Below are 576716 nucleotides of genomic sequence, written 5' to 3'. Positions count from 1 at the left end.
TTACAGATTACCTGTCTTAACTTTCTGCCATAAATTATTGTCTAAATTTATTCTTGATTGAAAAGTCAAAATTAACAGCCATTATCACCTTCCTGCTTAAATATTACACTCACTCAGCACCTAAATATTATGCTCAACTGGCTACTACACCTTGAGTGCGTAGCGCATAAAAACATAGTTTTCAAGGTGTGTCCACTTTGTGTAACAACCTTGTTAGTTCACAGGTTTATTGTACACTACTACAGATAATGCTTATGGATCTCCATATTGAATCCTTCTCAGATCCTTGAATGAGGTCCTCAGTCATGGGATTTTTTTTAGTAGGTCTTTGCCTGTTCCTTCATATTCCTGCAAAACTTGCATTTCCTTGACATTGTTCTCTAAAGTTACATGAGTTGTAATTTTCAGTTTTCTAATGCATAAGAAATATCAAAAGATGAAAACTCAGCTCCAGTGGTGCCAACTTTTAAAGATGCTGGCCTGTTGATGTATCCATCACCTTTACCAGTAGATGATAAAAGTTTCTACAAGCTTTTATCTACAGCAAATGTTCCGAATCAGTTGCTAACACAGCTTTCTAGGTTTCTGCATGCCTTTGGTTACATAGCATACCTTTAATCTGTTGTGGACAAATATGATCAACGAAAGAAAGTGTGATGAGGAAATGAATGAACTAATTTTTCACATCAGGTTTGTCAGATTCTCTGGATCTTTTTTCTCTGGGAACAGTGACAGGATCCGAGGGAACGGCATGGAGCTGGGACAGGGGAGGGTCAGGCTGGGTGCTAGGGAAAGGTTCTTCAGTGAGAGGGCGTTTGGGCACTGGGACAGGCTCCCCAGGGAAGTAGTCATGGTACCAAGCCTGCTGGAGTTCAAGTAGCATTTAGACAACATTCTGACACATGATCGGATTTTGGATTTATCCTGTATGGAGCCAGATGTTGGACCCAATGATCCTTGTGGGTCCCTTTCAGTTCAGGATATTCTATGATGCTATGACATAATGTTTCCCAACATTACCTTGAAGGCATCCCGTGTCTTCTTTGAGGATTCTGGACAACTTCGAGTTGTTTCAGGCTCCAGAATTAGCACTTTGACTTTCACAGAAAATAACAGAAGACAGTTAGCAGCTGAAAGCATGTTTTTAATGCGGTATGTGAAAACTGACAGCACCTTCACAGCACAGTAACACTGTACTTTGGTGATGGAATTAGGTTCTTGAAACCTTAGGCCAGTGATAGCTAGGCAGAGGAGAATGTTGGAGAAAGGTAAAATTCCAGAGAGTTTTACAGAAATACATTTAGGTTTTCCTCTTTTTTTTCTTTTTTTTTTTTTTTTTTTAATTTCCTTCAAGTGTACGTTGTGCATCATGTTACAAATAAGCCATGGAAAAATGAATGAAATAATAATTAATAATTACTAAAATTAATAATCATTAAAAATTAAAATATAAGGAATAATCACACTAACCTAATTAATATTTACACAATAAGTTAACTGTTAATATGAAAAAATTTAAGAGATTTCCAATAATATCTCCCTTGTAAATGAGTAGGAAAAGCAATTAAATTAGCAATCTCTAGGGAATAATATGAACATTCATTTAAGGGAGAAAATCTAGGCGTTCAAGACACACTTCAGTTTTCAAAAATAGAATAATTATATCCTTCATGTTGATAGATTTCTTCTGCTAGAGATATTTTTCCTTTCTTGCTACGTAAAGAAATAAGCTGAATTTAAGATTTTACCATAGCGGTTCATGCCATTAAATGGAGTCTAAGAATTGCTTAAATTCACGTAATATTTGGAGTTTACAAGCAAATATTGACTATATTTCTCAATAAGCAACTTAGTAGTCTAGAGAAATTTGTAGAATTAAAATACAGGAATTTGAATACAAGAATTTAACAGCTAATTTAATTGCTGCAAAACGTTCAGGTGACTCGGTTTCTATCTACAGAGGGATCATCCATCCTTGATAAAAAGACTGTTGAGCAGCTTATGCCCTGATGAACAGGAATAGTGCGTCGCAGGGATTCCTCAGAGATCATCTGTCTCTTTATTCAATGGCCCCAGGAACTCATGATGTTCAACCTATCCTTCTAATTTTCCTATGAATCTGATCCATTGAATAAGGGAGATTTTACATGGACTAAGAAGTTTGTTTAGTGTTGAATGTCTTTGGATCTTTGATCTGAATTTAAGCTGTGCCTTATTACTGTTTTCCTTGCTAACAGGCCATTGGTATGACCAACAGCAGCAAAGGAACAGCTAGAACGTTTTTACACTGATGCAGAAGAAAGAAAATGAAGCAAGTTATTTATATATTTCTGTAATATATATGTAAATAACATATATATATATGACACATATATGTGTCATTTATATATACATATATATTTATATACATATATATAACATATATGCATATGTTATAATATATATATATATATAAAAATAATAACACATATATATAACATAACGTATTACCTGTGGTCTTCTGAACAGAAAAGATTGTATGCATACTGTGGCCCAGATCTGCCAACTTTCTGCATCTGCCCCAGCAAGCACAACTACAGGCACAACCAGAATGTGCTCTGAGGCGTATGCAGACCACGTGTATACACAGGGTGGATTGGCATGTCCCTAGAAACACAAGCATAGGTTTTCACACTAAAGAGATTACCTGCAAAGCACTCGCGCCAACATAAGATGAGTGGGAAAGAAAGCATACGTGTCTCTAAAGGCTCATGAGAGTATGTGTTTCTCCAGAGCAGTGTTACATTTGCCTATTTAGAGAAGAAGAGAGAGTCCCCCATCTCACCTCCCCCCCTCCCCCCCCCAAAAAAAAAAAGAGTTTCAGCAATGCTCCACAGTAATACCTAGATACTCATAATGAGAGTTTGGCTGGACAAGGGGCTGATTCTTACCAATGGAAACAAAGTCTTCTGAAAATAGAGACATGTTTGGTGGCACATATTCTACTATAGTATTTGTTTAATGTGCCCTGACTTCTTTTAAAAAACTTGCTTTAAACAAGTCATTCTCCATGCTGATCCAGTCCTTCATCTTTTCATCTTTATGTTTAGAGAGCTGATAAAGTTCTAGCCTGGGGCAAGTACTATCACAGTTATTATGATATGTTTGTGTTCCACAGCAAAATGCTCACCTGCAAGTTTTCAACAATTTACTTGAGTATTATTTTTCCTGTGGAGTCCTACTTAATTGTTTTGATGCAGTTGACAAACATCAATTATACTTGGTATGGGCATCTTCTTTTGTAGATGTGATAATGTATCTTCTTATCTTCCATGGGAAAAACATACGTGTGTCTGTGTGTAGATCTATCTCCATTTTTCTCCATATTCTGAAAAACCTGTGTAAAATGTCTTGACATTTTCCCATTTTCCACCAGAAAATAAAAGCAATACCAAAAAAAAAAAAAAAAAAAAAAAAAAAAACCTTTGGGATGAGTTCATGCCTGGAATGTTTCAGAAAAAAAAAAAAAATCACAGAAGATTATATTTCAAAAGGGAGTGATGAATAATGGAAAGTATGAACTGCGAAGTTCTATTATATCAGTTGTATTTAGGTTAACCACATTTAGTTTTTTTAAGCTCATAAATCTTTAAGAAATGCTAGTCACATGACAGACTTATTTGTAAATTTACATAATGCCCTGAAGGAGCCATGGATTGTTGCATTCTGTGGTGACTCATGAGCATCTCTGGTTCAGGCTGCCAGGACGGAGAAAGCAAGCTGAGCAGTGTGATCTTGTATGAACTGTGATTGAATTTCCAGCAGAGTTATCCTCAGGGCAATCCACTGCATTTTTAAACTCACTGTGATATGAAAACTAAAAAGAGCATGATGTAAAGCAGACTTTAAGTTTTGAAGGTAAAGGTTTTTTTCATTCTGTTAAAACTGAAAATTACACAGTAAAAGCATATACATACAGGTGTATCTTATATCTTAGAATTAGTTGTCCACTATATTCCAATTAGTTATTCCCCCAAAAGCATACAAAAAGGCTTTCAGACAATACATTCTTTTAATTAATAAAAATACTACTACTACTTAATTTCACTTCCAAAGTCAAGAACCACTGACTTGACTCAATAGTTCTCATTCTGTAAATATTAGTAAACGTGCATACATGCTACACTTTAGTATAACGTATGCATTTTGAAATTGTATTCCTTGTTCTAAGTCAATGTAAAAATAAGCCTGCAGTTAACTGAAAAGCCCTGTCAAGAGATGCTGTCTATTTTTTAATTCCACTGACAAAACAAACAGATTTAAGATATATTTAACTGAAGTCTTATCAATGATTAAATATATCATGAGTGACAACATATGGTAGTAGACCAATTAAAAAATAGTTACTTGGGTTCCTGTTTATCTGTCAAGAGGACTGATTTATCCGCTGTCCACAAATGAACATCAGAAGCAACCTAATGACATTTTAATAGAAGGAAGCTTGACAAAATACTCACAGATGGTATTCTGGGTAATGATCCAGACAGCAACAATCTCTGTAATGACTTATGGTATCTATTTACCTGGCCTCAAACAAAGGGGGGGAAAAAGCTAAAATGATTCAATTGGCCTAGGCTGATCTGGCACTGTAAACGTTTAAATCACTGAAGCAGCCCATTCGTTTCTGCAGCGGGAGAAAACATGAAATTGATTAAAACAGCATAAATACAGCAGGAAAATCTTCCTCCTCCGCAGCCAGTTTGGGAATGGAAACATACCTAGTTCTCATGGTCCATTTGTTTTTCTGTTGTTGCTCTGGTCAGTTCTGGTGAAATTATGTCTTTTAAAGCAAAAGGGTCTCACAGCATCAAGGGGCCACTCCTAGCATGCCTCTTCTCAAGGAGTGGCGATCTGCTTTCAGAACAAGGAAAATGAGAGTAATGGAGGTTTTATGGTGTTATGAAGGACTGTTGGGTGCCCTTAAAATCTGCCTTTTTCTTTATATTGATATGGACCATGATACTGAGCTTACGATGACTGTTTTTTCCCCTTTCTTTTACAACTGAAGTCCAAACAGCTGCCATAAACCACAAGGAGCATATCTCCTGTTTTTTTTCACTATTAAAAAAAAAAAAAATAGTTCTAAAACCTGAAGAAAATTATTTGTACCATATAAAGTTCTGTTTCAGATACTCTAAGGTCCATAGAAGGTACAAGTAAATGGAAATGGAGGTCTCCTGGAGATTTTCATAAATAACTAAACATATAATGGAAAACTCTTACAACAAATAACAAAAAGCTACTCCCACTGGAATGGAAAAGGTCTGTTGAACTTTCTCTCCCAGACTCAACCATTGTCATACTTCTACTGTTGAAAGAAGCACTGGGAAAACTTGTTGAACTACTGCTTCATAGACATCGGTCCCAATAATAAATAGGATAGTTGAACTTCCAATCAGCTCAGCATCAGTGTCATGCAGTATGAATAAAGGGGTCAATGCAATCTGCTCAAGAGGAACTAGGTGTGATGCTGGACAGTTTGCCATGGTATTGTACAACAGAGAAGCATCATTATACTGAGGTATACAGGTGTTGGTGACAGGCAAGACTAATATCCTGAGGTAACAGTTATGATTTTTGCATCCAGCCCTGCTGTTTTCAAACTATTCTATGGTGGAGCCGTACTTCTGGCTTTTCAAGTACTTTTAGATGCTCTGGAAGCATTTGTGGCAAAGTGGCGCTGTTTTCTTTCAGATGTGTTCAGTATTTAGGTGAATTGCTGTGGACAGTTTTAGTACTGTGAACTGTTGAGCCCCACACAGTGCCATTCAGTTAGTCTGTAAAGATCTGCAAGGCTCACTAGAGAGAACATTTGCAGCTGGTACAAATCTGCTGTTCCTTCCCTAGTGACAGCAGCTACAAGACTCTCTTCTTGTGAAGCAAGTGCTTTACATTTACAAGCACAGTTCACCAATTTCTGGTTTGGAGGGACTGATCTAATTTCCTGAGAGTCTCTGTGCAAACCTCAGAAAGATTTGCCTCATAAGACATCTGGCCGGGTCTAGTGTATGGCACTCCCAGTGCTCAGACCTTCACCCTGTGCAAGATTGGAATGTTGGCTTTACAAGTTTTTACTAACTGCTGACAGACATGGGGAGAGAGGAGCTCTGGTAGCCAGGGTTAGATTAAAATCTGTATGTTCACTCCCTCCATTCTGGAGGAAGCTAAATACATGTTTGTGCTGTTATTGCCTGCCCAGAAACCCAGTGTTTATCTCTTTAGGCTGGCACGTGGAAAACAATCTGTGAGAACAAACCTGTGTGCAGATAATCAGTGATACACTGAGGTTACCAAAGTTAACAGAACAAAATGCTGTGTCCTCCCATACTTAACCTGACCTTCTGACATCTAGCAGCCTTTTAAAAGTACTCATACTTGAAGTGAAGTCCTCTGCTAATCTGTAGCCTTGACTCCACAAAACCTAAGGCTGTGATGGGAAAATCGTCACCAAGAGTATTACAGGGTAAGAAGAACAAGAGGTGGGAAGTCAGGTGCAGGAAGGATATAAGGAAAAATGAAATGTGTTAAAGGACATCAAAGGCTGATTAGTTCCCAAAGATAATGCTTTGGAGAAAACTTCCCCTTCTATTACCTGCACACTTAAACTATCGCTAAATCACCAATTGCTGAACTTTTTTTAAAGTTAAAGCAAAGACTACTTATATATGAAGATACAAGAAATACTGATTTTAAAAGCGGGTGTTTGTTTTTTCCTGCTTGCTAACTCTTCTTTAATTCTACATACTAGGCAACATCTTAGCAGGAACTAAAATGTTCAAAGTATTCATACATTTGATATATATGACCTAGAATGAATGTTCCCTCTCAAGTGACAGAGTGAGGCTTGCAAATTTTTAAGGCCATAATGAATTGAACAGGATGCTCAGTCAAGGTGTTTCCAAAATGTCACACATTAGCTCGTCAAGGTACATTTAAGCCAGTGGATTAATTAACATGAACATTAGAAGCACACTGGAATAATGACAGTCAATTAATCAGACTACTTTAGCTGAATTTGATATTTATCTGTGATCAAAGTCTTTAAATACTTAGGTCCTTTGTTTGACACTAGTGTTTGGGACATGTTCAATACGCCTCAGGAATTCCCTTCTTGAAAGAGAAAGTTCAATACGCCTCAGGAATTCCCTTCTTGAAAGAGAAAGTAAGATCTCAAGCAGTAATCAACCCCATTGAGATACTGCTCTATAATACTCTATAAATACAACCCTTCACCCCCACCCCCTTCTACCATGGGCACCATTCAAGCCAGAAATATATATATATATATATATTCTTACAACTTTGGGGGAGTACAAATTTCTGTCAGAGTCTAATTTTTGGTAACAAGTTGTATATTAATGATCTTATTATTCTAATTAAACTGTTATTTCATCACATCTCTCCTTACCTGTCTATATAGATGTCAAATATGAAGCAAACCCTGAATGGTGTTTTTATACTTCCAGGTTATTGAGTTAATTCCTTATAGCAATAATTAATATAAAGGTCATAATCTGGCCAGATTAAAGGAATATTCACACAAATCAAAATCCTCCTTGAAGTACTTTTGATGGTCATTTTCGCAACCTGAACTGGAGATTGAATCTAAAGAGTGTTATTTGTTTGGTTGTTCCAAAGGCACATCTACCATACCGTAATGAACATTTCTGCTTAGAACACTGACGTAACTTTTTCAGTGGCTTTCCTTTTGGCAATTTGGTATTTCCTTTCTTACCTATATTCTGAAGTAGTTTTCAGATAATATGGTCCTTTAAAACTCAGAGGAACACAGGATGACAAAGAGAAAAAAAAATTCTAAATACAACTAAATCATGAAGTTAGCTTGTTTCAGAAGTTGCTTTTGAATTTTTCTTACCTGTAAGAGCTATTCAGCCATGCTTTTAATTTTAATACATTTAAATAATGTCTGCAGTTAATTTTTTATTTTTATATTTTTTTTACATGTTCATTGAAATGGGAGCTGCATGTACAATAGTTGCATTCACAAGCAATTTGTCCAGGTTTTGTGTGCTATGTATGATGTAGTATGTTTTCTTCAAGCGTATACTTTTTTTGGAAACAGTTATTCTGTGCAGACTCAACTGATGTCCTATTAGTTCAGTTTCTCTCCCTTTTCTTTCTTAAAAGTTGAGCAGCAGTCACATACTAAATAAGGAAAACGTAAGTCTTAACATTTATAAAGGGGTTTGCTTGCATTGCTTATGATCAAATCAGAGTGGCATAGGCTATGCCATTAAGTTTTCCTGGTCTATTGTCAAGATTCCATTGCACATTAATAACCAATGTTAGAATAAAAAGGCACAGAAGAGATATATTTTACTTTATATTTTATTATAATAGAAGGGGAAAAAAAACATCTAAAAAGCACATTTCATGGAGCACCATATTGTAACAAAATTTTGCTGGCTCTCCTACAAAGTGTATTTTGACATTTAAACAATGACACACACGTAATCAGTACACACAGGCATCTACACCCCAGCAAACTCATTAACAACTCCAAAGAGAACCCCTTTCTAAATACAGAAACACTAAGGTGCACAGAAGAATGCCAGTGTGAGGGCATCTGAACACCAACTGAGTTAATTACTCTTTTGTTAGCGCTCTTCATAAACACACAAGCATTCATGTCTCACCCCACCCTTCTTCTTTGAAGCCTCCAGACTGGGTCCCTAGCTCACTGAATGTGTATCCAGCACTGACATGGTGTAGAGTTGAACAAAACTGGCCAATATTCCCTACCTGATACCTCTTATTGCTTTGGTTATAGTACTGAATGAAAGTCATAAAAACCTTTAAACCTACACTCCACACCACAGAAAAGCCACTTTCACACATACAGAAACATAACCTCCATCCCCATGCATACCTGAATGAATCACTGATACATTTTTGAGAAGCTCTGTGAGTTTTCCCACCAAGATCACCTTCATAAAAATGACTGCATTTTCAAAGTGTTCAGACAGTTGTTCAACAATATATTTTGGAATATATTTCCTTCTTTTAAAGGATAGGGCATGTTTTCCTGCTGCCTTAAATTTATGTCATTGTCTACATAAGCAACAGCAAAATGCTATCGTTTCCATCTGTACAAAAAGTTTTACATTCATTTTATACAGTGCTAAATAATGATGCTAAGCACAGAACAATGTAGAATGATAGCCCAGAATAACTATTTACCTTGCTCAAAATGAGAAAGTACTGGAAGCTTCCCATACTAATGCTGAGGCACAGTACTGGAGTCTCTATTATGTACACAAGCTTTCCAGAACACTTTCAGGCACCTATTTTGTGAGCTGTTGCTCGATATGTATGTCACACTGAAGCACCTCAAGTAATATGGTTTAGTGCCCTCAAACAGTGAGAGTAAGAGACAAAAGCGGACCTAGCCTCATAGTAGATTAGACCAACTGTGAAACACAACGCTAGCAAGATAGTAAAATTTCTACCTGGACCCAAAACAACCCAGTTATATGATAATTTCAGGTGTCTGACATACTTCCACTTCTTACATTAACTAGAGACAATGTATGAAGCTTAATTTAAAACCTTGCCTCTAAAATGTTTAAATTTTGTCAACAAAAAATTGAAGAGCTTGGATGTATGTCATCCACTTACAGAAGATATTTTTTGCTTTAAGCCTATTTCTTTTTCAAAACATTTCCCCTTCTTTCTCACTGCAAATTTTCTGGGGAAATTTGAAGATTTACAAAACTTATTTTTGTCTTGATAGTCAGGCTGAACCATCTTTAAATTTTGGGCAAGGTAAGGCATTCATTCTGCCAAGAAATAAATTAAGTTATTGTGTATTTTTTCTTGTGGAAAATCCTTGTGGATTTCCCATTTAGAGCAGCCAGTTTTATAATTCCTTTATATTGTGTGATGAACAGGCATCTATGAATAACAAGGTACTGCACTAAGACAAAGTAATGGAAATCCAAAAGGAGGGAGAAAATGGACTTGAAAAATAACCGTGACTTTAGATATACAAAGGGCTATTAACTAAATGAATTACTAACTCAGATTTCCTCCTCTGAGCTAAAGGTATGTTTCAACAGCTGTGCTAAACATTTTGTTAGCATTTGGTAAATCCCAGATAAAACAGTTGAGACTTCATCTGTATGATGGAGAAAGAGAAAGAAAGCATAGTAGTTTAAGCTTTACAATGGATATGGAGTTGCTATGGATTTATGAAGTTTCAAATGACTAAGAATAGAATATAATAAGGAAAAGATGCTGTACTGGGTATACCAATGCATATTTTCAGTTGGACTAATGTCCACAGCTTTACTCACCTGAATAAAAGGAGAGTATAGAAAACAGAAGAGATTCAGAGACAGGCACAGAATATGGACCTGTATAAGAATGTGAATTATTGTTTTGGCTTAAGAAACAATAGCTATGTAAATTTCTATGTAGAATATAGCACTGATATACAGAAGAAAAACTGGAATCATTCCTGCTTGTACTGCTTTAGCGTACAAGAGGAAGAGATGAGAATGCCATCTGAGCAGCCAATTCAAATCTGAAAACAAATGTTTTTCTGTTTTAATTTGTTTTTAAACATTTTTTTTTTAATTATTATTTTAGAATTCACCACCTCAAGAAATATTTAGGTCTCACACTTCTGGATCAGCATCTCATAGGGATGAAACATTAGTGATCACATTAGACAAGATAGAAATAGCAAGGGCTGAAAAAAATTAAAATTCAGAAGAAATTATTGCACCTTCCCCTGAAGTATCCTATACAGTCAGAGGCAGGACACTGGATTAAATAAACTACATAATTTGGCTATGTTACTGGTTTTACAATAATAGATTTAAAATTTTTGGTTATATATCCCAGTTAGTCATGAAAAAGTATAGCAAACTTTCATACTGAGCAATGAGTTATAGTAACATGAATGGAAGGACATATAGTAACATTAATGAATGGAAGGACAGAATGGTGATTATTATTGGCCTTAGACACCATTTATGCATATATGTATGTATACAATATTCACATATATGTATACATACATAAGCACACACATTTTCTGAGAAACAGGGATCAACAGAAGGCCTGATTAAACCCCTCTTCTGACAGACTTTACCAGACATAAGTGCACTTGTGTATGCTTAACAGTGTGCAAAGGAAAATATGAGAAGAAAGAGAAATATGAACTTGAATATGATAGAAATCACTCATGTTACTGTCATTATTTTAGATCTGTGCTTGAAAATACATTTCCAAATATCTTGTATATTGGCTAACTTGACCAACAGCCAAGAAAAAAAAATAAGGGGACATCTTGAAAATTAAAATATTTATGTATGCATTTTCTGTTCTTCCCTGTGTTAGTACTAATATGTCATTTTCTTGATAACTGGCAGGATGAGAAAGTAAAAGAGCTGATTTGATTTTTGCCACTTACCCCGTTTATTTGTTTCATGTTTCTGCCAAAGTTGAGAAAAAACTTGGATAGTCCATTTCCTCTTATGGGTTTTCACTCTCAGCTCTATCAGTTTAACTCATTGTAAACATGCCCTTTCATCAGGCTTGATTATATTATTTTTGTTTTAAAAATATCTAAATTTAATGTCTACTCTGAATTGACAGCATCTCTTTAAAGATACTTTAAATAATTCCTCAAACCCATTCTTATGAAAATTCTGTCATCTTTTACACTTATTCATGTTGATTCACACTATTTGTCCTCCCTGTTTCTCTGAGAAGGCTGTTGAGAACAGGAGTGAAACACAGACTATCATCTCATCCAACAGCAGAAGTGCAACTCATAAATTCTGAGGCTGCAAATCACTTAACTTTCAGCTAAACTAAGCTAGCTGAATCTATAAACTATATGTGGGTCATCTAAGACAGCAAAAATCAGCATGACTACATTTGACAAAGTAAATAACAGGATAGGTTTCCATTTCAGTGAGGTAATGTATGTTGTGTATAAGTTTCCCCATCGCCAAAATACATCTGTATGGTCGTTAACTCAAATAAAAAATAAAAACAAAAGAAAGAGAAATAAGTTACTTTTTAAAAGCTAAAAATGAAATTACATTTAAGCCTATTGCTAGACAGAAAGAGATCAGGGTGGGAGGGGAAGGGGGGAGGAGGGAAGAGGGAGGAAAACCAGAGAATATTGATAAACACGCTTCTGTAAGAACCGAGAGATGGCATCAGGAGAGTTTTGTCTCATGATACCACTTCTAAATGGTTCTCACTGTGTTGTTACAAATAGTCCAAGTTTTTCAGTTTTTGAGGTGGATCGTATAGGGTTTATTTGATCACCTTTCTCTTTTTTGGTACGACTTCAAAGATTTTAACATTTTTCTTGGCAGGCACAGGCCTACCTACTGGATGCAAATATGTAGATGGAATTACATAGTTAATATGCTGTGCAGAGGTGTCCATAGAGAGTACAAATACCAGCATACAATGTTTCATCTTGATCTGAGCAGCCATCTGCATGCATGATGCATTGCATGGTGGTTCCTGTAGTCTCTGAACAAGAAAATCTCTACCAGGAGGGGAGGCTTGCCACACTCAACTGCATTTCTATGCAAAGTAATTGCAAGCCCCTGGCTTCTCCAAAGTTGCTTGCATTGGCCACAGGAGGGTAAAGAAGCGTTTCTGATGAAATGCACGGTATTGCCTTTCCATAGATTGTCTTCCAGGCAGCAGAGCTTCCAGCTCACCCCAGGGCCGACACTTCATGAGATGGATTCTTCTGGGAGACAGCTCTTTCTTATCTCACCACTCTTCCTGCTCAACTGCAGCACCTTTTCGCAGGAGCCTCTTCACCTGTCCCATAGGGAGCGCAAGAGTGGGATATTTTTCTTCATACGATAATGTTTCTGTGGAGTTAGTTCTTTATTTTTTTTTAGTTTTCTTTTCCTAGTTAATGTTCATTTGACCTTTTTATCAAATGTGTTCTCCTGCAATGATCTGAAAAACCTTATTCAAACTAGCATGTTTTCATTTGTGTTTTGTTTTTGTTTTTTTCCCTTTTACATCACCTTAAAGGGACACACCTGTTGACGCATCTTCTTTCGGAAATGGATTTCATCTTTTGCTGAAGTTTTGTTCCAACCAAAGCCGAACCTCCTGCAGATTGTAGAAAAAGGGGCCTTTGCCTCCTAGATAGGCAATTTTTTGTCTCTGCACAATGCATACTCGCTCAAATGAAACCCCATAGGCCACATTGGCATTGTTGTCCATGCAATCAGCCACCACCTGACACTGAGGTGGCAAGGAGAAGCGCTCTAGGAGCTGGTGAGCAGCTGCGCATCGATCTTCCTGGTTTCTGTGTTTCTTAACTTCAAATGAAGAAGGAGAGATTCCAGGGGCAGCCCAGCCATCTGATGGGTGAGCCTCATCAATGTAGACCAACAGAAAGTCAGCCACACCAGAGAACTCTTCCACCAGCTTGCTGAAGGCCGACAGCTGGCTTGTGAATGGTGGTCAGGTAGCTGAACCGAAGTTAACCACCAGTGGCCGCTCAGAGTCGGCAAAATCCAGAAGGTGGCATTTGGTTCCACACTTGCCACCAACATTCTTCCAGCTGCTACTGCTGCCATCGCTGCCCTTGGCTATGTGGATTACACTGGAGTTTGGGGCTTCTCCTCCCAATTTGACCTGACAGCAGAACAAATGAAAATATAGCAAGTTAGTGTGACTTGCTTGTCCAGTATCCTTTATGATTACTGTATTCAAATCAATAGTTACCTGTTCAAATACAAACTGCCCACATGGACACTAGCATTGGGATTCTAGATAGAGCAAATCATCAATAACAGTAGCCTCAAAAAGTTCATCCTGTCCAACCCCACTCACAGAGCAGGGGAATGTGGCCTTCCTGATAGGTATACTACAGCATTAGGGTTACAAAAGTGGTTCCAAAACCTGTCTTATCCTGTCCACCACACACGTGGTCCTGTCAGCCTTATGTATTTGCAGACTCTAAATTGCTTTCAGGCAATTTCAGGCAATTTACTTTCCATTTCTTCTCTCTCTTTTTTTTTTTTTTTTCTGTGGCAGTTACTTCCTATGTCTCATAAGCTACACCTGTTTATGCATTCCAGATGTTTGCTTTTCACAAAACATCATAACTGTTTTGGTAAAACTATAGGCCAGGACTAGGAGTTGATTAGGAGTTAGCTAGTGAGCAGTTATAATGCCTAAATCCTATTTTCAGCCTTTCTAGTTGTTCCGCATCATGGCTTTGTGTACTTCACCAGTCCAAACTGAATCTGTCACTTTGCACTTGGCCAGCATCTCACATTTCCAAACCATTTTTCCAATTCTTCAAAATCATTCTGCATTGTATTCCTGACCTTCAAAACACATGCAGTGCCTCTCAATTGTGAGAGGTTTGCAGATTCCATGTATATATTCTCTTCCATCCTGCAGTCCAGTGATGAAAATACTCAAGTACTAAACACAAGAGAGATCCCTGCAGACAGCCACTCAGTACATCATTCTGTGGACCATTAATGACTGTGCTCCTCAAAGCGTTTTCTAACCACTTTGCTGTACTTTGATTAGAGTGACACATTTCCTTCCAATGGAATTCTTCTCTGTAAGACTGAGACAAAAGCAGCAAAAAAAAGGAGAAACTTTATAAGATAGCTGAAGTATGATGAAATAAAAGTTAACTGTTCTCAGATCTAATCCCTGGATCTAACTCAGATCCAACAGGCAATTATGGAAAAGTCATTTTGCTTGACTGTTTCAATTTCCCTTCCTACAGAATGAAGGGAGAATATATACATCTCACAGAGGGGACTGCCAGAATAAGGTGGAGCCTGCAGAGGGCTCCAAGATCCTTAGCTGATAACTGCTATAGAACCACAAAATATTACTACATAAGACAATTAGTTTTAATGAGCTCTGCCACAGCAATTCCTATGTATCTGCCTTTAACATCAAGCTCTAGTAGAACTATGCAATTATCCCTTTATATTTCTCAAACTCTTTCTCTCTCTGTCTCCTGTCTATTTGATTATGTTCAAAAGTGTTGCTTTGATGGACACTTACAGGGCCAAATTCTGAATTCCTTCATATTTCATCCATTTCTTTCTCAAGCTACACTACAAATGAAGCCGATAGAAGTGAATAATTAATTATAACCGTGTAAAAAGTGAATAAATTACTGATTTTGGGGTGAATTTTTAATCTACATTTCATGCTAGGGTATTCTGATTAGTCAGATACAGTAAGAAGATATATTAATAGCTGTATAGTTAACTGATGCGATTGCTGCTGCACACATTTCTAGAGACAAGTATATTGTATATGTTGGATCTTCCACTTCCCCCCAGAAACCTGACTGCCCTGAACAAATCTATAGTTATCATCACTCAGCATTAGTTCATCAGAACATCCATAGAAACGGAGTCTAACTAAAGTAGATTTTGTAAGACCCTCTCCTTAAAGATGCCAGATTTCAGACTTGCATGAGAAGGTCTCACAGCATGTTGACACAGGACATAAACATAATTTCAGCTATTTTCTGTTGGGCACATTGAGACAAAACATGGTGCCCTTCACTCAGAGAACAGCAAGAGAGAGAACCACAAAAAGAAAGACCAACAGAGACCCATGAATCTCTCCAGGCTGAGCACACAGTGATGGCATCACTGAAAGCAACAAAGCTGTAATGACAGGCAAGGGGAGCAAGTGCTGCCCCAGGAAACCACCGCCTTCCATGGCCCCTGTAAACCTGCATCTGCAGCATGTGTTATCTGCTAGAGCCCTGGTAACAGTTTAAAAAAAAAAAATGAAAGAAAGGAAGAAAGAGAGAGAGAAAGAGGAGGGAGGAAGGGAGGAAAGAAAAGTCTCATGCTCATTTACCTTTGAAAGGAAGCAAGGTTTGAAATAGCTGAGGTCAGGATCTGCTGGGAGTGTGGTCTTTCCATTGAACTCAAGGAAGGAAAAATACTGTATTCTTGTTATTGAGAAGAAATTACGTCTCGCTAGAGAGGCAGGCTCAGAGACTCAGGGTATAGTGTTTGTGCATGTTACAAGATATTCACCTTGTATCATTTAAGAGGTGCTGCTGCACGCCACCTACTCCTTTACAGGTAGTAGGTACTCTTCTGCAGAGCTGTTGAACATCTCATTTTTGTCTGCCATTCTATGCAGTAAGACAGGAAAAGCAGAAGTAAGGTAAAGGTCAAGATATGAGCAAGAAACACAGAGGTCATGATCATCTGTAGCTGATATAATCATCCTGAGGGCTGCATTTAATCCAAAACTAGCTAGACAACTCCAGAGATTTAAATTGGTAACTTGCAAAAAAAGGCACATCCCAAAAAACCCAACACCTGCACATCTGCACAAACACTAGGTGTCCCCCCCCCCCGTACCCAGAAAGCTTAACTGTTCTTGCACTACCAAGTGATTGCTTTTTTAGAGCTGAGTTGCCCAAAATATGTCTTTTGGGCAAAGCCTGACATGTAAGCATCTGTGCTGCACCCACTCACTGGATGAATAATGGACCTCAGTATTTAGGAGCATGTGCTCAACCAGTCAAGGAAAAGAAGTAATCGCATGTGATTTATCTCATAAATCACAATTAAGCAACACGCTTCGGATTCCTGATATTTGCTGGCACTGTTCAGAGAAGAAAAATAAAGGTAAAAAGGACAGGACTAAAAAAATAAGAACAATGAACAGGAGTTGCTCAGGTGACAAGAAATGTCTGAGCAGCTGTTCCCCTGACATTTCTGGCTTTATTTAACAGCAGTATTATGCCTGAAAATACTCTAACCAACAATAAAATCTTTAATTGTGAAACCACAGTCTGCTTCTTGAACATCTTTATGCAGAAAGAGGCTAAATATCGTAAGTTCCTCATTACCAACTCTTTCCTCGGATCTACCAAATGTTTCTTTTCCTAGGCAAGTTTGCAAACCCTGAAAGAACAGACTAACAAATGCACTCCCATTGAACACCAGCATGAGAATGCCTTTCAAGTACTATTTTCACACTGATACCAATGGTGGCAATGCATTCATTTCACTATTCTCCAATGACGCAAGTTTGTATTCTCTCGTACTTCTTATTGACCAAAAAACGGATGGATTTAAGAAATAAAGTACAACTACGTCCAATGTCACCTTATAGCAGTTTCTCTTTATTTCCCACAGCCACAAAGTAAGTCTCATGGCCGCAGGTTACCTATCACGTTAATTTTTGTCTCTAGGAGTGCTTGTGTTGTATTTTTTTTCCCCTCTTAATGAGACATCCTTGCCAAGAGGGCATTCACAAGGCATTTTCTGCTCTTGCAGAGGAGTAATTAGGTCGGTGCCTTGTTCCATGCCAGTGTCAGGCACTCCAAAAAGCCGCCCTGCCCAGTCGTTAATGCTTAAACATAAGCAGCGGCATCTCTACTAATTGGTCTTGATGAAGCGCTGACGTTCCCAAAGGGACTCTTTATTTCACCAGGCTCGGGAACCGATTGACACAGGATGACAATATCATCCTTGCTGATCATCTGCATTGTGGGCCTTGGCTGTCTTCTTTGTTGTTATTTATTGAAAGAAAAAATAGCTCTTGGAAAAGAAAATCAACACACACAAACACACACACAAAAAAATGCATTCAGCCAAACCACTTTTGAAATCTTACACAAAGGCAGGCAAAATATATGTTCTGAGAAACAAACCAGCAGAATTTCCCTCACACGCAATCCAGTATTTCTATAATCACGTACTTGTGTGTGTGTGGAGATTTGGGCGTTCAGCCGCCAGCCTTCTGGGCAGCAGGCTGAGGTGGAAACCAAACAAGGTAGGCCAACCACGTGTGCGAGCCAGCCCAGCCATCAGCAAGAGCAAGAGCCAGCCTGGCAATAAAGCACCAGCTTGCATCGTTTGAGTGAATTCTGCATCAGCTTGACAGCCTTGGTACTGCATCTCCTCCTCTGAGTCTGCACACAGAGCAAAAAGGGAGCAGGGCTGCTGATGTTTTAGCATGCAGACTGCAAAACAGAGGAGACTCAGGAGTGGGAAAGAAAGCCCTATTCATAAACTACGGGCTAGAAATAGCGCATACTGCTAACTTTGTACATGCTACATGAGGATGAGGAAAAGTCCCATGGACAAAACATCGCCTTCTCATTTACCTTTTCTTTTTTGTTGCTTTGCTTTTATCAGGTTTAGTATAACCCTCCTGGGATCCAGTGCACTGAAATATAGCTTTTCATTCCCTGCATGAGAGATTTTCAAACAGTTTGGCAGACCCATCAGGCTGTGTCAACCCCCTAAAGAAAATAGGTGTTGCCAGACAATTAGCAGTCTGTGATATTAGCTATTTAAATGCAGACATGCTGTGATCGGGACAGGAGTCCAGCAGTTCGTTATGAACTGAGTCCCTGGAGCTTTTTGCTCCTTTACAAATTCCGTGCTTTTCTTTGATTTGATTCCATTCAGCTAAACATAGCCTGCAAACAGCCTGATATTTCTCAGTGCTTCATCCAAATCATAATCAGACTCTGGCTACAGAAGTGTACATATTATTATTTTTGTTTTCTCTTTTTATACGTCCCAGTGTTGTGCAGTGGATAAAAATTACAGGAGGCTCTTCTTAGGAGTAGTGTACAGGAATGGGAACTCTTCATTTATCATGTGGAGATGGCAGTTTGCTTTAAGAAACTCAAGTACCCGAATTGGAGGGCAGAGATTGGAATTTGCTAGAGTTCTTCCAGAGTCCAGAGTCTTTATTTAGGATCAGGTGTGTGAAGCTGAGGAAGGGAAGTGGGAGACAAATTAAAAGGTCACAGTCCAGATAAAAATAACTAGTCATATGCTGCCCTCTTTATTTAAAAACTGACAGTCCCACAAATGACCATGCAAGGCAGAAGGAAAATATAAAGGAGCCTTTTGCCTTGCACTCTTATAAAGAAAAAGGACAATTTTAGTTCCTCTGATCTACATGGAGCCTGTAGAAACATTTCTTATAGCTCATGATCCCCTAAAGATGGGAGCATGGCCTATGACATTGTGGCTTTTGGGACACCATGACCTGCAGGACGCTGGCTACCCCCACGAACCCTACCTATAGATGCCAGAGGCCTTCACCAGTCTCTATTAACTACCAGCTCCTGGGTAATGGACATTTGAGGCACACCTGAAAGTAGTCTGAAGGACTATTTATTCTTTTTCCTCAGCTTTAGTACTGTGTAAATTCACAGTGCTGTTTTGCTTTGTTTTGTTTGGTTTTTGTTTTTGTTTTTTTTTTGGAGAGGCAGGGCAGGGATGCAAGGACTGGGTGCAATCCTTTTCCTGGATGGTACACATTAGCTAGTTTTCATGTGGCTATTACAGCCAAAGGGGGGTCTCACAAGGGTTTCATAAAAAGGTAAGCAGTCCTTTCCATTGGTTCAAGAGGGGTTTTTTCCTACATAAGAGTGAAAACAGAAGACTGCACAGAGAAAGTGCAGAAGAAATGTAAATCCTCAAAATGAAATGGGCATGTTGAGACCCCATCAAGAACTGGAGTCACCATATTATTTTTCCTACTCTGTCTGCCTTGAATGTTTGAACTGTAAGCTCCTTGGGAAAAACTGTCTGCTGATCTTGTTTAGGACATTGCCTAGCACAATGGGTTCCTGATCTAGGTTGGTCCCCAGACAGTGCTATAACAAACATGATTATATATTAATAAAAATGACAATGTTTTAATAATAATGCCAATGACAAGCCCAAATCCTGTTGAATTTATGTTCCAAACACTGCAGGAAAGGTTTTAATTGTGGTTTTGTTTTGGGCTTTTTTTTCATTTCTTTCATGATTGTTTTTATTTGAAAATGTCAATGAAAACAATTCTGCTAACTCTGAACTTTGTAAAACCAATGAAAGCTTTTAATAACACACAATGTCTAGCTCTAAACCCTGAAACTATGTAGCATTCTCTCTGATCTTTAAAGGATGTCACCAAAAAGCAGAGAGATACTGGACAAAGAGCAAGTAAAGCATGGTGGTTTTCTATTACCTTCATATACTGCTTTGTGACAACATTGCATAGCACACACTTAATATCTCAAAAGATGACAGTTTTCCTCCTTTGCGTGATGATTTTTACTTTTAAGTATAAATGTGCCTATTAGGCAGGCAGAAGTAGCCAAAGGCAAAACGAGTGTGCATCCCTGCAGTGTCAGGAAGATCTCGCTGGGCGTTACTGAACCACTCTACTTGCTGCTGAGCCCAGAAGTAAGCCCAGGCTCTTAAGCTGGGACCCTGTGCCGGACCTTTCCTCTCTGCTGGGCTTGTCATGCCAAAGCTTGCTGCTGTCCCATTACAAAGACAGCCAAAAGCTGTACAACTACATGCACACACCCATTACCATGCCCCTGTGGAAATTCCAGCATCCTTCTGAGGACTGTAATGCACATCTACACACGTGTCTATGCACATGTGCTTTGTATGCCCACAGGTGGACTGCTCAGCATTTGGCTGCATCAGAAAGATGACATTGAAAAAAATACCTGGCATAGATCTTTCCCAAAGAAGCACACTAGGTTAGAGAAGAGGGAGGATTTCCTCTAGGGTAGTCTTACAGATCTGTGCAGGGAGCCAGGAGCAGAAACTGTGCTGCCAAAACACAAAGCTCATATCTGGCACTGAAAATTGCCAGATAAGGCCTTACCACTGGGTGCTGATATGGAAAAACATTTTTGTACCCATTTTAAAAGCATCTTAGGATAACAACTTCTCACCTTTGAAATCCTAGAAATTGGTCTCTGTACTAAATGAAGCATGGAGCTCACGGTGTGGGGGTGGGGGAGAATCTTTTCAAATGAAATACAATACTTCTTCAAAACCTCTCTAGCTTTTTCACTTTTTCTCTGGATTTCTGCAAGATACATGACATGTTCAACATCCATGTTGAGACGCTTCACTGCATTCATATAGAGGGCCTATATAGAGCATGCAGAAGCCATACTAATATCCTGCCCAAAATCTCTTTTGTTTATAATCTCTTATTGGTGGTGTCCATGCATTCAATCTACACATAAATGTGTGTTTATACAAATACAGAGAAATGAGAGTGGACTGACTCTTTAAAGAGCAAATTACGTATGCCTGTGTGTGTATTTTTGCATTTATACACATACATTTATATACATATATATAGACAGATACACACATGTGTATGTAACTGTATACATACAAAAACATATGAATGTGTAAATACCTACACACATATACATACATGCTTTGCTCTTCAGGAATCAATCCACTTGTTTCTGTAGATAAACAGAGCACAGCAGTAAATTAGAAAAATAACACCTAAATAAAACAGTTGCACTCTTCCACTTATATAAAGTTACTGTAGCTTGTCTACTAGCTCTATTTATGTCTTATGACAATTAGTCTGGTCCTAAAGACACCCTTGTTGAAGATTTGCTTGCCTCTTGGGAAAGAGTAGGAGGAAGATGTTCCTTACATTATAAATATGGTGCAGTGTAGACAATACCAACACTGAGTGTGACAGATAATGAACTCAAAGCTAAGGAAGTAAAAAGAAACATATTAATCTATGATAAAATTTACATATGAAAATAAACAAGATACCAGTCATTTTGATTCCAGTACAACAATAAAATGTGGAGAAAACAAATATAAAATCAGCCAATAAAAGAGAATACAGAAAGTACATACATCAGACTGTGCATTGCTTATCCACTGAGGATATTAAAATCTTCAACAGTTGCTAGGTAATCTTGCATATGAAATTAGTGCCTTAACAAAAAAGTCATGTGCAGCAACACTTAGTAACAACAAAAAGCAGAACAAAAGGAAGTTGAAATCTGGGTAAAACAGTTAAAAAATTCTAGAAGGGAAAGTGCAGCAGAATAACTTATTTCAAATATACTCTACTTTAGCTATTCCCAGATCATCTCTTGTACACACTTGTCTTGCAATAAAATTCCCTCAATTCTGGAACTGTCTGTGTGCTGTCAAGGCAGAGCTCTTTTCTTGGGATAAATTCACATTTAATCTAGAACCTAGTATTTACCCACTGAGTTTTTCTGGAATGGCTTCCAGTAAATTTTCCTGTGAATATAAATAGTACTTGAAGTACTTTTATGTAAAACTCTGTGAAACGTACTAAAAAGAGTTCTGTGTAAGTGACAAAACATTGTACAACCAAGAATAGTTACTGCTCTGGATACAGTCTTCTGCTAACTGGCAAAGCTTCTGCTAAACTTTGGTCTGCCTCAACCATCTTCAATATTGCTATTCTAGCTGAAAAATGGTGATTATCTCATAAATGCTCCTAAATTGAATGAGCTTAAGCACCTGCCTAAGTACTTGACTACTACCTGACTTTATTTAGAAAACTGGAGAAATAAGCAATCACGGTTATGATATAGACTGCATTTTGTATTGCTATTCAGTATCCTGATTCCATACAGTATTTTCATTTCCTACCTTCACTAACTGGCTAAGATTAAGATATGACAACTGGATGGTCCCATTTAGGAAAGGCTATTTTTGAGGAATAGGATATTTTGTAGGACAACATTTAATACATTTCACTATTTTCTCATGTTCTTTAAACTCTTATGCTACAACACAGTGTATATTTGATTGTTTTTTTCAATTCTACCAGTAGTTTTCCAGCTGAACACTTTTTTTCTCTCTCCTCTATTGTCAATATAATGACTCTCCTCCTTCTGCTATTACTCCTCAGCTTACTTGTCATCTCTATAGTTTGATCTCTACCATTTATCTACCTCTCTGACAATAACGGTTTTCCAATAATCTTCTAGCCTTATGGTCCACAATTCTATAAAGAAAAAAGCCAAATAATTGTTGGTCAATTACTTTTGTCTTGAGGTTGGCAGGAATAGATTATTTCCCTTTTTTGTAACAAGGTGAGAAAAATCTGGTTATGTTTTTATGATTTTTTCTGCTGAGTCCACTGAGGCCCAGAATTTATTCTAAGGACTGTAGAGCTTAATTGACTTGAATAACCTAGGTCATTTACTGGTGATAAGGAAGACACCTAAATTCAAGTTATGTGTTTCATTGCAAACACCAAAACTAACACAGAAACAGCCTACCTGTATCTTCTGCAGCTGATATCAACAGTACTAAGGGAAATGTAAAGTTTGACTTTAGAAAGTACAGAATGGCATGTACCTTCTTTATTTTAAATGATTTTATATTATCCAAGTAAAATAAGATTGAAGAAAACCCATGGATGTGTGGCTCCCTATAGCTCTATACCTTCTCTAGAACCTGGGCTGTATACAGGTTAAGATTTTGGGAAGCGGAAATTTGGCTGTTTCTGAGCTGTGCTACTGACTTCCACTGGAGTCTTGACCAAGTCATGCATTAACTGTCCTGTCTTGCCTGGTCTGTAAAACTGGAACAATAACGTTCACTGGCCCATTTAACGAGGCCACTGAAAAATTTACTTAATGCCTGTGAAGAGACCAAAACCAGAAACTAAAAGGGTTAGGAGCATAGTGAGTTTCAGTATTCATCATTACTTCATTTGGGTAGCCAGCTGGCTGATTCCTAGGGTGGCAATAAGAGGTTGACCCATTTGGCAAAGACTACTGTTATTTATATTTGTCTTATACTGAAAATTAATGTCTCCGTGGCTTTGGTTTCAGGCTAAGCAGCTTGTATTCCACATCACAAAGCCAGCAATCACCACCACCAGCTCTTCAGGTCTCTAGGTAAGAGCAAATTACAAAAGCCATTGAGGTGAGGTGAAAGGGATCTGAAGGGGAGGGGGGGTAATGTGACACAAAAAGAAATATTTCAGAAGACACAGAGCTATCATTTGGATAGGATCCCTATGACTTCATGACATCACATGAGGTATGTTAAATTAGATGGTCTAAATAAGACAACACATTAACAGACTAAGCACTGTTTTGGAAGCCACAGGGCTCTGAATCCAGCTCTTCTACTTACTAACTGGGTGGCCTGTAAAAGAAATTTCATCTTTTTGGGTCCACCTTTTCAATCTATAAAAGGGAACTATAACTACCTCCTGAGACCTGGGCAGCACCACTGGGTAATGTTTGTACATAACTTAAAAGGAAAAAAAAAAAAAGTACATGTTGCATAACTGCTATTAGCATTATTAAGTTAAATCACCAGGCAGCTGTCCCTCAGCTAGTCTAGTTCATTTTTAATCTCTGACATGTCCCTCTGTCACTGCTTTCATGAGGAAAAAAAGGCTCACTGTTTCACTCCATGCAGTTTTACTACTAGATGGATGCTTCCTCCAATCTAAAAATTATTATATGAGTAAGAGAAAATGCCAGTGCAATGACAAAGGTTCATTTTTATCCTTTACGCTAATTAAAACAATTCTATCTGTGTCGCGTAGATAACATCTGTGTATCTAGAGCTCTGTCTCAAGATGCAGGCTGCATAATCTCTGAGGATCTCAGGTGGCAAACAAACGACAACTTTAAGAGCAGTGAGAGCATCGTGTAATTATTGTTACACGAAGAGCCTGAAGTACTTTATGAACATGGTTATTCCTACCGGTGGGGAAACCGAGGCACGGCTGTAAAGTGGCTCGGCCGTGGCTACAACACAGAGTGCGAGTAATAGAGCAGAGCCGGCAGCTCTCCAGTCTCCCCAACTCTTAGCCCCCCTCTCCCACCCAGCTGAGCTTGGAAGAGGAGACACCGCGCTGCGTACACGCTCATCCCCTTCCTTTCCTTCCCTTCCTTCCCTTCCCCTCCGCGGCGGCGCCACGGCCAGCCCCCAGCGCTCGCCCACCCGCCGGGGCCGTTCCGGGGCCGGGGCCGTGCCGGTGCCCGGCACCCACCTGCTTGTAGGCGTCCAGGAGGAAGCTGTTCCAGACGCAGCGCAGCCCCTCCGAGGTGAGCATCCTCCGCCACTCGCCGCGCGCAGCCTTGGAGCGGCTCAGGAACAGCACCATGTGCTTCAGGAGGATCACAGAGTCATAGAGCGCAAGGAAGAGGCAATTGGAGAAAAAGACCGGCAAGATCTGAAGCGTGATCAGCAAATCCACACTTAGCAGACCCATCTTCCCCGCTGCTTCTCTTCTGCCGGATGACTTCAGCTCCCTTTTTTGCCCTGTGCCCTCATTTAGAAAAGTAAAGTAAAAAGCATTTTAAAAGCCTCTTTGCCCCCTCTCTGTCTCTCTCTTTCTTTAAAACGAGCAGAGATGGTTAAATACGAGCAGCCTGGTTAAAAGCGTAACTGCATGATACTCATTCAACTCGGAGCTGCCTGTTTCTCAAAAAGTAAGAAGTTAACAGAAATTCTTCCCTTAACCAGGAGACTTTCTGATTTTGTTGAAGAGAGAGGCAGCTGTGTTTCCAGTTCCCTGCAGTTACAAAATTTAAGCTGAGATTGTTAATTGTTAACTTTCCTGCACTATCCCATTGTTTCTCAGCTATTTAAGCACTGAGCAGACCTCTCATTCCTGTGTCAGGAAAACTAGCTACCAGGTGCAACAATACATTTTTTTAAAAAGGTTTATGTACATAAACTTTCTGTTCCTCCCTCCTTCCCTCCCTCCTTCTCTCTTTCCCTCCCTCCCTCTCTGTTCCTGCCTTCCTCCTCTCTCCCTCTCTCTTGCTATCTGCCTATGGTGCAAAGTGCTTTCCCCTCTGGAGTCCCAGCTTGCTTCCCTGAAGCCTTTTATACATTCCCTGGCTAATTGCTGCAATAGAGAAATGAAACCCTAATCTTAGTAAAGATCTTGACGTCAATGTAAAAGAGGGCTTTACTTTGGCCAGGACTGCAGTGAATAGAAAAGTGAAATTCTCAAAACTTTTTTTTTTTTTTTTTTTTTTTTTTTTTTAAGAGAGGAGAAAAAAGAGAGAGACAGCAAGGGTGGAACTTTGCTTTGCTTTGAAAAGGAAGAAGAAAAAAAAACAATACGCTTCTGACTGCTCTTAAGAAATGCTTTCAAATTTTGGAAAAGGTATTTTCATATGACGTGGAAGGTGACACAGCAACGCAGGCTTCTGTTGTGGATGTTTTTTTTCTCATGGCTGTTTTTTTTCTTTGCCCTTTTGTCTTTTCCGGGAAGGTGTGTGAGGTGATGCATCCCAAGAAAGGGCACATTTATGTACATTTTCCTCCCACCTCCTTTAGGTACAACGTGTATAGTGTTTAAATATCTTTTGTTGTCTTCTAGGTACTTAAAGAAACGTAAGTAAACACCCAGCACTGACTTCATTTACTGATGTGTAAGAGAAGAAGATAAGAAAGAGAGAGAAAGGAGCTTTTGAAGGACTTGGAGTTTTTAAGCTGAATTACTCTTCTTAAAAATAACATTACATCTTTAGATGTTGTTAATCAGTTGAACTTCAAGGACTGTAGTATTCCCCTATAATAACAATTTACATCCACTTGTCAAATAAGAACAAATAATTTTTGTTTAAAAGTTTATCTAAAAAAAAGTTTGCCCTGGCAGATCCACATGTGCTTTAACAACCATAAGCCTTCCTTGCAGCCCCATAGCACCATGCTGAAGGTTTTTGTTCATTTACTTATCTTTTTCAGCTTCCCCCCCGCCCCCCCCAATTTCAGTCCTCTTTCCAGATGATTTTTTCTTCATAGAGAAGACTTAAAAAAAAAAAAAAAAAAAAGTTCTAGCTTGCCTAGGGTAAATATTTATTTCATGTTGCAGACATCCATAATTTTGTTTTTGAGTGGATGCCTTCCCTAGGTGCTTATGTGGGCTCTCTCCACCAGGTGCATTTCATTCCCACAGGGGCCAGCATGATATCTAACCTCTGTCATCCAACATCCCTGATGAGTAGTTCAAGTTTCCTTCATTAACATGTCTCTTAGTCTTTGTCAGTCATCACCATCCTTCCACTGCTAGCAACTGCAAAAGTTAAAACACCATCAATCTTCTCTATTCTTGGGTCTTTTACTTTCATATGTTGTAATATCACTTGGGCTGCCACTACATAAGGATGCATACCTCTAGAAAGGCACCCCATGTCTTGTCTTGGGTTCACCAAAGAAAAGTTTGTTTAGGAGTGACAGTACCAGGCATTTGCAAAAGGTTTCACCCAGACAGGATAACTTCCAGCAAGTGTTTACTCAGAAAAATAACTTTAAAAGGTTATGCACATTAAACCACTGACCTTTTGCATTACTAGCATAAACAAAAAAAGGAATTGAGTTTCTTTCTCAAACTATAACAACTTTTAAGTCAAAATGTTGGTGATGACTATGTTCTGTTGCCATAGATAGGATTGCAACCTCACAGATTTGGCTTTATTACTAAAACTTGCAAAAACATGTTATAAGCAGTCATTTATATATCCCCACACATGGATGAGTCAGTGTGCTCTTGTCATGTGAGTACAACACAGGAACAAGGGTCCCCTGAGCTGCTAAACTAGCTTACTGCCTGACCTCAGGCAAGCATACGTAATCACTTGATTACAAGCACTCATAAACCTCGATTATTCTTCTGTAGATCCACCACTAAAACATACATGATCCTGTCTGTGAAGATCTCCTTTCTTTATTTTGGGAAGGTTTGTTAAAAGGCAGGCTTGGGGATTGTTGATGATGATGCCAGATGAATCATCAGCCATTGTTTCTGAGAACAGTTTGCAAACAGCACTGAGGACAGTCCAGCTCAGGCTCTTCCTGTTCCCTAGAGGTAAAGTCAGGCAAGAACCTATGCTGGGAACACAATGTATTCTGGGTTCCTGTGAAACAACTGCCCCTACCCGCAGAGTGCTTCGTGGGTGAAGAGGTTGTTTGTAAGACAGCTGGAGACCAGACAGCTATGAAGCTTTGAAGTGCATCGGAAGCTGAGCAGGAAGCTCACGGAACACTAGTGTGAGGTGCTATTTCATATTTGCTCTATTAACCTTCCTTGCCTGTAAGGCAGATTTATGACTAAATAAAGATGCAAAAAGACACTTCTTTTTGCCACTGCTGTCTTAAGAAGCAGTCTGTCCCTGCAGGACACAAGCACTGCTTCTCAGCTTGATGGAGTATGGCAGACCTCAACAGAGAATGAAACCTTAATCCCTGCTTCTTATAACTGTTATCACTCCTCTCCTTCTGAAACAACTCATCACTGTGCTTATTTCTCTCAGACACCAAAAATACAGGGTAAACCACTTTGCATCTCTTTTGAAAGACAAGAGGTTATCTGTAGCAAACGTTCAGTGGTGAAGTCAACAGTCTCTTGCTATTTCCCTGCAGAACTTCTTGAAGGAAGGAAGAAATGCTAGATCTTTCAGATCTAGAGGCATTGAGAGAGCTTTTGCTCTCTTGAAGGAAAACTGGATCCATTTGATATGCGAGGAAGAATTAGGCAGTGATAAAGATAACGCATGGAAGAACTGAGATAGGTTTCATTTAAAGCTTCTTTCAGTTACCTGCTCTGCCATACCTTCCTATATTATTTGGGCACAGCCCTACAATGTACCTCAGTTCTCCATCAGCAAAAGAAAATACAAGTCCTCCCATAATCTAAGGAGTAGTCAGGGTCAGTAATGGGAAATTAAACATATCATCCATAATTTGTCAAGGTGGAATGAGTAAAGCCAACAGCATTAAAGCATTCACTGTTACTAGACCTTGTATGTGGCTAAAGTCAACAGTATCGGTATAGATGTTCATATTCTGTAATGTTTATAGAAATCAGTGCCATCAAAACCATATCCATGCATAGCTTCATGTTTCTTCCCAGTTTCAACCACAGTAGCGTGAAGATTAGGACGCGGGCAGCTAGTAAGTTTGTTTACTGCGACTCTCTTGATAACTGTGCAAGGACACAGGAAATCTGAGGTGGAGCTACTCCTGCTCAGGCCACTTTCTCTGATCTCATTTTATAAAAGAACTACATGAACTTTCTGCATCTCAGATAGTGTATTTAACAGTCTTCACTTGGTTGTGTAGTTCTTCATGTGTTTATATCTGAACTACCTGTTTAAGATTCCACAGAACTCAGTCCTGCCATATCTAGGAACTTAAATGCAAGACCCTAAACTCCAGAACAAGCAGACTGGATTGATATTTTAATTACTCATTCTTTTTTCTTGGACTAAACAAGACCATTTTAAATGCAGTTACTCTTTGCAGCACAGCTGGAAAAGGGTACATGGTGACAGGCAAGCAAAAGGCTGCTGCTCCAGTCCTGCTCCCAGGAGGTTCATGGGAGAAATCATCCCGAAGGATTCCACATAACCTGTGTGCCTGCCTTGCTGCTTCCCACTGCTTTCACTGCCAAAATCAAAGAATGAAGCTTTTTGTTTGAGGGCTAGTTAGTGTGTCCATGAGCTTATCCCTGGAGAATTGTGCAGCTGCAGAGTGATATGGCTTGAGATGGGGAGGAGATAGTTTAGCTTAGCCATATCTTTGCCTCCCTGGCCCTGGGCAAAATTTATTAGAGCCAAACAAGAATTTGTCCCTCTTATAAAACTGCACTTTCTCCTTTGCCAAAAGAGAAAAATCTCCCATGTCTCAGTAACAATTCCCTCACTTAAAATGTCTTGAGATGTTGATTGACTGAATATCTATTTCTATTTTATTGTTTTTATTAGGATCAGTAAAGTATTTTCTTAAAGAAATAATGTCTCCAATTAAAAATGGAATTTTACAAGCAAGCCACAGTGATACCTGGACGGATTATCCATGGTGTGGAGTCTCCAGGCCCTGCCTTCCTCCGTCACTCCCGGCTGCAGCACTACGTCCGAATGGAACAACGTTCATCCCACTGGCACCCAGCCCCATTCTGCCTGCTTAAAGCTGCCTCTGTTCTCTACAGCAATCTATTTATCCGTCTTCAAAAGGTGAGTGCACTAAATATATCTCTACTGCCTAATTTATTTATCTTTTTTATCAGCCTTGGTTTTGTTTTATTTGTGTTATTCTGCCACTGCCATTTTGCTGCATAACTGCAGGTTTAAAAAAGGTGCTGATATAACAGCCCAGAAGACCCGATGCCTCTAGCTTATCTGAAGTGGGACTGAGTACAGGTAGTGAGAATGCAAACTACCCACACAGAGCAGCTCACCGTGACAATTTGGAGGGGAGCCCTCGGAGCAGGAAAAAGAAGACAGTCTCACTGCCCACTCAGTCCACAAGTCAGCACTACAAATGGAAGTCATTCCATTCAAGAGATCCCAGACTAAGGCAGTATTCAAGTGAATTGAGGAAGAAAAAGGCTTTATAACTGGATACCTCTGGATAAGGAAGGAAAAAACAGAGTATCTTAAGAAATTGCAAGCTATACACAGATTCTGGGTATAACTCTGGCTGTCTGACAGTCAAACCACTATGGTTCAAAAAGACAGAAGTGCACGAGAACTGGGACTGCTGATGCCTCTGCGAAACCTGTTCTGTAGACTTCAAAGCTGTCAGTCTGGCACCTTCTGAGAGACTGCATTCACTGTATGACAGCAAAGTGAAATAATTGACTTGTGGGTGTGGGTGTGTAATAGTGACAACTTTGAGGACTGAAAAATTCCCCACATCCCTTGGCTAATGAACCCCAAATTTCTATGCAAAACAAAAATAATCTCTGTGTTTCAATAAACTACAGTGAACAAACCTGATGCTAAAACACACCTGGCTGAGTCAGACTTAATTTTGGAACAAAACAAAACACCCTACCCACCCTAAAAGATAAGGTAGTTCCTCTTAAGAAAAACAGGAAAGCTGATTTATGAATAAGAACAATCAGAAGACTTCATCACAAATGAAATCAATCAGCACAAATACTCTGATCATTGCACAAGAGGAAGAAAAAGGACTTAAATGTATTGAACATGAGAACAGAACAACTTCATCTCCTTGAAGATTCTTTAAATCACCCCCCAAACTCCTGAGAGATGCTGGGATTAGGATTGGAAGTCTTCCACTCATGTGACTCTCCAGCTGAAGGATATGTATAGAAGGGTCTCATATGGCTCTCCATAAATTATGGTGGTAATGTATTCCTAAATTCCTTTAGAAACGTATTTCTAAAGCACCATAGACTACAATTTTAGTAACATCTCTGTAGGACTTTCTAATCAGTTTTCTAACCAATTTAGGGTAAACTCAGAGTTCTAGGAAAGTCCTCTAGCCCCAGCATTCTCATCTGAGAAGGGGCCATTTCCTTTTTTCCTGCTAAGCTATTGACACTTTTCTGCACCATGTTCCTCTGCAGAGCTCCTCCTAATCCAGTGTGTTTCAGGAGAACTAAATCAGTGCGTGCTCCTGTCATTCTTGTCCCATGTTTGTATGTGAACTTTAATTGCTGATGATAGCTCTACACAGCTCAAGTTTTCCATCTCCCTCTTTCATATCCTGAGGCATTTTAAAGTTCCACCCTCCATGGATAATTTTCTGTGCAGGAATGGAGGTAGAAATGTTGAAATACCATAATAAAGATTCTTCTTCTTTTATTTCCAGTTCAGTCAGAAACAGAAATTGCCAAGAATTGTATTTTCTTGAACTTGAATCCCATTCTCCAATCCCCAACCCTTTCTTCCCAAACCAAAAAAATCAGAAAGTTCAGGCCTTGTTTGTATTGAGATCAGAGGATGCCAATCTATATCAGAAGATAACCAGCCAGTAGAATAAGTTGGTCACAGTACCTCCTTATGGAAGGTCTAACATAAAAATTGCTTTGCTTCAGGAGTGAATGGAATGTTCCACTTGCTGGGCTGTCTGGAACACACAAAAAATTAAAAGCTTTACAATAGCAGCAGTTTGCCTTTTTGAGAGAACAGCTCCTTTTCAAGAGGAGTAACTTAGGTGAGTAAATTTAGAAACTGGATGCTCCGAGTATTAATCTAAATCCAGGAAGTGTGGGTTCTGAAGTGGAAGTCATTAGCAGTCTGTTATTTTATGTTCATCCTGTTCAGAATTTGATATTGAAGTGATACTATCTCCATCTTTTTCTTCAGTTTAACATACCATTAAAAATAATTAACTAAATTTGCTGGCTTAAAAACATACAAACAGTGTGGTCTATTATCAGTTTGACCTGGTCAATACTATAAATGCAAGCAACAAACTTTCCAGAATACCATTCCCATTCTGAGGTCAGTATCAGCTGCCCATCTCCTAGACTTCTTAGTCTGTAAACCAGATCTTTAACCCTGTTACACATTTAATATCTCACAAACTACCACCCTAGCAACTTTACACACCCCTTTGTCCATTTCACACACACACACACACACACACACACACACACACACACACACCAGTCTTGCCAGGCAGGAATGTGGTGGAATGACTGTCACAGTTGATAGCCATGAGCATTTCTCATTTTCAGCTGCATCTCAGCTAAATACAATTCAAACTTTTTTTTTGGTTGGTTGGTTTTGTGGGTTGCATTTGTTTGCCTGTTTCTTTGAATGGGATTCAAATTCCCAGCCTAGCTTTGTGTCTTTTTTGTCTGATACTCTAGCATTGTCATTTTCATTCCATTTATAAATTGTGAGTTTGCAGATGAAATATTTGTATTTGCATCCTTGGGAACAAATAGCTAGACTTTCTCATCTGCGGCAGTAAGGAGTTCATAGGTGCTTCACTTTCCTAATGAAGGACAAGTTACAACTTATATCAAAAGATAAAAGTCCAAGGCTTCATTTTTCACTTGAGCATTTTCAGTATTCATGACAGAAACTATGGATCTTTGAATTAAACCATTTTACAGTGGTCCAAAGCTCATTGTAAACTACTTTTATGTTTCCTTTCAGGCCATTTAAAGGCTGTTTCTTTAATTAACTCATTCAGTTTCCCACATTTTTTATTAAAAACTGTTAAACGTACATGGGACATATTTGCACAACAATGTTCCAAGTCTGCCCTAGCCCCAGGGCTCTAGCTTTTTCCTAAGTTGCTCAGAACATCTGCTCATGGTCTCTCCTCTGTACCCCCACCCAACCACCCTCATTTTCCTTTAGTTGGAAGAACTGCCTACACAGAACATTTTCTTTATTGCATTATAAACAGATAATTCTATCATCCTGAAACAATCTAGATAATAATGCAAGAAGCATTCACAGTGTTTCCCATAGTGAGATGTCAAATATATACAAAGTTGTGTTTTTTGTTTTTGTTTTTGTTTTTTCCTTAGAGTACTTTCCAGACCTCTGGTGACATGAAATTGAGGAAAATATTTGAAATCAGTCATTGCTCTAAAAATATTCCTTTCTTTTCAATAATATTTCATTTTTACATGGAACACTCATCACGTTTCTCAGCACTCCTCACATTTCTGAACTGTATTTCCATGGATAATATGGTGCTACAGGGGATACTAACTGAAAAATATGAACAACAGAATTATGTACTGTGAGATATAAGCATAGTTTGTCTTCTACTCTCCTGGCACATGTTTCAAGCTCATTCAGACTGTAGCTTTATTCACACCTTTGCTTTGAGCCAGTGAAATTTAACTTCTTCATTCTGAATTTGAGGTATTTTTAAATTGATTTTAACCCCATTACCCTATTTTACACAGAAATTATTTAGAACCAGGAAGCCTTGTAGAACTGCAGTTCTTTCAGTGTTCAATTTCTACATGGTCAGAACTGTGTGACAATCTGCACTATCCAGCAACCTGTTCCATCTATTTGCTCCCACAGTTCCCACATTAGGATCATGATTCATGCCCTTTATGGTCTATGCATTAAAATAGTAAATATGGTGTTTAGGTTATATAATAAACTGTACTAAGCGTTGTGTTACTAGATATTATTGACTATCCCTGCCTTGAAGGGGTTCAATTTAAATAGAAAAGGCTAAAGGAAAGAATTGGAGAAAGGGGTGGAATCCCATAGGAACTCAGCAATTTGCATAGTCATATTTTAGGTCAGAGGTTGGACTTGATGATCTTGAGGTCTCTTCCAACCTAGAAATTCTGTGATTTTGTGATAGCAGCAAGGACTTGAATTTGGGGTTCTATGGTTATTTTATCTCCATCAACCTCTCTACCCATCTTATTAAGTCTAAGAATCATTTAAACCAGAAACAAGTAGAAAAATAATGTTTGATCATTGTGTCTTTATTCAATTGATGCTGCCACAATCAGTGTTGGTCAAAGATAGGGGAAAAAATAAAGATCTTAATGATTTAAAATTAAAGTAGCCCAGAAAATCAACCGTATAAAGTAGGATAATCTGATGAGCATATCTGAGAAACAAACAAAAAAAAAAAAGCCCAAAACTTTGTCTTAAAGAGAAGTTTAGCATGGGTACAGGGTTTAGGTGTTGGGGTTTTTTGTTGTTGGTTTTTCACTTCACCATGTCCTTTGCTCTGAATAGGTATGGTTTGCTGTTTAAAGTTGCATAAATACCTGTTGTTTGCTCAGTTATGCTACCTTCCTAACCTTAAGAAGCAAAAAGTTTCCAAGCAGCTAGCCTCCTCTTGGGAAAGGTAGAGTCATTATACATGATGAAAGCTGCTTGTTCAGACGTTCAGTATGACAGGCCATTTCAATAACAGCAGTGAGCACGTACCCAAGAACATTAGTCTTCATTTTCTCCTAACAAAATTTTAACAGGCATATGAAAGGAAACAGATTCAGAAAGATAAATATAATTCCCTTTATATCATAAGAATCCTGTTGGAGGTGGAAATAAGTGAGTTTAGACAGAATAGTAGATAAAGAGTCAAAAAATCTGTCCCCATTCATCAAGCAACTTGCTATGTGCTTTTAAATAAGCCACTGAAAACCTCTGCCAAGGCTTCCATATACATATATACATGTAAGATACATATATATATTTACCTAAAGAGTTATAGCAAACACAGGTTTTCATGAAACTTAAGTGAGCTTTTTAAATTTTTTTTTTTTTTTTTTTTTATTTTCAGAGCAAAGATGCTTTATAGTATAAGTAAAATATTACTAACAACAGTAATAAGAATAACACAGCCAAGATGTAAATGCCATTCACGTGTGAGGTTTGATTATAGGAATATCTTGAGCTATTTCTTGTGATTTATCTAGGCAATAGCCTATTATTCCCTTATACTCAAAATACCAAGGAACCTATCAAGATTCTATGTGATTTTCTTTACCAAGTTTTATTACAAGTGAATAAAAGGCCCTCATCTTCACAGCATACAGGTAGGACTAACATTGTTAATTCAAGGGAAAAAAAAAAAAGACTATATCCAATCTGTTGCAATGTATTTAAAAAAAAAACAAAAAACAAAAAACTCTGAGAGCTGAAGTATTGTACTGCCCAGTATGCCACAAAAAATAATGAAAGAAATTCCTTCTGGTACAACCAAACCAAAAGATGACTAAGAGTTAGGCAAGTATTATGGTAGACTACATAACGTTGTGCAGCATTTACTTTAGGGATATACAATTTCCACTGCCACTATCATCATCTGATCCTGCTTTTATTATTAATTCAAATTATTTGCTTATATAAAACTCTTTTAAATCAAAACATCAAGAGAGTGTATGTATATACAATTATAAAAAGATAGGTCTATAGACACATTTAGAGTTACACTTTTATATTTACTAATATACCTATACTAGAGGAAATTTGGCAGAGCGTGTGTTTTCAGAAACTAGCAGAGCTCTAATTTCACAGAAAAGAAGTTAAAGTTGCACCTACTCTAAACAAAATCAGATATTTTTTCTACAACTCCCTCAAAATACCTTCTGAAATACCGAAGTATACACACACCTGATTTTAAGCAAGGATTCTTCACTCCAGCATAAAAGTTTCAAAAACATTGCTTTTCAAGTACGACTGATATCTTGCACTTGTACATAGATCAATTTACTATAACAGTGATGTGAAGTGCTCCATCCTTGAAACGCATATGCACAGGGGTTATGGAAGTATCTGGCAAGAAGGACCTTCCACTTTTGACTGTCAACTTGCTTACATGTATATATCTACGATGACTGACACCAGCATAGGTTTGGTGTGAGGTTATCATTTTCCAAGGGCGTATCAGTTTACATGCATGGTGTGTAACATTTATGAGTGTAAAGAGAACAAATCATTTTTATGTGCCCATGCTTGCAAACAACAGGATCATGATCCAGTTCAGCATGGCAACTCAATTGATTCAGTTGGTACTCATGCAATATCATCACTGTTGTATTCATCAGCAGTATTAATTTACCGTGGCTTAATAAAATAAATAAATAAATAAATAAAAAAGTCAAAGCATTTTCTAATGTCTATTTTCCTTGAGAACTGAGGAGCTTAGCTGCTAAGTCATAGCTAGTTTTATGGGATACGTAAAAGATAATAATGAGGTGAATAATAACAACAGCTCTTAGCACTTACGCAGCTCTGTGTACTTTCAATGTGCTGTACAAATACTAAATAATTCATTTTAATTAAAAAGGCCTTGAAAAGATTAAAGGACCCTTGAAATAAGTACGAAGTTCTGTTCATTACCTCAACAGCAGAAAGACCTGGCTCCAAATACCTTTACGTTTCAAAATGATGGAGAAACTAACACTGCAACCTAAGCTTTGGGAAAAACAATGCTTAACCACGTGGAATAAGCTTTTGGAAATCAGTGAAGCTACTTGCATGAGTAAAAGCTGTAAGACCAAATCCTATAATGTTTTGTCCCCACTTTTTCTTTATTCTAAGATTTCAGCCTTTCTATGTACCAGGGAAAAAGTCTCTCTGACTTCACGAGGAGCAGTCCCTTAGAAATTTTTATATGCTTTTTAAGAAAGCCTTTGATTATCTTGAGTTGCTCCATTTCACAAGTGAGCTGTGGTGTTCATATCTATCACAGCTATAAAATTATCTATTAATTTTTTGTGCAAAACCACACCTTTATATTTCTAAGAACAAGGCTTGATCTCAGCACTCCTGCCACCTGTCATGGAGAAAAAATGCTGCAGTTCCTATCAGAGGTCTCTGTTTTGCTCCTTATAAGAAGGAGATTGCCAGTAAAAGGGCTCGAACACCACACACTACACCAACTGACTTCCACATCCTTATTCTACTTGTTTCTCGTTTTATTTTTGTTTGTTTTTGTTTTTCTACTTTGCTCACATTAGGTAGGAGCTGCTCCTCTAGAGTGACAGTTGCACACCAGTTGCAGCTGCTGTTCTCCCTGTTATACTGGCCAAAACGTCAAGGCTGCATGCAGCGAGCAAGCATTTCCTTCAGCTTCTTATCACTGCTAAATGCCATGCAACCTGATGTACAGATTTTCAGCCTCTCTTCCCCTAAGAATTTCTATCCTTCTCTCTTCTGATTCACTTTCTCCATCCTAAGAGGTCTACATGTACTTGTGATACATCTCTTGATTTTGATTTTCATTTTTGAGCATACTAAATTTTGTTCCTTATAACATTAACACCCCTCCCAACATTTTTTACAGTGCAAAAATAATTTTGTACTTAATTGGTCCATTCAGTGCAATATTAAGCTCAGCCAGTCACTGCTACTTCAGTTGAGAGAAGGAAAATATCCTTCTGCCTATCAAAATCCATTGGTCCTCCTAACAACTTTCAGCAATCCATTCCATAAACATTTTAGCTAAATTTATATAAAACATCCTTTCTGTTTCAGCAGTATATGCTGCTTCATATTGTGCTTCCAGAGGTCACTCCCTGAGACCATAACATGCCTACAGCAAGCAGTCTGTAAGTGCGTAAAACCAAAGTCCTGATTTCTGGTCACTCTCAGCAGACTCGTATAAGAATGAAAAAGGCATCGCATCTCACATCAAAGATCTTATAAACATCTCAGCAGAAAAGATAGGGAAGTGTTCCACTTGTGTAAGTTCTTTGTAGAAGGAGGTACAGGAGAAAAAGGTAAGGTATGGATTAGAGGGACAACACATAACAGTAGAGAAACAGTTGCATCAGAAATAATCAGCAATTCCGGATTACTTTGGAAGCTAAGATATGTAATTTATGAGTTTGGGTAAAACTGGGTAAGGGGATTTGGAGCAACTGACATCATCTACCTAGTCCTGTGTAAAGCATTTGATACTATCCTGCACAACAGCTTTGTCTCTAAATTGAAGAGACATGGAATTGATGGATTGATCACTTGGTGGATAAGGTGGATAAAAGTTGCAATCAATTATATGATGTCCAGGTAGAGACCATTGGGAAGTGGTGTCCCTCAGGGGTCTGTGTTGGAACCAGTATCATTTAACACAGTGGTTGGTGACAATCACAGTGGGATTGAGTGCACCCTCAGGAATTTTGTGGATGACACCAAGCTGTGTACAGTTGACACAGTGGAGGGAAGGGATGCCATCCAGAGGAACCTTGACAGGCTTGAGAGCTGGGCCTGTGTGAACCTCATACACTTCAACAAGGCCAAGTACAAGGTCCTGCATGAGTCAGGCACTCTTGAGGACCAACACAGACTAGGTGGAGAATGGCTTGAGAGCAGCCCTGAGCAGAAGGACTTGGGAGTACTGGTGGACGAAGAGCTCCACACAAGCTGACAAGGTGGACTTGCATCAAAAAAAATGTGACCAGCAGGTCAAGGGAGGGGATTCTCCCCCCTCTACTCTGCTCTCACAAGCCCCACCCTGAATGCAGAGTACTGCATTCAGCTCTGGGGCCCACAGCTTAAGGAAGACATGAACTTGTTGCAGTGAGCCTAGAGGAGGGCCACAAGGATGATCAGAGAGCTGGAACACCTCTCCTGTGAAGAGAGGCTGAGAGAATTCAAGTTGTTCAGCCTAGGGAACTGAAGGCTTCAGGGAGACCTTATAGCAGCCTTGTAGTATCTAAAGAGGGCCTACACAAAAGCTGGGGAAGGACTCTGTCAGGGATTGTAGTGATAGGACAAGGAGTAACAGTTTCAAACTGAAAGAAAATAGGTAAGATTAGATATTAAAAGAAAATTCTTCACTCAGAGGGTGGTGAAGCACTGGAACAGGTTGCCCAGACAAACTGTGGATGCCATATCCCTGGAGGTGTTCAAAGCCAGGTTAGATAGGGCTCTGGGCAACCTGGTCTAGTGGAAAATGTCCCTTCCCATGGCAGGGGGGTTAGAATTCGATGGTATTTAAAGTCCCTTCCAACACAAACCATTCTATGTGAAGAATTAATCTATGTACATTTAGGAGTAGTTTTCAAATGTCCACAGCCTAAATAAGAATCTACCACTCAGGATGTCAATTCTGCCTATTCTAGCACATGCAAAATGCCAGAATACTGAGCTTGATCATTAAGACAGTATTTTTGGAGGGTCAAAGCTCAAGCTCTGGAAAACAAGTTTTAAACAAGATAAAGATTTATCTTTTTTGTTTGATTGTTTTTGTTTTTTGTTTTTTTCTTTTTTAAACAAGAAAAATAATGGGAGTGAGAAAAGGTCAAAATGGGAGATGCTCACGTACTTTATGCTTTCTGATTTTTTGTACCTTAGTGATACTTAATATATTGATAATTCTAAGACACTTTCCAATTACAGCATTTCAGGCCATGAATTGTTTTGGGGGTAGCGAGTAAATTAAAGCTGTGTCTTCTGGATGTATGAAGTTCAGCCATGGTTCACAGTCACAGTGAGTGACTGTATTTTCCAAAGCATCCTATGCAATGTGATAACATGAGCTTCTATCAGCCAGCATTAAGGTATAACAAAACATCACTATGGATGTTATTTCTGAGAGGCAATGATAATTCACTAGTATGTGCACAGATTACCAAGAACAGGTGCATAATGCTGATTCCACTCATTTGTATTAATAAGTGTGTAAGCAAGAACTATTAGGGTATTCTATCTTATCACATTAATTAATTAGAGTGAATTGAGTTAAGGAACCAACTAGCAACTAGTTAAAAATTAATGAGGGGCCATGCAATAAAAACTAATCCTTTATTTCAGCAGGCAAGCAGAAATACACTTTTCCTCGTAAAATCCAAGGCCCATACCTTTTCTGTTGCAGTAGCTGGGTGAATTCAGTATGCCAGGAAGGCATTGCTGTCCCATGTTTCTCTCAAGGTTTTAAACATATTTGAAGGTATGAAAAAAACAACAAACCTCCAATTTCAGGTTCTCTAGACAGTTAAAAATACGTAAGGAACTGATAAGCATTCCAGAAGAGCACAGCTAGACTAACAAACCTGGCTTCATGCATTTCATTTTCCTGTGGTTGTGTTTTAATGCTGGTAAGCAGCTAAGCACCTTACAGCCACTCATTTGCTCATTCTACCTCTCATCCCCAGCTGGATGGGGGGAAAGAAATTTGGAAGGGCAAAGGTTAGAATGCTCATGGGTTGAAATAAAGACAGTTTAATAAGAATGGGGGATAGGGGGAGAACACACACACACAACAGAAGAGGGCGGAGGGGAGTAAGAGTGATGCAGAACACAATTGCTTGACACAAACTGACCAATACCCAGTTGCAGCCCTCCAGGCAGCTCTCCTCAGTCTTATGTTTAAGCACGATGTTGTATGGTACAGAATATTCTTTTGGTCACTTTGGGTTAGCTCTCCTGACCATGTCCCCTCCCAGCTTCTTGTGCATCCCCAGCCTATTCACTAGCAGGCAGCTTGAGAAACAGGGAAGCCCTTGACTCTGTGTAAGCACCACTCAGCAGCAACTAAATCATCCATGTGTTATCAGCACTGTTATCCTTACAAATTCTTAATATACAAGCTACCATGAAGAAAATTAAATCTATTCCAACCAAACCAGGACACCCACTTGCATTACGCAGATAAATCCCTCAAATGCTCTAGAACATAAGAGGGTCAGCTCAAACTGTTCCAGGTAACAACATTACAAAGTGAGTCACCTCCTCTTGATGACTTCTTTTTTTGCTAGTAAATTTAAACCGCATTTTTGAGTTACTGTCATATATTATTACTTCCAAATAATGCATGTAACATACTGCTTTAGTAACATGTGTCCCTTTGTGTTGCAATGTCTGAATCACAGATATTTGCCTCCACAGGCAGAGACCTGTGCAGTCCACTTTTATGCCAAAATAGGCTTGATCTCTACAATTATTCTGAAGAGATAGTCTCAACTGGTAGAAGTTTCAAGGTATGTGACTTCTGCCACTTCTCTCATGCAGAGTATTTGACAAACCAACAACTTCTAGAGTTCAAAAGGCTTCCAATCTCTATATTTTCTTCTCAAAAGGTCACTCCACTGACCTTAGTTTTGCTGAGGAATGCAAAGTATGGCAGTTAGCTTTCCCCACTGTGCTTAGACAGTTCAGTTACCTACAGAGAGCTGTGCAGAATCAAAGAGTGATGGAGGTTAACCAAGACCCTCAGAGGTCCAAGGCCCCCTGCTCAAATCAGGGTCAGCTAGAGTAGGGCATTACCCAGTCAGATTTTGAGTATTTCCATGATGGAGACTCCACAACCTCTCAGTGCAACCTGTTCTGGTATTTGACCACCTTTCCAGTTAAGCAGCTTTTTTTTTTTTTCCCCCCTATTCAGCTAAAATGTACTTTCCAGTGTTTGCTTGTTCCTATTGTCTCACCACTGGGCAACACTGATAAGATTCTGACTTTATCATCTTTATCACCCTGCCTCACTCTCCCCCCCCCCATCAGACATTATACATGAACCTCCTGAGCCTTCTCCTCTGCAAGCTGAACAGTCCAGCTCTCTCAGCCTGTCCTCATATGAGATGCTCCAGTACCTTAATCAACTTCTTGGTCCCTCACTAGACTCACTCCAGGAGGTCCATGCTTCTCATGTGTCCAGCGCTGGGATCCCTGCACTGGACACAAGTAGACCCCAGGTATGGTCTCAGCAGTGCTGTGTAGAGGGAAAGTATCACCTCCCTTGTTCTGCTGGCACTGCTCTCCCTCATGCAGACTAAGAGGCTGTTAGCCTTCTTTGCTGCAAAGGCACACTGCTGGATCATGTTCAACTTTGTCTCCATCAGGACCCTCAGGTCCCTTTCTTCCAAGCTGATTTGCAGACAGCCGCCAGCATATACTGGTGCCTGTGGTTATTCCTTCTCTGTTGCAGGACTTAGCATTTCCCATTGTTGAACATCACAAGATTCCTGCAGGCACATTTCTCCAGCCTGTTGATGTGTCTCTGAATGTCAGTACAACCATCTGGTGCTTCACCCCTCCCGAATCATCCTTTGGGCACCAAATATGCATCGGACCAAGCAAGTCTGTAATTCGAATTCAGCTAAATTATTTCTGAAGTCAGTCTCAGTTTGGCCCAGTTTGTGTTGTTGTTAGCACAAAGTGATCATGATAAGGCTTTGACAGCTGTGACAGGCCTTGCAATGCCTATACTGAGGAGAGGGTCTACACTGGTAAAGATGAATCTTACTCATATAATGGGATATGTAGTTTATTTTTTAACTCAGAAAATCAAAATCTCTCTCCTAAAATCACACAGAAAAGGAGGAAAAAAAAAAAAAAAAACAACTTTTTTTTCAGTACAGTAAAACCAGGAAACTAGGAAAATAATGCGCACTGATCATCGGCTTAGTTTGTGACTGTCAGTAAGTCTCTCATCTTCACGTCTTCCATTTGACACAAACATGAAAGCTGATGAGAGATAATAATCTTAGTGGAAAACTGGCAGTGCAAAGTTGATTCTCTTGTAGATTTAAAATCTCATTCCCTGAGCATACTACCACCCTGATCCATATCCTCAATTCCTGCTAGAAGTTATCAAGTAGTTTTCTCAAAGTTTTTCTTTTTTTTTTTCCTTTTTTTTTTTTTTGACAGCAAAGTTTTCTTCAATACAGGTGATTCATATTAAAAAGCCATCTGCCTTTACTACTCAGCTCACTTAAGCAATGAGTTAGTTCTACATGATGTAGTTTTTTGTTCCCGCTATGCCATGGAAGAAGTGTAATGTATTGGTACCTTGGCAGCAAGGGTGACAGTGGTAGGCCGAGGGATTTATGACCAAATGCATCCTACTGTACAAACACCTGAGAGAGAATCAGGTAGATTAAGGCTGCTAAAGGGCAACTGTAGAACAGCATAGCATGATTCATATGAGAGGTTTTCCACAAAAAGAAAAAAAGAATAAAAAGCAAAAATTACAAGTTACCCACAACACCAGAAAAACCTTATGATTCATGGTAAAGAGAATGACTCAACTTTTTCACCTCTTCACAATCTAAAAGATTAATTATTTCTGAGTTACTTTAAATCTGAACAGTCGTAATTTTGTTATGAATCACCAACACTATTTCCTGTATGATACTAACTTTTTCTTGGAAGGCATTCATCCAGATACCGCACAGGCTCAACCCTGTTTAGTCTTTCAGATGAAACAGTAAATTATCTAGGATGGCATAATAAAAAAAAATAAAATACATTGTACTCATATGATGAAATGGTTCAGAGACAACAGACACCTGATTCTGGTCAGGGTGAATTTCTTTGTGAAATAAAAATTTCCATAGTATAAAAATAACAACTAACAAAAGAGTACAGAGAATGTTATACTCCAAGGTCCTCATTTATATTACATATTATAGAAACATACTTCTTGGTTACATAGTCACAGTATGTGACCGAGCACTTGAGGAGTATTCTGTATTACAGGATTTTCCCGTAACTGAGCCAGGCTATGTATTATCTCTCATCAGCTTTCTTCCAGTGAGTTTGTTATTTCAGAATTAAAAAAAAAAAAAAAAAAAAAAAAAACCAGCTCTCAGTCTGAGCTCAAACAGACTACAAATCCCAAACAAATTTACAGGAGGCAACATCAGAATACTGGCAGAGAAACTCTAGAGCTTCTTTTTTGACCAATATTATCAAAAGAGAGCCAACTGGAGAGCCAGAGCAAGTAGGTATGTACATAGGGCTGCTGTAAATATGAAGTATGTCCAGAGTTCACTAGGAACTACTAGTAAGGAGTCTACAGCCTGCCTCAGAAGCATTCTTTCATAAGCATAACAATGAAGAGCAGTTATTTCAGTCTCATTCTGCCACAGAGTCCACTCAGTACATCCTTGATAGCCCTTTTAGTTGTGACCCACTGGAGTAAAACTTCCTATTGCAAGATCACGGAAGAACCTCCTGAGTGCCACCCATTGTCATTTTTTAGACAATAACAACAGCAACTGACAGCCACAGCTTCATTTCTTGGCAAGGTAGTATCACAGCTTCCAAGCTTTCTCACTGGAAACACCCCTTTGGACTAACAGTACACTGGTAGCTCTGAATTTCACTTCTGCAACTGAATTTCCAGTTGTTTCCTGACTTCTTGTATCACTGCCATAACCCTATAGTTTGGAATCAGTAAGTTCAGGAGTTTGTCTCCAAGTGTTCAAGGTCATAAACTAAGCAAGATCTGATAAACACTAAACAGAAGTCTGAAACCACACTGAAACCACACTTACTTCGTAAGGAAAATAAAGATCCTGGAGTACACTGATGAAAAGGTGAAGTTATAATAACACAGGAAGATTCTAAATCTTCACCTGGCTGATATAACTGTGCCCTCTATCAGCATGCCACAGTCTCTGGATGGGGTGATTCTAGAAAGCCTTTCTATATTTTTGATTTGTTTGTGGACAGGTAACTGATGTTCAGACCTCAAAAGTCTGCCATGGCACTTGGAAAAATAAATAATCCGGAAATCTGTCCATATTAGAAAACAGCACTCTAAAACCAGCCAGGTGTCTTCTTGGCACAGAAGCTCTTTCATGATAAAAATCAAACTGAAATATTTGGGTGGGTTGGTTTTTTTCCATTTTGTTTTTAATAAGTCAGTATGATTGTAAGCCAAGATTAAAAGAGTGAGAAAGAGCTGAAGTATTCTACCCAGCTTCACAGCACCTGCAGGCTATGCCAGCTACAATACCTTTCATCACCGTACTATGTCCCATTGCAAGGAATAAAAACAAAAAAATCTTTTTGGCAAAAGTGGCTGAGGCACTAAGGAGAAAATGAGTAGATTATAGGAAAATTTAAAAAAAAAAATCCATGGTGAAAAAAACAACCTGCAGCTGACACCATCTGCTGTAAAAGAGCAGAGCCATAGAACATAATAAAAATATTTGGAGTAATTGAATAATTGCCATCCATAGACAATGTCTGTTTTCTTGTACTGTGCAGAAACACTGGCTTTTCTTTAAACACTCATGCTTCTACATAGGGCAGGCAAGCCAGGCATTGATCACACAGGCTAAGAGATACCACTTAAATATGGAAAAACATATAACGATCGTGTTTATGGGAGGTCTTCCTGTTTATCTGGGAATTAGGAACAGTAGACTTTTAGGGGAAAGAGAACTCTGTATGCTGAGTATATTATTTCTACTGACTCAAGACAATCTATGCTGATGAATCATTTTGAACAAATAAAGTGGTCAGAAGAGGGATAACCAAAACACATGATGAATGACACTGATGGATGCAGTGTGATCTAGTTATTGCAAGAAACTGGGACCCAAGAGGTAAGGTCTCATCCTGGCCTTAACAGGCTTTAGCTTGCATTTTACTGTGGGCTTCCTGTTGTTAGTTTTTTGCCCCCCCTATTCATTTACTTAAATTTCCAATGTGAAAAAGTGGAAGATTACTTCAGATAAACTATTGGATTTATTTTTTAAAAATCACATTTATAGGAAGACTTTCACTATAACTCTGCCTCCTGTTCCTCCCTCATCTCTGGAGCTGCACTAAGGAATTTTCATTTTTGCCACTGACACTGAGATTCTTCTGCCTTTATCTAGTGGGGCAGATCTTAACATCTAATTTCTCTTTACTACCAAGCCCAGCGTTTGTGCAGCACCTAACACAAAAGGAGAGCTCATCCAGTACAAGAGCTGCCACTGCGATCTCCACCTGAACAATAATGTGTCTCCATGTGAGTCAGCAATCACTTGTACAGTTTAAACTTTCATAATTTTCACTGCATTTATTTCTTCAGATTCAACTGAAATGCTTGAGATTTGACTGACAGTCAAGATATATTTATATTGTGAGAAAGGGCCTCTTCTTGTTATTGCATATACACCAGTACATGCTTCTAATTTATATGTCTGTTTAAAAGACTAAAAGTCTTTTTGATGTGAACAACAATCATCACTTCAATGAACATTATTAATTTCTTGTTTTCAGCATAATTGAATTTATTTAAATTAAATCACTTGCATATGCACCAGGAAGATTTAAAAGAATTTTTGCAGTGGTAAAAAGCACAGGGAAAATAGAGAGAACAAGAAAAAACACACATGCATGCAGAGGAAATAAGCTTTGGGGCATTGTCCCTTTCCTGTCTAGGCAATTCATCATGATTTTGTGAGATTGCACAAAGAGATAGCACCCTTCAGCCTGCCAAGTTCTAAATTATTATACTTTATCATTATTTTTTTTTTTTCACGTGCCCAATTCCGACACAAGTGTGAGTGAGACTCAAAGCATGTGTATATACACATACATGTATAAACACAAATACACACATATATACATGCACACATGTTATTTGTAGGATTAGTCATGGTTGCATCACTGTAGTACTGGAGCTACTGAAAAATTAAGTCTCTTCACCCACATGCAGCGGGCCACAGTTGTAAATCTTAGCCTACTAAAATTAGAAAGTCTAAAGTATCAGCTGAAGGGGGCCTGTAGCAAGAACAGATTTCTGGAGGCCCACTCAAGTGCTCTGATAGTGAGGCTGTTCAAGGGAAAGAAGTAAAAAAGAAAAGAAGGGTTATGTTGCAGTACAGCTTCAAAGAGCTAAAGCAAGGGCCACAGTGTTCAACACTTTGGGAAAGTTGAGACTAAAGATTCAGTCTTTAGAATGAATAAGATTTTTCTAAGAGCTTGTTCATCATTCATAGAAAGAATGATTTCTTGTAATGAATGTGAGCATACACAAAACAGCAGATCCACAGCTGCTGACAATTTTCATAGTTTCATATGACTTCGGTGGAGTCAGGCCAACATACATCAGCCAAGGATCTATCCTGCGCTGCATTCATATAGTGGTTGCTCATATGTTAAAAACCAACCAGCACTCCTGTGCTAGAGAAGAAACTTCATTCTGGATTGAGAAAGGTCCAATTTCTCCATCTCCAATGCAGTAGAAGATCAGGCCAGAGCTGAACTGGGATCCAGCACCTGTGAACTTAATTTTGATCTTCACACAGAGACTATGTCCTGTTGGAAAGTTGCACAGACACACTGTGTCACAAGTCCAGTCCTTAAAACTGGGATAATCACACTTCTCTTATCAAGGTACTGGAAATCTATGCATTTTTAATGAACACAGTTACTAAGGACACAGGGACAACACTAGCACCTGGAGAAGCTCTTTAGCAGCGGTATTCTTACAGATCTAAACTTCTACTCACAGAAAATAACAAGTGTATTTGGAAATGCAATGAAAAACAGCCACAGCATGCAGGTACCTTCCTTGTCCTCCTCACTCTCCCCAAGATCTTTATAACATGCTATACAAACACACTCTTCTGTTATCAGCCCCTCATACGTTAGAAGTCTCCCACAGCAATTAATGTTTCAACAATACTGTGTGGGTGAATGAAATTCCAGCACCCACAGGAACTCACTCAAGGCTTACTTTTGTACCATTATATGAAAGAAAAATCTCTGAAGGAAAAAAAAAAAAAAAAAAAAAAAACTATGTCTAATACCATTTAAAAATATTACACTTACCCATATTCTTCAGGTTATCAGGGCATATCTGGTATTACAGCTTGCTGCCTATTGAGGGAGTCCATTACTGAAGTTTCTGAAATAAAGATGAGACACGCTAAAATTCATACTTGAACTTCTTGAACTTTACTGAGGGGGATCCCACTGAGGGGAGGAGGATGGGAACAAGGACAGGCAGAATACCTATTTTAAATAAAATAAAACTGCTTTTTTTTTTTTTTTTAATTCTGAAATAATAAACTCACTGGAAGAAAGAAACAACTGCATCTCTCCCTCTCCATCTGAACAGCACAGGTGATCAAAGTAAACCAACTGCCTAAGACAGATCACCTTTACTAAAGGAGAGTGTGGTCCCTACTTTCTCTGAGGAAATCAGTTTTTATTCTAGAATTGAAAACACCTGGCTAGTTTTTGCACCAGTTGTTTCCATGCATTTACCCTACTGAGCATTTTCAATGAATTCATTGGTATACCTACTTCCCATTCACTGAGTAGCCAGACTGAAATAGAAAATCATGACTTTCACTGAAATGGAGTCAAAATGTAATATACAATTCTCAGCCAAATTTGAGAAAATTGTATTGTTCCTCATTAGCATTTAGAAACTAATTTCATAAACAGTGGCCAATTAATTTTTAAACTACCACCATGAAGCAATACTGTTGTGTTATGTAATGAACTAGATGATCTTTAAGGTCCCTTCCAACCCAAGATGCTCTATGATTCTATGGTTCTATGACAAGGTGGACATTGACACAGAGGAATTAAAGCTCAGAGACTTGATGGCTCTGATCAGGAATCTATTAAGAAATGAAGCAGATGAGGAATCTCTTAAGGCACTCTGACTTCTCCTTGCTTCCACCTCTTGCCCTTAAATTAGCTACAGAGGTGTTCTGTTTTCCTGACCCACGTCAATTATTTGTTTCTGTCTTTGTTCTTAAGATTGTACCTACAATTTTCAGAGGCAAGAGACCAAAGCAGTGTGAATTTATGTTCTTGCTTTCACTTATTTATGTATTTGTTCATTGTGTTATCTAAAGAATCCCCATGCAAAGGAAAATACAGGTCTGCCTAAAGAGCTAACCACACAACAGACAAAATTAAGCAGCACAGTTGCCAGCATACACATCTATTACATTTACAAATCTTTGTGTATACAGTTACCTTTAACTGTGTCCGCTGACTAAGGTCTTGTACACAGCAAAAGACAAATATGGAAGAATTGTGGTATTGTGGTCTTTTGGCTCAGTCAGAAAGCACATCCCACATGGTAGTGTAGAAGTAGGTGAATAAAAGGTTGAGTGAAAATGCGCAAACAAGTCAGGCAGGGGTGACTTGACAACAAAATGGGGTGCAAACAGAAAACAGTTTGCAGTGGTTGTCTGAGCTCTGTGGCCATCTTCCTCAACACCAGCTACAGCTGCCCTGACTGTAAAAGACTTAAATCAAGAAATGCCCTGAAGGCAAAGACAAATCTTGATTTTTATGCAGCTGTGAGAAAGAAGAAAACAAGTGGTGATTTTGTCAAAAAGCAACAGGAGGGAAAGACATAAATAGCAATATTCTGGCCCGTATGGAAGGATGGCATTTGAGTATGGTGGAAGAGTGGAGGAAGGTAACATTACTAATATTTTTGACCTAACATTAACATTATTGACATTATTGACCTAACTGGCAAGTTTTAATTCTGTAGCCAAATCTTTAAAAACATCTGAGACCAAAAACAATAAGGATGTACTGGACTCCAGGTGCTCAGGAATGACTTTTGTTATAAAGCCATCCCTTTTTTGTCAAAGAAGTTGTTGTTAGGACATCTTTGCTCAGCCTAAAAGACCTGTGGTGTCCCTGCAGCCATGCACCCAGCTGAGAAGAATGATTTGCAGTGAAATGCAGGCAGAATACGCAGGGAGACCTCGCAGGGCAGAGTATAATCCACAGTGTGTAGTTTTGTAGTGTAAGCTGCAGAGGACAGACCCTTTCAGTCTGTTCTTGCCTTCAAAACTCCTGGGGTTCCCTGGCAACACTGTCTACATTTGTTCTCGATATAGGTAGCCTGCATATATATAGCTCCATGGAATATTCCCAGCAGTAATAACTAATTTCCCAAGGGGGGTTCGTGGCATCACATGTCAGTTTGACTTCAGCTGAATTATTCACGTGTCAGAAGTTAAACACATGTAGAGTAGTGTCTGCAGGAACTGGGCCCAAGTGAATACCTCTGTGTAGAAAAAAAAAAAAAAAAAATCTATTTGCAGCTCTCCTACACCCATATGATAGGATATACACTCCACTGCAAGTACCACTGTCCCCCTTTTATTGCCAAAAAAAAAAAAAAATCTCTTCCAGTTTATTATGAGTACACTGTTCATTGTGAAAGGGAGCATAGCTGCTTTGTGGAAGGAAGCTATTTGTTCAGATTGTACCTGAGGGAAGCTGGAAAACATTTGAGATTTTTTCCCCCCTCAAAAATGTGATGTTCACAGAAGGTACTAAGGTCTTTTCTTATCTGCAGAAAAATTCTAGATTTTCATGTTGCCACAACTCTCTACCCCACCCCCAAAACTGCTTTGTAAAAACATTCTTATTCAGGCCTATGTTTACAAGATGTTGAAATATTTGTTATAAAATTAAAATTTCCAAACGATAATGGGTTCTCCCTTATAAGAAAAGAATCCTAAAATAGTGAAGACAAGAATGAAAGCAAAAATCTGTGTATGTTAAGTTATCTTAGTACATTTGCCAAAACTGCAAATGAGAAAAAAAAAAAAAAAAATAGAGGCACAGCTGATCTCATATGAGTACCCATCCTCTGCTTATCTTAGGGGGCGGAATTCTATTAGCTGGCAATCCAGAAGCTGTTTCCATACTTTTCCAGTACAAAGAGGGAGCAACCTTAAAGGTAGAAAACAAAAAATATAGAATATATGAAATATTTCTGCTTAACTCAGTCAGCCCTTTCAGCCTGTCACCATGGGTGGACATGGAGAAGGTAGCAACAGCACCGAAAAGGTTGCCCTTGCTTGGCAAGGGATAGTATTGCCAAAGTCAAGGACAGCACCGAACAAACTCAGGAGATCTATTTCTGGCCTGAAAAGTAAACAAGTCCCAAGCCCAAAGCATGTGCCCTTGTGCCGTGCATGTTCATTTATCACAGTAGAGAAAGTAAAGTATTTAATAAATCCAATAATGCTGTTCTAGATTTTGCTGTTACTCTCCCCACTTCCTATCATCTCCCTATTTTCCTTACTTGGATCACCTTCAAAAACGTACCCTGGTCCTGCCTAAAGCATGGCCTGCTTCAGCTGTAGCCATTGCTCTCCCAGAGAGCCACTGTTCACCACCCTTTGTCTGCTGAGGTAATTTTGTGGAGACATCTGGGGATTTTCTCTCTCTAGTAGATTTATTCACAGGCCTCTTCTAAACACTGAAAAATTGCTGATGTAAAGTCAAACTATTTCCTATTCTTGCACTTGCTCAGTCATCTCCCTTTGTGCCAAAATCAACGTTATGGATAGACACAAATTTTGCTTATAGTTCTGTTGGCTCTCTCCAAGTCTGTCTGTAGTCACTTCGGACTCTCCGTGGAGATAATCACTTCCTTCACAAAATCATTGGACAGTTCTGGATTTGATTGTTATCACAGAAAAATCTTACTAATATACTGATATTTTTATTATTTATGTATTTTCAGTGTTGAATTTATTTTCAGCATGAATAGGAACACTTGCATGTAAGATAGATGACCAAGACACAAAATAAGATGACTGCTTTCCATAAATTTTGTTGGGCTTGGCAGAAGGCACAGCTGTGACTGTAAATTTATGGGTTACATTCTATTGTCTCATAAAATACTTAAAAAAATATATCTCATTTTTTGTGCACATTTATTTTCGGCTATGATAGCTTAAATATTACCAGGTTCTGTAGAAGAAAAAAAAAATCCTCAAAGGAAACTATGGTTCTTGGATATGACTGAAGCTGAATGGAGAAGAGGAATTTAATTTTGTGGAAATTTCCAGGTTTTGATACTTGCTTTGACACAACATGAAACAAAGCCCTTCAAAAAGAAAAAGAAGAGAGAGGAAAAGAGAGAACACTAAAACTTTCTAGGATGCTGGAGAATTTAATTGAGGTTTGTGATTGGAATCAGGCTCTGCATACTGAGTTATCAACTGCTCTGCAACGACGTTTCATCTTCACTAAAAACTCCATTCTAGACTTACTACAGTGTCCTAACAAAATTAAAACTGGAAGTAGAAAAATTCTGCAAAAGGCTTTTATTACAACAAATAAATTACTCAAAGTTATTTCTTCAACAGTGCACAAAATGTCTCCATTTATTAATTTTTCAAAACTGTGTATGATTTCTAGATAATGCATCAGAATTACATCAGAATTGCATCAGAAATACAATGAAGCCACCATTAATAGTTTCCCCTGAATATTCCATGTTCCAAAAGTTACAACACACAGGAGATGCATCCTAACTCACATCTTGATCTTTTTGGTATGTCAATGAGCTGTGCTGACAGACTTGACTTGAATCCAACTCTTTAAAGTCTGCCGTGCCTGTTCATTCTTATCTGGGTTACTATTGACCATGAGACAAAGTTCACCATTCAGCCTTTTTAGAAACAACCTTTTGAAAGTACAAGATATTTTGAGAAGCAAACAGATGAAATGAATGAAGTGGCATGAATGGTAATTGGCAGTGCATACATGTTTCAGAGGGTGCTGCAGAGGGAGGGGCAGAGACTACAGTTCTGTTTTGCAGGGACCATGGTGACCACGAACCCCACAAAACTGCCCACTGAATTTGTGGATACCTGTCAAGATGGATAGTCTGCTCTGGGTTAACTTCATGTAAGTGTTTCATACTGAATAGGAAAAGCTCGGTCAGCATGACATGGAGATTTATCTGTCTGTCTCAGTAAGAACAGCTGTGGCTTGGTGCAGGCACAGAGCTGGACAAATATCCAAAAGAGCTACAATGTCTTCTGCTCTGTCACTGAACACAACAAGATGCTGCTCAGTAGAAGTTTCTCTGATGATCTGGAAGGGAAGCACAGATTCATGCCAAAAAGAAATCTGCTGACCTGACACAGGGACTGTTTTCCCGCTCTGATCTTATAAGTACACAGGCGAGCAAGTATTAAATGTGCAGGAGCTCCATGATGTCTCCTCAGGAATTGTTCTCAGTTGTTCTCATTGATTAACAATGCTTCATTTGGCAAATGTCATATCAGTAAGTAGAAAGGCTTTTGTTCCTTTATGCTTCTGTCCTTATTTCTTAACCTGTCTTACTTCACACTTTATGTAAATTCAGCAATGACTTCTTTGGATTCTTCCCTCAGCCCATTCTCTGACCTTCCCAAAGGCTATCTCCACCTGAGGGCTGTCAAAGTTTTCTGACAGCACAATCCACACACCAGACTGCCTTTTCCTTGAAGTTCTTGGAAAGTTTCTATTTTCTACCCAACTCACAAATACCAACTCCCATCAGTATTGTAATACCATGCCTCTTTTTGTAGCACACGCTGCTATCCCTAATCTCCAACTTGTGGGGTTTTGCCTACTTTTTAAATGTCTAGCTTTTAGGTTAGGGAAAGTGTTTTAGTCTTGCTCTTGGACGGTTTCAAGCTCACAGTTGATACTTAGCAAAACAGAAATAACAGTCTGCATTTTTATTGTATTATTGTAGGAAGAATGTGCACAAAAGGTCAGACTCTATTGCCCCACATCTTAGCTGAAGTTGTCAGCTGCCATAGGTTTGCAGAAGCCAGAATCAGTCCCACCCAGGGACGGTCTCCTTTCCCTGGTAGTGGTTCACACCGAGTTTCAGCCAGAACTCCATCCTGGGGCAGAGAAGCGTCTTTCTTTGAGTATTTCAGCACTTCCTCTTCTGTCTGGAACTTCTAAAGCATCATAAAGAAGGAATGTATTAGTGGCTGTGAAAGCTGACTGAAGCTTTTTACGTAAAGAATGACTTGGTGTGAATAACTATATCTGTTACTTTCCTTACAGCTTAGGTTATTGGAAGATGTGGCTACATGATACCTCATGAACTGGACACTAATTCCTATTAAATCTACCGGGGGGAAAATAAATAAATAAATAAATGTGCCCCAGATGAAACCCTAGGACTCATAAAATGATGAAAATATCCTTTCTACTTTTTTTAAGATTTTTTTTTTTTTTTTAATGATGAAGTTACATATTTTTCAACTGATCGTGTTTTTTGAGAACTGATACACAAAGGCTGGATGTTTGGAACTGGCAAAGGTATACAGAGTAGAGAGTAAGTAGCATTTTTGGGAGATATACAGTGATATATAGTAGGCCTCCATATTGCCATGGTCTACATACATGTACCTGTATATCAAGCATCCACTTTTGCATTAGAATGCTAAGTATCTCTCCATGTACATATTAAAACTCTGACAACACACTTATGTGCACTTGGGCTAATCTTGATATATTTATTTTCTATAAGACAGGTGCCCACATAATGGATACTTTATTTATATTTTTATTGAAGAAATATTATTGCTGCCCTAGGAAGCATTTGAAATACAGAACGCTGGGAAAGTGTGATGTAGAAATAGTAGTACTTGTTTGCCATTTTCTGAAATTCTTCTTACAGCCACAATTGTAGAGGCAAGACCCTAAGCTAGCTGGACTTTTGGTTTTATCAACTATTGTTATTGTTATGTACATAAACAGAATTATATTTTATGCAGAAGAAACATTCTCAGAAACAAGGCAAGTTGCAAAAATTAAGAAGTCATACGGTTAGCACTTAAACAAATCCAGCCCTTACAGGAGGTACCATTAGAATGCTCAGTGCAAAAGTATCAGTGGTTGTAAATGGTTACACCAGTAGAGCGAAATACTAGAAGGACTTGGATCTACAGGATTCAGTTAAACAGGTATTAAGCTAACAATATTTTATTTGTTGTTTAAAATGTTGTCATTGTGTATCTATATAGCATAATATGGAGGAGGGTGAATGGTTTCCTTTGTATTTCTCTTGAGCAGCACAGCCCAGAGTATTTAGCTCACACTTTGAGAATTGCTGCAGCTGTGTCAGATTCAGATTTTCTGAGAATGCTAAAAGGCAAATAAATGAGATTACACATGAAGAGGACCGTCAGTTTTTTCCAGTTCCTTGGGGTATTTACAACTTGTTTCAGAAGACAGAGGATTAGCTTTCCCTTTATGCCTTCGAAAACTTAATTCACCTAAGGAAACCAACTGTTCATCTGGACCTAATTTGAGTCACTAGATATGATGGTAGTTTGTATAAGTGGAGATAATCAGACCTTCTCATGTGTTGGATTCTGGTCGGCTTGCACAGTCTATTTCAATAACAGTATTAAGCTTAGCTCTATAGTTCCCTGACCTTTCTTTGCAGAGTGTTCACAGGGATGAATAAAGAACACATAAAGGGTTTATGGTAACGGTACTTGTGGCAAATACTACAGGGTAAAGCAGCAGGAAATATTCCCTTGTTTCACCCTCCTGTTGCATATTCCTCTAGCAGCCAGCTCAAGTGAGGTCATGCAATCTGCTGACCAGCTGGCTTTCCCACATAAAGTTTCCTTTAGAAAGTATCATTTAGACTCATGCCAGCTGCTGCTGTCATTACTTTTCTACAGTCATTGAAATGCTGAAATGAAATGCTTTGACTGAAGTCCAAAAGCAAGACTGTTAATTCAAAAGTACTTGATTTTGATTAGAGTATATAACTGCTTGACAAATACATTCATAAATTCAGAGGTAGAATTGCAGAACTTCAAACACCAACAATAGCTAAGAATTTTTAAATACCATTACAAACACTGCTGTTCTGTATTTGTTAACCTAAATACTGGAAGATGTTGTTAAGGAATGTCATGTCTGCTACTGGGATTATGTGAAGATTAATTTCATGTTTAAATGTAAGCAAATATATTCATCTTTACCATCTCTTCAATTTTAAAAATTCTGTTAAAGAATAGTCTGTCTCTTGCAAATGGAACTCTTCTATTTTACATATACCTTTTATATTCTTCACTCACAAAATGACGCTAATAATATAACACTGAAAATACATTCCAATACACAATTAGGGGAGAGTTTACACCCTGTTCATCTGAACTCCATAATATCTAGATGATTATAAACATATATTTTTCTTTCATTAGGCAACAAGAGTTCATAGCATCTCCCAGTACAATTTCATATTAGTATCAAATTCAAGCATATACATATCTTGCATATGAAAGATGTACTTTATTAACGATCACCAAATGTCAAAAGGAAAAAAGCTTAGCTGATGGCTCTCATGAGGATGACAAATCTACCCACATAAATCACCGACTGACTGATCTTATTTTTTCTAAGGAGAATATTGCTTTGATTATGTATAACTTCCTGTGGAAAGCATAAAGCTGTGGCACTTAATAGTGATATTTATGGCAGCACAGTGCAGACTTAAAATCATCTTAGTGACTGTTTTCAGTAGCCAGTTGCCAAAGATTTGACTTCAATGTAATTAGGCTTTATTCTGTTTTTATATTTATTTTCATTTACACATCTATCAAGTCAGTGATCAGGAACAGATTAGTGAGACAATATCAGCATACTGTATCCATATGGCAGGAACAGGATGAAAGAGAGAGAAACATATTGAAGACAGATAATTCAGATCTGGATTAACATTAAGCTTCAGACCTGAACCTGAAGTTCAGATTTGTGCTGGAACCTAACTCTAGAGATCTTACCCCGCAGTACCAAAAATCTCACAGGCCAAATGAGTAAGTTTCAGCTCACAGCTAAAAGAAAATCACAAACTCCTTAATATCTTCACTTTGATACACCAGGCATCTAATTTCTAATAACCTGCATTACACTGCAGAATTAATGAGTTACATCAATTTATGCCAGTATGAAAAACTGTATCCCTTCAATTTCAACTGAATTCAATCTGAAAGAAACATATGAGAGAAGGTTGGATCTCAACTGATTAGGCTAGAACTAAAATGCCATTCTGTCTCATTTTCCCGCCTCTTCCTGCACTTGGAAGAGGCGGGAAATTCCTTTTTCCAAATTCTACTTGAGGAGCCTGCCCTTAAAAATTCCCCTGAAATACAGACAATGAGATTACAAGAACCTCATGTATCCCCTTCACATCCCAGAACAGGCCTCAGAAGTTGCCATTTGTTGTCATTTACTTTCAGCTGAAAACACTGGCTTTTTCCTTGCCCCTTTCTCTCTCTGGACAATTTTAGCTCTCTAGCTATGTTGTTTAACTTACTAAAGTGTTTGTTTGGGGCAGTACTTGAAATGAAAGACATTATAGAACTTAACATTCTATAGTATTGCCTCATACTTCTCTGAATAGATAATATCGTTGACACAAATGGCTGAACAAAACAAAACAAAACAAAAAAAAGCCATGAGAACTGAAGATGTGTGGGCACTGAAATATTTCAAGAATTGAATAATGCTTTCCTTTATCTCTTAAGTCTGACAGATGACAATGTTTCTTGAATGCTTCAGGACTGAATGATGGAGAAGATGAAAAAGCCATTTAAGAAATGCCTTTCTTATTCCAAATCCTTTACTTCACATTTCAACAGTATGCCCGAGTTGGATATAATGTTTCTTTCACTTATGGCAATGCATAATCCACAGAAATGGTACTGGTCACAATTCAGTCCCATCCTCCCCCTCTCCAAGTAATGATTGTACGTTTAAACCAGTCTTTGGGAAGAGTGATCTCTAGGAAATGTTATTTTATTGTAACTTCTAACAGTGGATTTCAATGATATTAGTAATCGGAGAAGGCTGTGGTTTTTCTCAGGATGGGGAAATCTCCAGTGTTTCTAGTAGCCAAAAATCTTCAGACTTCTAGGAAATGTCCAGACTCCTTTAACTGTGCAAAGGGCCAGAAAATGAAATTCATCATTGAACGAAGCCAACAAGATTTTGCTCACAACAGAGAACAGTTTACCAGTGTAAGCTGCTCTCTTAATTTTGAAGAAGCCTAGGAAATAATAAGATAAGCATTTTTCTTATATTTGTTTATTTCAGCCCTTGTCCTCTCAGGTGTGGTCCGTGTCTACTTATGGCAAGAACAACCCAGGAATTCAGTGGCTGTCTGCACTGCCCCATACCCAGTTGGCCCTGGGGCCAACTTGCAACATGAGCCAAGGGCTGAAGGGGATGGTCTTGTCCTCACTTAGTGAGGATACACAGAACAGCAGCTGAAATGAAACACAAAATGGCAGTTTATCTGCTGAAAGTGCAGCAACAATGGCTGGGGAACAATCCTTGGTGATGCCTCAAAATAAGGTCTCCAACCTCTCTATCAAATTCAAAAACTGTTTTTTGTTTGTTTGTTGTTGGTGTTTTTTAGCATTCCGGTTCTAGCCAAAGATATAACAATGCCATGTGCAATGACATGCAAATTCACCAAGATCTATCCAGAGTGAAGGACTTCGGATTAATGAAAAAGTCCTTTCAGTACTTAAAGGGGACTTACAAAAAAGCAATATTCTACATCCGCAGATAGTGATAGGACAAAGGGAGATGTTTTTAAACTAAAAGAGGGCAGATTTAGATTAGACATTAGGAACAACTTCTTTACTCAGAGGGTGGTGAGGTACTGGAACAAATTGCCCAGAGAAGCTGTGGATGCCCCATCTCTGGAAGTGTTCAAGGCCAGGCTGGATTGGCCTTAGAGCAACCTGGTCTTGTGCAAGGTTTCCCTGCCCACGGCAGAGGGATTGGAACTAGATTGTCTTTCAGATCCCTTCCAACCCAAGCCATTTTATGATTCTATGAAAATCTCATATTTTGTAAGTATAGTGTTTGCCTGAACCACACTGAAACCAGCATCTTCTTTGTTTTTTCACTGTAACACAGGCAAATTTTAAGATTAAGGAAAGTAAAATTAAAAAATTACCTGCATTTCAATTTTTGACCAGGCATATTTTGCCCTTTATGGGTCACTTGCTATACTCTAAGCAGATCTTCCACATAAAAAATATTACATAAGCTATGAATGATACAAGATACTTTAAGAATCCACCTTCTGTTTGGCTAAGACCTTAATTTCCTAACACTCTACAATATATCTCAAGGAGATATCTATTTCATGATATCATATTTTATAAAAGTGGCAGCACTACATTTGCAAGAGTTGCATGCAAAGGCAGATCACCTTGCTTCAGAAGCCTTGTGAAAACACCTATTTTTCCTTTGCAGTGCAGCGTGTAGCAGGGACATAGTGAGTCAAGAAAGTTTCCTTTCTAATAAAATTGAAGCTTCATATGGAAAATTACCACATGAACAAATGAGACCTTAGTAGAACGATCTCAGAGAACTCAGGGAAATTGCCTATCCTATACGTAAAGACAAATGACTAAACTCGATAGTATAAATATAGTTTTTTTATGACCCAAACTGTAAAGAGTTTAAATTCCTTAAAAATGTGTGGGTAAAACCTATTTTTAAACAAAGACATCTCTAAATTTTTTTCAAAAATAATTTAGATGCTGTTGCAGTTCCTTACTACATGTGGTCAGTTTGAAGCAGACCAAACTTTGTTCTAATATGACCATGAACATTGCTGACTCCTTAAAAACAACGATTACAGTGATCATGTCTGACGTTTCAGCAGCATCAGCAGAATTTGTAAGAAATACAGTGCTTTTATTTAAGGGACAATTTGTCCCCAAGAGGGACATATTTTGTATTTAGGCAGGGGCTTATAAAATAGCAAATCTAACACCTTTTTTTTTCTGCCTCCATGCCTAGCTCCACAACAAGAAGCCATGAAGAGACTCTGCTGTGGGATGGAGGAGACCATGCCTACAGCCTGTGCTTGAGTGGTGACAAAGGTCTACATAGAAGATCTAGGATGCCTTTTCCAAAACTTCCAGTGTTGTCAGTCTTGGCTCCACAGTAGGAGCCTGAGCCCCTTTCCAGCAGAGTGGTGAAGTCCAGTCAGGCTGCAGACCTGGAGTGCACAGCCTTACCCTGGAAAGGTTCCTGCAGCTCCCTGAGCAAGAGCTGCAGACGCTGGAATCTGCAGGCGGCTGGAGCCAGACACTGCCTGGCAGTGTTACATCTGGCCAGGTTCAGAATCCAGGTCAGGTTCAAATTCTCTGAAAGTTTGTTAAATCTGAGACATTTTGGACAAGACACTCAAGACTCAACAAAAAGGCATTTTTAAATGAAATTCTTTCACTGTGCAATTCACAACAAATACTAACTGTGAGTTAGCTCATTATGTAAACAGCAAAGTGTTGAATTTTGGCTGCCTTCAATACCTCTACTCTACTGCACTTTTCTAACCAGAATATCAGTGTCTAGTATGATTTTAATTAAGCTTCTTTCTCTTGATACTTATGTGAGTGTTATCACACTGTCTGATTTTTTTTACAGTCACTGTTAAATGTTATTCCCCACAAAGCCCTTAACATAAGAAAAATAAGTCCATTTTGAAGCCCAAGGATAAAACACCAGATGTAAATACAGGCTTATTTGTGGATGCACCAAAATATGAACTTAATTTTTGGAGTCCTCATTCTTACCATCTATGCTGACCTTAGAACCTCTGTCTCCATCTTTTTCCCTTCACTCCAGCATTACAGTCTCAACTCCACAATTTCATCTTTCAGCTGCATGTATTTAATTATGAGTCACTATCCCAAAAGAAGAACAAAGTGATTACACTTCCATGTGAATTTGCAGAATGTTAATCTGGTTATAGATACACAAATGAAAATAATGTATGAGCATATAAATAGAAAACAAAACCTTTATTGTGGCTTCTTTCAAAGTCTGGAACGCATCTCAGAAGACAAGAAGGAAACCAAGAACAGTCTTGATTCCAGCTGATAAATGTTTGTTCTCTAAAGGTTTTAATCCATGGCAGAGAAGGACAATGAATCATGTCCAACATCAGTGGCTAAATCTATTAATTCAATTTTTATTTTAGGAATAAGAATACTCCAGCAAAATTCATCTAAAAATGAGCTGTAGAGGTGTTTAACTAATCAGCATATAAATAAAAATAGCTAGGAATTATCAGTGTTAAGTGTTGAAATATTTTGAGAATTTCTCTGGTCCTTGATATCATTATTTTCCCTTAACTGTGGTTGGGTTTAGTTGATGTTTGTTTGTTTGTTTTTTAATTTCCATTAGCTGAATGTGGATTTTGAAATAGGCTCACTTAGAAATATATAAACTACATTCTCAGACCTTCTTCTCTTCCCTTGCATTACACAATGTTTCCCTAGTGAATAATGAATCCCCGCAAGGGACTTTCCAGACCCATTTTCTGTGATTGTGTCCAGCTATTCTGTGCCCCAGATAAGCAATATGTCCACAAAATGGAAAAAAAAGTCTTTCCATTCTTAGTTTGTGAGAAGAGGTAAATAGGACTTCTAGAAGGAAAATAAATAAATAAATAAATAATAATAATAATAATAATAATAATAATAATAATAATAATAATAATATAAAAGTAAGACTTAGCAGAATGGCACAGATATGGGATATAACTTCATAGGTACCTGCACTTTCATAGTTTTGATCAGTTTAATTCTTTATTCTATTCACCCAGGGCCTCTGGGGAGATACGTATATCATTGTCACAGGCAAAAAGTGACAATTTTAAGGAGCTTCAGTACCATCCCTCTAGAGCAACCATCATAGTTCCTCTTGCCTTTAGTGCAGGTACAACACTGAGAAGCAGAACTTTTTGTTCTAGGAAAGGAAGGTCTACAGCAAGCTCTAATCCTGTTTTTGTGGCATCACAACAGTATCCAGAGCAACTAAATGTGATCTGGTACAGAAAGGAATGTGACTTCAAGTGCCAGCAGATGATGGATGACTGAGGAGCAAAAATCCTGTTGTCATGCAAATACCCCCAGCAATGGCATATGCATGAGGCAGATTAAATACACACATCTGACATATGCACAGAAAAAAAAAAAAAGAAGGAAAAAAAAAATTGCTTTTGGAAAGTTTCATTTCTGCCTCAGAATATGTTTTAGTCACCACAGCAAAACACTTTGATGGACAGAGAAAGCCAAAGATAGGTGACCACAACAACAGAGTCCCCACGGCACCTCCATTGGTCACTGACTGGATGTTCGTTTAAAAAGGCAGTGAGAAGTATATAAACGATTACATCAGTTTTTTGCATTTTTCATTATATTTTCAGAGTTTACTTATTATCTGTGTTGAATTAACCATATAGATGAGAAAACAAGGATAAAACCAGAGCCTGGAGTACAGTAAACTGCTTAGAAGTTGGCCTTGGGACTTTGGATTCAGGAAAGTTCTTTTCCCAGACCCACCTCAGATTTGTCTTAAGAGTATGACAAAGACCTTTTTGTTGTGTCTCTACAATACCTAGCACAATGGGTCCCTGATCCATGACTGGAGCCTCTAGGCATTGCCACAGTACAAACAAATAACAATAGCTAGCGGCCAAAGACATTGCTGAGAATTGCTTAGTAGGCAAGCAAGCTTCTTATAGATGTGTGTGCTCTGAGCACTTATTCAGTTCACACAGCCTGGGGCTTCAGAACATTCTTTGTTGAAAAAAAGCAACTGCTGGAAATATTCCCTTGACCCTGAATAGAGGCCTAGAAGGTGGAAGATATTAGAGCCACTTTTTGTGTATCAGAACCCTGAAATGGTCTTCAAGGAAGTGAGTTCAGTGTGTGTTTAACCAAGGAATGCTCCAATACTGTCATAGCCATTACATAAAACACCCATACTTTGAGCAAACACATAGTACAATATCTTTACACGACACATCTACCTATTCGTATAGTGCATAAATAGATATGAATGGAAAAAAAAAATTTGCTGGTTCTGGCACTGGGCTGGTACACTGAAGATTTGCAGCTGATTTCTGGCTCTGGCACAGATATTAGCATGCCCTTTGGCAATTCAGTTAACATATCTTTCTTTTCCTCCTTAAACCAACAGGAAAACAAGAATACTTTTCCTACCTCAGAGGCATCATGAAGATTCCCAAACACCACTAAACATTCAGATGTTGCCGAGATGAGGCCAAAAAAAGCAGAAACCTAGACAGGTCCATCCCTGAATTTTGGGATGAGAACTAAATCTGAGAAAAATGATTCTCAGATTGCATTGTGTCTACTGCATTTTTTCTCCTAAATACAGATGGGGCTGGCTTTCAGAGTATTACATGATTTCAGTTCCATAGATTTTTGCCATTCTTCACTAGTTAGAAAACAGTGCTAGTTTTAATGAATTACACACATTGTGTGCAAGTTAAGCGATAGTCTCAACTTCTGAAAAATACAGCTGTCTTTCTGTGCGTAGATCCATGCCTGCAGAGAGAACATCCTATTTACTCTTTCCTGATCATCAGATATATCACACACCAATCCTAACATAAGTGTCTTAGTTAACTTACACAAGTAGAGCCCCATTCTGGAGTGCCAATCCAGACAGGATGCAATTACACTCTGGTTCTTGCATTTCCATTTTTTCCAGTTTTTAACAAGACGAAAGTCCTGTCTTGACATTAGATTTTACACCATGACTCTAGTTTATTTCTATCTAGAACAAAGTTTCTAGAAAGTCAATATATTTTGTCAGATCAACTAGCAGACAAGCTTTCAGGAAAAAACATTCCCTAAGCTTTTTTTTATTCTTTCACATTGAGGACTTGATCTGACTCAGTCATTTCTCACAGGCAAGAAAGACCTTTAAAGAAAACCATTCCACGTTCCTACAACTGCCACCCTGCTGAGCCCAAAACCGAAAACATGTCAAATATCATTTTACCATCTTAGAGCTGGAGAAATACAGAAAGGCAAATTGCCCAGCCTGCCTTATGCCACACAAAGTCAGCTGTAGGATGGGATTTCATTGTCTTGACCAAGAAGTTCCTCATGTAAAAAGCTGTGAGCCTTACTCATCCTGTTTTCTCACACACCAATAATTTCTTTAAGGTGTATGGATATACATTTTTTTTTCTTGCCTTCTCTACCAGAAGAGACACTAAAGATACAATTCTTTTCCCAACTTTTAGCTGTTTTCCCACCCACCCAGCTGTTTTTCCTGTCTCACATTTAGTTCTTTCACAACAGAGAGCACTATTATCTGACATGACTGATTTCCTTTGGGTATCTTGCCCCTGTACCTCTGTCCTTCAGATTCTGTGGAAACCAATTCAGGTATTTGCTGAAAGATCACTCAGGAGACAGGGTACTCAAAGAACCTGCTTATCAGCTGGGTTACATAAAACTGCAGCTGTGATGGTAGGAATGAGAACTTGCAATGATTTTCCTGTTACATACAGGGGGCTGCCTCGCTGGGTAGCAGAAACCTTTAATACTTCTGCCTTCTAGCAGTATTTCTGTCTCTCAAACCAGAGGGAAGAGATAAAAAAGAATGGAGGAAAAAAAAAAAAAAAAAAAAAAAAAGGCAAGAGTCCAACCTGTCTCTTCTATGTCTTCCATATAGATATATGAATAACAACAGGCACACAATGCAGACATTTGAAAGGTGGGTTAGGGTGTAAAAGTGCCTTTAGGACTTTAAAAGACACAGCACCATTAATGATTTTTTCAAAGTCAGACCCAATTACAACTGTTTACAGAGCCCTTTCTATCTCCCTCAGAGACTTTGGCTTAATTCCCATCATTTCCGGGACCAGTCCCAATTATGCCAGTGACCACAGCAATCTGACTGCTTAATGCAATTCCATGGCAAGGACAGGGAACTCCCAGAAACAAGAAAGGGCTTGATTTGCTCTGCGCTGTACCTGGAAACAGCTCTCAAAGCAACACATTATGCCAAATAACTATGCCACAGAGTAGCCAACTGATTTGTGCAATTCTAGATTAAAACAAAGACTATGCCTTATCTTTTCTTTTTGAAAAGCATTTTTTTTTCCGGGTAAAAATTGTTGGCAAAGTTTCTCCTTGGTTGAAATTTCAGAGCTCTGTAATCTTTGTTCTAGTATTTCCATGAACACAATGTAAAAAATCATTTCAAATGTGGAGTACTGGGGGAAATAGGTGGTAAGGGTGAAGGAGGATTAGCAGGTTAAACTTACAAAGTACTCCTGCATACCTGGGAAAACTTCAGTTCTTAGAAAAACCCTATGATATCCCAGGTCTGACCTGTCTTAGCAAGTATGTTTACTCACAGTGTCAAAAAAAAAAAAAAAAAAAAAAAAGCGTTTGAAGTGCACTGCAAGGTGATTTATTGACTTGCTTCATACCATCATTTAAGTTTATATCAACACTCAGATAAGTACTATATTATTCACTTTTTGCCTTGGATGATCTCCTCTGCTATTCAAGATTGTTATGAGCTTTTTTGTCATTTATAGAGTACCATAAGTTATTCACAACCAAGGAAAAAATACAGGGCAAAACAGAAACTCTCTCTTGAGAAAACAATTGAGGGGCATGCGCAAGTACAATGCAGTTCAGTTAGCACAGAGCAAACACAGTGGCATGTGATCACTGTAGAAGGAATGCTCTGTGGAACAGACAGCATTTCAGGAGGGCTTAGTCAGAGCAAAGTGAGGTGAGATTTGTAAGAAATAACATTTCTAGTAAACCCTTTGGCAAACTCTGAACAAAAGACACTTCGAGGGACTAGGTTACGTGGAAACCAATCACTGGCTAAAATTATCCAAAATATGTGCAAGGTGGCAGGAAAGTAATTTTAGCTTTTTTTGCAACATGTAAGAGGAGCAAAAAGGTCCTTGAGGACATAGGGTGACTATGGGAACTTTTAACAGTTTTCAGGTCTTCTAATCAAGTTAAAGAATTGTCATGTTAAACAATGATGCTTTTCAGATGGGAAAAAAATGGGCTTTGCTAGTTGTCATAGCATTAACCCTTCTTCCAAATGTTGTTAGATTTCTGAAGTTCTTTATGATTTATCTTACTTGGCACAGCATTTCTGGAAAGCTGTATCACTATCACTAATGTGGTCAGGGCTTTGTGGTCAATTGCAACATCTTAAAATTTAGTGTAATCACAGCTCTGATTTTATTCATCTTGAATGCTGATAAGATATAAATGAATGAGAAGGCAGAATCTGATATTATCTTCTCTGCCATAACTATGTCCTGAGGAAGCTTTAAACTGTAACTGTAGTATGCTTTCCTTTGTTTTCCTTTCCACTGTTTCTTCTGGTTGTTAAGTCCCATTTTACTTGCTCAGCACTCCCCTCTTCCTGTTTTCACCCTCTCTCCAACACCCAGAAGACAAAAACCTGCACAAATTCTAAGTCTGGCCATTATAAAATGGTTCAGTCTGCCTAGCCCAGGAGACATGAATTTCTTGGAAGGCTAGGCCTTAAAGGCCTAATGCTTAAACAATTAATCTTTTTTTTTTTTTTTTTTCATTTTCCTTTTTCGGAGATGAGGAAATCCTCTGAAGGACCCTAATCCAACTAAACACTTAAGTAGGTGCCCTACTTTAAACATGAGCCTCCTTTGTTGAGTGGAACAAACAAGTGGAGCTGAGAGTATACTTTAAGGCCACAAAGGAAAACTGAACGATCAGGCAGGAATAAGATACAACATTCCAACTCCTAATTGCATGAATATTCATTTACTGCCAGATTTTACATTTTATTTGATATTAAACAGCACTGAAAAGATAATGTACATCTAATAATTTTCTGTTAGTTGTTGGATGTAGGTGGACTAGGCCTCACGGAAACCCAAGAAGGACAAAGCCTGTCATTCTTTGATGAATTGTCACCCTTTTCCAAAGATAAACTATAGTTTGTATAGGAGAGTTCTGGTAGGCAAAGGAGTATCATCATCACCGTAATCAGCAGCATCAGTGGAAAGAATATTGCTGGGATACTGAACTGACACAGCCTAATGCGCAGTGCTGCCCGTTTGGATACCACATGGACTTGTGCTTTCCCCAGTTATACAATATGTGGCCAAATAATTTATTGCAAGGAAACTGTTTGAGACAGAAAAGTACAGATGCCCCTTCCAACAACTGTAGACAAATGGGATACTTTTCCACTCTGCACATGTTCCTGAACAAGAATAAAGCTCTTCATGTTTTAATACTCTCCCTGAGAGATTGCCTGGGATTGGTAAATCTTATTTTTTCTACTTTCTCCACTTTTTTATTTTTGTAATTTTCTTTCCTGTTCTTCTCTCCATACCCAGGCTTTCCTTCTCTTTCTACTCTTCTTTTCCATCACTCCTTTTTGCTTCAGTTAAAACCAAAGAAATATACATCTCCTTTCTTCAATTTGAGTTCTCGCATGCTTCTGCTGTTATTAGGACACTGTCATTAAACTTCTCTGTGTCTAGAGGTTCCTATGGCTAAGGCAACATTCATATGCCTCCACAGCTGCAAGGACAAGTACTTCAAAGAAATCTAACTGGGAAAAACTAACAAAGAGGAGATGCATCTTTCTAACTCAAAGGCAATGATAGTTAGCTTACATACTGATATTAGGAGTGTGGATTCCTTCACATATCTTCTATTCCTTAGCTAGTATCATAAAATTGAGGCTATTTCTTTTATCTGTAGCTGTGTTTAATGATTTGTTTTGTTTTAGTTTTCCCTAGGTCACAATGCTTAGGGATATTTACTCCTATCATCTCCTGTTCATTGTTGTGGTGCTATTTTATCTGGTCTCCTAAGAAGAAAAACCTTTCCATATCATGCTGCTACTGCCTACCTGTCTGCCCTCTCTCTCCCAGTAACTTCTGTAATCTGTTTATTTATTACATGCAAAACCAACCACAGATTGGAGGTTTCTGAAATAGGATATTTCCGTGTATTTTGTGAAAAAACAGCAGCTAGAGAGATGGAAGACACAAGCTAAGGCTACCTGAAGGGAAGGTTACCCCGTGTGCATCATAGCTATGAGCTCTGCTTGATGTGCCAGGATGGCACACCAATCCACACAGCAAGCCAGCCAGCACAGCTAGCCAACCCACACGCTAGCTGACCAGCATAGCTAACCAAATAGCACAGCTCGCCAACTTGCAAAGATAGCCAACCCGCAAAGCGAGACAAACCACGTAGCCAGCCAACCCACACAACTAGCTGACCTGCACATGTACATCCTCAAAGCAACCTCAGAAGATGCTGCTTCTTGCCTCGCCTGCAAAGAGGGTAGTGTGCAATGACTTGGCAGGTTGGGAGAGACTGGCACATACCACAGGAGCTGACTACGAACCTGGCCAACTGCTGTCTGTAGTCTTCACCAAGTATGGAAGGAGCAAAAACTAAAAAGAGCCTGACACATCACATTTAGGTGCTTAAAATTATGTGGGGCAAGCCCAAGCCTATATGTGTAATTCATTGCATCATTTGTTTTGTAAATATATATAGTGCATTTTGTCTTTCCTCTTGCTGGAAGCTCGTTCAGCCATGAATTTGCAGTGTGTATGTTGCACATGTACATAGCTCAGAGTTTTTGTATCTGTGCTTCAGGTGGTCATGTTCATTTCTATCTGCATTTCTGCTTTGCAGAAGCTTTCATGAATCTGTCAGTGGCCAGTCCATGTGACTGATGAAAGACCAGACCTAGCCTGTTTTTGGTATTTCAGGTCACAGATATGAAAATTTATTTAGAAGATTAGAAGACCAGTTCTCACATTAATTCACCTTCATAAATGAAACCCTGAGGCAACAGAAGACAAAAAAAAAAAAAAAAAAAAAAAAAAAAGCAATGGGTCACTTCAGGTTTAAGCAACTATTAAGATATTCTATTTATTCTTCAAACCCTCATACATACGGTGAAACTTGTTTTTCATGTACGCTGTAGAATTTGTATTGTGTACGTTGGTAGACTTTTTTTTAGTTCCTGGTAATGGGGAATCTGTGTTATTTGCACATTGCAAAACTTGTTCCGCAGGTATGTTGTGAAATTTTATTGGGCGTTTTACAGTTTGTGATTCATGTCATGTAAATGTTGTTCAGCTCAGCTTTGTATTTTACTGATGAGTACTGCATGAATGTGATTTGTTGTTTGATTTTCCTGGGATGCAAGGATAACACTGCTGTTAAAAAGTCAACACTAACTCGTATTTTCCACTGACCCTGTAAGAGTTTTTAAGGCACAAACTATATCTTTTGGTATTCTTTAGCATTTAATATGATAGCACCTAAGCCTGGGTTGTCTTAATTCAGTGCTTATGCAATAAAAGTTACTAGAAAGAGAATTCCCACTTGCTGTTATGAGAAAAATATATTTATTTTTGAAACTATAAATGCAGTCACCCCAGTAATTGTCTGAGATTACCAGATGTTTTGAATGGGCAGTAACTGTTGTTTGTGGATTTGGCACAACAAATCGATGTGCATATAGTCCAAACTATCTGAGTACATATAGTCCAAGAATATGTATGGAAAAAGATACCATCAAATTCAGTAACTGCTGTCAAGAATTATCACAGAATCACAGAATTTCTAGGTTGGAAGAGACCTCAAGATCATCGAGTCCAACCTCTGACCTAACACTAACAGTCCCCACTAAACCATATCCCTAAGCTCTACATCTAAACGTCTTTTGAAGACTTCCAGGGATGGTGACTCCACCACCTCCCTGGGCAGCCCGTTCCAGTGCCTAACAACCCTTTCAGTAAAGAAATTCCTCCTAACATCTAACCTAAAACTCAATTATCAATGCAAGTAAAAGCATCTGTTCCTCTCCATGTTTATTTTTCAGACCAAATCATGCCAGTCAACTCCAGGCCTCCCCTGCTCCCTTTATATTCATAACAAAAATGGTCATGTTTACTTACTAAAGAAAATTTAGATCTTTTTGTATCTGAGGGTGAAATACGCCTAGGTACAGTAGGAACCATTAAACTGTCTAGAGGAATTCACTACATGAATTAAACCTATTGAAACCCTTTACTTGATGTTGACTCTGTCTCTATGTGTAAAGCAGAATGAGACCTGCCTTTACACAAGGCATGATGTATGACCTGTCCCTTTTTTCTGCAATCCCAAGCAAGTCTAAGTTCTAGGTAATTAAAGTCTCTTACCTTTATTTAAAATTGTCGCACATCCATTATTTTGAGTTAAGTGATGTCAGTGGTTGAATTAGCAGTCATATCAATTTCATAGGCTGCTATACCTCTAATCAAAGTATACCAGCCTGAATATAATTAATGTCTTTCCCTTCTTCTCACTGCTTCGTTTGAAGTAATGTGCTTGTAACACAGCCATTTTACCATTCTCACTCAAACCACAGCCCGTTATTGTTAGTATCTGGACCACTGCACAAATGCAAACTACTGCAGCTATTTCTCATGTCTGTAATGGATTCTACATTTGTTGATCCCACCTAGAGCCAAACAGGAGCACCAAAGTACCCCAGGAAATGCTTTATTTTAGTATATTTGGGCATACACCTATCCTTAAGTTTAAGAGCACCAAGCTGTGTGGAAAAGGACAAAAGCTATTGTGTTCTGCTTTATGAAAATCATCTTGGATTTCCTTGAGACTTATCTACTGCTGTGATAGTAACAAAAAGTTAATTTACGTGGGGAGGGTGGGGGGGAAAGGTATGTCTCAACTGGCTAACTGGCTTCCCTTCCAGAAATTAAAATGTACTTTATCTTAGAGAAAGCAGTTTTCTTCTAATAAATCTCACTGGAAAAAAAAATAAAAAATAAAAAATCAAAGAAGGTCCAAAGGAGGGTGGTCTTCGCTGAGCATTTAGAGAAGTACTGAGGTCTGGACCTTTACTCAGGAAAGCTCACCATTCACCAGCAAAAGGGAGGGAAGAATGACCACTACCTAAAAGCAATAATTTGAATAAATTAACCTGTCTATTTCATGACTTCAGAAAGCTAACTGCAGAATGTTCTTGTCTTCTATCACCAGCCTTTGAATTTCCACTCCTATTGAAGCAGTGGCTGCCAGCCACTCGCCAAGGAGCCTCGTGCTGTCCTAGGCTATGCCAGCTCACAGCAGGCAGGAAGCCATGCTGGGCTGCCTGAAACATGACTGCTTCAGGTCAGTAGGTATTTGACTTGCATATACCTGAAGGAATGTGCACAGCATTATAATCACCCCTCTCCAGTAAGACTTGACTGTTTTTCTTTCCTCCACATGCACACATTCCAACAGGGACGTAACTTGTCAACCTTTTCCTCAGTATGCACGTAAGATCTGCTGCCAATACGTGCAAGTTGATAAGTGAGTTACTGGCAGAAACTGTTATTTCTGTATCACATAGTCACATATACATACACATGTACATATTGAAGAGAAACTTAAGCAGATGAATTGCAATATTTTGTCATGATCCCTTTAACATACCTCAAGCAATTTCACAGGCAGCACAAAAACTTTGTAGTTATCTTCAAAATGCTCTCCTTGAGTTCAGGCAGACCTGTAGATAGTGCTGTGCTTCACTAGATGTGTGTGCCACCACTGGATAATGTAGCTTACATACCCTCAGATGTTAGACTAACCTGAAGTTTGACCAGTCGAAGTATGAACTGGTTTAACTCTGCAGGCTTTGGCTGAAGGAACACCACTTTTTTTTTTTTCCTTTTAATGAAGGATGATACTAAGAAAGGAGGAAAAAAATCAACTCCCTAAAAGCAAATGTTTAATCAAATGCAGCTTGTTATGAAATTCATTTTGCCTGAAAACCTCAGCTTGTTGAAACTGAAATTCTTCTTAAAAGTAGAACAGCTTCAACAAAAGCTTCCTTCCAGGATAGCAACTCTAATCAAAACCAGCGATTGGATAAGCCCAAAATAGGTACCTGGCTGATGGGCAGTGCTTTTAGACAGCACAAGCGAGATTTGGACTCAGTCCCTTTTCTGTCTGACTCTGATCAAACACTTGAATGTCACTCTGACATACACACTAGTTTGTCCCACTTGCTGGAATACTAGTTATTTTATGAGTATTGTCTTCTATTCTTGTTTTCTCTAAAATGGAGCATATTTTTCTGGTATTGGTGAGAAATAAATATAGAAACTTTCTATGGCAATTATTCTGTCTTTTTTTCTGAATAGGACCATGTTTTAAGCATAGACTTCAACAGAAGAATCTATTGTTTAGTTTCAACAGAAGAAACTATTGTTTAGTCAGCAAATGGATAATTATCTTCTAATTAATCAAACTGATCTTTAATCTGAAGAGGATTTGCTTTAGAATAGAAAAGTGTTGGGAAATAAAGTCAACTTCCTCCCTGCACAAAGTTCTATGTTTTTCTCAAATTGAACCAGAAATAATTCATTTTGAAAGTTCAGAAATGGCTGGTGAACTCTTGTTTCTTCCAGCTCTTCTATGTTGTGTCTGCACTTCTGGGTTCCAGATAAATCTGGAAGCAAATGTGAAAAAATGGTCTCATGGCATTTTGGCAGGAACCTCTGGAAACCTCACAAAACAGCTTTTTCCAGACTCAAAGCTGATTTTAAAACAGCATTACTTCAGCTATTTTAGAAATACATTCTTTCTCTCAGAAAGCTGAATGTTTCATGTGCCAATAGGCAAGATTAAAAACTATCCTTATTAAAAAAAAAAAAAAAGGCATAAAAGAATCATGAAAAAAAATGAAAAATCTGAGGAGACAAATGAGAAGCCACAGTGTCACATCTCAGCCTAGCTCAATACTGAGGATATTTTGATAAAGAACTAGAATTTACTTTGTAGTCTTATTCTGAGTGTGAATCTAAATTAAAACTAAAATTCTAATCCCACCCCCAAAAGAATTAATTTATTGATCTGTGTATAACATACAGATTGCCAGTAAACATACAAGCTTTAGTTGCTGACAGTCCAAAAATATACTCAGGTTGAATCTATACTTTCACATGTAAGAACAGCTTCAAAAGCAAATTATATACCAAAGAGATTACTTCCCACGGTAAGGGTTACTTTGCAGGGTAAGGGTATATACCAAAGAGATTACTTCCCAGTGTAAGGCGTTTTTAGGTGAAAATAATGGGCCATGAACTTCAAAGTGGAAAGAGTGTTTATGTAGCCATAGAAGTCTTCTAACACAAAGCTGATACAAGAGGGCCTCAAATTCCACTCTCTGCCCACTGCCTACAGTGGATGTTTGTAGTTCCTGGGATGGGGAATAAAGGCAAGTAAAATATAGCCTATTTCCTCATGAATCTGCCAGGTGATCTAAGCAAATCATTTATGCTCTCTGTGCCTCACACTCCCATGTGTATGTTCAGCATAACAATATAAACATACACATTTTTAGGGATTTCAGCTCTACCTTGACGTAAATGTTGGAATTCCGTATATTCTTGCATCAAAAAGCCATAAGCATGTGGCCCACACACTATTAATTTCAGTAAATGAAGATATGAATCTGCAAAATACATTTTGATATGTAGACTGCCTTGCATTTCCACTGATTTCAATATTATCTGTTATCATTGCCTCAGCAAAAACAGCTGGTGAAATCACAGCTTTGTTGAAGACAAGGAGAGTTTGGTCTGGCTCAGTGCTTAATGAACATCATGTTCTGGTGAGATCTGATCATTTTTTTCCAAAAAAATTTCCACCACTTTTTTTCTGGGTATTTAAACACATAAAGATTGATTTGTCCCTGCTTCTTCCAGGGTGCCTATGTGTTATGCAATGGTGACACCAATCAATATCAAAGTCCTGCTCTGTGCCACTGACCATTCATTCTTTCACTATGTTTACACAAAAATTCAACCACAGAATGCCTGAACAGGAGGAAACCATTTGCATATCCCTAGCAAAAGATTGCACATGGCACCTCTTCAGTGCAGTACCACAGTTCATTTCACATGGTCACTTCAGACAAAACTGTTCCATAGCAAAATCACTGCAGTGCCACAAGACCCAACACACTGATCTCTAACTTCAGGTAATGCTGGGGAGCAGACCTCCTTCCAACTTCTTACAAATGTGCAAAAGCAAGAGCCTTCCTGAGCTATATGTTAGTAAATAAGAAAACTTCAGTTATAACCAGTCTTCACTGGAAATTAAGTAGCTTCAATTTTTTAAGCAGTGCAAAATAATTTCACTGCCAATTTTCAGGAGCTCAGGTGTCAGCTAAGATTATGAGATTTACATACAAACCTTTGAACCAGTTTTCAAGAAACAGTATTAGAGAACCATGTTCACTTGATGAAACATTCAGAACAAACCCCTTAAGGAAAAACAATACAAGGTCATCCAAGCCTTTATAGCTTTGGGGAGGAAATGCATATATTTGTGAGAAAATGCAGAGGAGTGACATAAAAGCATATCTGTTCACATATATAGCATGCAGAGGGTTATACATGGCTATATGTACCAATAGGCTGACATGAAGGCCCATAGAGGATGTATCTCAAAATGCACCGGAGATAGGCTGCAGAAAGATCTCAAGGACCCTTATAATCAATAATCCATTAAGCAGATGCAGTGGCTACAACTTGCTGAAGCAAGTTGCTGAAATTATTATTCACACTGAAAGCTCACTTAACTATAATCTATTATGTGCAGAGTTTGCAGAAAAGGTAGAGGTGCCTGGATAAAACAGTTACTCTTAAATTCTATACAGGCATTTTAACTTTTTAATTTCCATAGCCAAAACATCACACATGCTATATGAACAACAAAAAAAAAAAACACACATGTACACAGATGTGAGGACACAATTCTCATCCAAGAAAAAAAGGTAAAGTTATTCACCCTCCTCATAGGCAGATAAACATGTTTGTGCTTTAACCTCTTGCTGTGTCTAGGAAAAGAGAACCGCTAATCTAAAGTGCAGGGCTGAGAGATGACTCCCTGGTGCCCTAGAAAAGACAGAAGGCTCTCTTCTCTCTTGCAAGCACACTAGTAAATGGTTTCTGTCCCTTCCAGGCCAGTATATGGTCTTCTTTTCTTAGTGGGATAAAATGGCAGAGGATTCTTTTCTACCTGAGTGACACTGGGGTTGTCCCTACTCATTCCCTCATCCCAAAATTATTTACTGTCTAGCTTCTGCATTTCACCTTTCCTACCGGCATCCAAGTCAGGCTCTTCCCACAGATGAACCCTTAAGTGATGCAACAAGGCTCTGACATGAAGCAACACAAACATTTAGTTAATCTTTCTATTTTACTATATCTTAAGCCTGCCTGAACCACCAGTGACAACCCTGTGTAACCATTTCCCTCTCCCTTCTCTCTTCATTCTGAATTGCTGTCAAGACTTCCTGATGCCCTTTTGCAAGTAGAAGAGGATAAATGTAAACAAAATATCCTAAAGTAATGAATCTCTTAAAAAAAAAATCTTCTCAGACTGGGTTGCAGCAGAGCTGCTGGCTGCAACTACTTTCACTCACAGCCCATGATGAGCCAAGGCTCTAAAGCTGGGGTGTGGAGGGAGGAGAGTGCGCTGCAAGGGATCTCTGCAGCCTAATTCCTTGCCCGGGACAAGCAGTGACAGCTGCCACGTGCCTGCCTGATTTTCAGGTGTACAAAGCATGATCAGGAGGCACACTTGGTCAGAAGGAAAAATAAAATAAAAATTTGGCTACTTCTTGTGTCCACAGAGCAGAATGGAGTATGAGGACTTTGTTCCTAACCTCTGGGTCAGTATCCATTGGTGGCCTGGGCTGAAGCACTTCAGTTAAATTCTCAGATTTTTTTTCATACAAACTGCTTTAAGGCACTTGCAAATGAAGAGGTTTGTTGTGTTGATCTAGCCAATGAATCTGGAATTGGTTTTGTACTAAGATACAGTTTGTACCTCTCAGGACTCTCTGTGTTTTTCAAACATTGCTTCCTCAGTGACACAGTAGTTGTGTTTTTAAAATCTTTTTTTTTTTTTTTCTTCCCCTAAACAAAAGACAGAAGCTTGAATTCTGTGATAATCACATGACTCCAGCAGCTGGGGCCCTTGGCTCTGGAGTTCGTGATTTAATCCACCTCTGCATGGTGATTTTTATGGGAACTGTCTTCATGGCTAGCACTCAGTCCTTAATAAAATAGACAGAACATTTTCTCATTAGAGCACATTCCTTCAGAGAAACTGTGGGAGGAAAGACATTAACAGAAGATTGTGTATCCAGAACCAATTAAGGCAATATCCTAAATTATTTAAATCATAGGGCTCTTTGCCATTAACATGAATGGAACCAGGATGCCAGTCCAACTTTCCATTGCATTTTTCCTTTTCTGTCCTCTTAAAGCAAGTATCTGCATCAGAATATCCTTCTAGAGGTGTACTGGACTTTTTCATGTTGAAAGAGGTCCAGTGAGCTATATAGACTGCATAAGTCATGTACACAATATAGGTCTGAGGTTCTTTGAATCTGTTTTAAAGCTCTTACATATATCTGTCTCGTTGATGTGTATCTTCTTGGTAAACATCTAAAAATTTAAAATCACATCAGTCCCTGCTTTACCCACCATAGGGGAAGAACTTTGCAGCTGTTTAGCTGCACACAGCACAACCTAAAGGTCTCTGACCCATGAGCATACTACACAGGACTGGGTCTTTGTGCTGGGTCTTTTCAGGTCACCAGAACGTGCTGACCCGTATGGCTCTGGCCAGCCTGCTGGTGCCAGCACTCCTACTCACACAAGAAGTGCCATGAAAATGTTGGTTACCACAAATGGTCAGGACTTTGGTTTTGTACTTCATTCCAGGTTCACCAGAATCTCAGAGCAGCTTAGGTCTCAGAGGTTCCTACAGAAAAACTTTTTCCTGTGGCTGGTGAAAGCAAGAAACTGTGGTGTGTGCCCCACTTGCTGATTGTTTATAAGGTTATAAAAATTGGCAGATAGAAAAATGTCAATAGGTGTGTCTACCATTCGGACCTCATCATCCATGACTATTTTGGTCCATTTGAGTTGTTCTTCCAATTCTGGGAGTAGCTTTGAAGTAAGGACACTCCTAAATGACCCTATTTTTGTTCTACACTAAAACTGTGTTGTGTCAGGTAATTTGTACCCTTCTAGCCCGTCATTACAAATCCTTTACAACATAACTTTCCTCAGTTATAAAGTCTGTAAATAGTTTTGAGATTTTCTTCATAAAATATTTTCCTACCACGTATGTGCTTTAGCAAGCGACTCTGCATTTTAGTAGTTTGTCTCCAGGCTTCATACTCTGTAATGGCATACATCACTTTCTCATCATCTGCTTGCCTGTTCTACTACTCAGCCACACATCAGAATTTGCAACAGGGTTCTTATTCCATGTAAGAACTTCCAGTATATTTTTAATGTAATTACTTAACATTTTAACATATGCTCTCTATTTTAATAACACAAATTTTAAACCCAAAACTATGTTTGGAAAGGCAGCTGTCTATTGAGTAGCAGAGGAGGCTTTATAATTGTTTTTTCTATTACCCGTTTTATTAGAGTGAGTGACTTAACATCAGATGAACTAAACTGAGTGATAGACATGGGTGATAGTATTTGGGTGGTCTTCAAAAAACACATTTACATTGGCTTAGGTTATCAAGGAAAAGCAACTCAGCTTTTCCCAAATAATGTGTCTTTTCAAAATGTCACAAGTGAGGAACTCCACAGCTTGCATAGATAGTAAATGGTTCACGAAAACTGGTGTTTCATTTGGCAGCTAAAAAGATGAAGGCAAAATGGGAAACTCTCACAAAGAAAGAAGCACCTAATTCTACTGACACCACGTTATAGCTTTTTAGCTATGAACGATTTCTGTTCAGGAGTAATCAAAGTGGAGCTGGTAACTACCACCAAATTCACCATAAGAAGCACTAATAGAAGAAAATACCTTTCAGGAATCTAGATTTACCCTAAAGTCTATTATAGTCTTTTCACAGTCTTGTCAAGGACTGCTTCCCTCTATCTAGATACAATAACATTTCTTCAAGTTTACCTAAGGAACCTGATATCTGGGACGAAAAGAATAGACTGTAAACAGTAATATATAAATAATATTTACAAAATTTCAGTGGAATAGTGTCTGAGTCATCTATGAGTAGTAAGCATTGTTTTAGAAATCTCAGCTGTTTAGAAAAATCAACAAAGAAGTTAAGGAAAATCAAAAAAATATTTTTTCTCCGTTTAGGTGGGGTAAAAGCATTCGTGATGAGTTACCTTCTGATAGATTTAAGATATAGAATCTTGAATGTTACATTCTGCCCTTGTTTGTATTTTTGGCATAGACATAAAAAAAAAAGCACAAAATAGACACAAAGCCCATAACATTCCATCTGCAATCTCAAACTAAATAGAAGAAACCCAAAATACCATGTCTTCACTGGCTACCATAAAGCAGCTAATAAGAAGGCAGGTCTGCTCCCACACAGCATAGTAGTGGCATTCCCCTTGACTCCCGTGGAAAAAGATCAGGGCTAATATACTCCAGGAATTCAGAGAAATTACTTGGAACAAGACCTCCCATGTCAGGAGCTCATTAACTGTTCTTAGTCCTAAATGAACTAGGCATTTCAGTAACATTCTTCCCTTCTACTCTCATTAAATCTTGTAACACTGCTGGTAATATTTCCTTCAGAGCTGATGAACTCTCTTTACAATCATTTACTAAATTGTGTGCCACCATCTTTAAGAGCAATGTAATGTTTGTCACTCTCAAACTGACTTTTCATCGAAGACATTTCCTAAAATGTGTATTTTTGAAATTTGTCCTTGACTTGCCATTACACATTTCATTAGGGAAGTGTTTGATTGGCTCCAGATGCATGTGATAAAACTCCATGTGTATAATAACATTTTTATTTAACTTCTGTGACTTTCACAGGTTTGGCTCTGAGAGAACGTAGTTGACACTGTAGTTACCTTAGATAGTGCTGCTTAAATTGTCATTCACAGGCCATAGAAGGGTATGGGACACTCTCACCTCACCAGCAGCATGATTTATTTCATTTTTAGGAGGATAATAGTCTAATAAGCCATAAGTCTAGCCTCTAAATTTGGGGACCCACTGAAGTCTAATGCCAGATCATCTATATGTTGCTTACAGATTCCTCTATATACCATACTCTGCTGCTGTTTTTAGCATTTGTCTGTATTCCAGCTGCACAAATGATAAAAGATTGCTGCTGTGCAGAGACAAGAAAAGGCACAGGAGCTGCACAAGATCAGTGCTGAACTAAGCACATGTTCCTGTTTTTACAGGCAGCAGTTCGTGGTTTCAAAACAGGTCAAGGAGGGAACATAGAGCTCGCTCTCTCATGGTCCAGGACACTGTGCCAGGGAGCCCGGGTCCCCTCCAGGGGTGTTTTTTCTCCCCATGTTCTCCACTCTGAGATTGGTCAGAAGGGGTCCATGACAGCACAGAGTTAAGCTTCAGTCAGTGGGACCCACCAGCTCCTGTGCCAGGGCTGAACCCCAGAGCTGCCTCATCAAACAAGGCCTGGCTGCAAGGCCTGGAAGGAGGGGTGTAGGCCACATCCCAGCAGCCTTCACTTTTGCTAAACCTGTCTGGAATTACAGGTGGATTTTTTGAGTCTCAGGAGTTGCTCTGTGACAGTTTGCAGCTTCAGTTCAGATAGTTGCATCTGGGAACACTGAAGTTGGCCAGATTTCCAGTCAAACTTTTTTTTTTTTTTTTTTTTTTTTTACTTTTTAGTTTATTACACAGAGGATATACATGGTTATCGTGTTTCTTGTGGGTTTTTGTTTTCCTCCCCACTCCATAAAAAATATTTTATTATTTCATATTCCAAAAGATGCCTAAATGTCTGCAAATTGAGAAGAGTAATCTTCAAAACATGATATAAGAACTTACTTTTATTTCTTTGACTCAGAAAAAAGAATATAGCTCTGGCTTACGCTCAAACCATAAATATGTTTCTTTCAATAAAGGATTTATAGGACTTACACTGAACACTTCTTGAAGTTGCAGATACTTACAGAAATCTACACATAGTTCTTGTAGGGCATATTATTTAACAGTGATTGTGCTACACAACTTCTGACATGGACAGGCTGTCTTTTGTCTATTTTACTTTTTAAATAAATGAAAGTGTATGAAGTATGGAAAGGAGCACTAGGGATACGCATAAGACCCAGAGCCTTCAGGAACCAGGCCTGTTGACATGGGAGACACAGGTATCAGTGTCTCCGCCTGGCTAGGCAGAGTGCAACTGATGAGGTCCTGCCTTGCCCAGTGACTGTACAAGGTGATGCAGCACTTGGGCAATATGGCAGGAAGCAGAACACCAGGCAGGTCCTGGAAAAGTGAGCAGCAAAAAATCAAGCAGTATCAGCATACTGGCTGCAATCTAAACTGACAGCTCAAGAGAATCAAACTGAACTTGCCCAAGCACAGACTACAGAGCACAAAAGCCACAAAGGAATAGTGCTTGGTGATGTGCAAACACACACAACTATCCCTCCCTGGGAGCCAACAGAGAAAGTAAGACAGAAAACATATTTCAGGCCTATCCAGGAGATGCTGACAATTTCAACTATAAATAAATAAAACAGAGTGCTTAGAGAAAATGTTTCAAAAAGGAACTGAAAAAACAATGATACTGCTGTTGTATATATTATTTACACCTATAGGGCTTCTGGTCTGGCCTTATCTCAGCTGTAACTCATGTCAAGAGAGCACGTGCCTTATATGACTGTTTGCCCTCACATTCCTAGCAAATTCCAAACTCCTGCAAGATGAAGAGCAGTCTGGGCATGGCAGAAACACAGGACTGGATCTACATTTGTAAAACATGCAGGGCTATTTTGCTGTGAAATATATTAATTCACTAAATGGTGAATGAGTAAATAATGTAAAACATGGTCTTGAATCATTTTTCTTTGTTCCCTTCAGAATGAAGTTTGCTCTAATTTGGATACCTTCCTGAGATATTAAGCAATAAAGAAGACCCCTAAGCCATTGCATACCAATGTATTTATCCTCCTCAACTAAATCAGCCGTTATGAGCATTTGTCTGTAGGACGGGTAATGATGTAGAAAAAGTCAAAAGTAATATTGAAAGAAAGGGAAGAACTGTCAACTGTAGCATAGCTGATAAAGTTACATTCAGGAAACCTTTTCAGGTGCTTAGAGGAGCCAAGGATGTGCTCTGATGCATTCTAATACATAGCAGAGACCTATTTTATAGTCTAATCAAATTTGATGGAGTTATTCAGCTTAGTTTGAGCCAGACACAATAGGATATCTCATGGAAAGCAGCATCTGGCTCAATATGATAGAACTCCCACCATAAAAAAAATAAATAAATAATAATTTAATGAATGGCCACCACTTCCAGAGGAGCTTAAATTACATAAGTGGATTAAGGCACATTTAAACCTGTTAGTGCACCAGTCCTGAAACATTATTGCAAAATGGCTGAAGAGTCTGCAACCTACAGCTTTGCAGATGCCAGATATACTGGGTTTTCATAATCTCAATGTATCATTTGTCATCTGGACCACAAGGTGCCTCTGGCAGGGAGATCTTGTGCTGAAAGGACTAAGCCAGTGGCCAACAATAAGAGGACAGCCAGAGACAGAGGCCTTGTAGGTCACTTTGCATGCAGAATAGTATGAAATGGTCTTCATAAAGAGTGGGCCAGACTATCAGCTGATGTAGACCAGCACAGCTCCACTGACATCAGCTGAAGCCTTTCCACGTTTATGCCCTGTGAGAAAACAGTCCTCCATTTCTTCAGATTCTTAAAAAATACTTTGTTCTTCACTGCAGTTCATCAGTCTCTGCTGAGATCATCACTAACACTTTTTACCCCACCACTGCAGATTTCAAAGCATTTTTAAAGAGAAAGATCATAAACCACTATCAACTTTTTTAAAAAGTAGACTGAGGCATGGGTAGATCAGATGACGTGGTCTAACAGAAACCAACCTCACATCTGAGGACAAACCTCATGATAATATTGCTATAAGAATGCAACAGTACTTCTATTAGGTTGTCCATGTCTAGATCTAACCTGGTTATTGAATGTACCCCTCACAAGGGCTGTAAGCTATATGCATGAATGTTTTCTTTGCCAAAACCAGCAGCTGGCTGTTGTACACTTCATTCTTTCCCTAAATATGACTGGATTTAGGAGCTCACAAGTGGTCTCCTAGGCCTGCAGTTTAGACTTCAGTGACCAACTTCCCAACCACCTGTTCTGCATTGCTGCCTTATTTTGCATATGTAGGTTGCATAAATACTGAACTTCCTCCCAGCTCCAACTTGAGCTCTAAAAGTGCTTTACAACCCATGAAGGCTAATCATACCTCACATCTAGTCAGACACATAAAGGATATATTGGCAATATAGAATGTCTCATGAACAGCTTCTTTAAATGAATTTAGGGAAAAGATTGGAAGAGAGAAACAAAGCAAACTTTCCTGCAAAAGAAAAAATGTGTATTCTTCTGGGACAGTACAAATGTGACAAAGGAAAAAAGACAAAGAAGATGAAGCAGTTTCATTAAACATGCTATTGCCATTGCTTCTGCTATGAAACAAGTATCACAGCTCTTTTATTACCACCTTGTCACTGGCTTTGCTTTTCTCCCATAGTGTTTTCCTTCAACCAATAGTTTCAGCTACACCTACATTTTTAAATGTGTATTAACACCATTTATCTGGACTTAAGTTAACAGCTCTTGCTGAGTCATATGGTCAAATAAAAAAGCCAAAACAAAAACCGTGTTATGTCCAGTCACTCTTTTATGTCGTGACTGAGTTCAGCAAAGGGGCAGAGAGAAAAAATATGAGGGACAGAAAGTTCCAGGAAAACTTTCAAACTTGTAATTATTTTATCCTTAGAAGTCTGAGGGGTAAATGTATTTATTCTCATTCTGGCACTGTTTTGCATCAAAAAAAGTTGTGCTTAGGGAACAGAATTTGAGAAATTCAATACAAAGTGAAAAAGATCCTTCCCTCATCAACATGTTCTTGGAATGTGTAAATTCACATCTCTTGAACTCAGAGCAAGAAAATAATTTTGTGACCAGTTATCTCAGCATAAATAACAACTGTAACATCTATAAGGTACTCTGAGATTTCTAGGATTTAGAACAGGCTGAGATGTACATATGGCTAAAGACAACATCTCCATTTACATAAAAAGGGAAACAAAAATATTGGGGAATGGGTGTAAATATGGAACAGCTCTCATGTGTAAGAGGGTTAGAGTTTGACTGCATCTCCTTAAGGAATCTAAGCAGACCACAAGGTTGGCCCCCAGATCGGATCTCTGAAAGAACAAGTCTCCAATACAAGCATTCAGATGGAGAGAATTACTTTGGGGGGGCCGTTTTGTCACATCTTGCCTCCCATCCACACCTCTACCCAGGCACTGCAACTGTTGGTGTTTGCAAAACCTTTTTATGACCCATCTTTGCCTCTCCATACCCAAATCTGAGCTATGTGGAGACAGAGTTAGACAAGAGCAGTAAGACTACAGTAGGAATGTGCATTTTGCAAACAATCGACTAGGGAATCTAAATGAATAGCTCTTACCACTCAACAATTCTTACTTCTTTCTCTATGCAAAAATGCTCATGTATGAGCTTACTTAATGAAAAGAAAAAAAAAAGCATATGTGAAATACCAAATGAAGGGGGCAAAGGAGAAACTTTTCCTGATTGATAACACAGTCAGTTGTTCAATGTGCTGTTTCAGATCTATTCTGAAGTACTTAAAACAGATTTCCATGAAGAAAACACTCATGCCACCAGCTTCTGTAATTCTGCATGTTAAGGGAGGGTTAATAACTGCTCATAAATTGTTGTTTCAGCAAATCACCAAAGATCAGTGATGAAATCCAGTTCTGTGTTCTAAAGAAGCCACAACTCTGAACTGTGGACCAGAGGCACGGAGAAGTGACATGGGTGCTGCCTTTCTCTGAAGCCTCAGGCATTCAGAATGAGCTTGATGGATCATTGTTTGAAATTTCACAATCTCTGGTATTGAGTAAGATGCAGAAGTGTGTGGGGGGGGGGGGAAGGTGGATAGAAGAGACAGCATTCATTCTTTTTTCATGCCTTTGTCACAGATGAGTGGACATATGGGAAGAAAAGATGAAAAGATGATACTGAGCTTATAGGAGAGGCAAATGTACCCTATAAATCTCTGAATTGCTGGTCATTCAAAGGAGAAAGAAAAATGAAAAGTTCTAATTTAATCTTAAATCCTCTGTATGAAGATGGACTAACAACTACAAAATATAGCCATCAGCAGCAGTTTGGCGTCTCTAACTTTGGGGATTTCATCACTTTAACAACTCATCATGGACTCTGATATAATCTTGCAATAGAGAGAATGAAGAGTGAAAACATTTACTCTCTAATCCTCTGTTTTCAGGATCTCACCCAAGAGAGAACAAAATTTAAAAATATGAGATGAAAATAAAAATTCTCTTCCAATTCCTCTTTAGATGTGAATTTTCTCTTCATTCCAATGCACCTTTGCTTGCTGGATGGAAATCCTTCCATACAGTTTCCAACACTAGAACAGCTAAGACTGATTGTTTTTCTAGCTCTTCAGCAGACTAAGGATGGGACATCTTGTGATTTCTCTCAAGTGTGAAATCTGCAGCACAATTAAAATCTGCTGCTGCTCTTTTTTGTTTGTTTGTTTTAAAGACAAAAAAACAAACACAAGAAAACATGGTCAGGTTTAGGTCCTCAAAAAAGCATCTACAATCAGTCTAAATGCAGTATAGTCTCTTCCAAAAGTATATTTATATATATATATATTTATAATAACACATATATTTATAATAACACAGCTGAGTTTGCTAGCATTGCTACTTCTACTTTAAGCAGTTTTCCTTTTACAGCCTTTTGAATAGCAAGAGTTGGCATTTCTGCTTTGTGAGAATAAAACTGCAGTGTCAGCACTCTATGTCATGTTGAGACCTCTTTGCAGCTGATCAACCACAGGTACTCTTGCTGTGGGCAAGAGCAATTCCCTGAGAGGGAGAAAAAAAAAAAAAAAAATGGTTGTGAGATTGTGAGAAACACTAACACCACTAATCATCTGGATGAATGCAGTCTTGGAAATGGGTGTGTGAAAAAGGATAACAGGGATCCCCTTATTTGGTCTTCCTGATGATTATATAACTTGAAATGTGTCCATTTAGAGCTCTGTGCTCAACAATTCTCACCACACATGCACATTTTCCTGAGGTAAAAGAGATGTACAGGGATGAAAACAGTCTGTGTCATGTTTCTCCTCTGCTTCTGTCAACATGAATCTGCAAAGAGTTATCCTTCACACCCATTTGCTGCATGCTCTTGGAAGTGAGTAAGCATTTCCACAGGCAAAGCAGCTTTTGTACTCCTTCATTTTAAAATGGCTGTAACCTATTCTTACAGCACCAGGAAGAGCCAATCTAAAGGCTACCGGAAAGGAGTAGTTAGTGGATTCACCTTGAGTTAAGTGGGTTTACAGGGGAAGTCCTGTAGAGCTCTTCCCAGTTGGTATCTGCTCTGGAATCCTGTTCCCTCTATACCTCACCATTGCTTGTAGTATTGTCTGTGCTCCTGACTGCCTTTAGACATATCAGGTCCAGTTTTCTTAACTCAAGTAATCATAAAAGCATTTTCTTTAATATTACCTTATCTCTAAGTTAAACATGTATCTGCCCATATACCTCAGTGCTTCACAGGATTCTTTACAACTCTTAGGAAGTAATTTTGTAGGTACTGATTTCAGTTTCATATGACTTGTTTGTGATTCATAAATCTTTTGATCCAGTGAAATGTTCTTGTTTGGATGTCATGCTTCAGGGCTGAATTCAGCTTAGAATCTGCAGTATATATAAACCTGAGACAGAAAAGACCTATTTTGTTCCATCTGCTTATCTTACTACCAAAGCTGAGTCATGCTCCATGGCAGATTTACTATTAACTGCTCATCTTATATTAGAGCCAAAAGTCTCTCTCAGACTTGGGGTTTTACTGTGTCATGTACCACACAAGCAGATGGACAGGGAGGGACAAAAAAGCAATAATCTGTACTCTAGCACTGTCCTTGTCTTTCTTCTCTCAATAATAGTGAAAAGCACTTCTGGTTCAGATATGGAATCTCTTTCCCCTGCCTTCCCAGAACCAAATTCAGAAATTTGTTATTACTGGAGGGCAGATTCTAGAATAGAAGCTGATATTGCCAGGGCGGAGGCTAACAGGCCTCTGCATCACTGAAAAAAAAAAAAAAAAAAAAAAAAAAAAATGGAGCTTGTCTGCAAGAAAAAGAGGTAACAAAATGACAACTAAGAAGTAATCTCCTGCAGAGAAAACAGTTTTGTAGATAAATAAGCACCGCAGTGCCAAGATGCTTCAAAGACATAGATTATAGAACATCACAAAGGTTAAGTGATGATGATGCTATCCTATCATTCAGCATCACTAAGTATTTGCCATGAGTTGTACTTTTAGGACTTGGATTCAATTTATACATGCTGCGCTTTTATTCTGCATGGTGTGTTTAACTTTGAGGATTCTATATCCTAGAGAGCTATCAGAGAAATAACAGCTGAAATCAGAGTTCTTTACACAAAGAGAGACTTTGCAAGCAAAATGTTTTCCAAGAGAAACAGCTACTGGAAAGAAGAATTAACTAAAGAACTAGATTAAGGCAGATAATGCAGGAAAAAATATCAAATTTCTGACTTGAATTTGGCATGCTACTTTCTTCTAAAAGTTTACTCATTCTCAGTGGAGAGTTAATGTCTTCTTAGCCAACATTCTTACCAAATGCATCTAAAAACTCCTTCCCTGACCCACTCCTAACAGGAACATATGTAACACCATGTTTCTGCTCCAACATTTAAAATTAATTTAATTTGGAGTCAGTTATACTACTTGCACTCTGGCAAAGTCCGCACAAAATCACAAAGGTCCCTTCCAGCAAAGGTAGCTAGTTAAACTGAAAATGACTGAGAAACTGGGGACGAAGCAGAACATTCAAACAGCTTTCTCCTCATTGTCACACTACCGAATATGAATGCCAGAAGATAGATGAGATGTAATAAGAAAAAAATATATATAATAATAATAATAATAATAAAAACACAATGAAAGTGAGAAAAACAAAGAGAGGAAAAGTTCACAAAATGGAAAGATACGTATGGGAAATAGACACAGTGGAAACAGATGTTGATATATAACATCGTCTCATCGTGATTCAACTGACTAAACCTCACTAGAGGTCATGCAGCGTAGGAAGAGGTTTCATTTTCATTTGGAGAAAGATAAATGTCACCACTCAAACAAACTAGCTGCAGGAACCTTTCCTGTCTGAGTTGCTTTTGCCAACTCATGTTTAAAAAGAAGCCTGGCTCTACTAGTGAGGCCTGGATCACATTTAAGGGTGGGACCTGAAACCCTTGTCTTCTTTTTAGTGGAGACTTAAGTTATGGTTGTTTGGGACTTTTCTTTTTCATCCTAAGCCTTTCCCAGTGCTGAGTAGGGTTCTAACAGACCTACAGCAACACCAAATAATCTAAGAAGTGCTGGTTTCTCCCACAAACTCAGGGCTTCCTATGTTCAGCAGTAACAACTGCACAGCTCATCTCCCCATCTCAATACCTGCATAGCATTTACCAACTAGGCAAGCAAGTCTTCTGCATGTGAGGAGGTTGAAAAGGCCAAACTTGGTGACAGATCTGAGGCAGTAGGTACCACAGCCTCACTGAGGAGTGATGGAAGATGTGCCTATGGAACAGGGCTCTTAAGCAATGGGCAGAAAACCAGAGCAGACTAGATGAGGCTGCTACAAGATTTCCTCAAGTGAAAATTCTCACAGCTTTAACTGACTCCAGAAATTTTCACCTGTTGTTTTAGGCAAGCCTTCTGACCATGTAGTCCTTGCATACAGCTGCAACTTTATCCACGTACATTCAGCATACCCTGGAAAGATAATGGCAACTATCTTCTGTAGGATATCTTTTAGCTCTGGTTCTTGCATCATCTTCAGTAAATAAATCAGGGAGGATCTAGTTGCATGTGTTTTGGAAAGAGGATAAACAGTAGAATTTTATTCTGGAACAGTCAAGTAAACATACTTTAATTTTGAAAAAGTAAAATTATGCAACAATTCTGTAGTGTGACCTTAAACAAATACTAAATTTAAAATTATTTGACAAAATTAAACAGACAGTGATTCCAAACTCCAAAGCATATGCTGATCTGGAAAAGGCAAAAATATAAAGAACTACAAAACTACTACCTTTGTTGTTTGTTTTCACCTTTTACTCCTCTGTAAACACTTTAGGACAAATTTTACTTTCTGTGTCACACTGAAATCATGCCAGGTGGAAACACAATAAGCCAGGCCCAAATAAAATAATATAAAATATAAGGAATGTAATTTCACCATAAAAATAATTTATTTTTTACAGCTACTGTTTCAGGAGGACTTCAGGAAGTGACATTACAGATTCTCTTAGAACATATTCAGTGGTAACAGCCCAGTTTTATCCTTAAGTACATTCCTGTAAGTCTAGTGCAATTCTACCAGTTTCAGAGCAGTTACATGAAATATACATTGGAAAATTGAATTTGCCTTAATATTTTTAGAAATGTAAAGAAAGATGTAAATTGATGTGATGCTTCTCTCCTTCCTCTCCTTGGCATATCCAGTGCAAAGATATACAACCACTTAGGTGCACATTTCTGACCTAGCATTTCTGAATCAAATAAAGCCCTGAGTGAAGACTGAGTTCTGCACCACATTAACATAACTTGTGTGCACCTGGGAGTATCAGTAGATTGATCTCTTATCTACCCTTGTGAGCTTGTATTGCTATACTGGGTGCAATCTACTTACCAATCTGCAATTAACATCACTCACATAGCACTAAGACAATCACTAAGCACTAAGGAGAGGCCAGAATAATTTAGAGGGTCTTACTTGAAAATTCTTTGTTCAGCCTTATGCAGGGCTATTACCACCTGCATGATTAGGACCAAATGCATTGCTCTAGGTGATGTTAATACAGTGACTATAAACCTCATGGCAGTCTACAGCTTCCTCATGAGGGGGAGTGGAGGGGCAGGCACTGATCTCTTCTATCTGGTGACCAGCAATAGGACCCAAGGGAATGGAGTCAAGCTGCAACAGTGGAGGTTCAGACTGGATATCAGGAAAAGGTTCTGCACCAAAAGGGTGGTTATGCACTGGAACAGGCTCCCCACGGATGGAGTCATGACACCAAGCCTGTCAGAGCTTAAGAAGCATTTGAACTGTGCTCTCAGTCATATGGTCTGAATTCTGATTTTTGGATAGACCTGTGTGATTGGGTAGACATTAGAGAAAATGTTCGACCTTTAGAGTGTGTTTGTTGTTGTTGTTTTCCCCCAGAGGAAAGGTGAAGCCAGGAAAATATATTTAGACCATGCTATTAAAGGAGATATTAATACCTGAAGAGGAAAATATGGCTCTCTTGTACAACTTACATTTATGCCATAGATGTCCCCACTCAGTGGGGAACATATATAACAGCAGTGTAAAAAGAAAGTTATAAATACATGTATGTGTAAGACAAGTCCCAGGGGAAATGATGAGTGTTGAAGACTGTGTGCTATGTGTTGGTTGAGGATGTGGGGGAAATGTAAATTACTTGGAAATTGACTAAGCAAGAGGTAGCTAACAAAAAAGTAAAAATAAATAAATAAATAAATGATTTTTTAAAATGACTTTTGTCCAGATAAGGTCAATAAAATGTAAATGAAAAGTAAATCATTTCTGTGAGAAAGTACATTGTATGTCCATTCTGCAGCTATTAGCAGCAAAATGGGAAGCAAAATGACAGTTCCTTGGAATTTCCAAGGGTATTCCATGGAAAACTGAAGTAACACCATAAGATTAGACAACATAAAAGATGATGCACTGGAATATATGTGTTTACTGTAATTGTTTCTCCAACAGGAGGCCCTTATCACAAATTGAAAAGCTAATTCTATCCTGATAAAATGAATGCCATCCATATTGGTCTTAATGACTTTTCCATACAACAAACAGCAAGGAAAGAAGAAAGTAATAGAATCATTAAGGTTGGAAAAGACCTCCAAGATCATCTGGTCCGACCATCCCCCTACTACCAATGTCACCCACTAAACCATGTCTCTAAACACCACATCCAACCTTTCCTTGAACACCCCCAGGGATGGTAATGCCACCACTTCCCTGGGCAACTCGTTCCAATGCCTGACCACTCTTTCTGAGAAGAAGTATCTCCTAATTTCTAACCAAAACAGCCCCTGCAAGCAGGGAAGACTTTGAAAGAGACACTTCAAAGAGAGAGGAATTACCTTGCTGAGATCTCAGGAAGAAATGTGCTAATGTGCTTCTCCCTTCATTTTTTCCCTTTCACTTTAAAAATGAATACATTACGATATAAAAGAGAATTCCTAACTAAAACGCTCATACTGCAGTGGCTATTTTCATTCATCTATTGGCAACTGAAATATTAGTATTAAACATAAAAATGAGGAAGTATTGCATGGGTAAGAAGAAAGATTAATAAAGTTAACAAGCTCTAACAAGAGCCACAAGTCAAAATTAAAGCCAGATTTCTTACTGAGCTTTCTAAAGGAAGAAATATCTTGGGTTATATGAATATAGGGATTATTTTTTGATTTGTTTCTAAAGTCAACTTTGATATTGTATGTGACAATTTTTTATTATTATTTCATGTCAAGTATGCGTTAATATATAGTACATTTACTGACAAAAGTAATCATAATATACCAAGTCAAATTCTTTTGCTGAATTTAGTCCAGGAGAATAAGAAACAAATGCAGTTCTGAGAGGGTAACTGGAGTTGAATTATAACAATAGAATAATAAAGCAGAGAGTATCCAAGAGCAAAGCCCCACCAGAAGAAAAAAAAAAAAAAAAAAAAAAAAAAAAAAAAAGGAAGAAACCAGATTAAAAGTTCATATAACAATAAATGTCTATAGTATGATGAGCCAAATTCATCTCTAGAGTTTCATGAGTGTTGAATTTGGCTTTAAGTAGGATTCTTATTTATGGGGAATTCAGACGATGGGAAAGAATCATTACACAATACCATTTCAATGAAAACTAACGTCATTCGAAATCAAAGTGGGAGTTCAGAAAGTTATCTGAATCATATAAGCCATCCTAATCCAAATATTCATTTTTGTTGGATTCAGGAGTAGAATAGTTTTCTTCTTTTCGTAATGATGGACACGCACATGTCTACTTGGCTGATTGTTTCTGTAAAAATGCCTTAGGAGCAACAAGTCACCCAAAGAAGATTTCTATCCTCTGGGTATTCATGTGCCTCATAGAAGTACTCCAGCAGTGTACAGGGAATGGAAATGTCTTCTAGGTTATTTGGTGCTGTTACGCTAAGTTATACTTCCAAAGTATTGGTCTGTTAAGGTACATGTATGCTTACCTCCGTATGTGTATGTATATGAACACGTGTTTTTCTGTCTCCTGCTCCTCCACCTCTCACAGAAGAAACTAGTAGCATGATACTTCTGGATCACTGTAAAGTTATTTTTTGGTTGGAGCCAGAATACAAGCAAGAAGTACCATAAACATAGTTAAATAGTTAAACAGTTTGTAAACTTGCTAGCACTCAGACTCTCTCTTTTGTGTTGATACAAGCAACAAGACCTGGCACTCCTAGGTGATACTGTATAGTATAGTATGAGTATCACCTAGTATAGTATGTATGTGTGTATATATATATATATAGTAGGTGATACTGATACATATTTAGAAGGAATACTTGCCACACGTGTTCTGAAGTTTTAGGATTGGATTGACATGTCAAAGAATGCTAATTTACCTGAAAATCTACAAGCAAAGTTTATAGCCTTAGAGTCACTGACTTTTTCATCAGAAGGGAAAAAAACTGTACTAGAAATTCAGACTGTTACTGGGTAATCATGGCCGGTTGTAGACAGCATGTAGTAGATGAAGACCAGAGGCTTAAGCATTTAATGATGTTCTATTAAATTTTTTAGTTACTCTACCCTGAGTACTTCACCCAGTACTCAGGCAAGGAAAGTTTTGATGTTGAGGAAAGCAGTATTCATCCCCACCAGAACTTTGTAACTCTTGGTAAATATCTTTCAATGTAATTTTCTCCCTGAACTAAGTGCAGGTGGTGCACATGCTAGCAGCCACCCAACACAATGGATGAGGACAGACAGAACACTTGCACTGCAGGGAGCTTTAACAGGGGACCCCACTATCTAAAAAGCATTGGAGCAACCATTGCATGTAACCAAGGCCATTTTTTGCTCACTTAATCAAAGAATTGGAAGAAAATCAACAATGGGAAAACAGAATGGGAAAAAAAAAAAAAAAAAAAAAAAAACTCTCTCCCTTAGAGGAGATTCCCTGTTTGGATGTGCAGAAGACGACTGTGGACAGGCCCTTTCAGCAGCAGCTTGTGTGTCCTACCCCAAACTTCCAATATGCTGGCTCCTTGTCTCTTGCCTGGAAGTATTCCCAGCCCAGAGACAGACATCCCCATATCACGTGATCCCTTTTATTCCCACTAGTAAGACTGTTTCAGTCTTGGTGGAGTCAGATTTTCCTCAGAGTTTCCATTCAGATGAGAGAGAGAGAGAGAGAACTTGCAGCCACCACAGTACTCACAGCCATTAGTCCTGGCCAGCTGCAGTAAATCCTGCCCTATTCAGTCAGCTTATTACTGGAATAAAATATCAACTTCATTTTATCACTCTCTTTGCTCCTCAAGTGTATAATTACAAGTCAACTGTGGGTCACACCGTTTCCATAACACCAAAGAACAGAGAGACTGATAAGAGCCAGCAGAACAACTTGCACTGATTTTAATGGGATTTGCCTCAAACCTTTAACAGCTAGCACACTGGCAAAGTTGTTGCAGGTCGCAGGGTTCACAGAAGGAGAAAACAGGAGACTGTCTGCATCTTGGACATTATTTAGGAAGCCATTTGCCTCTCAGTACCCACCAGAAACATGGAGGCATCAGTAACTCGGTACATTATGAAGCTGTAGAAAGGCTTTATTTATACAAATTTTGTGGGACTCATAGAAATAGCACTGATGAGGAATAAGAACTGAAAGAAGGGTCTCTCTATTTCCACCTTTCACTCAAGTGTGACATTAACTTCTAAAACAACAATGCAGTCACACTTCATCTTTATTAAAGGCCTCAGACCTTTTTGGTGAGCATAAGCTTTAAAAGACAAAAACAAACAAAAAAAACCCCTCTAACAGTCATAATAGGCAGTGAAGTTGTCAGAGAGTCTGCTGTCCGTATCACATCATCTAAAAACATTAGAGAGGGACCCCTCAGCCATCCAGAAACAGTCAGACAACTAGCAGCTAGTATGTCAGCAACAGGATGAATTATGGTTTGTGTGATATATTTGTTAGACATTGATATAGAATTCATTTTAAACACATGTATAAGAATTTTAAACCAGAGCAGTGATTTGATTTTCCCAGCGACAGCTTTAAGACTAGATAACAGCAAATTGCAGTAGAAATAAGTTGGGATCTAAAATGAGCTGCTTCGTTGAAGTTCATGCCTTGTGCTAGTCTATATGCACATGTTTTCAAATGAGTAAACTAATCCTCTTTTATTGTCTGTTATTCCCTAGTGCCTCCTGAAACCAGTATTTAATTTACACGTTGTGTTCCTGGTATCTAGTATGGTTTTCAAGTTCTTGAGAAAAGTTCTCTGCTCCAGTTCTCCACATTACATCACATTCCAAACATTTAAAAATAATAATTTTAAAACAGGAAGTTGAAGGTGCAATCTTTTTGCTGGCTTGACCACAAATAAAAATGAAAAAGTATTGGAAAATCATGCTTTTCACCAAGCCATGGAAAACAGATGAAGGTCAAATCACAGCTATCATAGCTGGAAATTCTTTCAGACATCCTGCAAAGGCATTACATGATTAAATGTTGTGGTTGCTGGCTGTTTTTCACTCTGGAAAGAGATGTGACCAGACCCGGGTATACATGAACAGGAAAAGGAATATAGTTCCGCACTTGCATTCAGTTATCCGTAATACATTCACATGGTCTTACATGAGATTTCAGAGCATATTTAAGCCAAAGCAATAGAGCACTGATGCTGAAAGTAAGAATTCTACCTTTTTTTCTCCCTATGGACACTAGCATGGTGCCATCCCCTCCCTTGTCTTTTCTCTAGAGCTTTTCTGAGGTTTTACAGAGGTTTTCCATTCTGTGATTGGGAAGTATATACAATTTTTTTCACTTTTCTTCCCTTTAGTTTCAGGAGTTTCTCATGGAATCTCACCCTACTTGTGTTTTTCTTTGCAAATACATCCATCCTGTAATTTTCTTCAATGCTTTCCGCTCCATGATCCTCCTGCTGGTTATAGGCAGGTTACATAAAACCCCTGGTGCCAGTCTGACAGTGGGAAAACTGACACACAAAACTGAAGAGCCTTGGAGCACAGCTGACAACCAACCTTGCAGACAGACTTTGTGAGGCAGCTCTGGTGGCCAAACTCCCATTCATCCAAGAAAAACAAAATAATCTCACCTTCAATGTATACATTCACTCGAGATATTTGATGCTTGGCTGGAAGAGCCACACCCAGACATACTCAGATATCACAAGGGTATCTGTTACAAGGCCCTCTGTAAGGAGCAGTGCCTTCAGGACACTACCACACAGGGAAATCAATTTCATTTCACGGTGTCAGGAACATTCCAGCTGCAAGACTAGGTTTATTTGCTTATTTTCACAACTCACACAAAGGAAATCCATGAAATTCTGCATTGGAGGGAAATCTTTCCCAAGATCTAGTTACAAAAAGAAACTCTCCAGACTGTGTGTGGCCTCATTCTCAGCTGTGCCATTGTTCATTAGATGTAACTAAGGAGGAGGCTGAGGATGAGGTCCATAAAAAGCCAATGCATTTCTCTTATCCTGGGGCCAGTTCTTTGCCAGCCCAGCCCTTCCATAGATGAAAGCACTCCAAGAGCTGCTCTAATCTATACCAGCTGCTTCGCCAAAGCCTGATGTTGGTTGGGAATTGCTGCAGCACAATCCAGCCAGGTTCCCTTCCCTCCGCTGCCATAATCTCCTGCAGGAACGCATAATGTAGGAAGATGATATGTAACAGGGAGCTGCACACAGAAAAGATTGCTCTCCCAAGGCAACCTGACCTCTTCCTAACAAAGCAGCAATGAAAAGGGAATGAAAGAGAGACCAGCCCCAGCTCCAACAATCCTCTGTGCATATCAGATGTATTTATTGTTACCAATGGCTCCAGCTTACACCATTCTCTCAGAAGTCTGCAGAATGGCCCCTTGGGGTTAACAAGAACACACTCTATGAAAAATGATCATAAATCTTTTAAACTCTGCAGTCCTCTAGGGATTTGATGTGCTGAGGATCTCGGGACTTAGGAGAGTCATGAGTTCACAGCATGATAAAATTTTAAGTGTATGCTAGCTTAGCAAATGGAAATGGTCAAGTGTATTTCAAAACTCTTTTTGAACTGTTGCTGTGAGATATTCCAGCTCTGCAACTCAAATATCATCTTGGAAGTAGGGGGACAGGGAAGGGATGGGCACACAGAAAGAAGTTAAAAGTCTCTCCAATAAGAATTCAAAAGAATTTAAAAGTATAGGGACAGTAAAGCCATAAGCGGCCAGTTAGCAGAGCAAGTCTGCAAATCCACCTAGCATTCAGGATTTGTGCCTTACTGTCCCTCCAGTCTATAACATCAGTTTGGTACCAAACATGTTAAGTGAAAAGAAAAAACAAGAGAGTCCCAAACACTATGCAGTAGAAGAAAATTGATATTTCTCTTATTTAATAGTTTACACGTGCAGAAAAAGGATAATTCTGAAGCAGTGAATTTAGCCTTTCAGCAAATCCTGACTAAAAAAAAAAAAAAAAAAAAAAAAAAAAAAAAAAGTGGCAATAATTTATATGTATATATAGCTTTTCCAATGAAATTAAATTTTCACAAGAAGCATTCTTTAGTGTTAGCATTTTCTGTGTTTTTCCTCAAAATACATTTTCCTGACACTTAAAAAATTCAATAAATCTTTTTGATGAAAAAGTGTTCATCTTCAAACCTTTAAGAACTTGACAAAAAAAAATTAAATTCAAGCTTGCCTTTTCCAGTTTCTTTAGTTTTGATGTTAAAATTTTTTTTCACATAAAATGAAGAAATAATATATTTTTAAAATTATTTTGGTGGAATTACTTTATTCATAAAAAATCATAAAATGCCTTAATGGCAAATAATCTTCCCTTCACCTTCCTTCTAAAGGGTGAGAAATTAGAAAGAAGGGAAATTGAACTAAATTTGTAGCAGAGTCAGGATGAGAGCTCCATGCCTAGCATGGCTCCTGATATCAGCTGTTCTCCCTGGCGTGGGGGGAAGGAACTATTTCATACTTAAATACGAATTCTGGGCCTTAAGTACATTTATGGATATCTTACAGTCCAGGTTAATGCTTGCTAATTAAAGTAGGGCTTTTTAGCTCAACTTTTTTTTTCTTTTTTTTTTTTTTTTTTCCTGGGACCCTTATTCTACAGTAGGAATGGCATTTAAGTGAGATCTGCTTTTTAAAATATATCCACAAGCTGTTCTGCTGTTTTCCAAGCCAAACAGAATGTCAATGGGCTCTGTGTTTTCAGTGATGTCAGAAAACACAGTGGCAACACTGCAGAGCAGTGTGAGGATCTTTGCACACCAGCTCCCAGGTCAGAGCCATGCACCACGGGCACATAGCAACAGCCCAAACTCCCATTACTTCAAGACATTTGCACCGTCACATTCCTGGTGTGTTTGGTATATAGCATTAAGATGTATTTTGCTTTATTATTAGAGCATCGCCAATGTAACCTTGCCTAAATACTTATCATTGGCATTTTATTCCCAGTGCCTCCTCTACAAGGTGCAAGAGCATTCCTGGAATTGCGTCTGCACACTCTCTGCCAGATGGTTTCAAATCACACAGAAGCACTTTCAGTTCCGTTACACACAGGATAAAATGTAATGCAGTAGCTAAGAAGTTACTGCTTGGCTTTCTCTTAACACTCTGTAAGGCTTGCACAGAATTTGAAAAGTGTCTGACTGGGTTTAAGACATGACTTTTAAGATTTTAAGTTTTTAAGATTAGAATGGTAATGGATCGCCACTGAACGCTATGCTAGGGTGTTTTCTGGGTTTGGTCACAAACGGAATGTACCTACTACTGCTGTGTATGCAGCAAGTTCTGATTATCCAAGGTCAGAGAGTGAAACCAAGTGGAGAGGTACTGAAAGCATGATGAGATATACTGGAATTAGGAGGAAATACTGTTTTAAATGCATGTGCTAACTACCAAGGCAACTACAATGAGCTAAGCGTAAGTCACATCTTTGATAAAGTAAGTGCCCAAGTGAATCCCATTTAACATATTTCTCATCCATCTTCTCCAAACTCTATTGAAAAGATACAAATACAGATTGGTTGGAAATGTATGAGGCTGGCTGTATTTTGTGAGTAGCTTTAAAGAAACTTACTTGATGTAGAAAATTAAACCATTCCTTGTTCCTTATAGGCAATACCCTGAAGCAAAAGAACACCATGAGTCCTGGCCAAGATCCTTAACTGTTAACACAAACTCCATTCATACATTTAAAAATCAGTGCAAGGGCAAAAGCATGATAAAAAGGCTGAAATGTGAAATGCCAAACTTTCTGCTTTAATTATTCAGATCTAGATCTTGGGCTGTGGCCAAGAAGCATTTTGTAATGCTCAGGAAGGGGGATTGGAGTGGATATGTACATATGGCTTTAAAATCATGGCTTGCCCCTAGAGTATATCACAGCAGCCAAGAGACTGTTCTAATTAACACCTGCTACTAATAGTTCCAAAGGGTAATTCTGACATCTAAGTATCTCAAAGCAAAAAAATAAATCTGTTTTTCTTGCATCAACAGTTGTAAAGGAAGAAGAACCGAATTTCCTTTGCTATTCTTGCTGTGAGGGGAAAAGATATCTTCCAATATGTGGAAGAAATTTGTTAAAGGAAGTTTTGAGACAAGAGAATGTCACCAAATACCTTTTCCAGAACTGGAAAAATCAGACCTTCAATGTGCTTTGCTGTACATCATGAATATAATTGTAAAACCTTTTACTCTTAGTCAGCTTCTTCAAATGTTCCCATCTTTGCCAGAGGGATTCCTTTGTGGAGACAGAAGAAGGAGTATAAATTTTTCTTCAGAGAATATTTTTAGCTGAAATATGAAAGGGTTTGTTTTTATTCTAATTCAAATGAAATTGATAAACCCATTTGAGAAAAGCTGCTTGAATTTTGTTGTGGTAAGAACAGGAATGGAAAGCATCTTTTTCACAAGTAATCCAGATCTCCCAGTTGCTCTAGAATAAGTTCCTCAGTTTCCTATGCTGCACTTTAAGTCATGAGCATCAAGCTGACTCTCAGCAGCTAAATACTTCATAAATGAAAGAATGGAAGAGGAAAACTAGACATATTAAAGGAAATAAAGTATGTAACTCAAACTGCTTGAAGTAACAAACACCAACTTGGTTTTAGCCATATTGAGAAAATGAAACTCATGCCAATTTTCAAAGATTGTTTTTTAATTATTGTCTGTAATTAATTGGGTATTAGAACCACCTTCAGTTTTCCTCCAGAAGTGAGAATTTTTTAGCACCTCCCTATAATGGAACTGGGTGAATTCTGCTCAAGAATGGCCTTGATCAAATACTTTCCTCAATAAAAAGCATCTTAAATTATAAATTTACTGCTGCAATGATTAGATACAAGTGTGCTAGCTTAAAACAAATACAGCATGCATTTAGGGTCAGAGCTCATAGCCACCAAGCTGTAGACAAAAATATTTTCACTTCACACTCTTAATGCCCCTAGTCCTTCTCTCTCCCCACAGCATTCTTTCAGTGGTCTCTTAATCTCTCACTACTTAATATCTGGCAAGAAAATCTGAGCAAAGGACAAGGTAAGAGTTGGAAAGTCATGTGGCTTCAGGTCATAGTATGTTGAGGGGCTTCTAATGATTAACTGGTCTCAGCGGTTCTCCATCTACTGACCTCCCGCACCCTCAGCAATATTACTTGGAGAATTTTAAATGAGAAATTTCAAGCATTGTAAAAAAAAAAAAAAAAAAAAAAAAAAGAATATAGAAAATTAATTACAAAACTAGAGTGCACTATTATGTTCCTGCGGACATTTATCTAATGACCAAATTTATCCATGTATAAACAAATTTATACAGAGGTACAAATGCTTCAAAAATCTAATGCAACTCTGGTAAACCACTTTCAAAAGTCATGAAATTCCAATGGGAAGGTTAGTTACATTTGCATCTGTATTATTTTCAGTGAAATTTTTAACATAATCCTAGCCTCTTTGTCTATTCTAAAGAATATATATATAAAGTGTTTAAACTTTCATCTCTTAAACTAAGGCTAATTATGCCACTTAAGCAAGTACGAGACCGTGAAGGATTTCAAATCATTTTTTCACATTTTGAGTCTCTTAAAATATTTTGATATCCCTCTAGCTTTAATTATTATTGTTGTTGTTGTAAGGGCAGTCAGATGCAAGCTGTGTAGAATGGTTGTGGTAAAGACCTCAGATTTAGGAAACTTCTGACTAAGAATCTTATTTTTTCCCATTTTAACATTTATTAAATCTGCTTCTCTGAACATGCTTCACCCTAGATGAATTTGAACAGAATAAAGAAAACAAACAAAAAGCCCTAAGGAAAACAATAAAAATAAAACTGAATATATTGAACTATTCTGCAAGAATAACTAGTCCTTATAGTACATCCAGAAACCTGTCAGAACTGAACACTCCTGGCTCACACATTGCACGAGCAGGATGCATTTAAAATTTAAGGATATACTTCTAAACATACTATTAATATTGAGATAATTCAGAGTACTTAAAGAACTTTAGATTTGGATCAAAATAATACACAGCATATGAAAGGAAGAGGGAAAGAAGGATAAAATTACATGTGGATAGTGAAGATACAAAGATGAACAAGAAGGAAAAAAAATACTGTGAAGCAGTTTTTACTTCACTACACCTATACTATGCTTATCTGTTTAGAGCCATTTCCCTACTACAAAGGTAGGTGTGTCTGCATGCAAGGGGGGGCTCCTCTAGTATGCATGGGTACACCAGACTGGTTCCTCCTGCTGCTACACATGTAGCAACACCTAAGCCATAAGCAAAACCAAGATAGATTAAAGTTGTACTACATTCAGTGTTCTTAAATTACCAGTAATTTGAGCTATCCTTAACATTTTTAAAGGGTTGCTAAGAAAAAAAAAAAATAATAATAATAAATAAATAAATAAAAAGGCAACCAAGGAAAAAAAAACCTGCAACAAGTTTCTTGTTTTTCATACCTCAGCTTGTATGTGAATCAATGTCATCACAACTTCTCATTTTTCTCTGAGATCAATTCTCTTTGCTGAGAAGAACCATCCTTCCACTAGGGATATACTCCTATTTGTAATGGAGTGTACACAAAACTAAGGAATGAGGGTGATAAAATAAAGACAATTTGAAAGATTAAGAGCATTCAGCTGTACTGCCAGAGGGGGAGATTATCTGCTTAGTGCCACACCCCAGCTGTACTAATTAGAAGTGAGGATAAGGTGGGAGAGACCAACCCTCCCAAGATGAGTCCAGATTCTGTTTCATAATGACTTCCTTAAACATATTCTATTCTATGGAGTTTAAAAAGAACTGTTTAAATGGTCTCAAATAAATTGACTCAGTGAATGTCAACCTAAGGGAGTGAAGTTTTATTTATTCACAGAACATGTATAGTGCAGAAAGCTGAAAGGAAAGCTTCCCCCACAGACTCTTACCATTGTTCCTTGCCCTGGAAGAACGATGGATACTTTGAGAGATAAGAAGCACAATCATATTAGAAATATAAGGAATAAATGCACTTATAGTGTATATCATCATCACCACCATCTCTCAAAATCATCATCCACCATTCATATAGCCTGGATTGGTGTTTGTACCTTCTTTTCAGAGCACTGGCATCGCTTCCTCTTCTTAAAGCAGGATACTGCATTCGGTGGAGCAGGGGTCTGGTCCTTCTGTCTTCTGAGTCTGCTGACCAGGTTGTAACTGTCGTGTGATCTTGATGGATTACAGCTGAACAGGAGGAATCCCCAGTAGTCACAAGCTCATTTTCCAACAGTGGCAGACGATGGTTAAACTTGCACCCAGTCAAACCAAGACACTGAGGAGAATGCCTCATGAAAAAGTGTTCTTTCATTTGAAATTACTTCTTTGAAAGATTATGCATATGGTGACCTGATACAATTTATCAGAATCTGATCAGAAAACTATTGTTCCTCTGTGCTCTTTCTTCTAATTATTGCATTCATTTTCCCTTCTTTCAAATTGTTTTGTAAAGTCTTCGGAGAAGGGACCGTTATTTACATATCCATAAAGTATTTACAGCTTGTCATATTTAGAACACATATTTTTATAATTTCATTTTTCCAGCATTTATTCCAATTGTCTTATTTGTATAATAAATGAAAAAAAAAAAAAACTGATTAAGTGAAATTAGGAAGGAAGTAACAAGACTCTTTTTGTATGGGAGAAGAATAGAAACTGAAAGGAATCAAATAAAATCAAACACAAACTATTCATAAACATGCACAGCCTTTCAAAAGACTTCATACTGTGTCCTTTCTCTGGGAAAATTTTCTAGACTCTGAACTTCAATGCATATGAAATATTGGTGCCTATATGCCCTCTGGGGTCTCTCTGTAGTACAACAGCTTTATCTAACCAGAAGATCAGATTGACTAAATCAGATAAAATTTTCAACTGATAATAATGCAGCTTAAGATATTCCCAACTCTACCACTTATTTCTAGCCAGCTGTGTAGTATACCGTCACTGGTGTTGGCACAACTATTTGTGGTATCACACCTTAAGATGAATTAGGGAAATGATCCTGCTTCAAAACAACCCAGCAGAAAAGAAGGGTGTTTTTCAGCCCTTGGTCCAGTTTACCACATGGTTCCACAAAGACTTGTGCCAGCAAAACTGAGAGGAAAGTGCCAATGATAGTGACGAAGTAGGGCAGTGGGTGCTTTGGTTCTTGTCCCATAGGACATGGCCTTCTGTAATGAACTGAGCTTTTTAGAGACTTATTTTAACATTTGGACAGCACTCAAGTTTCAATGGGAGCAACCACTGAGCTTTTTTAAGCACCTGGAAGCAGCAGACAAATGATGCAACACATTTTCCTGATAGACAGCAATGGACAAGACTAAATATTAGTCTTTTCTGTTGGGAGCTCATCCAAAGAGCAAGCAGCAAAATGCCTTCCAACTCATGGTAGTTATGTCAGAAAATTTATTCTGTGTCTTCATTTTGTTTACTCAGTACTCCCTTTTTTTCCTTTTAGGAGTTTCTATATCATACCATATATATCATACCATATATATCGTGTCCACTGTCTATCTAATCCAGAAGACTTGTGTCAGATGTCACAGAATAAAAACAACACCCTCATGTTTTGCACTTCAGAAGCTGTTTTATTATTCTCCAGACTCTTTAAAGTTTTAAGACTACAGAACTGTCCCTCACCCACTTCCAACCCTCATATTATCAATGATCTTCAGTATGCAGAATAGTACAGCCATTAGTACAGCTTCTGAAATGACAATGGGAAAGGGAATCCACCCGGTTTCATTCTGAACATTATGTCAGTTCCTGCTAAACTAGTTCACTGGAAAACCATGACACAAGGAAAAACTGCAAAGGTGAAAGGATTTCACACAGGGAAAGCTTATCTTATCTCCATTGCTCTTCCAAATCTTGTACAAGGTTCCAGGAAGTATTGATTCTTTATTTATTTTTACATTACTGGAATAGATTCAAAAGAGACTAGTATTCTGAACACTGAAAGAGGTGAAGGTCTTATCTTTTATCTGGGAAAAGCTGGAACATCTCAAAATTTCACAGTACTCGTTTTCACGAGTACTTACTTTCACGAGGCCATGATCATATTTAACAAACTTGGGGTCTGGTATGAAATCATCATGAAGTACGCAGTAGAGAAAGATATTTTTTAGGTTTAGGGCAAGGAAATAAAGGAAAAAACACTGAATATGCAATACTATGTCAATGGGTATTGTAAAATTATTTTTTGTTCTTCTTCTGACTTGAAGATAAGCATCTTATAAATGGTATTACAGCTACAAATGCAGAATACTAAGGTTGATAGCACATAAAATGTTGTAAGAAGTCTACAAAATCAGGAACAAACTATAATCAAAAAGAAAAGAAAAAGCTTCTGAGATGTATATTTAAAGTTGCAAACAAAAAACCCCACCCAAAACTATCTCAGTTGGCTTCCTTACAAAATAAACTCCATTTCACAATTGACTAATCATTTTAAAGTTACTGTATCAATTAGGAATCAATATCAAGAAGTATAGCTGTAGTGTCTTTTTTTTTTTTCTTCTAAAACTGGAAATACATCTCCAATATGCTCCATTCTACCTGAAGTACCTCATTTTTTCTCTTCCATCTTCTTTCAACATTACAGATCCCTGTGCTGCAAAGGCACAGATGGCACAAGCAGCAAGGGTTTAAATATAGCTCTCTATATCAGAGAGAGCTGTATCAAAGCTTCCTATTCTTTCCTGCACTGTATTCTACGCCCCCTAATCTTCAGTGGGGCTCAAGGCGAAGATTTGTTGATCCAAGACTGAACAACTGATCCAAGGCATCTTAAAATGTTCTCTACTAAAATTCAAAGTTTATTGTATAAACAGCATTTATAATAGCACATAACTCCAAAGCTCTTTATTTATTTTTAATGAAATAATTTTAAAAATAGAGCTACATTGCATATTATTTATACCAAAAATGAACAGAAATGTACATACAGAACTACTGTACATAATAATAATAATAATAAAAATTTTTATTTCCTGGAGATTTCTGTTTCTACTTCCTGGAGAAATAGATTGTGAAAGTCAAAATGTATCCAGATAGCTTCTTCTGTTAGAAAGAAAAGAAGGAAACTAAAAATAAAAAGAAACCACACATACTGAAAGCTGAATATGCTGAGAATTCATAACACCAATAACCTAAGTGTCAACATATTATAAGTACTTACTATAACAACAGACAGCACATGTGAAGCAACATGCTAGAGGTTACAAAGAAATCAATGCCTGAGCTAAGAGTAGAAGCCAAGTATTCTTTTCTGCACCTTTCTTTTAAATCATTATATTGCATAGCCATATTTATGAAACAGTTCTGCATTAATACATCTCCAGATAAGCAATTGTCAGCATCTGACCTTTTAAAATGAACCATAGTTTAACATATTAAAGAAGTGTTTTTCAGTTCCATTAAGAAAAAAAAAAAAATCATTAAATAGTGAACATATTGGTATTTTCTTCTTGGTATTGTCCTGGGTCTTTCTTCCTTAAAATATGGATTTAGCAGAATAAAGTCCTGTTTCTTCCCCATACATCCACAAATTTTGCTGTTTTCTTTCTCAAGAGAAACCCCGCACATCCCAGTTCTATCTCTTATATTTCCTGCATTTATTCCTTTTCCTCCACAACTGCCTCCTGAAGCAATCAGTCAAATGCTTGAGAAAGAAGCAGACTCCTTTGAAAGCCATTGGCAGTGATCTCTCTGTTTTTATTTTCTTTTCTTTATAGTTAATTTGTAATATTATTTAAGCCACTGTGTTAGTGAAAATGCTGACTTGCTAATGGGACTAAGATCACCCTAGCAATAGCACTTATAATAAGAGCAAGAGAGATCCATCTGCTGTTTTGGCTGTGTGACAGTCCTGAACTCTAAAGATCTGAGTTCAATTTTCTGCTCTACAGCAAACATCCTGTACGCCTTTTAACAAAATTTCATGACCATCATGCATTGGTGAAGGATAGGTAATGCTCTCTTGCTCTTGTACAGCCATGCCAAGTGACTCCATCACAAGAAGTACACTCCCTTCCTCTGCACCCCTTTTTTCTTTGCTACATTCTGTTCTACAGCCACCATTATCAGCATCCTCCCATAGCTTGGAATGGCCACTATTTACTGGATTCTCAGGAAAAACTAGTACCACACATAGAGAAAGACTGAAAAAGGTCTAGAAGAAAGGCAGCCTGACTAAAAAGCAGGATAAAGTCAGATTCTAAAGCAAGAAAACACTTCATAAAACTCAAGTGTTGGCATGTTAAGTGAAAAAAATCACAGTAAGATGGGCCAAAAAAAAAAAAAAAAAAAGCATGGGAAGGAACTTGCAAAAGATGTAAGAAACTAATAATGAGCCATCGAAAACTGCAGTTCACCCCAAAGTTCTAAGGGAACTCAGGATGAAATAGAGAAGTGCTAATTGTAGAATAAAGCTTCTTGTCTAAAATTTCTTTAGTACTAGAACAAGGAGCCTATTTTTTTCAGAAATTCCAGACAGATGCAAGGAAGACCTAATCAATGAGCTACACAACACTCTGGGCAAGTTAGTGGAAAGTATTCTGAAAAATATAGTGAACATATGGATAAAGATGAATAGGGAAAAGTCAACATGATTTGTTTGTTTGTTTTCTTTAAAGAAAAATTGTGCCTCACAAATTTATTTAGTTTCTCTGAAAAAGCAATTAACTATGTGGACACAGAATATCCCTTTGATATGGTCTACTTGCATTTCCAAACTGCATCCAGTAATGTTCTTCAACCAAAGACTCTTAAATAAACTAAACAATATGGGAAGGTCCTTGGATTGGTAAAGAATTGTTTAGAAGATCGGAAACAGAGCTGAAGAATAAAAAGACAATGACATCCCATAGGACTCTGTGCTGGGACCTAAGCTTCTCAGCATTTTCAGAACTGAATTAAAGGGGAGAGAATACTGAGGTGACAAAGAATAGTGATGACACTAAACTATTTAAGGCAATGAAGAAGAGAGACAGTTTCAGAAAAGCCTCATGTTAATGAGTGACTTGGCAAAGAAAGAGCAGATGAAATTCAGATTAGATAAATGCACGTGGGAAAAAAACAACCTGAACTTTACATACAAACTGTTGCTTTGGGCTGACTATTACCAAGCAGGATGATAATCTTGAGGTTTTATTAAGTAGTTCAATTAAAACACAATTTTAATATTTTGTAACAGTCAATAAAGCATGTGGAATATTAGAAATTATGAGGACAGGACTATTCCACTGTATAACTCCTTGATGCATTGGTATCTTGAAAATTGTGAGTCAGTCTTATACTTGTTTCCCTAAAGAAATAAGGTAGAATTGGAAAAGATATCAAAATAAAAGGACATGTATTACTGAAAATAGGGAGCACAAACCAGGAAGACTGAAATCATAGAATCACAGAAAATCCTGAGGTTAAACCATATATCTAAGATCACTGTCGAAAGACTTCTCAAACATTGACACACTTGGGTTGTCCCTTCCCAGGTTCAGAATTCAGCACTTGCTCTTATTAAACTTCATATTGTGTCTCTACTATGCAGAGAGCATGAGCTGACCAGCACCAGCATCACCTACCTGGCTTCATGAACATCCCTGTCTCAAAGATCCTGCTGCAATAAGGCTCAGGCCATGTGAGGGAACCACTGCTCCACTAACCATTCACTTCATGACCAGTTCTGGTCTACATCAGTTCTGCTTCTTTTCCTAGTAAGCGAGCCCTGGTGGAATTTGGACACTAGGTTAGATGGATCTTTGGTCTGACTTAGCATGACCTTTCTCACATTCACTACTATCTGCTTTTCTAACTTCAGTCTCCTCCTCACCTTATTCCTCTGTACCCTATTTCTCACAGCCTCCTTGAGGTGCTGCTGTGCTTGACACACTCCTATTGGCCATGTCTCTGCAGGCAGGAATGGCTAAAAGTAGCTGAAGATGTTTTGAGTAGAAGTTGTAGGACAGTGCACAAGGACATTTCTCAGGTCACTGTCTGGGCAGTGGCAGCAATAATTATGACTCTCTATCCTTTTCCAAAGAGATATCTAGTATCAGACTTCTGCTAGCATATTTATAGCAGGCCTTTACTAGCATATACAGAGAGAAAATCAGAAAGGCTAAAGCCCAGCGTGAGCTCAAACCAGCCACCGTGGTAAAAGATAACAAAAAATGTTTTTACAAATATATTAAGGGTAAGAGGAGGGCCAAGGAGAATCTCCATCCTTTACTGGACGCCGAAGGTAACATGACTACTGAGGATAAGGAAGGCTGAGGTTCTCAATGCCTTGACAGATGTTGCAATAAAAATAAAGTCTGTTAGTCATGGCCATTTACAGTCTTGATATTCCGTCCTTCTACAAACTGGATCTGGATAGGATCCTTCAAATCCTATTCTGCTGTTCTTAATAGCATTCTGGGATGGGGCAGCAAAATAAATGATCTGGAAGCAGGTTTAAGGCCAAAACAAGAAAGAACTTTTCCCTCAACACGCTGTTAAAAAGACGAATTCATTGCTACATGATATAAGCCCTAAATAAACAAAAAGGTTCCAGAGGTAGACTATTGGAAAGTAGGTCTACTATAATGACTAAAACTCAGTGCTCTGGATGCAGTTTCTAAACAACTGCTTGAGGGAAACTGAATATAGAGTTCACTCAATACTTTCTAAGAATCTTCTGCTGGACAGTATCACAGGCTGGTAAGTTGGATGGATCACCAGTTAGACACAAAAGGGCTGCTCATGTGTTCTTACACTGGCATTTCTGTAATTGACTGATGTCTTTAACTCCATTTCAGTGGGGAAAGGAGGTGAAGGATGGATTCACTAGTAAAGTAACCTTTGGTAGAACACAGTTTGAGATTGATGCCATTATAAATGTCAGTCATTAATGTTTATTAGACTGGGCACTCCTAGCATACAGAGCAGTTAAGTTGACAGATTCATGCTGAGTTTGGTAATATCTGCAAGGTAAAGGTGAAAGCAAAGAAGCTTAGATTACTTTAGCAAAAAAAAAAAAAAAAAAAAAAAAAAAACTGACTGCATTAGTAAGTAAATCTGTTTCTTAGTTAAAAGACCCCAAAGTTCCAAATCTGGACACATTATTTATACTTTTTCTCCTAATGTTTAAAACCACACTAAACATTTTTTCCTTTTGCTATGTATTAGGAAAAATAACTAATAGCTATTAATACATTAGTATATTAGTATTTAGCATTTAGACTGACTGGTACAACCTCCTGAGGTCTCTGCCACTACCAAGATTCACTGTATTCATGGCATAACAGAGATCTTTGCAAGGACAGTACTGCACTACAGAGGTTATAGCCTAGGAAGGAACGTAGTGTACAGAAGAGAAGGTAGTGAAGCAGCCAGATAAAATATTTTTGTGAACTTCGTATTTAAACAGGCAATTATTCCCACTGGGGCAGGTGTGCGCTATTGCTCCCAGTGAATATTCAGGAAGAAATGAATAGAGTGGATGCTAATCACTCCTGTCAAGCTCTGGATAAGCATCAATAGCATCTCAGGTAAGCAATATTAAAGGCATTTGCTAAATCTATGATTATAAATCTAACTCATCAGTGAACACAATCTGATCGCTCCCTGAAGAATACATAATTGTGTGTACGTATAACTCACATGTCACTGGAGATCCTACACCACATCTGAAAGGAGAGTGAAAGCTTCAACACAGAGAGAAGCTGGAAATTTTTGTTAGCATCAGGAGATGGCTCTTCATTATGGAAGCCAAAGGAAACCCAGAAAAAAGAACCCAAAGGAAATTGGCATCTTGCCTCTTAGATGGAAGGCATTCAAAAATAAACTTCACACAATGGCTCTAACACCTCCCTAGTGATTTTTACCAGCCAAGAAACAATTTGCATTCACAGCTCAAAATCGTGCCCGCAGCTCTAAAATGTCAGTATGGAGCACTGGCTAATGCTAAAGCAAAGATGACAACAGTATTTGCCTCCACAGGACTGAACTCTGCAACAATGGAAGCAGACAGTGTGGTCTGATTTCCAGCATCTTATGGACTCCTTTCCATTACAGAGTGTAAAACAATGCAAATTAAATACAAAGCTCGTAAGCAGGATCTGTTCTAACAGCTACACTGTAAAAACTGTTTTTGGCTTCAGAATTTCATTTCTGTTGTGTGCTTAGGTAGTATTACAGGGTAATGGAGGTTGGCCTATTGAGGGAAAAGAAACTGTAATTTCATTTAAAGTTTTCCCACACAAAGAACAATGAAAAAATGGAGGTTGTTCTCCACATTCTTACTTTTTAAAAATAATGTAGCTGGAGATCAAAAGCTCTGATATCAGTTTCTTCTGTAGAATACGAGCAAATGTATCGAGATTCTGCCATACAGATGTTAATCTCTTGAAATCTCCGATTTTTTAGTTTTTCTGTTTTACAGTTACAGTTGAAGAATTTTCTTTTTCCTATCTTGAAGTAGATTGTACTTTTATAATACTATATAAGATACTTAGGAAAAGTTTTGCATAGAATATAAAATATGAGAAGTTTTTTGCAGTTTGTGGAAGGGTCAGCAAAATCAGTGACCGTTATCAAATGTGTTAGTAGCTCTACAGATACAAACTTGCTGCTTTTCAGTAAAATTTGCTTAGGCATGACCACTGGTGACAAGAACAGCTCTAGTTCCCAACTTTGTACTGAAAATATGCCTTTAACCACAACTAGTTAAAAGTTTGGACAGGTCCTTCAACTTTTGGTGGAGTTTTGTTAAAGAAAGAAAAAAAAAAAAAAAAAAGTAAAAATACCTGAAGTGAAATGTATCATATTTTAACCAATAACTGACTGAGGAACTTCTGAAAACACATAAATAAATAAATGAATAAAAATCCTCATTCCAGTTTTCATTAACTACATACTTGGAAGGTATTTATGTACAAATATCATAAACTAAATTATGTTCGACATTTGATGTCAGCAGTGAGGTCAGAACACATTTTCAATTCACGTTCAATGGAGAAATTACTCAAGGTTAAAGTAATATTGGAAGTCTTTCTTTTCTGTATCTGCAGATACAAAGTAAAGCTTTTAATATTTTTTGTGAACATGAATTAGCATCATTCTTATGAACTGTAAATGGCAGTTTAGCTCTTTAAAAGAAGTAAAATGTCAGGTGCTTCCTCAGCAGTAACCACTAATCCCCAAAGGCATCAGGGGACTGCAAAGACATTGTTACTTCAGACAGTGGACAGAAAACTAGTTGGTCCTTCTCCTTGTCAGTCATCTCATTTCAATATAAAGAGATTTATTCCTGATCATCACCCCATTTCATGGCACAAAAATTAAATTAAATAGCATTGAAACATGTACTATTAACAGCGTTTATAGCATTTGATGTCCTTTCAGATTGGGTAGGTCTGCCAGGTCTCCCCATAGATATAATAATGAATTAAATTTTCATCAAAGTCCAACTTTTGGATATTTTTTCAATATCCAACAAATATATTCAACATTATTTACAGATACAGAACATAGTTTGAGGCAGTACAATGACTATGAGCAATGTCAAGGAAATCCTCCACACTCAATTAGATGAGACATGAAAAAGACTGCCAGTTCACTGTTACATGAAAAAGAACAAAAGCAGTGGTATAGAAGTTTCTATATGAATGTTAGAAATCATAAAATTTAAATACAGAAACTGGTACACCTTCTCCACCCGCCGCCCCCCTAAAAAAAGAAAAGTCACAGAAAATATAGCCAGCTTAGGGATATGGTTTAGTGGGGACTGTTAGTGTTAGGTTAGAGGTTGGACTCGATGATCTTGAGGTCTCTTCCAACCTAGAAATTCTGTGATTCTGTGATATCCAAATATTGGTGAAAGAGAGACAATCCTCTTGGGACATTGTAATATCAGGATACAAAACACCCAAGGAAAACAGCAATAAGCTGTGTTGGTAATATAATATTATTGTATGTTAAAGAAATTTTGAAGTAAAAAAAAATGAAAGAGGTAAACCACTTCAAGAAATAACACAGAATCCCTACCAGCTGAGATTCCAAATCAGTATGAAACTATAGTATTGCACATACTTTACTGATTCAGATGGTGATGCTTACTTCAATACAGTTATTTGCAAGGCTAACTGTAGATTTCAACGAGCTCCATGTAAATAGAATGGACATCACACTGGAATACGACACCGGTCCTATATTTTGAAGTACAATCAACAAATGGTTAATGGGGTGGACAATTATGGATCCCATGACAAAAACAGCCCTTGACCTGTTGCTGAGTGTTGCTCAGGACCAGGTTTAAAAACTTTACAATTAAAGAATTGTGGCATTGACTTTAACATGATTAGAAAACCAACAAACATCTCAAGAAACAACAAAGTTGCATTCGCCTTCAAAAATGAGAAATAGATTAAAATGAGAATATATCCTTTAAAAATAGGTCCAAGAAACAACTGAGAGACTTAAATCCTTTAAAGCAGTATGGTGTCTGTCTAAAGCTGCCCTACTAGATGCACGTGGTGAATGTACACTACATATTAAGAAAACTTACAAAGAAATAGAATAATACCAATATGGCTAGCTAGAAATACGAGACATAATTAGTAATTTCAGAAAACTGGAGTTGTATTCAAAACTAATAAACAAATAAATAATATATCATTAGCGCTTATGAGTTAACTTTAAAAATACTATGATTCTACTGTTCAAAAGCACCGTGCTTCAGAGTTGAACTTCAGAAACATATTTCCTAAAGATTTTTTTTTTTTTGAATTTCCAAAAAGATTTTTTTTTTTTTAATAGATCAGAATTAGGAAGCCTGTCAGAACCTTTAGGGATGAGAGATGATCTGTACAAAACAAACAAACAAACCGTCAAACTCTGAAAAAAATAATACCATAAGTAAAGATGCTAAATGAATACTTTTCATATGTGCCCACTATGGAAGACTTCTGGAATATTCCCATGAAGGAATCTACCTTAACCCAGAGCCCAGAGCCCTGCTTGAAATTTAAACAACTATAGTAAATACTGTAGGACGAATAACAAACTGAAAAATTACCAGTCACCAGGATCAATAGTGTCCTAAAAAAATTTTTTAATAAAATAACACTCTTGTGTAACCTCTGTTACACTGTAGCTTAATACAGTTTGGGTACCTAAGGATGGGAAGGTGACATGTTTGAAGCCAATTTAAAAAAAAAAAAAAAATCCAGTGGAGAACTGGAAGAGTATGGATCAGTAAAGGATGTATTGATAGGATCTGTAACAGAGAATAGAACTGATGGAAACTTGGATAAATCTGATATCCTAGGTAAACACTAGGATAGCTTTCGTAAAGGAAATTGCAGCTAACAACCTTGTTGAAGTTCTTTGAAGAAATTACTAAGCACATGGATAAAGGAGATCTGACTTTACTTGGATTTCTTGGCTCACAAAGACAAACAGAATAGCGCAGAGATTTCCATGGCAGTAAATGCAAAGTTCCTAGTCCTAGATCACATGCTAAAGGACAGATACATTCAGAGGTCCCAGGAATCCTCCCTCTCAGATGGCACATGGAATGACAAGGAAGCATATCAAATACACCCCTCAAAGAGACAGGACTTCCCAGCTCCTGCTAGTTATTAAAAGAAAGAATATCAAATGGGTATGTTCTCTTCCTTTACTTCCAACATCTCAAAATCTTTTGTTCGTTGTCCATCCTCCAGCTGTTAGGCATAACCCCATCTGCATCAATCCCTCAATTAACTTAATCCTTTGTCCTCTTAAAAAGCAGTTGTAGATGCAATGTATTTTATTTGTAGGCGGAAGTGGAGAGCCTTCAGAGTTCTCTGCAGTATTCAGAAAACCTTCCTACAAAACAAAAATTCACTTGAACAGACATATTTTAGAAATATAATAACTTTCCCTCCAAATTCTAGCAAAGGTTGGAGCAAAGCTGAACTGACACTGTTTGGGTATCCTGCCTGTTACAGATCAAGCTCTAGGGATAATACATGTTCCTTTACCCACCATGTGCAAAAGCCAGCAGTCTGAAAAGCTGTTTCGCTGCTCCTTAAAGACATGCCTCTTTTACCTATTCAACTGCTGTCCATGGAGCCAAAATTCTTGGGGTGGCACTTAGAAGTTGCCTACTTCACGGGTGCTTTGGTTTGCTCTCCACAAGGAATAGGACCAGAAAAATCCAGCATTAAAGATCTGTCTGGGAAAGAGTTAATATCTCAGTAACACATAGTTGCTAACACAAGATGATTTAAAGAAGAGTGTGGATCTGAAAAGAACACAGTTTCACAGAGAGAAGCATTCAGCTTTCATTCTAAGGACTCTGGTGTTTTGCTTTAATAACAAAACCATTGTTCTGTTTCTCATCGAAACCAGCAAAACTATATTTGCCCAATATTGTATTCATCTAGATGAGCTCAGCTTTAAGATGCTTGAAAAATTCTTGTATTTAAATGCAATTCTGACCATTAAAGACCAGGTAAAATCAGCTGGCAAAGATACAGCACAGTATGAGTACAAGCAGGATGCTCTCACCATCTGTCAGGCTCTGAATGTCATATTTATTCCCCAGATGCTTTGGGGCATTGTGAGGGCACTTCTGTGCCAAAGACTTAGCAGGAATTTTATTCTGTTGCTTAGCTGGCTGGCTGATTTTCTTATTACTGCTCCCTTCAGATGACTGTTTTTGATTTAAACCATATGTAGAATTTTTTTCATCCACCTTCAAGCTCCTCCTCAAAACTAACGACTCCATATTGCAAACAAACCTGGCATTTAGAGAATCATAGAATCATCTAGGTTGGAAAAGACCTTCAGGACCAAGTCCGACCATCAACATGACTTACCAATTCTCATCGCTAAACCATATTCCATAGTGCAATGTCTACACATTTCTTGAATATCTCTAGTGATAAGGACTCCACCACTTCCGTGGGCAGCCTGTTCCAATGCTTAGCCACACTCTCAGTGAAAAATTTCTTCCTGACATGTAATCTAAACCTTTTCTGGCACAACTTGAAGTTGTTTCCTTGCACTTGCCACCATAGGAAAGAGAGAGACCTCCTCACTGCAACCTCCTTTCAGTTAGTTGTACAAAGTGAGGAGGTATCCTCTCAAGCTCCCCTTCCCAGTTCCCTCAGTCACCCCTTATAAGTCTAGTTTTCTAATCCTTTCACCAGGGATTTTGTTGCTCTTAACTGCACATGCTTGAGCAACTGAATATCCTTCTTGTGGTGAGGGGCCCAAAACTGAACGTAATATTTAAGATATGGTCTCACCGATGTTGCATGCTAAGTGAAAATCACTTTCGTAGTCCTGCTGGCCACACTATTTCTGATATGAGCCAGAATACTATTGACATTCTTGGCCTCCTAGGCACACTGCTGACTCATGTTCAGCTGTCAACCAGCACTCCCACATCCTTTACTGACAGACAACTGCCCAGCCACTCTTCCCCAAGCCTGTACCACCGCATGGGGCTGTTATGCCCCAGGTGCAGCACTTAGCATTTAGCCTTGTTGAGTGCCATACAGTTTCACAGGGCCCATTGATCTAGTTTGTCCAGTTCCAGTTCCCTCTGCAAAGCTTTCTACCCTCAAGCTGATCAACACTCCTGCCTAACCTGGTTTCATCTGCAAACTTACCAAGGGTGCACTCAATCCCCTTATCAAGATCATTGACAAATATGTTAAACAAAACTGGCCCCAGTACTGAGCCTGGGGGAACACCACTTGTGACCAGCCACCAAACAATTTTCACTCCATTCACAGCGAACCTTTGGGCCCAGACAGCCAGCCAGATTTTACCCAGAAAGCAGCACATCTGTCCAAGCCACGAGCAGCCAGTTTCTTCAGAAGGCTGTGGGAAATATTATCAAATGCCTTGCTAAAGTCCAAGTAAACAACATCCATGGCCTTTCCCTTGTCCACTAAATGGATCTTCTTATCATAGAAGGGGATCAGACTAGTCAGGACTTTCATAAACCCATGTTGACTGGGTCTGATCATTTGGTTGTCCAATATATGCCATGTGGTGGCATTCGTGATTATTTGTATTACAGGATAAATGTCAAACAGTATTGATAACAATATTTAGAATACCTCAAGCTATACATAAAGTTGAAGTTTTACTGCTTTCATGTGAAGGCCTCTAAAGACCAATAACTAATTCTGCAAACTGAGTCACTCATGTTAATGAATTATCCATTATTATAGGTATAAGCTTGTTAAAGCTGTAAATTTGTTTTTACAGGGTTTATATATATATATGTAAACCAAAAACATAAAAATAATGAGTATACTAATATTATTGAACAACTTGCAAGAATTGGAACTCTGGTATGTCTGAATTAAAAAAGACTTCAAGTTCCAGCATTGTAAAGTTTTAGCACGGCCAAAACTTGAAAAGAGCTGAGAGTCTTGTAATTTGGTGGTATCTTCCAGTCTGTAGCATGAAATATTACTTGAATTTCATCTTACTGTTGTGGGACCTACAAAATCTTGCCTACATGATCAAAGATGGGACCCAGTATTGTAGATCCTGCACATAAGCATTGCCAGTGGTTCCATACCTATGAGAATGAAGACTGGAGATTGCAAAGTTCCTTAAAGTCACAAGAAAAGGGGATATAGTCAAGAAAAAGGAGAATCCCAGTTGATTTTTCTTCTTGACATTGATGGAAATTTTGCAATTTAAGTACAAGGGGCTGGGACACTAAGCCAATGTAGGTATACCACCATTGTAAGTACAAGGGGCTTGTACTGGGACAGGATTTCACCCATGGTCTGTATTAAGCAGACAGAAACTGAACTTTGATTCTTTGATGACTTGCCTTTATTTCTATTGCAGAGGGTTAAGTTAGGTGATGCCTCATTTCTAATTACTTTTGCTTACAAGTAGAAGTTCTACTTTTTATCTAGATCTGTGAGACTTCTCTTCCTTTTTACATATGTCAATAATTTTTCAGTATTTCAGTAATGAACGAGTGGGTGTTTAAAATGTTGGCCAACAGAGCTACCTTAATAAAGAAGTCACATAAAAGTACAAGCTCAAGCACAGTTTGAATTAAGCACATCAGGTTTTGTTCACTCAACTGGAAAACTAACATTTGCTCAGCTTGGCAACACTTTGTGTTTACTGGTGTCTGAACGTAATGTACAGATCTCTCCAGCACGGTGTTTGTTCAGTACCTGTGCAATCATCCATTGCTATGTTAGAGTAAGTTGACAAATTTCCAAAGGTATTTGGTCTTCCCAAAGAAAATGATTTTTTAAATCTTTAATGCTTGGAAGAATTCTGTTTTCTTCTGTTTCATATTTTCAGCTGTGCAAATTGGTATGCTTCTATTGTTGAAGAAGTTTTGACCCAGTCTCATTTTTTATTTAATGTGTGCCATTTAAGATGAACAATTCAATTAATACAAGTTGAACTACTTTTACCAACAACTCAATAGCTGTGGGCAAGTCTCTTCTACCAAGTCTATCCTACAAGAGAAATTCAGACAAGCCTTAAGTTAGCCTACTTGAAAGGAAGTCCTGCTGTGGAAGTACAGACCTCAAGACAAGCTATATATCCTGGATAAACTGAAAGTCAGACCATTCAGGCTAGCAAAGCATTGTCTTTTTCTTTTACTTATAGTAAATCTGAAAAAGCCTAGCTTGCTTCAGGAGCATGAGAGGTGTTTTAATATGTACAACAGTGCAGTTTTCATTCCCAGGGACAATTTGGGTTATTTCTCACAAATCTTTCCATGAGCAGCCTGCAAATTATATTGACCTAGTAGTCATAAACTTGCATTATCACTTACTTGTTAACCAGTAAACAAAATGATGTTTGCAGTATTTCTTTATATCTCAACCTAATTGCCCTCTCACCTTTTTAGGAAGGCAAATAAAGATTACAGAATCATAATGGTTGAAGTTGGAAGTGACCTCTGGATGTCATCTTGTCCAATTCCTCTTTGATATCATCATTTCCATCTATAAATACCTCTCCAGGAGTTGCCAACTGGCTATTATTTCCTCAGAAAACAAAACAGCTACTAGATCTACTGCATAAATTTACGACAATTTATGCATGCAGAGCTGCCATTGTTCTTAGGTGATCGTGTTGAATTTCTCTGGTGGCAACTCATCCTTCCACATCCTCTGTCTTCCCTCATTTAGCATCATTTTCTTGCTCTGATTTTGATGAATTTTGTTTTCATAGTCTCCTTAACCGGTCTTGTGCTGCCCTCTCTCTCCTACAGTTCTGCTGCTTACAAGTCTCTGACTCTCCCCATTCCTTCTGTTGTGTTTTATACAGGTTCCCAAATGGATTCCTCAGTACTCGATAGCTTTATCCTGGTTGCTGGACTTTCATTCATCCATTCTTCCCACTGTTAACTTTGACTCCTGCTTTCACTGAGCAACAGCTTGAGAACAGAAGAGTCCTTTGGTTTTGGCAGCAGCACTCTAGCCTCTCCATACAGAGACAGAAAAGCAGATGAGACTAACTGTATTGAATGAATTATGAGAAGAGCAAGAATAGAATATGATCCAGTCAAAACCAGTAACAACTTCATTTGAGAAGTCATTCCCTAAGCTTTTTTAGGAACACTTAGACTACAAGAAAGAAATATAAAGCACTGGCCTTTTTTCTTCTGTAAGTACATTGCTTAATTTGTCATAAGATCCAAATGATACTGTCTTACCCTGTAAAATAATCCAAAACTTTAATGGAAAATACTAGGCATAACTCTAGTTGTGGTAATAGAAACTGAGTATGATCATCCAGTGCAATAAAAGAAGTATGACCACAGAATTGTTACAAGCAGATAAGGAATAGAGAAACGGATTGTGTTACGATCTCAACATACACACCATCAAACGTTCAATGCTCATTATTTTCACTCGGAGAGTTTGCAACCGAATAGCGCCTAATATCTGTGAGGATGAAAGTGGTTTTCCAGAAAAAGTTTCAACAGAGCAATTTTACACAATACAGGAGCAGAATCAAAGCAGCTTGCTCTGAGACTCCTACGCCTCAGCTGTCTGCTTTTCAGGGATTTAAGTCAGCCTAGGTTCATTTTGGTTACTTAGAATGAAAGGGGTCATGAATATGGTTTGAAGTAGCCTGAAGGCCCAGCTCTTGTTTCTGGTAGTCTGGGGTTGCTGTGCATTTGACATGCTGGAGTGAAACTGCTAATTTAGTTTCTACTATACAGAGCCTTGTTTTTATGAAAAAATAATAATAATAATAATAACTGTAATAATATGTAACAAGTTTTAATTTCTAGCAAGTTGTACTGACATTACTTTGAGCAGTGGACTTCTAAATAAGTTTGTGTTCAATTATAACTGTTCTGAAGGCAAATACCTATCTTCTCTCAAACTTAGTATTTAGACACTCAAACATGCACATCTAGAACAAAATTTTAAAAGAACCTTTTGTAACTCTAACAGCAATACTGAAACTCTGAGATTTTATTTTTAAAGTCTGGTGCAAAACAACTGGCTGTTTTTGTTTTGTTTTGTTTTTTAGTTTTGATCACCCACAGAAAAGTGAGAGGTAATAATGCTAATTAGCATCTTGTTAAATCATCATCCCTTAGCTCTGATACTCTGTCTTTCACACACTCCAAAGTCTTCTATTTCCCAGTAGCATGGAATATTTCTCGTCATTCATCCTCAAATGAGAGTTCACTCTGAGGCACATGAGGCAATTTCTATATGAATACAGAAAAAGTCAAAGCTACACTTAGCAGCAACTGCTCCACTTCCACAGTCTCTGTGGAAACAAAGTTCAGCTGGAAGCACTGTGGAAAAGGCAATGCAATCATCATGGTATTTTAAATTACTCACAATATTGTGTAACCCAATTAGGTTATGATACGTCTGAAAAGAAATGTTTTTATAAGGCACTACTTTAAAGACAAATGTGGATAAGAAAGGCTTTATGCAAGATAAAGATCATAATTGGAACTATCAGTGAATCTCTGCTTTTGTGTTTTCAAACTAGTGTAAATTGTATTCCTCCTTGCTTTTTTTTTTTTTTTTTTTTTCAGGATATGTGCCAATGGAAAGTCTGATCAACTCTGAAAAACAAATAGCTTTGTGTGGCTGTTAGTGATATTCACTGGCCAGTTTTTAAGAAAGGTTTGTGAAATTTTGGGAGCTGAAAGGTAACCATTATTTTTTAAAAGTTCTAATTAAGATGTCAGACTGGGCAATATTTAGAATCCCGTGTAATTTGATTGTGTTGGCCTATTTAGATAAATTGCTTTGGAAAGACAAATAAACCAGCTACTTAAAATGTCCAAGAGGCTCAGGCTTCATTCCAGTGTTTCAAGAAATGACTGAAGCAACAGCCTTTTGTAACTAACAGCCAATCCAATGATAGACATCCAAGTGTCAAAGTCTGATACAAAGAATGATACAAGTGCCTGGATCACCGTCACTAATAGAATAAACAGTACACAGTGTTATTTAAGCACAACTGCTCAGTTTTTTTCCTCTTTGAACTACAGACCTTTGGAGACTTGCATTAAAGGAAATGAACACCCGAAGTTTGAAACATCTGAAGCTGAGACAGCGTCCTACGTAAACCCCTGGGATTATTTGGGTTTGTTTAGTTAGTGTGATTTCCGCTCAGTAGATGTACTAAATCTGCATGACAAACCCAGGATTTAGGACATATTAATACTGTGCTGTCAGTAACCTGAGACTCACACTCTAAAATTCAGTGCTATCCTTGAAAATTCAAAATAGATTCTGGCCCATTAATACATGTATATAGCTTATCTGCTCACACCACAGTGAACTTTACACTCTCTGTTGTCTTTTCCTTTTATCAGCAGTGAATGTCAAGAATAGAAAAGGTTAGAGAAGTGTGTTTGATTTCCAGAGGAAGCAACTTAATTCTTTCTTGTCCTTGTATCCATTGTTATAGCGTATGTTTGGGCATGGACAGCTCTCCCAGGAGGAGGCTGATGATCTCCCTGGCAGTCTATCCCAAGGGCACATTTTTGGTGCTGTCAGAGTAGTCTTTTTTCCCTGATCACTGGTTTTATCTGCTGCTCCTATGCTCCTATGCAATGGGCAACATTAAAGTGAGAGGTAGTGTTCTGGCTTTGGGATTTTTGTGCCGTTTTCCTTGTACAGCGTATCTCATGTGACACAACCACGGCTCAGTTTCAGGGGCTTAGAAGGGGAATTGTGAAGCTGCCAGAACAGATGGAACAAAACTTTCCCTTCGAGCTGGGGGCATGGAGAACACAGTAGTGCTCTGTGACACTTTGGCATAGCAGCAGGAGCACTCTGCAGCCCAGGTCCGCTTCCTGTTCCCAGGCTGCATTGTGGATTATGCTCTGAACTCCCTCCAGTGTATGGGGACACCCAACTACACTCATGCCAGGCAGCACCAAGGAGGATAAGAAAGGTATTTTCTCTTACTTGGGCAGACCCTCGTTGTTCCTTTGACATTTTTGTTGTTAAAGGGGGACAGAACATTTCCCTAGCCGGAAGGCAAACAAGGCACAGAAACAATTTTGCATGTCTTTGAAGCTAATGTACCTGCTCTAACACCGCCTAGAGACTCCATTGGGAGGGATAACACACCCTATTTCTATTCCCCTTATTTGCATCTGAGTCTCTAGGGCTTAATGAAACAAAGTTATATTAAAATTTAACCTGCTGCTCTTCTCCTTTCTTTGAAGATAACAGGAAGAGTAGGCCACTAGGATCTGAGAAAGTTATTACAACCATTAATTGGATGCTGGTACCTGAAGTACTAAATCAACACAACTTCCAATTCATTAATCAGGTTTAAAGCAGCAAGAACAGAGTGTTATGGCACAAAAACAAACTAATCCCAAAGCCTTGAGGAATGGCAGTTCACGTGACAGGCATATATAGGAGTTCCCAGCCAGGGCAGCAGGCAAATTATGTGAAACTTTAGATACAGGGTAGGCCCTGGCATACCCAACTTCCTCAGCTTGTTATTTTATATAATTAAAATTAAATTCTTCAGATTTCTTTTCTTTCCTTAAATAGCAAAGAAGACTGGGAGCAGGAATGATGTTTTCTGACAGCTGTAACCAATCACAGACTCGTGCCTTTTGAAGTACTGTTTTCCTTCCATTACTTTTGCATTTAATTTCAAAGTCTTCCTGTGTTGATTTACTCCCTACTTCCCTAATTCACATCTAATTCTCCTCTGTGCTTGGCATGGATGTGCCCCACAATTGCTCATTTACATGGACCCAAAATTAGTAATGCAAAATTTTTAAAGTTTCTGCAAGCCTCTTGCCATTTCTTTAAAAAATAAAATAAAATTGAAAAATGAATGGTAGAAAGATATATTACAGTTTCTGGTGAAAAATAGAAGTGCCACTGCAGTCTTTCTCTTTGCTTAGCATGCCTACTAACAAAGGCAACTTGTTATACTAGTTAATGTCATTGTTAGTGCAGATAAATAACTTTACCCATGAATACTGTAAGATTACTGCAGTCTTACAGCTACAGCAAGGAGACTTGGGACCAGTACTCTTCCTGGTTTAGCCACAAGTTTGCATCTTTTCTTTGGCCAAGACACTTCATATATGTGAAAATTAAGCCAAAAGTTAAAAATGGATATCCCTCCTTACCTACCACATGAGAAAAAAGAGGGCAGAGTTAATTACTGCTTTAACACGTAGGAAAAAAAGCTGAAGAAACACTATGAATAGTAAAATACTTTGCAGAAGTACCAGCTCACCGGAGTTACTCGTAATAAGCCAGGGCCAATTTTTAGAAAATTATTGTTGCGCATAATACTAATTATTTTATTTATCAACCATCTTCGTGCATCCTCAGTATTTCACATGCAACATTAAAAGTATAATAAATAATAATTAAAATTTCATCAAACACACAATAGAGAAGACAAGCAAACACTAAACAGAGTAATAGAGCATTGAAAAGTAGGCTTTTACATCTCATCCCCTGTGTAGCTTCCAGCACCATGCTGGGACATTGTTTCGGTACTGACACAGATGGAAGAGCAACCCCTGTTGAGTCACCCACATCAGTCCTTCTGGCACCACAGAGGATACTGCTGTCAGCACTGACTTGAGTAAAGAACAGCTCCTCCCTACAACACCCTCTCAGCTGCCCATAGCATAGATGCTGCTAGCAGCAGGCCAAGACTCTGGTGGTCATAGCAATTGTTAAGGAAAAACACTCCTATACTCCACAAAACAATGGACGTCACCCAGAATTACCAACTTGGAAAAAAACTTGCACTCTTCAGGGTCAGACAAGATGAAAACACTTCCAGACAGGCAGGGATCAGAAGTGATTTAAGAGCCCAGTTATACACAGCAGTGGTTGCGATTTTGCAGATTAAGTTTTGTGTATGCTTGAACGGAATGTGTTATAGGTTTACCTGCACAGAGAAACATCTCACAAAGGGAAATTCTTTCCACTTTACAGCAGTCTGCTGAGATCCCACGATGATTACATGGGCTTTGAATATCAGTATAAAACAACTGAATATAAAACATCAATTATCTACTGCTTCATAAAAAGATACAGTTGCAGTCACATACCTGACTAGTCTAGGCCATTCATCCCCACCTTCGTGCAGAAAAGCCACCTTGAAGATAACGGTTTTGCTGGGTTCCAAATGTCTTCTGTCCATTTGTTCCGTTCCAGCTTCTAAAACAGTTAGTCTCATTTGTTTTATTAGCTGACCTTATCTGTTCAGCACAGCAGCCCCTGTTTCTCAGTAAAAAGAGAAAAAAAAGAAAAAAAAGATGCTTTCTCAAGAAGACTGAGATGTCTCAAAGCAACAGGTCCTCCATCAGAGGTCATGGGATGTCTGGTTCATATGTTGTCTTTCAAGTGCTGCCGAATAAAGCCAGAAGGGTCTAACCTCCTTCTACTAACTAATTACTCTATTAAAATCTCATCCTTGTTAAAAAATCCCCATCCAGATAGGATCCTTACTGCTGAAGCACTTCTAATATCAAGCAGCAACCACAGAGGCTGACCAGGAAACATATAACTTGTATATTTTATTTTCTATGTTAATTTTAGAAGAGCAAATTTTAGGATACAAGAAGGATCTTCAGAAGAAAAAAAAATCTATTTTACTCTGTTAAGAATTATATCTTTTGAATTAGAGACTTGCAAAATGCAAGGGTGACAACACCCACACTGCATGGTCAAGCAGCAAAGCTCTGCTGAAGAATCTTATGGATGTTATAAATTGATACAGATTCAAAATGTTTCAGCACAAATTCATGGAAGAAAGAAGAAACCCTGAGGCTGTTATTAAATATAAAGTTATCACCACTGGTTCAGGAACTCCATGAAACAAAAATTGTTGGTTGCTAGGAAAATACCCTGAAAAAAAACGCTCATGATGTATTTGCACAGTCCTCGGTATTGTTCCTTGATATCCTGAGACAGGATTCTAGAGTAGATGAAAGTTTTGCTTAAAATTGTACCACTGTTCTTGTGGTTTACATTCCTGAGAGAGTATTTATTGCTTTATTTTGCATTCAGGTACTTTTTCTTTCTAACAGAGTGTTTAAAATCTTGAGTGGTTTGCTCCAAGCTCAGTTCTTGCCAATAAACGTATGATGAAAGTTGGATAAATCAGGGGTTACTGCCAGCAAGTGCCAAGAGAAGCCATAGCATGATGGCACAAGCAGGCAGTGATTGAACACATGGAATAGCTAGAATCAGTTACCATCATGAATCTAACGAGAAAGAATCCAAAAAGAGCTGGGATATGTAACATTCCCTGGGTTACCCAGAAACTTCCCTGCCAGAGGGATCACGTGAACATTAAGTAATAATGTGAACGTTAAGTAATGACGTGACAGAAAGAAGAAAAAAAAAAAAAAAAAAAAAAAAACAAAAAACTCTAATCAACTTGTGAAAGAAGAAAAAAATCTCTAATCAACTTGTGATTAGTTAATTGACTGCTGGTGGAAGAAGAGTAGCTGGCTCCACCAAGGTCAGAGGCTGCAGCTGAGAACAGGAGGCAGGGAATAGAACTGGGGGACAGATTAGAATGGCTAACAAATAACAAACAGGAATGAGAGAATGAACAGACACAGACAGGCACACACCAGTTGAGCTGGAGACTTTGGTACTGACACCCTGATGTAAAAGGGTAATTAGCAGTGCAGGAGTTCACCTGCTCTGAAAGGAGATGGAATTTTGAAGAGCGTGAAGAGACAGCATGATGGGGCCCAGACACAACCAGGGATGTCGTGTGGACCACTGTGAACCCTCAGCTTAGGGCCAATTCCCCCCTCAAAGACTATGAAGGTTTGAAGCAGGGGAAAAAAAAAAAAAAAAAAAAAAAAAAAAAAAACTGTCAGAACACAGATTAGAATAACTATCCTTTCTAAAAATAATTAATAATATTAATTAAAAAAAAAAAAAAACTTAAATTCTTTAAGTAATACAGTGTAAGATTGATAGTGTCTACAAACAAATTTCTTCCTGCCCACAAATGAGTCCATTTTTTTAGGCATGGTCTCAGACCAGCATCATGGCAATTTTCTGAGCTGCAGCAAATGCTGCACAGTCCGTCCTTCTAAGTCCCCAGAAATGTTTATTTCCATCACCTCTTCAGCTTGGCAGTGTCTGTTCCCTGCTTCTCTCTGCAACATCCTACTTTCGCCTTTTGCTGAGCTCTCCCTCTCCGAAAACCCCACCCCATGTTCATGAAAACTCCCTGAGCGCATTCACTTACTCCTTGGGGAGAAGTCTTCCTGCCTTTTCCGAAGGTTCCTGACCCCATCAGTCTCTTTTTAAAGAAGCATGTCATATAAACTCAAACAAACAAAGCAAATATGACCCATTGCACAAGGATTACAAGACAAAAAGCTTTGGGAAATAGAAAGTTGCATGTGCCCTGAGGTAAGATCAACAGATGAAATGCCAAGAGAGCAACTCTCAGGAACTCTGAAAAGATGACCCAAAACCTAGCCATAAAATCTGAAAAACTATTCTCCTAACTTGATTTATGTTGGTGAGATTTATTTTATCTGTATTTGGTGGATGTCCTAATGTTTTTTATCCAACAATTTCTACCACAAAATGGAACTTACATGAGGCCAAAAGGAAAAACACTGCTTTTCTAGACAGGGTGGATGTGGGTTGAAATTTTGGGAACAACTCTAGTAAAGCCAGATTTAGTTTGTTCTGTCTCTATTGCTGATGTTGGTTGCAGCAGTCCGTGCTAAGTGCTGCAGTATGTTTTATCATTGCCTTTTGGAAGTCATCACAAAATTGACATTTAACTGATTTGTACATTGCTCCAGAGTAATTCTCAGATCCCAAGATAAAAACCAAATTTTAATTTTCAGCATTGCTTATTGTTCTCATTTCACATCTCCCAGGAACCTTTTGTAGACCCAGTCTTGTACTCTGGTTTAGTTCCTAACTGAATTTGAGGCACCAGGAGGTAGACAGGGGCAGGTCAGGAAGAAATACCACTTCATACTTCAGTGGCTTCCTCAATCACAAAACAAGCATAAGGTGAGATCCACACCATTGACCTACAGCTAGATGGAGCATCTGGAAGATAAGTGCATTTTCCTGACACCACCCCTGAAATATTAGCGAAGCCAATTGGCCCATTCTTTATATCAACCCACCTTCCTTATTCATTGAAAAATCTTGTGTGAGCTGTAATGCAGTGTGCAAGTGTGTCAGAGATACTGACCTGGCTTCATATGTATCCTGTCCGTGGTGAACATTGAAGCTTCATTTTTCAGGTGGTCTTTTCCAGACAAAATTTGTTGGTTTTCAGTTCTACCTAATGATCACATGTTATTAACGTATTCAAAAGGAGACTAGAATAAATTTCTTGTTTTTAATTGGTAAAGAGGCCTGCAGGTTATTTGTCTGCTATCAGAGCTGTGTTGTCGGAGGACAGATCTCAGGCTGAAGCCTCCATTAGCAGCTGTAGCCTGGTTCCTCCTTCAGAGGCAAAGAAGATAGATCTCATTACTGTAGGACAGTTTATGAGGCCAGTACATAATTCCACAGACCAGGCACACAAGAATGCCCCAATTAAAGCTGATCTCCATCCAAAACTGCCAGCAGTTTTGACTACCTTCCTTCCATGCCTATTGCCAACAGGGACAATTCTATAACCCATTCTTTAGTACAGGTGAGCTGAAACAAACTAATACAAAGCTTGGCTACCCATGTCTACTTCTGAAAGTTAAGACAGCTGTAATAAGATTTCTTCTCTTTGTGGCATTTAACACAATGGGAGACAGGAGTTAGGCCAGTTCCTAAGAGATACAATAATGCAAACACTCTATCGGATGTTCCTGGCCTTTCTTTTCTTTCTTTTTTCCCTTGTAGATCCTATACTACTTATTATTCTTTTTGTAACTATTTATTCTTATAAAGTGCCATCAAAATTACAACATGTTCTTCCTGGAGTAACTGTGACTTCAACTAACAAGTGCCCTTAAAAAACATTTTAAAGTGTAACATAACTGCTTTGCTCTGAATATGTTCATTAGAAGCTGCAGTTGGAAATAAGGAACACTCTAGTTGATTTGTACATGCCTGAGACATCCACTGGAAATGAACACCACAAAGAAATTGATAAAAGCACAGTAAATATGCCATATTTAAGAAATTGCAGTGTATATACCTTGTATATACAGCCACATGCAACACCCGCAGCTCCTTCTCCATAATGGTACTACTGCAAGACCATATAATTTATATATAAGCAATATGATTAAAAATGTGGACCAAAACACATAATGACAGATTTTATTATAGATTATACATGTAACATAGATATAATACCATTATAGTTTTATAACCAAATCAATAGCCCTGTGCACCAGAAATCAGCTCTGAGAGACAAAAAAAAAATTACATACCTATGTCAGGTATAGAGAGTGTAGGATAGGACAGGTCTAAGTTCATACCATTCAGATTCTCTATTTCCCTGCCCCTATCACTTTAGACTACTCTATCCTTCCTCCCAGAGAAAACAGGAGTGCATAAAATACAACATTGATACAAAAAAAGAATTCCATATCTCAGTGAAGTGCTAAACGGTAGACAAAAAGTATGTAGCAAATTAAACCGGAATTTGGCAAGAGGTTCCAGGTTAAATCTTGGATGCTAGTGAAGACTGTAAATAATCTCAGCTGGGAGTTATTCTAGCTCAATACCCTTTAGGCCAACCCACCCCTAGAACCCCATAAAATTAGCAGTGGGGTAGCAGGAGCTGGAGCCAAAAATTACTTTTTAAAATCCCATTACAAGATACCATTAGTTAATGTCAGTTACAAATTGTTCATTTGAAATACCATCTTGAATGCAAGAAAGTGTTTAAAACATATTGCTGTAAAACAGCATCTCTCTGCTCCAATAACATCTAAGATAGTCACAGTAAAATTTGTCCTTGATGCTGTTGCTGTGGTGTCTGTGACTACTCCTATGGCTTTATTGCTTGTGTGTATGAAAACTTGTAAATTCATGATTTCAGTTGACGTCACTACAGGACACCATCAAGTAACAACTCCTTTGTCAACCTTACTGACTTTAGTTTTTCAGGTAACACTAGAATTTACCTACTGATGATAGAGAAAAAAATTGTCTGAGAAGAGATGCTTGCCATAAAAACAAAACAAAACACAACTACCAAAAAAAAGCAAAAAACAAAAAACACCTGCAGATCACATGACTATATAAAAGACAAGCAAAAACTCTTAACTGCAAGAGGAAAGGGAATGCATAATTGAGGAGAACTGAATTAATAAAGTAATTACAGGGTTTCAACGAGTGATTTCTCCTGATATAAAGAAAGTGTAGTTTGGCCGTCAGTCAGTCAGTCATGAGAAACCAGAATGAGAAAATATCTTCATATGGAACAATGCAATGTGTATGCAAAATAATGTAATGCATATCATCTTAGTTTTGGTTTTACTTTGTATTTGAAAATATAATGCAAGACTTTGCTATGTTTCCATAGAAATTTAGATCTATAGAACTTTTCAGCAACAATGATTTTTTTTCCCCATTAAATACTGTAATAGCTCAATCATTTTGAAAGTTTAAATGCATCCAGTCCAATTGATTTCAGTGATCTTTTGTTTAAGGCAGTAAAGGACTTACCATGGAATCCAGAAGAAACACTCATGGAGAGAACCCACCTGATTTAAGTGCCTATGCATTGAAAGTATCTGAGTATGTTTGTTTCCCTTTTTCTCTCCGAATGGAGATCTAGTGAACATTGTTAGTGCAGGTGGCTGCAATTCATTTGATCAAGCCTTAAGTATTTCCTTTGGGGCTAGATGAATCATGCCATAGGTCCTGGGTACTCTGCTGACTGCAAAGGTAGGTTTGTTTAAACAGAGGCATGTATTCTGTACAAACCCAAGTTTAGTCAAATGAATCCTTTTCACGCTTGGTAAGAGGTTTGTCCCATTCAAGGACACCTCTGAAAAAACATGGTGATTCATGGCCAATGTAAACACCTACTCCTATTGTAAGACTACATGTTGCCAAATTCATTTTTGTACCATAATGACAAATAAATCTTTTATCTAAATAAATGTTTATCTAACAAATGTTTTAAACACACCCTTCTAAAGAAAAATATTGTCTCACCTCAAAACTACCATCTTAGTTTTTAAGCAAATCTTACAATAGACAAAAGAAAACACAGATCAAAAATCCAGGAGCATTTTGTTGGTATCAGAAGCAGGCTAAAACCAAAATCAAACAAATTAAATCCATATCAAGCATATAGATTTCACCAAAACAAACAAACAAACAAAAAAAACACAATTACATAAAACAGGTTTTTACATGAATTTGGCAGTGTTATGTAAATGAATACAGATGCTATGTGCTGCTTGGAAAAATAATTTATTTTGTTAGCTTACAAAAATGACATTTCATGTTACACTTAAATTATGAGCAAAGCTAGCAACTTTGAACCTGCAAAGGCACTAACAGTCTCCTGAGATGCAATAAACATTTGAGATCTTGCTTTCAGAAACAGCTTGGTGTAAGTCCAAGTCAGCAAATAGTAATAAAGATTGATATTTTTGTTATTATCTCATTGGCTAACATTTTACATTCAGAAAAGTAGGTACAAATGTTGATGTTAAATTAACATATGAACTTTCTTGGTAGAGCCATAACCAAACTTATACATAAACATACCTGCAGATCTTATGTCAAGCCATCAATTTACAGCAGCATACTCAAAGCACAATATAAGGCTTTCTTATACTTTGAAATGTAATCCACATGATCTCACCACTTAGTATTCTGCCTGGTACTTGATTTAAAGTGAGATTTGATTCTCGCTGCATGTTGATATAAATTAGGCATAGGCATACTGTTAGTGCAGCCATACAACAATAAAACTGGTATGCTGATGTGACATGAGTCAGACCTCATGCATGTAACCAAGCACTGCAAACTTCACAGGCTGACAAGGACCCATGCTTAAGAATAACATAGCAAGAAAATTCTCCTTTTATACTTCCGCAATGATTTGTTCCTAAATACATGAGAGGTGTTCTGAAAATGTGAATTGTAGATTTAGTTGTACATGCATCCATGCAATTCACAAAAATAATAGCCAAGCAGTAGTTTTATTCTTTATGTAGTTCTTAGCACAGCTGAGATGATTTTTTTTCCATCCTAAAAGATGGTAGCTAATGGAAAAAAATAAAAATAAAAAAATGAAAACATCTTGGAAAGCAACCTGGTATCACAGCTATCATATAGCCAAATGTTGAAAGACTTGCTGCAAAAGTTAGAGAATATCTGAAAAACAGACAAAATTGTTTTTATTTCAGAAGTCTCATTTTTCAAAATAAATAAATGAAGGTCTAGCAATAAAGTTGCTCTTTAGATGTAAGATATAATTAGTTTCTGCCTACAAATATGAAAATTTTAACTTTAGGTATTTTTTGAAGTACTGTTTTTTGTTGAAAACCTGATGTGAAACAAAACACGTAGCGGTGAGTGTTGTGAAATATAGCTGATACATCTTAAAGAGATGAACTATCCCTCCTTTAAGGTTTAATTATTATTTTGAAAAAGCTGTGGTATCCCACATTAACAACAAACATTTTTCTGAATTTCTCAAATTTCATAATTTTATATTAAAGCCATTTAGAAGTACAGTGGTTTTCATTATATAATTTATTTTTAGTCTTCTTGAAAAATAATAGTACTTTAGTACAAGAGCCCAATTGAACCCCAAATCTTATTTCTGAGATTTTATTTTTTTTTTTTGAGAAAAATTCTTATTTAAAGAAAAGCGATAGTGTGTAATTATTCCAAATACTTACAGTCTGCTAAGAAGATATTTTCATAAGATGGATTTTTTTAGTATGTATTTGTTTGCTCACTGGACCAACACATATAGTGGACTTGGAGACCTCCAAAATGCAGTGAAATATAGGTTGAGAATATTTTTCCTTCTTTCTTCAAGCTCATCATGAAATGCTAACTCCAGTGATATTAGCAAGAAGGCCTCTGCTAACTTCAATGAGATCTGGATTTCGATGCACAAAGGATTAGTTTTCTTTTAGGCCAATAAAGTTTTACAGTGTATGATCATAAATGTTTACGCATGTCTATGACTATAAGATATATAATTATGTGAACACGACTATACTTGATGTCTACACAGCTATTGCAAGTCTCAACACACCTTTACACTTTGGAAATCAAATATGGAAGAAACTGGTTACTTCAGCAATGTCAGATTCACTAAGCTGCCTTTCTATTATATTTTTGAGGGATGAAAAATAACCGTATGTTTCTACAGACACACAGAAACAAATCTATGAGACAGAATAAATAGGATGTATATTTAACAAAGAAAAGACAGACACACATTTTTTCACACAGATGTTCCTAATACTCTGCTGAGAGTTGAATGTATATAGGAATGTGGTCAGGTAGCCGTTTTTTTTATTAAATCAGGAGCTAGACTCCTTGCTGAACTACTAGCAAAAGTCTTTCAGGGACTTTATGTCAGGAAATAATTGTTTGCCAAGGAATTTCATTCCATTAGGCCTATTTCCATTACATTAACAGATAGGAGGTTTAGAGGTATCTGACCTTTCTGACATTATACCAGTACAGAGCATCCTGCAAACATCTAACTCAGTGGAATTCCAAGATGTTGTGCAGTCACTTTACAACATACTGCAGCAGCAACACTAGGATGTGTGGACTAGGAAATGCAATGTAACATGTCCACTGTCACATGTGTTGGATGCCTGGGCAACCTGAGCTTAAGAATTTCCCAGCTGAAATGCCAAATCACAAGATTCATTTTGTTTCACTTTTAGAATACTAAATGTGAAAAGCATTGTTTAATTTGAATTAAATAAAAACAAAAGATCTGAATGAAAATTACTCAAAATTAACTTAATTAGGAGAGCTTGTTATGTGGTATTGGGATCAGCTGCTTTTTTATTCATCTCTAAACTAAACAGGAACTGGCAGCATAAAATGATAAAATATTCCAGAACCCCAAAATGACTTTTTTTTTTTTCCTCACATACTCCCAGGGGAAAACAAACAAACAATACCAAAAAAAAAGCATTTGCTAATAAGCAAATTTATAAATTTCAGCTTCAAAAGTGAATCACCTTCAAAAACAGTGTTACACAGCATGAACGCTCTTACATTACCTACTGTCTAAATGCCTATTTGTCACTTTTTTCCAGTGCACTGCATATAAGAGAATTGCACAAAGTATAATCAAGTCTAAGACAATGTGAGTCTCTTACAGTAAAAGATGATATGAGATGGGACTGATGCCTGTTGAGTAATATATTCAGGGGCTAGAAAGGTAGTCTATAAAAGGCAGTAACTACAATTTAAGAAAGTACTTGCATTCTGGAAAAACAAAGTGTTTCTTGACTGAGACATTATTTCCTGCTTTCACAAAGATATTTTTATTTTACAAGAAAAATCCACTCAAAAAAAAAAAAAAAACAACCAACTTTTCTGATCAGTGCTTCATTAACATACGGATCTCTAATCATACAGTGGACAGCATGCTAACAGATCCAAATTCCATGGCTGGAGAGCCTACTGATGCATCTCGCACTATGGATTCTGCGGTTTTTAGCTTTATGACTTCACCAGAGACCTCTCTGGTGAAGACAAAACAAACAACTCCATGGTTTCTGATGGATTTACTGACATTCTCTTAGTCAAAACATACAACAAAAATTCTGCCAGCTACACGATGTCTTCATGGTTGCAGCTGTTTGGATGAGATTGTGTTGTCAGTGCTGGACCTGGCTGCGAAGGCCTCGCTAAAAATGGTGCACTCACTTAGCTGCATATACAAAATAGGTTATTCCACAGATGCAAACTGTTCTCTTGGCCAACAGTAAAACACAGCTCATCTTCATCATTTTCCACAGTAAGTCCAAAACTGGGTCACTGGTGGTTTCTGTGAATAGCCTAATGCCAGTACATAAATTAGGCTGACTTCCCAGTTTAATGCTTACTTAACAATGTGCGTGACACAGAAATCCACATTTGCAGAATGATACTGTGTGATCTCCTTTAGCAAACTTTAGTATTGCTTCTCAAAAATATTTTAGATATCAGCAACTGTTTCTACTGAGGGTACTGAGGGTCAGTAATAATACTGACATACTGAAGAAAAATTCTTTGTAATATGAGAGTTTGTGGTTCTACACTGTACTTAGGCAGATCTGCACTAGTCTGTAGGCCTTTTTAGGCCTTTTTTTTCTGCCTGGAATTAATAATATTTCAGGATTACCACAGTAATGTTTATCTTCCGCTATTTTCCACTACAGACTGATAGTAAAATGAATGATAACATTTAGAAAAATCTCAACAAACCTAGTAAGACAAATTTGCTTTTGCCCGTGGGATAAACTCTAAAATTAGACTTGTGATCTGATAATAGTTTACCAAGTAAGCTTTATTCTGGCAAACAAGTAAGAGTGGCAGAATTTACAGGAAAAAAGATGTTATAGACAACAAGTGCCTTCATAATTACTGTAATTCCCTGAGCATATGAACTACCAAACTGTTAATGTGGAGTAAGTGCAGAAATTATGATATGTATTCTGACATGTAGATGACAGACGAGAAAAACAGTCCAAGATAAAAATAATTCTGGTCTGACAACATATAAAAATAAAACAAAGGAAAAATTCCTGTACTTATTCAAGCAAAACACCAACTAAGGAGCCATTTGCCTAAATAAAGATAGCAGAATTAATCTTAATAGAGGTTTATTTATACAGTTTCTGTACTTAAATATAATATTTTAATGAAAGCATGTTATAATCAGGTTCCAAGATTATTTAGTTTGAAATAGTACCACACAGATGCTTAAATAAAATGATGAAAAATTTAAAAATATGTCACTGCATATTTTCTGAAGGCATATGATATTTCAGATTTTACCACTATTATGGCAAGAAAAAAAAGGCTCATTCCTACAGGCTAAGTAATGGCAGATTTGCAACTTCAGCTTTGGAAACACGACTGCTATTGTTGTTAGTACAAATGATAAATGCTGGAAGTTGCTTTATTTTAACCACAGTAACCTCTTTCATTTTTGTTGTCAACATTCCCAGAGGCATTATGTTCAGATTTTTGAAAGACCAAGGTTATCAGATTCTGCCCTGCTGTACTTCTGTATACACTACTAATATGTTTTTCAGATTTAAAATCTAATTTAGTTCTTTACATAGTAAAGAAATAAAACTCCTAACAGCTCCTAATGCTTACAGTAAGAGGTTGACATGAGTTGAGCTAGAGTGGAAAATATTTTGATATGTAAAGAAAATAATTCATCCGAGATGGGATCTTACTTAAAGATTGCTTTTATATAGATGCAGATACCAGTGCTAAAGCAGTTCTTAAATTAAAACACCAAGAACAAGTGTTCTGAAATTTAAATCATAAGCTGCTTCCCATTCCTTGTATTACTAGGTTTTCTCTATATGCAACCCCAGATACTGACCTGCAGCTCTCACTAACTTCAGTATCAATTACTTCTGTGGGGTAGGGCTTAAAGACATATAAATTTGTTAGTAATGCAGTTTTAGAGAACCATGGTAAAATTTCAGTGTAACATGTAGTCTACAGAAGTCTAAGAATGAATGAATTCTGAATATTATAGGTATGAGAATGTATTCAGGTCTTAAACTACAGATTTGCAGCAATAAAAATGGTATCTGTATTACAAAAATACACAGTTCTTTACTGTAATAGCATTTTTATTCATGAAAAGTCCATTCGGTGCTATACAGTGTAGATGCCATGCCTTGTAAGCCAGAGATGAACTGATATGCAAATTCCTTAGCTCAAACAAATGGACTTTAGAAAATATAAGAATAGTATTTCCTTTGTTCTAAGGAATTTTATCTTCTTTATTGATATTGGTGAGATAGCTGAAACAGGACTAGTAATGTGGCTGAGGTCTAATTATTTAAGGAGTACTTTCACCATCACTGAACGTTGGCTTCTCTGAAAATTTTGAGACATGTAAGAAAAATGCTTTGTTTTATATCATAATTTAGTCCTGCTCCACTTCACTCCACAAGGGACAAACACTGCCTCCTTCTACTTTTATTTTGAAGTTTTTTCTTAGGATAACAATTACATAATAAAAATAAATTCTTTTAAATATTTAGCAATTATCTTCTCAAAAGTACTTAAAAATAAGCACTTTTAAGTCTGCTGTACATCATTAAAAAACTGAAAGACATTACAAAATGTAAAGTTTACTGTAGTGATAATTATTTGATGCATTTCTGAAAGCCTTATATTGAACCACTGTATTCCAGGACAGCATTAAAAACATAGATGCCTTCTATTAGCTTGTCATATCCATTAATTAGTACATATATACAAAGTTACATCATTTACTAAATACTGACTGGAATAAAAATCAAACACCAATTTAGTTGGGGTTACCCCATGTTTTCATTATTGAAAATTACTGTTTTAGGCAAAAACAAAGGAACAGGTTAACATCAATTCTGATAACCAGAAAGGACAATAATTTTTTAAGATATGAAATATACTATATGCTTTATACAAAAATGATCTGGTTTTCTACTTTAAAAAACTGCAACTGGTCAGAGGAATATTATTTCAGCCCAATATGGAAAAAATATTATTTCTTAAACCACAAAGGGACAGTTTCATATAATGTCATGAATGGAACTTTAGCCTTCAGTAAAAAGGAAACAAAATTCCTTCATAATATGAACCTCTATCAAAGGTGGAAGAGAGGCAAATATTACATGATATCTGGATTGCCAGGCCAAGAGGATAAATTTAAGAAACAATTTCCTGGCTTTGGAAACTATAAGCTTCCTCATTAAAAATTCCTCTTTTTGTGTGTGTGCGTGTGTGCCTGTGTGTTTGTGTGGTTTGGTTTCTTCCCTTCTATTCCTTTTAGAAAATTTTAAAAAGGAAAGAAAACTCTACTGTAAACCCAGTCACACAGCCACAGGCAAATATACTAAGCACTGAACATACTGAATTTATTCACCTAGCAGTCATTTCTGTCCTGCCTTGTTAAAAAATGGTTTAATACTTTATGCAGTAGTGAGGGAGTGCAGAATGCTTATCCGTAGTTGTCAAATGCTACAAAGTAGTAGTGATATTAGTAGTTTTAAGAAAAAAATTCAGATTTCTGAGTTACAAGTGAGGAAAGAATGTATAAATACATAAAATGGTAAGAGCAATGAATATCCAGATTTTTTACAAATTACTTAAGGAAAAGAGAGGATGATATTTTTCATATTGCTTCTCATCTGAGACTCTTAGACCACCATTCATTTACCAACAGGTGCTTTAGTTCAAAATCTATTTCAGCTTCAGTAAAGTGGGTTGGGCATACACTTAATTCATCAGCAATCCATGCATCAGACTCATTTGAACATGATGTAATTTGAGAGCATGATTTACTGTTGTATAGTATATTTTAATATTACCTTTCTATATTTTTAGCCATATTTTTAGGTGCCATAAAGTCTGCAAGCTGGTGACATTTTATTTTGCAATTTTCTAATATTTCACCAAACCAGTTAAAATATTTTAAACACTCTATTTCCACCTGTGCTCTGATCTAATTAAAAAAAAAAGAATAAATTACAAATGTTGGATACACTTAAAGTAAGTTTAGTTTATGGTAACTTTGGCCTGAGCTAAGCACTGCTTCATGACTTCCACACTCTTTGTTGACCATGACACAAACAGGTTTCTGTTTGTCTTGCCTTCTCCAAAATAGATTATTTGTTTTTATTTTTGTCCTGGCCTTGTCATTGCTGTTGAGATCAGAAAAGATGGATGTGCCTGTTTTGCTTTCCTGACCTTCTGAATTAACAGATGTGCCAGAAGTCTGCAAAAAGCCAATGCCAGCACTACAATGCATAGCATTATACACATACAGAAGGTAAAAAAAATGTTTTAAACTATGATAGAAAAAAAAAAGTTGTATAGAAAAAAAAAAAAGCAAAATTACTTCAAAATTTTCTTGTCCAATTTTAGTGTTCCCAGCAAGAAGTTCTGTTTGAAACAGGCTGAATACATATACATTCTGTCTGTCAAGTGGGACTTCAGAAACTTAAAAAGATAAAAAGATCCTATTTTCAGGTGGCACATAATGACCTGAGCATCTACAGTGCTAAAAAATATACTGTTTCAGAGAAACACTTCTTAAGTATGAAAAAGCATACAAACCAGAATTGTTGTAATGGTGTTCATGTCGCTACAGTACTCTGATAGATTTGGCAGGGATTTTTAAGGCACATCAGTAGTGATTCAACCAGAAGCACTGAGGAAGGGTAATAAAACCAGGACCATCAGAAACACTAGCATTTCTTCTGACAGCAAAAGATTCTGCTGCAATGTGCTGTTTGAGATCACAGTAATGCAGAATTGTACCTTATCTGTTTAAAATAGAGACATCCAAATGAATGCAATGGTACAGTATCGTATTTTCATGACATTTTAAATTCAGTATGATGTCTCTTCTAATAGAGTAGAAAACAGAATAAATAAGTGATCGTTAAACATTGTTATTAAAATTTGCACAGCCACATGGCAGTGCCCTTCAATGTGCTTCATACAGATGGGTGAAATGCTGGTGTTGTTAAATGCTTCACCATAGGCTCCACAAGGTCAGATTTGCCAAATCTATTCTGATCAGAAGAATAGCACTAAAGAGTGACACAAGTGACATATGCTGAACCTGAAATCATCATATCAAGTTCCACTGATTTTGAGGAAATTTCTTTTTGTTCAATATTTATTGCTTTTTCCTTAAATGATTGTTGCAAATTGAAGAACCTGAAATCATAAATGTGTCTATACAACAGTGCATAATGACTCTTTTAATAAATATCAAGACAAAGTAATTTCTGAATATTTTTTTTGATTATTAATAGTATTATTAAATCTTATCAAAAACAAATATCCACACTATTCCTGTGTAGGGGTAAATACGCTCATAGCAAAGATTAACATCACAGTTCTTTCATTTCATAATATTTAAGGGATACAATAAAATCAGTTTAGGACTGCAGAAACAAATGCAAGAGGATACCATAGTCCCCAAAAAACTTTGGTGCACAAGTTACATAAATTATAACAGGAGCCCATTAGACTTGTTCTTGGGGCTCTTCCACTTAATGGTTTGGCAATTGCTCAGTCATTAAGGGTATATCCTCCTACAGCAGATGAAATTACTACTGCTCAAAAAGAGTGAAAGTGGGATGGAATTTACCACAGAGAAAGCTTTTGCATTTTTGTACAATGTTCTACTGCTTCCCTCTTTCTGCTTGCAGCTTCATTTCATTGACAGCAACATTAATGGAATCTTCCTTGGTGGCACTTGTATCAAAAGGAACCATTCTTTTCAAATGTGCTAAAAATAAGAGTCAGACAAAAAAGGTAATTAAGCATCTTTAGAAAAACACATTCTGGTGTCTGAGCATGTATATGTTTATTCGAAATATGTTTCATGATGTAATATTATCCTTTACAAGCAATAATATGATATTAATAAATATTCAATATTAATAATGGTATGAATTAAGAAACAGATTTATTTTTCTAGAGGAACGTAATTTAATGCTATTTTCAATAATAGAATAAAGCTGGGTTGGAACAGACCTTAAAGATCACCTTGATCCAACCACCCTGCCATGGTCCCACCAGAGCAGGTTGCTCAAAGCCCCATCCAGCCTGGCCTTGGACATTTCCATGGATGGGGCATCCACAACTTATCTGGGCAACCTGTTCCAGTGCCTCACCACCTTCATACTAAAGAATTTCTTCATAATACCTGATCTAAATGTACCCTCTTAGTTTAAAAGCTGTTACCCCATGTCCTATCACTCCACTCTCTGACAAAGAGTCCCTCCCCAGCTTTCCTGTAGGCCTCCTCTAGGCACTGGAAGGCCACTGGAAGGTCTCCCTGGAGCCTTCTCTTCTAAAGGCTGAACAGTCCCAACTCCTGTAGTCTGCCTTCATAGGAGAGGTTGCTCTAGCCAGAGCCAGAGAAACAAACTTTTGTATTTTCTGAAATTCAATAATTTCACTAACATCTAATTTTCTAGCATTTTTGTTTAAATAAAGCAAGACAAACCACTCAGAAAATTCCTGAGGAAATACCTTATTCAATAGCATAGAATAAAGTAAACTAGTGACATTGCATAGGTGCTCACAGGATGCCATACCATGTAGATATATATATTTTTACAGCTGGGTGAATAGACAATGCTTACTTTTAAATACGATACGTTGTATCAAAACCTGGACAATATGAATTGATGTATCATCTTATCATAAAATGCCGGAGGAAAAGATTCCAAATATCCAAACAACAATCAATTATTAGAAAAAAGCAGAAATTAAGGGGGAGAAAGTAGATATCTATTTCTACAATATACCATTCTTCCGTTATGTTATAAGAATGTAAGAAAAGTGGTTCTTCTTGATTCTTTATTATAAATACCAGGATTGCTATTTCTGAATACTCCCATAAAACCATAGCTGTATATAACCAAAAGTTAGTTATTTAATAGGAAGCAAGTTTATAGTCCTTATAGTTTAATTAGGAGGAGTCGTATGCTTCCACGTCCAGGAAGAAAATAACACCATTGTGCCCCGGACATTAGTAAAACAACGAGTAAACATTTTTCATGGTAGTTTTCAGTATTTGTTTGGAACTATACTACTGTATGCTCTTTCAACAGTACCTCCTGTGATCAGTATTCAAAGTAAAGAAAAAAGAAAAATCATATACAAAATTAATTACTACTCTAAATGAATTTGCATTTTGCAGTTTCCAGTTATTCCAGGTTCTTACCATTGTGCAACACTGGAAGGTTTTGTTCTAGAATGGCGTCTTACAGTATTATGACATTATGTCTTCTTAATTTTAATTAAGTTACTTAGTTATAAATGTCAATTCAAATTGTCTTAAGAGCTTATGAAAAAGTATACATAGAGGGATAAAGAGAGACATCAGCATACATTGCAGGAGTTAATTGTCATGACAATAAAAATCAACATTTACAGCAACTTGTTTTTATTCAGCCATGATATCATTCCTACTATACACCATGTTTAAACAAGAGTGTTGTTTATCACCAGGTCCAAAGGGTCAGAGAAGACTGTGATCCTAGATACAGAAGTTGGGAAAACTGGTGGCTATTTTCTTTTCCATAAAGTCATAGCTTATGAAGCCCTGGAACATAAATTCCCAACAACACCAGAAAGCCAGAAAGCCATATGGCTGCTGGGAAAAGATCCATGTTAAAACCTTGAAGTGATGAACTGTACGAAGAGAGAGAGGAACCAATTCACAAAGCTCATGTAAAGCATCTGTAACTCTTGGGACCTTTGTGCTGTAAAACTGAAGAAAAGCACAGTGGCCATGAAAAACAATTTCTGAGTGTTATTCTTTAGATAACAACAAATAGTAAAATTTTATACTAACCATTTGATCTGATAATAACGTAGACTGCAAACCATATCTAATGAACAATTCCTTGTATAAATTATAATATGTCAGTTAAATATCATGCTTTCTAAGAACTTCTTCTATAAACATGAAGACCAGACATAAAACAGAGTACTAATTACTTTTCCTTTCACCTGTGTGCTGATTGGAAACTTTATGTTAAATGGATGCAGACTGTCTTTTCTCTTAATTATTCTTTCATATTTTCTCCCCTTTCTTCAACCAATTTAGAACTTAAATCTCAGGTTTCCCCTGAGATTTAAAGTACATTAAATGCATCTGCTCTCTCCAAGTTATATGAGACAAATTGGGAAGAGACTTCCTAATACTACCTATTGACTCTATAATCTGTGAGGTTTTATGAGTCTAAGAGAGATCACAAAGGCTTGCAAACTGCTCTGAAAATTGAATTAAAAAAAAAAAACAAAAAAAACTTTTCTGTTTCTGAAGAAGTAAGGAGATGAATTAGTCACAGCAAATAGGTGATGACACTTACAGGTAGATTTATTAAAAGCTACAGGAGGTTAGAAGCAAAAGACCTCAAATTAGACTTCATTGTCAAAGCCTCAAATTATAACTAATTAATATCATCACTGAAATTAAAAGTTCATGGAATTTACGTGACTAAGATGAGTGAAGCAGCTGATTTTATCATTTGCTGCTCAGTGCCAGTTACAAGAAAAGCTTCTTGTGACATTAATACTGCTGCAGAACCTTCACTGAAGAACTATTGCAACAACTTTAAAATACACTTTAAAATTTGAATGGTGGAGTACAGGGTCAGCATAAAACATTCAGTCACTAACCAATGTCTATAGATTAATTCAAATGCCTTAAGGTATCACAAACATCCACAAAGGGATTCAAAAGATGTGATGGGACTTATGGGAAACCTATGCCTTCCTGCAAAGACAGCTAGATGGATATACCAGGACTTATAAAATACATGAGATATCTTCAACAGGCACCTGACTTGCTCTCCTACTTACAAATTTAGCACAACAAATATACAATAGCACTTAGGTGAAAAGAATGATCAAAGTGAGAAATTAAAAACCTTTATCCTATCACAGTCAAATACATGTAAAATCAGAAATAGAAAAAAAATATCTTAAGACTACTTCTTGTTTTAGCCTCAGAAAATCTGACAAATGGATTTGTAATAGAATGCAATTAAGGAACTAAAACTCCAAAGATTTTTATTGTTTTTTTTTTGTTTGTTTTGTTTTGTTTTTTTACAACCAGTTTCTTTCCCTTAAAAATGAATAGGAAAAAGTAAAAAACAAACACCTTTCTCAGCACAACTCTAGGATTTGGAAAATATTGGAAAATATGAAATACGTGTATGAACATCTGCTTCATTTGTGATGTGGAAAATACCTTCCTGAAAGTTTTAGACAAGAAAAAAGTCCCTTAGCCGTGACTAAATGCTGTTTCAAACAAAGCATTCCTCAAATGCTTAAGGCTTTGCAAATATTTCAGAACGATCAATATTGAATCGCTACTGTCTTTCATTCATCCCTTATTTTTTTACCTCTGGAAAGCTAAGTGTTGGCAAAAACGTCTCCCAGTTGAATTACAGAAAAAAATGGTTTGTCAGATTGGTATTCTGGTTCCCCACACACAAACTCTACTGTACCTCGGCCTCTCCTCTTTCTTCCCACAAATTAGAAATATTAGAAAATATCTCTTTCAAGGGCTTGTTCAGTTTATGTCTTTTTTAAGAATGCCCATCAAGTACTGCAACATTAAGAGGACAGAGTTTGATAAGAGCATCATTTCTACAGGAATAAAAGAGAATGATTCATATTTACTACCACTACTCAGAATAAGCTACTGAAATAAATGAAAGTTTTAATCCTACTATCAGGCTCCTAACATAGCATTAAATCCAACTAATGCTATAAAAGCAATGTGTGTAATTGTGATTACTCTTAATGTTTAAAAGAAAATAATATTTAACCAAAATAATAGTAATGAATTGACTACATACACTTCAGTGTTCAACCCAAAGAAACATTCCTGTTCCTGATAATAATAATAATAATCTTTCCTGTATCAAGGAAGCCCCTATGAAAGGTATTATATTTTTATGCAAACAGCAATGTTTCAGTTTCAAAACTATAATCCACCAACATTATGTTGCTCCTTTGTGAGGCTGATCACACCTTTAGCATTTATAAGTCACCGTATTTCATAGAATCATAGAATCATTCAGGTTGGAAAAGACCTCTAAGATATCTAGAAAAGACTATCAAAGATCATCTTTAACTAGTCCACCAATTTATTCTATCAAATTCAGTGCATTTTGCTGGTATTAAAAACAGAATAGAATGGCTTCAGTTGAAATGGAAATTATTTTCCATTATTCGATTTATCTCATTAACTGATCAGCTATATAAAAATCAAGTCTACTTTTCTAACACCACTATTCCACAATCGCCTCATTTGACCGCATTAGAAAAAACATTGCAAGGACATGATAGCACATTATCGGGGAACTTTATCCAGCAAGTTTTTGCAGCGGGTTTACAGAATCAGGGAGTCACTGAGGTAGAATGGACCTCTTGGTGATCATAGAATGGCTTGGGTTGGAAGGGACCTTAAATCTAATTCCACCTACCCTGCTATGGGCAGGGATGCCACCCACTAGATCAGGTTGCCCAGGGCCTCATCCAACATGACCTTGAACACTTTCAGGGATGGGGCAACCAAAGCTTCTTTGGGCAACCTGTTCCAGTGTCTCACCATCTGAATTAAGAATTTCCTCCTAACCTCTAATCTAAATCTCCTTTCTTTAATTTAAAACCATTCCCCTTTGTCCTATTGTTATCTGATTTGGCAAAAAGTCACTCTCTATCTTTTTTAAAAGCCCCCTTTAAGTACTAAAAAGTCACAATGAGGTCACCCTAGAGCCTCCTCTTCTTCAGGCTGAACAGCCCCAGCTTCTCAGCCTTTCTTTGTAGGAAAGGTGCTCCAGCCCCTTGATTATCTTCATGGTCCTCCTCTGGACCTATTCTAACAGTCCAACTTGCCTTTAAGGTATGGTTTGTATTTTTTTTTCTATACCCACACCAGGCTGAGCTGTAGACATTGACAGGGATGATATTAAGGAAAATGGAAAAACAACTCTGAGTTGGAGGGAAACTGTTCCTGAAGTACAGAAGAGACTGAGGCTTTCACTCATATGCTTTGTTGCTATTTTTATTATGTAGCATACTCCGCAAAAAGATACTAATCACAACCTACAGATTTTGAGAGGAAAAGAAACCAATTAGTTTTAACCTCATCAGATCAACTCAAGATTTATTGCTGATAATTAGTAGTGTACAGTGGTGTACTCATTCCAAGACAAAGAGGTTTGAAAGTGCAGTGAAGCTTGAAATAGGACTTTCTATGACATAGAACGTAACTGGTTGATTCACAAGGTTGCCAGAGTGCAAACTAGTTATTCTGAAAATAAATGGAAGGTGATATCTTTCTGAAGAAAAGTTTTTCATATCCATGTGCTGATATCTGGTGTGCTGAAAAAAAAATATTCAAGAAATTTTTCCTAAGTCATTACTGACACTCACGGAAGGGTGTTCCTTTACTTGAGAAAGATCTAGTATGTCCTATCTTTTAGTGAGCAGTTCCTATCTGTATCAGAGATCCTGTAACCTTTTATGACCAAGTCATATGTACACTAAGGGATGGAAAGAATAGTTAAAAACAAATTTTGAAGTACAAGCAGAATTAGTGAATTCAACTCTTACTGTTAAGCTGCTTCAAAAACATAAGATTAACCAGTACAAATGAAAGATGTGGGAAAGAACTTTTTGGATGAGGATGTGTCTTTGGAACCTGAAAAGATACACAACTTACATGTGTATGATTGTTCATGCAGAGATTCAGAAAACAAGTGCCAAGTGCAGCCCATTTCTTTGGGCTAGGCTTGGATGACAAACAGAAAATATTTTATTACCCAGTTAAAAAAAAAAGTATCACTGTGATGTAAAGTATTTCTTAAACAAAGACACCCATCTGGTATCTAATACTCAAGTACAGCAGGCCAGCAGGCCTCTTAAGATGGTTCTAGCAGTTTTTGTCAAAAAGTAGAATGTCTTGCTCTTTCAAGTAAAACAGCGTTAAAAGAGGAAATACATTACTTGTGATTTTTTTTTCCTCTGAAACAATACTTACAACCTGATTCTGAGAGCAGTGAGGTGGACAAAAAACTGTTTTGAGTTCGCCAACTAGAAGAGGGAGCAGCGACTTGTATATCAGAAATGTCAGCATCCATTTTGACATCCTATGGAAGCCAAATAAAAATAAATAAACTTCTTTATATTAAACAGCTGTAATCTTTAACAAAATGCACACAGTAATACATGGGTATATGCTGTGATTTCACACATCCTGGAAAATACCGTTTTGAATTCTCAGACTAAGTATTGCAGTTAGGATCAAATTAATTTGCTCATGAATTTCATGCCTGCTCCATCACTACAAAATCTTAGCACAAACTGCTTTGCCTTGAGAAGAGCATTGGGAGTACTGCAAGTCTTTGTTACTATAATAAGTTGCAAGAACATTCTCTTCTCTATTTACATAACATCCACAGTGCAGGGCATATTGGCATGGCAAACATCAGGAAATAATGAATTTTTCATCAATGAACTGTCTACATTAATTTACTGAAGTTCAACAAGTAAGTAATAACAAAACTTAAACATTTTGCCCACCACTGAAGAAACTAACTTCATTGATTTTTCATAACAAAATACCTCAAGATGTTTTTTTCATTATTTTCTTTTAGCCATTGAATGTAGTTTGAATCACAATATTAGTATTTACATCTAGACCCATACAACATAGCTTTTTGGTAAGCAAAGTCGTTTGGTTTATAAGCTAGAAAAAGAAGATAATTTTAAAAATGCTATTTAAACAAAAATCTCTGTAAATCTTTATCAACAATATAGCAAGCAGTCCACAGTTCCATTATCTTCCAAAATAAGATTAAAAGCTTGGCTTGGTATCCAAATTACTCAGTTTCTTGAAATGAGAAGACATAATAATGCACAAATGCATCAGTACATAAAACATGCCATTTTGCTACTGAATTCTTATCATAAACACCCTTGGAGAATTTTGGTAAAACATCTTGCAATTTATTATCATTCTGATACTAAGATTTGAAAACCAAACAGAAAACAAAATAAAAATTCAACATTAATTTAGAGATACAATGAGCTTTTGTCCCATCGATGAAGAGGGATTTACTTCTATTTAGACTAATGGGAATTATACATATTAATCCCCTTATGTGCTGATGAGAGACTTAATACCTAAAATGTACATAATACAATAACAACTTCAAAAGAATAAAAAAAAAAAGTTAGTATTTTCATTCTGCTTCCAGAAATGCTATGTTAGAGAAAAGATTTTTTTTTTAAAAAAAAAAAAAAAAGAGAAAAGAAAAAATGGCACTTCTACCAGCATCCACAATACACAATGCCTTTCTCATTACAGAAATTTCAACTTTCATAACGTACCTTAGCTCACATATTTTATTTACTTTTAGGTATGTTTGACTAGATCATAGAATGGTTTATGTTGGAACGGACCTTCAATATCACCTAGTTCCAATCCCCTGCCATTGGCAGGGACACCTCCCACTAGATCAGGTTGCCGAGGGCCCCATCCAATCTTGTCTTGAACACCTCCAGGGATGTGGCATGCACAGCTTCTCTGGGCAGCCTGTGCCAGTGCATCACCACACTCTGAGTAAACAACACGTTCCTAATGTCTAATCTAAATTTACCCTTTTTTAGTTTAAAGCCATTCCCCCTTGATAGTTGTTGGTCAGATGTTTGTAGCAGGGAAACTGTCCTAAAATATTTAAGTCTATCAATTGTAATGTTTATCTTTAGGTTTCTTCTCACTTTTTTTTTTCATTTTGCTTTATTTGGTATTCTCTATTACTTATTTTATTATTATTGTTTGTGTTTACCTTCTTTTTCCCCAATTTCTTCTTTAGCTACTATCCTTTCTTTGTTGAAAATCACTGTCAGCCTCTGGCCCCCATTATTAGAGGAAATATTACATTTTAACCTATACAAATAGCAATTAAGATTTTCCCAGGCTTCTAAGCAAAAGGTATTTCTCATGGACTCCTGACAAGGCTAAAGCGAACTGGAAAGACTGAGGGGGGACAAAACAAATCATAAGGAAGACTAATAACTGTTTTAAGGAGAACTTTCACGTTGATTTCATTTTTGCTCCTTAAAACGAAAGAGGCTAAGACATGGGATTAGTTAATATCTGTCTGAGATTAGTGCTTGCAAGCAAGCTGAATGAAGTGTGCTACAAGAAAGGTTAGGAAGAAATCGCATCTGATGAGAAAGTTTAACAATTTTGGATAAATTAGTTGTAGAATTAATGTAAAGTATTTTACAAAAACTCCTTTTCTTAACACATCTATTTTCTTATCTACCAAACATATTGTCAGCTTTATACAGCAGAAGCACTACATTGTGTATAGAGCACGAAACAAAACCATCAGAAAGAACGAACTTTGATGTCCTTGACTATACACTTCTACCAATCAACTTTAGAGACTCTTTACTGACAAATCATCAACATTTTAAAAATATGAAACAACAATGCAGTTAGTTCCAAGGGAGGGTAAGAAAGGCAAGCATTAAAAAGGGATTTTTTAGACTAAGCCAGCCTGATCACTGAAATCAGATTAGCACCCGTCTGTTACTTGTTTTTGAACATTCTGTTCTATTTGTAACAGCTGTGACAGCAAAGAAGACTGTATGTCATGCAAAAACCCAATTAGGCCTGACTAAAAGAAAGCCATTAAATGCTCCCTCTTGTCTAAAGAAAGAGGAAATATTGTTTTGAAATCAGCCTTTTACGGATTCTGAACACAGAGTTCAAATCACACGATTTGTAAGCTCAGTCAGCTTAGTGCAATATTATATTCTAACTCTCAGCTGATTACATTCCACTTAGATTTTTCAATATTTTCCAAATTTCAGTGGCTACTGAATTAGTAAGTCTTGTGTGAAGGCAAAACAAATTCCAGAAATTGAAGATTATCAGTAGCAATAGTCTGAAAGTGAATCTGCCCTGTTTCTTCCTTTCCTACTGAAGAACAACATGGCTATCTCAAGTAGCTCAATACCTTCTTACAGCAGCAACTTAATAAGCTAAAATGCACTGTCTTCGTTTTACCTTTTCTAGTTTTTAGAAGACCTAAGGTAAGTAGGTCAACATTTCACAGATCAAATACTGCTGCTGAGGTGGGGAACACAAACAGCTTGAAGTTTTTTGAAAATGGTGCTTGATCCTAGATTTTGAGCTCAGCTGCTTAGAGACGCACCTGAAAATACATTGCCAATGAATCTTGATTCATTGCAGTAGCAGAAACACTAGCACAATTCTTCAGTTCTGGTCATTTATTTGAATCACTGCCTAGTTCTGTAGCATAAGAAAATGTAGTTGTCCTAAAGTAAGGTGCTATCATAACGACACGCAGTAATATGAAGTAATGTGATAAGGAACAAGCTAATATGAACAGAAAGAAAGCATGTTAACAACTGGAAAGGTGGACTTTTTCCAGGCAATGGTTCTAAATTAAGAGCCCTTGATTTGTATTTCAGGGAGTTAGGAAATTAAGCTTAACCCTGCTATTAGTCAGATGAGTGACGTTTTGCAAATCACTTCTCTGTTTGCCTCAGTTTTGTTTATGTATGAAATGGACATGATCATTTGTAAAGAATGCAAAAATGAACTAGTGAAAAATCATTACATGCAATCTAAAAAATTAATATTCCCTTTAATGCTGGAAACAGATTTCAGTATTTACCTTCTATGTGAAAGGACAAGGGAAAAGAGAACAAACCAAGCCAAAAATTTCCATAGAAGAAATTTGACAAAGCAGTAGCATAAGTAAACACTAGAGTATAGTAAGACACAGGATAGCTTTTCCATGGATTTTTTAAGATTTTTTTGGGGGGGGGAATTTTCACTTGGTAATGAAGACACTTCTGTCACCAAATTTTACACCGGCCATAGTAGCTACATAAAACTCTGCCATTCCAGAACAAAGAAACATTCATGTAAGACTTAGTCTGTGTTAATACTACGAGATAATATTACTTTAAGTAAGCTCAGACTGCTGAGTGAAAGTAATCACAAAACAAAAGTGGAATACACACACATACCTTGAATTGTTGGATTCTTTGTTTTGAATCTTCCAGCTGCTGCTGCAGAGAACTCACAATTTCTTTATACTTTGTATACCTTTCCTCAATCTTTTCCCTTCGGCAGTGAGACTCCTAAAAACGTATTGAAACGTTTAAATGATTTTGTAATGTGAAAAACGGTTAGTAAATGTTGGCTGGCTATGATACCTGATATACAGGTATCACCCAGAGTTTTCCATACAGCAATGAACAAATGAATCACGAACTTTTAGAGGCCGAAATACAGGGCTCATATGAAAGCATGATGTTCTGTACAGAAGAACAGAATGTTAAAATGATGTTAAAATGAATGCACATTAAAATGTGAACATTTTAATGCCTCATCCTTAACTGGTAAATGATATCTTGTAACTCTTTCTAAAATTTATTATTAACATAGCTTCTAACAAAGAATTGTATAATGGAAAAAAATTAATTGCAATTCTTCAGAAACAGATGTTTCAAGAAAAAAGTCCAAGGATATGGACTAAAGCAATATTTCAGAACAAGAAAACATAATGCTTCTCACAAGCAGCTAAGGATTCACTTGAATGAATACAGCTACCCCACAACTTGTGAGGCATTTTCAGATGAAGATTTACTTTGTTTCCTTACACTTCCAATGGAAAAAAAAAAAAAATGAAACAGCTTGCTAACTCTGGAAAGCCAAGAATGGCTTTGAAATACTTCATTCATGCATACCACTTCAGAATAAAATATGCTAGATATGTATCATACTACCATAGGACATTGTTATATAGCTTTTTAACAGGCTCTAGAACATTTTTCCTATTGTACAAAATATTCCAATGCATTACTTCAAATAGAATTAATGGAAGTTCAAAACTGACATAATTCTCACAACTAAGGTATAAAGCCTACTTTCCTTGAATAATAAATGTATAAATGATAAATTACTTACTAAACAACATACACTTGTTGGCAGGGTCTCATGTTAAGAAAGCAGTTTTTAGAAAACTTAAAAGTTTATGGGAGAGGAACAGAGTTCAATTTAAAACAGAGAATTTGGGTTTCATTCTCATAAATGCTGGCTAAGTGAAAACTAAGGCAAACTAGAAAATGACAACATAATTTCATAGTAACTTCAAGTAAAGAGTGAAACTGTGAAGGAGATCGTAGGAACTTCACATTCACGCTTCTGCCTAGCTTAGAGCAGAATTTTTCCTACAGCAAAGCAGAACCATCAGAAACAGAAGACAAATGTCAACCTCTTCTGGGGATACTTGGAAACATGAAATTGAAGTTATACCATATTGAAGTTTACACCATATTGAATATATATATATATGAATATATAATTGAAGTTATACCAATTGAAGTTTATTTTTACACCATAAAACAAGGTCTGAATCTGCTCGGTCTTAACACATGACCTCATGCAAGAACATTTTGAATAAACAATGCTCCAAACAAATGTTTTGAAAGGTTTGTGAATATATGAGGAGGAGAAACTCTGCACAGCAAATGAAATGCAAAATGTTATGTTTTTATCTATGATTTAATACTGATTTAAAATTTATTTTGTCCAATGAGAACCCAAATTCTCTTTTAGTAAACTACTGACTTCATTCATGGGAAGCAATGATAATGCAGTGGTTAAGCCACTCAGCCACTACCTAATTTAAGACTATATGACAGTACCTCACTGCTACTGTCAATAAGTTCCACTGACAGTGATACTAAGAGAGCAGATCTGACATTTGTAAACAAAAATTATGTTTAAAAATGATAATTAAAAAAAGCATCTGTAAAGCTCATCTATTTTCACTCATTACTTTAAATGCTGAAAAAACTGGTAGAATTTATTTTATTACAGTATTTTGAATGTTAAACAATTAATATCAGAATTCAACACTCAACACACATACTCTGAGTTAGGCCCTGACTTTTTACACTCAATGCTCAATGTTTGCTTACCATATGGAACACCCCAGCAGTGGTACTAACTAGGACTAAATTAATGACATCAATAAAGCTATATTAACAACAACAACAAAGTCTTACTGTATGTTTTTGTCATATGTAATTTTATATATCTAATTAACTCATTTATCTATACATATGGGGGAGACATTAATTAACCAAAATAATTTAGAACTATTGAAAAAGAGTTAAGTAAAATATTTCTCACTCCAGTATCTTTGAAATCTTCTAACAGGCTTAGTTTCTCAGGAACAGACTCCAGATGGTCTAAAGCAACTCGAGTACTCTAATGAAGAGAACACAAGAGAAAACATCAAAACAAACAAACAAACAAAAAAAAAAGAAAGAAAAGAAGAAATCGAAGCGTCATACAGTTTTTCCTCATACGGTTGAAGTTTCATGCCTTTGATCATTCTTATGTCTGATACACCATCAATTTAGAAGCAATCATGTTGTCTGTCTTGTTGCATGTTTCTTCCTAAAAATTCCTAACATTGTTTTTAAGGTTGTAAGAAATACACTTCCTATTAAAAATGAAGATCAAGTTTCAGACCAAATGGGATTCATTTGCACCTCACAAAACTGAACCTCAAACCAATACTCAGGCCCAATAGACCAAATGGGCTAGCGAACATGAGACAGTGATTTCTCTGCTTCTCCAATTATTTAGTTTAATTAGGAAAAAACCTGTACTGGCAGACAATGATATTAGGATCTATTCCTATAAAACAATCACCTGGTTAACAATTAACAATTACCTTGCTCTCATCCCACTGCTAAATTCTTTCTGCACTGGGAATGGAAGAAAACTGGAGAAAAAACAGATATACTCCTGGCTTATCTTACTTAAGATGAAGTTTCAAATATGGCTCTTTTTTTCTGAATAACTTCTGCTCTTCACACAACGTACAATGAAGCAGGAAAACATTCCAGTCAATGGTGCTTGAAGAATAAGAACATTGTCACCACAGGTAAGAGGAAAGAATTTTGACAGATGGTTGACCAAGAAGCTCTTGAAACTGGCTGCTTTGAGAGGAATAGTATGTGGAGAGCGTAAAAAATGAAGGAAAAAGGATTGCCCAGCAAGGATATTTTACATTTGAGGAAACAGAGGAAGAGTTGTCAAAAGTGAAACAGAGTAAAACAAAGATGCCTTAGTCATTTAGTGAGAACAAGAAAATAGAAATGAGAATAGAATAGAAATGTGGAAAATAAGGTGGAGATAATCTAGGTATAACGCTAAAACACACAGAGCTTTTCTTTTATACTAAAGCATTAATTTCATTAGATTTAAAATCTTAATTTTAAAAATAGTACAGGAATTATGTAAGACTGCATATACAGAGATATGCCTGGAAGACAAGTAAACCACTTCCTGCTGTGGGAAGCACTGAGGACACTCAGTACGAACAAGTCCTTAATTGCAAGGTTGACATCTGATGATGACAAATACTGACAAAATCCTGTAATGACAGGAAGGTGCATACTTGGGCTGATCTCCAGAGAAGAAAGTAGGCCCAATCAGTTTTGCAAAATTCAGTCAGAACTAATAGTTTATTAACTTGTAACAAGAAAATAGTGCATTCTGTCTCAACAGCTGCATGAGGTGTTAGTAGATTTTGCATTTGGCTAGCTGTAGTTAGACCAAACTAAAATTTATCATCATAAGAAATCTTGTATTTTAATGTGCAATTTAATTTGCTATCAAGCCTTTTATATATATATATTTATATATATATATATATATTTATATATATATATATATAAATAAAAACTTACAAAAATCATCTACAAAGATTTATTAGGAGAAAAGTATTATTTTTCCTGTAACATATATGGTTGTTTACCAGAAAAGAATTATAGAACTTGCAGATATACATTAATAATGAATGTATAAAATGGATTCTTCTTCATATTTCCAGCGTGCAGTCAGGCAGGAGGCCTACATATAGTGTTTACAGTGTTTTTCACAGATTATAGCATAGAATTTTTTATAGCTATAAAATACATTTTTTTTTTCCAAATGTTACTATACTTCTCAACTTCAAAATACAATTGCCTAGAGGTATCTATCACTCACTAATGTTTCCCTCTTCTAAGTATCAACCATTTCACGTTTACCACAGTAAAGCAGTAGTCATTCATATTTCATGCTTCATTTACAGTGGCCTTATGTTCATCAAAGCATTGATTTTCCACTACATTAATTTATGATGAATTGTAATGTTTGCTGCTTCTTTCCTGAGTAGCCCCTGGTCTGCATGCATGCTTCTAAGGCTGAGAAATATATGAGAGACAATAGACTCTAAGCAATCAAATCTACATCTGGTCTCATTAAATGCAAACTTAACTATATGTGGGTCAAAATATTGATTCACAACATTCAGCAGTCATCCTGCTATCATACAGATACATGCCCATCAAGTTTTTGATTCTGAAGAGCAAAAACTCTCCCACCCCTTCAGAAATAAACTCCTTCCTCACAGGAAACAATACAAGAATTGTAACAAAACACCACCTCTTTTCTTGGTCCAGCACCAAATTAAACTATAACTACTTTAAGCTTATGGTATATATTACCTAACACATTTGCTGAAGGAGTGAACTGCTGGAAAACAGACATTTGAGATGTCATAAAGAATTGAAATAAAGTTGTAGGGGACACAAGACAAATTTAACATCGTGGCTTCTCATGATGCTATAAAGTATATTCAAGTTATAGCAGTTTTCCAACTACAAAGATTTATTTTTTTTTTAAAAAAGACCTGTAATCTGTTCTCATCATAAAAGGAACTCAGGTCCTAAGTGTATGCCCACACCTTAAGCCATCCCATTTGCCAATTCTTTCTGTAAATTCCAGTGACAAGACCTCATATCAACACACACTGTAAATGAAGGAAGGTGCTCATCATTTCTAATCTCCAAGTATCTCCTAAACATATCCTATCTATGTCACATACTACTTGTGAAAAATTTTAGCTGTGCCTTAGCTTGTGTCGTTTAAAGCTATTGTTACGTTATTGAATGTTCTTGAAAGCAGAAGACCAACCTTTGGGTTATATGCATACTCAGTCCTTAGTTTCTGCGTCTTATCAAAAAGCATGTGGATAAGGGTTGATATAGGCTTCTTGGATTTCTGATAGTTTTTTTGGCTTCATGAAATGTAATCCTAACTTCACACACAAAATGACGGTTTCTGAGCTAACAATTACTGAGCAGGAATGAGATCATGAGGTAAACAACATGCAGTTCCAAGAATCTGCTAATTCAGTGCTCAATAAAAATTAGAAAATGTCCTCACACAGGACATAATTAGGAAAGGAAAAAACCAAGCCAGAGAACACAACTACTCAGAAGTATGACTCCACAGCAAGTTTGCATCTTGCCTACTGAGTGCAGCAGTGGGAAGCTCATATGAAGAGGAACAGTTAGAATGGGGAAAGCTCAGAGAAGGGCAAGAAGATCAACCAAAGCCATGGAATGCTTCTTTCACATGAGGAATGACTAAATACAATCATTCAATGAAGCAGGACTCTTCAGAAAAGACAACAGATGCCTGAGGGGAGAAATGACCAATTTGCTTAAAATCACAAGTCACACGGTTTAAGCAGAATTCGGGTCAGTTCATGAATGAGAAACCTCAGGAAAGGATTCCAAATGCATAGAAACTACATCTCCATCCGGAAGTCTCTGAGCTTTGAATGGCTGGAATCTGACCAAATGAATGAATAGGAAACAAAACATTTGCCTATCCTGTAACATACACTCTTCCTTAAGCTTTATATTTGGGTCATTGTTGTAATTTGGTTGCTATTACATTCTAAAATTGTCTTAAGTTTTCTGAGCAGTTTGTGAAGTGATTTGAATAGGACAATATACACTAGTATATTCAGAGACAGAAATGTATTCTCTTTTCATAAAACCAACCAAGAAAATTGTGGTGATGTACAAAAAAAAATAAAAAGCAAAAGTTCCCTAGGGAAACGTCAATAAAGAAGAAGGAAGGAAAATAGTATGTTGAAAAATGTGAGGGAAAGATGATGGAAAAGCTTTTAGCTGCCCCACAGAAATTGGTCTGGTAATTTAGTGAAATGCACAGCAACCTCTACAACATGGATCAAATGCCACGCTTGTATCATTAATGACTACACTCTATTCTATTAAGAGAGATGGATTTAGACACACAAGATAAAATGTGAAAAAGGATGTTGGAAGCACCTGACACAGAGGGCATTTAAGTACTGTTAACTTTTTTCCAAGAAACAGGAAAGCTATATGCCATAATGCATACAAATAATCCTAAAGAGAGCAATCGCATCTGTCTGCTCGTTATTTAACAGGGAACAGAAGGTACTGATGGAACTGATAAGAGGAAGAAACACCAATCGTACTGAGTAAAGCTGTATTCATAGTATTTTACTTAACAGCAGACTCCTCCATAGAGTGAGTGCTATTAATCTTCATGTTTTTAAAATAAAGACGATTTACTTTGAAAAAGGGTGTTCTATGTTTTCTGAGAATGATAAAACAAATTACTCATTTTCAACGACTTCATATGAACACTTTGATGTTCAGACTGCATCTGAACAGTTAATCCTCCTATATTGATGTATTCTTGTTGATAGACAGTTTCACACTATCTCAAGGGACAGATCTAAATCGAGATCACATACACATTTTTTAGTCTTGAAGCTTCAATGCTAAATTCACAGAAATCAAAGCAGGTTTGTGTATAGTTCTCTTAAATTTTGTCTTTATATTCAATAGACTGAAAACACATAAAACAGAAACCAAACTTCACTGACTTTCACATATGGTGCTCTTTTCTGAGGTAGGTAAAAACAAATGGCTATCTGTATAGCACAGACATTTTTGAAAATTAGAGCTGACTTAAGTAACCATTAGCTAATCTCCAAAGAATATCCATAAAAAGATTAAATGCAACTATAATTTTAACTGACTGCAATGCATTTCATCAGGGAGTTACACATAATTCAGATGAAGGATGTAATCTTAAAGGTGACCTATGATGACATTTTTAAATTGACTTAGCATGTTGAATACCTAAATAGCAAGAATAGGATGTATCCAGCATTTTTAAAGGTATCTTTGCTTTCCTTGTTAATCTCTGCAGAACTATGCATTGTCAGCTTCCATCTCCAGAACTAGATTGATGTATGATAAGCTCTTCTTTTAACAGTGAGCGGTTCTATTTAAGAGGCCTGAGTTTCTTTGTTGACCTTCATATACCAGGCAAATTCCACTCTCAATGGGACATTCTGGGACCTAGTACATCTTCCATATGGAGGAAACTTTAAGAGAAAACAATATAAATATTGTATATCATTATATTCCGCTTACACCGCTTCTCAATTATAGCATTGTTTTGATGATTTCATCACATTAAGAAATCAATTTACATTTATGAAATAAACAATACATATAAATCTGAGTTATACAATATACAAGTTCAATTGACTTTTATTAAACAATATTGTTTCATTGACGTTCAAGCTAGTAAGATTTTTTTAAGCAACTATTGCACTTGTACTAATGAAAAACAGTAAACCTTTGTTAACAAAGCATTGCAAATGTCAAACTAACTGAACTTTTAATTCAGGCTCCAGATGAGTCTGAATGGGTGGAGAACCCATAGGGTGGAGAACATTTTAATTAATAGAGTTTCATGGATACTTAAAATTCAGTGACATGGACCGTCTCTTTTCTCACAACGTTATCACTTAACATCCCATCCCCATAGTAACTACAGAATTGTTTATATGGAAAAATATTAGATAAGTATTTCACAATTTTTCAGTTGATGCACATATGCATCAAACAACTTTTTGTTGTTTGAGCTGGAAATGTGGAGGAGGTAGTAAAGTCTTCTGGCAAGACAGCTCTCTGTAAATCATCAGCTAGAGCTCTTAGTGCTACTGGGGTACACAGAACTAAATTTTAAGAATCTGTTCTTTATCATTTACTAAGATTTTGATCAAAGATATCCAGAAATAATCACAGGATATTAAAAGAAATATAACATATGAGGCAGAGCGCATAATACAAAGTTAGTGGGCACAGATTTGTAAAAAGTATAAAGACTTCCTTGTCATTCATAATGCTAACATCAAATTTCTGAAGCTTTTCAGGCTCAAAATCTTTATATGTAATTTACATTAACTTTTTTTTTGTACACTAACAGTATTTCATTAAGCCTTTCAGAAAACATTACCAAAATTAATTCACAGTCTCCATGAACAAAAAATATTGTTTACATTTATAGCTGAAAAAAATTTGAATGCAAAGAGAAGTGATTTAACCAAGGTTTCAGAACAAATTAGTGTCAGAGTAGGAAAAAAAATAGGAATTTAACTTATAGATTTCCCCACTATAACCAAAACCTGCATGACGTTGAAAAAGTAAAAACCACTATAGTAGCATTAATAGTTCTAATTTCGGTGTTTCTATGGTTATAATTTGACAGAATATAAAATTTAAATCTAAAATGAAGGACTTTGCAGAGCATTAGAAACATTCTAGTAAACAAGACAATTTGTTGTCAAACATCTTTAACTTTTGTGATAAATTGAGAAAATGCATGCTATAGCACATGTATCTTTATCTTATCACACTATAAGCATCCTATATTCTGTGAAAGAATTCATAGATGCACCCTCCCTCGACGAAAAGGTCAATATTTTTAAGTGGAAGAAACAGGATTCCTCTTTAAAATTACACTTATATGCATATATATTCACACTACATTAAAAAAAATCTTTAGTGATGACCACTGTGTATTAATATTTCTAGGTAAACTAAGAAATAACTTACGATATCTAAAAAATATAGTCTCTTGTAATAAAGATTTATACTGAGATTTCTACTTTCTCTATCAGAAAACCAGGATTATTTTGGCTTATCAAAATCTGGCAAAAATGTTCAATATTTGCAACTTGTTGAACATGTTATACTATCTTCACAATACCAAAAGGAGCTTTCTGCCTAGAGAATCTAAGGGTTGTGTTAGGAGGAGCATTGCCAGCAGGTCAAAGGATGAGATGGAATGGGAGTCACTTAGGTTGGAGAAGACCTTCAAAATCAGCAAATTCAACCATCACCTGACCTATTCAGTCCCATCACTAAACAATGTCGTTTAGTGCCATGTTCACACACCTCTTAAATAAAGGCGTTGATCCTTCCCCTATACTGAGGGCTGTTAAGACACATCTGCAGTGCTGGGTCCAGTTTTGGGCTTCCCAGAACAAAAGAGACATGGACATACTGAAGAGAGTCCAACGAAGAGCAACTAACCTTGTTTAAAGGACTGAGCCGAGAGAACTGGGATTGTTCAGGCTGGAGAAGAGAAGGATCAGAAGGAATCCCATCAATGTGTATAAATACCTGATGGGAGTATGTAAAGAAGACAAAATCAGGCTCTCTTCAGTGGTGTTCAGTGATAGGACAAGAGGCAATGGGCATAAACTGAAACACTGGGGGTTTCATCTGGACATCAAGAAATGCTTTCTCACTGCAGACACTACACTGCTGCTGCAGTACACTGCTGCTGCAGACAGCAGCAAGGAAGAAGAGGAAGGTGAGTGCCAGGAGAAAAAAAAAAAAAAAAAAAAAAAAAAACACCTGGCTATGAGTGCTATCAGGCAGCAAAAGTTACTTGGTGGAAGTGAGTAGGAGAAGGAATTGGGGAACTTTGGGAACATTCTCTACCCCCAGCAAAAGGAAGTGACACACTGGCTCACTGATGAAAGGAAAGGAAAGGGAGAGGCAGGCAGGATGGAGGATCTCAGAATGCTGCTCCTCTCCCAGGCGTTTGTATAAGATCAAAGTGCTGCTGTGTCCTAGGAGGACCAGAAGGCCTTTGATGTAATGGTAGTCTTGGCAAGACACAACAGAAGCAAACCGAGAACAGAAGAAAGTATTAACTCTTAGATTTAAAATGTCTTAAACATCCATGCATGCAAAGTGTGACAACCATGAAATAGTTCCAAGAGCAAATTGTACAGTGTGCTTATTGATGGAAGGCACATTGAGAGAGAGAGAGAAAAGAAAAAAGAAAGAGAGCCCTAGTGTGAAGAGAGTCAGGCAGTCCATAATCTCTTTGGAAATGCATTGGGGACAGCCAGCCTTCCTGCTCTTCCTTTAAAATGGGTGATAAATCAGAAAACTGATGCAACGATGAGCCTGCTACTACAGTAGAAGAATCTGGTAGCTTTCACATTGCTGAGTGTGTCCAAACAAAGTTGCTTTACTGGTATTCAAAACCTTATTTTCATGAATATAAAACATAAGTTAAACCAAAACACACAACTGTTCATACTGAAAAGGAAATTTATATTAAAAAAACAATATTGAAGAATACTTAGAACATTACTGGAGTTACCCTAAATTTATGACTTTGTAATAAAAAGCTGAATAATGTCCATAAAAGTCTGATCCAAATAGTTTATGCAAGTGGTATCCTCAGTTTTGGGTTCTCTACCAAAAATGCAAGCTGTCTTACTGATCAAATACATAATGCATATGTTCACTGGAATAACTGCTTGGTTTCAAATTCAATTTCCCAGTGTTTTTAGTACTACTACGCAGAAGAATCGGACTTGCAGTTTATTCTCACATATTCCCACAAGACTCTGATGTAGAAACCCACTGAAGTCAAAAGCACCACACAGTAGCAGTGTGTTAACTATGAGGAGTAGATACATTTCCCATTGCAGCTACACCTGAGAACACAATACAGACTTTTTTTCCAGTAAAATCATACAGCTTTATATGTAAATAAAATAGGACTAAATTCTATATGTAAGAATGAAGCTACACCCAAGAAGATACACTTTACTAAATTACACTTTACCTGTAGAGAAATCATACTAATTCTTGCAAAATATCAGACTACATAACTGATTACTACAGTAATCAGGAAAATTACTCATTAATAGCTATGTAATATTTAAATGCAATGAATGGAACAGTACTTTAAAAATCTGAACAAGTGAGTTGTTCAGATTTTTAAATCACAAGTGATTTGCCTGGCATAATAAAGGAACTTTACAGCAAAAGTAAAATCAGTGCCTTGGGAGCATTCAACAGCCTTAGGGACAACCATATGTTTCTTGCCTGAAGTCTCAGTGTTTAACATTGCACATCATCCTATGTCAGCAATAATGAAAGAATTGATTGACTTCAAGTTCTAGGATCTAGTATTAAAAACCTGCTCTCAGATGTTACCTCTCAGTTTGCAATATGAAAATGATATTTTACTGATAATAATCCTCTACCTCTTCTATCTGAACAATAACTTGAAACAAACAAACAAAAATATCAGGAAGATTTAGTACTAAATAGAGGAGATTAAAAGTATAAAAAAAGAAGAAAGACTTCAGAAAAAAATAGAAACAAACATCATCACTGAACACACATTGGATTTGCATGAAATTTTGTTATTTGCAAGCAATTACCCTCTGCCTGTGCCAAAACTGGGCTTTAGGAGCAGAAAGCGCATGGCATTTGCAGGCAGCTTGACTCATGGTTCGTGAGAAATGGATGGCAGTGGATACATGCCTGACTAGTTGTCATGTAAGCAAACCATGATTAAGAGATGCTTCTGAACAGAACTAATGTCCTGGCAACAATTTACATTCACACAGCACTATGCAAAGTGCCAGGCCTCTGACTTTGAGCATTAATTCCCTATTCCAACAAGGCAGGAGTTCCAACACTGCACTCTGATTTACAAAGGGCCTCTTATGTGTGAATGCAAGTTGTTTGTTTGTTGTTGTTTGTTTGTTTGTTTGTTTTTACCATATTCAATACATTTCAAATACATTTTTGAAATCCAAAGCAGTTTTCAAAGACAACAGTTATCAGGGAGGATGAAATAATTAGCACAAGCAAATTTTAGAAGTCTCTTTGCAGACTTACATTGTCTCAGTACTGGTATCTTTACGTGAAATTTTCTGAGTTTCCAATAAAAAGAAACTATAGTTCTTATATATACTATTATATGATGTCTTATTGGAGCTGTCTATAAAAGAAAAAAAAAAGCAGACCCATCCCATCTAGTCCACCTGGTAGACTTCCTAGCTTGAGTCATGCGGATAATCGATCCAGCTGCATTCATGGCACGTACATACATTAAGGCTTTTGTCCTTCAAATTCATTATCTTAAAATGATATTCCTCCATGCTTTTGGTTCCAGTGGTAATGTGGGCACTGACTCTGTCTGCACATCCAGTGAAATGTACACACAAGTCACTGGAGTGATTATATCTATCACATATACCTCAACTATTTGGCAAATAGTTTAATTTCTCAACTATGTTGAAGAAAAACATCCTCAGTATGGCTCAAATCTACCACATTTCTCTTCCTAGGGATGTGGACTGAACTATACAGAAAAATACAACCTTACATTTCATTTGATATAGCTATTGCTCATAAAGCAGTGAAAACACTGTAGCGAAGCCTCCATTGGAAGGTGCAATATAAAATTACTATGCGTCTTCATTTTCTTAAAATTACAGTTAAAAACGCAGATGGCACCTTTTTTTTTAAAAAAAAAGAAAAGTACATAAAAATCACATTTTTGATAATCAGTAATCTCATTGTGATTGGTTTGAAAAAGAATTTAAGAAACTTACCATTTCTAAGGACATAATTCGCTCCTACAAATAAAATACAAGTTGTGGTTAGAAAGTAAAGAATATAAATGCAACATATGGTAAAAAAACATGATTTCTTTTTTAATTTTTTTTTTTGCAGTTTGTATGATGTGGAATGATTTTGTTAAAATGTCACTTAAAAGGAACTGGACCTCTGGACCCACTTATCAAACTAACTCACTTTGAAATTTGTTCTGAAGAAAAGTAATAGAAACATCCTAGAAACTAAGAAAGAAAGAACTTTAAAAAAATACTTACTCCAATGTTTTTTTAAATAGTACTGTTAGACCTTCAATATTGTTGATTTTACTCATGTATCCCAAAGTTTGCCTTCCCTTTTTGATGATCTGTATCTCTAAATCTAGCATACTTTGGAGTTTATGTCATGTTAGCAACTGTTTTAGTTATCTTTTAGGCATTTATTTAGAAAACTAAAATATAAATTCCATAGCATTATTCTGCTGTCCAGAAATAGCTCTGAAGAACAACTAACGTCATCTCGTTATTAATAAAACAATGGCTAACGTCAGACAGAAATAAAATGCAAGTAAAATAAACTTGTGTCAGTTTTAATTCAGCACAAAATACAGGAAACATAGAACTTGTATATATTTTAACATTCAGTTTTCCGTTTTAAAGTATCTTTAAGAAAAATATTGAGCTAGTAAAATCAAGATAATGTACTCTGGCACTATGTCCTGACTGGACATAGTATTTTAAGGAATTTGAGAAAACGTACATTTAAGTGTTTAGCTGAGCCCACCTGACCATTCAGACAAGAATTTTTACTTTGCTCACATATTATCTTTTTGAATGTGTGGGTTTGTTTGTTTGTTTTCTCCTCGTTTCTGGTTAGATTAAGCTAAGAATCCTTACACTTTTTCCTGTTCTCTTCCTCCCTAACAGGTAAAAATGACTGTAATAATCTGGATTTATTCTAGCAACATCCAAAGAAAAAATCCTGAACTGGCTTCACTAATTTGGAAACATTTTCTTAGACCAATGGAAGAAATTGAGAGCCAGAAGCAGCTCCTGTTTGCAAGAATGTGAAAGTAATTTTCTTTTCTTAAGCCTAGCTGAAAATGAGCTACAAAGACTCTTCAAGAGTTATTACTGTCTCAGAAGACTGTAAAAGAATGGTTATGTTCACTAAATGAACGAGCATGTAAAACCAACATTTACATATTGTGTATTTACTTATTTGTATAAAACCAGTATCACTTGGAGTACTGAAAAGCTAACTTTTATTCATGTAATCTTTCGAAGAAAACACACAGTTCACCCTAGTGAAATGTTTAACGTTCATTCATTGAATGATGTCTGGGGTACAAATGATTTTAGTTTTCAGCATCATACAGAAGTCTTGCCTTTGATTACAACAATAAACCATGGGCAGAAAGAGTGAGAAAACATACTGTAGGAAAAACAACTGTAGTACGTGAGGATGAAAAATATAGAGCAGTGTCTGGAAAAGACTGATTAGTTTTGAAAATGTGCTAAAAATAACAAGCAAGACTGTTCAGGAAAATATGTATGAGGAAATATATAAAGGGAAAATAGCAATGCACACACAAACAAGTTTGATGGAAATCTAGTACACTATTAAAATACAACTGTTTAAAAAAAATGCTGACATTTTGCCAGTAAAATGTGGATCTTATAGATTTAGACTTATAAAGTCTTAAAGACTTATAGCGGATCACTATACCGGCTGGTACTGGAACTACATGGACACTGACATTAGTGTGTCACTAATTCCAAAGTAGATGAAAATGGTTTGCAGTTGTTTTCACAGAGAACATACACGCAGTTGAATATTCCTATTATCATGCACAGTATGCTATTTTCAATAAAGCCATCTTTTGTACCATAGAACAGTTTTCACAAAAAGGCAGGTGAAAACATTCAGAGGCTTTATCTTCCAATGAGGTAAGAAAAGAAGTGAGGTTATATTCTTGGAGTGGGCATGGAAAAGTACATAGAAAATGTTCCCGACTCCTCACAAGCTAAATATTATAAGATTATTCATGAGTGCACATATAACAACAGAGTAAACATATGTGTAATGAGAACATAGATACTGTCTAGAATATATCTAAGAGTTTGTGTTACAACAATACAAACTCTCTCATAAATTTGTGTATAACAGAAATTCTAGGGGGAAAAAAAAAAAAAAAAAACATGAAAGAAATTGAAGATGCAAAACCAAGAGTACAGTGATGTCACCCAAAGCATCAGTCTCCTAGCTCCTAAAAAGCCCTGTATCAAAGACCAGCACATATTACATATAGGTTCCATCTCTACCACATAGTATAAGATAACAGTCAGGTCATGCAGTCCAACATATTACCTAAGCAGAGGAAGACATTAAAACTATATGCCCAATATTTCCCTGAAAAATCTTCATAAAATTGCTCTTTTCTCTCTGTTAACTGTTGGCATTGCAGAAGCAATGATTTTACTCACCTATATCTGAAAGAGGAATACCAGTTATTTTCTGAATCTTTGTTTGGGTAACTGTAAACACATCACATCCAAAAAGGGCAATTTCCATTGAGGGCAAAATAAAATCTATTTAGTTAGAACCTATTAGGCCTCATTTGAATTATTTTAACAAAAGGTAATGTTTGCCTCCCTTCAAAAAATGAGCAAATGAAAAATACATTAAAACACACATCCCTAGCTCTTGCTACTTGATGAGAAAGAACCTCAAAGTATCTCCACAGTCACCATTTCTCCACACCAAACATGGATTTCTGATAGATTTCCTTTCTTGTCTGGCTTTTCTAAAACTATAGTTGGCATTCATGGCTCAAGTGTCAAGAAATAACTCCCTCAACCATGATAACCTGGCTGCTTTCAATCATCTGCCCACAGTCTAAAACACAGGCTTTCTGCCCACCTATTTCCTGAATGTGCTTTATACATACATTCTATTTAGATGCAAAGAAAATGCATTAAAGATCGACTTAATACACACAATTCTCTGTACGTATACGATGCTTATTAAAACAGGACCCCGGGAACTGTAGACAAAAAGTTTACAACAATTAACATCACCTGTTGTCTATTGAACCAAGGACTTACTGAGCAGGCCCTAACACCCAAGAAATCATATTCAAGGCCTTAGGGATAAAGAGTACTATTTTATAGGCTAGTGGTCATTAATGAGAAATAATTAAGTTATAGCAATCTACTTCAATGAAAGCATTCATACATCAGCCAGCCATATATATACTTTGCTGAACTGGGGCTCAGAAGAAACAAATGCTCCATGTCACCTGGTTAAAAAGGGTGCGAGTTTTGGCTCTATGAAATGTCACAGTTAAAGAAACTCTCACCTTCCTCTTACTTCCTATGCTTTATATATTGAGATGCAACAGCACGGGGATGTTCAGTTGCAACTACATGAGCTGTTTTTAACACCTATTTTCTAGCAAAGTTTTATATATTCAGCCACTGAAAGATTAGAATAAAACATTACAATAACAGAGCAAGAACAGAGCATCCCAAACTGGGACCATTTTGAAACATATGGACCATAGTGGACAAGTATTATCTAGAAAAGTAATTGATGTTCTTGCTGAGTACTTCAACTGTGAAAGTACATGCATTTGAAGACGTAAAAAAAAAATAAATAAAAAACAAGCTATCAAGCACTTGAATACAAATACAGCAGTCAGAGCAGTACAAGTCACACTCTTACACAGAACGGTCAGTTAGGGAACGGCATAGAGCAATCCAATCAGGAACTGGACAGACCTTCAGAAATACGCACCAGTACATACACACACATATATATATATGTGCACACAAAACACTAATTTGACACAACTTTTCTCCTGTATAATATTATTCCTCATTCAGTCAGAAGGAACATCATTAGAACAATTTGTCAACTATGGTGCTTCACAGGAAAGCAGATACTGAATTTCTTCACATGAAAGGAGATCTTTTTACATTGATGTAACTAGATATGCACCTGTGTAAACTGCTTGCGCAGACAAGCTCTCAGCCTTGTTGAACTTGAGCTGCCAGAAAGCTAGGCCAAGATTTTTGTTTGAACAGGAAACAGCTGGATTGGTGTGTTGTGTAATTTTTGAGTCTTGCAACTTGTCTCTTCTTACTGGATCAAACTGTTTCTACACTAACTGTTTGATACTTCTAGCCCTCAAAATGCATTATATTTACTATATGAGCAGAGTCAACATACCTTCAAACAAACTTCTTACGGTCAAAAATCAAGGTAAACAAAATTACTTTTTGACCTAACAGCTTTAGTGTCATCAATTGCCTCATAAATGTTCTGCTTCCACTACAGTTACAGAATCCTGTTCCACTGATATATTATTCTTGCTGTATCTATGCTTTTTTATATGCATGTTGGGCATTACTTGCTGTGATTTTTTGTTTAAAATTTCTTTTTTTCACTCTGTATTCTAAAGAATACAGGCACTACCATCATAACTTCCCAAACTTCAATATTTAGACATTCCAGCTTGGTTTTGTGTTCCTAGCCATTTTCATTTCAAAGGAGCACATGTTTTCTTTGACTGTAATGCTTAAATAATATTCCAGAGCTGAGTCTAAGGTAACGCTCACATTCTAAGCACAACTGTAAAGGGCTTAACACAAGCAGATTTACTGCTGGATACCATACAATGAGGATTTACTTACGTCGTATCAAGTCCTAGCATATATCAGCTGGTCCTTTCTTCCTCAGGATGGTGATGATGGTGATGACATTTAACATTTCAGAAATTTGAAGCACTTACTTCAAATCTTTTTCATTTTTTTCCCAAGATACAGAAGAACGCAACATACGCCAGAAAATCTATCACAACCAATGAAGTAGAATTTAAAGCATCTCTGCAGTTCTGAACGCAGATTTACACTGCCTCTATTCCCATACAGTGAAGCCAGCAGTAAGACATAAGACAAAAACTTCAGTATATACTGTGACTTGAAAGAAGCATTGTTTTCACTAAAGGGCTAGATTTATTGACTCATTGGAGAATGCTAACTACTTTAATCTTCTCTAATGTGCAACTTAATCAATGGGCAGAAACTCAACATTGAGTCTTATTAGCTATCAAGTCTGCATTTGGCTGCATATATTTCCAAAGCTGAATTCAAGACACAAGTGAGTTCAGAAATTTGTAATGCTGTAATACAATTTAATAATTTCAGGGGTAACAAAAAGTGTAGCTAGTTAATAATACAGAAAGTATACCTGGAGAGCTCCCATTTCTTCCTCTCTTCTGAGTGTCTTCTCTAATAGCTCTGTAAAATGAAAAATGGAACAAGTAAATTCACCTTCTTGCCTTGTAGCCTCACAGGAAAAATACTGTGCCAAATAGTCTGAGTTTTTTTTTTATTTTACAGCTTGCACAACTTTCTTTTTGACATAATTAAATTAATTGATTAAATGTGTAAGTGATACAATTGTTTCCAAGCATAGACTCTTGAGGACATTAAGTCAAAAGACAACAGATTTGATTCAGTTATTACAGGACAAACTTCCTTATGCTTAAATCAATACTTAAGTGTGGTTTTAGATTTGAATGAAAGAAAGAAGCAAAGAGATTCACTCTGAAAATTGACTAAAACAGCAATACATCCTAAAAGCAATGCAATTATTTATCAACATTTACTCTAGACTGCTTAAAGTTAAAACCCAACGGAGAGCAGAAAAAAAAAACATCAACCTGCTGCAGGCTTATTACTACTTTAACTATCAGAAAGTTTCTTAAGATCTTTGCATGAAACAAGCACTGCTGTAAACTAAGCCAGTGACTGAATCAAGATGTGCTGCAGTTTCCCAGCAATTAGGACAGTTATGACATTACAAAATTGCCTGAACAAGCCTCAGAGGACTGAATTCTGACTGTTAATTCCTTCAGCACAATACAGCTAACTGAAAGTATTTGTGTACACCTAAGAAATAATGACTGAAAATTAATACATATACTTATCAAAGACAAACTCAAATGATGTACAATAAATGCTGCTTTGAATATTCTACCAACAAGAATTTGCCTTCTTCAAATTTTCTCCTTTTTATCCCTTCTTCTATTTTACTTAGCTTATCTTTACTTTTCATTCTCCTTTCTCATTATGACGCCTCCTCTTGAGCTCCCCTAACCTGTTACTTTTATTCCCATACCTCATTCTCCATTTCTGACTACACACAGGTTACCTGGGACTTGGTTTTGGACATTAGTCCTTTAAAAGGAATAAAGATAACATACACAAATTTTTAATTATTTCATTCACAAGCATAGATATTGACTTGCTGTTCTTCCTTCCTAGTTTCTATGCAGTTTTTTTCAATTCCTTTCTTTAATAAAATAACTGTTTCTTCACTTTCTTTTGGCATGTTCATATGTTTCTGTATTATCCTTTTGTATGCTTTTCAGTACAATGATTCAACTGCCATGTAAATTACTGTAGCCAAATGTGCTGCCATCACCATTAGTTACTAAGAGATTTGGGTTAGGAAAGTGGCCTCCTTGAATGTTTTCCTTGGGTATACTCCAGTATTGTAATTGACTTGGTACAAATTAGTATTGTAGTACTAACTTTAATAAAAAAAAGTGAGGAGGGAGGACTAAATCTATGAGAAAGGGATGGGAAATGGAAGATTCTTCCCTGCATTCCATCTGACCAAAAAAAAAAAAAAAAAAAAAAGATTTCTATACTCAATATTGGCTTATTTTAATTATAATGCAACACTTGACATTCCATTGTACTGACATTACTGTTCTACGTGAAAAGGATGTTATTAAAAGGTTCTTTTCAAAGAAGTTTTATAAATGTAATGCAAACTGAACTAATTTCTACTCTAAATTTGAAAGTTCTGCATCTGAAAGTAGCGATCTCCAGAATTAATTTTCTTTACTATACCACTGCCGAAATTGGCTGCCCTGCAGGAGGCTTCACAAAACTTTACCCCAGAAGAGTATGTAATTATTGAAGTGATGTTATTTAAATGATAACATATTCATACTATACAGACTTGCCCTCTATGACCATGTATTTAAGAACCAAGTTCTGTACCAAAACTGATGATTCTGCTTAACATTTCATCTAAGAAAGCAAAGCTGAAGCAAAAGAAAAAGAAAAAAGGAGCAATACATATTATACAGCTTTACAAAAAAGTCCACTAAAAATGCAGCACATTGAATCATTCTTTTAAATATGGCTATTCATCATGACAGAATATATTTGCCTACTTGATCTAAAAAAATCATTATTTGATAAAACATTATCAAATAATGATATGTTTTGATAATGTTTTTCATCTGCTGTATTTAAATGTGCAAACATATTTAAAATATTCATTGCCAAACAAATAACATTACAATGACATATAGAGAATGCATCATGTCTATAATATAACAAAGATGGTCACTGGCCCTAGTGAAGGCTCCTTCCATTCATCCAGCGAACAGTCTCTTGAGTTCCTCTAACTATACCTTTCTTCTTAAAGGAAGTTGCAGTGTGCCATGAGTTTCTGCATCTATCAACAATCCCACTATGACCATCTTTTAAGGTCTAACGTAACCACAGGGTTCTTGTTTTTTTTTGTAAGCAATATATCTTCATTTTCATGGAGCACAGAACACATCAATCTATAGATTGTCTAGAAGAATCAGCAATAATGAAAAAGCATTACAAAGGCAGCGTCAGGCACCGATGGTTCTTTTCAAAATATGACTCATATACATGGAAAAAGACAAGAGAAATTACTTTTACAAATAAAGGTATTAATCAACATATTTCCCTTTTTTATTTTTAGCTCACTGAGAAACACATAATCCTATAATGAGCAATAAGCTAAAACCAGTCAAAAATCAAATATGTTTCAGTTGTTTTAGTAACACTTAAAATCAAGAGCTAATTCAGGATATTGTATGAAAAATTAGGGATCATACTTCTGTGTAGTTTTACAAAAAGTATTAAAAATGGTTAAAAAACAAACCATCTAAGGTTTATATCACATTTAGCTTATGAACACCAGTAAGCACAGCTGAATTCCTTGATGTTATACCACAGCATTTAAGATTTATCTGATCAAAATTCCAGGAAATACACAGGTTACAATTTAAAACATTTCATCATAACTTTAAATACACGATGAAAAAAACTAATTGTAAAATGTTAAAAAGTAGCTCAGCTCCTTTACCTCTATGCTGAGAGCAAGAAGCTGGGAAACAAGACATTGACTCTGTACAACCTGGAGCAACTTCCTAAAAATCTGAATCAAAAATCAGGGATTTATTTCAGAAAGGAGACTGAACTGCCTTCATTCATTATTAAGTAGTAGGGACTGGTTTTAAACACTGCATGACCTCACATTTTAAGAAACCAAAGACAGTGATTAACTGCATTCTGCTTCATATTCTCTGTGAAGATTAAAGTGTCAGAGAAAAGTTAAAAAACAGATAAACACCACAACAGATTATAATTTGGTATCCGTAAATTCCTAACTTGTCCTAGCAAAAGCAAATGCCCAAATACAGATGTGTACACAGAATTAGTTCTTACAGTCACAGGTATCTAGTTGTAGAGTCCAAGGACTCTAAAACATATACAAAAACAAAACAAAACAAAACAAAACAAAAAAAAACAGAAAAACAGAAAAGTTGACATTTGCACTTCAATTCAGTACCCCATACATAGCTAAGATACCGTAAACTATGCAAGTTTGCAAGTTATTTGCATGCTGAAAGCGCATTAGACACAGGACTCTTACCCCTCTTAAATAGCTACAGATTACACAGGAAACTGTACGTCAAATCATACAACACTAAATATCTGTCTGTGGGCCACTGGGGTTGGCAGAATAGCTGCCTAAGCTCCGCTGACTGTAGATCTCGACTGACTGTAACAGGAATTCAGCCAACTAGTTTAACGTAGCCACCAACACATAGATGCCAATTTCAAAATGAGTCCCACCACTAACTTCCCTTAGTCAAATTTATCTCTAATGCAATACCAATAGGAATTATTATATTGGGAATATACTAATACTCTTGATTGGTTTTCTGTTCTTCCACCTGTAAAATGGAAAAAATGTAGTTAGCTACCTTACACCTAGTAATGAAACTACAATTATATTTGCAAGTTATTTATTTTTCAAAGAAAACGTTAAGTATTATTAGCTAACTGCAGATTTAAAAGAACATAACTGCATATTTAAATTGGGGTCAGTCAATGAGCAAGGCTGCTATGCAGGCGCTGCATAACCATGGCACTCAAAGGAAGTGCAATCTCAATACTTCTACTATGTGGTGTTAAAACAAGAAATCCAGGCTATTACCAGAGAATAACAGCAGTTTGGAGAAAAGCATCAACATATTTATCTCATCATGCTAAAACCCATTCTTTTCCAAGACACAAGTCAGGAATTTCAGTTATACATTAGTAAAATTATTTTGGTTTCCCCAGGTTTGCAATCTTGGAAATTTGTTTTTTATGTTGTATGCTGATGATTTTATCCTTAAATTTACTTTGATCGAAATTTGTTGTAGATTTATTTCAAGTCTTCCATATCGTTCTGACCTCAAATATACATGCTATGGCCTTCAATCATCATATGGATATATTGCCCAGAAAGCCGCTGAACAGATACTGCAGCATTTTTGTAGATGCACAAGGCAGCCAAGCAGGTTTCCATAAAGTGTGAGGGAATTTTCAAGCAGCTGAACAAACCAGTTTCTCCCAGCTATAAATTACTTATCTCGTATATGCCTGCAGAGCAAAGTTGAATCATGTATTATGCTACTAACGAATTAAGGCCCTATTTTGGGGGGATGAATTAAGCTGTTTCTAAATGAATCATTTTAAGCTAAATGTTTCACAATGCATACGCTCATGGCTATCCCAACCAGATAGGTACAGTGTTTTGCACTGTACCTATGTTGGCATGGTTTTGGTGAATGGCTTCACCGTATCCTGACACAGGTCCAGAAACACTGGATACTAGAAGATGATTCAGTGAGTCTGGACCTTTGTACAGTTATGCTGGACACTACAAATAACCCAAGCATTATATACAACTGAGACAAAAAAACAGTATTGGGACGTGCTTTGAACAACTAATTGAAATTGTGCTTGCCATGCATCCAAATCATTAAGAGAATTTCTATATATTTTATCTTAGAAGAGCTCTAGAGAAATAGGTATTTCTTAGAAACTTAATTTTCACTAGTGTAGAAAAAGACTGATAAATTATCAATAGAAGCACATTTATAATGACCCCAAGCAAGATATTTTTCAAAGTGTGAAATTATAATTTGGACATAAAATACTGAATATTTCTATCCTGCTACTTTCATCCTTACCATATGCATAGGTTTAGAACACAGAAAAGAAAGTAAATATTAACTTAAAAGGAAAACTGAATGAAAATCACTTAAACTCCTACTAGATTGTCTGTATCCCCTGACTACAGGCTGTGCAGTCTTCAGATCATAAATTACTTTAGCATGCCTGCAGCACATATTACAGTAATAATAAATTTAAAAATATATTCCTTACACTGTAAATGAATTTACAACAACTTTTCCAACTGCACGCTGTTCATGAACATAAAGATTTTTTGCTATACTAATCCCCTTTTGTTAATGCATGTTCTTTTAAACATTAAAATTTATAAAAACATTGAAGTGATGAACAAAAAACAGTGAAATATTTTTCAACTCGTGAAAGAAAATAAAGCAGGGAGAAACCTCAAAAAAGTATTTTCAAGTTATTTCCTCTGGAATTACATTCAGTTGGTTAATGTTTGTCATGGCCAAACTCAATGGTCACTGTGGGTTTTTTTGTTTGTTTTTTATTTGTAGCTCTGCCAAACTTAAAAATTCTCAAATGATTTTTAATACTCATTACAGCTTACTTGTTTAATTTTTTATATTAGTATTGAGCACCTTACACAATCTTTAAAGATTGTAATTTGGTTACTACCACTGCAATCACTGCAGTGCTCATCACCAACAAGAGTAAATCAGCTGTTTATCTGAATCTAAATCAATAGCTTCCTTACCTCCAACCTCAAAGGAGTACCATTTTTAAAAATGTGATTTGATTTTGCTGAATTCTTTGCCTCAACAAGCTCTTAAACTCTAGCAATATATTAGCTGCTGTAGTCTTTAGTAAGTAACATAATATCCGGAAAGGTATTTAGTTTACACAAACTTTTTTGTTGTTGTTTTAAACAAATTCAGTTTTGTGAAACCTTTTTGGTATACACTATTATTTTCACTATGAAATGTGAAAACAGGTCCTTAAATCTACAGTGGTGTGTTTGTTCACATGAACTCATGATCATAACACAGAAAAGAAAAAAAGGCATCTGAAGCTGAGAAAGAAGTTTAGTGTTCAGATTCCCCACAAAAGAGACTTACTGCTATGCAGAAAATTGTATGCGTTGTGCTTTCTTTCCACTCCCTGAGGCTTAGAAAAATATTTCCCTATCTTCACAGAGCTGATGTGAGACTTTCAATACACTGAAATCCATGCAAAAGATATCATTATCACTGTAAAAGGTGATAACAGAGCAATCATTTTGTCTTAGCAATTGCCTAACTTATCAGCTGAGGAAGATGTTAAACTACATTGACTGCAGTTATTTTGGACCATATTCATTCTAAAATGAGAGCTAGTGCAGAAGGCGCAAAAGGGAGGACTGTGAACAGGAATACACATATATATGTATATGTGTTCATCTTAAAGAACAGCTGTAGGTAAGCAAATTTTGCATGACTTTTCTGTAGCAACAGATAAGCTGCAGAGGATTCCAAGCAGCACCTGAGGGACCTTAGTATCTTAGTTAAATAATGACTGAAGAAAAACTTAAAGAAAGCATCACTTCCTAGATACTTCACTATGCTTTAGTAAGAAACTCTTGAAATGTGTTGACATTTTTCCACTGACGTGGCAAAATCAGAGGGCTAACCCAGAAGTGAAAAATAAAAAGGTTGTCTTATTCTCAAAGACCATTATGAAAATGTGATCAAAGCTTAGAATAATGGCGGTCTCCATGCATCAGTGGTCTCCAAAGTGGGGTACACACGTCAGCTGGGTGTACCATTGACAAATACAAAATATTTTAAGTGTTTACTTCAACTTTATCTCATCTCTTTTTAATTTTTGTTTTGTGTATGTTTTATAACATTTATTAGTACAGCAATACCTATATATAATGAGATACATGAGAGTGCATTACAGACTTTCCTGTTTCATCTGCTGTAGAATGATACCACCAGAGCTTTTTCTTATCTGAAGCCTTCATAAAATCATAGGCCTACTGACACAGAAAACAACAATGGGCTAATATTATCTTTAGATATCTATTTAATGACATGGCATTTTAGTCATATATATATATATATATATATATATATTTCCCAATAAAATGTTTTTTTAGCAGAAAAAATAAATTGTCTAAAAACAACAATTAGAGATGTTAAGGATAGCAGAATGAAACAAAACCTGAAGAAATACACAAAAAAATAGATTCAGTAAAGCAAAAGTTTATCACAAATGCATCACTTCTGCCATGATAATTAAAAGAGGACACAATATACACAGCTGCCAAAATTAACTTTGTATCAAAGCTGTTTAACTAGTATCTTGGTTGGCTGTTTTGAAAACAGTTTAGAGTTCCAGGATGTCGTTTCCCAATTACAAATTAAAATCTACTTATGAAAAATACATCCATAAATCTGCAGTAAACAGGTTACTGAAGATTAAAACACAAGTCATACAATCATTGGTTGAACCTATCCTCAAATCAATGATATAAAACATATAAAACATGCAGTAATAATTGTGAACCACTCCCATCACAGGACATGCTTCTTGGATTGTACAAATTTAGATCCAAATTTAGATCCACCAACAATTGTTGTAGTAACCTAATAAGGATGCCAGTGAATAAAGAAATCAGAAATCTACAGTGCCAGTGTCACGTTATTTTCCATTTAACACACTCAAGGTGGTAAAATTGAACATAGCAGGAAAAATCAATACTGCTAGTGCTCGTGCCCTTCTCTGATGTGAGCATTAGCTTAGAGCATTGTCCTGTAACCTCACTTCAACACTTTTTATCAACAAAAAATCCAAATCTGAAACATTATGGTAAAATTCTGGACTATGTTTTTTTTAATCACAAGTAAAAAGGCAGTTTTGTTTGTTTGTTTTAAGTGTAAGATGAACTTTCTTCATGGGAAACAAAATTCTTAGCACCATTAACTGCAGTAATTAACATACTATTTAAATTTCAGTACCAGGGAATACAGGTGGTACTTCATCTTGCTTATTGTCAAAGATACATAATCCATAAGAGAACACACATTAACACACATACATACATACATTTGAAAAGAAACATGATTTGGAGTAAGCTGCAATGCTTTTCTTCTCACTATCTACTGAAAAACATAAAAATATAAAAGTAGAGACTACAACTCTTCCTTTTATTATCCTTAGGTTGACATGTATTGATCACAGTCACAGAAGTTCCTTTTCACTTAAAACTATGCAGATCTTCTCATGAAGAAAAAGCAAGATTAAGAACACTAAAAAGAAAGATAATTGAGGGAGACTAAGAAAGTCATTGAAGTCAACTGAATTTAGACTTATTTTGACATTCGAGAAACTTAAAAAGACAACATAAGTCACCTTGAAAATGTCAAAGTGGGGAAAAATCTGCTTCATTTACTTTTTGCAACCATCTACCAGAAGATTGTGAAGGTTAGGTGAAGATGCTGTAAATCAAGTTAGTAAATAGTTGTTAGAGACCATACTGATATTATCAACTCTACAAAAGGCTAATAAATAGCTGCTTTTTCCTCTACAAGTTTACAGAATCTGACAGTATGTGAGAAGTAGAATTTCCACAAAATGATGAAATGAAAAAGATCAGTCAACATAACCACCAGAACTTCAAGAAAACTCCCTATCTTTATATTTCATTTTGGTATCTTGAACAGCATCAACCAAAATGATTTCAAGCTTCTTCTTGAGCAGGTATAGATGCTCATTTTAAAACAGATTTTATCACAAGTTGTATACAATTCTATCATCTGTCCTGGGGTAAATATGATCTTCCATATACCACAGACGGGTCCAGTGCAAGGGATGTAAATAAACATATGTCAGCCTTTCCATACTGCATACTCTTGTTGACTTGTGAGTAATTCAATTTTAAGTAGATGCAGATACCACTTCCTTGCTGAATTACTGCCATTATTTTGTGAATTTTATTTTGTGAATATTATCAATGCTTCTAAAGCCTCAATGCCAGTGTTTCATTGATGACTTGACTTGATTCTACCCTTTAGAACAGAAGCTAGTGAAATCCCAGCTGACGTGCTGGTACTAAATGCACCAGTTCCAGAAGATGTGGTCAGGTCACATCATACACTGCATTTGCATGTATGCAGGTATGGAGGTCTTCTTGTTCCCTGCTTCTGCACATGTACTGCTCTGGCTTGCTTTGTCCTGGCTCTAATGGTCACTGAACCTTCAACAGGGACAACTGAGTTTATTACAATGGGAATAGTCTGTAATGGCAAAAAACACAAATAGCCCTACATCGTTAAGGATGAGGAAAAAAAATGGTTACAGAGGGGTCCAATGATGAGAAGACAAAAAGAAAAAAAAAAAAAAAAAAAAAGGAAGGACTAAAAACCACCAATGGGAGTGATAAGGAAGCAAGAATTTAGCCTTTTGTCTGCAATAAGAAATTAAATAGCTCAGCTAAATGTGAAACTATAGTCTGACCCACTAACTCCTGATGTAGTGGAGGGTATCTCTGCCCATGGCAGTGGGGTTAGAACTACACAACCTTTAAGGTCCCTTCCAAGCCAAACCATTCTATGATTCCAACTCATCATTATTTTGGATTTGAGTATGTGCGCTGTAATCAAACTTCTGGATACAGTGCAGAGCTATCCAGCCTAACTGATCAAGGGCTTCCCTATTCCCCCCATTCCCTTCGCACTTTTGATTAGAAAACATATTGAATATACTGGGGGGCAGGGGAGGGGAATCATTACATAAAACAAAATACAATAAGAAATGTTCTCAAATTCAGGTCTCCAGAACAGTTGATATTTTAAACAGAAAATATAGATGAACATCCTGTTTTGTTATTGCATACAATATAGAATTGAATTTTTACAATTCTCTCGTAAATGGAGAAACATTTCCTTTCTGCTGAAATAAAACCTCCCAGAAGTACAGAGAAAGAAATTGAAACTTAATTTGTTTTCATTCACCAAGTGCAAGTGTGAAAAGATAATTTGTCATTTCTTGTTTTAGAAAATTATGTTGATATGTTTATGGGCATAGTGGCTACATAAAAATTATGGTATGGCATATATAAATGACAAAACAGGAAATTGAATGCCACTTTCTTGACAGAGATCTCTGACTTAATATCCTATGTTTTTCTTTTTCTCATGTTTATTATCCCAAACATATTTATGCATATCAGCAAATTTCCTTTTGGCTACATCTGAAAGACAGCTGTGTATCTTAATACCCAAAAGTACGGAGAACTGATCTTGGACCTAAAAACTAAGGACAAGCCAAAGATTAAGAATAACAAATTTTCTGAAGCAGCTTGTACAACTCATTCAAACTGTAGTAACTGGGAAAACTGAGGAAGGCTATCAGCTGCAACATGGAAAGCTTTTCTAGCAAAGGACACTTGTTACCTGAGCTGAACAATTGTTTGGAGCTTAGAATTGTATTTTTAAGTAGTCCATTTGAAGATCAGAGCAAAACAAGCCCTGCAACATTTTCAGCAAAGAACAGCAGGAAAGATAGGAGGCTGAAAGGTGCTAGTCTTAACTTTGTTTCCCTACCTATCTCAGGAAAAAAAAAGGGATCTTTCAGCTGCTTGGGCACGTTAATAAACAGCCAAAAGTAAAGCATACAAAAAAAAAGTTAGCTTTGTGGGATTCAGTCCTTGATAAATACTATAAGAAAGCTTTTAATTCTACCTGGTTGCCTGATACATCACTAAGACCCAAAGATCCTCTAAGAAAACACTTCAAACAAACATATGCACACAGAGGCCACCATGTCTCATCACAATACATACAACTTCCAAAAATTCACATTAGTTCCTACTAATTAGATAGCTATTAGCAACCACAGTTAATACAACAAGCAGTTATGTCAACTATCTGTCAACTTGTGCTTTAGAGAAAGAAACTGTAATTGTTTATCCCATTCTCCCACCACTGCATAATTTCTACAGGTAGACAGATATTCAATTAACATTTAGCAAAGAAGTGATAAACAGTTCATCACAATCCCACAAAAAAAAAAAAAAGCCAATATAAATGGAAGAACGCACTGTATAACCTACACACCTAATTCTTGTACCTATTCACAACATAGTTACAGTATGTCTGTTAAATCCCACCAAAATGCTGGAATTAACTGAATTTTGCAAAGCTGATAAAATGTTTGATATTCATTTATGACAAAGGCCTCTTAAAACACACTTCATAAAGTATATTGACAAACAGAAACCTAGAAAGTGACTTTAATAGCAGGGGCATCATCCCCTAGATTAGAAATGAATTCTCAACAGTATCAGGAAAGGAGGGAAACAGAGAGAGACACCAAGCAAATATGAAGTGTTCTCCACTGGGTATCTCCTTAAAGTGTGCAACTTATTACACATACATTAAAATATGCAACTTATTACACATACATTAAAATATGCATTTATCTGCTCTTGCCAACTGAGAACTATCTATAGGAAGCTAGTCTCTGAAAATGTGTACTCAGTATTGAAAAGTCATACTATTTTCATACCCCTTAGCAATCTTAATAAACTGCTAAATTTGTCTTTCCTCATGTTTTTTATGTTGTGTAAGATAAAATACAGTAACAAAACATTAAAAATCCTGAGCCTAAAAGTAAAGGTTTGCAATAATGTTTTGCACTGTGATTCTATTATTTCAACAACTGGACAATTTACATAAGTTAAAATGATATGCTTACTACCAGAACTTGAGTGAAGATCAAAGTTTTACTGGGTAGTTTATAAAGTGAGCAATGAAGGTCACTTCATTAGTATACGCTTTTCAGAAAACTAGTAAAATTTTCATTAGCTAGAACAGATTAGCTAACTCCAAATCAAAAGGATCCGAACACACAGGGTAAGAAGCATGCATATAAAGGGCAAAGCTAATGACAGTTCAGTAAGGTGTTATATGTCCATAGCTTTTACAGAAGTATTTATTTGTCTCCAATACCTTTTGTATTTATTTGTGAAGTCTTTAGTAATGCATTAAGAAATGATCCAGCTCTCAAAAAAAGAGCATTTAAAAATCACATTGCTGTGGGTATTGAACACCATATAGAATTCTGCTAATAGCTGCCCAAAGGGTATCTGTAATTTTGACATCCTCATTTAAAAGGGAGAGCACATTGCAGTCAATAGCTGTGTGAGCCAACTGCAGATCAAGATTCTCTTCCCAGAACAGCTCTACCAGGGAGTTTATTTCAGACTTGTAATTCAAACTTCTATGAGTTATGAAACTTGAGAAAAAATATGGTTCTAAACTTTTTCAGAAAACAAGAAAACAAACAAAACAAAGTTGGCTTTGCTTTTCAGAAACCGTATTGTGCCTCTTACCCAAGAGACTGTATCCTTTTCTGTGGATTCCTAGCATAATTTCATGTTGATGTGACATTACATTTTTGCTGCCAGCATACTTATTTCAAAATGTCTTTCATGCAACATAAGAAACAGTTATTTTTTTCTGTATGACACAACAAACAATGAAAATAAGATACAAATCATCATAGACAACGTTTAGTTTCAAAACAATCTTGGAATTTAATTGTGCTATATATATCTGACTATATGAAATTTTTTGACAGCCTCTTTTCCAGCCCTATTCTTTACTCACAGCATTTCATAGTGCAGCACATAACTGGGCTTTTCCTAAACACATTTGACCCTCAAAGTTCATTTCTCTTCATTTCTTCCCAAGAACTAACTTTATCAATTACTAAGATTTTTTCCCACTGAATAATGACTATTTTTTATTAATGTCTGTCTTATAGCTGCCTTTATGTGTATTTTAGCAAACTTAGGCTGAAGGACAACGGTATCAGAACTTTTTCTGGAACAAAATCAGCTTCTGTCAGGTCTTCTTTGCTATGCTGAGAAAGTGCAAAGATGATTTTAAAGCCATTTACTTAACTGAAGAAAACAAACATTTTCTTTTACAGGCCTCAGATCAAGAGCAAGGCTCGTGAGAAAGAATAATGTGAGATATGCAACCTGAAGCCCATCCACACATGCAGTACATCACAAGAGTACAGAACATATGCAACCAAGTTTAATGTATGAAAAACCTGATACAGCTTTGTCCCGACTCAGCAACTTAGAATTGCACATTGTCATATCAGTGATTCAGATGAAGTAAGAAGCTACACAACTTTTGATGACCACACATTTCTTATGCAGCTCAGTAAATGTGCCCCAGTTACAGCTAGTAACAGTGTCTGTAAACTGACTATAATTGGTGGCCTTTCTTCTAAACCCAGGTGCAACAAGAGTGGTTCCTGGATCTGTCCAGTACCATAATGGTACAACTCATGTAAATTAGATTAATAGAAGCCAGCAAATCAAAGTGCACTATTTGATTCATAAATTAATCAATAAAAAGAAACCAAAAGGAGTAAGTTTCAAAAACTAGACAAGTAGCAGAAAATAAAATGTGCATCAAATTATACCTTACTTCCACAGAGTACATTTTGAAGAAATATGAAACTACAAATTTGTGAAGTAAAAATATTTGTGAAGTAAATTTGTGAAGTAAAAAAAAATATGTTAGGTCAGTGTATGAAAAATTCATAAGCATATTACTGAATGACCTGTACAGACATGCCAACGATTCTCAAACACAGTGAGGATGAAAAATTTTCAGCATTATACAATAATAATAGTGGTTTTATTGTAAATGATTCTATAGAAATCATAATTTCCTTCCATACAACAAGCATAATATGTTGATTACAGCAAGACTTCGTATGAATTATTTTTATTTAATCAAGATATTTTAGAAAGTAGAATCCAAAATGTTTTAAGACCACATCAGAATAAGCATTCATGTTGCACTGTAAACATACTAAATTAAAAAACATGGTCATTCTTCTCACAATGAAAACATCTATTATGTCAGAAGTCAGTCTGAAGATGTTATGCTATATACACACTACAGGATAGAAAGGATAGAAAAATTTAGAATTTCTAGAAGGATAGCAAAATTTGGTATCTACAAAACTATTTCAAATTTGAAAGTTAGAAATAGTCCAGGCTTAAAGGTCAGATCTTAATTCTATGCTGTTGTTTATTTTCTAGCAGCACATTTCACTGTAATACATACAACATCCACAGTACCTCATTAAACCAGTTCTGTGTGCATAAATCTCATTGTGCAACAATGAAGAATTGAAAAATACAGTATCTCCACCTTTTAAGTAGAGAAACACACAGAATATTTATATTCCACTCCTACTTAAGAATCAGCTTTAATAATAAAACATAACCCAGCATAATCCCTTTAGTGTTCTTGAAATGCATCAGCTCAACAGCCTTGGAAAAGGAAGTCCCTTCTTTGTCCAAAACAAGGACGACGTAAAGCTACGCGATGCAAACTTCCTCCAAGTTCCATCTCACATCTCATGCCTTGACAGAAGAAAAATAAGTTCACAATCTAAAGAATCTAAGTCCTTTGTCAATTTAAACAGGCTCCTTGTAAAAGTAGCAGTAGAACTGAGTAGGGAACTCAGTAGTAGAACTGAGTAGGGAAACTGTGGATCACCAAACATCTAAGATCACAACAGAACCCACTTTCTTCCTTAGCCTGATTTGGACAAGAATTAAATGACTGGAAAGACAATAAGACTTTGGTCAAAGACTACCCTCTGACAGCTGGAATCTAATCCCACTACTAATCCCACTACATTTCTCCTAGATATGCATTTGCTAATGTATCCTTAGATGTGTTCAAGGAAAAATTGAAAGACAGAGACCTACATGAAGCTACTCAGTTTCACAGTTCTTCATGCAATTAATGCTTGTGTTGACTGACAGAATCAGACTGATATAGCAATTCAGTAATGGAGTACACATTTTCTGAAATAAATTACCTACTTTATTTTTTCTCATGTAAATTCAGCATTAAATTTACTTTATTGCTTTAGAAGCAAAAAAAAAAAGTACAGTTAGAATTTTTCCTTCAAAATTCTTTGAACCTTGGAATTAGCCTTTCAGACTATTTTCAATTCTAAACAATCTCTGAACAGAAGAAATTTATAAGGAATGAGATTCTAAAGGGGGCAAAAATACAGACACAAGAAAACTAATTAAACTGATGTCACTTTTCAGCATGGATTAAATCTTTATGAATGCCTCAAAAGATAAGGAAAGTCAATATAAGAAAACAAGACAGACATGAAAAAATATATAAATGTATTACGTATGATATATTTATTTAAAACTATACTTTTCAATTGAATTTTATTCAAAATAATCAGCATGATCTTTGGATCTTAGGTTTTCACCTTTATTTGATACTACTTCAGATATCCAACATAAAAAGGACATGGACCTGTCAGAGCAAGTCCATAGGAGGGCCATGAAGATGATCCAAGGGCTGGAGCACCTCTTCTTTGAAGAGAGGCTAAGAGAGTTTGAGTTACCTTATAGTAGCCTTCCAGTACCTAATGGGGCCTACAGGAAAGCTGGGGAAAGACAGTTTCAGGGAGCTTCAGCTATCAGGGAGTGTAGTGACAGGACAAGGGTTAACAGTTCTAAACTAAAAGAGTTTAGATTAGATACTAGGAAGAAATTCTTCCTGGAACAGGTTTCCCAGAGAAGTTGTGGATGCCCCATTCCTGGATGTGTTCAAGGACAGCTTTGATGGGGCTTTGATGGGACTTCCACCTGGTCTAGTGGAAGTTTATTGGAGAGGTGTATAATCTCCATGGCAGGGGAGTTGGAACTAAGTGTTCTTTAATGTCACCCAAGCCATTCTACCATTCCCTGATCTCACCACTAGGCCTTTGCTAAAAACTGTAAAGCATACTTTTATTGACAGCATCTTTAGAGTGTACTATTTTGAGGGAGAGTGCTTCCACTCAAGGCCTCTGGAAAACACTGCTGCTTGAGCCAAAAGCCACCATAGTGCCTTCTCAAGAAGTGAACCACAATTCAGCTGGTTTTTTTGTTTGTTTGTTTTTTCAAACTAGACAGTCGATTGTGCACGATACTGCCTCCTTGACATTGTCCTATGTCAAAATGGAGATAAAAGAAACATTCTGAACTCAGCTTCCTTGAAAGTCACGGCATTTTTTAACCAGAGAGCCAAATGGGAGCCAAAATATGATGAAGAAAGTGTTTGAAGGGCATAATAATAATAATAACTGAACAGCAAGTGCTACTGCTCTTGATAGCATACATTACTACCAAGGGACAAAAGTTTGTGAAGAAGAGAAAGTTTCTGTTACACATTTTAAAACAGTTACATCTTCACTTTCTGATTCTGAAATTATTTTTTTTTAATGGTCATTTTATAATCCGCATTCTACGCAAGATAGTGTTAATTTTCCTTTTAGCTCTTCTCTAATTAAAAATATGCTCCATGAATTCTAAGTGCATTACAGTAAAATAAAAGGGGTTCATTAGGGTCTTTTGTTTGATATAGATTCTTGCAAGATGGCATACTCTCTGGTCATTTTACTTTGCAAATGCAGGCATTTCTCCTTATGTACACCATTTAACCATTCTTTTCAGAAAATGCTATTCTTAGAGCTTCAGAACAATCAACAAAGTAGCATTTTATGGACAAAAAGTTTGATTAACATCAGAGAAGCGTTATATTTAGGCTGCTGAATTATGTGCAACATATGTTGATGAAGTATGTATGAATGACTGAAGTGCATACATCTTTCAAAGAGTGCATTTTCTTGGGTTTGTACTTCATTTACCTTTCTGTATCTGAATTTACTAGCCATACTTAAAACAAACAACACAATCAATATAATTTTGAAATAATGATTAACATGATTAATAATTTTTCATTTTAAATGTTTTCTGTTGAACAGAGATTAAGATACTGGTAGTATATAACATTGCCCAAAGATGCTGGTGAAACATTGGAAAATGAGGACTGTAATATAAAAATGTTTATTTAAATAAAATTCTCTTAAGTAGAAAGATGGTCTAGAATTAAGAAATTAGACTGAGAAATAGGATACACAGCTTTATCCTCAGTTCTCCTTTCCTTTTCTTATATAACCAGAAGCAAGCACATTATCTTTATGACTGAGATGTTGTGCCAGTCTAGCAAGAAAACAGTATCTTACAGCAACAATGTGTTAAATAACAGTGTTTAATAATCAGAATCACAGAATCACAGCATTTCTAGGTTGGAAGAGACCTCAAGATCATCGAGTCCAACCTCTGACCTAACACAAGTCCTCCACTAAACCATATCACTAAGCTAAACCATATCACTAAGCTAAATCAGTAAACAGACTTTGTTATAATATAGGCAAAAGTATGCAAACCATGTACAAGACTATGTTATCACCTAATATTAATGCTGATAACACACCCAGACAAGAAAAATACTGTGACTCTTTGTCCCCCAGTGAAAAACAGTTTAAATATAGTTTAAATATAAGTGCCCATTACTACAAGTGGAGTTTAAATGAATAATTGAGACACACTATTTCAAAATAAACACTTTATAGATTTTTGTTGAAATCATTGATACTATATGAACTACACAGTTAATTTGGTTCCCTTACTTGGCTCAAAAGCCAAAATCCTTAAAATTGCTTTTAATTCAAGTTTTAAATGCTTTACAGATTTTGTAAAGTACAGTTCCCACTTTGTAAAAACTAAAACCAAGGAGACTTAGTCAAAACAGTAAAGGAAAAAAGCTGAATTTCAGATACAGCTCACTGTTACCTTGAAGTTACTAATCAGAGTTCATTAAATTGATTAGAATACAGCACTTTATCATATTTAAACCATTAGATGGAAAACAATGCAAATTAAACACTTAGTTGTATTATATTAAAAAAAAAAAAAAACACAGCAGCTTGTTTTCCCTTTTATGAGGATTCACTTTTAATGTCTATTCTGTAATCAAAACTATTTTGTTGTTTACAGTCAACAGTAAGAGAAGGCTTTACTGGTGACTAAAGCTCTTCTCAAAGGAATTTCTTGGTACTGAAATAGAACTGAAACTTCAGTTCTCTGAACACAATGTCATTAATACTAACTTTATTTCCTAAAGAGTTTTAAATAGCATGTCGTCTGAAAACAAAAGCTGTTGAACATATCAATGAACTACACTGAACTACAGGACTTTTCTTACACTAAAAATCTTAGATGCTCAGCAAGTTTCTTTTCATTTCTGCTCAAATCTGCAACATGATTCACCTGTCTTTTAGATGAAAATGACATGACTATGGCAATAGGTGGGAGGACCGCAGAACCCTTGGTTCAGATTCATTTCCTGTAATATAGTGTATTATTTAATTAAAACAAGCATCTTATCATATAGCAGTTTTCTGGGAATGTTATTTCTACCTAATGAAGACTGAGTGACATATAGCATATTTCAATTATGTAACTTTCAGGAAGTTATTCAAGCAAGTTTGAAAGCACCTGTATTTCTTTTTCAATAGTTGTAAATCAGTGATACTTGTTATATTATTTCTTCAGTACTGAAGAGTATGACCTGAAAACCTGATAAAGCCTTCCAGAATAACACGATTTCGAATCAAGCTGTACAGCTGCTTACAAGATTCTATTTTTCATGTAATGTTAAAGCAGCATTACTGTATCCCTGTGATGATACACACTCTTATGCCATCAATTCAACAGCTGGAGGGGTAAAAAACACAATATAGTAGTTCTTAGAACACCAACTCTTTAGCCTAGCTTAAAGAAAGAATAATTCACAACAGGAAAAAGAGAGGATTAAATAATATATTCTACCTATTTAATATGCATTAAATCCACATTCCAGGTTACTTTTGTTAATTTTGATTTAGGTTCCAGTACGTATAAGTAAAATTAAGAGGTAAAACTAATGATTTTAGCATCTTTATGTCCATTACAAACTCAGCAATTTAATATTTAAAGGACACATCATGCTTCTTAAACTATAAATCTGTACATGAGTTTCAAACAAGCATTTAAAGTATGTGATTGAGAAATAAAAAATCAAAAGTAGTCTTAAAACATCTCAGCTACAGTTTGATCCCATGTCTTACCTTCATTTTTTCACAATGGCAGCCATATTTTTATGATTGCATAAAAACATAATGGCAAATAAAAACAGTTGCATAAAATATTGTATTGTTACAGCAGTGGATATCCAGACTGTTATTTGCAGATTTTCAATATAAAGAAACACAGAATAAGATTTCCAAATGATTTAGGTTTACTTCCATTCCTCTAAGACTCTGAATGCAGGTTCATTTTGGCAAAGTTTAAAATAACTTAGAAGTCCTCCCTCCTCCTTCCCCCATCACATTAAAAAAAACAAACATTATTTAAAGGGCAAGAACACTATTAAGAAAAAATTACTTATTTGAATAGCAATTATATTTCAAGTTAATGCATTTTCAAGCTCACCATAAAAAATATGGAGAGTTTCTCTGGAATCCTTCTGATTCTTTCCTTTATGAATGCTTAAAAAGACTTTTCTTTACTTGATGGTACCATTCACCAGTCAATAAGGAATAACATTAAAACACTGTGATGTTTCTTGTTGCCACAGAAAAAAATGTGTAGTCATACAACGACAATATGAGATAACAAGGAAAAAAATAAAACAAATGGGAAAGAAACAAGACTGAAAACAAGGTTAAAAGGTAAATAAACAGTATATGCACTTCACTATTAAAAAATAATAGTTCATAAGAGAAGTATTTTGCAGTATTTTTATTTTCACTGATACTCTACTATTTTCTACTTTTATTTTTCTCATCTTAAGCAACAGAGATTGCTCATTGTCAATGTATTTGCACTGAACTGACTGCATGCATACAGACTCTATTTTGAACTGCTTATACTTTCTGCTTTAGTGTTCCTGGTTTAAACAAAAATTGGACTTACTGGCTTCTAAAAGGCAATAATAATAATTTGTAGGACAAAATTTCATCCAAGCAAAGCTTTATCTAAATTTGGAATCTGCTTTAAGATAACAGCATCTATGAATCTCCATCTTCCACAGTGGTTAAATCAGAAATCATCCTGACTGGACATATATAAATAAATAAATAAATGCAATCCCAAAACATTAAAATGGATGCTTTGCTTCAGAGACCATTTAAATTATTCAAAGTCACTGTAAATAAAAGTCACCTAATCTTCACAGTTGATGAAACTATTGGGTAACTGTATGATTAACACAGATAACAGTGCCACTTACAAGCAGCCAAAAATGTAAGTCTCTTCTGAAATCCTATTTTCTATGCTCCAATCTAAGACAATGCATAGAAAAAAATAATTCTTCTGATTCTGGTCTATAGTGAATGTAATTAGAATGAAAACAGAATGAATGATAAACATAATGCATAAAGCATAACACCTGAATTGTCTGGTATAGTTTTATGCATGTGACAAAACCATGCAACATAAATCTATCCAAATTCAGGACTACAATCATTATACTTCTAAGGCCTAACTTAATAAGCATCATTTGGATCAGAGCAATTCTAAAAATTCAGTAATTTGGATGTGAATATAGATTGTACATGCTAAAAAGTCATACAGAATATGCCTGACACCACCTGGGACATTATGTAGAAGAGAGTTTGCAGAATATTTATACTACATCTTTGTGATAAATTGCATCAGTATAAGGTCTGTGCATTAGAGCAATTCACCAGCTCTACTTACATCACTATTGCTTCACCAACTTTATAAAAAAAAAAAAATAGATAGAGCCTTGCCAACCACATCAGGCCTCATTTTGCCAAACAATGTCTCTTCGTTAGATTCGTAAATACATGTCTTTATTGAGTAACAGTGTATTATTCTGAAACAAAAGAATTATGCAAACAGAATAATAATTTTCTTTTTCCTATGCCATACCTAAATTCTATATATTTCAATACGTTCCAAGATAGATTTTCTTGGAAGGATTGTGTTCCACAATTTCTTTATATCATTTATACCTCTTTATATCTTTCCTCTCTGTACTCATTCCCATAGTATACATGAGCCTTAACGTAACACGAAAATAGTACTACTGTATGAAGTTAAATATTTAAGTGTTATATCTGTTACCTAAAATCACATACTCTTAACACCTTTAAATAAACAGTTATGCCAACATTACATTACCCATAACATTTTAAAGGGAATTAGGCAATAACAGAAAAGGATCGCTGCAGCTTAGCGTTGCTTTTTCTTTTAATCGGCAATTTGAACAACACTATGCATACAGGATTAGCTGTTATCAGACTAAATTTGAGATTACATATATAAATACTCCAGCGCATTGACAAATATGGATAAAGTTAGTGAAATCTCACACAGCAAAGATAGCAAGATCACAAAAGAACATAGAGAAAGCTATTCATCTGAGCTAGGGCTAGCAAAATACATTGCTAAAAACATTCATAATCAGAAATTAAGAATTTCAGACAAACAAAATGAGAATAAATTACAATTGTGTATACATAAATAACAGTTGAGAAGGAGTGAATGAAGATGGTGAAACACTTAAGGGGTTTGGGTATGTTTTCCAAGAATGCTGATGTTCTGCTCTTGATGAACACACAGAACGAATACATTCTTTTGACTAAACCAACCAGTAACTGAAGCAGATCTAAGTCTGTAAAACCAATGGATGCTCCAAGGTTCAAATATCAGCTCTAACCAGTTTGGTATGTTAAGCCTTTCACACTACCTAAGCTAGTTAGATCACATAAATTTTGGTAAATAAAATAAATTTGGGTCAGGTTTTGGGTGTGATTCATGAAGACAGCATTTTTCCTACCTACAAACATTTCTCTGTAATAACAATAAGGCCCTTGTAGTTTGAACTAATTTTGAAACAGTTGTAAGAACACCTCCCCATACTCACTCATCCCACAAGTCAAATGAAAGTTAGATAGGAAAACAGAATGTATATATTGTCTTTCCTCAGACATTGTCAACTTTGTTAAAATACCTAATACCTAGTGCAATGCTCTTAAAAATGAATTTGAAGTGAGTTTGAACTCCTAATCAAGAAGAGAAAACTAAGAGAATTTAATTTTTATCCAATTACTCATTTACTCATTGAAATCATGTTAGGTGGAATGCTCGATAAATAACTTTAGTGAACTGTATTCCAAGGGCAAACCCACTAACTTGAAAACAGTACCATATCACCTTCAGTTCTTAGGTATTCAGAAATATTGCTGGTCCTCTGAATTTCTCAGCTCTCCAAGACGGTATGATCATCAAGACAGGAGGACAACCAAAGCCAATCTCAATACATCATCACAGAGCTACGGAACTTATGGTACCCAGCAAACACTCTTGAGTTTCTATACTACATTATTGTATTTTCCTTCATTTATTATTTTCCTTTTCAGGAATCTTGCTTTTATTTGTCAGGATTATAATATTTAGACGGTCAGTTTAAATAATAGCGATTCTATACAGAATCATTGAATGGTTTGGATTGGAAGGGACCTTAAAGATCATCAAGTTCCAATCACCCCTGCCATGGGCAGGAGTACCTTCCACTAGACCAGGTTGCTCACCATGACCCAGCAATGTGCACTTGCAGCCCAGAAAGCCAACCATACCCTGGGCTGCATCAAAAGAAGTATGGCGAGCATGCCAAGGGAGGGATTCTCCCCTTCTCTTGTGAAACCCCACTTAGAATAATGTGTTCAGCTCTGGGGTCCTCAGCATAACAAGGACATAGAAGTATTAGAATTAGTCCAGAGGAGGGCCAAGAGAACGATCAAAGGGCCAGTGCACCTATCCTATGAGGACAGGCTGAGGGAGTTGGTGGTTCAGCTTGGAGAAGAGAAAGCTCCAGGCAAGACTTCATTGCAGCCTTCCAGTACCTAAAGAGGGCCACCAAAAGCCTAAAATCAAGAAAGCTCCTAGGTATTTACATATGTTTTAGTGAAGAAAGGAAAAGGCAAAAGACTATGTATTTAAAATAGTTTTAACAGACTTATTATTTGTAAAACTTCCTGAAACATGTTTGTCAATACAGCAGTTTAAATAATCATCCTACCTACTGTATGTCCACAATAAATCTCTTTTTATTTCCCATGAAATCAAACACAAACAAGCTGTAATACAAGATCCATAGAATGACAAATCAACAAATTATTTTTTCAAGTACACAATTTGTCTTGTTTTTATAATTTTTGATTTAAATTCGTTAAGTATTTTTAGACTACACAAAGTACTCAGACAAGTGTTTTGTGTTACGCTGTTAGTAGAGGCATTCAACCACATCCACGAATATTCACAGAGTTGGTCTTATAAACTTTTCATCTAAAATTGAAATCATTCCAAATGCAGAAGAGAATAGTTTTACCCATTTGCACAAAATATGACTGAAAATCCATTTTATTAAGATGTACTGTCAACTATACTTTGGTATTCAAAATGAAAAGAGTGGGATGCCTTCTTAACAATTAGAGAAAATCCATTCTGCCTTCATTTGCTTTATTCCTGCATATGGGATTTACCCATAATATTACCACTAATTGTCTTTATTCTGTAAGAATGATTTCATCCATTATTTTATCTTCAAATAACAAAAGTCAAACAACATCCTGTCTCCTTCATTTGGATTCTCTATCACTGTTGCATTGTTTTCTCCTTTCAGCTTAACATCTTTTCTACGCTATTAGTCATGTTCTCCTTTTCCTTTGGGAAAAATAGCTTTTCCAATTTTCTTTTCCAAGCCACTTATACATTTTACTATCAACAAGTTTACAGTCTATTTGTTGCATCACAGTTAAAACCTGGGCTTTTATGTAAGAGTATTTGCCATTTAAATAGCCATTATATAAAGGGAAAGAAAATTATAAACATTTAAATGCATCACTTTATGAATAAATTCAAAGTTGGTATAAATAACAGTACAAAGAAATTATAAATTTAAGTTCCTTCTTTGGCACCAGGTAAAAGCAATTAAGCGATCCCAGGATCCACTTTCTCTGTGTATCAACAAAGCCAACAAATCTTCTAAGCCTCCAAGTTTTATTATCATATTCCTTAATCTCTATAATAAGCTAACTGATGAAGAAAAGTGAGTACACAGAGATCTGTAAAACAGATAATATAATAACCCATTCACTAACTACCCATCTGACTCTCAGAGGTGCACATTCATTAATTTAATTTATAGTTCTTATATTTAATTATTTCCTACACAACCCATGTAGCAAGGGAAGGCTATACAGGCTATGTACTATGACATGCTGTCTTCCGCTACAATTATCAACTAGTTGGTAACTACTAGCTGTCTTATCAAATGAAAGAAATACCAGGATGCTGGGCTTTGATTACCTGTAGTAAATCTCTGTCATTTTATTTCCATGTTTCTAATTATTCATTCTATAAAAGTTTGTTCTAAAGCCTTGAATACTATGAAGAGTGGAGGACCCACAACTGGAATGTTTGTGATACCAGAGCATCTAAAGCTAAATAAATTCATTACTACAAGGCAAAAAGTAAGAATTTTTTTAAAAATCATTTAGGAATACTTTTAAGTGAACAATGCAAGGGGTATGTTTTGCGAAAATCTATCAATAGTAGTCATAGCTAGTTAGTTCATCTGATCCCTCCTCAATTCAGACTTGATTAGCAGTTTCTGGGTCATCACACCCTTTCAGCTGGACCACCGTATTGGTAATGCTTTGTAAGAGTAGAAGTTAACTATAGCAACATATGCGGCTACTTAAAACTAAAGCCTTTGATTGTTGCTCCAAGTATATCAGCTGGTATTCCTGGTTCCCAATACTTTTATCGTTGGTTGCTAACCTCATATTGGCTGTAAAGCTAATACTGGGCTGCAGGGTCTGCATCCTGTGACCTTTCAGAAGACTCCTACTTCTTATACTGTATTTGTTGGAATTTTAAAGCATATTTACTGTTTTGTGTTACATAGGAAACTAATGACTATGTAACCACATTTTAAAAAGCATCACTTCCTTTTTCTTAGATACTTATAACCAGCATCTGCCTACAGAAGTAAACTGAAAAGACCATCTTTTACTTAGAATTACAAAAATTGTCACATCAAGTAATGTGCAAATGTGCGTGTACTTGTGCATATTTGTAGGGAACAAATGAATGCTCTTTATAAATAGAAGGCATAAGATTATATACTATCTTTGGTGCTCATTGAATAGATTAATTTTCACCACTCTTCTCCATATAATATTTAGCCATAACTTTGCCTATAGCTTGAAATTAAAATGCAGGCTGACAATTTTTGAAAGTCTGAACCAGATCAGATACAATAGAATTAAAAACTAAGTTTTGCTTTATTTTTCTACGGACTTAAAAATGGCGCATAAGGCCTCAGGGAGATCATCTTAGCAGATAATTACTCACTATTCATATATCAGGGTCTTGGTGCTATCATTTTAATAAAATGAAGGATAATAATAGAAATGTTCAAGCCTGAAAGATCAAAGTATGTTCTCTTTCAATGTTCTTTATAAGTGGAGGTAGAAAATCCTGACGGGATCTTGCTGTTCTTGTAAAACAAATAATCTGTATTGTTCTACGAAATATTTACGATAACACTTTGCTTTTATTTGTTATTGCTAATGTTGTTTTGTTATTGTTTTACTTTTGTTACAATATTTCACAAAACATTTTTAATAATAAAGTCAGCTACCAGAAGCTATAACTAAACTTAAAAGCTTTCTCTCATCTTATCGGAGTCTACATCAAATCTAAATATAAAATGACTAACCAAACAATTAAAATATAGTACTTACTCTGTCTGACAATAATTGGCCCATAATTATCAGTACTGAGTCTTGAATGAAAGCCAGAACAAAGTTTTTAAAGAAAACATATGAAAAGAATACCTTATAGGTAATGTGTTCTGCTAAAACTGAGGGAATAGAATCGAATGAAAGATTTATTCAGGTATAGAATAGGTATAAATCTTGAGGTATTCAAATACTAGTCTAAAATATTGCACGAAGACACAAAACAGATAAGTCAGTCCTATTTATAGACTATATCAATTCATAAGGCATGTTAATAGTTCTCAAGGTTTATCTACATGATAATTTTCAGTAGAAATACTTTATTCTCCTGAATAGGTCAGGTTAGCTCCAGCCATTTATAGATGTCAAAATACAGTCTTCTCACCATGTAGCGCTTCATTTGTCAGGCTTAGTTAGATCCTCTATCAAAAATTTGTATGAAAGAGGTGGAACCAAAGAATCTACTTCAATATGGAAATTATGATGACTACATCATTCATTTTAATTAGATCCAAAGCTTGTCTTACTCCATTTGACAACACAGAAGAAACGATTGGAAAAAAATTCTTTGTACATATGATGTAAGCAAAAGAGAGTAACTGCACAGGACTATGAAGTGCTTTGGGCTCTTTCGTTTTGACAGATAAAAGCAGAATTACCAGTGCTGCCTCAAAAGTTTCTCTAACTTCTCCCTAGGTCATGGAATGTCTCAGGCAGTACAACTGAAAAATAACTGCTGCATCCACTGCCCATGTTACATTGTGTTATTCAGCCTGTACCGGGTTGAAATGCAGTTGTTGACCAAAAAATGTAACAAATGGAAAACAAACAAAAAGCAATTGTTATCTTGGTTATCACTAGCAAATCACCAAATCAGAGTTTGTAATAATTAGTTGATAAAATACATCCGAATGCATAGGAATTATAACTATTATTTTTTTAAATTGTTCTTTCATTAACAAAAGGGAAGCAGTAACATACCTCTCTTCTCTCTGTGAACTTCTTCCAAAAGTTGTTCTTGCTTTTTTATCTGTTTAAAGAGAGACTGATGTTCAGACTCCTTCATCTGTGTAAAGTGCTTAAGCTGTTCGCGGCTCTGCAATAAGTAGCATCGCAGCTTTTTTTCCTTACTTTCTCTCTCCTTCACCTCCTCACACAGCCACTGAAGTTTAGTCTACATTAAAAAATTAGGACAATAAAAGAATTCTAATAAAAATATTAGGACATAAATGTTAATCTATTAAATTACCTTTGGAATTACAGCTTATTTATTTATAGCCATTACTGCATAATAATAATAAAAGGGAACATTAGGATATATTACAAGGATATATCTTGAGCCTTCAAGAATCTCTAAAGAGATATATTTTGGCTGATAACTATGTGAAGATGAAATACACAGATTTTATTTTTTTAATCAGGAGCAAGAATATGCTGGTGTGGGTAAGGAAATTCAAATTTAATTAGGGTATGTATATAGACACAAAGAGGTACTCCCTCCTTTCCCATCCACATTAAAAATTAAGTGACATCAATCCTTTAAGGTCAGCAAAAGACAACATTTAAGGTTCATATAGAGGAAAAAGAAAAGAGAGCTTATAGATACTATAGATGATGGATAGTCAGAGAGAATCTAAAAGCAATAGAAGAGAACACCATGTACAGATACATAAATGACCCAACTGTTTGATCAGAAAAGAGCAAACTTAAATAATATATTGCTCTGGATGAAGAAGGATATAAAGTTATCCTTATCTTTTACCTGTAGGACTTAAGACACAAAAAAATGAGACATGTTCTTCTCTCTGGCAACCAGCAAATATTTCATGGGAATGGCATGAAACTGCAACTAAGGAGGTTCAGACCAAATACTGGGAAAAAGTTCTTCACTGAGAGGGTGGCTGGACACTGGAACAGCCACGCCAGCAAGTCTGATGGAGCTCAAGAAGTGTTTGGACAACACTCTCAGATACATGGTTTGATTTTTGGGTGATACTGGTTGGAGCCAGGAGCTGGACTTTATCCTTGTGAGTCCCTTCCAACACAGGATATTTTATTATTCTATTATATTCAAATTATTAACTATAGACCTACATTACTTTCTTTCCATACTAGGAAACAAATTTTCCCCCTAAATGTTTTCAAATTCATGCAACTTTAAAATATATATAACAGATCTGAACAGTACAAGACAGTAGGGGAGATTCAGCGTGCAGTCACATGGACTATGTACTCCAGAAAAGCATGGCAGTCAGAAGCATCATGAATAGTGATGCACATTCTCCCTTTAAAATGTTATGCCTAAAAGGACTTGCAAGATCTATACAATTTTTATGAACAGGGAGAGGGTATAAGGCACAGAAGATGGAAATGGGCAGGATCATTAGCACTATCAACTGGATGAGATGCTAATTTATCATCAGAGGACTTGAGAGACCAAGTCACCACTGAAAGAACTCAAACATTTACTTCTTCATCTGTGAAACTGGGTGCTTATTGTGTAACCTTTATTCAAAATGTTCTCACTCTCTTTCTTGCTGACTAAATTTCTGTTACCATCAAAGAATCAATCAAATTAACCAAGACAGAAAAAAGGGTAATGGTTGGAATTTCAAATCTCATACATAGAGTAGACGGGGTGTATCAGGATCCGTTCAAAAAAGTTAACATCTCCTGTAGTTAATGACTGGCTCTTCTCTGGTACCTCCGTTTCCATGTTGTATTTACATTCTAAATATTTCAAAAGTCCCAGAATGTACCATGTTATATTAACTCCTGCTGGGAAGATGTTTTGCTCTTTGTCAGATTCAGCCACTTAATAAAACAGTAGGGATAGTCAAACAAAACTCAGAATTTGAGGACAGAGAAGCAATGACTAGCATGATATTGATGTATAAGTGCTGGTTATAAGCTACAGGCAACAATTATTTGATTTGAAGTCAAACTGATTGACCTTCCTATTTCAGTAAAAGCCTATAGGTTTGAAAGTGCTCAGCAATGTAAATTTGTTAATTGGTTGGATGAAATGTTGATCAGTAGAAAAGAAATCTTCCTTCTGTCTTGGATAAACATTATTTTTAGAATATACAAAAATACAGTAATAATAATAAAATATACTGTCATCTCTAATTTCTATCCTGATTTTAGCAGTGAAATATTTACACAATTTCTTTTTGATACAAAGGACTTTTTTCTGTATATCAAAAAGGGGGAGGGCACAGGGCAGGGGAACAGTTTAAGAAGAATGAGGAAAAAGACAAAACCTGCAGAAATTCTAAAGGCAACCCCAACCTGAGTAAGAGGAAATGTACAAGTAGTATGGTGAAAAGTAACACAGCAAACATTTTGAAAGTATGGGTATCCCATAAAGACAAAGTCCTTTTTTTCACTTGTTCTGCTTGCAAATCTCACACTGAAACTTAGGAATCCTGCCAGGAACTGATATACTATATCTTAAATTCATCACCAATTCATATGTCTTTAAAATACATGAAGAATCTTTCCAAAGAATGAGTTGCAGCTTCCTGATTTCAAATATTAGTTCTAAAAAAGGCACTGTAGAACATTAAGTATCTAACAGCTCTAATCCCCTTTTTTTGTAATGTAACATACCACAAACAACAGAGCATCTTATAGCTGATGTTCCCACACCTGCTGTCACAGTAAGTACTGAATCTGAAACACCTGTTGTCGAGAATAAGCCTTTACCACAAATTCTTCGTATAATCTCTGCAGATATACAGAATGAGATTCCTCCATAATGAATTGCAATTATCATGCTGGGATATTATAAAGATGGGATTTTCTTCTGTAATTTTTACAGTGCACTTCTATATTTCAAAAAGCCAGAAATTTGTATCAAAATCATCCTCATGTTCATAAACGTGAAGAAATTAGTGAACTTTCTGAAAGGCTAAATAATCCTTTTTTTTTTTTTTTTTTTTTTGACCAGAACTTCATATTATTTCTCTAAACAGTAGTAAACCTAGAACTTTCAAAGATTCTTAATTTAGACTTGATTTCACTTAAAGAACATAATGGAGACAAAAGGCATCAGAAAAAAAAAAAGGTTAACTATGCCATGGATCAAGAGCTGTCATAACTGCAGAAGGGAGCATCTCTCCTCCCCAGCTAAACTATTTAAATTAATCTCTTTAAAGCTGCAGGTTTGGGTACTGCAAAAGTACAGCACTTTTCTAAAGTGGTAGATGTTATAGCCTCAGTGCACAAGCAGTATTCCCTCACACAAACTGTGAAATTTCTACAGCACTATTAATATACCCTACAGTTCATAACCCTTCTTCAGTGGAAGCACGCAATGCTAGAAACATTATGAAAAATGCAGGGACCAAACTGTATACTTAACACTAAAGTTCAGAAGTCACATCTCAAAAATATTTGTATGTGAAGCAAGTTTGTTCCTTCTACAGATTGTAGTAACTGAGAGAAAAATCAAAAGACTGAAGAAAACCAACTCTTGAAAAGGGACCATTTGTAAATACTTCTAAATACAGAAGTATTTGAAAAAGTGAGAACAACAATTATACTAAAGAAAGAAAAAGCAGTACCAAGGCCATTATTATTAAATACAAATTTTGTCACTCCTTGGACGTGATGTAAACAATTTCACTTTTAGAAATTTAGGAGAAAATCAAAAGATTTTAGGTTCTGAATACCTATCAGCAGTTGCAATAACCCAGAAATACAAATGTGGTTAACTATTACAGCAAGATATTCCCAGATTCATATTGTATTTTATTTATTTATAATGAATACTTTCACTGCTTATTTCAACCAAGCAAAGAAAGGGTGACACGAAGTTTTTCATTCATTCTAGACTTTCCTATGGCAGCTAAAGAAACTTACATGATAAATTCATGGAAATAATTATTAGTTGTACTTTAAAAGGTCTTTTAATATGTCATTGTCACTTTTTAAAATAATGAAAATGCTTTCTGCATAACATTTCTTTTTTGGTTCATTTTATCTTTGTTATTTATACTGGCAATCTCTCTTGGTCTACAAGTCTTAGACTATACATGAACAGTAACCTCATGGTTCTTACATGGAAACAGTTGCAACTTTTCCTTAAGTTAGTTCTCCTGTGGCATTCTACATGAAGCAAAAATTTTTGTGTATTCCACCAAGCTTAGTCTTTTTAAAAGGTACTGGAAGTGAGTCTCTGTGCATGTACTGGGGTTTAAGGAGGGAAGCAGCAAAATGAAAAACAATAGCTTTAAGTCATCATTTCTGAGAAGTCTTGAAGCATGTATGCACCTGCATTATAGAATTCAGAAGTTTTAAGCAACTGTGGAAGGATCATTTTCCAGAAATCCAATCTAATAATCTTTAGATTTAATAAAAAACAGCCTTATTTCAAATTATTACTTGCCTTATTATATATAATCCTGTAGGAGAAACATAACCAGCTGACTACATTCTCATGTTTTTCTTGTCTCAAAATAATTTATACAGTGGGAAATTCAGATCTAAAGGCTACCACTGCAGATTCTTCAATGCATTATTTTTTTTGGTATAATTGCTATTTATTTGGCTATAGAGATATTTATTTCTTGTTGATAGGAAAATCTATAAAATAATTTTATCAGTTCAAATAGCCTGATATTATCGTTAACTGCTTCCAAAGGAATTATTTTGTTGTTTTTTTTTTCCCCTTTAACTATCTTTTCAAACACACTTTCTACTGAATGATTATGAATGTTGGATATTACATTACTCAGTAAGATTTCAAAAGACTTGACTATTACCTTTGTTTCTGCAAACCAGCGATGAGGATCATTCAGCACCGTTGGTATAAGTGATATTGCCTATGGAGTAGTGAAGGAGAAAGAAATATGCATAAAAAAGGGTATTAGAAACAAAAAGGAGAAACACTTTCCAGCTTACTGAAAAATTGTCAACTAAATATTCTCTGCTAAAAAAACAGTTGAGAAATCATATCTGTAAAATGGTTTAATAGAACTGTAACTATAAATTAGCCACAATTAAAAGCAAAATATACAAATTCATTGACTTCTTTTTGTATCAAGGTGTATAGTCTCAGTCTGAATCTGTGTGTTCTTTTTTTTGAAAACATTATATTTCCAAATAGCACAATCAGACTCTGCTTTAAAATGCCTGCTTCTCAAGAAAAGGCCAACTTCACAGCAATTTAATTGTATAAACCAAACAGTATAAACCAAAAGTAGCATAACCAATTGTTAGTCATTGAATTGTCACCAGTATATCTACAGAAATGCTATGTGCAGCATGGTAAATGACTGGTCACAAAGTGAAAAAGGGCAAACCGCAAAAATCTTAAAATATTTATGTTTCACAGTGGTGGCCTTTGTGTTTTCATGAAGAAGAAATCACTTGCTTGGAATATTTCATAGGTGTTAAAAGAAAAAATACAAATTTCACTAAGTTGATAAAAAGAGAAGAAACTTGCACCGGCACGCTTCATTAATATTGCAAACAACAAGAAAACGTGATATGCCTTTTTTCTGCAAACTGAATGGTGTTAAACATCTCCAAAAGGTACTGTTATATGCTTTCTATATTATTTACTAAAAAAGTGGTGATAATGGATTTTTTTCATTGTTGTAGTTGGTAGATAAGGGAAAAAATGTCTTATACACATCTCTCACAATTGAAACCTATTTAAAATGAAGTTGACTATTAACCTTATGTCTAGCTCATCCTTTATCTTATCTAGCCTTATCTCATGATTACTTTGTGCCTTCCTCTAATTTAAATAGGAATTTTTTTTTGTTTGGTTGTTGGGTTTGTTTGGTTGTTTTTAGGCTTTTTCCCCCAATTTTTTTAGCACATTTTGAAATTCAGTGTGTATTTCTGTATGTTTTGGACCAGGGCTGATAATTTTTTTTATAAGCATATTTCTTTAACAGGTATTTACAAGGGCTTTATTAAACACCAAGACCAAAAACCTAAGCAGTACCAATTGATTACAGACTTCCATGTTTTATAAGAAAATTATTGCTACAGAAAGACACAGCTGAAAAAAAGAAAGATTTATTAGGCATGTTGACCACAAACAAAGCAATGCATAACCACAAGTTGTGACTTCTATGGCAGCAAACATGATTCTTTGCCACAACATTCAAACAAGGCAGTATACAGTCCATAGTTTAAGCATTACTGGTGTAGTTATTCCAAGTGTAAGGTTTCTTATAACAAGAATACTGGTTGGGAAAGTAAATCTGAGAAGTATATGTAGAATTATTTGTATTCTTTGTTTAGAACACCAGTATATGGTGATTTTAAAAAATCCTGTTTATTTTAATTCAGGGAAGATTAAACCAGGTCTTTATGTCACAAGCGTTTATCCACTCCTTGACTGCTCACCTCAGTTGCAGTGGCAACTCCTTATAGTACTGAAACATGGACAATAACTAAGTACTGGGGAGAAGAACAATACAACAAAGGGAATTTCTTACCTTTTTTTTTTTTCTTTTCCTAATTTATTTTTCAGACCAGACACCACAAAGCTGTGAAACATTTCTATTCACATGTCTAGTCAAAAATTCAATTTCAAATCTTTTAAGTTTGCCAATATGGCAAATAGGGCATATAAAAGGCAATAACGAAACTAGATAAATTATGAGAATTATGAAAACAGAAACAGCAAAGCTTTATCCAGAAAACAAAAACTCTGCAGGAGGTGGGAAGCAAGTCCAAAAAGGCATGGTTTGATGTTCAAGAATATATCAGATCACAAAGGCTTAGTAAGTAACAACAGATCTGTAAGGACACAGAGGAGGAAGCTTGTTTGTCAACTAAAAAGATAAACTTAAGATAGAAAACAAAAAAATATTAAAAAAGATAATGGATTTTCAGTATCAATGCAGAAAAGTGTCTATTTCAAAGGCAGTCCAGCCAAGTGACCAAGGACACCAGATTAGAAAGCATGCACTGATTAAATGGCAAGAGAAGAATGGGGTAATCCGAGTGAGTGCTCACAAAAAGATTTGCAAAAGAACACAGTAATGAGCAATACATGGACAGATCTTCACAGTATCTCATTCTAGTAACCTGTACCTACATCAGCTAAATATCCCTAATCCTACTGCCCCTAAATTATCTATACCAAATGAGTGACATGTAATAACAGCACACATAAATTCTGCTACAATCACCCACTAAGAAAACAACAAAATCTGCAGCATACTTAAAAGCTTAGAATTACTTTGAATTTCTCCATGGAGTCCCGAGAAAAAATTTCACAAGCAGCATCAATTTCACTTCCTATCATGGTGAGAATGGATTTCTGTTCCATTTCTAAATGATGCAGCTGATCCTTAAACTGCAGTCTGGCCTCATCCATTCTTCTCAAATGATCTTCTTCATAACTGATCTGTTTATTCTGCAGTCAAAGGGGAAAAAAAAGCAGGAAAAAAATCCACAAATTACTGCATTCATACCATAACATGCATAAATAGCAATGTATCTTTTAATTTTATAATCACACTATACTCAGGCACTGAGTTCAGTTCTTTGCCATGGAATATAATACATTCTCATAGTACACAAAATCATCTATTAATTTTTCCTATTCACCTGGAAGTCTCCTAGTTGTAAAGAAACCACACCAAATCCAAACCCAACAATCACAGAGCTCTATTTCAGAGTCAAAACTAGACATTCTCTCATGAAACTTTTTTTCACGAGTAGAAAAAGAGCCCACAAGAAATACTCCTTTCATTTCCTAGCCTTAATACTCCTTTTGACACTAAGGTCACGACCCTAATACACCTTTTCATTTCCTGAACATTTCTCACATCCCCTTCTGACAACCCACACTCAACACAAAGAAACAGAACTCATTGCTATTACTTTATCTGCATTTACTTAGGCTTCTTTGCTTAAAAATGATTCTGTGCTTAAAAGCTTCTCCATCGTTTTTCACCTTAAATATAAAAGACCACCTCTGTCTAAAAGATGTATTTTTCTAATAAGACAGAAGTTGGAACTAGTTTTCAACTGACTGCAAAAGACTACGTGCACTTCTACAGACACATTTCCTTAACAATAAATATTATAGTGCTAAAATCCCAACCTAGACAAAACACATTTTAAATTTAAGTATTTTCTATTAGCCTGAAAAGTTGAGCTTTTAAAGCACTTCCTGTTAGTCTAATAAAAGCAAGCTAATAGAAAGGCCAGATTTCATATTCATGTCCTGTAAGTCTTGGATGCACTATTTGAAAATTCTATGAAAATACTTATTGTAATAATAGAAAAGTAATACAGTCTTTTGAATTCATAGGAAAATGTAATTTGAAAAAATAAAATTCAATACTGATCCTAAATATTAGCAGAAAAAGGAAAATGCAGGAAGTTGGAATATTACAGTAATTCAATTAAACTTCTGTCCCAAGATTTTTTAATCCATAGGTATTTCAGTAGCAAACTATGAAAATAATAATTTATGCAACAGGTTTTGTACCCTGAATAGTTCTACCTAAACACTACATTAAATTTTGGGAATATAGTTATCACAACCGAAGAGTTGATGCAGCTAATAATACTAATGTACAGCAAAACCAGCAGCCTTCCTCGCTGTTTTTAAAGGCTTTTAAACAGCATTTCAGTATATAAATTAATCTAGTCAAAACCAGCATTTAATTCAGCATGTTATCAATAAATTTAAAAAGTCTGATATCCTTCTTACACAAGAAGGAAAAATTGGCAGGGAGCTAACTACATAATGTCAAGAGGTTTTTATTCCATTCTTTCAAAAAAGAAGAAAACATTTTTTTCTCAGGGCCAATATTCAGAGTAAAGAGTCATTATAGGCTGAAGATAGAAGAAATATGACAAAAGGAGTTAACAGCATTTTGGAATAATCCCTTTACCTAAACTATATTCAAAATGAACTTCTTAGATTTTAAACTAAACTTCTATGTGAGGTTTGTACATTTCATTTATAGTAACAAAATATGAATTGAAAATTAAATTGGAAAACCTGAACAAACATAAGGGATCTCCAATATCAATAGGTAAGTGTTACCAGATTTAAATAGTTTGGAACTATTAACCTAATGAAACTGACAACAATCCAGTGGCCTATGTGCAATGGATAAATAAAACTCTTGTGTCATGTTAAGATAAATACTTATATCACAGAATTTAATGCCACACGGATGAAAAAATAGTAATCTGACATAGAAGAATAAGAAGCAGATAGAGGCTCCATTAAAAAAAAATTAATGAGGATATAGTGCAAAAAATATGTATATGTAAGCAGTTTCCTGCAGGATGCTTTTTTTTTTTTTTAATGTTTTCTTGAATTTTAATTTAGGAAATGAACATAAAACTATCAAAGATGAGAAATAATCAATGCTGTCTTAATATGAATTAATCAAATACTGACAGCTGCTTTATACTGGAGAAGGTAAAACTTCATCCATGCACAGAAATACTCATCTGAAATCACAACACTGCAGAAAAAAATTAAGATATAAAAATTGCACAAGGTAAAATGCACTTGCGTTAAGAAAAACATTAAAAAGCAATGTTGTAGAACCAATCATGGAAACAAACAAACAAAAAAAAAGAACTGAAGAAAGCAGTAAAAGGAGTTACAACATATAATGACTTCAGCAACTTTTAATTTATCACTCGATTTATTAAAAAACAAAAGCTGACAATTGCAGATAGTGAAACTGCAAATTTGTATTTGATAGTAATTAATAATAAGAACATTAAGCAACAAGAATGGCTTGTAGAGATCACTGATTTCTAGAAATATAATGCCAGTATAAGAGAATAATGTATGTTTCCCTAAAAGCTTGCTGTGTTTAAAATATACAAGCAGTAAATAATTTTTATCAAGATATTTAGAATTTATTTTACAGTGATTATCTTGCCTATCTAATTCAAATTTGCTCTAAATTATTTGTAACTTACCTGCAACTCCAGAGAACGTGAAGAAAACTGGAAGAACTTAAGTATTTTTTAGTTGCCCATGTTAGAAGCATATAGGAATGTACATGTAGTACCTATATTCCTACTCTGATAAATCATTGATATAACTCACTGATAGATAATATCAGTGTATCCCTGGAGGGATACCATTCATGACTCAACCAAATCACTTCTGCCTTGTTTGATTTGTGTGGAAACTTTGTACTACAGTATGACTGCATATATTCTTTAATGTGTATATGTATTCTTTGCATTTTAGATTCATCGCCTAATTCTTTAGTTCACAGTGTTAGATATTTATCCTAAAGTTTAAATAAAGTTCAGAGACTGATGAATTACGTTTACCTTTTTCTCCAGTTCTTGTTTTACAAACTCATATTTTCGCCTGAGTTTTATATTTTCTTCTTCACTTTGGGTTAATTCTTCTGTCAATTTATCACATTCAATTTTTATCTTCTCCAGTTGTCGACACTGAGTCTTGACTGTGCTTTTCTCTTCTACAAGTTCCATCTGATGGTAACAGATGAACAGATGACAAAGTCACTACTATATGGGTTATTTTAAAATCTTCACAGACATTAAAGCTTCAAAACCACAGAACATGATCATGGATTATTAATTATCTTTAATTTTTTACATTTAAGTTATATTAAGTGCAATCACTTATCTGAACATGGAAAACGTGTATCACAAAATTTGAAGATAATGATCAACTCAAGAACACATAATGAAATTAAAATTGTACACTGTGACTTAATATCACTTATTATTTGTTATTATTATGATTTATTAGTGCTGACACAGAAGTTAAATGATACGGACTTTCCCTTTAAAGTGTAGAGCTTTCCCACATTTTACTTATAATGAACATTTAGCTGCAAAACCAGATCAATCAGCTTAGAAGAATGTTGATGTTTGCCAGGTATGTTGTAAATTTCTGCAAGACACTGCAGTACCATAGAGCTATTTAAAAGCAGTAAATAGAAATCTCAGATTCTGCATTTCAACTCTGCTACACTCATCAGCTGACATCACCTTAAAAAGTTCAGTATTTATGCAACTTTTCCATTACTGAAATAATTTGGAATCAGAAACTCCAAAACTCATTTCATTGCAAGACCTAGTATGAAATTTATATCTGCGGGGAAATAACTTTAAAGATTTTGTTATTTTTTCATTTCTAGATTGTGTGAATTTAACTCTATTTATGCAGATACTACAGGTAAGAATGAAAAAAAAAAAAAAAAAAAGAACTTCTAAGGGTCCTAAGAGCCCTAAGTAGTTAAGTGAACAAAATATATTGGTTTTCTGTGGAAAACACAATGAGACCTCTCTTTCTAATTAAGAGGTTTGCTGCTCATTCAACTTAGTAAAACTGAGTTAAACTGACAGATCTGAGAATTCTCCAGAATAATTGCAAAATACAAAAAAGTAAACAAAGCTAAGAAGAAAATTGTACGCATAAGATCATTATCCAAAACCAGCTTCGTATAAGGTGAATTGCAGGATGCAGTTACACACAAATATAAACTTCCAAAGCAAATTCCTTCTTGAGGAAAATCAAAAATTCTGTTCTTCTGATTAGACTATAAGTAAGACTATACATATACATTTTATGGTGAAGAAGTATAAGAAAAGTTTTACAAGTTAATTTAGACTTAGGACACAAATACAAGCCTGCAGTGCTTAAAATATTTTCTGTGAGTATGTTTATAAAATCCTCTTTTCAGTTCCTACTAAAGATAACCATATAAAAAAAATATATACAGATGGAAACAATCCAAGAAACAGATTCCTCCTGTACATCATCTTTGAGACATGACGTTGAAAAATAATTGTTATTAATTTCTAATATGGACAAGGCAATTGTGAACATAATTGAATTGATCTAGATTTAAACCAATTTCCACTTCTGGTTATTTTCAGGAAAAATAAAACTACACCCACTTGTTGAATTTTAGAAAAGTTAATTCAAAAAGAAAGACATTTATATACAATTTTATACGTACCTCTACATAATCATTCATTAAAGACATAACTTGAAATTGCTGTCAGCCATGAGTAAATTTTATATTTCCTTATTCTAAAAATACATGGATGTTTTTAAAAGTAAATGAGGGCAGGTAGTAAAATTAGGGGACAGATTCACGGCTTCTGAATGCACAGTGTTTGGGAACTACTAAGCAAACTACTTCATTTTCTCTACCTAGTTTACCTATCATTTTGAAAAAATTATAGAGACTGTGCTTCCAGTAGAGGTCCTAACAGAAAGAGAAGTAAAAACTTTAGCACCAGAATCTCAGTACTCAGACTGAGATCTGAGATCAGTAAGATCCTTCTCAATACTGACATCTCATACAAAATGCTGAGTGCTTCTCCAGTTCTACAGCAACATGCAATATCCCTATGCTACTGTCCCATTACATAAAAATACTTAACTACCCTATTTTTTTCTTATATTTTTCTGCCTTTCTTGCAGAAGAGGCAAGAGAGTGAAGAAGTATAATGGATCAAAAGGCACTTTCAACATCAAAATTCCTTCTCTAATTCAGATTAGGCTTTGAGTCTTAAGAAATGTGTTCAATTTGCCCTTACCCCTACTACATGCCTCCCAACTGACTTTTATATTTTAGACTTTGCCATTAACAACCTTTGGACAGGGTTATGTATATTTTTTCACAAAGACAGTTACAAGGGTCAGACAAGGCTGACCTGTAAATAAAGTCAAGATTACCTGATTAACAGACAGTTGCTCACTGGGCACAAAAAAAAGATAAAACTTTCTTTTAAATTTCCGTAAACTCTAATCCCAAAACCATAGTATTTAAATATACTTTGATAACTCACATAAAAAAATTTACCTTAACTTGGAAGACAAATCTATTCATAAAACTTAAACCCAGTTTGAATTGTGAAACAGAGAAACAGGAGGAGGGCATACAGGTTTATAAACGTGCAGTCTTCCCATCATCCAATGGTGTTGTTGGCATTTTGGTTACTAGTGTTGTCCAAAGCTTGCCAGAGGGATGGTATTTGCAATGAAATGATGAGTTCAGACAAAAAGAAAGTCACCTGCACAATATATTCTTAACAGATTTTCCCAGGGATGAATATGTCCAGATATTTCATTGTTCTTACAATGTTTGAATCAAGACACTATTTTGAATTATCATTGTGTACTTCCAAAAAAATAAAGTAGTCTACCCAAGTTATCTTAAAAAATTCATTTCCCTTAATCCCTCCACTCCTCTGCTTCAGAGAGATGAAGCTGTAAAAAAAATGCATGTAGATTAAGGATTCTGGTTAAGTCACAACTCTGTAAATGAAACAAGGAAGTGAATTCTCTAAAGATTCTGTTTAGCTACAACAACCAGTATCAATATTGAGGTCCATGCTATAAGACTGACTTTTCCTTCTAAGGGGAACACATAGTCACAATCAACTCATTTTTTGATTACTACCATCTAGAACATATTCCCCTTCTCTACACTTGACATTAAACGTAGAGTCTTAATTGCAATTTCATTGTCAAAGAAAAAAATCATATTTGGATAGATCACCTAAATAACAATACTAGACACATCACAAATTAAGTCCCTAAAATGTTAAGCATTGCTGTCAAAATATTTTTTAATGATCCTTCTACTAACAGCTACCTAGATTTTTTTTACTGCTATCTTCATTAAATGCAGTACTTATGAATTATTATCAATTATATTATGATTGATATAATAACTAACCATCCTTTTCTAAGTAACATTAATTCATAATTGCCAAGATGCAGAAAATACACATTTTTAGTGACTCTGCATATTTGTGTGAAAAGAAATAGACTTGTTTATATTACCAATGATGAAGTACACCATGAATCACTGAAGTTTTGATTAAGGATATTATAACTTTTTATGGTTAAATTGGCAGAATTTTGATATGAGCAAATTTTAATTAAAAAATATCTGATGGGACTGAGGTGGAAAGTGCATTTATACTGCTTCTGAAGCACATTCAAATTATGTTGGTAATTTACAGCCTGTCTGGAAAACTACTGCCTCCACTAATATGTCCTAATAATAATTTGTATATTCATAAAAAATACTATCTTACATATATATTTAATCATGTAATCAAACTGCTTCAATAACAGTGCAATGTTTAGCTTATACACAAGTTTTCATACGACTGTTGACAATTAACTGTGCTATGTAGAGTATCCATTTCAACTTAACTTCTTCAATTCTCTTTAGACCACTTAAGACACTGAAATATATGTTTTCTTTCCAATGCAATAGCCTTGAATCAGTAGCAAAGGATGTGAGCTGAAGACATTAACTTGTTTCTTAATGAATAAAATGTTTTAGTTTCATAATTTACTGCACATGTAGCCACTTCCTTGAGGAATTAGAAATTCTAAAAAGCCTTCAAAATAGAACGAGCTACAAAAATTAATCTTAATGAGACATATTATCACTGTTCACGTTCTGAAAATTCTTCCAGGTACAACAGCGTTATGCAATTTAAACATTTACAAAAATGTACTATCCCTGACATAATACAAGTTCTATAGTAGAACCATGAAAATAACTTGTTAAAATAGTAGTTCAAAAAGAAAGGATCAAATGACGTTAAAACTACAGCCTTACACATCTCCTCCTGTTCTGATCACTGACATACCTACTATCATTACTTCCATACTAATGGTTTTTTCCCTTAAACTATTATGAGATTACATTTTCAACCATTAATTTTAAACTTTTATGATGACCTGAAATAAAGTGTGTGTGTATGTGTGTGTGTGCATGTGTGTGTTAAACGTTTTACAACCCATAGTTCATTACTTTCATCACTCTATAGAAAGAAAATAGCTTACTTTTGGAATTATTCAGAATAAGTACCTTTAGCATTCTAATCTGAGCATCTGCATCATCCTTTTCTTGTTTAAGGAGTTTCATGAGCTCTTGAATGTTTCGTTCGTGCTTGATTTTAACATTCTGTAACTCTGATCGAAGATCTGCTAACTCCTGTTGGTGAACCTCTCTTTCCATCTTCAACTGCCTGTTAGCTGAAGTCATCTCTTCATGCTTAGAGTCCTGTTGTTTCTGGAAATCTGAGAGGCTTTTATGTAGTTCTTTTTTGACTTTCTCTTCTTCTGCTATTCTATTTGTTAGTTCCACACGTATGGCACTCAGATTTTTTATATCTGCTTGCATTTCTAAGAGTCTTTCCTGGTCTTTTTCATGAATTGAGTTACTAGTTGCAAGTTCTTGCTCCAAGTGTTCCTTCTCAGCTTGCATTTGATTTTGTAGACAGACTTGCTTTTTCAATTCATCCTCCAATTTATTTACAGTACCTTGAAATTCTTTAATCTCTTCTTCAAGGCACAACTGTTGCGATTTCATTTCATTCAGTTTTACTTCTTTGCAATGAAGTTGTTCTTCCTGCTGGGCCCTCTTTGTAAGTACATCATTCAGCTCTTTCCGAAGGTTTTCTATTTGGTGTATAGCAGAGAGAAGTTGACTTCTGAGGTCATCCTTTTCTTTGAGGATCTAGGAAATACAAAAAATAAATCCAATGCCACCTAAAGTAATTAAAGAAAATTGTTGGAAACTAACATCTAAGGAACATGTAGGCTACTCAGTTCTGCAAAAACGCAATTCAAATTGCTTCTAATGAGTTCAGTTACTCAGTGTATTAAATTTAGGTGCAGAACATTTGTGATCTCAAAGTATACCTGTCCTTAAATGACTAAGATGCCTAAGCAGGGATGCTTTAGGTTAATACCCAGTTTCTCTCATCCTCTTGTCTGACTGAGATAGTCTTATTTGCAAATTTTTCAAGTAGCAGTATGGAACAAGAAAGACAATACAGTAACGAAGAACAACATAATGAAAACTACTGGCCATATATACCTTACTTATAGTAAGGTATATATGTAGGTCCATTGTATAGCCTGGCTTGTTTTGCTTATTTTCTAAAATATTACATAATATTCTATTGCCTTTAAACTCTGAAACTACACTCTGAAGAAGTATCAATAGTAGTTGAAAACCAAGTTCAAATGAAAGATAAGGAATTAAGACCTTAAAATGAAAAACAGACACATTTAATAAAAACACTGCTGTTTTCCTGAACAGCTTAATGGTGTGAGGTTTTGTGTCCTCCCCCCTCCCACCCCCAACATTGATATCTCAGGTTTAAAAAAAATCTAGAAAATACTTGGATGGAAATATTTCACACTGCAAGTGCATGTGTTACTAAATCATAGAATCATACAAGTTTAACAGAATGTGGTATTCTATGATTCTGTTGCACTCACCAGTCCTGATTCTTACTTATCTCAATTTACCACGTAATTTTTTAAACACTGTCTACAGTACGTTTACCAGAAGTAACACAATTGCTACTACAGGAAAAAAAAAAAAAAAGGGGTTACAAGATCTTCCTGATGCATCAGCCACTGCTATATAAAAATATATTTAAAAGAAAAATTATTTATAAAACTAAATGATAAGGTTACAAATAAGAGTCAATCTTACCTGATTATTCTTGTCCATCAGTTCATTGATAGTTTCATTTTGTTTTTCCACCTCATAATCTAGTTTCTTACATTTCAACTTCCATTGTCGGATGGCTTCCTGTGCTCTCACCTTCAAATCTTCTCTTTTTTTCTCAGTCTCTAGCCTGAGTGCCTCTGAATGCCTGAATTCAGTGAGGTATCGTTCTGCTTCCTTGGTACTCTCTTCAACTTGTTGAGCTAACTCAGCCGAATGGAGTTCAGTTTGCCTACGTCCATTCTCACATGCCTTGTAGCAACTCTGTATTTCCTTTAGCTGGTCTAGCATTTTTTGCTGTTGCTTCTCCCTGTTTTCCAGGTCAGATGTTAACACCTAGAATCATCATAGCAAAGTATGAAAATTTCAACCGTAAAGATATACAGTATGAAATCTTATTAAACTACATACAGCAATGCTTACATCACTTTTCTATCTAAAATATGAAGAGAGTAAAAGATCTCTGACTATCATGTTAGCACACAGAATCTCCCGCTCTGAGATGGTAAAGAATTTCACCACTGGATATAAAATACATCAACATTAGCAAATACGCAGGAGGGGAAAAAAAAAAACTTTGACATGAATATACACATATAAATGTGAATTTTAAGGTTTTATTTTTACTATTAACAAAAATAAGTTTGATCTTTTCTATCAGGTTGCCCTTCATTCAGAAAAGATAAGCAAGCATGGACCCAAAGCAGTTGATGTAAGCTGAAAAATCACAGCATACCAACTTTTCATGAAGCCTTCCCTACAAAATAAGGGGGGATATAGAAAGAGCAGGTCTCCACACCGTTTACTTTCATATTTCATAACAGGAGTCCCAAATTTACCTGTACTTTTGAATTCCTATTGTGACATATGATATCTATATGTATATCCGTATGTTAACCTGCATACAGTTGTCAAAATTCTGTTTGATCTATAAGGGTATTTAAAACATTAAATAAACAACTTTTCAGATACAGGCTGTCATAAGAAAAGGAAAAAACACCTTTTATTAAACTATATTTATAGTTTAATATAATCACAGAATCTTTAGGCTGGAAAAGACCTCCTAAGATCATGGGGTCCAACCATTAACCTAGCACTGCCAAGCCTACCGCTAAACCATGTGATCAGGTTACCAATAATTTTCCAAAACCTCCCTCCAGATGTGGTGCATATGTTTATTCACGCTCTGGGAACAGACATAAACAAGCACTATTTGTTGGAGGTGGTTTTGCTTCAGCATCTATAGTAACACACCTCAAACTTTACTGTCTATATATGCCACTTAAAAGTCAATAAAAAAAAGGACAGGTTGTGGTCCGGCCTTTTGGTTCCTTGGAAAACCCCAACACAATGTCAGTTTCTAGTCATTCATTGAAAAAAAGGAGAAGGATTGGTGGCAAGCACATTTTTAGATAATACTTCTCATAGAACAGTTACAGGTAAGTAATGTCTTTGACATTTGTCGTTATCTGTCTGCACACATCAATGCTGATTTGAAGCAACCCTCTACTGCAACAAACATCTCTAAATCCAAAAAATCCTTATGAAAGATAGGGCTTGACTGAATTACTTAATTTGCATGTCCCCCTACGTGCTTAGAAACGGATATAGAGGAAGATATATTGTTGCCTATAGCTTTGTGCCCTAAGCTAATTTTAATGCCAGAATTATCCTACATGAGTTAATTTGAACGTATTAATAGCTTTCTAGCAGTGTCTAATGTTTTCTCAAGGAATAATGCATTTTTTTCTATCCTTAAGCCAAAGTATTTAAAAGTAGTTAAATAAAAATATTTTTAATTCACACTTATTTCAAAAATTAAGATGTAAAATTCTGAGTTAAGGTTAAAACATACCATCAGATCTCCAAAATAAATACCAAATATACCATGTTTTTAAAATTGACAAGCCAAGAGCAAAAGCACCATCTTCAAACTCCGATAGTTCAGTAACAAATGGCTACATTGGTACTTTAACATCCATACCATCATTTAATGAAAACTGTCCCATAAGATGGTTCTGATTGGAAATAACAATCAAAAGGGCCAGTAGAGCATACCTTGCTAAAGACGATACCCCTTTCAGACAAACACTGCTCAGAAAATGATTACCACTTTTTTTGTGGAACTATACTACCAGCAAACAGCATATGGTTAATACAACGCATCTAAAGTCCCATTAAACAAGCTAAACTACTACGAAATTTTAAAAGCCTAATTTTGATTTTATGGGAACGAAGATTGTTTTGATAGTAAGGAGTGATTATGTAAATTACTGTTGTCATTGGAAGAACATTGTTCTTGGCAGTGGTAACCTGTGAAAGCATGACCATACAGTTTCAATTCATAAGCATGACATTATAACCTTGGCTTTTAGTTGTAAAGGTTGTTTAGAAAGAAATGAAAAGTAGTTGATAATTAAGCTGGATACATAGCATCACATTTTTGAATTTCAGTGTATTTTCAAAAACCATTAGATTTCATATATAGAATTCAGAGTGCTGTAGCACCTCTCCTATGAAAAAAGGCTGAGAGAGCTGGGGATGTTCAGCCCAAAAAAGAGAAGGCTCCGGGGAGACCTCATTGCAACTTTTCAATAATAAAAGGGGATTTGTAAAAAAGATGGAGAGCAACTTTTTACATGGGCAGACAGTGATAGGAAAAGGGGAAATGGTTTTAACATAAAAGAGGGGAGATTTAGATTAGAGGTTAGGAGGACATTCTTCTCTCAGAGGGTGGTGAGGCACTGGAACAGGTTCCCCAGAGAAGCTGTGGATGCCCCATCCCTGGAGGTGTTCAAGGCCAGGTTGGATGGCAACTTCAGCAACCTGATCTAACGTGTGGCATACCTGCCCATGGCAGGGGGCTTGGAACAAGACGATATTTAAGGTCCTTTCCAACCCAAGCCATTCTATGTTTTATTTTTTGTTAATAAATAGCATTTGCCTATTTTTCATAAGTTTGTCAAGTTCTTCAGTCCTGAAAGACATCCATTTTCACTACAAATACAAAAACTATCTTACATAGAAGATTTATATCTATATCCTACTGTGGAAGCACACACGGTCAGTCTCAACTATTCTCAACTATTAATAACTGGAGTAAATAGGTAGCCTCTACTTCCCATCATGTTTAATATTTGTATAAAAACATCTGTAGGAGTCTCATTCCTCAGTTCCCCTTTATCCTTTCTGTCCTCAGTTTTATTTCAGCCTTTGTTGCAGGGACATGAATACAATACATCACAAAATGCTGTCCTTAGTATAAGGCACAGAGCTTGAGTATTTGCTTTGCACAGCTGGTTTTGTGAACATTCTATGGCAGCTGTGGCCAGAGCAGTACTAAGTTCAGCACAGCCTGAAACCCAGATAATGGCTAGTTCAAAAACTTTGAGGACATTCTGGTATTATAATCAAGTGTGACACCATAGGATTTTCTTGCTGTGTTTTTGTTTGTTTAGAAGGTTGGATTTTATTTGTTGTTGGTGGTGTTGTTGTACTGAGGGTGAAATACTGCATTATCTGTAGGAAAGAAGCTGTCCTATGATACCACAACATCCAGAAGCTAAAGAAATTAATCCTTCAGAGCTGTGGGATTTGAAGGAACTGGTCAAAGAGAGGGGAAAAAAAAAAAATCAGCCCTTACCACAGACCACACCTTAACATAACTCCCGGGTAGATTTAGATTTTCAATGCCCATAGACCTATTTGAACTAGAGAAGTTACAATTATAGATCTCAGTTTCCACCTTTACTTTAGTAATATAAGGTTTAGAAGGTTTAGCTCTTGAAGTCAGCAGGCTCATGTCCAAAGGAAGATGTTTGAAAATATCCTTGACTTGTGTTACTGAGGCCTCGACAATGCATCAGCATCACAGTCATGTGTACATAGTGACAGGGGTTATACCAGGCATGGCCATCTGCCTGAGCCTCGCAGACTGCCTTTTTACTAGAGCATAAAAAGTTGGCAGTTTTGATATAGCTGCCTTATAGGCTGTATCAAATTTTCACATTCCTGTCCTTATCTTACCCTTGTAGGTAATTTAGAAATTAAATATTTTAAAAATTTCCACAAGACAGAAATATAAAGATGTGATTTGTTTATTTTTCACCCAGCTTTCTCTCTTGTTTATGACTGCAGTGAACAAGACAGATCATCTAAGAGAAAGGACAACAAATATCAGGAGGTTGCACTTACTAGAGAAAAAAAAAACAAAACACATTCCTTGGACATCTGAGTTTCTCTTCCAAGAAGTAAATTACTAATTCTGTGATCAACAAAAACTTCTAGACAGATGAGAAATGCTGCCTTTATGGAATAAGACCTCATATTCCAAGGAGTACCCAGTATTTTTGATGGCTCAAGGTTGTTCAACAGGCGACCTCAGTGCTCTGAATGTAATAGAAGCATGACCATGTTCCACAACATGTATGGAGGTTCTCCTGACAGGAGAAGCCCATGGTATTTAGGACTGTTGCTTGTTAAATGTGTTCTGAGGATCTGTACAGGCGTGTTGTTTATGGTTTGCTTCTAAGTGTTTTCAGCATTGCTCTTACTATAGAAAAAACTGATTTGGGCACATTGCTGCTTCTCTATCCTTACACAAAACAATTCTGGGTCCCAATTTTTATAAGTTGACTAAATTTATTTCTGCATTTTCATTTTTCTACTGTTTACAGAAGCAAGGGGAAAGTATTACAATATTCATGTTAACACATTTGCCACCAAAATAATATCAAATAACCTCCCGCCAGCATTAATATCTGAGGATTTTTATAAAAGGGAATTATTTCCCTGGAATACTTAAAAATTCGTTACATTTAATTAATTGATCCTGAGGATACAGCAAGTTAATGCTCTAGAGATCTGAATGCAAGTATTATTTTCAAAACTGATGAAACTTTGTCATCCCTCAGACTGCAGAACCACCACGAACGCTTCAGTTGACAGACTCCGTCTAGAGATTATTCAGAACAAAGGTGATCAACAAACTCAGAGACAGATGCAATATTTGCCCTGAGTAAAACAGTTGTGCTTAGTAGTTCTAATTTACTATATAGCCAACATCCAAATATATAACCCATCTATCAACTTTCACAAGAAATTGGAGGCAGCAGAGAAAAAGATCAACATTTTCCAGTTAGAACTAGTTATTTATCCAAAATGTAAACTAATCATCATAGACTCTAAACACATGATTACTCAGTTCAGATTTCCAGTCCCTAGCTTGACTACATATATTGTATTTTTGACCTGCATTTTCAACAATTCATTTAAAAATAATCACCACAAACTGCAAAAGAAATTCTACTCTAGATACAGAAAATAAATCACATCACATACTCAGTGTAACATTCCTTAAAGCTTTCATGAACACTGAAAATACAATTAAGGATCATTCATTTCATACAATTTGCCATAATCCAAGGTAATGCCTTAAATGAGTTATGTGCAAACATTCTATAATGATAATACAATAAACCACATTTCACCTCAACCACACTAATTATGTTGATCACCTAAAGTAGATCCGTATGTAGTGTTCTCTTTTTCTGTAACGGGTCTCAGCAGTACAGTCACCAGTTTCTAACATTATGTAATCATACCTAATTATTTCCCTTACCATTTTTTTTTATTTTTATTTTTTTTTACTGAATACAGTGCTCAAATATTTCTTCACAATCTGATCTGCATCTCTTACGAACCATAATGTATCTAACCATGAAGAATCATTGATTCTGGAGGTTTAGATCTTTTACACAAACACAAGTTCTATGAATTGAAAAATCAAAGATGTATATGGTCAATCAGTCAAGAAATGTATTCTTTCAGTAAAAGGTATATTGTACAAAATCAACTGGTTAAAGAGGTACTTTTTCCATACATTCCCCAAGCATGAACTGCTACTGGTTCTTGATCGCTAATAGTCTATATAAAGATACAGCTGAAACATCTTAAATTTTTAGGTTGATTTGTGATTTTGAATAGATTTTTAAAAGTACATATGCTAGTCACTTTTAATAAAGTTTTTGTAGCACTACTTCAAAGTTTAAAAAACATTTGATATAGCAATACAGGCTAGTCTATGCCAAAGATATGGATTTGTCATAATTTGTGAGAATTTCTGTTTAAGTTTATAAAAGTGGGTTATGGTTATTGGTTTCAGGTATCTTAGTTGACCTGTAAAATTAAAATAATTGGCTAATAGTGTCATCTTCAGTGAAAGAAAAGCCATAAAATAAATTTTAATAAGGCTAAGAATTTAAATCAACCTTTAGAAGATTAGAAGATTTCTATTATTTATGTCTAATTAAACAAATCTCTCCCTCAGAAAATTTGAAATATTTTTAACAAACTGACTGCCTGCTGTTACACTCTACTGGACAATACTGTAAGACCCCATTGACCTAATTAGAATCTAATTAGAATTAGAGAAATCTTCAGTAAATCATTATTTCACAAGCATAAAGAGTCCATATAAGCTTATGGATAAACTGGCTTATTGTATCTTTACAATTTTCATACACTGTTTACTTCTTATCTATAATAGTCAAGTTAGACCAATTTCTCTGTTAGTTCCATATAGAAAAATATGTTTAAAATAATGACATACATTTCCAAGTTCTTACAGAAGCATCCTCAGGTACACTATGATAATTGAAATTAAAATTTTCTCTATTAAATTTAAAAAACTAAAGATTGAACTCACTTCTAAACATGAGATTATGATCACATTCTTAAGCTTTCTCATCCAGTCCATTTTATATCATATTCTGATTTTATGGTGACAAGGACTAAGTGTACAGCACAACTCAAATTCTTTAAAACAATGACATTTTAATAAATCAAAAGAAATTTCTAATATCACATGTACACCAGAGTCACATCCTCCCCACTAACCAAAGATAAGTTACACTCAATTCAAACATGACTAGTCTGATTCCCAGTTGGAAGTAACTATCTGATAGGAGCAGCTGTTAGAACGGACTTGACAAAATGTTTTGTTAGTACATAAGTTTAGAAATTCACATCCTTGTATTCCTTGATGTTTCATTAAAAGAAAAAAACCTAGCTATTTTCCTGTTGCTGCCTCTGTAGGAGAATGGCAGTGGGAAGCAGATAAGAAGTACAAAGTATTTTCTGTTGAGATAATCAGGGAAGTCAGATTTCTAACTTGCAGCAATGACAATGACCCTGGCTAGCCCTCTTCCATCAGTATTTTCACAGAGCAGGAAATTAGTATTAGAACATCATTCGGACCCTTAAAAAAGCATGTTTTACAAACAGAAGTTAAAAGATGTTTTTCCGGTTTTTTGTATCCTACTAACTCCCCCCACCCAAGTAACTGGAATTTCTCAGACCATACAAAAATTAAAAAATAAAAATAAAAACAAAAACAAATTTAAAAAAAATATATAAAAATCAAATTTAAAAAAAAAACAGCATGCTTCACATTAGTCTAGAGATATATTGGTCAGCCAGAACATAAATGCTAAGGGGCATCAGAAATGCATTCTGATTGCTGTTTTCTCTTGAGGGCAGCCTAGATCTTCTGAAAGCCTTTTTAACAGCCAACTTACATAAAGTATGTAAGAACTTATTTTGAGACTAAATTTTTTTTCCAAACACAACTTGAGGTATTTGATTTAAATTAGCACAAAAGTTGACAACAGAACGGTGGAAAACCAGCCAAGAGTAAACTGAACAGTGTAGGCCTGTAAATCTATGATAACACACAAAAGTAGCTCATCACTTTTGAATTTCCAAAGTGATACAATGTTATTTCAAAGAGCAGTACCTTCATTAGAAAAATATACACAAAATACAAAACCTCTGGGTTACTAAATACCTCAATACAATAAACCTTATGTGGTCAACTAATGAAATCCCTCATTGGGTTCTGAAACACATCTGTTAAGGGATTTCACTACAATAACTAATCTAGACAGGAAGCAAAACCACAGAAATGTCCTGTCTTAAAAAGGCTGCCACCTCTTACATCTTAATTAACGTTTAATTTAAAAGTCTCCCAACTGAAATTCCAGTGACATAGACACTGTTATTCTTTGTACAAAGAACAAGAGAGCCATTTGGGTTGAAAGGGGACCTTTAAAGATCACCTAGCTTAAACACCCCTGTACTCATCCCTAGGCAGGGACACCTTCCACTAGATCAGGTTGTTCAAATTCTTATTCAACCTGACCTTGAACATTCCCCTTGAGGAGCATCCATCCTGGACAACCTGTTCCAGGTATCTAACCATCCTCACAGTAAAGAATTTCTTCCTAATGTCTAATCAAAATCTACCCTCTTTCTTTAAAATCATTAACCCTTGTTCTATCACTACACATCCTGATAAAGAGACTCTCCCCATCTTGAAAGAGTAGTTCCCCTTTATGTATTGGAAGGCTGCAATAAGGTTTCCATAGAACTTTCTCTTCTCTAGACTAAATAACTCTAACTCTTAGCTTCTCTTCACATAGAAGATGTGCTCCAGCCCTCTGATCATTTTTGTGGCCCTCCTCTGGTCTCGCTCCAACAAGTCCGTGTCTCTCGTGTGTTGGAGGCCTAAGAGCTGTATGCAGTACTCCATATGGGGTTTCATGACTGCAGAGCAGAGGAGGAAAACTACCTCCCTTGACTTGCTGATCACACTTGATGCAGCCCAGGATATATATGATTTCTAGGCTTCAAACACACATTGTCAGCTCATCCACCAGTACCCCCAAGTCTTCTGTAGGACTGTTTTAAATTCATTTATCACCCAGGCTGTATCTGTGCTTAGGATTGCCTCAACCAAGTTACAGGACCATGCACTTGGCCTTGTTGAAGTGCATGAGTCTCACAAGGGCCCATCTCTCGAGCCTAGTCCCAATGCAGACCCTTGAGGGACATCGCTCATCACTGGTCTCCAACATGGACACGTTGACCACAATTCTTTGGATGTGGTCATCTAGGCAATTCCTTGTCCAGCAAATGGTCCATCCATCATATCCATGTCCCTACAACTTAGAGGAAAGGACATTGTGGTGGACCGTATCAAATCAGAGTCACAGAATGGTTTCAGTTGGAAGGGACCTTTAAAGATCATCTAATTCCAAACCCCCTGACATGTGAAAGGATACCTTCCACTAAATCAGGCTGTGAAAGTCCCCACTCAACCTGGCCTTGAACACTTCCAGGGAGGGGGTACCCACAACCCCTCTGGACAACCTGTTCCAGTATCTAACCACCCCCACACATTGTATGTGTTTGCCATAAATAAGTATGCTAATAATTATTACTATCATTGCATCACATCTAATAGTGAAAAAATAGAAGTTACAAACTGTTTTTGTTACTGTACTTCAACATTTCATAGAACAAGGAATTCCAGTTTGTTTGAAATTACTATTGATAGAATGGGGGCTAAGCAAATAAAAACTAACTTATAAAACTAATTCCACAAACCACTATTAATGGCAACTGATGACAAAATCAGATCACCTTTTATTTGGACATCATAAAATGACAAACAATACAAACAAATAATAAAATAATACAATACATGAATTCAGGGGCAACAATAAATACTTTATTTCTTTGGTTTATTAAAGAGATGGGAGAAAAAAAAATCTGCAAGCTCAGATCACCTTTCAATGTTATTCATAGAATAAACTCAATAGAGCATGACAGTCACTCAATTTTAAAGGTTGCTTCCTAATCTGGTATATCACATATCTTAAAGATATGGGAAACAACTTACAAAGAAAACTTACCTCTATGTGTGTTACAAGCTGTGCCTTCTCCTTGTCCTTACGCTCTATGCATTTCTTTAACTCTTCCACCTCTGACATTACTGCATTATGATTCAGCTTTGCTTTAAGCTCCAAAATATATTTCTCCAGTTCTTGCTTTTCTTTCTCATATCTTTCAGCAACTATAAAACAGTAGGAACAGAACAATATGCCCAGCAGAAATACGGAAAATTACTTTTTTCACTCATTTCTCTTTTGGCAATTTTCTTCTTTACATGCGACTATTATACAGCTATTGATTTTATTTGAAGTGTGAAAAATGGCTATAGTTATATCATAACCTTCCACTGAATAAGACAGTATTTTTGGGGCTTATTATTATCCAGTTATTTTAGGGTTTCCTCCCATATCCCCCCTGCCTTTTACTGGAGAAAAAAAAAAAAAAAAAGAAGAAACTACTGGGGAAGTTCAGGTGCAAATGAAAATTTTCCACAAATTTCAAGGCCAAGATTTTATCCCATCAGTGTGACTTCCAAGTCAGGAGGTGTTACTATCTGTGAATTATATGTTTCAATACTACAAAAGACATTCCTGATGAGAATAAGCTGTAAATATCCTCAGCCAGAAATTCAAAGGTTAGTAGTTGTTTATGGCTAAAGGAGGCCAAAAAAAAAAAAATCAGTCTGTATTCTTTGCATGCATCTTTGAAGAACGAGAAATAATGCAGTAAGGAAAAACAATTGCTTTAATTTTCATTTCTTGTGTGTGTGTCTCTTAATAACTCCAAGTACATATTTTTTCTTGCTTTTACACAGGACTTCTTACAAAACAAATGGAAAAATAAAATATGCTTTCAAGACAAGCTAAACAAGAAAAACAGTTACAAATAAATTTCCTTTTAAGCAGATACACTAACATCCAAGTGACTGAACAGAAGCTATTAAAATGACTATCCTGTATTAAAACTCTGAACATAAGCCACATACCATTTTCCAGGACTCTGTATGAGATTTGTTAAAAAAGGGAGTCAAAGTCCTGTTTTAATAATCAAGATAATTCAATAGCTGAAGTCATTAACCAAACCAATTAAACAATTAAACCACGAAGACACTGTACTAGTGCTACTCAAGATAATAGAGGAATACTGACTCCATTTCCTTCTTAATGAGGAGAAAGACAAAAAAAGACATTCTCCAATGCATTTTGATTACATTTTGAAAAGTTTAAATACAGATAGATATCTAATAATATAGTCCTCACTAAAGCTATAATTTAATTCACAACTACATGTTGAAATTTTTAAATGAATTTTTCTTCTAAGTATCATGGCTCCATCTCCAAAATTCTCAAACTGCAATTAGAAGCCCTGGACTGAATCATACTAGATTGTATTTATAAATACTCTGGAATATGCTGTTACTCATTAGAAATTCTACCAGAAGTTCAGCAGCTTGTCTATAACCAGCTACATAATGGACTTGTTATGATTTTCAAGATGACAGGATTTAAACTGCAAATGGACTGAAAAGTACAATTTCAGAAGAATAGTGTAAATATATAAATAGAACTAGAAATAGTGTAAACATACCATCCACTTTCCTTTAATTTTCTGTAATACACTTCATTTGTTTTAACCACAGAAATCAAGGTATTTCATCCTAAATTTTAACTGTCATTTATATTTATTTGTTAAATACTCAGTCGCCAGTACTTATTAACTTAAAGCTGAGAACTTCATCAGCTGTTTTAGTTGAAACAGTAAAGGAACTGGAACTTCGATGACAGAATTAAGGTCCAGGTCAACTAATTTGTAGGCATCTAGTGCAAAATTTGAGAGCTGTACCTGTTCTAATTCTCCTTTCATCTTCTTGCACATCCTGGGAGCTCTGGCGGTGCATAGCAACACGTGAAATTTGATGTTGCAACTCTACACGATCTTCTTCTGCTCTCAAAAGTTGCGAACGAAGATCTTCAATCTGAAACACGTGTAGAAGTATCAAATGTTTAACAAAAAATAAGAGTGAAGGAGTAAATAAGATATTTTTATTAAATTGTAAAAGAAAAAAAGGGACTGTACAAGCAATATTTAGAAATTTCAAGAGTGCTGCGGATCATAAACGATAGACAAATGACATAGTTCCTAGTTATTGGCCAGAAAGTGTTTATTCAAATCAAAAGGAATGATTTTAGTCTTTTAGGTTGATCATGGCTGAGCATCAATTTCTTTAGAAAAAAGTAATACCATTTTATGTGTTTCAGTTGACTTTCTACACTGTTAGTGAAGATATCTATATAAAAAGTAATATACTTTATGTAAATTCTGCTCATTAAATATACATTATTGATATTCTCAAGAAACATACAGGGGGTTACATATTTATTTTTTATTATATATAGTCTAATGCTTGCAACAATGACATTGCATATGGGAAAATAAAGGAAACAGACATGATTTAGCATGAATTGAAGGAAAATAACTAGTATTACCCATATGTGTTACAATATGTATGTCATGCACAATGAGTTAAATTCAAAACAGTAATATAGCCATCTCAATTTTTTTCTAAATGCACAAGTGAAACAACTATTTCTAACAGATAAGTACAAATTGTTCCTTCCCTACCTATCTCAATACATGTATTCTTCTTCAGCTCCTCTGAAAGAAGGATGGGCTAGAGACATTTAGGAAAAAGGACATTTTTCTAATGCTATAATCCAGGTTCCTTCATCTTCTAAATTCAGCCATATGTGCATTAGTAGGTATTGTTTAGAATACATTTTTGATTGCTTTCCCAATGTTTGTCTCCCCCTCATATGCACACAATACATCTATGTCACTGGTTTATCTGAAGTTATGCAATTTGTACAATAATTACTAATACAGAAGTTGTTTTTAAGCATACCCTGAAGGGTAGTTACAAATAATGTGTTTATGTATGTAAGAAGCACCATAACTGCTACTACTGTTCTTATTAATACATGAACATATATGCAAGAAAGTTTGGAAAAGAGAAAAAGTATCAAGAGCAATCAGTCTCAGTCTCTTTTAGACTCAAACCTTTTTCTCTGTATCTCCTTCCCAAAGCAATGTTATCAAAATATGAGAAAGGAAGATTAATCAAAAAGACTATGACATAGGCAAATACAAAAGCTTTACGATTTCCACCACCCCAAAGCAGTTACCTGATGCAAAAGAGCTTCTCTACTGCCTTCTGAATGATTCAACTTTTTCCGGGACTGCTCCAATTCTTGCTCAAGCTTTCATTACAGAAAAATTATGAAGAAAATTGAAGTATGCATCAATAGAAAAAAATATACCTTACCTAGTTACTTCTGGTGCAAATTAATCAGTGTAAGCAGCTACTTAAATTAAGATATAATATTCACCATATTTCAATTTGTCCAAAACTCTAAAGCAAGCTTTCACTTGTACTGAATCTCTGCTATATTTATTTAAATTAGACGATGAAAATGTAACTTAGTCTATAATTTTTATATACTTTTCTATAACACGTGAAGATAAAGTGGTGTATATATTCAAAACAAAACAAAAAAGCATGAAAGCAACTTTTTACTAGGTTAAAAAAATAAAATAAACTTTTAAAAATTGTTCCAAGGTTTGTGCCATGCATTCAAATTCAGATAAAAATTGAGAATGAGTTCACATTTGAAGCCTTTGTTACACAGTTCATTCATAAAAATGTTAAAATTGACACTTATTGGTACAAGTGGTAAGTAGTAAATTGTTTCTCCATGTTGTTCAAAAAGATATTACAATTATTCTGGAATCAAGATGACTGAAAAATTGACGTGTCAGGACTTTCAGACAATTAGAATTTTCCCCAAAATATAATATCAAGGGAATTTAAAAGCATGTAAACAGAAGTAGTCAAACTGATTACCATTTCCAAAAACAAAAAAAGTTATGAAATATTTTGTGAGTTCTGCCACAAATAGCTCAAAGATTGCAAAGATGCACATAGAAATGAAAATAGTTTTGAAAGCGGAAATTGTTATTGCAGAGATAACATCCTTTTTGTGATTACTAAGAGGCTGGCAAACAGGCAAAATAAATAGGACTAGAAGTAATGGAATGAAGAGGGTAACAATACATAGATTGTTTAGAATAAAAGCTTTAGCATAGACTTTGGAAGCATTGACAAAAAGGTTAAGCTAAGTGGACAAAAAAAGCCAGCAAAAGTGCAACATTGCACTAGCAATCTGCAGGGACAGAAATATAATGAATTTTGTTTCCTACAAACAGGATGAAAGCAATATGTCAACAGATAGGTCAGTAAAAAGAGCACTTAATATTCACCAGGTTTCAAAATAACAAAATATGCATTAACTGCTGGGACGAAGAAAAGCTGTACCTTTGAGCTGCCGTAAATACATGACAGCAAACTGCATCTGTTTGTCTTTTCAACAACAAATCAAAAAAGAAATCAAGGATAATCTACAAGTTATAAATTTATTTATCTGGCAGGATGGAGTACTTTTTAGAAGAAACACAATGAAACTAAAAAGCTTTGTAGGAAAGACAAGTTCAATATAGTTGCATTCACTGTGTGACTGATACAACAAAAACCACCAAGTCATCTTAAAGATGAAAGAAAGTTCTATCCCACTGCTTTCTCTGAAAGAGGAAGCATATACTACAACATATAACATACATTTAAATAAAAAAAATAAAATTAAGACTTACTCGTTTCTTTTCACTTTCATATTTCTCGAGTTTACTTTTCATGAGCTCTTCTGTTTCAGCTGCTTTAGCATCTCGTTTCTTTAAAGCCTTTAAAGTGAAAAATATAATGTGAACTTCATTACAGAAGTTACAGAAGTCTTCCTTATAAGTATGTTAAAAGAAAACAATCTACTCACACGTATAAGAAGAGATCTAGACAAGTGCTTTCTGACTTTGTCTAATATTTCTAGGTGAAGCCAATGTACATTGTTATGAAAAGATAAATATAAGTCCATGCATAAACACACCCATGCACAGAACTGGGCCAAATACAAAGTCAAAATTAGCATTAACATCCTTCCGATGTATAGATTCACAGATGCTCAAGACTGACCCTAAACATTGTGAGATGAAGGACTGAAAAGCTGAAGAGAATCCCTACAGATAAACTGTGAACATCTCAGATAAGGAGAATATATTCTCTAACATAAAATATGCAGTCACATGTAATACAACATACTGCAGTAAGGAAAACACTACTATAAAGTTGTGTTAGAAGCCAAAAAAAGGAAGTTAATTTTATCTGAATCTTGACAAATGCTTAGATGTGCATTGTTAAGACAGGATTAACTGAAACATTCCTGATCTAAAGCTACTGCCACTGTCATGCCTTACTTCAAAAATAAATAAATAAACCAACCAACCACAGGGACTTTTCCTGTCCCTTTCTGACTGAAGAGTCTAAAACCAGCTATATACATTTTCTAAAGCATCTCATACAGTTGCCTTGAACACCAATTTTGAAACCTCTTCCTTCTTTAAACCAACATTTTTTGCTGAGCATATACCATAACTTGAAAAGGAATGCAGCAGATATCAAAGATATTAATGACACATGAGATTTGCAACCTAAATAACCCAAGCTTGGGCATCCCAAGCCATAACGATGCCATTGGCTTATCATACATAGCAGGTAGAAACACAAGACGACATCACTAGCTATGCTGACATAATTTACTCTGAATTTGAGAAATTGTGTCAAACATTTCTTTGCTGTCAACATCACCAAGCAGTTTTCACACTAGCATTTCATTCACACTTTCATTAGAGATCTTCAGACCTTTGATTTTCATCCAGTATCACATAGCATAAGTACACCTGGCCTTTCCACCATTACTTGGTGAAACTGCAACCAAACAACAAAAACACATAGCCCGTCCAGAACAAAATGCCTTTTTTCCAGTCTGTTCTTTCTGAGCAGCAATTTATTTTCATTTTATAGGAGTATATCCTTAAACAGATACCTCTGAAACTCTTCCCTGTCATTAGTACAATATCATTCAATTTTTTAACATTTTCTCTTCACTGAAAACTAAGGAAGGTTTTCACTTGATCAAAAGTTCAACTGTAGAAGTTTTGCTTTTATAAGTAACTTTGTGGAGAAAAATAAATGGATGTCTATACAGCCTTATATCCTCATCTCATAAAACATAAGGGTTTCAGTATATTTTGGCTTCCTCTCCTGCCTGAACAGTTTATACTAGAAACTGAGATTGTGGAAGCTATTTATTATAACTATGCCACTGAAAATATTATGCTACATAAAGAATTAGGCTTTCGTCTTACTGATTCATAATCAGATACTGCAAGACTGTAACATATTTAAGGTATTTCTCTAACTACTCAGTACAGATTCAAAATCTATCTTAACCTATATAACTCAACACTGCACACAAACTGGATGCACCCATTTCACTCAAAAAGACTCTATGAAGAAGCCCCCCCCCCCCCAAAAAAAAAAAAAAAGCTAAGCTATAGGGGTAAAAAACAAACAAACCCAAGATCAACACTTCAGCTAATGTCATTACTGCACACAAAATCATTGTTTTAAGTAATTAGAGGTACTAGTTCGCTCTACTAGGGATGTATATATACACTAACTGCAATTCAGCTTCATTTTTCAGCAGAATTAGAAGCTTTGTTATAAAAAGTCAACCGTATGCCAACCTTATTTTTGGTACTGAATTAGTAATTAATTGTAAAATATACATATATATATATATGTATTATCATATGCAGATTTTGCTATGGAAGTCAGCATAAAGAAATTTAAATTCAGTTTAAGGAAAATTAAGCTTTAACTGAGTTGGAATTAGAAACACTAGGAAAAATTTCAAAGATGTCCCTACTGAAGGCAAAAAGTTTGTCTCACTACCAGCAGTACATCCAAATTCATTGAATAAACCACAGAAATCAATGTCATTTCAACTTACCAGGATCACTGAATGATATTTAGACTATTAAGTATAAATAACATCAAATAAAAAGGCAGTCTTTCATATCATGGACACTAAGCAAATGACATTCATTTCTATTTTCTGTATATAGTTTTAAAAGCCCATAACAATTTCATTAATAAAACAGCTCATATAGCAGTTAAAATACTATAAAAAGAATGTGGTTTTACAATAACATTAAATATATCAAACATGTACTGCTTCAACTGTAAAATACAAGTTTTTCCACTAGGTGCTAGATAGGCCATCAGTTAAGCAATCAATATGTCATTAAGAAACAAATATTTGGTCATCTATTTGGTCATCTGGAACTGGACAAGCAGTAGATCTTAATAATGGTTCAGAAATTACATAGGTAAAAGTTTAAGTTTGCCCTCCTTGTTGTGTTCCCTTTTAAATAATTATTAACTGGCTTCTGTCACTCTTCTTTTTCTCCATTAAAGATTTGTCTGTGAAAGGACTCTATTGGGAAAGGAAGGGTAAAAATAAAAATGCCACGTAAAGAGTCAACTGATCTTATTTCATTTGTTATTTCCATAGACTGGGGGAGTCAAAGGGTCAAAAATGGGAACTAGGAACTGCTGTACTCATCATCCCAAACCAATACACTCCTGCCTGATGGCTTCCAAAAAGCAGGCAGGCATGGCTCAGGGGACCTCTACCTAGAAACACTGAAGCACCAAAGAATGGAAACTGGTCTATAGTCCTGTAGATTCTCCCATCAAGATCCTCTTCTTGAAGACACTAATATCCAGGCTGCCCAGCAGATGGCTGACAAGGAGTTTGTGTAACTTGGTGAAGCCCTGGAGGCAGCAGGCAGGTTGGAGGCCACAAGAAAGCAGAGAACATGCACATGGAGACATCTTCATAGTGTGATTTCAGGATGGGCCAGCTAGATATTCTACGTCCTGCTCAGACAGTTAGAAACAGACTATCATCTCTGACAGGCTAGACAAACTTATGATTTGACCCAGGGGAGCAATTCTTAAGGTGTTTTTACAGACTTTACTAGCACAAAATAGAATCAGAATATCAATATACATGGTGTACCCCAGCTCACTTTACCTCATCAAACTTCCTAATTTTAATAAGAAAATCATTTATTCCCTATTCTGTAGAACTTTTCCTCTTATATACGGAGAAAACTGTGCAGAGACCTCTGTAACGAAAGTTCTCAATCATTTGCAACATACAAAAATAACTTTTACCGATATTTGAGCCTACTAACTTCTTAGCTTTTTGTTGTTCACATAAAGATAGATTTGAAGGTAGTGCACAGACCACAAATAGAAATCTTTTTCAAAGTGAGACTGATCATTGAAAATGATTGATACTAACTGAAAAATGCAAAAAGATCAACCTTGAGCCATGTTTTAAAATAAAACAAAAATGTACCTCATCCTAATCTGATTTTTTTCTCTAACCTGCTACATTAGCAGTCCATGTTACTGCTTCCTTAAATGCACTGCATTTAAAGACAGACTGCCTAGATAATTCAGTGACATATGTACGAAACCTGCTTGTGTTCTAATGCAGAGATGCAAGCCAGACAAACTACAATTAAAACAAAACCCACTAGCCATAGTTGGCATAACACAGAGTCAAGAGGCCAGTATCAATGATGCATTAAAACATCCAGATGTCTCAGAGCACAGATCAAGTTTATGTTTGTCTAAAAGGATCACAGAGAAGGTCATGCAAAAAGAGAATTTTTCAATAACATTTTTGACCAGTCTACCCCACCCTCTGTTTAAAGTTTGCCAGCATCTTGCACTTCACAGTAAGTACGTGCAGTGAGAGGCAAAGAGATCTAAGTATCCAGTTGCACTAGGAAATGAATAAGTTATTAGCTTAAGACATACTCATAGTCACTGCCTTAATACAGCCAGTGTGTTCAAAAATGTTTTATAAATATGATACTGTTCAGCTAAAGTGAGCAAAGCACGAACACTACCTCATTTTACCAAAATCCAGAAAGCCAAGCATAGGAATTATTGAAGCCATCCAGGACACTCTTTGCATATAAAAGCTGTTTAAAGGCTGCTTTTTTAAGAATTATATTTGTTTTAGAAAATGGAAGCATATATGCAAACAAACAGTACAAAGTGGATGGTATCTTTATATTCAAAACAAAGCACTGAAGAATCTCAAAGTAATCTTAATTTAGACAACAAATGTATTTTGTTTAAGTGATCCATATATACATCTCAGTGGTACTGACAAGATGAACATATTTGTTCTCCTTTCAAAACAGAAGATTTTCTATCAGGGAAACATAGAAGAAAGTTAAGATGCATGACTTGCACTAATTTAAGATTTTCTTTATAAATAGCATTTAAGCACACCTAGAATACACATCAACTCAAGATACAAAAATGCAGTGGAAAATTTGCATCTGCCTACACACAGCACATATTGAATGCAGATTCAAAAATACACAGATTTAGATACTAAAGATGCAAAAACTATATGCCAAGCTTTCTTTATAGTCAGTTTATAACCAGATATCATCTTGGTTAATGATCAGACCATGATGATGATGATGATGATGATAATGAAATAAAATTTAAAAGTTTGCACATCAAGAGAAAAGCAAAGACAAATCAGACAAAGAGAAAAAGAAACACATGTATCATCATGTTCAGTTACATCCTGAGAATATATAATTAAATAACTGAGATTTAGGAAGATGACTCTTAAGGTGGTAAAATACTGACAAGTAGTGGTCAGTTATGGACACTGCACTTTCCCTAGAGATAAGGACTCTTAACTTTTAAGTATCACAAGATTTCTTAATTAAAACAACTGCTGATCAAATCCAAAACTTAAATTTGATTTTGTTGGGTTTGAAATGTAATAACAGGAAAGCTAATGAAAAAAATGTTTCATTAAATAGCCACAAATGCTTTAAATAGCATTTCTTTGTAAATTATCCAGGCCATATTGAATGACAGGATTTCAGAACTCAGTCCAAACCCTATCCTCCTTCCAGTAATGTTACTTGGGAAGAATCTTGGAGAAATAAAAAAGGACAGAAAGAGACTTTAATAGAGCATTAAATCCACGCAATGGTCACCACAAGACTGAGGCCACTGACAGAGTTAACAGTCCATCTAACTCGTAATTCAAAGTACAAAGGGCAAGAAACAGAATAACAAGGTAAAAACCTCCTTTTTACAATGGTGTAGAGACATGCTTCACACAAATAACTTCAGTAAAATATTTAGCTATTTGCTTTATTCTCACTAGGGTATATGCAAAAGTACACACAACAATGCGAGTTCAATCCTATTAAACTGTTTCTAACAATATAGTGATTAACAACATTCAGTTCTCAAGCAACTGCTCACACATTTACATGGCTGAATACATGCACCGTTATGAGTGGGGACCAAAAACATTCCAAGACCACCACTATCCAGGTTAGTGTTATTATTGAAGATGAACACGATTAAAAATGTTAGGACAATGAAACCTAAATTGTTACCACCACCTCCAAGCCTTCTTCCAGTGGACCAGAACAGATCTTTACTATTGAGTTTACTGGCTTGGGTTCCATGTTTTATCCCTAAATGCATTCATGTTTCATTAGTGAAGAACATTCCTCACTTATTTGGAAAGCACCTTGGCTGCTTGGTTCTAATACTCCTGATAATTCAGGCCAAATGGAAGGCAGAAGAGGTACAGCTGCTCAAAAGGTCAAGCTGCAGAAGAAGCTAGGGAGCAAGCCTCACCCTGTGTGGATTGTGTTTATTAAGAATATTTTCACCTACAATGTCCCCCTAGGAATCTGAGTGAGTACAGAGTCATATTAATGCAAAAAAAAAAGTGAAGAGATCTACATTATTAAGTAGCTGATCCTCGATATTCTGTACATCCTGTGAGAGGTCAAAGGAATGCACTAATGAGACTTGCAAACTTGAGAAGAGCATCTGCAATAGCTGAGTTTCAAAGAAGTATCAAATGACAAATGTCACAATAAGAGAGAAAATCAGCAACATCTATTGTGTTAAGTTGCTGTTCTTAATGTACAATGAAGTCTAACAAATGCACGGTGTAAAGCAGTCAAGAAATAAGTAAATTTCTACACTGGATTCTCTGAGAACCTCTGGTCTTGAAACTTGTCTATCAAGCAATCTTTGTGGTAAATGCTACTGTTAAGTAATGGGTAATAAGTAAGAAAAAGGTAAAATGACAACATATATTACACACAAAAATCTAACATTTCTTACAAGGAATTTTTGTTGTTGTTGCTGAATAGTTACCTTGTAAGCTGTAAGCTTTGCAAAGACTGCCTATTTAAATATAGGATATATAAAAATTGTGAGAAATAGCGTAAACTGAGAAGATCTCTAATGGTAAATGTAATATTTCTATAATACAGAGAAATAGACAAACACCTTAGCACAATACGTCAAACAATTACACTGATGCAAGCAATGAACAAATTCACAAAAAGTCAGCTAGTATTCAACTTAAATACATTGTTGACAACCTTATAAAACTATTCATAAATTTTAAATGCTTCATAGTAACAAGTTATATTATTCATTTTATTTAGTTTGCCATACTGAATCTATTCATCTGTATCACTGCACTCAAAGAAAAAAATTAAATAGTCCAAAAATACAGCTCAAGAACTCAAATTCTTCACCTGTTTTATTGCTACCATTTTTTCCTCTGCTTGTTTTAAATTCAAGATTAGACCAGTTCTAAACCTTTTGTATCCTTAGAAACTCTCATATTCCTATTTCTTGTATAATTTACTTTCAATAGCAAAAGTAAATTTCTTAACAAAACTCTCACACAAATATCTCTTGGGATGGTAGTACACAGAGGCAACATATACAGAATTCCTATTATTTTGTTCTCAAAAAGAGTGTTTTCCAAAAGGTAAGGCCTAACATGGTCTAATTTGCTCTTCTTTCAAATAACGTTTGTGCCAGTTACCAAAAAGGTCTAAATCAGTATCATGATTCAGAGCAGCACCACAAATAACAGAGACTACTTGTTATTATCTGGTCATCAACTCAAGAAGAAGTGGGTTGGATACAATTAAAAGAACCTGCCAAAAATATGAGCACTTTTGCCAGTTTGACAGGTACAGGGTCAAAAACACAGCAAGATCCTAATTTAATTATACATATACAGGAAGTTTTCATTTGCATACCTCTTGTAATTGAATAGACATCTGTCCCAGTTGGTCCTGGCGCCTTTCTACAAGCTGTCTTTCAGCATGCATTTCTTGTTCTATCTCCTGAAGTCTTCTTTCTACCCGGGCTGACACCTTCAAAAGGAAAAACAACCTGCAGGAAGTTAGGGCGCATTTTTACCACATACTGAGAAATTTATTTTACCACATACTGAAAAATGGAGAAAACAGTAAAAAGTATGGGACAGAAAGAAAGAAAAACAAAACAACATGTATTTTGTGAAGATTTAGAATGGTATAGAAAATAACCAGATTTATAGCACTGAGTACTCAAGCAAGGAAATGACCTGCTATTTTGTTAGCAATATCTTCCTTTACATCTATGATATTTTTCTTTACAGTGGTGGTTCTGATCAAGTGCTAAATATATCAAGTTTGGTACAGGCTAAGCTGAGGCTGCAATACAGAAATCCTAGCTTCTCTGCCACTGGTCTGGTTAATCTCTGGAGAGTCACTTCCTTCACATCTCCTGTCTAAAACAGACCACCATTCACCTCCTTCATACTCAGAAATCCGTGACTGACAAGTATGAGAATGACTGTAATAGCACAAAATAGTTACATGAATAAGACTTTTCCCCAATATTTTTTTCAAATTGTATTCAAACTAATATAACTAACACCAGTCAATTGTTAAAGCAATCTGGATTACAGGTACAATAATTCAACTTTAAACTACACCCAGAACTACTTTATTTTTGCATTTCAAGCTACTAGCAGAGAGCACCCTCTTGTGGGCAGCAAATTAAATTTACATCGTTGAAGTTACAGACGAGCAAGGAAAATACTTATGTATTAGTATCCTCCCTACTTCAAAACTAACAGCTTTAAGGAGTCACTAGAAAGCAGTATTACCAAATTACCAAACAGTATCTAGATAAAACAAAGATTTAAGAGACTTGTACAACTATGAGTTTCTGATGTGTGTGGAGGGGAGCAAGTTCTCATATCTACTTTCACCAATAAGCGAGCTTTTACTAGGATATATGCATGTGTATGGATATAGAATTTTAACAGGAACAACACAGTTGTGTAGCAACAGATACATAATTATGGACACATTCATACTTCATGAATATCATAAAACATTAGGTTTAAAAGAATGAAACAGTCATTTTGTCTTTATAACAAGAAGTGGTGCTTTGAAAAGGTTTCTTGTTTGCACAGCCAGATGAGCAGTCAGCTCACAACTTGGAATTTTCTATTTTCTCTTAAAACCATCATGAGATGTTAAAAAAATGTACTTCATCAAATCATGTTCTTTCATGTAAGTTATGAACGCTCTGCAGCCATAACTAATTACTGTAAACTAATGCATAAAAATAACGATCATGTCACAACACATGCATTTCTATTGTGAAAACTACTACTTATTGTTACTTCTAATAATTCACAGAATACAGCTAACAATGATTCTATCTAACAGTAACAAAAAATAACACTATCATTAAACTTGTTGCATCTCTGCAGAAAATTAGGGAATGACTGTCACAGTTGTCATTTGTGTACTTTAAATACACCTGAAATAAAGTTGTGGTTTATGTTTTAAAAAAATCTGAAATGAAGTATTAGGCTATTTAGTATTTAAAAAATACATATGTTGGTAGTATAAGGAATTAAAGGTAGTGGGGAAGTCAGCGTTATGGAAAGAAAGCAACATGGCATTTAGGAGGCTAGTATGGTGACGAAGCTTAACATCGGAAAAACATAGGAGTTCTTGTACAAAGATTTACATAGCTAGGATACAACATAAGTTTTTGTAGGGTTGCACAAGTAGTCAGGGAGGAGACTAGGCAAAGAAGGCAGAGAGCACAGAAGTCCACAGCAGATCAGGTTTATTATGTTGTATCTTGTAATAGTGCAAAAGAACCAAGTACTATAATTAGCAACTTCCTCTGCATTCTCTGTGACAGCTGCTATGTCACATTCATGTCCTAGCCATGCTTAGTAATAAGACTTTCTGGAATGCAGTAAACTTACCTTTTCTGTTTTGGAATATTTAGCACCACCACAATACCACAAACTGGGTCACCTATCACCATATTTTCCAAACTAATTATCATTTACGCTATGGAACAGCTGAAGTCCAAGCACAGGTCCCTCCAGATCCAACACCAATCTTTTTATGTGTTTCTACGCTGGAACTTTCCAGAAGCCTCTCTGGTAAAAACGGATGCAAAACAAGGAACAGATTCTGCCTCCCATCTTCTCCACAGGTGTTTTCTTTTCTGAACATCGTTTCTCATTTAATCATATTTTCTCCTAGTGACACTATGGCATTAAACAGGGTTTATCAGTGTGTGTAACTTTGGAACCTCTTCATCAAACAATTTTTAACCTACCTTACTCCATTTTTATATTTAGCTGATGAAGTTTATCTAACCTTTCCACTTCTATCATTTGGCTATAACTTCTGGAAGGACTTCCTTTTACCTTGTATAGTTCCATCAGGTATCTTTTGATTTCCTCCAGATCTTCTAATGCATTAAAGTCCTTACTGTAGTATATTCCAATTTCTTCTACATTGTCTTGAACTATTTTACCTTCCTCATTGCCCAACATTATTCAAATAAGCTTCCTCATTTTTGTGCAACTCCCTTCTAGAAATCAGATGTTATTGTAAAAAGCTTACTTTTTTTTTTTTTTTTTTTTTTTTTTTTTGCTCTGGTAGGGGTGCCAAGCTTATGTTTGTTGTTTTGGTGATTGTTACAAAGTGAGTCTTTCATAGATTAAAAGCCACACACAGGGCTTGGTTTATAACAAATAACTGCTTTTATTCTGGAATAGTTCATGTTTATTTGCTCTACAAAGTAGTTAACATGCTACCTAAAAATGTAGTTCCCCCCCAACACGACAGTTACCCATCTACAGTGGTTTAGACATTATCTTCCATGAGAACTGTGTTTCCTGATTTTGTAGCCTCTCTGATCTTCCTTGGATTGTCACAGAACCTGTGACATGCAACAAGAGCGATAACAACAAAAGGAAGATTAGAAGCAGTAGGCAAGTAAGCAGTAAGTTGTATATGAAGAAGAGACTAAAATTCACTTCTCTTCCTCTATCCTAAATGACCCATATTCAGGACAACATTCCTACCTGAACAATACACATCTTGTCCCCAGATTAAAAGCCGTAGTGCAGACAAGTGATTCACTGAAGTACAGTAACAAGGAACATGGAGGTTCTACATAATGACATGAAATGCTAAATTATTGCATTCAGTGCATATTAGAACATGATTGAAGGATGTATTTTCAGCAACACAGCCTACCTGAACAATAATCATGACACTAGGAGCTCTATCTCTGTGTTAGGTTTATCAAATAGCAGCAAAATCTATGAAAATGGATTAGGCTACCAAAAAAAGTTCTCCTACCACCAATTAAGCAAAAAGAAAAGAATGTCCTGTTTAAAACCAGGGTGACATTTAAGTCGTAGCTAAATTTAATTCTGCAGAAGATGCTGGATGCCTAATTTACAAAAAGCAGTATCCTACTTCTTAAATTTCTCCCCCATTTTTCAGCTTTCCACTGTTTTTTCTGGCTGAAATCTATTTCAATAGACCTTTGTTGCTTTTGTTATTATCTATTTTATTGTCAATGCAGACTTGAAGCAGAAGTCATAAAAACACAGAAATGACAAAGTACTTTGATAGATTTCACTCTGAATATTGAGTTAAACATTCCCCTCATGGCAAACACTAATGCATGAAATGCATTTTACAACAGTCACCTTTGCAAGGCCAAAAATCTCTATGTCAGGTCCTCTGAGGGACAGTTACTTATCTAAAAGTAACTGTGTCTCTCTGGGACGTCTTAACCACATGAACTCCATGTGAGATTTGTTTTACTTGACATCTCTGTCTTTTTCCACAGACATAACCTACACTAACCTTCCAACAGCACCATCTCAACTATGCATCTACTTACTTTGAACAACTCTGTGCTTTGCAGCAGTTGCTTTCTATGTTGTTTGGGATGAGCCTTTATATGAGGAGATGGCAACAAAATATCCAAGAGGGATACCTTATATAAACAACGTAAATAAACATGTTTTCAGTTGTTTATAGGTCTTTATGGACATCCTCTATAGCTGTTTGAACTAATGTATAGTTCAAACATACAAATTTGTTTCAAGAAAAAAAATCTCAGAACATATCCCAAGGTTTCCATTAGTGTTAAAGAACAGATGTATAGGATATTGTCTCTTAGAAGCATCTTAGAGAATACTGTAAGAGGAGAACATAGAATTACGAGTTCCATCATCTATTGAGCCATTTCTAGATAAAAATAAGAGATTTTGATACAGCAGAAGTTGTAGAGTCTGCTGCCTTTTTACCAAAGCTGTACATAGATTCTCAAGTATATGGTCACAAGGAATGGTTGATTTGAAAGAGACATCCAGCTAAGCCTCACCACCTCAGCCATCTTTTTTTTTTTTTTATGCTAAACTGGAAAAGGCTTCCATTAAAGTTAACATTGATGTGCATTGATTGTGTGTGTTGGGTCTGTCTGAGCTGGAGTCACCTTTTCCCTGCAGCAGCCCACAGAGTGCTGTGCTCTGCACTCATAGCTGGAACAGCACTGATATCACTCCAGTGTTGTGTCTATTGCTGCATAGTGCTGGCACAGCATCAGGACTCCTTCCAAGCCCCCAAGAGCCAGCAGGCTGGGGGTGGGCAAGTGATGGGGAGGGGACATTGCCGGGGCAGCTGACCTAAACCAACCAAAGGGATATTCCGTAACACCTGATGTCACACTCAGCAATAAAAGGGGGAGCTCTCGTGGGGGACGGGGCTGTTCCTCCTGAACAACCACTACGCGTTTTGAGACCCTGCTTCCCAGGACATGGCTGAACATCACTCGTTGATGGGAAGTAGAGAATAATTTTTTTCCCTCTCTCTGTGCTTCCATGCAGACTGATTGTTTCTTTTGTTTCTTTTTTTCCTCCCCATTCCCTTTCCATTTAATTAAACCTTCCTCATCTCAAACCTCGAGTTCTCTGTGTTGTATTTTCTCCCCCTTCCTCGTTGAGGAGAAGGGAAGTGAGAGAGCAGTTGTGGTGGAGCTCTGCTGCCCACCTGAGTAAAACCACCATATTGTGTTGTGTGACTCTCTAATATAGGGGGAAAAAAGCACTCAGCTTCAACATCAAAAAGGCTCTCAAATCATAAACCTCTAATAAATAAATTCTAAGCAAGTAACTCAGACGGACTGTATCGAAGAGACCTTGGACATTTATTATCACATTTATGTAGTTTATATATAAGCAGTTTTCATACAGTACTGACCATTCTGAACAGTACAGCTGTAAGAATGGGTTACAAGTCCCTACAGAAATGAAGGCTTAAGGACACTAAGCTGAAACACATGTTCCTGCTACAAACTCATTCTGTCAAATTATCAAGATTTCAAATCGACAACTTACAGTCAAAACCCCTAAAATAGAATGCAAATAAAAAGATGGTAACATTGAAGATGATAAACAACCTCTCTGAAGTGAAGTAATAAAGACATGGAGGAAATAAGTTCCTGCACAACTTTTCATAAGTTACAAGAATAAAAGTGTTTCTTCCTACACAACTCAGGCAGCCAGACTCATCAGTGTAACAATAAATCATTAGGCTTTGAACAATGGAAAGAGTATCCAAACCCAGTTTTGGAGTGCAGAGGTAAAGCAATCAGCTCTAGCCTACTACTGCTAGCCTTTTCAAATGAGGTGGAATTGCACAGCTATGAGTGTCAATGCATGTCAGAATTCTTCAGCCTGAGAAGGGTAATCCTATGAAGAACCTTTTAATAATCTCCTCCAATGAAAATTAGACATGGAAAAGCAGATTTAAAAAAGAAATAGAGTAAATAAAAATAATAAAAACACACCACATGTGGCAGCTCCTCCCACAGTATGTAATCTATCTGTAGAAATTTCTAAAGGATGAGAAGATAAAAATATACAAGGTATAGCAAAGACTGGACAAGTTTAAAAAAAGTGCACAAATCCACAGAGATTACTAAGTACAAAAACTAGAGAAGTACCACTTGCACATCAAGAAATTCACAACTAATAAGTAAAGTAGTATCGTACAGAACTATCATTAGATGCATTTGTATCCTAGTATTGTTCCCTAGACATTTACTTTTTGATCTTCCATCATATAGGGCTAGGTCTCTCCTCTCTGCATAACCCTTCTGCAAACTGAAAAACAGCAATTGCTTTAACCTTCCAGAGAGGTATCTAAATGAATGACCTGCCTTCTCCATCCTCCACCCTTCTGGTTTTCCCTCCATTTTGCCCATGTTCTTCCTACAGTTAATAAACAGCAATGAGTAGAACATTCCTGTTGAAGTCGTATTAGTCCTACCCAGGAAAACCATGTGACTGCAGCCAACTGCAGAAATCGTATCTTCATTAAAAGTGTTTCATTAAACATTTCAGCTTTCAAAGCTTTATGGGAGGATAGTTTCTCTCACAAATAGAAGACTTTTTTTAACGGCAAGGGGAATATCAAAGAAGAATACTGAAGGCTTCTTTGTTACAGTTCTCTCATCTTTTGCTTGTCTCAGAATAAAATTGTAGCAACCAATTTCAAATCTTGAAATCCTGCTATAGGAGGTCACAAACCAAAACTAGTTATTTCTTTCATTTATGTAAAGACAGTGGTTGCCAGCATTCCAGAGGATTGAGGAGGAAGGTTTGTTTCTCTCATTCAACAGCACAGAACAGTTGTGGTGTAGACAGCTGCAGCAGCTGTTTTCTTGTGAACTGTCCTGCTTAAAACTTAGAGCTTGCTAATTTCCTGGTGCATCAGAGGAAAAAAAAAAGTGTATGAGAAGCAGGACACAACACTCATAGGGAGCTGCAAGCATCAAAGAATTCCTTACCATATAAACAGTGCTAACATTCTAACAAGGACAGCCTGTTAAATTCTTCTACAACAGCTGAAGAGGAAAGTCATCTTCCACTGATGGATTCTATCATGTTAAGTGTATAACTGGTCTTGAGATCACAGCCTCTTGAATCCCTCTCTTATTTCATTTACAGTCAGGAATTTACACAAGTACAATTAATAAGTCTGTTGGTGCCAAGAAGCAGCCCTTGCCAACAATACTGATATCAGTGACACATGTATCACTAAAGCTCTTGCCAGGTCCTTTAGTACCAATTCATGCAATTTTAGGGAAGGATGATCCACCTAGGAGAAAATAACACTTGCTCTGAGATGTTAGCATGGCTACTGATGTCACATTAGCATTTACATAAAGCATAGACTCAAGTCTTCAAGTCAAGGACTATCTACAGGATTTTTACCTCCTAACCAGATTTTCAGCTTCCCTTGTGCCTACAGCAATACTGCTTTGACTTGCGTCTCAAGAGCTCATCTCGTCCATATTTGAGTGATATAGACTAGAGTATCTCCTTCCAGCAGATGCAAGAGGCAAAAAGTAAGAGACTTCATCATGGCTGCGCTTCCTCCTTTGATTTGTCAGAGCCTCCAGATAAAATTATAGCCACAAGAGACATTTCCCTTTCAAAAGGCTTCACAGATAAGGACTGAAAAGGACAGGGAGAGAAGGAGGAAGAGGAATCAATATTATTACTCAGATTCCATGGTTATCATGGAAGTTCTTCAACATGGCAAAAACTAACTTGTATATTTCAAAAGCTATCTGTTCACACCAATGTTCAAAGTTAAACAACAGTTTTCTCTAAAAACATGATTTCTCAGAGAGAAATTCACTATATACATATTTGTAAAACATTCACTTTCAGTTTAAACAAGCACCTGAGATACAGGCACTTGTTTTGCTGATTTCATTATGGAAGGGTAACAATCACCAATCCTAACCTAGATAGAATCCTGTTCAGATATACACCAATACATAGTACTAATTACCAAAACATACATTATACTAGTAACCCATATCCTGTTTAGACCATTAAATAGAAATCTTTTCATGTTATTCACACTCACCGTTTCTTGTCTTTGGGACTCAGTAAGCTTTTCAGACAATTCTGCTAGAGTTTTTCTCATTTCTGCATCAGTCCTTCACAGAAAAATACAGGTAAGATTTATATTCTGCAGTGCAAAAACTAAATATCAACTATGATAATTTTAAGCAGCAACAATTTCATGGATTTTTAGGTTACTCTGAGTCATTCTACGGTTTCTAAAACCCTAGCATAATTAGAGACCAGCCTCAAGTGGAAAATTCATTATAGAAAGCATTTCCATTCCTCTAGTGAAGACATCATAGCATCTAGGTAGAAAGACTAGGTATCAGGTCAACAAGTACAAAATTATGAACATGTCAGCACAATCCTTTTGAATAGGACTAGTTCTTACTAGGAATTAGAAGACTAATTCCTGTTACTGTGATTAGACAAAGCACCATATGTTGAGACAGCACATACTTAAAAAAAAAAAAAATTATGGCCTGCATAAGAGCTTATCCTCAATAGACTCCAGTATCAAGAAAAATAAAGGAAATAAAGTTTTAGTAAAAGAAATTCCCAAGTTCCTGTCTTTTTGTCCACGTATAAAAAGAGGGAGGTAGCCACATATACTATAAAAATCAATGTGTGTGCATCATTTATACATATAAACATTGGATGAGATTATGGGTAATAAACCTTTCATAGTACTGGTTTCACCTGTACCACTCTCCAACATTTTGTTTTAATACAAAAGAACACAGGAAATTAAGAATTATTTATTCACATGGAAGTTATATTCTGTTTATACCGGTTTCTTCTTGAAAGCTCCCGACTGATGTCATCTCCTAGACGAACTTGTTCACTACTGAGATCTCGAAGAGACTGGTGGAAAGAATGCAGCTGTAAATTAAAGTACAGAAATTACGCCAAATTTTAAGGATGCTTTTATCTGTGATATTCCAAAAATACATATATACACGCTTTTAAAAAGAAAATATTAAATGAAGTGCAGCAGATTATTTTTATCTGGAAAATAACAAAATTGCATGAATTGAAGAGCAGCCTGGATGAAGCCTGTATGCTTCTGTTTCTATCAGCTCTTCACAAAACTTGCTCATCCAGTTTAATTTCCAGTACATGATTTGCTAAAACAAGTTTCCCGACTATATTTTTTCTATCCTTCAGAGCTTATTCATTTCAGTTACTTTACGTTGTACCATCTTTTTAATTTAATACAAGATAAATTGAAATATCTGAACAGGTGGCATCAGGACAAACTAAATAAATACTAGTATGAATGAGACAAAGTTCTGCTCAGCTACATAAACTACTATAGAAGCATAGCATGTAAAATTGCAAGTGACCAAGCAGAACACTACAATGTTTTCAGAAACTTCCAAAGCACTGAGGAATTTTATTTTACTTTGCCCAAGATTTCTATATACTACCTTAGAAAGGTTTTTTCCAGAGTTGGAAAAAAAAAAAACAAACACCATTTTCCTCAATAAAATGTCACATTTAGATTCCTGTTTCCCTTAGTTAGCAGACCAGTTTATAGTCATTATAAACTACATAGTTTATAATGACTTAACATTATAGTCATATAATGTGTATAATAACATTACAGTCATTATAGTAAAAGCTTTTAAGAGAGAGAATAGAAAGGTAAAGGTAATTCCACCCTTCAAGGGAGGAAAAAAAAAAGCAACAGTTCAAGCACCAGAGTGCTGTAAACAGCTCAGTGGTTAGGGCCACCGTTTGGGAAAACCTTCACTTATAACATCTCCTTGGTCTATATGCAAGACTTTAAACTGAATCTTCCACAGCCCAGCTGATTGCCCTCAATATTCAGGCACAGACATCAGCCTCTCTCCTGTGTGACAGACCAGAAATTTCAGCCTGGCCTAGGAGGCTTTGACAAACACAATACATTTTCAGAATGCATCAGTTTGAGAAGGACGAAGATTCAAATGTGTCAAAAATCCATTTCGCTAGAAAATTACCTTCGCCAGAAGCAGTCAGAACAGAAGAAAGGGGCTGTGGTTATATAAATAAGAAAGAGCTGAAGCTTTATTTTTTATTTGAGTAGTGCTACTCTATCTCTGCCCCAATTTCTGCCTATGGTCATAACAAATGGCTATTTCTAGAGAGTTCAACATTCCTCAAAGCACTGTAGTGTTTTGTGGGTTTTTTTGTTTTGTTTGTTTTTTATAAAATAGCTGATGATCCAGTAAAGCTGTATTCACTCAATGAAAAGCGAGGATAAGGAATAAACTAGCAGTCATCATAAAAATAAGAAAAAAAAAATATTTATTTACACCTTCACTTAATATAAAACATTAAAGTAGTTAATTCATATTTTCTGAAGAGTCTGCAGGTAGACATGACTGGAGAGGTCTGAAAATCAACCATGCTATACACGTCCTCTCACACCCACAACAATTGCCTGAAGTACTGAGTTAAATTATCCTACTCACAGGTCAGATTTAGAATTAAAATGAAGAACTAGCTGACTACAGATCAGTTCAGACTAGACTGAAGTGAATGGCAAAAGCAGTAAGATCCAGTGCTATTAGCTAAAGAAGAGCAATCCCCTCTATAGCTACACCAGGTTTCAGCATATGCATAATGCTAATTAAATATTCAGATATTATTTCTGTCTCCTATGTTGCCCAAAAAGTTACAGAAATCATTTTCATAACTTTTGACATCACTATCATCTGTACCTTTTTATCTATAAAGATAAATTTGTATGAAACTTTTTGACACTCATAGATACGATAGATGACTGTCATGAAACATGGCACAGAACATTGAAAGGACACTTCACAGCTGTAAAATTCTTAGTTTTATCATTTGATTTAACATTTAAGAGCCTGGTAACCACGTAATGCTTGTGTAGGGAAATAGCTTCCCATTAGTGATCTTACCTGGTCCAAATTGTCTGCCTCATTGACGAATCGAACACTTGCAGATCTAGATCTTCGATGTCTACTGTCCTGTGAGTCTCCATAATCCCTGAGAGGAGAAGTAGGCAGGAAGTGGCGGTTCCCTTTATAAAAGAAATAAATAAGAAAGACAAAGCTTTGTACAGGAAACGTTTAATTTTACTTTGAGAAAAGCTCATGTTTGATCTTGCCAATATGAAATACATTATAGACAAAAGAATTACTAAAGTTACTTAAAATGCATGGACATACAGTTGAAATATTTTTGAATATTTAGATATATGAGATGGGCAAGAAAGAGAAGAAGCTTTCCTTTGCTTCTCCAAGAATTAGGTAGACTTTTTTATTCAAATTTTATTTGCCCAAGCAATGTTTTTTCCTCTATTTGGATCTACTGCAGTTTCAAACTATGCCACAGATTTTACATCAGAAAAAAACAGAAAACTTTAAGAAGTTTTCTACTAAAATATATTAAATGCTACTTCTGGAAAGAATATTCCTCTCAAATACACCTTTCCCACCCTCCAAAATAATGAAATTTAAGAGATGTAGAAGAAAAAAAACCCTACTTTTCTGTATATTATACATTGGTTTAGTTTTTTTTCCTTTTCCACTAAGCCTTATACAATTTTACCTACATACCAAAACCTTATGCATTTAAAATTCATGTTTTCATTTTGCTGTGAAGCAAGCTTCAGAAACTGCAAAACATTTTGGATTTGACTTACAATTACCTACAAATCATGAAGGGGGTAAGACAGTTTTCATGTATCAATGTTTCATTTGATCTCTTGAGATATCAGCAGGAAAAAAAAAAAACAAAACATGCAATGGAAATCATTTACCTAATAAACAACTGCTTAACTTAATGCAGGTCTCACAGATTTCTAAACTGAATTTCTTTGAAACAATCCATGATATATCCTCATGCCAATATCTTTATACATTTTTATTTTCAATTTCCTCATTCAATATAATATCAATATGACATAATTTAAGTACACTCAAGCACCTCAAGTATTTTACCTGAAACTGCTTCTCCATCCAGATCACTAGGGTACAAGCTTGAGAGAGAAGCACTTCTCATTCCAGAGCTTCGGTTTAATCTTTGACTCCTTAACTGACCTATAGACTGTTCCAGCGTTTCTTTTAACTGCGAAGAAATTACATTTTACTGAAATATGAACCCAGCCACATATGAAAACACATATGCAAGATATTTTTCAGAAAAAATGGTCATTAAGAAAATCAGAGCCCTTTTTTAGCCTAGTGCCATTATGGATTAATAACAGCTTTTCTTATTTATCTCATACTATACTAACATACTATAATATAAACTGGTTTATAAGCTCCAAATAGAAGAGTAATAAAGCTACAAAAAATGCTAGTTTAATTATATAACAAACTACTATAGTTTGTTTTAGACTGTTCAAATAAATATGAAAAGTTTCTGTTCATGTCTTCTTAACTCTTGATATATTCTGCACATCACTTCTAAGTTTTCAGCTATGAATGCTATTAGGTAAAAAAAAAAAAAAGATTTAAGAAGTTAAGATAAACTGAAAGTTGCTCACAGTTGCTATTGCTTCCGTTTGTTCCTTGTTGTATTCTCTGTATTGTCCTAGTAAATGGTCAACATGTCTCAGATTTCTGTTGGTATCCTTAAAAAAAAGTTTGAGGAAGAAAAGTCAAAATAGAAACTTCCAACAGCTGTCTTTACTATTCTTCATTTATAAAATGAAGAATATACATATATGTTATATATATATATATATATTATATATATATATAGTATTATATAATATATATATGTTATAAAACACTTATAAAACAAGTATTTTTTCTGAAGGGACTTAGCATTCCAGAATTCCAAATCCTAGTCAAGTAGACAGAATCTGAAGATGTACAGTGCAGCTAAAGGAACAAAACTGAACACTACATATGCAAGCGAGGACTCAGGTTCAGACAAAAAGCATATACATTTTCAACCATTCTCCAGCAAAATATTTTTATCCAAAGATCTTACAGTACTTAATTCTATTTTGTGGGCAGGTAAACCAAGAAATGGCAAGTTTTTGAAGATGAGCATATTGAGCAAAGGTAAGGAAGTTCACCAAGCAGGCAACAGAAAACAGAGCTACAGCAGATATTCTAAAGACACCCATTAAAACATTCACCTCAAGAAAAAATTAAGAAATTATTAAGGCTGTTAGGTGACATCCCTCTGACAGCAGGAAATGGGCCTCTTAAATAGGATTTACGAGGAAAAAACTGGCCATGTTAACATGCTCTCCAAAAGCCACTGCAAGATTATTCAGCCCTCAAGACTACATTTGTCTGTGCCATGTACAGCATTTGTCACAGCCTGTAACAAACCACAAAAGCTATACAATAATGGAAAGGACTGCCTGGTTAAAGATGACCAAGTCAAAACATACTTATTGCATTCTTTACTGTGGAACACCTTGACCAAGTTCCATCATTTAGTTTATATAGCACAGTTTCTTAGCAGCTCAAGGCACCTTAAACCAGACTGTGACAGTCCTACCCTTCCCTTCAACATAATTATTCCTCCTCCTCCTCTATACAAGCACTCCTGTGACCAGATGAAGAACAGGATCAGGTAGCAGATCTGCTAAAAAGCAGTACAAAATAAGCAATTAGCTTAAAATCAGATTCTTAGAAGAGCAGCTAGAAAGAGATTAGACAAGAACAGGACAATTCTGAAGAGTGCCTTTTAAAAAAATATTGTCAGCTTACATTCTTATTACCTCATCTCTTTCTAGCTTAATGATCATTTTCCAGACAAAAAGTTCTCAAATATAAATTAACCATTGAATATGCATTTTTCTCTTCTCACGGTGTGTATATATATAGGCCAAACAATAATTAAACACAAGTGATAATGCACAAGCCCTTTAAGTCCTCAGAACTATCAGCTAGAACAGATATTCTCACCATACAGGTTATTTTTTGTTTTTTTATTTTTCTTCCACTCTGAAGAATGTTAATGACTTTTGAAGTGACAAATGGTGTCAAGGGAGCAAAACGTCTCCTCCCATACGCAAAACAGTTTCAGAAGCCTTGTCTGCTGCCTCCACTGAAGAAGCAGGAAGCAGATGAACGCTCTCCTACTCAGGGATGAATCCATTACAAGTTTACACACACTGCTTCTCACTATGCTGTGCCACATCTAGAAATTATTTCAGTTGTAAGCTCTATTATGAGAAATAGAGTACCTACATATTTAGTTAGAACTTAGAAATTTTATACAGTACAAGACAGTTAAGAGAGGGCTGGAGTTTTCTACTACAAAATTCAATGCCTCTTCTGACAATCCGAAAAGGTTAATTTTGCATTACTCATTTCACTAGTTTTATAAACACCATTGCCAAACACTTTATTGTTTCTAAGAATATTCTATTACATTTTCATACAGTTGTTATCTCAGACCACAGCAAGCCACCTACTTTCAGCTCAGAGGCAATATGATCAGTTTCATAAACCCTTTAGGTTTGCACAGAAAGCAACATTTCCCAGCACTACAGTATTTTGCCAAACTTCAGAAGTGGAAACTAGACTCTATTTTACATATTCTAAATATACTTTAAACTGTATTTTGTAAGCTACCTGTAAAGTGCTTGCTAAAGTATGTATCTTCTCTGTAACTTCTTCAGCACCATCGTTCCGAGTTCTGTTGAGGGATGCCCTCAAAGGTGGCCGCCTTCTTATTCGACTCCTAAGAAAGTCATCTGAATCACTGGATGAGTGTGCCATTAGTATCTTGAAACCTAGGTAGGAAGACCAGAAAAGGTAACAAAAGCTAAAGCCTGATTGTTACTGAACAGATTCAACTTGCACAACATTGCCAAAGCAAAACTACTCAGACTACTGCATTAGAATCGTATCACAGAACGGCTTGGGTTGGAAGACACCTTGAAGACCATCCAGTTCCAACCCCCCTGCCATGGGCAGGGATGCCACCCACTAGGTCAGGTTGCCCAGGGCCTCGTCCAGCCTGGCCTTGAACACTTGCAGAGATCAGGCATCCACAACTTCTCTGGGCAACATGTTCCCACGCCTCACCACCCTCTAAGTGAAGAATTTCCTCCTATCTTCTTATCTAAATTTCCCCTCTTCTACTTTAAAACCATTCTGCCTTGTCCTCTTATTATCTGCCCAAGCAAAAAGTCGCTCTCCATCTTTTTCATAAGCCCCCTTTAAGTATTGAAAAGCTGCCATAAGGTCGCCCCTGGGTCTTTTCCAGGCTGAACAGGCCCAGCTCTCTAAACCTTTCTTCACAAGAGAGGTGTTTTTCATTCATTAGCAGGATGTACTTTTGAAGCAGGATGTACTTTTGGAGCTGATCTACCAACTGTTCCTCAGTTATTATGCTTGTACACACCACGAAGCAGTGGCCAGGATGCAAGAAGCAGAGCCCATTAGGACAGAATTAAACTAATAGATGCACCCTCATCACAGCCAGGTGTTCAGTACCCAGGCTAAGACCATAGCCCAAAACAAATTCTCTCTGAAAAACATACAGTGAAGACATCAGGAGAGCAGAGAAAAATGGATGATGAAGCCCTCAGGAGGCAAGGCAGTTGGACTCAATGATCTTTGTAGGTCCCTTCCAAATGAGCTATTGTGTTTTTATCCTAGCAGAACCATTCTGTTCTAGCAGAATATAATTTCCTCCTTGCCTCACACTAATTTCTAAGCTATATTCAGACCAGCTGGGCTCAACTAGGACCGTAACTCCAAATAACTAATTGTGGGAAGCAAGTTGTCCTGGTTTCAGTTAGAACAGAATTAATTTTCTTCCTAGTAGCTGGTGGAATGCTGTGTTTTGGCTTAGGATGAGAAGAGTGCTGATAACACCCCGATGTTTTAATTGTTGCAGAGCAGTGCTTACACCAAGCCTTTTGCTCTGTCCTGCCAACAGGCAGACTGGGGGTGCAGTAAGAGCTGGGAGGGGACAGACCCAGGACAGGTGACCCAAACTAGCCAAAGGGGTATTCCATACCATCTGACGTCATGCTAAACAATATATAGGGGTGGCTAGCCGGGGGGAGGGGGCCGGACTGCTCGGGGTTAGGCTGGGCATTGGTCAGCGGGTGGTGAGCAATTGCATTGTGCATCACTTGTTTGTACATATTATTAGTAGTGGTACTATTATCACCATTGTATTATTATTATTATTTTATTATTATTGTTATTATTATTTTCTTGTCTTATCAAACTGTCTTTATCTCAACTCACGGGCTTCACTTTCCATTTCTCCCCCCCCATCCCAGAGAGGGAGGGGGAGGGTGAGCGAACGGCTGCGTGGTGTTTAGCTGCCGGCCGGGTTAAACCACGACACAAGTCTAAGAACCAGTATATTTAAGGACTTTAGGAGAACTGGAGATACTAAAGAAGAAGGAAATGCAGTGTCACTAAAAGAAGGCAAAGGAAAGAAAATCCACTTGAAGTTAGATGGAACTTTTTTCCTCAAACTATTATGCACTGCAGCACTTTGCCTAGAGGCCACGAAATCACTGTCAATAAGATTGGTGTTGACCATGTATATTTGGAGAGAAAGTCTGAATCTACTTTGGGGAAAAGGAAATAGGCCAGCAAAATTTTGAATTCCTTTTGGTCCTGTAGCAGACAAAAAATAAATAAAGCCGTAGTAAAGGTATCATTCTTCTAACCATTAATGCAGAAGTTTAACTCCCCTCCTCATCTAAGGAGGGGGAGTGAGAGAGTGGTTGTGGTGTTTAGCTGCCTAGCACAGTAAAACCACCACACACAGTGGAACTAGATTCAATTGCTATAATATATTTTATATATGTGCCACTCAACGTTTTTCCAGAGTTGTATACTGCATTTTTATGATGTAAATTTCTGTCTGTCAGACTTGTACAGAAACCTTGTTGACATGAAAGAGTAAATCAACATAATCAGTTTGTGCTCAAGTACACCAATATTCCTTACACCTGTTTTCTGAAATGATGAATTTATCACATCCTCCCTGCCCTTATCTCACTAAAGCCTGTTCTTCCTGCCTATATCAGCATTCACTGCTCCAGAACTTCTCACTCCAATCAGCTGAAATGAAGCCTAAATGTGGCTGAGGAAGCACAAACATTGCACACTAGCAAAAAGGTAACATGGAGTGTTTTAAAGGGCAGAGGAAAAGAAAATAAATTAAACACTGGTACCAAAGCAACATGTAATAATTTTCATTTTTACTATGTCTTGCTAATCATGATAACAAGTTTTATTTTCCTTGTCAGTCTTTACTGGAACTTCACGTGGGTATCAGTGAGATCCCCATTCTAGGGCACAAACCAGAAGTATCACTGATAAGCATGAAATGATACTTCTCCTGAACAGATCTGGCATCACCTGTTCTAGAGTAATTTTTAAGTTCTCCTATAACAACACTGTCAGTTCTCTGGGCTTAAACATCTCTTCCTGTTCTCATCCGCCATGCACAAGAAGCAGCACAAGCACTCAAAACCCAATAAACAACAGCTTCAACAAACAGCTTCCTCAAAGCTTAACAAAGGTTCTCAGTTTCAAAGCATTTTTGGAAGATATTTTTAAGACACCAAGCAAAGGAGAGAAGGAATTAGTGGTCACACTAACAATGAAGCACAAGATCAGTCCCATCACGTATCGGGAATCCAACCCTGAGACATTAATCCATGTGAATCCAGCCTTTACCTGTTCATGTACCTATGCACCAGCATATTTTGCCTGACCCATCACACCTACAGGTGAAACACCAAATGGTTGATGGTCTGTGCCTGTCATATTTTTTCTCAACTACAAAGTCATAATAAAAGTTGTTTTGGCAAATTAGATTCTTTAAAACCACAGTAATAGTTTCACAGGAAGCAAATTCTCTTTTCCTCCCAAACCATGCAGAAAAGCATAGGCTGGATCTACTCTATATGTAGAATATTGCACAGCAGTACCCCATGAGACTTAGAAAAGCAGACTTAACATTATGCAATTCATACGGCTTGTCTGCTTTGAACTCTTATTTCCACCATGTCACATTTCCTTCTAGATCCACAAGCCCCCAAATAACATCATTTACAACATTACCAGTTTCACATTAGTAAAAATGTGCTTTTTAAGTATACCTTAGTAGATAGAGAAATGAAATACACATCAGAACACTGAAGTGGTCAGAAGTGTTTTAACCCATTTCAAGATGAAATGCTATAAGCCAGCAGAATACCAAAGGGCAGTTATTGCAACTCAGCTGATGGGAACTACATCCTTAAAAATTTCCCAAACTCAAAAGCAACCAAGTCTCTGAACACAATGCTACATGTACCTCTAGGTAGATGAATATGGCAACTCATGTCAGAGGAAAGATAGGCACTGATAAAAAGACAATGAAAAACAATAGTTGACTGATGCACTCAAAACATAATTCTGAGAAGCATCTCAATCATAAGAAAAGCACAGAAAAGCTATGACACTGTAGGAAAAATAAAAATAAAGACGGAAATGAAGATTTACAGCAGAAGATATTGATGTTTATTTTCAGCTGGCCAAAAATAGCTCATTAAGGCACTGGTCAAAGTAGAAAAGACAGGCTAGTGAGTGAAGGAAACAGAAAAAATGTTATACACAAGGACACTTGCAGAAAACTTTCCATTTACGGTTGAGCAGAATTCCTCTTTGCTCCTGCGGGCAACTTAAGAGGAACTGTAGGCACTTTTAAGTTGGAGAAGTCTCACTTCACATAAAGTGACATCCTCATTTTAAAAGGAACTGCAGAAGTTTCATTTTAGATTAAAAAAAAAAATCATACAGAAGAAGAAGTTTGTAGAAATATACTGCATGAGCGTTTGCTGTAATTTAAAACTAACAAACAAAAAGGAGTATTATCACTTTTCCTAAACTGCTAAACCGATTTTAGCACACAATCATAAAGCCTACCTGACTGAGAATTACTGGTTGCCTTTTTTTGTTTTTTATTGTTACTTTGAGTCCACCTAGACAGATTAAAACATCTTTTGCACCAAGGAAAACGTCAACGCTCAGCATCCGCCTTCCCTGTTGGAACACAGGCGTTTCAGTTTCGTGAGGACTTTCCTGATAAGAGCAAGCACGAAGGCAGCTGACAGTCTCCACAGCAACTTCTCCAGCTCAAGTGAGGAAAAGACGAACTCAGTACACAGAGCCTGATCAGTTCTCAAGGGGTTTTATTTGTTTATCTCCACACACGCTACTCCATCGCTAGGAAACTGTGGCTAAAGCCGCGTTTGGAGCCTTATCGCTAAGGCTGAGCTTAACAAAAAAAAAAAAAAAACTATGGCCATTGCAGAAGGGAACAGGACAGCCCCCTCCATTCAGCACTTCTCGAGCCACGAGCAGCTTGCAGGCGGCAGGCAGGCCACACACACCACGGCCGCATCCCCACCGCTGCACGCACCCTGCAGGCACGGCCCCTGCCCGACCCACAGCCGGGCACAGAGGGCGACCCCTCCGCACCACGCGCCCAGGTACCGCCGTGCCAGCCCCCCCGCGCCGTGCGCCCACCTACCCCCAACCCTACAGCCCACCCCAGCCCCGAGGGACCCCCTGGGGCTCCCTTCCCTTCCCTTTATCCCTCCCCTCCCGCCGCAGCCCCCCGCCCTCCCCAGGCGCGCAGCCCCCGCCCCGCAGCACCCCCCCCCCTCCCCTCCCCTCACCTCGCCGCTATGGCAACTTGAACTAGCCGCCTTGCCACCGGCGGCCGCAGCCGCCTTCCGGGAGCTCGGGCACTCCCGCAAGGCTCCATGGGATGTGTAGTCATGCGCCCGGTGTCGGCCATGGAGGAGGCATAGCGGAGGACTTCAGTTCCCAAGAGGCTTTGCGGCGCGGCCGGCAGAGCCGACCGGCGGGTGGCTGCAGGGGTGGTGACTGAAGGCCGACCCCGCCCTGCCCGCCGGCCGTTGGCACTTCAGAGGCCGCGGCGCAGAGGCGAGGGCGGAGGGCAGGGCGGGGCCCTTTACAGGCCGTGACTGGTGTTTATAAAGGCTTGTAAAAGATACATCTTTACAAAATGCACGTTAACGTTTACAAACATTGACATTTGCCAAAGATGACAGTGAAATAAACAAGAAGCGCTGAAACCAGAGCTGTTGCCCTGTCAAAGCAGGCGTGTGTGCCACACGCCGCGGGCGTGAGGGGACTGACGCCTGGCTGATCCACCTCAAACAGCACGCGTTTGTGGCAAGGATGATACCTCTGTTCTTCTCCCACAGCTTTTCCTAACTTGTTGCTTTCTGCCAGGTAGCTCCCTGGTCATGAATGTTTTATCTACCACCAGTGTGTGCAGTAACAATGAGCAAAAACAGATTACCGTGCTGAAAAGCCTTAAAGAGAGAAAAGTGAAAGAGTGTTTTGAATGATCACAGGAAACATTGACTGTGTCTCTGAAACTTGGACGGAGCTTGCAACAGTCCTAAAGTCTTAAAATTTGTTTGCAAGTCACCTGTAAGCGAGCATTCAAGCCCAAGGTACATATGATTTTAAACCAACGTATGTCCATGCTGCCTTTGGCATCCACTCCAAGGAGCTTCCCCAAGCCTCTAAGCACAGTCATAAAGTGTGGCTGATATCCATACCGGCTAGCGTCGTTCCTGACTTGCAGGGCTGTTTGTTGGCTCCCCCACAAGCCTCTAATGCAGCAGGCAGGACTGCATGCTGTACAGTTACAGCACACTGCAGGAATGAGACAGGCCCCACACACTGGCAGCATCCACCAACAGCCCTGGCAATTGCTGCTGGCCCCTGCTGCTGCAACTTTGATACCTGAGCTGAAGGCAGGTGAGTTACTCTGGGATATAGAACAGAAATGAGATGGCATAACTCACGTCACTGTGAGCTGAAGCATTAGTGAATAATTAGTGAAGAAATGTCATCCCTGGCTTTCAGCACATGACCATTGCCAAGGCTTTTGCTCAGCAAACTGCAGCGTGGTCAAGTTGTGCTGGCAGGCCTAAATACAGGGCAAGAGTCAGAGCTTCTGCTTCTCATCTCATCTCATGAGGCTACATATAGAGGTCTCTGAGGAACATGCCCTGAAACTTCCCAAGCTTTCTGAAAGCTTTCCTATCCTACCACCTTTGCACCTGGCAGTGGGCTTGCTCCTTCATAGTCTTCTGGAATTCATCCATATGCATATTTACTTTCCTGACTCAGTAGTCTCTCAGGCAATCACAGAGTGGTTGAAGGGGTAAGGAGTGTGTCCTGGATGTGGCTGGAGCCAGGAACTAATTTTAAGATATCTGTAGAGGAGAAAAATAATACAATGAATTATTTGTTTGCTTTTGTAATAAAGATATTAAATCTAAGTGCATAGGATTGCTACAGAATTTCTCTTCAATTTAGAGTATGTGTGAGAAATCAATGATTTACCTACATTGTTAATCTACTGTACCAGACATATTTCCAAGGAAGTTGTTTAACTTTTCAAGCACAGAACACTTTCATGTTATATGAAATCAAAAACTGTACTCTGTTATCTAAGGCACTGAGTTGCAACAGTCACTTGACAATGATTGCTTTTAGAGAGGCCAGCATTTTCCTTTTTTTTCCCTAAGGCTAGTGCTGCTTGTTTAACGTCGTTGTACCTCTTGACTCATAAACTTAAGAATGAGCATCCATTTTTAATAAAAGGGAAGATTATTATAAACCATCACATTGCTATATATAAAAATATATGTACAGGGAGTCTCAGGACACAGACCTCAAGAATGGAAAATCCAGGAAAAAAGAAAAAGAAAAAGAAAAAGAAAAAGAAAAAGAAAAAGAAAAAGAAAAAGAAAAAGAAAAAGAAAAAGAAAAAGAAAAAGAAAGAAAAAAGATGAAAGAAAGAAAGAAAGAAAGAAAGAAAGAAAGAAAGAAAGAAAGAAAGAAAGAAAGAAAGAAAGAAAGAAAGAAAGAAGGAAAGAAGGAAAGAAGGAAAGAAAGGAAAGAAAGAGAGAAGGAAAGAAAGAAAGAAAGAACTAACCATTTGTTTATAATTTTGTTGTTGTTGTTAGGCTTAAGTTGAATTTTTTTAATTATTGGATTTGTCATGAGTGGTCTCTTTTTGTGTTACACCACTTATCCATGACAGGTCATGATCATTCTTGTGGCTTGCAGGAGACTGTTTAGGTATTTCTTTCAGAAGAAATCAATCAAAAAGAAAAGAGAAGACACTCCTAAGTATATAAAAAAAAAAAATGGCTTAAAGAATCATCACTTACTGAGCTCAAAAAATTAGTTATTTTATCATAAAAGAAGGGAAAGCATTGTGGACTAGATGTATTACTTGAAGTCAGTAAACTTCAAACCCATTTTTGACGTATGAGTGTGATAATAATGAGTCAAGTCTCTTTATTAAACAGTGCTGGTCTCCAAACCAAAGCAGGTATATGCCGTGACCCAAGTCAAACAAAAGTGCAAGATTCCTCTAGAGTCTGAATTACGAGGGCAGAGTAGTTTTTGCTGGATGCTATTTCTCAGTATGGAGGCCTGTGCAAGAGACGAAGGTAGAACAGAATGGAATCAAAGATGTCTAGAAAGTTGACTTTAGATGCAGAGATACAGGCATTATAATCTGGGGGTGTGAAACAACTGTAAGTTTTTTAGGATAAATGGGATGAATGCAGACAAGAAGAAAAGGTCTTGTAATAGTACATACAGCAGCTATATTCTATTCTGTACCCTAGTCTGGTGAGGGATGACAGTAGCAACAAGAGGGACTTCTAAAAGTATGTAAGTAGCAAAACAAAGACTAGGGAAAATGTGGGCCCACTGCTTCATGGGCCCACATGCCCCATGACACGGGATAGAGAAAGCAGAGGTACTACATGCTTTCTTTGCCTGAGTCTTTTCTACCAAGACTGGCCTTTGGGAATCCAAGGCCTCAGAAACCAGGGGGAAAATCTGGAGCAAGAAAACTAGGTGGAAGTCTGGATAAAGGAAGACTTACCTTTGGTGGAAAAAGATAAGATAAAGCATACTTGACATATGTAGGTCCTTGGCCCAAATGGAATGTGCTGAGGGACCTACTGACATGCTGAGACAGCCAGGAGTATTCAGCTCCAGAGATAACTCCATAAGAGAAGGCTCAAGGGGAATCTTATCAATCCATATTGCTATCTGAAGGGAGGGTGTGAAGAAGTATTTAGTCTTCAGTCAACTGAGTACTTTTTATTTTTTTTACAGCTTTTTCATGGCTTTTGTGTGTATGAAATAAAGCAAAATGAGACACACAAGAGTTCCTTAAGTCCCATAATGATAAAATTCCATAACTATGTGTTCTTGAAGTTGGAGATAAGTTGGTTATAGAGACAACAATCTTCAAGAACCCAGAAAACATTCCTTCATGTAGCTAGTCAAACAGTTGGACTGATTGGTGCAACGTCAAAGCTGCATCTCTAATGTATTTTTTTCTGACAGAAATTATTTCAAATATTGAAATAGAAAAAGATTGTAACTGGCATATCTTAGAAATGTCTAGAGTGGCTAAATTTGTTGATTAATCAGAAAAAAAAAAAATCCTAAGTCTTTATTTCACTCTTTATTGAATGATTTCTCCAGTTTGAACACTTCCTCATACAGATATTACAAGATTTAACTGTTGACATCTTGTAATCCCGTGGGGAGTTTATGTAGAACAGCAATTAGAACTAATTGCTTCTTTGGAAGAACCTGTTGTGGTTTATCTGATTTGCATGTTAAACATATAATCAGTGCAAAGATACCCAAGATACTATATCAGATCTGGCAGCAGAGAGTAATTTTTCTGTTGTTGTTGTTATTTGTTTGTTTGTTTGTTTTAAATAACCTCCCAAAAAAATGGAATTCTGAGCCTTACAGTGCTTGAGACAAGTACACGATGAGTGACCATGGCTGTCACTAGAGGGAGTGTCTGTAACAGTGGAAAAATATACTTGTCAAATATACTTGTCAATTTTTGCCATGGTTAACATAATAGGAACTGGGGGGGGAGGGAAGGCGGGGGGGAAAGGGGAGGGAGGGTAAGCACCAGGAAAACAAATTGCAATCTGCAGTTTTACAGCTGACTTCTGTTTTATTTGTTCATTAGGACTAGAGCAGAAGCAATACCCATCACTTAAAACCACATCATTTTGTTACACTCAAAGCATACGGGATTTTGAATGTCTGTTCTTAGGATGTATATATAGCTGCGTATGTACAAGTGTGGGTGATACTTTTAATACACTGTGATTTTAAGCATAAAAGAAAGGAACGTTTATTCATAATCTACATGGTCTGGCAAGTTGTTAGTCAATCTGAGCTGTTAAATGTCACTTTTCAGAAATGATTATTGTTCTTTTTTTGAACTGATTATTGTTCTTTTCTACCTTTAAAAATATTTGAAGTCTCACCTATGCTAAACAACACTTTTCCATAATTCCTTTGATGCAGGTTATGTTCCTAATCCTTCTATTTTCCTTATTTACTACCCTCTGAATAATCCTCAGTATTTTTATATTTGCCTCGGCAATTAGTGCACAAACCCAGATAAAGTATTCCAAATAACTATAAATTCAAAGTGGAATAACTGAATGATAGTACCATTTTTTTGCCAGGCAGGAGGAGTCTTCTTGCATGTAGTTACTTGCATTTTTCTTTTCTGAATTACAACCTGTTAAGCTACCAAAGTAATTTTAAAATCTGATCTAGAGATCACATACCTCACTAGCCTGGAGCTATAGGTAGCTTTACAACTGTACTTTTTGCTCTGCCATCCAGCAGCCTGTTAAGGAAAACGTTGAACAGAAGAACGAAGAGGTGTCATGAGAAAGCTAAAGCATGGCTGCCAACATGTGCAGGGCAAGGACCAACAGGCAGGGCCCATGTCATCGCCCCAGCAGGGCTGCTGAGAGCAGTCCCAGGCACTGGGCACCTCCCTGGGGATGAGGGCTGGCAGTGGCCAAGCTGGGACATCAACCAGATATCAGACTGGGCTCACTGAGGCCCAAGGCTAGGATGTTGGGATCTGGAGACTGGCCTGGTGTGGCATCACTGGACTGATGTTCCATCCAGGAGAAAGGACCAGAGAGAAGATCAGAGACAATGCTACCTTCTGTATAGGTCCCAAGCACACACAGGGAAACCAGCCAGCAGCAAGGGCTGCAGGAGTAGGCCTGGGTTCAACCTTTACATAGCTCCTGCCAAGTTTGGGTGCCCAAGCCTATGCTGGCATGGAGCCCTGGGGCCTGTGCAGAGGGTGTCTGGAAATGGGGTGGGGAGGTTGGCCAGGGCAGAGCCTTGAGAGAATGAAACAAACTCTGACTGCAGATTCCTTGCTGGCAAGGTCCTTATACATTTCGGCATATGTGAGAAACTGCAATGTAAACAATGTCATCTTGCTCAGAGCGTAACTTTTCTGAGAGCTAAGCAAGTGCCCATGGAAACACAATGCAGTTAGCAAGAGCCCTTTTTCTCCCCAAACTCTTAGTGTTCCCAATTCTGAACATGCAAGACAGGTCTCAAAGCCCAGGAGGCAACACACCCAGACTTGGAGCTCTCCCGAGGCTGAAGTTTTGTCCTGTTTCCTTCAAGGCTATCAGGCCTTGAATCCAGTGCTTCTGTCATTCAGGTTCAAGTCCAGAAAACACGTTATGGTTCTTACTCCTTTTGAAATCTACTTAGAACATCTACAACTTTGATGTCAGCTTTATCATTTCTTTGGTCTGCAGTCTTTAACAGTTGCTATTTTGGCTCTGTTAGTAATAGCTGGGAAGGTATTTGTTCCTTCCATTAACACTTTCTGGACTTCTGTGGCTGCCGCGGAGCAGCTGACATAACAAAGTTTTTAATACCAATATCTGTGTACATGCTTTTCTTCCCACTAAATAAAATGTAATTCAAATTACTTTGCCTTCAGTGAAAGAGAATGAAACAATTTAGCCATCTTCTAGTTAAAGAGCCTGAAGCATTATTACAATGGAGCAGCTAATAGAGTAGCTATTAGTAAAGATAAGTAGCATAAGGATATCTTTAGTACACCAAATAAATGAGTATGGTTGGGTTTATGAAAACCTACTGAAATGACTCAAATCCTGGGACTACTTACCTGTCCCCCAATAAAACTGTTATTCTTTTGCTTAGTTCACAAAAAGTACATAAAAAGTAATGCTGACATCAGAATAAAAGTGAGGGAGGGGAGTTTGCAAGACTGCACATAAGAGGTTGTAACAAATCACTCCAGTAGTGCTGTCATTAAAGAAGGGATGCACCTCCCCGCTCTCTTCCTGCTAACCAGGTCTTGCTTGCTGTGAAAAGCAAGGACTCTTCTGTTGTGCTCCTAGTAGCATCGGGTTTTCAGGAGCAGTTATGAGAGGACAGAGATTAAGCTGGAAGAAGAGTTTAATGCTAGTGCTCAAAGTTGACAAGCTGCCTCTGGCAGTGTCAGGCAATGTTGTTTGCTGTGGGAAACAGCTATGGCTTTTACCCACTGCCTGGAAATCAAGTGTAAAATAGACTCATGACAGCTAAGAGCATTGATCCAAGAGAAGACAGAGATTCCTCTGGTGATCCATTTGTTTTGCTAGATGTACTCCTCTGTGTCAGCCTGTGTCATCCAAACTATTTCTTTGCCCAAGCCAAAAGGAATGGAGGTTTTCATGTCCTATTGCTAATATGGAATACAGTGTCCCCAGGACAAGCTGGCTACTTTGGCAGCAAGAACAAGAAAACCAGCAGAGAAGTTTGATATCCTAGGAAAATCCCGTAGGCAGCTGAAGCACTGTCTGAATTTTATAACACATAGAGCATTAGATGAAACTAAGTGGTTGATTACTGTCTTTGGGTAGAGGACCCAAGCCAAGCCTAGCTCTACTTTTCTAAAGTAAATTAAACTTTTCTTCTTGTTTGGTCTTTGATGTATCTGCATTTCATTTTTTTAAATTACGGCCATGTAGCTACAGCAGTATAAGTCCCAAATGCCAAAGGAATCGCAGTCAATGCACTGTAAGTTGCCTAGGGCACTCCAGCTGTGGAGAATGCTTCAGCTTGCCTTACCCTCACTGGGATGTCCTTATATATATATATAAGAATACCCTTAACTAAAAGAGATAAATGTGTCTGATGGGATGCCTTACTTAAACACAGTCTAGGTTCTAACAGGTCTGCAGGACTGGGATTTATATTTTGTTTCTTCATGGGCATGGTATTATTTCCTCACCTTAAAAAATATATGCTAAGGGTATTGATGGTATTTGTGGATGAAACTACTTAAATTACTGGTAAAAAGTTACACTGACATAACATCTGCTGTTTTGTACTCATATCTTTTTGATATTGCTGATTAGGCTGCAGGGGAACTATCTGCCCAAAAGCATGATCTAGTTTTTCACTGTGAGTAGGTTGCCTTTTGCAGTTTCCTTCTCCCTAGAGAGTTACAAACATTTTTGTTGACTTTCTGTTGGCGTTTTTCTCATGTACCCACATATGCACAAAATCTGCATGAAGGAGAAAACATCGGCATTAAAAAAAAAAAAAAAAAGTAAAAGGAATTGAGGCAAATATTAAAGAGCTTTCTTTGTCCTCATTGAATTCAACAATTCAACTATCTCTTTTTTTTTTTTCCTTGTCTTTCTCTACTTTTAAATACTTGTTTTTAGAATGAGCATCTCTTGTTTATGAAGAAACCCATAATTAAATGAACATTAACCAGATTTTTTCAGTTTTCACTGTGTCTGTCAGATGCAGGTAAAACTCCTGCAGTGCGGGAGCCTCTGTATCGTGCCCATTGCGTACCGGTGTCCTACCAGTGACCACAGGAGACTGCTACTGGAGGTGGCAATGGTCCCACCCCATTTCTCTCAAGGGTAGATATTTCCCCTCTCTCATTTGGCGTAAGGATTTTATCTTTTAGTTTCATTCAGGAAAAGTTATTCTTTCCGCTTCGCTCTCTTTTATCGTGTGCTTTTCAAAACCACTCGCTGCAATTTCTAATACAAAACAGTATTATCAACTTCTTTGCACTTAGTCCACAGCTACCTGGCAGCTAGCGGGCTCCCACCTGGGGAGAAGCACGGCCCGGCAGAACGGCTGTGCCTGCAGGGGCCCCTCACGGACCACCGGGGCCACCCCACCCGCGCCGCCCGTAGCGGAGCCAGCCCGGCGGTGGGCAGCGGGGATGCCGGAGGGACCCCGGGGCGGGCCGGGCGCTGGGAACGGGGCGAGGCAGAGGGATGGTGCCCCAGGGGGAGGGCGCAGGCTGCGGCCAGACCTTCCCCGACCCCGCGGAGGGCGGAGGCGCCGCTGCCCAGCCCCGCGGTGCCGCCTTTGCCGGGCGGCGCTCCCCGGCCGGGCAGCGCCGGGCGCCCCGCGGCTCGCCCGTCTCCTGCCGGCCCCTCGGAGGAGCGAGGGGCAGAGCCGGGGGGAGAGTGGGCAGAGAAGATGCAGTGCCTGCCGGTAGCCTTCCAGCTGGTGCTGGTGCTGGTGTTGGTGCTGTGCAGCCAGGGCACGGAGCTGTGCCCTTCAGCCTTCTGCGAGTGTTCCGACTGGGACGACTACAGAATCACCTGCAGGGACATCCATTTCATCCCCAGCCTGCCGGAGCACACTCAGACCCTGTGAGTTCACTGCGGTGGTTTAAGCCTATTTGTACTTTGCAAGCAGGAGATGCTCTGAGCTAATGCCCTGGGAGAGGAGAGAGGAGAGAGGGAAGTGCCAAAGGGGGGAAGTGCTGTAACTTACCTGGGCAGCACAACATAGGGGGAAGGGCAGCGCACACAACCTGTGTGTGTCTAGCAGACCTAAGGAAAGTGTCCCTTAAACCTTACAGGGATGTGAAGAGATGCGTGATTTTAAAAGTTCAGGGTAGGATATGGGAACATTAGTACTGGACTGCTTGTGAGCAAGCTGATTGGAAGGCTGGATTTTGTGTGTTCCATGCGTGGAGGGGACACACAAAAACACACTTTTACAATATAAAAGGAATAGGAATTGGATGTACCACGTCACAAATAGTTTCATAAAAGCTTCCGCGCACTTTCAGCTGCTTTGCCAAACAAAGCCTGACAAAAAGAATCCATGGGAACTGGGAATCCCAACATGCCATCTGGAAGACAAAGTACTTCAGGAAAACAAAAGTGCACAGTATGAGATCAGCAAATCTGGGGCTTTCCAAAGTGATAGACATTTCAGAGCCATTCAGGTACCTAAACTGTAGGGTTTAGTACCATTACAGGCACTTTAGGCTATGTTGTCTGGATTCTCGCTGCCAGTCCAAAAGAGTGCTGCATGTCCTATCTGTCAGCTCCATACAGGTGTATGAGACAGATACTGTGGGGAAACCGAAATGGCATCAGTCAGCTTTAGCTAAGCAGTTGAATCACTCCTTGCCTTTTCCTTTGTCTCTTAAGTTACAAAAAGTTTCTAGTCTCTAAGGGGAAGTTCATTTGTAAATAAATTACTTCCTGATGAAAGAAACAAACTCAAACTCATTTGATTTAACTTCAAGATAAAAACATTACAGGTTGATAGTTTTATATCTTGATAATGATTTTCAGGATTTTATTTTAAAATAAGAACCATGACGTTTTTTGAAATTATTTGAATGGTTTTCTCGAGATGCACTTTAACACTTAAAAGTAAAGGCTTAGCAAATTAACCAGTTACCTGAAAAGACAGAGAAAACTCATATATTATTTCCATTACTTATGCATGTCTTTTTTTTTTTTTTTTTTGGACAATTAGACTGCAGACATGCAAGTATTTCAATTGATAAGTAATATCTTAAACATTTTTTATTTTATTTTATTCTTTTGTATATAATGTTTATAAATCTTGAAATTGCAGTAAGGTTACCATATGTAATTTATAGTACATTCTTCGAAATCTGTTATGACAAGCTAGAAAATGAACCAGTTTCAGCTTATAGGAGAAATCCATCTTTGTACAGGCATTTAAAATAGTTAATAGACACAGTGAGATAATATAATAGAATTGGATGGTTTCTATGAAAAATGCTGGTATGAGGACCGAGAAGTACCTCTCCATATACAGCTTTACAGGTAAAGCCATGGGCTGTTGCACATCCAGTGTTTTATTCAACAATTTAAACACTAAGGGACACTAAGATCATAAGCCATTGATTTAAAAAAAAAAAAAAAAAGTAGTGAATATCTTCTTTCCATGAAAAAGTACTTAATTGTTTTATAATTATTTGGGTGTGTTTTAATCATCTGTACCAATTGGAATTACCCTTGCAAACTGAAGAAGTGTACTCCCTAACATAGCCATTACAATACAATAAAAAATTCAGCTAATGACAATTGTAATTTATAGTATGTACTAGAAAAGGTAGAACATGTACTGTGTAATCTGTTTGATTTGAAAATTAACAGGAAAATACTCTAGCAAAATAAGGAAAAACACATCTCTTTTCACAAAAAAAAAAAAAAGGAAAAAAAGCTTTTTTCACTTCAGTGTATAGTTTTCTCTCTGAAGAAAGTGTGTACATTCTCTGTGTTATTATCCGAACTGCTCAAGTCCAGTGGACTGTGTCAAATGCTGTAGTCCCTTCCTCTTAGCAAATGACTTTCTTTCCCTCTGTACATTAAATGGAAGTTATAACAGTTACTTTCATCTGTTTTCCATTCAGTGTTTTCAGACACCTTGGAATGATTTTCACGTAGAGGATAAAATACAAACCATTTTCATGAGGAATTGTAAGGTGTGTGCTGCTACTTCTATCGTGTTTTGCATCCTTCTGCCTTACAACTGACAACAGCTCTGAATTAGAGACAAAACATTCTAAAATAATCAAAGTTTCTGTTAACTGAACCTTTCATTTGAAGTGAAGTACATATTTGCTCATTATATGTTGAAAATATCTAAAAATGTCCCCAAATTCAGTAGCTTTGTTACTTCAGGTAAAGTAACTTTGCTTCTGGGTTGTTGTGTGTGAATCTCGAGATTACTGATTTTAAAACTTCCTTATGTGGCTATTCAGTTTTGTAGAATTTGTAAAGCTCAGCAGCTGTGGTGAATCTAGGAACACTTTGCCAGCTCTTGGAGACGATGAGCTCTTTTCAATGCATGGGATCTTGAAACTCCAATTAAAGATTCATTCCAATTATTCAGTCAGGACTGTTCTCATTTCTCTGCCCTACTTTAAAAGAGCAGTGTGGACTTTTTTTTTTTTTTAACAAGCCATGCTTATAAGAAATTGCAAAAATATTTATTTCCAAACCCATCTAGTAGAAAAGTGTCATGAACTCCACCCAGGAAAGAGTTTTTGTTTTAAAGTGTTTTTAACGTAATTGTCCAAATATAGTTGATGCAGGCGCTTATCCAGAATGGCTAAGTGCATAGATACTGCTTCTGATGTTGTTTTTTTTCAGGACAAGATTTTTATTTATTTATTTATTTTCACCCTGTCGAGTAAACTCAATAAGTAGAGAGAAAAAGGTTTTGTGTATTATGGGCAAAGCTTGCCTTGTTGCCTGATGTTAAGGATTATATACCCATGCCATACTATGGTAGGAAAGCAGGTCTAAGTGGCATTGAAATACAGTACTAAACAAAATGAAATTAGGTGTTGATAATTTTGTGACAGCTGTAATATTTTTGTGCCTCTCTGCACAGCTGGCAGCCTGACCTGGGCTGGTCCCATTTCGCCTCTTCCTTGCCCTCCTTTGCTTCTGATTCTGCCTGTCCTTCCTCTTCCTTCAGACAGTGGCAGTATGTGCACAGTAGTGATGGAACTCCTGTCCCAGTCCCACAGCTGTCATTGCTCTCCACTTTCACCAGCACAGTGCTGGAGCAGAGCAGTGGTTGGTGCTCTGACCTCTTCCCTGTTTGGTGGAACATGCCATGGAAGATCCTGGCCTTTCAGTGCCAGCAGATCTACTAGGACATGGGGGTTAACGACTGCTAAGAACAACTTAAATTTGTAGATCACTAAACCACCACTGAACCTTTGTCCAAATATATGCTTGCATCATAATGCTTGAAGTATTCTTCAAGTAATACCTTGAAAGCAATATCTTTCTTGGCATCATTATGATGAAATTCTCAGATGGTGTCTGAGTATCCCAGCATCATCTCAGAGTTCTGAATGCTTTTCGTTTTATGAGTCTATCATTGCTTGCTGTTAGTTTTTTCTTTTGCAATAAAACAAATAAAATTTTTCTTGCATTCACGTACTAAAATAAATTCATCTCTTCTTCCCAGCCCCAATATTCTCAATATCCTGCCTGGTGTACTACCGTGTTTTTCTGCACTTTAGTACAGCCATACTGAGCTCACAGAAGCTACAAGTAAAATTGAAGATGATGATGTCTTTATTTTATATTAAAAAATAACTGATTTAAAATATATTTTTCCCAAGTCTTTGTCTTAGGAACTGTCTGAAATTCAGAGATATTGTGATTTCAGGTAATTCTATCATGATCTTTTTATACACTTCCTTACTTCAGAATCAAGAATGGAGTCTCATAAATGCAGCTTCATAAATAACCTCACAACATAAGCACATAATTATTACCTCTATTTTAATGATGAAGTACTGAAATTCTGAAAGAACAGGAAACACAATGACATGGTGAAATAGCCAACTGGAGGAAGCTATTAGGGCATCCTTTGGAAAATGGAAATCATGTCCAAATGTGGGAATCTCTGGGAAATAAAAGTAATATAATACAAAAAGGGTTTTGAGGATAAACATGTCAAATCTTAAAAACTCAATATATTTGTTCAAACACAAAAGAGAATGTCTGGAAAAACTTCCATCAAGCTTGAACTATCAGTATAAAGCTTGTTTGAAACAAATCGGGGAAAAAAGAAAAAAAAAAAGAAAACAGAATTAAATTCCCTGAACCAGATAGTACTAAAGTAAGAATTCCAGAAACATTAAAATACAAAATTGCTGAATTATGTACAGTAGTATGGAGCTTAGTGTTAAAGTCAGCTATGGCACCAGAACAATGGAAAGTCACAAGTGTAGCATAATTCTTTAAAAGGAACTGTTTAAGTGAAAATGTCTGTAAACTGTCACATAATATAATATACTATGATAAAATAGTAGGTGCTTCCCTGTTAGTCTCATTTGTTTTCATTTCTTAGTAAGTTGTAGATACATAGATTTTAATGCCATGAGGGTTCATGGGATCATCTAGTCTGACATTCTGTAAGATAAAAGCATAAAACATCTCAGTTGTTACAGTTACTTAGAGGTGAATTTATTCACTCTTAATAGCCACTCTGGAAGCACCAACCACTCTGTACTGACTCGAAGAAATTCAGGCTTCTTATTTTGATGCACTGAACTGCACATAAGGACAGTGCCAGAACCACCCTGGAGCAACTAGCAGAGATAAATACTTTCTCCCAGAAGATGGAATCTGTGCAACTGTATCTTTACACCACCAGATTTTGTGGGATCTTTACCTGTCAGATGAAGGTGTCCAGCATTCTCACAGTTAACATTGTGATTCAATCACTCCTTTTTGTTTTAATAAATTGGGAAAGTTAAGATCTAGTGTCTTACACTCTAAGGCATGTTTTTTCAATAATTTGTTTAACCATGTAATCCTTTTACATACTGTCTGCAATATTTCTATCTCCTTTCTCAACTATGAGTATTACAATTGAACTACCCATATGTTCTATGAAACATTTTTGGGCATAGAGTGCCAATCAATTATCAGTTGAGCATATCCCTTAAGTTTTTTTCATAGCCTTTGTTACTGAGAGTAGTGTCTGCTAAACATATACAAAGAATTTGCAGTTCACTGTTCTCACATTTTTTTCTGCTCATCTATTTTCAGTGTATGTGGTCTGCATGTGTTCAGTTTACCAAATTTACTGTTTATGCAACCACTGTTTTTCAGTGTCATCTTCATAATTTACAATTCACACAAACTTTGTTATCTGCTTGAGTTACATAATTCAACACCCATTCAGCACATCAGACCATCTGCTTTCCTTTATTCTTGTACCTGACAATAGCTACTCTTACTGTAGGGATTGCACACAGTATCTTCCCCTCATCTGCTTTCTTCTTCAAACTGTTTTACTCTATTCAGCTCCTCAGATGAAAATTTTCACTTACCAACTTAATAAAAAGATGGCGCTAGTATTCAAGAATCATTTATTGACTAGAAACACTAGAGTCTAAATCTGAATATTCCTTAAAACTAAAAAATATTTTAAAATCACATAATCTAAAAATAAATGTTTACTGAAACTTTCAAATCTTTTTATCTTTGAGATAAGTTTTTCTTCTCACAAAGATAACCATTCCCTTCATCACAAAAACAGAAGATCAGTATAACAACATTGTCACTGAAAGGCACTTTCACTAAGAGTTGATCACATGTCCTTTTTTCTATCTCCTCAAATTTTCAGGTTTCCTGTCCACCTTCCTCTTCTAACTGAATTATTTGAAAAGTAGTCTATGACATCATTAACCCATGGAAAAAATATTGTTTAAAAGTACCTCAAAAGGGAATCCTTTTAAGAACAGAGAAATGGTTGTACTTGGTCAGGCCAAAGGTCCACTGTCCTGCTCCTGGTAGGGTTCATAAGTAGGTGCTAAGAAGAGTATAAGAAAAAGAGAAGTGAATATTATACTTTTCCTCTAATACTCTCTTTACCTCTAACAATAAGGTGATTCATGAGCCAGATGTTCTTATTGTCCCTATGCAGAATCATGTATCTTCATGTTATTTCCAGAAGATATTTTATTCTTAAAAACATTCAGAGATGAAGTCTTTACAGGTTCCCCTCAGCAATCTTCTCCGTTACTTCACTGTCTTCCTAATGCTTTTCTTTGGATTCTTTCCAAGTAATCGACAATCCTCCTGACATATGATGTTCCAACACGTATCAGTATCTACTGTTTAGGTACTACGTATAGAATTGATGTTGCTAGATGTAAAATGACACATGTAGGGAGGTCAGAAAGAGATGTATTTTTTCCTGGAAAAATAAAACAAACAAACAAACAAACAACAACAACACAGTTAACTATTTCTAGCTGCTATGGGATGGAATTAGCAAAAATTCAATTACTTACCTAAATAGATTTTTCTTGAGTTATAGGAGTGAAGTTAGTCTTCATCTAAACCAGAAACACTGATTTTATTAGGTTACAGCTATGACAGTAAGAACATAATAACCCTGCTGATTGAAACCAAGGACCCATTTCACCAACTATCCTCCACTTGAGAGAGACCACAGATAGACCAGAAGGATATGAACAAGTCAAGCACATGTTAATACTTTCTCAGTTTCTGAACTTTTTCAGCTGAAGGAATTTTCTGAGCCTGTTCATTAATAGAACCATAGAGTGGTTTGGATTGGAAGGGACCTTAAAGACCATCTAATTTCAACCCCCCTGCAATGGGCAGGGACACTTCCCACCAGACCAGGTTACTCAAAGCCCCATCCAGCCTGGCCTTGAACACCTCCAGGGATGGGGCATCCACAGCTTCTCTGGGGAACCTGTTCCAGTTCCTCACTACCCTTATAGCGAATAATTTCTTCCTTGTATCTAATCTAAACCTACCTTTTTCAGTTTAAAACCATTACTCCTTGTCCTATCACTACGCTCACTGAAAAAGAGTCACTCCCAAGCTCCTGTAGGCCTGTTCAGGGACTGGAAAGCCACTATAAGGTCTCCCCAGTCTCCTCCAGACTAAACAACCCCAACTCCTTCATCCTGTCTATAGGAGAGGTGCTCCAGTGCCTTATCATCCTCGTAGCCCTCCTCTGGACTCGTTCAAATAGGTCCATGTGCTGGGAGCCCAGAGCTGAAGGCAATACTGCAGGTGGGAGCTCATGAGAGCAGAGTAGAGGGGGAGAATCAGGCCATGCTGCTTTTGATGCAGCCCAGGATTTGTTGGCTTTCTGGGCTGCAAGCACACATTGCCAGCTCATGTTGACCTTCTCATCAACCAACACCCCCAGGTCCTTCTCCTCACAGCTGCTCTCAATCTGTTCTCTGCCCAGACTGCATCTGTGCTTGGATTGCCCTGATCCAGATGCAGAACTCCGCACTTGGCCTTGTTGAACTTCATGAGGTTCACACAGGCCCACCTCTCAAGCCTGTCAAGATCTCTCTGGATGGCATCCTTTACCTGCACTACTAGACTGCCTCAACTGCACCACCTTTTTATGCCTATTCATTGATTCTCAGTGGATCTCTCTTTCAACAGCATGTCCAATTTCACCTGGTGCCCATAATGTCTTTCAACAAGGAATTTCACAGGTCTACTTCCTGTTGTATGATGAAAGATTTCTCTTTGGTTTTGTTGTTGTTTTGTTTGTTTGTTTTTCCTATCTTTCTCAATTTGGTTTTCTTTGGCTTCATACATAAAGCATTTTGTTCTTGTTTTTGAAGGTATTCAAGGTCCAGGCAAACCCTGCATTTCTACAGTGGCATAAGTATGTTCTCTATCCCTTTCCCAGTATTTCCTAATATTTGATTTGGTATTTCTGACTGTTCCTAAGCACTGAATCCATGTTTTCGTGGATCTAACATAATGCCAAAACCTGTTCTGGAGTGAAAATAGTGAGTTCTGAACCTGTCATTTTTTTCAATATATGCAACAGAAGAATTGAACTTCCCCAGTTACATCTACTGACACCAAGTTTCATTTACCCTTTTATTTTCCAGACACTCAGTCCTATAAGAGCCTTCTGAAATTCCTCACAGTCAGCTCTTAGCATTACTACCATAACTTTCTAGCATGAGTAAGCATTGTTTCCTTACTGTTTGCTCCCTTTTCTAGGTCATTCATGAATATATTAAACAGCATAAGCCTCTATGAAAATCCTTGTGGAACTTCATTTACTCTTATCCTTTGTTTTCTATTTTAACTAATAAGTTAATTGCAGTGTGTCTATCCAAACTGTCACAATCTTGGAAATTAACTAAACATTTTTTCTCCAAGGGGAGAACTAACTTTTCCTTGTGTACTGAAGTGTCTCCCTCATGAGGAGATAATTACATAAACTTGTTTTTGATATGTAAAATCTTGACATAAACATTTATGCATGATAAAAGTAACAGTTAAAGCTATTTCTTAAGGAAGATCTAGGAGAAAATAACAAATAAATATATTACTTCAGGAATTACTGAATATTCTCTCTTTGATTGGCCTCAAACCCTGAGTCTATTTACTTGTATATTACAGCCTTATCACATAATTGCAATACCATGTTTGCCATCTTTGTCTCTTCATCTAAGATTTTAATTTTGTAGATTTTCATTTTTGTAGATCAAACCCCTGTAACTGTACGCATTGTACAAAGACAGGACATAAATGGTTCCTGGAAATATTGGAAAAAAATTGGAAATAACAGAGGACTACAGATAGATATTAACAAATGCTGGGGTGAGGAGGCATGGAATCAGTAAGGCAGTAGAAAGCTGTATATTTACATATATAATACACATATAATATATGCAGATTTCTACAAAAGTTTTTTTCCTTCCCCTAAGGTAGGCACTGGCACTACTGTAATTTATAAATGAAAGTCCTATACACTAAGGTAAATGAAGCCAAAATTACTATTTGTGTTTGTTTTTAGCAGAAATTCAAGCAGTTCTGAAGTAACTCCCTGTGTAATTTTATTTCTAAAAGACCTCTGGTGAATCTTAACAGTATTAAAACAAAAGTTTCTTTACATTTTCATGTGTGCTTTTAATGTTTGCCATATGTATGAAAGAGTAGACTTGAGAGATCATTCTGAATTTTAAAGTATTTCTGACTGTTTATAAAGGCTTTAAGATTTTTAAAGCCTGTTTGCTTTCTATACATATGATCTCAGCACAGAGTGGCTTTTTTGTCTCACAAAGCCACATGTTACTTTTTTGTTCATATGGAATTGCATTTGAAATTTAAAGAAAAGTATTAACTAAAGCATGCTGTTCTATAATCCCTGTTCAACTGGTCAGATTACAATCAGATTCCCTCCTTATTCCCAAATAAACCTGCAAAGATTTCTTTAAAGCTGGTCTTTGTTGGAAATACAACCCACTGTAGCATTGTCACAGTCTAGGAAGATGGCTTCTGTACTGTAACTACTTTTTAACCCATATGTCTGACTCATAGGGAAATCAAGAAAATGAACAAAAAAATCTGAAAAAATCTGTAATATATGGAAGTGGTGAGAAAGAAGGGCTAAGTGGGAAGAGAATACTTAATTTTGGTGGAGAGGATGAACATTTTCTAGTGGATCTGTAGTAAAAAACTAATGCTGTGGCACAGAGTTGTGATTTTGCACTCCATATAGATACATATGTTCAAAATTATATTGGGAACAAACATTTTATTGTGAGCTACACAAATTTAAGAATTGTCATCAGGATTGTCTCAGCCTTGGTTGCATCTATGAAGCCACGTTCAGGCATGACAAAATATTGTAATGGCGATAGCCTCTGAAGACATTCTTGGATGATGTTTTCTTTGTAACTGAATTTACCAATAAATTAATAAAATTATTTCCTCACAGCTGCGTTAAGCTTTAGGCTTTCATTTTTTAGCTTCTGTTCACTCTCTTGTTGTGACAGACACTTCCCTTTTCCCACCTTGCATGTTGTACTTGTCAAGGAAGGGAGAGGAATTTCACCATTGCAGAGAAGTTCTGTAAGAAAATTTTATCTTGTATAGTTCTAGTTTGTATTACCATTTGTGGAAACTCTGTAATTAGATGGCTAAAGACAAACCTGCATTTTTTAACAGCCTTTTACACTGTTTTGGTGGGCATTTCCTTTCTGACAAAGGGGTCTGAGTTGAAAGCAGCTTACGTCATTACCTCCTGTGGGACAAGTGTGTGTACTGAGACTTTGGAGTGTCCTGGAGCAGAGAAATTTAAGAATTATTGTACTAGGAAGCTTTTTGGTGTCATTATGAGGCCACTCTTTATTACCTTTGAAAGGTCATAGTGAACAAGGGAGATTCATGATGGCCAAATAAGGCAAACATCACGCACACCTTCCATTAAGGCAAAAAGGAGGATCTGGGGAAACAGAGCTGGTGGCTCCTATGGAGTAATTTTTGTATGGAAGCTGTTCTGTACTTTGGAACATCCTTTTTCAAGTGCTATCTATGCTGCCTTTCCAGTTAGGATCCACACAGTGGCAAAACAATTTTATCTGTTTTGTTCTTTATTTCTGCTGTAGTAATTCCTAACATTCAGATTGCCTTTTTGACCTCTGCTGAGCAGCTGGCAGCAATTATAGGCACTTAGTGGTCCTCTGATTAGAAACAATAGTAGCCAGCAATTACAGCCTGTTCTTGCTCTCTTTCCTGTAGGAAGTGAACCTCTTCTGGCTGCTGTTTTCTGAAATTTCACAATCCCATCTGAACTTTCTTTGCAGCCATTAACAGACTCTCATCTTGATAATTTAGAAGCGCATTCAGAGTGCGCGCTCCATCCTGCACAGGTGGAGCAAAGCGATGGGCTCTTTGAGCAGTGGCCAGCAGTGGGGTCCGCAGTACCAGGTAGAGCCTCTCCATCATCAGTCGGCCTGAACAGGTCACCCTGGTCTTTAAAGAACGCTTGGGTGTGATCTGAGGCTGTTAAGAGCTTTAGTGCAGATTATAGTGAGCATATACCAGTATTTTTATGAAACTGTTATTAGTAGTTGTCAGAAATAAATCTAAGAACAAAATATTCTTCCACCAATGGTACTCTGTCTTAGATATCAGGGATAAGAAGTAATACCAGGGGAGAAATCTGCACTATTTCTGTAGTAGAAGATTGAGGTCTTCAGTAGTCTTAAGACCATCTTTTTTTTTTTTTTTTGCCATTACGCTGAAGACATTAGTAAAGAAATCTAGCGATTTTCATTAAATTAATGATTTTCATTAAGTGGGGGTAGTAATTGCTGTATATATTGCCACATTAGTTTTTATTTCAAAACAAGATCAGAAGAGTTCCATAAAGATAATCTACGATGTTTTCTTTAGATCCAGGCAGATCACATGCTTCCTTGAAATCAAGAGAGACTGGTCTGATTTTAGCATGTGTCAATAGCTCATTATCATAAAGAGATTTAAATTGCAACAAATTCACTATAGGTGCTTTCACTGTGTCTACTTCAGTCAGGAGCATTGGATTTTGTGGAATCATTTTGTGGAAATGTTTATCCTGTCAACATGAGGATGTGCAAGGGCTGACTCCAGCAGAACACAAAAGCACATGTTTAAAGTTAAGATTTTGAGGAACTGATATTGTGCTACGTACTTCTCATCCCTATTTTGGTAAATCAGCATTTGACAGTAGTCTATCTGTAGTACATGTTAAATTTTTCCATAACAGTTGTTGATGAAGGCAGGTCATTTATATTTCCTTAAACCACTTCCTGACAATGTCCAGTTTTCAAAATATAATCACCTTTTTTAGACTGTTTTGAGGTTCTGTAAACCCTTGTTATGGAAAATAACAAACATTTCTTGATTTTGCACATATATAAAACATCTGCACAAGTTAGATTTGTGAAAAGTTGCTTTCTTAACGGATACCAATAGAAAATATATATACTATTCTTAGCTTTTCAAAAATGCTTCGTAAACACCTCCTTAATTGTTACAGCATTTGGTAATCTTTAAGCTTTTTCTTTCCTTTTACAGTTATATCAATAAACTGTTTCTCAGTTCAGAAGAAGGCTGTTGTGCGCTTCTGAAATGGAATGGGTTGGAAACTTAAAGTCAAAAGAAAACAACGTAATGAAAACTGACTGCAGCAGCAGTTCAAGATTCAGTGAACTGTAACACTTATTAAATGACTCTTGAAATATTCTCCTAAGATAGAGTTTTTAAATTGTGGTGGAAAAAATTCTTTGCTATTGAGATGATCACAAGTAATTATCTTCATAGACACTGAAAAGACAAAAATAAGTTTCTACTGCCATATCACCATTGGCTTACGTCATTGTCCATGGGGTCAGTTCCCTTCTTACCGGTCTTACGGTAGATTTCTTAAAGCCTGAGTGCAGGAGTAGTCCATGAGACAGCACAGTGCAACCATAGGGGTGGAGTGAGCAGATTCAAAGCTGAGGAGACAGTGAAAGGGAAGAAAGAACCATCAGGCCTTGTACTCATCCTAGAGAAAAAATAATATTCAGGTCTTGAACATAAGGTGGAGTTCTTCAGTAGTCTGTTGTGAATGGAAATGATCAAGTGTAAATTATAAGTGGGAGACTGGGGTAAAATCTAGTGTATGTAATAAATAATGCTTTAAACTAGGTGCTACATATTTTGTACAGTTTTCTTCCTAGGGCAGATTTGAGAAACCGAATACAGTACAAACACTGAATTAATCTAATAAATATCAGAATTAATTGTTTAGGTGAATAGTTTAATATCTGTAGTTAGTCAAATATTTCCATTTGCATTATAACATGTACTTTCTAATGGGGTGGTATTTTACGAGTTTTCATGCTTGAGAGACAAAAGAGCTTGAAAAACAAGAGTTCTGTTTGGTTTGAGGGTTTCAAACACTTAAAATTTTAATACGAAAAACTCATTCTGGGTTGTTATATCATGCAGATGAATAGTTCAAATTACCTGTAAGGGTATGGGGAAGGAGAGAGTGTGTCTGCATCCCTAAGGTTATCTGATCAATGACTTGTCAAATGGGATGCTAAGGCAAAGAGAAGTGATAAACAAAACATTCAGAGATGCAGACCTGACAGGAATGACAAGAACAACAAAATAATGACAAGAAACCAGCCTGGGCAGTCATACTAATTGATGAGCTATCAAGAAACTGCAGGCTATCAATGAGCTATCATTGATAGAAACTTCAAAGAGGGGCCAACCTGGACTTAATAACTGATAAGCGTGCAAACCCGGGGGTCCTGCATATTGAGGGTGGGAATTGGTGGAACCATGCAAACAGATGAGGCAATGTGCAAGGGAAGGGGGTTGGGTGGAACAAAGGAGGAGAAGACAAAAAGGGGTGTACGGTTAAGGTGTAAAATGGGGCTGGTCAGTATGTTTGTCTGACCAAGCCCAGTACCTGATCACTGTAATTTGCCCTATCTACATAGTAAATCCTCATGATATTATCTATTAAGTGAAATTCTATTTGATTTTGCTGAAAAATAACATGTAGAATATGAAGGTCACATTTCTATATGGTACGGACATTGACAAGAAAGTATGGATAAAATGACAAGAGGGGAGGAAGACAGTAAATAAAAGGCTTACTTTACCATGCTTAGTTCTGCCTCTGTCGGGGTGCTGGAAAGCCAAAAGGGGAGAAAGAAGAAAACACTCACAAGTAATCATTATCTTGTGTCTGTTTTGAAATATTCAACACCTACCACCTGTACATTTCATATGATTAAGTAAGCCTGTGCTGGGATGAGGGTTCTTCAGCACTGAACTTTGCAAGAGCTCCCCATGCCCAGTGGCTTGCACACATAAGCACAGAGGATTGGCTGTGCAGGATCAGGCCATTTCCATCTCTCCACCTTCTGCCTGCAGCTGTGACCAGTAAAGTACGCCCCATGAAGAGTATATGATACAAACATTCAGTGACACTGTCGCAGAGTACTGTCCCAGCCTATAATAATTTATGGTTCATGCACTTACTGAAACCAAGGTTTTGTATTCTCTACACCCAGATGTATTTTTCTTTCATGAATATGTCCAGTCACTTTAGAATCTGGTATTTTTACCATTTCTTCTGGTCCTTTGTCATCTCATAAAAGGCTGAAAGGAATGTTTCATTTTTTCTATCACCCAGGTCCCTGGCTAGTTCATATTCATATGCTGAGCCTTATGAAGGACAGCTAAGAAGTGAACACCCAAATTCTCCATCTAGTTCTGCCATTATATTATAGAGGACCATGTTTTGACTACCTTAGATCTACTTGCTAATGTGCACCAGACTCCTCTTGTAGTTTTTCCCATCTCCTATTCTGCACTTAAGTGTCTAGGTTCCACATTTACCACAGGGTACTGTATTTTTTCTGGTCTGTAAACTCAGGTGATGGACATGACTATTCATCCTGATCTATGCTTGGTGTAGGGTACTGGAGAATGAGGGCAAGAAGTCATTGTACGTGTTATTCAAAGAAGGCATGCTCTCTTGTGTCATCACCACAAGGTGATATCTATCTATCTATCTATCAGGTATTATCTACCTATCTATCACCAGATAATAGACAGGAAGGATTCCCTTCTTCTGACCTATATGAGCAGTCTCCTGCTTTGGAAACAAACAAACCAAAAAGAGAAAAAGAGAGAGACTCTTGAGAAGCTGGTGGTTAAGTACCATTGTAAACATCTTCTAAAAAAGTGGACTGTTTTTTATAGATGGCTTTAGTGTAAGGCAATAGATATCTTACATATGCCTTTAAGCTATTGTGGGAACTTCAGTGCTGAGGGAGGATTCATCAGCAATGAGAGGTAAAGCTTTCAAGTGATTCACCAAATAAGGCGGAGAGCAGTAGAAATGTTTTCTGTTTAGATTTCCTGTATTCTGTCAGACTTAAGTCTGTAAGTCCTTCACACTCTGCCAATATTTTGGTTACATAAAGCTGTTAGTGCTACTTGCTACTTATCAGATGAAGAGGTGCTAAGAGTGCTGTATACATTCTCCCCTGTTTTTGTTTTTGTTTTTTTTCCTCTCTTACACAAGAGATTAATGAAATTGATACAGTCAAACACAAGTAGGCAGAGGCTGCAGCAGTACAAAGTTACACCCAGATTGTCTGTACCTGTCAAATGGAAAATGGCTTGATGTTTTTCCTCTGGTCCTGCTTGCTAGGTGTATCTGATATTCACGAATCTCAATGTTTGAAAATGACCACCTGTGAGAAACAAAATACACTTCTATCAACGTTTTGAGTTTAACCTCCTTATATGCTAAACACTGACTTTTGTAAATCATGGGCCAGTTTCTATTCTTGTGCATTTACGCATTCAAAAGAGAACTGAGATCATCACTTGAGTTTTGTTGTAACTCCTTGTTACTAGTCCTTCTGTAACTGTAGTTACTGTTCAGTGAAAAAAAATCAGCTGTTCTGCAATTTTCACTTAAATGCACAAATGGAAGTGAAGAACTCCTGGTTTCTGAAATGAAACTATAGCTTTGCATAACATTAAAGTAGAGGACTCCTAAATGGATAATCAAGAACTATAATCTGAATAGTTAGTAGAGTTTCATATAATAGCAAAGCTTTACACCTATTTTTTAATCTTTATTTATTAATGGGATATTTCTGTGAAATTATTTCTTATTTTTATTAGTGGCTTTTTTAAAGCCGTCTGTAAATTGAATATTTTAATGGTTCTTATTTAAATATTTTTAAAAGTGCAGTGTAAAAAAAAAAGAATATGATACAACCAAATAGACTGAGGACAATTAACATTAATTACATTGCAAGTAACATCACTTGCTTAGTTGACAGATTCATTGTCTCATGCCTACCTTAAGCTGCCTACTCTTACAGCTCTTATGGGACTAATTAATACTGAAATCAACAAAATATTTATTCTTAGGTAGCTCTTATCTGATGGGAAAATAGGCACCAACAACAGCAAGAATAGAGTTCCCTGGTGCATTATCAGGTAGGACACTAGATTAACTGTCATAGAAGAGCAAAGCAGAAATAATAAATTTGTGCATAGTAGTACTAGGAATGCAGTGCTTAAAAGAGATATGACATTATTATCTACTAGATTTGTGGGTAATGCTCTGTGCATCGGTACTGTAAAGTCATTAAAATGAAGCAGATGTGTGTCATTTTGAATACTTCACAGTCCTTGTACCTGTATTTCTGTTAGTCAGAAACAGAGTTGTTCCCATGCAGATATAAAATATTTTTTAGTCTATCCACGTGATCTTACACTGAAAAACAAACAAACAAAACGCTAATATTTTTCTTTTGCTTACCAGTTGTCAGGTAGAGAGATTTTTTCAGGACATAGTCTTTAAGGAACATGCAGGGTAAACTTGGTGTAAATATCAAAGCAGAAAGAAAATTTAAAAACTTCAACTGACTGACCTGTGAAACCAGGAAATGCAAACTAATGTCAACCTACAAAACTTAAAATGTTTTATTCAAACATCTTCTTGCCATTTTTAAAACAACTCATTTACTAAAGATGTGGTTTGTATGCTTTTGCATCTTTGCAAATCTGGATGGCATGTTTATAAAATGAAAATGACCTCAGACTTTGGGTTCTTCTTTTTTGAAAGATTTTATGAAATACAGTCTGAAGATTTTTTCCAGATTTAGTATTTATTGAAGCTTTCAATCTGAATGAGAAAATAAAAGTATGAATAAATGGAAGTACTCAGGAGCAATTTTTCATTAAATGAGATTGAACATTCTCATGTGTGTTGTCTTTGCCTTAATATAGAAAGGAAATTAAACAAGCTATTAAATATGTGAGCACTTATAGTTACTTTTTTTTTTTCTCGCATGGAAAAGTAATGCATATTTTGCCAGTAAAATGTATATGTTTGCCAGTAACGTATATTTTGCCTTCATTCGGAAAAAAACTTACTTTTTCAATGAAGACCCTGTGGGTGTCTAGACACTGGACTCACTTGCCAATTTGCAAATTGGAATGTTTGGGTTAAAAAGCAATTTCTAATACATGCAAGACAGGAAGAATCACAGCCAATTATGAATTCCCAATTATTTATCATATGCTCAAACTGTATGTTAAGGTGGGTGCCAGAAACTGGCAGGTTGTCTGTCTGGAAGCCCTGACCTGTCTTTTGTTGTGATGGTTTTTTTCCCCGCTGAGTTTTATGTTTCTTAGAAGGCAACTTATGGTGTATCTAGCTTTGGTGTATCAGTCCACAGGTTCTTCAGCAAGAACTGGGGCTTTGCAGATGGTTGTACAAAAAGGCTGGCCTAAAAGTTTGCCCCTAGCCCCAGGCATTGACTCTATTTCATGGTCTGCATAAGCATTGACTGAACTCAGTCACCAATCTGTTTACACAGCAAGTAGTTGAAGAATGGCAGCTAGCATACACCAAATACTTTGTGACTATATGCTATATATGCTATTACTAGTGTATTGTTTATCTAGTAGGTGTATTACATGAACTTGGAGTCTTTTATTTTTGTTGATCTTCTCTAATACTGTTTCATCTCACAAATAAGTTCTTGTCATGAAATGTTTCAATTTTTGATCTTCTGCCTAAGATTTCTCTCTCTTCATACTTCATTGTCCTTTTACTTCACTGTCTCTATTTCCTTTATGATACATTCTGTATCACCTATGGTTTCTCGTCATATTTGCAGAATGTTGTTATATCTTTAAACGTTAGCAAATAAATAGGAAGAAATATGATGCTACCACTTTCAACCTATAAAATAAATTTATGAGCTGTTCAATCAAAATACAGTATTCAAAGCTAATGGTCTTCATTGTGCTGTACTTGAGATATTAGAAGCCTTATCTAGAAAGCTGTAAATGCAGATCCATTTCATAGTATAGTAACTTTTATAGCAATTGATTCATATATTATTCAGAATTTCCACGTTTTCCTGGTGGGATATGTAAATTTCAGGTATGTCAATAAAAGATTAACATGAATTCTCTTAGCCCATGATGGGTCTGACTCAGTTCATTCTGTGACAAAGATGGAGAGGGATGAATGTTTGACATAAAAGCAGGAGGTCAAGAGGAGACCTACAACAGTGTTTAAATTCATGCTTTCCTGAAACATGGAATTATAGGTTAAGTGTGACTGCTGGTGGGAGGCAACTATGATGTTGTGAGCCAGCATTTTGTAGGTGAACAGAAGACCAGAGGAATATGAGACAGGTTAAAAGTGAGCTTGGATAGCTGGAAGTGGTTTAACCTATGTTTTCCCTGACTTCTGGGTTCTAACAGTCTTAGGGAGAAGCTTTAGATCTCCTTCCTAATGCAGCCCAGGGTACTGTTAGCCCTATTTATGGGAAGGGCACACTGCTGGCTCATGCTCAAATTGGTGTCCATCAGGGCCCCCAGGTACTTTTCTGCAATGCTGCTTTTCAGCTGGGTTACCTTGAGTTTGTACTGAGGCCTGGGGTTGTTCCTCCAGGGGCAGTATTTTGTGCTACCCTTGCTGAAATGTATAAGGTTTCTGTCAGCCTATTTCTCCAGCCTGCTAAGATTCCTCCACTCTGTTCTACTTGAAGATTTGTTAAAATCTGTTTGGAACCAGAAAGTTCTCAGTCATCATTTTCAGCTTCCTAAAAGGGCTCGAAATATAGACAGATGTTAGATTACAACAGCAAGATCAGCAGGCCATAGTTGTTCTTTACAAACATTTTGTTCAGGACTGTGGTAATAGGAGGAAGAAGTATTATGAAATGGAGGAGGGAGTAGTATGGGTGTCAAGGTGCTCTGGGTGCAGGGGAATAGGCTAGTACACCCATAGACCAACCAATGTTCCTCTGGTTGTGAGCTCAGTGGAAGCTGGGTGCACTGAAGCCAGGAGAAACATCAACCTGTTAGATAAACCTGTCTTTAGGTTCTTTCTGCTCATTCATGTAACATGTCTATGGAGTAGGGGATATATACTTAGGAATAAGCAGAGTCTTATGCCTAAGAGCCTTCCCCTGTGATGGTACGAGAGTATGTTTTCTTGCTTTGTATTTTTACTCAAGATTAAGTTTTAAAAATCTCTACAGATATTTTTATTTCTTGCATACAAGTTCTAGAAACTTGATAAATCTTAAAATAATAATATTTTCTCTGTGTAAATCAAATATAATTTTATAATCTGATACTTCATGTTACAAAACAGAAAACATTAATGCTTGTTCATTTATGCTCTATGGAACCGTTCAAACAGCAGCTATGGGAAACATTTATCATTTGTTCTTGGTTACTCTTCAGACCGTTCATTGACTATGTATTTTGCAAGTGTATTCCCAGATGTACTGGAAAACCAAAAATGCCAAAATGCCTTCATCCAGCAATGACATGTTGTAACTTAAAATGTAACAGACATTATATTCTAATTTTCTAAAGCATTTCCTCCTTTTTTGTTGTTGTTGTTTTTTTGTTTTGTTTTGTTTTGAGCAGTCAGTCTGCTAGGAATTCATTCTATTAAGAACCTGGCTGTTGATAAGTGTCTCCCTTAAATATTGTCTGGTTTTCTGAAAATTCTGCAGATGGATATGATACATATTTCTATTCTCACCTGAAGAGCAGCTTTAACTGGGCTTGTTAAAGAATGACAATGTACTGTGCCATCCCCACATCCGTCAGATGTTTATGGAAGAACAGTGTATTTACTACAAAGCACGTAGAGAATTTTATGGAGGTAGCATGCAATTGCTCTAATTGAATTTCAGCTGGTGTACCTGAATTTCTTACTTGGAAGCAGGGATGGGTCATCTCTGAAGAGCCTAAAATGGTTAAAAGAATGCTTATACTCTTAGTATTTCATTTACTTCAATGGACAGATGTGTTTGCCAGTAATGCTCTGGGTTTTTGGAAGGTCCATCATTACCACTAAATGACAAATTCCTGGGTAAGATGATGCAGAAGGTCCTAATTTAGATTGAGAGAGCACACCAAGCAAACCACAATGCATGAAACAGGAATAAGAATAATATGAAGGTGGAACCACTGAGAAAAGAGAAAATAAAAACAGTAATATTGGAGCAGAGGTGGAGTTGTGTAGGACTTTTTAATGTTGAAATGTACTTAACAGGGGATATTAACTTAAACTTTTATTTCTATAGGAGGTTTATGGAGACTCATCTAAGAACAATTCCAAGTGAAGCTTTTTCCAACCTCCCCAACATCTCTAGGATGTAAGTTCTGTTTTTGATATTATTCTTTTAGATCTTCTATTAAAAATAACGTTTCTTCCCCTCCTGCAGTACTCTTGCACATCTGCTACCTCACCACTCACATTTTAGAACTGCAGGTAATTATTCAATTGTTTATAACTTGAATTGGCCATAACAAGGCATGCTAGGCATTAGTGGATGAGAACTTATCTTTATTGAAATAGATGTGATAGATAAGTCTTTTTTTTTTCCCCTCAATAACAAAATATGGAAAATGTCTCCATTCATAATAAATTGCGTATCCTATTGCTGGTCTAGACTAAGTTTTTTTTTGTTTTAGCTCCCAGCATGATTTTTAACTCATTCTATTGGAGAATCTGTGGCTTTTCTAGAATAGGAATGATTTTTTTTTTCTAGAATTGGAATGAATTTTCACTAAAACATTAGTATTTTTGTGATGAAATGAGGACTTCTGTTGTGTCACTTCCTTTATATGTAAATGCACGCATGGATACAGTCCATAAATGGAGGCCAACAGCCTCTACACACTTGCCTCAGATCAATTTTTGTTAACAAGTGGCTGCCTGCTTTTGTACTGCCCTGTTCATTGATGTCAGCAGTCTTGAGGCAAAGGTATCCCAGGTTTATTAATTCTTGCTCTTAATCCTATATATGGCCAGTTGATGCAGGAACTTCTCTGGCATCTCCCAGTTCACTCCCTAGAATCATAGAGTCATGTAATTTGGAAGGGACCTGAGGCCTCTTGTCCAGCCACCTGCTCAGAATTGGACCAATTATGAGGTCCAACCCTGTTGCTCAGGGTTTTATCCAGCCTGCTGCTCAAAATTATCTGTGTCCAATGGTAACTAAATAAACCACCAGCATCAGCAAGAAGTCCATATTTATATTTCAGCCTTTTATTACTAATGTAGTAATATGAGCCCTTCTTGTTATCCTTAACATTCCTTGCAAGTCTAATCTCCAGCTCAGCATTGGCTGAATGGCTGAGATGGACTAGTAATTATGAATTTATGAAAATGGGGAGACCTTGAGGTTTGCCTAATTATGTTTTATAATTGTACTGTATTGAATTAATTACTTTCTAAAATCGTTAAAAATAATTTTTCTTAAATATCTGCAGCCTAATTCACCATCTCAGTTTTATCACATAGATGGTGTATTGTTTTGGTTTTGTTGGGGGATATGTTTCTCCTATGACTTACAGTATCATATGTAAATCTGATAAACTGCATTCAAAACACGCTTCTATTAAATGTAAAAGGATGTAATCTCTGCTTTGGCTTTGAATAACACATCATCTGTTGCTTAGAGGCCTTTCAGATTGCAAAATTCTCAAATTGTAATAGTTATGACTTTGTAAAAGTATAGGTGTTCATCTAAAGAATTAATTGAACTCTTCTCTTAAATATGCCCAGCTTATGAACCAATGACAACCTTTTGCCTATACTGTTTGGTAGTAACATGGTAGCAGATACCAACAGATAATTTAGTGAAAAGGAAAGTCACATTTGCAAAGTCCTTATGGCCTTGAATGAGATAATAGGTGCTTTTTATACACCTTGAAATAATACATTGACATCCGTGTCAGTTTATTTGGTTGGTGATTTCAAGGCTAGCTGAGCAAACTAATGTCAGTATCTTTTCCAGAATTATTCTTCAGAGATATTAACTGAATATAGAGTTTTACCTTCCCCCTGTTCCACATTTATGCGTAGGAAAATAACTTATGGAATCATACATACAGCATGCATACAGCTGACATAGCAATAACCTATCTAAAATTATGACCTGACATGGTAGTGTTACATTCTCTCTCCTACCGTTAGATGAAACATGCCTGTTCTCAGTCTTCTGCTTGGTGCCAGGTGCTTCATGGTATGAAGGAACAGAAAAACAAAGATGCTCCTCCAGAAGGCATCAGTGTCGGGCTTCTGCTGTGGAATTCTTCCTGAATTACAACATCTTCTGTTGTTAATTTGCAAAAGCCTGTGAAGAATAGATAAAGATTTAAATTTCAGTAACATCAATGTCCTTCTGTATTTTTCTTATAGCATGATTACTACTACAAATCATGAAATGAACTCTCACATTCTTGTTAAAAATTTTGGCTTAAGGAATTAGTACCTAAATTTTAACTACAATTCTTTGTGTGTTTTTCTTGGCCTCTAATATACCACACACCTCATTTGGTTCTCCCAGCCCATAATTGTCATTAGTAATGAAAATTACTAGATCATTCCTTGCTTTGTAAGCTCATCTAGAAAATGTTCTGAAGTTTCAATAAGATGATAGAGACCATGTTTACTGTTCCAAATATACTGCATTGTTTTGCTATATGGTTTCTACTATACAGCTTCCACAAATTAACTTTTTTTATTCTCTGAGCTGAATAAAAGATTTAGTTGGCCTCTTTACAAACCTTGTTTAAACAAGAATTTTAGAGCTACTATTCTCTTAAATTAATGTGTCTATGTACTCTTGATAGCCAGAAGTAGAGATTGTTTCCCTTTGCCACAGGAATGAAACAAAAAGCATTTCAATGAAATGCTCAAGTGCAAAGCTAATTCCTATCAGAAATGCATCAGTGCACTCAGATGCATATGCTTCATTCTGACAATAACAACACTGAAAAAAATGTTTTATAAGGCATTCAGATGCAATAGAAATTTCTCTCTTTTTTTTTTTTTTTTCCATCTTAAAGTTGAAAAATCTTGGAAATCTTGGTAGAAAGGCTTTGCCTGGTATTTCCATCCCTTTCTGACTTAGGACAGGTGGAACATACAGTACTTTTAAGGTCAAAGATAAAGAACTTTTTTCCTGGGCTCAGAGGGACTGAAGAGGACATTTGTGAGTATCTTATAGAGACTTGCTGCATAGCTCCCCAAGCAGTTTTCTCCACAGCTTCTCCAAACAAGGCAGCAGCCCTGCACTGCACAGTTCCCTTTGCCAGCAGCCCCACACAGAGCATTAACATTTCTTCCATGCACTGTATTTCTCTATACAATTCCTTTGTCTTTCCGAATCTCCAAGTACCTTTTCACACCCCATACACACTGCTCCTACACTACACAGCAACTCCCCTGCTCCCCAGTGCCAGCCCCTATGTTTCCCTGAGGCACCCCACTCATCACTGAGCTGCCCTCCAGTAGCACAAGATGGGAACTTCAGCAAGTGGCAGGCAGCAATACAGCACAGGACAGGGAGCACTGAGGCTGGAGAAAAACAAAGGAAGGTGAAGAGAGGGAGAAAGAAGAACAGTGAGGGCAGGGAGAAGTCCTTGAGGCTACTGCCACAGGCTTGTTTAAAATCCTGTGCTCTCAGCCTTCTTCTCAATAGTGATTAAAGTTATTTAACTGCAAACAGACTTTCTCCAAAAGAGAACTTGTGCACATAGTGTTTAGGTTGTGGCTGTACTCATGATGGGTGTCAGAGGCATTTTGGAATCCTGCAAGTTAAACACAGCTGGTACAGAGAGACAGTGCCGAATTACCAGATGTCTTCAACTTGGGAATTTCAGCACACTTTTCCTCTCTTTCCAGGGTAACTCCTCCTGGTTCTGATTGCTGGGATTTTCTTGCATTTAAATGTGTTGTATTATGTGTCCATTAGCCAAGGCATTGGTTAGTTCAGAAGCACTTTGAACACTTGGAAGTAAATATTTATGTACAATTAATACTTTTCAGTTTGATATTTCTTTCTCAGAGGAGACTGCGTGTTTGTGCATGTTCATCAAGTGTTAATCTAGGTAACACTAAAACAAATACATGTAAAACCATGCATGTTATTACTGATGATGTTGTTTAATTAATATACACAATTATACCTGCTTACAAAGCAGGAGAATGGAGGTCAACATGCAAAGAAAATAAGCCATTTCCTTCCCACTTTAATCCTGCAGCTGTAAAATGTAAAACTGTAACTCAGCCAGCTCCAAGCCAGCCAGTGCAGTAAAAATGTGACATGCAGAGTGCTGGGAAGGGAAGTGGTGGTTGCAGGCGTGAGGGAGGGGAAGAGGAAACACCACCACTACCACCACCACCACCCTTGCTGCTCTTCTACCTCCTCTCACACATGAGAAAAAGGTGCTCGCCTGCCTGGGGTGAGCTGACCCATTCTGACCATGGGGCACATGAAAAGTGCTCTCTAATTCTCAGCCCCAGCTGCTTGGCATGAGGATGCGATGTTTGCTCATTCTCTGGTTTTCATTTCATTTTCTGTCAAGCTGATTTATATACAGCTGTTTGCAACATAGAACAGCGTTTTATTATCATTATTTGTCATTGATATCACCTATCTTTTGGTGTGTTAAAATGTAGGCTCTGCTAAAATGGATTAATTATTTTTTTCTGCAAAGACTGGAACTTCAATTTCTTGGGCAGTAGGCATTTACTGCTTACAAGAAAACAAAATTAAAGCATCTCACATATGCATCTAATTCTGCAATAATCTCAGATACAGACTGGAAATACATTATTGTATTCTCCTCTTTTCCTTCCTTTTTGGATCTGAAGTAGCTTTTTAAAAGTAACATTACTGTGGAAAGAGAGTCCACTGATCATGAAATCTCTACTTGTAACTTCTGCTATCTTTCCAAACATTGCTGAATACATCTCCAAAATATGCAATAAAAAGTAGATCTCATGTTAGAAAAGTTAAAAATAGTTCAGGTAATATGTCTTTAGCGCCACAATAGGCAGGACATAAATTCCCTTGAAACAGTGAGTAGCATTAATCATCTGCTGGTTGTTAAGGCATAAAATGCTCACAAAGTATTGCTTCCAATTTTTTAAAGCATTTCAAGTATTTCTGAAATATCCATTGAAATAAGTTAAATTTCAACTTTCACAAAAGTTCAACAAAAGAATAAAAAAAATCTGATCCATAATACCTTGCATTTAAAAGCCCTCCTGAGTTAGAAGATCATATTTACATTTCCATTTAACAGATTTTTTTCTGTTTTGTTTACAAAGCACAACACAACCCAATTAGAATAAATGCAAAATTCCAGTTAGATAGTTAAGATCTGACTCTGGGTCTTCGAAGGCCTACTAAAGAGGAGGAAAAGCATATAATACTCTCTTTATTATTATATTTTACTCTATTTTGACATTTAAAATTAACTTCTAAGTCTCCTCTGGTCAATTTAATTTAAATTTAATATTTAAATTAACGGCCAGGTTGCTCAGGGGATGCGTAAACATGAAAAATATTAAAAACTGAGTCAGTAACTTCAATTAGAACCAGATTTAAAATCTTTCGACATTACTTTTGTACACACATGATCATGTGACATTCAATTTGAGAAAAATATTGTCACTTTTTAAAAACTTAAATGTTTTCTTTTTACTTTCTTTTGGTTAAGTAGCAAATTAAGTAAAGATAGCAGTTAAATATTTTAATATAATAAATATAATGAATATGCAAGGCATTCCAATTATTTTTAAATATCTATAGATTAGAAATATTACATGAATTGTGTTTAGAAAAGTAAATAAAATACAAGAATACATCATTTAAATGCTATTCCAGTACTGATCAATTTTAAAACATCTTAAATTTTGAGATTTTGAATTGTATAATCCGAGTAGTAATGCCAGTGTTACTCTGAAAATTTGCACTTTTTAGTTGTATTGCAGCTTTATTCAACACTTCAAAGCCTTTAACAGAGTAGTTCCAATATTACCATATTCCTAGTGATGACGGAGAAACTCTGAAAGGCTGTTTTCTTACCACATTTAGTAGATCACCAGCAGTATAATTGCTACTCAGTCTAAACTGTTTTGTAAATTAATATTTCTTAAGCTTGTTGTTTTGTTTTGCTTTGGAGCCACATTACACCTTATATCCTTTATGACATTCACTGTATGGCTAGAGTTTCTTTCTAAATTCATGTTACAGCATATTTTTTTCCTCAGCAATTAGTAAATCATTTGCCCTGGTGATAGAGAAATTGTGAGAACTGTTGCAGTGATGGCCCAAGGACCATCTTCGTGTCTTTCCTTTTTTTATTCATGGATGTAGAAAAATATGCCAATTTACCTGAGGAATAGGTCTCCTTAGAGAACACTAAGGTGATCTTGGTTCCTTGGTGAATACCAAGTGGGAAAAGAGAAAAAATATGATTCTAAAATGTGAAATCTGAATATTTAGTACCTATCACATTGCTTTTTTTTTTTTTTTTTTTAATGGTAATATAGTATACATCTAGAACATCAGCCCAAATTAAAGTCCTGTTAAAAGTTCCTTTGTCACACAACATCGGTGCCACCTTCCATGAGGTGGATGAGAACAGAGAGGAAAAATAAAGTGGCTTGTTTAGCACTAGCCATTGCTTGCCAAGGTCGGTGACTTGTTTCTTTTTCTGTTTGCTGGTGTTTAGCTATATCTCCATAGATGAAACCCTTCAGAGTCTGGAGGCCCATTCCTTCAACAGTTTAAGTAAAGTCACTCATATGTAAGTACTGCAGTTAATTAAATGTAAATAAATGAATGCAGTGGTTCAAATAAATTTCAAGGTGTATGGAGTAACATACAGGTTGATTTATGAGTTGTCATTCTCTTCTCCTTTGCAGAAAAATATTCCTTTTCTCATTTTCTTTCTCCATATTGTGGAGAAAGTCTGTTTTTTTTTTTTTTCTCTTGTGCTTTCTTTAGTTCCCTTGCTTTTCCATATCCTCCTAAGTGTAAGAAAAATATGTGGGACTGCACTGCAAGCTCTAGCTTGGTGGCAAGTTTATTTGAACTGGCAGCTAAGAATTGGTTCTGTCAACTTACTAAACATACATGTAAGTGTAAAACAGCATAAGAAGTGAAATTGGAAAGGCCATAGCACAGAGCAAAATGGCACTAGCAAGAGACATGAAGAGTAACAAGTAATCATTCTGGAAGTGCACTAAGTATAATATAATAGTATAGTGTAGTATAATAGTATAATAACAAAGAGTATTTGTCTGGTTATTAAATGGAATGGGGAATATTATGGGTAAAGGTTTCTGGCAAGTTTTTATATTTTTTGTTTTTATCAGTCCTCACCAAAAAAAATGAACCATAAGTGCAACTAACATCAAGGACAAAGGGAAGAGATACCAACTTAATATTCTTTAACCTCTTCTTTCCTTATTCTTACTTAAGATTTTCAGATTGTGTCAAACGAACCTAACATTAGAATGTTTAAAGTCCTGTATGAAACAAAGTCAGCTATCTTTGAGAACTTGCAAAGGATGAGTGAAATACCAGAAAAGAAAAAAGGGCAAAAACTGGGTCTGTCTTCTAAAAGAAACTGTGATGAAAGCAGATTAACTTCAATTCCTGAAAAAGAAATCTGGAACCAGTAATCAAACTAATTGTGTGTAAACACAAAGAATACTGTGAAATGAAATTACAGCTACATGGATTTAAGAACAAATCAGATCAGGCTATCCTGCAACAGGAAGAAGGTGTCAAAATTACAGTACTATGGCTTTTGGCACTATATGGTATGAGACTGCACTATAAAAAGGCTTGCAGAACAAGGCCTAACTGAAATAGTACTGGGGTAGATATAAAAGTGGCAGGATACCTGCACCTAGAGAATTCTTGTCATTCAGAATTACCCTGTCAAAATGAGAAGTTAATTTACTGAATAAGGCTTCACAGGATCCATCCTTCACCTGGTTCTCTGATCCAAATGAGGGCATACGAAGTGTGTCAGTATCAAAAAGCTCATATAAGCTGCAGTTTGGCACATTTTGGAGATTTTTGTTTGAAGAGACTCCATGGGAGAGCAATGCCAGTCATTAAGGGTCCAGAAAACTTTATCTGAAAGAGTTTTGTTTCCAAAACTAAAATATGACAGAGGCAGATACATCTTTTAAGCGTATAAAAGGTTGCTGCAAGGGATGAAACTACTATCCGTTTTTCACACTGACAAAGCAAAACTAATAATAAAATTAGATTAAGGAGCAATTTAAAAAAAGCTTTCTTATGGTTGGCATAAATAAATACAATTGCTTTCCTAGGGAAATTGTCTTTGTCACTGGAGGCCTTTAAGTCTGTAATCAGAAACTCCATAGGTCTATTTAACATTCACTCAGAGAATGAGATTGAACTAGGTGATCTCTCAACACTGCACTATTTTCTATACTTCTTTTGCATTTAATTTATACATTATGAAACAGAAGGGTTAATAAAAATAAAGGAGATAATATCATTACTCTTACTGTAGATAGAGAGCAACTAACGCTGGAAAAGGGAAGCATCTACCCTACAAATCCTTGGCAGATTAAGTTAAGAGTAGAGTCCAGGATCCTGAGACTTAGTTTAGTCCAATAACATGCTCCTTTAATATTCTGGAAATGGTGTCACAAGAAAGCTTTAGTGTTATAACAGTACTTATCTTTGGTTTGAATTTAGCCAGTCTCTTCTGTAAATGGTTTTTCCAGGTCCATGTTACTCATTCTCCCTTCCTGTTTCAAAGTTGTTGTGTCTTCAGGATTTCTTGTTTAACAAAAAAACATTTAATGAAACACTTACTGGCATCCCATTTTAAAAGTAATAAAGTATTTGGCACTACATACCTTGTGGTTCACCTTATTAGAAATTAAAGACAATAAAATACTCTTGGGCCATCTCATTTCATTGCAGAGTTCTTCCATGCAATACCCAGGGTTGTATCTTTTTTTTTTTTTTTTTTAATTATATGAATATAAAGTTTTCCTAAGAATGGCTTGAGGAAAAGAGGAACTAGCTGGTTAGATAGCTACTATTATTTCTGTATTAGATTCAAAGTGAAGAATGGATTAGAAAAGTCTACCTGAGGATAGTAATTCATAACACAAAGGATCTCTTTCAAAGGCTAATGTAAGCCTTTGCATATAAAGGACAATTCCATAAAAACGTGCATCTTGAAATGCGACTACTTTAAAGGAGTGGTAGATTGAGCTATGGTGTTTTCAGTGCCTCCTCTGGCACATGAAGGCTCCTCTGGAAACCCTCTGGTGTTCTACAGAATGTTTCAGCACCAAGCACCCAACTCATTGTAAGGCACTACATCCACACCCACCCTACAGGCCTTCTCTCCCAGAAGCCTTGTCTGAGCACACCTCAAGGTTTGAAGCCACCACATTATCACACTCACGTCAGATCCATGGCCTGCATGTGACACCCATGATGCTGCAGCCTGTGTAGGAGTCAGTGGAGCTCAATGGTACCTACACCTTCTTCATCTGTGGTACTTCGCTTACTTGCAAAGGCAAAACCCCAACCTTTGCAGCTATCCCATGAAGAAGGGCTAACTGTACTACTCAAAAGCATTTATACACTTTTAAAATCAGTTTGGAAGTAAAGCACACACATTATTTAATCAGAGAATACACAAACATCTGGCAAATTAGGCAGCTGAATATAAACAGAAAAAGAAAGCTATTTATAAATTCGACTATTTTTCTCAGTTGCTTCCATAACTCCTCTGATTGCTTCCATAACTCCTCTGATTTGTTAACACTTATTGTTGGGTTTGATTTACTTTCCAAAGAACAAGATTATTTAGGGATAAATGTATGTGTTGTGCTATGCATTTGTTTAATGTTCTCCACTTACATAGTTATTTTCAAACTATTATTGCTAAAATAGTGGATAAAGAGTAGCATAGGATATGTTCAAGGAAGTTGAAGTTACTCTAACAGTTTTGAAAAGAAGTCATTTCATAGAGGTTAGCTTTCATAGGTTCATTTTTCATGGACTTTTCATAGAGTACGGTTTTAAATAAATAATCTTTTTACCATAATTTAAGCTTATATACGCAGTTTAATTTTTAAAACATTTGTTTTTCTACAGAACTTCTTATGAGAAAATTTAGTGTTTATGGAAAGGAAGAACTAATTGCTTGGCTTGAGTCAAGTGTCATGTGAATAGGCATCCTGTGTTTGTCACCACTTCATGCCAAGCCTGTTAGTGTGCCTCACTTTTCATCTTAAGCACTCTGCTTTCCTGGTCCTTGTTCGGTTCTGCTTCTGTGCCTCCATTCCTACTTTCTGTTCCCTCCAGACCTTAGATGCATGTATGCAGCTTGTCCATATTCCCCTACAAGCAACTCTGAATATATTTATATGAACCTAATCCATTTGAATGCTGAGTAACTTCTGCAAAATGAGGATGCTGATCAACTGCTGTGTTTTAATGAGATGGATCTCATTTCAGTTGTAATTAATAGCCACTCTTTTACGATTAAAATCAGGGCCAAGACTTTGTATTAATTTTTTTGCCAGTGATGGGGATTGTTGGTCTAACAATATTTTCTTTTTCCTTATTTTTGTCATTACTGTTTCTAAGTATACCTGCGAGACAAATTTAACATGCTTACAAATTCAGGATTGTCTTTCCCATAGAGTGACAAAACTGTATTGTAGATACAAATGTGAAAGTGCCAGATGAGCAATGTCTCTGGGTACATATCTTACTAGTGTGTTGCAGCTTGGTAGCATCAGGCTTGAGAGCTTTTGGAGCTAGGTCTTTTTTCTCAGGAAAACATTTTCACGTAAGGAACACCAGGAAAACTCTTTCTTTCCCCTTTCCCTGTGTCTCTGCTCACTCTCTTCATCTCTCCCTCACTTCTCCACAACTCCTCCCTACTCCAAACGCTCTCTCCTTTTGAACAACCACATGAAAAGCCCTTTGAGCATGTGGGAGTATTGCCAAAGGTTGCGGTTCAAGTGGCTTGCCCTTGTACATGCAACATCATTTAGAGCTTGCAGGGGCTGCTCTCCATCTCTGCATTGGGCAAGTGCTGGGGCAGCTCCCCCAGCCTCCAGGCAAATGCTGCAATTCTTGCAGCCAGCTCAGGGAGCCAAGTCATGGCATATCAGGCTGCAGAAAGGAGATATGATTTTATAGAAGGGTCAGAGAAGCAACTGGAGAGAAAGGTTGAAGAGGGAAGAGCTGGCCCTAATACGAATCTGAATAAAGGGGACTGCTGTATACCTGCAGTGAATTTCAGGGCACTGGAACAAGACCTGTGCAGAAAGAAAAACTTGTTAAAAGCTTTTGTCTGGAGGTGGGGAATAGACAGGCTGGAGCCTGAGCCAATTTTTTGGAGCTAGTGATGCAAAAGCTTGACAGCTGTGTGCAGGTGGAATGCCAATTTGGACAGCTCAATTTGGGGGGACTGCAGCTAGGCTGCGCAGGGAGAGAGAAATGTGGAAGTCTATGTACAAATCATAGAGGCCAGGGAAGCTATAGACAAAGTAAATCAAAGTGGAGAGCGGTCTAGTTATTTTAAGATAAAGAAAACAGCTGACTTAAAACATTTTAGAACTGCTGACCTAGATATCCTTATTATTCATACACATTTCAGCATAGTGGCATTATATAGAGACTTTGCTCTGATTTGCAATAGCTGAGCTCTAGTCTTGAACAAACTCAGGGGTGTGTCAATACTGCAAGGCAGGTATGAAAGATATATCTGGTAAATTAATTTTAGGAGCAGCATAAATATGTGAATGTTTTTCCTTTTTAAAATTCATATAAGACGTGAAGTCACTTACTAACTTTTCTAGGGTTTATTTTGCATACTTGCAGCTCATTAAGTAATTTGTCAGACTAATATTCAAATGATTATTAGTTTCAGTTTTAGATTAATTTTGATTTGGAACTAAATACTTATGTCTGCTCATGAACATAAGTATGTTATTTATAGTTATTCATAAGTATTAACACAGAACCGTAAGTATGCCACTAAGTAATTTTCTCTGCACATGTGTTACTGACACTTTAAGGTTTTTAATGTAATTTCTTTAAAAAGCAGAACTTAAGTGCTATTCATGGACAGTAAGATTTTAGTTTGATTGTGAACCTAGCACATTTTTAATTACTAGTCTGAGGGCCAGAAATGAAATGTAAAACTTTGACTTTAAATCACACATAAGCCAAGTCTTAATGGTTTTACGTACTTTTTTTAAAAGTAAAACAGAAGCTGAATATTTTGTATTGTAACTTTCAGTAATTTTATGAGTGTTCCACAGATAATTCTGTTATCTTAAGGGTAGATAGCATCAGCCTTCTTTCTTATTAGCATTTCTAAGTAATTTTAGTTAGGACTGTGAAGTGAAAGATTTGTCCAGGACACCTTTCACCGCTCTGTGTAACTGCTCAGCAAGGATACCTATTAAATATCTTTTTTTTTTTTTTTTAATATATCTTTAATCATTTTGTTCCCAGAAATACTCAGAATTGTTACATTGCTGCTGGGCACAGAATTTAAGCCCTGTATGCTAAGATTGAATTGTATTTATATTGTGTATCAAAGTTCCATTTCAAAAGTCACCTAAAGTTGGTTCTCATAGGCACTTATATACCAGGGAATTAGCCTGCCAGACATTTTTAAGTATATACTTTGGCTGTCTCTGTATTTTAGGCAGCTAAAACTACTAATATTTTTCTCAGAGCTACTTTTAAAAGGAACCTTAAGTTTCTAGATCTGTGTTTCAATCTTTTCAATTCACTGATTTAGAAAAGATTACCGATAGAAATGCAAACCCTGTCTAATGAATCTACCGATAATCAACAATCTTTTCTTCATTTTTGGAACCTTTAGAAGTAATATTTAAACCACAGGAGTCTTTTGATTACAATTTGAAAATTGCTATCATATAACATTTAGGCACCTTTGAATGTACTATTCATGATTGATTCACATAGAATAAATTATGAAATCTATCTTGTGTATCACTGTCCTGTTAACTTGTGAGAGCAGGACTATTTAATAACTTTCATTACTTCATAAGCTGCAATACTGATGGAGCTACAGATATCCTTTAAATCTGAGATTTTAGAGAAGATTCTTTCCAGTATTGTGATATTAATGATGTTTGAGTATGCAAACAAGGACAGTTTCATGAACAGAACTAAATTTGAAGATCTTTCTCTTTTTCATGCATATGAAATGAGAGGCCACATATTCAGCCAGTCAAGTTCAAGAAACACATTTGACTGGACTAGAAGCAGAGAAAAATGAATTTTTCTCCTGATTTTTTTTTTTTTTTGTAAGCTTAACATTCACTTGGGTCAAATCACTTTTTCCCTTTTTATACCTCTCTAACCCTCTTTCTCATCCATTTTGTGAAGAGATTTCTGGGCAACTGTTTGTCAAAAGTGCCCACAATGGGTCCTTTTCATCCTTTCAGAAAATAAGAAACCTCTATAATACAACATGTAGGACAAAATGCAATTATAAAAATACATTATATTTCAAAGTACACTTCTTCCCTAATCCCAGCATCACCAATTCAAGGAAATGAAACAGTGAGGGCATAAGCCTTTCTTCATTGTTCAGTGTATATATTGATTTCCTCACTAACAGTCTTTAAGCTTTTCTCCTATTACTGTGCCAAATGTCTCATCTGGCAATTTTAAATCTTTTATTCACAGATTAACTAGTATTTCATTTTGCTCTGTTAAACAGCACTTGCCCTCTTTTGGCCTAGTTACTTAATAAAATCTGCTTGAATCTCATCGCATTATTCCGTGCTTCCAATTTTAGTACCATCTGCAGATTTTGAAATCTTACTTTCAATACCCTCTTCCAAACTGCAGAGTACTATGAATAGAAACGAGCCAGAACTCAATGACTCTATGGTACTCCAATGTATTATCCATTTCCCGACTGAATGTTGATCTGAAAACTCTCTTCCCCTGGAATACGTTTGGTCCACAACAAAGAAATATACAGCCAAGAAGCTCCTGACTCCAGCTTTTCAAATGCAGCCAGTGATGAAAAAAACATTGTCAGTTCAAGTCTGTGGAGCAAATTCCACTGTTGGAAGTATGATTGCTACATAACTAATAAAATAATTTGAGAGAAGCAAGAGACTGACACAGAAGACTTCTCTTAATAGCAGAAACAGTACTGTTCAAAGAAGGTAACAGACACAAAGAACATTTGAATATGTTGCTCTAATAGTAGTATTATAGCTATTAACTGAATCAGTTCAACTTGCAAGTAGAAGCTAAACCGTTGTCTCCCTACCACGTAAACAGTAGAAAATGAAGGCTTGGAAGATGGAGAACTGTTTTCTCAGTAAAGCAGCATACATAGAAGATAAAGTCTTGGTACCTGTCTCCACATACTGATTTATCTATTGTCTTACTTTTCCCACTTTCATTTCTCAGATAACTTGGTTATAATGATTTTATTATGTAAGAATGATTCCAGTGACAGAGGTGTTCTTAAAATCCAGCTTCCTGATACCCTATGTTGTCTAGGCTGATCACTGCTTTGGGTGACTTGGCAGTGCTAAGGCATGCTAATTCAAGTACTACTGGTTTGCACCATGTCTATGACCACTTTTTGGGCTGACCTAAGACCAGAACATCACCCACAAAACCCACACCACCATGCCACCCATTTTAACTTTCATTTTAAAATTGATAGTTTCTGTTAAAATAAAGAAAGAAATGATTAATCATAATTATCAATGTGCTAACATTCCCCCTTTCTTTACAGTGAAATTCGAAATCTTAGAAACTTGGATTACATAGATCCAGATGCCTTTAAGAACCTCCCACTGTTGAAATACCTGTAAGTATTTAGCATCTGTAAGTTGTTGGCACTTAAGCCTTACAGAGAACTCTATTTTTTTATTTTTACACAACAACAGTTTATTTGCATTTCATTTTAGAAATGGTTGCAATGCTTTTCCATGTTTATTTTAATGACAGAACATCAGTATAAGTGGTTGGAACTTTAACTACTTTTGCAAGAAAGGAAAAGGTTCACAAATTCATCAGTATTCTTGTGATCTATTAAGTGCAATACACAAATTTTTGCCTGACAACATTCCACAGCTAGTATTCTGCTAATGATGGTGCTGTCATACTATATTTATCTAGGGAATACTGGGAAGAGAGATATAACAGAAATCATACATCTTTTCTATTTGCTGGATATTTATATAGGGTTTTAAGGAATATCCATCAGCTACATGTGACAAATAAGTCTATATCTGATTTCATATGACTTCTATGGTAGAAAGAAATCCTCGGGGATTCTCTATATCCCCATGAAGAGCAGCACAGAGTAACCAAACCACAGAATTATAAAATTATTGCACAGGAAATAGAAGAAGAGAAAGAGAATATCTTCTGTAATTTTTAGTAATGTTCAGAAGACTCTGAAAAGAGTTGTGTGCTTGTGGTGGGGATAGCAGCAAGGAAGAAAGACTTCCCAGATTTTTCCTATATATCAAAAGTGATTTTAAAAAAAAAAAAAAAAAAAAAAAAAGAATGTAATCAACACTTTAATTTCAAAATAGTTTTAAAATTTGAGAACTGTATTTCCTGAACCCTACAGAAGTTCAGAAATAAGGGGAATTAACTGTATTCATGTTAGAAGACTGTTTGGAAGACAACATTTTTTCCTTTTTAGAGGTATTTCAACAGCTCTGAGCCTCAATGAAAGACAGAGGATTTGGGGCCCAGACAAAAGTCTGAAGCAGCCTTAATCTCAGAAATGTGCACAAAGTTGTATTTTTTTTTTTTCCTCCCTACTTACTTCACAGGCTACTTCCCCCTGCACACCTACTTATCTGCATTTTATTCTGTGTTTCCATCTTTTAGATTCTATCACTTACCATAAATTTGGTATTCTGATTTATTTTTTATTTTATTCTTCCATCATAGTATTTTGGAGAGTTGATTTGGACTGTGAATTGACTGACAATAGAGAAATACTGATCCTGCACTGCTGAATGATTTAAATACACTGTATGTCTTTATTTGGTGATCCCCTACATGTAATTCTCCTCTCTCTGCTCTAGTGGTATTTTTAATACTGGACTCAAAGTATTTCCTGACCTCACCAAAATCTACTCATCTGATGTGAACTTTTTACTGTAAGTATCTGTCCTCATGGTTAGAATTCTGCCATCCTCAGATCCCAAGAAAACCAACAGCAAAGGCTTACATTTTAGAGAAAAATATCAAATACGCCTGTCAAAGTACTTTTCCTCAAGCTGTAGTTCAACGATCATTAGTATCAAATCTGGAAAATGCCAGGTCATCTAGCACTATAAAATTTGACCTGGATGAGACACACAATCACATTTCTCTTGAATTACCCAAAGAACACGATACACAATTTCTATAGGCCTTTTACTCTTGTTTTGTTTTAACGCTGGCTGTGCAATATCTGAATTAGCCTGACATCAGAATAGTATAACACACAGGACCTGGTCTAACATGCAGCCTGCTAACATGTAGTCAGCCTGTCAACATCTTTCTGACAAATTTGTGCTGGCATGGTGAGCTTGCGGTACACATTTTCAGATAGTAGCATCCACTAATGTCCCACATTGTTGAATCATAACCTCAGCTGGCTATCTGTCTTCTTTCTTTTGAGTACAGACAGCTCAAGAGCAGGAGAACTGGAAAATCTCTAGAGCAATTTTTTATCTTTACACTTTTAAAAAAGCTCAATGTTGGCCTGAACCTTAAGGAAGGTTTCACAAGAAGAAAGATTTTAAGGAAGCCTTCACATTTTGGTGAAGGTTTATTTTACCCCAAATATGTTGCTTCACACAACTCATGTTTTAATACAGGAAATCCCAAAACAGAAAAGGAGTTTAAAAAAGCAAATTACCAAAGCTTAGAGTTTCTATGTCTGTAACTCAGGAGCACCTTGGTTTCATGACAATGAGGTCAGCTCAAGCTGTCACAACATGTGTTCATCCATACCTGCAGCCCTAAGAGTACTTCTGAACATCCTAAATGTCTGTGCTGCAGCAAATACCAAAAAGCCTTGGAAAACCTGGGAGGCCACAGCACAGCAAGCTGTACCTTAGCTAATTTGCACTACTTCCTCTACATTAGCCCATGACAGGCCTCCTTTAAGAGCCTGAGTTCACCGCAGGCTATCTGAATTCACACTGCTCTTACTACACCAGTATAGTCACAGGCAGACACCCAATTTTGGTGTCAGTTTGGGAAAAAAATAAGAGATCTGTGCTGTAAGAAACTAGTAGGAACATCAGGCACTGCCACTCTTTCTTTTAAGAACCTACCTGCACTGTTGAAATTTAATTATTGTATCTCAGTGCTTCTGGACATACATTACCAGGCCTCAGACTGTGGTTGATTGTTAATGAGATGCTAACACTAGGAAAAGCCCTGGGGCTCTGTGGGAAGAGCTAGCAGTACCTCTAGCACAACAGCAATCCTATGTGTAAATTCACATCCTCAGCTGATGGGCTCCATTAGTCCTGACTGTAATATCCTTATTTCATAACTGCAACAAGCACACTTCTCCCTTCCCTGACATCATAAGGCTCCTTCAGGGTCGGTCCATCACTGTTCCCCTGTACGTAATGACTGCAGCACACCGAGGGAACTGAATATGGATATCCACTGTAAGTGGATGCAGCAACCTCCAGAATAGCCTTTTGTGTCCATAGACATTGATGTAATGCTGGTAGCACCAATGCCTCTCACTAGTTTAGGTATTCTGAATTCCTTTCTTTCTCTCCTACTTCCAGCCACCTTCCTTTCCCTTACTTCTCATACTTCTGCCCTCACTGCGATGGATAGCAAGTCTTCTTTCTGTTATCAAAACATCAGACAGCAGCCTGCAAGTACCAATCCAGCCAAGGCAGAAAAGCCTTTCACCCATAAGCCTCCTGTGAACAAAGGGCCACATCTTTCCTGGAAACTATTTGGCTTTACTTTAAGAAAACACCCTTAAGAGAGGGTGCCTGTCTCCTTTCTGCCACTCACCTGGTTTCACAGTAGTTGAGCTAGGTACATGTCTTCTTTTAGAGTCACAGCATAGGCCTATATGAATAGATACTTTGCTTAAATGTTCTTGCCTAACCTTGCTTATATAGTCACATTTTAAGCACAACTCTATTATCCCACTGAACAAGCAAAGCACAAGGAGTGATAATTAACTACTTTTAAGCAAGGCTTCCTAGGTGGAGCCCTCTCTTATTAACTGCAGTCCTCAGCTGAAAAGAATTGTCCTACTAGCAAGTTTTGCTAATTTACTTGGGTTTGCTTACACGAAGCACTCCTACATCACACTAAAACACCTTAAAAACATTTACTTTAGCTAAATTTAAGACCTCTTCTCCTGCCTACCCTTCACTGCTTCAATAGCTTGAAGCAAATTACAGAATGGCTTTTTGGAGAAAGGGAGTGCAAACGTGGCAGGGGTAGTGGTGGTGTATCTCCCATTGCTATCCTTAAAGGTATTTCAGAAACAAAGAGTACTACCGTTAAAAGAGCAAGTGTTTCTTTCCATTTAGGAAGCAAACCCTATTTATTTCTCTGTGCCTTAACCTACAATTTGAGCCCAAATTCAGGGTTGCAATCAAGACAAGAAGGAGCAGCTCAGATGAAGACTTGCAGGCTGGTTAAAGTATCTCAGTCACTACCTAGGTGTTGCAGTCTCTATATGGTAGCAGCGTTCAGCTGGAAGAGGCTTGACAGCTAGATGGGCTAAGTAAGAGGCTATTGAAAATCAGAGGTATTATTGTAGAAGGTAACTTGCAGAGAGGTGATTGGTGGAATACCGTAGGTGGTGTTGCAGTGCTGCAAAGTGGTGTTCTGAGTCAAGTCAGAAAGAGCCCCATGTAGGGCCACCAAGGTGATGAAGGGTCTGGAGCACTTCTCCTATGAGGAAAGGCTGAGAGAACTGGGACTGTTCAGCCCGAAGAAAAGGCTCAGGGTGTATCTTATCAATGTCTATAAGTACCCAAAGGAAGGGTGCAAGGAAGACTGATCCAGGCTCTTTCTAGAGGTGCCCAGTGCCAGCACAAGAGGCAGCAGGCACAAACTGGAACAGAAGAGGTTATGACTGATCAACAGAAAACACTTTATTGCTGTGCAGTTGACTAAGTATTCACACTGGTTGCCCAGAGAAGCTGTGGAGTCTCCCTCCTTGGAGCTCTTCAAAAGTCACCTGGATGTGGTCCTGGGCAACCTGCTTTAGGTGACCCTGCTTGAGCAGGGGAGGGGTTGGACCTCCAGAGGTCCCTGCCAACCTCAACTACTCTGTGATTCTGTGAATGGTCATTGTCCCCGCTGTATTCATGGTATGCCAGTGGTCAGGTGACCCTCAGAGCTGGAAATGCTGGCTGTTTTGCTGAAAAGTCTAGACCTGCATTAAGCAAGGAGATTTTACTTCCCAAGGATCTTCTGATACTAGAGGTAAACCTTGTACTACCTCCTGCTCCATAACCTGAAGATGCTGTTTGCCTTAGCTGTAGGCCTCTAGGATGGAAATCGGAGTTAGCTAGAGCTCTGAGTGAGATATATTTAATCTGAAGGGCTACTTAGGGAGATCCTCAGAGATCAAATGGGCTTCAGCTTAAGCATTACTGTGTTGCGAATTACACCCTACTCTTACTATATAGAGAGAAACAAGAAGTAAACAGGCTATATGAAACAGAAGTAAAAGTCCATACAACCATTGTGTCTATGCTTCCAAGTGAGTAATTTGGCCTCATGGACACTGACAGAAGTGTCCCAACAGTGCAACTTAAAAGAGCTCAGCCATCCCAGTGACAGCACCGCTTAACTGAAGTGTCCTGATTGCAGATGCTCTTAGCCAAGAGATTACTTCTTGGAATGACTCTTACACCAAGTGAAAACAGAACTGGATATCATCAATGTTTAGAAATGCCTATCTTGAAATTGCCGGTGTATGCTTCGATGAAAAATAATCTTTTCACTTCTGTTATCAAGAAAAAGAACCTACTCTTGAAGAATAGTAGGCTTCTAAGTGATATATAAAGTATAGCTGGGGAAAAAGCATTCATTATATCAGTATTCACTGTTGTGGTTGTCCTGGTTTCAGCTGGGATAGTTTTCTTCCTAGTAGCCAGCATAGTGCTATGTTTTGGATTTAGGATGGAAATAATGTTGATAACACACTGATGTTTTAGTTATTGCTGAGCAGTGCTTGCAAAGCCAAGGACATTTCTGCTTCTCATACTGCCCTGCCAGCGAGGAGGCCGGGGGTGCCCCAGGAGCTGTGAGGGGACACAGCCAGGACAGCTGGCCCAGACCGACCAAAGGGAAGTCCCATACCACATGGCATTGTGCTGAACAGTAATATGAGGGGAGCTGGCCAGGGCGGGGGCTGCCATTGCTCAGGGACTGGCTGGGTGTTAACTGGCTGGTAGTGAGCAATTGTGTTGTGCATTGCCTTCTTCCTCTTTCTCTTTTTTTATTAAACCGTCCTTGTCTCAACAATGACATCTTGCATTTTACCTGTTCTGATTCTTTCCCCCATCCCACTGCAGGGGAGTGAGCAAACAGCTGCATAGTGCTTAGCTGCCTGCCAGGTTAAACCACAACAGTGGCCTATACGCAACTTAGAAGTAAACACTTGTTTAGAAACGTAAAGCAATCTGAAAAATGCCAAACCAGAATAATTTGTGCTGGAAAACAGCTACTGGCGAAATGAAGAATGAAGATGGTTGTAGTACAGTTCAGTGTTAACACATATGATATGCACAGGAAAGGAACAAAATTGTTCTTGTCACATGAACTATTGTTAGGACTTCTCAGCTGATGTACATTATCATCTGGCCTTAATAGATCATGTCTCATCCACAAGAATGTCATCTGACAAAAATAAGAATTTGCAGAATATTTCATTTTCCAGACTGTAATATGATACAGGAAAAAGCCGGAAAGGGACAATCAGACACTTTTGTTTCTGCCAGCTTTTTCTCCTCTCCATTTTAGTCATTGGTTTTGTTTTTTCTTTGTCTCTTTATCACAACAGAGTTTTGCTCTGAGAATACAAATTTCTTAAGTATTTCTTTTATTAAGCTTACTTCTTTATTAAAGCATTTCTTAAGTATTTAAGAAATGACAGACGGTGAAACACTCATTTGGACAAGAGTTGAGAAAATTCATTAGGTTAGATCACACAGTAAATTTTTATTTCACTTGCATTAAATGCAGTTCTGTGAAGTGAAATGCCTGTCCTGAACAATGTATTACCTGATGGCTCAGCTGAGCATAGCTAAACAGCAGGATCTCAACTCTAAAGTCATTTGGGTTGACTCCATTGACATTGCAGCATTATTTACTTTGTTAATTCTTTGGCTTTTGGGAAAATTAATCTGTCTGTGCTGTTAACCATGGGATTCACACAGGCTGGCACACCTCACCAGGACTTTAAAACCCAGCTACTTCACAAGCTCACTTCCTGACTGCTGGAACCTGCTTGATTCTTAATCATCCCACTTCTGACTGTAGGTGTAACTAAACAATTATTCTACACTTTTATTTATTATCAAGGCAGAGAAGAATTAATAACAAGACTGTTCTGGAGAAGTTCTATTAGGCAGATGTTTGACTGTGGTGTTTTGTCTCCTTTTCCAGTGAAATTGCAGATAATCCTTTCATGACTTCAGTGCCTGCAAATGCTTTCCATGGGCTCTCTAATGAATCTCTAACCCTGTAAGTCCTTCCAGTTTAAGTCACAAGGCAATTATTTTGCCTTGGTCTCTCAGGCACATGGTAATGTTAAAAAAAATAACTTGGTTCTACTCTCTAAGTAGTTTGTAACAGAGAAGCATCATACATAATATCCATAATCTAGTTTGTATAAATCCTCTAAGGTGGCAGTAATTTGAATCAAGCTACTTTTCTGTAAACTGGCTTACTAAAACATTCTTGCTCTGGTATGACAATGGCAAGATATGATTATAATGTTGAAAATCAAAGGCAAAAACGTAGTTTTCCTTCTCTAAAGCTACAGTATGGTTAGAATTGTATTTAACTTTTTTGCAACCTAAGTGGCATATATTATGAAAACTAATGGGTGGCAAGTACCAGAAGTCCTATTTAAGAGAAAAAATGTTTAAAATTATATTTAAGAATATAAGAATTATATAAGAATATAAGAATTATATTTAATTCAGTTATGCAAGTCATACTCAATGTGAGCCACAAAAAAAAGGACTGAGGAGAGGGGAGAGAAAATGACTGTAATGAGTTAGGATCTCAACTAGGGAGGTCAGTACTAAAAGGCAAAAGAATGAATTCTAAAGAAATTTGAAATATTCACACAGGCCTTATAGTAAAAAGGTACCTATATTGTATGCATTATTTCCTTAATCGGTCCTTGCAGAATTCTGTTTCCTTGTTTTTACCTTGGGAGTAGGAAAGCTATGGCAAGCCATTTCAGTCTAGTTCTATCTTTGCTGTAAAAAGAAGTAAAAAGATAGCACAACTGCAACACAGTATTCTTAATTCTGCAAGAATGCTGCTGGGCATCTGCTTGACCTTGCACTATAATTGCTACTTCTACAAGATATTAAAATTAACTCATCCATAAATGTGCTGTTGCCGAGGAAAATGATACATAAGATGATAGGTATTCAGTTATTGAAGCATCCCCAAAATACACTAATTTATTTCTATTTTTTTCCTTGCAGCAAACTCTACAATAATGGTTTTACCAGCATCCAAGGCCATGCTTTTAATGGGACAAATCTAGATGCAATGTAAGTAGCAGATCATTTTCTTCTTTCAGGGAAAAAATAAAACAACAAACTATACAAAAAACACAACTATAATTAATACTGTATTCTTGCCAGAGGCTCTCAAATGCATATCTTATTCTAATTGTTTTTAAGGAGCAAAAAAAAAGGATATTAATTTCAGCCAGCAATAAAAATATGGGCATTTTAATGTCTCTTGCAGTGTGCTTTGATTTGAGTTATATGTATATATATATATATATATATAGTATGTATTAATAGCTCAGAAATAAAATAATGGCAGGTAATTCTACTGTAAATTTTGTTTAACTTTCTGGCTTGAAGCTATAATAAAATAAATTATGATCAGTAAGATTTCTAAGACTATTTCAAAGACAATTATGCTGTTTTACCTACAAGGCAGTTTATTTTAACAACTGTAATACTGATAATGGTAGCAGCCGTTTCACAGAAATATCTTACCTGAAAAAAAATAAATAAATAAAAAAGTGCTGGAAGCAATTGAGAAGAAACAGTCATTTGCACTTGAAATGAGATGTGCATGTCCAAAACATGAAGCAACCATTCCAGCTTTCCTTTCACCTTATTGTAGTTTCTGGAAAACAACTATCTAGTGATTAAATATCCTTTTTACACCGTTCCCAAAATAATCTTCATCAATCATTAACACAAAACACATCTCAAAATATTTCAGAGGCTCCATTCAATTTGGCAGAGCTTACTCAGCTCCTACAGAGGCTTGACTAGAATCTGATTGGCAATCTATCTCATGAGTTAAAGAGCTTTCTTCGTTGTGAGCTCTGAAGTTAACCAGAGAAGTATGAGAATACACAATTATTTTCAGTACTTCTTTATTTTAAATAGGACTTTAACTGTATAAAAAAGTCTGTAAGACCATTTTTCACATGGTCTGAATCTTTGCAAACCACCTTTTCTTCCTTAACACCTTAATTTGAAAAGATTGAAATTAAACTAAAGAATCGGGATAGGTCTTATTTTACTCACTTTAGTTCAGTTATTTCATATGAAAAAGGAAGTTTTTCATGATGACATGGTGTTTGTACTAGTGCCTACAAAAATCACAAGATGCAAAGTATGGCTAAATGAATTCAGTGTCTTGACCAAATCCCTCTAAGCTATATATCCCCTGGCTAAAGTTACGCCAGGGGAGTTTTAGGTTAGATGTTAGGAAGAATTTCTTTACTGAAAGGGTTGTGAGGCACTGGAACGGGCTGCCCAGGGAGGTGGTGGAGTCACCATCCCTGGAAGTCTTCAAAAGACGTTTAGATGTAGAGCTTAGGGATATGGTTTAGTGGGGACTGTTAGTGTTAGGTTAGAGGTTGGACTCGATGATCTTGAGGTCTCTTCCAACCTAGAAATTCTGTGATTCTGTGATTCTGTGATATATGAAATGCTTAATACCTTTCTAAGTGTTAGCCAATATATGAACTGTGAAGCTCTTCCACTTTGACAGTTTATAGATGATTTTATAGAATTTTTTCTTTTTGCTTCTCTGGTAGTGTGTAAGGGCTATTGTTTCTGGTCTTACTGGAATTTTCCTTATTATTATCAAGTGAAAACGTATTTTTATGCAATTCAGGGGCTCAAACATCTGCTTTATTGAATGGGTGGAAGTAGAAAAGGAGAAAACACATACCAGGTTCTGCAGATACTGCTCACTTTTTTTTCAGAAAAAGTTTATAAGTAGTATTTTTTAAGTGAATCTTTCCAGAGACTGGTTATGATGTGCTAGTTAAAAGCATTAAAGAAAAAAAAATATTCTAAAGAATTAAAAAGAGGCTTACCTTCAGGGCATTGTCTACCAGCAGGAAAAATGGTTCATTACAACAAACAGTTTTCTCCTAATTAAATCATATGACATTTACCTAAAGCAAAGCACTACTCCAGATTTACAAGGCAAACTAGGGAGCAGAACATCAGTGATGAAGTCTTTATCTGTTTGATAAAATATATTGAAATTTCTAAACTAATTTTCTGAAGTAGTTTGATTACCATATGCCAAGATAAGGTGTAATTCTGTTGAGTGCAAGCTTGGAGACTTGTTGTTTCTAACAGCAGCATTAAGTTAATGCAAAAGGCAAATATTTCATTTTTTGTATTCTGACACTTCTAATTTGAACTCCTGTTTATCTAACGCTGAACTGCAAAGAAAGTAGCTGTTTTCCTCTGGTTCTGATGCAAGGCCCTTTGGACTAGATGTAATGAAGAGCGAAAAAGAACAAGAAAAAGAGATTTTAATGGGTTTTGAATGATGACCTCAAGGAAGAAAAAAGGCAAAAAAAGGAAAACATTGGGATTTTTTTTTTGAGAAATCATTCAAAGACTCCATATACCATCTAGAAATTTTCAGAAACTTTGGGTATCTCTGAGGTTACCTTCTACAACGTAGCATGTCTTTCAACCACTCTTGCAGTATAGACTTCAATGAGGTGAAACAGACTTAGAATAGACTTTCACTTCAATGAGGTGAAAACAACTAACGCAGATATAGGTGTGGAGTTCTGCATAAATGATTTCCTGCATCATATTAAATAATGGTGCTACCTACTAAATCTTCTCATTCAACAAGGATTTGTGTTTTAGAGCAAGCCACAGTACAGCTGTACTTGTATAAAGGCAGGGAAGTAAAGAATCATGAATGAAGAGGTGAATACTTTTACTCAACAGTGTTCATCTGAAAATTGAATCCCTCATCTAACACAACATTAAGATCCAGTTTGAACTGTGTCACTTCTGCAGGCTTTCTGCAAAGTGGTGCTCCTGCACCAATGTTTATTTCTGCAAGGAAGGAAAGACGCTTCTTATATATATAGTTCCAGCAAATGGCAAAATATATTTGAGATGAGCTTTTACAGAGCTAAAGTACTGAAACGGAGAGTGTGCAATCTCAAAATCTAATTTCTAAAATAAACTCCAAAGGAATATATTTACTTTGGTATACACTCCCAGGGATCGTTTATAATGGTTGGCTGAGCTCAGAGTCAAGATAAGCAATGGTGTGGTAAAACCACATGATGAATCCTTAATATTGCTAATTTACCAACACACATCTTTTGTCTGCTCATCATTTAACCTTCATTTCATAAACCAACAATATTTAAACAGACTAACATGTTTTATGTCCAGAACCCGTTTAATGTTATAGTGCTGCTCTGTAAATGTGTGGCCAATGTTGTTTTGTGGGTTTGCTTTGTTTTTTACTCCCTGTTTGTTAAAATCTATGGACTTACTTTAAAACCAGAAGCTGAAATAAAACTGTAACTTTAGTTGGTTTTAACTAAGTGATTCTTTGGAAGAAAATGTTGAGAAAACTCCCTTCTTCTCTAATCTGTTTATTCGTATTCCATCACTCCTTATGCTCATAAATTGGTTGTAGGACTACAGTAAACCTTGTCACTGAAATAATCTATCTTAAAAAACAAAACAACAAAAAAAACACCTTGAGAAAGCTGTGTCCAGCTACAATATAGGGGATGGCATAAATAATCTTGTACTATGAAAGAAGAGAAATAAAAAGTTTTTAAAAAACTTTCTGAAAAAATAAAGGTATGTGAAACTATATGTTAGTTGAAATAGCTGGTCAGCACTTTTCATTCGTATCTTTAACCCCCAGAGGAAAATACAGTTTTAGTAAAAATATTTTGTAAATATATCTTTGGACCTATTGGCATTTTTCAGTTTTTCATCTCAGTTGAGGAGTTTGAATACTCAGTATTTTGGTTTTCTTTTACCACGTCATGCTCTTCACATGTTCTCTGTATCTCCAAAATGGTATCCCTAAAGAGTTCCCAGAACACCTGTGGTAATTTAACTTTTATACCTGCTTCTTTTTGTTTACTTTTAAAGAACGTTTTGTTTACTTTTAAAGAACATTTCTCATACATACGTATTTCTCCTTTTTGAAGACTCTAGCTGTGGCATATTCTTTGTCTTTTTTGGGCCTACAGAGTTGCTGATTATCAGTACCTGGTGGCTGATCTTACAAAACAGACTTCAGACAGTAACATTTTGAAATAGATCCCGTAAGCCACTCAAATTGAAATCAATAATTGTTTTTCCTCAGGTGGACTCTCTAACTTGTTGTTTTATGAAGCATGCATTGATAATGTCATAATACTCATATCTTTGCTTAATACTCAATATCTTAATACTTATATCTTACCTGACATGACATTGTCCTATTGTACACAGTAGTTTAAATGCCCTATTACTGTCTCATGTCCTCCTAAGGTTTCTTGATGCTCCTCTGCATACTACAGTGACATCGTCCTGGTGGGGCGGTGGTAGCACAGACCTGAAAAAATATATTTCCCACCTACCCGTGGAACTTGAGCCCATCAAGATTCAGTATTAGGCATTGGTTATTAGCTTATTGATCTGATTTTAAAACAAAATGATCAAAACCCCTTCTTTTACTGATAGCACTATGAAACCATCTGCTTATCCTACTCTAGACTTCCTGTGTACTTTGCATTGTGATGGTGATGTTTATCTGATTGCCTTCCACCAACTTTCCAAAATGACTGTTATTCTAATGTCCCCACCAAGGGCAGATATTCCACTTCACCCATGTGGTTTGTTAGCCTTTCGACTTTTGTTTATACGCATGGGTATCACTATTGTGGTTTTCTTTTCTGCCCTGTATTTAAATGACACTTGATACCATTTGGCCATGCGTAAAAGCAGGATTAAAGGAACTCTTGGAAGGAGTTATGCTGGCTATACATAAACTTTCTTTATCAAATAACTATTCACTAGAGTCTTATTTCTTTTAATTTTTAAAGAGGTACCTATCAAAGTAAAAGCTTAAACAACTGAAATCAATTAGCATCAGGAAACTGTACATTCTGATGGGCCTGACTCATCTATGTGGAAACTGGCAGCTAACGTTGTAGCCCCTCCTTGGTAACACACGGTTATGACCTTTCCCTAAGTCTCCACCTAGCTGTTTCTATTTGTAAGTTAGAAGACTTTTATTGCATATGCAAACTATTATATTTGAGGTTTATCACTCAGTGTTCAAATGCTAGGGAAAACCTGGCTGTATAACAATGTCTAATTATTAAAGCAGACGGGTTGTATTAGGTCAGGCAGGTTTTTCTGTCCTTCAAAACTACAACCTAGGTGTTGAAATCTTAGATTAATTCTTAGCTCTTGCTCTGTTTTTGATGTTTGCATTAATTAGCAGACTAAATCATGAGGAAATCTGTAAACTGAAGCAATAGTTCAAACCAAAGGTGACTAGGCTGTCATTTACGGAATATAAAAGTCTGAGTTCTTCTGAGAAAGCACAAATGCAATGTGATACTATAATGTCATATATTTTTGAAGAAACAAAGCTTATTTCAAACACCAATAGATGAGGAGAAAGAATAGGCTGTTTTTCTCTCTAAGAAGCAAGGCTTTAGTCATGGGCAATGTCCAATAAGTAACATGCCAGAAATTTTATCCTGGCATGGCTCCCTAAGATTTAGCGTTGTATAACCCAGCTGAAGTGCATTTACTTCTGCTCATTTCTCACTATGGTGATCAATGTAAGCTTGTATACAACAACTGTTAAGGAAAATTCGCCAATGACATCAACTAGGATGGGATTAGAATTTTTACCTGATTTTTTTTCCAAACCAAACAACAAGTGCTTTGACTTTGTTTTTACAGCCAAACCCCAGTTCACCTATCTGAATTTGAAAGATTCTTCCAGCACAGAGGTAAAATGGTGGTCTTCTGCATTTTCTGAGTTGACTGAAATATCTCCACAGCCACCACCTCAAATGGTGTTTTTGTTACAGAGATTAGAATTAAGAAAGGTTTGACAGGGAATATACCTCTGCCATTAACTGGCACAGTGGACACAGCATCTTCATTGACACCCTCTGAAAGCAGGTGTACAACCTTCCTTTCATATTTTTTGCCTTCCTAGCTACATCACAAGCTAGTTTTAAAATGTTTGTAATAGTTATAGTACCCAGTATCCTGACATTACCTTCTCTCTTCACCTTTAGTATTACTGCCTGAATCATTAATATCAAACTCTTTACCCTTTCATGTCATTGAATTTCTATAATAGGTCTGGTCTGGGTATCTTATCATTTCTGTGCCAACAACACTGAAATTTTACAAAAATCCTCTTTTTAAGATTATCATACTTAAAATTATCTTAACAGTTCTGAACAATGACATTCTGAACATGATAGGTGACATTCGGAGCAATGTCACCTGGCTTCACATGGGCAACGCTGTTTCCTCCCGTTTCTCTCTTTTTCTGCTGATCACATCATTGGCATTCTTCTCTGCTTTTATCTACCCTTTCAAACATGATCTCCATCAGGCAGTCTGTCTGCAATCCTTGCAAGGTTTCTGTCCTTTAGCTGGACTTAGGAGGAGCAAGATTTTACAAATCACCTGCTGTGGTGTTATTCTTCATCATTTTTGCACTGCAAGACCTCCACCAGCCCCGTGCCCTTGTTGGCAAAATGGATTTAAGGGATTCTGCCACTTGCAGTTGTTTGGCCTGAGTGACCCACTGTTGTCCCATTCCTATCAGCAGGAGATCCTCTTCCTGCTTCTGCCAAACCTGAGCTGCCTGTAATACTGCAGCTTGGGGCTGTTGTTGCTGCTCCTAGACCACAGTCTCATGTTTTAATCTGTGGCTTGCTACTGGGCCATTAGACTTTACCTTTCTCACTACACAGAAAATTGATAAAAAGAGGAAAAACCTTCTGAGTATAAATGGGATAGTCACAGGTGCCTAAGGCACTATGTTCCTTCAGGGCCTTTACATTTTACAACCTTTTCATCAAGGGGATTACACATTCCCCTTGGCAATTTTCTGTGTTCTCTTTAATGGATTGCACTGCACTTCTGCTCTGAAGCTCAGTCCTGCAGCTTTTCACCACTCCACTGCTGCCTTAGTTCAAGCTTCTCTCAGAGGTCTTGTGATTCTGTGACTTACCGTAATACAAATAAAAAATGCTTGGACTGTAGTGTCTCATTGCTTATGTAGTGTCCCTCTGCCAAAAGAGAGAGATGTTCATTCGTCTTTCTCCAGGGACTACTATATTTGGTAAATGACTGCCATCATAAGACATCAATTTCCAACTCAATTAAGTTAACGAGCACAACTAGATTTGATGCCTGCAAGCTATTAATCTTGTAAACATTGTGACAGAACTTGATTGAACTAAGTAAAAACACCATCTAGGTTTTAATCCCTAGTTGAGAGAAAGAATTATCACAGTAAAGTCCTACCTGTATCCCTACATGTATGTGTATGGGGTGTCTATGTATATATATAGACACGCACATACACATGTATGTATCACAACCTCATCTTCAGTCTCTCTTCATTGCTCAGCAAATTCCACATATTCCTGCCTATGCTTAGAAGATCTGGCTGCTTGCAGTCCTCCTGGCTAACCAGGGGGGTACTGGGATTGGCATTGAAGTACCACCTTGTCAAGGAAATTAGCATGCCCATAGCATTTTGTGAAGTACTTTTTAGCTGGACAGTTGTTCCAAAACCACATTTTTGTTCTAACTCTGTGTCAAGTAAACCCAACTCACACACAAGCTGGCACCATATGCATAAAAATAATGCTTGTTTTTCCATTTCATCATGTTCTGTGTCTATCTGCTCTTTGCAGAATGTCATTAAAAAGTGCTCAGTGCCATACGTTCACTGTGACTCCAGCAGAAAACTAGGATGCTGGTGCTTCTATTGCTCCTGAAGGTTTTTTATGCTTTCTCTTTGTACACCTGCAATTGTGGAATTACTGAAACAAATTATTTCTCCCAGATCTTCCCACAAAATCTTCATTAATGGTATTAGGCTACTGGGAACAAAGTCTGAGATAAATATAAAGCAATTTGGAACTTGACCAAATTACCTCCAATAATAACTCATACTTTTAAGCTTTTCAAACGACAGTTTCAGACCACGGTAAACAGGAATCCAGCTTAAAAATATATATATTAAAAAAAATGTTCTAATCAATCATTTTAAAATGTAATCTAAAAACACAGAATTGAATTAAAAATTCATTGTTCCATTTGGGTGTATTTTTTTTTTTTTTGAGTGTTCAGTACCACTGCATTATCTACCTTCAATCATGTACCTTCAACTCAACACTGGGACAGGATGGCCCTTTACATATGATTTTTGTAAATCTAATAGGCAAGTAAACTGAAGATCTTTAACAGAGAGATAACTATTTCCAAATACCTGTGTTTTGTCTGTTTCTCCAGCTATCTGCACAAGAACAAATACCTGAAAGTTATCAATGAAGATGCATTTCTGGGAGTACACAGCGGACCAACTCTACTGTGAGTAGGAGAAAATGAAGTAGAGAAAGCTTTAAAAATAATACAATGACAGTTGTGCTTTCTTTCCAACTGTTATCAGCAGTAGAGCAGCAAGAGCGGGAATGGCATGTTTACAAAAAGATGATCAGCAGTGAAAGCTGTTCTTTAGGGAACTCATTTATTGTTAGAAATAGTGTTCCTACAGGTTTTTCTTCTGAAAGACTCTGTGCTACAATCTGTCTCCTGACTATACAATTGGAGTGCAATTGTAAAACTAAGGACTGCAGTAGCATGTATGTAAAGGAAATGGAAAAAGATTTTTAAAAAGGAATTTTAGACAGAATAGTTACTTCTGGTGCTGCCTTTTCTTCTTTCTCACATAACTCGGCTTCCAGTCTTATTTCATAATCCTCCAAAACCTCTCCAGTAAAATTAGAAATGGCAATATGGAGTGACACAACTTTAAGAAGAACCATATTGTCTGACTCTGTTCATTTAGTATTTAACATCGCACGTAGAACCAATCACGGGGAGAACTGAGGTGCCAAAAGTGAGATTCCCTCCTCCACTGCAAAACCAGATGGTGCTGGCAGTGCTTCCTCCACAGAAGAATCAGTTTCACTTTCTGTTCTTCAGAATGGCACCTTTACATCAGCATAATGGTGTGTGGTTTCCATAAGGAATCCTAGTAATTAGCTATAGTTATGAAAAAATACAGATGTTTTTCTCCCAGAATCTTGCTGACTCCAGAAAATCAGGCTGGCTACCAGCTACATGCAGACATTTCAGATACAACTTTATGCTAAGGAGAGTTGTGTACCTACTGTGCAAAGTTGCAACACACCTTTGATAGCGAGGTCATTATCAAATCTCTGATTCTCTCTGTTCCCTGCATCTAAATGCAGATGCATTGTGAGACCTGTGTGTGGATGGTAGCCTGTCTTCTGCTTCAGTTGTCTAATCACTTGGCCTTGTTGGATGAAGAGGAAAATCTGGCTGAGGTCTCACCTTTCAGGGCCACATTATTCTTCCACATCACTCTCTACCACAAGGTCCACTGGACTTGCTAGCAGGGAACAGGGTCTGAGACAAGCTCTGGTGAGTATCAGGTTTTCCTTTCACCAGCTTGGGGGGAGGGAGAAGCACAGACCACGCATTCCTAATTCTGAAGCAGATACTTGAAATAACTGGACGCTGGGGGGGCAGTCCATAACAATCAGAGTCATTCCAACAACAAATTGTGCCAAAATACTCCAGTCACACAAGGGTTGACATTTTGTCTGCTTCCTTAAATCCTCCTCACTTTCCCAGTGGCACATGATGCATCACCAGCTAACCCCAGATCTGAAAGAGGAAGCACCAATCCTACAGCCATGCTCATAAGGGCACGCAGGCCAACTCTTCCTCCCGTCCTCTCACTTCTTTCATTCCCCTTCCCTCTGCAAAAAAATATTGCAGACTGCATAGGTCAACAGGGTAACATTATGCCACAACCTTCTCACCTCAAAGGTGCCAACTGGTGGGACATCTTAGCCAGCACTTCTCTCCAGGGAGCCTGCAAAGGGAGGAATCTAGTCCAACCCTCTTCATTTTAACTTGCAAAGTTCTTGGGATACAGGTGTGTATGAGAATAGGTAAAGGCAGGAACACAGGAAGCACTGTCTCTCAAGATGCTGTCAAAGACTAAAATGCCTACTTTTTTATCCTGTCACTGAGTCACCTGAGGGCTAAATTTCAGTTATGCCAGGAGTGGCCAGATCCTGAGACGACAACGAGGAGGTAGTGTTTTCCAGCTGGTTCCTAGAAGTTATATATTCTGGACAAAAAGAATACAATTAAGATCATGGTCCACAATCAGGAGGAAAACTGCCCATTTAGGCAGAGCAAAAGAGTGTGTTCTGGAATCAGAAGGCAATAGATCAGGAGGGAACACTGGAAAAGCTCACAGAGAGGCTGTTAAACTTCCTGCTCAGGGAACCTGGGTGGTAGTTTTGTCCCAGAAAGGGCCATTGCTGCTCTGCCTCCCTGCTGGCTGGACTGCCTTCTGCCTTCCAGGAAGGCTCAGGCAACCCACCTGTGTACTGAGGCAGTCATGGTAGTACAACTAGCAGAGGCTGTGTTGGTGCTAAGTCAGCCACTATTTTCATTAGTATTTGGTTGATGAGGCCTCTTTCTTAATATTGCACGTGGCAACAAAAAAAAATCCCTTTCTCATTTTGTATCTGACCAGAAATAAGTTTTCCATCTGATGCTACCTAGACACCATATTTTCATTATGATACTACTTTGTCACATGCAATGTGCAGTCTCAAACCAAGTCACACTCTCCTGCTATGTTTGAGGTTTCATACAGCTCGCTGAACATCTTCCCTCTGGGACTACAGGTGGCACAAAGGGTTGAAAAGCTCCTCCTAGGAATGGCAAAAGAAAAAAAAGGGAGGTGAGAGCCTGCAGCAGCAGATTTTGACTCCTGGAGTTACTGTGGGCATTTAGAGCACCACTGTCATTGTTATGCCAGAGAGGTGTACAAGTGATGACATGCTTCAAAGAGTTGTGGGTTAATAATAATGCTGTATGCTGATGTATTTAAGCCCCACAAACCTCGTGTCAGGGGCTAGAGATCACTTCCTAGGATATACATATGTAACTGTAGAAAACTGCCTTCTCACCTTACCCTCTCTTTTCAAGACAGGTTCTGAAATGACTTGAAATTTTTCTGATCTTCTGTAATTATAGTGCTAGCCTAGCTGTCACTGACCCTTCATCTCAGGGCATGTTTTACATCTACAATCTAAACAGCCAATTATCCATCTCCCAGTAGAATGGTAGACTATAGCAACAGTAGTATTTATAATTAAAGAGGGATGTGATACTACAGTGGTATTATAGAATCATAGAATAGTTTGTGTTGGAAGGGACCTTAAAGATCATCTAATACCAAACCCCATGGGCAGGGACACCTCCCACCAGACCAGGTTGCTCAAAGCCCCATCCAGCCTGGCTTTGAATACCTCCAGGGATGGGGCTTCCACAGCTTCTCTGGGCAGCCTGTGCCAGGGCCTCACTGCCCTCTGCGTGAAGAATTTCTTCCTTATATCTAATCTAAATCTACCCTCTTTTACTTTAAAGTCTTTACTCCTTGTCCTATCACTACACTCACTGATTACAGAGAGGTATTGTTCTCAAAGGCAGAAGGTATAAAATAGCATGTAAGCATCAGTATATCAAGTGATTAAAAAAGAGTATTTCACATCATATTCTTTTGATTTGCTAGTACTAAGCAAAAGATCTTTAGAGTATTAATTTTTAATTTAATTTTAATGGAATTGTAGTAGCAATTTTAGAGACTCCTATTATCTGTGAACAACTAGGAATTATTCTGCATGTGTGATGCAAGAAGAGTTTGTTATTAAGCAGATATCTTCCAAAACCAATTTACAGCAGAATCCTTCCACCTCCACAGATCTCTTCTTTGAGATTCAGAAACTACTTTAATGGGGAAAAAAGTTTCTGAAACTCCCACTTACATGCTTCCTTAAGAAGGCTGAAGTCAAAATGGATGAGAACTGAGTCAAACACTGTGATTTATCATTGTGTCATATTGAGGGCCAGTAACATCTCCCACGGGGGACAGAAATGTGTTTGCAATCAGTGCTTTATTACACAACCCTGCTGCACCATCAAGACTAACATTAGTGAGTTAATTATAGAGAGATGAGAGATTTGTTAACTTGCATAATAGCCTCAGAAGTCTGACCAATATGGCTGTTCCATATGCCACTTGGGTAGTGTAAATGACTTGGCTTACTATAATAAATAAATTAAGTCATTTTTGGTTCAGGCATCTTGCTGTTGTTAGCTTCATTAGCTGGCATAGGAATTTGTGGACATTGGACCTTCCTCAAGAAAAAAGTTCCACTTAAATACTCTTTCTTGAAAAATAACTCCATGGAAAATGATTGCCAGAAGACGAATATTCCTTTTCCTGGGGCAATGAAGGGCATTGCCTACAATGGTAGCAGAATTAAAAGGGGAGGGGTGGGGGTGGAAGTATCTATGGAGCTCAAAAATGAGATTGTCTTTCTGCCTTGCCTCCCTACCAAGCTGTCAGAACTCATCATCTCTGGATTGCCTTTTACACACTCCTGAAGTGAGAGAATTTGAGGTTGATGGAACAAATGTCTGTGCCACAGATCTATTGTTTAATGCTTTTTTTCCTGATCAGGATTTCAGCAGCAACAGCAACTTGGAGATCAAAATAATTACCTTGGATCTACCCTGCTGGGGAAATTTTCTTCCATTTTAACTTTAATGAAAGCCAATGGAAAATATTTAACTACAAAATAATTACCCTTGTCTAGGTATGTTACATGAGTTTAGGCATGCTCTCAGACCACGTAGTTAGGTGGTATATTTAAGTAAATATTAAAAATTTAGGTACTTTTTTCACATATTTGCAGTTTGCAAAAGCAGAGGAACTGGGGGGTGGCATCACTGAAGACAGAACACACGCCGGTCATTCTGATTCCTCTGTCACTGCTGTACATTCAGATGTATACACAGATTGCTACCTTTGGAAAACTATTTTAGAAGCATAATGGTACTATATTGCTCTTTACCTGACAATAGATTCTTGGCTAGTATTCAGAGATTCAATGGACCTGATTTACTAAAATACATCAAGAAGAGCTGCTGCCTAGAACACAAAATCAGTAGAATACAACAAAAACATAAACATAATCAGGCTTATTGTGCAATTAGCTTTCGCAAAATATGCAGCCCAAATTCAAAACATTATTGTCGTACAGGATAGATGTGGGCAATTGATCATCTTTAGAAAGCAGAAGCACTCTTTAAAATATCACTTCCTGGTCTAGGAAAAAGTTCTACCTGTGGAGGTTCCACTCTTCCTGCCACTGAGCACAAGCAAGTCTCCAAGGAATGGGAACACTCCACATTCTGCTAATCAAACAGTGCAAATTTGTCAATTTAAAGACTATTTCAGTAAACAGAAATAATATGAGGAGTCTAAGCCCATCTGTTATATATCTTGTGCTTTTTACACTATTATAGTACTGCAGTACTCAGAAATCTATGTGTGATTAGGTAAAAATTCTTAATTGTGCTACTACGCATTCAATCTCATTTTCTCAACCTTTTAAGTTCTTCTTCTTATTTGATTTCATACTACAACCACATTTTTGGCTGTGAAAGAGGTTATTGAAAAAAGCTATTACCCATTACATCTAGTTCTGAACTTCATAAAGAAATAGTCCAAGAATGATAATCCAGAAAAAAGTATAAGACAAATATTTAGCTGCCCAGATTTGATACTTGTATCATACATATAGTTCATTCAGAAAACATCTCCTAGGTCATAAACTACGTTTTACTCCCATATTCCTCTGAAGCTCACCAGAAGTGAGCGAATGCACTTTGGTTACTTTTACGCTCTGCAGTGCAGAGCTCTGTACTACTGAAGATCGACCACTACCAGTTACCTGAGCAGCTCTATATCCCAGCTAAATGCTGGAGTCTGGTCTGGATCTGGGCTTGCAGGAAATTTTTCCAGCACTTCAAGACAACCCTGAACATTCAGTGTCTCACATAATGCTGCTTGCTTGTTAATATTATAATATATAACATTATAATTATATATCATATATTTACATTCTAAAAATGATATAAAATATTGTACATGATATTATATACATATTATATATTAGCCTTTGGTGGTGGTTTGTCAAAGGCCTTGTAGAAGTCCTAGAATGCTCTAAGAGCAAATTTTTCTCATAACACTCAGGTTTATTTCTCAAGTGGGACTTTACAAAAGCCCTTTACATACTAACTTCCCTCAGGTATATCATATTAACCCGTATCTTCATTAACTGTACTTTTTGCTTGAACTTCTAAGAAAAAGCCCAGTTCAGACATCAGACTGACAGGCCTGTGCTTCCACTGTCCTTCCCAACATTTCAAGAATTGGTGGCTTATTGGCTACCTTACTATCCTGCGACTACGCAGGGATAAGTTGGAAGCTGCACACCTGTTCTGCTAACTTGACCATTTCCTTCCTGACTCATTATCATTCATTGTCTCAGTTTTCTTGCCCAACCTCTTCTATAGTCACTTAATTTTTGTGACAGATGCTCTTGCTGAGTCTATCAGACCTCTTGTATATTCTCGTGTGTCTTTGAGCCAGCTACAGCCTAGCAGTAGTAGCAGGATACTCTGTGCATTGTACACTTGCTGTGTTTTAACAATTTCTTAGTTAACTATATAAATATGTATTAGTGAGGCTGTCGTAACTGCAGTCACTTCCCATTTTTCTGAGCAGCCCAGAGTAAGGGCTGATCATACAGTGAAACAGAAGAAAAACACTTAAGAAAACTTGTCCTCTATATTAATACAGACACAGATTCAATTATCTGCCTGATAACTCTGACTTCTTGGATACACATTGCTCTGAAGATTAATAGTTATTATTTAAAACCTTTCCAATCCTCTGCTTTCTAGTTTCAAGACAGCTGCTGAGCTGTTTGAAGTTGTATGAGAATCTTAACATATAATCTTCAATACTGGATTGGTAAGGTAAAAAAAACCCGACCAAGCCCACATTTTTTCCTCTGGCCAGTTGACAGGCTCTGCTAACAAAGTGTGGGCTTAGGTAGGGTAACTGCAACATTACCTTCCAGAGAAGGACAAATTATCACCAGACTCCCAAGAGGGTTTTCTGTTTGCAATAGCAGTAGTACAGACAGGCGATAAGACCTCTCGGTGGCAGACACAGTACCAGTAGTTCAGGGACTTCCCAAACTGGGGACCCTGGAAACTTTCAGACTTCTGAGCCTTCTTTATCAAGCTTCTCTACCTACTCCTTATTACTTCATATAGGAAGTATTTGATACTTCTGATCATCCTTTCTGTGCTTTTCTACTTTATTTGCACACTGTAAAATACATGTAGTATTTATAGAATTGCATAAAGTATTTGAGATGTAGTCATGTTAGATTTAGAGTGATTTTTCTCTGTTCTATTTTCTCAGTCTTTCCTAAAAATCCTTAGCATTCTATTTCCCTTCAACGTTACTGAATAGCACTGAGATGACATTTACAGTGAGGACTCCAAGATGTTTCCAGAGTGCTAGGTAAATTAAACCTCATTGTCATCTACATACTGTTAAGATTGCTTTTCCTAAGCATACCTTACATTCATCAGCATTGAATCACATCTATTATTTTACCGCTCAGTCACTTAGTATTACAGGATCCTTCTGCTCCTTTTCATGGTCAGCTTTAGCTTTCACCACCCTGTGTAATTTTGTGGCAGGAACAAACTTCATTGCTTCTACTCATTCTCTTTTCAGACTGTTTATGAATACTTCAGTATTATCAGCACTAATTTAGCTTCTGTGGGCCTCTGCTGTGCTGACATGTATATTCTGATACCAGTTCATTTTCTGTTCTTCTCCTAGTATGAATACTTCTCGCTAGGTACCAAGCTCCTCCCCTATTTTTAATTTTTTATTAATCCATGAGAGCCATTCCTCTTGTCACATAACATCTTAGTTACCTCAATTGCAATTGATATCTAACTGACAAGGCTTTTCAGAAAAAAAGTTCATTGTACAAAGAGCATCACCTTTCTCCCTACGTTTGTGTGAGAATACCTTCAAAGAACTCCCAAGAGGTTGTGATGTGTCACTTCCCTTCCAAAAAGCATTAGCATTTCCCATCACATGACGTTTAGCCATGGTCCCTTCCTGCAGGTAGCTGCCACCACCATGAGTACTTGATAGGGATTGCCAAACAGCCAGCTACGTCTTAGTAAGGTCTTGTCCAAGATGTGCATTAACAAGATGTTTTGCATCAGAAGGAGGTCTACATAAAATGAGGAAACTGGTGAAAAATAAAGGTAACTGAGTTAATAAGGGATTAGAGCAACTGTCATTCATGAAAAAGCCAAGAGAGCTGGGAATGCTTAGCCTGGAGAAGAGAAGACTCAAGAAAAACTTAGCAATGTGTATAAATAGTTCAAAGGTGGGGAGGGAGCTGGGAAGATGGATCCAGGCCTCTTCTCAGTGGTACCCAGTAACAGGACAAGAGGCAAAAAAGCACAAACTGAAATACAGAAAAGTCCAGTTCAACATAACAAAAATGTCCTTACTATGCAGGTAGTCAAAAGCTGGAACAAGCTACCCAGAGAGGTTGTAGAGTATACATTTCTTGAGATACTGAAAACTCAACAGGACCTAGCTCTGAGCAACCGGCTCTAGATGACCCTGCTTTGAGGACAGAGGTCAAACTGGATGATCTCTGGATTCAAAGATAAAATGACAGTAGACAGCATTCAAACTGTTCTAAGACCCATCTCAAGGACTTAGCAGAAACACATACTATCTACCAAAACAGATCTGAGGGGAAAAAAAAAAGAAGCTGACGTTACTGAAATCAACTCCTTGTGACATATTTGAATATGTATGATAGCAAAGAAGCTATTAGAAGTAAAAAGCCCTCCTTCAAACAGTGGAAGCAATTTCTAACTTAATTATAAACAAACGGTAGCAAAACAAAAGAAAAAATAAGGCAGAGTAAAAACAAAAGATTGAGAAGCAATTTATTTAAAGAATAAAATTAGTAATAATTTTCTTCTAGACACAAGAAATCAGACAGAGAGGATAAAACACAGAGTGACAAGAACAGCACGCTTGGAAAACAATGCATAGAAAAAGCTGAACTATTTATTAGCATGGGTGTTTATGATGGAAGTGCTTAGTGTTCCTCCAACACTTGAAACATTTTTACTGGTTTATTTCTTTACAGAGAGGTTTAGGGACAAAGCAAACAGATGAGTGGAAAACACTAGCAGGATCAGCTGGCATGCAGCTTGTAGTTCTAAAGGAAATCCACAAACCAGGCAATGCAACTGCTGAGCTGAACTCAGGAAAGAGAAAGCATCAAACATACTACATTTCCTGAGAGTTTCAGGATACACCGAGGTAGAGGAATTTAATTTCAGGTTATGAAATATGTTGTTTCAGCAATTATAGTGCTCTCTCTTGAAGTATCCCAATGGGTTAAAATGAGTAAGCCCAAAAGAAAATAGCTCTTCCAGTGGAAGATCCAATCTCATTAAAGAACTTTTGGATTTTTTTTTGTACATGCATTATGTGGTTGTCTCTAAAGGTGTTATTTTAGAAGTCCTAGTATTTCTTCATCATGTCTATTCTCTGAGACATTAAAAATAAGCTTTAAAACACAGAGAAAATCATAGAAGGAATTAATTTTGTATTAGAATTTGAATGGCATCAGAACCTAGCAAAGTGATATAATAAATCTTTGAAACATACTGACAGTATATGTACATGCCTGGAAGGTATACGTAGTATTCCTAATGAAGGAAATGGACATGTTCTTGTACATAAAGTTATTTATATCCTAAACTGTTAGTTGAATCTGAGCCTGTGAATTGATTGAATCAGTCCCTGGTGTCAAGTTAGGGTTTATTTACATGTAGTTCAAAAGAATATGTTGTAACTGCTCTTGTGCTTCAAAAGTGGAAAATACCCATGCAGCTTGCTAAAACCCCACCTCCCCTGGATTTGATATTTGCTGTAGAATTCTACGAAATTCATCAATCACTGTAAGAATCTGAAATTTCAGAGCCAGTCACTTTATTTTCTGAAGTTTGTCTGTTTCTTCCTTTACCTAGGGATATCTCCAGAACAGAGATTGTTAATCTTCCAGCCAAAGGACTGGAAAGCCTTAAAGAACTAATGGCCAAAAACACATGGACTTTAAAGAAGTTACCAGCTGTAAAGGTTTTTTTTCAACTAATGCGAGCTGATCTGTCCTATCCAAGTCACTGCTGTGCTTTCAAGCACATGAAAAAAAGCAGTGGGTGAGTTTTTAAAGGAATTAAATGAAGACAATGTTTTAGTACTAATATAAAGTTACATATATTGTCACTTTTATGAACATTTTTCTAGGTATAGAGGACATTCTTTGAAACAGAGGTTACAATTCCAGCTGAGGGAAGAAAGAATTTTTGATATAACACAATGTGTAGGACCTTTTTCTTCCTTTTGCTAAGCCCAGAAGGAAAAAAAATGGTAGAAAGAATAACCAGAATATGCTACAGCAAGGACTAGAAAAATAATTTTTCTGAGGGTTTATAACCTTATGTTTCAGATGTTTTCTAACTGAAAAACCAAGGATGTATGATATTCTGCAGTAGTAATTTTAGCAGAATTTCCAGCTTCCCATCAGAAAAGGTGCTGATAGCTTCTGGAGGGAAAAAAATACATTTATAGATGTCCTGTTGCAACACAGCAACTAATCTGCTGCATGGGGGGGAAGGGGAGCACACAAGAGGGAATGGCTTGCTGTGGTTAGCAGCATTCTACTTCAGAATTCAAATTCAGTGTAATTTTCTACAAAATTTAATAAGGTTTAGAGCCATGAACTCTTACTGAGGCCAGCCCTCAATTCAGGAAAACAGCCTCAATCTTCAGTAATGCAGCATTTGTCATTGCAGTGTATAATATATTAGAAAATATGCTACGATAAGTGCATGAATTATTGAAGAAAAAACTCATGTACCAATAATATTCACAGTTAAAATGGACTGGGAAAAATGAGGACAATCAAATAAGACAGGAGAGAGATTCAAAACTTGGACGGGAATAATATGCAGAAGGAACCCAGCACAACCTAATAAAAAAAAAAAAGGACATGCATGTCTATTAGTGAACATGAACATATCTCAGACTGAATTTTACGCAATCTTAAATGTTAAATGATTTCAAGTTCTAAACAAAAAATGATGCTGAATTGCAACTTTTTTCTACTAATAAATATAAATTAATTTTGACTACAAATGCAGGTGCATCACACCATGATGTACTGTATTCCCAACTACTATGGTACTAGCTAGCTGTAAGTAAAGTAGAGGAAATAAATAGAACAGAAATGAAAGTGATTAAAATTCTGACAGAAACTGATTTGTGAATAAAAATGAAAAGGAAAATAACATTGCATGTATTATCTAAGGCGTTATAAACAATCTTGTGAACTACTACCAAGAAGGAAGAGGGATTATAGATGGTGGCAGGCCAATTTACTACTGGGGATATCTGACAGTAATAGAGAAAGGAAAGATATAGACTGAAAAAAAAATAGCTATTGTGACGACGAAGTCTCCTGACATGTTTGACCCTAGAAACGCTCAAGCTTATTGTTCACTTTATGTTAACAAAAATATGTCAGATTACACTTTTATAGCTACATTCTTATTCAGTGATTTGTTTTTGAAGTGTTCTCTTTGTTTACCTCAGACTGTAAATGCCAGTGGTAATTTTCCCCTGTACTCTTTCAGAATTCTGGAGTATCTGATGTGTAACCAGACCAGCAGTCACAGCTTTCGTAAGAGAAGATCAGTCAAAACTCTCAGAGGTCCACTTTACAAAGATTATACAGAAGAATACACAGACCACACTGATACTACATATGACAAAAACACCAAGTTCAGAAATTTTCATGAAAATTCCCAATATTACATTTTTTTCGAAGATCATGGGGAAGGAAATGTTGGATTTGGCCAAGAGCTGAAGAACCCTCAAACAGACGACATGCAGACCTTTGACAGTCATTATGACTATCCTGTCTGTGGAAGCAACGAGGATGTAATATGCACTCCAGAACCTGATGAGTTTAATCCCTGTGAGGACATTATGGGATATCAATTTCTGAGGATTGTGGTGTGGTTTGTGAACCTGTTGGCCATCCTAGGTAACATTTTTGTCCTTTTCATCCTTCTGACTAGCCACTACAAATTGACTGTACCACGCTTTCTTATGTGTAACTTGGCCTTTGCTGATTTTTGCATGGGGTTATACCTTCTCCTGATTGCTTCAGTGGATCTCTACACCAGGTCAGAGTACTATAATCATGCTATAGAGTGGCAGACAGGGCCTGGCTGCAACACAGCAGGCTTTTTCACAGTCTTTGCTAGTGAACTTTCTATATACACACTCACTGTGATCACCCTGGAGCGCTGGTACGCCATCACGTTTGCCATGCGCCCAGATCGGAAGATTCGCCTCCGGCATGCTTTGGTTATCATGCTGGGAGGTTGGCTCTCATGCTTTCTCCTGGCCCTTATGCCACTGGTTGGAGTCAGCAGCTACAGCAAAGTCAGCATCTGCTTGCCTATGGACACAGAAACACCAGTGGCTGAAGCCTACGTTGTCTTTGTTTTAATATGTAACATCATCGCTTTTGTCATCATTTGTGCCTGCTACATAAAAATCTACATCACTGTGCGAAACCCTCAGTACAAGTCAGGGGACAAAGACACCAAGATTGCCAAACGGATGGCTGTGTTGATTTTTACTGACTTTCTGTGCATGGCTCCCATCTCTTTCCATGCTTTATCTGCCATTATGAACAAACCACTGATAACTGTCACTAATTCAAAGATTTTGCTGGTACTCTTCTACCCACTCAATTCTTGTGCCAACCCATTTCTATATGCTATTTTCACCAAAGCTTTCCAAAGAGATGTGTTTATCCTGCTAAGCAAGTTTGGAATATGTGAGCATCAGGCTCAAGTCTACAGAGGCCAGACAATCTCAGCCAAAAACAGCAGTGGCTCTTACGGGCAGAGAATCAGCCGAGGGGTAGGTCAGATTCTTACGAGCATTCAAGACCCAGTCAATGATTACCTTCCTGCTATGACAACGCAAAACCAAATTCTTGTCGAGGAATCCAAGCAAACTGAGCTATGACATCTCCAAGTATCACAACCACAATCTAGTCAAGAGCTGGCTGTGCATACAGAAAGTTGAATGAGAAGATAATGTTTTCTCCTTATCCTTTTTTCCCTACCCTATCCTTGTGATGTCTCAAATAGCTTCTGAAAGATGAGTCACTTGAACCTTGTCTCACATTCTTATCAGTGCAGGTGACAAGATACTGTCCCAATGATGCTGCTGGAAATGGATGTGAAGGTTCTATATAAATTTCCTATATAAATAGGAAATTTAATATACTGAAATAAAGTCAGCAAATATTAAATGTACCTTCATCTAAAAAAAAAAAAAATAAGGAAGCAGGAGACCAAGCATAAAACGTCAGGGTACCATTGTCAGGGTACTGTTATGACTAAAATGGACGTACAGTCTTAGAGATAAAATGAGATTAAAAAATATTAAAAGTTGAAGCTCTTCAGTATTAACTGCCTGTGTGTCAAAAGCTTTGGTTTTATAATAGCAAATTCTTAAAACTTCCACTTGGGTGTGAAACGAAACAGATTCCTTCTGCTCCTACAATCCTGACCTGAAATGAAGCCAAGACTTTGTTTGCAGTTTTTGGTTTACTTAGGTGAAGTGAGAAGAGAAGCTTCTTACTGCTGTAAAGGCAAATACGAAAAGACAAATACCATTGATTTTGCTGTTATTCATAACTGGTAACAAACATTAGGACATTTGTCTGTGCGTTGCAAAAATACCTCTTACTATCACATTCTCTCACTTTCTGATAAACCTACGTAGGAGATGGTTTAATATGAATTTCTTTTAAAGAAATTCAGTCTACCCAAGTCAAGTTAATGTTGTTCATATTTTTTTGATGGTTGAAAATTTCAGATTGTACTAAATTTTAATGCAACTCTCCATTCTTCACCTAACTACAATGCTGTTTAATTTGAACATCAGGAACCACTTTACTGCGCAGGTGACTGAGCACTGGCACAAGCTGCCCAGACAGGCTGTAGTCTCTCTTTCTTGGAGATCTTCAAAAGCCACCTGGGTGTGATCCTGGTTAACCTGCTCTGGGTGGCCCTGCTCGAGCAGGGGTTTGGACGAGATGACTTCAGAAGTCACTTCCAACCTCAGCCATTCTGTGATTCCATGAATCTGAGCACATTTACGTTGAACACCAAGTACTGCTTCCTTACCACTGCTGTTCCTACTTACCTCTCTCGTACACAGCTAGAATGACTTTCCTTCTAGCACTTGCTATGCTGAGCTGCCTCACTTAGACAGAGGGTGCGGATCGTGCCTTCAAGTTACTTCATGCCCTTCGGTTACTGAATTGAAGGCCAGCTACTGGCTCCTCCAACATGTTTTCAGAATATCTCTCCATCTTGTGGGGAGATCTGTATCTGAATGTTGTAAGGTCTGCAGTACAGCCACATACACCATGTGGTTATCTTTTGGCTGGCCACTGCATGCCTGCAGCTTAGGTGCATACTCACCACACTGTGCTTAAGGAAATGCAAGCTCAGACACAAGGAACATTACACAGGTTCTTGCTACAGCGAAGCACTAAAGCACCCTTCTGGCACACCTGCTGCTAAATACAGCCAAACCTTAAATCAGGCTTGGCTGTGGTAACTTCACCCACATGCCACAATCAAATAAGCCAGGGCCTGGCTCTCTGCATCTCCTGCAGAGATCAGGAGTCGGGTTAGAAGCTGCTCTGCATCAGCTTGTTAACACTTGTGTGGCACGAGTGCCTGGTTCTGACAGCAGGATCAGACCTGTTCTCAGCCAGATGTAGAGACTAGCTCTGCAGGACTGGTGCCGAGATTGCCATTGATTATTTCACCTATCTATTTGGAATGCCTACCATGAGAACAAAGAATACTGAGTGAGTCTCTGCCTTCAGGTATGTATTTTAAAGCTCATTTTTATAGTATCTATACAATTTTAATGGAGTTACAGTCTTTGGAGAATAGTGATTAAATTGAGCAGACAGCAGTCAAGCCTCTTACAATGAGAGTTAGTAGGCTCCAAACAAACATAATGGTAGAGCCTTTCCAACTATGAGCTATTACAGCCAGTAACTGCAGGATTGTGAATGCCACGTACATACTCGTTCAAACACAATTTGATTTCACATTCTTAATTGTAAATAAAGGCTGCTTCAGTGAACAGAAAAAAGGGCCTACCATTCACTGAAACTGTGACATGGTCTTATAAAAAACATTATTCCATCACTGTTAACTCCATCTTGGGACAGTAGCATTCAGAGCACCCTAGTCCTGCCCAAGAGTACCATACACAGCAAGCTACTACAGTTGCAACCCCTGCCCTCAGATTCTGTTGTCTTTCTGACACAGAAATGCTTGTTAAAGGGAGAAATGGTTATCTGTCCATACTTCCCTGAGTGCCTTTATCACTTCATCAGAAGCTAAGACAATCAAATTCCATGCATATACTGTATACGTGTATTTATGCTACAAATTCCATATGCACTAGTGTACCAGTAGGGGGGAAAAGAAAATCCAAGCTTGAATCATATGCTTTTTCAAAACGAGGGGAAAGACTAAATCAATTACCATTTTAAAAGTGTTTTTAGAAGTACCACAGATCACTTATTTCAAACATCTTTTCACCTTAACTGAAACCAGAAGATTCACTCCATGGAAACTACTAGGACATTGGAAAGACGTGGAATTTTGGACTGCCTGCAGTATGACTTTGAATTAATACAGCCCTTTGCTGTTACTTACGGAAGATGTGCATTTACACATTATTGAACTTTATCTCCCACCACTGCATATATTTTGTCAATTAAAAAGATTCTGTGATATTGTCGTTATGAACAAAGTTAGGTATTTCTGTTTTGTCTTGCATATTCCTTTTGTGTTTATCTCGATGAAAAATATTTAAGAAGCTACGGGAAACATCCATGCAGTAGACTTTCAAATAAATTATTTTTCATGTGTTTATTTGTAAATAGCTGTATCCTATAAGATATTCTCTTGCATTTCTGCTCTGGTCAGTCCTGTCAGCCATTTTCGTTTTTGCATATACCCTGATGTAATACTTGCTATTTTAACTGTCTCAGCAAGATGTGCTATTCCCGGCAGTAAGCACTTTTTTTTTTTTTTCCCTTTCTCTAAAATACTTCAGAAATAATGCAGCACATTAGAATAAAATGTTTTGTTTGAAATTTTAAGAGGCCCAGTGAGCTTTTCTGAAGGTTTTAGAATATTTTTCCTCTAAAAGAAGTTAAGACCATTTCTCCTGCACTGAATTTAATTGTTCCTTGGCTAGCACACAGCCAAAAAAGACTGACTATTTGACGGAGATTTTGTTTTTTTCCCTACAACTAGAAGAGAAAAAGTTGTCCTAAACAGCCATTTCAGTGCAGCAGAGATGGAAAGATACATCTGTATTTTACTGAGATTACTGCTGAGCTCCAGAGTTCCAAAATCATCACTGAAAACATTCAAGACAGTCAGAAGAATCACCTAACAGCCATGAGATCCTCTTCAAAGACTAAATCTGGTATTTGATCATTTTCACACTCCTTTCTAATCTTAATTTGTATGTGACAGCCACAATGACTAACGATTCGATACTTCATGAGAAAACACACACAGTAAGAAAATTGTGTGGTAGAGAGACTGCAGCAAGAATTCTCACATAGCTAAACAAAGTATCAGTCAAGTCTTGACATACCTTCCCTGTCCTAAAAAAACTCAGTTGACTTCAGCATCTGTGCACCATGCCACATCTTGTAATTATGCTTCTCTCATGAAGCTTTAGGGCTCAAGCAATCTCTTTCTCAGTTGTAGATGCTAACTGGGACAAGTAGGCTAACAAATGACCATGAATAAATAGTTCTTTCCAGGAGGCCTGTGCTGTTCAGCAAGTGCACTAGGGACCTGGAACAAGGAGTGAACAGTAAGGAAAGTTTGCAATAGAACTAAGGTATCCAGAGAATCAAGAAGAATGGATATGACTATGAACAACTGCAGAAAGACTCCTTAAGACTGAATGACTGGCAAAAGAATTTCAGCACAGATATAAAGTGATATGTAGGGGAAAAAAAAAAACAAAAAACAAAAAAACACACATCTTAAGTGATGTGCTCTGAGCTGCAAGGGCAAGACTGGCTGTCCTCACTCAAAACCCTGCATAGAAATGGCAAGAGCCACAGTCTTCAGGACTTTGGCTGGCTCTGTGAATTTGGATGGGAGAACAAAATATAAAAATCCCGTTTCAGGGTGGCAGAAAATGCCAATATTTTTTCTACATAAACTTGTGAGATTGTATTTGCATAATTTATAGTGCCAATACATACACAATGAAAGACTTCCTCATTCTCAGACACAGAGAAGAAAAAAGCTGTAAAGCTGCATCGCAGCCTTGGTTATGAGACTTGAAATTTTCTGGGAGCAATTTAAGCTGCCTATCTCCCTTCTCCCCATCCAAGGACAGACCTGTTTTCTTGTACAAGTAGACAGATGACACAACCTGCAGTGGGTCAGCTACAGTCAAAGTAAAGCACACCCTGCTATGGAATCCTGGAACCTGTAATAAGTAATAAAAAGTAAATTTCAAATCAATACCATAGCTTTTCAGCTTACAAACATAAATGAAACGCACTTCTATTTCCTTTCTTGCCAGATAGTTTATATATTAATGCTCACAACATAGCCTTTGGAAAATTCGTATAAAAGAAATCCTTGAATAGTAAAGCTTGATCTGAGCAGAACTCCTATACTCATGCATTAAAATGAGCCAACCCCTCCTTTCCAGGCTGTTTGGAAATAGCAGCATAATCTGTTTTTTTTTTGTTTTTGTTTTTGTTTTTTTGTTGTTGTTGCTGTTGTTTGTTTGGTTGGTTGGTTTTTTTTTCCTAACAGACACAAGGCACCCTTGGTCTAAAACCCCTCCACAATCAAACGGTGTCTGGCTTGCAGTTAAAATTGGATGGGGTAAGGCACACAATTAATTGAACACCTAATCGTGCCTTTTTGTTGTGCACTCCCCTACTCCTTGGAAGGGATTGTGAAAACATATGACACTGCACTCTGATGTAGGCTTTGTTGGCTATGGCACAAGTTGTGAAGGGCCATTATCGTGCCCTGGAACAGAAGGTGGTTAAGAGGTCCTGGTGACGCACACTGAGACGTTCTGACAGCACTGTAAACCTAGAATTGATACTGGGCCAATAACACATCTACATCAAAACTGAAATACTTTTAAGCTGTTTAGTTTCTTCTGTCTGGCCTAACTTATTTTTGTCTGACTATAATGACATGAAAGCAAATAAATGGATGCTCTAAAAGGTCCACACATGGACCATTTTATCAGCAGAACCCACCAGTTTTAACCTCCTTTCCCCATGATGCACACATGTTGGTGTGAATTGCTACAGTACTTCAGATTATCTCAGGGCCTCAGATTAGACAAAACACTAATCCTGTGGATTTTTTTGTTTGTTTGTAATTGCCAGTCCTTATTTTCCACCCTGAACATATTGTATCAGTATTCAAAAAAAATGGAAAAGTCTCACCAACTGCAGCATAGGACTTGGAACTCTTTTGGGCCATTGTGAACTTACTTCTTTGAAGAGTTCACCTTCTGCTTTAATATGAATCCACCCAAGCTTACCCTGTTTTTGGGTAGTAGCACTCCATGTTGTTCTGATTCTATACAATGCCAAGCCCTGTATGTGCGGCCACCTGAAGCCACATCTTTACTGTTGTGCATCTGTGTGGTTTAGCCAAAGCTTACAGAGCTTTGTTAATGCATTAGGTAAAGAAAAGCACGCTCATTTTGGTTCTCAGACATTCACTATGCAGCTGTGGTGAGGACAAATAGAGAACCCTTTGGTTCTCTATTTTTCTTTTTTTTTGAAGACCTTTTTTTTTTTTTTTTTTGCTGCTGTGAACATCAACTTCATTCATAATGTGTACGTAAGAGCTCACTAAACAGTCATTACAGTGGGATAGGAATTGTTTGACTGTTCCTTATATATACATTGTGATACTTTTTTAAAGAACTACTTTGCTGCCTTCCTGTTGCCACCACTGGCACTGTTAACTGGCTAGACTGTGAAACCCACGCTGGTTGTCTTACAGCTGAAATGACAGTGGCTTTTCCTTCAAAAGTGTAACTGTGAGGGAAAATGACAGTACTTCCTGCCTTACGTGAAGGCAAACTGCAACAAAAAAATCCAAGCAGTAATGTGGGTTTTAACAAAAAAAACTATCACTTGAATTTCTAAGGCTCTATTTGTCTGTCTTCTCCATGGCTCATTGCTAACTGGCACATACAGGATAGCACTGAAATACTAAGCAGCAAGACGACTGTATTTGTGCTGCACCTACAGTGCTGTTTGTAGGCTGACTGTAGTCAAAGAATTCCCTAAATCATAGGTGGGTTACTGCTGCTGCCTAGAGGGAACTGGGGAAACAGCAGAACAATTCTTTGTAGCTAGCTGCAGACTTCCAATTAAACCCAGCAACGAGGTGTATTGTGATAAAAGAGAATCGGAATGGGTGGCTGACGCACTGGCAGATGCGCTTTCCCAAGAAAAGTCCTGGAAAAAAAAAACAGGTTTTTGTTCCTTACTTACACTTCTCTCCCTACCACTAAGTATGTTTGCACTCTCTCAGATTTTGTAAAAAGTCTGGCTACCTTACCCTTATCCTGTGTTCTCTCAGTTTTCTCCTTCCCGAGTCTCTTTATGACTCTTTCCCTTACCACGGCAGAAATCCTGTGCCATATACGAAGTACTTCCCATTTTCCACGTACCTATTGTCTAGAACTGATTTAAGCTACATAGCAACATACACACAGCCACCTCAGGGAGAAATTATAGAAAGCTGCAAAAGGTATGAACAGAACAATTTGGAACAGAAAATGAAAGCCAGAAGTTATTCTATATATACATTAAGAGCAATTTGATCTTTTAAGCATTGCTTCACTTCCTCTCTGCTCCCTTCCAAAACCAACTAGCGATAAATGCAGAAGTGGCTGCAAAGCAAATACATTTCTTCTTTAACTGAACAGCTTTTAGCATTAGTATTGCATCACCACACTTATCAAGCAATTTGTTAACTCTCCATATATATGGGAAATTTTACTAGCTGCTGCTTTAGTGTTTTAAGATTAAAACTATTTGCTGAAATCAGCCAAATTCAGGTCACAGAGAATAGTACATCAGAAATCTTATTCCCAGTACAAACCTTTTCATCTTGTTAAAAGTTCTGACAAGGTAAGCCCAGAAGGAAAGAACTTCCATCCTGCAAAAATTTTATCAGAAACGAGCAGCCCAAAACAGAACAAAATCTGCTAACGGAAGTTTTGCAGGGTGAATTCTGCCATGTCTCATTTTCAGAAGTGCTGTACTCCCTAGAACACCGTGTTTCTCAGAAAACATTACCTGCTGAATCAGGACAGCCCACCTGGAGTTTGCCGGTTCCTCTGAGGGGAAAGGTCTGCATGAAGTCCTCAGGCACTGGTCAGGCAGGACATGTGGAGGAGCCCTATCTGCAGGGACCTTGCAGCAGGATTCCTAGGAGAAACGGGAACAAGCCTTTGGAAAAATCAGGAAGCAAGGTGGTTTGGTAGAACAGATTGCCTTCCTTGTTTTGATAGTCCAAACCATTGTCTCCATCATCATCTTATGCCTGCTAGGTAGGAGTTTTCTTTACCTTGACATTAAATCCTGCCAGCTCCTGCACTGACTTCTGCAGCTTGAAAAGCAGCATCCCAGCTGCTGATTCCAAACACGTCTTCTGTTCGGGTGTCTGGAGGGCTTGTCTGCAGTGCAGTTCTGCTTCATTTGGTACCTCTAGCAAAAGAAAAGCATTTCTAACATGACACGATTGTGTGTCCACATAAGTTTGTGTATCAAGATTTTTTGTTTTACAATTTATCAATAGCTTTGTTTTGAATTTGTTATTGAAATACACTTGTCCGAATAGAACACTTACTGTTTACAATTTCTTGTACAAAACTGAACTAAGAACAAAAACTAAAACAAGAAAGTGTAAACCAAATACACCCAGTTGTATTTTTAAGAAATAATATCACTAAAAGGCACTTTAAAATACCGGCCGACCAGCATCCATCTCCAGAGAGGGGATTTTAACTATGGGAGTGGATGGGTCACTCAGTATGGCTTGGAAAGCAAAGTGTATTTTCAGCACTTCATCTCTATGCATTACCTTGTTATTTCAGATTGCCCTTAAAGTTAACCAAGTACATGCATGTTTATACTATGTAAAAACATTTAATTGTACAGGCATTTCACATCAAAATTACCGTGAAAGTCTTCGCTCTAAGGAATAATTTGTTATAAGTATACTTGTGTGATTTTTAGATATCCACAATGAAGGTAAAAAACAGTACAGTGAAATGAACTGCAGCTGAACGACAGATGTCATTGCATCTGAAAGGATTAGAGTGGTGTTGGCATAATCCCATTAGTGGTGAAAAAACACTTTGGAAAAAAAAAGACCGACAGAGACTGCTCTGACAATAAGCAGCAAGATTTAGTCTTCAGCCAGGCTTCAAATGAAAGCCCTACTTCAAAAAACTATGCAAAACCCAGACTCCAAAGGTAACACAGTTATCAAACTGTAAGTTGTAAGAATGGTATCTAATTGAGATCAAATGGGGATACATTAAATGTTATGCTAAGACCCCTTATCCTCTCTTACTTCAGCAGTTAAAGAATAAAGCCATAAGAAATCAATTAGAAAAAATCTGGTATTTTAAATATGTTTGAGTTGGCAAATAACCACCCCTGAAATACTTTGTTCATGCACAGCTGGGTGAGCGCAGTTAACATTCACAACAGTAATGCTTTTATCTTTAAGGGATGAAAACAGCTTGGGTTTTGTTTTTTTTAAACTTGAGGCTGCTACTAATTTGTCACTGTTCTGCTTTTCGTCCCCTTTTTGGTGTCCTTTTGAAAGTATTTTCGCCAAAACTACAGGTGATTTTTCCAATTTATTTTTTTCTTACATAGTATGCAAACTCAGCAGTGACATGACTAAATAAATATCATAATTTCTGATACTTCTTATGAATCATCTCAAAATCCTTTAGAAAACAATAAAGAAGACAAATTTTATGGGAAAAGCAGTATGGTTTTTCAGACTATCCAAAACTAAGATGTCACCTGCTCACACTAGAAAGCTATTCTGTCAATTTGTGTCACTGCCGAAACCTTTCTGTTTATCCTGCTCTCCTCTAACAACGGGGTATTTTATTTGTGGTAGTCCTGCGTTTTCATTTACAGGACTAACACTGCAGATCACACACCGTATTGTTCAACCAATCTTGTCTCAAGACACGAGTCTCTAGTTACCACAGGGCAGTAATTCTTAAATAAATACAGATGTCTGGCACCAAGATTAAAATGTGACTTTTTATGACATTCTGATTATTTTAAATAGAAAGCCTACAAAGCAAACTCAACAAGTAGGTGACAGAGAAGTTACTCTTGTGAAAAAAATAAATTCAGAATCTTCATTGTTATTACAGTGATAAACATTAAACATTGTGTATAAAACAAATGCACATGCAAGATAGTAAATGAAGTGGCAAACATTTTTAAATAACATCTTTAATTAAAGTTTTTGCAAAGGCAAAATATTAAACTTAAAATAGGTCTTAGTACATCAAAATACTAAGTTCTCTAATTGTATTCCAAGCATGGCCTTTGAAACATAATATCCTGTATATCACAGAGGAGCAACCTTGATCTGCAATTGTACAGAATGAATTTTACAAACATAATAAATATATTTACCCCCTTACACATAACAGTATATGTACAACAGCAGTTGACAATAGTAGCTCAGAACAGCAAAAAAGGATATTCCCCCACTCCATATTCTATTGGTACCCTATGCACTCTGGAACATGTCTCATTGGATGACTGTACATATAGCTAACCCAAAGTAGTTCATCCTGTTAAAAAAAAAAAAACAAAAAACAAACTCCTTTTGTTCCACAATGTCAAATCCACCAAATAATAATTAAAAGACACACTGCATGAACTCCCTAAAAAAAAAAAAAAGTAGACAACAGGGAAACCAATGGACTGTTTTTTTTTACACATTTCCCACCCAATCACAGCAATGGGAAAACAAGACTCTAGATGCCAGACACCAATACAAAACAATGTGCAAGTTTCTTCGTCTTTTATAGTCATTACTCTCCAAGTCTGAGAACTCTAATTTCAGTTGGGTGTGTGTGGATGGGGGTGCGGCACACAACAAACCCCACAATGCTGTGTAAAGCAGCCCAGTGTCAACCAGTGCGCATTATCCTAAAACTGCTCTTCACCTCCTGAACGATGTCTTATTGCATTTGATTAGGAAGCTTTTGCTTTGGGAGGAATTTTGGCTTTTCCCATTTTATTTTATTTTATTTTATTTAAACAATTTGAGGAGATTGAATCAAAATGAACTTTAGTTAACAAGGTCTCTAACTGCTTCACTGGAATTAAGAAATTTTCCTCTGCTAATGTTTTACAGTGACATAATTACTGCTAACTGTCAAGTGGTAGAATTATTTTCACAGACAACAAAATTCACTTTTAACACTCCTATTCTGCAGTAGAAATAGAAAAACATTTGTAAAAAACCTGTTACATGATAAAACATGCTCTTTGCGCTTTTCTAGAAACTGTGCTTCAGAATCATGTATCATGTTCTTGGAAACTAACTCAGACCACAATTATCACTTCAAATTGTGTTTAGGAAATTGAATGATGCTCAAATGCAACTTGTGAGTACAATGAGGGAACGAGGAGTATGAAGCCTCAAAGAAATCTTGTCACTAACCAGCAACTCAGGGGGAATAAAATCACAATTTTATTTAAATAGTCCAATATAAAGTTCCTTATGCGACTAAATTATCTATCATCTCCTTAACAGAAAACATATTTCCATCTGTTTTCAACTTAGATGTTTTTAAATGATTGCACACACTAGAACCCAACAGAATTAGAGCAAAAAAGTTGCTTTTTTTGATTGAAGCACTGCAGGAAATTTACTCTCTTGGGAATCCAAAAAAAATTAAAAAAAATATACTGGCAAAACAGGTATTCTGCTGAAACTGAAAAGGCACAAGACTCCCAATTTTGCCCAGTTGCTCTGCAAGTTTCCATCAGCCATCATGGTTATAATTATGAAGTTATCTTTCCCCATTTTTTCTGTCATAAAAAGGTGCTCCATTATCTGTGCAAATTTTAACATAAGCCCTCTTGAAATCATTAATTGTTTCCATAATACTGAACTATTTGAAAGAAAAAAAAATCAGCAACAAAAAATATTTCAAAGGAAACAAAAATTTATGAACTATGAACATGGGAATCCCTTGCCCTCTGAAAGGAATGGTTTCTGTGGAACCTAGTGAAATGGTCTGTTCAGTTACATTGTTAAAACCATGATTAAAATTCAAGTACAATAGTAAAATTAAGCAAACTACATTCTTACAGCAAGCTGCTACAATAAAATAAAATTAAAACATGCTTTTTGACTTAAAAAAGGAACACTTGATGTAGCAATAAGAGCACAGTTTGGTATGTTCATGTCTGACTGGCTTTCATAAAGTTTCACAGGTACTTGTATTTGGAGACAAAATTTCTCATCTGAAAAGCATAGCATACAATTAGCTTGCAAGAGACTGTGCAAGTTCAGACAGCTTCATACATCCTTTAGAATAGTATAAGCTTAAGTTACCTGTAATGTTCTGCTATCCCTTAAAAATAAATTAAAAGGCTATGCAGCTTCTAGTACGCATATGTGGGTGAAAAAATGACTAAGATGTATGAAAATAAAGTGTTGTCCACATAATCTGGGTTCCAGTAGCATAAACAGGAATCTATTAAAAAAAAAAAAGTGATTTTTTTCCTTTGTTGGTTTGGTTGTGCAGTGTTATGGGAATTCTTCTGAAGCCCATTACTTAAGACTCACTGGAAACAGATATAGAAAAGGTGAGGGAAGGTATTAGTTGGTAAATTATTCACTTCATTGCAGTTGTACATAGAAGTGTCAACAGTGGTAAAAATAAAATAATAAAATATCTGCTTTGTTCGGAAGAAAGCAAACACCAGTTTGACATACCTTGATGCCCTGAGCCACAAACACACTCTGAATGATGATGACGTTACTTAAGAATGAATTAGAAAAAATACCAATTAACTTATCGTAAAGCTTATGTATGTAGATAGCTTACTAACAAACACATGGCTCTAGACATGGCCTACAGGCAATTTTAGTCTTTATCAATGAGAGCACAGGTGTACAAAATCACAGCAAAAAAAAACACTCCTTGCAATGTATTTGGAGTTTCTTTGTTGGTTTCCTTTACATACTATTGAGACTATGAATGAACACACCTGAAAGCAAGTAAATCAGAATGAAAATTAGGGCAGTGCTTATATACTGCCAAAATACACTTGTGACTTTGTTAAATAACGTTTAGTAAGTTTCACTCTCAAGATTAAAAATAAGGTCAGAACTCATGGATCAAATGTCTGCTTCTGTAAGTCTTCCCCAATTTATTTAAAATCATCTTTGCTGTTGTCCATTTCATTGCCTTCCCAAGCACCCAGTGAAAGACATTTTTTTGAAATGGTGAGCCACATGAACATTCCCTCCTCAACAGATTTGTAAGTATAATGCCCATTCCCTCTCCTCATCCAAAAGTAACTCCATTTCTGGAAGCAGGGTTTACAAGAATAACCTATGCATAAAGAAAAGGTGTTCAAGTTCTCAGGAAGAGGGGAACCACAGGGGAGCAACGTTGTTGCTTTTCACACACACACCAAGGGAAAAAAAAAAAAAAAAAAAAATCACACCTTTGGAAAAGAGAAAGTCGCTACACAAGATTTAGTGCATCCAACTGTCCGATTTTCTGTTACCAAGACAGTTTAAGGATGCTTTAAAAAAAATTGTGTTCTCTAAAGCTGTGCAGCTCTTTTCATGAAATTATATGCCACCTGGAAACTTTAGAGAGATTAACTGCTGCAGGTAACTTATGGCTATACTTTTCAGTAAAGCTGATCTTTGATTAACAGAGTCGCAGCCAGGATGTTAGAATTTTTATGTTACTTTCTGTATTAAAAATTTAGTCATTCTTGTGTTCTGTTCAATTATTTGTGGATGTCTGAACTACAGATGTAGTAAGTAGGTAAAGGAATTAATCTATTATGTGATTATCTACACATCTGATTCAAAAGCTCTCCAAAGCATTTTTAAGAAGTCAATGAAAATTGTATTATTCATTTCAGTTCAATGATGCGGAACCACCACCAAACAGCAAGAATATAGTTTAAAAGTTAAGCAGTCTGACTTTGGGACAGGGGGAACCCAGAGCTACAGGTGCTTAGTATTTAAAAAAAATACAGCCCCAAATGAAAGGTATCACTCACATAAAATAATTTTGAAATATAAATGATCATTTTACCATTTTATAATTGCTAGGAATAACAACTTGTTTATGGGGAATCGAACTGAAAACAACAAATAGATATTATAATTAATGAGCATATCAGAATTAAAAATATTTTCCTTATACAAGTTATTTAAAATTTAACACCTTAATTCTTACCCTTCTGTACAAAGCTTGCGCGCAGTTTAAGTAACATTCTGACCATCCTCACTACCAAAAGGAAGTGTTCAAAGCAAAGATTTGTACACACAATAAGCATTTTCAGATTAATAATCTATCAAAGGGAAGAGTTCCTTCAATCAGTGGAAGAAGTATTTTAAAATCTTAAACCAAGGGAAGAAGGGGGGACAAAGCCTTACATGCTAAATACCAGCTGTAGGTACCTGTATGTAGAATTGATAATTAAGGTATTCCTAACACACAAAACCAGCTCCCAGACAACGCTATAGCTGCTACAGTCCATGGCTTGCTCATCTGAAGTAGTGTCTTTGTTGCCACATTTTACCTTTGTTCCAATACTTTTGTTTATGCTTTATTTCTGATGTGCAGATACACATTTTGGTTGGAGTATAAGTCCAAGTCTCAACCTTTCCTGCTTTTGATTTTTTTCCTTTTACAGGGAGTTTTTTTGTTTTGTTTGTTTTAAAAACTTCACCATTCCGCATCCCCAATGGCTTTGGAAAATACATAATCTCTTCCATTAAGATTCATGATGCCATCTTTGAGATGAAATTTCCATTTGTTTTTACTTCTATGGATCTAAAAATAGGGAAAAAAGTTGAAGTATTACTCTGCATCAGAAATGGGTAGTAATACATAAAGTACATTATACAGGCAAGAAAAATGAAAATAACAATTAGACACACATTACTAGATTGCTATAAACATCTCAAAAAATCAATTCTGCATTTAACTATGAAAAAAAAAGTGTAATGATGCATCTAGCAGCATTTTTAGCTTCCATTTTTTAAACCAGGGAAAACTCTCACAGCAACTGATGAGAAACCATGCAACCACAAATACATTGTAAAGTCCAAAGCACTCAAAACATTTTCAGATGTGGCTGAAATGGAAAAAGGAAAAGTATATATCCACTTCTGCTGCTTTCATATTATTAAATTATTTTTGTTACATGAAACTCCACTTGAAAGCCAGATATTCTTATTTCAACCACCATAACAAAGACTAAAGTTTTAAACTAGTCCTGAAAGAGTCAACCACTTAGTTAATTCTTTGCATCTCTTGTCTAAATTCCATTTTGCTTGCAAAATGTTTTGTTTACTTTATGTACAGACAGTTAACATATTCAACTTTCAACTTATAATATTAGAGTTTGACTCTGGGATTTGGAATGTTAAGTACTGGTTAAAAGGCAAAAGATTATTTACAAGATTTTCAGCCTGAAAACCTCTACAGTAGAAAATGCACAAGATGATATAACTGATAACACATATATGCACTGATCTTACATTGCATACTTTCTCCTCAATGGTAGGTCATTTTATATGATTTATGTTCCATTTCTCTTCTCAAAGTGTAAGGTGAGGAATGTAAGATCTCCAGATGGAGATGATGGAATGAAGCTGAATGTTCAAAAAGATCCTAGCTTCAACTTTAAACTACAGCCTTCCTAGCTAAAATATTAGACATTTAAGGTGTGTATAAAAGAAATTTATGAAGATTATGCTGTCAGATTAGTCCAGCTATCTGCATCAGCCCAAAAAAGACTGAGACAGAAAAAAAAAAAAAATGAAGACATTCATTCCATTCCTCATCTACATCGAGTCCCTATCAGGACAGTCTGTGACATAATGGGTATTCACATTATAATATATATTCCAATTACCATAGAATAATAGAAAGAATAAAACAACAGCTTTATTCCTGTTCGCTTTACAAATACATTCATGCAGAAGTTACTCTTATTTCTTAGTGCCTATTCCCAAATCAGTAGTACCTGACTAAAGGAAGCAGATGACCCATGGGGTCAAGGAGATCAGAAAACACAAAAGGACATGAAATAGTAGTTAAGTACTACTGGTACTACTAGAAGCACTACTACTACCAAGATTAGAAGATTTCAATTATCTTATGCCTTCTGAGTAAAGGTCGATGTGCAGCACACTGGGGCTGTTCTAGGTACTGTAAAGTCCAGTCCTACTTCATGAAGAAGCTAATTCAGGACCCCACAGAACACAGAACCATCTTCTAAGTCCAAGACAGTGAACTAAGGGCTTCAGTTAGAAAACATCATCAGAACTGACAGCAAAAACACAAGACAAGCATTTTCCCTGGGCTAGTAAGTTGGCAATGAACACCCTACAATGCCATATATGGAGATTTGTGTTCTTATGTTTAATTTAAAACTAAAAGAAATTGATCAAAATTCAGTCTAAAGGCAGAAGAGTTTTTGTATGTTTTTTTCAAAAGAAAGCATACTGTAAACACAGAGCAGAAGATCACCAGTACTATTAAGCTGCAGGACAACCAGATATTCAAAGAAAGCAAGGATCTTTCAGAAAGCTGAAATGCTGTCCAAAAGAGAAAAATCATTGTAAACTACACCAGATTAAACTAAAGTGTCATTAAGCGCTCTTAAAGAAAGAGTTTAGGAAATTTTACAAAAGGCATATAAAAATCAAGATAACCCCATTGCAATTTTTCAAGTTTCATCAAGAAGTCTCATCATTTATTATTAATGCTGAAGAACTACAGTACTCAAACAATCACTAGTACTATTATCTGCTCTGTGGTCATTTTAAGCTATGTTACTGGAATCAGCAAAGAAGCTAACAAGAAAAAGCCTGCCTTATATAGTGTACCTGCACTTCCAAATGGCACTCAACACAAATCTCTCATCAGAAACTTTTGAGTTGCCATAAGGTAAGCAGGAAGGTCCTCTGATAAATTGGTAAAAGATGAGAAACCAAGAACACGGTTACTACAGTGAAATGAGATTATTCCAAAAGGTATTTGGGCTGGCTGAAGCGTGCATAGTTTAAGAATTCACTAATCATCCAAAGAATGACAAAACATCACCGATCATACAAAGAATGGTTACCAAAGAGCTGCAGAACGACATCACTGTCCTAACTCATTGTGTAACAAAACAATGGTGACATTCAATGTATATGGAAGGCTGTAATGATGAAAAACAACGGCACTGGTAGAAAAAATGATAGGTCTGAGTGGACAGTTACAACTCACGAATGAAATTCCAGTGTTCCAAAAGACTTTCCTATAAAAACGTCAGCTCTGTGTCCACTGAGGTCAAAAGCACACATGAAATACTACAGGACACTGTTGCTCCACTTAATAAATGGAAGATTCAACTGTAACTGAATAGCTCTGATCCTCCCACAGCCTTACCCACCTGTATCAAATATGATACAGAAGGATATAAAGGAATAAAATACCTCTGGAGAATGAAAGAAAGAGTAACCAAATGTTTGGACAGCTGTACAAGTAACAACTATAAGTGTAGTTCTGATTTCAAACAGAGATGACTGAGGAGGCATATGATGATCCATGTTCATATAAGGTACCAAGGATGGTGCAGTGCTTTGTGAGCATCATTGCTACCTGTTCGCCCTCATCTCACTGTTCAAGATGCACCTGTTGTATCAGCTGATGCAGGACACAGTATGTTGTGCAAGACAAAGAACTTTGTTCAGAACAACTGAGCTGTTGGTTTTGTATTCTAGAAAAACAAACTGAATGATTGTTTGTTAAGTGAAGTGTTTTCAGAGCACTAGAGGCTTCATGGTGGACACTTCCCTACTGAGTTCAAGTTCTTAATTTTGCAGAGGGTGAGGATTTCAGAGTAGTACTTGTTGCTCAGCTTTAGCAGCTCCCAACAAGCTTTTCTGACTGCTATTCCAAGGTCCCTCAGATGAACTGCATTGAAACTAACAATTCCAGAGTACTGTCTGGAGAAGAAAGACTAGGAAGTGGATATTATTTTCCTCAATCTGATGACAAGCACAAGTAGAATCCAGATATAACTGAATATTTTATATTCAAGTCATTTTTTGCAATGAAGGGTTTTTTCTTCAACAATCTTTTCTCTGCTTTAAAAAGGATCCTTACTCTTCACAGTGCAAGTAAACTCTCAGAGGCAAAGAAAGAAAATCCATATCGAATAATCTTTCTGCGTACTGCTTCAATAAAAAAGTGCCAAGAGCCTCTGGACAAATTTAAAACAATTCCAGACATAAATGTATCCTCACATATTTCAGGGCAAATATAAAGAAAGAAACTAGTCATTCTAGGGAAGACAGGATAGTTCAGCGGAATTTAAAGCAAAATAAGTAAAAGCATTCCATATTGGTTTTTCAAAATAAAAAAACAACATGGCACATAAAGAATTGTTCCTCTGAAAACTATTTAGTCACCGCGAAGAAACATTTTTAGTGATCAGTAGGTAGTTTTCTAACAAGTCTAAATCTTAATGACTACTATTTTCATTTCTGGCTACAACAAACTACAAAACTTACAAGAGTTCACTTCTCATGAGCCCAAAGGATTAACCTTTTTTTTAAAAATCAGTCAGACATGACAAAGAAAAAAAAAATTCAAACTTTTCTAAGCTTTCCTCACTGACACCAAGTCCATCAAAAAATAAAAAACACCTTTCACTGAGACACGTTTTAAAAACAGTTATTAGTTCTTACATTAACGTTCGTGTTATAATCTTTACAAATCTACCTATACTTGACAGTCACACAGATGTTTTTGTGTCACTTTGAAGTTATGACTTGATAGGAAGAACAGAGAAATTAGATTTCTCACATTTATGTTTTACCTTATCATACTGGCACACAACAACATTCTCTGTATCAAACAGTTCTTGTCCTTCCTCATCACTCACATCATCTTCACTGTTAAGAGGCTCCTGGAAGAAATGTGTGAAAAGTTACACTACAAGGTTATTACTGTTACTTTGATTACTCATATCAGGCTACAGTCTGTCTATGAACTATGGACCTAAATAAACATCTGACACATGAAGTATTAGGCTTCCCAGTGGACGAATCAAGCCTGTTTCCTTTATCCCCTCCATGACAATTACTCAGGAGATGTCGTTACCACTTTCAGTACCCAACTTCAATGATCAAGCCAGATTCTGGACACTGTAACCTCTTAGTACCACAAACATTCTTACTTCTTTATTTTAAGTGTTCTGGTGCCTGTCATTTATTTTAAAAAAATCTATCATTGTACAGATTTTCATTTTTTAAAGCCTCTAAGCAGCAGAAAAGCAACATTACCCACATCACTCCCTGCATGCTACTAGAAATACAAACTCCATGACTTCGTTATGTATGTAACAGAAAAAGACCTCAACAAAAGCATGAAGTTTTTAGGGGAGAAAAAAAGCTGTTTTTAAGATGATCTTGCATAGATACATAAAAATAATTTCTCTAGATGTTCTAGTATTTTCAAGTTCCTTAAAAATTACTTTCATTTTTTCCTCTTTCTACCAAGGGTTTCTCCACCTTCCAAACCTTTCTAAGTTGTGCTATTTCCTTTATCATTTTACTGTTTCTGTTTACTATTTTACTGTGCGTGTCTTACAAGATAACCAGATAGCATCACAAGGATACTTAAAAATATCACTGCCGAACTGCAAGTCTAATTTTTAATTCCCAGCATAGCCTTCCCACCTGTACTTAAGAGGATCGTCTTAAAGCTCATTTCTAAACTGCATACCTCTTCCAGATCCTTCTTGCTCCTCTCCTCAAGCATTTGAGGGTTTGTATTGACAAAACAGAATTCTGATGCACTAAATTCTTTACAGTATGGTGAGAACAGTACAGCTGAGGTTTGTGTCCCCCCCACATCTCAACTAAATAGCAAGTATTTCGAAAGGTTAAAACAACCACTAATAAAAGCAGAACAGCTTTTCTTAAGAAAGCTTTTCTTAAGAAAGAACAGCTTCTCTTCTGTGTAATCCTCATCTTCCCACCTGTCCCAAAATATATAAGCTATACTAGGGAAATGCTAGTGGGGGAAGAAAAAGGTGAACCAGAAGTCCTAATTTCTTTCAAAAATAATGTTCTATTTAAGTGACTTAAAAAACTTTTAATGGACTGCTCAACTCATTAACTAGTTCCTGATGAACACCGGGAGCAAAAGTAACAGGGGCTCTCTGGCATGCTGATAATAAAGCCTTATCATATAAAAAAACAGCACTAGCATTAAGACAATATTAAAGAACAATTGATATTTAAGCATGTTGACCTATACTTTTAACACATTCAGACTGACATCAGTGCTGGTGCTTAGCTGCCTGCCGGGTTAAACCATAGCAGTCTTAGTGTTTGATTTGAAAGAGAACTATATACCTCAAAGAATGTTATATTCCCAAATTCTTGAGAATATCACTTCTATCCCTGTATTTCAGTTTCTTCATTTCCCATATTGAGGCGATGAGATGGGGGAGAGAATCAGGAGGGAAAAAGAAGTAAAAGCTCATGAGTTGAAATAAAGACAATTTAATAGGACAGAAAGGGAAGAGAAATAATAATGATAGTAATTATGGAAAAGGTGATGTGGATTCAACTTGTAATAGAAAAATACTGTTTGACACCACTGTAAATGTATCACAGAAAAACTGATTTAACTCCTTAATAAAAAATTTAAGTTTTATCTGCATATAATATATGGGTGATACAGATGGTGAAATACTACAACTGCTGCTCATGCTGGCATTTTAAATGATATCTTAAGATAATTGGAAAGGCTGCAGAAAACTGTGGAAGTGATCTGATAATTCAAAATGCATTTTAGGGACAGATTTAGGAAGTGCTCAATTTCCTGTCAGAAACTGAAATAAAAGTACTTTTAGCTTATTAGGATTTTTTTTTGGTGTGTTTTTTTGGTGTAACAGAGCAAAACCTGGTAAGAACCACTGGCTCAAGTTCAAAACCAAGCAAATTCAAAGTCTAAATTAAGCACAGTGTTATGAAGGCAGCAAGATTGTTATTAAGAACATTCACTTCTGCTCCTGATTTTATTAATCATTGATTAATAAATTATCATTGATTAATAAAGTCAGCACTTTTAAGAAGGTGTTTTATAATCTGAGTTCTTGGTCTCGTTCTAGTTTAACAGAAAGCAATTACACAGTGAGTAAGATACAGGCCAGACCACATTTTTTGTCTCCTCAATGTATTAAAAATATGCTCTCCTTTTGTCATTCTTCCTAACATCTTGCTGTTACATGCACTCAGTCCCAAAAGCAGTTGACTGCTTCTGTTTGCTTGTGAAGGTTTCATGGCAGATCTTTCCATAGCATCAGAAATACTACTTAAGTTTTCAGAAGGGTATAATAATTAACAGTATTTGCTGTTCCCACCCTACACACACCAGCTGCATTTCAAGGTGCTCTGCTAACAACAGTTTCCACAGCCTCAATATGGGAAATACAGAAAATTAAGTATAGAAGTGATATTCTCAAGATTACGGGAGTGTAACATTCTTTGAGGTATGTAGTTTTCTTTCAAGTAAGACTAAAAGACTGTTATGGTTTAGCCCAGAAGGCAGCTAAGCACCACAGAGCCATTTGCTTACTACCCTCACACCCCAGTGGGACAGGGAAAGAATCAGGAGGGGAAAAAAAGCTCACAAGTTAAAATAAAGACAGTTTAATCAGACAGAAAAGGAAGAGAAATAGTGATAACGATGATAATGATAATAATAATAATGATAGACTATACAAAGCAAGTGACGCACAATGCAATTGCTCACCACCCACTGACTGATGCCCATCCCCGAGCAGCAGTCCCCTCAACCCTGGCCAGCCACTCCGTATAATTGTTCAGCATGACACCGTATCATTATTGTATGGGGTATCCCTGCAGCCAGTTTGGATCAGCTGTACTGGTTCTGTCCGCTCCCAGCTCCTTGCACACCCCCAGCCTCCTCACTGGAAGGGCGGTATGAGGAGTGAAAAGTGCTTTGCTTAGTGTAAGCACTGCTCAGCAACAACTAAAACATCCATGTGTCATCAACATTATCCTCATCCTGAATCCAAAACACAGCACCATGCCAGCTACTAGGAGGAAAATTAACTCTAGCCCAGCTGAAACCAGGACATTGGAATATAACAATTTTTGCGGGATATAATTTTCTTTCAAATACTGTTGAGAAAAAAAATAAATAAATAAATAGAGACATGCTTCATTCTTATAAATTAGGACTAATTTTACCTCTTCAACCTGGCCATCTTCACCTCCATCTTTTTCTTTGTCCTCCTCTTCATCATCATCATAGTCTTCTTCCTCATCCTCCTCTTCTTCAGATGATGTGTCTCCTGCTCCATCAACTTGGAGAACAAGTGGTGCTTGTGGTTGTGCCTGCTGCTGTTGTGGTTGCTGCTGACCAGCTGCAGGAATCTGTGCTTGAGCTGGTGTAGGGGCTGCCACTGTTGTAGGTATGACTTGTGTTTTATTTCCTGTAAACAGGATCTGCTGAGGCTGAATAATTACTCCTGTCTGCTGGGATATCCCTCCAGGGATAGGAGCCAAAACCTGATGAAATACCATTGCAAGTACAGTGACTGGTAACATAACAAGGTACCACACTACTCTTTTAAACAATTAAAGCACATCAGTCCAACTTGGACTAATTAGAGAAACAAAAGTTACTAATAGTCTACCTATATCAGATAATTTAATCTTCAATAGCAGCTTCTCTCACTACTTGGTATTCATTTTCTGCATTTTGTATTGCTCAACCAAAGAAAACCTATTGTTTCATTTTCCATACTAGTAGCTAGCACTACCATAATCACCCCAAGTTCTAAGCACAGTTAAGAAATGTTTAAAATCAAGTAAAATACTATTTTTTAAGCTTCTTCATAAAACACTCAACTTTAAACTCTACACATATTGTTATTCATGTCTAAGCAGAAGAACTCTGACTAAATTCAATGCCAACAAAATTTGGATGCACAGTTGACCTTGTAGCTGAACAAAAATCCTGGTGAAACATACTGGATAATAAAATGTAATAAAATGACCAGTTTGGGATTTTGTGCTTTTCGTGGAGGTATTTTTTAAAGGTATTTTCTTCTATGTGTTACATAACAGAATCATTTTAACTGATAAACACATTTGTGAAAGGATACAGACTAACATTATGCACATCATATAATTGCCATTGGAGCCACACAAAAGCAATGTTAAACTTAGGCCAGTCTGAATTTTGCAAGAATAAAAATGACATTTAAAGCTACATTTCAAGATTATTAATTTTTAAGAACTTTTTACAAATGAAACTTTATTTTTTTCAACATATTATTTCTGTCTTTGTACTCCATTTCAATTTCCCAGCAAAAATGCAAACTTGCTTAATTATTACTATAAGGTTTCTACTTTCAGGAGTATTATTTTTTTTCTTTACCTGCTGTATAACAGGTGCTTGTACACCACCAGGTTGCATTTGTGGTATGACCTGCTGCTGTAGAACAACTGGCTGCTGTGGTTGAATGATGTACTGAGCTCCATTTGCAGTCCTAACTACTTGGAGGATCTGGCCTGTAATAAGATAAATAATTATCAAATGAATCAAAGAGCAGAAATAACCATTTAAAATTATTGTCGTTTAGATACTTGTTTCCTGGAAGAATGCTGGTAACAATTAAAGAGCATTTGTGGTCTGTTTTCACCAGTGAAAAGACACTAGGCTACGTCACCTATGTCAAACAAAGCACTAATAGGGCTGTTTACCACTTCTGATTATGAAGTATGCAAGCCAAAAATAATTTACCTATGCAGATTTCAATTTCATTTCACCTACATATCCATTAAACATTCAAATGTTTAAAGCAGGGAGGCTAAGTCACAAGTGATTCTGAGTAGACTAAGTGAATTATTCTGGCAAGAGCACCAAGTGATTCTAGAAAATTGAGCCTTCTCAGATCTTCCTTTACTGTCGACACACAGCCTACCTAGAATCAAGCTTACACCATCAGAATAATACATGGACAAGTACATAAAGCATTGGTTAAGCTGTTCATAAAAATCACATTTGTATTTTAAGTGTACAGCATGTCTCTTTAAACATAATAAATCTAAAATAAAATTAGCATTGCCAGCAAAATTAGAAATTCCACTGTGTGCTTAGCAGATACCCAAAACCTTAAGACACTCCTCATCTGCAGTCACAGATGAAGTGATTCTGATCTTTTATAACCTGTCTAGGATCTCTGCTCCGATCATGATTCAAAAAATTCAGAAATTTCATAAAATTCAGAAATATGCAAAAGGAGAGAGACAGCAAAAAGAAGAACCTGTCTTCTTGTTTCACGTACCTGTCTAACAAGCACAGAAGACGTGCACAGAATCTAACCAAACCACTGTTAGGTTCAGAAGACTAACCAGCTGGAGAACAAGAGTCCAGGAGTCTATTGAAGAGATGACACTACTGTCTAAGGGTTGGTTCCCAGATTTTGATTTTTATAGCAAGGGGTACAATCCAGGATTTCTCCCTCCCAAGCACCCACAAAACCATTCTTTGACCTCAGTGTTATGACAGTTACCTGAATTTGTAAGTATCTGCTGAACAGGAGTAACGCCAGCAGGGAGAGCCAACGTAGCTGCAGTGGCTGCAGCACTCTGAAATACAGGAAAAGCTTTTTAGCCACAAGTGTTATTGCCAGTGTTAAATGTCACAATGAACTGCCTGAAAATACATACCTTTTTTTATATTGCTATTTACAACGTTTGCACATATGCAATTGAAAAAGCAGGCTGTAAGCAACTGTACATTATACTACATATAAAAAAATCCTTCCTTAACAGGAAGGAGACAAGCAACAATCACTAAACATCACACCTGAACTCAGCTGCACAGTGTTTCTTGGTTTGTCTTTATGCTCAGCAGATTTTGTTCTCCTCTGCCCTGTCTGCTGACCTAATACAACACTGCATTGCTCAGGTGGCTATTTTACTTGCAATCTTTCATATGTGAAGGAAAACACGGGACTTAAACAAGGATCACGTTCCCCTATCTTGTTTTCACAAGGAGTATGCAATTTTCTTCAATCTACAAATGATTTGAATTTTCAAGTCCCAAATTACATACCTCTTTTGTGAGAATATATGCATACAATGTACTGACAGTTGACAGAATGACTGATATTTTCTCTCAAGATATCTGGCTAAAAGAGAAAAGCCAAGGACTCTCAATGGGTAATGATTCTATCTTACAAGGAAATCAAATTCCAACACAATCACGTGAGTTCCAAACACAAAAATCTGCATTAAGTCCTTTACTCACATAGGGACCTAGACTTCTCCAGAGGCTTCTCCATTTCAAGGGTCTAACGTCAATTACCTTTTGAAAAGCCTCCCTTCCCTCATCATAGAGGAACCACGGGAGATTACTGTCTGCTACAGAAAGGATTTAAACTTTGTTACTGGGTAGAGCATATACCTCTAGATCCTAAGAAACATGATCTCCCCTTACTGGCTGATCCATATAGTAGTTACAATTTCCGAAATAAGAGAACACCAAACAAAACTTGGAAGTGCTTTACTGCATCCTCATGTCCCAAAGGCAGATAAATAAATTCTCATTTGTCTCTGCACTCCAAGATACTCAAAGTCAGATCCAGTCTCTAGTACCAACCTAAAAGTCTATGAGAAATACACAATAATTTCAAATGAATTCTGTAAAAGAGTATTTATTGAATAGTAGTCTTCTGTCATATACAATTCATCTGCATTTAGGCAATCGCACGGTTTTAAAATCCCTGCATACTCATTTTTGCCCAAAGAGGTCTAACTGAATGGAGACAGGAAAAGAAAACACAGAACATTTAACTTTTGTACTATGGAAGTTACAAATTAAATTGAAATAGTTATAAAACATTTTAGAACAAGGTAGATATTATTGTGCTCTCAGCCTCTGGGTAAATCATGCCATTTAAGTAATGAAGTTCAGATTCTTTTCTATAAGGTAAGCAGCTAATGGAGAACTGAAGGTTATGCAAGTTGCTGATGCTTTTTGTCTAATCACAAAACTTTGTTTCATGTGCTTTTACGATAGAAGTGGTAAAAAATATAAATATATAATTAGAATAAAAATTCACTAACTATTCCTAGCTGTTGTTTGCAAGGACCTGCAACGGCATTTAAAGCAAGACAACCAAGAATAACCTCTTGAGATAAAAACTGAGAGAAATGGATAAATAACGAGACTGCTTCACATCCTCCTATAAAATTCATGAATCTAAAAAATGAGACCAGAAAAGATGGACCTGAATTGCCAAATAATATCTCATTTGCTATAAAATTAAATTTTCAGAACAGTTAATGTTGTTTTCTGCATCTATCAATACATATGTACCAGTTAACACAGCTGTGTTGGTATATGACAAGAATATCATCATGCAGATTTTCACCAAATTTCTAACTTAAATAAAGTTTTGGTCTAACCCACTTAAAGCAGAACATCAAGGTAAGTCCTAGATTAGTTACCAAAACCACGTCCTGGGTTACTTCTCCTGCACTATCATTACAGCAGCAGAACTCAGCGATGACAGACAGCTTTACCGATGTGTCCTACTTCTCTGATGACTAATACCAGATTTGTGTTTACTGTTTAGTCAAAACAACTTATATAATGACAGCATATGTATGTATAAACTTTGGCTTTTCTTACCATGCCCGATGTATTCATATGTGGTATCAGCTTGGAATCTGGCACAATAACCTGCTGCTGAGGTGCTAAAATCAGAAAAAAAAGATAACATTTCATGAAAATGATGCAGTTGGCCCAAAAAAACACCCAAGCCAGAATAACTTAGAAAAGACATTACACAAACATCAGCTGGGCTTCAGAACAAAAAGAGCTACTGAGCAGCTTCTGACCTTATTAAGGTTTACTTGTGAGGGCAATACATAACAACAGCTCTGAGAGGTGGTATGGCTATTTTGGCTTTACAGATCTTATTTCAATGGCATCAGCCTGATCTACTCTGATCCTATGTAAAGCAAAATTTAAAATATATTTCTGAAATTAAAGGTATGTAAGAAATTTTTATAAGTTAGCTGACATTCAGATCCGAGTTCTCCAAAAACATCAACGAACAGTGATTAATTCCTAAAACAGACTGCAAGGACTGTTGCAAGGTGAAGAAGAGTATGTTAACAAGACACAGCAGTTAGCTTGAGTGTGGTCTAGTTAGCACACCTGTTAACAAACGTGATCTTCACTGACATTTTTGATGTAGTAAAAGAAAATCATCAAACACCTGTCCCATACAACACAATAGTTTTGGTGTGCTACAGAAAATAGATGGCTATGTGAACAATCAATCTATTGATCATCTGTAAGTGCAAGTGTCCAGAATGCTATGGAACAGATTGTGAGTGTAACCACATCAGTAACCACAAACTGGACAGTGACAGAGCCATATGAACTAATCATCAACACGGTATTTTCCATGCAATCCTGTAAAATCCTGTAAGCTTAAGATTATTGAGGTAACTGAGAGTTTCTGGAAATATTCTGGAGAGGGAAGCCCCACAACACAACACCAAGGTCCAAGGCCATCTTTCCAACTTTTACGAAGCCATGACCCTGCACTAGAATCACACACAGCACAGCAGGAACAACCATGCTGACTGTCCCAGCCTCTCTCTGGGACTGCACCAAGTTGTGTAAGGAACCACTACACCAACTCACCCAATCCTCCCACTGCACAACATCCACCAGGGAACAGGGAAGTTATGTAATGTATTAAACTGCATGTATCTGTGATCAAAGTGCTTCAATATCCAAATTCATTTAACCTCCACATTGTCATTTGGTCTTAGGACACAACATAGGGCAACAATTAATCAGTTTTAAACATGTTGCTGTAGGCAGGACTGTATTTTACCCTAGGAAACAAACGGGGGAACAGGGACCTCCGATCAGTAGTGGGCAATGTGATCTGTAGCGTCACAGCTATTCATTTAAGCAGCCACTAGAGGTCTGGGTAAACAGATTCTGTAACTAGAGTTGAAGACACCCAGCTCATTTTCAAGATGCATTAGGGGGTCTTAAATCTCAAAACAAATTTTATACCAGCAGTCCAAACTGATTTATTTCCAGCCAAAAACAAAGTAATATAAGAAGAAAACAAACAAACAAAAAACAGTAACAAGTTATTTTCACACTAGTTCTTCTCAGTATTGAATAGAAACTTTTTTGGGGGGAGAGTGGAACAGGGGAGGTCAGTTTGTGCCTGTGACAACACAGGTCCTGACCTATGAAACCTGATAAGAAGACTGAACTCCCTGACTAAGACAGATAAATATCTTTAAGCAACAATTGCAATAACACATTGAAAACTCAGCTGAAGCTGTTTATGGGTAGCAGATTTGTGTATGTGGCAAATTTGCAGTAGAATCCAGTACTGTTCATCTTATTTTTTAAATTAAATTGTAAATGGTGAACATGTTGTTTCCCTTACATTATTCATGGAGAATACACAAGACAATCACTACAAGAAACAATGCTCTTACAGCTAACTCAAATGTACCTTGAACACCCACAGTACAATTTGCTACAACCATAAGAAAAACAGCTGATAAGCTTTTCATTTGAAACATGTTACATGAAAACATCTACTTATATTCAGACCATTATAGAGGTATTTTTCACATTCTAGCATCTACTTATGCTTAATAAGCTCTTTAAATATTTTTTAAAATAATTTGTTCCTAATGACATTACTATCTTGTGAATAAGCTGCCAACCACATACATATATTGTCTTGAATTTAAGGAGCTGTTAATGGATTTTTGCCACAACCTGAAAGTCACGTATTTTGAAAACATATGTTAAGTAGTAAGAGAAGAAATCAGCTTTTCCAAAATCTTCTGAAGAATGACTAAAAGAAATGTCGAGATACTTTTCCACCATGACAGCTCTCTTGACCCATTAAAGAGTCAAGCAGAGACAAAGTTTGACATGAAGACACAGCTATCCATGGTATAAACATCCTTCTCCTAGATTTCAAATATGCTACAGAAGGAGTTGATCTAATTTGAGAGTCCTTCACCAGAGATGTTAAAGAGTAAGTCTGACCTTGCTGAGACGTTGGAATAAGAACCTGTTGTGGTTGAGACTGCTGCTGCACAGTCTGCTGTGGCTGAGGTTGTGTGTGATGATGGTGGTGGTGATGCTGTTGTTGCTGCTGTTGCTGCTGCTGCTGTTGCACCTGCAACAAAAGCTGCTGCTCTTCTGAATGGAAGCCATCTACAGCCTTGGACTGCATCAGCTTGTTCTCCCACAGCTAGTTGGAAAAAGAAAAGAGAAATCTTTCTGTACCATTCTTACTCAGCAAGACTTGTCATGATATAAAGACAGTACTACATAATTGAATTTGTTTTCACTGTTTATCTCGTACAGTTTGTTTAGCCAAAAAGCCCCTGGCAAATACAGATTGAAGAGATAACTTCACATAAGTAATGTTTTAATAAGAATTAAGTAGTCCCTTCAGAATCATCAGTTCGAGCTTTAACATTCATTCTTTCCTTCTTCCATTTCCTTCTTTCCATTTGTGGAAGGATCATAACAACCCTAACAGAAGCATGAATAAAGATAAACTGATACCTTTAAATAGTTTTCAGCTTTGCCACTTCTCTACCTTCTTTCTTTCTTATCTCTTTCATCACAAAAATCAATTCTTTATTACAGCTTTCCCCAAGCCATTTCTTCCTGAAACTTCTCAACGCAAGTTGCATGAAGACTATTACCTGATAACACACTAACAGAAACTACCGGTGTACCTAAGATAAAGTCTCTGTACAAGCACTGAAAGTTTCTACTATGGTGTCAAACTCAGGCTCTCCAACCCTTCAGCTCAGGGGGCTGACTGTCAGTTGAAAGTCTCTCAAGGTAAGCCACAACCACCAAAGCAACAGCTCTTGCAAAAACAGTAACTTGAGTATTTTGTAACACACTCTAGTCAGGGAGGCTATAGGCACCCAAGACTTGTGATCTCAAATCCTGCCTAGGACTCCCTAAGCCTTCCTTCATTTCTCTTCTTGGCACTTTCTTCATTGAATCTTTTCTGACATGATCTGCAGAACACACCTGTAACACAAACATCAGGTGCTCTTCTTGGAGCGCTCACTCTCTCTTTCCCTCAAGCCAGGTCATGGTTTCATGGAAAAGAATTCTTCAAATGTTTCTTTCTAATCAAAGTTAATACACCACCCACTTTTTAATACTTTGAAAATACTCTTGATGTGGGACGTCCCATTTATTGAAGGAAGCCTTATCCAACAGCTGAAATAAGTGGGCAACTACTTCCACAGTTTCCTTTTACTTTATTTCTTCCTTTTTTTTCTGCCTTTTCTTTTCTCTTTTGAGAACTTTCTACTTTTGCTCAGGAAGCTTTTGAAGAATGGCATGGCAAACCCAGTACAGCTCAAGTCAACACCATGCCTTCCTTTTGGCCCCTTGTCAACAATTCAAACACACTGTATATGAAGCGAATACTCCGAATCAGAGATATTTGGAGTAGTGTGACAAGCGCAGTGTGATTTATCACATACCACTCCCCCAGAACAATACTTCTGCAAACCACGAATAGTATCTGCAATAATCTGGCAATGAAAATAAGTCAAAAACATCTTCACTAAGACAAAAACACCAAGTATAGCAAGCATTTTATTTTTCTGGCACAGAAACCTTAAGAATTGTTTTACCTCTAAAATAAACATATTCTCCTTCCCTTTTCTTTTTTAAAGATGTGATACAACTTTTCAGGGACTGAAACGGTTGCACTGTGAACTCAGATGTGCTGTTAGCTTCTGTCAAGTTTGACATGCCATATTAGGGCAAGTAAACAAGGTGGACAGACCTCTTTCTAGAGCAGTACAATCCAAATGATGTGGGGCTACAGACATGCAGATCAATACACTGCTTTGATAATTAAAAATTAGTATTTTACTGCATACAACAGTAGACAGACCCAAGAACTATTCGGTGCATTGGTCTATTTAAAAAACTTTTCAGTTGCAACTTACTGTTTTGAGTTCCATAAGAACTTGTTCATCCACTCCTTCATCCAGAAAAACTTCTCTGACATCATTAATGACATCTTCAATTACAGACCTGTACAACTTAGGCTTAAAAAAAAACAAAAACAAGTAGTCAGCATTATTTTTGAAAGAAATTTAGTAGTGTAACATTAAAATAAGATTTTTTCCAAAAAAAATAAAAAAAAAAACTCTGAAAATTGCACTACAGTATATGCTGCACATTTGAGTGACTAAAATATGCACAAAAGTATATGTCAGCAAAAACAGCTCAAACAAGGTGAAAAGGGAAGGGACCGTTCACCATCTTTTGCGTCACAAGAGTCTTCAAGCCATGAGGAGTTTAGCTCAAAACAAGGAAAAGAAGATTGCTTTCCATTTAGCAAAGTTTGTGGCCTGTTTGCCAGTGTACATGCTAAATGTGTTAAAAGAAAAAAAAAAAAAAAAATTACGTTAAAGCCAGGAGTTCAAAAGAACATTAGGTAAATGCATAGAGAAGAAACTCATTGGTGCTTGCTAGCTGAGCAGGAATTGATTATGGCTCAGGATGTTGCCGAGCTGAAAAATGTTGAAGCCTCAGAAAACTCGAAGTGTTCATATATGAATGTCCTGTTCTTCCTTAACACATCTATTTACAGAAACTACTGAAGACAAGATATTAGACTGGACAGACTTTTGTTTTCACTCAGTCCTTATGTTTTTACAATATACACTTTTCAGGGGGCAAAACTAGACATATGCGTATTCTATTACACTGATTTCATGCCTGAATTGTCATTGGCAAAGCAAACTGCTAATTCACTTTAGGTTGCCCAGAGAGGCTATGAACTCTCCATCCTCAGGGATGCCCAAAAGCTGCCTGGATGCAGTCCTGGGCAAGCTGCTCGAGCAGGGGGTTGGACTAGGTGACTGCCAGAGGTCCCTGCCAACTTCAGCTGCTCTGTGAAGTTTAAAACATGGGTACAATTTTAAAAAGAGAATACTTAACCTTACCAGTAAACGTGTAATATTAAATTCGTAAGACCATAGGCTAGTTGTACCATACACATGCTGTACCTTTTAAGCAGATACCACTGTTTGGACTTCCCTACATGCGTGAACCTCAATGGCACTTTGGTGGGGTTTAAGCATCTGTGCTATTTAATTGCATGGTAGAACTTGGAGGTCTGGATTAGGGTTGATCAGCCTGCAGACTGTGAGCCATACATACTTCACTGCTCAAGGCTGTTCTTTGGCTGGGTACAGGCTGTTCCTAAACTAATCTGAAAGTAACTGCAAATTTCTGTCAGCCGACATCTTCCTCCACCTCACTCCCTGACTTCCTGCCAAAAAACCCAAATGATGCCACACATCAGATATGCTGCACACAAGCAAAACAATCACTCTGTACTTGTATGGTGGCTTTCACCCTCCAGGAGGGCTGTCCCTCCAATGAATGTATAGGAAATCTGCACCAAGTGCACACAGCGAGATAGATCGGCACCGCTGGAACTACACAGATTTATTGCATGTGCTTAAAACACATCTTTTATGCACGCACAGATGCTTAATGCATCCCAGAAGTGCTGAATCTGTTACAGATATGCCCAAGATTACACCGCACGCATTATGAAACAGAACAGTTACACCTCCATCACGGAATAAAGGAGGAGGGAACAGCACAAGATTTAACACCCCTCAACGAAGCTGAATAGACAATAAGCACAAAACAAAGTGGATATCTTTACATTTAAATAAAAAATAAAATAAACACACACACACACACCACTACAACTCTGGTCAGAAAATCCACCCCCAACATTTTGGGGAATGCCATGCTATCAGCACCCTAGTTTTTTTTTTTTCCAGTTCACATTTCATTAGGTTGCCACTTTGCAGCTTCAAAACAAGCCACTGCAAATCAAGCAGCTGTAATGACAGAATTCATCTTTATTTTTGTTTGTTTTTTAAATTTGTCTCTGCAAAAACTTTCTGGCCCCAAGTAATAGGGGATGTTTGCCTTACCTGAAAACTACAGTTACAGCACCTACATCCAAAACTCAGTTTCTCCAGAAGAAACAAAAAACAGCAGATTTGCATTTTTTTCTCTCAAAACAGTACAGTACTGCATGCCTGTATCTCGAAATTGCACATACAGCATTATTTGTGCTTATAGAGACATTTGAAACAGACTTGCAAAAGGTGACTACTCTTGTGCACTAGCATTTTAGTTCTGTGCAGTGAGGAACTCAGAAATACCCAGCATCATTAATAGGATTATTTCTCCACTTAGATTTAATGCACAGCAGATGCAAAAAGACATTGTGCTTAATAACATTAAGCCCTATTATTTCTATAATTAAACAAATTGCATAAAGCTTACACAATTCAATTAGAACAGAAATGCCACTTGACCTATTCTGCATATTGTTCCTCACTGTATTAAAAGCATCTGTTTCCTGAAGACAAAACCACACTGCAAATAAACACGCTGATCCGTAGGCACGTGAGTTGCTTCACTTCAGTCAATGGGACTTCCTCTATGCCTGAAATCACGAACCAAATTCCTGGAGGTTGCACTTTCTCCTTCAATCATCTATTGGGTCCACTTAACTAGTAAAACAGATTTTACGCAAACAGGCCCTACTGACTTCCACCAGCAGCTACCTCCTCCTGTCAGGCATTCCTGGAAGGTGTGCTTACAAGGCTTTCTTGGAATACAAAGCCCTAGGAAAAAATACTAATATTCAGATACAGCAAACTGACCTTACAGCTCAACAGTCTGCTTGGGAACATTTTTTTTTTTTTCCTGCATAATTAGGGGGAAAAGCAAATGCGAAGACCAGGATACCACTTTCTTGAGCTCAGCACCAGTTTAGCATAAGAGCAGAAAGGGAGGCTAGGAGCGTAGGTGTTGGCTCTGCCACCGACGTGATGTCCTTCTAGTGTACCTCCAACAGCCCAAGTGAGCAGCCGAGACCTCAAGGACACCACAAGCAAGCACTGTGCCTGAAAAATGGGGCTCACGAACAAGGCGGTTTACAAACCCACAAGGGGTATGCAGATGGATGCATCGCTTTGCATGAGCTGTAGAGCGCACTGGACCTGATGATGGGCCAGAATTTCAGGGCACTGTTCTGATCAGCCAGTATCACAATATGCAATACAGTCACTGTTATATGATTAGCAGAAAAAGGAGAGGAGCGGAGAAAAAAAGTATCTATGCTTTACGATGAGATAGTGTCTGACCCCCTGCACTTACCAATTTTACAGCCACATTTCCACCATACTCAGACAAATCTTGACTTGGCTGGCTGAAAACCTTTGCTGTATATGCTCGTACTGAGCATGCAGTCAAGAGAGATGCAACTCCTATAAATGGAGCAGCAGCGCCTTTTTCAAAAGCCATCCATAGAGGAATTTTGAAAAATAACACAAAACGCTCTTTTACTACTTCAACAGAAGTAAAGCCAGCAAGTAAAATCACAAAACAGTCTTAAGCCCTGACCTTCAAAAGGAAGCACGCTGTATTGTTTTAGATACACACTAACTGTTGGCTTCAAGTATTATTTACAGGATGCTCAAGTTGCTTACATAAACCGCCTAAAACTCTGCAGTTGAATGACAATCTTTTTCATGTGCTACTTACGCACTCAAAAACCAAACAGAGGAACACAATTACTGAGTGAGCCTACAAAGACAGGACAGCAGGTGAGCTAAACTCTGCAATAAATTTTCAGGTTCAGTCAAAGAAAGCAATGAGAACATAATAGAAACTTAAAAGATCGCTATTAAAATAATCATGCTTTCATCTGGTTTATATTAAAGTGCCTCCCTCATAAAGAGAGCATTAGTGTAAACTTCGAGCCCTTTTAAGCGCAAACATACTCAAATCACTCTTCAATAAACACTATCCCAAACACTTACCATACATGAAAGACAACAATTAAAATTCCTGATTTATTAGATACAACCACAAACACATAGAAAAGATTTAAAATCTAGTCCTTTCCCCTCTGGGAACATAGGGAAACGATTATATTTCACTTTCTCTTGTACATCTTGTAAAGAAAACTCTGAGCGTGGTGAGACTGCTACCCGCGCACGCACGCTATCCAAACCCGAAGAGCAAGCAGCCGGCTATTTTAAGAAATGCCACATGCCTTTGGGGGCCTACACTTCCCACATTCCACCAGTTCTGAGGGCACAAAACCTGCATCTCTTTGTCATTGTTATCACGCCGCTTGGGACTCAGCAGCTTGGCTTTCCAAGAGCCAGCACATCACGAAGAAATAGGCACTGCACGCTTTGTGCATTTGACTGCAGTTTGTTCCTGGTTACTTCTGCAGATGCCCCTGCACTGCTGCCTGCCCCTTTCTCCTGGGGTGGAGATGCAGCTAGAGGCAAGCTATAGGCCAGCTATACTACAGCCAGAACAGCACACTACAGAGGTAACTAATTTCAGCCACAGTTACATCAAAGAAGAGCATAAAAAGAATCACCACATAAAATCTACGCTGTAAGTCATTAATAAAAGGTGCTTTTTCTTTTAAACATTGTCACAGACTTTACAAGTAACTATGTTTGCCAGCTACAAAACTTTACATTGCATACAACTGTTAACATTTTATATCGGCCCTTTACTAGCAAGAACAGCTGTCTAGCAATCCAGATTTGATCGGATGCTGATGTGATACCATTGCACACCAGGCTCCAAATCTGGCTTGCTAAAGCCATCATCTGGCTGCAGTACTTCCAAATGTTCCCACTCCTCTTTGATAACCCTCAGGTAAGCACTGTTACCATTGCTATGGAGCGAGGCCCAATTTTTACCACAGATTGCGAGGTTTTACTACTTTGTTGAAATTTAGCCTAAAGCACGCCTACTGGAGTCAGGCTCATTTTAATTTTTTTTTCTTCTCTAATTCTGAACACCACGTTCACACACAGACACCTTCCAAGAGAACTCTACAGAAGTTACGTTACGCCAGCGCAGAGGTGCAGCACCGATAAGCCTTAGCAAATTGCTGAAAGAAAGTCATTTACAAGTGCTCTGAAAATCATTCAGTGCATGTATTTTCCTATTCAGTAATAGCATGGTAGAAAAAGAGAAGCGAAACCTTGGATTTATTACATGGAAACAGAGCCTTTTCATTCAATAGGAAAGTAAAGGCAGTGGTTTACGAACAGGACAACCAGCAGGTTCAGATCACACAGTCGAAATGCATCCTGTCACACGTAATGGCTGACTGCTGTCCGAAATTTTCCTGATACAAGACCTGACAGAACGCTACAAAGCAACGCCACTCCTTTGCAATTGCATGACCTTACTTCACAGGCAACCTACAAAATTTTGGATTTGGAAAGGACATCCCGGATGCTTTCCATGTGCTTTTGTATGTTTTGTAGTACACGAAATATTGTAATTAACTCGAATATTAGTGAAAATTCCAAGATATTAATGAAAATTCCAAAACCTCTGCCCTTCTCAGACTGCAGTAAAGTCTTCTCAGACTGTAGGAAAATCCGCGTGCATCCATCATCTTTAGTTACCAGAAGCACATAAAACTCATTAAGTAGTATCTGCGGCCCAGAGCCCCCAGACAAAACTTTAATATTAATGATACTTCTGGTGCGACAGCTGTAGGCAGATGTTGGCAAAGCGCCACACAATAAGTACCACATCTCTCCTTGACATACCGGGGAAGAACCATTTCAATTCTACTTTCCTCATCCAGCCGAAAAAGCTCGGCAGAAGACCATGCAGCTAACACACGACTCTGGGCTAGCTGGATGCTAGTGACCAAAAAAAAAAAAAAAAAAGAAAAAAAAAAGAAAAGGAAAGGAAAAAGAAAAAAGGAAAAAATGAAAGAAAATGGGGAGAGAAAGGTGAATGCTTTTGGAAGGCGGGAGAGGCTGGAGGCTGCCTTCTTCGTGCGAGGCTGGAGGCGAGCGCAGCGCGGAGCCCGGCTGCTGTGCGAGGCCAGGCAGCGGCCCCGGTGCGGGGAGAGCCGGGGCCGGGCGGGCTCGGAGGGACAAAAAGCCCGGCTGGCAGCCGCCGCCGCGGATGCATGCACCTCCCAGCCCGCGCTCGGCGGCTCTCTCCCTATTTAAAGGCTGATGTGGTGTTTAAATGGAGAGGCGGTGACGTGGGGCTGGAAAGCACCTTCCCATCCTAGCAGAGTCTATATTAGAGAGCGGCAATAGCTCTATATAAACAGGGCAGCCACAGGGAGGAGGAACACAAGGAGCAGGCAGGCAGAAAGGCAGGGGGAAGCCATGATGGATCTGAGAGCCACAAACAAGGGGGCCGAGCCTGCAGCCGGGACGCCGGGTTTGTCTCCGCCAGCGTTTCGGGGCGGGGGTCGTGGCCGGGGGGCGGACAGCGGGGGAGAGGAGAGCGGCGCTGGGGGGGCTCGGTGGCCGCGCAGGTTGGTGTGACTGCTTATTGCGAACCTGTGTGAGCGCAAGCACAGCAGCAAGCCACCCACGAAGGTGCAGAAAGCACGAGAAGGGACACGGGGGGGAGCGGGGAGGGGAGGAGGGGAAGAGTTTGTCTTTGTAAAATAAATACTGCCTCGCTCGCTGCAGAAAAAGTTCCGGGCTCGCGCCCGGCCGGGCCGCGCCGAGCCGCGGGGCTGGGAGAAGTGCTTTTCAACCATCGTCTCCTTCGGATAAAGCAACATAAAATGGCTCCAGCGGGGCGCGGGCCGGGGCCGCCGCCGCACCGACACCGGCCGGGGGCTCCCAGCGGCGGCAGCGCTTCCCCCGCCGCTCGCCCCTTCCCCGGGCGGCTTCCTCCGGCGGCGGCGGCAGCGCCCCCCGGCCCTTCCCTTCCCTTCCTGCCCTTCCCCTCCCCGCCGGACCCCGGCCTCGCCGCCACCGCCGCCCCGCGCCCCCCTCGGCTCCCCCCCGGCTCCCCCCGGCCCCGCTCCCGCCGCCCCCGGGCTCCGCTCTCCGCCTCCCCGGCGCCGGGCGCCACAAGTTGGCTGCCCCGGGGGGCTGCCCGCTGCCACCCCCCTCCTCCTCCTCCTCCTCCTCCCGTCCCCGCCGCCCCCTTCCCGCCGCCGGGCCGGGGGCAGGGGAGGGGGCCGGGGGCAGGCAGCGCGGGGGTAGGGGCCCCCCTCGCCCCCCGGCCCGGTCCTTACCACGGGGTTTGTGTTAGTCGAGCTCGCCATGTCCCGAGCCCCCCGGGACGCCCCCAACCGCGGTGCGGGGGGGTAGGGGGGGGAAGTCGCCCCTAAAACAATAAACCCGCCCGGCTGCCGTGCCCCCCCCCGGCCTCTCCCCCCCGCCTGCAGAGAGCCCCGCGGGCCTGGCCCGGCCTCGTTCGCCGGCCCCGGGGGCTGCAGCCGCCGCCGCCAGCCGCCCGCTCTGCCCGCCGCGCCCCTTTATATAGCGAGAGCCCCGCCGCTGCGCGAGCCGACAGGGCGAGAGGGGGCCGCGGGCGGGGGGTGGGGGGGGCCGGCCCGGCACCGCGAGAGCTGCGCGCGAGAGCGCCGCCGCGTCACGTGAGCCGCCCGCCCGCCCTCCCGCCCCGCCGCCGCCGCGCTCAGGCGGAAGTGGCCGCGCGCGCGCGCCTGGCTCTTACCGAGGCGGAAATGGCGGCCCTGCCACCCTCGGGGGCCCGCGGCCGTGACGTCACGGGTCGCCCTGAGGGGGTAGAGGGGCAGCGCTCGCAGGGAGCGGCCCCGTCCCGCAGTCCCCCACCGGCCCTCCCTCACGTCCAAATTCACTTCTTGTCGCTGTTCCTTACAGAGCCCACGGCCACAGGACCTCCCAACCGTGCAGGGAGTCGTCAGAGCCCTGCCAGTTGGCTCAACTTCCATTTTCCCCTCCTTACCGCCTTCCTTTTCCATTCCCTGTCCCCACTCTCCATGGCAACACGTGAGAGCCGTGTAATGCAGCAAAAATGTCCTCAGCCATGAGCATTGCTCCTGCAGTTAACTTTGCACTTCTGAATCCAGCTTGGACCTCCACCACTAATTCACATGTAAAAGCCCTGCTCAAGCATAAATGGGAAGCAGCACTCAATTCTGACTCACGGAACACAAGTTACACTGCTTCAGCACAAACACCGCACTACAGGCCAGCCCTGTCACACTGCCTTCAACCTCAAGTCCCACCTATCAGCTAGCCCAAGTAGCAAGTACAGAAACTTCTGTCTCATATCCTTTCACAGGAGGGAATTTGTTCCCCTCCACTCCTTCAACATCCTTCAGTTCTGTGGTAACAAATACCTCCTCTCCCTTCTGAAGGGCTGACTGTATAGGGACTTGACTAATTACAACAGAGCGCCTGATAAATCCAGTTTATGGTGCGCACTGGTGGAGCTCTGGCAGAAAAGTTACATGGGAAAGAGTCCACAAAGTTTTACCATCCTCAGCTGTCAATTCCACATTTTTGCTGGAGATTTCCACTCTCATACCCCAACCAGCAGGACTGGTGAGGGGCTGCCATCTCAGCAGCCATAATTCACAGTCTGACTTCAGGTATATTGAATGAGCAGGGGGAATAAGGTGCTAGTATTACTTCACTCCTGATGTAGCAATAAGAAGGTAGCAATCTCTGACAGAGTGTTTACAAATTCGGCCTGTAAATTGTCCAACACTCATGGCCTTCCATTTTCTACACTTTAAATAATTGCACAAATAGTCACATAAAAGTCAAAGAAATTGGCAAGGGCACTCACAGACAGAGTTCACAAACAGTTTTAGCTGCTGAAGCAACTGGCACACCACCAGGAATGAATCAGATTGCCATTCACACCCTTCCCCTTTTCAAGATGAAGCACTGGATAGATGCAGTTCCCTTCCCTGGATAGACCAGAAACCCCACTGGTTTCCAGAGTGGCTCGCTGTGTAATTCAAAAGTCAGCATGTGGACACGAGCAGTAACAGCTCAGTGGGGTATTGAACTCCTTTCTGCAGTTCAGCAGACTGTCCCCCAGGAACATCGGGCCTGTGGGGCATAGCCCCTCACAGTTTCTCAGACATCAGTATCAAGTTACTCTGTGGCACCGGTAACCCCTAAGCTCCTCTAAAGGATGTTGCTGAGAAACAATCAAGCCCCATGAGAAATGCCCTATTGAGTCAAGTCAATGGTCCATCTAATTCAGTTGCAATTCAGTTGCAGCCGAGGGAGAGCAAGTAAGTTAGCTGGTTTCTGAAGCCTGCTCACCCAGTGCTTCCCCAGCACTTCAGCTGCCCTGCTGTATTAATGTCAGTGGATTCGGCTTCAGCATTATGTTATTTCAGCCTAACAAATGTGGGTATATATACACACACTACAGCAGGAACACTAATGGTCTGGATAGTCTCAGTAAGCATGAATTACACACAGCATTACTATTACAGTTAACAGTATTTATCCTTTGTTTGCCAGTCAGTAATGGATCATATTAAGGAAAAAGCTAGGATAATCCACAAGTTTAAGATTTCTACCACTGCCAACTCCTGGTGGCTTCACCAGGTATGGCAGTAATGCCAGTTCTACTGTTGACATTTTAGCCTTGTGCTGCCTAGACTTGAACTGCATGGTGATACATATTGTAGCACTTTCTACCCAAAGCAAAGGTGGTGATATTTGGGTACACTCCCTCCTTCATTGCAAGCAAATAGTTCCAAAGAGGGATCACTGTAGGGAGAAAAACACATCCAAAATCAAAAGCTGATCCTTGGTGTGCTGGAGGAAATATGGTTCACACTCAATCCTAGGCAAAAGCATCTCTCTCTCTACCAAAACATTTGTGACAAAGACATACAAGTTATATTTTATAGCTAACACCATACATACAGGTGTACACAGTCTGCTTTCAGTGCCCTGGATACTTCTGTCCTGGTGGTACAAAATGAGTCACTTGCTTCTCAGCAGAGGAAGAAATTGATGTACTACTCAAACATTACCTTGCTAAATTAGTACAAAGGGTATAGATTATGTAGATTATGGCAGTGTTCTTAGTTCATTTCCTTTGTGGCCTATCAGAGAGCTAGATCGTTTAGAAAAGTTGTTAGAAGGGAGCTGGGTAGCAGGGTCTATTATGTGAGAAACACTCTGTAGCCAATAACTTAGGCTCAGGCGAGGATCTCAGTGAAGTAGTAATTTATTCGCGATTGCAATGGCGGGCGCCCCACAAGCAGGAGAGAGCGCATCTACTAGTTCCAAAACACAGTTTATATACCTTTTGATGGCAGGACCCTCCCCTGTTTCCCCACTGAGTGGGTAATCCAGGTTCACAATCTATCTGATGCTTCACAAACAACGCATAGTCTTCAGTTGCCGGCCTGTTAAATTTCAAATTTCTTTTGACATTTTTACTGCTTGAAGTGGTAATGTTTCTTCACTTATCTGACTTGACTTGACACCGTGATTTTCACCTAATTGTCCTAAGGAGACTGGTTGTCTGCATTTTACTAGGTCGCCTGCTAAACTTTCTTATCACTGTAAGCATATCTCAGTACCACATTCCCTCCTTCTAAACAATGTAACTCTGCAAAAACAACATTTCTGTTCCCACAATTCCCCCCTTTTCTTTTTTTTTATAAACTGTTGATTTTTGCAAAACCTTTCTCTAAGGTGCAATTTGATAGACTTCTTCTTCTTTGCTTTCTTTGCTTTCCATCTCCTCATTATCACCTTATCTGAGTAAGGTGGTGGCTCCATGGTCATTTGTTTCAATAGTGCGGTTTCAGTTAACCACTGTACTAGTCCTCTTACACAGGGGATAATGCAGCAACCAATGGCTGTCAAAACTCCTACAACTACGATCAATGTTGCAAATATGCCTATTTTTTTATTTTATTTTATTTATTTTTTCTGCCAATTCACTGGCAATGGTGGTAAGCCCTTGCAATGCTCTTGTTACCGAGCCATCTGGGACACTATTGTTGGGTATAAGAGTGCAACAATGGTTGCTCAGTATTACACACACAAACACACCTACTTCTTCTGCGAGCATCATATCTAATGCTATCCTGTTTTCCCAAGCCATTTTGCTGATGGCATCTAGTTGTTCAGCGATTCCTCTCATCGCATCCTTGGTATAATTGATGAATCTCTGCTGATTATAATAGAAATAATTAATCCAATCCACATTTTTATTGATTGTTACCCACCAGAACAGGGACTCAAACCCTGCAGCAATTTGATTTCTGGCTTTATGTTCATCTGGAACTCCTCTAGGTACCCCAATAGAATCTATATATACTCTATCATCAAATGATATTCCTAAGCCTCTTTTACTTCTGGGTATTTGTGATGTTTCTCTTTCAAATGCCAGGGTGAAGGGTATAGCTAATTGAACAAGTGCGCAAGTGCCTTCCCAATTAGATGGTAGGGTGGACCGTAAGATCTTCCCTCCACCGTACCACCAGAGATCTGCCCTGGGGATCTCTAGTCTTGAGCAGTTTCCCATCAAGTCCTTGGTAGCACAAGGCAAATTCTCCCAGATGCCAGGTAGCACTCACACCCTGCCGTGAGAGGCAAGCTGTATGGTTACCTATAGCTGTAGAGAATGCAGGGGGAACTGCGATATTGTTATCATGCAAGAAACAGCAAAGAGAGACTTACAGGCCTCATTTCCCCAGGCAGTCTTTCCTTGGTACAATGCATTCATATATCGCATCCCTTGGGAGTCTTTGGTCCACCCCCATGGGAAGGGCACTATCTGGGCAATCGGTCATCCTGAGGCACAAGCATAGCAGTAGCTACGGTTGAGACTCTGGACGGTATATTTGACCCATTCTATCCAGGCATTCACATCCCCATACCTTGTTTGAACTGACACATTTCAGAGGGCCTCCTGTTTTCTCTCCTGTTTTCTCCTTGAGTTTCTCCCTTTCTCTGATGGCAATAGAGGATTGTTTCCATACAGTATTCTCAATCTGGCTGTTGGGTCTCTCTCAGTTATTGGTTCTCTCTGCTCAATTGTCGTTGGGCATTTAAATCTCCACAAGCTAACACCTCACAAACATCAAACGTGACAGAATGTGGTACATAACCCTCTGTCACAGTCACCCATATTTTGATGGGGTATCCCGTTTTTGCTATTATCTGGTCATGCCTTTTGCAAGTTGCCAATTGACCAAGGCCTTCTCTGAGGCCTAGAATCACTAAAAACAAAATTAGTAATCAATTTTTCCCTGTCATCATTTTTAAACCTTAGGTTTCCAAATAATTATTGATACAAAAAGTAAGATGTACACTACTACTATAACAACCCCCCCTTGGGAGCACTGCAATTCACTATAGGTCTGTTCTTTCTCTCAATCACAAATTATAGTCGTTAGTTACCTGTGAAAATAAAAGGTTAGTTTACAATTGTAAGCTCTTATCTTGCTCAGAGTCCACTATGAGATTTTTCAATTTCAACTTCCAACAAGTCTTTTGTAGGAACAGCTTCCCAGGTACTAGCGTCAACGGATGCCTTCACTCGAGTATAGTGAGTCCAACCTTTTTCCACAGTTCTTACGGCTGTTTCAGTGGTTAGTAATTGTCCTTCCCATTCAGGCCGGAGTTGACTCTTTCCAGGTCCGAATCAGGACCCGGTTTCCTGGGTGATGGTGGTGAATGGGGAATTCCAAAGGTGGGGTTTGAGCCAACAACCCACAGGTCCTGAGAAATGACAAAGAAGAGGACAACCCCAGAATACAGTTCTTAAGAAAACTCTCTTGTTTTGAATTGTGGTATCTCATCCCTTCTGCCCAGATAGGGCAATCTGAACAGCATCTCATATGGTAAAATTCCTGTATCCTTTCTTGGTGCTGTTTAAACCTGTAGGAGTAAGCATTTTACCCAAGGAAGTTGGGTTTCTAACACTAGTTTAGTTAATTGCTTCTTTAATGTCTGATTCATTTGTTCCACCTTCCCAGAAGAGGAGGGGTGCCAGGGGCTGTGAAAATCCCACTCAATCTCTAAGGCCTGCTTTAACCCTTGCAGTAAAGCTTTACACCCATCCAGTCACATGGTCAATTAGAACAAACAAGTAACTCAGTAAAGTCTACCTGTATACTTTGGAAAGGTCAAAGCCCTGGCTCCCGTCCCCCTCTAGATGGGTTACAGAAGACCTTTTTATTTACCTTTTGACATGTGGTACATCCTCTACATATGTGCTTCCCTAAAGTGTATATTCCTACACAGACATACTTTCTTAGCACAACATCACACATTGCTTGCACTTCCCAATGACTCTTTTGATGTAAAACAGTTAATATTTGCCTCATTATCACTTTATTCAGCATTTCTCTCCCATCAGGGAGTATCCATTTTCCTTCAGACTTCATGGCTCCTGATTCCTTAAAAAAATCTTTTTAAAACTTTTAGTTCTTTCTTAATTTTCAACAATTCCCTGAATCCTCTCTGCATTTATTCTGTTTTCCTTCAGACATTAGATGCCTTAAATACCTGACTTCTCTTTCTCCATATTGTAATTTATTTATTTTTTTTAATACTCCCAAGCCCTGCTTTCCCAGAAAGTTGAATAGCTTGTTAGTAGCTTTCTTCACAACTCTTTTCTCCTGTCCTGACAATAGAAAACGATCCACATATTTGTTAACATTAATACCTCCTCAGGAGGTTGTAATTGCTCCAAAATCTTTTTTTTTTTTTTTTTTTTTTTTTTTTCTTTTAGAACTTACCCAAATAGATAGGTGGCCCTGTAAACCCCTGAGGTAAAATTGTCCACCTATATTGTTTTTTCCCGCCCCCATTTCAGGGTCTTTCCAGTCAGAGGTGAATATATGTTTGCTCTCAGGGTCTGAGAGCACTCCATTAATAACACTGTTATTTCCGTCTAACAATTTACTATTTGAATGCCCAATTTAATCATCAAATTCCTTCCCAACAAGTTAGTTCCTGCCTTGGGTACATACAATAATTACCTAGCGATCATTTTATCCCCTAGTCTCAGCTTGGTATCCCCCAAAAGTGGCACTGTTATCCCAGCCCCTTCTGCCCCCATCACTTTTTAGGGTTTCATTAGTTAATTTAATCCCTGATAATTTACAAGTCAGTAATGACCCCAGTGTATTGGGTTTGATGGCAAGGTTCGGGGGGTGTGAGTGGGGGGGGGCGTGGGAAACTGCGGTGGCAGCCCCCGTGAGAAAAACCCAGAAGCCTCCCGGTGGCAGGTAAGGGACAATTTCATCCGGCCCCTAAGGGGCTCACTGCCGCCCAGAGCCAAGCCATGAGCAATACAGTCCGTGCCTCTGTGAGAGCACATCCACGAAAACAAACAAACAAAGAAACAAACAAAAGCCTGCTGCTCAACAGCAGTTGGGAGAGCGAGAAACCCCCCCGCAGACACCAAAGTCAGTGCAGAAGGAGGGGGGAGGAGGCGCTCCAGGCGCTGGAGCCGAAGCCCCCCTGCGGCCGCTGGAGAGGCCCGTGGTGGAGCAGGCTGTTCCCCCCTCCCCGATGCTTGGGAAACTGACCAAACACCAGAGCAAATATGCAAATATACCAAAACTTCCAGACTGTTACTTAGATAATGCCTACATCACCTTTCCCTGCTCATTCAATTTCAAACAGCTCTGTTAAATACTACATGCCACACCTTTAACCCCTTCAGCAACCCTTTTAACACTTCCTTTATCTTTCTCCAGCCTGTACTTTTCTAATACCAGCACCAAAGGCTCAGTCAGGGTCCAACTTAATTCCATACCTTTTCCCTCCAAGATAAACAACATACCAATATAGCATATTTCATCCTATTTTCCTTCTTTCCTCCTTCTTCCACTCCGGATATTCCTATTCGAAGTGGCCAGCCTGGCCACACTTAAAACATCTTATCAAAGCCTGTCTCTGCTAGGACTCAGGCCACAACACAGGCAGCCTTCTTTGCCTGCCATTCCTTCATCTCTCTTCCTCTCCTTTCCATCCTGGCCCTGACTCCCCCTGAAGATTTTTTCCTCTTTCTCCAACCCTCTGCTTCACTACCCGCTGCACTGTCAATACCATTAGTTTCACTTTTTTTTTTTCTTTTTTTTTTTTTTTTCCTTCTTATCTCCCCTCCAGACACACGCCTCCCGGGCCTCCCGCAGGAGGGTCCCCCAGTGACTGTTCACTACATCCCCCCACCTTCTAAAGCATTTTCTGTGTATTTTGCCAGGCTTTAATCACACAATGAACTTTCAAGAGCCCTTGGGATACTGGGTCCTCAGGTCTCATCCCCAAGTACTTTCTCATTCTGACCCCAAGTCTCTCATATGATTTCTGTGTTGCACACTATTATTATTCCAGCCAGGATTGGCAAGTGGGTATTTCTGCCCTGCCGGTATTACCCCTGGTCCTGGAGGATGAGCTCTTTCCCATTCTTGTATAGCAGCTCTCCTCCTGATCATTCCCATTTCTTTCCCTGTAAACAACATACTTATAGACATAATTCCCTCCCCCAAGAGTATAAATCAGGTCATAGGAACTGGTCTAATTGTTCAACTAGGCTGTTGGGGTCCTCGAATAAAGACTTCCTCTCCTTCTTAAAAATCCTAACCTCTCTGCTGGTAAGGAGGGGGGGGTAGTTCACCTAAGAGGATACACAGTTAGTGTTAGTACTGTTAGTATCAGGGAAGGCAAAATTCTCAATATCTCTTCTACCTTGTTCTAATTCTTGCCAGAGCCTAGAGTACGATCCTTCTTTAGGGACAGTGTTAATTACAGTCCCTGTCCCCCTACCTGGAGTGACTGCTGCTGCCACCAGTTCAATATTAAGATTATAGGGAGCATAACTTGGCTCCTTCTCTGAAAAAGGAATCTTATTGTTTACACATAAATTTAAAGCCTGAATTTTCATCAGACCCGTATTTTGGCCAAAATACTGCTGTTTCCTTAATTGGTTCTTTTGTCCAGACTGATACACAATATTTAACCTTTTTTAAAATTATTTTTCTTTTACAATCCCTCTAATTTTGGGATTATGTTTCCAATTTCTTATCATTCTTCAGGAAGAACTATTAGTAGGCACTCCCCCAGGGATATCTCCCTGTCCCCTGGAACTCATATTTTCCCATTTTTCCTAACCCTCGCCAGTATGTGCTACAGAAATTTCCCTTCTGCAGTGTACCACACACCAACGTACTGAAAAATGGGGGTGTACCGCCAAGCACTTCCCCGTGCAAGCGTTACCGCACACCTATGAGTTTACCAGATTCCCTGGAACTCGTACTTCCCATCTTTCCTAACCCTCGCCAGTATGTGCTACAGAAATTTCCCTTCTGCAGTTTACCACGCACTAACGTACTGAAAGATGGGGGTGTACCGCCAAGCACTTCCCCGTGCCAGCGTTACCGCACACCTGAGTTTACCAGATTCCCTGGTGTACTTCCAAGCACTTCCCCGTGCAAGGATTACCGTACACCAGATTCCCCTGGTGTAGTGCCAGCACTTCCCCGTGCAAGGGCTTACCATACACCAGATACCCGACCCCCAAGGCAATACTTAATATTTCTTACCTTGGTCTGTGCACAGAGTTACCGGATCGATTCTTAAAAACCCGGAGTGCCTACCTTCTTCCTTTCCCCACTACTTCACGGATCCTGCCTCTTTAACCAGTCTCGGGCCCTCTGTCAGCTTTCCGCAGAACCGCCACCGTCGATGCACAGGACCGCTGAAATCAGCGGGGCATGCCTTCCTGCTGCTGCGGCGGTGGGGCTCCCCAGTAGGTGACTGGATCCCGGACGAGCCCCCAAATTGTGAGAAACACTCTGTAGCCAATAACTTAGGCTCAGGCGAGGATCTCAGTGAAGTAGTAATTTATTCGCGATTGCAATGGCGGGCGCCCCACAAGCAGGAGAGAGCGCATCTACTAGTTCCAAAACACAGTTTATATACCTTTTGATGGCAGGACCCTCCCCTGTTTCCCCACTGAGTGGGTAATCCAGGTTCACAATCTATCTGATGCTTCACAAACAACGCATAGTCTTCAGTTGCCGGCCTGTTAAATTTCAAATTTCTTTTGACATTTTTACTGCTTGAAGTGGTAATGTTTCTTCACTTATCTGACTTGACTTGACACCGTGATTTTCACCTAATTGTCCTAAGGAGACTGGTTGTCTGCATTTTACTAGGTCGCCTGCTAAACTTTCTTATCACTGTAAGCATATCTCAGTACCACATTCCCTCCTTCTAAACAATGTAACTCTGCAAAAACAACATTTCTGTTCCCACAATTATGAGTTTTTAGTTGATTGCAATTCCATTCTAAAGTCCTTCGCAAGTCCTAGTATATTGTTTTTCATATGTATCGCTCATGATGTTCTGCAAAAGGAGAACTGACATAAGTATTTGATAATTTGAGAAGTGGGTAGGACATACTTGAGTCTAGAAACTGGAAGGTGCTAAGTACCTGTGATTTCCACTGAAAACCACCAGCTCGCAACTCATCTGAAAGTGAGAAGCACAAAATCTTGATGCCGAGTCAAAATAGAATAAATTTATCTTCAAAAAAAATACATTAAGAGCTTTTTTTGTTCATCTGAAGATACTGTTCTATCTCCCAAGAGCATGCAATGAATACACTTAATGTCATACACCTGGAGGAACCCAGACCCAATCATCATCAGAGCACCCTAATTTCTCTGTAAGAACATTTCAGATCATACACAGAAGCACAGAGCACTCACTGTATCAGAGTGTAAATTTATTTATAACTCGAGTTTTTATTGAAGTCTTCTTTCAGAGCTGAAATATACTAAGTGTTTTAAGCTACAACTCAAAATTTTGGGTACAGTCAGAAATTAATGGTAGACACATCACACAAAAGCTTTTTCTGTGTGATGATACAACCAGCCCTCTAGAGTTGGAAAAGATGCTGACAAATAATGGAGTTTATGCAACAGTAGTTTCATTCAGTGTTCAGGTATAGTATTGTTTAATTAAAAGCTATGTAAAATCTGTTGAGTGACATTTTCCTTCTAACAGCCCATTCTACACAACCTAGAAGCTGGAAACAAGAGACAGTAAGCTTATGCCCCCCCCCCCCCCCCCCCCATACCTTCGGTACTAGATTTACACCCCCCAAAAGCAAGGCAGAAATTTAATGCAATAGGTCCTGTCAGTCTCATTCTAAGACACCTCTAATTTTCTTGATAGATTTGCTCTCGCTTTTGAAATGTGAAGCCCATTACCATGCTTCACCACAGCACACCAACACCAGTTTTCAGAGTCCAACACAAGCACAAATCAGCTGCCCTTACCACAGCAAGCAAAACCTTGTCATTGTAGAGTAACAGGGTTTGTCTCCAGTGGCCTCTCCGAGGGCAGGGAGCTCACAGCTCCAAGGGCTACTTCAGGCAAGGCCTGGTGAGGAGCTCACAATATGTTAAGCTTTTCTGTCAGGATTAAACTGTTAGAGTCTCAGGCTTGCCCTGCTTTCACCAAGTGCTTACTCAAGCAAAGTAGGAAGTACAGAGAATTTTGCTTTAATAGAGTTTGAGACTATTACCATTCAAATAGGTATAGTTGTTTGGAAACAGCTTGTATACACTTTGTTCATTAAGACATGTCTAAACAGGACAAGAGAACCATGCACCGAGTTACACGGGCAATGCCGCACAGCTGCCTACCAACATTAGAAAGCTGTCTTCCTCCAAGCAAGAGGCATCAGTTGCACCCTTGCTGAAGCTCATATTAACAAAGGACCAGCTACTGTAGTAGCTTTGTTGCTTTAATTCCTTCTGTCCCCATGATGTACCTGTAGATCTCTTTAGGTCTTTGTAGGCCTTTAAAGACTGAGGAACAATACCATCAAATCCAGAGGCCAACACAAAGAGTTTCTTCTAAAGTTGTCACTAACCCTCTCTTTTCAACATTACAATTTCCCCAAAGCAGAATCACTACATCCTCTCTGTTTTAGTACAAACTACATATCAGATTTTGCAGAACTGCTTAATTTTCTAGGACTGCTCTTTCCTCCTTTACTTTGAGTATTAGCTTTCTTTAACCTCCCTCAACCCACCCCACTCAAAAGTCACACACCTGCCCCACGACCTTTATAGCAGCTGTTTCTAGTGGCATGATCAGTTACAGCTGGAGGAGGCAACAAGCTTTTTTCCAAGCTGTTGCCGGTAGAGTATTTATTTACACTTCACCAGAGGTTTCTGGTGCCATAGAGTTGTATATCAGAGAGAATTTCTTTCACATCTCTGGTTGACAAAACTATACAAAGTTTCTAAAGGCAAAATATAATTTTGATGTTAACCCTGTTATTCTCATGACCCCAAACCATTCAGTGATAGCATGGATTTGGGGCATTCATACCACCTTCCCATGCCACCCTTTGCTTATTTTGTCCCTGTGTGACTATGGTCTGCTTTTGCAGCTGTGCCAGTTCTTTGCTGCCTTTTTTTTTTTTTTTTTCTTTTTCCCTGTGGCTAATTTTTAACCTGGTTAGGTTTCCTGATCTGGTTCATAGGGTAACCCCACAAGAGACATGTTAGTACAACTGCAAGAGCTGACAGGAGTAGAAATAAGTGACCAGGAGAGGAAATGCTTCAAAACATCATTGTTGCCAAATGCTTTGTCATGTAGAAAAGCCTTCAGGACTCCTTTCATTGAAGAAGAATTGTCCTGTGCTGAAATGCCCACCCCACTTGCTGTAGGCAAGTTGTAATGTTTGTAATAGGAAGATTGCTGGTCCTAGGGCAGAGACCACCTTTGTTTTTGCATGTGTGTATATGTTCGCCTACTGCTTAGGTTTCTACAGAATAAATGAATCATAATTTGAATGCTGAGCACTGACTCTTATACAGCTAAAAAAGCCCCTAAAATTCTGAAGGTTACAGCATCTCTGCAGAGGCACAAGCTAAAGGAGTGCCTTCAAGTTACACATTCTGTCAGTACTACCTTGCTTAAGTGCTTTTTAAGCAGTAAAATTAATCACTCAGACTGCAACTGTTGTGAATCACAGCTACTCAGCTATGATGAGGTTCTGACAACAGCCAAAATTTTGCTGGCTCTGAGCCACGAAGCCCAGAAACAAAGAACTCAGGTAACAAAAACCCTGCACTTCAAACAGCGATTGGATTCTCCCTGCACACAGCATCCTACATTACTGACTCTAAAGCAAAGCGTTACCCAGCATGCTGATAAATGTTTTCACTGATTACTGCCGTATATTCCAGCTCTTGTGTGCAAAGGTCCACAGCAAAATTGAATTCACTTCAGCGAAGTTCTTCCTGATTTATGCAGGCGCTGGAGAGCAAAAGATTCATAGTGAAAAATTTGCACTGAGTGATCTATAGAGTCATTTCGCGAGCCTTACATACCTCGGACTCCGTGTGGTGACTTATGACAAAGTAATCACCGCAGAGTATGCCAGAATACAAACAAGCAGCGTGTAACTACGGCAGGGCGCTGCTCTGTGTAGGTGCTAGCCCCGTGTTTTGTTTGGGCGCATGTGTGTGCAGCCTGGGCTTGTCACACTGCTGCAGGTGAGAGGCTGCACATGGGCAGCCACTGCTAAGTGGTGATGTGCTCTGGTGTCTTCTACCCACTAGTTCGTCCCATGTTCATGTGGCCATAAACTGAAAATGTATTTGTGCAGGGCAGGTTTGCTCTCCCTTGGATGCTCACTGCCTCCCAGGTAATATATCTGTTCCTCTGCAACCAGGTGAGTGGCCTTGCAAATCACGCAAGCCTCTGGCTTGCTGAGGATCACTCAGAGCTGCTTTAAGGGCAAGCAGGCTACAGCTTTCATGGACAAACATGGGTGTGCCCTACACTTTACAGCCCATTCAGAGGTGATCTACATCCCCTCCAGGACCCAGCCCCAAGGGCATCAGGCAGGCAAGACACATTTTTATTTTTATTTTATTTTTTTCCTAGATGAGTTGTGTTTTTTTTTGTTTTGTTTTGTTTTGTTTTGTTTTTGTTTTTCCACAGGACAAGATGGAAATTTGTAGGAAACAAGTTCAGCTCGATTTTGGCTGTGTCCAGGCTTCCTAGTGAGGAACAGTGAGCATGAACTCAGTTGTGGCCATCCTGTGGCTTACAAGCAATTAATGTGCAGTTCCCATGCTGGGGCTAATTATCCAAATGGCAAAGCTGTACTAGTGTGAGGACTGATGGGCAGTCAGGGACCCTGCCTTTGAGAGAAAGGAAAACAGCAGGAAGGAGCCAGCCCAACTCATCTTGTAATGGAGCTAGAGGGCCCTAGGCCTATTTATTGCCACTTCCAACCTGTGACCCATTTCCAGAGTTCCTTTCCGCTTGAGTCTTCGTGGTAAATGGTGCGTAACCTGTAAGTCTTGGGCATATGAAGATTTTGACAGCTGCAAACATGTAAAAAAATATGAAGCTTCCCTTAGAAATCTGAGCTCATATTTTCCCTTAGCTGCTTGTTCCTACTCCGTGCCTTGCTGCTTTAGATGAAAGATTGTTTTTCCATCTTAAGCATCATCCTCCACTACAAATCTTCCTATATTCACAATATGACCTACTGTCATCAGCCATCTCATTTTTCCCAGAGACAGACTGTAGGCAAATTAGCAGCCAGCATGTCTACGTCTCTATTTTCTAACATTTCTCTAACATTTGCAGTGAGGCATTCCATCACAGCCACAATACCTGCAATTTTGCTTGCTGTTTTATGGGCAGAGCACACAATGAGCAGAAAACAATGCTTCCAGTGTAGAGTTTTCAGGCAGCTGTATTTATGCTGGAAGGATTGAAACCATGCTCTGATCCATGCTGCAACTCAGTATGGCTCACTAAAGATATTCCAGAAGGTTTGAGGCACAGATGGTGTGATATTTGGGAAATAATGTAGTATCTGGGAAATAACACCTTGTAGACACGTGGGAAGGATGCAGTAGGGGTCTCGCAACTGCTTCGAGCTTTGCCTGGGGTTTCTGCGGGGCTGGCTCATGTCAACACCATGAGGCTAGCCCCCCAGAATGCCCCCCTGACACAACACACCCATCTTCTTGCCAGGCAGGTGAGTGAACACCCGGACACACTGCAGCCTGGGGAGCCAGATGACATGGTGCTTGCCATCCCACACACGGTGTGGTGTGCTCCCGCTGATCCAACAGAGACGCGATTGTGCCTGAGTCTGACTGAATTTGTTCTTCCAAGCAAACTGTCCAGATGCAGTATTAATGGTTACAGAGCAAAGGGCCAACAGCAGCTGTATGAGATTCCTGGTCTGTAGGCACCAGGAATGATTTTTCCCAAGAAGTTGTAGCTGTTGCTGCAGGCAGCCCCTGGCAGCCTGCATGGGCCTGGGCTCAGCTCCCATGAATGTTTTTACTGGCTGGCAGCCAAGGAGGTGCTGATGGGTATCATTTAACGTGAAGCAGATGAGTACATTCAAAGCCAACATGATAATTAATATCTCTATCCATATCACCCGGGTAGCTACATAAACATGTGAGTGGTCAAAGCGAGTCCCTTTCACTGATGAAACTGGAGATGAAGCTGGAGGATGTGACCAAGTAATGTTGGTGCAGAACTGCAGGCTCACTTTCTTTTAGGCCTTACAAAGCAAGAAACACAGCAGTGGGCTTTAAACTGTGCAGCTCATTCTGTTTCTATTCTCTACAAGTATCCAGGTCCCTCTTGCCCAGTTTCCATCTATGGCTTTCAAGAAACAAACCTCATGAGTGTTTCAGTAGGCAATGTGCTGTATTGGTATCAGTGCAAATTGCTAAGGAATGAAGAACACTAGGGCACAGAGCAGAGACATTCAAGGTAAATAACACCACATGTGGTGTAAGTCTGCTAAGGACCTTGAAGGGAGAAGATGTTCTTGTGGATTAAGGAAACAATGGAAGGGCATTAGATTTGTGTTCAGTTGGGGCCCTCTCATTCCAAGGTAGCTATTTAATGCTATCATAGCTTTCTTATCATCTGAGAGGTACAGTCTTTTATTTCAGTTAGTTCTTGTGGGCTTAATTTCTTAATGTTTGGAAAGGGCTATGCAATTCTTAAATGGAAGGTGATTGGGAAGGACAAAGCGATATCCTAAAACGTATAGGCCATGTGTTTTTGCAGGTTCATTGCATCAAAGCAGTTGACTCCAAAGTTATTGTCTAGACTTTCCAGCACAGTCTGAAAACATTACATCATCTCAAATATACCATCTTAGCTCCTAGGTGGAGCTCGTACATTTGGCTAACTTGAATCTGAACATCCAGAATCAATTACAAAATGCAACCAGCATGAATTACCACTGATTTTATCAAACGTGTTCAGTTGTTTCCACATGAAAGTGAAAAAGAATCTCTCCCTTAGGCAGAAAAATTTTATTTGGGATATTCCCAACAGAGTGGGGCTTTTCTAGCAAAATTAAGCGGTAGGCTTGTATCAGAAGGGTAACTATCATGAACTCTGTGGCTGCACTGCAATTGTTCCTTTTCCAGGTTGAGAATAAAAACGTAGCCACAAGAGGGAGGCAGGAGAACTCCTATGCAAGTATACTAACTCCAGCAGAAAACAAACAAACAAGTCAGAGAAATGTTTTCAAAATTTCCCTCTTTTTGCTAATTTTTTTCAATAGCACTCTCTTTGAGAGCAATGATTGTTGTCTGTGACTTCTATAAAAGTACTTTCATAATGCCCAATTTGTCAAATGATTAATGTAAACTGAAAATTGGTGACTAGTACATCTTTTAATGAAACCTAAAAAATAGCTAAGAAATTTCTTTATGACAAGCTGAAACCGATTTTCGTGTGGGTGCTGTGAAGAAAAACAGCCCCCATGCTATAAGGCATTTATTTCAAAGGCATATGGTTGTATTATTGCCAGGCTCTAATACAGAAAGACCATTGTACTTCAGGTAGAAGACTTTTTATAACAAATTACTTCTTAAAAAATACAGCAGAAGGATGTATTTAAACACTTGTATTTCCTTTGCACCTCAGTGAACAGTTAAGGTACTGTCCTCAAACGGTGCCATTACTTACCCCAAGTACTTCGAATGTGCAGAAAGACTTCCAGGTTCAGCGAGCTCAGCAGAGAAAGATATGTCTGGAGGCTGAGGGCAGGTCTGGATTCTAGTTCCTGCTTCAAGGACTATTTCCATAATTTACTCAACAGCTGCAGAAATTGCAGTCAAGGCTTGACAAACCCAGCCAGCACTCTGAGCCCTCAAAGTCTTCCCTCGCTCTTGTTCTGTCTTGAACTGACTCCACCTCTGGCAGGAGGAGAGCTGCCTGTCCTTCCCTACAGGTAGCCTCAGACAAGGAGAAAAGGGGAGCCATTTGTTTATCACCAACATAGGGCCCTAACCACTGAGCAAGTTTGTAATGCATGATGTTTATTGTCGATACAACAGCAGATGAGACTCCTTGGGAGGGAGAATGCAGGAAAATGCTTGGCTTGAAAATCCAGGTTGGCTTTGGCTATTTAGTTGTGTCAAGGCAGAGGCAGTTTGAGGCATGCACAGGAGCTGAGCTGTAGCTGCACTTACGAATCTTTCATACAAATTTATAAGAGCTCCTGGGAATCCTGGTAATTCCAGGCTGAGGCAGCAGCTGCTGGGGGTTTGCTGATGGGATCACTGAGCTTGGCTGCCCAGGTTTGGACCTAATCCTACTGGTATGCATCAGGGAAGGGCGTCTGTCTTCCTAAAGAGTGCCAGGAAAATAAAAGCATCGCACTGCTGGCCCTTCCACCACTCAAGGCACCTCTGTGCTATACAACTAGCTATGTGCCTATACAACACACATGTATAACTTTGGTGTTAAATAGACAGTAGTAATAGTTATCCTTTTTTAGTTGGAGATATTTAAAGTGCCTTATGAACATAAATTTAAGCTCAGTCTTTCAATAGGGCTGATTCTCACTATCCATTTTCCAGAACAGTTGCAGGCCCCAGCTTTTGAAGCCCATACTGCTCAGGCTGCTGGCGATGGCTGCTGCAGTCTGTGCTTTTAACACCCAGCCTGACTGCGCATGCCTGGACTGACAGGCAAGGACTGCTCTGGTGAAAAGAGCTGTCAGCACCACTGAAAAATCTCTCTGTTGGCCTTTTCTAAGCTAAGCACAAAGCAGACTGAGGTACTTATACCCCATTTTGAAAACCTGGGCCCGACTGATTTGCCGTGTCTCACAAAGGGACAAACTCTGAAATCCAGTGAGAATCGCTCTTCAAGGAGGCTCCCTCCGTGGCTGGCCAGCAGTTGGGGCAGCAGGCCGGCACCCACAGTGACCAGCAGAGAGCAACAGTCCCTCAGGGCCTGGGCGGCAGGCCCAGCCACCGGCCCCCTCAACCTTCATACCTGCAGGCTACGGCTGTAGGCAGGACACACACCTCAACCCCACCGCCTGCTGGGCCACAGCCCGATCATGGTTTCAGCACCCCATGTGTTTCTGATTCTCTGTCATGATGCAATTCGACAACTGATTTTGACATTGTGGCTCAGTTCCGAACCCAATTACATTTATTCACAAGCCTCCCAGTCTATTTTTTTTTTTTTTTTTTTTTTTTTTTTTTTTTTTTTTTTTTTTTTTTGTGGACTGTTTTTTCCCTTTGTTCCCAATAGTGGTGTTTGCAAACCATGACTCCTCAAGTCACATTTTTTTGGGTAGTTCCTGACTCATCACTGGACTGTGTGAGGTATCGCTGCATGTTTCTGTCTGTTGAGGTTGTAACTTCAACGCACCCTGTTTTGCCACCCGCGCTCCACTGCTTGCTCCTCTCACACCAAATGTCACCTCCTGTCTGCCAGGGACATTTCTTCCTCCTGTGCAAAGGGTGGAGAGAACAGCCTGTGGAGAAAATAAAATAATCCTGCACACTGATGCAGTTCAGACAAGATTTTGATTCAGACGGAGGTGGAGACAGAGGAAGCTGTCTCTATTCATCTCTTGGTTGAAAACTGGCTGCAATTTTGCTTTTGTTTCTCTTGACCAAAAGACAGAACTCCCCGACAGCTCTGCCTGCATTTGGGAGCTGACATGCAGTTTTCCCAATTTATCCCCTTTCCATCTAAGTACTATCTGTACTAATACAACTGCTGAACTGACTGTACCCTAACAAGTTTCTCAGCTTCCATACAAAGAAGTACATCTTTGTTTTTCTGTTCTGCATACAGCAAACCTCTACAAAAGAGGCTCTCCCCTTTGGAAATTACTTTCAGCTGTATTCACACTGTATTCATCCTCTGTCTTCAGAAACACCTTAGGCTACATTGGTTGCTCCTGGTTTATCTGCAGCACCTGGGGCAGTAGCAGCTGGGAGCAGGGTCCTGGACCAGAGCAGGACCAGCCTGCCCCAACCCCTGCATCCCAGCATGGCTGCAGGCTCTGCTACAGTCACCCTTCTCCATCAGTCAGGATTGAAAAATACATCATCCATATTCAGTGTTTGAATATGATTCCCTATGATTGCATCTACTTTTTTTTTTTTTTTTTTAATAAATATATATATATTGTTATTATTTTTTGGTGGCAGGCTTCTGTTGGGCTTCTAATCCTGTGGACGTTTTTTTTTTCTGATACTTGTGAGCTTTGTGTTTCAGGCACATCTGCTGCGACACAGAACTGCACTTAAGCTGCAGCAGGCTTCTGGATGCGAAACAATGGGCTGCTTCTTTATCTTTTGCTTTACCTCAGCTAACCTTCAGCAGGTTTTGTCCTACTCATAAATGGACAACATATTTGAGTTAGATGCTAAGGGCAGTCATGGCAACTAAGAGCAACTGAAAGAAAGCTCTGGTGCTTTTTCCCTCCAAATTGCCCTATCTCACTCCAGTGATGTCTTTTGTTTAGGTACACTTTGCGCTGGCACTCTGAGGTCTCCATCTCTTGTAGGCCCATATTTTGGCTTGCCTTGAAGGACTGCATTACTGCCGAGGAACTTTGAGCTGCATGGTTTCAAACTTTTTTTTTTTTTTTTTCTCTCCCCTTTTATTTATCCATTTTTTATATTATGAAGCTGTGACAGTTAGTCTAATCCTACCCTCCCAATTTGATACTATCCCTTCCAAATGTCACTGAATATCTGAATAATAGTAAATAAACTGCTATTACTAACAGTTCCTGAACTTTCCCATTTAACTTTCTTCTTTCTTCTGGCTGATTTTCTTCTGGTTGATTTACTCTTGAATAATGAGCATGAGGAATCTTTCATTGTGTGCCTCCATTTTCTTATGTTGTAAAATCACAGAATCACAGAATGGTTGAGGTTGGAAGGGACCTCTGAAGATCATCTAGTCCAAGCTCCCTGCCAAACAGGATCACCTAAAATGATGGACTTACTAACCGTGAGTTGTACTGAGACATACACTATGGAGAACATATTGGGCTCAGAGCAATAATCTGAGCAGCCCTTATGATGGGCGTCTGATTTTCTTTGGTCAATGAGACTGCCCAGCTCTTCAGTCTGATTCAGGGAGTGCTTTTGAGAAAGTGATGTTCAGAGAAGTGGAAAAATGTATGAAATGATATATGGCTTATTCAAATTTGAAAGAACACAAAAGGTCATACCAGAGGTATTTAGACCTTATTCTTGCTTTGCAAAAAGATATTCTGATCACAAGAAGACATTGCCCTTCCACTCATGGCTTTCGCAGTTAGAGAGCAGAAGCTTAAGATGAGCACTGAGCAGAAGCTCCAATTCTCTAGCTGTTTTTAGGACAGCTACGTTCAAAGTGTTGGATTCTCTGCTATATTGCATGGTTTGTGTTACAAGTTTGTTGTCATGTTGTTGTTACATGTTTTTTGTCATGCTCTAGGCCTGCTTCCTTTTGTTTGCAGTTTATCTTTTAGTCTGGGTGATCAGATGAAATAATATCATTTCTGTAAACAATCCCGTTACTTGTAATTGATGTCCTTCCTTATACCATTCAAAACACTTCCTCCTCTGAATTTAAGAGGACTGGTACTGAGTTATCAGGCTATACAGCACAAACTGCATAGAACTTCAATTTCATATTGAAAATGTGGATATGCTGTTTCATCTTAACATTTATTTAAGTTTTCCCATAGTTCAAACAAAACATTACATCCCATTTCAACTCATAAAATAAAAAGAAAAAACAAACCAATTCTACAAAGTCAGCCAGTGTATAGACTTCCTTATTTTACAAAAAAAAAAAAAAAGGTAGGAACATATTACAAAATAATCAAACCAATCAATGTCAATAGTGCAAAGAATGAACTGCAAGTAGAGGGAGAGAGGGAGGGAGAGAGAGAGGGGGGGAGAGAGGGTAGGACGGATGGGTGGGTGGATGGATGGATGGATGGCTGAACAAAACAAGAAGTCTAGGAACAACAACACCTGTTATCGCAGAAAATTCTGTGATCTCAGAATTGTATTATATGTAGCTGTTGTATCTCAGCCAACAGATGAAGTAGGTTTAACTTCTTGGCAGAAGGGGGTTAAGTACTGTAAGTGATCTGTGTTCTGCACAGACCAGTTCTGGAGATGAGTGCAGCTACAGAAAGGGCTGCTAAGAGTCACAGACAGGAATTTTTCAACCTCTGGAGCAGAGGTCACCTATCAGGGCCTTGATTATTTTGTGCTCATTCAAGAGCCAAAGAAATTACTGAGAGTTTCATGCAAGCAACAGACAGAATAATTACCCCCAGGCTGAACTTTGTACATGTACACCTTTTCTTATTGCTTTCAAGCTCATATGCATGAAATTGTTCTCAGTCCTGGGAGTCGAATGACCAAGAGGGAGTTTTAGCAGCTACTAAGTCATTTGGACAGGTAGACCAACAGGTCTTGGATGTCGTGCCAATATGTCAGCCAGCAACCCACCAGAAAAGGTAAACTATTTCTGTGATGTTTCTTATGATACTGCTACAATGAAGAACCTAAAATCTGTCTCCTTCATAGGATGACTAAATTTGAGTCTAAATAAAATACTTGAAAGGATAAAAATATCAGTCAGTTACAATTATTTCTGTAACTTGTAATATCTCAAATTTACCCATTTTCCTTTGCTAGCAGAGTATCCATAGTTAATAAATGCAAAAAGAGTTCACTAAAATAAGCTCAGCTGCCTGGAGATGATGTTCATCTTTACCCCTTGTGATCAAAGACCATTTCAGTTTATTTTTCTAGGCAAAATTCCCTGCAATACCTCAAGTCTTACCAGAGTACAAAGTGAATCAAAATTGTAATGAGATATAGAAGGAAGGTTCAAAGTGGGAATAAGCTTCAGGGAGTAAATGTATGCTTACCTTGAAGGCACATTTCCCGCATGGAGTGTTTGAATACTACAAAGCTTTCAAATAAACCAAAGACGGCGATTATATCTTTATCAAAAGGAGTGTTAAACTGAAAATATTTAAAGAGATTCTTCCCCAAGATTAAACAATAAATAAAAATAAATCACCCCCACTACAGGCCTATCTTGTATCTAAACCATCTAAACCAGTTCTGCTACTCTAAAACTGACAAAAGTTCCTTTCCTCTCACCTCCAACAGCAGTCTGTCCAAATTACTGCTTTACCCCTGTGCATGAAGAGCATGCAGTTCATATACATGAAGTTCGTACAGTGGCAGTATCTAACACCAAAGAACTGGCACTGTTTAATCAAGCAAGAACAGTGAAAGCCTCAACAAGGGCATTTAGGAGCTTAGTGTTCAAATGCTCAACGCTCATAATTGGGCTGGATGGAAAAAAGCTTTGAGTGGTGACACTTGGTGGTATCAATGTTACATTTTCTAAAGATTTTGGTTGTTAGTGCTCTTTTGAAAAAATCCAACTGCTTACACTAGTGCCTTGATAGGAAGTAAGATCTTTGGGAACTCTGGCTGTGGTATTCATACCTCAAAAATTCATGCTCTTGAAAATTCAGGGGCAGGAACATCACAAAGATATGATCCAGAGATCAAAATGAATTAATATAGCTTTTTACTTTACAATCCTCCAGTTTTGTCTGCGTAACCCCATTAGGCTTGGGAGGGATACCTTTGTCATAGAACTCACTACGTAAGAGAAATTAGAGTCAGGCCCATACTCTTACCTTCATTCCTTAACCTTGAACTGACAAAAGAAAGAATCAGTGATGAAGAAGAGAAATGGAGTAAATCCACAGAACTCCAGTATGTTAATCCTTCAACTGTTGGGGCAGAAATAGTCCGTGGTTGGAGTATGATAGAGATTGAATAGTTTGGAATTCAACAGAGATGGAAAAATATATTCCTTTGATTTTTTTTTCCCCCGTTCATTAAGGAATACAACATAATTTTGCTTATTTGCTATTAATTATTTGTGTTTTCAGGATCTGGGGGAAAAAAAGCAAAGGATTCTTATACTCTGTCTGCAGATCATAACTGGTTCGTTCACAAAACATCTCACACTTACTCAGCAACATCACAGAACACATTCAATTTTACCTTGTTGGGTTTCTTGCCAGTCCTTTTCAGAAAATGTACACTAGGAGCAGCAGTGAAAAACAGGAAATATACCCAGAAGTTCTTTGAATGTCTTTGAAATGTAGAGTGAATTTTGTAGAGAGGAGTTGCCATGAAACTCATCACAGCTAGTGGTTGCAGAGCTGAGAATCAGTCATGAATTCAGCTCTGTGCTGTCAGATATTTCACAACCTTTATACATTATTATTTAATAAATAATTCTTAGCACTTTATCAATAATTCTCATCCATGGATCTCAAAATGCTTCATAAAAGTTAATACCATTTTCAATTTATAAAAAGACGTTGCAAATACTTAGTAGTAGATGGTGTGCTCAGAGGAGCTCTCTGGGCTTCAGTAAGATTATATGCTTATGAAGAAACTCTAGAAGGACTGAGAATTTATGTATTTACAGCAGTGTACCTTTGCCAGAGGTTGTGCAGCAACATGGCTGTCTAAATATTTATCAGTAGGTTGATCTAGGCCTGAACTTCAGGTGCATACAAAAAGGCATTTAGAAATTCCCTATAATTTGTTTTAAATTCTACTACTACCAGTTATAGACTCATATAGTTAATCTTATGTTTTATTTGGGACTTTAGCACTGCAGTCATTTTTATAGGAATCACAGTGAAAGTAGTAAACCAGGGGTGAATAGTAATTTTCTTTTGAAAAAAATATGAAATGTAAAATAAAATAAACCTATAAATTTATTAAAAATGCTTTTGAATTCATTATGATTTTAAATTACTTTGCCAAGACTTTCCAAATTTGTGACGTTAAAGTCAGTAGTAATCTTTCAAAAGATAAATGTTTTAATAAATTACTTTTTTTTCTTCACATTTAAACTACTTTGAGACAAAATATTATGCAAGCCATGGAAACAACTACAAAAAATAGGTGTTTCAAACACTCTTATCTGAATTTTTTTTCTGAAAATATATATATGAGTAAGTGATTTTTGCCTTCTGCATTTTTAGTTAGAAAGAAGGTTTAAAACTTGCTGCTAGTTTCAGCTAGTTGGAGATCTAAACATCTCATTAAAAAAAAAAAAGATTTTGTGTCTCACTTAATGGGGATTCTGTAAAGATAGCTGCACAAAAATTACTTACATTGTCAGTTAAAGATAGAACATGAAAGCAATATTGTGCTGCAAGCAAGGGCAGACTTCCAAGGAGTACTGGGAAGGCAAACAACATTGTTAAAGTAATAGCACTCTGACATTTTCAATAACCATCCAGCTTACCCTTTCACGAAAACATAAAACTAAACAGAAGAAAACAAAACAAAACAAAACCACAATATGTTTCCCTTAAATCTTTCTAGGCAGGAATGATCTAATTTTAGCAAAGTCCCTTCTGTATCATCTCTACTATAACACACATTCCCTGTTACTAGCAGCTGTAACCATGTTCAGTCAAGATAACAGAACAGCCCAGACTAACACATGAAAATTTAAAGAAAATGCAGAAGCTATCTTGTAGCTTGTCCAGACCCCAAAAAATGTGCACAACAACAACATAGTTCAGAGAACAAGGCAGGAAAAGGTGAATAGAAGAACAGCTACACGATTAGCTGTACTGTCTGTAGTTCGTCAGCCTGACATTTACCACGTGTAAAAGGCAGTTTGTTGATTCTCCAGAATGATGCTCAGGATTTTCATTCTGTTGACCACTTCAGAAATTAGATTTTGTATCATTTTTCACTTGATATTCCCTGTTGTTTTTTTGGCTGTTCAGAAGGAAGCGAATCTGCTGATGACTGAGCCAAGCAGCATACAAGAGAAATAACTCACTCTGTCAATACACCAACAGTATTGGTGATATATACTTAAATAGTTTCAGCAAAAGCCCATGGGTCCACTCCAAACAAAGCACTGGTGAGCTTCTTCTCAAAGTACAGATCATCAAGAAGAAAAACAATACTCTTCAGAGCATTATTTTAAAAGCAATACTCCATACCTTTAAAAGAAAAATACAAAAACCCTGCAAGTCCTTTCTTCTGAGTCTGTTAATTTGACCATCCCTCTTGGGACTTGAAAACTGATCTTCCTTCACTGTGTGGCACATTCGTTGAGATTTGCAGTATCTTCTCCCTTCAGATCCTCATTCAGGCTTTTTTTCTGCTCGATTTCTACCTGTCAGAGGAAAAAGAGGGAGAACACTGGTAATGAGGAAAAAAAAAAAAAAAAAAAGACTGAAAAATCTTCCTTAGTGGTCAATGCTCAGGTGAAGAAACTCTTGGTAAACTGAGAGGCCTGTAAGAGAAATAGAATGGGGAGGGAAAGCTGGATTTGATTTACTATAATGGTTTTAAGTCGAATCCAGACAGTTTTATGATTCAATAGTGTTGTGACATCATTTCCAGAAGAGACAATATCATGAAGAGAATTGGTCTCACATGATTTTATATTCATCACCATCCCCAGCTGTACTTCGAATCCAAACCCAGAACCAAATCTGCAGAAGATTAAGTGGCTTTCAAAGTGACAGCAGAAGACCAGCCTCAGTTTTAAACTCTGCGAAGATCGATGCAAAGTGTTTGATGAAAGCAAAGAAATTCATTTGCAAAATGCACATCTACTTATGTGTTCTAAATTTCAATACCTCTGAAAATTCAGGGATAATACAATGTTTAGTTCTTAGAAGGGATACTTACTTAGGAAGATCAAATGTCATCTCCAGGGAATTTAAGTGACTACTAAAAATGAAATTGCATTTAACATCAGAAATATTTACCCTGAGATTTTTTTCACTCTCATCATTGCTCTTAAAAAAGGCAGGTAGAATGCCAATTTCTCTGCTGAGTGATCAGCTACCATGCAGATTTGGCATACTGAGATTCTTGGCATGTATATACATCGTGCATTTTCCCATCTGCTCATCTCCTTAGGGCAGGCAGGAAAAAGCAATATTTAAGCACAGAAATAATGTGATCCTTTTGTCTGCTGTAGTACTCCCACTTTAGCACTCCCACTGCAGTTACTACAAAGAGCAGCAAAACTCCTTGTTCACACTCCTGTCTGACCAGCTGCTCCCCAGGAATTGATTGTCTGTCTGCATGCTCTTTCACAAAGCAAGTGTAACCAAGTTTAGTCCACCTTCACCGAGGGATAACCCACTGCCTATCTGCCATGAATCAGTAGGCTGCACGTGGGTAGCAACAGCACAGAGCCTGACTTGTACCAAATCCCCACCTCATCTGCCTATGGTATTTCATTTGTCTGCCCACACTATTCAAGACAATGAAGTACGCAAAGTAACCATGGTGATTGCCAAATACTCAATTTTACCTTGTAACTGTAGTGTGCTGAATAGTTGACCCACTTTCTCACATCAGTCTTGTCCTCAACAGAGATGGACCGAACCGTGGCTTTGGACGCAGAAGTGGTGGGCATGTCGAATTCCACATCTACGTAGCGGATAAAACTGGAAGGCACTTCCCGGTCAGAGCCAAGCTCTAGGTGACAGAAGAAGCAGTGAGGATGGCCAGAAGCTGGAAAAAGAGAGCAAACAGACATGAAATTTGTGTTGGTTGGATCAGAAAAGACCACATCTAGGAGGAAGCAATGTCATGAAACAGAAAGAAAATGATGATCTGCCTAGAGGAACTAGTTTGTGGCAAGGGACAGTACCTTACCTGTTTCAATGCCATTGAAACTTCATACTTTGGAGTTTCAAGACCAATTAAACAAAATAAATCACTAAAATGACAGCCAATCAGTCTAGTTTGCTTTCAGTGAGTGAAAATTTAACATGTAAATCAAGCAGTGTAGGAAAAGGTATTACCCCTCTTCTGATTCTCCCAGTGTATGTAATACACTAAGCACATTGTGGCACATCCTTCTAAGATGCCACGTATTGATAGTGAGTCAAGGCAGATTTGGCGGATATTTAATGTTTATTTTTTGAACTTGTTATCCTCATTTATTGGGAAAGAAAACATATTGGATAAAACTAATTCACTTTCTCGGGTTCAAAAAGCTAATTTGTGCACAGCTTGGAAATAACTGTTTATTCCTTATTCTAACCTACCACAAGATGGCTAATCATTAATGATGAAAAGGTGACAAAGTAATCATGTTTAGCTCTACCATCAGTAACTGGTAATCTTTGCTATCATATTTTTTCCTTTGTTTTGCTGGACAGCAGTGATGCTTAAAAATTAAAACAGAATTAAAATTAAAATTAAAATTAAAATTGAAAAGCATGATGCAGGATTTTGAGGTATTATTCATCCTGACGGGATGTGAGCACTCTGAAAAGGGCTTAGGCATCACAACACCCCACTTAACTTTTAAAGTAGGGTTGGGAAAAATAAATTAACCTGGTGTAAATCCTATACCTAGAATGAACTTGGTATTTCTAAGCAATCTAGACAGTTTTCTCACAACTGGAAGCATCAGAAACTTTTGTCTGTGCATCAAATCCAATCAAATCCACTGCCGCAGTCAAATTATGAATGAGTGGATGCAGTATCAGGCAGATATAAAAACTTGGGTACTGTAAGCTGTAGAACACCATTACCTGCATTTCATCAGGATGAATTATCCCAAACACAGCACTGACTCAGTTGCCCTGGTCCTAGAGAGAGCTAGGACGTCTCTCTGACAGCACTTCCCAGCTTCTCACACCTGGAGCACACACTTTTTGTGGATAAAAAGCACAGCCAACCTTCAAGGTGATCCCAGCAAATGTAGGCTAGCAGCAGCCCCCTGTGCAGCAGCTGTGCCTCTCACTGATAACATTGTGCCCACCGACACCACAGGGCTTTTGCTTCTTCCCAGTTCTTGAGCTCACGTCATCCTCTGTCATGGGACAGAGGGGTGTCACTGTGTGTACCTGGGAATCACTGCAGCCTGGCACTGCATAATGAAGTTGACTAAAAATTAGTCACTTCTGGCTCAAACCCCCCGTGTTCAGAGTTCACTCATTGGCAACCGATAGTTAGCTTTGCTCTGATGAATTAAGTCAAATATCAAGGAATATCTGAATTTATTTTTCAATTCATTTAATAGTGCAATTTTTCAATAACTTAATTTCTTCCAACAGGAGTACCCACTAACAGAAAAGACCATGTACAACACTCAGAAAAATACGGAAGTTATTCATTTAAACCAGATCAGCACGGCAGACAACCAAGTGAACTGATTAAGAGAGGAAGTTCCACCTCTAGCTCAGCTCTAGCAAAAATAGTGAGCACATCAGTGTTCATCAGTGTCCTGAGTGTGAGGCACACAAAGCACAACTTCTTTATTCCTTCTCTTTGCTCAACAGGCTGATTCGGTGCTCTAACACATGCACTTTTCTAATAAAATCAGGAGGAAATCACCAGACTGGTTTTCTCCTGAGCCTCTTGCATCCTTGAACTACTAGTATTTCATTCTGACAATCAAGGATCTCATCATGTAACTCACAGGTACACATGGGTTACCGTGATTGCAGGGAATCTGTTCCAACGTCCTCTGATGTTCCAACGTTTGCGTTACAGGATTTAATTACTCTACGGCAGAAGGTGTTGCAGGCAGCATGCCTGGGATCCTCAGCCAAGATGGGCCAAAGTTCAAATATCCAGATCCAGACCCTGCTTAGAGGTTACAGCCCTGCCTCGTTCGAAGAGCGTTTTCCCACGATCGGCGGCTGGGTGGATGTTTTCCTAACATTCTGCTGGTGGATTGAAAAAAAATACCAACATGTGGAGCCCAGCCAGCTGCAAGTGAAGCTCTGCAAAGCCTGTAAATAGGCTTTCTTTATCAACTGCTGTGATTATATTAATTGTGAATAAGAGAAGGGCAATCAAGTTTAACAAGCTATTTTGGAAAGGATTTCAGCAATGTGCTTGGTAGAATGCAGTCCATTTGTTTCTTAGGTCAACTCATGGTCAGAGTACACACAGTTCTTCATTTGTCATATGCTTTTCCATTTCTTGTCATAAGCAGACACTTTGGCTACAAAATAATACAGACAGTGCTGATAACAAGTTCCTATAGTGAGAGTGCGAAGGGCCCCATCCCATTAGAAAGCACAAAGAGAAAACATTTGGGTAAGACACTGAAGCCACTGAAATCATTCTTACCAAGTCGGGTGCTTGGATGCTGCAATGTGGCTGTGAGCATCTGGTGGGACCCACTGTCATCCCCATCAGTGCTGTGGTACCAGCTGTCAGGGCAGGGCATGGCCAGGGCTGGTGGTGTCACTCACTTCACGTCTACACACATGCCCCCAGGCCATGGGGACAGCTCGGGTGGCCTCTGGACGCAGGCTGGAGATGGGGACTGTGGCCACCCGCAGCCTTCTCCCTCAGCTGCCTCTCTCCAGCTGTGGAGTGCCAGGCACCAGAGCAGCTCTTTAGCTCTGGTGCCTCTAAAGAGGAACAGGAATAAACCTCCCTAGTTCTCCCTGCTAAATCAATGGTGTCGAGCAGTTCCATTTACATCCCTCTTTGTTTGCCATCTACTTCAAGGAAGGAAAGCCATGGAACAAGCAGAACTTGGAGAAATGTAAATAGCCCTTGAGAGGCAAGATCGGATTTAAATTACATTTAGTGTGTCCTGTCATCACCCTGGGATTCCCTCCCTCTCACATACCCCGTGTGTCCTGGCCAATACAGCGCTTGCAAGGCCTTTCCGTTCCCTGAAATTACATCTGGCCTGACCGGAGGGGTGAGGACACTCTCTTCCTCTCAGGATGTAAACAAATATTAACAGCCCTGCGTTCTGCGTGGTGACACTGATGGATAGATGCTCTGTGGCAGGCCTCCAACAGCAGTGCCAAGTCTGCTTCATTTCCCCCTGACCCAGGGTATGCAACGGAAGGCCTCACACTGGGAGCAACAACAGTGAGGAAGCGAGAGCTGCAGATAAACATCTCTCTCCTGGCTGTGGTGGGTAAGGCAGCATCACCTTGTAGGATGCAACAGAGTCAGGAGTTCTGCCTCTTTTCCTGGTTTGTTCCTGGCGAGTTCTGGGGTTGTGTTAAAGTCTGAGAGTTTCATTGTCCCAGCTGTAAGGTCTATACAGTATACAGAGAGAAGATGCCACAGAAGGCCCACTTTGATACCATCTCGTTCCCAGAGCTTATACAGATGGTGCATTGAGATTTTCCTCACAAGCACATTATTGCTCATACACAGCCTGAGGTTAAATTTTCATTGCAATATTTCTCAGGCTCCCAGACTCTCTCTTTTTCTGCCCTGCACTACAGAAAGCACAGACCCCTCACTTCTGTTAGTGGTATCCCTCCAAATTTGTAACCAATAGTGTAACCTGGTGTCCTTGGGCTGAAATGTGATCCAATGGACTAGAAGACTTGGATCAATGTTTTGCTAATGCTATAGCTTAAACTTGGGAAAACAATTGTCCTTGGGAAAACAATTGTCCTTAGAAAGTGGCAGATCTGGTGCAACACTGAACTTTCTTTCAGGAAACACCAAACACAGAAACCCACCCAGTCACACAGCTACAATACTACAGCATTAATACTAAAAAGTACACCTTGTTAGTAACAAAGTTGTTTAGATCAGACAAATCAAGAAGTAGAGTTCACTATGCATAAATATAAACCTGAATTATCTAGTTTTATTGCCCAGGGTGAACAAATAGTGGGGACAACCAAAGGGAACAGTAGCTTGCTCATATTACTTGAATGTTTAATTATTAACATGTTACAAGAAATACAAAGACTTGTGGAATTCATGCTGCTATTTTTGGGGTTAAGCTGTGTTCACCTGTCTGCACTGATTGCAGAAACATAGCCACAAACTGGCATTTGCAAAACTTTTTTCTGTAATGGTTACACAATACCTTCTGTCTTCTTATGACTGTTCACTCTAGACGCTTCATAGAGATTAGTTGCTGTATATGTGTCAAAATATATAACACTGAACCAGTATGTTTGCAAGGCACTGGCAATGCAATGGATGGAAATGCATGGAAAATGAATCACATGTGCTGGCACTACAGTAAATTATCTGGTCCTGTCATTCAGTCACATAGCATAGGGTCTTGGGTCTTGCCTTTGCATGTTACCTGAATGAGCCCTGCTTCCATCAGCAGTGCTAAGCATATAGAAATGTTTGACACAGAAGTCCTATAATGTAATCATAAAGGACTTCATAAAGTCCTATAGTGTACTCATAAAAGCAGAGACAGAAGGCATATTTTTGCATCTGGAAAATCCCAAATGTTTTTATCGTTAGTAATGTTTGTAGGATGTATAAACTACTGCAATTAAGGGTAAGATAAATGCTATATGCAACAAACTGATGTTGTTTGATACACTACAAAGAATGACTTATACCTTAGTATGTTAACCCAGTACTCCCTGTCTTCCAAAACACATAACTCCTTTAAGCGTGCAGAGATTGCAGAGATTGTGTACACCACTCACCTGAGTTTTTGTCAGGCAGTCGGTTTATCCTCCATACAATGGAGTTAAAGGCATGCTCGTATTTGGCAGTTCCCAAAGTAACTCTCATGACCGGCTCAGAACCAGACAGGCTGGTTGATCCAAAACTGGCCCCCTTGTTCACCTTGGCTTTCAAAGATTTCTCTCCCAGGACGCTCTCCCTGCGGAAGTTCTTCACCCACTCACTGGGCACGGGGTAGCGGATCATCACATTTTCACAAGGGACCTGAGTTAAAGGGTCACGGTTGGAGGAGAAGCCAGTGGACATCATCAGCCAGCTCTGCACCTCCACCTCAGCACCGTTGATGCTGGCTGCTGTCCTCAGAGTGAAAGGCAAAGTTTTCTCAGCAAAGACAGTTCGGAATCGCATCAGTTCAAACCGGCAGGCATCCAAGGGGTTGAACAGGATAATACGGGAGTTATTAAAGACATCCTCATCCACACATGAATGGAACCGACAGCTGTATAACTTAATCCACTTAGTGGTAGTAGTGGGCATAATATCCTGCCTTGCAACTATTTCATTCCCTTTGACTAGGATATCGTTAAGGCCCAGTCTGCATTCTGCCAGGCCAGAAAGGAAGCTGAGAACATAGATATGGGTCAGCACACTGTGCTGGAGAATCACACTGTCTCCTTTGGCCAAGATGCCATGAAACTCATCCCTAACATCAACGGTGATTTCTTCCTCTTGATAGTTTAGTCCCACCGTGCTCAGATCTGTTGATGAGGCTGGCAAGTTCATCAGTGTGTCCTGCACAGCACTGATGAAGCTAAGGAAGTCTTCATAATCTGTAGTCCCAAGCTTGATGATTTGCTCTCTCTCTGCTGTGTGAGCAATGGCTGGTTTAGGCTGATACTTCTTTTTCTCCTTGTAGGTTGTGCGGTCCAACCGCACGCTGTGTATCCTTCCATTCTCATCATAGTTTTGGAGTTTGCGCTCTGAAATCTCATGATTAATTTCCAGTTTGAATTCCCGGAAAGGTTTCTCCAGTCCTTTCTCATAGAAAAGCTGTAGATATCCAGTGTCAGTCAGTTTGACGTATATTGGTCCCCAGTGCCTGGATGACATAATATTTTTCTTCTCTGGGATCCTGAGCATCATTGGCCATCCATCCTTTGGCTGAGATGGTGCCAGGTTAAATAAGGCGGCATCCAGATCATAGGGCATCATGGGGTCATCATCAGGCAAGGTAGGGCTGCTCACACGATCTGGATCTCCAATCTGGAGTTGTTTCAGCTGCTCTACAGCATCTGTGTGTGTTACGCTTTTGTTTGCCTCTTGGAAGCTGATGGTATCGGGTTCTTGATGGAGAATAATGAGAGAGTCTCTTTGGCTTTTGCCTGGAGCACTGGAGACAGAAGAACTTTTGGAACGCCTGTCTCGCTCCTCAAAGAATGAGCTGAACGGATTGATGGGTGAGGGCTGGACATCCCGAAGAGATTCATCCAGGAAGGGATTAGTAGCACTCCAAGGTGGTGTTTCAACAGAAGGCAACTTGGTTAAGGAGGAGAGATCGAGCTTTTGAATTTTGGAGAGGTCACCCAATGTGCTTTTAGGACGTTCCCTTTTCTTAAAGGATGCAGTGAGGTTAAAGTTAACATCTGGAGTCTGTGTTTCTGCAGGTGAAGTGTCTATTTTCAAGGGAGAAAGATTCTGCGGTGAACCACTGACTTCATTGTCATCAAAAGTCACCCAGCTGGGAAAACGAACTGTGGTTGGGGTAGCAGAATGCCCATTCATGGAGGTGTTGTTCAGCTGCCAGTTGACAGCCTCCATATCTACCTCTTCATCTTCCTGGAGAGATGAGGAATTGTCTTTAAAAAAAAGAGGGGAGGGGAGGAAATTTCAGCTAATTATTCTGAAGTTAGCTTGTTCTCTCCACTAAAAGAAAAGCACAGTCTGCACAATAATTTGCATGCTCAAGAAAGGCCTATTCGTACGCTGGGTAAGAAAGACAGTCAAAAGACTTGGATAAAACTCTGCAGAATCAGTCAATAATTAATAAAGAAAGATTCAGCCACTTTTAAATGGACAGTTGAACACAGAAAAGGAAAGCAGGAAGAAATTTAGAAGGAATGAGAGCAATGATTGTATCTCTCAGATCTCATTCCAACATAAATGACTTAAAAAAGAAGCATCCCATGTGTTGTAGTGATATTTTCAAATTTCCTTCTCTAAACTTTCACTTTTGACTTTCTTCACCTATTTTCTGTCATTTGTCTGTTTTGTTCTCTCTTCCTTGTTCATTTTTTTTTCTTTCTGTCCCCACTACTCTACTTTAGAGAAGAATTGTGTGGGAAGAGGGAATGAACATTGAGGGACATCACTCCATCCCCACACACTTGTCTACATGTTTACTATTATGACAAAAATACATGGGGATATGGTGAAGGCACCATAAAAGGTGCCTAGGTGGCATTTTTACTCTAAATGTGTTCAGCAAAGATGCTTTGTGGCTTGCACCGTGGGAAATAGTCTAATAGTCCTTGGATGTCTCTGTAAAACCCCTTGGAGAAGTTGAGATCTAAAAACTTATATTAGGATAAGGGAAAACGGTTTAGACTTGTATTGTGGAGGCTGTCCTCACCCTCTGTCAGGACACAGCACCCTTGACCACTTTTCTCCTTTTTGTTTTGGGCTCTGCCAAGACACCTCCCCAGAAGCCAGCATCATACTGTGCTATTTCAGTTCCAGCTCTTTCTGGAGGAGATAGCTGCAGCAATAATAAGGTGTTTTCCAAAATGACCATCATTTCTCAGAGTTCAGAGTTTAAAGGTTTTTCTTCCTGTTTTCTTCCCACTGGGCTGATGAATCAGAGTAGTCCTCAAAATGAGCAGTCTAGGGGTTATTATAATTGTGAATATTATATGAAGGAGAATGAAAACAATTTTTCAAGTCACATAATAACAAAGCCATAACAAGAAGAGATTCTGCTTCTACAGGCTATCCATACATTAGAAAGCATATTGGACAAGAAGTGGCACTATCTCAGATTCTCAGATTTTCTTCTCAGCTCTGACCTTTCACTTCTAGCTTTGTACAATGCCCAGCTGTAGTCCCTGCTGCTAGTTGCACCACTGGGTATAGCAGTGGCTCCTTTATTCATTAAGTTCTGCCACAAGATTATAAATATATCTGTGGGTTTAAAAAAAAAAAAAAAAAAAAAAAAAAAAAAAAAAGATTGTCTTCACAACCACACCCTAAAGCGAGCAACAGAAAATACTAAGAAAAAGCCAGCAAGACTAGTTTGATGTTCTGATCCTCAGGTCCACACCGATACCTTCTATGTTGTCTCATGCCTTTCCAGTGTTTTGGTCATCAAGCATGTAGTTTTCTGAAGCAAAGCAAAAGCAATGGAAGGATGTGATAAGAAAGTCACATTTTTAATGTTTTCCCAGAAATACCATAAAAAACATAAATTTATTTTGGACTTCTAATAGTCCTGTGTTAACAACATCAGGGTTTTTTAAGAGTATTAAGAAATTCTTTTTTTTTTTTTTTAATTATTCAGAACCTCTTCCCTGCCTGAAGTTATTATTTTCCCCTTTCCTGTATCTTAACTTTTGAATTGCAGAAACCAAGTACAACTCCACAAAAGTATTAATACTTCAGGTAAATTTGAGAGAGGCAGAGGAGCAGATCTCCTTTAGAGTCCATATAAAAGAACACACAAAATTCACCTGACAACATTTCTTTATAAATCAAACAAGTTTTATAGAATATTTTTTTGCTGCTGTTGTTTTGATTGAGATACCCAGAAATACCACCTTAAATGAAGATGGTTTTGTAAATGTAAACATTTGCATAATTATATTTTATAGAAAAATCAATAAACTGTTATTTGAATTGGTATATGGAAGTATCAAATCTGGGAACTGAAATAATCTTTCCTTCTCAAACTAAAATCAAAAGTACATTCTTCTGCTGCCAAAGAGCCATATGGTTGGGTTTACAAATATTTGAAGATTACAGAGGTGGTTCTAGAAAAGACGTTTTTTTAGCTTTGTCTGTAAAAATATGACTAATAGTAGGGAGGTAAAAATAATAATATACTAACACAGCTAAGCATCCTAAGTTCTCTCTTTGGAGGGCTAGATGAAATAATGTGTATATCCCAAGAGAAATACTGGAACTTCTGCTGCAAAGGCAAATATCTCGCATTGGAAAAATTCTGACATCGCCAGGCATTGGCTTAGACAATGATTTGAGGTTTTTCTCATCTTGACTTTTGATGAGTTCCTGAACACAGATGATAATGTTTAAAGCACAGATGTCCTTCAGTCTGGCCACACACCAGTAGTTCTGTGAGAGGGCACTTAAGAAAGCAATTCCTCAGATGAACAGCTAAGCTCGTTGCTTTACTGCTCTGCTTTCTTAAGTGTTTTAAAATTCCTTTCTAGAAAATAAATCAAGAAGATGGCTTGCTGACAGGGTGCAAACAGTCTTGCAACCAGAGAGTGGTTCCTAACTAAGAAGGGTTAGATCTGCATTAAAGAAAAAAATAAAAAAAAAAAAAAGGAAGAAGTGACCAAACCAGAGCTTGTGCTTTTTCCTTCTTGATTGACCAATTTTGCTTTCCTAAGCAAATGACTTTGAAACCTATCTCCCTTTCCAGTGTGCATCTTCTGTGTGTCTCCACATCATTCTCTCACCTAAGGGGTGCCTCCAAGCAGTACTCGCTGTATACCACATACATGCCTGAATATCATTAAGAAACTATAAACTAATTTGCAAACTTAAATTCCTGGAGAGCAATAAAATGCCAAGCAGCATCACAAGTTTTTTGTTTGTTTGTTTTCCATCCAAAGGCCTCCTAATGTTTAGTTGGCTTTACAAGCGCTCAGTAGCAAAATGTTTAATCATTTCCATTAGATAAACTGGAGAACTGTATTATGTTATAAGGAATGTCAAACATTTCACTATGATCAATCTCTTGTGACTGGCTACAAGGAAAGAAGGCTTTGGTTCTCTTTGTTGCTTCATCTTTTTGTTTTTTGGGGCCCACATCACCAGGTGGTATCACCTTACTTATGCCTGGGGGGGAAGACACACATCCACCTGCTAAAGGACATTGATACCTTGCAAACTGTGAGAGAAATGTGCCCCAGAAGAAGGAAGATCTGAAGGCACTGCAGACATGTCAAACAAAGGCAGATAACATTACTACTTTAAGGAATGGATTTGAGCAAACTCCTGGATTTTCAAATCTCGAAGTACTTGTCTAGTCTGCCTCTTGACAGAAATTATCTTGGAGCTTCATGGCATGCCTATTTCTTTTCCCTGCATAAATTAATTTACATTTAACTCAGATAGCTCTAGTTTACACTTCAGTCCACAGCACAGGCATGGGCTCAGTATGGTCACCACTTCCAATGGGTACGCTCTTTCTTAGTGGAGCTAACACCCTTGAACAACGTAAGCATTGCTAAGTTTTCTGTTGGTATAGCTCAATCTAGTTTAGGTCTCTTGCTGGGAAAACAATGCAAACAAAGGCAGTGGTATACAGCAGACAGCACTTCAGACTTGGCCTTTAAAGATCAGCCAGGCCAAGAGGATGCCAATTACAAAAACTGCAGTCTCTGTATCCTAAGCAATGATAGAAAAGCAGAAAGTGCAGAGAAACAGAATCTGGGAGATATTACAGTATCCAGCACATTTCTAGGACTTCCAGACACTACTGGGCATGTCACAATTTTAGTCTAGAAGGAAAAAAACCCGTTCTTCCCCTGTTCAATCATTAGACTTTTGCCTCATAACTCAAGACAATTAAAAATGGGTAGTTTATGTTCTGAAAAGGTTAATGCAAGTTTTATTCTAAAATCTAAAAAAAGCATCTGTCACTTATGCCAAATTTTGTCTGAAATGACTATGCTTACCTCACACAGTATAAGTGTGCAAATGCCACGTAAGTTATAAACCAATAAATTGGTTCATCAGATATTTCTGATTTTTCTATGCATTTGTGAAGTTTTTCAAGTTTGGCAGACACTGTGAACCCCGACGTGCTTTATCAAGCTTTCCTGTTTATCACAGCTCTGCTAATGTCAGATGTGTTACTGCTGCAGACATCAGTCAAAATTTCTCTAGCAATGTCACTAAACAAGGCTACAGTACAAAAGCACCATGGAATTTATCTCTAAGAATCTGCAACCCAAAGCACCAAAGGTGTCTTGTCAAAGGGAAGTTACTACCTGTTGCTTTACCCAGAGGATATGATATCCCTGTGAGGATAACAGTTATTACCTCCATATGTTTCCTGTGTAACTATGCTATCAGTCAGCACATGGTAACGTTCGGGGAGTACTTGGAAATGTTCTCTCCCAGCTTGCAGGACACTGTCCATGAGATACACAATAGTCTTTGGAGACAGGAGAAGAGGCAATCACCCCTCCATGGGTTAGGACTATTGGGGGGGAGGGGAGGGGGGGTCAGAAAGCCTTGAACCCTTTGAGCAGTAACACCCAGCAGGCTGGATGGGATGTTTTATAAATGTTTCTGCAGATTTTGGGTGTCTCTGCAAGATCTGATGTGTGAAAGAGATGAGTGCCCTCTACTGCCCTCTACTCCATGCCCTCTACTGCTGCTGCTGAACAGATCACATACAAAATTTCACAGCAATCTGGTTCTCCAGCTTGTTGAACTGTCGATTAAAAGTTATGTTTTTAACTTGATACTTTACAGCACAGCTAAAGAGGTATTTCAAAATCATCACAGACTGAGTAACCGGCAGGTACAAGATGAAAGACTCAAGTCACAGACCTGCTCTCTATGGTTCCCGTTCTTATCCTTCCTCCTCCCACCTGACAGGCTTCTCAGATGATGTTGAATGGATTCATCCATAGATAACTTTTCAGTTCACCATACTCTGTCATATTCTATCACTACATCTGTTTGAACTTGGGTATCTAGTTTTAGGCCACGTAAATTGATGGCCTGATTAAACCTAGCGTTGTTCTATCCCAAATCTGCAGCAGTTCTAATCTCAAGTACTGAATGGTTTGTTCCCAGCAGTGGGTTAATGACTATTTAAATGTGATCCCTCTTGCTTAGTTAACTACTGCAAATTCATCACAAGTCTTAGAAGAAGTTTAATCATTAAAAGAAGTTAAATCATCTGAAGTTACAAAGAAGTTATGTCACAGAGCTTCCAGCTCTATTTAAAACACAATGAATTTCATCTATGCTCAATTAATTCATCCCCATGAGTCTCTAATCTTTATAAGAATTGCTATATTTCATTTTAAATGTAAGCCATCATGCAGATACTAAACTGAAGATAAAATACAAGCAGATTATGACTCAGCCTCTTACAGCTGGATTGCAGCAGCCCTCATACTGCAGGAAAGCTGCTGAAAGGGACCATCTTCATGTACTACCCTAAAGGACCCTAGAGGTCAGCATTGCTTTTATGGACTTTGTTGATACTGTGACTTTTTCTTATTATTCTATATCTACAGAGACTTACAGATTTATGGGAAGGTAGGACTACTGCACTTCAGGCACTGGTGCTTGCTGTGCTTCATTGCCTTGAATTATTTGCCTCACGTCTCCTTTGCTGACACCGACTTAGAGAGGGAAGAGACCATCTTCCCAGCAACTGAGCCTGTTGTAGCCATTGGGTCTACCTAATATCAGACTACCCAGAGGAACAGTGGTAGTTGCAGCTGGAAGCATCATTGCAACCAGCTGTGTGTGATGCTACCTGAGTGCCTTTTTTGTCTCACTTGTTTTGCTTTCTTCTGTTTGTCTTCACTCAATTGAAGAAATTCATTAAGCTTGAAATTCAATCAGCGCCATGTCATTATACACTGAATACAGAAAATGTTCAAGGTAACAAAACTAGTTTACAACTTAGAACTTTCTGGCACGATTTAAATTAACAGCACTCAATATTTTCATTGTGTTATATTTATCGAGTAGTTAAATTCTAGCTTATGAAACAAAGCTCAAGCATTTCAGACATGGTACAAAATAACTGGAACAATATTTCAGCAACTCGAAATCTATATACAGTTAACTCCGTTTTTCCTTCTACAGATCTCTCAGGTATGCCACCTGCTCTCAGGTATCACTGGAGCTTTGTACAAGTTTCTTACAAAGCAGCCTGCAGCCTGTACTGCTCAGTAAATTAGATAACCAGAATGGATCTGTGTAGTCTTAAAACAAAACCAAGGATCTCTAACACACCTAGTGCACGAAACTGGTACTTTAGATACCTACCAGAAGATAACTATAGTTAGAAAACGTGTTTTCCAAATATACTGTTCAGGTTTTAGTCTGAAAACACTTAGAATTTGTACAAACACTCTTAGAAAGAATTATATCTAGCGTAGAACAAAACCATAACTTATCCAGAAATCACTAAAACATTGCAGCAAAAATAAGATGTGTAGTTTTGAAATATAACTGCCTGTGTGCCTGAGGCCACAGCAGGCAGAGGAAAGATGGAGTCTCCAAATAATACATTTATCACTTTAATAGTAGATTCCAAATTAGACATAGTTCATGCAGGTCATGGATAAGGTTGTTAGTGTCTTGAGGAAACTGTTAGATCTTCATGTCAAATAGGAATTACATGATGACTTTTTAAACTTTGGGGTTTAGTTTCTAAAATTGTGGGTCATGCCAAAGATTCTGAGAAACTGTAAAACACTTAAATATTAACTCTGATCCTAAAGATATATTGGTATTTTTTCTCAAATAAGGTACCAGGTCAGTTCCTTCCTACAATGGAATAAAAAATAGATATAAATAGTCACTATAAGCATTTACATTACCAGGGAAAATTCTTACTAATTTAAATTGTTTACTAGCTTTCACTTTTGGGATTCGCTAGAGGAAAAATGTGAAAGTAGAAGACAAAGGTGGCAAAAGGGCCTAACACTCTGAAGAAATTAAAAAAAAAAAAAAGTATATATTATCATTCCTCCTTGGAGCACGAACTGAATTCATTTCAAGCGAGCACCCAACTTCTCTGAGAAGTTCTCCTTGCTTTGCATCTTTCTTCCTTCCTTACACAAAATAGCACAAACAACTGCAGTTAGAGACCATCTCCAAAAGATTTTAAATCTTTATTACAATCTCAATAAACATTAGCAACATTAAAGCTTCATGTAAACAATATTTATCATTATTACAGCTTTTGCCAACACATTTATATGTTTATTGATTAAGAGTTTAAAATCCTGGCTGAAGTTCATATCCAAGCCTTTTGCCTCCTGGATATATAAGAAGAACACTAGCTATTTTATTGAAGCCTGATGAAACTGTCACTGCACATAGTCCCTATAGGGCCTCTATCAGTCATTTTCAAGACTGTGGGAAGAAGAAGATAATACTGCAGTGGAAGAATTTTCTGGTATTAGAAAGCTAAACATATTTGAAAGTTCCTTAAATGAAATGTTATCTGGGAGATGAGAGCAATGCAGTTAATTTAGTTATAATTTATCTCATAAAATCACAGATGACTATTGGCTCAAACTAGTTAGCAGCAATAAAGAATTCTAAAAGGGAACAAAACTTTTATAGAGGTAGCTAGGAGACATTACGTACTTCAGGAAAAAAAATATTTCTCACTTGGAAGTAGGTTTCTTTGCTTTTCAGTAAAAAAGGCTACTTTGTAGAGAAAGTGGAGCTCTTCTTTTACACTTGTGAAACAATGGTAGGGAATGGGCCCAAAAACTCTTCCAGAAAAGAAAGCTGTTTCATTTAAACCCTTCTGAGAGCCACAGATCTGGAAAACACACGCTTTTCACGAAGACCAGTTCATGTGCTTCCATTAGCTGGCCAGAAGGTGGTACATTAAGACTAATATAATTAGAGGAAGTTTTTAAGATCATTACAAGATTTAGACAAGACAATGTCTGTTCACAGAGTTCACAATAGATATGTGGCATAATACCATGGGTTTATGACTAGGAATTATTTGAGCTGAGTTATGAACAGATCTTAGATAAGCGGTGGAGAGAACATTTAAAAAATAAATAAATTTGTTTTTCCTTAGAACTTATTTCTATTAAACAAACACAATATACTCATAAAGCAAACACCTTAGCAACTAAGCATACATGCATGATTCATGAACTATTACAAAGCAACTTCATTTCCATCCTTGAAGACACAGCATGGATGCGACTTACATATTTTTACTGCTCTGTCATCTAGCTTTGTTCTCAGCAAGGTGTGCTCAGTCCAGAGGTTACCAAAAGTATGACTTCACCCCAGTCTTAGTCATTATTACTACCAGTGGAATACTTAGGCTCCCAGTTTGGCTAGGCTAAACAAAGCCTAGCCAAATGTATGTGAGGGGACAGAGCAGAGCTGGGAAACACAAAGCCAAACCTGATCCAACAGAGGGATCAATCTGAGAATGACAGGTTTTGTGGAGAAGAATGAATTACTTTACACTTTTTTTTTTTTTTTTTTAATCCAAAAGGAGAAAAAGGAACAAATGAGAACCACGGAAGACGCAGGCATGACATTTTTAAAAAGCAGTTCCTTTCAAAGTATGTTGGCTAAGATAATTGATGACAGTTTGCCTCTAAGCGTACTTTGGACTTTGCTTCTACCCACAGAAGTCTACTTCCCTCTCTGAGTTCAATCTCAGCAGTACATAGTGCATACACTTCAGTAGTGCAACTGGTACTGAGTGAGAACATAGAGCTTGTGGAGCAATACTCTGAGTGCTAATAAGGAAAGAGAAGCTACTGGTAGCCCAATAAGTTTCTGGAAGTCTGTGATATTTGGTAAGTAGAACAGACCTGTAGCCCATCCTAAAAATGAAAAGACAATCCCACTCCATCTTGTAGGAGCTGATGGCAGAATGTGTTGAACAAGCTCTCCTTTCCAAAGAGCAGTTATTTAAGTCTTGTATGAAGACAATAAGGCATGCCATTCTGTCATATTTTTATGACAGTGAAAATCCAGTAACGGACTGGTAACAAAATGCAAAGGTTTGCAAATCTCTTACATTTTGTCTTCAGAGCTTGAGATAGTACCATGCAGGATAAGCCTGATATTTGCAGGGGCAGACTGCAAGCAGAAATGTGCCAGCTGATGGATCCTCTCAGAGTTTGGAATCCCACTAAGCAACATAACCTCTGATTGCAAAGCAACACACCATCTCATTAAGTTATGGGACCAAAAGACACTGTGCCTTTAATGCACCATTATGTGCATTAGATGTCTGAAACAGGTTTGCTACTGCCAGTCCATCTGTTCAGAAACTGTACTGGTAGCAGCCACAAAAGGTAACACCAGTTGAGGACAACTTGGTAGTCAGAGTGAAATAGCTGGCTGACCTCTCGTGTCTAGCTGGGCAGTTTCTGTATCACTGAAGCCAGCTATCTGCCCAGTATAGTGCCGATTCTCTAACAAAAAAAGGTCAGTACATAGTCGAATAAACCTGTACCAGTGCTCAATTCACTGCTTACAAAAACGAACAGTGATGTCCAAATCTGCACATCATTTTGGAAGAGGCAGGACAAGGTAAATCAGGAAGAGGAGGGATATGTTTTGTTTAATGACTGATATAAAATAGTACAAAAGTAAAATTTATATTTACATACAAAGATTTCAATCTCTTAACTGCAGACAAAAAAATGAAGGGGCAAAGAGAAAAAAAACAGACATTTGTATTTTACATCTTCAGAATGCATTATTGCCCAATGCTTTTGGCTCCCCACAACTTTAAAAATAGTAGCACTAACTTCCTGATTCCAGCACCCAAGGCATTTCCCAGGATCAAGTTTTATATCATATCAAGTCAGCAGCTCAGATTCTGTCTGCCAGATTTGTCTACATATCTCTGGTTATCCGGGCAAGAGGTAATCTCATGTTTATACACTGCTGCTACCCTGAGCAATATCAAAATGATTTACAAGTTATGCCACTGCTGTTATTATTAAAAAAAAAAAAAAAAAAAGACATGTTTCCCAATTGCTAATGTAAGGCTCTGTGCAAACTTAAACTTCAGCTATGTGTTTTAATAATTTAGTTGCCTAATTAACTGCAAAGACAGATTTATTCCATAAATAGGGTCCCATTAAGCAACATAACCTCTGACTGCAAAGCAGCGCACTCTGGTCTCATCTATATCCACAGCAACATAGCTGATACATGTAAGTTTGGGAAGTTAACAGTGCTCTACTTCTGCCTGAAGCTTATGCTAGTATTTTTCCCCTGTAACTTATGCAAACAATTTTTGTTTGTTTTAAAGTACAGAGAAGGACATATAACTATGTGCAGGTAGCCAGCTTTGCCAGTCCTTCCTGACCGAAAGCATGCAGGACCTCCAGGCTGCAGTTTTATGAATTAACATGAGGAGCTCACTGCAAATGTGATAGGAGCTATAACAAGATCATGTGCAGGTTTTTTGTTTGTTTGTTTGTTTTTAATTCCAAGAGGAATTTTTGCCACTTAACAGAAAGGACTTAAGGAGACTAGCTAGAAATAGTGTGAGGAAACAGCTTGATCTGTCTGTAATGCCTGATCCATGTAGATGTCACTGAGGATCAACCAAAGCAACACCTCCACCCTTGACAAATGGTGATAATTACAGGTGCGTGAGAAGCAGCATGATGCAAAGGATATGGTATAGGAATGGGTAGGTACAAAAGGCCTAAGTGGTAATCTGAACTATGTGATTGTCCAAGTGACCTTCAATAAGCAATTTATGCCCTCTGTTCTGCAAATTTTCTCTCTGTAGCAAAGCAAAAATATTAGTATGATGGAAAGTGTTACTGGCCATTATCAAGTTTATTTAATGAATAGACCATAACTCATATTAAAGCTTGTGGGCTTTCTAGGCACCTTGCAGGACATATGGAATAAGCAAGGGAACTCCTTTAGGGAATAAGACAACTGGAGACAGTAGAAGCTATAGGCCATGGCTGAGCAAAACTGAACTCATGCACGTCATGCCAAAGCATTTCCTTGTGCACTGGCTACTTGTGCACAGATACACCTGCTGCTTGCACGTAGGTATATCTGGATGTAAGCAAATAGAAAGGTGGAGAAGCTGCAGTAAGTATATGGCTTTGGGACCAAAGGCTGGATGCTTAAGTACAGGACTCTCTGTGAACTGAAAGGAGAAATTTGCTTCCTACTTTTGTTCCTCCCCGAGGCTGAGAAGCAGAGCACTGTCCACAGCATTTACAAGCAAGAAGTATTCCACCAAAAATATGGGAGGTAAGCCAAAAACAGACTCTAGTTCCAGTCAGCAATACACTCTCCTGAGATCTCAGCATGACAAATGCTATTTGTTTGAAAGGGAGAGAGTATATGGCATGGTTCCCTCTGCCGAGACTGACCTAATATCAACTGGGGAAAAACTGATCACAATTAGAAAGAATACCTTTTATTGGGTCTTGATGGTGATAATTTGGAAATTACCATATTATTATTAGTGTGTTAAAATATAGTCATTTTTGAAAGCAACTGCTTTGCAGAATTTTAGAACAGTAGAAATTATGTTCTGGTAGACATGTTCTTATACAGCAACAAAATACATAAAATATCCCTATCTTTTTGTTAGAAAAACCAACCAACCAAATTCCTGCCTGATTTTGCTTCAGGTAGACAGCAAGGAGGACAAAGAAAGGCCTGAGACAGTGAGATCAAGTGGTCAGGTGGCTGGAGAACATTTATAAAATAGGAAGAGATTTGGGAACTTTGCCAGGACTGTGAAGAGAGCATGTGGCTGCTCCTCACCCTGTGGTGGTAAGGTCACAAGGACTGTTTACACCTGCTCCTGTAAACTGTGCACCCAGAAGACCTAAGTATTTGTTGAGATAGAAATTAGGGTGACAAAAGTAGGGCCTATGGAGTTGCTCAGATATCCCCAACAAGAAAAGCTTTGCATTGAGTGAAAATACTGAGAGAAACCCTCAAGTTTCCAAGCAGTAGAGAGACCTTGAAAAACAAATTCTTGCTACATTAGTAACTGAAATGTTCTTGTTACAGACAGACAGATACCAGTTTATTTCAGAAATAAACTACAAGTTTGTCCCCAGAATTTGTAATAAACTTGCTTCTTGCTGAAGCAGTTGCAGGGTTGAGTAGGGGCTCTGCAGAGACAGTTTTCACCTCCTGAGGCCTTTAAAGATGTGTTTTGGATATATGCTGAGCAAGAATGTTTTAGGGAGACAGGCCACAAGAAGAAATATTCCCACTTGTGGTAACCTAACTTTACCTTCCTTTACTGTGACACTTAAAGACTCACTCTCATTTTTTGTCCATCCAGAAAATTTATAATGTTATTACAAGGGCTGCCTTGGAAAGTATTTCTAACAGCACGGTTGTATCAGCAACCACAGTTCACGTCTGCCCTGCCAGGCTGACAACCACACTAAGACAACTTCTGCCAACTCTGGAAACAACTGGAGCTGATCCAGCTCAACCTTCATATATGCATAATGCAAGGATTCCCAAGGATAACAGAAGATACAGGAAACTTGTCAGCACATTCATCTAAATATATGTTAGTTAACTGCTCCTGGTATAAGGCAGGACTCAGTTTTAGAGTCCTGTTACCATCCCACGATACAATCAGCACTTCATCTCCAACCTCAAGGTAGCTGCCAACCACTCCAGGAGGCTGTTTGGAGGGAATAGCTGGTTTTGCGACATACTACTCTCACTGAGGCCATTCCCCCCTTTACGCATTCACCTGTTCCAGGCCTGGGACTTTTCCTTCAGCCCAGGCTCCCACCATAAAGGCCCAGCTGTTGTGCAGTTACTCACAATTGCAGGAAATGAACAGAACCCAATACTAGGCTATTATCTTTCTTATGTCATCTGAAGTTTTGTTTTTCCCTTTTGTATGTGTGTGTGGAGCCACCACAGTACACGGGGTATTTAGGGTCACGCCGCAAAAGTGCCAAACAGCAACGATACAACAACCCAGTCCTTCCACACTCCCTTGGGCCATGCTGGTGTTAGTCCAGAGAAGAGAAAGGCTTGGGCCTTACTGTTAAAGGAGAGTCTGACCAAAAGAGACCCAAGCAAGCAGAAGGGAAAGTGACCCATAATGTTATCGTAGCACTCTGTGGTGAGAAGTGAGAAGGAAACCCATGCTTCCTTCCTCTCTGCATGAATTTTAACTTCCCCTCTTCCCATCTCTAGCAGGCATCTTCCCTCCAAGCTACAGCTCTGCCTGTGGGTAAAACACATGCTAGAAAAGGCCCCAATTCCCTTATGCTAGTTCTGCACAACTTACCAGCTCTTTTTCTTTTCTTACAGTTAAGTCTCTGCTTCCCTCCCCCCAGCCCCTCACACACTGTGTAGCCTGTAGCCGAAGCTGTATGTCCTCTTTCTTTTCCAAATGATGCTCTGCATTCTTTTGATGGGGGTGCAGAGAGGGGAATTCAGCTCTGGCTTAGCCAAGTCACCTCTTTTTCTTAGCAAGATAGAAACAAAGGGCAGAAAACATTGAAATAATCCTGTGGAGAAGTAAACGAGAGACCCAAAATGCTCACCATCTCAGTAAGGTATGAGAAGTGAGCCCCACACCATATGTGTATACACATACATACATACAGACACACATGAGAGAACAAACTGTCAGCTTTGAAGGTGACAAACAAGGAATACTGAAAATTTCTGTCCTGGAGCAGTAGTTACTAGGAATCAGGCAGGGTAAAGAGGCTGGATGGGGCACGGCTCTGACAGTATCAGGGCAATTTCTGTACTCACTATACCACAGGAAGCTCAGTGGAAAGAAACTACTGCATTCTTGAAACATGGAAGAGACTTAGCATGTCTTCAGGGTATAGGACAAGATGAGGGAAAAGAAAAAAAAAAAAAAAAAAAAGGACAACACGATGGGAAAACCTTACTGTCTTCATCAGGCAAAGCAGAAAGTCCCTCCAGCGCTGCATAGCTGATTTGGTGGCCAGTGAGAGACAAGGGCTGAGCACAGAAAGTGACGGATGGGAAGGAAAACAAAAGGGGCCCCACAGCTGCTGTGCCCTCTAAACAAAGCACAGCTTTCTGAAGCCATGTGAGATTTTGCAGAAGAGCCCTGAAAGAGTTGAGGTCTGCCAGAAGGAAACAACAGTGATTAGAGAAATGAGAAACGTGGGATAATGGGATGATAAGAGGACTTTAACTACTGAGCGTGAAAAGAAAGGTACACAGACTATAAACTGAAAAATAATTAGCAATTTATTCCTATAAAAAAATCAAACAAACATTCAAAAACGAATGCCCAACGGATACTTAACACATCATGAAAGCACCCTGCAGCAGCTCTATTAAGCCGTGGCACTGCCTAGTTGGACCAAAAAGAGCAACACTGCTATGGACAAGAATGCCTGCTTCCGTGAGTGTTATATTTTAAGATTTCAAGAAATAAATTGAGCACAGCCAAGGAAAAGTTTTTTGTTTTGTTTTGTTTTGTTTTTTAACATGGAAATGGGGGGAGGGATTTTTTTTTTTTTGCCCACTGACTTACTTGGATATGGTATGGGTAAGGTGCCAGAAATAGAGGTCAGATGAAAACATACCATCAGCTGATTTCCACTAGGTTAACAAGTGAAGAAAAAACATCTACTGGGTTTAGGAAGATGATGTAATCTGTAATCTGGGCTGCATCTCCCCAGGGGCTGCAGTTGGCAGGCTCCAGCCACACACCTAGGTCACACTGAGGACAAATGTCGGAAACAAACAGCCTGGCCCCGTGGACAAGGAGATGCACCTTACAGAAAGCACTAATTTAAATTCATGTGAAATGGTATTTCTCAAAGGCTTTGTTAAGGAATGTGTTTCTGACCACTTGAAACCATGGAGGAGAATTCTGCCCTTGTTGTGGCTTCATGAAAGCGCGTTTCTGCTTGGGACAGGCAAAGAGGTTGTACTGGAAGGGAGTGTGTTTACTTGAACCAGAATTTCAGTGCTCTACAAATGCTGACAGATCGGAAGATTAAATCCTGTATTTACTAACTCAGCACTATCCTCCCCCCTAAATTTCCCCATCATCTGTGCACCACAACATCAGGGGGCGGCCTTGGAAAACAAGATACGTACCTGCCACGTGGCTGAACCCGGGGCTGACCCCTCTGACCTGGACACGAACAGAACCGTGCCTTAGCATCAACACAGCCCATCATTTGGGATATGAAAATTGGATCACCCCTAAGGCGGGCTGAAACCCAACTCTTTGACCATAGGACCCGAGCAGCTGTCGGATGGCAGCAGCCTGACCTTGCTGGGGGAAGGATGGTGCCACAGAGCCCTGTGGGCGAGCCAGGCTCCTTGTAAAGAGTTTCATGAGGCATCAGGAAGCAATTACCGAATCCCAGCAAAACCTAATTATGCCCCCTCTCCTCCTTCATGAACCATCATTTAGGAGAAGCCAGAATTATTTTCCTTCTCTCTCCCTTATAGTTAAAACATAACTTAAGGATTTTTTTTTAATTTCCCTTTAAACTTGTAGTCCTGTTTAGTCCCTTCTTTGTGCCGGGCCTTTTGTCCTCGGGAAGAAGCTGCTTGGCTGGGAGCTCATGGGAAGAGACCGGCGGGCAGACAATAAAGCTGTCTGCAGAGCAGACATTTGTGAAGGGAGGCGGGATGGATGGATGGCCGGACAGAAGAATTTCCAACCTGTTGCTATAGCAGCGGGGTGAATGCCGAGGCAGCGGCACCCAGGCTGGTGGCAGGGCCACCACGGGGGCTGCAGCCCACTGCACAGAGGTTAATGAAGAGGAAGAGATGTTAACCCCTGCTTGGCCTCCACCCGCCAAGCAGAGGAGGCAGGGCTGCCATGCCGGGGATCAGGGGTGTCCCCTCTAGATGGGGGAGGCAGCGGACACAGATTTCAGGCGCTGGGTTGGAGCAGGTTAGCTGTGGTGAAAGCCACTGGGGACTGTTTGCTTGCAGACAAGCCTCAGCACTTGTTACAGGACTTGAAAGATCCAGATCATGAGCACCAAACAGGTTCATAACATAGCATGCCTGGAACTGGCATCCTCCTGGGTCCCCCAGAAGTAACAACAACGTGAATGCAGAAATGCACGATGTCCTTCACTGTAGTCATTTTCCAGGGATCTCTGGCGGATCAGGAATGCCAGCAGTGGTTTTACAGCTTAAACATATGGAGACAACTGAACCCGCATATTTTATTTTATCTCTTCCTCCTGCACAGCATGCTAGAGCGTGAAAAATTAGCAAGTCATCAATGCAAGCAGCAAACAATTCCCCAGCAAAGAATGAATATAAATAGCATCAGCAGTATTATCCTGTGTAAATCCATGTAGAGGAGTGTGGTTACTGGAATTGCAGATGCTGTAACCAACTTCTGCCTCTGCATTGAGGCTGTGTGCACGGGCAGCCTAGAGCATGCACATCCACAGATGCCACACCGAGGACTCCCTGTCCAAACTGAATATTTCTAGTTGATTTTGTGATAGTCAAGGCATTTTTAGATGATAATTGATGGGGAAAATAATCAATTATTATCCTCTTATTTCCCTTATTGCCCAGATACAGAAACAGATGGAAAAACCTCCAGCAGAAAAAAAGCAATTCCCTTTTCAGCCAGGAGCAGCCTTATTTTGTTTCAGCTGGAGGAACAAGAACTCTGCCTGCAGCAGCTGTCTACTTCAATAGCTTGTAAACTATGTTCATACAAGTACATTGAAGGCTGGCTGTTCCTTCATAATCTTTTTGGCCTCCAAAGCAGAATGAAAATCTCCTGAGAACAGGAGCTCTCCTGATAGTTTCTGAACTTCAGGTCAGGACAGAAAGTCTCCTGGATCTGCATTCCTGACAGCATTTCAGTGATTCTCCAGTCTCAGCTGGAACCTGTACATGCTGAGGCAGCTGCAAAGCAGACAAGCTAAGTGTGACTGAACAGTTTCCAGCTTCTGAGAAGCTCTGGAGTTCAGCTTACATTTGGGAAGGAGAAAGTTCAGGTTGATTCTTTTTGTCTGCATTACTTCATTCATTTCCTAGCAAGGGACCACCTGGAAAGCGGATTGCCATGGATGGCCAGATGCCAAGCAGATTTCACTACTCAGTAACACTCCTTGGGTAGTCAGACTCTGTGCACTCTTTAGGCTGCAGCAGATGAGATGCAAACCAGAACTCCTGTATGCTGTGAGCAACAATTTTGCTAAGGAGCCTCTCTTGCTACACTGAGCCTACAGGAGCCACTTACAGATGGAAATAATTTTATAAATCTCATTTACTGTTGTCTCTAAATGTGTTTTACACAATGGTGTTCAAATAGTATGCACTTAGGAATAGCGTGCATGGATTTCATACAGGTAAGGAGGGTCAGTGGTAAGTAGGGCAACTTTAAAGGATGGAGGACACCTTCACAAGCAGTGATTCTGGAAAAGATTTGGATGATTGTCACCCGTGGTGCAACCCTCAGGCTAAAAGAACTGATGTAATATTAGGATTTCAGAACAGAGAAACATGAAGCAGTACAAAAATCATTTTGCTTCATGCACGTAGCATGACCTGGCTCCTAATGGAACACAATGACCTAGTCTTTCATCCAGAATTCAGGGATGTAGAAAAAAATGAGGAGGATTCAGGAAAGATCTAACAGAACTATAAAGGAAAAAAAAATCCTAGTAAACAGCAAAAGACAAAAGCTCATCTATTTAATCTGCTTCACAGGAGATTCAGGAACAGTCAGTCTGTAAGCACCTACACAGAAAATTATAAAAGAAAAATCTCTTTGATCTAAAAAGTGATATGTGATAGTTGGAAGGCAACATTGAGAAACTGAGATTAGAAATCATATGCAGATTTTTAACAGCTAAAGCAACTAACTATTGAACTGATTTACCGAAAACTCTGTGAAGTCTCCGCATCACTGGAGTGCTTTAGGCAGGTTCGGAGTTGTTCTAAAGGATTATTCTTGTTCTCACGGGAACTAAATCCAGGATGTGCTACGATTTGCGATATGCAGGAGCTCCAGCTACAAAATCACTTTAAAACTTGTTGACCTTTTAATCTGCAGAGTGACTAGTAAATTTTAAAACAGCTGTTCTTGTAACTATGCATGAGAAAAATTATAGCAACAGTTATTTAAGGGCATTCCCCTTTCCTGATGAATTTAGAAATAGCTGGATGAATGTCAGTGCTGCTCCCTCACAGAAAAGCATTAATGTAACAAGATTAAGTATGGAGAGCTGATGTTGAGTTGAGCTCTTTGGAACTGGCTGTAAGGAGTGGAAATTAAGTGATATGAAGGGAACCAGGACAGCATTCAGGAGGCCCAATATAACTGTATCTGTGAGGATGTCCTCACACAACCTGAACTCAGAGGCTCAGAGTGCTCAGACATACAAGCTCTTACACATAATGATACTGCAGTGTGAGTACTATTTAAAAATAACATAAGAGGGAAAAAGAGTTTGTATCAAATTATCCTTTCCTGTAGATCACAGTATACTTAGCTGAACTTTGCTTTTTGCATTTCAGAACTCAGTACGAAGTGTATGCTCATTTGTCATTCCAGCTGCTTTTTCCTGCACACACGAGGGCAAAGCATTTCTTGTGTTTTCAACAAATACTGGAACACTGAAGTCCCTGAACAATGCAGCACTTGACTAATCTGAATTGCTCACTCACCCACTGAAATTCTATACAGAGCAGCTCAGAGCTGTTAGTCTCACAGCAAAACCTGCTTCCAAACCTTCGCTTTTTTGAACACCTAAGTAGGCACAGACACAGATTTCCTTTATCCCTTCAGCAATATTTGGAGAAAATAATTTAGCTCTTTTTGCATGCTTCTATTTATCTTCTTATGGCACAGAGAACACCTTTTATCAACAAGGAAACAGCCTACTTTTCCTTCGTCTGATCAGAAAATAACCTCCCACAAAAGTTCATGAACCACACTGCCCTCCTCCCCCACATCCTTCTCAATTTTAAAACACACTGCACTTGCAGCAGCGCAGCAGGCACTGTGAGCACAGCACAGGGGGACGTTACGTGCTGGTTTAGTTGTATACATACAACTTACAATCCCTCTTTTTAATCACTTGTTCCTGAAGGACCAAAAGTCAGCCCTCCGCCTCATCCTACCAGTTTCACAGACCTAAGTCTTCCTGGAAATAGAACTTTCCCAAGTGAGAGGTATTGTGTCACAGGTTCCCTAGGACTCCACCGGCTGAGATTGTTCTTTCTTCCAGTCTTCTCTGTCGTTCATCCATCAGCCAACCTCCCACCTACCCACCCACCTACCCAGACACATATTGGCCCCTGCTGTTACGGTACCTTTCTTCTAAATGAAGTTTACACACTCCTCTTCCCACTGATGAAAAAAAAAAATCCAGATCACTCGGATGAATGGATTTTCCTCTTGCTGAGCTTACCCAGGGATCAGATAACTTTTCTGCGGTGCCAGCCCCCAGCGTGTCAGTCCGGCTGGCTGTGCGTACGCCTGTCCATGGCCACCTCCTGTGGGAGTTGTGTGGGGAGGTATGCACTCGGCGTGCTTGAGCAGGACCCGTGGCTCTCCGCCTGCCAATCAGCCCGTCCTGCTTGTGTGGGCAGGGCAGATATGAAAAATGTGCAGGTTACTTCCAGATCTGGCACACCCAGAAAGCAGGCAGTGGGAGAGAGACAGTACGGCTGCCATCAACAGGCTGAACGGGTGGGAAACTGCAGGTGAAACTGCACGCAAGAAACTGAGCCTTTCCCCTTCCCATAGAAAAACTAACTTTCCCTCTTTTTTGTTTTTTGAAAAACCAACCCCCCAAACATTTCAGCTGATCACCTTGGGAGAGCAATCCCCAGCCCACTCCCTGTGTCAGCAGCTGAATCACTTTCTCCAATTAACCCTTCAAATACTAGCTGTTTTTTAGGACTGGAATTTTCTTTTTTTTTTTTTTTGCTCTCAGGTGAACTGGTTTGGATTTATTCCAGACTAGGTAAACACAGAGACAACTTTTAAATGCAAAGTACGTACCATATTTTAAAGACAACCAATTTCAATCTCTACTTTTGTACCTTCTTGTATTTTCCTATGTCTCTTCCAAATTAAAGGACAGAAATTAGGAAAAGGTTTCTGATTGTTAAAAATAATATATACATATATTGTATACAGTAGGAATATGAAGGGCATGAAAATCCTGTTTTTGAAGATCATGCACAACAAATTTATGGCAGGGAAACAGGATGTGTCCAGTTGTGATAGCAGGGGATTAGACTTCACAGTTCGGGAAGTTTCTTCCAGTTCCTACCATAGAAGCCAAACTAAGGAAGGAAATAGAGCTTATAACCCAAGCAGCCTGATTCACCAAAACCAATCACTCCATCTGCCAAATATTCCCCAAACCTTGAGCATAGCCTTCATTGTCTCTGTCATTGCTCTCCCCTCCCATCCCAAACACTTTGGACATAAGACTCAAAACCACAGGAACAAGCTGTCAGTGGCCCTGAAGAATAGCCAGCATCCTTCCGCTCCACTGTGACATTTTTAGGACTACTCAGTTTTTTGTTTTTCATTTCCTCTTAATGGTTACTATGGAGAAATAAAATTTATTTGTGATTTTGTCACACTAAGGAAAACAAACATTGTTTGAAGGCAAGGTTATCTGGATAATTTGGAAATCATGCCAGAAAGTATCTGGCATACCAATAAACTACTGATTTGACAACCAACCATTAAAATAAATCAGTACAAAAACCATTTTAAGTACACTGAGTTAACTGAAGAAGTAAATGGTTTTATAGTTTCACTAGCAGGGCATGGCAGAGTGCACCATCAAAAAGGAAAGAGCAAGCTATGATTTTTTTGGTCAAACGAGGACTGTGAATTAAATGATGAAAGAGGGACTAGATGATGGAATTACTATAATGGGTAGTGCAGGGACAAGTGTTATTCAAAAGCCTTTCAGGTGGGAGAGATGCTGAAGAGCATGCAGCAGAGCTGTTGAGTGCCAACCTGAAGAAGAGACAACTGCCTTTCTGACAGGGTGAACTTGTTTTGGCTTGTGAGGAGGCAGGCAGTGGTTAAATGCTCCTCTCTGGAAAGAAATACAAATGAAGAGCAGCCACAAAACGAGCCCCCTTGTGCCAGCCTCTCTCTCTAGGCCTTTGGGAATTTGAGCCTGAAATTAGGTAATTAATGGCACAGCTGGATCATTTGTTTTCTAACAACCCCAGCCATAAAGCCATCCTTTTTGCAACACCATTGCTGCTCACTTCCCTCCTGAGCCTTGTGTAATAGCTTTAAGTAGCAGATAGGGCTTTCTCTACCTGTATAAAAAAAAAAAAAAAAGGCACCTTTTGTTTCCGAGGCTGAAAATTCCCTGGCCTGTAGCAAGTTGAGGCTAAAGGAGAATGAGATGAAGAAATCAACCGAAGGACAAACTGCTTAAACAAAACTGTAAAAGGCATATGGCTTAAACAAACACCCTGGCTGGAAGAGATGAAAACTTGAACCTGCTCTTGTGACTTTCCAAGTGAACAATGATTCTTTCTCATTTTATCCTTCTTCTCCTCAGCCAAGTGAAACCTTTATGTAGATAATTTTGTCTACTGTTCTGTCTGTTGTCTCTGTCTTTCTGTGTGAAACAGCAAAGTAAGATGAACAGGGAGATGAAGTCATCTCTTCATAGACACTCTTTTGTTTCTTGTTCCCAATTAAAGTCCCTAATTAATCTGGCCACCAAGATGGAGCACTGCATGGGATTCAAAGACATTATGGCAATATTGAAGTAAACTTGTTCCTCAGGCAGCAGATGATTTTTCTCTCATGTGGTATTAGACTCTTGACCCCTTTCTGATAAAAAATGTTTAAAATGTGCAGTGATTACCTGAAATTAGGAGTAAAATCAGATCTGTGGAAAGAAAATACTGCCTTTCAAAAACCCCAGGCATTAAAAAGTTGTTGTTATCTCCAAGCTGAACACACCTTGAAGACTCTCAACAGCCTTTTTGAAAAATCAGAGGGATAAATTCACTCAAAATGTTTGTTAGGTTGGTGCTAAGGCTTTCTGTTTGCTTGTAGGAAGTCTGGGTTCAACTTTATTCTTGTTTACCTAAGGCAGAAGCTTGAGCTTCACACCCCTCACCCCAGAAAAGGACCCTATAATGCTATTGCTAGTTCAGGTCCAGTCTTTCTAAGCTTAACTGTGAACCTTGATGGAGGTACTGGAAAACCAGTACAACCTCAAAACTTTTCCAACAGCTCCAGCAGAATAATTAAAACCAGCTATTGAGTTGACCTCTTCTATGACAACATGATTGACCTTCTGACAACTAACCAGTGGTTCTTTTCCCCTTAGTGCTGGTGCCTAGTCTGGCAGCCTAATGGATCACACTGCATGAATCCACAAGCTCTCCTGGCTACCCATGATCACCAGGTCTATTCTTCATCACAGCTCATCAGGCTTTATTCATATTCACCCTTACAAAAGATGAAACCTGCATCAAAGTCTGTTTCAACTCTTGTTTCCTGAGGCATTTAAAGTATAGATAACAGATAAGGATTTGCTCATAACGCAGTATCTTGTCACTGCTGGCCTGTGCTCATCCTGCAGCAGTTGAGAGTGAGAACAAACCAAAGCCAGCCTGCACAATTCAGCTGAACACAATCCCATGCCAGTCATGTTTGTCTTGTGTTTAGAACTTGCAACCAATGACTTTGGAACAGGAGCCAGGCCTGAACCCTTTCCTTTGGAGGAAACGATGGTAAAACGAAAGCTCAGTGGCCCAGAATGCATTTCTGGAGCACCATCCTGGCAGGATAGACAAGGTGGTTTGGGCCAGGATATATTCAAAGAAAAAAACAAAACAAAACAAAACAAATACGAGGAACAAAGCTTTAAGGAATGAAAGGCATCAAAATACAGTGGGAGGAAAGATTAACTGCAAGCCAGATAATCCTCAGCTATATAACACGAGGCTCAATCCAGGCACTCATTAGAGCTAAATATGGCTTCTCATGACTGAAAATATGAATAGCCAAACCCACTAATATCAGGGAGCTCTATGAGCCATGGTCTCAGATGAGTCTCTGCTTGTTACATGTTTCCACATGTTGAATCAGTGTTTTGCCAGTAAGCACTTAAGGTCTGTGAGAAAAAGAGAGTATAGAGAAGTTCACAGGCCACAGACCGATGCCCAGGTGTTCCAGTTCTTATGCTATGCTGGGAACTCTCAGAGGTGCCTTCTTCACCCCCAAGATATCCTAACCATGCTACTCAAATCCATGCCAAGCTTTCAATGCTTAGAAACAGATTCCTTTGAGTGCATCTCCTATCACATCTCCTATCAAACCACTCTCTGAGTTGGAGGCAGGAGCTCTGTTCCCCTCCAAGATGAGCTTGGCTCAGAAGAGTCAGAAAATGTTCTTTTCCTCACATACTGGTGGATGACACCTAAACAGAAAATGGTCTGCCTTGTGCTGCACAGCAGTCATGCTTCACACCAGAGAGACCTGGATCTGTGTGTGTAAGAGGTATGAAGGGGGACCAGAAAGCAGGGAGATTATTTGTAGCACTCTTATGAACTGCTTCGATACCCTTTGATACTGATTCGATAACCACTCTGATGGGTGTGCCTGATGCTTGCCCTCCCTTCCGACAATAAATGCTACTTAGATTTTGTTTCATGTCATGCAAGAATCTACAAAAAAGAACACGTAGAAATGTACACACACACATATAGATACACAAAAATAGAAATGCATCTAGTCACATGCATACACGTACGTATGTGTACACACATGCACACACACAGAAGAAGCACCCTGCCTTACCTGCTGTATGTTTCCTCTGTGTTGTGACTTTAAGGCACAGAAAAGGCAAAGGCCTCAATGCTGCGTAAGCCAGTGCCTGGGGGAAGAAACCTGAAATCTTAGCTCCTGACCATAATAAATGGAAATCATACCACTCCCTCCAATGCAGTAACACTGAAGGGAACAGAGACCTAATTTGAAGAAGCAGCAAAACTAGTGCCAAAGTAAATGCATCATCCCCAGGATTTATGATGAAGAAATACAATTTAAATCTCTGGCCTTTCATTCTTCTAGAGCAAAGCAAACTCCAACATGCTCAAGGAATTACATATCTGTAAAATATCTCCTAAGGCTTTAAAGACTCTTACAAAAAGCTGTTTTATTTGGTGTTGTTTCTAATAGCTTTAACTTCAACTGAAAGACGACTTTCCATCTAAGACTTGTGTGTAGTCTGGTGTGGTAAACAGAAGTCATACCTGTTGTAATTCCTGTTTGAAAAAAGAAGTGGTGAACATCTGGACAACAGTGCCTGGAAGTGGGGAGAAGACTCAGTCACATCAAGGACAGACATATTGCATAACCAAGTTTATTTATACCCATTTAGAGGAAATTTTGGCCTATGATGTTTCCTAGCAGGTTGCAGGTAGAGGCAGCACAGCGCGACTGAGAGCTGAGTGCTACTGGCTTTATCCTTACGTGCCATGGGACAGGGAGTTGCATGGCTAAAATCACATGGGACTGAATCACTTGAGGGATGCCCCTGGCAAGTCAGTAAGAACAGTAGCTACTCCGAGAGACTCTGTGACCCCACCTTGCCCAAGCAGACAAGCTGCAGAGCTACTAATTGCGTTAAGAATGTGAGAAGACAAACAAAGGCCTTTCAAATCTGAGGCATTACGGTTGATTTGTCTAGGTCATGGTCTGAGCGAATGGTGGGGCTGAATAAATCCTCCAGTCCAGCAACATGAAGTTTAATGAAGACTTGTTCAGTCAGCCTTATTAGCAAAGAACTGCAGTGCCTAAGAAGGAGGGGCTGTTCGGCTTTCAATAGGACACAAAGGGTGCTAATTTTTAATCTCTGCTCCACTGGATGGTCTTTAAAACTCATAGACAAACTACAAAGTATAAGAAGCTGATAAAATCAACATGCAGCTGATAAAGGCAGCCTTTGCATTCAAACTTCTGTGGGACAAACCATAGAGAAGAACTTTATGTTGGAGGATCTTCATTGTTCCCATCTTTCCTTTTCACAGGAATTAAAAGTGACTTTGTCCTTACAGGGCTAGTAATAAAGAGAATTATCATCTGTCCTGCCATTCATCACAGAGGACAAAGAGACAGCAAAGAACATATCATGTCTGAGTCCCAGTTCATTGCCTTAATGATTTTATCAGTTACTTTTCCTCCTTCATCAGAAATGGTATGGCCACCATTTTGTACAGCTGCTAACATGAAATTTACTTTAAAATAAACTATGCTAGCAGATTCGACATACAGCTTGGAGGTTTTCTTAAATATTTCTGTATATTCACCATCATATTTTCCTCTTTTTAAATGTTTTTCCATTTGTGTGATGTGTGTAGTCAAGTGGAAATTGACTTTTTGAACACATTGCAAAGCCAGCTTCATTTATACAAAGAAATACAGAATATTGCATTTTTCAAACACAGCCACGATTTTCTGAGTTGAAGGCTTTTAAAACAAACAAACAAAGAAAAATCACCTAAGGAATATAAAGGCAGCATTAGGTTTTTAAATTTTTGAGGGAAAAACAGTGAAGAATATTTACCTCCAATGATTACTACACAGTTAGTTCCAGTTTCAGGTTTTTGTGAGCTGCAAAAATTATAATCGCTGATTAAATTTAAATGACACCATAGGGCACTTCAGCGTAGGATTAGCTACTACTAGAATTGGTATGTATTTTCTCAGGGAATACCATTCCTTCATTACTTTGCATCAGTGCTGCTGTGATTACCCAATCAATGAACAGAAGTTTAAATTCTTAAGCACATTATAAAGAAATTCTTCCCCATGCAGAGGGGTCTTCTGCCAAGTAAAGGGGGATGACAGTCCCTTTGCCCATTTTACCTTCACTGACAGAAGGCAAGATGTTCACCTGCTCAGAAGCTGAAGTAACCTGCTCTGGCACAATGGTGTTTGAGCGCAGCTCATACAACAGTCTGCTGGAATGTTTGGGATAGGTCTTCAAGGGGTTTACTAAATTCTAGTAAATGAGGAAGGCTGGCACTTCTGGAGGACAAGAATGACCTCTCTTATGATTTTATCTGCACATAATAAGGCTGTTTCCAACTAAAATGATCCCAAAGCACTGTATGGACTATGCTAACTGAAGAATGAATTTTATAACCTGAAATAAGAGTCACCTCTGGGGAAGAATACAAGATTGCTCTAGAAGTATACAAAGACCAGCAAGTGAAAATAGCCTTTTCTCCTTAAAACTGCAAGAACACGTAAGGAAGCAGTATCACTTACAATTACAGTACCCGAAACAAAATTGTCTTTCACCATGAGGCCTTTGCCGGCAATCTTTTCTCTTCAAAGTACTGGAAGCCAGGAGGCTCAAGAGTTGCTTTGAAACTTCTCTGTAAAACAGTGGATGGGCTGGAGCATATGGATTAAAGCCATCCCTACTTAACAGAGTAAAAAATAATTCAAACCAGAAAAAAGATAAAGGCTACCCACGTGTCCTCATATGTACTTGCTCCTCATTTCTTCCCTGGAAAAAAAGCTGAGAAAGCCCAAGCTGAGTTTCCAGGCACAAAAGCAGAAGCATGCCGGGGCCTGGTCACACACTGTCTGACTTGAGATGTCCTTGGCAGCAGGCCCCCAGCAAGCAACGGGTTAATCTCAAGCGCCTTCCTGCACTGAAGGGCAGCCCCTCTGATCTGCTGGTCTCCACCGACCCGATTTTCCTTTCATCCCGCACACAGGGAGCCACTGGCTCCGGCCAAACCCCTCTCCCCTTCCGTCTCTCTCTTCACACCTGTTTGCTCCATTCGTTCAGCCGTGTGGTTGCCCAGAGGCATGAGACAAGCTGGTTTTGTTCTGTGGGTGCAGCTGGACTGTCAGTCTCAGCAGGGCACAGCTAGCCTTTTGCCCCAGCAGCTCCCCGGCAGGGGTATAAAGGGCAGGGCTAAAGCCTCAGCGCAGCAACCAGGCCTGCCAAGGCACATGGTGCCCCTAGGTGCAGAGGGCATGGCCCTGAGCATGTCCACTACTCTGCAGCTATGTGTATTTCTGCAACCCTCTTGCCCTCCTGAAACATCCCCTTACCACCAGCACCACTGTCATGTGCCTTGTATCTGACTCTGCTCTGCTACTGAGATGCCATCTGGTGTCGATGCCTCAGCTACTGGAGCACCAACCTCTCAGCTAACCCACCTTGAACTTCATGGGAGCTCAGTTCGTCTGACACTGTCTGCCTCTGGACATGTACATGACTAACCAAGAAATCAAATACTTTTCAAAATGTTTTAACTATGCTGAGACTGACAGGCTGGTCCCTGTAAGTACAGGACACAAAGCAGCCAAAGGAGCTGAAGCAGCTGCGGAAAATCAGTGAGTCCTGTAATTTCAAATTGAGCAGAGACAAAACGTGTACCTACAGGGTTTGACAACATCGTGGAGAGGCTCTCATAATACTTGTTTAGATCTAAAGAATTTGCAGTGGCACCGACTTAAGCATAGACATGTGACCTTAACAGAGCTCTGAGTACATACTCGTGTTGCAAATCCATGTCACTGTGTCTTCACTGCTTTTGTGGCCCTGCCAAATCAAGCAGAAAACTGCTCATGAATGACACAATCTTTGTTTACTTTAAGGCCAGACGTACCCAGAAAGCCTGAAGTCTACCATCCACGAGGGCTGACCTGTGTGTTCAGAGATAACAAGTGCACAGCCCTGCTGAAACCTCTGCAGCTGGGCATAGTAGATTGCCTGGTTTCAAATACAGCCTTTAAGGCACTGCAGGTCGGTGCCTTTACCAAGAAAATGACATTCTACTGTCTGAGATGAAGAAGCAAGATGAAGACTGTGGAGTCCAGTTACAGCATTTGCCAGAGAGACATGCCAACATTCAAAAAAGGGGAACAATGTCCACGCAACTGCGTCAACAGAGTGAAATGCCTTTTTGTCTCCCCCTCCTTGGAGACTAAGAATTCAAAAGGTTTGCAGAGAATCCTGCAGGTCTCCCAGGATACACCATAGTTCACACTATAATGTGTTGCTGGAGGCAACCAGGCCTGAACAAACAACTCAATCCGGGGGAGGAGGAGTGATGGGCTCGTGAAAGCAAAGCCTCCAGTAAAGCCCCCCTATTTCTTTTGTGTAAACTTTCCCACCCAGAGCCTAATTCTGCCTGCCTAGCGAAGGGCCTGCCGCCGAGGAGGCACAGCGAAGCACCCTGGGCGAACCTCATGTCCCACTTTCAGAGCCAACTCACTGTGCTGGAGACAGAGCTCTGCAGCCCTGAAGGGCAGTGAAGCAATGAAGCTGGCATCCCGGCTGGCGTGTCAAATAAGCTAACACCCTCCAGTTGTCTGCTGTGCTGGCAAGACCCTGCGCCCAGCGTACTCTCCGGACCCTGTGTGCTGTGCTCTGCTTCCACTCAGATCCTTCCATGAGACTCGTGCCCACCACAACGCACACACATGCATGATTAGGGGGAGGCAGGATATAACAGGCACAGCCATACAGAAATCCTTGTGCTCTTTGCACTGAGCAAACATTTCTGTTGGGCTTCTCTGGAGGAGGACCTCGCTGTATGTTTTGCTGAAGAGAATCAAGACCATTGTTGGTGCTTATGCAAGAACATGAATTTATCTCACTTCATTCAAAACTGACAGTCTTACCACATATTTCTTGTAAGAACACGTACATCTCAGCACTACACTCACAATTATGCAACTGCATAAAAAAAATCCAAAAAAGAGGATTCATATTGAATTGGGGACATATTAAGAAAAAGCATATGCAAAATGGACTAAAGCTTGGCAGCTGCCTGTGCTAGGAACCTATTATTTACACTGAGATGGAGTTGTACAGATAGAGATTATTTTAGATACTGAAAGACCTCAGCAGTTAATGACAGTACAGCATATACCCCTACTTTTCAAAAGACTCAGATCTATCAGATCAGTCTGAATCCAGACTCAGATCTATGCTGCTCCCTCCAGCCATGCCAGTGCTGCTGTGGTGGACCATCCTCTTTGAGTCAGAAAACCAGGACTTCTACTTTAGCATAACATGAAACCTGGGAAAGGGGCAAGTCTAAGCTTACACCTTTATCTACATGTCAGATAATACTCAAAACAGCTACTTACTAAACACCGACTTCAACACGTCCATTTCATATCATAACTTACCCTTTACTAGGAAACACTGACCTCCTTGTCCTACACTTTACTTCTCATTTTGGTATGGAGCACTGAAGACACTCAAGTGTTAATTTATCTGCATTTATGCTGCTGAAACATTAAATTAATCTGCTGCCCCAAAATCTGCCTTAGGGTGTTTCAGGAAACAGTGTGCTTTGTAATTGCTGTTCCATTACTGTGCTTGTGAAAATGATCGACTAATCCTGGGGCTGGAGCCAAGAGGTGTCTATTACAAGCACCTACCTTCTCAAATCCTACTTACACAAAGATTTCAACCAGCAAGGAGATTCCTACAGACAGTTGCACCCACAGAGGTCAGAGTCTCACGGCGAGCACAGTGAGTTACGCCTCTTTCAGGTGCCAGAGTGCTTGTTTGTGTGTGCAGACACAAAGAGCAAAAAGCAAAACGTAAATGGCAGCCAAAGGTGCTGGACTGCCAGGTGTGGCAGATTGCGGGCTACCCTATGCCAAAGGCAGAGAGTGCTTACTCTGCCTCCAACAGCTGATTCCTACCCGACAGCCCTCTGTTCCTTGCCCCGGCCCTGCCAACTGTGTGGGCAGCTTTTCCTGCCAGCAGCAGTTCCCACACCCCTAGCAGCAGGCAGAGCAGAAAGCCTCCACCTCCTGCTCTTCTCCAGGGCAGGCAATGTGGGCCCTATATCCTCACACATGGTAAGGCAGAAAGCAGCAAGGAGAGGAACAAACGGTGAAGGAGTGATGAGGGGCTCTGACCACATCCAAAGCTCCCGGCAAGGTTGGAGCCCCCCGCCTACACACAGTCCCTCTTGTCTCCCCACACCTTCAGCCACCGCTGCCCCACTTCTGGCAGCTCTCCCCATGTTCCTCACCCCCGGGACCTTCTCCACTGGCATGGTAAAACTGAACCAATGTCCAGAGCCAGCCCTTTGGGTACATCAGCTAAAGTATGAGCTGGTGTAAAATAAATGTTCCTGACCACAGAGCGCAGTTGTGGACAGTGGAGTTGTGCCACTGTGCTGCTATAAGCACTGAAGATGCATTTCTTTCCTTCCTTCCCAAACATTAATTTAGTTACGCATGCACTGATCAGCACATAAACCTGACAGAAAGGGATCCTACCCTAATCGTTTGATTTTCCAAGCAGGTTTAGCTTCATCTCTGGTCTAACATCATTTAAGCAACTGAAATGAGGGATATTGTTGTTTGTGTTACCAAGTTGACTTATTTTGTCACTATCTCCATTAAATTCTCCCCTACAACTAGAACTCTTATTGAAGATGAAAGCTCAATAGAGCCAATACAGGACTAGTCTACCTGCTTAATGGGCCCTACCTTCCTCAGAAATAATCCTTGGCAGTAATGTTGCACACTGGATATAAAGCAAACCACATATATGTATATATAAAGAGCAAGGAAGTGAGGCTGGGGTTATAATTAAACATTAACGCACCTAGACATTGCCCCAAAGCTAATGAATACTTTGCTACTACTCTTTAATAAGAACGATGATGCAGAATGTAGTGATAAGAGCACAGGAGGCAGGATAGATAATCAGAAGGAGGGAGTGGAAGTGGAAATTAACATTAATGAGGTAAGAAAACATTTTGAAGAGGTTACTGTACTCAGATCAGGAGGCCTGATAAGCCCCATCCCTGAACGTTGAAAGAACTGGCATATGCAATTACAGCTCCGATCACAAGGATTTTAAAGGAGTCACTTCAGATGGGAATGGTAACACAGAAGTGGAGAACAGCGCACATGGTAACTATTTGTAGGGGGTAAAAATGACTTTGGAAAACACAAGGCTGAAAATCAGACTGCAATACTATGCAAGACTTTGGAATGACAGAGTGAAAAGTGGAAGATGAAAAAGGGATGGAATCTTGTTTTAAAAGAAGTAGTTTGTTTCAGCTAAAGCTAACAGATTTCTTTGACAACTGATTTTCCAGACCAAAGATAGATCCGTAGGCATTAGAAAAAACATATACTGTAATGCCATCTGGGAAAGAGTTCAAATGGAGACTGATACTAGTATTAAGAGAAAAATAAGAACCAATCTAGAAGAAAGATAGCTATTGTAAGAGAAGTATTAGGTTAGAGCAGCTACAGGTAGAATTTCTTTAAGACAGACTACTTTTATCTGCATTTTAATTAATGATAATGGTACAGAAAAGAGCATGCTAATGGTATTTGCTGAATGCGCACTATTAGGAGGAACTGGTTATATAAAGGAAGTTCTAAATATCATACCAAAAGGAGCAGTTCATCTTGAGGGGTGGAACAGAAATGGGATGAAATAAACAATATAAAGTTCATAATTTAGGCATTTAAGGACAGATACATTTGTAATGATGAAGGAACTCACTAATTAGATATTAAAGAGTGATCTAGGATAAAGCAAGTCAATCTGAATATAGTAAAAAGGTACTTGCCCGATGCACTAGCATAAACGAAAATAAGATCCTGGGGTGTTTCAAGGAGAGAAATCCAGAAGATAGGGAAATATTATCATGACATCAGGCTATGGTGAGACCTCAGTCTGTGCAGTTTTGATTACCATATCTGAGAAAGATTAATTCAAACAGAAGCACCAGAGAGAAACAGGAGAAAAGAGAAACAGAACACTGAAGAACTTGTCATGTTCAGTACAGCAAAATGAAAACATTGAGGGATATGATTACACTGTATAAATACATTAAAGGGACTTACATTGGAGAGGGCAAAATCTATTTAAAACGTAATATTGGCATGGGAACAAGTGGATAGGAAGTGGTTATGAATACGTTTACAGTTGGTGTCCTGGGAAATAGCTTCTATTCCTATGATCTTAAGTGAATCATGTTTAAGGCTCTCTGAAAATATCTACCTGTGAAAATACACCCCATTCAGCAAATTAGTGACTGAAGTCTGCACTTAAATGGCATAACTTCTGCAAAGCCTGTAAGGTGAATGAGGGCACTGAGCTACAGGATGTATGCTAAAAGGATCTCTACTATCCTTTTATGTACTAATCTAAATACCTAGATTTGGAGAGGAGCATACTGAGCTGCAGCTATTTGAAAATAATGCCATGCCAGTATATTGGACTCGCATCCATGTCCCAAAATCCAGGTTCACAATTCTCAGTAACCAAAATCAGAATGAACAAAGTAGCCTGAAATCTCCTCTTATTGTTGTGTAACAAGGACAGTTGTAATGCAAATATCAATTTGTATCTGTTCTAAGATTAGGCAAGAGGACTTCAATCTCATCTGACAACACTAGGACAATTAACCCCAAATTGCTTCTAATAACAAATGAGTAAGCTCATTCTACAACACTGATGTCCTATTTGTGCTTCAACACATTTGGTTTGATCAAGGGTAGACCACTAGAAAGCAGACGTGTTCAAGTAGAGGCACACGCCAACAATCTCCTTACAGTGCTCTCATCCAGCTGTGGTCACTTCCAGCTTGAAAGATCAGAAAATAAGTGTCATTTCTTTTCCCTAACATTGGGTCCAAATAAAAGAATAAATGAGGTGGGAATTCTGATAAAAGTGAACATAAAAAATAATTAAGAAAAGTTTCTAAGTGGGCACAAAAGAATAAATTGTCAACATAGAAGCTAGATGTTTTGTTTAAATAATTCCTACATTTTTCCTGTTTTTAACAAACCTGCTTCCCATTTTATTCCACACTGAGAAGATGACTCTGTAATTGATCCTCTAAAGGCGTTCATCAGCACTTCTCCAGTTCCTGTGCTGTGTGTATCCTGTCCAGTGATCCCTTGAACCTCTCTTATGTTTTAGATAATATCACAGTAAGGAAGAAAAAAACAAATCTATGCAGTTGGGCATAATGAAATCACTCATTCTTTCTTGCTGTATGCGCCAGCCAGCCTTTACACCTGCTGTTTTACATTGCCGCTTCTGTTTAGCCCCTTCTTATTCAGGCAGGAAATTCCACACAGAACTGGGATAGCACACCTCTAATTAAGAGCACATGAAACAATTTACAGCTCCTGTTAATTACTACTACTGCTGAAGCCTTGCTTATTTTTCTACTGTTTTGAATTTGCAGTGCAAAATGTGTGTTCCCTGGCAGGTAACTTCTCTGCACTGTGAACCCAGCTACCTTCTGCTTGAGAACAGCAGAAGTGGTGCAGCCAGCTCCATGGGGCACCAGGCACGCCAATGTGCTGCATGAAGAAGGTTGCCCAGAGAAGCTGTGGATGCTCCATCCCTGGAGGTGTTCAAGGCCAGGCTGGATGGGGCCTTAGCCAACCTGATTTAGTGGGTGGCATCCCTGCCAATGGCAGGGGGGTTGTAGTTAGGTGATCTTTAAGGTCTTTCAACCCCATCCATTCTATGGTTCTGTGACTGCTGTATCACTACTGTACCATTTTTGGCTTCTATCAGTGGTACAGCAGTGCGCTGCCAGGAACTGAACATGAAAGGTGAGATAATGCTGTTGAATATTGCTACTGATGTTTTCCATTTCCATACTGTACCAAAACACTTGGTGCTAGGAGATGCCTCAGTGGTCTTCACTCCCAGAGGCTTTAAGTTCAGAAGTAATTTAGATTGCACAAAAAAACCTAGCTTTTCTTCTTTCAGCACAGATGGCCACTGTATGCAAGTACTCCATTTCCAATTATGCTTCCAACTGAAATGTCCTGCCCAGCTGCAAAATCTCTGACTGAACTTCTCCAGCTTATCACACAGGCATGTGGCTTTCTGCACAGCATTAGAGAGCAACTGGAGCCAATGTAAACACAGGGGCTGAGGAATCGCAGCACTGCAAACACAAACACAGGGCTTCGCACCACCTAGTTCGCCTCACTGGCATGAGATAAACTACAAAGCAGCTACCCGCATCTATTCTCTCGGGATATTGCCCACATAAAGGGAGATCACCAGCTCAGTCCCATGACTGGGACTGGAATTCTGTCCGCTTCCCTTTTGCTTGCTCCAGCTGTGTAAAAACATCAGTGAATACATGTGAAAATTGTGACATTCATGTAGAACACCGTGTAGGTTCAGCACTAAGTGCTTTTTTAACAAAGTATAACTGGTAAAAATTCACAGTAACCGTGGTTTGCACTTCAGAATAGCCACGAGGAAAAACACGATTCCCAGCACCTCAACTGGGAGATGGTCCATTGGCTGCTTTCAGTACAGGGCCAACAGCACAGGTGGAGTCAGAACTGACTCTACCCTGGTGAACAGGCAAGAAAACAGTTAAACAGAAAAATGACCATATCTGTATGTTTTATATATATATTTTAAAACATATATATATATATGTTTTAAACTGAAATGTTCCTACACAACCATTAAAATCAGACCCTGTTCTTTCAAACCATCACTTTCTCATCTTTTACTTTGCCTCTTCCCTATCCTAGACCTGATGTTTTCAGAGATGCAAAGGAAGCCAGACTAATTCACAGGAGAAACCAGGATAAGACAGCCTAGTAGGAATGAGTAAGAACAGACACTTTTGATTTTTCTTCTAACTCCTTTATTCATATGAAAGCAACATTATATCCTCTCCTCCTGAAACTCATCAGCATTCCTGAAGAACAAGCAAGAATCTGACAGTCCCACAGCAACTTGCACCATTCTTCTTCGGAAGGGAGGAAAACAGAGAAGATAACTAACCAGAGTTATTTTTTAGAGGACAGATGAAGCAGATACTGAACCTTTTGAGGTTAGTGGACTACTTTTAGTCTCAGCTGAGGTCACAAGGGCTGGCAGAGCTGAGCTCAACTTACATCTCAATTCTGCTTTAAGTATTATCACTAGGGCAATCCTTTTTGAAACTTAAAAAGTTGCATGTTGAAAACACTTGGAGTTTTGAAGGGCTGGAGACGGCTGAATAGGGGCAAGCTTTGCTGCTGTTAATATTAATCAGAAAAATGTTATGGAGATACTTGTTCAGAATATGCAGTATCTCAGACTGTGGTTATGGGTTGGGTGCAGAAAAGACTGGGTGAGGTTCTTTGGCCTGAGATATGCAGAATATTATAGTCCTCCCTGCTGATCTTAAAAGATGACTGCAGACCAAGCCTGTTTCACAATTTTCTCAACATAATAGACAGAAATATACTTTGTCTTGTTGCAGTACTGATTCTTTCCTCATTCTAACATTTTCCTCTCTCACGTGACAGATTTCCTGTGCTTCTCCTTCCTGCTATAAGGAGGGACAAAGACAGCGACTCCATCAACACCTATGCAGAGGACATTGAGATTCTTGGGTTCCTTAAAGCATTCATGACATGTTAAGGAAGAACTGATTTCCAGTACACATATCTGATTTCAGATCAGAACTTCTCTACTGCTTGAATTATCTAGTCCGAGCTTTCCTGTTCTACCTCATAAAAGCATTACAGAAGTTAGAAATATATTAAGAAAAATATTGGATTAAAACTGGTTTATAGAATTCCTGAATTGCTAGCTGCTGGGTAGTATTGAATGTGAGGAAGAAAAAAAACTCTATTTCTGGCACTGAGCAAGTGCAAGAACAGATTCTGGATGCTATTTCCTCATCATATTCCTTAGTCCCCTCCTCCCTGAAGGCAGGGTTCGATGCTCCTCTGTGCAGTCTGTCCAGCTGACTTTGGCAGGCTCTCCCACCTAGGATTTGTCCTGTGTCTGGGACTTGGAACCAGAACAAGTTGGTTAATATTTACACAGCGTTGCTGAAGTGCAGTTCTGGGCAGAAGGTGGTAACTGTCAGCATGTGCTATTTCCCCTCTGGTTTTGTTATTAATGTTCAGTATCTCCAAAGCTTGTAACAATGCTTGTAGCCAGTTTCTTGCATTCAATGCCAGCACACTGCACAGCTGTATAATCTGTTCAAAGCTGCTTGTTTAAAACCTACAGAATACCATTCTTGCAGTCATAATATCAGGACTCAGTATCTGTCAGGCTAAAGCCAAAGAAACAGTATGTGTATGAAAACTACTGCATAACAGGCGAGAGGGAAGGTTTGAAAAGTTCAAACTTCAGCTAGTATTTGCCCTCCATTACCTTCAAGAAATAGCTGAAGCTAAGCTTGCCAGAGCTGTCATCTCCAAGTTTTAAAAAGAAAGCAGCAGAATCCCCTCAAAACACAATGTTTACTTTTAAAATAACAAAACTCTCAAAGTTAATTCCTTGTGTTATTTATTAACTTTCTAAATTTTGAGCCATTATGGGTAACACATGCAACCTTCTATCTCCAACCATGCAGATGTTAGAAAATAATAATGGAGTGATTCCTTCACAATCCCCAATAGTCCTGGAGTTTTAGGAGAACGCCAAACAGGACAACTGCTCATCAAGCTGAGCTGTCAACATCAAATCTGGCGTATCTCCAGCTCTCCATAGATACCAATCAGAGCGTAAACAACAACGGAACTGGCAGTAAAACACCTAAAATATACAGCAAACATCTACACAAGGCTGTGTGTGTGTGTATATATACGTGTAAACACATATCATATATATGATAATCCTATGCATGTATCATAGAAAATCAGAGTAATATATGCCATACATAATATATATAATGCATATAATTATATATAAACTTAATGATTATGTGTAATATAAATTTTATTATTCTATTAAATATTACATGTGCTAATGTATAATACATCTTATCTATTTTAGTATATACATATAGATACTATATTAATTTTTAATAAGTCAATATTTATTTTTAATTTATATAAATAAAATTGCTTTAGAGATGAACAGTGAAGTGCAGAAATCCAAGCTAAGCTAGGTAAGGAGACACTGTTCTAATGCGAAACACATAGCTGTGAGGTAGTTGTGTGCAACTTCTGAACAGATCTCAGGGCTTCCAAATATCAAATCATAACAAAAAGCTCTCCCTTGCTCCCCTTATGTGTAGATTTTTTTTTTTTTTAATAGAGGCAGGCATCCATTTAAGAATGAATAAATACTTCAATTGTGTCAGCAACAGAGATGTCCTGTGTTATTTTTGTTGCAGAGTACAGCAGAAATGCCAAAAGTGCTTCTCTTCATGCTCCTTGCTGATCCAAGCTGAGCAACACAGAAACACACAGGAGGAAGCTCTGAAGCTACAGGCCACTTTACCAGCACCAAATACAGCTTCACAAACACCATGAAACCCCAGCACTTTACAATCCCTGGCTTGTAAAGTTCATGTTGTTATAACCATATAAAGGTGCCCATGTTATATGGACAGTCTGCTGTCACTTGATCCACATTTATGGGCTAGCTGCTGCAGGCTGGAACAGTCCCTCATATAACAAAGGTATTGTAAAAGGCTTCTTGGTGCTGGAGTTCAAACCAGCACTGGCAATAAAGCACAGCATCCTCTAACTGCTCTCTGATTGAAGAGCAAATCTTTGCTTTCAGGTCTGCTCATGCTGTATTAAACCTTCACTGCTGTAAACCTCACTGTCTTTATAGGAAATCACTGATCTTATCCTGACTCCATCAGTCAGGAGGCTTTCTGTGATCCCACCCATAGTGAGGGTAAACTTTCAAACTGGGATTGCTGAGGTCTCTACCATCATTCTAGGATATCTTCCGAGGTCATATCTTACATAAACACATGAGCTTGATAAAGCTTAAGCCCATGGAACGGTTTTGCTCTTAAATCTTGTGTAAATTGAGAGAAAGTTGATTGCCAGCTAGTTTTACCTGCTTATAGCCTAACAGCCCTGGACACTACAATTTTCATCACTGGGACTCAGCTCTGTGTATGCCTGCATTCAGACCTACCTCAGGCTTTCATTTGTTCCCTCGCAAAATGCTGTGCCCTGAACTTTGACATGCAGTAGATGCTTAAGCATTTTGCATGCCGCATAAATTCAGGACAGGTGGTGATATTTGGAAACAGCATATCCAAGATTATCTTCTGTGGTGTTCAGACAATAAAAATTCACCATTGCTACAATAACTTTTCTCTGACCACTGACCAGATTTTTTCAAGCTTTTCTCATCTATACATTTTTCTTACTTAAAAAAAAAAAAATTAAACCTGATATATTTGTATTGTCCTGATCATCACTAAATAGATCAAAATTTGATTTCTTGTTTTTGTTGATTTTTTTTTAGAGCAGCAAAACACATCTGTTACACACATTGTTACATTCACCACCTAAGAGTAAAACACATTATTAAATGCCTTACTTGTCTGAGCTATTACGGTACCAGCAAATCGATTCTCATCAAACTGGGTAGCCACTGACTGTCCTCAGACTCGGCTTGATAGCTTCCAATGTACTGCAGGTGCTCCAGGAATTGCCTGCTCCTGGAGCTGCTTCTTTCTTTCCTTTTTATGTTCTGACATGGCAAGCCCAAGAGGAGCTCTTTTCGTGCTCTGTGAAAATCTGCTTTATCACGCAGGAGTTTTCATCATCCCAGCTCCACATGACATTGATGGCACCACTCTGGTATTTCTCCTGTTTCAGAGGTTCTAGAATACAACTGAGGTGCAAAGAGCTGCAATGCCACACAGAGAATTTCTCTGCAGTCAGGGCATCATCTGGCATGAATAGATCACTGTAAGGTCAGCCAATATCCTTAATGGATCAAAATCTACTGCTGAACCACCACCTGTCATCTCCTACGCTGTCTTTTTGTTATTCTACAGTAACAGTGCATCCAGCAGCCTGGATCTGTGTTTTGGCACTCACTGAAACTGCAGGAAGCGTGGAGACCTGTGCCTGCCTCAGCTGAACACTTTGGTGAATTGAAAGCATTTCTGCACAGAAGATCAGGAAGGGCACTGGACTTCTCCCAGAATATACTGAGAGTGAGCTCCTCATATACCAAGAGCTTAAGCTGATGTGGTATGCAAAAGAAATTCTGCAGCATTTCATTGAGCTAAGTCCACCAACAGGTACACAGTTGCATTTGGCTCTTACTTTGGCAGCCTTCACATATCATGGGTGTGCAAAATCCAAGTGTGATTACTTGGGGATTGGACCTAAAAAAAGCATTAGTATGCCTAATCCTTGAGTTTGTTCTGCTTTGGATGCATTTCCTGTAGTTCAATTCTGAGCACAGTGTTTAAGTAATGTCAAAACGATTGAGACAGGAACCTGAAGCTCCCCTCTTACCAGCTGAATCTGCTGCAGATGTTCCACCACTAGTCAAGTCCTCAGTATTAACTGATTGCAGATCTGTGTAGGATGGAGCAATGCTGGGGCTGCTGGTATCCTCCGAGTTGGTTGTCCAGCTGCTCTCCGATGCATGGGCATGCCTCTCAGACGAATTGGAGGATGGGGAGGTCCAGCTGGGTGCTTTTGATGGAGACACTGGATGCAGGAAACAAACAGGCACCAGTGAGAGACTTACAAGGCAATCATCCAGAAGCAGACAATCACTATTCCATCGTACTGAGACTCTGTAAGTATTAATTCCAACACCCACAGCAGCACAGTTATTTTATAACAAACACTCAGCAACTTAACAAGTGCATGGCACTGTTAGACTCCACTGGATGGGAGCAGCACTACTCAGCTCTCCGCCTTACATCCCGTACTGCTGGCAGCTATTAGTTTTCCTGTTGTTCAAGTATTGTAGAAGCAGTACCTTTTCAGAGCAGTTAGATTTTGTGCTTCTGCCACTGCTGACAAGATCTGAGTATATATGCTGTGTGACACAGTGGAGTTCTTACAGCACCATAGGTTTTATAAAGTGGTTTTATTGTATTTCATTAAGCATTCTGTACCCGTGGTGCCCATTCAAATGCAGCAGTCATCTTAAGAAAGCTACATATGGGAGTAGAGTATAAAAATAAGATGACCTATTGATGTGAATTAGAAATGGCTTTTGTGTCTGAATATGCAGAATGAAGTACCCCAATCTGAATAAACTGAATAACATTTCTGCTTAGTTTAGGCCAAAAATCCCATTCTACTTTCTTGCCAGACCCTACATGTCAAGCAGTAAGTCCTGCTTAACCATCATCCAGACCTGATAGAACAATCTTATTCATGTACTACTATGAATTTGTCTTGCAAACTCTACCCACCATATCACTCACATTAACATTTGAGTTAACAAATGTGAGTAAAGAGTTAAAAAAAAAAAAGATCCAGTAAAAAATCTTCCTGAACTAAAGAATGTCTAATTTAACCTTGGGATAATAACTGTTTGCTAAATTTGTAAATCTACGTTTATCTTTTAAACAAGCAAATATCTCAATGCACCTCAAATCGGCGTTTATAGAACATCCTGAGATACAGAGGTTCTCGCCTCAGCATGTAACACATAACCAACCTTTATCAGGCTGACAAATACTTTGGAAGAAAATGGCAAATTAACACTGAAGAGGATTTCTCTCTATCTCTCTCTCCATCAGAACAGTGTGATGGGACACCATCTCATTATGGAAAAACATACCCTTCTGTGTGCATAGACGTACTATGCAAACAGTGCTCCCTGCCTTGCCAGCTAAGTACAAATTTGCTTTATATAGCTGCGCTGTTACCCTCAGGTAAGCAGGCACTAATCTATTTATATTTGTACAGCTGTGAGCCTATGTACTGAGCTGCTTCTGAGTAGTCATCCTGAAGGACAAGGAGCTGAAAGTATATCTATCTCCTTATCACATCACACATACTGACAACTATCTTATAGTAACACAACCTAAAAAGCCCCACTTCTCCATCCAGTAATTCTGCACTGTGTCATGCTTGATGCCTGTCAAGAAGTGATGACAAGTACCTGATTATAGTCTGCCAGCCCCTCAGGCCTTTTGTTAAACATTGTGTGAGGTATCTGAAAAGCAAACCTTAAAACCTTACCTGAAGTTGCTTTGATGGACAATGCTCAATTGGACACAGAAGACATGCTTAAACGCTGAGCTCTGTATGTGAACCAGTAACAAGACACACTTTTTCTAAGTGTGTTTTATAAAAAAGGTCTTAGCTGTAAATTTGCAGTGGTGCCCTTTTTTGTTTTGTTAAAGTCAGTCAGCAATATAAAAAACAGGCTAATTTGGACACACATAGGATTTAATAATTCATATACTTATGTAATAATAGTAATTCTTTTTTGTTTGTTGCTTTCCAAACCCAAATTTTGTCTAATGAGTGACACTGACTGGAACATCATTGCACAATACTTCTACATAAGGGCAAATTAATTTCACTGTAGGTTAGTTGTGCCACTTTGGAAGAATAATTTTTTTTATAAATAAAGTGGCATTTATTTTGGAAAACAGTAACCATAGAGAGCTTTTCCTGTAACAGGCATTCTTTAGGATCTTACTACAGTCAACTTCCACCTACCACTGTTAGGTTCCTGAACTTGAAACTATAAATTTTTTCCCTATACTGAGTCAAACAACAATCAATCTCAAAAAGCAAGACAAGCTGAACCAAACATCTGCATGCTAAGGCCTGTCCTAAGATGCTCCTGCTGCTCTCCAGCCTCCTGGAAGTTCTGAAACAGAAATCCTAAATAATATAGTTTTTTTCCTAGAAATTTGGAATTCAATCTCCAATGTCAGTAGATGCCGAGGCAACGCCTTGCAGTTGCAGCAGTTCTCAGAAATCTGTTTGTGTTGAAAGACCAGGGACAGAACTGTTCCGAAAATGCAAATCCCATAGCATGCAAAGAATAGTGAAAAATCGACTCCTTGTTTCCCAAAGTGTTTCCTTCTGTGTTTTCCAACGTGTCCTTCTACTTGCATTTTTATTTTTCTGCATCCATTTGTTCTTAATACATTGGCTTGGATTTTAATTAACAGATTTACTGTTAAGCATTCATTCCTTTTAGATGTTTTGAGGACATATTCCTTGATCCCTGCACTGTATTCCCATAAACCTTTTTAAATATAAACATTGTTTTTTTCTTATCACACAGGACCTCTGATTTTCTTCATTTTTAGACAGCATCTCAGTTTGTCTCGTTTTCAGTTGCTGACCTCGTCCTGCACGTACTTTCCACTTTCAGACAAAACATCATGAAATGGTTAAACTGCGGTTTGTCTCACTGTGGGACAGCCTCTCGAGGGACATGGTATGAGACCAAGTTACTTGAGCCATTTAAAACTAGACAAAGCTCTCGGGAAGAAGGAGTGGGGGTGGAACAGATGATGTAATAGATCTTGCCTCGCTCTAATTTTGGTGCTTTGCTGAATACCTCATTGAATGCAAGGGTGCAGCTAACACCCATAGAATATGAGATTGCTAGCTGAAAGCCCATTGTATAACAAATGCAAATGTTATGTCACTGGCTGGCTGTGATCATTTACAGATTATGTAACGTTTGTGATAGGAACATTTGGGTGATTTCTAAACATCCCAGTTTTCATTTTTGCAGTATCAGTTTGACGAGTCTGACTAGCCAGATAATAACTATGAGAAAAATCATGTTTCTTCTTTTTCCAGCAAAAGGGAAATGTGGAAGAGGGCATCACAATGCATCATTTCTGTGACTAAATATTTCTGTGGCCTCACTCAAGAGCTACTGCTTCCCAGGGAGAAAGCCACATGACCATGCAGCTGTCAGTCACCTATGCATAAACCTGAAAGGCAGAAATATTTTGAAAGTAAGAGATTTTGCTTTTCAAATGTTTCAGGCATTTATTCTGTCTGAAGCTGGTAGAATGAAGGGTTTACAGAAATGTCCTAAACAAAAGCAACTTCTACTCTAAGGCTCACAATGTATGTTTTTAATTGCTACACCTCAGTTTTTATGCTTTCTTTTCATCTTCTGAATTCTTTTCATCCCTGTTTCTTGCTATCAGTCCCCCTGGTTTCTGCTCCCTCAATAATGTTTTCACTTTTACCAGAACAAGGGTCCAGCATTAGATTTGCTTTTCTTTTAAACATATTTCCTACAGGATAACCACCATGTGGTAGCTGCGTTTTTAAAGTAATATTTTTTCCAGATGGTGATCACTTTTGGACAGATTCACTTTCTGAGGAACGTGTGCAGAAGTATCACGACACTAGGGTCAGAAGAAGACAGCGTCTGTCTCTGCTAGAACCTGTCCTCTCTGCTCTCAAGGTGCTCTGGAAACATCATTTTGCAATCAATTTTCAAAATGTGCTTCCAGGCAGCCTGGCCATTGGTTAGGGTAAATGTCTAGTCATCTGTGCAGATGCTTCAGTGTGGAGAGACAGACAGACAATTTCCTAAGTGCTGGAGCCCTGACAGGAACATGGCTGGGGATGCTGAGACTTCAGGACATCGCTCTTCACAGCTGCCTACACAGGAAACAGATTTCAAACGTCTCCATCCTTCTCACACCAATCTGGCTGTTGATAGTCGGTGTTCCTACTCTTCCCCTCCAACTGGCTATTCACTATTGTTCTCATGTGGGCTGTTTGCTACTGGAAATGAACAATTGCTGTCACCGCAGGCTTTCCACAGACCGTGTCAGTGTATCACGGTTGTAGCAGAAATATTCTGGCTTTGCTGCTGCCCACAAAAAAAGATGTGACTGCAAATTAACTGAGAACAAGCCTGAAGTTTATCCTACTTCTGGCTGTCAAAACCCCCTCGGAGCAGACAGCCAGCAACAAATAGCTGTCATCTCTTATGCTCTGTGACCTCCCCTTTGGTGGCTGTCAGCTGTGCTGGTCTGGCCATTTAAATGACGGGGTCTTGAAGAAGAGGAGTGGGACTGGCTCATAAATATGGATCTTAAACTCAGGTTATGCACATCACCTCATTTTAGAAAAAAAATCTCCCTAGGCTTCCTATGTAGTAAGTAGAGAAAAGCAGCCTCCCACACAGGGATTACAGGGAGTAACAAAGCAAGGCTCACAATATGCCTGTCAGGGGAACCATCCTCCTCCATTAATCTCAGTCTGATGCTGAAAGTTAGAGTGCAAATATCCCTCCAGTGGCATGGATCACTTAGGCCAAGCACTACAGAGCAAAAATGGGTGCTTTCTTTAAAAACAGACATGTTTTTGAACAGTCTTCTCTGACCACCTCTTTTTGGATATCCAAGAGCTCTGTCTACAACCTGTATCCTGTGTCTGAAAATACAAACCAAGAGGCACTGCTCTTGCTAAGCACAGACCTTGAAACTTGGCCACATCCCTTTAAGAACAGGAAATCAAGTAATAAACCATCAAATTATTTTTTTTTCCAGCTACCTTTCTTTAGTCTGATCAATTTTTTTGTTGTTGTTGTTTAATAAGAAGGTGCACTTAAGATTTTCCAGTCAACAAGGACATCACAGTAGGAAGGAAATGTGGTGTAAGAGCAACCAACAGCTACATTTGAAAAAGTATGTGGCTGTATGTATCTGTGCAAGTAAGAGAAAGTAGGAGGGTCTGTATTGTTTTCACCTAACTGTGAAATAGAGAGGTAAAGCACCTTAGTTTTACAGATTTACAGTTGTGAGTACTATTCTTTCTCTCCTTTCCACCTGGATCAGTAAATATTTACAACTAAGAGCAATTAAAAAACAAACATAAAGGTAAGTAGGACTAATGAAGAGCTTAAAAGAAAAAAGATTTGCCTGAAGATTCCCCCACCTGTCCTGCACAAAATTCTAACCACTGTCTTCAGTGGACTAACCTGTAGGATGCACAAAGAGAGCTGATGGAAAAAAACTTAAAGCCCAATTCAAAGCTGCTAATCCAAGTTTTCTGACAGAAGCATTATTTACGTTGCAGGGAATATTTGATGGACTCAGTGAGGAGAATGAAACTGTAACTTTTAAAACCACCTTAATAACTAGAAGTAACCAAGTGGTATTATTAAGAGAGTATCTCAATTCAGGCATGAAAAAGTAAACTAAGTGTTTTCTTTGGGTAATTATTCTGCAGTCTCCTATGGGAAGGAACAGAAGTGTGTTCATACAGAAAAGCTAGAAGCTTATATAGCTGTATGAGTTAATGCAAGCTGAGGAGATAAGCCAGAAGCTTTGCATGCATGTTTGCAGCATGTCAGAAAGAACTTTTACATAGGAACAAAAACATATGCAGTCCTGGAGATAGGATCGACTTCTGCTGTCTTTGTAAATCTCAAGGTGCTTGAGCATCAGAAGACAGCAAAGAAAACCTGATGGAACTGCCACACTAGCAGTTGGTCTTTCTAAGCTTCTGGCAAAAGCAGTGTGGGGATTATGAGCAGATAACGACATCAAACACAGACAGGAATCAACATTCTTTCAGTTCCAGATTACAGGAGCAAACATGGCTCAGACTTTTCAGATGGCTGTTCATACCTGTACATAACAAACATCACTACTACAAATACCACTGCATTGTTTCCCCAAGAATGCATGTCGGCAGTCTCCAAGGTCAAGATATAGGGTGAATGAATCACAGAAGCTTTTCATTTTTTCCATGAAGAAAAGACATTGTGTTTATGTTGCTAGATCAATCCAGAACTATGTTATGATCCATTTTGAAACTCTGACAACATTAGTTGTGTTAAAATATAGAACAAAGTAATCAAAATTCAACCTCTCAGAGATTGAAGAGCAAGGTAAAAATCTGGTAGGCTCTCACTGAATTTTGTTGAGTTACAGGAATGGACTTTTTCATGCATGTGCCTCACCTGCTTGTGGATGGGTGGTTGAAGCACTGGTCCATGGTGCATCTTCAAACTGAACCCAAGCTCTGATAGATGATGACAGATCAGCTCTGGGACACACATGGTTCCCAAGCACTGCAGAGTCCTCTTTGGGCTTGTCCCCTGCATCATCTGTCTCTGTATGGAAGAGGTCCTGAAATTCTCCATCCACATTATGGCTCTCTTCTGAGGAGGTGTCTGAAGAAGAAAAACATTTTTCCAGAGGCGCCTCAGTGCTACCTAAAATAGAGAGAGAAAAAAAAAAAAAAAGGACAAAGAAAAAAAAACAGAAATATTGGTAGGAATGACCATTACTTCATCTTTTTTATTGAAACCTCTAAAACTTGCCTTTGAACGTACATGGAAAATTTTCCTTCACCTAATACAGCTTTTAACCTAACACTGGGCATAGATTTGCACCTAATTGTAATAGGTGAGATTTCCTTCATGGTCAATTGGATATTGCCTTGTATCTCCAAGGACAGACCCAAACCATGTAATAGATCCGTGCTAAGAGGTGGGAAAGTGCTTTACATTTTTGGCCCCAATTCTCATATTACGTCAGGGTAACAGGACATAATTCAACTTTTACACATATCGCTTCCACTTAGAAGGCAAGCTCTATGATCCTAAATGATAATACTCTATGCAATGCTATGTATATGATAGTATAAATCAAATAAATCAAACAAAAGGTCTTAAACAATTCAAAGAAAATCAGAAGTACCTTACCTCGTGGCTTAACCGGGAGGAGCAGCTCATCTGCGAAGGACACCCACTCAGACTGGTTGGAGGCAATGACACTAGTCAGAGACGTCATATTCACAGCAGGCTCCTCATCTTCACTTGGTGATTATAAGGAGGAAGCAGGAGAGAGGCACAGTGAAGATAAGCCAATAGAGATAAACTCTTCCTTTGTGCTTTCTTTTCTTTTCAAATGCTGTTAAGAAAGGATTAAATAATGCTTTTTAGAAAATTAAATGGGAGAAACCAGTGCTACTATTTTAAAAATACAGAATGTTAAGACACTATTTATCACAGGCACAGTACTGTCAAAATGCTGCCATCCGTAAGAGAGGAATGTCACCTGTGACTAGAGGAAGGCTACAGTTGAACAACTCCTTCATTAAAGCTTCCGAGGGTCTTCAAATATCCTCACGTTAAAACAGTCAGTCATCAAAAACAACTCCTTACTCAAGGATCTATGTCTCTCAGAAACCCTGTAAGAGAAGTTATCAGGGAATTCCCCCCAGTCCAGTGAACTTTGGTTATGATGCAATGTATCCTCAATTCCAATGTGCTGTGATGTCCTTGTTCAGTTTGCCACTTATATCTGATCCTTGTCAAGAGCTAGCAGTAAGCTGCATGCCTCATTATCAATAAAATTTATGTATCCAGTTCTGGAACTGGGACATATTTCCCATGACTCTCATCACAGTCTGGGCATGAAAAGATGCCTTCTCAGCTAGCTGCACTTTCAACACTGCTGTTTGATGTCAGATTTTAAGTTTAAAAAACAATGTCTTAAACCTTGCCTGGAGTTAAGCACGATTTTGTGGTAGCCCAGCAAACACTTTGACAGCATCAGCAACTTTATTCAATGGGATGTACCCCACACAGATCTGTGAGTCTGCTAGAGCTGATGGGATGCTGCCAAGGACTCTGACTGTCAGCTAATAGCTGGGAAGGTCAGGCCTAGGGAGAGAAATTCTCCTTTTACAAGCACCCGTGACTGCCTCAGATTTGCAGAACACTTCAAAGCTCTCAGAGGACTATTGCCTCTATCTAGGAAAGAGTGGGAATTCTGTCCCTAATCACCACAAGTACTGAAGCTCTTGTTGCCATGGTATTTAAGTACTTGAAAATACTAAAACTCAAACTTGGTTATTTTAATGTGCTTTACGAGGCATCTCTGTCTCTCACCCAGCTAGCATATATATATTTTTTGGTGAAATTTCATATTGGTGTACAAGAACAGGTATTTTACTGAGGCTTCTCCTTACTCTAAACATTGTTTAGGTCCAAAGGACAGAACAATATTTAAATATAGTGACTCCTGAAGCATTTTCTGCAGAAGGTAGATCATTCCATAGCTCCAGCATGATTAGTCTATTCAAGGCCACAAAGTTATTGGAGGGGTAAAGGCCCATCAGCAAATATAAGCTGCATTAAAGAGCCAAAAACTTCAGTAGCCTGAAAGTCACACAACAGCCTGACACCTAACAGAGAGAATTCATGGGTCCATATTCATTTTCTGAAGCATTCCAGTTTGTGCCCACTGCCTCTTGTCCTGGCACTGGGCACCACTGAAAAGAGCCTGGCTCCATCTTCATTGCACCCTCCCTTCAGTTATTTATAGACATTGGTAAGATCCCTCCTTCTCTTCTCCAGGCTCAATAGTCCCAACTCAGCCTCTCCTCAGAGGTCAGGCGCCCCAGGCCCCTGATCATCTTGGCAGCCCTCCACTGAACTGTTCCCAGTATGTCCATGTCTCTCTTGTACTGGGGCCCAGAACTGGACATAGCACTCCAGGTGTGGCCTCACCAGTGCTGAGTAAAGCAGAAGGACCACCTCTGTTGATGTACTTGCAATACTGTGCCTAACGCAAGCCAAAAATACTGTTAACTTTTTCAGCAGCAACAGCACGTTGTTGACTCACGTTCAGCTTGGTGTCCCCCAGGACTCCTAGGGCCTTTTCTGCAGAGCTGCTCCCCAACTGGGTGGCCTCCAGCATGTACTGGGACCTGGAGTTGTTCCACTCCAGGTTCATTCATGCAGTGTGGGCAGATGCTTTTCCCTGCCTGAGACTGAATTGATTTTGGGTGCTCTTAATAAAAGAAAAACACAAAACTAAGCATAGAGGTAAGCTAAGAGAAAAAGAATAAACTGACATTTAGGGTCCCAGGGACTCCAGGTGAAGGGAGGAGAGGCTGACCTTGCTATCTTACTTTCCTCATGAGACCAATTAAGTCATATTTTCCTAAACAACTGAGTACTGGCCTCTCCTTTCTCCTGGAAAAAACCTGACGGAAGCATGAAATGACAGGAAATGAAAAAAGAAAACAGTTTATTTTGCTTTTAATGCACGCAGACGCCAATAGAGCTTTTTTTTTTTTTTTTTTTTTTAAATGTCAAGGGAAAAAAAGTCCTGGAAGAAGGTAAGAAAATGAACTGTTTCAGCTGTACAGGTATGTGGGAGAATTATATCATTATTTTAGCATAGATTTGCCTTTTTTTTTTTTTTTTTTAAACTCTACTGGCTTGGGACAAGCATACTTTCTAAATCCACTCAATACCAGACAGCAAAAAAACAGTCAAGAATAGTTGGCTGGAGTTGGATTTGTTCTGTTTGGTTTTACTCCTGGGTTTTTACTAGGCACCCCCTCATTTCAGCACCACAGAAACCCTCACGTCACAGCATGAGAAATGACCGCCCCAGCCCCAATTCCAGATCAAACTGTTGAATGAGGTTCTGGGTCTCCACACAAATGCAGCATATGCTGCAGACACACACCTTACAACAGATAGTAAGAATGAAAAAACATCATGCTACCATGAAGCACAGCATTAAGTGCGTACTCCAATTATACAATTTCCCCACTGCTAGAATTTTGTACAGAATTCCCAGTTTGGTGAATGAAGGAGAAGGTTGAAGATGACACCAAGGAAGTGTTGATCTGCCAGAGGGTATGAAGGCCCTGCAGAGGGACCTGGGCAGGTTGGCCTCTGCCCATTGATCCAATGAGGTTCAACATGGCTGGGTGCTGGGTCCTGCACTTTGGCCACAACAACCCCGTGCAACACTACAGGCTTGGGGCAGAGTGGCTCAAAAGCTGTTCAGAAAAAAAGGATCTGGAGGTGTTGGTCAATGCTCACCTGAACATGCGCCAGCAGTGTGCCCAGGTGGCCAAGAAGGCCAACGGCATCCTGGCTTGTGTCAGGAGTAGTGTGGCCAGCAGGACCAGGGAGGTGATTGTCCCCCTGTACTCTGCTCTGGTGAGGCTGCACCTTGACTACTGTGTTCAGTTCTGGGCCCCTCAGTACAAGAAGGACATCAAGGCCCTGAAGCGTGTCCAGAGCAGGGCTACGAAGCTGGTGAAGGACCTGGAACACAAGTCCTATGAGGAGCAGCTGAGTGAACTGGGGCTGTTTAGTCTGGAGAAGAGGAGGCTCAGGGGAGACCTTATTGCTCTCTACAACTACTTCAGGAAGTTGTGGGGAGCTGGGGTTCGTCCTCTTCTCACAGATAACTAGTGATAGGACTACAGGGAATTTCAAGTTGCACCAAGTGAAGTTTCGGTTAGAAATTAGGAGACGTTTCTTCTCAGAAAGAGTAGTTAGGCATTGGAATGGATTGCCCAAGGAGGTGTTGGAGTCACCATCCCTGGCGGTGTTCAAGGAAAGGTTGGATCCGGTGCTTAGGGACATGGTTTTGTGGGTAATATTGGTGGTAGGGGGATGGTTGGACTGGATGATCTTGGAGGTCTTTTCCAACCTTAATGATTCTATGACTGTGTTGACTTAGCAGGGTTATCACAGCTTTTAGACAGGCAGTCTGGAAGCAAGGAAACACAGCCTGAGAAGATTATTGTGTCAAAGATTTTCAGAGCAGAGGCACTCTGTGGATGAATTTTAGGATGAAAAAAATACACAACATGGAGCATTTTGTACTCTCTCGGCTTTCAGAAGAAAGCTCTAATCCCACCACCTGACCTAAGCACTTGTAACAGAATTATGAATAACATGAAGCTAATTCCCATGCAGATTATATGTAAAAGATATAAATTCACCTCAAATTATTTTTAGTTCTCTTTGCTTTCCAAAATCATCCCCAGTGAAATACCCCAAGCCAACCCATTATGAAACAAGGAGCTTTAGCCAGCGTGCTACCAATGCCACTATGCATTCAGTTAATAAAACGGTGCTACAATTTGCAGAACTACTAGAGGTAAAGCTTCTTTAGGGATCCATTTTACAATACGGATAAATCTGAGTCCTTTCCTTAGCAAAGCAATCAGCACCCACTACTTAAACAATGCAGAGAACACTCTAAGAGAATTTAAAAATTTTTCTCCCTATTTTTTAGAATGCCCAAGCATCTATAGCTATTCCTAAAACTATGGATTTTGGAGCCTAGATTGGGAACAAAACGGTTCTCCTTTACTTTAAGGGAACTACAGTTAAAGCAAAAGTTTATGCTGTGCAGCTCAAACAAAAGGAGATGGAAACACATTTCTTGGATCAAAATATTCTGAGGCCAGCAATACACCTCTGTACGTAAATGGAATTCACGTCAGTTTAGATTTTGTTACTTCTGGATTTGCGTTACGTGGATTAAGCTTTTGGTGCGGAATTAGGAAAAAAAAAAGTGAACTAATTTATCAGATTTTTGTCAAAAGTTTGTAATTCAAAAATTTGTGAAGGTGTTTGACTACTACATCGTAAATATGACACAACGCTAGATGTTATAAGCACTGATCCCAGTGATCCTTACCATCAATTCCAGTGCAGCACTTTGACCACAAGATCTTAGAACTCTAACAGGCTTAAATCTCTGCTTCAAGTTTCCCTTTTTTGCTTAACGCTTTCACACTGGGGTATGCAATTCTGAGTGACAAATGGGTGACAGTTATTTCCAGTTCTCCAAATATTACAGAGCTGGAATAAAACTTACTGGCTGTGTAATCCTCCTGATGTTTTTATTGATGACTTTACATAATCCCTTTCTAATACTGATGAATGTTCATTTTAACATGATAGACTGCTTTTATAACTAGAAACATCTCATTTCTGATCTCTGTAAATTCAGTTTTTAGCCATTTCTTCTCGTGACACAGTTACTTGTCTCTCCTTTCGCATACCTTTGCTCTAGCAACAGATAAAAGGAAATACCCTTCTCCATTTCTTTGCTAAGCCAACAATATAATATGTGAGCAAGTTATGTAATTATCTTCTTAATTATCAGGAGTCTCATACCCAGCACCTTGCACACTGAGCCTGCACTTTAATTTGAACTTTTACCACTATGTGAATACAAACACTAACAGTAGTAGCAGTTCATGGCACCACTGAGATACTTCAGAATTAGCTACAATTACATGGTATATTTACAGAAACGCTATCAAAGTAAATTAGCTACTCACATAGTGAGACAGCAAACTCAGACATTGATTCTCAGTACATTTCAACTGCTTTCAACAGAAACAGCTTAGCACATTTAATCATTTTAAGCACTAAGGATCATTTCTTCAACTGCTTCAAGTTACATACATATGATGCATACTGCAGCAGGCTTTATCACCACTATCCAGAGCTCACTAGAGTACAGTTAGATGGGAAAACAAAAACAAACAAAATAGAATAAAAACCCAAGATGATTAAACTCGGGAATTGCTTTGCAAATGCAGTATGTATAGCAAGTTTCATCTAAATTTATAAAGACTAAGTATATCGTCTTAAACAGCAGCAGCACTAAAAATCTTGTGATCCATAAATGATACAATTTTTCTTGCTTATACATTCCCATACAATCCCAAGGACCTAAACAATTACTGGTTACTGTAGCTTGCATTCAGTCATTGTAGGAGACAATGAAAGGGAAAAAAATAAACAAGTTATGCTACAGGTAGCAGAAAAATAAATTAAGCCACAGGGACAGCAAAGAAGAAATGACTACGACTTTGATTGTAACAATCAAGTTTCATAAACTGCATCAAAGTCTCAAGGAAAAATACGTAATTTTATCTTGACCACGTCTGTTTGGCAAACCTCTACAGACAAAACAACTCTAATAGCATGAACTGCGGAATGATTGCTGCCTTGGGCACATTTCCAAATGAGTGAGAGCTCATGTTTTTTCCTCTCAACTTGGCGTGCAACAAGCAGCGACCATCAGCACATCATGACCTGAATAATAAACAAACTCCAAATTGGAAATCTGTTCTCAAGCCTCAAAAGAAAGTTCTAAGTACATCAGGGTGCCACAACAAAAACAAAACCAGTGACAAATGACAAGAAAAAAGATACCCAAAAGAAATGCAATGAAATAAAGGAACTGAATTTTATTATTACTGAAAAATCATTACACCAGCTTCTGTCTAAATGCCTGAGAAAAGATTACCTTACGAATAACCTAGATAATGACAGGAGTAAGTCATGTTTAATTATTCTACATATTTCCTGATACTGACAATCATATTTTTTCCACGTACAAAGCTCCCCCAGTTTATAAATTGCCATAAGGAAATTTCTGGCATGTTTTAGAACTTGCCCCGGTTTTACTTACTCTCATATGTGCCATTACACGAGTTCCATGATTTCAGATTTAGCTTAAGTTCAGTCATTATCTGTGCATATGAGACTCATATAATGAAAGTTCTCAATAGGTAAGGAAGAACTAGGGTTCAGAGGGAGCCAAAACAGCTCACTTGTGAAGCTCCTCCAGCCTCCCTGGAAGCAGCAATGTCTTTGCCCACTACAGATTACTACTAAGGGAACAGTAATGAGAGCCCTGATAGCACTGTGTGCTCAGAGCTTGGTCAATCTCACTTCAGGCCATTACAAGGTAGGTTACTGCCACTGTCCTATGGGTTGATGATACAGATGGCAATTTTAGACCGAGATGGAGTGAGGCAGTGTGGTACTGAAGGTAACTAGAGCCATCTGGCATACTGGATGACAGAAGAGCGGTGAGGGTCTCTCTGAGAACAGGACCTAGTGCAGCCACACTAACAGCTATACCCAATTATTCCAAATTGATCTGCCTAAATTCAGACTGCAAGTCTGAAACTAGTGTTAAAGTTTAGGTGACCTGAAATGCCCTTATTTTCCCTTGACCACAAAAACCCACCCACACATACAACCATGCCCCACAAACATACAGCTCAGCTATGCTGGAAGCTCACATTCGGTGACAGTAAGAAAAGAGAATCTGTAGGTGACGTGCCGGTAAGGAAGCCATAAGCATCTCCCTCAGGAATACTTGTGCCAAGTCTAATATCTGAAAGGTCAACAGCTGCTGTTTTCTCTACATCACAGTTTATCTGTGGCAGAAGCTCCTCTGTTTTTCAGAGAGAACACCTAAGTTTTTCTCCTGCTATCAATACCAGGGTATTTAAGCTGTTGAGAAAGCAATGGTCTCTCTCTTTCTCTGACACATACTCATTTTATCTTGTGAAAGGTTAATATATTCTGCTTTGGGATTATGAATTTGCAGTAGTCACAACTATTACTCAACATAACATAGCAGGTTGAGGGAGGCGATTGTCCCCCTTTGCTCTGCCCTTGTGAGGCCCCACCCCACTTGGTGTGCTGCATCCAGGTCTGGGTCCCCAGCACACAAAGGATGTGGGGCTGTCAGAGCAGGTCCAGAGGAGGGCCACAAAGACAACTAGGGGCTGGAGCACCTCTCCTGTGAAGAAAGGCTGAGAGAGCTGGGGCTGTTTGGCCTTGAGAAGAGAAGGCTCCGGAGTGACTTTATTGCAGCCTTTCAATACTAAATGGGGGGTTATAAAAAATATGAATAAAGTTGTTTTTTGCTTGGTCAGATAATAATAGGACAAGGGGGGATGGTTTTTAACTAAAAGAGGGGAGATTTAGATTAGAGGTTAGGAGGAAATTCTTCACGCAGAGGGTGCTGAGGCCCTGGAACAGGCTGCCCAGAGAAGATATGGATGCCCCATCCCTGGAGTTGCTCAAGGCCAGGTTAGATGAGGCCCTGGACTACCTGATCTAGTGGGAGGTGTTCCTGCCTATGGCAGGGGGTTGGAGTTAGATCATCTTTAAGGTCCCTTCCAACTGGGGCCATTCTGTGATAACACTATCATAAGAGACATTCTAATCTGTAATATGGGAGGAAAATGGCTTTAAAAACTGCTTTCTTCTTTCAAACCCAATAAAGTGATTCATACAAGGAACATATTTATCAAAAGAAAGCTCCTACTGAGCACCCTTGTTTGCACATCTGATACAGACACTGTCATATGTTCTTGTCTAAATCACGTAGCCAAGCAATGCAGATATATTCCATTTACTAAATCCTCCAAAAGCTATTGTACTTTATTTGCTGCTGTGATGATTATCAAGGCGTGTTTTTTCTTCATTCTTTTTTTTTTTTTTTTAAGTTATCTAAGTGAAGTTAAAAGCAGGGTTGTACAATTAATCACCCCTGAACCAACTATGTCACCGCAGTCTGCTATCACTGAAGACAGATGTCATGAGGTGAGCACAGATCACAAAGCCCTGCCTGTACATATCCTTCTTCTAAACTGGGGCTAATAACAAAAGAAACAGGGAAGTAAGTGATTGTAAGTTTACTGAAATACAGCACTGGATGATAAACACTGTTCTAGTAAACTCACATGCTGGCTTGCACGAAATGTCAGCCTGTTCAGCCAGATACTAACATCCTAGCATTGCTTACAGACCTTGCAACAAATTAGTGCTTTACCAGTGTTCACTGTGTATCGCCTCCGTCAGTGAAAGGAGAGCCAGCATAATTCTTTCAACACCTCAGGACTGGTTTCAGTCGAATTGCAACTAAGGTCATGCTGTGGTTTATGCTAGAAATTAGGTGAAAAAAATCTTTTCTAAAAACGGTGGGTACAATTAGTTGCTATCAATCAGTATTAGTTATACTTATTTTGGACTAAGGGAGCATGAAAAAAAAGTCAAGCCCTCAAACACTAGTCACATTCAAGACAAGGCAGAAACCGGATTGTGTAGGCAGAGATGCTTCACTGGAGGCTGAATGCCTACAGAGAGGATGGGTATTCATCTAGCTGAGCTGTCAGTATGTACAGAACAGGAGAACAGATTCTGAGTGAGCGAAAAAAAACAGAATCCAACTGTGAAGCAGCAGAAAAACAAGGACCATTGAGGAAGCGATGCAGCCGTGAAAGAAAGCAAAGAAGTTTGCCTGTGCTAAATGCTGACTGGAAAAGGGGACTAGGAATATTGAACCAGAAAGCTGTGTTCTGTTCAAGTTTTCTCCATACTTCCATATAATTAACTATATATGCAAAAAATTTCTATGTAACTGTTGTGGTTTAACCCGGCCGGCAGCTAAACACCACGCAGCCGTTCGCTCACCCTCCCCCCTCCCTCTCCGGGACGGGGGAGAGAAATGGAAAGTGAAGCCCGTGAGTTGAGATAAAGACAGTTTAATAAGACAGGAAAATAATAATAACAAAATAATAATAAAAATAATAACAATAATAATACAATGATGATAATAGGAAAGTAATAATAGTATGTACAAACAAGTGATGCACAATGCAATTGCTCACCACTCGCTGACCGATGCCCAGCCTAACCCCGAGCAGTCCGGCCCCCTCCCCCCCAGCTAGCCACCCCTATATATTGTTTAGCATGACGTCAGATGGTATGGAATACCCCTTTGGCTAGTTTGGGTCACCTGTCCTGGGTCTGTCCCCTCCCAGCTCTTACTGCACCCCCAGCCTGCCCGTTGGCAGGACAGAGCAAAAGGCTGAGATGTCCTTGGCTTAGTATAAGCACTGCTCTGCAACAATTAAAGCATCGGGGTGTTATCAGCACTCTTCTCATCCTAAGCCAAAACACAGCATTCCACCAGCTACTAGGAAGAAAATTAATTCTGTGCTAACTGAAACCAGGACATCTATCCACCCCTTATTCCATACCATTTATGTCATGCTCAGGTTACACTCTTTTCCATACATTCTAATTAGTCACCTATAGTAATCATGGTAGTGATAACATACAGTATAATATACTATTTAACATGGTACAATTCAGTTCATGGGCTATTCTCACCCAGTATTAAATCTCCTTGAGGTACACACCGGACCTCTCCGTTCTTTTGCATCACCCACCAAGTGTATCCAGGTCCCTGAGCGAAAACAATTCCACGAATAGGTTTGCCTTTTCCTGAGGCAGGAGTAGCCCAGACTGTTTTACCCAGCATATTTTTTACATGCACTACAGGAACTTTATCCCCATCTACAGTACGTAACAGGTTTGATTGGGCAGGTCCAGCTCGGTTGGTAGATCCCCTAGTATTGACTAACCAAGTGGCCTTTGCTAAATGCGTATCCCAGTTTTTGAACGTCCCAGCGCCCATTGCTTTCAAGGTAGTCTTTAACAGGCCATTGTATCGTTCAACTTTCCCGGAGGCTGGTGCATGATAGGGGATGTGATACACCCATTCAATACCATGTTCTTTGGCCCAAGTGTCTATAAGGTTGTTTCGGAAGTGAGTCCCATTGTCTGATTCTATTCTTTCTGGGGTGCCATGTCGCCATAGGACTTGCTTTTCAAGGCCCAGGATGGTGTTCCGGGCGGTGGCATGAGGCACAGGATATGTTTCCAGCCATCCGGTGGTTGCTTCCACCATTGTAAGTACGTGGCGCTTGCCATTGCGAGTTTGAGGGAGTGTGATGTAATCAATCTGCCAGGCCTCTCCATATTTATATTTCAGCCATCGTCCTCCATACCAAAGAGGCTTTGACCGTTTGGCTTGCTTGATTGCAGCACATGTTTCACAGTCATGAATAACCTGTGCTATAGCATCCATGGTCAAGTCCACCCCTCGATCACGAGCCCATCTGTATGTTGCATCTCTACCTTGATGGCCTGAGGTGTCATGGGCCCATCGGGCTATAAATAATTCACCTTTATGCTGCCAATCCAAGTCCACCTGAGCTACTTCAATCTTAGCAGCCTGATCCACCTGCTGGTTGTTTTGATGTTCTTCAGTAGCCCGATTTTTGGGCACATGAGCATCTACGTGGCGTACTTTCACAGCCAGGTTCTCTACCCGAGCAGCAATATCTTGCCACAATGCAGCAGCCCAGATGGGTTTGCCCCTACGCTGCCAGTTGTTTTGCTTCCATTGCTGTAACCATCCCCACAGGGCATTTGCTACCATCCATGAATCGGTGTAGAGATAGAGAACTGGCCATTTTTCTCGTTCAGCAATGTCTAAAGCCAGCTGAATGGCTTTCACTTCTGCAAACTGACTCGATTCACCTTCTCCCTCAGTAGCTTCTGCAACTCGTCGCGTAGGACTCCATACAGCAGCCTTCCATCTCCGATGGTTCCCCACAATACGACAGGACCCATCAGTGAACAGGGCATATTTCTTTTCATTCTCTGGCAACTGGTTGTACAGTGGGGCTTCTTCAGCACGACCCACCTCCTCCTCTGATGATATCCCAAAGTATTTGCCTTCTGGCCAGTCCATGATCACTTCCAATATTCCTGGGCGACTGGGGTTTCCTATTCGAGCCCGCTGAGTAATCAATGCAACCCACTTGCTCCATGTAGCATCAGTTGCATGATGCGTAGAGGGGACCCTTCCCTTGAACATCCAGCCTAGTACTGGCAATCGGGGTGCTAGGAGGAGTTGCGCTTCAGTACCGACCACCTCCGAAGCAGATCGAACTCCTTCATATGCTGCCAATATCTCCTTTTCAGTTGGAGTATAGCGGGCCTCAGATCCTCTGTATCCCCGACTCCAAAACCCCAGGGGCCGACCTCGAGTTTCCCCAGGTTCTTTCTGCCAGAGGCTCCAGGTGGGGCCGTTCTCCCCGGCTGCAGTGTAGAGCACATTCTTTACATCTGGTCCTGTTCGAACTGGCCCAAGGGCTACTGCATGGACTATTTCCTGCTTGATTTGTTCAAAGGCTTGTCGTTGTTCAGGGCCCCATTCAAACTCATTCTTCTTACGGGTTACTTGGTAGAGCGGGTTTACAATCAGACTGTAATTTGGGATGTGCATTCTCCAAAACCCCACAACACCTAGGAAAGTCTGTGTTTCTTTTTTGTTAGTTGGTGGAGACATAGCTGTTATTTTGTTGATCACATCCATTGGGATTTGACGACGTCCATCTTGCCATTTTATTCCTAAAAACTGGATCTCTCGTGCAGGTCCTTTGACTTTATTCTGTTTTATGGCAAAACCGGCTTTCAGAAGGATTTGGACTATTTTCTTCCCTTTCTCGAAAACTTCCTCTGCTGTGTCACCCCACACAATAATGTCATCGATGTACTGCAGGTGTTCAGGAGCTTCCCCCTGCTCTAGCGCAGACTGGATCAGCCCATGGCAAATGGTAGGGCTGTGTTTCCACCCCTGGGGCAGCCTATTCCAAGTATATTGAACTCCCCTCCAAGTGAAGGCAAATTGTGGCCTGCACTCTGCTGCTAGAGGGATGGAGAAAAATGCATTAGCGATATCAATTGTGGCGTACCACTTGGCTGCCCTCGATTCAAGTTCATACTGAAGTTCCAGCATGTCCGGCACTGCAGCACTCAGTGGTGGCGTGACTTCGTTCAGGCCACGATAGTCCACTGTTAGTCTCCACTCGCCATTAGACTTTCGCACTGGCCATATGGGGCTATTGAAAGGTGAATGGGTCTTGCTGATCACTCCTTGGCTCTCCAATTGACGAATTAGCTTATGGATGGGAATCAGGGAGTCTCGGTTAGTGCGATATTGCCGCCGGTGCACAGTTGTGGTAGCAATTGGTACTTGCTGTTCTTCGACCCTCAGCAACCCCACAACAGAGGGGTCCTCTGAGAGACCAGGCAAGGTAGATAATTGTTTAATGCCCTCTGTCTCTAAGGCAGCTATACCAAAAGCCCACCGGAACCCTTTTGGGTCCTTGCAATATCCTCTTCTAAGATAGTCTATGCCAAGGATACATGGAGCATCCGGGCCAGTCACAATGCGGTGCTTTTCCCACTCATTCCCAGTCAGACTTACTTCAGCCTCCAATACAGTCAACTGCTGAGATCCTCCTGTCACTCCACAAATATAGATGGGCTCTGGTCCTTTATAGCTCGATGGCATTATAGTACATTGTGCACCGGTGTCTACTAAAGCCTTATACTTCTGTGCGCGTGATGTGCCAGGCCATCGAATCCACACAGTCCAATAAACTCGATTGTCCCTTTCCTCCCCCTGGCTGGAGGCAGGGCCCCCCTAATCCTGGTCAGAATCTTCTTCGTTTCTGTGTTTGAAGGATTGTCTGCTGGAAGTTGGAGCAGCAAACTTTTCGGAGAATCCTTTTTTTCTGATTGTTTTCTTTTGCAACTCACGTACCCGTGCCTCTAGGGTCGCGGTAGATTTTCCATCCCATTTTCTCATGTCCTCTCCATGGTCTCGTAAGTAAAACCACAGGGTGGCACGGGGTGAGTACCCACTATATCGTCTTCCTTGTGTGGATGAACGCCTACCCCTGATAGCTGAGACACTGCTTTGTACAGGTGCAGAGGAGAATAATCTCTCTTCAAGTTGGTGAAACTTTTCAGAAAGTTTCTCCCAGGTGTTCTCTTTCGGTCGTTGGACACTGGTTGGTTCAGGTTGGGGGGAAGATAGATTCTCTTTAAGTTGGTGGACCTCTTCAGACAGTTTCTCCACAGCTGAGACGCAGGCCTGTAAGGAAGAGGAGAGACTTTCTTCGTACTGCCGGAGTTGTTTAGCCGCTTCATCCACTGTGGGTTCCTCATCCTCTTTCCAGGCCATTACTGCCAATGAGCTGGCATATGATGATGGTGCACTCCGTACAAACTTCCGCCACATGGGTCGTGTACACTTGACTTCATCTGGATCTTTGGATGTTTGTGTCTGGTCTGGATCCTCATAAATCACTTCCCGTACGGCTAATTCCCTCAGGTACTGGATTCCCTTCTCCATAGTGGTCCACTTGCCTGGTACACATAAAATATCTTCCTTGAAGGGATACCTTTCCCTCACAGCTGAGAGGAGACGCCTCCAGAGGCTGGTGGGTCGTGCTCCATCTGCAATTGCTTTGTCAATGCCGGCGTCTCGAGCAAGGGATCCCAACCGTCTGGCTTCCCTGCCGTCTAATTCCACACAATTGGCTCCAGAGTCCCAGCACCGGAGCAGCCAGGTGACAAGCTGCTCACCTATACAGCGACCAAAATCTTTTCGCACATCTCGTAGCTCGCGCTCGTTTAGGCTTCGTGTAGTTACTGTTGCTCTTTCGGCATCCTCATCTTCCTCCTCCTGAATCCTTGATGGCCCAGCGTCGTCATCATCTTCGTCATCTCTATACTTAGTTTTGGCAGAAGCCTTACCTGGATTGGCAGAAGACTCTCTGCGTTCTAAACGACTTGAATTTCTGTACCATATTTTCACCTTCTCTACAGGGGCAGCTTGCACTGCTACTGCTCGTTTCTCTGACTTTGTTACAGGGTCTGCCACAGGGATTGGAATACCCTCTGCAGGGTCAACTTGCACTGCTACAGCTCGTTTCTCTGACACGGCCACAGGAGCTAGAGCGGCTGCAGGAGCTGGAGCAGTTGCAGGAACCGGAGCTGTAGCGGCTACAGGAGCTGGAGCTGGAGCTGGAGCAGTTGCAGGAGCTGGGACTGGAGCAGCAGTAGGAGCTGGAGCTGGAGCGGCTGCAGGAGCTGGAGCTGGAGCTGGAGCAGTTGCAGGAGCTGGGACTGGAGCAGCAGTAGGAGCTGGAGCTGGAGCGGCTACAGGAGCTGGAGCTGGAGCTGGAGCAGTTGCAGGAACTGGGACTGGAGTAGCGGCCGGAGCTGAAACTGGAGCGACTGCAGGAACTGGGACTGGAGCGGCTGCAGGAGCTGGAGCTGGAGCGGCTGCAGGAACTGGAGCTGGAGCGGCTGCAGGAGCTGGAGCTGGGGCGGCTGCAGGAACCGGATCTGGAGCGGCTGCAGGAGCTGGGACTGGAGCGGCTGCAGGAGCTGGAACTGGAGCGGCTGCAGGAGCTGGAGCTGGGGCGGCTGCAGGAGCTGGAGCTGGGGCGGCTGCAGGAACCGGATCTGGAGCTGCTGCAGGAACCGGATCTGGAGCGGCTGCCGAGTCCACCGTAGGGGTCACAGTGGCCGTTGGATCTGTCACAGGGCTTGGAGTGGCCGCAGGGTCTGTCACTAAGTTGATAGCAGTATCAATGGCAGCTCGATAGGCATGAGCCAGGCCCCAGCACGTTACAATGATTTGTGTTACTTTAGAACTGCCAGAATCATGACACCTTTTTTTCAAGCATTCTGCCAGTTTTTGAGGATTTTGCCATTGTTCAGGGGTGAATTTCCAACACACTGGGGGTGCCAACTGCTCTAGATGCCTGCCCATATCCGCCCATACTCCCTGCCACCCACAACTATCCTGCCCCCGGGCAGATCTCCAGAAGAGCTTCCCAAGTAGTTGTTTAACTTTAAGCAGAACCTGAAGTGCATTCATGAGGCAGAACAACAAGACTATGGTACTTTGAGTATTCCAGAAATATTCAATATCTTGGAGAGCTATTGTGACAAGCTCAGGGGATAAGAGGGTGGTGAAGGAGGAAGGCAGAGTGACCCAGGAGGATACAGGGGTGGTGAAGGAGAAAGGGAGAGTAAGCAAGTAAGGAAAAATATCCTCCCCTTTCCCCTCCACAGATTGACTCCTTAATGGAAAAAAACAATAGGTATAATTGCTAATAGTTTCCAAGATACAGTTTCCAAAGTACAGAGTCGACGATGTTACTGAATACAAATAACAAGTTAGAGTCATGACCACATATTTCATCGTCTCATAAGCCATTGCTACAACACACAGCACCATAATGATCTGAAACCAGGGCCCGGAGAGGATAAACAACACGACAGAGAGTAAATACGGAAAATAATGTACTATAATACTCAATTTGGAAAACAGGCGCAGCAGAGTTGAGATTAAAGCAATCAGCATCATGACAAGTGACTATTAAGCAGGTCTAATCCTTACACCAATTTTAGTTTAACACACTCTGGTCAGATCTGCCGTTATCTCAACCTTTCGGGCCCCACGTTGGGCGCCAAAAAGGCTGTTGTGGTTTAACCCGGCCGGCAGCTAAACACCACGCAGCCGTTCGCTCACCCTCCCCCCTCCCTCTCCGGGACGGGGGAGAGAAATGGAAAGTGAAGCCCGTGAGTTGAGATAAAGACAGTTTAATAAGACAGGAAAATAATAATAACAAAATAATAATAAAAATAATAACAATAATAATACAATGATGATAATAGGAAAGTAATAATAGTATGTACAAACAAGTGATGCACAATGCAATTGCTCACCACTCGCTGACCGATGCCCAGCCTAACCCCGAGCAGTCCGGCCCCCTCCCCCCCAGCTAGCCACCCCTATATATTGTTTAGCATGACGTCAGATGGTATGGAATACCCCTTTGGCTAGTTTGGGTCACCTGTCCTGGGTCTGTCCCCTCCCAGCTCTTACTGCACCCCCAGCCTGCCCGTTGGCAGGACAGAGCAAAAGGCTGAGATGTCCTTGGCTTAGTATAAGCACTGCTCTGCAACAATTAAAGCATCGGGGTGTTATCAGCACTCTTCTCATCCTAAGCCAAAACACAGCATTCCACCAGCTACTAGGAAGAAAATTAATTCTGTGCTAACTGAAACCAGGACAGTAACTATACATCTACATAATATCTTTGATAACTTCAAAGCAGTAGCAACAATACCTCTCAAAGGAATCAAGTTTAAAAAGGGATCTTCACTGTAAGGGAGATACCATTTTGAGCGCTATGTAAAAAGGCAATCTTAAAATGTGAGGCTGTCTTCCAGTTTGAGGAATTCCCTCTTAATTATTTGAAGCCAGACAAAATACAATACTCTGGAAGAGGTATCACAGGGAACAAGCTTGCCCTGGCAGAAAATTCCTTAGATGATCCAACTGGTCCTTCCTCGTTTCCAGTGTCTGGAGAGCCAGCTGAGATTATGCAATTTAGTATGATGCCAGGACACTGCAGTCCTTCAGGGCAACCCACAAATACCATGTTTGTTGTCACTCTCTATTTTAGACACTCTAAATATAGGCCCATTAGACTTGATGGTGCTGATCATTTAGCATGACTACCCCATTTTAAGAGAAAGAAAAGTATCTCTGGAAGAAAAACGTGCATGAGCAAAGGGACCCAGTATTTTATATGCCATTAGAAAAAAAAAAATATAAAAAGTATAAACAAAGACCTTGTCAAGTCAAATTCTTACATGGTAAATAGTATGCTTGCATTACTACTAATACATTTGTATGCATTACTACTGTCTAATACATTTGTGTGCAATTGTATTTGTTTAACAATGGTCAAAACATGAAATAAGAGTGTGTGGTATACTAAGTGTAGAACAGAGCATATGAGAAAGCACATTGATGTCAATAAAAATAAAACTCATTTCAGTGGAGAAAATAAGAACCTGTTTTGGAATATCTCTGTCAGCAGGCCCTTACATAGTCAGCAGGGTCAGTAAGATGGCAGTAGAGGTAAATACTCATTCCTCAGCATTACTCATCTCCTGGAAGTTCTTGGGGAATAGAACGCCAAAGGTTTCTTCTCCTCAGGTGCAAAAGGGCAGAGCCTTTTGCTGTGTATGAAGTTCTGAATTCCCTGCTTTCAAACTACCAACTCTTTGTCATCATCCGCTTCAGTGAGCAGCAGCTGCTCATCACCCTTATGGTGCTACTCCCCTGATAGCTAGCTGCGCTGGTGAGCCAGAATGCAGCTCCACACGTTCCAGGAAAGGCAGCCAGGATACATTGCCATGTATCCACATGAGGTCATGTAAACTCTGCAGGGGTACACAGTGAGAGGTGGACCCCTGTGGTATATGGAGGCAGCAAATCACTTTTTTTTTTTTTTAATTACACTCAGCATTTTGCTGAGGAAGCTACAAGAGGAGCATAGTGTGCATAACAACAACAGCAACAAGGACTAATTTCACCTCATGCTCAACAGCATCAAGTACCGCAGGACAGTTAATGCCAACATTATTGTACGGCTTCCGTGAGATGCTCGTCTTTTAATCGGGTACTAATGTCCAGTTGCAAGGCATTCAGGATGGTGACACATGGGCAGTATTATGCACTGAAATTCATGTAATCCAGCTCCCAAAGGAGTGGCTGATACTAGCCCCTGGTCTCACAGTGCTTGGAACAGCTCCGACAGTCACTGTGCCAACACACTTGCAGGCCAGCAGCCAGCAGATCATAAAACAGTGATCAAGGATGAAAAAAAGGAATAGACAATGGCTACTCACTCATCAGCTAGGGCGCTATTGCTCAAGAAAACCATCAAGAAATGGAATAGCAGGGAGCACTGCATTATAGGCACTCTGACAGAGCTGCACAGACACCTGGGGGAGAAGGTGGGCCGTGGAGCGAGCTGTTTGCTGGGGGTGCTTCTGCAGTGACTGCTGCTTCTGTGCCTGGCTCCTGCCAGTGGTATACAAGCACTGCACGTACATGTACTTGTGCGCAATGCACAAAATATAAAATGACACAAATAATTATTCAGAGATATAGAAAAAAATCTCCAGCGTTCACAAAGAAATGAGAATGTCATTTGATCCTTCAAAATTCCACACTTTGAGGATGCAAAATGCTTCAGTTGCCTATACCAAATCAATTTACCATTAAATCATGTGAAGTTGAACTGTATTAGGTGACCAGGCACTCTGTATATCTAACAAAGTATGCTTTACTTATCTATACTTTCAAATTACACACAAGGAAACCAAAACATTTAGATGAAAGTTGCATAGCAGGACAAGTTGAGCCGTGAGCATATTCAGCTCTCAGCTGGACTTGGCTAATGGAGTATTTTACCTTCCAAACTTTTAGACAAGAATTTCATCCATGTTACCTTTCTGGGTACTGTTAGACAACACGTATCCCCAAAGGTAATGATCTTTAAAGGCACCAGGTCTGATTTACACATGACTTGTTTTCTGATATCTCTGTGCTTAAGTAGAGCAACACAGTTGAAAAAGAAATATAAAAAAAGTCCGACAACCCCTCCCTCCGAAACCCCCAGAAGTTTAAGACAGGCTTACTGTTGTCTTGAAGACTCTGAATTCTGGTCACAAACACAAAGCAGAAAGAACTTCATGAAGACTTCACTCACTTCACTGAGAAATCACTACAATGCACCATGGACATGGAGATGGCTGCTGGACACTCAGGTAATACACACAAGGCCTCTGCTAGAATAGGTTTGGAATCTGAACGTTGTCCTTTACAACATTTCTATCAGGTAATGTTACCAGAAGTGATGTATGATTGACTGCATGGCTGCTTACTGACTGAGCCTGCTCTTGAAATGGAAGTAATGCAGCCAGGTTACCCCACCTCCGCACCCAGCCCAACACAGCCTTAAGCAAACACGGTTATTCTGCTCCTCAGCCCATGACACGTCTCAGTTGCACAGCATGATGATATCTGGAAGCGATATAATGAACCTACCAGTCCAAGGTAACGTTAAGGCAGCATTAAAGCATTTTCCAGCTCTTAGGAACCTGCAGTAGCTTTTTGGCAAAGACTCCCTACCCAGTGTACCAGTTTTTCAAATGGGATGCAGACAAGAAGATTTTAAAATATTTGAGATATTTACCTCCGTCTTTCATAGAGGCACAGATCCACAAAGGGACTGAGACTCTCAATTGCTGTTACCAGGCCTGGCAGTAACTCCCTGTACCAGGGCTGTAAACCTGATTCCAGCCCCATTTACACAGAAAAACAAAAGCACGTTGTGAATTACTGGAATTGAGCAGAATTAGAAGAAGTTACTTTTCTTCAAGACAAACAAAATTCCTGAAAGGAAGGGATTGAAACCTTAAAGTTAGCATTCATTTCAGTGTCACAGGAAAGTTTAATCCAGCTGTTTGGAGCTGCAGCTCCCAAAAGATCATGGCCACCCTCAATTAGTCTTAGCTCCAAGCATTTTCCTTTCAACAGCTTGGACTGAATACAGGGAGTATTTGCAATCTTTTCTGGGAAAAATAAAAAAAAAAGTGAACATTGATATGCTGGTGTCAAACTCTGAGCATGTAAGTGGTGTGATAAACCAATACAGCTGCCTCCTTTCAGAAATTTGGCCAATTACATTGTGGAAGTCACAGAGATGAGTTACTTATGAGGAGGGGAAAAGCCTGAACTTGCCCAGCCTATTCTACCAGTCTACCTCCTTCAGTGACATTTGAGATTCTGGCAGTGCATACCAAAAGAATATGCTCCCAGATACCCACTGAGCTTTTATTCCTCATGCTGAACCGAATACCTTATAATTTGGAATGATATGTAGGAACACACACCTGATGTTTGCACCACATATAATTTTTTACATATGGGATATAATTTTAGCCAGGCAAGTATTTAAACTTCAGTGAACTGGAAATAATATGGCAAGGATGAGAGAAGCTGGAGCATTTCTGGTGGTAAGTTTCTGTCCTCAAGGAGAAGCTAGTAATTAAACAGCAACTAATCATTAAACTTCATAGGCCAAATTCTTCCCTACAGCTGCTCCACTAAAACCACTTTATTAGAAAAATAAACTGGCCCTGTGCTATGGAGCTTGACCAGGTCGAGTTTCAGTTATGTAGCTATTAATACTTATTCTCTTCCAAAATGCTTAGTAGGGCTATTTCCATGTGCCTCAATCACCCACATGACCACAAAACCACCACATAGTCCTGCAAAATGGTACCTTCTGTTCACGAGAGGCCTCTGCTTTAGATAGCAAAAAAAGAAAATTACTGTATCGCATACTCACCCCCCATTTTCAAGAGTAAATTAAAGATAAGTCTTTCATTTCGTCTCTCAGCTGGCAAACCCAAAAGCCCACAGCTTCTATAAATATTCACATCTACAAATACTGGCTAGAACTTGGCCTAAAAGAGCATAATGAAACAAGAAACAACTCCAAAACCAGATCCTATTTCTCCAGCACACCAGGCAGGTCTGCTGCCCATGGACCACAGGAGCTCTGCTTTGAATCAGTGCTCCAGCATCCACTGGCTGCTCTTTGAATACGACAACAGTTTTGGATGACTACAGCACCATCATAGGATCTCAAAGTGTACCAGTCAATTCCATCCTCAGTTTCAAGCCAAAATGATAGTGCTAAGACATTCAGTTCGGTTACCTTAACAAATGGAGATGAATCACATTTCATTCAACTCCGGACACCCAGAGTTAGACATCTAAGCAGTCATCTGATGCTCTGTTTATAGTTAATACAAGGAAGATGACACCCCCGGAGTACCCTTCGTCTGATCTATTTTAGAACAAGGTGAATCCCCCTCCAGAAAGCCTAAGGCAACCAACTTAGGCTCGTATGTCTTTTGCACACCTACATTAGGGCACCTGAAGCTCAGCCAAAAATAACGTTGTACCAATACCCAACTCCAGCATGTTTTCAACATTTTAGGAGATACTTAGTGTCAGAAAAGCACATACGAAGGATTTGGGGACAGGTGAGGGCAAAAGCTCTTTAATTTATGGCTCCCTTTCAACAGCTGTATAGAAGTGATTTTAAGAAACCTACACATCTCAGTAACCTACTTTCCATAAAAGTATATTCTATTAATAAAGCACTATTTGTTTATATTGCTATCCAAGGGACACGTGTTAATTTCATCTCTTACGTTTTTTAAACCATTATGCTTTGATGTTTTTCCCACATATTTTTGTGTAAATATACATCAAGGAATATGTTAAATAAATAAAAAAGTGCAAACAAGCTGTTCAAGATGATATATCCTATGCTTATATTAACCTTATCAATAGGAACAGAGCTGTAGGGTGAAATACTTGGCATTAAGGGACAGCTTTCACATTACTTCTTAAAGGCTTTTACTTCAAATTATCTCTAGTCTGATCCTGTGGATTGAATTTGCATTAGCACTTGGAGTACATTAAATGAGCGCCTGGAGTAATACGTCTTCTGGCTTCGTTTCAGCCAAAGCAAAATCAGTTGATGTACTCTGAGATGCAAAGTAAACTGCAGTTAAGCATGGATTATTGGGACGTTCATTTTGAAAGTGTGCTCTTGTTGTAACCAATACACTAATGCAGATACATCCGTAGTTTTTCAGAAAGGGATGGCACTTTCTCTTTTTTTTTTTTCCTGTCCAATCTCAGTCTATGAAATTTTACATCCTGAAGTTTTGAAAGTGATAGGATCTTCCACTCAGCTCACTTTATTTGCAAATTTAGAAGATGAACAGTGAAAATTGATAGCATAAGTAAAGAGGGATTTGTAAACCCCACTTGGGTGTCTATAGATAAGATTGCTCCCTTCAGATGAAATTCTGGCCCTGGCTGAGATTCTGGCAAAACTTTCACCATCTAAGAGGAGCAAAACTTAAAGTCCCCCTCTTGACAAATGTCCAGATGTATGAGCTGTAACACTTGTAGCTGTATTTCCTAAGATTCACGTTAACCAGGTCACAGCTACAGCCATACTGCTGAAGACAACACGTGCTTGTATCCAAAGCATACAAAGACAGGCATTCCTTCCTTGAGGTTAAATGGCTGTAAAGTTATAGCATCCATTATCAGAACTAGCTATCCTTTAGGACACTATGCAGCATGGTTATGCAACAAAGAAAACATATTAAGAAATCAGAGGACAAAAAACATCTGGTTTTGCCATTGAGTACCTTATGGATTTCTTTTTTTTAAATAATACAACCAGCATTTCAGAAAAAAATGCCTGAGAAGTTCCTTCTAAAGGCTCTCCTTTCCTAGCTGACAGCAGAGCAATCCTAAGCGATTGGCTCAGACATACCCAGCTCTTTAACTTGGCAAGATTGGGTTAGAAGATTGCTGCCACCACGTGAATCTTTATAGGTGTGTATACCTTCTTTGATGATGATGCTTTCTTCTTCTCTTTTTAGTTAAACTTTTCCATTTTCAAAGAGAAAGCTAATGTTGTTGAAAAGCTTCAGAGTGATGCTGAAGGCTTTACTTTCACAGCCTGCCTTTAGGCATAGGGCTTTTCAGCAGTTTAGAATTCATTTACGCTGTTCGTTGTCTACTGGCGGAGACCATGATGCCTGCTTTGCACAAAGCCTCAGCACAATACACGGGTTAAAGGCTGCAAGAGGAAGCAGGAGCAGAGCGCCAGGGACAGGGAATCTATGAGCTCTGGTCCTTTAGTGAATGCCATCTTGGCAACCCCTCTCTGACTGGAAAAGTCATCGCTTCTGCAAGAGGGGCAACAGAAGCCTGGTAGAGCAGAACAGCTTGCGAGATTTCTAGCGTACATCGATACTATTTCTCAGCCTCGTTTGCTGATGCCAGACTTGAGATAGCTGAAAATTAAGGACTCTAAACACGATGTGTTTAGCCCACTCACAATATGGTTTTAACCCACACACAGTCTGGGTTTCTCAACCAGGGAACTGTACCAGCTGCTACTTCTTAACAGGATAGCTGGCAAGGTAGCACAAACAAGGGCTCCAGAGTGAAAACTGGGCACTATCGAGATGCAGCTGTCACTTTTGCACATCACAGCCTTTGCACTTTTACCTAAACCAACCACACAACAGAATAGTAATTATGCTACCAATACAATTAGGGATCCAAGGAACTCACACAAAGGAGAAATCTGCAGCCTAAAGACCAAGATGTGCTGGCAAGTTCTTAATGCTAACTAAGGGTGTGAACCATAAGAGGCTACAGCGAGTCTGAACTGAGACACAGCGCAATGTGGGAGAGAAAAATTTGGCCATTTCTCTTCCCGGAAAGTTTAAAGGTCATGTGCTTGATGGCTTTCATGTTTTAGAAATAATTTAAAAGCTACAAGTATAAGAAGAGCAGAGATCATTACATTTGCCAGCTGCGTTCCCATATGTAGGCAAAACGATACACTAGCTCTTTGAGAACTACTGTGATTTGCTTTGTACTTGAGGTCTCCAGAGAAGTTATCATGAAATAACTAACATTATACAGAAAACCACAAAGATTGTTAGCTGACAAAGTCACGGCATTACAGATCAAACGTAATTCATAACAAATACCACTTCAGGTTATAATCAAGACTGAAACTTTTGGAGAAGAGATAAGCTAGCTACTTGGAGGCGAAGTGTTTGGGAAAATAGCGTGCATTGCAAAATCCCATGTAATAGAACCCACTGCAGTAACTGGTCTTATTTGTGGCAACACAAACCTGATCTACTAACAAATTCGTTTAACTGGAAAATATTAAGGCAAAGTCCAGAGCTCACGTGCATATTACACAAGGTAAATTTCACTCAGCTAGGCAGATAAAGAAAAAAAGAACCCAGTCACACACAACAGGCGGTGAATGTACGCGTTTTGCAAGCATCCTATGGTTTGCAATTTACTTGCCCAAACTAGTAAGTTTACAAAACACAATTTCACAGAAGACAGGAATGATTCATGGATGATTCACGAGTACAGAAATGCTCATGTTTGCCAATTTTTTCCTTGAAAAACCTAAAAGTGCCCTCAAACCAAGACAGTGAACTTACTCCAAGGATAACTGCCATGAGAAAGCCCAAGCAAGCCCTGGAAGCAGCGAGCTGTGAAGCACCACCTGACCTCGTCAGGCTGCCCAGCGTTATTTCTTCATTTGTTTCTCTTTGAAAAGCTCCAGTCACACACACACAAAGATTGTACCGCGGGACAACAGCTGAGCCTGATGGCAGCAAACCAGGCAACAAAATTATTAACGGGAACCAACGGGGCGCAGCGCAGGCACCGAGCACAAGGGGCATTTAACTCGGGGAAGCGAGGAGCGAAGGGGCTGGATGTCAGTCAGCACAGAGCGGCACCCTGCACGGAAACCTGCTGTCCGTGCCTTCCTACCCTGCAGCTTACACGGGGTATCGAGGCAGCCCGCAGGAGAGGAGCGGCAGCGCTGCCTTCCATCGCAGCACCCCTCATGCGGACACCGGCCGAGCACGGCAGGACCCCACCGCTGCCCCGCAGGGGCTGACAGCCGGGAGCCCGGCGCTCTCCCCTTGGTAAAGGCGGAGCTAACCCCGATCCCCGCCGTCCCCCGGCTTCCCCCTACCTGCGCGGTGCTGCTCCCCGGGGACGCGCCGCCGCCGTGGGACCGGGCTGGGCTCCGCTGGGCTCGGCCGGCGCAAGCAGCGGCCCCCGGCCCGCCCCGGGCCCGGCGTCGGCAGCGCGGGGCCGCCGCCATTGGGCGCTCCCCAGCGGCGCGGAGAGGGGGCGGCGGCGCCGGATTGGGCGGTGAGGCCCCGGCCCGCCCCTGGGGCGGTGGCAGGGCGCTGAGGGGCTCGGCCGCGGCAGGGGACGGGACGGGCCCGGGGCTCGCTTCTTGGTCCCGGGTACCGGCAGGGAAGGCTCCCGGCCGAGGGGCAGCCTCCGCTCCTGCCCGTGTGGACGTAAATAATACAGAGGGAACAGCACTTCAGGAATATATAATAAAAATATAAAAGCAGTCTGTTTCGGGGCGTTCAGCAGAAAAGCTTACATATGTCAGCGCTTGTTTACAACTGATCCTAACCATGATTTTTTTTATACCCACTTCTACTACAGAGTAATAGGTGCCTCAAGGCTTATGCCATTAGATGGGTAGGTTTCACAGCTCAGGTGTCATCCCCAGCCCATGTGTTCATCAGAATTAATAAAACTGCAATGCCTATGAAATACTTTTTTTTTTTTTTTTTTTTTTTAGTGGTGAGGTGTAGTATTACAGGCCTAGTAATATAAATCTAAAATATTCACTTTGTCTTTAAAGATTCCAGATTTCAATCTGCATATGCAAACAGCTTTATGGAGGCTTTCATTTTTAACTCTTGAACAGTTAAATTCAAGACTGCTAAAAATGAAATTTTTATTTGATAAAGTGGAAGAAAGCCAAGTTGAGGAAAAGGACTGGGGTACCACCCACCCCTCAGCAGGGTGCAGCTGAACCCAGCCCTTAGCAGATTTAGGCAATTACTGCTGAGCATGGAGGAGGTATCATCAGAGAGCTTCCTAGAAAACCGAAGCATGCAAGCTGAGAAATGTTAATTACCTTAACAGCTGCATGATGGCACTGTTTAACAGCATTAACTAACATCAGAGTGACTAAAAAAAAAGCAAATCACACAAGTTTTGAAACAGATCACCTAGGGAGGAAGGCAGTGAAGCACTCCTGCAGAAGACTGGGAAATGCTCAAATGCCAAGAGCAACAGGCCCACGCCATTAGGGTGACTGCAGCATGCTTGGCTCTTGAACATATCTGGCTCACCCTATCTTGCATTTGTCTTGAAAGGGCTTTCAATGAGGCCTTGAGCCCTGCCACCCAAAGCAAGGGCCATGCCATGGGGCAGGTGCGGGACACAGTCTGGCTAGTGGGTTGATGCAAGTGCCAGCTTAAGCTGGGCGGGGGAAAACACACAGCTTGGACGCTTTTGAACCTGCAGACCCTGTGCAGTCCTACCCAGCAGCATGAAGTGTTTGTTTCCCAAACAAAGATAATCAAGAAAGGTGGATGGGAAAAGAAAGGTGGACTTTGGATAGCAGGTGTAGTCACTTACATATGTAAATATAATGACTGACTACTTTACAGCAAGGACAGAGGATGGCTGTGCCCAGGTACAGCTGCTGTCTTTGTCTCTTCTCATAAGTCATTTATGAAACAAAAGTACTATGGATTAGCAGCTCCCCTATACATTCCCCATCTTTAATAAAGCCAAGAGCTAGAACAATGTCACTGACCTCTGCTCCACTGATGTGGAAGAGATCTCACCTAGTAACAGAGTTCAAGGGACTCCAAGTCTGTCAATACCATCCAGGTTTGGTCAAGCCTTAAACCCCATTTCTTCCCTCCAACAACGTAGATACTGAGCAAGTAAAGACTAGAATCATCCCTAATCTCATTTGTTTTAAATATACACATCACCTCATTTTTTGTTCTTTCAACTTGGCAGACAAATAATGAAATATTAATGTTTAAATTAAAAAAAGAGGATACTTAATAATCCATTACATTTTGGGAAGCTCTTAACTATGCTATTTTATTCCAATTCAATCCAATCCAAAACAATGATTCCCAAGCAAATTTCACTGCAGATTTTATTGAATTACATCAGTTCATAAAGTGAGATATATTTAATTGTATTAAATGAAGTGAGAAAGTGCCAGTGCGATCTCTGGAGATTGATGTAACCCTTAGTGACACCTCAGCAGAGGCCCAATTCAGCAGTGTACTGAAGCACATCCAGATTATTTTTTTTTTTTAACCCACATGGACCTGTTTCCATGACTAAGTAAATTCATGCTCCACATACCTGTTAATACCACGTCACAAAGAGTCCAGCTTCACAGGCATATTCACGTATGTGCCTCAGCCCATAGGTTGATATTGACTCCACACAGAACAGCAAGATAAAATACACAGGTATGCCAAAATTTGCTTGTTCAGCTTCCTTACCTTACATGCACATGGATGCATGAGAAGTCTTGGCTTCAGCTGACACATGCAAGCTTGGAAGACCTGAGAGATGAACATGGCCTGGATATTTGTGTTGCCCCAGTTTTGGCAAGATTAGTTTAAAGCTGATAGTCTATCACCTTCATTTCCCATGCATAGACCGGGCATTTTCCACATGGAAAGAAATTGCTCAGGTGTCCAGGCACCCTTGTTTTGCCATATATAAGCAAACCAAAGTGATCAGTAGCCACAGAGAATGCTCTGTGACATGAACAAATGAGAAGTTTGTAGGACAGTAGTGCTACAAGCATTGCAGTCAGTGTAGGATTCTGGAAGTGTTAAGTGCTTATAATAAAAGTGACAAGTACAGGGAGAGTTAAAATGTACATGTTTGCAAAGTCTTTATGTAATTTGAAAACTTCCTTTCCCGTAGTTGCAAGAAAATCTTAATTATTTCACATCTAGAAATCCTGAGGAGACAATAAAAATTTGTTTTATTGTACTTAAATAAGGAATAATATTTTTAAATGACGCAGTCTACCTTTTGTCCTAGTACCTTTCACAGAGAGCTCTTATAGAACTAATGAGATCCTAAATTTGAAGTGTTAAAAAAGGAAGCTTACTTTTAGCTTGCAAAGTGATTTATTTTCCCCCAACTGCTCATTTTCAGCATTTACCACAGAACTTTTTCAGTTTTCAGCCAAAGGATGAGTAAATATGAGAATATTTTATGATGCTGAATATACAGAAACATTTAAAAATCATTCCTATCAACCTATGCTTTGGAGATAAATTAAGAATGACAAATGTAGTGAAGAGCAAACTTCTGGGGGCTTGTAAAGTCAATATCATATTTAGGCCCCCATCAAAGAAGAAAAATTTAACGTGTACAATTTTTTTTTTTTTAGTATCTTTGTGGAGCTCTTCACTGAACATGCAAGGTATGCCTATCAGAGTAAGTGAACATTGTTAATACACCATCACATTCACTAAAATGGGTAGTTGAGACATCCATGTACATTAATCAAGAACCATTTCTTTCTTGCTCTTTTTTGAGGAGTTCCTACTTGCACCCTTTACCTTCCAATGAGCAAAAGATTAGATTCTTAGTAGGAAATCCATACAGCTGTTTATTTAGCAAAGGGGCAGAAAAAGCCAACACAGCTGTGTGTAGTGAGATCACATTTATCTCACTAAGCTTGAACTCTTACTTTAGTCACCTCCCTTCTGTGCAATGTTTCCCAGAGCTCAACATCAAGTCAGACTCAAAATTACTTAAGATATGAAATCCTTTAATTATCCAATTGCAGATAAGCATTTAGCATCAGGCTTTATATTCCATTATAAAATTTATAGTATTTTGTGTAACAACTATTCCTAATGGACTGTTCAGACCAATAATCAAGTTGATGAGAACCAGAGAGTAAATTAAATGCTACATGAAAAAATTTAACCCAAGTCCTCTTGATCTCACAGCATCAGTAATGAAGGTAATCAACTGCTGGAAAACTCAAAAAGCATATAGATTTTCAGGCCTTCTGTTTTTGAATTTGAAGGTGGATCCTTTTTATAATTCAAATGCATTAGCTGTAGGCTGGCACATGCCAGATATTTCTTCAGTAGTTTTAACATTGGCTATAACGATGTTAGATTATATGAAATGCATTTTTTCATATGTCCATTTTTAATAGCATTAATGTGAAAAATACTAATGCAAGTGAGCTTTTCCATTAAAATTGTCAATAGGTCTGGAAAAATATGAAAAAAATATTTAAAAACACTTAAATGCCATTAATTAATGCATTTCCAATATATAGTAAACTCCAGAACCTACCAAGCTTTAAAGTAAGATTGGTGAGAAACAAGTATTTCTGTAAAGTACACATTTGAAGGTATTTGTATAGCTCAAATATTTTACCAGATGGCCTCATTAGCCAAAAAAATGATTGTTAAAAAAAGATCTCTACCTGCTGCCAAACGTTTTCACTTGCTTTAGTGAGAAAGAATATGCACTCGAAGAAAATCTAGAGTTAACTTTGCAAAAATAGCTGCTGTCCTGGAAGCTATGCCCAACTAGTCCACATGTTATCGGCAAGAAGTATCCCAAGAGATGTTGCAAGAGAGACTAGTACAAATAGCTATGAAAAACTTAATGTACAGTAAGCTGTGCAATCAATTTAAGGTTTTCTTTTTTGTGATTGAGTTTACAAATGGACCAGTTACTTCAGTTTGTCTTTGAGTCTGACTTTTTCTGAAGTTAGGAAAAATATTACAAATAAAGTATTTTCTTGGTATAATATATAATATGCCAATACCCACTGCTCAGAATATTTAGCAATATGCTACATTTCACATTAGTGTTTGTTGTAACAGTACCTACGTTAAAAGGTAGACAATGACAAAGTTGTAACAGCAAGGAAAGGAGAGGGAACATTAGAGGAAGCGTTTATTGGAAGAGAGGATCAAGTAGAATACAAGCTAACTTAAAGTGCAAAAATCAAGGCTAACAAGTGTTTTGTTTACATTATTAACTTTGATTAGGGGAACATTAAAAGTTTATTTTTAAATGAATAAAGATTTGCATAGGGAATACATGTTCTAGAGAACTCACTCTGCACTTCATGAGTTTACCTTAAGTACAAAAAATGAAAGATTTTATACATAACAATAACAAAGAGGATAGTATAGTTACAGATTATTACTCTTTTCTCCTCTACTTCTAAGACTGTCAAGTGTAGTTTTAACACAAAAGAGGGAGAAAAGAGCTGAAAATATACTTGAACAATATCAGACATATAGGAAAGTCAGCTCTTGAAATTATGGTCTGACTTTCAGATTGGTAGGGAAAGGCATCTGAGTATTTTGATTTTTAGCAGAGTTGCTAGCAGTCTAGCTATACTCCAGCCACAAAATCAGGCACAATAGGTGAAGGAGAAAAGGGCTATAGTGGGAGAAGCTTTCATACATTTTTGTATGAAAGACCAAGTAGGAAGAAAACAGCAAGTTGAGTTAGAGAAGAACAGTAAGAGACAGTTACTGGCTGATCTCTGAATGAGAAACAAAAAGATCTCTATTTTCTAGGGATAGGAGAACAGATCACAGATTATGCTTCATAGACATAAGCAAAAAAAGGTTTGACTGATTTATAGATCTGTCCAGTCAAGCCCTGGACAATGTTTTTGCAGAGCTCCTGTTTTTTTTTTCCTCCCCCTAAAATAGGTACTATAAAAGACAAACTCCATATCTTTGCAGGTATTTCCATCCCCTCTTCAAGCACAACACGGCAACACATTCTTCTGACTTAATCATGTAGGAAAGTGAGATCTGAGGAGCACACATTTAAATGTAAGTAGTCCAGATGGAGCACTCGGTAATAGCAGGCTGACAGATAGTAATAACACAAACTTTAGCAGCCCAGGGTATGTAATTCTTCAGCAGGCCTTTCCAGAAGCTAGTGACCTTTAAATTTTGACTTTTTACTTATTAAAAATCAGTAGCTCAGTATGCTTAATTCTCATATGTGTAGAGCAAGTTCCTGAAGCTCCTGCAACCAAATGGTTAGCTCCTTTCTCTCAATATGTATACATAAACACATGAAAATTCTCCCATGACTTGACAGTATCTGACAGTGTGGAAATTACTTTTCCTAATCCATGCCTGAAACTTTTTTTTAACAGGTCCAAGTCATCATTTAATATCTGATGCCCCCCTGTGGCTGAAAACAAGCACCCCAGGCATAAACATTTCTGCAGCAAAGGCAATTAATTTGAAACAAAAAAAAGAACAATGTTAGTACGAACCTTGTACAGAGATGGAGCCACATGCAATAGAGGGAAACCTATCTAATTATGCATGATAGTTCAGGCCTGTGATTAGGAAGAATGAGTATCAACAGAAATGTAAAAAAACAGGGACAGGAAATACAGGAAGTATTAGACGCAGAATTGAGGAAATTTAAATATTTTGTAATAAAAATAATTTTTCCAAGTTATTCCCAAAAATCTGGAATTGCAGTTAGTGTTATGTGGAAGGTTATGTGGCAAGCTCAGGAAGTTCAGCTGCACAGACATCCAAGTGTGAACAACCAATTCCCTAGGTGAACTGCCTGAAATATACATCACACTCAAAAAAGCTTACCAGAATAAGCAGCACTGATACCTTTAAGATTAAAAGCATTCCCTCTGGTTTACTACAGAATCCAGCTACTGTGCTGCAGAACATAAAGTCCCATTTACCTCTTGCTACCTGGACTACAACTACAGTGGTGCTCCATCTCCACTTTTCTTTCCTGTAAATTAAAGAGAAGACTAGACATTAAACCATTCATTACCTGGATAGGTGGTATTCCATCACAGCTGAGCTTTTGGAAGACATCACTTAGTCTTCTTTCTTGTATTAGAAGACTACAGTCCTTGAGTTTTCCCACCACAGAAAGCTTGTAGGCAACATGGACTTGCTTATCAACCTGCAAACCTAACCAAATCCATTCCATAGCTTCCATGAAAAGTGCTTTTGAGATAGTCAAGTAAAATAAGCTGTCAACATCTGTCCCCACCTCACCTGAGCACATCAGCAACCATGTCTTAAGCCACAGGCAATCCTGGAAACCTGTCACTAAGCTTGAGCTACAGGAAGGCAAGCCAAACAAGCCTGTTTTGTTGCAGGACAGTCTCAACAGGTGTTGAAAGGCTCCTCAATGCATGGAGTCTGAAGGGACAAGTACATGCAAAGAGGGCTGAAATGGAAGCGAACCTGTCAGGCTCCCTTCTTCAGTATCTGCTTCTAGTCATGGTGTTATCCACATATTAGTATGGACAACGCAATAGTAATGCTAAAGGTATTAGTCTTGAGTCACGCAGCAGTTCTGTCTGCTATAGACAGTACAGATGTTGTATACACTAGAAAGTGTCACACAGAGAGCAAGTCTCTAGCATAGATGAAAATACAATGCATAATTTCCACCCCCCTTTCTATGCCTCTTAAATTATATATGTGTATGCATGTATTTTTAAGAGGAATAAGAAGTGAAATGTGAAATGTGAGCATCCTAATAGGAAGTGAGGCATTTAGTAGTGACAAACATCCATACATATGATTAACAGTTGATGTCCTCCATTACCAAAACCACTGTGAACACAGGGTAACCACACAGGTGGTAGCTTTATTTCACAAGATTAAAGATACAGTACAAAATGAATCTGTACATCTTTCTATTAACAGAATTTGTTTACACAATTATATTACATTTGACCAGCCTTTATACTGATTTTAAATACAAAATAAATTTACAAAAGTCCTACAAGACCCTTTAAAGAACTGCAGCTGATAAAAACAAAGGGACTATTTTTTGGGGGGGGAACCCTATTTGCCATATGCACTTGCAGTAGTTCTTAAACCAAACTAAGTTATCTTAGTTTAATATTCTCTGAAATAAAAATAGAATTTAAGTTTGTTGTTGCCTATCTAAAAAGGAAACAACTTCCAAAGGTGACTGTAAACCCCTGTAATATAATCCTTATAGGTCAAAACTAGTATATAACAGGTGGAAACTAGATAATGCATAGTCTTAGAAGTCCTTTCACAACCCAAAATTTAATGTTCTTCTCAAAGAACATTTCTTTTCCCCCACTTTAAAGTTCAATAAGAGAAGATGACCAAAGCCATGAAAGATGACTAAAAAGTGAACAAAGTTATGTTTCATAAAGTCTCGTTGTGATATTTGTATCAAAGGCCTTAACTGCCATTACATTGTCCTATGATGGGCATATAAAGCAAGGAAAACTATTTCAATAGGCTAAGCTCTGGGGCAGGAGGTAAAGGGAAGAACTAGAATCTTGTTTTCTCAACATTTCAATGTTACTTTCAAACTGCAGGAACAGCTGATGTGTTTGATTAATAATGTGAGATGCAGAACAATGTTTTCCCCCCATACCTTTCCACAAGTTCTTGTATATAGAACTCCCACTGACAACTATTACTGCTCTGCATCCTCCCCTGCAGGGAGAAGAGAGCAGGTGTCTGTGAAGTTCAAATAGGCTCTGGCCTATGTTACTACAAAGAACAGTTTTTCCATTTAAAGAACAATCGCATACCTAGAAAGGCTTCTCTTAAAATCAAGTTTCTCTTCTAAAATAATTCTGCGTATAAGCTATAAGACAATCTGTGTGCTACCAAAAGGGAAGAGCACTTCACTGCAATCAACTGAGCAACCCAGTTCCTTTAGGAAAAAAAGTTTGATAAGCCAAGTACACAACAAGAAACATTGCTAGTAAGAGTTAAACACACTTCCCTCAGAATGCAAGTTTCAGAACAGAGTAGCAAGGGATTGTCACAGAAACTGAACTGATGTTGTCTAACAACCAATTTAGAAAGTATATTCATTTCTTTAATCCCTGAGTTAACTTATTACTCATGGTAACTACCTTTTTACTACCACTTCATTCATACAAATGTCATCTAAAAAAAGTTAGTGATAGCAATTTGGTGGAAGTGGGGAAAAAAGCAGAAAGACTTCCTTATTGCTTCTGCAAAAAGCAGTTCTTTAAAATGAAATAACTCACTGATCTTCAGCCATGCTCTTCTGTTGGTTTCTTAGATGTAAAAATGCATCAGTTCAGTGAAAAGTGAGCTGTAAGACTGTCACATGGCAGTAATGATGCAAATAGAGCTTTTAGAATTTAGTTCTCATAGATTAAACAAAAACAATTTTAATAAAGCAGTAACAAAATTGTTAAACATCCTAAGAGACCAATGAACTAGTGGTAGTTAACTGAAAAACATTTTCCATATAATTTTTAATTTATTCATGCTGAGCTAAGAAGAGCTATTAAGTGACAGAGGCAAAAAAATACTCCAGAGGAAGTGCTCAGAAGTCAGATATCTTAGAAATGCAGCTGGGGAGTTGCTGTACATTTTAGATACTACATTAAAGATTCAATACTGTTGCATCTCATAATGATGATCAAGACTGAAACAAGACATTCCTCTATCACTTGCTGCAACCCTCCAAACTTTAACGAAAGATTCGTCAACCAGCAAAGGCATTTTGAAGCACTGAAAAGCTCTACCTATATTTTAATACTAAATCATCCATGACACTTCAGTTTACAGAAGAGTGGATTTCTTATCCTCTCCCCCAAGCTACAGATATATTAATGCAATGGTTGCCTTACAAATGTATTAAATATAAAAACAGATCAAGTCTGAACTCTACAGCATATTGACAGGTTGCTGCCAATCCACTGGAGGAAAAAAAATGCATGAAAGGAAGCTCTTAACCATTTAAATGCAGCAGACTTTGACAAAAAGGTACAACCTCATCATTTGTATTTTTCTGCTTTAAGACAGCATATTCAGAGGGTTTAATGCTAGTACAAACAAATATTTAACTGCCTTTGCCAAATAAGAGCAGAAACATCTGTATTTGTTACACCTAAGCTATTCCCTCACTGCTTCCCACCCTCAACCCCTGAAATTGTAGTTCAATGAAAAATTGTCACCAACTCAAAACTCTCCTTGCAGTCTAAAAACATCATTCCACAGGTCTTATTCTTTATACTCACTAGAAAGCCTTTGCACTGACCTGGTGTGATCAAGAGGCCATAAACCATTAGCTGTCTTTATCTTTGGATTTTGTTACAAGGGATCCTCAGATGGCACAGCCATTCAGACATGACTTTCTCACGTATGCCAGGTACAAGAGAGGTAGGCCATAGCCAGAGCACTGCTGTGATCTAACATATGATTTTTATCAACCAAACTTTGGAGTAGCATCACTAGTTTAAGTCCATGCCCTTCTGTCAAGTATGCATCTCTGGGGCCCTTTCTCTGCAGATATGTTAAACAGATGCACATGTAAGATACCACATACATTTCAGCTGCAAGACCACCTTGCAATGCAGAGAACATGCGGGATCATTGAAAACTAAATACAAGACTCCCACTACTAAAAAATACGTAGGCTAACTCAGTTTTCTGGCTCTGTCATTTCTTCAGTGTCCACTAATACTTGTGCTTTCTGCAATCTAGAGTCAGTATCTCTGCAAGAGAGAAGTTAATTTAGGAACATCACCAACTTGTCCTTATGTCACTAAGGACTGCAAATTATAGTCTCCAAAAGAATTTTAGAAGGATGCAAGATCTGGGCACTGTGTGAATAGCTTTCAACAAATTACCATCACAGCCCCAATCTGTGCCAGCCCACCTCCTGGGCTGTAGACCCTTGACAACTGCCTACTATACAGGTAATACTCAAAACAAAAAAGCACAAATGCAGAGTGACATTTGCTAGCTTAGTTTTACAGAGTTTATAAATAATCCACATTAAACCATCCAGGACAGCATAGAAGACCAAAGTGTAAGAAATAAATGAAGTAAAGATTGCAGAAATACTTGGGATGCAGATCAAAATGTAAGTTCATACAGCTCTAGCCTTTTTAGACTTCGAATAAAGTTCAGCTTCTTGGACTGAGATTGGCCATAAAATCATTACTATTATTTTTGTTTTTATAGGGCAGCTGCTATCAGGCAGGCAAACACCTTCCAATGCTAACCTTCTCTCTCTACAAGATGAAAAGGACTTTGAATAAAGAGGAACTAGATACAGCAGGCAACATTTTTGTAGTAGCACACTTCTGTGTTTCCATGAAAAAGCCATAGTGTTATTCCATTGGCACTGAAATAACATTCAAATCAGTTTCAAAATAATTTTCTTATCCCTGAAAAAAGGCATCATTCTAAGCAGCTTTCAGACTTTTTCCTTTATAAACTTCTTTGTGCCTCTTTTGTGGGAGGGACCATTGATCCAAAGTCCTAAATCACAATGAAAATTGTTCCTTGTGGAAGAATCCAGTTCTTTCACTGAGGCTCTTGTTGCTATTGTGGTGGTTGATGCTCTGGTGGTGGTTCTTGTTGAGGCACAGCTGGCCGCAGTCCTGCTGGTCTGGGAATTGCCTGATGTTGCCTTTGTCTGTAAGCTATAATTGTTCCCAGAAGCAAGGTGATGATGGTCATAAGGTAAAGGTCCCACTCTGGCCCCAGCAGCTGGTCCATATCAATATGTGAGAATACCTCCCTTATCTAAGGAAAAGAAGTCCACATCATCATGTCAAACTAATATCAATAATCTGGGTAGTAGCTTCTGGGAGCACTACCTAAACATTGCCTCAATCCATTTCAAACGTTTTGATTGTCCACTGCCAACTATCTTAGACTTAAATTCTGTCAAATGTAACTGAATTGCCTGAACTAAATGGCAATAGCTTTCCTACCATTTGAATTTATCAAGTAATCCAAAAGGCAGTAAGATAGAACAAATAGTTGACATTATATGCAGAAAAGTCACCAAAATTCCAAAACCACAAAATGTAATAGATTTTTCAGTGCCATCATTAAGAACAAATTTATCTTAGATAGTTTAGCTATTGTGCAGAGCAACTTTTCCAACAGGAAAAAGGATTCGCACAGGATTCAAACAGGACTCAAGTGGGATTGATGCAGCTGAATATAAAATTAAGAATTAAGGCTACAAAAATTTGTTTCTTAAGCAGGTATTACAATAACTTGCTCAACTTTGATGGCAGATGCTCATGGATAGCTGTCAAACAGGTTTGAGAAATTCTCTTCAAGGGAAGAGTAGCACTAAAGAGCACTGGCTGAGCACATTTTAGTTTCTTGTAATTGCGTAAACAAGAAGAATCATGGCTTCAGTAACTTTAATAAGTAACACCAAAAAAACTATCCAGTTTTCAGATGGCTCACATGAGATCTCTACAAAATAAGAGCTCTATTTTTAAAAGATTGAGTTCCAAACACATTTTTTCCTCCCTTTAATTCTACAGTACTTACATTAATTTCTCGAACATACTGCACAGAATAAATCACTCCAAGCTTGCAAAGTGCTAGGAAGACTGGAACCTGAGCATCTGGGCTTGCTTCAGCTGCCATGTCATAAAATCGTTTTGCAAGATGAATATCCTACAGTTAAGAAAATACAAAACTCAGTTCTGAAGAACTCAAAGTTGCCGTAAGATCTAAAGGTATTTCTAGAAGGAAACACTGTCATTTGATAGTGTATACTCAAGTATATATACAAATGTATACTCGAGTATACTCTATCTGCAATGCCACACCAAGCATGAAAAGACTAAGAAAACTGAAGTCAGGTAGGAGAGCATAGTGACCAATTCCTCCTAGTTATACCACAGCGTGCCTGCAGCTTCCAACCATTTCTGCACATATTCCCAAATTAGATTTTACTTTTTATCCTAAACTGACCTAACTCACATTAATGATTGCAGTGTGCCAAAAGCATGAGCACCAATAGCCACTTGAGGGGATGCCTAAAATAGTGCTCTCTGCTGGGGAAATTGGAACAAGAAGGTGACTGTATCAAGAACAGAGGATACATGTAGTTCAACTTTCCCTGAGATTTTTGGCTCTGCTTCAGATATGTACAGTGTAAAGTTAAGATATCTGAATACAAATTGCTTATGTTCATTCACGCTGATGGGAAGAACAGGCCTGTATAAGGCTTACTTCTGCAAGTGTGCAAAGTTGGCAATTCAAGAGAAATCTCCATGCCACATATTAATTTCATCCTGATTGTGGAATACCTTAATTATTTTCTGCTCATTATTAATCATTCTGCATTATTAATCATCATTAATCATTCTGCTCATTTCATCATCATCAAAGCTTAGTTTTATGACATACATGGAAACAAGTGTGAAAATCAGTATGTGTATGAGCTATACTAGATCACATTTTAGTATTTTAGTTCAATAGGACAACTTTTGAGTACTCCTTGAGCCTGAAAAAGTCTGCTTGTTCTGTAACTATTTAAAAGAATTTCCTTATCTCCTTTGTAATATGCTAATATCAATGTAGGAGATGATACTAGTCATGGCTTATTTTCATTTTTAATTAGAAAGCAATTTGTTCTGTTTATATATATTCCTCACTCTCACTTAACACATCAGAAGACTGCATGAGTCCAAGATTTAATGCACAAGCCACTGAAATATCTTCCCAAATCTTAGAGAGTACTATGAGAAAGTCAATTTAAGAAAATTAACTTATTTTTAGCAGCATACAATTTTCATTCTGACTTGGCCAACATTAAATCTATGAAAAAAGTGATCATTTGAAATTTGTAAAGGGGCTTAACATTTGGCTTTGACATAGTATGAAAACCATCTACATATAGGAAGTGTAACACAGTCTGTAAGACAGACTATTTATTCAGTAAGTAAATAGTGAATAAAGGAAAAGCTGTTTCAAAGAAATACCATATTTACTCAGGATTTACTCAAAAGAACAGTGACCTGAATTGAAGCCATGCAGGCCACACTATTGGACTGTTCTCCTTAACTTTGGACTGCTTGCAGTCTTAATGACATGGATGTGGGTAGAGGTTCCCCTGTATCCAACTCTTAACAGTGAAAGTCCATAGTTCATTAGGCACTGTTCATGCTAAAAATCTGTAATATGAACCATCCACAGGCTCCCAGTGAAGGAACAAACTTGAGCAGTAGACATCTGCTACATCAAGAAACATGCCTCAAGCTGCCAGTTATATAGCTACTGGAAAATGTACTGAGAAGTGGCTGTGTAATACACAGCTTAACTCACCTGCTTGATGCCCAATCCCTTCTCATGCATGTAGCCCAGATTAAACATGGCTTGGGCACTGTGCTGTTGCTCCGATGCTAGTCGATAGTGAATAAATGCGGTTTCATAATCAACATCGGTACCAAACCCATAAAAATGGTAATCTCCAAGTTTAATTCTTGCAACTGTATATCCTATAAACAACAGAAAATAGCTAGGCAAAGAAGTCCTCCTGGCAAAGAAAGCCTCTTAGTTTCATATGAAGACACTATAGGCTCTTGTTATTCATTTCTACAGTTTGCAAAAAAGTTTATCCCTCCCTCACAGATTTTTACATTTTTTTAAAGGAATATTTGACTTTAAATAATCCAAATCCAACTGACTCTTATTTTCAGGAAAGTACTTCTCCCAGTAATCCTACCAACATATCTATTACAATTTAGTGGTATCAGTTGAAAAGCTATATACTGTCATTCATAGTCACTTAGGAAAAACTTGTTATATGATCATTAAGGGCTACAGATTTGTTTTCAAAAGAGACAAAAACTTGAAAACTGAAGTCTCTGATCATCATTGGGTAATTGATTAACTACACTATTCCCTCAATTTCTAATTTTCTAGTAAAAGCCAACACTGTAGGTCTACAGATTTTCAGACAAATCTCATGCTCCAATTGCCTTATACCCTCCTCAGTAAAAAGCTGGAAAAAAGTTAGAGAACTTGCACTGATATGCATAACCAAGTTTGGTTTTGCCTTTTTTTTTTTTTTACAATAAGATCACAAGCATCAGTTTAAACTCTGCCTGGTTGGATAACAAGGCTACATTTTTGATCACCGGGCTTTGCTTGCTTTGAATAAGAAATTGCATTTCTTACTGATGACAAGTACCAAAATTTTCAATGGTAAATCTATTGTTCAAAGTGGATCTTTTTTTTTTTTTTTAAGAGAAGTCAGTAAATCTGTTCCTCATAATACTGCTCTATAACAACATACAGAATGACAAGAGAAAAACTATATTTGTGTTTTGTTCTTTTTACTCTTCACGATCTCAGAATGGCTTGTGACTGCAAACATACTGCAATACCAGTGGAAAAAACAGCAACTAGGCTCATGTAACTAATGCTGAACAAAAACAGGTAAGCTTTTCCCTCCTTCCCACAGATAAGCTTTTCCCTCCTTCCCCATTTTATAAAAACAGAATCAGACATCAGCTGTTCTTCTAAAAACAAGCAAATCGAAATTGTGTGGTACAGACTTACCTTGAGAAGCTGCTCTATTCCAGTGAAGCAAAGCTCGAGGATACGTTTCATTTTCTCCGACTATGCTAGCTTCTTCTAGAAAAGAAATTAATAGTTAAGTGGGAACTCAGTATGCACTTGCAAGACACCCCCCTACTTATATTAAGCAGGCTAAAATGAATTAAAAACTGAAATGTGCTATTGCCCAAACAAGATTCAGCCTGTCTGAAATTACTAAGAACTTCAATTTCAAATTAACAGAACCAATCAACTCTCTTCATCACTGCTTCAAGTGTAGAACAAGTTCAAAAGCTGAAAAAAGTTGAGCATTTAGAAAAGCCATTACAAGATCAAGAACAAAGGAAACTGAACCTTGTATGCCTAGCAAAGGCCAAAGGTAAAAACTAAAGCTAGTGCTACATTATAGATTTAAAAGCAAAGATGTTAGGCCTGTGTTTTGGAACTCTGGAGACCAGAATTTTCAGCACTATACCAATTTCTAAAACATTCCCTTACAACCCTATTTGTAAATCCCAGAAATCACAATTTTAATGTATTCTAACTTTTAGGCCAGGAAGATATAGAGGTGAAAAAAGACTGGCAATTTTCCAGTGTGAAGAGCAGGAAAGGGGATAGAAGTCCCAATGAAGCACAAACTGACCAAGAGCTACTTAAATACACCTTCAAGCATTCTGAAGTTCTACTAAATGGACTACTACAGGCCAACTCTAAAAAAACATCTCAGTACAAATTTGAGTTCTTACTCTGATCAAGTATGAAAGCAGCATTGCTTTGTGCAACTTCATAGCCTTGTTCTGCCAAAAGAAGATACTGAACAACAGCAGAATTTGAATCACCATCTTTATAGCTGTTGTAGGCAGTCATAAGTCTTTCAGACCAGCGTCCCCGTTCACAAACGTTCTTAAACAACTGCGGAGGAAAAGAAAGCAGGTTGTCAGGAACTTCAGAAATTGAGAATTTTTTTTTGGCATGAACTAAAAAAGTAGGTAAGCCTTGACATAAGCCTTTTTTGTAGGAGGTAAGGCTTAACATTTGAACACCTGTTCCCAGTATTTGCATTTCACAGAAAAAGCTCAATACACAAACACATTACTTAAGACAAACTTACTTTAAGGTATCAGTTACTAAGCAAACATGCCAAGATTCAGATGCTTACTCAAAGTAATGATTAATGAGCTTTCTAAGAGCTTTCTATTTCTCAGCTTAAATGTAACACTTGAAATCACATCTATACGAAGAATTCAGTACTAATAAAAAATTTAGGTTTGCTTTGTACTACATCCTTCTGTTTTTTTTTTTTTTTTTTAAAGCTAAGAAAACTATTACCAACTTGCCATACCAGAACAAGAAAGATTAAAGATTTTTCTCATGAGATACAAAGGTTGTCAATAATATATCACTTTTCCTTATTACAGCCTTGGCTCTGCAGTCACCAATGGATTTTAACTAAGACAGTTTTCTTATGTAAGCTGACATGGTCATATCCAATCATTTGCAAATTAACATTTGACTTTTATAAATGGATGACCTTACCTCAACAGCAGTATGACAGGATCGCATCACTCCAGTGCCAGTAGCATGCATCTGAGCCAGATTATAAAAAGCCAGAATATGGCCACCCTGGGAGGCCAAATTAAAATATTTCAAAGCTTGTTTATAGTCTCTCTTGACTCCAATACCATCTAAAAAAAAGATCGAGTCAATGCTATTCATTTCTCATAACAAGCAAGGTTGTATAAAATATAGTACAAAAAAAAGTATCTCAAAAAAAAAAGCTCTCAAAAAAAGTATTACAGAAAGGTGTTATCAAATTGTTAGGGAAAAAGCAGATAGAATAACATATAAACGCTGTGCAGTAACAACTCCACATGCAGTATGTCCATGCTTCTAACGCCACCTAGCGAACAGTTACTGAAAAGGCAGTTGTTTATACTTTGTGAATCATCATTTTGATGCCACTTACTGTAATACATGGAACCTAGTTGAAGTTGTCCATCAACCCATCCCTGTTCTGCAGCCTTCTGGAAATACTTCAGTGCTAGCTCATAGTTCTGCAGGAAGATTGGGTCCAGTCATTAGAGCTTTGCAATACAGCACAATTTAAGTAAAGAAAGAACATGTCTATGTGCAAAATGAAATATCTATAGACCTACATCATAATAATAAACAAAAGACATGCTAGATGTACTCTGAAAAATTGAACAGGTTGCTCAGAGACTGTGGAGTCTGCCTCCTTGGAGATACTCAAAAGCTGCCTAGACATGGTCCCAGGCAACCTGCTCTGGGTGCACCGATTTGAGTGGAGGCTGGACCAGATGACTTCAGAGGTCCCTGCCAACCTCAACCATTCTGTAATCACTACTGGCTACTCTGAAAGCTAGCATTCACATACAGAATTACAACAAATAGTTTTAATTAGCAGAACCAATGTCTTGCTCTGTTTTTAAAGCAATTGACTCCTTTCCTCAACTTTTGTTAATTCAACTGTTTGAATATCTGTTTATATATCTAATTATAAAGCATCTGATAAAAACCCTTCACATTGAAACTTTTAATTAGTTCATTTGTCATGTTGCTTTTCCAAAGTGTTCCTCCAGTCTCACAAGAGACAAAACTGGGGCAGTTACGACCTGCTAGCTTCAATTTTTCTTGTGAAAGTATAAAACTTCAGCTAAAGATTTACTTTGCTCTGCTTTTCTAACAGCTTCAGCAGTATTTTCAAACTTGTTAGAAGAACCTCAGCTTTTAGTAGCTGTTAACTCCAGAGTGATTTATTACATTTCTTCATGAAGTTTGCAGTACAAAATAGTTCATAAGTCTTCTACAGTATTTTCCTCCAGATGAAAAGCTTGTAGACAAGTTGCACAATCAGCTAGAATTAGAAAGATGACCATCAAAAGCTTACCACTGGAACACCTCTTCCATACAAGTAAGCCATTCCTAATCCACTCTGCCCAACTGGATTACCCTGAAACAGGAAAATACTCCTGAAAAGAAAGTCAAAATCTACAGCTATATATTCCAATTGCTACCTTATTAACAACAATAATACTAATAGTGCTGGAGAGAAGAGCAAAAATGCAAGGCCAGTCTATTAAGCAATGGTTATTTAAGGAGAAAATAGCATCTTCAGTATTTATTTAGTGACCACACAGGTGATTACTATGGGGAAGAAAGCTTTCAATGCTAGTTATGATAGTCTGTGTACTTTCAAAGTGTTGCATTTGATGTAGAACACTTACTCACAGAAAGTTGGGGCATTAATAACTTATCTTTATTTTTTTCAAGTTTGCAGTGTTCTGGATGCTACAGAAACTCCAGAAACAACTAATTTAAGAATCTGTTAGGGCAGACAGGTAGCTGCCCTGTGGGCTGTATTATTGACTAGCACCCCTGTAGAAATATGTACCATTGTATTCCTTCAGTATCAGGACAGGCAATGTGGCACATCAGAAACCCTTAGTAAATGTAGGAAATAAGCAAGTGAAGAGATCCATGACCAAAACTGGAGGCAGCCTACAGAACCTTTGAAGGGGAAGATTTAGTTACAAGCTAATCTGGGATAGAAGTGCAGGTATGCACATTGAAGTGCACAAAGAAGCATTTGTACTGCTAATCAAATCTTATAGCGCATTTGTTGTATTTCCAGCTAACAGATAATCATACCATATCAGCAGCTTTCTTGAAATACTGAAGAGCTGTTTCATTGCTCTGAGGTACAACATCACTTCCTTCTGAGTACATCTGAAGGAAAAAGGCATTATTGATGAACACCCAAGTAAGTCAATTCACTGTAGAGATAACAAAGCATTGTAGCATTAGACAATTCTAGCTATTATTTTACAAAATAAATACATTGCACCAAAGCAGAAGACATGTCCCTATGCTGTAATTTTGAGATTCAGAGGGATTAGCTTCCAATGGAGAATTAATTGCCCAGAAAATTAAAAAATTTGAGTGGTAATATCCTTCACTTCTGAGTTGTACCACTGTGGAGTAAAGAACACAATCAGGCAAAAAATCCTGAGATCATTGGAAGCCAAACTGTATTAACATTTAAAATACTATTCATCAAAGAAAATTGTTGCCAGACCCTTATCCTAGAAGTCCAGAAAGCAGGAAACCACAATTTTTCATGTTAAGTGCCTTGACCAGCATAGTACATTTTTTTCATGCTCCAAGCACATGAGTTTTGCGTCCTTTACTGCAGTGACAGCCTCAAAGAGATAAGCTGGCACTGCTACATATTGCAGCCTAACCTTAGCACATACTAAAGTAGAGTAATAAAGATTTGACTCTTCACAGGGTGAAGGTAGCTGACAACCTTTTCTGATCTCTCTACCAGAGATTAGTAAATAGGAAATATCTTTTTCTGTTGAAACACGATCAATTTGCTTACTTTTGAGAGTGCTTACATCTTACCTTTCCCAGAAAGGCCATGGCATGTGAGTTACCAGCATTAGCTGCTTGATTGAAGTACTCAAATGCTCGCTATAGAAAGGAAAAGTAGTATTTTAGCAACCTTGACATATGATTTGAGTATCTTTTCTTGCAAGTACAGCATGAGTAGATGGCTTGTCAAGTTATCAGGCTGGGATACAAAAACGCTCATCAGTCCCAACTAACTCAATATAAGTAATGCAGCTCCTCACTTTATATATAGTCTGAATATTGAACAGCAATTCCTCTCAGTGTATTCCAAAAGGCAGATGAGAAAAAAGCAAGAAAAAGAACAAAACTGCTACTACTACAAGCTACACAGGTGAATCTTATTACCTTATTGTACCTCCAAATTCTGTTTGGAAGACAGGATATCTAGAAGTTCCTGTTCCAGTTTTACACAGACCTTGCATGCACTCATTCTGACCACTTATCTCTGAACCTGTACAAAGCGGCTGTTTTAAGGTATTTTAAAGGTGATGGCTGTTAAATCATTCCTGGTTGGCAGTAATCCTCAGATCTCCATTTTCCAGTACATATTTAAAGAGGTTAATTACTTTAACTTCTCTAAATAGAAGCTAAGGTTAGCTTACATCAGCAGAAGTTTTATTTTCTAAGCAGATTTAGTATCTTTAGCATTTAAAGTTTTGTTTTGGCTACTGAAGTATACTGTTCTTATAAGTCAGGAGCTAGAAATCATCACTAACATGTGTGCATCATGAAGATCCTACTACACATGCAAAAGCTCAGCCAGTTTCGCATACCACTAATGAAAAGCAAGTCTTTTTTTTAATTCTTCATTTATAAAAGCATTAGTCTTTAACTGCAAGAAAATCTGCTCAATGTACTAATCACAAAGATTAATTTTTGATGTATGGATTATGTTAACTACCTTATGATAAATTTTAAATGCTTCTGCTTCATTGTGGTCTTTGCTACATTCCTCCCCCCCCATAGACATACAGAAAAGCTACCTGATGATTTTGCTCTACTCCTCTTCCTCCATGCAAGTGCAATTGTCCAAGACCAACCTAAAAATAAAGTTTACAGTAAGTCTGAAGTCATAGATCTGCTTCAATAGCTACAGTACAGTCTTTGTTTTTTCCCCACATTACTCTGACAAAGTGGAAATTTATCTTAAAGTTATGTGATAGTCCTAGATGCAAAATAAAGGTTGTTTAACTTCTACCTAATTCTCAAGTCACATCTGCCTAAGCTAAATCATGACAATTTGCCTGTTATTAGCGCCCTCTAGTCCTTCTGCATTAAGAGTTCTAGCTTGCAGCATGCAGAAATCATGCAAAGGAAAGAGAAATTTAGGTCTGCTGGCAGTGCCAGTTCTTTTGATCAAGGCATCCTCCACAACATCTGAAACTCCTACCTAGTCTGACTGGTTTCTATCTAGTGAACACCAACACCTTTTCTAAGATACAGAAGTGGTAATATTTTGGATTTATTTTCCACAAAGAATTACATTTTCTCCCAAAGGTGTACCTTAAACATATTAAAATAAGCCTTCTTAAGGGGGGTTGGACCTGATGATCTTTTGAGGTCCCTTCCAACCCCTCCAGTTCTGTGATTCTCATAAAAACTAATCTGGAAATATAAATCAACCTGAGTGCTAAGTAACTGAAAGCTAAAGCTCCAATATCTTTCTGTATTTCATAAAGCTATTCCTGCAATTAGCCAAGCCTCTGCAAACCATCAAATAACCTTAGTTGTACCTGTGCTTGTACATCTCCTTTCTCTGCTAAAAACTGGTAATACTGAATCAAATCTTCTTCCAGCATTCCACTTGCCATTCCTGGATTTTCTACTTCATCTGCTAAGCGAATTCGCTGAACCACTGTGCCACCAGTCAATGATATGTCACTAGCAACTGGAAAACAGATTCATAAAATTTCCAGGCAGCTTTGTTCAATACAAATATTACACCACAACTTTATAAAAACAACCAAACAAAACAATAAACAAAAGAAAAACTTTAATTTCTACAGAGCTTCAAACTTTTTCAGAAAGAATATAATTCTTAATGAATGCTAAAGTAATTTAAGTGTATTTCTATAAATAGAGATTAAAAGGCATACAATTCAGACCCAAACAATTAACTCAGTAGCAGGAATACTATTTTCGCACTTCTAATGTTGACACAAGGAGACTTTCTAGGCATTTCTGTATCATTCAAAAATATTAGACTAGTAAAAAAGTTTTTACCATGATTAGCTACAAGTCGGTAGTGAGTGAGAGCAGATTCACAGCTTTGAAGGACTCCTATCCCAGCCCAGTACCGGTAACCCTAGAAAGAAAATACGAAAAGTATGGGACTTATTTGACAACACACTACTTGCCAGGTTACAAAAAAATTCACATTACTTGAGCAAGTTTTAATAGGACAGCAGACAAAATGAAGGCCATTCTACCTGCATTAAAATCAGCTGACTGATACCATTAAAGGTTAAAGTATATGCAATAAAACTCAGATATTGCAGAGAGAAAAACAGGCTGAAACTTATGATGAAAATTTAAAAGAATGCCTTCCTACTCATACACAGTGCATTATCTTAAATACCACACTGACTAAACCAGCATTGTCTGTAAATCTTTCAGTTTTAAGCTACAAAAATTAAAGGTTTACAGCCTACAGAAATTAAACCAGTGGACACTTCTGCTTTAAGTCAAAAAGGATATAAACAGTCCATTTAAATCCATGGTGGTATACAGCTTATAATGAGCAGACTTCTCCTTAAATTAAGATGAAACAATGTGGAATATACTATTGCCCACTTAATGGATGCACGATCTAATTTTTAAATAAATATTTTTAAGAGTTTAAAAAGGGGAAAGAATAATGACTTTACACATACAAGAAATTAACTGGGAAATCTTGCTTACCAAGATCATATGGGCTATCAGATTTCCTCCTAAAGCTCCGAAAGTGTAATAGACCAGGGCCTTGATAAACAAACACAAATCACTGGTTACTTAACATCTGCCTCCCAAGATAACAAAAACCTTCAGCATATGCTCTTATTTTACCTTAGCTTGACTAGAATTGACTCCTAGACCAGATGCATACAGAAAACCAAGAGCCTAGAAATAAAAAATAACATTAGTCAGCACATTCTTCAAAAACTACAGGATTAGCTATTCCTGGCATACATAAGAATAAAGAAATAAAATTCAAAGCTGCAGAGCACATGCCAAGCTCTATCTGCACTTAGGTGTTTCCTGTACCAAGGCCCTTCCCTTCCTATTTCTGAATATAGGGTTACTAAGTTACTAGTTACCTAGAACACTACCGTAAACATATCTCACCACATTTTAGTTTAGTGTACCAAATACAAAGAACTGCTACTTCCCTACATACCTGCTGTAGATCCAGAGATACTGAACGGTAAGAGCACCCCAGTTTAAAGACACCTTGAGTATGAGTTAAGTATGCACCTTGTATCTCATACACCAGTGAGAAGAAACACTAACCATGAACTTCTAGAGAAGAGTTTTGTTATTTGATTTGCTGTCTGAAAGATCCTATGAATTTAGTATTTTTGCATCGGTTCTGACATGAATTAGATGCATTTTATGACCATAAGAATAAGCAGTTAGAGTAACAAGAGTTGCTTGGCTAAAGTTTTTTCAGAAGTTATTTTTATTCTTAGAATTTACATAAGTACTGCTCTCTCTAACACCTGTTACAGCTGTGTGACTCAAACTAGTGGCACAGCAGATATATGAAGCATATGAAGGTGTTCATATTGCATGATGCACTAAGACTATTCCAGGCAATTCTGAAAGCACAGAAAAAAACATCTCATGCAGACTGTACTGAATTCTAGACCAATAAAACTCAAGGTTTTATTAAGATCAAGTCTAGAAACAACACTCCTTTCTACTGTAAATTGTTGCTCCAACATCAAACATGTAACAGCAAGAGACTTGAAAGTCTAAGAACTGAAACTATGTAACTCCTAAAGAAACTGACACTTCAAAAACAAATTCAAGTGGCAAATAAGTTTATGCAGATACTGACACAAATGGACAATAGCCATGTTTTACAACATTACCTATGAACAAGTCCACATGAACAATTCCCTAACATTGAAAGGCACACATACAAAGGGAGTTCTGTTCCACTAAACAGCTTCCAAGAGTCTTAGAGTTTATTACTTTTAGATTATAAACATCTACCACCTACCATAAAACTGCAGATGAAAAGCTACAGTATCTGAAATCCCACACAAACCACAAAAAATTGACAGTTTCAGAGCAGATTTGTAGGCTACATTCACCTGTATCCACTTGGTTTGATTTAAACCTCAAGTCTAGTCAGTCATAACAAAAAACTAAGCAGAGACCACAATAACACTATTACTGATAGTTTAATACTTTAATACTACTTTTCAGAACTAGAAGAGAGAACCTGTTTCCATTTGTTTACCTTGTACTTCCAAAAATATTTACTTCATAACCATACAAACAGAAGCTGTTCCTTTACACAGCTTTTGTAATTTGTTCTTGCACCCTCTGTAAGGCTAGCAGCATTTAGGGAACAATCTTTGAACCAAAGGAACTGATGAAATTTACAGAGGTAAAGCCAATGTGTAGTCAGGATTAAGAAATATTTAGGCAAGCACTAGTAATAAAAAAATATTTCCTGAATAAACTCCAAACTTGATGTAAAACATCTGGTTTTCAGACAACTTAAAAAGCAGTACCCTTTTATCTTTTTTAACCAGGGAACAGGTGCTGCTCATCATTCTCATCTGATCTAGATGGAAGAACAATCTATATAACCAATCTAAAACAAGTACAATCTATAAGCCAATTTATAAATCTAAGAGACTTCTATAGAATTTAAGGACATACATACCATTTGTCCTTTGGGAGAACCTTCTTCTGTTAGTTTTTCAAATAATTCTTTCGATGACTGTATGTTCTGCTTCAGATAATCCCCAAACAATAAAGCGTAAGAGACTTTCTCCATTGCTTTTGTATGATTCATGTCAGCTGCTTTCAGGAGATACTGATATGCTCTTAAAGGAAAAGAATTTGAGTCACTTTGAAGCAAACCAACAGGTTCCATTCATAAATCCAAAAAGATTTGGAGTGGGGGTGGATGTTTTTTTTTTAAGCCTGTTTTCTACAAATGCATCTACAGTCATTTGTTCCAGCTGTGAATTGTCTATACCATGGAACTGCTCATATGATTTAGTTAATAGACAAACCAGATTTTAATGTTCACTTTATTCCACATGCAAAGCAATACGCATTTCCTCTCCTGCAAAGTACATTAAAAGTTTAAGGTCAAATAATCGCATTTTTGTAGCAGCAGTTTTAAGTCCTGTATTAGATATCTAGTAGGACTACCTATAACACCTTCACAGAACACAGCCATTTAAAAGAAGCCTGAAAGACTATGGAGTCTCTTAGTACAAAGTCATTCAGGTGAAAATACTAAACATTTGGTCCAAGACAACTGCATATGTAATTAGTTTTGTGATGAAACCATCATGTTAACTATGAGAAAGTTCTCTGGAAACTCTTGTTTCTATTTCAACCTCAGAACTTAGAAAAGTAATTTCACAGCAATTTCAAAAACTGTGACCTCAAACACAATATATAACATGCTTCAGTTTGATTTGTCACAGGCCTTTGATAATATGCCAATATTTTTCTTTATTTCTCTTGCTTTCTGTTTTGAGACTTGTTTTTCTTCCTCTTCACTTTCTTTAGGTACAAGCTGAAGCACACTTGGTTCCTCACATGATTTGATCTTCTAAGAAAATGCAATGTGTTCAAGAGTACTTGTAGTATAAAATAGTCTATGAATTTTTGAAAGTCTTTTTTAGAAAAAATACTAGCCAGATTGTAAGAGTGGCTGGCTCCTTTTTATCTTAGCCAAGGTGTGATAGGCAGCCTCTAGCTGTCATTCAGCTTCCTGATACATAAAGTAGGAATATGCCTCCTTATCTTGACCAAGGAATTTACATGGTAATAACGCTTACAGAATAATCACTACCCTGAAGTCACCACTTGCTGATGAAGTTATAAACATGACTACCAGGAGGTTCTAAGTTAGCTACTATTAATTTTAGTAACTGACAACTATTTCACCAACAATTGGTTATATTACAGAGTAGAAAGTAAAAAGACCAGAATGAATAGAACATTCATTTCTTTCTACTCTTTGCTTTGATTTCTTCAACATGCATTACCCTTTTCTCTCACACAATGCTAATTATTACATTTATTGAGAATAGGTTTAATGCTATTTTTCTGCTGAGACCATCAGAAAGCAAGAGCAAAAACAGAGCAGGATAAGAAATGCTTATCTTTCCTGCTCATTCACCTTTGAAACAGAATGAAAAGACTGTAAGAAACATGAAAAGGGGCATGTCAATTACCTCTTATCACATTCTTAGTTTCTTTCAACATGGCTTCCACATTTAGATTGTAGCTAGAAAACTGCAGCACCACCTTGCATTAAACTGTTTTGAAGACACCCACTTCAGAAATGCATAGTTTGTGTAGTTAGAGGAAAGCAAACAAGTTTTCTTTCTAAATGCCCTCAAATCACAATTAATTTTCAGTACCATCACTGCCTAACATGATGCTAAGTTCCATAAAGTGGGAGAAGTCTCAGGAAATCTCATTTAGGTTGGTTCTTAGTTAAGTCAGACTGATCAGCTATGTAGTCATTCTCATCTGGGAATGGAGAGGGTGGACTTACTCTTTCTTCTGAGCCTTTTTACTGCTTTCATTAAGGATTTTCATTCCGGTCTGATAGACATCCTCAGCTTCTTGCATTTGCCTTCGCTTATTAGACTGCTCTTCAGCTTTTAAAAAAAACAATAACCCCAAAACATTAAGATCTCCAATTACACATCTTCAAGACTATCTGTTCAAAAATCCCTATTTGTTCCAAGGGTAAATATAACCAAAATGGTGTTTCTGAATACCAATAAGCAACCCCATGTGATTAAAAGCTATGTAAAGGAGTCATTGATTATCTTGTGAGTGGTTTCTTCCCATGTGACCTCTCTCATACAAGTTTGTTGTTAAAGCATTCCTTTCATTGCTCCAAAGCAAGATGTGCAAAGAAGAAAGGTCCTCCTTCAGGAGAATGTTTTCTAGGAAACTGTCGCCTGTGTACAACAAATCAGCAAGTATAATGTGGAACACTGCCAAACCCCTACACTTCTACAGCCTCTGAAAGTGAGTTTTACAGGTGTCTCCACTGCAAGATTTCCCCAAAGCTTTGTAAGTTGCATTTGCATTATGATCTTTTCCAATATTTCCTACCATGAGAGCTTTGCCTTTATCATTTCTTATACAAGGTGACCATTAATACATGACCAGGACTTCTAGACCTTTTAATAGGGGACATAAGGAGGTATGAGAACACTGAGTTAAGAAACCATTCCTTGGACAAGAACAAAGACATCAGGTTACTTACTTTCACAGAAGCCCCACTTTTGATCTTTCTTGTAATCATAGGTTGTTGCACACCAAAGCCTGCCATCTTCCCTCCCATCTGCAGTGCACTCTGCATACTCCTTCTCCATGAACAAAAAGGGGAAGTGACAAGGTTCACCATCCGCAGTACCTCCAATAGCTGTCAAAACTGAAAATAGATACCCAGGAGTAAGACTGCTTCCCTTTATTCTATGAAGTCATCTACTATAAATAGTAAAGCACTCCTATGTTGATATTAACTTCTGTCAAGTTAAAAACTGCATTTCATCAAGTTTTCAGTAAAGTTTCTAACTTACAAAAGCCTGAAAAAGCAGTTGCTTTCCTAAAGAGCACTTCAAAAATGTTACTGTTCCTTTTCTTAATTGAAAGTAAAAGTATGCAATTTCTTCTATTCCTTATTTCTAAGCAAAGAAAATACTTTTAGTGTAGAATGCAGATCAGTTATATATATGTATTTTGCCTACCACAACAGACGGTCCTTCCTTTTACTTTCACTTCTCTGTACTCCCTTCCTCATGCAAAAGACTACCCACTGAGTGCATTCTAGTGCATTTATTCATTTTAGCCATAGCGCAAGATGTAGCCATGCAACAGAACTATTAAATGTGCTACTGGAAATACTTGAGTATCAGAAAGGAGTACATTTAGAAAATACAACTTATCAGTGTGAGCCCCATCACTTTTTACTGTTGTACATACTTGTTTTGAAATCTTTATTTCCTTTCACCAGTTAAAAGTTGCATTCCAGATTACTTTCAGCACTCTGATTTCTCAAGCACTAGACAAAGGTTAAGTGATTCCAGTGCTGCAGTATTTTAAGTCAACCTTCTATAATGACTAAGAATTATCTTAAGTTTTTGAAAATGCAGATTAATTCTATTAGCCTTTTATAAAGTTTTGTTTTGCTATGCTAAATCCAGAAGTTAGCTTCATCTAAAGACATTTGCAGAGACATGCAATTGAGAATGCCAGTTACCCTGTTTTTTCAAGTTAAGTTTCTAGTTCTTGTGGCTGTCAACAGAGCTTGTTCTTCTAGAGACTATACCATTTTTATAAAGCCTAGAGACCATACCTTTTTTTTAATTAAAAAATCCCAGAATTAGCTTGCTCAAATTGCTCTTCAGAATTCGGTTCCTTGGCATATATCCCCACCCAAGTTTATTACCTCTTAACACAGAACAGTTATTTTCAGAAACTGGAAAAAAAATGTCTATATGTAATTAGCCTTGAATCACTTTAGACATCTGTTAGCCATTGGGTAATGCACAAACTCATGCTAAAAGTACATGCAACTACAACAGATGGGTCCTCTTATCGCTATGAGCAAACTCCAGGTCCAGGATGTTAACACAACTTGGAATTTGAAACTTTACTTGTATAGCAAGTATAACACTACCTCCTATAGTGAGAGCAATTGGACACAAGCTATTTGTGACAATGCTGTGTGTAAGAGTTAGTTGTACACTGAAAGTTATGAAATTACTCCCACCCAGTCCTCCCCTTTGCCTTTTAAAATTCTGTATATTTTTCCATAATGCAGTTTTCCCCCCACATAGCCACAAATATTAACTCCTGAAGCAACAAAACCATGCTATTACAGGATAAAATGTTAACAGCAGTTCATCATATACTTAAGGAATATAATACATGTAATTTACATGGAGGATAATTTTTGTCAATTTGGGCACACAAAGATTTATTCAGAGCAAAACAGGTGTGTACATGGTGTTTTATCATGTTGTCCTTATTTACATTTCATAACTTTACACTGGAAGAAACCTGAATATAGATTGCTTAAAATATTACAGAGAAGTACTATCACTGAAAGATTCCTCCAAACAGGAAGACAAATGTGGCAGGAATTGCCAGCTCTGTACAAACTAGCGAGCAGTTTTCAACAAAAACTATACAGTTCTGCATTAACAAAACCATGGAAAATAAGAGTATGAATATATATATATTAACCTATACACACAAGAACTCTTCACTGATTAGAAGATAATAGGACACTGAAGAGGAAGAGAACTTTTCTTTAAAGGAGAGCCTTAATTGTACTAAGTTTCTGAAGATGAAATTTTCCCTGCTCAATAACCTCCAAGATGCATGTGGAAACTTGAAAAATATTTTTCATACAATCACCATGCACATGAGCAAAAGATGTATCTGAGGTAGGCTCCTGTCCCACTCAGTTAAAAAGCCTGACTGGAGTTTTCCTTTAGCAGTTTTTTCCCCTCCCTCACAGAATACAAGCGCCTTTCCTTCAGAATTGCATTACAGATAAAAACAGTAATCCTTCCATCCACACCACTAACTTACTTCATAGCAGGTTCAAAAGAACTGAGCAGGACAAGTAAGCTTACAGTTTTTAAAGTCACCTGCAAGCAGTATTTTGACAAGCATAGTTAAAAACCTTAGTTACAAGCAATACTCAGGACCAAGCCATCTGGTCACATCTTATGTAAGATAAAAATCTTAAAGTTTACTTCTGAAATAGACTGCACTGAGTACATATGGTGCTTAGTTCACCACTTTGTGACAGAAAGCTATTTAGTGGTCTTTATATACTTTTTCCCTGTACAACATCACACCTCTCAACAGCAGTATTGAATCCTATTAGTGACTTTTTACTAACTGTATACTAGTTCTGCATCAATAAGAAAGGCTTATTAGAAAATACTGAAAAACAAAGTAACAGAGACCCTATTCATTATTCCTGTTTTCTTTAGATATTTAAGACATGAATTAAGAAGATAGCCAGCTTAGTATTACCATGTAACTATACTTTTTGGTTGAAGATTTACTTTTCATGAACAAGTAAAAAACAGAATTTGCTGCAAAGGCTGGAGTACTCAAAACTGTGCCATCCAAGTATCATCCACTACTAAGTCCAAAATAATCATATTAAATTCATATTACTGTAAGTAAAAAAGATATACTAGAATTTCCTGCTGAACTTTGGCACAAGAACACAAGGTTTTACCTGTATTTGCAAACTTATTGAAGTTTAAATGCAATTTAGGTGTTGCCCTAATGCTCCTAAGAAACTTGTCTTCGTATCACAGTTTGTTTCCTCTGTCAAACCATTCTCCAGGCATACAGCCAGTAGACTGTAACACTGATGCAATTTCTTTCTACAGTTACTATATACATACACACAGTATAGTATGTGTACCTGAGTCATGTATAAAGAAATTCATACTCTATCCATTTGATAGCTTAAGCTTTCCAGGAAGATGAAAGCAGTAAGAGTTATGAAAAACCTTGAAAATGAATCTAAAAAAAAACACTAAAACTTCAAACAGGTATATTTGAAAGTTTCACATTACTTCCTGATAAAAAAAGGCACCAATCACCATTCACTTCTGGAAAAACTCAGATGTTTCTTTTTTTAAATATGTTCAAAATGACAATTTATCTACAACCCACAGTTACTCAGATGTGTCTTTCTTGCCACTCATTCAAAAGCTTATGAGCAGTTACCTGGACTCTGTATTTCTGCTTCTTCCAATTCTTTATTTAGTAGGTTGGACATTTCTAGAGAGTTCAACTCTTCCAGTGAATTCTCTTTTTCTTCCTCTTGACTGTGAAAGTTCTCTTCATCCTCAGATTGAGGGTCTGACTTCCCTGATTCAAGGAAGATTTGGCCTGCTACCACTCGAGTTCCCGTGGAATGGTCCTTTACCTGGTCCTCTGCAGCTAAAGTCTGAAAGAGAGCAGCCACGTATTTTAGATTAGAAATACAACAGGAGCAGTTAGAAAAATGATTACTTTTTAAAGATATGACATTTAAAGAGCAGTACCAGAAGTAAATTGAGCTACTGCTACCAGCTTTCATCTATTCACTTCTACTTTTGTGAAAGATGCACTTCAAAAGATATAGCACAACAGTAACTTCTGTTACACAGAAGTTAAACAGTGAAAGCTACAGAACATTTTAAAACAAGAATCAAATTACAGTTCTGGAATTTCAGACCCTTGTTCTCAATCCACAAGAAAAAAAGACAGAATGACTAGAAATGTATTTCCTTACCTTTGGCTCCAGGGATTCATCTTGATTTCCCTCTTCATCTGCAAAAAGAAGAAGTCATTAAAAAAACACTTTCCCATAATTTATTTCTAAATGGTATTATATTTTACCATTTTTCTAAAATATACAATTTTGTTCAATATCCAAAATATTAATTTTTAACCCAAATTAATCTCTAGATTAACCATATAATCTGAATTGTTCCAGTTCAGGTAAACTGCTTGAAAAGGTACATAGCAAGTGAAAACAACCTGTGGAACCCGAGGATTTGAGTCATCAAATCAGCTTTAGTATAAACAGCTTCATTAGTGACCAGTCACATTAGCACCACCTCACTTATAATTAAACATTACTCTTCACAGAGGAATACCAATTCATTCTGCACAGTCACCAGACTCAAACCTTTGGGCAGAGGTTTCTCTTAAGAATAGAGCTAAAGTGATGTCTCACAGCTTCTAAGGTACCATTCAAGAGATGCAAGCCTTGTTTAACTGTTCCCTTTCTCACCTGAAAGGGCTATCTAACTGGTTAGAAAGACCAGAAAGAGAAGAAACAGTAAATAAGAAAGGCCATTAGGCAGAAACCTACTAAAAAGCAAAAGGAATGGAGGTAAAATGGAGGGAAAAGATCATCAGAAAAGCTCACTTATGACAGTTTTACACCACTGTTTTGCAGTTGTCTCTGAATTTTAGTTCCTGTAATTTTAAAGGGCTACCCACTGCACTTCACAGAACTTTATTTGCACTATCATCTTGATGGAAAGTCTCTAACACTATCACAGCTGAAGCATGACTGATTCAGTCATCAGGATCTGACACCACCTCATTTAGGTAAATAAGAAACATCTCAAAGAAAATGTTATAGGCTTCTCTCTCTCCCATACACAACTCACTGTAACAAAAAACTTAAAATCTGAACAAGTAGCTAAGCAATAGTGCCGCTAAGCCCTACTACATTTACAAATTCCTCCCCCCAACCCTGAGATTTTGGGTTGGGAAATACCCTACAGAAGTAGAAGACACTGATGGGCTAGAGAGCTGCACAAGTAGAAAGGTTACCTGAACTGACAGCTTGTACATGAGGTACACCACTTAGCATGTTACAGCTCGCTATCAAAGAATCCCCACACAAATACTGAACATCAGCAAAACTCTACAAGTTTACAGAACTGCTGACTGTGTATGCATTTGGCAGCAAGCAAAAAAAAAAAAACTTGCATACTTTTCATCCTCATGCAAGTGACATGCTTTACCAGAAATCAGTCATCTCTGACAGGACAAGCCATGAATCACCAGTTTCATGTTTTGAAGATTATCATCATAATGGTGCAGCTGCAGATATTTGCAACAAAAAGGCAAATCTTGGAAGCCAGATTCCAGAGACTCAAATCATTTCTATTCTATTTTTTGAGGTCTAATCTTTGGTCAGAACAGGCATGCGAAAACATGAGCATCAACTTTAAGCTGTGGGAGCATAACTTTAAAAAAAAGAAAAATTGTTATCGTAAGTGAAGCTGCAAAAGCAATGCAAAAGTAACTCAAACAGATCTGTCTACTGAGCTTACTGAAGAGGACGCAGAGCTCAATGAGTTTGACTCCCTGCAGACACAGGATTAAAAAAGGTTTAGAACAGCCTGCGTGGGTAGGCAGCTGTACTCTACAAGTCCAAAAAAGAAAGTGTGAAGAGCTCTTCAGAAAAGGTAGTGGAGACACCACAGAGTACTTAAGTTGAAACAGACCCTGCAAGTAGCAACCAGGCAACCAGCCTAAGAACAAGCACTGATTTGGAAAAAATACCAAAAGAAAAACAGGCCTAGCTGCATTTTAAACAGAGACCACTGTGCTTCCCAGCTTGAGGATTCTAACAGAGAAGAATGGTAAGTCTGAAGACGTCCTACCACTGAATATTAGTACTTCAGACTACCACATAACAGCTGGCTTTTGAATACATTTAGTATGTACATATCTGGGATATTTGCTGGTCCTCCCTATTTGGGAGCTGTTTGACAGACAGTTTAAAATGATCCCCAGGAATTACACTCTACTATTATAAACAAATTTGATGTAAAGCCATATTCTATCAGTGCAACTTCAGCCTCTGGAGTCCGCCAGGAGATTCACGCATGCTTCTGGAGTGGGGAAAAAGGAGAGGGTGAAGCTACCTAAGTAGACTGTATACTGCTATTAATAAGTACAAAATACACAGTGCTTGTTTCTGTAGTAACATGTTATTTTTGATAGTTATACCAACTAGGGTATCTGTTGTTGTCTGGTCAAAAATAAATAAAAAAATAAAAATCCACCTCCGTTCCTGATACAGCACTAGACCATTCTAATTTTTTGTAAAAGCTTTGATTTCAATTTCTGGAAGGTTGACTTCACCATGTAAGACCACAATGACAAATATAAAAAGTGCACGTTATTTATGCACATATACCAAAGAACATTTGTATTATGACTTCACATTCAAGGCAAAAGGATTACTGAGCTGAAAGGCAGGAGACAACTGATCCAACAATCTACAGCTCACTACATCTGCTCTTCTTCCTTGAAAGCAACTCACCCTGTTTCAGATGTATTGCATCACCTGAATTCCCTCTGAAGGAGCCAGCGCTGTTATTGAAGAGTTGCACTTTAACAATTCATTCCAAAATATATCTAAAGCAACAAGCTGAGTTTAACTGTTCTTGGCTCCTAGACTTCCTTGTAAGTAAAACAGACAAGGTTGCAGTTATAACAGATAACATTACTAGAGATGACTTACAGCAGTGTTTCTCCACAGGACTGCTGACTAATATGCACACACTACCCATAGAAGTTTATCTACTTCTAAGAAACACTTGAGAAAACTTCTGAAAGCATTAATGAAAGATCTGGGGAAGGTCACAGTTTGACCTAAGAACAGCTTATTAGTCAAGGCTCAACTACTGACTAAAGCCACTGATGTTGTGTTTGTGCACCTGCTTCAGAGATTAAAGCTGATAGTTTAATTTGTTTTTCCACAGGCAAAACCAAAAGCAAATGTAACAGACTTTTTATAGAATTAGGCAACCTTGGTAACACACCCAATGAAAAAAACCTTCTGGGAAAAAAAAAAGGAAGTCAATCCTACCTTTTGTTAAACAAATTAGAAAGACACCAACATGCATTAAAAGGAAAGGGTAGGCAAAAATACTTGTGCCTGAAACAGGCAGCTGACAAGATCACACAGAGCTTCACTTACAAACAGTGCTGAACCAGAGGCACTGCTGGGTGCTCTCAGGCTCAGCTAGGATTTTAGGGCACTCCATGCAGCTAAATGCTTGCTTCAGCTATCCACTACTTCTTATATTATTACAATCAGCTTTATAAAAAAAAAAAAGTATTTTTCCTCAGAAAAACTACTGTTCAATGAGCCTATTTAAATACACCAGAAGTACTCTAGCAGCTTATGCAAGATAATAAGAACCCAACATTTTGCTAGAATTGACATTTTCAACAGAGTACTACGGAGGGCACGAGTAGTAGGAACTATGCAGTGTGATTCAGAGAATGTCACGAGGTTGAAAGAGCCCAGCAGCTCCCAAGTTTTAGTGTTTTAGAAGAACAAATCAACTGTCAGTCTGTAAAGCTAAAGAGCTGCTACTACTACTACCACCAGACAACTAAGACTACTGGTTTTAACATCAGACTGGTTGCTCATCTTTGGGAAATAACTAAAAATTCAGTAACTGCAAGCAGTGGGCAATCTCCCAAAGATCTGACAAGTGTCCTAAGCGGTAACTGCCAGTCAGTTCCCTTCCAGTTTTTTGCCAGGCTTTTTAAGTTTCCAACACTATCACAAGGCAACCAGCTAGGGGAGTACATGTACCACATATATTGTGGTGTACAAAACTAGCCTTTTTGTACCATTAATAAATAAAACAAAAATAGTGTTTATTTAATCTTTATCTCATACTTTTAAATGCCTATTTTATACGCATTATGAGATGCATAATATCAGCAAAGTATAAGTATGTATATTTAATTGTAAGTTAATGGATGTTGAATTTTTTTTTTTTACTGATAGGAATGCATGATCAAAAGAAGTTTGGCTACCACTGTACTAGAGATTCTCTGTGGCACTTTTACTTCTTTCAACATTCTTTTTGTGTCAGTATCTAGTTAAGACTTTGATACAGAATGCAAGCCCAGTTTACCCTACTTTTGCAGGAACAAGGAAAATATTAAGATAAAATTACCTAAGACTGCTCCTTATCAATTTTTCATTTGTTAAATTCAGAAAAGAAATGGACACCAGAGCCACACAATAGCATAGATGCTGTTCCTACCACATGAACCTATGAAACATGAGGTAGGTCGAGCAAAATCCTTGTGTGGCATCTATTCAGCAGGACTAGTTTCAAATTATCCCTGGCAGCAAGTAAATCGCACCCAGCTACAATCTTTGCAGTGTCCTCATTTTAGGGCAATTACAAGATTAAGATATAGGTCAACCGTCCTCCTGAATACAAATCTTTTTTCAGCCTCCTTGCAATTGCTGGGTAGCTGTTTACAAAACTTACTCTGCAGCAGTGCCTCTGTAGGAACTGAGATTCCCAAGGACGCAACAAGTTGAAGAAACATTTTCCAGCTAGGTCTGAGTTTTAGCAGCACAGATGCAAGCATCTATTATATGCCTATACTCAGTTGTCCTACCAGCTAATACCAGTATGAAAAAGCTCTGCCTAGCACTGACATTAGCCAAGGAATTTGCAGGGCAGCCTGAGCAAGAACCACTTCCTCTCCTCAGGCAGAATGAAGGAACTTCTGCCTCCTCAGGCCTGTGAGCAAGGCAGAATACCAGGAATCAAATAACACCTGCAATCAGAAACAAATAAGAGAAGGCTTTTTTTTCCCCCTAACATTCTTAATAAATGATCAACAGAAGCAGAAGGCCATCGCTGCTGTGATAAACAGCAGATTGCTACCTCTCACTGGAACAGCTACCCTTTTTAGCTGCTTTTTTGCCAGTGCCCCACAGACTCCTTCACATTCTTTCCTCACACCCAACTTTCAATTTCTTCATAATCTGTATGAATATTGTATCTTTAAACAAATAGCACACATTTTTTAGGCCTACGTTTACTTGTGTTCACTTTGCATTTTCAAGAAATTGATTTAAACAGACAATGACTACAAAAATGGAATTTACAGCTAAGTGGCTGACAAAAAAAATACTGTTTTTTAAGTTAAAAAATAGTTAAACCATTTTTCTTTAACCTTTTTAAGATCTCTCCCTACAATATACTTAGATTCCAGGTAATCATTTCCAGACATTAACAATGACCAACTGTTCAAAGACAGTAAACACAGCTGCTAGGCGTGGACCAGACAAGGTATTACTGCAGGAAACCCAAACACCTATGAAGCAATTTTTCTTCTTTAAGAATGAAGACAAATTAGGAGCAAGAAAGGTCTTCCTGTTATAATCTAACAGTCCCCCCTAACTATTTCTGGGTATTAATGAACATTTAAAAAAAGCAGTGATTTTAGCCTGGCAAGAGCACCTTATCTGCCAGGCACTATATCATGGGCTGCCTTGGGCCTATTAATTGTACTAATTCAATTGCCTGTAACCATACTTTTCTTCAAGGCTGATGTGGGCTGCAGGAGCCTCACACTCACAAACACAACTACGTGATAGTGGCAAAGCAGTCAAGACAGCAGACCCACATCCTATAAGCTACCACAGCCACAGCTGTACAGTTCACAGCCCATGCTTTTGACACATAGCTTCCATGTACGTAACAGATGGTTCATTTCACTTGAAGAGTCTCCTCTTAACTTTTGACTTTAGAGATGCTATCAGGGTGAACACATCATTCAGACAGTCTCAGTGCCCCCCCCCCAGCTTCATAAAGCTTGTACGTGTCTTTCCCACACTTTAGTGAGTGCTCTGCTGGCTTACAGCATTACACACTAAGCTCATATAGCTATGCTTGATACCCCATATGAACTGCAATAACAGTTCAAACATTTAACTTCCTACTGCACTCACGAAAACAAACCCCAGACCACTGAACTTCCCTCTAGAAAAGAGGTGAGGTTACTTTCTTGACTTTTCACTGAGAGTCTAAAAGCACACCCCAAGCAGCCCCGGACAAGGCTGTGTGTTGAAGGAGCTCCCAGGATTTAAGATCTCTCTATGCAGAGAAATGCCCTGTGCACTCCCCCCCCCCGTTCCCTCGGTAGCGAGCGAGAAGCGATACCCAGGCAGGAACCGGTGACAGCACGCCCGGAGCACCGGGCAGTAGGAGCGGTGCAGGGCAGGGGTACAGGGCAGGCCCCAGGAGCGCTGTGCGGGCCCAGCACTGCCCGGCCGGCCTGGCACCACCAGCCCCGGCGCTGCCAGCCGCTGGGCCACGAAGCGCCCCCCGGGGAGGGGGCAGACACCACGCAGGGGGGCGGATTTCGGCTCCCCACGGCTGCTGCAGGCAGCGCCGGGCCCCGGGGCAGGCCGCACCCTCCCCCCCAGCACGTCCCCCTGCGGCAGGCCCGGGGGCGAGGCCGCAGCCCGGCGAGAGGGAACGAAAGGGACGGGAAGGGAGGGCGAGAGGAGCCCGGCACTTACCGGCTGCCGCCAGCGCGGCGGCCCCGAGCGCGGCGGCGCCCAGCAGCAGCAGCAGGCGCAGCCGCCCCATCCCCGCCGCCTCCTCCCGGCCGCCGCCGCCGGAGCCCGAGCCCGGCCCCTTGGCCCCACCCCCGGCCTGGCCCCGCCAATCCGCTGCCCGCGCTGACGGGAGGTAAGCGGCAGCCGGCGGCGGCGCTGCACGCAGCCCGCCCAGGGAGCGGCTCGTGCTACATGGCCCGCTTTTATTGGCCGGGGGGCGGGCTTCGGCGGCCGTCACGCCCTCCCACCAGCCAATGGGGTCGCGAGAAGGACTGCGCGTGCGCCGGCCACGCGAGAGGGTCTTCCCAAATAAGGGCTTCGATTGGCTCGCGCGCCCGGTCCTACAAGGCCCATGATGCCTTGCGGAGAGAACCCCCCCCCCCCCCCGCCTGTCACAACGAGGCCGCTGGCGGCAGGGACTACATTACCCAGAGTGCCCCGCGTCGAGCTGCGCACGGGCCGAGGGGGTGGGGCTAGCTGAGGGCCCTATTTAAGGGGTGGGGCGAGGCCGCTTACGACTTTTAAGGGTGGCGGTTAGGGTGGGGAGGGGTGGCTGTTAACGGTGGCGGCACTGGGAGGAGGGCTGTGAGGGGCAGGAGGAGCTTCTTGTGGTGGACAGGAGGCGCCCAGGGCAGGCTGAGGGCTGCTCTCTGAGGGGCCCCTTCTCGTGGGCTGCTGTGGGGGTGCTTCTTTTTAATAAAGTAAAAATTCTTATCTTTAATTTTGTCCCTTGATGTGTGTGTGTCCTCTGTCAGTAGGTTTCTGTGTTAGCCTTTATTCTCCAATGGGAAACAGGTGCGTGCCTCCAGGTTGTGCCTTCAGCTGGTGCTTAAATGTGCCAGGGTTCACCTTTCAGACAACAGAATTAGAGACAGCTGAGTGTGCTTGCCTGCTCAGCTGTGTGGGGGGTGGCAGTCAATTAAATTTATAGCCAAAGGGGCACAGCTGAAGCATGTGGAGATTTGGAGGCTCTAATTAATTGAAGCTTATCAAAAAAGTCAGCTCTGAGAAGGAGCTGAGGGCAATAGAATGCAGCACTTATGTTCCTGTAGGCATCATGTTTTCCTGTAGGCCAGTTAAAAACAGCAAAATAAGAAAGGAGACTGGTGTTTGGCTGCAACAGGATGAAATAGCTAGTTAGGATGTCACGGGGCTGTGCCATAATGCTGTGCTGAATTACACAATGGACTTGTCTTAGCATGCACAGACAGTGCTGAGCCCTGTCACCCTCCAGGCATGTTGGCTGTCTCTGCAGGGTGGGAGCAGTGAGCAATGGTGGTGGTGCTGTGGGACAGGCCTGCAGGACCCTCTGTCCCCAGGGACCACAGGCAACCCCACGGCCACTGGGCAGTGCAAGCCCTGACCTGGGCACCAGGCAGTCTTCAGCAGTTGCTCCTCACAGGTCTTGTTCGACACCAAAGCCGTGAGCACAGGGCCAAATGGCATGGAGGAGTGAGGGAAAAAAGTCAAAAGGCTTTTATTTTTTTTCCCAAACTCATTAATCACATTCAAAATAAATAAATAAAACAGATAATATTGTAGACTGGGTTAGTTCCAATTAATTTAGTATATGCTGTAGTCTAATAGCATGATAAATTTATTGCTGGTTTTCCATTTATGTGTGCATCAGCCATAAAATTTCCATTACCTTTCTTAATCAGTTTTGCATTTTCTTCTGTGAGGCTTTGAATGGATGCTTATGCATTTTTGCTATATAACTCCTATTTATTCTATGCCAAAATACAATGTTCTCTTACGTGTCTTGGAAAAATCTTTTGGTTTAGATGGGGAAGTAAGTTACTGCATCAAGTGACCACATAAATAAGGGCTCATGTTTCCTCCTTTGCTTGGTATGCTTGATTTTAGTTTCTCAAAGTGTTACCTAATCTGAATGGTCAACAGAATTTTGGATTGGACCTATTTAAATACTACTTAGTACTTGTATAGTATGATATGGTACTAGGTATTTCCCAGAGAGAAGAGTGTGAGTTAAGGTTTGAGTTTAGTGATATGCCTAATAACTTTCTGAGTATTTCTAATGCTCTGTTGATTGTCTTCTATTTCTATAGTTTGATCACACAACTTTCTTCTTTTGAAGTAACTGTGACTTTTACATGATTTATGAAAACTTCCCAGTGTTGTTATTTTTTTTTTAAATGCAAAACTGTGGAAGTGGGAGAGAGATGAAGCTTGGTACACCTGAAGATTAATTTCCTAAGAATCATCCTTGCAGAATATTCCCACATCATTTGTCAGGCTTGCTTTAAAAAAGTCAAATGTAAGAAGCTTCAGGCACATCTCAAAGACAAATTATCTCCCAAAATGTACAGACTTACTGATGGATTTTTCTAACAAAAAGGAAATTTCTTTCCTGTTTAAGTTTTGTGCAAACTCATTTTCATAGCTTGTTGGAAGATCCTTTTTTACTTTTCTTTTAGGATGTCCTTGTCAAGTTTCTTGCCATCTCTTTCCAAGGAAACAACTGCAAGGAGAATAATCTTTCCCAATCTCCAGTGTTTGTGGCTGTTATAGTGTTTATGATTGTAGCAAGGGAGGTAGAAGGAATCTGCAAAGTAAGGTACACAATGCCAACGTTAATTAAACATCCTTAGGGGGCAATGGTGAAAGTGATCAATCCCCTTACTTGTGATAACCAGTTTCCCAATTACAGGGAGAAAGGGAAGGAAAAGCAGTGATGGAGAGAGGAAGGAGTATTCTGCCATCTTGTTCTATACATCTTTATGATGTGCTCTCAGTTGAACTGCCTAACTCATTTTCAGCCTCTGATTTACCACTGACCCTTGAATCCTGTGAGAAACTGATGGCAACTAAAGAACTCTCAGGATAGAAGTGAGCAGGCTGTACGTCCTGATCTGACGCTCACTCCTTGAATCTCATATATCCCCATTTATGTGCATCTATTTGTCCACCTTTATGTGCACACAGCTTTACAGCACTGGAATAGACTAACACACAATATATGAATATACCAAGGACTCTACTGTGCAAATTCAATGAGGTCAACATCCTATCCCTAGCAATGGCTTATAGAAAATGTTTAAGGAATAAAGTACTAGAAGCAGAGCTGCTTTTGGTCCTTTCCAGCTTTCCAGAATCAGAGAATTGGGGACTACTGATGGAGAAGACCAGATGCACATCATCCACAGACCTTTTCTTTACAAGCTTTTTCGTGCTTTGTCATAAGAATTTATGGAAGCAATTTCTATACTCCTTCATTCCATGCCATGTGAAAAAGGAACCTCCTCCTCGAATTTTAAACCTGTTCATCCTTTCCATGTGCATGCTGTGTTAGACATGGTGAGTAATCATTCTTTATACCTCTTCTACATGCTACTTGTGATGCTATAAATCTTTACAGTTTTTTTTTTTTTTTTTCAATTGCCTCTTTCCTAAGACAAAAAACTTCCAATCCATTTAGAATCTTCATGCTGATGTTCCATCTTTCTAAACATCCTCAATTCCTTTGTACCTTCTATGAAGTTCTGTTACACCCTTTTTGAGATCTGGTGAACAGAACGCTGCAAAGAGTGTCTTTTGTCCTTTAGCCTTCTCTTTCTCTTGCGTTAGATTTTTTGGTTTGAAAAAAGAAATATGCAAAATTGTCTCTCTAGTCTGAGCAGCATGCAATGAGAATGAAGTCACTTAACCCTGTATTAGATTATATGAATTCATGAATGTCAAATTCAGTATAAATTCAAGCACAGCACACACTGCAGGGTGCAGTGCTTTAAATTTCATGCACAACCCTCTCACTTCACAGCTTAAACCTGTGACTACAGATAAACCATAAATAGGGGCTGCCAAACCATTAGAGAAAACAGTTTTCTAACAAAACCAAATATTTTAAATAAAAAGGTTAGATACTCTTCCATTATCCTTTTTGCTAGCTAGATACCCGATCACTAAACCATTTCCCTAGGACAGCAATCCTGCTTTCCTTCAAGTCTCAGATGTTTATCAGAGAAATGCCTGTTAAATGGCTTCTAGTAAACAGAACAGTGATCTTCACAGCCCAAATGAAGATAAAGAAAAGCACAATGTTCTGCCAGTGCTGATTTTATTCCCATGCTCCCTACCATATGGTTTTATCACTAAAATGATGTCTTAATACTATAAGCAGGCCAGCTTGTTAGTGCATCAGGGGCCTGACATGAGAAAGACAATTAAATTCGTAACAGGAGAAATTCGATGTGAATTGAAGTGACAATATCATTTGGTGGCAAGGCAAGAATGGTGCAGGCTTTGCTGGAAGTAGTGAAATAGGGCTGTGCAGCTAGCCAGACAAAGATTTTGATCATGTCTTTTTCAAAGTGGACATTGGGCCTGATAAGCATGAGTCTAGTCATACCACCTCACTCTTGACAGTTACACATTCCACAGCATAATAACAGCCTGAACCTGCAGTGGGGATGTTCTCAAAACACATCCTAATATCGCTTGGCAATACTTGAGATGGTATTTCATTCCTGGGCATCACAGCCCAACTCATGCACCTCAGTTCTAATCTCCCGTTTTTACACCCTGTTAGTTCTCTGCTGATGCATTCCATATAATCTTGGGTGGGCTGATTTCTATCCTAAAATATTGATTTCTTACTCTGTTGTCTTAGATTGTTTTAGATGCATGTAAGTTATTACTACACATGTTTCTAAATATTACATATTACAGCTGATTGGTTTTTAACCATTTCCTGTTCCCAAATAACTTCAGAAAAAAACAATGCCTCCCCAAACCATGTTCATTACTTGCAAGTGTGTGTTGAATCATTTTTTCTGAATAAATTACACACTGCATGAGTGCTAGGATTGTTTATTTATGATTGATAGTTTAAATCCTGTGATTCTTTTATGTTCTTCCAGCTGAATGACTCAAATTTTCTAACCAAAGAATTATGAACAGTAAACAACCATACTTATAAGCTAACATTGCAAAAGCCCCAGAAATGACAGCATTGCTACAGTGCTTCTGTAAATACAGAGTAGATACTCAAGAGTTCACACAGTCCGAAGGGACAGTCAGTATAGCCAAACAACATTCTCAGAGATGCATTTTTTTCTCTTCCCCATCTGACTTTGTCTTCCCCAGAATTACAGCTCTGTGGATGTTTCCACAGTTAATTTCCAACACTACTCCCATAATGAATATCCTGTGTACATCTTTTCCTGCTCACCTCTTCACTGACCAGAGCTCCTGCTTTGGTCCTGAGCCTGTAGCCAACACAGAAAGTTTAAGAATTGGACTCTCAAGCTGGGAAGGAAAACATGGAATTTGGATCCCTCGTACCCCTGGAATCCATCCGCATCCTGCACTAGCCATGTTCTCTTTTACCTCGAAGCCTGTCAGTTCCTTTGAGCTTTTCTTATGTTAAAGTAATTCAGGTTACATTAGAGACTGCCATTAATACAACAGATAATGCTACATCCATAAGTACAAGAAAATCCAACATATATAACATTTTTAGGCTGCAGACAGTTTTAATAAAATGTTGGATATGTCACTGCAACAAGTTCCTTTCTTTGAAATTGTTCCTTTCCTTCAATATCTGCACCAAAATTCACAAGACGCCTCTCAAAATCGTGTCAAAGACATTGCATTATACCTAAATTCACACATCTATGCAGAGGTACAGAAAAGGAGCAGAGTACCTCTTGTTATTTCCAGTTATAGATCCATAACTATGAGACCGTGTTTTTTCTAAATGAAACTGTTTTCCTTTTTTTGCCTAGCTTCTTATGTTTAGGGGCTAGAAAAAAATTCTACTGTTTTTTATACAGCATTTCCTCAATAATCAAAATGTTTTAAAAAGTATGAATGTTACATTTTCACCAAATCTGTACATAGATTGGTCTGATGTCACTACAGTTTTTTCTCTAGAGAAGGCTGATGTTCATATGCCATAACATAGTTCAAGATCATTTGCTCTTCCTTGTATCTAAAGACAGGACCTTGAGCATATAGCCAAGCAGATAACAGTATTTTTAGTGCAAGCACAACAGCTGCCCTTGCTGAAAGGTTTCCATGCTAGACATGGAGCTGAGGCTCTTGGCACAATTCAGAGACTTAAGAAATCTATAAAAGTAACTCCCGCCCCTGGGATTATAACATTACAGCTCCGGTAAGCACGTAATACTCAGGTTTCATTAAATCCTGCAGGAAATCTTACTGAAGATAACTGGAGCTCTTCCCCTGCAAAAATAAGCAGTAAAGAAAAGCAAGTGATAGCAGTAACTCAATAGCAGAGTTTAAACCAGAACCAACACAAAAAACAGCATGATTCCAGGAAATTAAATGAACAGCAGCATTTTTCTTGTATGCCATCATTGGTACAAGGAATGTAAGAGCATCTGGTCCATTAAGTTATCTGGTTAAGGAGTATTCAGTGTAATGGAAATAACAAGCGATGAGAAAAGTGGTAAAGCAAATACGCACAAACATTAGCGAGTAGGTAATAAGTGAGGCAATAACAATGAGGAGAACTCAGCAGTCATTGACGGGCTGTTAAAATAAACTACTCAGGCATAATCTTGATAGGGGTACCACAAAATCAAGGTTATTATGTGATTAGATATTTGAAGTGGGCTGGCTGTGGGAATGTATGAAAATATGGAATACTAGGAAGAACTTGTAAGGTTTTGTAAAAGTTATGGGATGTTTGGGGGAAGGGACAAAGGTAGGGAAAGGGAGAGATAAGGGCGGACAGCAGGGGAACATACCCAGCACACTTTTTAACTGAGCCATGACCAGCACAGTCTGTTCCCTTGTCTTGCTAACTATTGAGTTTCTTTGTGACCTCAGCAAGTTCACAAACACCACCATGTTAGGTGGGAGTGTCGGTCTGCTGGAGGGTAGGAAGGCTCTGCAGAGGGACCTGGCTAGGCTGGATCAAAGGGCCGAGACCAGTTGCATGACATGCAACACAGCTCAGTGCCAGGTACTACTGTGCTTGGGTCGTAACAACCCTGTGCCGTGGTGTAGGCCTGGGGAAGAATGGCTGGAAAGCTGCCCAGTGGGGAAGGACCTGCGGGTGCTGGTCAGCAACTGGCTGAACATGAGCCAGCTCTGTGCCCAGGTGGCCAAGAAAGCCCATGGCATCCTGGCCTGCATCAGAAATGGTGTGGCCAGCAGGGCTAGGGAAGGGATTGTCCCCTTGTATGTGGCACTGGTGAGACTTCACCTCAAGGATTGCATTGGGGTTTGGGCCCCTCACTACAAACAGGATATTGAGCTCAAGTGTGTTCAGAGAAGAGCAATGAAGCTGGTGAAGGGACTGGAAAACAGGAGTTAGGAAAAGCAACTGAGGGAACTGTGGTGGTTCCCTCGAGCTGGGCAGCTCATCTCCACTACTCTGCAAAGGAAGGGCTGGGGGGGGAAAATATGATGGGGGGGCAGGGGGAAGAGGCTTATGGTTTGAGATTAGGATAATTTAATTAAAGGAAAAAAGAGTTGAAAAATAAAAGTAAAGGCCACACAGAATCAAAAAGAGTGAGATCAATTATTCTCTACTTTACATATGCAAGAGAAATTTGGCCTCGTCCTGAGGGGCCTCAATAAACAGTGTGTGTTTGAGAGGACAGTGTTTTTTTTTTTTTTTTTATTGAGAGTTCCCCTTCCCAACCTTTTATTGCTGTGTGTGACACCATATGGCATGGAATATCCCTTTGGTTGGTTAAGTCAGCAGCTCTGACCATGTCCCCTCCCCAGCTCTTGCCCCTTCCCCAGACTCCTGGCTTTGGGGGTCTGGGGGAAGGCTTGGAGAGGATCTTGATGCTGCACCAGCACCGTTCAGCAACAGACAAAATGCTGGTGCAATACCAGGGCTGCTCTTGCTACACGTGCGGAGCACAGCACTGTATGGGCTGCTGTGGGGAAAGTTAACTTCATCCCAGCCAGACCCAGTACAATAGTTGTGTATATGGGCAGAGCTTCAAGAAATGTGCAGATGGAAGCTGGGATCAGCATTATAATCAAATCTTGGACAATAAAAGCTGAAAAAATAAGTCAGCTTTATTTGTTATTTTTGAATAAATCAGGGTGCTAACCCATGCTGTGGGCTGTGCCACAGGTGCAAAGCCTTCATTTGGAATTGCAGTAGAGAATGTTGTTGTAACATATAGATTCCAAGCACAACCAAAGCTGGGCGTGTATGCTTTTGTTTCTCCATTCACTGCAGTGTAGACACACATGATTTTTTGCAGATCCTGTATGAAGTGCTCAGATTGGCTTTTGGTGAGACAAGCTACAATAAATGCACAACCACAGCTTAAAAGTAATGATACTTTAAAACATAATTGTGGTGTCATTGCTACTTGCTTTTTGGTCGTGTGGAATGATTCATAATGTTTTCAAGACTTGCTTTACAGCTGCTGTGGTTAGAAACTTCAGGAAAAAATAAATCAGGATGCTACTGTCATCAAAGGCCTCCAGCAGCTGGAGATTTATGATATGCAATTAATGTCTTCAGATTCTGATATTTAAGAAAGAGCTGGAACTGGAATCTGAACTTCTGGTGAAAAAGGGGCAGGAAAGTTTGAGCCAAATTATTGGGATTGTGTGTCAGATATTACTTATATTTTCTGCTAGGCAATATATGTATATATATATATATTTGGCAATAAAAGATGCCAACTTACTAATACTGGGGAATAATGATGTCCTTCCAACACTTATAAAAGATGTATAGGATCTTAAGTGGTGAAGCATATTGAATTGGGGGAAATGAAATTAATCTTCCTCTGTCATCAGTAACAGTTCTTGCAACTGCTGATTGCCTGATTAAGCCTAGGAGGAGCTTCTACCCTCACGATTCCCCCAGGATTTTGCAGGGATTTTTTCTTATTCTAATATAACACATTCCTCCTACATCTTGGTATCAAAAGCAGTCTTGTTAGGCACAGTGGAGATCATTCTAGAAAATGCTCATTAAGGCTAAGTGCCCTGTCTGCCACCCCACACAATCTGGACAATTTACAAATACCTTTCACACCTCAGGGAAGAAATCCAGTGTCTCTGGGAGGGAGTAGGGAAAGTTTGTTTTGTGTTCAATTAATGGGCTTCTGTTGGTGTGTGAATAAGGTAAGCAATACACAGACCTTTGCTTACTGAAGAATCACAGTGTGTCCCTCACCAAGCACGAGTGGAAAACATTACTGTGCCATGTGGCTGGTCCCTCCCAGAGGGACGGAGTCTCTGCACTGATCGCATTACTGCTGGCCAAGACAAAACTATGCCAGGGAACACAGCTCATCTTGTGTATTCAGCATGTTCTGAGGGGATCAGTTACCACCTAACTATACGTAGTCTCTCCTAAAACAAATTAAAGCCAACTGGCAGCTGTCTGACTGTATCATTATAATACTCTGTTTAACTTTGTAAGCGTGGCCTAGAGTGAGGTCACTCTCATGTGGTCACACAGGTTTTGGCTTATAAGAAGTGGCTGACGTTTCTGGTTTTGAGTACCAGTGTTAGTTGCTATGCCTGTAAGAGACAGCAGGGAAATAAATAGGAATTAATCTGGCACTGCAGGTTTTTGTTGTTGTTGTTTGTTTGTTTGTTTGTTTTTCCCCCTCTGTGTGATTGTGAGTTTTGAATGTTTGGTGTATCAGGCTTTTCTGGCTAGATAAGGGCAATTGTGTTGGCAATTAGTTTACTGCAGTCATGATCTTGTTTTTTTTTTTTTTTTTTTTTTTTTTTTTTTTTTTTTTTTTTGTTTTGTTTGTTTGTTTGTTTGTTTTTTTTGTTTTGTTTTTTTTTGAAGCTGCTGAGTAACCCACAAACCCACAGCACATAAACAGGAACAGGCTGCCCAGAGAAGCTGTGGATGCCCCATCCCTGGAGGTGCTCAAGGCCAGGCTGGATGAGACCCTGGGCAACCTGACCTCGTGGGTGGCATCCCTGCCCATGGCAGGGGGTTGGAACTAGATGATGTTTAAGGTCCCTTCCAACCCAACCAGTTCTGTGGTTCCATGATAAAGCATTTTGATGGAACTCAGTGTTTATGTTACAAACTTTAATATGCTCAGTCATAAACTGAATACGTTAGAGATCCTGTTCTCCAGGATCCTGCATTGTTGTGCAGGAGGAGTGTTATAAGGTTTAAGAGGCATTTTCACTTGAGCACAAAGCTGTCTTTACTGTTGCTTCTGCCATATGTCGCTGTAAGATTAGTAATTGGGCATTTTTCCTCAGCAGTGCATGTTCTATACATTGAAGTAAAATCTTAGCAAATTAAAGGAACTTGGGTTGTAAATTAGATTTTTAATGAGTTACAAGGGGTCAGCTCTAAGTTCTTGATTAAATTTCTTAGCATAAAAAAATCCAATTCCAGATACCTCAAAGCTTCTAAAAGCTGTGGAAGTGGGACATCACAGATACAAAGCGAAGGAAAACGTTGCATTATTTTAATCTCTGTCATAAATTCGTTGCCACCCATTGGAGCTCGGCCAGCCTGGCTGCTCGGGAGTTGTCATTTGCCCCTCCAGAGCAGCTGAAAGCCCTTCTCGCTCACTAGATGGTGCTGCGGCATTAGCTTTGAACTGCCTGCAGTGTCTGCAGAGCAGGTAATGCAGCCTAGATGTTCTGGAAGTGGTTTTATAAGCAGTGGTATTGGGGAATTGCTGGAGAGAGAGGAAAGGTTCGGCAGTTGACCAAAAATTCTGAAAATCTGTTGGTTTTGGAGGGGTGGGTTTTCCTTGTCTGTTGTACTTATCAAGTGATAAGTATAAAAGTTAACTCTGATTCTTAGTGTCTGTTTTCGGTAGTGTTCAAGATATCTTAAAGACTGCTGAGTTCTGTGAGCTTCAGCAAGGGGTACTGCTGCTTATGTCTTTGTACTAAAGGGCAAAACCTTTCTGGTTCAGCATCCACTTTTTGACAAGTCTTGTCTTAATCTCTCGGGACTTCAGCTGCCCAGCTGTTAAACAGCATCAGTAACGCTTCCCTTCCTTACTGACCCAGAACTTGCAAGTGGAGCAGGATTCAGATTCTTTAATAATAAAGCTCTTTAGGGAAATACCACAAAGCAAGGAAATGCAAGGGCAAAATTAACTGCTTCAGTACAGTAAATAACATGTGCACAATCTTCCACACTAAGTTGTAAAGAAATACCTATTTCTTCATAATGGAGGCAAGTATGCTTTGGACTTGGACATGTCAATCTGTAAGCATGATTGAATTGTCTTTATCTCACTCCTGGGACAGGGTATTATTTGTATCAGGTACGAACAGCAGAGTTTTGTGCTTTTGTAAGTCTGTGCTTTTTCTTTACTTTGAGTTTTTTAAATCCAGCGAGACACCTTCTCTAGGAACTTTGTTTTCAGATTCTGAGCAACTTTTGTCTTGAAACAATTTTATTTTGAAAAAAAAAACCATACAAAAAAAACTTTTCTGGCTTGGGACTGAAAATCAGATGAATGTGTGATTCTTCTTTGTTCTTTTTTTTTTTTTTTTTTTTTTTTTTTTTAATTGCATTCCAGACTAGCTGTTGCTAAGACTTACTGTCTAATTTAAAACTGGTCTTTCAGGATTGCTGGGGATGTAGCTGAAGCTTGATGTTACAAATTCATCCAATTTCAGTTTTGTAATGATTGGGGTTCTTTGTGTCAAGTTTCTCTTTGGCTGCTTATTGACTGCTGAAGTGAGTCAGCATTTTGCAAGGGCAGGAATGGATCAGCATGTAACCTGCACTGTACCTGCTAACACCGTACCTGACCTAGTTCTTCTACCTGCTGGCAATGGCAAAAGAATAGCACACATTTAGGGTATCATAAACCTAGTTCTTCTACTTGCTTTATGTAATTTTCTGTCAATGGCAAAATTATCTGTTTGTTCTGTTCATTTCTTGTGGATATATATATATATAAACAATAGATATATAAGACAAAGATTAACAAAAGTGGTGGTTAGAATAAGGTAGCTGGCCACACAGGTTCCTATGATATCCATAGTCTAGTCATACAGATCACAATTTCAAAAAGTGGGCTCCTTTGATTGTTAGCCAAAGGATATGTTCCTTTTTTTTTTTTTTAAAAAAAAAAAAAAGAGGAAGAAGAAAAAAGAAAAGTAAAAGTTATCTTTACATTCAAAGATCAAAGATCTGGGGTAGTTTCAGCTCTCAATGTGAGTATAATTGTCTGACTATAGGACACCTAATTTGAAAATGTCAGTGATGCCAATGTCTCTATATGTAAAAATTGGAACATGAATTAGGTTAAGATTAATATATTTGAAAGTCTTGTAATCTTGAATAATTTTATGGAAATATAATTATTATTTATAAAACCTCTCATGTCTGAAAAATCACTTTATATCTTTAGAAAAGTGGGTGTTGCTGTCAATTTCTCCCCCTGATGCTGATGTTTGTATTTTGGCCAAGAAAAAGGAAACAAACAAAAAAATATGACCTTGCAAAATAGAATGTTTGTGAATGACAAATAACCTTCCTGTTAGGGCTGCTAAAAATCTTAGAAGTTTGGGATGAAAATAGCGAGGCAGATTTTCCAGGCTGGAAGGCATCAAGCACTGTAACAGTTAGCACAGTGACAAAGAAGGAATGTGTGCCTTGGAGGTTTAGTAATAGGATATAGCACCTTCTAATTAGAGGTCACTGGTTTGAATCCAGCTCAGGATAATTTAATCATTTAGCATTATTTGGTTTAGAGGCCTATGTGAAATGAGTCTCAGGTCAGTATTACTGTATTTTTAATTATCTGCAACAGTATTTTTGCTGTTTTCCTTAACTACATGTATATTTTCAGCAATAATTTTATTAACTTAATAATCTTTGTAGCTGATAGCAAGGGAGAGAAGGACTGAACTTGAATGTGATAGTCCTCTCATTCAGATAGCTGGTGTCAGTAATATTGGATTAATGCAGGGAATTTTATCATGCAAGAACTTAATTATTTTGATATTCTGAAGCAAACTTTGAACTGTGTCTTAAGCTATGTGAAGAGTCTTCTGGAAACACATGGCATAATGGCATAGTATGTAAAAACAAAGTTGGTGTTCTGAATGGTTTGCTGGGTCAGATTTTATGCAAAGAGGTCCATTATTAGGAAAAAAAAAACAACCACAGAACTACTTTATTAGATCAGAAACAAGTACAGAGTATGGTGCTCTTCTTTACTTTCTCTTCTGGTCTGGGGATCCTGGTGTCTGATGACTGATAACCTAATTCTGAGATAGACATCTTGGAGAGTTTGGGAATGATAGTGTTTTTTTAATCTATTACTTGATGTAACTTTGTCACCTCTGTTCTCCAAGGTCAAATTACAGCAAATCGTTTTATTTCAGCATCTGGTATTTGAAGGATGTTTAGAACTTGATTTCTACTTTGTGTCTTTAACCTTATTATCTTACAGAAAAGGAAGTATGGCATTATGAAGCAGTCTGATTTGTACAGAATACCAAGTTTTATTAAGGATCACTGAATCTTAAGCTGTTCTTTACTATATGCACATTTGTATTGTCCCAGAAAATCATAGGAAGGGATATATTTTCATTGGGACTCAGTCCAGAGGGAGTGTGTGTGGAATCCCAAATCCTAGTGCATTTGTTTTCTTGCATGTTTTTTTTTTGAACTTGGTAAGAACTGTGGCTTGCATGTTACTGGTTTTGAATACATAAATCTAGCACTGATGGCTTGTGTATGTGCTGTGGTTTGTTCTGCATCTGAATTTAGGGATGCTTACCGGAATCATGATTCAGTGTTACTTAATTTATAGATTCAGGTAGCTCTGATGTAGAAATACTGCCAAACTGGATGTGGTTTTGTACTAAACACTAGTCCAAATGAGAACTGTAGAAGCTTTCCATCAGCGTTTTTAGGTCAGCTTTGTTTATTGTTTTGATTCATTCCCTATTGGCAGTTATTCCATTCGATCATACCAGATTTTATATATATATATATATATATATATATATATATATATATATATATATATATTTGTGTCATGTACTACTTGCATTTTATATTAGATTCTTCTAGTTAACATGAACTGAAAGTTAGGGAGGGCACATTAACTGTCAACGTTTTGACAAGAATGAATATTTTGTGACAGGAGTAGAAAATATAGTTGCACAAATACATTGTAGGTGCAGGAAAAATGTAGAAAGAGAGTGAATCTGAGACAGTGGTCCCCTCCTCCCTGCCAAAATAGGCAGTCATCCCAACTTTGCAACAGAACAGGATGCAGAAAGGAATCTTTTTTCCATTGTCAGATGAGAAAATTACAAGCACAAAAATGTGAGATGGAGCAATTTTCAAGTCTTTGAGTCTTTTTTTTTTTTTGTTCTGCAGAATTGCAACATTTGTCTTATTAAAAAGAATGTCCAAAGCCCTTTGTATCACCTGTGTACTGCCTTGCCTCTTCTTTTACTTTAGTCTGACAGAAAATTGCCTTAAGCTGTAACAGCAGTGGTATGAACTTATCTGAATACATGAAGGCCAAGGTAAGTCTAATAAAGTGCTCCAAGCTAGCTAGCTCTGGTAGGGTGGTTATTCTAGTGCAGCAGCACAGAACCAAAAGTAGGTAAGTAAGTTGGTAAGTCTTTGAGGTCACAGAGAAAATTGTCAAGTTCTTTCATGGCCCATTGGCTTCAGTAAGGATCAGTGAACCTGACCTCATAGGACTGGAAGAAAAAAAATCAATCTAAATATTTCTCCATTTCTTCTTGATCAGTTTCCTAGAGTCCTGGGACATAACCCCCAATACCTTTATTTTATTTTATTTTATTTTATTTTATTTTATTTTATTTTATTTTATTTTATTTTATTTTATTTTATTTTATTTTATTTTATTAAGCATAACATAAATCCTTCTAAGCTGCAGCTTGATATGAATAGAATGGGATGCTCATGTGAACTACAATGAATATGCATCACATTACCTGCATCATGCCTGGTGTTATTGTGCCATAGTTTTTGGAACTGAATGAGAAGTCTTGAAATCAAATTACATTTAGAAAATCAGCTACATGATTCTTTCATACTTGCACCTGCCTTCTGAAAAGATAAATGTGATTTAGAGAAGAGATGCTTTATATATATCTGTGTTAAGCTTTTGAGATGCTATCTCAGAAAATGAGAAATTGAATTTCAAAGGGTAGAGGAAAGGGACAAAGCAGATAGGACAAAAAAGACCAATTCTGCATGTTTTATTCATCACTGTCCACTAAATTTTTCAACCACTGCCTACTTTTCTCCTGTGCTTTAAAGGAAAGTTGGAGAAATAAGTGAAACAAACAAACAAACAACAATGAAAAAACATGACTAACTTCACAGTAAAATCCTGTGGTGGCAAGTTCGCATCAGTTGTGAAGTATATAGAAAGATCTTTTTATGGTAAGGTTTGTGTAGAAATAACCCCAGGCCTGTATATCTCAAGACAATACTTGCAAAAGTTTGTAGTTCTGCAAAAAAAATTGGCTTCTGTAGCTAAGCAGTAGCAGCATCAGCATCTAACTTGTCTGATCAGCCCGTGTTATCACTGCGAACTCTGAATACTTAGGCCAGAGCTTGAACTGATGTGGGTTAGAGGGAGATAGTTGTCTGGATAATTGCAAATAGCAAACATCTGTAAAAGTGGTGTGATCTTTGTGGACAGTTTGAATATTGGAAGAGCTATATATGGGGACTAAATTGTTTATTGTGAATTGCTCTCCCATCTCTTCTAGCGAGTGATTTCATATATCAGTGCCCTCTCAGATAAAACAGGCTGGCGCTGTGCTGTTGCCTCACTTCCATTCACATGCTATCAAGTTTAACACCAGCATACATCTTCCTCTCCTTGGAAAATATGAGGATGGGCAGTACTTCATTATTATATTCTTTCTCTTTCCTCCTCTTCGTTTAAGTAAAGCTACCCACACAGCACAGACATCGTGCTTTTTTTGTACTATAATTGAAAGTATCAGTTGCAGCCTTTCTTCTAAGAATTATATCAAGAAAATTATTTTTCTAGCCTCTTCTTCAGCAGTACCAGTTACTGCAGGAACTTATTTTGTTCATTTTTGTTGTTTTTGTTTTTGGATTTTAGTTAATTTATTTTTACATAAGGAAATTTCACAGGCTATTGATAAGAGTAGGAATGTTTAAAATCACATTTAATTTCTGAAAATAAGTGTCACATTGCTATATTCTCCTGAAGCAATCACTCTGCACTGTCACACCACAGTTACATGGTTTTGCAATGATGAACAGGTCAGCAGGTGAGGGCTGTTCAAAGATTAATCTCATAGATCCAATAGACCCATAAAGTGCTCATGGGCCGGAAGGGAGTTAGGATTATGTGGACCCTATACCTAGCAATAGCTAGGTATACACTTTCACTTCTGAATTTGAACAGATGATTACAAATATATAAAACCTGCATCATCTAAGTAATCTGCTCTCAGACTAGTTATCAGAAAATGTTTGAGAGGTTTGGGCAGATGGGGTTCATACGTGGTTGAAATAGGTCAGTGTGTCTATTATTTGTAATAATCTTGTATATTGACTTGAATGGAAAGCATACAGCATGTTTTATTCTAGTGGGGCTTTGGCATAAGTGTAAGGAAGAATGTGCTGAAATAGGGCCAACAGAAAATGTTACTAATGATTGAAAAGTCATCAAAGACAAAAACAGTTCTGTTAATTTGAATCTTTTCATATATTCTTATTATACTCATATGCGTTTTATCTAAATGGTATCACAGTAGTGAAAGTCTGAGAAATCAGGTGCTTAACTTCTCACAGGGGGATCAGGAAAATTCATTATACTTACTGTGGAGTGTCTGGAGAATATAATTCTCCAGACTTCCCTTTGATCTGATCAAAATTTGATCTGTGGAGTGCTGAATCCCAGATGGATGGTAAAATGTGTTAGACTGTGGAATAGTCTCCCAAAGGGAGAGGAGGAGGGAGAAGCTTTGTCCAGCAGGATGCTTACAACTGTGCTGTGAAACTGCTGAAGAATTAAGTTCTTAAACTATGGATTCTTCTGTAATGCAGACACAAGGAAGTAATCCTGAACCTGACACCAAAGGTTCACAGAAGAGCAGGGGGAGAAGCCCAGATTTTCTTCAGTTGAAAATACATTGTTTTTATTGGCATAATTCAAAAAGGCTTCCATTTCTTCTTTCTTATTTTGTGGGGAAGGAGAGAAGGGAGTGGACTCTACACACCAAAGACCAGAAATTGGACCAATTCAATTGGTCCAACTGAATTTCCTTCTTAGGGTGTTTGACCACACTGAGATGGAAATAGTGAATGAAATCTCTTGTGTGAGATGTTTGCATAGTTATCAGAGATGCTGCCTGTTATCTTCAAACCAATAGCTAGGGAATGTGAATGCTCTACCACTGGTTGAGGAAAAAAATCTTTGAAGTGAAATATTTGTTTCCAAATGGGATGCATTTCAAGAGCAGTTCTTTTAGGTTCTCTCCAGTGTCTTATTCTGTAAAGTACTTTCATGAGGGATCAAAAGGTTGCTAGGCTTTCCCTTCTAACTTGTAGTTGAGAATGCAAACGTTTTAGGGTGATACAGATATTGAGTTCAAGATCAGAGTTAAAATTGATCATGATCTTTGGGGAAAATGACCAGACTCAATAAAAAAAAATACAGTAAAGGTAGAAATCAAGCCCTTTTTATGTGTTCCTCTGCCTTTGAGCTCACTGACTAGCTCTGACTTTCCAGGTCTGTCATGTGGCTTTGCATAGAACATCGATGTTGTGCCACAGCATTTTCTTAGCCTATCCAGCCAGTATTCCACTCTCTAGTCTGTTCTTTACTAAGCAAAAAGGAATAATTTCTATTCTGTTCTCCATTTCAATGGATGTGACAAACATGGGAAGCCCTGTAGGGAAGGAGTTGTCAAATGTGCAAATACAAAGTGGGAATTAACTGGTCAGAAAATAGATCAGATAAAAGTGTTGGCAAAAATGGCAAAGATATTTAGTCCAAGACTAAATATTGCTCACCATTTAAATGAGTTTGTTAATCTTTATAATACAGAGATGCCAGATTAATTTGCAGGGGATTTCTAGATAGCTCACTAGGTTATTATCCACTATTTGTACTTACTTTACTTGCTCTCATTTTTTTTTTTAAATTTTATTTTTATATATTTATATTTATATTTTTGTAGGATGTGCAGACTTTCCTCTTTACCTTTTGGCATAGGAGGCCTGTGCAAATGTATTCATCTCAGTGTATTCATCTCGGTGTGCTTGGAGTAATGCCATCCAGGGAAGAGCACTTGTCTTCAAAGACTGTATTTCCTGTCTCTGATTCCTTAATCCAAAAAACCTAAGCAGCATGACTGCTTTAGGAAGGGTTATGCCTTCATGTGGCACCTAGTAGTCAGCCTGCCTCCCTGCTGTCTATCTGCGAGGTGCAGACTTAATTCAAGAGAGTGGTAAAGGCTCTTCATTTCCTGTCCCTGGGTGGGAAAACTGCACAAGAGTTGCTTGCTGGGATTTCAGTTAAGTTGAATAACTCTTTAACTTAACTACTCTTTATCAACCAGATAGAAAGAATTGTCTGATAAAATACAATTAACTAGCCCCCAGAAAAAAAAAAAAAAAAAAAAAAAAAAGACTTTTTATGACAGAATATATTGAAGACATCTGCGAAGCGGGACACTGCCAGCCCCCGGGCCATATGCTTCATGTCCCTGGCATATGCACAACTAAGCACAACAGCACCGAGCATATTGGGAGAGGTATGGATGCCTCTCCACCATCTCCTCCCACTCCTCAGAGGAACAGAGCAGAAAAATCTTCTTTTGCTTTAAACAGTAGAAATTCACTAGCCCTTAGGCAAGAATGTAATCAAGAGAGAATGAGGACAACTCTGTGTCTGTCCAGCTCTGGCTAACACCAGAATCCTTTTTAATGAGCTACAAGTCAGAAAATGCCTTTCATTTCACTTAGTGTTAGAAAGGGTTAGGGTGGCACAATATGCTGCCTCTTAACTCCCTGTATGCCATTTCAAAACCGGGAAATGGAGAGTGTGTCAGGGAGGTTGTTATCTAAGACATACTATTTTCTGCTTCTCTTAAATGAGGCTTTGACTGTATTTCTCATAGACATCAGTTCTATTTTTACATTTTAAAACAATTGATCAACCTCTAGGTCTATGTATTTGCCTCTATCTTATCAAAAATAAGAAAATTCTCAACATTCAGAGTGTGAGTCAAGTGAAAAACATTGGAGAAGCAGTTCACTAAATTCACTTGCAGTTCATTAGATCTTTTTTTCAAGGAAGTGCAATTTCTTCTATGCACATGGTTGCTTAGACAGTCTTACTGTATCTTTTTCCTGTGCTTTCAGGATAAAGCTGACATGAGTAAATTTCTGTGTCTAACTTAATTTAGACTTCGTTGCGGCATTAAAGCAAGCCACAGGGAAGAAGGTGAATGGCAAAAGCTATTAGGATTAATAGTAAGGTGGCATTTTAAGTTGTTAGAAATACCTCCTCCTAAGAGCTGATTTTAAATTGGGTCAACAGATTTATCCATTGCTGAACTGAGACTACAATTATAAATAATGATGCAGAATGGATAGAAATGTTCAGCAGCTGCTTCTGCTCTCTTTTTTAACCCTCCTATGGTATTATGGATAGTATAAATTTATTCACTGTGGTCAAAGTATAATATGGAGAGAATCAGATAAGAGCAACTATTTTATCACCTGTTCTGGAATCAACATTTTATTTTTTATTTTTATTTTTTAAATAAAATGTGAGTTCTCCAAGCCACTAACTCAATATTAAAGAGTTTTGGAGAATGGGAAAGCTCTATGACAATGTAGCATTGCCGTCACAGTCCCACTGTTTAAAAGTATTTTAAGGAATGATACAAAACCCAGGAGAATAGCTCCTCTCACATAAGTCTTGGCAACAGAGCAGAACAGTTTGGATGCCATCAATGAAAGGTTAGAGACAAAGAGCGTATTATTGTCAGTCAAGTTGGTTTTATGGAAATGTGTCCTGTCAAACAAAACTGTCATCACTTGACAAGATCACATCTCTGGCTGATAAAGACAGCAGAATAAATATAGTGTACTTGAATTTCTCAAAGGCATTTGTCTTAGCACTCTAACATCTTGATTGGGGGAAAAAAAATCACAAAACTTGGAACTAAGAGGTTATGTACTAGATGGCTTAAAATCTGTCGTCTTGGCAGTTCTAAAAAAGATTGCTGGGAAGAAAGCAGGGAGTCTTTCTGACAAGATCTCAGGAACCTATTTGCTTCTATATTCAGCATTTTAGCAGAGTTCTGAAATGTAAATAATTCTCTGACAAATAGTATGATTTGTGCACTACTTATTACTGAAGAGGCTAGACCACTGCTGCATTATTGCAGAGTAATTTGAATTTACTAAATATCACAATTGAAAATTTTATATGGACAAGTACAGCATAGTACACATAGGATTAGAACATGCTATAGCTAATCAAACTTTCCAAGAGACTCCTGGAAAGGAATAACTTAGTGAAGGATTTAAAGTAGATAACCATCTTAATATCCGTCCTTATTAATGTGATGTGCCAAAAGTGTCTGATAGGAACAATGGAACTTTGAAAGGGGAGATAGCAGGTAAAGAATAGCAGCAGAAGAAATTAGTCTCTCTTCTGTATACTGCACTAGTAAGATTTCTGCAATCCTATGGCCAACTTTGGAATTCCTACTCCAAGAATGGAATTCCTACTCCAAGACATGGTAATATTAGAGAAGGTCCAGAGAAGGACACAGAAATGATCCTTAGCTGGAAATGAGCATAAATACACTGATGTATTCCACCTTTCCTGAAGGAAAGTCTGCAAGTTGACTTAGGATAGCTTAATTTGGAATAAAAGATGCCTTAGTAGGGGGAAATTGTCTGTCTTCTAATAATACAATGAAATAGGTCTGTTTAATCTAAAAAAGATGCAATGTTTAAGTGAGAAGATACTTTCAGATAGTTAACTAGTGAATGTGGTGGATTTCCCATCACTTAGAAGTTTTTAATATTTTATCTTGCTAAAGAGCTTGCTTTAACATTCCTGGAAAGTTGTACTAAAACTGAAAGAAATCAAGCTGAATGGACCGTGGAAGTTGGAAAACCTGTGAAGACCTAGGAAGCGTGCTGGTTAAGGCTTTGTCTGGTGGCAACCTTCTAAATAGCTCCGAGGAAGAGGGTTAGGGAAAATGAAAAGCTGCATTTTGGAGAGAGGAAGATGAAACTGAAGTAGCAAGGAGGGAGGAAGAGAATTGGTGAGATGGAAAAAAAATCTAACTGGCTGGAGAAAAGGATAAGAAGAAAATGTGTTAGAGAATGACTTTTCCAAGTTTGCCCCAGTTTTAGCATGTACATATTTCATGCCTGTTAGCCTGTTAAGCTTTGCTTGCTGCTGTACGTAGTATTTGTCAAAATGGAGAAGAATGAAATGCTTCATGTGGGAACAAGCCTTCACTTTAGTTGCCACATGATACATTGGTCATTTCAGTAACTTGCCTTTGGTGCACATGGGACAAAGGAGAGTATTGCTTGCCAAAGATAAGAACCCAGGGCTCACTGCTTTAACCCTCTTTATTCTTGCGTTAGTGAGCATATGTTTTGGAGACTCGTGAATTTCTGGACACTGTGTTTATGGTGGGACTCTCTGCATCTGAGAGCTAGGCTCATGAAAAAATCTTCAGTGGCAGTTGTGGCAGTAGCTGTTTGTATTTCTTCTAATTTTTTATTTTTACTATTGTTACGAGAAGTATAATATGTAAAAGATTTAGCAGAAATTTTGGAGCATCTGGAGTAATCCAGGGCAGCCCCATGGATAGCACACATAGCTCCTTTTCTAAGATCCTCTTTAAACCACAGCTCTGGTTGGCCATGGTTTAAAACAAACAAATGAAAAAAACCCAAGCCACAAGCAAAACAAACAAACAATAACAACCAACCCTACCCATCCATTTTATTTCTTGGGAATCTCACCAGCTAATTAACACTATGCTTAATTAGCGGAGCAAATTGCACCAACAGCTACAAGAAAACTTGATGGAAGTGTGTTTACATGGCATGCCTAGCATATGCTTTTTTGTGTACAAAATTTTTAAAAGATGTGAGAGTTGTTCTGTATCAATGGTGTGGTGGGTGGATAGGTTGCAGGTGCACACTCCTTCAAGAAAGGTTTGTCAGTTTGTATATTTCATTTATCCTTGAGTAGCTAGAACTTGTTAGAAAAAGAAACTTGAAAGACGGATCAAAATTGCATTCATATGCATGAAAGGCTTTTGAAGCAGAGGGCTTTTTTATTTTTCCCTAAGTTAAACCATAAAGGTTCTAACAGAGAAAGAGGAAAGCACTTTCCTTCCACGGAACTCTCCTTGTCTACTAAGATTGTTTGTGCTTTTGTAACCAGCTGCAAGCTGATGCCTGCTGTTCTGGAGGGAATTGAAGTGTGTTAGGCTTTTCTTCTAATTTGAACACCTTCATGTTTTAGCAAAGACATGTGTGGCAGGCAAAACAGTACATCTCAGGGAAATGACCAAAGGAGGTGAGAGCTGCTGTGTTTCAATTCTTCACCTAATAGGTAAAAGGCAAAGCCATAATCATCCTCTGGAAAAAAAAAAAAAAAAGGGAAAAAAAAAAAAGAAAAGAAAAAGACATCTGCTGATGAAAGCATCCACATAGGGCCTTTGTCTGAGAGATGTCCAGGCATAAGGCTTTATTGCAACAGAGGAACTGTTGCAAACAGTTTCCAATTGCAGTTAGTTTTTGGCTTGCTTTATGACCACATACAAGGTCACAAAATCCTAGGAAACTTGCTTGGAAGGGACCTTTGAGGGTAATTGCATCCAGCCTCCCACTGGGATTAGGACTGTTGCTACTGTTGGACCAGGCCAGCTGCAGTTTTGTCTAGATGCAGCTCAGATTCCAACATTTTTCTGGACTACCTCCTCGATGCTGCACTGTCCTAGCAAAGCAGCTGTTCCTAATGCTTACTGGACTTCTCAAGCTGCAAGTTGTTCCTTGCTAAGTTGCTGAACTTAAAATGTGTTCCTTGCTGTCTGCTCAGCAGCAGGAGAGCAAAAATCTCCTTCCACTGCCTCTCCAAGCACTGCCTTCTCAGATGACTATTTATGAGCATTAATGGGCTGTTAAGTCTCTGTGGTCCATCCGTTTTGCAGGCAAGTCTTTTGGGAATGACAACAACGTGGCCAATTTTCAGTGTTAAACAATTATATAATATCTATAGGCATCAATTTGACAGGAGATTACTATTAAGAGAAATGTCTGTAATATTCTTGCCATAATCGAGCCATTGTGCCTCCACTGTTAATTTAGCTCATTTCGTGTTAGACATTCACTGAACTGGCTAAGATAACTTCAGACACTTGATCACTGCAGTGTTATTAAATAGTTGCATACTAATGCACTCAGATGACTTGTAAGCCTCATGTGATCAGAGGCTGGCTGAGCCATCAGAGCAGGTTAAAAGGAAAAGACAGTTCTGTCTTGCCTGCTTTAGCTATTTTTTATTAAAATAAATGAAGCATTTTTTTTTTTTTTTTTAATTATGGTGGGGTGATACTAGGTTGTCAGCTCTGGGATTGGTGTTCCTTGCTTCTGGCCACAGTGGAAATTGAGTCCAAGTATATGTTCTTCCCAAGGGGTCTGTGTATGTGTGTTTGTTTTGGGATGGGCTGTGGGGTGGGATATAGGATGGTGGTAGGAGGGGAGAGGGTGACAGGAGTTGGCAGTACTTATGGAGTATATCTAAGCATAGATGTTAAAGACTCACATTTCTGCTCTGGGAAGAACATAATGCTAGTTAAAAAGTAATACAGGATTTTTAAAATTATTGTTTTTCTTCTATTTACTTCCAGTTTCAATTTGTATTCACTTTTTACCAAAAAGTAAAAAAAAAAACAACCAACCAAACTTACTTCCTGAGCATAAGCACTTGAGCTCTGCTCTTTTTTGTGTCAGTCCACACTTAGCATAAATATGATGCAGAACAGTTCTAGCAGCCGTCCTCCTCCTGATAAATCCATTTCCAGTGCAAATAGTGCCTGTACACTTTGCATACCTTCTAAGCAGCTGCTATTCCCATACAGTATGTGAGCATATTCCTTTTAGTCGCTGATTGACGGCCTCCCCAGGTTGCTTTAATGTGGCTGGTAAGCAGAGGCGGGTATGAAGTACCTTCTTTTTCAATTTGACAAGCAAGAAATCTTGACCATTTCAGGTCGTTAAATATTCCATGGCACTTCTCCACGGAGAGAGTTGTTTTTTCAGCCCAGGTGTTCTCCAAATGTCTTGCCAGACTTCTCTTGTGATTTCAAATTAATATAGCATTTTTTTTGACATACTAAAGTGTAATTTAATACAGCTCAACTGCAAAATGCAGTGTCTCAGAGATGGCTGAATTTCAATATTAAGTGAGCCTCTCACTGGTGCTTATATAACTTACAAAGCATGCTTAGATCTCTAGGGAAAGAGAATCATTAAAAATAGGGACTTTTGCTATTATTGCTGTTCCTAAAAGTAAGAATTACCTCTTTCTTTCTGGGAATTCTGTATGGCTTTTTGCCTGTGGGAGCTGTCCCTGTCTTGAGGTTTTTCCAGTGGCCTTTAAACTTTAATCTGGAGCCTTAGTAAACCTTTTAGGTACAGGCTGAGACAGATTTTGTTACTAAAGTAAGCCCTCCGCTGATGGAGCTGTGTGTTCGATTCTTGGCAGAGCTGTGGAAGCACTTGGCTTGGTTCGCTTGCTGTTCATCTTTTTCATGTAGTCTTGTGGGAGATGTTGATAATTCTCAACTGCAGATTAAAGGAAAGAGGAGCACAGCATATTTCAAAAATATTGCAGAAATTATTCTATTTGGTTAAAAAACCCTTTGGTTTGAGATGATTTTTAAATACGACGCGGTTCCTTTTAGGCGGGGCATTAAAAGATAATGTAGTCAGGCTTTTGGGGAGGTCGGTGAGATACATGTCTGCACACAGCTAAAATTGTATCTTATAAGAAATCACTTCACTGGTAGCATTTGGTTTGTAAAGGGAGGCTGTGAAAATGAAGGAAACGCTATACCAGCAACTGTAGCACCAGCTTATCTTCTGTTGTTTTGTTGCATTTATGTGTTAGTCTTTAATTATTTTTTGAATGTACTGGCTGCCTGTTGGCAACCGGAAACAATGCAGGCAGCAAACTAGTTTTGCTTCGTTATGTGACGGGCTGAAATTAGCAAAGCTCTCCTATGTCAGTGGATTTTTGTGAATTTACATCTGCCAAGGACTTGCATGCTTTCAGGTCAGTGTGTCCTGTGCCCAATGCATTGCTGTCTCACAAATGTTTATTAAATCATTGCAACATGAGCCAAATGCTGGGCATCTAAATATGAATGTTTATCTCCAAGTAGTTTCCGCTGGTTTCCCAGAAGCCGGGCCCTTTCAGGAGGCAGAAAGAGCAATGTCATTTGAGCTGTAGCTGAAAATTGTCTCGCTAATGCGGTACTCCTGTCTCTGGACAGTGTGAGGTGATTAACCTTCTAATTCAGGCACCTAAAACCAGATGACGTGAAATCTGTATCATAGCATATGTCCATTGCTTTTGTGGCTGTTCTCTGAAGTGGAGCACATGCTGCCAGCATGCTTGATTTTGGCATCTCTCACCACACCCTGCAGTATCTGAATACGCCTTGGATGCTAATGCTCCCATGTGCTGCAGCCTGCTGCTAATGTGCTGCTAGGACAGAAATGTGTTCCTACCAAGCAGTGGTAATTGAGCAGTGCCCCTGTAGGATGTCACAGTGGCACGTCACATCGTCACTGGTTGCAGACCTCTGGCACAGCCCTAGGCAGGACCTTGTGGTGACATGCTACAATGCCACCATCAGATGTTCCTGCATCTGTCTCGTAAGAACTGAGCTGTGCAGAATTAGTAACAAGGAAGTTTGACACCAACCAATGAGGTTTTTATATTGTGAGGCTCACTCACCACCTTTCACCATATTGCTGAAGCTGCAGTTAATCATCTTGTGTGCCTTGTGCAACTAGGCCACGATCCCAAATGAAGCATATGTGTAACAAAGAGTAAGAATGGAATAACAGTACCCATGATTTATGTCTTCCTTTCATTTGAAGCCCTGTAATTTCTGTAGAGAAACGTTTAATACTCTTAAAATAGTTTTAGATCTGGGAGACAGCAGAAGAATAAAATCCAACTGCAGCAACCTCCCTGGAAATTAATTTTGTTTCATTTTAGGAGCAGTGTTGGTGCCCAGGTGGGTGGAGGAGGAACCTGGCATGTAGAAACGTGCTAGATTCATGACAGGGGACAGGTTATAATGGAAAGTCCAAAAGGCTGCACGCTGTATCAAGTAATGGTAAGAAAAGTACTTTCTGCCTCTGTATGCATTATTAAGAATAATAACCATCTGGTGGGTGGAGAACTGGAAAAAACTTTACTTAGTGACTCTCTGCCTTTAGTACTTCATAACAAATCTTAAGGCTGAAATATTTGAAGTTAAATGAGTAGCATAAAATAGCTGGAAATCGTTTCAGCCTGGTTGTAAGTGCCCAGTTAATTTCACAGTGGAATTACGGATGGTTTGTCAGTGGTTTTTATCACTAGCATACATTCTTGTACTAAAAAATGAGGACTTTATCTTGCATTACCTGGCTGAAGGATTTCAGAGTATGAAATCTGTCAGAAGGGCAAGGGTGGGATGCCCTGCTCCAAGAACAGCAGATGTCAGTGACTGAGGTAACTTAGGGGCAGAGGGCACTTAAGACGAGAGAAACTTAAGGTTTATCCCTCCTGTTCATTGTGCTGCAGGGAAAGGAGCAGCTTTCACTGCAGAACTGCATTGGTAAGTAAATGAATTCTCCTCAGCTGCAATTCTTGGAAGAACAGCTGATATTTCCAGTATTTGGCCATGCTTTAGATCCAGATCTGGATTTTGAATTGTCTTCTCCATAACCACAACGTTTAAGGTTACTTGGATTTAAGCTGTTAAGTAGAGGAGCTTATTGAGGAATTCAGGAGCAGGCTGATTTTGGTATAAGTCTGGATATTAATATTAGGTCTGGATCTTGGTTCACGTCTGGCATATTTTCCCAGGCCAGTTTGTTTCTCAGACGGTGAAGATCTTAAGCAGTGGACTACCACTGCTGATTTTAGAGGACAAAATGTGTATGTGGTGCTTGTTGCATTGTCACTGCTTCTTTCCCACTGAGTATTGGCATCCTCCCCTCCTAAATTTCCCGTGCATTAGCTGTTAGTTGCAAAACTCTTCTTCCCTCCCTTCTGGTGAGCATTTCTACCACATTCTACAGAGTGGGACTGTAGGATAAAGTTATCCATTCATTAATCACACAGTTGATGTGACATATTTGACTTAAGTAAATTAATTCATGTGTCTGTCTCCTTCTAGACTGAAGTACAGCTCTATCATATTTTTGTCTCTTCTGGCCCAGTGATGCTGCTTCTTCCATTCTTTCTTTTTCAGCCTTGACGATTTTTTTCCTGAAGTGCTGTTGATGAGATGTTTGGCTTTGATAAATTACCTTTTCTACTGTCCTAAATGTAGACATTTTAGCAGTTTCTAACTGAAGTCACAGGCAAACTTCAAGAGATGCTAACAGTTGCAGCATCATCCATATCTTCTCATCACTGCACCTACCTCTTAGAAAATTCTTCCTGGCTTTCTTTTCTTATGCATTGTTATCCAGCTCAATCAGGTAGCCTATATGGTGTTCCTGCAGAGGGAATTGCAAATTTCTGAAAGTTTTCCATTTCCCTCACCTACTGCAGTGTGAGTTTTTGCCTGTTGGCCACTTCTCCTATTAAATGAAAAGGTGCTATTAAAGGGGGAGATTTTGGATTTCAGCTGCTGCAGAATCACATATAGAGTTGGGGTCTCTGAAGTTCCTTGGACCAAACTCACAATGGGATTTTAAATTCTTATAATACATGGGACAGATAATGATTGGGACAAGTACTGACTATGCAAGTCTCTGGCCAGTTTAGAAGTGTGTTAGCTATGTTGTATGGGCCCTGCTGTTAGAAGTGCTTGATGGTCTGTCAAAGGAAGAGTGCTATGCACAACTGGTCGGATAGATATTCTTGGTTTTTGGTACGTTTTCCTCTGTGTGATCTTAAGTACTTAGTCAAGGCAGGTTGTCACTTTGTCCTCTGACTAGCAAAGGAGATGCACACCCTCTGTTGTGTCAACGACTAGTTTTCTAGAATCATAGAAGAATGGTTCAGAAGATCTTGCAGTAATGTAATGTGTTCCCATACCCAAACGGGGTCAAGGAGGGGCAGAAGGTCCCTTACTCTTCAAACACCGCGACCAGGGCTCTACCTAGAGCATACTTAGAAACCACAAATGTGTGGTTATCCACATGGGTGTAGCTCCAGAGGCATTTGGATCATCTCAACCTCAGTGTGTCCCAGAAAGGAGGAACACTTTGATTTATAGTGCCAGCTCTGTATGTGTAAACTGAATCATGCCCTTGCTATTATTTAAATAAAAAGACATTTTGAAAGCATTGACCTCTGAAATTCTACTCTGCCTTTGTTGGATGTATTTACAAAGGCTGAACCTTGGCCTTCCAACACAGGCTGTAAGAGACAAAGCGTGCTAAGCTACCCATTTAGCGGCTGGTGCAGAGAACGGCAGCACATAGCAGCATTTCTCCCAGTGCCTGGCTTCACACATAGTCTGCAGCCAGCTGCCAAAACGTGAGCCTGAGTTAATGGAAGCACGTTCAGTAACATACAAAGCAAATTTGGACTCATAGAACATAGGTAATACCATATGATAGCAACACGCTTATTTAATGAATAGATCAGTTTCATTTCCATGACATTTATCTAAAGCTCTTGCCTGAAATTCATTGATTGAAGGCAATCAGGGAAATAAATCTTATGTTAAAAATCTCTCAAAACCTCACAACATCCCTGTTACCTTGGAGTTTGGCAGTGTGAATACTGAAATGAGAGGATGTCTTTGTCTACCCAGGAATATTCTTTCTGCTGCCTCTTCAGAGCCAGCTGTGCAGTCTTGGGGCAGGACATTGACCAAGGTGCTGCTGGCCAAGAATTCAGCATCATTTGCTTTTGTGACCCTGGTGCTACTCTTAAAGAAGGAGGAGCATTTCAATCTGCACTCTGCTACCTTTGGGCCTCACCCTTTTTACAGGTTCTAAATTGGACTGGAATTGGCCTTTTCAGGTTAATTAAAACTACTGGCACAAGATTAGGCACCAATTTATTTTGTTTACCCACTGGCCAAGGTTTTGCCCTTCAGCTAAGTGCACATGACGAGAACTAGATTAATCCAACAAAGGCAAGGAGGGATACATCTGTAGTTACATGTTCTTCCTGAGCGCTGTGCACTTCTGAGCAATTTTTAGGTTTATTCACAGCTGGTGTTTTACTTGCTGAAGTTAACCTCCTCACTTTGGAAAATGTTTCTATGCATGTGGGTCTTCAGATAATTCAGATTAATATATCACTGCCTAGTCATGTGGCTTAATTTGTGGTCTGGTGACAAGCTTTTGGGGCACATGGCATACTGCTTGCTGGTTCTGAGTCTCCTGGTGTTTGTTTATTGGACGGAAATGTTATTCCGGTTATACAGATATCTCCACGTTACTTTTGAATTTGCTCCTAAAATGTAACTATTGGAATTAGGAATTCAGAACTCGGTTACTTTTTCTCATTTTAGTCTCTGTTCAAACATCTTCACGACCATCTTTATCCTTCTTCCTCTGCATGTTCCCCACTTGATGGCAGTACAACAACATGTATGGAAATAGGGAGTGCAGAGAAGCTTAGTTCTGAGGGTTGCACCTCAGCAGTGGTGAAAATAAGTCCTTTATGGTAACTGCTTACTTAAGCTACTATGTGCCTTGTTTAAGGTGGCTACATCTGTGTAAGTTCTACCTACAAGGCCCCATCTGTAGATTTTGGTAATGTATATGTCCTATTTAGCTCAGCCTTCCAGAAACTAACCTTTTAATTGCTTGTCTGTGTTTGTAGACATAGACATTACCTTTATACAACAAGCAAGACTCTAACTAATAAGACATCCCCATGTCCCCAAACTTGTGAAAGCAATGCATCTAAACCAGCAGTTAAATTTCAGAAAAAGCTAGAAACTAATCTCTAAGAGCAAAGTTGGAGAAAATGCTGAGACTAAAGCCATATCAATGACCACAGCGGATCACTTCTGCTTCTGTTTGGGAAAACTCAGTGGCACATATCCAGCTGTCAACTCAGTCTAGGGGGATCTGATGCACCTTGAAAACAATCTCATTCTGTTTCTTCAGCTGCTTTGATCTTTTGTGCTTAATTGATACTGACAATTTCTGGAGTACATATCTGAGAGGGCAATGACCTCTTCTTCCCATTTGTCTTAGTTTAAAACTGGCCCTATGCGGGGTATAAATAATAAAGCTATTTACATAGTGCTTTCTGTTCCAGTGGATCACTAGGCAATTTTCAACTTCATACACTTGGCATTAATAAAAATAAAGCGACTTCTGGCATGGATGTTAGGGCTGCATTGGCTGAAGTTATAAACACAAATCTGGACTGTATGAAAAGTGCCAGGGATCTTTTATGGATTAAGAAAGAAGATGAAGCCTCTTTTCTGAGGCTTTTTTTCAGAAATGGTTCTTGCTGTGGAGCATGTTCTATAGAACTGCCTACAGCTGCCTTAGAAGGATGAAAGGTTGAGGCAGCTCTGTGAGCATTTGACACTGAGTCCAGGAATCTAATTTTGTCCAGCCTGATGATGAGACTCTTAAATCATCCCCTCTGGCCTTTTAATTAAAGCAATCGGGCACAAAACTGGCAGCAGAACCACTAATGGAGAGCATTTCCAGCTGAGGCTGAAAATTTAAGATGAAAAGATGGTGTGGAGCACAGGAGAAACAACTCTATCTTTCTTGTGATCTTGAGATGGTAAGAGGTAGGTTGGGTGAGAAGTGATGTTAGGGTGAGGATTCTCAAGGAATGGAAATGTTAGTCTAAAAATAATCTGCAAGAATGAAAGGTTGTCCTGCATTCACTTTTTTCCTTCATTTTGCCTAGCTTTTCCCACTTTTCCATCCTTCATTCTTAGATAAGCCTACCTTCAAATCAGGATCAGATGAAGCTGGTGAAGCTGTAAACAGAAACAAACAAACAAAAAAAGAGTTGCTTACGGACAGGACAATACAAAAAAGAAGATTCAGCTTTCTGAAGGAAGGGGGTGGGATGACACTCACTAATGGAGTATTTCCCGATGATTTGTAAGGTGTAAGGTATGTATTCCTTAGCAGGTGGGTTTTGAAAAGCTCCAGCTTTTAAAATGTCAGGGACAAGAGCTATTTAGTGGATAGCTCTTATTTCTTGGGAAAAGCTGGATCTAAATCCAAACTTTGCAGCTGATACCATTTCTGCTTCACAGAACTGAATTTGAATTAAAAGAGGCAAGTTGAAACTAAAGTAGATTACAAAAGTTTGTTTGTGGTTTCTGTTATTATGCAAAACTTTATGGAATTTACTTTGGTTTTAGGCTGAGTCATACTCAAAGCCATTACTAGCAGCTTCAGGAATTTAAAATGAGGACACAGATTCTCTTTAATAAATGAAATGAATGCCAAGGTCAAAAAATGACAAAGATGCCAGTTTTTGATTTATCTCCTTGCTTCCAAACTTTTAAGGTAGTCTCTGTGAAGTCTCTCCTACTACTAGGACTAGAAATCTCTCTTTAGAAATATGAAAATTGAGATGCCCATCTCTCCATTTGAATCCGTAAACTGCAGTTTAAAAAATAATAAATAAAAAGGAAATTCATTAGGAAAGTAGGCAATCCAAGGTATGCTAGATATGTTGGAATTATCAGCAAACCAAAAGAGCAAAAGTTGTGGTGAAAATATGAGGCTCTTCCTAGGCTTGAACAAACTGGAAAGACTGACCTCAGCCCAACTGCATCCTTGAACATTTCAAGCTAAGTAGGGACATTGACACTATGGATTTATTCTGGGGGACTTGTGCTGGTTTCTGTTGTGCAGACTCTGGCCCAGAGCAGGTATATCAGTGTTTGAATTTCTTGTGTTGTTTCATGTGGTGTTTAATTTCAGTAGAATGAAGAAGCTGTCAAAGCAGAAATAATGAATAAATGTGCTCTTTATGATTATTTTTCTTCTGACTGTGGTGAGATTAATAATGTACTTGCTTGTGGCTCATGCATCATTTTTGGTTAAAAAGAAATGCAATCTCACGCACTGCAATTCTCCTTTCTTTTTGCTCTTACCTTTGTTCTTTAATGGGGACCATTTTAAATGTGTTCATTTTGTGAGGAGCAATTATCTTAAGATCACACAGGAGATAGAATTCTGTATGGATCTTTTTGAAGGTGTCACAGGTGACAACAAAGCATACTGGATCTGATATGTGCTGTTTTTATGTTGTTGTTTTTTGGTTTTTCCCACTGAGAAGCAATGACACTAGAGCTTTTTCCCTGCTTGACTCTCTCACTCTCTTTGCTGCCCAGTCCCAATATGAAGAACAAGGCTGACTGGGTACCTCAGGCAGAAAGTGCTCTCCAGAAGAGCAAGCAGCTTGAAGTTTTAGCATATAGTAATACAAGTTTGTATAATTATGAAAATGTCTGCCTGATTTATAGACAAAGTGGTTGAAAAAAGATTTACCTGATCTCTGGGAGATACTCTTCAACCTACCTTATTGAGGCTTGCATGTCTTTCTGCAAACCTGGTGAGTCTGAAACATTAACACCCTCTTTCTGGTATCTCGTTCCTTTTATTTTTATTTATTATTATTATTATTATATTTTTTTAACTCTATTTAACTCCCTCCTTAATCTCTTTATTATTTGCATTTCTTCCTCCAGGATGATAACCCTTTTAACAAAAGAAATACAAAAAGAAACAAAAGTAGTTTCTGCTATTGAGTCTTATGCTCATTTAGCTGTGGTTATCTCAATCACTAAGAAGGAACAGATTTCTGGATTAATCAGGCTTAATTTTACTACCCTGTTAAGGTTATTCCTGGAAGCAAACTTTACAATTTTTGAGCCCCAAAGTAATGTACTAATTTTAATGAATTCAGCAAGTTTGTTAATGGGTGAGTATTTTATTAGTTCTATTTAGAGTACACTCCAGTACCTTTCAAAGGTCACTGATGAATTATTGGCAGACCTAAGAATAAAATCCAGTTCTCATGGCTTCATTCTTGGGTTTAATATCTCTGTCCTTTTCTGTATATATGCAATCTCCTGCCTGCTCAAAATATTACTGACCTCTACAGAAATAGAATTGGGGTTGCATGGGAACACTATTTCTTATAGCTTCATTCTATACATTGAACAAATTCTTTTGTTATAAGTATTCTGCTTTGATAGGAGGATTTGTGAAACTCATTTTCTCCTCAAATCTCAAGCAAGTATCAGTTAGTTCCTGTGAATGCTGTTAGTTTCAGGATTAAAAAGTCTCAAATATCAGGTCTGTGATCCTCTTGATGAATGTGATCAGAATCATGAGTTCAAATAAGAAACTTAAGAAGTCAGTAAATTCTATGTGATTCAGGGGTTTAAAACATATTATACAGCATCCAGCAAGCACAACAGATAATTGCTTGAAAGGAGCTATCTGAAGTGGATCTGCCAGTGACTATAATTTATAACTGGTATTTCCCAGTCAGCTGTGAATAGAGCCTTAGGTAAAATATGTCTTGGCTCTTAGGTCTGGAGCCTGGTTGCTCCACAAAGCTGATCAGGATTTGGTAATGTTAGAATTTGGGATTAGGGAAAAAGGCAGCTGATCTTGTGAAAGTCCATTGGATGTAGAACATCAGACAAATTGCCCACCTCAGGCAATATACTGAATTCTTAAACTGTGGAATGAATAGGGTAAGATGCCAGGATAATGAGAGGTTTATACAGGTGTTTTCCCACTTGCCAGGTTAGTTTTAATTGCCATACGTAGAAGCCAATTTGTGTTAAAGGGAAAAAAGCAGCACGAGCCAAATTCAGAGGTGACATAAATAGCGTGTAATTTACACACGGCTACAGCAGTGTACGTGCTCTGCAGTCTTATGCGAGCCACATGCTGTGGGGCCCAGCAGGCAGGCTGCGGGCTGTACTGATACCTGCTGCAGCCCTGCCCTGCCTTGCTTGGAGTTTAACATCATCCAGGTCATGGAGGTGCAAGTGGGTGGTGCATTTTCACTGGTAATTGGGCTTCAGCTCTGAATTCACTTCATTCATCCTCCTTCAACTCAGCTTTTTGCCACCTGTATAGTGTGGTCCATGAGTTGGAGAAATAATATTTGAGAGTAATTGATTATCTGTATTATTTAATAACCACCTAGGCACATCCTGCATGGAAACATGCAGCAAGGCAAATACAGGCTGCCTGGTATCAAAGCTGGGATGATGAATTCCCATCTTAAACTCTGGCTACTGCTGAAAAGGCATCATAAAAGTTGCAGGTTTTTATTTAACAGGCAGTGAGATTAATTATACCCCAGTGTCCAGTTTTGTACCATCACTTAAAAATGTTGAAAATTGTAGTAGCTCATCATCAGAACAGAATGCTTCAAATGTACTTTTAGCAGATTCTGATCTTTATTTTTCCTAATTTAAATCTTGGCCTGAGGTGTAAGAAAAATTAGAACTAGGTCTCAACAGCAGCTGTCTAAAAATACCAGGATACCACCTCTTTCCTGCAATAAAACAATGAAGTAATAGTTTGGTGATTCCCCTGTTAGTCCTGCAGACCTAATGCAGCCATAGGACAGTGAGACATTGGCTGGAAACACCTTTTTTACTAATAATAAGAGACGAGAACAGCAGCTTGAGTGGTTAGAGACAGCAGAAGTAGTTATCTGACTTAATGTCAGCACACTTGAATTGGGGTTGATGAGTGTTCGGAAGCCCTGAAGCATGTTGACTGCTGCTTTGCTGACAGGGGCCAGACTGAGTGCTGGCCTGGAGTATTGTAGGTGCTGGCAGCTGAGAGTTTTGAGGATGAGTGGAGGGAGGTTTCACTGATGATAAATTTCCTAAATGAATTAATGACAGCTCATTATTTCCTCCATAGAGAAGAGAAGGAAGCGTGTGTGTATATGGTCTAGAACTTAAAGCTGGGAATTGTTCTGTAATTAGCACTGGTATCTATTCATGATCCCTTTGCTTTCTCCTTCCTCACCCAAGGCTGTCTAAGCAGGAAATTCCCTGTTAAGCAGCAGCTTGCTCCTTGCTCTGGATGATTCTGGGTGAACATTGGTGACTAGCAATCCACTGTAAAAGTCATTTCTCCTTTGTCTTCCCTCTGCATCTGGTTTAAATCATTGGCTATGGGACTCTCACAGTATCAGTTAACATCTGGTTATAAGCAGTGCCAAGGAAGATTAGTGAGAATGTTGCTGGGGAGAAATGAAATGAAGAGTTCACTGTGTATCAGCAAGAGTAGTGGTATCACAGCCAGCTTTTGAGAGAGCTACTGAGCTTTGATTGAGGGTGGACAGGAGGAGGAGGATGAAACTTAAGGATGAGGAGAACACTTCCCACAAGCTCTAAACATGCTTTTGTGCCAGAGAGAAGATGAGAATGCCAAGAAGCTTGAATATGTGCTGGCAGCTTGTGCCAAAGATTAGAAAACCTATCAAAAGGAAAATTATACCACTTCTTGAACAACAAAAAGGAAATTTTATCTTCCTTCCTGTACTACTTATTGAATAGGTTGGAAAGGAGAAGGAAGCTGTTTCACTGTGTTAACAAAGCAAAAAAGAAAAGCATCTGAATTCTCACATAATTTGAAAATCTTTATTTAGTTTCAGCTGGAAAATACTTATTTTTGCTTCTAAAGATAAAATACTTTACATGAAATAGAAAATAGTGAAAGTGTCTTCATATGATGTTCCTCATTTCAGAAAAGAGATTTAAAATGCTTTTGTTTAAGTTTAATTGAAAAGGCAATAACAATTGTTAAATACACTCTTCAATAAAAAAGCAAAGTGATAGATCATTGCCTGCAGAGAAGGAAATCTGACCAACACATTTGTGCTTCTCTGAAGTCTTACTTGGCTCATCCATCAAATTCTGGCAAGCGAAAGTCCCTCACAGAACGGCTGAGGTTGGCAGGGACCTTGGGATGTATCTGGTCTGACCACCTGCTCAAGCTGGGCCACCCAGAGCAGGTTGCCCAGGACCATGTCCAGGTGGCTTTTGCAGATCTCCAAGGAGGAGACTCCACAGCCTCTCTGAGCAGCCTGTGCCAGGGCTCAGTCACCTGCAGAGAAAAGAAGTGCTGCCTGGTGTTCAGATGGAGCCTCCTGCATTTCAGTTTGTGCCCACTACCTCTTCTCCTGGCACTGGGCACCACTGAAAAGAGTGCAAAGTCTAAAAAGAGTGTAAAAGCTCTGTTGTCTTTACACTGTGCCTTCAGGTACTTGTACACAATCAGATTCCCACCCCCAGGCATTCTCTGTTCCTCTCCAGGCTGAACAGCAGTCTGAGCCCTCGGCCTCTTCTCACAGGAGAGGTGCTCCTGTTCCTTAATCATCTTTATGGCCTTTCGCTGGGCTCTCTCCAGTATGTCCATGTCACCTGTACCTGGCGGGGCCCACAGCTGGACACAGCACTCCAGGTGTGGCCTCACCAGTGCTGAATAGAGGCAGGCTCACTTCCCTCAACCTGCTGGCAACACTCCTCCTGTTGCAGCCCAGGATACCCCTAGGTTTCTTTGCTGTAAGGGCTGGCTCATGGTCAACGTGGTGCTTCCTAGAGCCCCAGGTCCTTTTATGTAGAGCTGCTTCCCAGGTGGGTTGCCCCTAGCACGTATGTGGGGTCTGGGGTTGTTTGCAGGTGCAGGACTTTGCCCTTCTCCTTGTTGAAATTCAAGGTTTCTGTCAGCCCATCCTTGATCAACCCATCAGTCTGTCAGCCTCTGTCCCATCTCAGCTGGTGCTATGGCTGTTTGTACAGCCAGCATTGGAGCTGGGCACTGGATTCAAATCTCTTTGCAAAATCTAGTTACTAAACCTACCAATTTCCCTCCAGCTTATACTAAAATAGTAATAACTCCTGTCCACAGTGGGAGATGTTTGTGATCAAGACTGTGGTTAAATAGCAGAGAATGTAAGGTTTGAGGTTTTTTGGGGGGCTGAGGTGGGAATAGGATTGGGAAGAATGGGAATGGTCAATACTAAAGGTATTTCTTCACTCCTGGAGCAATAAACAAGCCCAGTAATATCCTTATTATGCAGCAAAGCACTTAGAAGTCAGTCTCTTGACTTTGCATTTAATATCAAGGACTTGCTGTCTGGATTCCAGTGAGCACCTGAGCAGGCATCACTGATAGACCTCTGTGTGTCGCTGCTGTGGAAGTGGTGCCAGAGCGGCTGTCTGTGGGGCCTGTGACAGCAACGCATTGGTGTAGCTTTTACTGCTCTCTGAACTGTTCGTCCAGCTTATTTTATTTTATTTTATTTGCATTTTGGCAATAATTTTGGTGACAGCTTCTGTCTTCGTTCCTTTGAACTGACTCTGGTCACATGAATAAGTTAGTTTTCTCACATCTGCAATGGAGGAAAGAATGCAATCAAAACTGGTGCATTTTAATCTGAATATATTCATATGGTAAAAGCAATACTGCACTTGCCTAATAGAAAGCAAATGAAATAGGGTTAAAGGAATCAAATTTTGTCTTAAAGGAGGCAGATGATGGGAAGAATATGCACTTTGTAACTTTATCATAACAGCAATTCTGGAGTTCTTTCTGAGTAGGAATAAAGCTTTTTTCTCTTTATGCAGAACTGTCTGAGCTTGCAGAGTAATGCCCACTCTGTCCTGAATGATTACTTTGGATCTAGGGATTCATCCTTGTTCTCTGTGTTGGTGCGTGCATCGCAGGCTTATGGATGTTTTGAGAGATGAAAAAGCATAAAGCTTTAGCAAAGAAACGATGTCTGGGTCCTGCATTAAATAAACATCTTGCAGCATTTGCAGTGCTAGGATAAAAGGCTTGTTTTAGTGTTCATGGAAGCGGTCAGATGTGAGTTGACTAACATGTTTGTATGGCTAAATATCTACAGAATGAAAAAATACATATAGTACAGTTTTTCTTTAATTAGAGCTTTCAAAGAGAAAGCAAATATTTTATTCTAACCTTTAGACTAACAAGTACTGCTTAAAGGAAACAGGCGTACCTTTCTGAAAAGGGATACTTTTCTCTTTTGATTACCAGCTGTTTCTAAGGAGCAGATCCATTAAACACTGGATGGCTTTGTGTGAATTTTATAATGCTTTTCTCTTACCAGAGATGTCCTTTGCTAGGTGTTAAGTCAGCTTCATTACTAGGTTTTTGAAGGCCTTGTAACCTTGAGGTAAAGCCATTCTATGCCTAACAAGTAGAGCTGTCTTGTCTCAAAAAATGACTACAGAGGAAGTAAAAAAACACACCTAGAAAGTGCTGCAGCCTGTTTCCCTACCCATTGCCTCTCCCCTCTCCTGGGTCTACAAGGACTGCAGATAGTCCTGGTTATAATTCAGAGTCATTTATCATAAGGTGTGGGGCTCCCTTGACTAGCTTTATGAAAAGTATTAATTACTGCTTGATTCTTGCACTTTTCTGGGATGAAGTCCACCCACAGCAGGCTTTTTTCCCTCTGATAATTTCCTTTGTGTGTTTGCATCATGTTCTTCTGTCTCTGTCAGTACAATTTGAAAGAACCTAGTAAAATTAATGGTTGCTGGGGATTATTTTTTTCATTGGTAGTATTGGTGCCCTGTGGAGACCAGCAGCTCAGCTTTTATCCTTAGATTAGTGTTTCTCACTTGCCAGGAGCACAACCAGGTACTCTGGTGTTGCATTGGAGGGTTTGAGTTCCCCACTTTGCCTTGAGGGGATTCCTGCTTGTGCTTTTGCGAAGTTATAAGGAAGGATTGAAGCAAATGAAGTTACTCCTGTGTGAAAAATAAGATTGAAATGTCTCTGTCTGGCGTTTCTGTGCTAAAACTGCCACTACCAAATATGTTATGAAATCTGTATGTAAGAGATACAGCTCTGGCTGCTGTTTCCAACTTGAAGGCAAGTTACCTATTTATAATTAGTGTCATTAGTTCATTGATGTGCCTTACATATCTTTTAAATTGGGAGCTTATGCTTCCAACAACACCCAGAAAACTAAGAACACATCAGAGATAGTGCAAAAGCATATATATATTTTTTTTATAGGAGACCCATTGTAATAGCTGAATCTTGTTTCCTTGGTTTGGAGTGAATGGATTGAGACAGCAACTGCATTTTCAGTGAAGCATTTGGGAAGGTGTAGGCGTTCCTCAGGCTGTTGGACTCTTTAAGCCCCAAACCAGTAAATACTAAGCTGGCATTAAGCAGAAATCTAAACAAAAGCTTCCTGAGAGCTATAAACTACTCAGACCACTTCCCTATTAGATTCCCTCTATTTGGTTATAGTCCTTAGTACCCGAGTGGTTGTTCCAGCTCCTGCTCTGCTTTGTGATTTTCCTCAAAACCCCCTCCTGACTTTCCCTCGTACTGACATTCCCTGTGTCCTGTCTGGCTTGAAGGCTGGTCTCTGCATTTTTTCTTTTGGACTGATCTTTGCATATTAGCTGGAATCCTGGCTGGGACTGAATGTTTGTGTTTTTCTAGTATTGGTTTGGAGCCTTCCTCTTGTCTGTTTCCTGTCCTTGGCTCAGTGGTCCTGTGACCCAGACAGCTTGGTTTTGCCAAGTGCTTGCAATAACCCTCAGACTTTCTAGTAGCAACTGGCTGTACCAGACTCCAAAACATGTTAAGGGTTGTCTGGTCTTTAAATCTATTGTAGTTTAGTTTTAGCTGTAAGTATAAGATTACTTAAACTTTTGGGCTTACAACGTGTTCTGGAATCAGATGACTACTGTCTAAGTTGTCCCAGCTCTAGTGGCAGAGTTTTCCAGTAGTAAGGTCTGTTGCCTCTCCTGTTGTTCTGAGCTTGGTTTTGGTATGTTTTTACCTAATGCACTGTTTTATTTTGCTTTTGAGCATTTGTGTGGTTCTTTCCCAAAAGAAAGAACCATCATGCCATACATCACACCATATTGTATCGTATCATGCTTTGAGCAACCTGGTGCAGTGGGAGGTGTCCGTGCCCAAGGCAGGGGTGTTGGAACTAGGTCATCTTTAAGGTCCTTTCCAACCTGAACCATTATATGATTCTTTGATACATAAATTGTGACATGAATAACCCAGAGAACCATTAGGAAAAGCAAAAATGTAACCTAGGTTATAAACATGTAAAAGGAGCTTAATACAGATAAAAGACGAGGGAAAAGAAAAGTCACCATAAACACTGTTCTCCTGCTAGCTGACAACTTACTGTACTGGAAGGATGAGAACTTGATGTCAGAAGAAAAGGGCAGATCCTTACATCTGTGCATTTGTGTTATTGATGATCCATAGTAGGAATTAAATCACTTGACTTATAGTAAGTGTTTCTTATTTTTTATTAGTTTATTAAAAAATTAAACTAACAATAAAATATTCTTCTTGGATTTTCATAAATTATGTTCTTTTAATTGACCATAAAGAAATTTTGCAAGTAGCAGATCTCACTGGTCTGTTGGAGTCTTACTCTTATTTACCTGGAATCCAACTCAGTGCAAATGCTCTAGGTAGAATATAAACATCCCCATGCAGAGCCTGTACTGAGTGTGAGTAAATGGGCAGTTGCTTGGAGCAGCAGTGGGGGTGGTGGTAAAAGTATGGTGGTAAGCAAGGCAGGAAACAGCCTTCTAGTGGTGCCTGACTCTGTGTTTGGTCTTCGTTGGCTCAGGGATGGTACCTAACAGCTAGAGGCACTATCCTCTGTAAGTGGCCTTAAGTTATGAGAATGAATATGTACTTGTGAAATAAGTGACCACAGCTGTGCTGCCTGCACTGTCGCTGCTGGGAAGAGAGACCAGGCAAGCACTGGGAACTGGCTTCAGTAGCATGAGTGGTGATGGGATGACAGGGAAGGCCAGAAGACTTCCCATGCTTCCTGAGGGCTGCTCCTTCCTGTGTGGCAGCTCTGCATTTTCTGGGTGTCACAAAGCAGGTGCCTTCAGGGGTACCAGAAACAGACTGGGGGCAGAGGCAGATGGCATCCTGTGAGGGGTGGGGAACTTGCCATTTGTCTTTGGGAGAGAAGCGGTGATTTTGCTCTGTGGCGTCTCTACTGCTGTGCATATAGAATATTGAGTAGAGACCTTGAAGCAGAATATAGCTGACATTATCCTATCCAGCATATTTCCACGGGGAATAAAGACAACCCTGTTAGAAAATAAAAGATATAAATAACTTAGTTTTCCTGGATTCTGTCTCAGTTTTCAGACAGAGTTGGAACATGATCGAAACATCTAAAAGGCTGTTACTGCCCACTTCAGTGGCCTGAGCAATGTTGCATGTGAGAACAAGAATACAGAGCCCCTAGAGAAAAACTGTTGCTGGAATCCCAAACTAGAGATTAGAGGATTCTCTAAGTAAAACATTGTAAGAGTTCAGAGCTCATATGTTGAATCTTTTGACTTGTATCAAGTCTCTCTCTTAAACAAAGACATTTTGCTGAAAGGGTCTCCTTCACCTCCTGCTTTGACCAGATACACACTGTTGCTGTGTGCTGCTTCACAGCTAGTGTGTTCTTTAAATAAGTGGCTCCACTTAAGTGCACAGTGATGGAAATTCCTGTTGTGGAAGAAGATCATAAGATTCATGAAAATGTACTTGAGAAACTTTAACAGAACACTGAGGTTTGCTGCAAGTATAATTATTTCAGCTTAGTAGGTTCAGGGCCAAAACTGCCTTTGTTGGTGTTTTCAGTGCTGTTCTACTTAGCACATGGCTGCAAGAAGGTTTTGTTAAAGGGAGGAAATCATAGCACAGTCCTTGAGCTAGCATGCCAAGATGTTTCATCTCCATGTATGCTCTCTTAAAGTCACATAAAGGAACCAGAGTTATATTTAGTTGTATCATATTTCTGATGAGATATTTTTAGCAAGTCTTTTTCATTGCCCGCATCACAAAACAGCTGGGAGCCCAAGATGCTGTTCAATGTCTTTTCATTAAGGCCTCTTCCATCTGCCAGATCATGGAGCTAATAACTGTGACCAAAGCAAATCTGCCCTCGGGCAAGGAATAATGCTGGACACGCAGCCATTCATTCTCACTTGTCTCCTTGTGGGAAAGTTGAAACTTAACTAACTTACAGCTAGAAAAGGATAAATTCATTGAGGCTGTGAAATGGTAATCAGTTGACTCTTGGCTGTGCCTAGTGGCTGGGGCTGGGGCCAGATCCTAGGCACAGCTCTGCACCATGTCACCCTGACTAAATTACAAGATGAATACAGAGAGGCTAAAGACTTCTGTGGTTGGTGCAATGCAATTCTGGGTGAGGAAGCCACAAGAATCAACCACAGCACTCAGCGGCGTAAAACCAGAAATGTATTTACTAAGCAGGTGGGTAGCAGGGGGAAAGCATTTTTGTTCAAGCAGTTTCTATTCAAGCATGCATATGTGCTTGCTCCTTCACTCTGTACAGAGTACATACCAGTCAAAATCTCTGTTTCATCATGTTAGCATCATGGTCTTAGAGGAGTGGGAAGCTATTTCCAGCTGTTTGAGATGTCAGAGTCCTCACTGGGACTCAGCTGAAGGACTGGAGCTGGCAGGCATCTCAGCTACATCTCAGCTTATCTTATGTTAGAGAGATGCTGGAGAAAGGTCAGGAGAGGTGAACGCAGACAATTGGGAAGTTGGAGAACTACAGGAGAAAAACGTAGAAAGCCATCCTGAAGATTCTCTGTGAAGGAGGGAGGGAGGTACTTAAAATGAAGGAGGGAGGGAGGTACTTAAAATGAAGGAGGGAGTGAGATACTTAAGATCCATTTTTTGTGCAGTTGAAACAGAGGTATTTCCTTGATGCTGGAACTTGTAGCCTTCTATCTTGAATTTCACACCTTTGCTTTAGAAGATCAGAGTGACTGTATTTGAATTCTGAGGATCTGAGAGGCTGAAGGGAACAATATATCTTTATGATTGCACATGAATAACACAAACTAGAGAAGCAATAGAGCAAAAAACAGGCATATCACAAGTGTTTGCAAAGAATTAAAGAACTGCTGCGCAGTCCTTAAATTTACAAGGGCTGAATGTCCAGGAAGGTTCATGATAAAGCAGTGTTAGGAGCCAAAGGCAAGTGGATGTGAAACAAGAACTGGTTCTGCTGCTTGCTAACTTGGCATAGTCCTAAGCAATTTGATTCTCTGTTCACACCTCAGTTTTCCACATTTGTTCTTTTCACATCTGCTTCTTTGATAGTGCAAGGGCCTCAACTTCAGACAGTATTTTGTGGTTCACAGGATATTATTGGGACTTTCAGGATATTATTGAGGCTATACATTTTTTCATTCACAATTTTGGCAGAGAGGTAACAACCAAAAGAATAATTTTGCTTTTTCATCTGGAGATTCAGTCCATACTGTTTTACTTTTCTGATTTAATGTCTCAGTGTGCTTCAGTTCAAAATATTGTCATCAAGACAGCAGTAACTAGCAAGGTGCACACAACCACTGTGTGGCAGAGCTTGGAGCAGAGCTCCTTCCTGCTCAAGCACTTTTAAATAATCCTTTCTGATTTATGTGATATGCTAGTGAGTAGGAGCAAATTTCTGATTCAAATACTGCTGAATTTGGCCAAAGTTTAGGTTTGGACATGAGTCCTGGTCTGTCAGTCTTACTGGATAGAATATCTTTTCAAAACATCCAAAACGTCTTCTACAAAGCCTGTTGAATCCCACTGTGATCTTGTCAGACTTTGCATAGTGATTGGTGGTAGAGCCAGAGCCTCATGTTGTAATCAAGTATTCTTGTTAAAATGTTCCTGCCTGATGTAACTTTTTCAGGAAGCACTGAAGTGATTCTTTCCCAGATCTAATTTGTAACATAGCTGAGGATTTGGAGGGGAAAGAAGGATCTAAATCCCATCAGTCATGAAGTACCCTCCAGGTTTCTGATGTTACTGGAGAAAGGCTAACTTACACAGCCATTCCTGCAGCTAAACAAATCGATCATTTCAGTACACACGTCACAAACTCTTCTCATCCCTCTACATTATAAGCAGGATCTATATATTAAAGTACGAGATTAAGCAACTTTTATCATGAATTTAATGAGCTTTAAAACTGGACTTACCTTGACTCTCCTGTAATTCAGTGGGAACTGAACTCACTTGTGCCTGCGATGAAGTTAGTCCATTAATCAACTGACTGCTATAGCATTAGTCTTCTAAGGTGAAAAATATGAATCACATTTTATGGATAAGACCCTGGGAAAACAGACGTGATGATGTCACTTTTGTTATACTTGTGCATATTTTTAAAGCCTTTCTTTACTCAGTATATTGGGTGGTTGGGATACCCCAGAAAACAGAAGTCCAAACAGCATATGTCTGATAGCATTTTCTGGAGACTTGATGATACTAAAAGCAGTCCAGCCACGCTTGTGGTGCTGTGCCTTAATTTATCATCCAGCTGGACATGAACTGTCTCCACATCTGTGGCATAGACAGCTGGTAACCCTGATAACCCAGAGAATAGATTAAGAACACTATCACTTGGCAGGTGAGGTAGAAAACTCTTCTCTCTCTTCTAATGTACTTTCTTTAATCATAGGGCATCTCTGCCTACCTACGTGCTACCAGAGAGGAGTTAGAGGGTTTTAGAGTGTGTCACCATATCCCAGGAACATCAGAAGAGCTCAGTTTGGGTCTCATCTAGTGCAGTCTCTTCTCTGTATTCTTGAAAGGCAAGGTTGTGGCAGATGTTCTTTGACTTAGAAACGTGGGTCATTTAATTTGTTTCTGCTGTTGGCTTCTGAGGGCAGGGGAATCACCAGATCAGATCTGGTCTGGGTCTGTTTCATTCTCTTCTCTATTTCAGAGTCCCCAGATGGCTCAGGGGACTTTTCTATACCCAGCTGCAGACAGACAAGAGGTGTGTTCTTCCTATCCCTCCCCTTCAGTCTCACTCTGATCTTTAGCTGCTAGCTTTGTAGTCATCCTCATCAAATAAATACTTAAACCATTCCTGCACTGTGTAAACCAGAATCCTGTTGAAATAATACCAAAGTCCTTTCAGAGCCAGGTCTCTGATACACTTAGCACAGTGTCATCTGCCTGCCTCACAGGAGGCAAAATGGCTTGAGTGAGGTACAGAGTAAACTGTGAAAGGGGGGAAAATAGGGAGGAAAAAATGCAATCTGCAGCTTAGAAAAATCTAATTCTCTCAAGGTGTATTGAAGTCTGCAGAGCGGTTATCTTTCTGAGCGGCTCATAGCAACCAGCAGTGTATCCTTTAATAGCCTTGGTAAGATTGAAGTTTTGGTGATTGTAGTCACGTTGTTGGCCCTCATCCTCCTTTCCTAGGGCCTTTCAGCAGTGCCCCACATCAGAGCTGTTCTTTAGCTAGATGGGAGAATGAGTGGCCTGACAGCTTTGAAGGAAATGCTTAATAAAAATTGATGGATACAGCCCGAGAAGGTCCCCTTCCATTATTCTTGCTGGGAGTAAAGTTATTAAGCTTTGATGGAGTCATGCTCTCTGCTGAAGTATTTTTTGCCTGTGATACTGGAGTTTACCGGGTTTGAAGGGAGATGGAGGACAGGGAGATAGAGGGAGGGAGGTTGTGAAGGGACTTTGGAAGCAAAATTTGTACTGTACTTGACGGGAGGTTAGGAAATACTAGCATAAAGAAATGCTAGCAGACTTTAAGGTGGGGGGTCTCTCCTTTCCCTATAGGTATCACAGATAAATATCTGCCCTATCAATTAACTATCCACCTTTGAGGGAGATATTGCCTGTGTTGTTTTTTCTTTGTAGGCAAGGCAGAAAATGGTTCTCTGAGTAAGAAGGAAATTATACAGGTAAGAGATCACTTTTACTATTTAATTCTGGTGCCAGCTCTCCTGTTGTAGATTACCTCTGCTGGGTGGTGGAGAGACTGCAGAGTGCAGAACAGATACCAGGGCGCCTTTCCCTGCAGGTGTGTGGAGCCCAGAGGAACAGAGCCAAGGGCAGGTCTCAGGTGGATAGTAGACATAGCTGGGGCAGCCTGGCTGTCCAGCAAGCCTTCCTCCCATTAACAAGCATCCTGTTCCAAGGCCAGTCTGCCCCTTGCAGTCCCTTAACAAGAGAATGAAGTAGCACTTATTTTGAATATTTCAGAGGATTGGATGCATGGCATATCTATGGCTTGTCCCATCTAGGCTCTACCTTTCTCTGTGTGTGCCTCTCTTTTCTAACATTGAAAAGAAAAATACATTTATGCACTTCATGTCTTGAGCAGGAGCTATGTTAGTGTCTAGCAGCAACTCTCACTGGGAGCAACCAGTTTAACCTTCCAGTTGGTCAGTCACATCTACCCCTGCAATTCAATCTGCCACAGTGAATGCTGGATTTAATAATACAGTTCTTTAGAAAGCATTCTTCTCTAACGCTTTGTTGTTCCCAGAATGGTAAAGGAGTCTGGTTTGTATTAGCAGTACTTCGTGAGATCTAACTAAATGTCAAAGTGAGGGTTTGCAGTATATGCTGTAACATGTGAAAAAGCTTCATCATCAGGTTTGGACATCACTTGGTCTGCCATAAAAGTACAAATTTATCTTACAATAAGTGGATGATTTGCTAGTAGTTATTAATAGGGCTGAAGTGGTCAGTAATTTCAGTAAAAAAAAAAAACAAGCTCTAGGCAAACAAAACCTTTGAGCTGCATGAGCAAGAAGGTGTTCCCATCAGCTTGTCAGCTGGGCAGTATTTAATAGAAAAACTCTTTGGAGCTTATGTAGGGATGGATACATGCATGATTAAGTCTCTTACTTTTTCCACTGAAACTCCTGTATTTTTAAAATCTGTATTTTCATATTGCAAGTAAGTTTATTTTTATCCTATCTTGGCTTGGTTTAGGTTTTGGTTTTCAATATTGTCTTCTGTTTATTGTGATTACCTGAACAGGGGTACTAGCTTACTCTCACAGTGTCAGGCTCTTCAATACAGAGTAACATCCAAGGATAACGTGTTTCTTGTCAGTTAGACAGGCTTAGGGGTTGGTAATATGAAAATTGGTCAGGAAGAAATGTCTTCTGATGAGTGCATGCATCTCAGTGGTTTCAGAATATGGGATTGTGCCCTGTAAACACACAATTTTTTTCAAAATTTTAACTTCTTGGCATCCTCAGCCTCCCGTGGAAGTGAATTCTGCCATCTGTATGCATGCTATATATATATGTATATATAACTATTTCCTTTTCAATCTCCACCTTTCACAGTTTCACTGCACATCTCCCTGTTATGTAGTTTACGGAACAGAGAACAGAAATCCCTATCTCCCTTTACTAGTGTTCTTCCTTATTTGATGTACTTTTATCATGTTCCCTGCTTTGTAGCCCCTTTTTAAGGCAATCAATTGAAGCTGCTTCCATGTCTCTACATGTGATCATTTCAAAGCTCTTGACCATTCTTCTCACTCTTCTGTGAACCTCTGTTTCTGTGATATCATTCTTTGAGGTGGTAATACCAGAGGGCATACACAGCAACTGTATCACATTGCAGATCATAGTGACATTTGTACTCACCTGTTGTCAATATTTACCTGAAACCTCCCAGGATCATATTAGATCTTTGGTTTTCATGTTACATTAGTATCTTATAATTATGTTGAGATTAAAGGGACACAGGTACTTACTCCTCCTTTTTGGGCCAGAATTACTAAGTTGAATGTTGAAACTAATCTTTGCGTAAATTTGCTTTTAATATCCTTGGGACTTACACTGCCCTTTTGGAAAGACACGTTTCCCGTTAGGCATCTGCTTGCAGTTCTGATTCTAAATTTTGCTTTCTTCAGCTCATCTTACATTTTCCCATGTTTCTGCCCAGAAATCAGAGTGTGTATTGCATTTGGGGAATTGGAGCAGCAGCAAGCTGAAAGACTTTCCAAAAATCCTTTCAAGCTTTCTGCCTGCTTCTCTTTTAATGCAATGGAATTTAGAAAGCAAAACAGAGATCTCTTGCTGAAGTGACAGCAGCTGCCAGGTTGGTAACAGGCTGATTGTTAGAAAGCTCTGGTGATAGCAGAATGTTAAAGGAAACTTTTAGAGCATGAGAATCACATCCTGAATATTTCAGATTAATAAAGCTCTACACTTAAGTGCTGGGCAAAAGCAAACATTATCAATAAAACAAGAGCTGCTTACTGAATCTCATGAGTACTGCTGTTTTAATATCTTGAGGAAATTTCTGTTAGGCTCAGGCTGTTCACCCACGCTTTCGAATCAGGCAGAATTGGACTTCTTCTCCTTCTGTTATCAGGTACTTTGGATTGTCCATAATGTCTAGTGCACAGACATCTGGAAAACACTGGCTTTGCTTGCCTATTTTTTTTTCCCCTAAGTGTCTAAGAAAGGTAAGCAATAAACTTGTGCTTTGTCACTACTTTTATTTCTTCCTCCCTTCCTTTGTAGTTAAATGAGAAAAAACTCTTTCAACAAATTTCCATTACTCTTCATTTACAGAAGAGGATATGTCTCATATATTAAAAGAAGAAGAGGATATGTCTCCTACTAAACATCCTACAGTGAGAGCTACTTGTAACAAATAAAAGCATTTTTTTCTCCTTTTCCTTGCAATTTTTATGAGCTAGTAAAGAAGAATTTGGCTGTAAAATGCTCTCCAACCCTTAAAGAAACAAATCCTGAAGAATATCTGGAACTGTTTTTAAATGTTGAATTTTGAAAGAACACAAACTGACTGCTTATCTTTAGCTGTGTGGTACAAATTTATGGGCTTGGTTTTCTGTATTTGTTTCCTGTGAAAAATTCCTTAAGCATGTGTATGCTCCCCTGGACTGATTTGGGAATCCTTTAAAAACAGCTTTAATGTGTACAGAGGGGACAGACATACAAGGAAGGCTTTGGTTGTTAAGGTGAGAGAAGAAGAAGTGATTATTATCTTCATCTTTCAGTGAGACCATTTGCTTGTAGGGAACAGTACATTTGTTTAAATAAATGAGGACAAAATGAGTCTGCCTGATATTGCTTTACGTGTAAATTTCTGCTGTGTACTGTCTCAAAGGAACTGCCTCGGAGGTGAAGATTTCGGTAGGGCTTATTTTGTCTGTATGTCATCCTGAATGCCCTTGATGTTGATGGATCTGGTACTTTGGGCATTGCAAGAGTTGCCTGCTTGATTGGAGTGTGATTCATTAGCCTGAAGCTGAAGTGTGGCCATGGTTGAATTTGGATATTCCCAGCAGGAATTGGATGCGTGATTACTATTTGTGAATAGGGGAGGGCTGGTATGTGCCTGATCTTAAAAATGGACTTCCATGGCTCCCTGTCCACTTAATCATTCAAGTGACAGGATTCCTGCTTGCAGGGTTACAAATCCAACAAAAAACAGCTAATCACCTTGAGCCACTACTTCAGTCCTGTAAAAACATCCCACTCCAAATAGCAAAGTGGTGGACACTAGGGGCCAGCATGTACATTGGCTTGAAATGCTGAAAATCCTTTTTAGGGGATGTATTTGGGGCATCTTTAGGCAGTATTCTCAGTGTCTTCTGTTGCACTTTTGCTGTACAGGAATGATAGCACTGGGTTTCAGCTGTATTTTTAGGGAGTTTACTGAGAGACTTGAGGCGGCTCTGCTAGCATGGATCTTTTCTCTGTGGAAACCACAGTTTGGGTGCTTATGTGTGTCATGGGAGAAGATATCTGTGTTGAGCAGATATGCAGTATTGCAACATGAGCAAGGCCAGGATGCAGATGTGAGCTGGGACTGGTGTGAGGGACTGAGGAAAAATTGGAATGGCCTGCATGTAGCAGGTCAGGGGCAGGCACTTTGGGAAAACTGTATGAGGCAAAGGTTGGATAACACTTCCCTGGATTAATGTTGGATGTAAGGCAGTCAGTTACTTTCTAGAGAACTGCGTTACTTTATTTTAAACAGGGAAGAGGTCCCTGCTTGTGGTATGGTAGCTACTGTAGTAGAAATGCATTCGTTCAGTATTGAAGCATGTTTATACTCCCTTTGGCTTCACCGAAAAAAAGACTTTGCAACAGTACAGAAACAGGTGGAAGGAATATTCTGGAATTCTATTTATTCTCTTGAGATTGGTGGTGGTCGTCTACTACATGAGACAGTGCTAGTGGATGCTTTCCTCCCTCCTCCCAGCATGCTGTCTAATAATTCTGTAACAAGGGGAATATAAAAGGTGGTACGCAGGATTCAGAGAGACATCCTTTAACCAGAACATTCATCCTTAGCAAAAAGGGAAAGTCACAATTTGTAAATCCCTGGAGAAGAAAAGAGAGGAAAATACTGAAAGGGAAGGAAGAAAAAAACACTGCCTGGTCAAAACATAGGAGCTGTCAATGTCCATTAGCCTACAGCACAAGAAAGCTTGGCATCATTAGTCCTTAGTAACGTCTGCAGCTCAGTTACATTTACTTAACTAAGGAGGAGTCCAGCTAACAGAGATGTAGCTGGAGAGTGATGGTTCCAAGTAATTCAGACGTGGCTCTCTTCTGTGACACATTATCAATACTCTGTGGCAGTCGGTCTTTCCCTGGGTTTGACAGATGAGCAGCACAGTGCGCTGGGTCAGGCTGGGCCTTCACGCACAGGCAGTGTAACCAGGGCAGTCTGTGTAGGTGTGCACAGAGGTGGAGCTGCCCAAGGGAGCTTCGTCTCCTGCAGACAGTTGCCTGACACATTGAGCTGCCTGCTGCTTTGTTCTGGTGGTGCAGGAATGCATGGTCAGCACCAGCGGCGGTGCTTCTCTGCGCGGGTTTGTCTATGAGCGTCTAGGAAATGGTGGTGAGGAGCTTTATCCACAGCAGGGAAGAATGCATTTCTGCATCTACATTTTCTTCAGAAAGGAATTGGAGAAGTTCCAGTGTCCACTGTGGGCTTAGAACTGATCCTACTACTTCTCCTTTATCTCCCATATCAGAAAAGGCAACAAGCCCCAGCATGGTAGCCTTGTGTATCGGTTTCCAAGTAAAGGAGAACTTGGTGGTGTTCAGGAGGGGACTAAAACGTCAGTTCTTTCATTTGCAGTATTTTATGAACACTACTGAGGACCCAAAGGGAAACTTTGGGTACTACTATATTAAAAATAAATCTGACATTAAGGATAGGACCTCATGATGAAGCTTTCAGTAGGCTGGTGTTCTCCACTTGTGAGTGTGGGGACTCTTGGCATTAACTGAAGGACGGAACTGCCACCTGGCTGGAGGTGAAGCAGGAGCTGGGCATGGAACAGCAGTGGCTGTGGGGACAAGCAGTGGGAAGGACTGCCATGTATTACCCTGCCGTGAGCCACGGTGCCATGTACCAGCAGCACACAGAGTCCTCTCCTGCAGCTCCATGGTCACTTCCCACAGGAAAGAAAGGGACAGACTTGCTCCATGCAGATTTTCCAGTCATAGATGATTTTTTTTTTTAATTTCTTCCTTACCTGTAAATTCCTAGAAGTGATTTTAAATATAAGATGTTGCCAAAATTTTAATGTAGTAAAATGTTGCAGGACACCACAATTGGATTATATATATATATATATATATATTTTTTTTTTTTTTCTGACAAATGGAATACAGTACTTTTTTTTCAAGGGATTAAACTTCATATACCAAGTGATTAAAGTTAGTTTAACAGGCTATCTTTAGATCTCCTTTTTAAATTTTTCCAGTAAATCTCTCATTTACTCAGTTACTTTCTGCTGAGCAGTTAGTTAGTGCCTCATTAAAGTGGATTAGATCAACCCACGTGTTATATAGCAGGTTACCAACTGTTAATATCTTCGTCATTGCTGCCAACTTGGCTAACCAAAATCTGTGATCCCTAGTTAAAACCTGATGTTGCTTAGTAGCTTCATTTAGCAGTATTTCTGACTTCCGTGTCTTCATCATATTTCAGCATGTAACCCTGCAAGGATGTACACAGGAGGATGCAAATATCAGTTTATGGTAAGATGACTGAGAAAAAAGGGAGGAAGTTATAAACTGTGAAAAAGTACAAATGGGCACGGGCAATAAAACAGTGAGGAAGCTTACCAAGTGGCAGTCCCAGAGCTGGCTAGGGCTTATCCATATCTGTGCAATACTGCAAGCCTGAAATGTCATTATTCACAGGGAGTTCTGGAGTATAATCCATCATCATTCAAAACAGACCAGCCATTCTCTGAAAGCTATTTAGGTCATGAGATGTCACCGCACCTGACCATAAAATCCATCATGCTGGGGAAACCAATGGCCAGTGCTTGGCATTATGAAACACTGTGAGGCAGAAGCTGTATTTATCTTTGTTAGAATTGACAGATCGCCCCTGTAGTTTCAGGTAAGCCCACGCTGACAGATCAGCACAATGTATTACAGTCCATCAGGGTGATCTCCTTTGGAAGAGACCAGCTGCATCTATAGCTTGAGGATTTCTGGTTTTGTCGGTGGATTTGAGACACTGTGAAAGTATATAAGAAAGGCCCCTTTTGAAATGCTAAACAGCTCTATTCTTTAATCCTAGCAATTGTCTTCAGTGCTGGATTGTTCCCTCCCCCAACCCTCATATATATTTTTTTTCTTGAGTCTGCAAGGGAATTTTATGCTGGTGAAAGTCTTCAGCCTGACAGCTTTGCTTCCCTTTATGCAGTAATGCAGCACAGCTTACAGCAGTACAATCTACATCACGCCTTCAGGGTCCCCAGAAGACTGAATAGTAAGTTCAGTGTCTGAAACTCATTCATTCCTTGGAGAGTCGTTAGAGCTCACCAGACTTCCAACAAAAACCATTGCCTCTGTGAAGAAGATGCTGTCCATCAGCATTGCATAAACTTTGCATCTGCTGCAGTATGTGTCAGACCAGAGCTGACTTAATGCAGCAGACTGACAGAGAAATCTTTGCTACACAAATGAAATAAATAAACATTTATTTCTTACACTAAGATTTGGCTCTTACTGATAATTATTTCTGAGGCAAAAGATGGAGCTTTCTTTCCTTTGACCTCATTGTATTGCATAATTACAAAATTACTAGGTAGTAGTAGTGGTCGATAGTGAATGCCAGAGGACGGTGTGAGCAGGCAAAACCTAGCATATACTCCCAAGTATGGGTGAAACTACGGAGTCAGCCTGAGGCAGGCACCTGCTATAGAAAACTTCATTCCAAACAGTCTGAAGTTTGACAAGGTTTTTATACTAAAAAATGAATTTTACAGGAATGATTAGGCAACCTTCTTGTTGTTAGCAGTTATCAGTTCTACTTGAAATTGCAGTCTGATCCAAAAATATATGTCTGGATTTTTTGCAGTCTGCAGTACCTTATTCTTTTAGATCTTATTCTTGTGACAAGGTGCTGTTACTGTGATAGAAGCAGGACCTTAAAAGACCTTAGCAAACCCTAAAAGTTGCCCAGTAAATAATTAGGAACTTGTCACTGGCAGTATTGCTAGAGGAAAGTACTCCACTAAACTGAAATAGCCCAGTATGCTTCAAACTTCCTACCAGGATAGCTTATAGCCAGCTGCTCACCACCCACTTGAGTGCTGGCACAAACATTGCTGCTGCTTGTAGCATATGGTGCCACTGATGGGGGGCAAAGGCAAACTTCTGAAACCTTGTGTTTAGGAGATTTGGTACATGTGCTTGAGGAAAAGCCCTCTAAGAAGTGAATGAGTTTTACTTTTCATCCTGGTGCTATTTATTATGTCTTCTTATCGAAGGCATGAGAAACACAATAAAAATAATGCAACTCTAGTGCCTTCCCAGTGCTGTGCCCATGCATAGCCTTATGGTTTAACAGCAGACCAGGCTTCCACATCCTATGGCATGCCACTAACTTGCTGTGAAAATGTGGTCAAGCTGTTTCACTTCTTGTGGCTTTAGTTCAGTTGTTGTTTTTTTTTTTTTTTTTTTTTTTTTTTTTTCACCTGTAAACAATGACTGGATTAACGGAGATGCTGTGAAATATTGTGTATTGATATTTATGATCTTTGATTATTCAATTAAATGCCTTGCAAAACTCATCTTTTTCTGGTAGATGATTTCAGATATGATTAAGCTGAAGTTTGAAGTAGAACATGTAAAAGTTTTCATCAGAGTAGAGATTGTTTAAATTTTGATTAATTTGACCTCTTGGTAAGTAAGTACAAAGCAGTACTATTCTCCGTCTGTTGCACTGAACTGAACAGATAGTGAAAATTTAATAGGGATGGAATCAACCAAAGAATGATGGAGAGAGTTCTCTTTTCAGCAGTGTTTATTTTAATTCTCTCCCTCTCTTATTTATCTTACAGATTTTGATGAACAATCAGCTAATTCCTGGCATGTTTACTGAATTCTCTTTCATTTTTCTTTTGTAAAGAGGGAACTACAATGTTATCAGTAGATGTATATAATTTTTCTTGCAAATAGAGAAAAACAGAAATGCTCCTCAAAAATTTTGAAACACTCTTTAATCAGTGATGGGAAATGGCAGTTTCATAATACCCGGTAAACAGATCTGAGTCTGGATCAGTTAGGTAGCAGCTGCAAGTGAAAGCTTCCAACATGTTTTTAATGATATATGTGAAAGGAGTCACTGGATTTTTTTTTTTTTTTTAATAGGATATGAATACGTTAGAAATACTGCCTGTAACAGTAAATGAGTGGTGTAGTTACTTTTCTTTTATGTTTCAGTAAGATTGAAAGCAGTAGTATAGTTAGTGATGCACAAAGGCTTTCTCTCAAAGAGCAAACATAAGTGATAATAGCAACTACGTAGTTGTCCCAGTAGACTTTGATACTTTTCCCAAAGTGATTTCACCATCTACTATAGATGTAGCCCTAGTGGGATGTGCACCCTTGTGGTAGGTAGCATTGTTCTGGTTTGCAGACCAACTAATGTTCTTAGCTGTGGAACTGGGACTGAATGCCCCATGGAAACTAAACTTCCCACAGAGATGGATTTTCCATCAGTTGGGAAGAACAGAAAGAATTTTGTCTCTATTTTTGTAGATATGTCAAACTCAGAGGACTAAACTATAACCACACCTAACATTAGCTCATTTAGCTTTTTATATCTTTTATGTATTTGCAGCAAAAAGCCTTTTCTTTATGCTGCTTTTACTTGAATTCCTTTACTGGGGAGTCTGTGCATCTCATTCAAGCCAAAGGCAGTCTTTAGAAAGGCTCCCAGTGAATTTAACAGGATCAAAATGGAAGAAGACATAATAATTTATGAAGAATATTAGATGTGCCAGTAAATCCCTGAAAGTAAACGGCTTTATGGTTAATAATAAATGTTGCTGGTGTATTTCATTAATGCTGTGACCTATGCTTTGTTCTTGGAGACTTAAGCTCAAAGAGGACAAGGGAAAGAAATTAAAGGAGTGTTCTTGTACCAGTTGGGGATTGATTTGTATTGCTACTTTCCATGTTGCAGTTTTCTTAGTATTCATATTAATCTAGAAGATATTCAATGACTAGATAAGGTGATGGATGTAATTATATGGTTTTTATCTGTACTTCAGCCAACCGTGATGAAAATATCGATCTGTTTATTTCTTATTCTTTGGATTAAGGTTACTCTTAAGAATGACTGCTGGAATAATTTACTGTAGACATAAATTGTGTATGCAATGGGTATAGTGCAGCTAACTGGAAATGTGTTAAATAATTTACTAGAGCTAATAGTAATAAAGACTGAAGAATCGTTAATATGTCATCTTTGGTTGCATAAAACCTCTTGTCACTAAGGGACCTGGAAAGTTGCAGCTGTTCTTTGTTACTTCCCCACGTACATTCTTAAACTCATCAGTTCTCTCATGTAGATATTTAAGCACTTTCCAAGTAATTCATTACACCGTTCCTTCTTTTACAGTTGCAGTTTGGTCAGTTTGTAATATTGAAATGACACTTGATTACATGCATATATAGTTCTGTAAGATACTTACATAATAAAAGTTACTTCAAAAATGTTTCAGCAGGAGGTAAGGTCTCTTAATAAATCTTCAGTATATGATATCCAATAGTTAATGACAATACAGCTCTACGATGTTGAGAAATCTCCCTGTGACTTATTAATGCTGCCTGATCACTTTGTCTCAGTTCATTACCATGAGAAATTTAGCCCTTTCAGCTACCACTCCTCATTATGACATTTTTAGGCTTATTTATCTCAACTCTGCTTTGCTTATTTTGCAAGTTACAGTGAGTGATTTAATAAATTGCATCACTGTTGTAGAAACCTGATACCATGAATCTTTATTATTGGTGGTGGTGTTTGATTTATATTCTTAAAACATAACAATGGGACAATGGCTTAGTCATTTCTGGAACATTTACTGCTTCCTATAAGATAGCAATTTATATGGCAAGACCTGGTAAAGGTGGCTGCCAGAGCAATCAGAGTGATGCCTTCAGATACAATAGTGCCAGCTAAACATAATAATGCACCTGTATCAGATATTGCATGTAAGTATCATCAGCTGTTATTTAACAAATTCAAAATGGAGGAATACAGTGCAGGCTGAAGGTTGTAATTTAGAAAGAAGATTAATATTAAGGCATATGATAGATACCTAAAGTGCCAGAAGTATGATTATATTGGCTTTTTGTATTGCCTCCCCCCCCCCCCCCCCCCCCACCTCCAGAAAGGAACTAGAAATCAAGGAAATTTAAAAGAAAGTAAGTAGAATGCAACAACTTTTCTAATAATCTGTAATGGGGATTTTTACACCTTCTTTTAAAGCATTTGGAAGTGCCCATGGATGTTCTTGGTGTTAGAAGATTTTAATGTTTAAGCATGTTCACAAGCAATGTGAGTAACTTGAAATGATTCAAAGGAGATACAAAGTGCACTGAAATCTTTAAGAATCTTAGATGGTTTTAGAGAAGGACTAGTTTAGGCAGAGAACTGAAAACTGAAGGTGCCCTTCTGGAGGTTTGGCTGAAGACTGAAACTGTAGCTTCTAATGGAAAACTTAAACTTTATCTAAGAAAAAAAAAAAAAAAAGACTTGAGTCCTAATCATTTCCCATAACTTTTTTTTACTTGTCTGTATGCTTAGTCAGTGTCATCATCATTCTTTTCTGTCTGCAGTTAATATCCTGAAGGAGGTGAGAAACCTTTATCTAAACATTATTATTGTAATTTTTAAGAAACTGCTTCAGAATATTACCCCCAGTATTAATATAGTCTATTATACTTGTAACTAATATCCAGGGTGAATCAAACGTTGCAGGCTTATGAAATATTGCTTAGTTTATAGGGTATGCCAGATATCAGCAAAATTGTTCTGCAAGAAGTTTAGTTCTTCACTTACATGGAGAAATATAAAAGAGCTAACAGAGAAAAGATTTATTGTACAGGCAGTGCATAGGAATAACCATACTAGGTCAAATCAACGAATCACCTGTCTCAAGTCTGTTTTGACAGGATCCATCAGCACTTGTCCTGAAAAATGTGCAAGGACAAAAGAAATTTCCCCCAAATACTCACCCAGCTTTCAGCACTTTAAAGGTTTTGAATCTTTCAGTGGATTTTTCTTCCAAAAATACGTTCAGAAACTTGCTTTTCTGAAGCTACCTACGTTTAATTAGTTAGTTAATTACTTTGTTTTCCACAGGCTTATAAAATAAAATTGAGGACTTGATTAGGTATCTGGCAAACAAAATGGTGGGCAGAAAAAAGGGTGAACTGGAGCTCTCGATCAAAGGAGAGACAGGGAATTGTTGATACTGCATTTGGGAGTTTGAAGTGGGAGGCAGGCTATTTAGGGAGAGTGAATGCTGGAATAGTGCCTTTCCCTGTGTGCTGCCTTTTCAGAGGCAGTGCACCAGCTGGGCTGCTGAAAAGCTGAGCAGGCTACCTGGTAGGAAGCAAGAGGGAGGTTTCAAAGCTGGAAGTGACAAGAAAGGTGCTGTCAGAACTTCTTCAAAAACTGAACTCTTTGTATCATGTCTTCAAAGGCCAGGAACAGACTGATGGGTGACAAACAGAACAAACAAACAAAAAACAACATCAAAGCAAGCAAACAAGAAAAAACAGTGTGGATATTTTTTTCTGGGTCTGCATTTTCTTTATGATCTTTAAATGCCCACAAATGCACTCATGAAATCTGGTACTTTCTGTATCAGATGACCCAGGGCTTTCAAGATAGCCAGCTCTGGAACACACCTTTCCAAACTCATCATTGTTGTTGGCAGTCGGTAAATCCAGCTTGCCATCTCTTTGAGTCAGAGACTTTGTTTCCTGGGCCATGGTGATTTTTGTTATGTTCTCCATGTCCTCACTCAGACAGCATGCATCAAACACCAGCAGGCAGTGTCCCTGTCAAAAAGGTGGTGTATTGCCTTCAGTGGAGTAGAGCACATTTCAGTAATAAAAATCCCGTTTTCATATAAATATCCTTGATTTAGAAAGTGGAACACACACAATGCAGAAATGATAGGTTATGGGAAGCTTTTATTTATTTATTTATTTATTGTAGGGGAAATGTTTTTATGAGACCCTGAGGCACTTCTAGCTCTTCAAATTGTTATTAACCAGCAAGACCCTTTTATTTTGATATGCAGAAGAAAAGAGCTGTGTAGTTGTTTTTTTTCTCCTATTATTTATTTTATTTTTAAACAAAGCAACCTAGAGAGGTAAAGATTTGTTTCCTTCCTTTAGAGACGAATGGTTGTTTTCTACTCAGGTCACACCAGAGATTGAGGGTAAAAAGGAGGAAGAAAAAAAAATTCTTAATAGTGCTGAATTGACTATTTTTGTTCATTTTACAGTATCATGCTTCTCTGACATGTTTACTTTACAAATGCTTCAGCTCATGGCCATGACTATTTTGAATGGTAAAGTATATAATTAATGTCAAGGTGAAAGGCGATTATGCTTGTGAACACTCCTCTATGCCCTCCAGAAACCACTTATGAAGCCAATTTAGGTCACACATGGTTCAGTCTCTCGGAAATCTTTCTTAGTAAAGCCCCGAGGCACTCTCTTTTACTGAGCAATTAACAGAAAGCCAGCTCCTTGTGCTATTGTGGGGAAATGATAATTTGTGGAGAAGGGGGAAGGACTGTCTAAGGCACACAAATGTTTCTTCACACAGCTCTGCTGAAAGCAGAAAATGCAATTTAAATGGGCAGTTAAGGCAGGGAGCAACAAAGGTCCAAAATGCCAGAATGAAAGTGCTTATTTGTTAAATACAGTGTTTTGAGGCTTTCCATCACCTTCTGTTAAATTTTTCCTGGTTATTTGAACAGATGTTTCCCAAGAAACCCCCTCAGCAAGCCATGCTGCAAAGGAATAGTTCCCAGATTTTGGTATATCTGGATGTACTGCTGCACCCTGAAACCCCTGCACAGGCGTGTGCTGACAATCTTAGAACAGCAAAATGGTGATGAGCATTAGGCTTGGTTTTGCAGTTGACATTTTTCGAAAGCCAGTTTGAGTCCCCCTAATAATATGGTAGTAAGTTACTAAAATTTGATTCTTGCCAGTGTAAACAGAAACAAGCTATATATGACAAGACTGTACAATATCTGTATGTAATAACCATGTATTATCATGTGGTACTGGAGCATTTGTTATCAACTACATACATTTGGATATCAGCTTGGGTTTCTCAAGCTGGCCAGAGCAGACTTTTACATGAAACATCTGCATGATGTTTCTGCCAAAATGTGGATTTGTCAGTTATTAGCTGCTGAAGTCTCCGGACAAAGAAAATTCCTAGTAGTATGCTTATTAGTCAGAATCAATTATATTAGTTTCATAATCAGACACAATTGAGTAAGTACCCCACTTCTTAAACTCTTCAAGATGCAGATAAGTGCTGTGACTGAGCCAAGGCCTGATTGTTCGGATTTAGTCAAGGTACTGTTGTAGTCAGCATTCATGAGGAAAGAAACAAAGATTTACTGTAGTTGTGGGATTAATTATATTTCTGCTGTTTATTATGATATCAGTTTGTATGACAATTTCGTTTGTGTATAGGTATGTAATCCTGGTAAATATTCACACAAGATGACCAAAGCTTGTAGTTGAATGAGAGTTTGAAAGTCTGTGGTTACTCTTGTATTATACACAGAGTTTAATTCACTGAAGTTGTTGGGTACAAAGCAAAGCTGTTTCAGCAGTGCCTAATGTCAGAAGGCAATACAATTCACTGTACTGTAGTGATGTGATCAGGACTGCAAAATACTTCTGGTTTATTTTTCTTTGTTAAAAATAGGAATCTATTACTCATGTAGAACAAAAGACAGAGTTAAATACCCTCTACTAAAAGGCAGAAAGTGAGTTGATTACTGTGAGTTGTTCCCTTTTGGCTTATTATTTACCTGTTGTGTCCCTCACGAGCTCTCCTCTGAACACATAGAATCAGTGGATGTCAGGCTGGGGCTCAGCAGGAGCCTTCACCCTGTTGTCAAGTCAAGAAGCAGAAGTAGAGAGCTCTGGCATCCTCCTGCACTGACTCCTCTGGCTGATCTCTGGTGCCAGCTCCATTTGCCTTCTCTACAGCTACAAGGTGGCCAGTGCTGGTCTCCCTTCCAGTGTGGCTGGAGGGCTGTAACACCTAGTACCTGCCATTACTAGGTGCAGGTGGGCAGGTGATGTAGCTTTAGACTGTCTTAACTACTTTCTCCATGCAGCAGCTGCTCTGAATTTCAGGTGGTCAGTCTCACTGCCTGTAGCATAAGAAAGCTGGGAAAGTAAGGGTTGATTCATGAGATGCCAAGCAGGTAGCCTTCAGTGCAATCTCCAGGTAGAAATACTGCCTGTGAGGCTTCCTTCTGCTAGTGATGCAGAGGAGATAAGTAGATATAATAGTATTGGATTGAAGGGTATTCATTAGTATCCTCTCACTGTTGATAACTGGCTTGTTAGGGGCCTCTTCACAATCTGAGGAACAAGGGAAGTGAAATCCCTCTTTCCGTGGCACCTAATGTCCCCTTTAACTTAAGCTGCTTAAATATCTACCTACATGAACATCTTCTATACCACGTTGCCCCAGGTACAGTTTACTTCTCTGGTGTTTGATCTCACACTTCAGCACTGACTGGCTCTCTGATCCGTTTCCTCTGCAACCATCTCTGCTGCCTGCTACATTCAGCTTGTTACATCTAACACCCTCCCCCTTTCGCTGCTGAGCTCTCTCCTTATGCAAAACCCTTCTCTGAACTATTTTTGTGGCGCTGACAGGAAACGAACGAACAGTAATGAGGCAGTTAGATGGAGCTGACAGTTCAATTATTTATTTTTAAAGAATGCATATATTAAAGTATTAAAACTGCATGGGCCATATCCTCATCTGCTACTGCTCTTTTGTGCTGAGAGTACCTCTGAATTGTGCCGGAGGAATCTCTCTTAATATGTGCTTTTTAAAATAATGTTGATTCTTCTGAGTCTTCTTGCCTTTGCTGGTAAGATATTTTTCTGGCTGCTGTTTTGATGTGAGTGATAATGAAGAGATCCTGTTGGCATCACCTCTGACCGCAGCACAGCAGGGACTGCCCCAGCTGGTGTCTGCAGCGCGGTGCTGCCTGCCGTGCTGGGGCACCGTGCAGCACAGCAAGAGCATTTGGCCTGACTGCTCCTGCAACTGCAGCAAGTGGAGCCAATACCAAGGGTGTATGCAGCTTCTGGCTAGTGATGAAAAGTCAGCAGACCGCTTGGTGTTGAAGTAGCGTGTCCTGGGCATGTTGTTTTGCCACTCTGAGCACTTAGTGAATTCACTGTGCTCCTCTGCAGGGTGTGTTCTCCATTAAACAGAGTCCTCTCTGCAGTGGAGATCATGCTAGTAATCTATCATTCAAAAGTTTTAATAGCAACAGAGTGCTATAATTGAAGAGACACATTTATCTCTGTTCAAAATAATATACACACTTATTATTTAGCCAGGGCCAGAACAAATTGTCCATAAAAGCACATATTTTAATAAATGTTCTCTCTTGTTTCAGCAGCATCCCAAGCAATCACGAGATAAAATTGCATGCATTCTTGGCATCTTCTAGTACTGAAATGCTGCATTCTCTGTGCTCTGGATAAAGCCTGCCTTAAGCCTGTCCTGACCTTGGACCAGAACACTTGTCATTCCATCAGCTTTCTAAACCAGAGCTATTCGTCGGTTCTGCCTTTGACTTTGTCATTTTGTTTTCAGTCACTTCCTATGAACTATAGGAGGATGGTGAATGAAGAAATGACAGAACTTTTTATGAGGACACCGAGACTGGTCAGCACCTTTCTGAGTTGAAATCCCCTTACACGTCTAATTTGAAGACAGCTGAGGAGCCAAAGCAATTTCTTTTATAAAGCTGCTTGACAAAAGGAGTTCTAGGTGATTAAATCTGTCTGTAATATGCCTCTTCTTGTTTGTTTTCCTTTTTCTATATAAGGAACAGTGAATCTTTTAGTAGGAGGCAACTGCTTGATGTGGTTAATGCTGTAATTCTGCACTTCTACCCACATTGTATGCTTTGAAGCTGTGTTTCTGTATCTTTTAAAGTTCCCATTGATATATCTTTACTGTGGACATGAAGAAAAATCAGGAAAGTGTACAACTCAGGTAAACTTCCAAGCTTGTGTATAGGAAAGATTGTATTTTAAATTATCATATATTTATTTATAAGTAGGGCGAGGAACTGCTTGTAGCTGAGTCTTTGTGCACCATAGGTTTCTAGTTCAAATGCAGCCCAGGTCACTAGTACCCGTTCAGTTCTTTTTGAGTTACTAGGAAGCAGGAGTACGTGCCACTGCCAGACCCCTGGCTGACACTGTTGCCTGAGAGACAAGATAGGTCAGGCATTGTCAGGGGCTGTCCCTGGGCGTGTTCAAGGAGAGGTTGGGTGTGGTGCTTAGGGATATGGTTTAGTGGGTAATATCCCTGGTAGGGGGATGGTTGGACCAGATGATCTTGGAGGTGTCTTTCAACCTTAATGATTCTGTGGATCTGTAGAATAAACGGAAGGGTATGAACTCCTCTGTCACTCTCAGAGCTGGTCCCCTCTCACTGGACTAGACAAACAGGATCGGACACACTCATGTTGCACCCGGTTATACTTCACTTAACCAGGGGATAGAAGTGTTTAGTTTCCAGCTAGAACTATCAACCAAGCATGAAAGTGACTTTTAAAAATTATAAGCCAATTTATAGCTCGCTGAGGTTTTAATTTTATTTGAAGACAATTATCAGTAGAAAGGTCGTCTGCATGCTTGGCTGACATCATGCCCAGGCTGCATATACAGTAAGCTGAGTCTCTAGTATCAGCACATTTAGGAGCTCAGATATACTCCATGTCAAGGATTTGTTCATGGAACATAAAACTTCCTGGAGCCCGTTCATGACACTAGGCAAAGCAGATGCTGACCGAAGGGCGTGAGTCTGTAGGGCATAGCTGCTGATCTGTTTTGCCTCTGGGTATGAAATCAAGTGTACCATCCTGAGCAATGACAGCTTCTCCTCTCGCTGTGCCCGCTTCCCCTACTGCTTCTGCTTCCCACAGTTAGGGTGTGCCCTAGGGTGAGAAGTTATGAGGTGGGGTTACAGCCAGGACTATTAGTTTTTCCAGTCTGGAAAGCTTATGCTCAGTCTGCTCTTGAATGGGTTGCTGCCAGGGTGCATTTTCAGGTTCCTCAGTGCTTTAGTTATGTTTTGTCAGGGAGAGCAGAGAACCAAGACTATAGCAATGCTGATGGGATACTATACAGCTGGTGATAAAACCTTAGCCTGACTTGTAACCCTGGGAATAGCCCCAGGCAAGGCCACGTGGGAAGCTGCAGAGCACTTTGACATTGGGTTGAATGTTACTACCAGAGGTCAGAGAAGTAAAACCTCCCTGTGCTGTCATTTGGATAGGCTGTAATTCACTTCTCTCAAGGTATTGCACTCAGTTGCTCTGTGCTATTATATGCCATTGAAGCAGCTGGCTAAAGACAACCTTTTGTTTGGTTCATCGATTAGTTTGTATAGTGCTTTTAAGGCCATTACCATGTGTAAGTGAAGTAAATAATGTTAGGGTCATTGAACCTGATATCCACACAAGGATTTACAGGCTTCTGACTTCACTAGCTCTCTGTTCTACCCACACTTTAAGTGCAACCACTGATAATAAGCATTGAAGGGGATGAAAAAGGCTGACATGGAGAGGGAAGACAGAGTAGGGGTTTATTTGTTAAATTTAGAATATATTTTCGAATTACCTAGTTGTAAAATTTAGGAAGTTGTCCTATTTGTATCCTCATACACTATCCATCTTAAAGCTATTGTCAGAGTGGGTGGTACATCAGAGGTGTGTGTTTGTATTTTCTTCATTATTTGTTTTCTACCAAAGAGAAGCTGATATTTCTGCTTCATTTTTTTTTTCAAGATCTTTTGTATACACTTATGAGTTTATTTTTCATCTTATCATAAATTGAACTAGCAAAGAAAAGATGTGCTAATACTACTTTTGAGTCAAATGAGAAATATTCAGATATGTTTCAAGAAACAAAGTCATATTTCAGGATGCCTTTAGACTAATTTAGTAGACAAAAGGAAGGAAATTAAGTGGACAGAGTTGCAGAAATTCAGTTGCCATTGGTTTTACCATCACATACCTAATTCCTGCCAGCCTCAGCCTTTGATCCATACCTATGTGGAGTTGCATGGGCCTTCCCTCTCCAGGGAGAATTTGGGTAGTGTCAAAAGATGGCCACTGGTACTGCTTATGGAGGAGGAACTTCTGTCCTCAGTACCCTTTGCATTTGTCCTGATCACTTTTCCTCCCGACACACCATCTCTGCAGAGTCTTGATTTGTTTCTGAGGTGAAATCACAGCAAGAAAAACAAATTGCCAATTTTTTAAAAAGGGTGAATCTTTTATGTTTAGTTGCTGTGTTGTAAAGGCTGCTTGATGTTCCACTGTCCAAAATAACCCTCTGTGGGTCTTTTTGCCATTACACACAGAGTTCTTCCCCAAGTCTGGGCTGTCAGAAGCTGTCAGAGCTGGGCTGAGGCTGTGTTATGAGGGGCTGTGAAAGTGACTTCTGTCAGCTCAGTGGTCCTGCAGCCACTTGGGTAATATTTGATCTTGCTTCCCTGATTTTCTCACTTCTTGTGAACCCTTGGCTCCAGTGGCATCTATGGGTATCACAGGAACACAGAATTGAAGGGAAGTGAGGGGGGGGAAGCAACCAAGTTGACTTTCAGGTCACCAGTTTCACTGTGTCAGAACCAAAAATAGAACGGGAAACATTGTTTTCAGCTTTAACATGAAAAATTAAAATCCGCTTGGCTGAGCCCATGGTATGGGGCTTTTTCTGTGTATGCTGTTTGTGTGTCATGAAATATTTACTGCTCAGAATGACCCAAATTCATTTTTTTCAACCTGAAAAAAGATTCCAAGTGTGCTAGGGTGTGCTTGTTCCCTGCTGGGCGTGAAAAATTAACACCATATCACCTCAAGAGTTAAGAAGGGCATCGGATAAGGTAATTTTTCAACCAATCTGTTGCTACATGTTTTCTTCTCTATTTGAAATACACATGGACAATTCAGTAAAGAAAAAAAAATGGAGCCAGAGCCCTCTCGAGGCACAGGCAGGCCTGCAAAGTGTCGGTCACATTGCCCAGATCAGCTCTCCTGATCAGTGGCTAAAGCTGCCTTGTGGTCTGCTCTGCCAAATGATTTGCTTCAAATTTTCAGTTTTAAGTAGCAGCATGAATATATAGGACATTTCCTGGAGTTTTTGTAGCTTTGGGACAGACAGTAATAAATAAGTGAATGGGGGACTTCATGTGCATGTGTGATGAAAAAAATTAGTGTAAGGTTGTGCTTGCTTTTTGCCAGAAGTTCCCAAAAAAGTTTCTACTCTCTCTCCATGCTTAGCTGATAATTCAACTAACTCAAAGCTTAATGCACTTGATAAGCCAGCTTAGTCTGCTCTAGACTCTTTAGCAACCCTATATATAAATATATATATCTTTGTCCTACCCAGCATTCGTAAAAAATAAAATGAGAAAATAGCATGTCATCTTGCACTTAGAAGCTCTTCTACAACAGTAGGTTATTTTCTTTGTGCAGTTGAGGACTTGAGCATAGCTTGATGTTACAGAACAGTGTGTGACATCCAGTATGTAGGAGTAAACAGTACAGAGCCAGTGTTGTCAGGCCAGGGGGCAGAGACATACCTACTAATGGTGCAAGTCTTGAAACAGCTGATGAAAACAGCATGTTCCCTTCAGGTAGCATAATTATAATCAAAAGGAGAAAAAAAAAAAAGAAAAAAATGAAAATTGCTGCAACAACTACATGAATGAAAGAGAAAATGACTTTCACCACAATTTTTACAGATTAGACTACTAGAAATATTTTTCCTATTAAATGACAAAGTTAGTCCAGTACTTGTTAAGCTTATGAGGTCTGTCATGTTTTGAGATACAATGTGGTATCCCCAGCTACGATAGGCTGCAACTTTACAGCCATGAAAGGGCAGATCAGTAAGACCATATGCAGGTTATATATCCTCATTTATTTTTCATTACTGATGCTATTTTGTGTGTGTGTGACTCTATTTACCTGTGGGGCAATAAAATGAGAGTTGTCAACTTAATGGCTAGTACCTGACTTGCTTAAGATTTCTGTCTTGTACATGATGCCAGGTTTCTAATGCTTCCTTGTAGATAAATTGATACCCTTCAGGGAAGGCTTTAACAGTAAGCCACTACTACTACTTGTTAATCGCAGGTGCACTTTAAGGTTAACAGAACCTCATTTTGATTTTGTAAAGCTAATGTATTTATTTATTTATTTATTTTTATCATTTAGTGCCCTTTTTTATTTTTCCCTTGAAGAAACTGAGTGCTTGCTGATACACTGTCTACCCTCTGTGCTCTAGAAAGCTTTGGAGCATAACTGCCTTTTTCCCTCTTCCTCTGAGTTTGTCTGTCTGCATTTGCTGTGCTTCCAGTACATCAGAAACCTTCCCCATAGGCTTAGAGAGAAGAGGGACTTGGTTGTCTTTGTTATGTAAATGATGGGCAGAGACAATTTTTTTGTATAGCCAGAACCTAGCACACAATGGGGATTTGCATTATTTTCATTCAGGTATGTTTTGATGACTTCAGTCCCCAAACCCCTGTCCTCAAAAATGTGAAGGCAACATGAATATTACTGAGATAAGGAAAAACCCTTAGTGCTGGAGACCCAGAAGACCAGACTTCCTGCGCTGATGATTGGTGTGATCAGTCTGTAGCTGTACAGACTTTCTTTAGCTATAGTTCTGTTGGTTCAGGTCAACGTTTTCTTTGCAAAAGCCCTTTTTGTTACAGTCCTGAGACTGTTGTAGCTGAGCCCCAGGAAAACACCTGCAGCATGGCAGCATTCTCTCAGTTGGGCTACAGGCTCTTGGCTCCATGCCCTTCATAGACATTGTTTTCACTGATGCAGCTATGTTTATGGAAGAAGTTACTAGCCTCAGAAATGCTCCTTTGCTCCTAGTACTCCTGCTATGACTTCTAATGTCAATTAATGCTCTAAAGAAAACACTCCAGGACTTCCTTAGCTTTAGTGGAAGAAGAGCCCACCATAAGATAGCGTGCTGCTGTACACGCAGCCAATTCCCCACAGCCACATCATGTGGAACCTCCTCTCCGAACTCTGTCAGCCTGAAGAGACAACGTCCATTTTGGAGCACAACCTTGCACTATCAAAATCCTCTGAAGTGGAAAGCACTTCTGGAAGTGCTCTCTCGTTTACTAATTGAAGTAAAATCATCTGGATTGATTCAAACTATGGCTCATAATAACATAAGTGATTTTGTCTGAGAAAATAAGGAAGCATTGAAGGCGTTAGCTGGCAGATCTGTAGATATTTTTGCCTTCAGCAAATGATAGAGAAGATCACAGGAACCATCCCCTTCTACTGTGGGGATAGCTGGATCCAGCAGAAAGCTGTTGTGACCTTCAGTTCCTGATTTTTCAGGGAACAAAATTATTTTGGGGTCACTTCAACCCAAACAGCATTGTTCTAGACTTCAATAACAGCAATCACTATATCTAAGTTCTTGAACAATGCTCAGCAAAGACTCACTTTGCCACACATCTTTCAGTTGGAATGGGGCAAAGACTTTGCAGTGTTTGTGAAAGCGTTTTGATTCTGGCCTCTTCTCTCTAATCCTGATGCCTAGCAGAGAGATTGTAGTTGTTAATTCTGCTTCGAAGCACAAACAGGTAGGCTGCAGTGTCAGATCTCATTTTACCTTCTGAGTTTGTCACTGAACAACTCAGCATCTCTGAATTATTTACAACACAGAGTACAAGCATGTGTCGAGATCAGTAATCATCAGCCAAGCAAGAAAGAGATTCAGGTTGCTGGTGGTGGTTTTACACTGACAAGAGAACCTGAATTTGAAAAATCAGACATTCTTGGTATTTTGTGTTCAGAACAATTCAACAAAAACATAAAACATAGGCTTGAGCATCTAGGTGTTCTTTGATTCTCCTATTTATCCCATTAAAAGAAAAAAAAAGTTTTCATAGCTTTGCTAAGATTGGATTTCAACTGAACCATTGTAAATATTTCACTTTTGCATTGTAAATGCAAAATAACGTCACTGGTGGAATTAGTCTTTTGAGATTTATGTGGATTCAGCAAAAGTTAAGTTCTGATTCCAGCATCCTCCTGTACTTTGGATAATTCTTGCAAAAATTAAAGCCTAAGAACCACAGCCTAGGTGGTCTTCAAGATTCAGTGTGCAGCTACTGTAGCAGGCCCCTCTAAACCAGTCTAACTTAATGCAGCTGTAGATTTTATTTCTCTGGTAGGGTCTGTTGTGGCTCATCGGGAAACTATAAAATGATGGGAAATGTAGGTGATTCTTGAAAAAGGATTTGCCCTTTGACTGAAGAAAAATGACTTATAATATTTCCTGATTTCAAACTATTTTTTTTAAACTGGGAATGTGGAAAAAGGAAACTCCTACCAAAATGAGTTCTGATCATGCATAGCAGCCAGTCTTTTTCTGGGTTTATGGTCTGTGAACAATGTTTCCACTAGGCAGAGAGGATGAATCAATATTTGTAAATGCTGCATCATTTAGATGAGCCATGAGAAGGCCGAATAGCTTTTTCCATGGGAACAGATCTCCTCATCCATAATTAGAGTAAGAGCTATAGTCAGGCAGTGAGGTTGGTAGTACATGGTGATCTTGTTTGTTGTGACAGAGTGGCTTGGGTTTATTTAATTCCCAAATGATCCTTATTTTCTTAAGGTGATAATGTGATTCCTGCTGTCCAAAGTTGTGGCTGACATGGTTGTGGGGATTCAGATGTGTGTACTGCCTCTGCAAGAGCATATGAACTTTGTATGAGCCCTTTAGCACTAGAGTGAGGAAACCACAGAGGGTGTTCTTTAACACAGTGGTTGACCTTATAATGACCAGAACTGTCAGTGTCTCTTCTTTTCTGGTTTCAGTGCAGGTCTCACTGGAATACAGAGAGGAATGAATGGGAGGGAAGAGTGAGAAGTCTTCTTTGAAAAATAACAAAGCCCAAACCAACCAAAGAAACCCTTCCAATGTCATATTTCTCCTACAATGACAATAAAGAGAGAAATCAATAGCTATAATTTTTAAAAAATTGAGTGGTTCTTGGGCTTTGCCAGAGTCATAAAAGTAGACAGATAGCAATGGAGAAAAATAGACTGGGAACTGTCATATCCCTTCAACAGTCTGGTAAACAGAGATATTACATATAAGAGCTCGCTCCTACTGTTTGTTTGCCACATGGTATTGCCCCCCACATACTTGCTACCTTCCTTTTCTTTTGCACTTGACAAAATTTAAATAGATGTCATAATATGGAAAAAAATATCCTTTCTCAACTAATCAAGATTTGCTGTTTGTAATCTGTAGTGCTATATTCCTTCTGGTGTTTTCCAGTCATTTACACAGAATTTGTGGAAGAACAATGCATTGGACTTAATTGCTCTCCTCTCAGCCCCAGGTCAGTGCTCCTTTTCACCCTTCCCCTACCCTGCACTTCTGTACAGTCATTCAGGACTTCTTTGTGTAATGGGAACTGGGGTGGAGTTCTGAAATATTAGAAACCCATATATTCCCATTTCAGGTCATGCTTATATAGAAAAGGAAAACTTCAACTCAATACATTTTCAGCCTCTGTTATCAGTACATACCTGCACAGAGAATATGATGTGCAGAAAAGGAGGAGGTGGTTTAGAAAAAGAAATGCTGATGGGAAAGGAACAAAGCGTGTAAGACCTGATGCAAAAACATATCAGAAGCAGGTAATGAGGAGGCTGCTTTGTATGAAGAGAACAGAATTCAAGTTGCATAACATGACAGCTCTACAGTTTATGGCTTACTCTGCCTGAACTCAAAGGACTTGGTTTATTTTATGAGTTAATGAGTAAGGAGGTCTGGAACTTACTGGGCAGGTGAAACTATGGTAGTTACTGCTACTTATAATGAAATAAACTTTTATTAGGACTTCAGAGTTCTGCTTTACCGCAATTTACTGCAAGTTTCTTATTCTTTTGAGCATGTGTTCATATAGCACGTGGAGGCCTTCAGGAAATGCCTCAGGTATTAAGGTGGTTTTACAAGGGTAGAGGAAGAACATTTGGTGCAAGGGACACAAAGTCAGGAAAAAAGAGTAGCTGTATTGCATCCAGTCTAACAGGTTATAGTCACATCTGTGACAGTCCCAGTGAGAACGAGAGTGTATGGAGTGGCCTAAATCAACCCTTCAAACATCCTATAGCTATGTAATGGAGCAGGAGAGGGGATGCTTGTTGGAAGATCTCCATTGGTGCCTGAGAGAGAGCTGTAGACAGGACACAGGCCTGGTACCTATATTGTTCTAGCTTGCACAGAGGACTAGATATTTGTTGTCTTTCCCTCCGTGTTTTTTTTTTTTTTTTTTTTTTCCCCTCTTCTTGGCTTTCTCTGTATTAAGAATCGATAATTTGCCCAGATCATTTTTTCTCCTGAATGACCTTGGTAAGTTAAAGGCTGGCATTTGTCACCTGTAATCAAGCTAATGATCACTTCACAAATAATTTCTCTGACATTGATTGGAAGTAATCACAAAGTAAAATGTTTCACAATGCAAGTAGAGGGGACAGGAATGTACACTTCAGGACATTGTCAGAAAATAAAGTTAGAACAAGGTTAGAAAATAAACAGTTGGTGCACACATTGTAAAGTACAGTTTTCTGCAGGGGGAGGTAACTTTCATGCTTTTCTATCTCATTTTTTTCTTCTTGCCAATGAATGCAAAAAATAAAATGCGGGGATGTCCAAGTTTTTTCAGTTTTTGTTTTCATTTTTTTCCCCAGTATTAACCTTTTCTCAATTTCTCCAGTTCTGGAACAGCTACCCAGAGGCAAAAGGAAGCTGTTAGTCTGCTCAGGGAATACAAATGGGACAAAGGAATGGAGAGTGGGGGGAAGCAAAACATTCCCTGGTAAATGAACATGTCTGCCATGCCAGTTCATAACAGCAAAACTGGCTAATGTGTCCTCCTTGCCATATGCAGAACTGAGGACTAATTCAATGCATGAGTTTATTACAGAAACACAAGGTACTGAATGCTTTCTAAGTGGCTCTTAAGTTTAGTGATGGGATGCAATTCTGTTCAGAGTAATAGGGAGTTAAAGAGTATTTTGTCTTGTGGCTGTTAATGAAAGATGCCAGTAGTGGATACAGTACTCATTGCACAGGATTAAAGTAGTGAGCTACAATACTAAGAAGGTTTCTGCTGTTAGAAATGATTGCCACTAGGATCCGGGCACTCGTGGCTCTAGCAGACTGTGCCAGTGCTTATGGCAATACTGAGCTGTGTGCATCATGGGTTCAATATTTCTTGTTACCTGTTGGTTTCTGGTGTGTGGATGAAAATATTTTACCTGCTGATACAGGAGCATTTTGGGGAAAACATGAGAGTTTGAACTGAGTTCAAAGAGAGGTTAAAAAGAAAAGAAAATGCAGTGTTTTGAATTCAAGGAAATATAATGGACTCAACTAAGACTAAGAATAAATGAAATAGAAAATATGCTTAAAGCGATAGGACAAGAGAATGTGGGGCTTACTGCCCTAATTCCCTGGAACTTGTAGTTTCTCAGTGTCTGTTCTGGATCATGCGGAGGGGCCAGGGTCTTTATCTGATTGTTCCAAAAGGATGTAAATAATGCTGTATATCTTAAACAGATCTGGGAGATGAAAAATATTCAAGGCAGCAGTATGTCTAATATAGGTGAACTAATTTGTTATTCTGCTCAGAAACTCTTTGTTCCGGAATCAAAATGATGGATCAAAAAACATAGTTGTTTACTAACGGGCTTAGAAAGGCTTTATTCTTTAACAGAATGGGAACTTTTGGCTGTGGGTGAGCTGGAGAATATATTCACATGTATTCCTGGGGCGGTACATTTTTTTTAATGAGTGATCATAAACTCCTCTTTCAAATGTCATGTTTAAAAGTCTGCTCTTACCACGAATAAACTAGTATGTGGCTTGGTGATTTCTGCTGTATTCTGTTGATTTTAAACACATGGTCTCTGCTCTGTCCTTAGGGAAAAATATTGTGGTGGTGGTGATAGTGATGCCTGTCAGAAATAGCAGTCTGCACTAAGGCAGCCTCCTTATGGACTGTAATGCTGTCCACAGTCCCTCTGATTATGGATGCTATAGTTCTCTTGGGTTTATATGGCTCCAATATGACTGGGTTTGAGGACTGGACAGATGCAGCTGTGCCATGTGATAGAGGAGGGCTTTACTGCACTAGCTGTCCATCTCCCCGTATCACTCCATTTCTCCCTCTGCTCCATGCATCAGAGCTCCTGAAGGCTTTCAAGGGGGTAGTATTTTTTAAGCACATCTAAAATGCATTGGGTGAATTACAGAGCATATTATCTCCTCTGATTATAGATGGAATTGAACCTATTAGCTTGTATGTAGATGCTTGCAGGGTAAAGTCTATAAAGACTGGATAAACAAATACTATTACTGAAGCGGAGGGGACCATCCATCTATTCATGCCTCATTTTGGCATTTGTACCACGCTCAGCACCAAAGCCAATAGGCTGCATCCTAAGACCTGCGAGGTTTATGTGAGGAAATAGCATTTGCT

The 576716-nt window shown here is 38.4% G+C and overlaps 6 protein-coding genes and 6 long non-coding RNA genes across 31 annotated transcripts; 4 read left to right on the top strand and 8 right to left on the bottom strand.

Annotated features, from left to right (window-relative positions):
• Positions 1 to 8370: 8370 nt before the first annotated feature.
• DIO2 (iodothyronine deiodinase 2) lies at positions 8371 to 25699 on the bottom strand. Of its 2 annotated transcripts, none has more exons than XM_005013892.6 (2): positions 24868 to 25698; positions 8371 to 13695 (listed from the first exon to the last, which is right to left on the bottom strand). In XM_005013892.6, exons 1-2 carry the CDS (start codon positions 25087 to 25089, stop codon positions 13078 to 13080), a joined length of 840 nt encoding a protein of 279 aa, XP_005013949.2. In that variant the 5' UTR covers positions 25090 to 25698; the 3' UTR covers positions 8371 to 13077. The 2 variants fall into 2 exon arrangements, with proteins under 2 accessions (XP_005013949.2, XP_012949688.1); XM_013094234.5 differs by having other exon boundaries at positions 13123 to 13695; positions 24868 to 25699.
• Positions 25700 to 29028: 3329 nt separating this feature from the next.
• On the top strand, positions 29029 to 36410 carry LOC106015244 (uncharacterized). The gene is made up of 2 exons (XR_001187138.5): positions 29029 to 29845; positions 29957 to 36410. It is a non-coding gene; the product is annotated as an uncharacterized lncRNA (long non-coding RNA).
• LOC106015245 (uncharacterized) lies at positions 31573 to 48354 on the bottom strand. The gene is made up of 3 exons (XR_001187139.5): positions 47836 to 48354; positions 47591 to 47666; positions 31573 to 31709 (listed from the first exon to the last, which is right to left on the bottom strand). It is a non-coding gene; the product is annotated as an uncharacterized lncRNA (long non-coding RNA).
• Positions 48355 to 52177: 3823 nt separating this feature from the next.
• On the top strand, positions 52178 to 57020 carry LOC113843905 (uncharacterized). Of its 2 annotated transcripts, XR_011809574.1 has the most exons (4): positions 52178 to 52291; positions 52365 to 52453; positions 52522 to 52731; positions 53615 to 57020. It is a non-coding gene; the product is annotated as an uncharacterized lncRNA (long non-coding RNA). The 2 variants fall into 2 exon arrangements; XR_011809573.1 differs by lacking the exon at positions 52178 to 52291 and having other exon boundaries at positions 52327 to 52453.
• Positions 57021 to 132756: 75736 nt separating this feature from the next.
• Positions 132757 to 250602, bottom strand: CEP128 (centrosomal protein 128). 6 transcript variants are annotated; one of them, XM_027459566.3, is made up of 24 exons: positions 250448 to 250601; positions 245376 to 245536; positions 243320 to 243406; positions 242772 to 242898; positions 241728 to 241849; positions 239606 to 239697; positions 238835 to 238907; positions 230822 to 230938; positions 223376 to 223462; positions 221854 to 221928; positions 220514 to 220646; positions 218692 to 218852; positions 208922 to 209272; positions 207281 to 207931; positions 202734 to 202898; positions 199648 to 199824; positions 197207 to 197266; positions 192420 to 192612; positions 165622 to 165671; positions 160368 to 160391; positions 149921 to 149998; positions 147748 to 147861; positions 143714 to 143822; positions 132757 to 137428 (listed from the first exon to the last, which is right to left on the bottom strand). In XM_027459566.3, the coding sequence occupies exons 2-24, from the start codon at positions 245520 to 245522 to the stop codon at positions 137322 to 137324; spliced, it is 3300 nt and encodes a 1099-aa protein (XP_027315367.2). In that variant the 5' UTR covers positions 245523 to 245536; positions 250448 to 250601; the 3' UTR covers positions 132757 to 137321. The 6 variants fall into 6 exon arrangements, with proteins under 6 accessions (XP_027315367.2, XP_071894498.1, XP_005013950.3 ...); XM_072038397.1 differs by having other exon boundaries at positions 192420 to 192468; XM_005013893.6 differs by lacking the exon at positions 250448 to 250601 and adding an exon at positions 249693 to 250160.
• A 363-nt stretch (positions 250603 to 250965) lies between these two features.
• TSHR (thyroid stimulating hormone receptor) lies at positions 250966 to 326287 on the top strand. 6 transcript variants are annotated; one of them, XM_072038401.1, is made up of 10 exons: positions 250966 to 251567; positions 279442 to 279513; positions 285893 to 285967; positions 293990 to 294064; positions 295302 to 295376; positions 300877 to 300954; positions 301935 to 302003; positions 310266 to 310343; positions 320034 to 320222; positions 321699 to 326287. In XM_072038401.1, exons 2-10 carry the CDS (start codon positions 279449 to 279451, stop codon positions 323107 to 323109), a joined length of 2115 nt encoding a protein of 704 aa, XP_071894502.1. In that variant the 5' UTR covers positions 250966 to 251567; positions 279442 to 279448; the 3' UTR covers positions 323110 to 326287. The 6 variants fall into 6 exon arrangements, with proteins under 6 accessions (XP_071894502.1, XP_071894503.1, XP_071894501.1 ...); XM_005013894.6 differs by lacking the exon at positions 250966 to 251567 and adding an exon at positions 258493 to 259342; XM_072038402.1 differs by lacking the exon at positions 285893 to 285967.
• On the bottom strand, positions 263253 to 297420 carry LOC106015246 (uncharacterized). Of its 5 annotated transcripts, XR_002399469.4 has the most exons (7): positions 297253 to 297420; positions 281334 to 281499; positions 274459 to 274551; positions 271690 to 271782; positions 266287 to 271609; positions 265795 to 265839; positions 263253 to 265697 (listed from the first exon to the last, which is right to left on the bottom strand). It is a non-coding gene; the product is annotated as an uncharacterized lncRNA (long non-coding RNA). The 5 variants fall into 5 exon arrangements; XR_011809570.1 differs by lacking the exons at positions 265795 to 265839; positions 266287 to 271609 and having other exon boundaries at positions 263253 to 263393; positions 265216 to 265697; XR_011809572.1 differs by lacking the exons at positions 265795 to 265839; positions 266287 to 271609 and having other exon boundaries at positions 263253 to 265287; positions 265373 to 265697.
• Positions 326288 to 332686: 6399 nt separating the features above from the next.
• On the bottom strand, positions 332687 to 361041 carry GTF2A1 (general transcription factor IIA subunit 1). The gene is made up of 9 exons (XM_027458949.3): positions 360719 to 361041; positions 353580 to 353681; positions 351631 to 351838; positions 349216 to 349280; positions 347090 to 347165; positions 345952 to 346085; positions 344757 to 345077; positions 341348 to 341437; positions 332687 to 337302 (listed from the first exon to the last, which is right to left on the bottom strand). Exons 1-9 carry the CDS (start codon positions 360746 to 360748, stop codon positions 337195 to 337197), a joined length of 1134 nt encoding a protein of 377 aa, XP_027314750.1. The 5' UTR covers positions 360749 to 361041; the 3' UTR covers positions 332687 to 337194.
• Positions 359640 to 387592, top strand: LOC113843831 (uncharacterized). Its single transcript, XR_003497683.3, has 2 exons — positions 359640 to 359904; positions 387233 to 387592. It is a non-coding gene; the product is annotated as an uncharacterized lncRNA (long non-coding RNA).
• LOC119717221 (uncharacterized) lies at positions 362832 to 373140 on the bottom strand. Its single transcript, XR_005266430.2, has 3 exons — positions 371759 to 373140; positions 370909 to 370946; positions 362832 to 363206 (listed from the first exon to the last, which is right to left on the bottom strand). It is a non-coding gene; the product is annotated as an uncharacterized lncRNA (long non-coding RNA).
• On the bottom strand, positions 381457 to 465866 carry STON2 (stonin 2). 3 transcript variants are annotated; one of them, XM_027458947.3, is made up of 7 exons: positions 465711 to 465866; positions 440620 to 440827; positions 439873 to 440127; positions 433455 to 433652; positions 392266 to 394101; positions 387171 to 387373; positions 381457 to 386015 (listed from the first exon to the last, which is right to left on the bottom strand). In XM_027458947.3, the coding sequence occupies exons 2-7, from the start codon at positions 440705 to 440707 to the stop codon at positions 385932 to 385934; spliced, it is 2664 nt and encodes an 887-aa protein (XP_027314748.1). In that variant the 5' UTR covers positions 440708 to 440827; positions 465711 to 465866; the 3' UTR covers positions 381457 to 385931. The 3 variants fall into 3 exon arrangements, 2 of the variants coding, with proteins under 2 accessions (XP_027314748.1, XP_071894500.1); XM_072038399.1 differs by lacking the exon at positions 465711 to 465866 and adding an exon at positions 459724 to 459934; XR_003497682.3 differs by lacking the exon at positions 381457 to 386015 and adding an exon at positions 389312 to 389541 and having other exon boundaries at positions 387235 to 387373.
• A 7359-nt stretch (positions 465867 to 473225) lies between these two features.
• Positions 473226 to 503646, bottom strand: SEL1L (SEL1L adaptor subunit of SYVN1 ubiquitin ligase). Of its 2 annotated transcripts, none has more exons than XM_027457957.3 (21): positions 503489 to 503646; positions 496901 to 496938; positions 496351 to 496573; positions 492851 to 493018; positions 492125 to 492230; positions 490265 to 490427; positions 488431 to 488484; positions 488287 to 488346; positions 487609 to 487690; positions 487119 to 487273; positions 486369 to 486425; positions 485377 to 485445; positions 484621 to 484698; positions 483860 to 483922; positions 482918 to 483005; positions 482488 to 482636; positions 481698 to 481863; positions 480955 to 481026; positions 479716 to 479888; positions 477931 to 478059; positions 473226 to 477162 (listed from the first exon to the last, which is right to left on the bottom strand). In XM_027457957.3, the coding sequence occupies exons 1-21, from the start codon at positions 503556 to 503558 to the stop codon at positions 476959 to 476961; spliced, it is 2367 nt and encodes a 788-aa protein (XP_027313758.3). In that variant the 5' UTR covers positions 503559 to 503646; the 3' UTR covers positions 473226 to 476958. The 2 variants fall into 2 exon arrangements, with proteins under 2 accessions (XP_027313758.3, XP_027313757.3); XM_027457956.3 differs by having other exon boundaries at positions 480955 to 481029; positions 503489 to 503645.
• Positions 503647 to 576716: the final 73070 nt, after the last annotated feature.

Source organism: Anas platyrhynchos, chromosome 5, assembly GCF_047663525.1.
Source record: "Anas platyrhynchos isolate ZD024472 breed Pekin duck chromosome 5, IASCAAS_PekinDuck_T2T, whole genome shotgun sequence".
NCBI classification, from domain to species: domain Eukaryota; kingdom Metazoa; phylum Chordata; class Aves; order Anseriformes; family Anatidae; genus Anas; species Anas platyrhynchos.
This window is presented reverse-complemented; position numbering and strand designations above follow the sequence as displayed.

Excerpts from the sequence above, each read along its gene's own strand:
- CEP128 (XM_027459566.3), bottom strand. The coding sequence starts at position 245,522 with ATGGCACACTCATCCAGTGATTCAGATGACTTTCTTAGGAGTCGAATA. Across the intron at positions 202,899-207,280 it reads CTCAGATTAGAATGCTAAAG|ATGGAACTTGTAGAAGAGAA; the intron begins GTACTTATTCTG and ends TGTTACCATCAG. Across the intron at positions 197,267-199,647 it reads ACTCCATGGAGAAATTCAAA|GCAATATCACTTATACCAAC; the intron begins GTAATTCTAAGC and ends ACTACTCCATAG.
- TSHR (XM_005013894.6), top strand. The coding sequence starts at position 259,167 with ATGCAGTGCCTGCCGGTAGCCTTCCAGCTGGTGCTGGTGCTGGTGTTG. Across the intron at positions 279,514-285,892 it reads CTCCCCAACATCTCTAGGAT|CTATATCTCCATAGATGAAA; the intron begins GTAAGTTCTGTT and ends GCTGGTGTTTAG. Across the intron at positions 294,065-295,301 it reads CTCCCACTGTTGAAATACCT|TGGTATTTTTAATACTGGAC; the intron begins GTAAGTATTTAG and ends TCTCTGCTCTAG.
- GTF2A1 (XM_027458949.3), bottom strand. The coding sequence starts at position 360,748 with ATGGCGAGCTCGACTAACACAAACCCCGTG. Across the intron at positions 353,682-360,718 it reads CGACTAACACAAACCCCGTG|CCTAAGTTGTACAGGTCTGT; the intron begins GTAAGGACCGGG and ends TTTTTTTTTAAG. Across the intron at positions 347,166-349,215 it reads ATATGAATACATCGGGCATG|AGTGCTGCAGCCACTGCAGC; the intron begins GTAAGAAAAGCC and ends CCTGTATTTCAG.
- STON2 (XM_027458947.3), bottom strand. The coding sequence starts at position 440,707 with ATGACGTCTCTGACTAGTGTCATTGCCTCCAACCAGTCTGAGTGGGTG. Across the intron at positions 394,102-433,454 it reads ATCTGCAGCAGATTCAGCTG|ACAATTCCTCATCTCTCCAG; the intron begins GTAAGAGGGGAG and ends TTTTTTTTAAAG. Across the intron at positions 386,016-387,170 it reads CAGCACACTACAGTTACAAG|GTAGAAATCGAGCAGAAAAA; the intron begins GTAAAATTGAGT and ends TTCCTCTGACAG.
- SEL1L (XM_027457956.3), bottom strand. The coding sequence starts at position 503,558 with ATGGGGCGGCTGCGCCTGCTGCTGCTGCTGGGCGCCGCCGCGCTCGGG. Across the intron at positions 488,485-490,264 it reads GTTCTCCCAAAGGACAAATG|GCTCTTGGTTTTCTGTATGC; the intron begins GTATGTATGTCC and ends TTTTATTTCTAG. Across the intron at positions 483,923-484,620 it reads TCAAGAAAGCTGCTGATATG|GGTAATCCAGTTGGGCAGAG; the intron begins GTATGATTATCT and ends TTCCTGTTTCAG.